Source organism: Myxocyprinus asiaticus, chromosome 14, assembly GCF_019703515.2.
Source record: "Myxocyprinus asiaticus isolate MX2 ecotype Aquarium Trade chromosome 14, UBuf_Myxa_2, whole genome shotgun sequence".
Classification (NCBI taxonomy): Eukaryota; Metazoa; Chordata; class Actinopteri; order Cypriniformes; family Catostomidae; genus Myxocyprinus; species Myxocyprinus asiaticus.
In genome coordinates, this window is record NC_059357.1 from 14,770,266 (window position 1) to 15,346,981 (window position 576,716).

General features: G+C 38.6%; 10 protein-coding genes across 20 annotated transcripts; all 10 read left to right on the forward strand.

The window, feature by feature from the left end:
* Nucleotides 1-22,406: 22,406 nt before the first annotated feature.
* On the forward strand, nt 22,407-61,661 carry LOC127452372 (V-type proton ATPase 116 kDa subunit a 1-like). 3 transcript variants are annotated; one of them, XM_051717806.1, is made up of 22 exons: nt 22,407-22,521; nt 30,308-30,464; nt 37,352-37,430; nt 37,559-37,656; nt 37,827-37,955; nt 40,868-40,950; nt 41,992-42,118; nt 42,327-42,409; nt 42,547-42,640; nt 46,181-46,393; nt 49,094-49,244; nt 49,470-49,609; nt 50,385-50,545; nt 50,764-50,854; nt 50,976-51,094; nt 52,141-52,357; nt 52,452-52,559; nt 52,922-53,029; nt 58,533-58,550; nt 59,510-59,627; nt 59,733-59,904; nt 60,479-61,661. In XM_051717806.1, the coding sequence occupies exons 2-22, from the start codon at nt 30,348-30,350 to the stop codon at nt 60,570-60,572; spliced, it is 2,520 nt and encodes an 839-aa protein (XP_051573766.1). In that variant the 5' UTR covers nt 22,407-22,521; nt 30,308-30,347; the 3' UTR covers nt 60,573-61,661. The 3 variants fall into 3 exon arrangements, with proteins under 3 accessions (XP_051573766.1, XP_051573764.1, XP_051573765.1); XM_051717804.1 differs by lacking the exon at nt 22,407-22,521 and adding an exon at nt 22,927-23,093; XM_051717805.1 differs by lacking the exons at nt 22,407-22,521; nt 58,533-58,550 and adding an exon at nt 22,927-23,093.
* A 1,905-nt stretch (nt 61,662-63,566) lies between these two features.
* On the forward strand, nt 63,567-90,289 carry LOC127452375 (caveolae-associated protein 1-like). The gene is made up of 2 exons (XM_051717811.1): nt 63,567-64,530; nt 86,262-90,289. Exons 1-2 carry the CDS (start codon nt 63,967-63,969, stop codon nt 87,009-87,011), a joined length of 1,314 nt encoding a protein of 437 aa, XP_051573771.1. The 5' UTR covers nt 63,567-63,966; the 3' UTR covers nt 87,012-90,289.
* A 5,609-nt stretch (nt 90,290-95,898) lies between these two features.
* On the forward strand, nt 95,899-160,718 carry LOC127452371 (signal transducer and activator of transcription 3). Of its 4 annotated transcripts, none has more exons than XM_051717802.1 (25): nt 95,899-96,134; nt 124,293-124,426; nt 139,696-139,939; nt 140,306-140,398; nt 140,759-140,840; nt 140,943-141,043; nt 142,042-142,193; nt 142,284-142,442; nt 143,038-143,130; nt 143,240-143,299; nt 143,388-143,417; nt 144,008-144,101; nt 144,308-144,355; nt 144,474-144,557; nt 145,718-145,816; nt 145,910-146,045; nt 146,543-146,595; nt 146,720-146,814; nt 146,930-147,069; nt 147,500-147,718; nt 150,026-150,068; nt 151,427-151,486; nt 158,207-158,307; nt 158,515-158,571; nt 160,610-160,718. In XM_051717802.1, exons 2-25 carry the CDS (start codon nt 124,299-124,301, stop codon nt 160,699-160,701), a joined length of 2,463 nt encoding a protein of 820 aa, XP_051573762.1. In that variant the 5' UTR covers nt 95,899-96,134; nt 124,293-124,298; the 3' UTR covers nt 160,702-160,718. The 4 variants fall into 4 exon arrangements, with proteins under 4 accessions (XP_051573762.1, XP_051573760.1, XP_051573761.1 ...); XM_051717800.1 differs by lacking the exon at nt 95,899-96,134 and adding an exon at nt 120,771-120,867; XM_051717801.1 differs by lacking the exons at nt 95,899-96,134; nt 151,427-151,486 and adding an exon at nt 120,771-120,867.
* A 5,422-nt stretch (nt 160,719-166,140) lies between these two features.
* Nucleotides 166,141-311,226, forward strand: LOC127452374 (signal transducer and activator of transcription 5B-like). Of its 3 annotated transcripts, none has more exons than XM_051717808.1 (21): nt 166,141-166,266; nt 173,989-174,100; nt 238,082-238,146; nt 258,195-258,329; nt 258,447-258,603; nt 260,518-260,607; nt 270,023-270,197; nt 270,910-271,040; nt 271,598-271,749; nt 272,210-272,365; nt 275,841-276,020; nt 277,681-277,768; nt 278,036-278,158; nt 278,588-278,680; nt 282,932-283,138; nt 287,984-288,078; nt 289,478-289,620; nt 302,248-302,403; nt 305,550-305,601; nt 306,362-306,466; nt 308,212-311,226. In XM_051717808.1, exons 4-21 carry the CDS (start codon nt 258,202-258,204, stop codon nt 308,333-308,335), a joined length of 2,355 nt encoding a protein of 784 aa, XP_051573768.1. In that variant the 5' UTR covers nt 166,141-166,266; nt 173,989-174,100; nt 238,082-238,146; nt 258,195-258,201; the 3' UTR covers nt 308,336-311,226. The 3 variants fall into 3 exon arrangements, with proteins under 3 accessions (XP_051573768.1, XP_051573769.1, XP_051573767.1); XM_051717809.1 differs by lacking the exon at nt 173,989-174,100 and adding an exon at nt 307,976-308,072; XM_051717807.1 differs by lacking the exon at nt 173,989-174,100.
* Nucleotides 311,227-324,025: 12,799 nt separating this feature from the next.
* On the forward strand, nt 324,026-457,633 carry LOC127452370 (inactive phospholipase C-like protein 2). 2 transcript variants are annotated; one of them, XR_007899243.1, is made up of 7 exons: nt 324,026-325,171; nt 399,508-401,997; nt 425,048-425,251; nt 426,677-426,752; nt 431,690-431,912; nt 445,482-445,591; nt 454,409-454,421. XR_007899243.1 is itself a non-coding variant. In XM_051717799.1 (6 exons), exons 1-6 carry the CDS (start codon nt 324,839-324,841, stop codon nt 454,601-454,603), a joined length of 3,408 nt encoding a protein of 1,135 aa, XP_051573759.1. In that variant the 5' UTR covers nt 324,026-324,838; the 3' UTR covers nt 454,604-457,633. The 2 variants fall into 2 exon arrangements, 1 of the variants encoding a protein (XP_051573759.1); XM_051717799.1 differs by lacking the exon at nt 431,690-431,912 and having other exon boundaries at nt 454,409-457,633.
* A 10,603-nt stretch (nt 457,634-468,236) lies between these two features.
* LOC127451672 (hypocretin neuropeptide precursor-like) lies at nt 468,237-468,682 on the forward strand. Its single transcript, XM_051716524.1, has one exon. The coding sequence runs from the start codon at nt 468,295-468,297 to the stop codon at nt 468,553-468,555; it is 261 nt and encodes an 86-aa protein (XP_051572484.1). The 5' UTR covers nt 468,237-468,294; the 3' UTR covers nt 468,556-468,682.
* A 3,103-nt stretch (nt 468,683-471,785) lies between these two features.
* Nucleotides 471,786-504,881, forward strand: LOC127452240 (potassium voltage-gated channel subfamily H member 4-like). The gene is made up of 16 exons (XM_051717591.1): nt 471,786-472,555; nt 481,264-481,497; nt 483,216-483,347; nt 483,472-483,596; nt 487,457-487,718; nt 488,952-489,109; nt 489,660-489,867; nt 494,738-494,932; nt 495,196-495,395; nt 497,366-497,615; nt 498,001-498,200; nt 499,531-499,569; nt 500,432-500,775; nt 502,154-502,242; nt 502,778-502,854; nt 503,116-504,881. The coding sequence occupies exons 1-16, from the start codon at nt 472,480-472,482 to the stop codon at nt 504,016-504,018; spliced, it is 3,492 nt and encodes a 1,163-aa protein (XP_051573551.1). The 5' UTR covers nt 471,786-472,479; the 3' UTR covers nt 504,019-504,881.
* Nucleotides 504,882-513,883: 9,002 nt separating this feature from the next.
* Nucleotides 513,884-575,384, forward strand: dhx58 (DEXH (Asp-Glu-X-His) box polypeptide 58). Of its 2 annotated transcripts, none has more exons than XM_051715575.1 (12): nt 513,884-513,887; nt 564,158-564,331; nt 564,597-564,801; nt 567,662-567,852; nt 568,690-568,803; nt 568,962-569,094; nt 569,867-570,052; nt 572,612-572,859; nt 573,066-573,377; nt 574,188-574,378; nt 574,634-574,727; nt 574,848-575,384. In XM_051715575.1, the coding sequence occupies exons 2-12, from the start codon at nt 564,158-564,160 to the stop codon at nt 575,043-575,045; spliced, it is 2,046 nt and encodes a 681-aa protein (XP_051571535.1). In that variant the 5' UTR covers nt 513,884-513,887; the 3' UTR covers nt 575,046-575,384. The 2 variants fall into 2 exon arrangements, with proteins under 2 accessions (XP_051571535.1, XP_051571534.1); XM_051715574.1 differs by lacking the exon at nt 513,884-513,887 and adding an exon at nt 562,542-562,949.
* On the forward strand, nt 516,261-541,596 carry LOC127451136 (ras-related protein Rab-5C-like). The gene is made up of 6 exons (XM_051715582.1): nt 516,261-516,392; nt 529,134-529,478; nt 534,111-534,262; nt 538,207-538,329; nt 538,416-538,509; nt 540,089-541,596. The coding sequence occupies exons 2-6, from the start codon at nt 529,310-529,312 to the stop codon at nt 540,214-540,216; spliced, it is 666 nt and encodes a 221-aa protein (XP_051571542.1). The 5' UTR covers nt 516,261-516,392; nt 529,134-529,309; the 3' UTR covers nt 540,217-541,596.
* kat2a (K(lysine) acetyltransferase 2A) lies at nt 542,154-561,162 on the forward strand. Of its 2 annotated transcripts, none has more exons than XM_051715571.1 (18): nt 542,154-542,492; nt 544,157-544,280; nt 545,561-545,706; nt 545,902-545,991; nt 546,153-546,334; nt 551,014-551,205; nt 551,291-551,397; nt 553,360-553,464; nt 554,099-554,235; nt 555,478-555,686; nt 555,858-555,984; nt 556,240-556,350; nt 556,465-556,608; nt 557,672-557,786; nt 557,889-557,925; nt 558,085-558,151; nt 558,253-558,337; nt 559,352-561,162. In XM_051715571.1, exons 1-18 carry the CDS (start codon nt 542,274-542,276, stop codon nt 559,543-559,545), a joined length of 2,391 nt encoding a protein of 796 aa, XP_051571531.1. In that variant the 5' UTR covers nt 542,154-542,273; the 3' UTR covers nt 559,546-561,162. The 2 variants fall into 2 exon arrangements, with proteins under 2 accessions (XP_051571531.1, XP_051571532.1); XM_051715572.1 differs by having other exon boundaries at nt 558,088-558,151.
* Nucleotides 575,385-576,716: the final 1,332 nt, after the last annotated feature.

The following is a 576,716-nucleotide window of genomic DNA, read 5'->3' on the forward strand; positions in this document are numbered from 1 at the left end:
GAATCAAGAGCAAGCATACAGTAATTTCCTCATTTATTTTCTGGCTGCAATGCAGGCAGCATGTATAAAAAATAATATGTAGCCTACATTTCAACATATGCTCATACTTTGAACTCATTTTTGATGCTACAATACTTTAATAAATATTTTAGAATCCAGAAATTACATTGCTTGCATTGCTTTTGTTTATTTATGAAACATCCAGTTAGTATTTTGTCTGTGTACTCACAGAATGATGCAGACACACCAACACAGAACTATAAATATTGAGTGGTGTTGGCATAGTGGACTAAAGCACTGAACTGGTAAGCAGAAGGTAGTTGTTTCAATCCCCACAGCCACCACCATTGTGTCCTTGAGCAAGGCACTTAACTCCAGGTTGTTCCAGGGGGATTGTCCCTGGAATAAGGGCACTGTAAGTCACTTTGGATATAAGCGTCTGCCAAATGCATAAATGTAAATAAATGCGAACCAACACAGGTCAGATAAAATGTCCACTCTATGTATTGTGTTGTAAGTTCATCAACAGATTAATACTATATTGCTACCGCATTTCCGACATTACATGGCACACCTGCAGTTTAGACAGCTTTATTAATTATAATGGGAGCGGTGGCATCGTTTTCAGTGATAGAAATTTAATACATCTTTTATGGAATTTTTATCCTTTCACCCCTGTACCTGCTGAGATCTGTGCACGCCACTGACCAGTTGGGAACAAAAATGGCCAATAGTTACAAAAGTTTGACTCAAACTCTTTTGTTTGACGCAGACTATGGAATTTTCTGCTTTTATTTCCCCCTGCTGTTTTCTTAATCTCTAAATAGTGTTTGTTTTTCTAGCTCTATAAGGGCAAGCAGATATCTGAATCTACTGTATGAAAGAGTATCATTTCAAGACCATGCTTGAGAGTAGTGGCGGGCCGTGCATTTAAAGTCTAGTTTGATTCAGTGTGATTCAAGCCATTAAGAAAAAACAGTTTCACAATGAATAAGACACCCTATGCCTTTGGGCATCATACATTAAGTCGCAGCTAACTAGTAATACCAACTGACATTTTAAAAACACGTCCACTCATGAAAGCCAGAACTTGAAACGACACTTAATGCTCAAGCAAGCCTAATTTTAACTGCAGCATGACTGTTTGTGAAATGAACATCTCCCGAACAGACCTTCAAAAAACATAATTTTTCATGTGAATCTACCAAGGAGATCTATAATACCTGGAAAAATCTATCTAATAATATTTGCGATTTAAATGTTGCTTGCAATTAATTTCATTTTGTCAGGGTACACGGTTATGCAGTGTTCCGTTCAAGCTGGATGTGGGACATTCCTACTTGATATCTCCGACCATAAATGCATTCCATTCCCCGATATTTGGAAGATGATATTTAAGGAAACAAAACTGCAATGCTCCCGTTAGCTTAGCAGTGGTTTGACTCTCATTAGAGATGTCTCCTAGCAACCCAACTGATAAACAATGCTGCAGCGCTAGTATTTGTGCTTCAGGTTTACGATTCTCAAAAGAGATTATAATGTTTTATACACCTGTTTCTGCAGGCGTTTGTTAAACAAGCTTTAATGTCATATAATGTGGAAGCGAACTGATTTATCGATATTACTTCATAAAGTGAATGTTTATCACTTACTTTGTATATCTCCCTGAGTGTTGACATGTTTTGACGAAATCGGAGTTGAGAATTTCTCCACGAGCCTACAAGTTGTAATTCTGACTTACAGATGCATTCCATTGCACTTTTCCCAGTAGGAAGTTGTAAAATCCAACTTTCTGAGTTGAATGGAACGCAGCACTACTTTTCAAAACTTGATCTGACACTGAATGCTCAAGCAGCCTAATTTACACTTAGAAAACTCCTGATGTTGCTATATAATGCAAAAAGCACTTACCAATTTACTTGAAGTGAAAATCAACCCGCCTTTCCTGTTTAATAAATTAAGCAATCACACGGTCATGCAGAACATCTCCTGTTTTTAAATCCATAAGGATCTCTTTCTCAATGGCAGTACCAGCAGTGATGACAGCCGACTTGTCAGACAGCTTGATCTTACACTCTTCGCTCTTGAATTACATACATCACTTAGAGTGTGATTGTGTCACTCAAGGCTAGCTAGAAGGCCTTGACCGGGACATATCCTAAAGATCACACCCACCAAAAACAAATAAATCAATCTGATTGGCTGATGAATCTGACAATCTGACTTTAGTTGCTCATTCATTTGCACTGTTGAGGGATTCTGTGGAAAATCTGAAGGCCTGATGGGGTGGAGCTCAGAATTAACACACTGCTTCGGGCATGCGATTTGTGAAACAATTTGCTTGCAAGCATCAAGGAATAAATTCTGACTGGATAAACTTTTCGTTTTTCTCTATTTGTTTGTAGATTAATTAAGAGTGGAAAGCGATTAAAAATACATAGGTAAAAAGGTCAATGAGAATGAAAGGATGAAAAATATTTATTTATTTGGCATGTTAGGCCAGCAGAGAAGGCTTTACTAGCCCTGAGAATTCGCCACTGCTTGAGAGAATTTGTATGCTCGGTTATATCTTTTATATATGTTTAAGGTTTTAGCATGAAGACAACTCAAAAATGGAATCATAAATGTATGATCTCTTTCCTTAGCAGCTTTATCAGTAAAATGGAGCTGAGTTACTTTCCTCTGAACCTTATTTCTGTATGAAGGGTTTATTCATACAATGTAAGTCAATGGGGTCCAAAACCTCCATAAAGATCGAAAAAGGACATAAAGTCAGTATAAATGACATTATATGTGCATCAGTACATTTCATTTTCCAGTGTTTACCATCAGCCTTGTGGCGACCACTTAACATTTTAATTCGCATCTGAATTTTAAATCAAAATAGGGCACAGAACCCACAAACCTGGCAACACTGTTTCTGGTTCATGTACAGTTTGGTTTTGGCTTCTCTCATGAATGTGCCAAGAAAACTGCGGATGTCAAGATTACTAGTGAATTAGGATTTTGGTTTGTTTCTCAACCTTGTATTGCCTCAAAAGACATGGATTAAACCACTCAAGTTATATGGATTACTTTTATGCTCCCTTTATGTCCTTTTAAGAGCTTGAAAGTTTTGGGCCCCATTGATTTACATTGTATGGACAAAAACACATCATATATCCTTTAAAATATCTTTTGTGTTCCTCAAAAGTAAGAAAGTCATATGATTTTGAGATGGCATGAGGGTTAGTAAATTCAAAACATTTCTTATTAAATTTTTCCAAGACCAAATTATCTGAGCTGTCCACATTAATTTTATAGCCCTATGCTTTTACTGTAAATCTACACTTGTCTAACTTGTGTCTATTTTTATTTCTTCTAGGGGAAACCTCTGAGACAATGTTGATACTTTAAGAAACATAACAGAACTTCATTAAGTTATGTTTTTCTTGAGAGGACAACAGAATATTGATTTTGGCATTTTATATTGATATACAGGTATCAAATATATTGGTATTTGGTATTTTAAAAAGTTGCTACCATATGCACAGTAGGTACAGATCAAATGTTGAGGCCCATGGTCTTAAAACTGCAGCTGTGCCAAATATTTGCATATTTAATGCCACAAACCGAGCAGGATAAAACAATCTAAAGTCTAAAGGAAGCTGATTCAAACAGGTGCTCTACAGTAGGCCTGATCTGCTAAAGAAGATTGGCTCTTGGCCTTAGAAAAGTGGAGGTCCATAATTCATAAATTCCATCAAGCCAAGAGCGCTCTTTATAATTATTAAATCTTTCATAAACTTTAAATCATAGAAATCATATTTAATCATTTGCATTGCACTATATTGGCAGTGGTTGTGTCAAACTACATCTTATGAAACTGATGTTGATTTTAGCTTATGAATTTGCATATGATGATGTGCACACCTAAATGATGTAACAGATAACATCATGCTGCATATCAGCAAAGAAATAGGCCATTACTACACACGTTAATGAGGGAACACAAACTGTCTGGCCTCTCTCCTTCTCCCGTGCCATTCCTCTGCTGGAGGATTTCACATTAATGGGGTTAATTTATTTATAGCTCTTGAAAGTGAGCCTGTGGAATCCAATACAGATTTATCTGACAGTTGATCATCTGAGGTACGTTCCGGCACACCGAAACAAACATGACAATCACCAGAACATTCCTGCGTGTGTGTGGGTGAGTATCTGAGATGTGTCCATAAATAACAGTATTATCCGATCTTCAGTTGATCAATCCTTTGACTAAATTATGGTGTAGCCATGTGGTATTTCTACTGAAATATGAGTGACCCTAAAGTGAATGACGATACATGTCTCAGACTAAACTTGTCTCCGGTGGGCACTAAATCACTAGCAAGTTTGAAAAACAGATCAATGGAATTCTAAGCCTTCAAGCAAGGAATGTGAGAAGGAAACATCTTTTCTCAAACATTGACTATTTCTCTCTCTCCTATTCTCTTTCTCACATAAACTTGCTTAGCATGTTCTATGTAGAACAGCATGTACAATCAAGCAGATGAATGTAATGAAATGAATGCAACATAATGAAATGCAGGAAACCAACATAACGCAATCATGCATGAATATATTTTACCTGACCCCACACAAGCTAAAAAACTGAGCTAATAGTTATGGCTCTCTAACTAGAATCATATTCCTTGAGTGTATGTCAAAAAGGTGGGAAAAGATATCATAACAGATTTTTAAGCTTGTAAGGAATTCCATGGGTTTCTGCATCAGATTCGTAGTACAGAGCTTTCTATTATTTTGAAGATCATACTGGAAACCCTATGCATCCAATTTGCCATTTATAATTATATTAGCAGGGGTCAATACAAATCAACAAGTTAAAGCGATAGTTCACCAAAAAATGTAAATTCTCTCACCATTTACTCACCCTCATGCCATCCCAGATGGCAGTAAATAAATGACTTAAATGTTGATCCCACCAACACCTACACATCGCTTCTGAAGATATGGATTTATACAGTCTGGAGTCATTTGGATTACTTTTATTCTGCATTTATATTCTTTTTGGACCTTCAAAGTTCTGGCCACCGTTTACTTGCACTGTATGGACCGACAGAGCTGAGATACTCCTCTAAAATTCTTTGTTTGTGTTCTGCAGAAGAAAGAAAGTCATACACATCTAGGATGGCATGAGGGTGAGTAAACGATGAGAGAATTTTCATTTTTGGGTGAACTGTCCCATTAAATGGTTTGCTGCTTTGATGAAGCTAAAATATACTGACAAACTCAAACTCATGCTACTGGTTGAGACAATGTTATCAGGCTGGTCAGAACGCTTCAGTAAACCAAGCAATGTTTAGATAACGCCACCGAGCCACTGAATACACTTTTCAGGGAAATCAACCTGCAAATGGCTTACTTGCTACATATAGTGTTTACAGTAAGCTGGGATAGAAGAAAGTATTTTAACATCCAAAAAAATACACCCTTCAGCTGAAGAGACTAGTAAAAAACAATTAGTGAGAATAAGAATGAGAGATAGAGCGAGATGTTTGCTGGATTGTGAGACTGATAGTTAAGGTAAGAACATGAAACTCTCACACAAACCGGCTGTACCTCATGCCTCTCTCACATGGGAACAATTTAATAAGATCAAAAAGCCTGAGGTAATGTTATGAAACAAGAGGCTTTTGCAATGAAAGGTGCTTGCAGTCTCTTATGGGACAGCACTTTGACACCTTCCATCACAAAGGCATGCAACTGAAAATATACACAATCAGTTGTTGCACCAGATTAGGGTTTTTTAGCCCTATTAACAGTGGGAAGTTGTTTTTCAATAACAACCCCTTGTTGGGCCTACTTCCGTGTGCTACTTCCCGGGCCCTTTGTAATGTAGAAATAAACACCAAAAGACACGGTCACATAATGTTTTAATTTCTGAAATATATCAGGTCAACGGCATGCTAAGGGATTTTAAACTGTAACAAATTAATAAAAGCCATCATAATCATAATCATTTCATAACAAAAGAAAACAAGCTAAAATGTTGGCCAGAGAGTGTAGCTTCTGGTAGTTAGGAAACTGTTTCACACTATAATTCAAAGACAAAATAATCTTAGTGTAAGTTAACTGAAATCTAACTTGTGAAAAATCTCACATCAGAAAACTGGGTTCATGCAGCCCCAAGTGGTTTTTCAAAGTTCACTTCCCTAGTGTGTAGGTGTTTGCTTTGCACTATATATGTACAGAAAGTGTCTTCAAGTTTTTGCATTAATAACAGAGCTTGTTCAATCTAAGAATAAAATGCATTTGTTCAGACATTATAGTTAAATTTGTATCCTGTTCTAGGCCAATGAGGTATTTCATAACACCAGCCCAGAATTCATGCACCAAGCAGAAACAGTGTCCTACTTTATCCCTTAAATGCATGGGAATTTCACCACCACTTTAACATAGTCAGGTCTTTTGACCTGTCACATATGTCTATCAAAAATGGATCTACAAAATGCCCAGATAGTGTAAAATGTTCCAAATATTTTCAAGACAATTAGAAAATACTAAAATAAAATATTGTGATGAGGAGGAGGGCGGTGACTATGCACACCTGGCCCCCAATCGGGCTAATCAGCCAAGGAGAGGGATAAAGGCAGCCGGATGCGGCAGTTCGAGAAAGAGAGAGCCACACGCAGCTGCCGTGTGTGTGTTTATGTTTGTCTTTTTGTTTAAATTTTCATTAAATATTACTTTGATGGTTCGTCCGGTTCCTGCCTCCTCCTTGCCCATCTCTGTACTGTTACATTGGTGCCGAAACCCGGGAAGGAGGATGTATACACTGTCGTGGAGTCTTCGCCACTGATGTCTGCCCAAAGGAGCAGCCGCGGGCCGTCCACCGGAGACGAAGGAGACACTGCCGGCCGCCTGGACGCGGAGGAACGGCCACCATCCGCGGGGGGAGTAGGGGCACGCTGCCGGCCGCCTGGACATGGAGGAACGCCCTGCATCCGCGAGGGGAGGGGCTCGCTACTGGCCACCAGAACACGGAGGGGTGTTCCATCCGCTAAAGATCGGAGGACTCGCTGCTGTCTGCCCGTGGAGGAGTGGTTGAGGACCAGGCAACGGCGTGTCTGGGAACCAGTGAGCAATTTTTTCTCTCTCTCTCCTCTCTTTCTCTCACTGTTGCTCCACCTCACTCTTACCCTCTCCCCTTTTCCCTCCCGTTGTCTCACTCCCAGGTCTCGGGAGAGGTGAGGAAAAGCCTGCCGGCAGGCGCAGCCAGTAGGGCAACGGCCCCCCAGAAAGGTGGGGGGGGTGGAGGCGGGGGGTGTACGTCATGCCGGGGGTTCCCCGGCCTGAGGCAAAGGAGGGAGGAGTGTGACAAGGAGGAGGGTGGGGCCGGGCCGTGACCACACATGCCCGGCCCCCAATCAGGCTAATCAGCCGAGAAGAGGGATAAAGGCAGCCAGATGCAGCAGTTCGAGAGAGAGAGACACATGCAGCTGCCATGTGTGTTTATGTTTATCTTTTTGTTTAAATATTACTTTGATGGTTCATCCAGTTCCTGCCTCCTCCTTGCCCATCTCTATACTGTTACAAAAATATTTTGATATATTTTGATGTTTTATTTTTCATATATCAAAGAGATAATGCAACAAATCAGGACAAATCTAGAACAGGTTTAATTATATTCACACTGAAATGTCATGAGAAATAACTGTCTGTCAAACACATACTGAGCTACACATAACACATAAGATACACATAAGTATTTTCTTAGGCACTTATTGTAGATGCACAACTCACATAATTTCAGTAGTACACCCAAATGACAATAGTTGCTATAGTTTACTTCCATGTTTCTTTATCAAATAGCATTGTCAAATGTAAATCAAGTCAATCAATGAAACAACAGTGCCACCTTAAGAAATAGTGTAACGAGGTTCTTAAGATGGGCAAGGAGGAGGCGGGAACCAGCTGAACAGTCAGCGTAAAACTTTAATAACAAACTAAACTCAAACATAACATAAAATGCAAATCAAACAAAGACACACACACAGCTTCGTGCATCTCTCTCTCTAACTGGCATCTCTGGCCCTCCTTATCTCTCTCCCGCTGATTATTCAACTCAGCGTCAGGCATGCGTCATCATGGCCCGGCCACGCCCCCCTCCTCGTCACACTCCTCCACTACCAGTTTCAGGCCAGGGAGACCTCTGGCCTGACTTACTCCCCCCCTCCCTTCCTGGAGGGGAGGTGTTCCCCTTTCGGAAGTCCTTCATTCGGCTGGCCTTCCCCACCTCCTAGGAAACGGAGAGAGGAGGAGAGGTAGAGGGGAGAGAGAAAGGGTGAGCGGGAGAGAAAGAACGAGTGAGAGAGAGGAGAGAGAGAGAGAAAAAGTGGCTTGCAGGTCCCCAGACAAGAAGATTGGCTCTTGGCCTTAGAAAAGTGGAGGTCCATAATTCATAAATCGTGTCATGACAAGAGCGCTCTTTATAATTATTAAATCTTTCATAAACTTTAAATCATAGAAATTCAATCATATTTAATCATTTGCATTGCGCTATATTGGCAGTGGTCATGTCAGTCTTCATCTTATGAAACTGGTGTTGATTTTAGCTTATGAAATGGCATATGATGACGTGCACACCTAAATGATGTGACAGATAACTTAATGCTGCATATCAGCAAAGAAATAGGTCATTACTACACACGTTAATGAGGGAACACAAACTGTCTGGCCTCTCTCCTTCTCCCGTGCCATTCCTCTGCTGGAGGATTTCACATTAATGGGGTTCATTTATTTATAGCTCGTGAAAGTGATCAATCCTTTGACTAAATTATGGTGTATCCATGTGGTATTTCTACTGAAATATGAATTACCCTAAAGTGAATGACGATACATGTCTCAGACTAAACTTGTCTCCGGTGGGCACTAAATCACTAGCAAGTTTGAAAAACAGATCAATGGAATTCTAAGCCTTCAAGCAAGGAATGTGAGAAGGAAACATCTTTTCTCAAACATTGACTATTTCTCTCTCTCCTATTCTCTTTCTCACATAAACTTGCTTAGCATGTTCTACGTAGAACAGCATGTACAATCAAGCAGATGAATGTAATGAAATGAATGCAACATAATGAAATGCAGGAAACCAACATAACGCAATCATGCATGAATATATTTTACCTGACCCCACACAAGCTAAAAAACTGAGCTAATAGTTATGGCTCTCTAACTAGAATCATATTCCTTGAGTGTATGTCAAAAAGGTGGGAAAAGATATCATAACAGATTTTTAAGCTTGTAAGGAATTCCATGGGTTTCTGCATCAGATTCGTAGTACAGAGCTTTCTATTATTTTGAAGATCATACTGGAAACCCTATGCATCTAATTTGCCATTTATCATTATATTAGCAGGGGTCAATACAAATCAACAAGTTAAAGCGATAGTTCACCAAAAAATGTAAATTCTCTCATCATTTACTCACCCTCATGCCATCCCAGATGGCAGTAAATAAATGACTTAAATGTTGATCCCACCAACACCTACACATCGCTTCTGAAGATATGGATTTATACAGTCTGGAGTCATTTGGATTACTTTTATTCTGCATTTATGTTCTTTTTGGACCTTCAAAGTTCTGGCCACCGTTCACTTGCACTGTATGGACCGACAGAGCTGAGATACTCCTCTAAAATTCTTTGTTTGTGTTCTGCAGAAGAAAGAAAGTCATACACATCTAGGATGGCATGAGGGTGAGTAAACGATGAGAGAATTTTCATTTTTGGGTGAACTGTCCCATTAAATGGTTTGCTGCTTTGATGAAGCTAAAATATACTGACAAACTCAAACTCATGCTACTGGTTGAGACAATGTTATCAGGCTGGTCAGAACGCTTCAGTAAACCAAGCAATGTTTAGATAACGCCACCGAGCCACTGAATACACTTTTCAGGGAAATCAACCTGCAAATGGCTAACTTGTTACTTATAGTAGTGTTGGGTTCGAGTCCAAGTCTTTAAACAATCGAGTCCAAGTCGAGTCTGAGTCAAAAAGGGGCCGAGTCGGACTCAAGACCGAATCCATAACAGGCCGAGTCTGAGTCCGAATGAATCTGTTCATGAATCTGAATTAAAATTGTATCCATAAAATCAACATCAATATTTTAAGCTTATTTTAACCTTCACAACGAAGAAAAACAATTTGTCAGTATAAATGCAACAAAAACACCTGTTGCATTTCATATTCACATTTTATGATTAGTATCCTGCTGAACAAACTTCAAAGTGGTTTCAGAATGAACACATATGCTTTAGGTGTATGAAGACAAAACTGTTCTTCAACACACTTCTTATTGTGTTCTGTTGACTTTTTCAATTATTTGTTGCTTTTACCCTCCACTCAAACATACACTGAAGAAAGTGAAAGCTGTGTTAGTCATTAAACCCAGAGTTATTATTATTTCTAATTTTAATTTAGTTTTTTTTCTACTTCATTTTCAATTTGTCCATTCAATTTATTTTAGTTTTATCTAAAATTATGGGTGAAATACATTTAATGTAATTAATTAAATACATTTAATGTGTTTAATACATTTAATAAATGGTAATATTAAAACATTTAATAATGCTCATAAAATTAAATATAAAATAAAACAGAAAAGATCAGATACCATTAGAAATGTATTTTTATTCTATTACACTTCACACTTATCAGTCCTCCTGCTGTGTCCAGGTGTAGCCTACTTCCCTAAAGTTAAGATAACATTTTTTATGACAAACTCTCCTTGAGCTGACGTGTTGTTCTTTTCACATTATATTTAGTATGGATAATAGGTGAATAGAGACTTCTCCCCTCACTTGTGATCTTCATTGTATTTTCTGACTTTTTTGCCATTGAAACTCAAGTGCCAGATTTACAGGTAACACAGAGGTTGCGCTACAAATATGTGATGGACGGAGTTGTACAATTTCCATCATGGTCAATTTCATCCGTCATATTAGTTTAAATATCCCTAATATGTAGCATATTTGATTTTGTCTCAATATAGTCAACATTTTCAGTTAGAAATGGCTTTGCTTAGTAACGTGAGTCTGATAAAACGTGTTCTATTTAATAACTTGCAGAGTTGGGGAACATACTTTTTTTAAAAGTGTACTTATGTTATTGATGTTTCTGGATGAGAGTGATAGAGCACGTGTGGCGATCTCTTTCGCGCACACACGTACAGCAGGCACGCGGGCGAGAGAGAGAGTGAGAAAGTACTTTGAAAGAGTGCACGCTGCCGCTCTCAGCCAGAATAATCACGTGTAAGGACATGTACGAGTGAAAACTGATGTGCAGTATCAAATACATAGAATGTATGAAGTGCTAACTGTAGAGAGTCTTCATCATTATGAAGACAAAGCCAAATCCCAGACATTTAGAGGCAATTTTGAAATCCCGGCTGGATGCTTTTTTCAGGTCTGAAAAAGAGGATGTGTCTGGGAAAAAGAGGACGTATGGTCACCCTATGTTACGTTATTTGTTTGCTTGTTTTTTGTCATTGCATCACAAATGCCATGGACTCGGCTGGACTCGGAAAAAATCCAGAGTCCGAAAGGCTTGAGTCCAAGTCAAGTCCGAGTAAAAATGCATCCGAATCTGTGACAAGTCCAAGTCCATTAAAATTGGACTTGTGACTCGGACTCGAGTCCGAGTCCGAGCTCGAGTACCCCAACTCTAACTTATAGTGTTTACAGTAAGCAAGGATAGAAGAAAGTATTTTAACATCCAAAAAAATACACCCTTCAGTTGAAGAGACTAGTAAAAAAAACAATTAGTGAGAATAAGAATATTGAGTGAGAATAAGAATGTAGAGATAGAGCGAGATGTTTGCTGGATTGTGAGACTGATAGTTAAGGTAAGAACATGAAACTCTCACACAAACCGGCTGTACCTCATGCCTCTCTCACATGGGAACAATTTAATAAGATCAAAAAGCCTGAGGTAATGTTATGAAACAAGAGGCTTCTGCAATGAAAGGTGCTTGCAGTCTCTTATGGGACAGCACTTTGACACCTTCCATCACAAAGGCATGAAACTGAAAATATACACAATCAGTTGTTGCACCAGATTAGGGTTTTTTAGCCCTATTAACAGTGGGAAGTTGTTTTTCAATAACAACCCCTTGTTGGGCCTACTTCCGTGTGCTACTTCCCGGGCCCTTTGTAATGTAGAAATAAACACCAAAGGACACGGTCACATAATGTTTTAATTTCTGAAATGTATCAGGTCACAGCTGTGTAAATGGCATGCTAAGGGATTTTAAACTGTAACAAATTAATAAAAGCCATCATAATCATAATCATTTCATAACAAAAGAAAACAAGCTAAAATGTTGGCAAGAGAGTGTAGCTTCTGGTAGTTAGGAAACTGTTTCACACTATAATTCAAAGACAAAATAATCTTAGTGTAAGTTAACTGAAATCTAACTTGTGAAAAATCTCACATCAGAAAACTGGGTTCATGCAGCCCCAAGTGGTTTTTCAAAGTTCACATCCCTAGTGTGTAGGTGTTTGCTTTGCACTATATATGTACAGAAAGTGTCTTCAAGTTTTTGCATTAATAACAGACCTTTGTCTCTTGGGAAATATCTGACTTAAAATGATGTCTAGTAGTCCTGGTTCAGCCTAAGAATAAAATGCATTGGGGGCTGGGTAGCTCAGTGAGTACTGACGCTGACTACCACCCCTGGAGTCGCGAGTTTGAATCCATGGCGTGCTAAATGACTCCAGCCAGGTCTCCTAAGCAAACAAATTGGCCCGGTTGCTATTTTTGGAAGTGCAAAAAAATAAAAAATAAAAAATAAATTAAAAAATAAATCAATCAATAACATTTTTTTTTTTGTTTGTTTGTTTTTTTTTTACATATCTAGGGTCTCTAATGACCCTATACACATTTGGTACTTGAACCATTATAATTTTATATATGTTTTTTGTGTGTGTGTGTGGGGGGGGGGGGGGGCAGGTTTAAGTGGTTTACGAGGACTTTTTTTTAGGTTACAAACTGGTAACAAGGGTATTATGCTATAAATATGGTTTATGAGGACATTTCTAATGTCCCCATAAATAAATCGCTTAAAAAACATACTAAACGATGTTTTATTGAAAATGTAAAAATGCAGAAAGTTTTTTGTGAGGGTTAGGTTTAGGGGTAGGGTTAGGGTTGGGGAGAATCTATAGTTCGTATAGTATAAAAATCATTATGTCTCTGGAGAGTCCTCATAATGATAACTGCACTAACATGAGTGTGTGTGTGTGTGTGTGTGTGTGTGTGTGTGTGGGTGGGTGTGTGGGTGTGTGTGTTACATTATTTATAAGAGATTGAGGAATACTTAAGAGATGTGGGCACAACTCCAAAAGTACAGGGGGTAAAATGAGGTTCTGGGTCGTATACGTTTGAGGGTTAAAGTGCTGCTGTTCAGTGTTTAACAACAACAGTTATCAACTTTGATTCTTTTTTTCTTTAAATTGTTTCTTTGAACAGTTTTTTTTTTTTTTTTTACTATAATACTATAATATATGCTCTAATAAACATTTCACAAGTAACGTGTGCGGTTTGTACTGATAAACAAAGAGTTTTAAAAACATTTTGGGTACTCGTATCATGGCTGACCCTGCACTCTGACACCAGCTTAGCTGGGATATGTGAAAAAAAAAAGAAATTCACTGTATATGTTCAAATGTATAATGTGTGATAAATAAATATAATTATAATTAATTATTAATTATAATTAATTATAATTATTATCAGAGACATAGAGAGGAAATCATGTAGCGCTGTAGTTTATTGAACGAATGTTTAGTTCTTTAGCGCACCCTGGTGGTTAGAGCTTATACTGCATACAGTACGTGAGCAGCCAGGCAGGTCAGGATTGCTGCTGTAGGCTATGTTTCACACACACACTAAATTTCAATTAAATGCATATATATTAACACTTAAACAAAGTGTACTATTTTATATATGATGCCCCTAGTATAGGCTACTTTTGGCATACACCAGCTTTTGTTGGGATAATACAGAATAAAGTGTCTACATTTTTAAGGCAACCATCAAATACCACAAAATCGTGAGCAACCCCACACTATTGCATAACCACATGCCAACCAATGCCAGCTCAGTGTTAAGCTATTGCTGCAGTTATATCTTCTGACCCTTACATCACAGAAGAGCAATTTCCATATACAGTATTCTTTTTTTATCTGACACTGAGTATAATTTTTGCTACCAACAGATGGCAATGTCTCTAATCATAGCTTTCACAAACAAACATACACTTGATGCCTCATGTTACATGTCTCCAATGAAATCAACTGTAACCCAATACATGTGCACTTATAAGATGCCCTCTGGTCATTAAGCTCTGGAACTGACTGGAACAATTGTATGAACTAATATCTTTCTTTGAGTGTTTCCCAAAAAAGAGACAGACCAATATTTACACTTTTCTACTTAACTGGTTATCAGCTCTTTAATATCAGGTTGACCAATAAAAATATGGAAGACAAATTCAAATTCCAAAAGACTTATCATTTTAAATAACAGTAATTATGCGAAGAAGTCAAATGTACAGTACATTGCCAATTAAATAAGTTAGATCAATTCTTTATTGATTAAATCTAAATTAGTCTCCTACAGCAAGCTGCTCACCTTCAGTGAATTAGTTATTATTGTGACTAAAACCATAAATAAAACAATTATTTAAAAATTGGTTTTGCTACCACCCCTGGAGTCACGAGTTCAAATCCAGGGCATGCTGAGTGACTCCAGCCAGGTCTCCTAAGCAACCAAATTGGCCCAGCTGCTAGGGAGGGTAGAGTCACATGGGGTAACCTCCTCGTGGTTGCTATAATGTGTGGCTCTCGCTCTCGGTGGGGCACGTGGTGAGTTGTGCGTGGATGCCACGGAGAATAGTGTGAAGCCTCCACACGCGCTACGTCTCCACGGTAACGCGCTCAACAAGTCACGTGATAAGATGCGCGGATTGACGGTCTCAGACGCGGAGGCAACTGAGATTCGTGTTCCGCCACCCAGATTGAGGCAAGTCACTACGCCACCACGAGGACTTAGAGTGCATTGGGAATTGGGCATTCTAAATTGGGGAGAAATGGGGAGGAAAAAAAATTGGTTTTGCAAATGTGCAAAATTGGACACTTTAACAGAATAAAATCAGTATTGTATCGATCATAAAATCAATATTAGTTCAACTATACCCTCAATACCTTGACTAATTAACCTCCTTGTTCACAGTGTTACAGGCTATTTTATTTAGCTGAATTGTATGGATTTTTAATGTATTTGCTGTCCATGGCCAGCACAAATTGAACCTCTGGAATGGTCCCGTCAACCTTGTTGTGACCTCAAATCATCAAACTTGTGCTAATTCCCCTATCCTCCCCAACAGCCTCTGTCAAACACTTGTTTCATTAAAGAGGCAGTGTCAGGTTCTACAGCCAGTGAGCTTTCATCCCTTGAGCGCATATTATCAGGCCCCTGTTAGCCATTTCAATGTATTTTCAAAAATGTCACTGCACCACAATGAATATTTAAAACAAACCAGTTTTTTTTTTTTCAGCATAAAGACTCAAAGTCAAGCTTTTTACAATACATATTATTTCAAAGCAGCTTTTTTGAAAATCAGCATAATTGAAAATCATGCCATAATTTCTTTGTCTTTAATCCTCCAGTGAGCAAGTCAAAGGAAAAAAAAAAAAAAACTCCATAAGATGTTGGTTAGTGGAGGTAAAAAAATAAAAAATAAAAATGAAAACCTTGGGAGAAACCAGACTCAGCTGGGGGAGTCCGCTCTCCTCTTGCTTTACAGCATGAACATACCAATATAGCTATATAGTATTTATAATACAAGTCGTGTTTTGATTGGGTAGATTAAGTGACTCAAAAGTTAAAGAACATTAACATTATTATTTACTGCAAGCTACAGTATCTTTGTATCTTTCTTACAGAGATAAATTTACTTAAAGGGGTCATGACATGAGGAATCAAATTTTCCTTAATCTTTTGACATATAAGAGGTGATTGTACTATAAAAACAGACTGTACATTTCAGACCTCAAAACTTCCTCCTCACTACAAAAAGAGAATTTGTTGAAACCAAGCTGCCAAAAGGACTCGCTCTCCTCTTCCTCCATATTGTGATGTCACACTGTGGTGGATATTTGCATCTGACCGCCTCCACACAACACATCAACTCTACCTTTAATCGCTTTCACAGCCCGCCCAGTAGTGGTGAGCAGTAATGCCCAAAGAATACTTTGGTCAGATGTGAACGTTGAGCGTCCGTGTACAGGACGCGGGACACAAATCTCATCATCAGCTGAGTGCTCGAGCACAGCCCGATTTTACTAACCGCGCGTCTTTGAATGTGCAGAACGCACATGGAGCTATTTGCACTAATTAGTGGGTCCACAAGGTGGCAACGCTCACATATGAGCCATTGCTGTCATGAAAAAGCGCGAACAAGAAGATGTAATCGCCTCTAAACATCAGGAAATGAAGGTAAATACAACAACAGCAGATGTGCAAGTCAAGAGCACGTGTGTGAGGAGGTCTGGAGATCCCTGCATTTGCATAACTCGAGTCGGAAGGAATATAAATGTATCTTTATGGGTCTAAACTCCTGAAGAGAAAGTCCGGTGTCTCATAGCAGACATAGCACGCATGTGCCAACCGCCTGTGTATGCGCGCACAGTTATATGGAGTATACTTTGACAGGCTCGCGTTTGACTGTATGTAGATGCTGAGCATTCGTGTCAGAACAGAATTTTAACTAGGGCTTAAGATGGAAAATAGAGAGAGCAGATCAGTCAAGAGCAGAGACCCAATTATTATTGTGGGTGTGAACTGTCAAATCTTAAAGGAAAGCAGCACCAAAACCAGAGAGTCAGAATGAGGGTAGAAAATGATAATTTTTTTACAAATATATGACTGTCTTTTGTGCAAAAAAACTTTACTAATATTATAAGTGAATCTTAAAGGTGCACTCAGTAACTTTTGTCTTTGTGTCATCTTGGACTTACACTGACAGCTAGCGGCTTGGATGCAGCATCATTTGAAATCAATAGTTTTCAGTTTCAGATGCCATTGTAGAAATTTAGTATTCACAGTCAGCCATGATTACTTTAATCAATGAGTGAAAGTGTCAAATAACAGGTTACTGAGATTAAGCGATTATGTGATTCTAACATGGCGGCCCCCATGAGTGGGCCCTCTCCATGTAGAATAAAACAGCTTTTATATAGTAACTAATATGACTGGAGTTTTCAGTTTAATGTGAGTGATCAAGATTTCCTACATATATTGCAAAATAATGTCTTTAGGAGTTAAACTTTTTTAATGAGAAAAAATGGCTGAATGCACCTTAAATAAAAAATAATATGTCATGACCCCTTTAATACAAAAACAATTTACAAAATGATGAAAACTATATAAAAAAACTGGGTGCAGTTCTGATCAACATAGCAGTCGTGACAGTGATGAGACATATACCAATTTACAATAACATCATATTAACACAACACAATTTAAAGTCTAATATACACATAATTACACACAACACAATATACAAATAATAACATACACTGTACAGTATACAATACACACAATATAGATACACATTATTCAATAAAAAAAAAGTATATATAGTATATATAGAATGTACAGTAGGTTGTATTGTACTGTATTGACATTCAGGCTGTCGGTTGATAGTAAGTGGTTAAGAGAGAATATAATATAATAATAATATAATTTATGACAGTCCGGTGTGAGATATAAGAGTAAGAGTAATAAAGTGCAGTGCTGATGTATTTTGATCGTGGGAGATCGAGAGTTCAATAGTCTGATTGTTAGGGGGAAGAAGCTATCACGGAGTCGGCTGGTGCGGGTCCTGATGCTGCGATACTGCCTGCCCGATGGTAGCAGTGAGAACAGCCCATGGCTCGGGTGGCTGGAGCCTCTGATGATCCTCCGAGCTTTTTTCACACACCGCCTGGTATATATGTCCTAGAGGGAGGGAAGCTCACCTCCGATGATGTGTCTGGCAGTTCGCACTACCCTTTGCAGGGCTTTGCGGTTGTGGGCTGTGCTACTGCCGAACCAGGCGGAGATGCAGCCAGTCAGGATGCTCTCTACAGTGCAGGTGTAGAACCATGTGAGGATGTGGCGGTTCATTCCAAACTTCCTCAGCCGTCTCAGGAAGAAGAGGCGCTGATGAGCCTTCTTCACAACGACTTCAGTGTGGATGGACGATGTGAGTTCCTCAGTGATGTGGACAACGAGGAACTTGAAGCTGCTGACTCTCTCCACTGGTGCTCCATTGATGGTGATGGGACTCTGTTCTCTGTCTTTTCTTCTGAAGTCCACCACAAGCTCCTTTGTCTTACTGATGTTGAGGGAGAGGTTGTGCTCCAGACACCAGTGTGTCAGAGTGTGCACCTCCTCTCTGTAGGCTGTTTCATCATTGTCAGTGATCAGACCTACCACCGTCGTGTCATCAGCAATCTTAATGATGGCATTGGAGTTATGTGTTGCCACACAGTCATGTGTGTACAGGGAATACAAGAGTGGGCTGAGAACACAGCCCTGTGGGGCTCCAGTGTTGAGGGTCAGTGATGAGGAGATGTTGCTGCCTATTCTAACCACCTGGCGTCTGCTTGACAGGAAGTCCAGGATCCAGCTGCATAGCGAGCTGTTTAAGCCGGAGTTTCTCATCTAGCTTGGAGGGCACTATGGTGTTGAATGCTGAGCTGTAGTCTACAAACAGCATTCTCACATAAGTGTTCTTTTTTTCCAGGTGGGATAGAGCAGTGTGTATTGTAGATGCAATGGCATCATCAGTGGAGCAGTTGTTGCGGTAAGCAAACTGCAATGGGTCCAGTGATGGAGGCAGCACAGAGCAGATAATCTCTGATTAGTCTCTCAAAACATTTGCTGATGATGGGGGTCAGAGCAACAGGACACCAGTCATTTAAGCAAGTGATTTTTGATTGCTTTGGAACAGGCACAATGGTGGATGTTTTAAAGCATGTGGGGACTACAGACAAAGAGAGGGAAAGGCTGAAAATGTCCGTAAAAATACCAGCAAGCTGGTTCGCGCACGCTCTGATTACGCGGCCCGGAATGCCATCTGGGCCCGTGGCTTTGTGGATATTCACCCGTCGGAAGGATCGGGTTACATCCGCTACAGAGACGGAGAGTGAACTAACCTCTGTAGCTTCGGCCGCTTTAGAGCTCTCTCCGCGAAGGCGGTGTTATTTCCCTCAAAACGAGCATAAAAAGTATTTAGCTCATCCGGGAGAGAGGCAGCGGTGTTCATGGCGGAGTTTTTATTCCCTTTAAAGTCCGTGATGATGTTAATTCACTTCCACATGCTTCTAGAGTTGGTGGTGTTAAACTGTCCTTCAATCTTGTTCCTGTACTGGCGTTTTGCTGTTCTGATAGTTTTTCGGAGGGCATAACTGGCTTGTTTATGCTCCTCCGCGTTCCCGGAATTAAAAGCAGAGGTCCGCACATTAAGTGCCACGCGAACATTGCTATTAATCCATGGCTTTTGGTTAGGATAGATCCGTGTTGTTCTGGTCGGAACGACGTCCTCTACGCACTTTCTGATGAAACACATTACGCTATCAGCGTAAAGCTCGATGTTGTCATCTGAGGCGGACCTAAACATCTCCCAGTCCGTGTGATCAAAACAGTCCTGTAACGTAGAGTCTGATTGGTCTGACCAGCACTGGATCGTTCTGAGAGTGGGTGCTTCCTGTTTCAGTTTCTGCCTGTAAGCGGGCAGAAGCAGAATGGAAGAGTGGTCCGATTTGCCAAATGGTGGGCAGGGGAGGGATTTGTAGCCATCCTGGAAGGGAGAGCAGCAATGGTCCAAAACCCGGTCCCCTCGTGTGTTGAAACTAATGTGCTGGTGGTATTTTGGTGCGACTGATTTGAAACTGGCTTTATTAAAGTCCCCGGTCACAATGAACGTGGCCTCAGGGTGCGTGGTTTCCTGCTTGCTTATAATCCCATACAGTTCCTTGAGTGCCCGGTCTGTGTCGGCTTGTGGGGGAATGTACACAGCTGTGATAATGACCGCTGTGAATTCCCTCGGTAGCCAGAATGGTCGACACAGAAGCATGAGAAATTCCAGATCAGGAGAGCAGAAAGACTTGATAGAATGTACGTTACTCTGATCACACCAGGATTTGTTGATCATAAACATACACCACCACTCTGCTTTTACTTGAGAGGTCTTTCGCTCTGTCCGTTCGGTGCACGGAGAACCCTGCGGGTTCAATGGCTGAGTCTGGAATCTCTGCAGACATCCAAGTTTCTGTTAGGCAGATAATGCAGCAGTCCCTCGTCTCATTGGAAAGAGATCCGCGCTTTCAGCTCGCAGAGCTTGTTATCCATAGACTGAACATTTGCCAGTAGAATACTGGGTAGCGGGGGTTAATTTGCGCGGCGTCTTACTCTGATGAGAACGCCAGCTCTGTTTCCCCTTTTCCTCCTGCGTTTCTGCGGCTGTGCAGCCCAGACAAAGGGCTCCGCTTGCGTGTTTGTAAACTGCGGGTCGGCATTGAGGAATTTGAAGTCTGGTTTACAGTGTGTAATTGCTGAACCAATGTCCAAAAGTGTTTGTCTGTCGTAGACAATAAGGCAGACAACATCCAAGACAAAAAATATGAGAATTGTAAACAAAACAAACAAAACACTACCATGTTGTGTCGGAGCTCGCAACACAGCAGCCATACTCGGTGCCATCTTGAGTCTAATTAATAAGACCTAATTAATTAACCTACTAAAAAAGGTTTGCTAACACACAAGCTCATATATATATATATATATATATATATATATATATATATATATATATATATATATATATATATATATATAATAATTGTTATTGTTGTTGTTGTTGTTGTTGTTGTTGTTGCAGTAGCTCCAAATAATCATTGTAGATTAAACTGTTGCACACAGACTGACTAAAATGCATTAAAGGCACAAATATGTTCAAAATCCATTCAGTATCAAAGGCAGTTATAGGAGTACAGGAAGTGGTCTTGTATCATGGTAACCACAAAGATGCAAGAAGCAAACCACTTATACCATGATACAGTGAGAAAATTTGCCATTGCACAAGACAGAATAGAGAAAAGCTATTGAGGTGGCCTAGTGAGTCACCTTTGTTTACACTACTCTTTGTTTAAATGTATTTTGAAAATGTGTTTTTATTTTTTTATTTAGATGAATAATTTATGCTGTAAATCCATAACAAATTTAAGGATTAGTTCACCCAAAAATTTTAATTCAGTCATTGTTTACTCACCCCTGTGTTGTTATAACCCTATATGACTTTCTTTCTTTTTCTTAACACATAGGGAGAAATTGTGAAAAAATGTTGTGCTCAGTGATGTCATACAATGGCAGTGGTGGTGATGTAGTGGGCTAAAGCACACAATTAGTAAGCAGAAGGTTACCGGTTCGATCCCCACATTCACCACCACTGTGTTCTTGAGCAAGGCACTTTACTCTAGGTTGCTCTGGGGGGATTGTCCCTGTAATAAGTGCACTGTAAGTCGCTTTGGATAAAAGTGTCTGCCAAATGCATAAATATATGGTGACTACCTCTTCAAGCTTCACAAGAATGCAAAAGTATAATTCAGAAGTCTAATAAATTATTCCATGAGACTCATGATTGTTATGAAAGCATATGATAAGGTTTGGTGCGAAACAAACTGGTTCAAACAAATAAGGCTGGACACTGGAAACAAAAAGTGTTTTCACTTCAACACCCCATCTTGCGCAAGCTGTGTAACTACTGTTGCTCTCATGCAGAGAGCTCTAAAGCTCGCATGCAGACTCATGAACACGCACAGGAGAATAACGGTCATTGATCATTTTTACTAAATAATACATTAGATTTCAGTTAGTTTCGCACCAAACCTTATCGTATGCTTTCATAACAATCATGAGTCTCATGGAATAATTTATTAGACTTCTGAATTATACTTTTATGTCCTTTTGAAGCTTAAAGAGCATAAACTGCCATTGTATGACATCACTGAGCACAACATTTTTTCACAATTTCTCCCTTTGTGTTAATAAAAAGAAAGAAAGTCATACAGGGTTATAACAACACAGGAGTGAGTAAACAATGACTGAATATTCATTTTGGGTGAACTAATCCTTTAAGATTTTGACAGTGTTTTTAGGTAGCCTAAAACAGTGTGTAATTAATATTGAAATGAATTACATAACAATAATAAAATAAAGTATTTGAAAATGAAAATCACGAGCAAACCGTACAATGAACACGGTGACTAGATGAAGGGGCACGCCCTAGGAACCACCCAAGACAGGTAACCTCGATCATGTGACCAAGACGGGTGGTTCATGACGTCATGTTCGTTCTGATCCATTCTGGTCTGTTGATGTTCGCGACGAGGAGTTGTTACAGGCGAGAGGACTCCAATTTCAGCAGTTTAAAACCTGTAAGTTACACTGAGCTTACTAAACCTGTTGCTTTAACTTTGTTTTCTCAACAAAATTTTTCGACATAACAAGATTTTGTGATGTGCTTCTGAGTGGTCAAATTCTGTGAGGTAACAACCTGTCGAGGATCATTAGTATTAGCGTTTTAACTCGCTTAGCGAAATGTCATAAACTCCGTTAACTAAGTCTTTCTTGAAAAGAAAGAAAGAACTTTTATAACAACACCCGCCGTCTTTTAGAGTAGAATATTGAAGTGAAGCCATTTTGCCTTGCTGCTTGTTGACATAAACATGGGATGACAGCTACAATAATGCCCTCTCTGGTTAGTTAAAAAGACAGTGTTTGTGATTACATGGTCTAATGATAAATACGTGTTCTCAAAGGCGGAAGTACTTTTCTGCTGGGTTATTTAGCGTAGAACAACTCTGAAGATCACACTTCGCTCAGCGGTTAGCTAAGTAGCTAATGCACTGCTAATGTAATCTCTGTTGTATTGAATATTACTTTAGTGCAGTGCATTGTATTGTATGTTTCACAACTGTGCCTACGATTCCACTTTGTTCGTGTGCCAGTAAGTACTACTCTATTATATTCTGTTGTAATCTATTCTACTCTATTCTGCTCTGACTGCTTTAGTTCTATCAGTCTGTTGGGCACTAGTATGTTGTTCACTATAATGAAACCTAAGGAGATGTTCTTTCATAGAGTTCATTTTAGATGATGTTACATATATTAGTCTATTGGATATGCATTTGAAAGACCCTGCATTTTTCCACTACACTGACACCTGATGATGCTGGAATGGCAGTATGTAATTTAGGGCTGCAGCTAATGACTATCGTGATAATCTAACGATTATTGTGATAATCTAACGATTATTAGAACGATTATTCGACTATTCGGGCGATTATTGCAACGATTAATCATTAGCTCTTAACCGATTATTTTTAGATTGTGCCTCAACTTAAAAGGTTGTATTAAATGTGCTTACTAACAATAAAGAGGGCAAAGTAATCTTTTAAAAATATCTCTAAATTACATTCACTGAATTACAAGGGGGAAAAGTATTTGGATTTTTATTGTTTAATTCATTAAAAAAAAAAAAAAATCCCTACAAATAAATCCTATTGTTATCAAGTGTTTTTGACTTGTTTTCTATTTAAAATGATCTAAAAATCCTTAAAACAAGATATATTTATAATATAATAATATAAGGTATTTAGACTTGCGTTCAGAGAATGTATCTTGAATGTAAGTGTATTTAGTATATAAGTGTATTTTGTCACTTGGTTATACTTCTGCCATTGCAGTTAAGACAAAATATACATTCAAGATACAGTACTGTGCAAAAGTCTTAGGCACATAAGATGTTTCACAAAAACATTTATCTTAAGATAGTTATGTATATCTTCAGATTTAGTGTGTCAGTAGGAAATATAAATTTTAGACTCCCAAACATTACTTTTGTAAATAGATTAGATTAGAATAGAAGAACAAGGAGCCCTACAACAGATGTCATTGCCCCCACAGACCCGCTACTGAACATCGAGTCAGTCTGGGATACATGAAGAGACAGAAGCAATTGAGACAGCCTAAATAGAAGAACTGTGGTGAATTCTACAAGAAGCTTGGAACATCCCATCTGCCAACAACCAAGAAAAACTGTGTCCAGGTGTACCTAGGAGAATTGGGGCTGTTTTCAAGGCAAAGGTGGCCACACCAAATATTGATTTAGCTTTTTTATGTTTACTGGACTTTGCATGACATTAATTGATAAATGAAAACTATTTATGGCATTATTTTTGAAGACATCCTCACTATGCAACATTTTTCCCAAGTGCCTAAAACTTTACAGTACTGTAGATTCTCTGAAAGCAAGTCTAAATAACTTACATGTTGCTTCTCAGGTAAATGTAACTTGTTTTAAGGATTTTTAGATATTATAAAATATTATATTCAACATTCTCTGATAACATTTTGTTTTCTTCTGCAGCATAGCTCCTAAAGTAAATGTACGTAAGGAGTTTTAGATATTTATATTGAAAAACAAACCAAAAAAGACAAATAATGTTTTTTTTCTTTTTCTTTTTTTTTTTTTTGCATTGTGTAATGGGCTAAGACTACACCCTATCACATTTTTTTCCCTTGATTTCGAGCCATCTTTAACTCACAAAAAACAAACTCTCTCCTTAATAGAGCTTGAATTGCCGATTTTCTTCGAAAAGGTACACACTGTGACACACATATTATGATTCACTACGTCACGAGCCATCACGTTATAATCTAACTGCAGCAAGCGCGCAAGGGATGAGCGTCTCCGCGCGAGACGGTATCAGCCAGAAGAAGTTTGAAACTCTCTCGCATTGTTTTTCACACTCATATAAGCGGCTCTGACCGCACAGAGAAATGCCAGTTTCGGAGTGTTTGCTTATTATTTAACCCGCTTCCTTATTATTTGAACTTTATTAAAGATGCATTAAAGATATAACGCCGGGGTGTTTCCTTTTTAGACCCCCTGACAGTCAAGTTTTGCTCAAGCGTAACGCCTGGTATTGCTCCCCTTTATTTCACGTCACAGCGGCACTGCTTATGTATTTACTTATCATGTATTTTTATATTATAATTCCCTCATACTTTGCGATCTACATCACCTTAATCTGTTTGGAAAGTTTGGAGTGCGTCTGGACTGTTAGCTGTTCTTTCTTCCTCTCCTCAATAAAGCGCAAGCTGAAGTGCTGCTTTCCCATGTCATTATTAGCGTTTCAAATGATTTCATGTTGCGTTAAATGAGATTAACCGACTATTCAACAACAACATTTTTTGTCCACAATTTTTTATTGTCGATAACGTCGACTAATCGTTTCAACCCTAATGTAGTTGTAAAGAAGAATGGAAAAAAGGAGCAGGACACACAGAGAACAAAGAAAGAGGATCTGCATCTTGATAATTCCAGCTTCAGGGTGCTGCATAGAGCATGTGTGGAATTACCAATGAAACAAAGACTACTTATGTCCCATACAGACCTTTAGAAAAGAAGAAAGTAGCATTTTTAGTTTGAATGTTTTGTTAAGCCCATTTTCAATGCTTGGTGTAATTTGTGTCCGATTGTGCCAATAACTCAAAGTGCTTGTGCATTGATGATGCTTGGTACGAAGAGTCACATGGTGCAGCTTAATGCATAATCCGCTCTCTACATGGAGTCCATTGTACAATCTTTCTTAATGAACCGTAAACTTCTCTTAAACAAAGTGAGCAACTGCTTTGAAGAATGGGCTATAACAATCTATGATTTACAATTTACTCTTTTCAGTGGAGCAACCCGCAACTCATAGAAATAACATTTCCGCGAACTTCGCAGAGAAGATTGTGTGCAGTTGTTGTGGTATGTCCAGGTCATTCTGTGTGATCAATGAATGCTCCTATGTATTTTCCTCATTCTTTTAAGATAGCAAGCTCTTATTCCCACAGCTGTTCCAAGCATAACATGCTAAGAGAATGGTGAAACAGCGCAGAGACATTACATTCCATGAATGCCCTCTAGACACAAGATTGTTGAATTTTTCCAACAACTTTTTAATGAATTGCCTAATTGTTTCCTGGGAGTCATTAGTTTAAGATATCTTAAATATACAGTGCATTCAGAGTATGAATACAAGTATTCAGACCCCTTAAATTTTTGCACAGTTGCAGCCTTATGATAGAAATGCATGATGCTTAAGATAAGGGATGAGTTGTGGTATTATGAAATGAGACTGAACCTCTGCCTTTGAGCGTTTGTAGTCATAGCTGCTGATCTGATATCCATAGACCTGCTTGTTTTACAACTGTGTCTCATGAGCGTTCCATAGCAAAATGATGATGATCTGGAAACCGAACATCTATTCTTGCCATCACATGATTCTCATGACTGAGTAAACTATTTTCTAGATCTGATAAATTTCAGCTCATCGTCACTGGGCATTTTACCCCCAATTAGGGCTGTCACTATTATGAAATTTGGCTGACCAGTAATTGTCAAACAAATAATTGCTCTTATGACAATTAATTGTCTGGTTTTTTTTTTTTTAGGGCTTTCAGGATTATGATGATTAATTTTCATACAATTTTAGTCATAGGTGTGTGTGTGCTAAAACTTGAAGAAGTAATTTATTCATATTTAACATGATTTGCTTTAAATCATTAAAAACTAATGACATTAAAAGTAATATTTTAAATATCAAAATATTTCAAAATTCTTAAAATATCTGTCTCTCTTTTTGGTCAACTTTAGTCTTGGTCCATTTTGCATTTACACTGTTGTTGTTGTTGGAACCCAGCCAACCTGAATAGATAGTATATTAAATATATAGTAAAATAATAATAGTAAAATATTTCTGTCCAAAATTCTTCACTTTCACACGTTACACTGTAAAAAAAAAAAAAAAAAAAAAAAAAAAAACTTAAAACTTTACGGTAAATTACCAGCAGCTGTGGTTGCCAAACATTTACCGTAAAAAAATCAGATGACCATATTTCTGGCTATATGGGATGGAATTTTCATGCCTGTATATTTTACAGTTCATTACCATTTATATTATTAAATTATATAAACTTGATAAACTAACATTCTGGAACTATAAAAATCTGCTTTTCACTTTATAATGTATTTTTAATCACTGTAGTAATTGCAGAAAGTCACATGATGACAAAGTTCATCGATAGTGGCCCTTCCAGGAGCAATGACCAATAAACATGTAGAGACAGTGCTCAGCTGCACTCACACAAACACTAAACACCATCAGAGTAACACGTGTGAAATTAAAATAATGTAATAAACATGAACTGAACTACATCAAATATAACACGGAACACCCCAAAGTACATAACTGATATAAAAAATAAGAAGAAACATAACTATCCCATAAAATAGAATGAAATGTGATGGGTCACGCAGAGAATTCTGGGAACACCTGATTGTTGTTTTTTAACAGTAATTTTAACAATAATTTACCGCAAAAGTGCATGTACTCTCTTTTTAAACAATATAACTTTTTACTGTTAATTATATGGTAAAATGATACTTTTTACATCTAAAAACATAATTTTTTACAACATTTTACCATACAATTACATGCATTGTCTTGTTAAATTTATTAAAAAAATTTATTGTACACTGTAAATAATTTCTGTAATTTTAACGGTAAAGGACTGTAAAAATGCTACAGAAAAAAGCGTTAATTGATTAACGAGTATTAACTGTAAAATGTACAGTAGTAGTAGTTTTTACAATAAAATGTTGTAAAAAAAATTTTTTAGATGTAAAAAGTATGATTTTCCTGTATAAAAATTTACATTATATTTAACAAGAGTACATGTACTTTTTACAGTAAATTATTTTTTAAATTATAGTAAAAAACAATAATCGGGCATTCCCACAATTCCCTGCATGACCCATCATATTTCATTATATTTTATGGGAATAGTTATGTTTCTTCTTATTTTTAATATCAGTTACGTACATTGGGGTGTTCTGTTTTATATTTAATGTAGTTTAGTTAATGTTTACTGCATTATTTAAATTTCACATGTGTTACCCTGATGGTGTTTAGTGTTTGTGTGAGTGCAGCTGAGCACTGTCTCTACATGTTTATTGGTCATTACTCCTAGAAGAGCCACTATTGGTGAACTTCATGTCATCATGTGCTCTTCTGTAATTTTTATGGTGATTAACAATACATTATAAAGTAAAAAGCAGATTTTTACAGTTTCAGAAGGTTAATATCAAGTTTATGAAGTTTTATTTTACTGTAAATTGATCAGATTTTTTTTTACAGTGCCAGTGTTGTCATGTAAATTACAACAGTTTACATTGTAAAATGTACAGGTTGTTCTGTAAAGTTGTTTACATTTTTCTGTATTTTTTTTAAATAACTATTCTGGCAACCACAGCTGCCAGTTTTTTTTTTTTTTTTTTTTTTAAAAACAACAGGATTTTTTTACACTGTAAATTTTAAAGTAACTACCGTTAACCAATTAAAAAAATTTTTTACTGTAGCATTTTAACAGTCTTTTACTGTTAAAATTATGTAATTTTTTTACAGTGTACTTTAAGGTTCTCAGATTAAACCCACGAGCCCTTATTTCACATGAAGACAGACTTTTGAGATTCTGTGTTTCTTTATTCTATCATCTCCTTAGAAATAGAATAAGCGGGCGTGACACAGGGCCCCTCTGTTTCACTGTGTATTATTAACACTCCATGCTTGAACCCACAAAGACAAATAACATTTGCTATTACACGATCGTTAAAGTAAAGTGAAACCAAAGGACTTTGTGCTTACTAAAATCCTTGTTTATATTCTCGTGGGAGTTTGCCGTGAACCTCCGCAGAAAGCGTGTGCATCACTGCGCTTCAAATCCGCTTAAGAAGCGGTTAATCTTCACGTGCTCTTCAGGAGCTGCACTCACTACAGTGAGACTGTTGGAGTGCAGTTGAATAAGACGTGTCATTCATTCCCTTATTTGGATAGTAAAATGTGTTTGGAATTTGAATTGCACAATAATCACATTTATTTCAATAAATCCACAATGGATCTGTAAATGTAACTTTTACTATTCCCATTGTTTTTAAAAATTATTCTTATTTCCGTTACACAGACATTTACTGTATTACAGTAAAAATATGCTATTTTACAATGTTTTTTATTTTATTACAATTTATTAAAAATGAAAGACCTTAATGTATAAATACTTCACAATTTTGATAATATATTATTTTCACGTTACTGTAATGATAATATTATAATGACCATCTTTATTCACATTTAGATAATTAGAATTTAATGTCACGATGGAAAAACTTAATGGCCCTTAATAGGCTTCATATCCTATATGCACAATATAATTTCTTATTTCTATTGATTTTAAAGTAAAATATGGCCAGGACATTTTCTTGATGGGTGTTGTGAGAATCACCCTAATGCAGATTATTGTCCTGATTTGGATGGATGTTTGCTTTCTTTGTTTCTGCTTCTTCCACGTAGATAAGCTATAGAAATGTAATGTAAATTTATTTATGTAACAGAAATGTATCCTCTACCATTGTACAAAGGAATCTAATTGCAGTGTAGCTCTAGTATTACAGCCTCTCTGGGGTTGTAAAGTGAAGAATGATTGACAGTGTCTGAAAGAATTCAGAATAATACTTGTAGATTTAAATACTGTTGTCTAGAGTATATGTAATACAATAACTGCTGTACTTCTAGTTGTGTTGTAATGTAGCATAATTTTGCAGTGGTTTGTAAATGAAGTAATGGTTTGAGAAGAATTTGATGCACTTAATTGTGTCTTGTTTGTATTAACTATTTACAGTAAATGCATCAGACTTGATCGCAGTGAAATGTGCCTGTCAACTGAGGTTAAACATGCTGATGCGTGTCTCAGAACTCCCTCTTGTGCAGTCATAAGGGTTCTCAATGCCTCCCTTCCTTCCTTTTGGTTAATGCAAAAAAGACTGCACTCACAAAGCGAATGCAGCTTAACCACAGTGTCTGCTTTCAAACAGAAAATCGCACTGTCCTTTATGTAGCACTTTTTCTGTTTTGGGTTACACTGAAGATTTTTTCTTGTATTAATCTACAGTACATTTTCCTAATTTCTTCTTGTGCTTATGGTGCAAGTCCTATCAAATGTATTTTTGTTTTCCTTTGTCTCCATAAAACAGTCAGTTCCCTTTTGTGTGTGTGAGTGTGTGTGTGTGTGTATATATATATATAAATGTATAAATGTTTTTCTTTTTCCCCACAGACTTTCTCCCCTTAGTGCATTGGGTAGAGAGCAGTGCATTATGGGGGAGCTTTTCCGCAGCGAGGAGATGACCCTGGCCCAGCTCTTCCTCCAGTCTGAGTCGGCCTACTGCTGTGTCAGTGAGCTGGGAGAGATCGGCATGGTGCAGTTCAGAGATGTGAGTACATACCGATCTACCCCAGCTTTGTTTAGGGATGAACATTTTAGAGTAATTTTGTAGTCGAGCACTCTAAACCAGATCGATTACTCGTAAATTAAAATGTAAGTTAAAAATAACAAGTATGAAACGTACAAGAAATTTATACAGTATTTTGTTTTATTCACAATCGTTACCAAGAATGGTTTCAAAATAAGATAACTTCAACAAATTCTGCTTTTCTTTTGGGGGAGAAAAATTAAATGAACAATATGCATGAACAAAAATGGAATAAAAAAACAGGAAAAAAATTCCACTCACCCGGAGCTTACATAAACGATACTGAACAAGTTTAGATGCACTTAAGACTCCAGGGTGTTTGCAGAAAGCAGCATTCTGAAATGTCATTTAAATGAGAATGCAGATTTCCTTATACCGTTTAAGGGATTAAGAGAAAGCGGTTTAACATTTAAGTTTCCCCTCGAGAAGGCGGCTTAATGTGGCCATGTAAATGCATGAGGGGCATTCTGATGGGTGTTTGAAGAGTGTGCATGTGCGTGAACAGACCAAATAACAAACGTCATAGGATGGAGCCCAACAACAAGTCAAAACAGCGGAAAGAATTCAAAATGTCTCGGGAGTACAGTGGGAAAAGCACATACACTAAACTATACCCATTTATACACACCCCACTATAGCAGCGTGTTTCCTCTGCAGGTCACGTTGCAAAGTTAAGGAAACAAAAACAGCAACAACTCTTGAATATCTGGAAATAAAGTGAAGCAACGAATAAAAAAATTAAGTCTTCCTCAGATGCCATATTTGTTATTTACACAAGCATTGCGGGGAAATTACATTGCTGTGGAGAAAGCTGCTTACTGACCGAGCCAGATGTATACGGGAGTAAAGAGATCACCCGTTATACAGTACATGCAAACCGGAACATCTCGCAATAACCTGCTTTCTTGCAATAAGCCGCTTTCTTGTGTCCATGTAAACGTAGTTACTGACTCCTTTAGGGTAACACCCACATATAAACTTTGAGTCTACTGTCTATATGCTATCACATTTTTATAATTAGGGGCCAAGCTCCAAAGGGGCACAGAATAAGGGGCACAGGCCCCTATTGCTTTTGTAGGTTTTCTTATTATTATTCCACCATTAAGTCTATGGCAGCCCTGACTGAGATGGGCATGACTAGCCCACATAGCAAATTTGAGACCAATAGGACAAACTCCATAGCGCCACCACCAGTTCAAAAATGCACTTTTCTTTTGTGCGTATCTTTTCAACCATTTTTTGAACCATTATTTTTTGTCTGATTAGTCTCCTCCTGCTTATTCAAAAGGACCCATTCCAGTGTCCACCATCTTGGATTATGATGTTAACGGTTTAAAAGTTTCATGTCCTTCAAACATTGTCTGATTTGTCCAAACAAAGGCTCAAAATAATTTCCAGACTGAGCCGTACAGAACTGACCAAACATCGTTTTAATTTTTGCTACTGTTCAGAAATTACGCCAGCACGAAGTTAACAAGGTCAATGTAAAAATGGATTTGAGGCTGTATCTCAGCAGTGCTTTGTCCTATCAAAACTAATTGTGCTTGATCAGGACCATGATCTGAGGGTACATGCAAAGTTTAGAGACAGTGCCACCTATGGGTCAAAAGATGTGAAAAGTGGCTGTCTTTGCACATAACTTCTTAACCGTATGTCCTAATCATGTATCTTTGGGGTCCTAATCAGGTGTCTTTGGATTCCTTGGGTCATGAGGATTTCAACGATACCATTTTTTCCAACATCAGCCATATAACCTCTCCGCCATGTTGAATTTTATGAAAAAGTAATGTATATTTTAAACACTTTGTCCTATTTGAATGAAAATTGGAAGGTGTCTTCGACATCATGTCCTGAGGGTACCTGAGCAGTTTGAAGACAGCGCCACATAGTGGTCTAAATGCTTAGTCAATTTAAACAAAACTTTTTATGTATTATTGCTTTCTTGTTCTATATCTTCTGAAATTGGCAGAGATAAATTTGTAAATGTATGTATTAAGTAATTTTTTTTAATTTAAAATCTGCTGTCTCTCAGCTTGGTATGTCCCTTTAGCACCAATGCAATGAGTGGCTGTGCAGTTTAGTGGTCAGTTCACTGTACCTGCTAGCCATAGAGATCAAAAGGGTCCCCGTTTCTAGTCCAGCTCCAGGCAGCTTTTAAACTACACAAGTTGCTTAGTTAATTTAAACAAAACTTTTAATGTGTCATTGCTTCCTTATTCTAAGTCTTCAGAAAATGGCAGAGAGAATGTTGTTTTTTTTTTATGTATTTTTTTATTCAAAACCTTCTGCTCTTAGTTTGGAATGTCTCTTTGGCACTTTTGAGCCATCAACTCAATGCCCCAGTGGTTAACACATTGGAGTACAGGTCAAAAGTTTGTGAGTTTGAGTCCAGCAAAGAGCAGTTTCAAAAATGTTACTTCTGTGGATCTGATTCTGAGTCTTCATATTGTGCTTACTACAATGCAGACTGTACTTTATTGCATAATTCCTGCTTCAATTAAAAACACTAAGCTCTAACAAATGTTTCTCAGCAATAGTTGTATATTCTCAACCTAGAATGTCTCTTTGATGTCAGTCAGACTTGTTGATTGTGTGGCGCAGTGGTTAGAACTTTGGGCTTCAGGCCAAATGACTGGGTGAACCATGGTTCGATCCCGCCTTGGCTGATTTAAACCTTGTGACTCTGTTGTGCAGGAGCTTTTCGCATTGGGTTTGATGAATGGCTTTAGGGTTTGGCCCTGGTCATTGCTGCTTGCAGCTATATTTTCACATGTTATTAAGAAAAACAAGTGGTGAAAGTTGGCTTTTTATAAAATGTTTCAGAGGGAACAGTGTAATTCAGCGCTGCTTATGGCAGGCAAATGCGGAAATGAAAATTAATTTGAGATATTCAAGAGCATTTTTAATATTCAACTTACTGGTGCAGAATGATTACTTGATTAGTTAATTACTCATACACATCGCTAGCTTTGATTATGTGCTAGTAAAGACGTGTTGTATAAAAGCAGAACAAGTCAAGTCTATTGTCATTTTAGCCGTATACACATACTGCATATTAGGGGTGTAACAGTTCTAATTTCTTACGGTTCGGTTTATATCATGGTTTTAGGGTCACGGTTTCGGTACGATTCGGTATTTGTTATGTTCGGGGGGGGGGAATATTACTGCCAAATCCAAAGTAAAAATATTCTATTCAGTAACACTTCAAGAGATTTGCCCTCACTACAAATCACCATGGTTTTACTACAGTAACCATAGTTTAACCATTGCATTTGTAGTAAAATCATAGTAACCACAAAATTAACATGGTTACTGTCATGGTTACAATACTATAGTAAAATCATGGTTACTATATGGAAACTACAGTATTACTGTTATAAATCAATGGTTAATTGTATCAAAACTATGATTTCTGCCAAGAAAACAATGGTGACAGCAGTCCTTGTTATTACAGTCATGGTTACTACAATATTACTATAGTAAAACCATGGTTAGTTTTTGTTAGGGTCCTTAAAAAAAACAAAACGGAAAAAAAAACTCTCTAATTACTAACTCAAAATTTTAACTTAACACCTGCATTATTACGCTACATTCATCAACATAAAGTGCATTTCAAACTCAACTCATCGTATATTCAACTTTCAGAATCTATACATCACTATAGAAGAAATAAACTTGTTATTAAAATGAATATGAGAATGGATCATAACGCGACTTGAGTATTTTAATCACGTGGAAATCCCACATCTTCATCAATGGAGTAAGGGCAACATAACTTAGTTTGGCTATGAACACCCCAAGCACTTCAGTTCTTGTTTCATGTCTGTCCAAACTAGCACCGAGTGCCTGCTTAAAGACGGAAGGGAGTGTCTGTGTGCAGTTTCTGGCTCACCTGCAGCTCTGTGCGCAACACGCGCTATATATCCTCGGGTAATGTCAGCATAAATGGATAATCAAATATTGATGTATTACCAGCATATGGCACTTGCGTCAAGCAATGTCTGCAAACAGTGCCTGTTTTGAAAAGTGTTTTTACCATTGCTGTTATTGACTGCATAAAGAAAAAGTTCCCAGACCGGAGACTTAAATGACGCAGAAGCTTCTCTCTTGCGGCTTGTTTTCTCCGCTTGCCATTTTGCCAACTAATGTGTGCAGAACTGTGATGTCATCAACTGATTAACTAACAGTTAATAGGACAGCTTCTCTCTGTAGAAAGTTGACCCACGAGCCATACAGGTGCATTAGCAGAGGTTACAACTGCATGTCTATTTGGCGCTTTATTTTCTTCGCCAAACTGTATGATCCAGATGTGTTATTAAACTAGAGAAGAACCGCGGAGCAAATGCTTACCGAACTATGGTTGGCAAACTGTACGGGTCTTTTTTTTTTTTTTTTTTTCACCGAGAACCGTTCCACCCCTACTGTATATAGAGAATAAAATGTTGGTTCACCAGGTCAAATGTGCAAATTACGGAGTACGTTTACATGGGCAGTTATAATCAAACTACCGTGGGTTTTTACATTGTCGAGCTACAGTCTTCATTTCTCTGTCCAAGTATACATGACACTATGCACAATCGAATAGGTGACTTAGGAACTGAGAAAGTGATGTAGATGTTTTCCGGTTGACCCTTTGTGTTATAGTAGCGCATCGAAGAAGTCCGCTACACAACAGCCATGGAAAACTTGACATCCACATGCATTTCTTACATTATTTACACCTTGATTTTGGTGCAGTTTAGATGTACGTAATCCATTTATGTGATGTTCGATGGTAGAAGGCGACGCTAGTTGCTCCTGGATTGTTCTAACAATACAAGGTCTGGGTAGCTCAGTGGTAAAATATGCTGGCTACCACCCCTGGAGTTCTCTAACTCGCTAGTTTGAATCCCAGGGCATGCTGAGTGACTCCAGCCAGGTCAACCAAATTGGCCCAGTTGCTAGGGAGGGTAGAGTCACATGGGGTAAACTCCTTGTGGTCGCTATAATGTGGTTCGTTCTCGGTGGGGTGCGTGGTGAGTTGAGCGTGGTTACCACGGTGGATGGTGTGAAGCCTCCACATGCGCTATGTCTCCGTGGCAACGTGTTCAACAAGCCACGTGATAAGATGTGTGGGTTGATGGTCTCAGATGTGGAGGCAACTGGGATTTGTCCTCTGCCACCTGGACTGAGGGAATTGAGCATTCCAAATTGGGAGAAAAAGGGGAAAAATCCAAAAAAACAATACAAGCTCTGCATTGCTTCACTTTCATCCTTATAAACTCTGTGTAAAGCATAATAACAACATTTAAACTGAAGAGAGATGTTGTGAATAGATGATTAAGAAAATATTTGGTTTGTTGATTATTTTCCTTGTGATCATTGGTAATTGTTGTCTGTGTACTTCAACATTTCTTCATCTGTACCTGTCATTTGCTTCAGGCCACATATTCAATAAATATATTTATGCTACATTCTATGAATAAAATCCACATGAAATAAGTAAAGAAGCTGTTATAACCACTTGATGATAATTATAAATTAAGATATGTGCCGTAGACAATGTGTAATTTGTAATGTTTACATCCTACCTTACAGTACTACCCTCTTTTATTGTATTTTATGATAGAATGTGTGAAAATAGTCCACGTAAGATCATTAAAAAGTATTTTATACTTGTTTTATAAAAAATAAAAAAAGACATTTATTGCAACTGCAAAGATGGTTGTTGGGTGATATATGTTTACATGTATGATATGAATGTTACTATTGCAGACAGATAGGAGAAGTAGTCCATAGAGAAAAGAATAGTAATTAGAGGCACATCATTGTGACATGTGAATGATTTACAGACTGCTGATCTGTCCAAACGTGAACAAAAATGTGTCCTTGTATTATAAACGAGATAAATTAGTCTCCAAAGGGCACTTCAATGGGAGAACAAATATGATAGCTATGCTGTAAGATCACTTACAACAGAATTTCCAATAAAAATGAATGAATGCCCCACACCTTTCAGCCCTCTAAAACTCTCACAGTGGATGGTAAAGTTTTCGAAGGGAATAGGGTATAGAGACGATCACTTCTGAATGATACCTCTGTTTCTGAGCATGCACATAATGCAGAGGCTTATTGTGGACTCATTGACGTGTATACATCCTCAACTGAACCCATCTACAATTGCATTTCCCAGGTCTGTTAGTTCAGTTTCACAAAAACCGCACTGGTACAATTTCAGACAGACTAATGCATTTACAAAAAAAAAAAAAAAATGTGCTTTTGTCCGACTGAAATCAGACTTTTGCGAGTGATTTCCTCTCATAGTGGAGGGCTGCGCATAGAGTAAAAAAAAATCTAAATCTAGATTTTTACCTACCCCTACTAATGAACTGTGAAGTGATTTTTTTTTTTTTCTAACCATCATTTTATGTTAAATATGTAATTTTAGTTAATTCATTAAAATACATTCTCCATCTGAATCGTAAGGATAGTTATCTAGGCCTAGTATAGAATTTTAAGAAATAAATCAGAATTTTTGAACACCCCTTTTTGAATTCTGGTGGAATGTTGGTCAATTTCAGTCCCCATTATTTCTGACCTGGTGCTGCTCACCCATCCTTGAACCCATCTAGTTAGTCACATCAACAATCCATTTCTGTTGTTTTTTTGTTTTGTTGTTTTTTTTTATAATGTATTTATTTAATATGGATTATTTTTTTGCAGTGAATATGACCTTTATGTTCCCCATACAACTTTTCTTCACACACCAGGGTGTGAATGTAGCTTCCCTTATCCCTAATTATTCACCAAAAAGATATTAATCAGGAATTACAGGCCAATGTATTTTTCTCTCTTTCTTTCAATTGCAGTTGAACCCAGATGTGAATGTTTTCCAGAGGAAGTTTGTAAATGAAGTCCGTCGCTGTGAGGAGATGGACCGCAAATTAAGTGAGTTATTTAGTCAGCATTGCTGATATAATGAATTAGAAGTCACTGCAGACAGAGCAGTTCTGATTAAGTCCAGTGGAAAGAAGTCAGGTCCAACTTTATTTCTGCTTTATCTTAATTTCTTTAAGGATTTGTCGAGAAGGAAATAAAAAAGGCCAACATACCTGTTGTAGACACAGGGGAGAACCCAGAGGTCCCTTTTCCACGAGACATGATTGACTTGGAGGTACAGAAACTGTTCAAACAAAGAATTGGACTGTAAAAGAAAAATAGAAATACTCAGCTTGCATCTTGGGTTAAAATATGTAAACTTCATTTAACTCTAAAGTAGTTTTCAAATGGCTCTTGAAGGATTGGAGAGCAGCAAATTACATGTGACCTTTTGACCTTTTGTAGGCCACCTTTGAAAAGCTGGAGAATGAGCTGAAGGAGATCAACACCAACCAGGAAGCCCTGAAAAAGAACTTCCTCGAGCTGACAGAGCTCAAGCACATCCTCAGACGAACGCAGCAGTTCTTTGATGAGGTCTGCAATACTTCATCTCTTAAAATCATAAGAGTTTCCTGTGGTGTTATTCAGACAATGGCATGTCATATTCTGGTTTTATGTGAATACAAAAGAGCAGCCAACAGCAATCAATAGTCAAACGAATGCACGGACAATAACACAAACAACGGAACCAAAACATGTTTTTTCCCCATGTCTGTGATAATGTTCACCCTGTAAAAGACAGATGCATGTCTAACAGATTGAAAGGCCATTCTCTGAATTCCTGGTCACATCTCAGCCACTGATGATGATGTCAAACTGCCCTTCCCAAGACCAGTTCTGCAAGGTGTTCGACTACCTATTCACATGTTACTTGTAAATGTAAAAAACAGCCTTTTGTGTCCGTGATAATTAGTTCCTACCCGGGTGTTACTTTTTCCATCTTTTAGCCTGTTGGAAATCTTTGATCATATATTTTGGTGCTTCCTGAACACTGATCTGAACTTTAACATGTTAACATTGTGATTTATTTACATGTTGTAAAAGATCATTTGAGCGTAAGCAGTTAAGTTGTTAGCTGTCTTTTAATCATTCACACTTACACAAGCTTGGGCTCTCACAGAGACTGGTGGTGGACTGGTGGTGGAAGGGTGGTGGGTGGTGTGAGGCTTGTGTGGCTTAAAGATCTGGGCTAGTAACTCAAGGATTGCAGATTTAAACCCCAGAAGAAGTTGATTATGAGCTTCCACCCTTGAGTAAGGCACTTTACCCAACATAGGTTGTGCCTGTAATACATTCTTTATTCAATAAATGTGTCAGCTAAATAAGTAATTATTAACTAATTAGATTTGCTCTTGGATACATCAGTCTGTTTAATAGTTATTATAATGAAAACATTTACTTGACTTAATCAAGGTCACAGAAAGTGCTCTAAATGTGCAATGTACATTAACATGTACATTGTACATTAACAGCATTAAGCACTTCCCTCTCACCAAAGAGGATGTTTGAGTAATTAGAGCATCTAACCATGTTAAATTGCATAACAGCTTAAAGGGATAGTTAACCCAAAAATGAAAGTTCTCAGATCATTTACTCACCCTCATGCATCCCAGATGTGTATGACTTTCTTTTTTTCTGCTGAACACAAACGAAGATTTTTAGAAGAATATCTTAGCTCTAAGGTCCATACAATGCAAGTGAATGGTGACCAGAAATTTGAAGCTCCAAAAAGGAGATAAAGTCAGCATAAAAATAATCCATAAGACTGCAGTAGTTTAATCAATGTCTTCTGAAGCGATCTAGTTGGTTTTGGGTGAGAACAGACCAAAACATAACTAGGGATGCACCGATCTGATACCTGGATCGGTATCGGCACCGATACTGACGTTTTTAGACAGATCGGTATCGGTCTGACAAATCCGAATGGCGCTGCTCTGTTGACAAACACATAAGCACGCACAGCCTGGTGATGCACTTGTGGCTATTTTTAGCCTTCACAGCGGTGTGCAATATTTGAGCACTACTCGCAAACAACATCTCAGATGTAGATGCTCAATAGTTCGGTTCACTTATAATATGAATTTAGAATGGCACCGGAGGTGCATTTTACCAGAATTTGATTAAGAAGCAAATTAAATTCTGTAAACTCACCTACATACAGACACACAGGACTTCCTGGAGATTTCAGAATGTCAAAATAAAAGCCAGATGGTTTTAAAGTTAATGGTGCATGATTGAATATATTACTGTTGTATTTAAAATTCTAAAGGTCAATGATAATGACAATAATAATAATAACAATAATAATACATTTGCATTTATATATATATATATATATATATATATATATATATATATATATTTATATATATATTATAATTTCACTGCGAATTTACTAAAAAAAAATTACTGCGAATGAAAAGTGGACTGATATCTTACAACTAAATTGAACAAAAAAGAGATCTGAATCCTGTAAAGTCCAGATACAAGTTGAAAAATATTAGCAAAGAAAATTGGCTTCTTTTCTACTGAAGACTTCCACTGGAATTACTGTTAATTTTGCTGCTGCATTATCCAGTAAACTAGTTAACAATAAAGATTTTCTTAATAGGCTATACATTTATATTGTAATAATGTGTAGTTAGAGGTTTGTTTCTTTACATATTAAAGAGTACCCCCAATTAGTTCCACACAATAATGTAAAGATATTCTAAAAAGATTATGCTGGTATCATAACACATTATAACAGTGGTATCGGATCGGGATCGGTATCGGCTGATAATGAGATTTCAGATATTGGAATCGGATCGGAATTGAAAAAGTGGTATCAGTGTATCCCTAAACATAACTCCTTTTTCACTGTACAACTTGCCATTGCAGTCTCTTGGCACGATCATGATTTCAAGCTGGATTACACTTCCTAGTGCTATAGAAAGTGTAATCGAGCTTGAAATCCTGATCGCCAAGGAGACTGCTGTCAAGATGTATGGTGAAAAAGGAGTTACATTTTGATCTGTTCTCACCCAAAACCAACTGGATCACTTCAGAAGACAATGAATAAACCAATGGAGCCTGGTGGATTATGTTTATGCTCCTTTTTGGAGCTTCAAAGGCCTGATCACCATTCACTTGCATTGTGTGGACCTACAGAGCTGAGATATTCTTCAAAAAATCTTTGTGTTCTGCAGAAGAAAGAAAGTCATACATATCTTAGATGGCATGTGTATATGATGAGAGAATTTCAATTTTTTGGGTGAACTAACCCTTTAAAAACCTCATTGAGATGTTAATTTGGTTTAGTTAGTTTTAAGGAAATTCTTTCTTGAAACAATATCATTAACACTAGGAAACCATAATGAACTTTGGCTAATTCTGCTAATTATTTCCAGTGGGGGAGATAAATGAGAATACAAATGTTTTTTTAATTTTGTTTCCCTTTCTATCAGATGGAAGATCCTGCACTTTTGGATGAGTCATCAACTTTATTCGACCCAAATGAGATCGGACGTGGTGCTCCTCTTAGGCTTGGGTAAGTAGTGGATGCTCTGTGTCTTATTGAACAATTTTTTTGCTTCAACATAGGGATGCTCCACACATTTAGGTTTACTATGTTGTCTGGACACATTCTTCTGGAGCATTTTCAGTGCTGTTTCTACACCGTTTTACCTCAAAAACTGCTTCCCATAAAGACACCCATCTGCTTCTCATATAAAATAAATGGTTTACTGTTACTGAAAGTAGACTGCTCAATGTGTGCACATGGTTAATTAAAGCATAAAAGTTAATAGGTGTGTTTTCATCTTAAATATTTTCATCTGAAATTGCTATTTACCACAATTATGGATTGCACATTTTCTCTATGCTGCTTCAGGTGTTGTCTGTCAGGTTTGTCATTTGTTTATCTTTGCCACAGTTGTAGCAGAATCCAGAACAGGTCTCTTAAACACGCTACAAAAGGGTATTCAAGGATAGGAAACGCATGAAATGTTTAAATGGTAGTCATATGGTTATATCTGTATTTATAGAGCTGTAAAATTCACAGTATACTGTGGAAGGGTTTGTTTATAGACTTATGTTAGAAAGATTGAAGTAATAAATGGGAACCTTACATACATTCATTTACATTTTACATTTACATTCTAATGTAACTGGTGCTAATGCCACAGGGGTTTGTCATTGATCTGGATCAGTAGTATTCAGTGCCTTTAATATCAAACATAAAACATACTCAGCATTTTTTTTTTCCTTTCAGAGCACTAAGTGAAAGGAAAGCACCATGAGAAGGAGAGTCAAAGGGAAAAAAAATAGAGAGAAATATCAGTACATAAGTGTCATCAGTTTTGACACTGTTCACACTATGCCCAGATCGTAGGGCAGCAAATTTGCAGATTTGCACACAATGTACTGTATCCACTACTTTTTGGATACAGTGAAGTAAGCTTTTAAAGTGGTGCAGAATGTTTTTAGGGAATGCCAGCTTCAATATTCTATTATTTGGATATTTCATCCAAAAGTCTGCTATTGGAGAAGACTTACAGACTATTTGACTTAACCTTGACACTGGTTGCAGGTTTGTTGCAGGTGTAATAGGCAGAGAGAGGATCCCCACCTTCGAGAGAATGCTGTGGAGAGTTTGTCGTGGCAACGTCTTCCTGAGGCAGGCAGACATTGAGGACCCACTTGAGGACCCCACCACAGTAAGTGCCCCAGTCAGATGAAAGAGATACTATGTAAAGTCATAGATTTTACTTTTGTTTAGTGTTTTTAAGTCTTTTATTGTGTATTATAAAACATTGCTAGATACAAATGTCAGCTCATGTCACGTCATTTTCATTTTGGGTTATTACTGTATTTAGGTGAAATGCACATTTAAAATAAACACTTATGTTTTTTTATTTTTTCCAGGGAGATCATGTGCACAAGTCAGTGTTCATCATTTTCTTCCAGGGAGACCAGCTGAAGAATAGAGTGAAAAAGATTTGTGAAGGGTATGATCATTTCATTGCCAATCAGGAGATTGACATTAATTGAATGTCGGTGGTTACTAAATGTTTGCTTTCATAAAGCATTCATTCATTTTTATCAGGGACAGATTGCTAATTTTAACTTTTGACCATTTTGTTAGGTTCCGGGCATCTCTGTACCCTTGTCCAGAGACCCCTCATGAGAGAAAAGAAATGGCAGCCGGAGTGAACACTCGCATTGATGACCTCCAGATGGTAAAAGATGCACGCACATGCCTTCTCTCTCACACAGACTTAAAGGCTAAAAGTAAAATTCAGTTTTCCATGTGCTACTATGTCTCAGGCATGTAACGTAAATTTTGTCATTAGCACAGTCCACGCAGACTGTGCGCATGCAGCCCAATTTCACTAGACACTGCGTATGCGACTGGTGTTGAAAAGTATCACAAAGCATTCATAGTGTGCATGCATCGATAGCGTCCATACAGGCAGTGTATACTTTGAAAGGCTAGAGCACTCGACCGTGCACAAGATGTAAAGCCACCTTTTCAATGTCGCCGACATTCACGTTCGACTGTTGTATTTCTCCCCCTAGCTGCTGTCGTGATAAACTGTTATTTTGCTCGCAATGGATTCTATTCATTAAGGGAGAACTTAAGCTACCAACGGTTAACCTCAGAATGACATTACTGTGTGTGATTTTTGTTGCGCAGATGGATAAATTGAGAGAAGTTCATGTTTTATATTCACTCAGTATTTGTTAATAGTATTATTTATTTTAAGACTGTTTTTATATTTATTATTATGATAAAAAAAAACAATAATTCAGCAAATAGAAAGCAGAAATTCATAGATGTGATTTTTAATATGAAGGTTTTGCATGTGCAAAATAAATGATGTACACATTTACTGTAATTACAAAAGCTTTGAGCTCTATTTGCAACATAAACAATAATTTCTGACTTCTACATTCATAATTGTCCAAAATACAGAAGTAGCAGGCATTTAGAATAAAGTTTAGGACAAAATCCATTGATACTTCTCTCTTTGCGCTGATAGTTTTGAAGGAATACATCACATCCTGTCGCCGTTTGCATATGGTCTAGTCGCTCAAGTTGAAATATTTCAATGCAGCCAAAGCTCAAATCAGATCTGAAAACGTTGCATCCAGAGATGATCGCAAGCCCACGCAGCCCCCATTCAACTGTCCATCGGAAAACAACATTTTCCTATGGACAAACATTACATATTTCAGTTTTTACTTCTTTGGTAAAAAAAAAAAAAAAACTCCTCAGTTTGATCAGAGATTATTACTTCAGGATTTAGCTATAAAACGATAAAGAGGTGGGGATGATAAAGCTTAATACTCTTTAGCTGTTTACCAAGGGAAAGGGCCTCTGCTAAACAGGAGAGCTGATGCACTCATTAATACATGCCATCATTGATGTGATATGACCGAATATCTTATGAATACTAATTAGATTAGACTTTCAGTTTCAAAACTCTGTCCAGCTGCTACTGTTTATGTGTGTGTGTTTATCTTGTTGTTTGTGTTGTGCTTTTATCTCTGTATTTCTTCCTTCCTGTCGTTTTTCATAAGGTTTTTCAGTCATAATCTCATATTATGTCCTTTTTATTCACTCTCTTCAGCAGAGGTTGTAAATGAATAGACTGTAAAGTGTAGATTGATTTGACTGATTTAGACCACTGGCTGCATCAACACACAGTTGCTGTTTTGTCAGACTGTTGAGGGAATCTCAACAGAGGTATTAGGGGCTACTACTGGGCATAATGAGCGACTGCTGGGTGGTGTTACAGCACTGGGTCTTGGGGAGAATCTCTTGGAGTGCCTTATTTGGGCAGGAAAACTCTGGGTGAGTGTGTCCTCGCACATTTACGTAGTGACCATATCTGCTCATCCACACCTACGCTCACACAGTTTGCAGCCTCACCACATGGTGGGGCAGTTTATCCTCCTACTTTAGATGACTTCTATTTTTATATTAGATTTGTTCAGGGTCTCCCACATAGAGAAAGTTTTCAGTGTCAGGCAAGTTTCCTGTCCGAATTATGACGTGTTTAATGCAAAAGACTTAAATACAATTTTTACTATTTGTTTTTTAGGGGCATTTTTGTTTTTCTTTTTACCTTAATGAGGGGCATGTTTTTCTAACATAAAACACAGTGTCAGTCAGTCAAAAATGGTTAATATCGCTGTGCTTCTGTCCTAGCTCTAGAGAGAATGCACATTTAGTATGCTTCAGTACTCAAGAATTCTACATGTCTTGTGTGTCACAGAAGGGGTCTCTTAGACATGTTATTATGGATTACATTAATCCCAGACAGGGCGAGTTTGTCTGCGTGTCAGTGTGGGCTAGTCTCCATATATTTTTCCAGTGTGGGTGAGTGTGTCTGATTTTAGAGTGGGCAGTTGAGAATGTGCACTTGGACTTTAAGGCTGACACTGTAGCTGTCTGACATGCCATTGAGGTACTGGAACACTTCCCTGGCCACTCCTGAATGATTGAGAAATCTGCCTTACTTAAAAAAAGACAGATGCATGCATTGTTAACTCATTCTCATCGACTGATCAAAAACCTCCCTGAATGGGACTGGAGGCTGATCAAACTCTCTGAACCATAATTTATCGACAGAAGCATTCTTTAGGGACCATACAGAACACGTTCTTGCATTTAAAATAAGCAACAGAATAGAACAAAAGGCAGGTGTGTCAAGGTAAATTTTTTAAAGTTGAACTGTATTTAACTTAACAGTGTGTCTCCAAAACGCAGCACTCATGGTTCGAGATGCTGAGGAAAAAAAGTGATGGAACAGTCAAAGACTGTTTACATGTTTACATAGAAAAAAATATTTAAAAAATTGACCGGCAGATTCAGACCAAGAATCCACCTGTGCTCTTTCAGCTCTAATTATGCCTTTATCACTTCAGTGATCCTCAACCTTTATACTTAAAGGGATAGTACACTAAAAATATAAATGCTCTCATCATTTACTCACTCTCATGCCATCCCAGATGTGTATGACATTCTTTCTTCTGCAGAACACAATTTTTAGAAGAATATATCAGCTCTGTAGGTCCATACACCATGCAAGTGAGTGGTGATCAGACCTTTGATGCTCCAAAAAGCAGATCAAGTCAGCAAAAACATAATCCATCAGACTCCCATTAGTTTAATCAGTGCCTTCGGAAGTGATCCAGTTGGCTTTGGGTTAGAACAGACCAAAATATAACTCTGTACATCTTGACAGCAGTCTCCTTGGGGATCATGATCTTAAGCTTGATTACATTTCCTATAGCGCCATCTAGCGCTCTGCGCATGCGTCGAGCACTAGGAAGTGTATTCAAGCAATCAAGAAATTCAAGAAATCATGATCATGCCTAGAGACTGCAATGGCAAGATGTACAGTGAAAAAGGAGTTATTTTTTGGTCTGTTCTCACCTACACCTATCATGTCACTTCAGAAGACATTGATTAAACCAGTCTTATGGATTACTTTTATGCTGACTTTTTCTGATTTTTGGATCTTCAAAATTCTGGGCAGCATTCACTTGCATTATATGGACCTACAGAGCTGATATATTCTTCAAAAAATCTTTGTGTTCAGCAGAAGAAAGTAAGTCAACACATAGATGCCTGAGGGTGAGTAAATAATGAGAATTTTTAATTTTGGGTAAACTATCCATTTAAGCTCTTTTCACTCTGCCTCCTTACATTCTTAACTACCAGCACAAACTTCCTGTTTTGACGACAACTCCTCTGTGCTGTTTTCCAGGTGCTAAATCAGACAGAAGATCACAGGCAGCGAGTGTTGCAGGCGGCTGCTAAGACTGTCCGTGTGTGGTTTATCAAAGTGAGGAAGATGAAAGCCATTTATCACACTCTGAACCTCTGCAACATTGATGTCACCCAGAAGTGTCTGATCGCTGAAATCTGGTGCCCTGTGTCGGATCTGGACTCCATTCAGTTTGCACTCCGCCGAGGCACGGTGAGGACACTCAATCGAATCCAATCGAACAGCGTGTAATGCTTTTCTGACCACTGCTTGCATCATTTTTCTTAACGTGAAATGCAAAAACAATAAATTACTGCCAACTAAAGCCTTCATTTGCCAAATAATTAATTAATAATTAATTATTTATCACACATTATACATTTGCACATATACAGTGAAATTCTTTTTTTTCACATATCCCAGCTAGGCTGGGGTCAGAGTGCAGGGTCAGCCATGATACAGCGCCCCTGGAGCAGATAGGGTCAAGGGCCTTGCTCAAGGGCCCAACAGTGGCATCTTGGCGGTTCTGGGGCTTGAACCCCCGACCTTCTGATCAGTAACCCAGTAACCCAGAGCTTTAACCACTGAGCTATCACTGCCCCAAAATAACTAAGGACACCGCATCTACATGCACTTCCACAGTCAATTCGGGATGGACTTAATTATTAATTTAACAGTTCAATCAGTATCCTCTAGTTTCAAACATTTCAAACCAAAAATTTACTCCATTTACTCAATTAATACATTACTTGTATTACACATAGATAACTAATATTTGCATTATATTCATGCTGTATAGCCATAGGGGAACAGGCTCCCCCAGCTGAACCTGGTTTCTCCCAGGGTTTTTTATCTCCGTTAACTAACATCTTATGGTGTTTTGGGTTCCTTGGCACAATTGCCTTTGGCTTGCTCTTTGGGGACCTAAAGACAAATAATTTTAAGGCATGATTTTCAATTACATTTTTCAATGAAACTGCTCAATGAGGATTCGGACATTACTGCATCATTTTCTGTAAAGCTGCTTTAAAACTATGTGTATTTTGAAAAGTGCTATATAAATAAAAATGACGCACACACACACGCATACACGCATACACTGGTTGCTGTATCTTTAACCTTTTTGATCTTAAAGGGGAAGTATTTAATTTCCTTGGAACTGGCAGCACCAAATGGAATTGCACAAATAATGACTTGTTTTCAATCAGGTTTCCCGTCTGCTATTGGTTGGACAGATAGCCAACTCACATCATTGGTTGAGCCAATGTTGTGTTGTCGGTCTGGATTAATAGTGCCACAGTGTTTATACTTTTTGGGGGAATCAACTTGCAAATGGCTTACTTTCATTTGTCTCTGCTTAATAATTTGGGATAGGAGAAAGTATTTCAAGATCAAAGAAACTGCACACATCACCTTTAAGCCAGACATTCACCAGAGGTTGTTGTTACAGTACCACTCAGTGTATCCAGCAAATCCAAACTGCAACTCAACTTCCTTTTGTTATTATTACATTACTCTGTAATGAGCACATCACAGATGAAGGGAACTGGTAAATTAATTTAATTCCATATATTCCATGCATTTGAGTATGATATCAGATCTCAAATCTGCATCTTAGATGTTACAGCTGGCCTGTGCCATTGTGGTTTGTTGTAAAATTAAGACTATTTTTGGACTGTATGTGTAATATGAGAGCTGTATTAGGGGTAAACAGAGTAATAATACAGGCGTAGTAAGACTGTGGTAGATTGAAGGTATTTTAAAGCTAAAATGTTCTGTATTTTGGGGAGATGTATTAGTGGGACACGGTGGCTGTGTTAGTCCATATTAGGATATTATCATTGATTTGTTCTCCACATTTATTACCGCTATACACGTGTTGTCTTTTAGGAGTGTCCAGTTTGTTTTTGTCATCACATATTATGACTTACAGTTTGTGAACATGACTTTAGCTTCCATTGTCCCATGACACTCACATATACATGGAAACAAGAGACTGAGTTTTAGGATGGAATGCCCAGATGCTTATACATTTAGTCATGAGGCTTCTCAGATCAAAGTTTGCATTTCCCTGTGGTCAAGAGCAGCTGAAACCCTACCCTCTTCTCAGAGTGCCACAAATGCACTCTGTCCATCACTTCTGCTCTGCTCTGATGGATAAATGGACAAAAAGATCAATGAGGAACAAAAGTGCCCATCCACTCACTCACTTTTCAGTGTGTTCTAAATGGAAAAAAAGACACTGCACGCCCTTCTGTAAGGAAAATTAGAGAAGATTGTGTGATTATGTTAACCTTGTAATAAGCACAGCTTAAGGGAATTAACTACAGTACTTGCACAAACCTTCTGGTCCTCTGTGTCTATTTTTCTGTCTGTATATACAGTATATTTATACAGATGGAGTCTTGCAGTGTTTTGAGGACTATTTGAAATCCTTGTAAATGCAATCCTAATGTAAAGCAGTAAAAGTTAATTTCTTTCTGTACAAACAGTAACTCAGTGTGTTATAGTGTTAAGTCCATGTAGGCAGTGTGTTGAAATGTGAGGGATTGTGCTTGCGTGCTAGTTCAAAGCCTATCCTTATGGTATTCTTCCTCATGCCTTATTTAACTAGTAGCTATTAATACCAGCTGTCTTACACATTACCCCCACACACGCTAAAGCACGCTGTAGACTTCATGTCATGATATATACGGAGTCAATAAATACAAGTTGTGGCAAAGATCAAGCTTAATTTAAATTGAACTAAAAGAGAACCATTATATTGTAATAAAAAATATGCTTGCATAAATGCAATGTAAATTGCATAGACAAATAACAAGTCGGAACAGGACTGCACCTCTGGTTACTAGGAAGCAGTAAAACTGGAATATGTTTTTTCATACATGACAAATTCAGCTCTATTTCATGCAGGAGAGAAGTGGATCCACTGTTTCTTCCATCCTGAACAGAATGCAGACAAAGCAGACCCCACCCACCTACAACAAAACCAACAAATTCACCACTGGCTTTCAAAACATCGTTGATGCCTATGGCATTGGCAACTACCGGGAAATCAACCCAGGTAACCCAGGATTTTTTGCCTTTAAACACAGAGCAAGTCTCCAAGACTGCTGAGATGACTGAAATGAGCTCTGAATTAGCACAATCTCTCAATGGGTGTCCAGAGCTCTTGTGTTACATACATGTTTTCATGGGTGTCACAAAATATTGTTTGCTCCATTTACATCACTTTCAAAAACAAGAAAGAATGAACAAACAATTCCTCATTCTCCATGTTTATGCTCAGCTCCATACACCATCATCACCTTCCCCTTCCTGTTTGCGGTCATGTTTGGGGATCTGGGTCACGGTGCCCTCATGACCTGTGCTGCACTTTATCTGGTACTGCGAGAGAGCCGATTAATTGCTCAGAAAAATGACAATGAGGTATCCATCCATTCATTAATCATGAATTTATGTCTGTTCCCTTCATTTGAATCAAGTAAAATTGGTGCCATAGCATTAAACATAGAAGTATATACACTCACTGAGCACTTTAGTAGGAGCACCTCTACACCTACATATTCATACGATTATCTAATCAGCCAATCATGTGGCAGCAGTGCAATGCATAAAATCATTCAGATACAGGCCAGAAGCTTCAGTTAATGTTCACATCAACCATCAGAATGGGTAAAAAGTGTGATCTCAGTGATTTCGACTGTGGCATGATTGTTGGTGCCAGACGGGCTGGTTTGAGTATTTCTGTAACTGCTGATCTCCTGAGATTTTCATGTGCAAGAGTCTCTAGAGTTTACTCAGAATGATGCCAAAAACAAAAAACATCCAGTGAGCGGCAGTTCTGCGTACAGAAATGCCTTGTTGATGAGAGAGGTCAACGAAGAATGGCCAGACTGGTTTGAACCTACAGAAAGTCTACGGTAACTCAGATAATCACTCTGTACAATTGTAGCAAGCAGAATAGCATCTCAGAATGCACAACACATCCAACCTCGAGGCGGTTACAAAAGCAGAAGACCATGTCAAACCATAGTGTTCCTAATAAAGTGTTCAGTGAGTGTATATAAATTATACTTATGTTCATCTATAAAATCTCCTGGAGCTTTTTGCTCTGGTTTAGGACACGATATATGACCTGTCTGTGGACCGTCACAGGTTAAATTATATCTTTCTCTCTCTCTCTCGCTCTCTCTCTCTCTAGATGTTTACCATGGTGTTTGCAGGCCGTTACATTATTCTCCTTATGGGAGTATTTTCGGTGTATACTGGAATCATATATAATGACTGTTTCTCCAAATCTCTCAATGTTTTCGGCTCGGGCTGGAGTGTCAAACCCATGTTTGGAAGAGGAGCCAACTGGACGTGAGTTGTTTATTCTGACCCATTTGTAATCCAGAAACATCTCACATTGCTCGGAGGGTTCTCTTTTTGCTTTAGTTTGTTTGATCGTTTGTTTGCTTCATAATTAGCCACTTGTTTGAGTTTAAATAGGCATTCCATCTTTCAGATCAGATAATTGTCCGATCTCTGTGCATGACCATGTCAAGTAAATTTTCTTTTCTTTTCTTTAATTTATTCAGGTTTAAGACTTTGGAAGATAACAGAATATTACAGTTGGATCCTGCTGTACCGGGAGTGTTTGGTGGGCCCTATCCCATTGGCATTGACCCAGTAAGCACCTAATTTCTAAACAGTTCTGTGGCAAAGAATAATTTTCTAAGCAACTTCAATCCATGAAGAGAAAAATGTAAAGTATATATATATATATATATATATATTCCCCCTCTCACAGATCTGGAATATTGCCACCAACAAGCTGACGTTTCTGAACTCTTTCAAGATGAAAATGTCAATAATACTTGGAGTTATCCACATGCTGTTTGGAGTCACTCTCAGTCTCTTCAATCACCTGTACGCATTTGTCCATTTGCTTGTCTTACTTTCAATAGATTACCTTTAAAGAGTTAGTTCATCCATCTTGTGCAATTTAAGATTTAACATCAATTCTATTGGACCCCCTCTAGATTGTATAGGCTTGGTCTTAAAGACACACCCACCTGCTGTCGATGCCAATCAGAAGATTGGGATGCAACCCATGTTTTTTGGTGGTGTGTTAAGATCCAAGAATTTTGGTTGAGGTTCAGAGTTTTATACAGACTCTGTATTTTAGGCGACAGGGCGGTCATTAATATAGGGGATAAATGCATAAAAAATTCCTAGCCAGTGTCATGATCGGCAGACAGATCATTCTTAGGGGATGGAAGTCGGCTGGAGCGCCCTTATTTCAAGAGTGGTGCATAGAGATGGACAGGGTAGCGGCATTCGAGGAGATTTCATGTAGAAGGCTAGGCAACTTAGATTCATTTAATAAAAATGGGGCTGCTATTTGGCCTTTTTGGAGGGCTCTCGGGGAGTGGCAGTGGAGAGAAATGTGCAATTTTAAATGTGTGTGATTTATTATTATTTTCATTTTATTATTTTTATTATTTTTATTTTATAGCCAATTATATATTATATATATATAATTTTCTTTTTTTTTTTTTTCTTTTTTTTTTATGTTTAACTCAAGTTGTGACCACAGGGATATTTGTTGAGGGTCTGGGTGGGGTTGGGGATTTGGAGGGGGAAAGGGAATAATAGGGGTTAAAGTTGATTCTGTGAATATATGTTTTGCTTTTCTGTTTCAAGTGTATGAATCAATAAAAAGTGAGAATCGAAATGAGTTAGTTCATCAAAAATTGACTGACAGCCGCAGTAACAATTCAATTGCATAGAATGGTAAAAGATGCAATGAAAGTGAAAGGTCACTGAGGTTTTCAGTCCCTAACATTCTGACAGTCATCTCCTTTTGTATTCCTTGAACGAAAGACAGTCATATGGGTTTGCAGCAACAAGTTTTTACACGATTTCCTCTTTTGGTGAACTATCCCTTTAACTTTATTTGTCTGTGTGTAAAGGTACTTCAAGAAGCCTCTGAACATCTTTCTGGGTTTTATTCCTGAGATTGTTTTCATGAGCAGCCTGTTTGGCTACCTGGTGTTGCTCGTCTTCTATAAATGGATGGCATATGATGCCAAGACCTCAAAAGACGCACCCAGTCTTCTTATAGCCTTCATTAACATGTTCCTCTTCAACTACAACGATCCAACCAACAAGCCATTATACAGAGGACAGGTACCCACAAAGTGTGATGTTTTCAGTGTTACGTTTTTTGCAAGTGTGAAGATGATGATGACTTCTCTCTCTCCATCTCTCTCTGTCTGCGTAGATGGGAATTCAGTGTCTGTTAGTTGTTGTAGCTATCGCCTGTGTGCCATGTATGCTCATAGTAAAGACCCTAGTAATGCGCAGGCAGTACCTCTGGAGAAAGCACCTGGTAAGGAGTTAAAAACTCACATACACTCTTTACTCCAGTAAAATTCAAACTGTAGGGTGAACTGCCCAGTTGGGGCATGCAGGAAGATTAGCATTACAAATGTATGACTTTTTTAAATGTATTTTTGTTTTTAATACTTTTTTGTCTAAAATCATGCAATTATTCTACCCAGAATGTAAATTATGTGGGATGTGGTACATTGGTTTCTGATGTCTTATATGTGTATGAATGTCTACACAGAGGTATCAGTCCCCAAAATATTTCCTTTCAACAAAATAAAAGCAATATGCTTGATAATAATATTGTTTTTTAGCTAAATCAGTTGAACTTTTACCTACATATGACTATGATCTCGCCTGTAGGGAACACAAAACTTTGGGGGAATCCATGTGGGTAATGGCCCAACAGAGGATGAAGCTGAGATCATTCAACATGACCAACTTGCCCAGAACTTAGAAGACGAGCCTGAGGTAAGGCAACATTCTTTAAAATGTCATCAAATCATGTATAGTCACTGTGAAGCAATGTGTATTAATAACAATATACAGTATATATACATTATATACTCAAAATTGTAATATATATTTTATATATATATATATATATATATATATATATATATATATATATATATATATATATATATATATATATATACAGGTGCATCTCAATAAATTAGAATGTCGTGGAAAAGTTCATTTATTTCAGTAATTCAACTCAAATTGTGAAACTCGTGTATTAAATAAATTCAGTGCACACAGACTGAAGTAGTTTAAGTCTTTGGTTCTTTTAATTGTGATGATTTTGGTCACATTTAACAAAAACCCACCAATTCACTATCTCAAAAAATTAGAATACATCATAAGACCAATAAAAAAACATTTTTAGTGAATTGTTGGTCTTCTGGAAAGTATGTTCATTTACTGTATATGTACTCAATACTTGGTAGGGGCTCCTTTTGCTTTAATTACTGCCTCAATTTGGCGTGGCATGGAGGTGATCAGTTTGTGGCACTGCCGAGGTGGTATGGAAGCCCAGGTTTCTTTGACAGTGGCCTTCAGCTCATCTGCATTTTTTGGTCTCTTGTTTCTTATTTTCCTCTTGACAATACCCCATAGATTCTCTATGGGGTTCAGGTCTGGTGAGTTTGCTGGCCAGTCAAGCACACCAACACCATGGTCATTTAACCAACTTTTGGTGCTTTTGGCAGTGTGGGCAGGTGCCAAATCCTGCTGGAAAATGAAATCAGTATCTTTAAAAAGCTGGTCAGCAGAAGGAAGCATGAAGTGCTCCAAAATGTCTTGGTAAACGGGTGCATTGACTTTGGTTTTCAAAAAACACAATGGACCAACACCAGCAGATGACATTGCACCCCAAATCATCACAGACTGTGGAAACTTAACACTGGACTTCAAGCAACTTGGGCTATGAGCTTCTCCACCCTTCCTCCAGACTCTAGGACCTTGGTTTCCAAATGAAATACAAAACTTGCTCTCATCTGAAAAGAGGACTTTGGACCACTGGGCAACAGTCCAGTTCTTCTTCTCCTTAGCCCAGGTAAGACGCCTCTGACGTTGTCTGTGTTGCAGGAGTGACTTAACAAGAGGAATACGACAACTGTAGCCAAATTCCTTGACACGTCTGTGTGGTGGCTCTTGATGCCTTGACCCCAGCCTCAGTCCATTCCTTGTGAAGTTCACCCAAATTCTTGAATCGATTTTGCTTGACAATCATAAGGCTGCGGTTCTCTCGGTTGGTTGTGCATCTCTTTCTTCCACACTTTTTCCTTCCACTCAACTTTCTGTTAACATGCTTGGATACAGCACTCTGTGAACAGCCAGCTTCTTTGGCAATGAATGTTTGTGGCTTACCCTCCTTGTGAAGAGTGTCAATTATTGTCTTCTGGACAACTGTCAGATTAGCAGTCTTCCCCATGATTGTGTAGCCTAGTGAACCAAACTGAGAGACCATTTTGAAGGCTCAGGAAACCTTTGCAGGTGTTTTGAGTTGATTAGCTGATTGGCATGTCAACATATTCTAATTTTTTGAGATAGTGAATTGGTGGGTTTTTGTTAAATGTGAGCCAAAATCATCACAATTAAAAGAACCAAAGACTTAAACTACTTCAGTCTGTGTGCATTGAATTTATTTAATACACAAGTTTCACAATTTGAGTTGAATTACTGAAATAAATGAACTTTTCCACGACATTCTAATTTATTGAGATGCACCTGTATGTATATATATATATATATATATATATATATACAGAGCAGTTATCTAAGTTACCGTAGACTTTGTCAGTTCGAACCTGTCTAGACATTCTGTGTTGACCTCTCTCATCAACAAAGTGTTTCCATCCGCAGAACTGCTGCTCACTGGATGTTTTTTGTTTTTGACACCATTCTGAGTAAATTCTAGAGACTGTTGTGGGTGAAAATCCCAGGAGATCAGCAGTTACAGAAATACTCAAACCAGCCAGCGAGCGGCATTTCTGTAGATGGAAATGCCTTGTTGATGAAAGAGGTCAACAGAGAATGGCCAGACTGGTTCGAACTGACAAAGTCTACGGTAACACAGATAACCGCTCTGTACAATTGTGGTTGGCGCTGTTTTGGCACCACGAGGGGGACCTAAACAATATTAGGCAGGTGGTTTTAATGTTGTGGCTGATTGGTGTGTGTGTGTGTGTGTGTGTGTGTGTGTGTGTGTGTGTGTGTGTGTGTGTGTGTGTGTGTGTGTGTGTATATATATATATTTATATACACTACCGGTCAAAACTTTGACTGAAATGTTTCACATGATCTTACAAATATTTTGATCTGAAGGCGTATGCTTAAATGTTTGAAATTAGTTTTGTAGACAAAAATATAATTGTGCCACCATATTAATTTATTTCATTATAAAACTAAAATTTAATTAAAAAAAAAAAAGTATTTGAAATTGATGACTTGGACCAAATAATAAAGAAAAGCAGCCAATAAGTGCCCAACATAATTCCCATAGTTCCATTTATGTTATTCCGTAGTTTTAATGACTTCACTCTTATTCTTAAATGTGAAAAAAAAAAAACAAAAAAAAACAATTATAATAAAGAATGAGTGTTTCAAAACTTTTTACTGTGTTTGTGTGTGTGTGTGTGTGTGTGTGTGTGTGTGTAATATATATATATATATATATATTACTGAATTATTTCTATTTTGCCATTTTGAATGCTTCCATGTAGCATTACTTTATACAGTCCAACAATAGTTTGTCAAGAGCATACTAAATGCTTATTTAAATATAATAATTTTATAATAATAATTGTATTTATATAGCACTTTTTTAGCAATGAAGCACAAAGTGCTTCACAAAACTTAAAATAAAAAGAACACAAGCACATTTATGTAGTAATAAAAGCCAGTCTATACAAATGGTTTTTAAACAAGACTTAAAAACAGACACAGATTCAGCAGATCTAAAATCCCAGAGCAGGCTGTTCCATAATTGTGGGTCCTTCACTACAAACTCTTTGTTTTGTATCTGGATCTTGGAACAGCCAACAGTTCATGAAGAAGATCTAAGAGGTCTAACTGTTTCATAAGGTCTTAAAAATTTTGCTAAATAAGCTGGTGCCAATCCATGTAATGCCTTATACAGTTGTGGCCAAAAATATTGCCACCCTTGGTAAATATGAGCAAAGAAGGCTGTGAAAAATATGTCTTTATTGTTTATCTTTCATTCATAATTCATTCAAGTATACTAATTGAAAGGGGGTGGAAATCTCATAATTAAATATTTTTCTCCAAAACATATTTGCCATAATTATTGGCACCCCTAGAAATTCTTATGAGTAAAATATGTCTGAAGGATATTCCCATTCATATTTTACATTTTTTAGTACACCTGGTTTACTAGGAACATTAAATTGTTCAGCCATGACTTCCTGTTTCAGAGAGGTATAAATATGAGGTAACACACAAGCCAAATTCCCTTAGTCACAAAATGGGAAGTGGCTATAAGAAAATACATTACATTACATTTACATTTATTCATTTGGCAGATGCTTTTTTCCAAAGCGACTTACAAAAAAGGAAAACATAAGCGAAACATCTTGAGACAGTGGTACGAAAAAGTGCCATATTACAAAGTTTCCCTAGCATCAGAATAGAATTCAAAACGGATTAAAGTGCAACAAGACAAGGTATTCAGACCCCTTCATTTTTTTCACATTTTGTTATGTTGCAGCCTTATGCTAAAATACTCTAAATAATTGTATTTTTTTTTTCACATCAATCTTCACTCCATACCCCATAATGAAAAAGCAAAAAACTGATTTTTAATAACTTTGCAAATTTATTAAAAAGAAAAAACTGAAATATCACATTTGTATCTGTCATTACAATCCATGTGATGACATTTGTTACTCCTGATGACTATTGATCTTTATTATGACAGTAGTTAATATGGATATCATAATAGTATATGCAAAACATGTTACCACCCACCTTGTTACCAAAAACTGCATGTGAAAATAGCCACAGTTGGCAGTGGGGTCGGCAGCCTGCAGTGGGCATTCCATTCTGTGACTCATTGGGTCTGTGATCTGCATACCAGTGCTGATCTAAACTGGGTTAGCCCCCTTTAACAGCACTATCTTTAACAGCCACTGTATCCCAGGGCAACTAGCCTCAAAACACTAAACAAACACCCACCCAGCTAACTGGGAGGCTCCTGTCTGGAAATAAAATAGATGGATAATAAATTATTTATAAAATTAATTGCAATATTTTGAGATGCCAGGGTTGCTGTGATCATTTCAGTGCATTAGTGCCAAAGTATCCTCCTCTATCTGCTCCAAACAGTCCTGCCAGTGAAACGCAGGCAAAGACAATTTACTGGAGAAAAGTGTAAAATACAGTTGCCGTCAAAAAGTATTTGGTTACATAAGCTGTACTTATAAGAAGTTCTTATATGTTCTAATAGATGAAGTTTCATGCCAAGTGGCATCTACAAACAAATGAAGGCAGACATTTTCTCAGAATTAACGTCACTGTTCTTCACCATTTTTACAATTACTTTTATGTTGATCAACTGTCCTGAGGTCATTTTAAGTAGATGTATGAAGTTAGTTCCCCTCAAGTTTACACAGGTGTACATGTTCCACAAAGTTTGACAACCAGAAAGGTGTTCTAATACTTTAATTTTTCAGTTTATATATTGTTTTTATCGATACAATTTTTTAATCACATAATTTTTTGTAGTTACAGTAATTGCAGATTTTGAAAGTGTGGAAATGTTACAATATATATACTACTTTTGCTGTCAAAATGCGTTTATTTCCATCTTAGGAAAGAAAACAAAACAATATGTAGCAATATAATGCTTTATTTTTTCTGAAAAAAAGCCTTCCACATTATAAAGATAAAAATGCACTAAAATAGCACCAATTCAAGTAACATTAAACGTTGCCCAAAGTCTAATTGATAGGTGAACTATTTGAAAGAACTAGTCTTCCCATTGGTCACATTTTCATTGCAATAGGCATTAAATATCTTAAACTTTCATCCTCCACAATATTAATCTGCCAGTAGACTGCTATACGCTTTGCTACAGCAATCGTGAAACCGTGTTCATTTTTCACATCAGGGCATTAACGCCAGCATCAAGCACCACTTTGAACTCCTCGCTTGCTGACAAAATGTCTCATTCTACATTTTGGTGATAGTTAACCCTTGATGTGCTTCTGTGGTAATTAAAATGTGCCTCACATAGCCTAAAAATGTTTTCCTTAAAAAGAATGGTTGACATTCGTATTTGTGTGTCCATGTACTTTTTGAGGGCACTGTATTTTTCTGTAATTGTCACAAAAAAATATGTTCTGTACACTTGTTTTTTCCTCACTCTCCTTTTAGATTCTAATTCTGCCATTAACCCTATTTTAACCCTATATGTATGTCTATCTGTGCATGTGTCCGATTACCTTTCAAGCAATCCGAGGAGGAAGTGGTAAGAGTAGATCGCCTTCTTGCTCTCTGTGTGGATGTGTGTTTGTAATAGTTTAAAAAAAATTTTTTTATTGGTGTGTGTATGCACGTGCCATAACCCATACAAAGCTTCTTGCTCTGCTGTTGTGTGTGTGTGTGCGCGCATGCGCGCGCATGTTCCTGCAGGCCTCAGTATCCTGTTGTGGGTGATCGGTGACGGTTCTCTTCTCTAGATTCTAGATAACATTCCTTAGATCTTTTTCTAGACTATTTTTTTTTTTTTTTTTTTTGATTTTCTCCCCTTTTTCTCCCAATTTGGAATGCCCAATTCCCAATGTGCTTTTTAAGTCCTCGTGGTCGCATAGTGATTCTCCTCAGTCTGGGTGGCGGAGGACGAATCCCAGCTGCCTCCACGTCTGAGATCGTCAGCCCGCACATCTTATCACGTGGCTTGTTGAGCACGTTGCCACGGAGACATAGCGCGTGTGGAGGCTTCACGCCATCCACCGCGGCATCCACACTCAACTCACAACGCACCCCGCTGAGAACGAACCACATTATAGCGATCACGAGGAGGTTACCCCATGTAACTCTACCCTCCCTAGCAACCGGGCCAATTTGGTTGCTTAGGAGACCTGGCTGGAGTCACTCAGCACGTCCTGGGATTCGATCTAGCAAACCACTGAGCTACCCAGGCCCCTTTTTTTCTAGACTTTTAATTCCCTTTGTTTTAGCCGCCATCATTAAATTGGGACAATCCAATGAGCCATGATGCAGGTTGATTCTGATATATCACACCTAATGATGTGTTCTGATGCCGGCTGATGATCTGAAAGGATCTGGGCTGTGATTCTGTTCTCAGGCCTGTGAGATTCAGGGCCAGTAATCATGCTGTGATTGAGCTGGGAGTGGGATTAAACCTGCCATCTGTTCTTAATTTTCATTAGACTGAACAGCTCATCTTGCTCTTTCTCTCTCTAGTTTAATTTTGCAGATGTAGCCGTACATCAAGCCATTCACACTATAGAATACTGCTTAGGCTGCATCTCAAACACTGCATCTTATCTACGGCTTTGGGCGCTGAGCCTGGCACATGCCCGTAAGCAATACACACACATTTAATGTATTCATTCCAATAAATTGCATACACTGTTGGTATTCTTTACAAGACTTCAAATAAGTTTTCCTGCTTTTTTTCTTACAGAGCTCTCTGAAGTCTTATGGTCAATGGTAATGCACATTGGCCTGGCCTCTAGGAATTTTGGTGGATTCTTTGGCCTGTCAATCATCTTTGCCGTCTTTGCTACATTGACAGTGTTTATTCTATTGATCATGGAAGGACTGTCTGCCTTCCTACATGCTCTTAGATTGCACTGGTAAGTGCATATACTCACAAACACTCATTTACTCAGCTTACATTTTTAAATTGCCCCTTTTGTTAATACTGTGCTGTAGGTATGCAATTGAACCATATATAAGAGACTAATGACTCTATGTCTCCCTCTATCTATGAATATAGAAATTGACAGACAGTGTACTATATAGTGTCATAGGCCTTATACTGTATGTGCATGGAATCTTTCCTAACTTAACTCCACAGAATACTCTGCAGACTTCCATAGAGTTGGAACAACTATAATTTACAAAGTTCTGCACATCCTCCACACCTGGGTTTTCATTTATTAAATATTTTGGTTAATCTGATTATGCTTTCATCTACCAATAAGCATGTAGTTCTCTTAGCTCCATGCAGCACATTTTATACAGGAATAGACTCCCCTGGAACAAAGTCTGCAGATTCCTCCAGGCCTTGCCTATAGGGTTTAAAAACTTCTTGCCAATGAATAGAAGAAAGCTTCTAAAAGTCTCTTCATTAATATTCAAAACAGGGCTTGTATACAATAATTCACTTTTCATCCACTGACCTTGATTCCCACTTCATTTCTGTAGGGTGGAGTTCCAGAATAAATTTTACACTGGACAGGGCTTCAAGTTCATGCCTTTCACTTTCGACAGCATTCTGGAGGGCAAGTGTGAAGACTAAACCACACCCACTTTCTCTTAACTGCTACACATTCAGACTACAGGAGCCAATCAGATTAAATGTCAGATTTTATGATTTGTGCGAATACTGTGATAAAAATCTACATTGACTTTGTAAGGCTCTAGATTTCTCAGGTGTTCTACATCAGGACATAAATGGAATAATTTTACAAATAAACTAGATGTGTATGGTTGAAGCTGAGCTAAAAAAAAAAAAAAGAATAATAAATAAATCTGAGCTAAAATTGCATAACATATTCAAAATTAGTTCACTACTCTTAAATTCTTATTTAAGAGAGATATGTTTTCATACATAATAATAGAAGCTCAAGTAATGTTACCAAACAGCACACAGGAGTGCAAGCAGCATTATATTTGTGTTTTTGCTATAAATTATGAAGTTGATGCAGATCTCATAGATGCCTCATTAATTGGTTAATTAATTGTTTCCTACCCATCATAGCGTTGGTGGATATTTTTTCTGTTTCTGATATTTTTTCCAGTCTCTTAAATTATTAGAGTTTTGTTTTTTATATATCTTTTATCCTTTATGTTGTACCTGAACCCTTCTGTAAAACAGTTCTCATACAAAGGGACCTCATTTCAAGTGATGCAAAGCACGCTTCAGAACATCTGACGTAGGTTATAAGCTTTCTCATCAAGCATATCTGAATAATAAATACCACAGATAATCCTACAAATTAGCCTGATTTAGCACAGATCTGTAATTTTGTTTCATTCCTTCAAATACGTAATATAAGAGTAGCTGAGTTTTAGTTGGGCTTGAACTGTATTTCTGTTTAATTTTTGTACTTTTGCTATTGTGTTTGTACAATGCAAAGCAAATCTACATCTGAATGCTATGCTAATGTTCATAATAATTTGTTTGTTGCAGTGCCCAGTTCCTTGTTTATTTGTTTGATTTACATCATGCCCATGCATTGGCTCTGGAAAAAATGTGTTGTTCATTAGTTTTCAGTGGCAGTCCATTTAGTCTTTGAGAAATTACCTATACCACGTAAAGGCAGTCAGTAAATCTAAGTGATTATGTCTGTTTTGTTTGGCAATAAAAGGAAGGAATTGATCTGAACACATGGTTTTTTCCCTTTTTTACATATGTGAGAAAAGATCTGTGAATCATGTCTTATATGATTTTATGTTAAGATTATTGTCAATAGAATACTGTTATTATATTTATAAAATATAATAATGATAAAAGCATATGTATCTGTTGCAATATAAATATATTAAATGAATGATAAATTTCAAAGTATTGATTTAAAAAAATATTGTTTTAGTGCCATAGTTTTTAGGATATTGCTTGAATTAACATGGGTTTTGTTATTCTAAAATGACAAAATATGCACACTAAAGTGACTGAGCATTTTTCACATTTAATTGTTTTCCCCATTCCATGTGCTCTATAAAATAACATTTATAAACTTTAAAAGTGTGAATATGCTAGAAGCATCCTGTTCTCATAGAATGGGGTTACTATTCCTATATTTTTGCAAAATTGTTTTTATGTGGCTCGTACATATCCTGGTTAAATAAACACTAGAGCAGGGGTCGGCAACCTGTGGCACGTCAGCAACGGCGAGAGAGGAGTAGACTATTTTATTTATATCAATTCCGCACCAGAATTCCAATCTACATCTTGATGTAATCCTTCCTCATGATCACGCAGAGTGTTTTCATCAGCTGAATGGGAGACTAAACACTATTAAAGTGTGACTAGACTCGCGCTGCACGTGCAAGCCATTCACACATCACGAAACGGCAGCGCTTCGCGAGTAAACTCGTCCGCTTTGCTTCAGTCAGGCTGCGTGAATGAGCCTGCATTCCGTGTTTCATTTCTTTCTTTTTGCTTTCAGAACAACATGTGATAAGGAAAACACCACTATTAATCCTTGAGATTTCCAACCCACCTTAAACCATAATCACACTCAAAATTACATTAAACGATTAAAAGAGAAAACATAAGCCCACATTGTGTGGATCAAAAATCTGAGTCTAAATGTACTGAGGACTTGTAAATAAAATAAAAATTCAGCTGATGAAAACATGCTGCGTGATCATGAGGCTACAACTACAATGACAGGAGGCTACAACTACGTGACTTCACATTCAAACAAATCTAGCGTAAAATGGCAGATTATCAGTTCATAAACACTTACTTTTCACCCTGTTCCTTACAAAATGCTATCTTATGACAAAACACTTGCACATGACTTTCAAGGAGATTACATTGCATAACATAAACTACATTTATAAGATTGTTTGCCTGTGATCAAATTGCATGGTAGTTCAACTGACAGAACTTTGCAATTGCGATGCAAAGAACCAGGGTTGACACGTGAGGCAAAAGAGTCATAGAAGCACCACAAAACGATTTGGTTGCTTCAGCAATTGCGTTTTTCATCACACATTACTTTTCATGACACTTTCGGTTTGGTTTAAGTTTAGAGTAGGGAGGTAGGTTTTTGAATGTAAAACTCGATAGAGCATTAACCTTAAAAATCTTCTCTTTTTGGGAGAACATTAAATCATATGCAGTTGACATTTCACCTTGGAACTTGCCCACATAATACCATTGTGCAAAAATGTCGCCACTGTCCCGTAATTCTCATGAGATTAGTCTGGCTAGAAGTACTGGGCTTGGTTTTAGATTAATTCTTTGTCATTTTTGTGGTGCTTGCATTCAAAACACATCTGTGTCAGAGACGAAAACATGTCTTTGATCGTATTTTACTCTCATATTTACATTTTCACGACTCATGAATCGAAATGGGTTGTGTGTCTCATACCCTTGCATTAGTGAGTGGATGGGTGTGGGTGTCCATGTGTCCCTGCCAGGCTCTGGGGAGGGTTAAGATTCCCCTTAAAGGGTCAGTGTAGGCGTAACCTTGCAGTAAGTGATCTCCGTAGGGGGCTGGACTGAAGGGGGGAAAGGGAAGACCTGCGGGCGGGCTTCACAAGGAGCTGTGGCATTTGCGCTTGTTCACACACATTCACGCACACACCTTGGTACTGAGAGTCTCAGAGTACACTTGCTTAGAGGAGGAGGAAGGGAACGAGAAAGGGAGGAAAGTTTGAGGCATCATTGTCAGCCTAGAGAGTAGTAGGGAGTGGTAGTAGATACAAGTGTGAGAGGTCAGATGCATTGATTGATTGGTAGAGAGAAAGTAGTTTGGAAGAGTTGCTGTAAGTTATTGCTTGCAAGTTGGAGTTGCACCGCACTGGTCATTGGGTATCTGCTGTCATTGAGGTCTTTTTTTAGTACTTTATTTTTACCCTGGGACTGTGTTCTGGCACACCAGGCCACGTTTGTACGCTTCAGCTCTCCATCTGCAAGTAAGCGTGTGTACTCATCAGTGTGTACTTGAAACCTCGCCATGGCCGACACAGACTTCAAACTGGAGCGTGCAGTTTTTGCCGAAGTCTCCGATGACGATGAGGAGGTCGCCTTAGTTACAGCTGCAGCTGAACCTGCCAAAACTGCCAAAGTGTTAACCGCTAGACGTGGCGACAGTGAGGATGATGATGATGACCCAGCGAAGGAGGTCGACCTGGTGTTGGGGCCAGGACTTGATGGAGGTGGCAGTGGTGGAGTTGAGAAGTCAGAGGCCCAGGCAACAGGCATGATGGTTCTTGCACTCCTAGATAAAATCATAGGTGTGGTGGACCAGATCAAGCAAACTCAGACAGGTCTGGAGGCAAGGCAGGAGAATGTGGAGAAGAACATGAGCACCATCCAGACGGAGCTGACCAAGCTGGCAAAGAGTTATGTAGGAACAGCTGGGACTGTCAACAAGGTGTTGGATAAGGTGCGGAAGGTCAACGTCAACGTGAAGAGTGTGCGCACAGACCTGGAGAAGCAGGTGGGACAAATAAAAAAACTGGAGAACAATGAGCATGAGCTCCTGAAGAGGAAGAACTTCAAAGTGCACATCTACCAGGTGAGGAAAGTTTACCTTAGAACCCTTTGATATCCAGACTTGGCATTTAATCTCCTCTCATTTCTTAACTCACTGCTACTAATTAGTAATTTAAGCAACACTTTACAGTACACTTGTTATGTGAGCAGTTCCCCTGAAGCAACCTGGGGTTAAGGGCTACTCTGTAAAAATGAAAAGATACTCAAGGCACCATATGGGGTTCCTCAGCTGCCACACTGGCAAAACTCTATGGTGATCTTTTAGACAGCATTTAAATGAGCCGTAAATATCACATTTATGTACTCAAGGAACTTCAAATTATGCATGACCTGCTCCTTCATTTTTAAGACGCACTGACCCAGAATCATATTTTAAGATCAGTGCAGTAAAGTTAAAAGGAAGGTCTCAGCTTTCTAATTATATAATCTTTATATTTCTATCCCAACTTTTGCCAGGATATAATCATTTAAATGATGTCTGTTTGGAAAAAAAAGGCCTCATTTCGCCATCTGTTCGCGGGGTCCAACCAACCATTTTGGAATTTGCAGTCTTTCAACATCCCATCTGCCGTTTATTCATGTGTTTTTATTTTTTTATTTTTTATTTTTTTTTTTTAATCTTGATATATTTTTCTGTAAAGAGGAGCACTGATTGGAGGATAGATGCTATATGCAGTTCTTCTGTCTGAATTAACAGCAGATGTGATTTGACACACAACATTAAAATACATAAAAACAACATCTATTGGAAAGCGATGCCATTTTTCAAATGAAAACAGATTTGTTGAAGTGGCTTTCATTTTTAGCCTTAACTTCCACCACTCAATGCAATTGATACAAATTCTGAGTGGTTATGAAAATTTAACTCTGACTGGTCTGTGGTTTTCTCTCATTGTTCTAATATCTTAAGGCTAGTTCACAGTGCCCCAACAAACACCAGTTTTCAGTGGTTAGGTTTTGTTGGATCAGTGTGTTAACCCTGTTGGCATTTGTTGGGGCAGTGTGAACTTGCCTTTAGATCACGAAGGTTTGTGACCTAAAGGTGGACCAGAGTGTCTCATATAGTCTCATATACTTAATGCAACTGCTGATCTCCTGGGATTTCATGTACAACAGTCTAGAGTTTACTCAGAATGGTGCCAAAAACAAAAAAAACATCCAATGAGCCACAGTACTGCGGACGGTATTGGCAACAGCAAAGCTACGGTAATTTGGATAACCACTCTGTACAATTGTAGTGAGCGGAATAGCATCTCAGAATGCACAACATGAACTTTGAGGCGGATGGGCAACATTGGCACAAGACCACGTCGGGCACTTTATTAGGACCGTTCTTAATAAAACGCTCAGTATGTGTATGTTCTAATCCACATTGTCACCTTGAATTATTGTTTTCCCATGCATTAAGTCCTTCATAATTTAATCAAACATTTTAGTTACCATGACAGACCAGCATACTAATACAATTATTAACATCACTTAAGTATGGTCAAGTTCTTTTACTAGTGTCTGCTGTATATGTGTATTTGCAATATTTCTTTCCAGGCTGCTTTCAGAGTGAAAAGGGATTCCTCTGCAGGGCTTGGCCCTAAATTCCCCACTCAATGTCATAAAGTGACAGTCCACTTCTAAGTGAACCTTCAAAGGCTCCCATCTAACCTCACAGCCATCTCTGAACAATGCTGGCTCAGTACATTACACAAATATACAGTATAATAATGTATGAAATCATGTGCACATCACAAACAACCACCATCCAGAAATGACGGACATGCTTTCCCGGGCAGCCGCGAGCATCAGGCTAGAGTGGAATCCTCCGCTCTCCCCTGAACCCTCGAGGCTCAATGATTGGTTCCTAGGCTCATGGCACCACTCACAGCCACGCCCCGCCCCAGTTCCTTTCTTCCTGGAAGTGCACGAGGAGCTGAAAAGATCGTGGGAGGCACCTTTTACTGCCTGGTCCCGATCTTTCAGCTCCCCCGCCCTCACTACCCTCGATGGTGGGGTGGCCAGGGGCTATTCTGCGATTCCCCTGGTGGATAAGGCGCTCGCGGTGCACCTATGCCCGCAGAAAGCCGCCACCTGGCACGGGCGCCCAAAGCTCCCGTCCAAGGCCTGTAGGTTTACGTCATCCCTGATGGCCAAAGCCTACAGTGCCGCTGGACAAGCCGCCTCCGCCCTGCACACCATGGCTCTCCTGCAAGTCCACCAAGCCAAGGCGCTAAAGGAACTGCACAAGCGTAGTTCTGCCCTGGGATTGATGCAGGAGCTGCGCTCGGCGACTGACCTCGCTCTCCGGGTGACAAAGGTCATGGCGCGGTCTCTCGGGCAGGCGATGTCCACCTTGGTGGTCCAGGAGAGACCAAGTAAGCAGACCACTCCATCCCCCAGTGGAGGGCCGGGAGAAGAATCTTTTATTGCCTTTTCATTTAATTTCGCCGCATGCCCAAGTGGCTGCGGTACACAAGAGTTCAGCAAAAGAGCGGTTTCCTTGTTCCCTGGGTCACATACCCGGTGGGCATGGCCGTCATCATGACCACCATCCACCATTCCATTTTTGCAGGTTCGGCGCTCCAGCGGCGGTCTCCCCGCCCCTGCGCACCCAGCTGTGACACAAATCCGCCCCCGATGTGACAGTCCCCACAGGTCATGAGGACAGGCTGTTCTGGGGGTGGTCACAAGGAGCCAAGTAAGTGCTTCGATGTCCCTGAACTCAGCACGGCCACGACATGGTGTGGCACCTCAGGCTCCGCCCCACCGCAAGGCCACACCCGCCGGTATGTCCGACGAGATTCTCGCCCGGAGCTTGGATGCGTGGCTTGCGCTTTCCAACCCGTCGCGATGGCTGGTCCAGACCGTCCGACTCGGCTACGCGATTCAGTTCGCCAGGCCTCCACCCAGGTTCAGCGGTGTCCACTTCACCTCGGTGAAGGGCGAGAACGCCACTACCTTGTGCACAGAGATCGCTACCCTCCTACAGAAGGATGTGATAGAGCTGTCCCTCCGGCCGAGATGAAGAGGGGGTTTTACAGCCCCTACTTCATTGTACTGAAGAAAGGTGGTGGGTTTGTGGCCAATCTTGGACCTGCGAGTACTGAACCGGGCTTTACACAGACTCCAGTTTTGCAAGATGCAAAAACGCGTTCTAGCGAGCGTCCGGCATCAAGATTGGTTCGCGGCGGTAGACCTGAAGGACGCATACTTCCACGTCTCGATTCTACCTCGACACAGACCCTTCCTGCCATTTGCATTCGAGGGTCGGACGTATCAGTAAAGGTCCTCCCTTTCAGCCTGTCCTTGTCCCCTCGCGTCTTCACGAAAGTCGCAGAGGCAGCCCTTGCCCCGTTAAGGGAAGTGGGCATTCGCATCCTCAACTATCTCAATGATTGGCTAATCCTAGCTCACTCTCGGGATGTGTTGTGTGCACACAGGGACCTGGTGCTCTCATACCTCAGCCACTAGGGCTTCGGGTCAACTGGGAAATGAGCAAGCTCCTCCCGGTTCAGAGCATCTCTTTTCTCGGCTTGGAGTTGGACTCTGTCTCGTTGACGGCGCGCCTCACGAATAAGTGCGCACAGTCGGTGCTGACTTGTTTGAAGGCGTTCAGACAGAAGACAGCGGTTCCACTGAAACTGTTTCGGAGGCTCCTGGGGCATATGGCATCCTCAGCGGTTGCCACTCCGCTCGGGTTGATGCATATGAGACCGCTTCAGTACTGGCTCCAGACTCGAGTCCCAAGATGGGCATGGCGCCGCGGGACACATCGCGTGGCCATCACGCCAGTCTGTCACCACCTCTTCAGCCCTTGGACTGACCTCACATTTCTACGGGCAGGCGTTCCCCTAGAGCAGGTCTCCAGGCGCGTCCAGCCCACTGGCTCATTGACACCATAACAATGGCATATCACACCCAGGATGTGCCGCCCCCGGCAGGGCTACGAGCCCATTCTACCAGGAGTGTAGCAGCCTCCTGGTCCTTGACCAGTGGCGCCTCTCTAACAGACATTTGCAGAGCAGCGGGCTGGGCAACACCCAACACCTTTGCGAGGTTCTACAATCTCCGGATGGAACCGGTTTCATCCCGTCTAGTGGTAGGCACAAGCAGGTAAGTCCAGGACAGCTGGCCGGGTGTATCGCTTGCGCATAACGCCTTTCACCTCCCCTGAGCTGAAGATGTGCGCTGTTGACTCCCAGTAGTGTTCACAAACTGTTTTCCCTGGATGATTTCCTCTGAGCCCTGTGGCAGACGAGTTTGTGGAGAAACTCGCTGCCAGCTCAGTTCATGTGCTAACTAAGCCCTGTACTGGGGTAGGTGCTCCGCATGTGGTGATTCCCCGTAGGTAACCCCATGTAACGTATATCTTCCGCTAATTCGTTTCCCTGTTAGTAAACTGCATCTTCCTTGGGCAGAGGCCCCTCTGCCCCAGTCACCATGCTTGTAGAAACTCCCCCCCTCCACATGACATACTTCCGACAAAGTTTGGCAAGACCATGTGACGTATTTCCTCCCCAGGCGGGGTGTGGTCTCCGCGGTGTCTTCCCCTTGGGAGTGACCCCCCCCCGCCCCCCCCCCCCCCGATGTAGACATGGTGGCCCCAGTTGGTTAATTCCTTTTCTTTTGGGGAGAGGAAAAAAAGAGGATAAGAGGCCACGACTGGGCTAGCCTGTCTTGATCTTTTGGGCAGTCGACTTGCCCCCAAAGGGCCATTCAACACTCATAACAGCGTTGGGGGAGGTTACGTGTCGGCCTGGTGTGCTGGCTACGAGGCACACAGTGGTCTGCCCGTCACACACCGCCAGTTCGCGTAACACAGTTCAGCCAGTTGTGACGTTTCATATAGGGACCCCTAGTGTCACTACATCGACACAACGTTGAGTGAGTGACAGATAGGGAACGTCCTGGTTACTTGCGTAACCTCCGTTCCCTGATGGAGGGAACGAGACGTTGTGTCCCTCCTGCCACAACGCTGAACTACCCGCTGAAATGGCCGGGACCTTGTCTCGGCTCCTCAGCACAAAACCTGAATGAGTGGTTGCATACCAGCTCCTTTTATACCCGTATGTCCGGGGGAGTGGTATGCAAATACCACTCGCCAATTTTCATTGGCCTTTTATCAAAGACTAGAGGTGTTTCGGGCTCCCAAGAGTGACCCCTAGTGTCACTACATCGACACAACCTCTCGTTCCCTCCATCAGTGAACGGAGGTTACACAAGTAACCAGGACGTTTTCTGTGTACAGGTAGGTGCAACTTTGCTGGTTGTGGATTTGTTGATCTGCAAGTTCACACAGTTGGTGAAACACATTTCATTTCTCTCTGTATCTCTCTCTCTGTCTGGTTTTATGGGGTTCAGGCTGTGGCAGATAGTTGGCTGGCGTTTGGAGGTATAAGATGAAGACATTTAAATTCATATCTATATCTGCTGTATAACTGCTACACGCCCATCTATAGGATTGTAATCATGTCTAGTATAGTCTGTTAAATTAGGTCAGCTTATTACATCACATTCCAGTGTCCTCATAAAGCCCAGCAAGAATTATTGAAGATATTTTTATTATATGGTGTGTTGCTGTATGTGGCCCATTCACAATATCTTTGTAAACAGACCCTTTTTAAAGGAATATTACATGTTGAATACAAGTTAAACTGAATCAACAGCATTTGTGGTATAATATTGATCACCATAAAAATTCATTTTGACGCATCCCTCTTTTTCTTAAAAAAAAAAAAAAATAAGCACAAATCTGCATTCCAATGAGGCACTTACATTAAAATACTCACTATTTAAAAAGAATAGCCACAAGACATAAACAATATGGGTTAACATGATTTTAGTGTGATAAAATCACTTACAAACCTTTTCTATGTAAAGTTATAACCAATTTTACATCTTCCTTGCGAAGGTATAATTTTTATTTTATTTTTTTCGAAATAATTTTTTGTGGGGTAATATACATTATGCCACAAATGTTGTTGACTGAGCTTAACTTGTATCAAACCCGTAATATTCCTTTAAATAGTGTAGTAAGGCATTGACATCTGTGTTTTTGGATTAATAAATTCAATAATGATTCAAAAGGCCATCACAAACTCGAGAGTGTGTTCTCAGTAACAATATGCATGTGTTTTGCTGAAATATGTTGAGTAGCATTTCGCTGCTATAAAAGATCACAGCTGTTTAGAGTGTGATGTACATCAGATTAAATGTGTTCAGAGTGTGCTGGATCGCAGGCTGGACACAGGCTTACTCCGGGACCCCATAAACTCTCCTCCTTTTCAGTTTATTTATAGTGTAGAATTCGGTCATTTCTGCAATGCTAGCCTAACGACACCACCGTAAGTAAGAGGGCAAGAGAGTGTTTCAATTTAAGATGTATCACCAGGCTTTTGCACAATGATCTTCAGAAGCTTTGTCAGGGATCTTACAATGAGCTTTTATTTGTTTGCTATAACCACTTCATCGTTGCACATTGTACAATATTGATTGAATTGTACAGAATTAAATATAGTGCATTAACCACTCATATCAGCAGCTGTCACCTACTGTTTACAGTTATATCGGTGTATTGGTAAAGCTGTACTAACATAATATTTAATACTGCACATTATATAAGCATTTCTGGTGTGTAATTGTGGCTAACAACACTTTGCCTTTACTTTTTTTATGTAACCCACCAAAATCTTAATGGGCCAAGTACCCCACTGTTACATTGTAATTATTGTAATGTTATTGTAATGTTATTATGCAATTATAACAGTGTTCTTATTCCATTATTGCACTGAAAGTAGAAGCAGCTGGTGTGAATGTAACATGTAGACAGGATGATGTAGGCGGGTTGGGTCAGTGTGTTCCAGCACTTTGCTGTTGTTTACCCTGCATCAGCGTTACTGCATTTAGCTCCACTAACGAGTCATTTCCTCTCAGTACTGCTCTGAGAGTCTGGAGGGGGGGAAATATGGGTGATGTTATTGGTCTCTTATGTTTTTAGTACTGATGGTACTGAAAGATGTGCGCGGGTGGGAGTGTGTGAGGTCATTAATTTGTTTATTTGTAAAGTGTTGTACTGTCATCTTCCTAAGGCACCTATTTCCTATCTTTTTGCCATGCAGCTGGGATCTAATGATAATTATTATGATCTGTCGGGATAATAAAAGTAGATGCACCCGAGGGATCGCATACAAAGAATACTTTCCATGCATGACCATATATTCAGAAATTTACAAAAGCTGTGTATGTCTCTCTACATGTGGAAAAACTGAAATGATGTTCCTAAATGAAGCCTATTTTAGGGCCTTTAAGGTTTTTTGCATTGTAACATTATTTTCATGACAATTTACCACATTTTACTCCCAAATTCATATTACCGTAATGCAAAAAAAAAATGAAAAAAATAAATAAAAAATAAACAAATCTACTTCTAATTCTTGTAATTCATAAAAACAATTATATTTTATTTAAGTTATATTTAAACGGCATATTTTACTGCCTTTAACACTTAACAACAAGGTTCTATTTTTTAACATTAGTTAATGCATTAGGTATCATGAAATAACAATGAACAATTATATTTTTACAGTATTGGTCTTCGTTAATGTTAATTTACCAAAATATTATTGTTCAGCATTTTTCATATTAGTTCATAAGGCATTTTCTAATGTTAATGTATGCTTTTAATGTAAACTACGCATTAGTGTATGTAGAAATTAACCAATAATAATAAATGCTGTAAAAAGTATTGTTCATTCCTAGTTCATGTTAACTTTTGCATTCATTAATTTATGCTGATTTAAATAAAAATAAAAATTGTGTTACATATGTTTTTCTGAAATGCAGAAATGAGAGTATAATTTGAATCAACATGGAGAAAAATTAATTGTTAAATAATATCATAATACAAATTTCTCAACGGATCCTAAAATAGGCTTTATTTTCTTTATGCAAAATATAATGCCTTTCTTTTTTGATTTTGGGGTGAAATGTGATTTTCATTAAATTCATTCACCCATACAGTTCACTGAATGTGCAAAACATATATAGTTATGCATATTGTGCATATTTGTATACAATAAACAGTTTGTATAAAAATAAGACATGCTTGCAGAATGTTTTTTTTTTTTTTTTTTAACATTTATTTATATGTACATATAAGAGTGCATGTGTGCATACAAATATGCGTGTGCGTGTGTGTGCGTGTGTGTGCGTGTGTGTGCGTGTGTGTGCGTGTGTGTGTGTGTGTGTGTGTGTGTGTGTGTGTGTGGATTTAATTGCTCATGAAGTCTCAGTTTCAGACTTCTCATGTGGAATGTCCACTGAGGCAGCAGGTTACACTAATGGCATTTATCAGATATCTAATAACATGCCCCTGAGGCCTACATAAATTACCTCTGTAAAACTGGACTCCTACTATGTGACAGGCCAGTGTGTGTGTGTATATGTTAAGAGAGACTTAGTGTGAGCACACATTTTTTTATATATATATATATAAATAAGTGGACATTTGTTTCAAAAGCATTATTAGACATTTTGATTGCCCTGTTTAAAATGTTATCCAGGCTTTTATGGCTAAGCTGTGGTGAACGTGCATGTCAATGACTATGAAAGACACAAGCCTCTTGCTATTTTGGGGGCACACATCATCTGAAAAGTTTCTTGGAGCACACAGCTGGGGTAATTGGGACGTGTAATTTCCATGGTAGTCAGGTGAAATTGCTGAATACTAGTGCTAAATACTGAGGGTTATAGAGGGGATTGTTGGGCAGTGGTGTACTGCAAGGATGAAGATGTAGGTCTGATTTATGGGGGTTCGTGTGATCTACTGCATAACTGCGGCAGTGCTGCCCTGTGCTCTATTTTTGCATTGAATTCAGGGTATCAGATTTACCCAGACAGCAATGTGTGTTCCAATATAATGTGTAGGAGGTTGCGTGCTAGTCTTGCGGGCCAGAATTTGATGTTTGATGAATGGACAAGGGATAAATGAGGCTTGAGTGGCAATCCGTATGTGCTGAATGCATATGTGGTTTTAAAGAGTCTAAAGTTTTAATGGTAGGTAATAAGGTAAATATGAGATACAAGAAATAACAGAGGGTGTTTTTTGAAAAAAAATTTGTGAAGAGATTTGTGAAGAATTTGTTGTATATCGTAGTTATTTTACTTTTCTCTCGCAGAACATTATTTCATATCACATGCATGGGTCAGGACTTCAAAAAAAATATGTTATTATTAAACATAGATCATCAGGAGCAACACTTGATACTCTGGCACTACAGCCATTCACAGCGGTGTGCATTCAGAGCTAAAATTCACCTTCAGTTATAATAAACAAGGATTAGGAATCATTCTATTTCAATTATAGAGTATGTTGTTCGTTTCAGATCAACATCTCTCACACCCTCTCTGACACATCCACAGTTATCTGATGGAGTTGCATTTATAGAACTGATTCTTGTGTGGTCAGTGCATTGGTTAAATTAAATATTTCTGATGATCAGGTTTGGACTGGGAGTAAAAATCAGCCTTTAGCATCAGTCGCTAGTGTGCCTCTTGAGGCCATGGGAGTGAGGTTTATACTATGCACAGCTAACTACCAGTTGGCTACCTTTACATTGGCACTGCACTGTCATGACAATACTGTCCTAGCATCTGAGGGGACACTATTTTTCGCATAACAAAAGATTCTGTAACAGCCCAGCAACTCTGGACATCTGAGTTCTCAGTTACACACACAGATGTGAATCCATGCAGACACTCATATTTGGAAACAAACTTACATATCATGTATACTGCACTATGTGGGTTACCATCTATCTATGACACTGAGATCCGGTTACTATAGTAATGCAAACTCAGCAAGCATTACTTTATGCATGGCATGTCCAAACAGATACTTACTTTACGTAAGTATAAAACACTTAATTAGTCCTTTTGCCAAGCCCAAAATGATTTCCTTAAATTATTTTATTGTTTTACTTGTAGATTAGTGTAAAGTGCCAATTAGCTGTTCTAAATGGATTTGTCCGTTGCACTGATGTGAGAAAAGAGAGAATGCAGAGTAATATGAGACATGAAAGTATCACTGGTATGTTGCATAGGACAGTGGTCAAATATACAGTTTAGCGGTCACTATACAAAAATATTTGACCACTCAATGCCAAGATTGACCAATCAGACTACAGAGAGCCGCATCATAAATATAAAGTATATCCTGAAAAATAAGCCCACCCCTTTTAGTCTCAAACAGAAGCTGCATTTATGTGGAAATGTATTATGTAGAAAAAAGCATATTTGGCAGGTCAAGGGCATCATAGTAGCATGAGATGCAGTGGTTTGAATACAAACAGAGCCTTCTGCGTGTGAATTTGTCAAAGACAGAGTGTGTGAATAAGGGAGTAATTGAACAAATCAACAGATATGCATGACTGAAATACAACCTTCTCTTTCAATTGGAACAATAGGAGAATACTTTCTTTTGTATAGTGTATTTTGTACAGTACAGTGTGTCATGATCAGCTTGTGTGTGCATATGCATGTGTTTATGCAATCATAAATTTTCAGCTAGAGTGCTCTTCATTACTCGGGTGTTTTAAAAGGCCAAAGGAAACTGCATTCTTTCCTGAAAGAAACAAAAGCTTTAATGCACGTCGGCTAAATCTTTATATGCATTTGTTTGAAGGGTTTAATTACGAACCGAGAATAGACTGTGGCATGCAGGGCAATACTTTTTGCACTCCGTACAGTAATAATAAGAAACTTATTAAAAACAATATATCAGACGAGACATATTGCCCGTTAATTACTGTAGTAAGATTTATCAGGTCATCGTGACAACCGAAAAACTTGTGATAATACATATTTTTAATCTTCCTTAACATGACATATTTAGGCCTGTGCAGCCTGAATAGCAGACTATTGCATGTAGCTATTTGAAAATTAAAAAACCTGTTGTCTTTAAAAGATACAGAGCATAAAAATCTGCAGGATGGAGTGCAAAATAAGTGTTCAGAACCACTAATAAATATAATTCAGAATCATCAAAATACATATTGTACTAAAGCTAAACATATTGTACTAAAGCAACATTTTTTGCAATTATAACCTTTTTGTGCCAAAAGGGTTCTTTTGGTTTTAAATATAAATTTTCGGCATAATAAAGGTATTCGTCCTGACCGCCAGAGGCTTTGTTTAAGCACTAGTGGATTATTGCAGCACCAGCCAGGTAGGTCCAGATAATATACCAACAAAGTCAGGTGGTGACGTAGGCTGAGCTCTAGGGATGATAAGCCACAGCAGCTCACTGTTCAGCCTCATTCATTTTCTCATCCAATAGAGACTGGTCATTTGTCATCATCGCACCATCAAATGCAGCTTGCTTATAAAGCAATAAGACACGACAGCCTGTGCTGATGCAGCATTTGTAAGTGTTTTATTGTATAGTATGTGTGTAAATAAGAGTTCATGGATGTGGCTTTTTGAATCATTCACCAATGCTATCCTTGCTCCAAGAAAACAGTTGCATTTGTGTGTTTTTTGTACTGTGAATGTGTGTGCTGTTCTGTACCTTTCCCAGGTCTTACTTGACCTGATGTCTTGGCAGATATCACACAGTCTCTTATGCAAGAGACAGATAGTCTTGTTGTAATACCTGTCACAAAGCTCTAATAAACAAGTGATTAAAGTTCTCAGAGGTTTGGATTTCTGGTTCAGAGGAGGAGTTCTGCACCCAACAGAACACAACAGCTGCTCTGTGCCTCAACCTTAACATACCTTTCAACATCATGCCCCTAAAACACACACACACACACACACACACACACACACACACACAAAGCTGTTATCAACTCATCACAAGCTGATTTTTATTAGCTGTATAGGCCTTACAAACTACCGCACAAACTGTTTTTATCGTTGTCTTGGTAACAAATGTCATGGTTCATGGGTCGCTGTTTTATACAGCACCAGACACACTGGCAGCAAAGTTATTGTGGTGTTTATGGTTACTGTATTTGTACTGGTGTTTTAGCCTGCACTACATAGTTGCAACCATATTGACTAAATCAGAGACGATTTAGCCCGAGACTTGTATTATAATAAATGGGAGAAATTGTTATGGCCAATATGGTTGATGTTGAAAAGGAAGTCCCGCCTTATACATAAAAAAATACAATAACCTTTCAGATCCAGTCATTACCTGTCTGTCACCTAAAAAATGCTCATGCATATTAGCTGGATCAGCTTGACAAATAGAGTCTTTTAGCGTCATCTAAACTGAAGAAGCACAATTTATGAGACCATTGCTGTCAGATTTTACTGCTGATTTGATATATGTTCTTTGATCGTAATCTTGACCAACCTTTTTGGAGAATTTGGTCTTTCCCCATTCAAGTAGGCAGGAGCTGTACTTTAATGTTGCTTATATCCATAGAAAATAGCTGCCCAGGAGTTTTCCCAGGATGGCCGCTGAGTGGACTGACTTGCCTTGAATGGGATTTTGAATCAGCTCATCTCTGCATTTGACTTGCAACGCAATAATGTCAGAACTGTGAAGGCAATTGTTGAAGTGTTCTTTAATTTGTGCTTTGGACTCAGTATGGACTTGACCAGTATCCTTGAAAATGTTTTGGTAATGGCCACAATATGTGCACTTACTTGTAAGGCTCTTTGCTAAGAAATCATTTGCCAATAATGAATAACGCAAATGGATATGCTTAAATAATTTTTTATAATATACTGCACTTAAGAACATTCTTACAAACTTATAACTTTCTTAATTTTTTTTATTAAGAACATTTGTGTGACTCTGACCCCTGAATCTCAATTATCACATGCAAGTGTTAGGTAGTAGAATTTGTTATGGTCCAGCACATTCACACAAATCGTTATATGGAAACCAATTGCTTTCTAGTAATGTAATTACCTCCCTTGTATTTCCTCACTCTTTTCCTGTGTGCTTTACTCATAATTCTTTCTGTTGACTGTTGGTGCCAGATGGGCTGGTTTGAGTATTTCTGTAACTGCTGATCTCCTGGGATTTTCACGCACAACAGTCTCTAGAATTTACACAGAATGGTGCCAAAAACAAAAAACATCCAGTGAGCGGCAGTTCTGTGGACGGAAATGCCTTGTTGATGAGAGAGGTCAACAGAGAATGGCCAGACTAGTTCGAAATGACAAAGTCTGCGGTAACTCATATAACTGCTCTGTACAATTGTGGTGAGAAGAATAGCATCTCAGAATGCTGTACTGAGATGCGGGTTGGCGCTGTTTTGGTGGCACAAGGGGGACCTACACAATATTAGGCAGGTGGTTTTAATGTTGTGGCTGATCGGTGTATAATAACAAGAAGTAAAAAATGTGTAAGTTAACACGATTTTAGTGTGATGAAATTGCTTACTAACCTTTTCTGTGTAAAGTTATGTCCAATTTTACAACTTCGTTGCTATGACGACTTAACCTTGTAAACTCTAAACCCACCATAAAAGCGACCATTAAACAGCTTTACAGCTTTAATCATAGACAAATTTTAACAGAAGAGTGAATGTAAGCGCTTTAAATAATAAGCTTCACATTTCTGCCTTTAAACCCGCCAAAAGTTGTAGAGTGCAACGGGCGATTTTATTTTCTCCCAAAACACTCAATAGCATCAAAAACTACCACAGTACATTCCTAAATACCTGTTTGTCAGTATGAACTGCAAAATTTTCCTCTTCCATGAGATCATTGTGTGTAATGTCTAAAGGTTGATTTTGAGGCAATTTGATCTAATATTTCATATTTTTTTTAAACGTTGTAAATTTATGTAGCTAATGAATATCCTGGAAATTATCACATATATTTTGAAACAAAATACTTATTTTTCATTTTCAATTTTGTTCAAATTGATTTTATATATATATATATATATATATATATATATATATATATACAATTACTGTCCAAGAAGTGAAAGAATAGCATTTGGGGTAAAAAAGCCCCCTGTTGCAGGTGCCAAAGGCCCCTATTAAACACACAGTTTTTCTTAAGTGGGGCGAATAGATTTATGAAAATTTTTCAAAGTAGGATCCAATCACAATGGAGATTCATTTGTTTATAGAATACTTAAGATGTAATGAAATGTCAAATGTGATTGAAATTTACAAAAAAAAGTACATATTTTGAGTAAACATTATCTTAACACCTAGCAGCATCATTTAAAATCAATAGTTTTCAGTTTCAGATGCCATTGCAGAAATTTAGTACTCACAGTCAGCCATGATTATTTTAATCAACGAGTGAAAGTGTCAAATAACAGGACGGTTACTGAGATTAAGCAGTGGTATTCGGCTGGTCATGTGATTCTATCATGGCAGCCACCATGTGCGGACCCTCTCCATGTAGAATAAAACAGCTTTTATAAAGTTACTGGTATGACTGAAGTCTTCATTTTTATTTGAGTGGTCAAGATTTCTTTCATATATTGCAAAATTACAATTCATGTCTTTAAGAGTTAAACTTTTTTAAATGAGGAAAAATTACTGAGTTCACCTTTCATTTGTATTGAATATTCCTTTAATTCAGAGACATTCTCAGCACATTTCTAGCATTGATTGCAGGGCCGTAGCAAGGTATTCTGGCCCCCCTGACTGAATATTGCTCTGGGCCCCTTTCCTATAAAAAAATAAATAAAATAAAATACAGTTTAGAAATTGTTGTGGGGCCCTTCTGGACCTGTGGGCCCCTAGAACCGTTACTACCTTTCACACCACTAGCTATGGCCCTGATTGAATGACTACTGTTCAGGGAATGAGGCTGATGGATTCCAAAGAGAGGAAAGGCAGGATTGAAAAAACACTTTCTCACACACACACATACACATGTTGGTGCGATTATCCTTATGAGGACTCTCCACAGACATAATGATTTTTATACTGTACAAACTATAGATTCTATCCCCTAACCCTAACCCACCCCTAAACCTAACCCTCACAAAAAAAATTCTGCATTTTTACATTTTCAATAAAACATCGTTTAGTATGTTTTTTTTTTTGTTTTTTTTTTAAACGATTTGATTTGAATTATGGGGACACTAGAAATGTCCTCATAAACCACATTTATAGCATAATACCCTTGTAATTACCAGTTTGTAACCTAAAAGATTGTCCTCGTAAACCACCCAAACCTGCCCACACACACACACACACATATTCAACCTTCACAACCAGATGAGGAAACACTGGCAACTTTATGAGGACTTCCACACACTAGCACACTATCAGAGATAGAGAAGGAGACTATGAATAATATGAATGAAAAAGAGCTGTCTATTTGTAAATTGGTATGATCCGGTCCTGCATTTTAAGAATCATATTGCTAAATGTCTGGATCTGTTTTGGTTCATGCAAAGCATCGGCAATATCATCCACAGCCAAGTTATTGAGGGGCTGTTTTTTCTCTTGACCAACAGAGGGTGTGTAAGACTTCTTGTTACAGCTTACTGCAGGCATGTTAAACAAGATAAGCAATAACTGTCTTTACATTGCCACATGGTTCAGTGTCATAAGACAACTTGCATCATCTCAATTTGCAGAGTTAAGACCATGTCAATATGCTTATCCTTCTCAAATTAGCATCTGTTCAACAGGTAGGGCACATCTGGGGAATGATTTCACGTGTGTTCGGTTTATGAGTTCACTTGTATATTTGTTTAAGGGTGATGTAGGACCTCAGGTCATTGTAAAGCTGACATGGCCCTTTAAATAAATATTCTGAGTTCAATACAAGTTAAACTCAATCGACAACATTTGTGGCATGATGTTGATTACCACAAAAAATAATTTCAACTCGTCCCTCCTTTTCTTAAAAATAAATAATTAAAATGAAGGGTTACATCGAGGCACTTCGTTTTTTTAAGATCATGAGAAACATAAATTCAATCAAGTATGTCCAGACACTGGTAGTGTATATGTGTAAGAAGTATTACAATAATTTATTTTAATTCCTTCTGAACTACATGAACATACACAGAAGTTTGCTTGAGTGGATTGTTTTTATCAATTTTTAGTAGAGTGCTCTCTAGAGGGAATGCTCTAGTTGTCTCAGTATGAATTCGGTATAATACCCGCATTGTTAAGAATGGGTTTTGGGGTGACAATGAAGAGTCATTATTAATCTTTAGACAGTATACATTTATTAAGCACAAGATTGCTGTCTCATTGGAAATTTATTGAGTTTCAGGATAGTTCTGGCAAGAGTAGCAGTTTATGTTAGATTATGCCATTGTCTTAGGTCAGTTGTTACGGACAGACAGAGCCCTAGCTAATGGGGTGAAAGGTGGTAATGATATATGAATGTAAAACGAAAGGGGCCCAGACCAATATACAGTCAGGGGGCCCAGAGTTCCTTGCTATATTATCAAAATATAAATTACTACAGTCTTGACCAACACAAAATAGTTATCGTTTTAAAGCTTTGATGCTGTACTTCACAATGCATGTAGAAATTATGACCAAAACTTTGCAGACAAATCAGAAGTGTTCTGTTTTGATAATTTTTTAATAATATTGCACTGTAAATATTACTGTAATCGTTAAAAACATCAAACTGATCAAATAGCCATGTGTCATATGTCATTGGAAAGCTCTCAAAGAGTTTTGTTTTGCTAACATACAAAAATATAGCGAATAATGTTCATACAGTACGTTACATGTAAACAGGGGTTGCTTATAAGCCTCGTTTTGCTTATAACTTCATAAAAAATAAACATAACATAAAATACCACATACCATTACTTAGAAGAGGAGATTCCCATTAAAATGAGCCCTTACACAGTGTGATTGGATGCATAGATCATTAGATAATCCACACAAAGCTCAATGTGCACACAGCACATAATGTGCTAACTGACTAAAAACACGTTAGCTTTCCTGGATCAGATGACTTCATCGGAAATAATGTAGTAGGCTACGTTGTCCAGCGTCATGGAACTCTAATCCAATCATATTAGGATTCAGATCGCTGCAACCAGAGGTGGAGGTCATTCAAATATGGGCAGAGAGGATCGTTCACTCTAATTACATGCCTGCCTGCTTTGGAGAGAGAGCATACCTTTTGTCATTGTTGTATTTGCCTGTGTTTGCATCTAGAATTATTATGTTTTATTTGTTTGGAGAGGCTTTTAAACACTTGGAGACAGATTAATTATTTTTAATGCTATAACTTTTGATTGCTTTGTCATATCAACACAAAATTTTACTCAGTTACGGGTGACACGATTGACGAGCTACGCGCTATGAAATAGGCAACGTCTTAACCAATTTTCGTGAGAGCGCTAATTCTAAGTGCAGTTTTCGTGCCAGTGCAAGTAGGCGTAGGAGGGAGTGTTTGCGCAACTGTGTAGGCGCGCAACTGAGGGTAGATTGTATTTAAATGATGTGGCGCAAAGCACAATTTGCAATTTTCCTGAGAAATATGTCATTTTTCAGCAGTTTCTTAGGCTGAGAGTCTCATAATTGATCATAATCTTCATCATACATTTTTTTTTTTTTAAGTTTTCATTAAAATTATACCAAACAATTGACCATTTTGAGTCTTTAATTTTGGGCATGCCACTGAAACAGGAAATCTTAAAAACACCTTCAAATCTTAATGGGATAAATAGACCTTAGTAAGCTTACACATTTTTAAAAATATAAAAAGGTAGTGTAACCTTAAATGTGCTTCATGAGGCAACAAACAAATTTGACTGGTTTAAAAATATAAAAATATGATTTAAAAGGACTTAATCAACCTGACTGCATTATGTTACAGCAACAAAATATATTCTATTGGTCAAGTCTTCCTGGGCTCCATCTACACACAGCACTCGGTGTCTGTTTACCTGTTTTATTTGCTCGAGCAGAAACATGGGATCTATCATTTACCTAAGTTTTCCATGTATGGGTGTTTTTAAATAAAATGCTTCTATTTAGTTAATAATGCTTGTCTTCTTTTATTTGTTGCAATCCCATGATTGGGGTTGTAACAAAAGGGGGCTTGTCTTAAACTTTCGGTAATTCGCGTTTTTAAAATTTGTTTGGCATATGATTCGCATACTCCTTACTTGAGGGGGAGGACTGTTGCAGCTGAGTCATTAGTGCATTTGGTAACTTTGGAAAGATCAACATTTACCTGGAGTGGCGCACCAGGTGACACTGATAATTGAATTTGTATTTGTATTTGGTAGATTTTTTTATTATTGGAACAGCGTCTATATGGAATGGCGTACCAGGTGATGTTGATCGTTGAATTTGTATTTGGTGTTTTTTTTTTCATTATTATTATTGGAATAATGTCTATCTGTGTACCAGGTGACGTTGATCATTAGATTTGATTTGTGTTTTGGATTCGATGTGTTTGAGTCAATGAATTTGTATTGGGAGAGATGAGTATAATTATGATTTGGTTTAAGAGTTTAATTGATTGCCATCAAATCGCGTGGGAATTGTGTAATTTTGTTACAACATTTTTCTTCATCATCACAGTTGAAGGTTGTAAGGGGGTTAGAGTGAAAGGAGAACACAGGGAAGCAGGTTTTCCAGGCTCAGGTAAGACTTTTAATCAGCCACCTCAGTGCTTTACGACTTCACAAACTCATCAGCTTCACAGGCACTTAGCAACTTTAACTCATCAGCTTCACAGGCATGTAGTAACTTAAACACATCAGCTTCACAGGCACGTAGTAACTTCAATTCATTAGCTTCACAAACATAACAGAATAAATGTAACAGCTTCAGGAGCACCGTGGCCTTTCTTGTGCCAGACTCTCTCTCCCTTCTGCTGGTGGCGTGGCTGCTTATATGCCACTCTCCCCATGCTCACTGGAATTAGAAACAGGTGTTAAACATATTCTAGCTCAGGTGCAAGTGCCCTTACCGCTTTCTCTCTCTCTGGACAGACACTTGACCATGCCCTCGCTGCCACAAAGGTATTAGAATGTTGTTATTGTAGCCCTTTTGATTAACTTCCCCATTTGGAATAAGCAGCATGTCCTTCTTTGGGCGTGTTGATTTTTTTGTTTTAGTTTGTTGTTTTTGAGCACAATAAGTGGTTAGAGCATTGTCTTGGGAGCACTTCCCGAAGAATGAAGGAATCGCCAATTTATTGGAGCTAATAATATGTCCTGTTTAGATTCAAACTTTTCACCCTTTGTTTCAGATGGCTATGTGTCCCTCCCGGAGGGTGAGAAGATACCGGTAAAAATATTATGGGACACCGGTGCTTCCACATCATTTGTTCTGGAGGCTGTGTTGCACTTTTCTGATGAGTCGTTTACCAGTGATGCACTCCTAAATTGTGGGATTGGGTTGAGTACATTGACTGTGCTGTTACACAAAGTTATTTTATTTTCTGATTTGGTTCAAGGTGAAGTCGAATTAGAGGTGAGACCTGCATTTCCAGTGGATGGAATTTCTGTGAACTTGGGAAACAACTTGGCGAAGCCCAGGTCTGGAGTGGTGTGTTGTCACCCCAGATTGTGTCTTCCAGGCCATCTTCTGCTGGTGAAGTCGATGAAAATTTTCAAAAATTGCCTGAGGTTTTTACAGCCTGTGCTGTTACTCGTGCTGCTAGTCATGCAACTGCGAATCCTAAATGCGCTAATTCGTCTCTGATTGGTGAAATAGTTATTTCGTGGCCTTGCTCATCTTTATCTGTCTGTTGCAGTGACCTGGTGAACGAGCAGAGAGCTGATTCTACCTTAAATGAACTGTTTTCGCAGGTAGTATCCAATGACAGTGTTGCCCAGAGTAATTTTTTTTAGGATGAGGTTTTGATAAGGAAGTGGACACCTCACACTGGAATCTGGGGGAATCTGTCACTCAGATAGTGGTCCTCATGGTGTTCCGTTCTCTGGTGATAAAACTGGCTCATGATAATATATCTGGACATTTTGGTGGTGAAAAAGAATTACAACCGTGTGATGCATAATTTTTTTAAGCCCCACTTAATATATTAAGACTTCCCATGTATGTCAGATATCTGGTAATGTGAAAAGTTGCAAAAGTTGAGGCAATTGATGAATACCTGCCACCCTCTACAAAACGGAAGTTGATGTTTTTTAGGCATGGTGGGATATTATCGGAGTTTTTGTAAAAACCTTTCTGAGATCGTTGCCCCACTGACTAATCTTTTAAAAGACTCATTTATTTGGAATTCGACCTGTCAAAATGCTTTAGAAACTGTGAAATCTCTTCTCAGCTCTGCTCTGATTCTTGCTGCTTCACAGTTGGATAAACTGCTTAAGATTCATGTGGATGCTAGTAAGGTAGGAGCAGGAGCTGTCTTCTTGCAGGATGATGATCAGGGTGTTGAATGGCCCAGGCCGTATGTTTTTACCTTATCAGTTAAATTATTCAGTGACTGAAAAGGAGGCTTTAGCTTTACTTTGGGTGCTTCAGCACTTTGATGTCTATTTGGGTGAATGTGGGGTTCCCATGTTGGTTTACTGTGACCACAATCCCCTGATATTTTTAACAATCCTTCAAAACTTTAACCAACGTCTGATGCAGAGGTCGCTGATTTTACAGCCTATAATCTTGAGGTCCATCATATTAAGGGGACAGATAATATTCTGGCAGATACACTGTCCTGTGCACCTGTACCTTTTTTTTTCTTCTTTTTTTTTTCTCCACTTTTCTCCCCAATTTGAATGCCTAATTACGAATGCGCTCTAAGTCCTCATGGTGGCGTAGTGACTTGCCTCAATTCAGGTGGCGGAGGACGAATCTCAGTTGCTTCCGCATCTGAGACCGTCAATCCACGGATCTTATCACGTGGCTTGTTGAACGCGTTATCGCTGAGACATAGCACGTGTGGAGGCTTCACGCTATTCTCCGTGGCATCCATGCACAACTCACCATGCGCCGCACCGAGAGCGAGAACCACACATTATAGTGACCACGAGGAGGTTACCCATGTGACTCTACCCTCCCTAGCAACCGGGCCAATTTGGTTGCTTAGGAGACCTGGCTGGAGTCACTCAGCATGCCCTGGATTTGAATTTGCAACTCCAGGGGTGGTAGTCAGCATCTTTACTCGCTGAGCTACCCAGGCCCCTGTGCACCAGTATCTTAAAGTATGTGGTGCTATTCCACACTTCACATTGTATCTGAAATTATATTCCCCTCCCAGGGCCCAGGTTGTTTAGAGGTGATGGATTTGCGATGGAGAGTGGAAGGAAAGTATGAGTGCAGTGTTTTAATGTGATTGTAGTGATTGCCTATGATTCTGCATTAGAAACCCTTTGGGTTTCTATTTTACACCCCTATCGGCTGCTACCTGTCTGTGTTTTGTTTCCCTTCAGTGTGTGCTTGTGTTTGTGTGTGTTTTCTTGCAGGTGATTTGCTGGGCTAATAAGTAATTGGGAACACTGGTGCACAGGTTTCCAAGACTACTTAAGCGGTTTCCTTCCCATTAAGGGAGAGTCTCTCATTTCTTCCTGGGCTCCATCTACACACAACACTCTGTGTCCCTTAACCTGGTTTATTTGCTCGAGCAGAAACATTCCATTTACTGAAGATTTCCTTTTATGGGTGTATTTTAAATAAAATGCTTCTATTTTGTTAATTACGCTCGTTGTCTTCTTTTATTTGTTGCGATCCCATGATTGGTGTTGTAACATTAAGTATTGTATAAACATGCCACAACGTTCATGCACTGATTCAGATCAAGAATAATCTTATCTGTGTTGTCTAATCTAATGTTAATTCCTTCTCTCCTTTTCTCTCTCCATCTTTCTCTTAGGACAAGGAGAAAACTGTGAAGGGCTCTAAAAAGCCAGTGGCTGTAGAAGAAGAAGGAGAGCAAATACTGAGTGAAGGTGGAGAAGAAGAACATGGCTCTGAAGGGGAAGTGGAGGTGGAGGAGATCATAGAAGAATCTCGTGCTGAGCGCATCAAACGCAGCGGCTTGCAGAAGGTGGATGAGCTGAAGAAGACCTTCAGCAAGGAGCAGATGGAGAAGACCAGACAGAAAACCAAGGAGAACCTGGAGAAAACCCGTCAGAGAACTAAAGAGAACCTGGAGAAGACACGTCAAAGAACTCGAGAGAACCTCGAGAAGACCAAGAAGAGCCTGGGTAAAAAGATGGGCAAGTTGGGAACAAAGATGACACCTAACACCGAGCGCAGAGAGAAACTCCGCAGCTCACGAGAGAAGATGCAGAAGTCACTGACACCTGACCACACTGTCTACGCCCGCTCCAAATCGACCACATATCATGTACCACCCTTCACCTTCCATGTGAAGAAGATCCGTGAAGGTGAGATTGAGCCCACACCAGAGCCTGAGCCAGAGGAGGAACAGGAGGAGCAGGATGAGGAGGTCCAGAAGGGTCTTGAGGTGCAGGAAGGAGTGGACCTAGTGTCACAGGTGGAGGTGGGTGAACTGGTCAATCTTGACAGTGCAGAGATGGATGCCTTGCTGGAGGCAGCTGATCACTCACGGCTGGTATTTCAGGATACGGTGAGGCCAAGGGAGAAGGCCGGCCAGTAAGTCCAACCAGTGTGCCGAGCCTAGGGAAAGCTCAACACGGATAAGTGCTGTGGAGGTCTGGAGATGAATAAGTATTAAGGGATATAGGGAATGTGCTTAAGGATGGATTAAAAGGGAATGTGGAAAAGACTGGACCTTTGGCTGACCATTTTGTTTGTTTGTTTTTATCTATTGAAACCCAAGGTTGTGATTTTTATTTTCAATTCTGAGTTTCTAAAATTGAATAAAGGTCCCTTTTATTTTCATTGTGTGAAGAATTGTACATTATCTTTTGACATGAATTGACATGATCTTAAAACATGAATGTTGTGTAGTATTTTCACAAAAGGTGGATTTAAACATTAATAATGAAATACTCTAATGACTTAGATCCTGTTAGATGGCATATAGTATAAACTTAATCATTGTTAATTTTTAATCAAGGCAACCTGGTGACAGTCAGATAGTGCCTATACATTTATATTAAAGAGTACCCAATATTCTTTGTATTATCATGGAATGTGCACAGCTGCTAATTCCAACAGTATAAAATAATAGAATCTATCACTCCATTCTCTCCTCTCCACTAATTGCTGGTGTGTGGTGATCGCACTGGCGCACTATGGCTGCGTCGCATCATCCAGGTGGATGCTGCACACTGGTGATGGTTGAGGAGAGTCCCCTGTTCACTGTGTGAAGCGCTTTGAGTGTAGTGTCAGAAAAGCGCTATATAAATGTAATGTTCATTCATTCATTCATTCAATAGCAAGCCCCATGCTCCAGGGCATGCTGAGTGACTTCAGTCAGGCTTCCTAAGCAACCAATTGGCCGGTTGCTAGGGTGGGTAGAGTCACGTTAGGTTAACCTCCTCGTGGTCACCATAATGTGGTTCTCGCTCTTGGTGGGGCGCGTGGTGAGTTGTGTGTGGATGCCACGGAGAATAGTTTGAAGCCTCCACACGCGTTAGGTCTCCACTTTAACGCGCTCAACAAGCCACGTGAAAAGATGCGCGGATTGACGGTCTCAGATGCGGAGGCAACTGAAATTCATCCTATGCCACCCGGACCGAGGCGAGTCACTATGCCACCACGAGGACTTAGAGCACATTGGGAATTGGGCATTCTAAATTGGGGAGGAAAAAAAAAAACCAAGCCCCATGCATCTACCGGGATCATATGAAATGAAAGGTGCTACAGAGTATATTGTCTGACAGAAGCATTGTTGTGAGGGAAAATTAATTATAAAATATTCTATTTGAAGTGATGCAAAAAAGAATGAAAATAATTACAAAGGACTACTAAATAAACTTTTGCTTTTTTGAGATTAAAGGTTTTAATAATCACATGGATACAGCAAGTTGTTTTGCAGTATAGTTGATGACGTAAATGTGATCTTAAGTTAAAAAAAGAAGAAAAAAGAAACGCCACCATTTTAAATGCTTAACTGTCTTTTATGTTATAATTTCTTCAATTTTCATCTTCGGATGGCATAATGTGATCTTTGAGTCTAGATATTTAAAAATGAATCAAAGATACCTCTAAGATCAAACAGAATATCAGAGGTCTTTGAATCAGAGGTTGTTTTTCCCTGTCAGTTCTATTCATTCAAAAGTTGAATTTAGTTCTTCAGTGTTCACCCTGTTTGTACATACGTATACTAATTTACTTGCTCAGAGCAAGACTGATCCGTCTTTCAAATATACATACTAGTGTTGTCAAAATACCGGTACTTCAGTACCAAGTCGATACTAAAATAAAAAAGATGTAACGACACCAGTGTTTATGCAGTACCGAGCACCGACTCAATCTGGTACCAGCGCACAGTATGACTGACACACGACACCTTTAAAATGCTCACACGCTTATTTTGAGCACGTGTTCTGTAACTCCTTTTACACTGAAATGGACAGTTAATCAAATTAAAATCGTGATATGTCCTAGTGTGATTTATTAAACGACTAAAGGCTGCAATCTTACTGTGAAGAGCTGCGTACTTTGTATAAATCCGACCGCTCAAACACTAGAAACGCATCAGACACTGAGAATCATTCACGTTGTAACAGATGATAAAGCAGAGCACTTCTCCATGCAGCACAAGTAAAATATATATTTATATAATTACAATCACAGCATTTGATTGACCGAAGTGCTTCACTGTAATAAAATTTAAAACATAACATTTCAAAATTACCACAAAAACAAACACCAGTAATCTTAAATACAAACACTTCAAAACTGAGTCCTATGTTTCATTTGTCGGACTCAAAGGCCAGTGTAAAGAGATGACTAAAGTCTTCAATGATCACACTGGGCCATGTGAACTGTCTATCAGGAAAAGTGAAGCATCCGGCAAAAAATACACGTCATAATAAACGCACGATTCATAATAAAAGCTAGATGCCTGAAATTGAAGAAATTGTGACAGAAATATATAACAACTGTATAGTAAAATGTATTATTCACATTAATAATAATAATAATAATAATTAATCAAAATATCACAAGCAAGACAGCTATTGAATAAATGTTTGGCAAAAAAATGCAATGACGTTGAAAAGTTCTACTTTCACTTGTTAAACGTTTTAAGAATTTATTGATTAGACACCATTTTGATGATAAAATTAAATTAAACTTTAAAAAATGTTCTGTAAAGTACTGGAAAATAATAATTATTAAACTATAATTATTAAAATAATTATTAAATAATCAAAAATATCTAAACTGGTGTGTTCAATAGCACATTATAATATTAGCATATTTTTGCTGTGGTATCAAACTTGGTATCGAGAACCATGAAATTTCACTGGTGTCGGTTCCGACTACTAAAATTGTGGTACCGTGACAACACTAATACATACATAAATACAGTAGTAGGCAAACAGGGACCTATGGAAAAGTATTGCTGATATGCTGATATTTGAGTAATATCTGTCATAATGCATGACTGTATAATCAAGGTCACTGAAGTAAAGAGAAATATGTAATATTTGTATTCTGTATTGGAATATTTTAAAATAATTTACCCACACCATCAGCTGTGCTCGTTTTTACAAAAAGTAGAATCACTGAAAGCACACATTTATTTTTTTATCATGCTTTTGTCAATCTGATATTATGAAAATATGTAGTTATTGCAATGCTCACCGTACTTATGGATGACAGTTTTCTATGTGTGAGAGTTAGAGCGAAGCTGATTTAAATGGCTCCTGTGACATTTGTGGCTGTGTAAATGGATTAGTTGTAGGTGTATTTTAATAACCAAATAAAAGTGTCCCTCAGTGACAAATCTTTGTGCTGTGAGACTTGAGGCTTGCTTATTGGTACACAACCTTGTTACTCTTGTAAAACAGCATTACTAATTCTAAAGTGACACTTTCGTATTATTTACGAAGGCTTGGGTGACTCTTTCAAACTAGTAATGACAACTTTGGCTGTTTCTATAGTTGTGGCATGATGGCATGAACATGCATTTCCAAAAGACAATCAACTTGGTATTTTTCCAGAGCTTAACAGGTGTCACCATACAGTATTACTGAGTGTTAGTGTATGAAAATCAACATATTGCAAGGCATTAGTTTACTTTTAACATTTGTTGATATAAAACTATTTGGTAGAAAAAAACTGTTTATACAATATTTTACAAATAAATAAAATAGAAAATGGTCAAACAGAGTGAACACATTTTGGCAATTACCAGAAAAGAATATATAAACTTAATTTAACCTCTGGTCTCAAGATCTGGGAAATTCCCAGATTTTGAGACCAGAGGTTAAATCTCTTCCTCCCTCTTATATTCTCTCTGTCTTCTGTCCTTGGTGATGTCAGGCGAAGAGGGAATCCATTAAAATAATCAATGAAAGGAATCAGATTAAAGAGAGTACTTTTCGAAAAAAAAAAAAAAAAATGTAAAGGGGGGTGGGTTTCAAAGACAGCCTAACAAAAGAAAGAGGATGGGAAATAGACATACATATACTGCACAAGACAAGAATAATGACCATCATACATCATAAATTGACAAACTCACTTTACTTCTTTGTAAACACAGGTCTAGGCTGCTTTTTACCATTTAAGAGGCAGATGTAATAGATGACTCACTGATCATGTCATGTCCAACAAATGTAGCTTTTAAAATGAATTGATTCAAATTATTTTACTCAAAGTTTGATTTGGCAATATATCAGAGAACATCAAAAAATAATTTTTGATTTCCAAATGATAAAGCAGATCAGTGATTAAATAATATGTATGGTCTGTTTGTGTCAGGGGGTGAGAGGAGACAAAGGGACCCAAACACAGAGGGAAACAGTCAATGAGTTTATTAACAACAACGTTTGTAAACAAGGACAGGCGCACCCAGCACTGGCTGCAGTGATGAGCAGAGTCAAAAGCTATAGCTGGTCAGTGGGCTAAGGAATGAGTGTGTTAGTATGACGAGTGCGTGCACTGTGGAAGTCAAGAGCAATCCGAAGAGAGTCCGTTGAAGCTGGTGTGGTGCGAAGCAAAGCCCAGGCGAGTTTCTTCCCCGACACAGAGGCAGAGACCGAGGCATCCTCCTCCAAGGGAATGTTGACACTTCTGCCAGTTCCCGCCTCCTCCTTGCCCATCCTGAACCCTGTTATAGATAGTTCACCCAAAAATGAAAATTCTCTCACCATTTACTCACCCTCATGCTATCTAAGATGTGTTTGACTTTCTTTCTTCTTCAGAACACAAACAAAGATTTTTAGAAGAAATTTAATCTCTGTAGGGCCATACAATGCAAGTGAATGGCGACCAGACCTTTGAAGCTCTAAAAAGGAGATAAAGTCAACATAAAAAGTAATCCAGTGGTTAAATCCATATCTTCAGAAGCGATCCAATTGGTTTTGGGTGAGAACAGACCAAAATATAACTCATTTTTCACTGTACATCTTGCCATTGCAATCTCTTGGCACGATCATGATCTCAAGCTCGGTTACACTAGTGCTTAATGCATGGGCAGAGCGCTAGATCAAAGTCTTTCTAGCAAGTCAGTCCACAGTCAGCCATCTTTAGAACGCTCTCGGGAGACTATTTCCAGTTATGCCAGTGCAGCTCCAATCTACTTGAGTGGAGAAAGACCAAAATCTCAAAAACAGTTGGTCAAGATTATGATCAAAATAAAATATTTCAAATCAGTAATAAAATCTGACATACTTGTATCATAAATTGTGATTCTTTACCTCACATTATGCAAAAAAAACGGAATTTTCCTGGCTTATATAGCTAATGAGCATGTGCGTTCTCGAGTTGATTAACAGGCAATGTCTCTAACTAAAAGGTGATTGGCTCTTTTAACTGTAAGGCTGGACTTCCTTTCTATATCCGTTGACCGTTGGGTGCTCAGAGCTCCTTGGTTGAGCGTTCCAATTTCTCTCATTCGTTTAAGAAGAAGTGGCCCATCTCTGCTAAATAATCTCTGGTTAGATGTAGCTATAGGAAGTGTAATCAAGCATGAAAGCATTATCTCAAAGGAGACTGCTAATGTCAAGATATAAAGTGAAAAAGGAGTTTTATTTTAGACTGTTCTTACCCAAAATCGGTGGATTAACCCCCATTAAAAAAAAATAAAAAAAATAAAAATAAAATAACCCTTTAATAAATATTAATAAATCCTGTCAAAAATATTTTTCATGGGTTGTTCATGATACCTAATGCCTTAACTAATGTTAAAGAATGGAACTTTATTGTAAAGTGTTACTGTTTTTTCCATAAGTATCAGGAGAACATATGGTTGTTTTTCTGCAGAGAGCTGTATCACAGGCACAAACACAGGAAGAAACAACTGGAACCCAAGGAGCTGATGTTTGTCCTGTTTTTACCAATCAGATGAATGTGAACTTTCTACCTGGACAAATCTGGAGGGAGAAACAGGGGGACTTGAAGGGGTTCTTATATGCATGATTTTTTCCTTGTATGAATAAATAAGACCATTGAATGTGTGGGAGACACATACTTTATGTTGGTTATTAACGTGTGACCAGAGCTGTTTCTTGGTGGTATAAGTGGCCACCCAAAAGGCTAGAAATGGCACTGTGTGTGACTTTTAAAATGACTTAATAAATTTCATCAACTGTTCCTTATCATGGTGTAAACACATTTAGATCACACATTTTCTGTTCCTAAATACATATTTATAAATACATAAATAAATGCCTGATTTTTGGATGCCATCATTAGATGTATGAACAGAGGTGTGAGGAACAAACATGGAATACTGAGGATGTTTTAAATGATTCTTGAAAGAAGACACCTGTTCTGATATCCGAGAAATTATGCTGATGACATTTTGTAATGTTTTTTATTTCCTTGTTCTTTCTTCCGTAATCATTGTGGTCTTCTGCAAAGGTTAATATAACACTATGACAGCAAATACTTGTTTTTCCTACATAAAGGTTGAGTAAGTGATATAATCACTGAACTTCAACCCTATTTGGTCTCAGATTTCTTGTGCATGAGTTTGAACACAGTATATCTGTCAGTCACCATTCGCTTTCATTGCATCTTTTTTCTATTCAATGAAAGAAAATGGTGACAGAGGCTGTCATTATGCTTATTGTTTGTGTTTCATGGAAGAAACAAAGTCATTGGAACATAATGAGGGTGAATTGTCCCTTTATCATGTCTAAAGCTCAAAACACAGCATGTTACTTGCCTATGTGAACATTGCATAAGGCGAACAGACACAACATTGTAACACACTCCATGGAAAGGAGGAGGCGAGAGCCGGCTTGATAATACAAATAATATTTTAATCAAGAAATGAACCAAAAAGACAAAACACACAGGTGTCGGGCAGCTGCCTGTAAATCTCTCTGTCGCACTGCCGTCTCCGGTCGCCTTTATCCCTCTCGGGCTTAATCAGCCTAATTAGGGGCCGGGTGTGTGGAATCACGACCCGGCCCCACCCTCTGCCCTTCTCAGGCCGGGGAGCCCCTGGCATGACGTACATCCCCCTCCCCCTCTTTCCTTGGGGGAGGGTGTGCCTTCCGCCCCATCTGCCGACAGGTCATCCCCATCTACCTGGATCAGGGAGGGGACAAGCGGAGGGAAACAATAACAACAACAACAACAACAAAAACGCGGTACCTACACACTGTAACAGTGCTGGTACCAACTAAAAACACAATAATAATATTTAAAAGAGAGATAAAGGCCAACGTGGCGCGGCAGCGGGAGAAAGAGAGAGGAGAGAGAGAGAAAAAAATAATTACTCACTGGTTCTCCGATACGCCATAGCCTGGTCCTCAGCCACTCCTCCACCCTCTAGCGGACAACAGCCGTGCCTCTCCAGGCGGATCAGAGGCAGTCCTCCGGCCCCTGGCGGACGGAACACCCCGACGTGTTCCGGTGGACGGAAGGGGTCTCCCCCGCCCCTGGCAGCGGTCCTCCCGCTCCAGGCGGTGGGCCAGGAGCTCCTTCTACCCTCGCGGTCAGCGGCTGTTCCTCTGCTCTCAGGCGGCCAGACTCCTTCGTCCCCCAGCGGATGGACATGGCTGGGGTGGATGGTAGTGGCAAGGACTCTAATACGGCACATCCCTCCTCCTTCCCGGGTTTTGGCACCAGTGTAACACATTCCATGAAAAGGAGGAGGCAAGAACCGGCTTGATAATATAAATAATATTTTAATCAAGAACTGAACCAAAAAGACAAACACACAGGTGTCGGGCAGCTGCCCGTAACTCTCTCTCTCTCTGTCGCACTGACGTCTCCGGTTGCCTTTATCCCTCTCAGGCTTCATCAGCCTAATTAGGGGCCGGGTGTGTGAAATCATGACCCGGCCCCGCCCTCTGCCCTGCCACAAACATCCTTTCACTTTAAGGTAGATGCATTTGCGTTGGACTTTCATACCAGTATTAATGTGTGAAATGTAATTTCCAGAATCATTTCTTGACACAGCACCAGGTGTTTTCTCAACATGAGTGTGTTTGGCATTAGAGAGAGAGCACTGAAAGACCAGATATGAAAGCATATTAGACCATGACTACTAAACAGTGGAAAAATCCCCTTACGTTTTCTTGGACGTACCTAAACACAAACAGATGGAGCTCTGGCCCTATTTCACCCAGTTTTGATATTTCAAGGAAATGAGGGGAAAGGGCCTAATTATTTAAAATATTTGTGTCAGGCAATGATGTTTGCACATAATGTAGCATCATACTTATTATGAATAAACCAGAGACAAGATTAATCCAAAATGTGTGAGTGAGAAAAAACTATTATCATGAATTAAATTCAGACACTATCTACAAAACACAAGTTCAACCAAGAAGTTCAGGAGCCTATGGTTTGCAGAGCACATGATCACATTGATAATTATCTGCAAATCAATATTATATATCAATATTGTCTTAAAATATAATGTTTCTAATGATGACCTTAGTTGATGAAAATAACTGTCATTATTATACATATTGTTATTCAACGAGCCATAATTATTTATTTGTTTTCATAGCATACAATTAACTTGGAAAGACTTTGAGGTCGTTTATTTTTGAGACACCTCTGCATGCCGCTCTGTGTACTATTTCAGTGTCAAACTTCAATAATAAACTCGTACATCGTGTTCGAGAAAGCATTATTAATGATTAGGGACAAACATCACGACAGTACATCGTCCACATCCACTGAATTAAAGTTGGGATGACGTAAACACTGCCAGTAATTCAGATGACTTCCAGCCGCGCTGTTCTAGCAACTCGCTCTCCCCCTCCGCCGTGTTAGGTTTGTACTGAGCATTCCGAGGGAGGAAAGAGCAGCCGGAACAGCCTAGCGAACAAGGGCCATAAACACAGGCGCTCTCGAGCTCTCTAGGTCTTTGACCCGCCTCCTTAGCCTTCTTCGCGATCAGTGATTGGACAAATTCCTCATCTCGCTCACGAGAACGTCAAAGACCTGTCAATCACAGACAAGCTGGAAATGTGCAGCCCATTTTAACGCAGACTACTGTAGCTTGCGTGCTCGTACTGGAATAAAGTTGGAAAAGAGCGTTTTAGAATAGCGTGAAATCGCTTAAACGGTCGTTAGTGTCATCTCCCTCAAGTCAACAACGTTTTGACTACGCTTTTTTTTCGGCGCGAGAGAGATCAACACATTTTCTCAGAAACCTCGAGCGACACACAGAGGGGTAAGTTGTCCAGCCACGTCTCTCTCTTTTAAAGGCAGTGAAGACTTTGACGCAGTTCTGTGAATGTTTTCCTGTGAAAATAAGTCCGTTTCTGTGCCAGAATCGAGTTTGCTGCTTTAACTCGAGTTGTGTGCTGATGTACAGTCGCTAGATAGATTTCTGAGAACGCGATGCTGCGGTGACGGAAATGAATGTACACATTGTTTCATGTGAGCTGTTACATGAAACTGTAAGAATGTATCTCGCCAAGACCGTAGTAGTTACACAATAGTTACACACATAACTGTTTAATCAGTTTTAGTCTATTAACCAATCAAGAAACGTGGCTAAATAAGAGTTCACATAGAGTCTAACCTTCTTGAATGAAATGTATATTTTAATATGTAAAAATGTTTTCTTTTTCTCACCTTTTTTCTTACATTGCTTTTTTTTTTTTTGCTTTTTTGAAAACCTCTGAATATACAAGAGTGGGCTAGATGTGTACGTGCCATTTTGTCGTGTTTTGTCACATTTATTGGAGCCATCCATCCTTCCTCTCATCTCTCTCTATTTCTCTTTCTGTCTCTCTTACTTTTGATTGTCCTGCTCACAATTGTTGCATTCAGTAGAACACGCCCACTTCTCCAAAACACAATAAGTAGCCTCTTATCCTGATCTCGCAGCTCTCGTGCATGTGGATTTCTTCCAGTGTAACTTGTATCAATTATAGCTGGTTGAAGATTCTGTTTTTTTTTTTTTTCACACGCGCCGTCTCCAGGGGTATTCCCCACCTCTCCCCCATGACGTCATTTCTTCCAGTATATGGCCGAGGAAATCCTGGTGTGAGATGGAGAGCGGCGGCATCTCGTTCTCTCTGATTCTCGTCGGTCACCCGCATTTTCGGTTCTGCCTTTGATGTCGTTTCAGGGAGTTTTTAAGACGTAATTAATTCAATCGTATTGTATGAACCCGAATTGACTTTGTATGACTGTTGAATTTACATATGTCTAGCTATACAGATGTTGGTTGTGTCTCGTTTGGAAGGATGCATACGTCATCGAGGCTGTCTCGTTTCAGAAAACTCGAGTAGGACTCTTCGAATGTGACCTTCTTTCACGGGAATTTGGAGGATACATGAGGTGTATCCTTCGTGGGCAATCACAACCCACAATTCTTTGCTTCAACGGAAATGTCTAAAAAATAAATGACGCCAATTTGCCCGTAAATATGATGTTCAAACGCAAGTAATGTTAATTCCCAAGTTGAAGTACCTCAGTAGATGGGTGCAGAGTATATAATATGTGTAATTATATTAATATATAATTAAAATAAAGTATTAGACTAAAAGTACACCTGTAAAATCTATTTTCTTTTCTCTTTACATCATTATAACTCTCCTAAATTTACCTCATGCATTCCCTTCCAAAGGGACTTTGTTCCCTTCTCACTCAAAGCGCTCGCGCTTGTTATAGTGGCGTGCTGTCATAGCAACCATGTTATGTTCCGTTTCCGTTTGTCCTACGAAGACCGTCTCGTTTAAACGAGGCTTGTTTAAAGGAGGACACTCGGTATACTGCATCCTTCAAAGGACGTGTCCTACCAAGCACACAGCCTTCGAAACGAGACACAGCCGTTATTACATGTATAGCCTATAACAACGTCACACAATGCCCCTAATTAGAAACGTTAGATTTGTTTTTAGAAAGTAATATTATACTGTTGAGTCCCATAGACACTCTACACCAACCCCTACCTCTAAACCATACCCTAACCCTAACTCTGGTGAAGAACTACGGCACAATGGGCTGTAGGATGTCCCTCAAAGTACATATCCTTGATGCTCATCTTGATAAATTCAAGGAAAACATGGGAGCGTACTCGGAGGAGCAAGGCGAGCGCTTCCATCAGGATATACTGGACTTTGAACGCACTTACTCACTTCTAAATCTTTTGTAGTCATTTTGTATTACTTTAGTATAAATACATGTTAATTTGGATTCATAGGTTGTTTTTTTCTGACTTTATGTGAACGAAAAGACACAAATTCGCCTGTTTTCTCATTGGAAATAGGTACATTTCAAAATATCACTGTCCTGGTCACAAAAGTAAAGTTTGTGGGGAATAATAGCTATTTTCTATACTTTTGAGGCATAAAGCAATTAGGAAATAACACTTACTACCCAGGAACCAAAAAATAAAATACAAATTGTTACACAGTGTAATCGTTAGATTAATTGATTATCAAAATAATCGTTAGTATTGTTCGCTGAGTTCAGCATGTGCTGCGTGGTTAAAGGCCGCTTTCACTGCCTCGTCTTCTCTCTCACTCTGGCTGCAGCAGCACGGAGCACCACACACATGACTTTTCGCACAGTTAAAACTGTAATCTGAAGACACAGACTGCGTCCAAAAACGGGAAAATGCTGCCTTTGGGGTAGGATAAAATAAGGTGCTTTTGAAACTGTTCAGAGACCAGTTTCCTTAAGAGTTCCATTCATCTAAAAATGCTGTCGTTTAAACCATTAACTTGATTAGGCAGCTGCCTACGTTTTCAGATGCAGCCAAAGCTCGTGTAAAACAGCCCTAACAAAAGTGTAGCTCCAATCCCGGCGTCCTCTGTCAGTGTTGTTGATTTCGTTGTTGTAGTTGTTATTGAATCGCACATTCCAACCACATCAGAAGAAAAATGGTCGATATTAGATGACGTCACTACAGTGGTAACAATGCAAATGCAGTAGGGGAAAAGTCTCCTCTGGTGTTCTGTTCCTCGGAAAAGTACCAGGACTGTTGGTGGGAAAGGGCCTGCTGTCATGAGGCAGTAGCAGGCTAGCAGTTAGTTGTTTACTAATGGCGGCTGTGGAAACCTCTCCTTTCTCAGTGGTATAAAGGTTCCGAGGAACTATAGTTCCTTAGGTGCAAATGCGAAGAGAAGTACTAGTCCTGAGGAAAAGTACCTAAAATGGGCTTTAGTACCTGCAGTGGGAAAGGACCTAGTTGAAGTACTTGGAGTACTAGAGGTGTGAATCTTCACTGGCCTCACGATTCGATTACGATTCAAAGGGTAACGATTCGATTATAAAACGATTCTCGATGCATCACGATGCATCTTGTCCTTCAATTTCTTTCTTTTTTCAGTTTTTCAAAATGTATTTTTTCCCTTTCAGCTTTTTATTTAACAGCTGTTTTAAAAAATCAGAACGAGTCACATTACATAAACTGGCCTTTTACATTCAGTATGAGCTGTGAACAAAACATGGAACATCCACAAGATTAAATAAATGGTTCTATATTTTAAAAGAGTATCTCAGTTTTTCAGTTTCTTTCTTTAGAACCTTATAAGAAATCTCTTAAAATCACAAGAAAAAAAAATGATTGGTTCTCCATCAAAACACACTGAATACTGTTACTTCAACTGATTTATATATATATATATATATATATATTTTTTTTTAAGCATTGTAAATGATTTAATAGTATTTAATTATTATTTAAAATTAATCTATGCCATGCTATTCATTTACATTTTTAACCACAACTGGAATTTGTTGGTCCAGGATGAGAGATATATCTGCTTCTATGAGAGTGCAGCTGTCAGCTTCTCTCCTCACCTGCACAGGTGATAGTAAAGCAGTTTAAATAATGCAGTTGTTGCTTCAGAAATTTATCAAGCGTCTCGTATGCACTGTTCCATCTGTTTGCAATTTCTGCAACACTAGCGTTACTGAATGGAAGTGCAAACAGATTTCTGAATACACCCTCTCTGTGCCATTGGTCAAACAAACAGCCATTGGTTGAGCCAATGTTGCTGTGTTGAGCTGACCGGGCTGCTCCAACAAACAGATCCATGTTTGAAAGTGGCACAGAGCAACAGTGTTTACACTTTTTTGGGAAATCAACCTGCAAATGGCTTACATAGTGTTTTCTCTGCATATTAAACTGGAATAGGAGAATGTATTTTAAGTTAACAAAACAAAACAAATGACACGCATCAGCTTTCACTCTCCAGTCCAGCTCATCCATTTCCTCTTTTGTTTTTCATTTGAATAAATTCAATTCCAGGAATCATGCTATTTTTACTCAAGGCCCATAAAAGAACTAGTTTTTCAGAAGACATTAGATTTTATGGCAAGATACATTTAATTCAAATTTTTGTAGTAACCTCTAAATGATCACCTATGTATGTGTGAGAGATGGGTTAAAAGTCTGTGTCAATAAAACATGAGTCAAGTAGACACACCAACCTTCGGTGGTGTCAGGCAATGAGTTCCTCTATCTTCTCACTTATAATGCACTTCAGAGAAAGGCGTTGTGTTCTTTTTCCAGGGACTCAGACCACAACATCAGACAACATATAGTTTTACTGGGTTCTTCATGATCAGTGTTGGGTGCAATGCATTACTAAGTAATTAATTACAGTAATTAAATTACTTTTTCCTTAAAAAAGTAAAGTAAGGGATTACTATTCATTTTTCAGTAATTTAGTTACAGTTACTTCTGATGTAATTGCGTTAAATACTGTATAGGCTATGGAACAATTCTATATAAAACGATAGTGAATTTAAAATTGTATTAACAATTTTATTGATTCCCTTCAACAAATTAAGTGAACATAACAGAAAATATGGAATCAAATTATATAAAATTAAACACTTAAAAGGCCAAATATCTACCCCACTTCCTTTAAAACATATTCAAATTTCTCAGCCGTCTACATGTCACCTCCTCGAATGCCGCCACCCCGCCCACCTCTGTGCACCACTCCTGAAATGAGGGCGCTCCAGCCGACTTCCATCCACTAAGAATGATCCGTCTGCTGATCATAACTCCGGCTAGGACCCAACGTTTTATGTATCTATCCCCTATATTAATGACCACCCCATTGCCTAAAATACAGAGTCTGGGGCAAAATGAAATGTGAGTGTCCAATACATCACACATAAAACTCTGAGCCCTTAACAAAAATTCTTGGATCTTAACACACCACCAAAAAACATGGGTTGTGTCCCCATCTTCTGATTTGAATCGCCAGCAGGTGTGGGTGTCTATACAATCTAGAGGGGGTCCAATAGAATCAATGTAAATTCTTAAATTGCATAAGGCGCACCCTTTCATCTCAAGATGTAGACTTAATGTTTTTAGAATCCTAGCCCACACTCCCTCCTCCAATACCAAGTTTAAATCTTTCTCCCATAATCTCTTGTGAGAAGTTGAAGCTCTGTCCCCCAGACTCTGAATTAACAGGGAGTAATACACTGATGCCTCATGACCATTTCCAAAAGCAGTAATCACCACTCCCAGAGTATCTGCCACTTTAGAGGGGTGTATGCTACTCCCAAAAATAGTACAGAGCAGGTGGCGCAGCTGTAAATACCTAAAGAATTGAGACCTGGGAATCCCAAAATGTTGAACCATATTTTCAAAGGATCTCAACACTCCACTCTCATAACATTTATGTTTTTTAATTTAATGCTGCCCCCTTAAATTCTTTGGCCAGTTCAAGAATAATTTGTGTGATTTTATATGATTTATTTGAAAGAATTAAAATAACAGTTTCATGTCTATCCTTGTATTGTTCATCTGGTTGAGGTTGATAAAGTAATTAGAAATAAGTAATGCAATTACTTTTCAGACAGTAATTAATACAGTAATCTAATTACACTGTAGAAGATGTAATTAGTAGTTAGTAATTAATTACTTTTTTAGAGTAACTTACCCAACACTGTTCATGACTCACAACGTTATCACCGATTGAACTGATCTTATGAAAGGCATTACATTGTCATATGTATGCTGTATTGCTGTGGAAATATAAAAGGATGTGCATCCAGTATAACATTCTACATGCATTAAAGGAATAGTTCACCCAAAAATTAAAATTGTTAAGTCATGTCGTTCCAAGCCTCAATGACTTTCTATCTTTGTTGAACAGTAAAAAAAGAGACATTTTAAAGAATGTACTGGTCACTCTTTTTCATGCAGTTGCAATGAATACGGGCCGGAGCTTTCAAACTTCAAAAGCACCTTAAAATTATCATAAAAATGATCCATACAACTTGTGCGCTATTGCAAGTCATACAATAGCTTTTAGGTGAATTATTTTTGGGTGCCATTCCTTTAAGAGATTTCCTGGCTTTTATTCCAATAAGAGGATCCAAACATGGCACAGTTAACAACATCATTGTTTTATGGCAGTTTTTGTTGCACTTTTGCAAGAGTCTGCCAACCACAACAGTTGAACCTTTGAAGTCTATTTCATGAAGGAGGAAATGGTCCTTGACAAAAACATGGAAGTTAGCCGTGCTTGGCTGTTATAAATGTTCCACAGTAACTCCACATATGTTTTTGTTTGTGTATGCTTTTGTGTTTGTATTGTTGTTGTTTTCTATCTTTTAATTTTTTGAATGTGAGTAGCCATGTCTTCAGCAGTAGTTCAGCCTGTCAGTTTTCCACCTGGTATTAATGTGTTTTGGTTGATTCGATCACAGTTGGTTAGTGCTAAATACAGGTCTAAATGGGGACTAAAACGTTTTGTGTTCGGATCACAGACCCCTTTTCCACCTGGTATTAATGTGTTTCGGGTGAGCCGATCACATGTGATCAGCGCTAAATTCAGGTCTAAACGGGGTCTAAAACGTTTTGTGATCGGACCACAAAAAAAACATAAGTATGTGGACAAAAACGCATGTGACCAGATCACATTTGAGGTGTAAATGCTAATCCGTCCTGAATGCGTCCCGGCAGCAGTGAAGCACCACCCTTCACCTGTCAATCAACTGCTGCGCTAAAACAAGAGTTTAAACTTGGCAGGTTACGGCGTTTTTCGCGCTTCCTTTGTCTTTTCTGACTTTTTCGCCGTTTATTAACATGCAGTAACACACTGACATAGAGATTAATGTATGTCTTCATGAAATCAAAAGACCCTCCTCTCGAAATCCGATCACAAGTGGTCAAAGGAGACGCATGTAAGCGACCAGGTTTAAACAGCGATGTGTCTCACCTGACCACATGTGATCAGATCACCTGAGACGCATCTTAATACCAGGTGTAAACAGGACCATAGACATGATGGATGCTCTCCAAGTCTGATACCTTTGCTCAAAGCCTAAAGTGATTAAAACTGAGGCTTTGTTCACACAGGCAGAAAAAAATTTGATTTTTTTGGCCAATCTGACTCTAATCTGTTTAGGTTTTTGTAGTCTGAACAGGACAAAAACACAAAAAATCTGATTTTTACAAGCCTGATCCAAACCACATTCGTAGGTTGTTTGGAATCCGATTAAAATCTGATTTTTCTTAATGCGTCTCAGTCTGAACGGTCAGATCGGATTTCATGTGTTTTTTCTGTCATTCGTTGTGCGTGACGGTGGAGCTGAACGATTCTGTATAAATTGAGAATCACAACTTTTTCGCTTAGAATAAAGATCACGATTCTCTCACGATTCTGAAGAAAAAAATGCTTATGTGTTTTACAAAACCTGGACATAAGGGTACTAAACATAGTAACGTAATGTACTAGAGGTTCTGACAAAATGTGCTCTATGCAAAAATGCAATAAAGTTGTAAATCAAATATATAAATTTAAAATGTCCTCAGTCCACAAGAGGGTGCAACAAATACATTACAAACTAAACAGCACCTTGTTATTATTGCAAAATAAATAAATAAATAATAATTCTGTCAAAAAAAGTGCATCAAAAAATAAATGAAACGATTTAGCAGGTTTCTCTCATGCTAAGTAAAAAGCCAAACGAGCTGAAAAAAGCTTCATTAACAGTTTTATGTCAGCTTAGTTTTGCACTGGTTGGCAAATATGCAATAAAACACTTATTTTACGAATAAAAATATATATATTAATAATTTAAATTAAAACTATGTGACCTCAGTGTCTCTTGTAAAACTTGCTTCAAGCTTGTAAAGGAATTATTCAAGAGACAGTAATTAAATAGAGAACAGAGTAAACACTGCTTTCAATTTTTCAGCAACAGTAATTAAACATTAAAAAAAAATATAGTATAAAAACTTTAAAAAAGTAATTTAATGCAAAATGAAAGTACTTAAATATTTGACACTCTTTATTGTGTGATTATTAGATATACATTAATATTGACTTGATGCAGTAAGCCTAAATGACTATAACAGACAGCATGCAGCTTATATACATTTAGACATCACACAGATCTAACATTTTGAAGAATTTGTCCCGTCTGCTTACATTATCGTCTGTGTTTGCTTTAATATCTCATCAAGACAGATTTAATCCCGTCTGTTTATGCTCTCGTAATTAATTAACAGCTGGGTTTACATTAATATCGCCTAAAGAGGGGTATTTTGATTAAAAGCAGCGCAGAATCTCATGCAGGAGCCCTTCATTCATCACAAGACACAAGTGCAGACACACGCATGTGAGCGTTGGAAAGCAGCCGGCTGTAATCAAACAGCTCACGGGTAGCGAATTTAGTCAGATCTGGGTAATGCCGGTATTTTTTTAAGCATCGGTCGTTGGCTATTAAAATATTTAATTGAGCAGAGATTCTGTCACACTCCGTGGCTGCACCCTGCAGTTTGTAAAGCACTGTGCTGGACAAACGTCTTTGGCCGTTGTCTTTTAGTTTATTCAGCATATCATGCAGTAGCTCTGTTTCGTAGATGCCATTTAAAGTTTAAAAGATCAACATTTTAAAAATGCGACTTGAAGTGAATTTCTCATTTAACTTTGACCGCCTTACGGGAACGTTAATATACATTGCAGAATCGTTGTCATTTAGAAATGAGATTGCGTGGGTGTCTGAATCGAGATCGCAATCTTTTAACGATTAATCGTGCAGCTTTACGCAACGGGTTGTTTCTTCAGGTGTTGTGATTAGGGATGTGCAAGACTAGTCGAATAAACGGTTCTGATGCTGCTAGTGACACTGGAATTACTAGTCGGTAAATATTTCCCCCTATTAAACTGATCATCATTTTTACACATTATATTTTTACAGAGGCTGCACTTAAATTACTGTCATATTAATGTTACATATTTTAAATAGAATTAATAATACAAATATTATTTTAAAAAGAGGATATCTGGAGCAGATACAAAGTTTCATTTCACCTCAGGCTGCGCGTGCTTCTTCCCTCTCTCACTCACAGGAAAATGTCCTCTCGCTAGACAAGCAAACTCAGCGACGTAGTTATGAAATCACTTCGGTAGCAGTGCGGGAATCGGATTTCCAAACGTTTGAAAGTCCCTATGGATGTTTTCACATTTGAGTCTTCTTTAAATCCGTGCGTGCTTGTAGTTATTTTTCCACTGTGCAGGCTTTTTCAAGCGCAGGATAGCCGTCTCAGGTGAGTCATGTCCCGTCTTTTACCGGACCATGTCGACGTGTTAATTTTGCTCATCACAAAATGTATGCTTTTGAGTAAGCAGCCTAGAAAATGACTGAGGTGCCGACTGCTTAACGGGTTAAACTATCTTTTATTCTGTGTGCACATCATGTTTAGAATACATTAGGTTTATTTGTAGGCTACATCACAGGCCTATTTTTTCTATCCAATGGCTACTTTTTTTTTCTTTTTTTCCTTTTTTTTTTTACATCGTAACTATTATTGGTTAATGTTCTTTACTGAACAGCTGTCATATTAGATCAATGGCTAATGCACAACTGCACGTCGTAAAATACGTGCAACTTTTAAGCTTTACTCACCCAAAGAGATGCGCTAAGGTGTGGTAATACACACTAGCGCGAGACACCACAGCATGATAAGGGACGCTTTAGCATTTTGAGCAGTTTAATACAGGACGGGGATCCTCTTCAAAAGTCTTGCTGTCTGACCCTTTTATGCTTCAATATGGGTTACAAAGCCTTCATTACGGAACGTTTCGCTACCTTCTAAAATAATAGGCGCGTCCCGTTTGGGATAAAATACGGGATGTCTGGCAAAAACGATACAGTTGTAAACTGTAGCAGCTATAAACATTGCATATGCCACCTCTTTTGTTTCTAAGCCATTTTCTTTGAAGAATGTGTTAATATTTTAATGCCCTCATGAAAAAATATCCATTGATAAACACGCACGCATGGTGAACATATACGATTATCGTATTTGAGAAAAAATCTGATTTTTCCTACACTAATGAATATGTTTATAACTTGAGAAATTTGTGCCAATGAAGCATCATCTTGGATCTTATTGTCAGGAACTGGAAGCGCAGAAGTAATCAGCTAGTAATTCTGGCACATGGCTGTCTGGCTATCCTTACTCATTTTTAAAGTTTTGGCTGGTTTGTGCTGGGGTAAAAAAAAAAATCCCTGTTATCTAATTCCTCTGTGGAGAACTGTGTGCTGCCACATGAAGACTGACATCACTGTTGTGCTTTTTTACACTGAATTAAAGTGTTCTGCATGTTTAAATAGTTTAAATAGTTTTGGGTGAACTATCACCTCAAGAGTCAAATATCAAACTGTGGGAAGTGTGATTTTAAAGATGAAATAGCACTGGTTAAAACATGTTAAATTTAAAAAGATTATGATTTTGGTGATCAAGATTCAAGGTAGGTTGGTCCAAATTATTTCTTTGGGTGTTTTCAGATGTTTGTGCATCGTTGAATGAGAGGCTTTGAGGTCAAGGTCAACCATTATGGTTTTGACTTGGATCAAAGTGAGAATATGACATGGATTTGCATTTTGAAACAGTACGATCTGTTTGACATACTTTCTATTCATTGTGATTATCATGAAGGCTGCAGACTTCAGCACCATTGAAACTTTACACAGGTTTAGTGTGTTACACATCGATGTGAAACCCCTGTTAGTTTCACTGAAATGAAGGCAGCAGCTGTCAGCTGTTTCTGATATTACTTATTAATGTCCTGAGCCAGGGCTAAAAGCATCTGGCTTTTAACCAGACTTACAGGAGACCTCGAATAACTCCTGGTTAAAAGAGACTCAAAGGCTTCACACTGCTGATGAAAAAAAAATTCTGATCTGATCTTTAGGACTGACCAATTCTGTTTTCAATTTAAGGTGGTTTTCATACAGGGTACGTTTTCTGCGGTTTGAATCCATGTGCTATTATTACCGGCAGCCCACGCTGCTTTGGTCTGGTTTCAGACTCACTCATGATTTTGTGGAATCCTGGTGCTTTTCCATACAAATTCATCACATGATCGAGAACACAGTGCGGGTTGCTATATTTGTGTGTTTTTTATTCATTTAGTGCCATTATGCGAACCAGAGTGAATGACACTTGCACCTCTGTGCGTCGCATAAGCCATTTGCATATTAAGCCACGTTAAGCATTTTTCAATGTGGTAGAAAATGTTAACTGTAAAAATATTGTTTTTCCCTGTAGGATATGGTGTCATTGTGACAAGGGACAAACGTATGAGAGAAATTAGTTTTAGTACATTAAGCCACGTTAACTGTTTTCCATGTTAAGTGCTTTAGAATGTCCCACATGACGTAATTCAGCAGATGTGCATGTCCAGAAGGAGAGTATACAGTATTTGCTGCTCGCTAATGGACCCTTTTCACATGTCTGCGTTTAAAAAGTCGTCATAGTTGGATAAACTTTAATGGCGGTGAATAGGGGACCACAGCAAATTTAATTTTTGCTTACCCGTTTGCTCCAACAGCAAAAGGAAGTCGTCATAGTTGGATAAACTTGAATGGCGGTGAATGGGGGACCACAGCAAATGTAATGTTTGCTTACCCCTTTGCTCCAACAGCAAAAGAAAAAATCAACGATTATGCTTTCACAGCTTTGCAAAAGAAGATACAAATATAGAGCACTGGATAACAGTAGTAAGAAGAGAGAAACAGGCTCAGCAGCTGTGTTAGAAGCCTCATCGCAGCTGTGGTAACTGATTTTTTACACTAAATATTTTTAAAATTGTAAATATAAAAAAGTTTGCTACATTTGTTAAAGAAGGCAAAAACGCGTCAAAACAGGTCTGTGAAAAGGGTCCATTTTCTTTTCTGAGGAGACGGCTGGTTGCGAGCAATGCATTTTTCAGCCCTGCTTACACTCATTGAGCGTGAGCGCTTTATTAGGAAGACCTGTACAACTAATTATTCAAGCAATTATCTAATTAGCCATTTGTGTGGCAGCAGTGCACTGAATAAAATCATGCAGATACAGGTCAGAAGCTTCAGTTAATGTTCACATCAACCATCACAATAGGGAAAAAATGTGATCTCAGTGATTTCAACTGTGATTGTTGGTGCCAAAAACAAAAAACATCCAGTGAGCGGCAATTTTGCGGACAGAACCGCCTTGTTGATGAGAGTGGTTCGAGCTGACAGAAAGGCTACGGTAACTCAGATAACCACTCACCGTACAATTGAAGTGAGCAGAATAGTATCTCAGAATGCACAACACGTTGAACCACGAGGAGGATGGGCTTCAACAGCAGAAGACCATATCTGGCACTTTAATAGGACCATAGTGTCCTTAATATAAGTTCTCAGTGAGTGTACATTGCACGCTCACTTGTTTTTTTATGCAATTTATGATGTCATCATGTTATTTTACTTCCTGAACTAGTGCAGACCCTAGTACAGGTTGAGTTTTCTCACTCATGCGAACTGTGGCACAGTTCCATTGCAACCAAACTTAGACCACTTCCTACAGGTAGTCTCAGGTTCAGTGATACACTGAGGAAGGCCTTGGGCCGAAACACCTGTTTTTTTCCCCTGCTGCTGCTTTTAGACAATAAAGAACCAATATTTCAGATCTTCCTTTCTCTCTCTCTCTCTCTCTCTCTCTCTCTCTCTCGTATAGTCTCAGATTCGGTACCATGGTCCACTCCCCGGTACGAAAAAGTTTTTATCTTACCAATTTGTCATGTGAACCATACATTGATTCAGACTAAATTGCCAGTGTGAAAGCCCACTAAAAGACTTGTGATATGAACTGTCTTGGCAATAATAATTAGACTATTGTTTTGAAAATAAAGGGAGATTACTCCCAGATCCATTACTTAAGTATCTTAAATACAAATATTTATTGCTCAAGTTCTCAAATTCAAATCTACAAGCTTTTGAGTTTTGCAACTGTTTTACCTTCCAACAGACATCCAACAGGCGTGAGAAAATTTTGTGAAAACAGTCTGTGGCAAAGTTGAACTAAAGTCGGAGTTGACCACGTTAAATGCAGCGTAAAGGCTGGATTACACTACACAACTTTTTAAATCTTTTAAAAACTGGGCATCACACACCAAACGATTGTCAAGTTGATCTGCTCCAATCCGATCACAAACTCACATGGAAACTGTGTTACTAGATTAGTTAGAATTTTTCCAGCCTAATGATTGTTCAAAATCAGAGTGAGCAAAATGTACAAAAAAATAATAACGCCCAAATAGTGTATATGAAAATCAAGTGCATTTTAAAGGTGCTATATGTAATATTTTTACTGTACTAAATCATAAAATGACCATAGTATGTCATTAGAGAATTAGGAAACATGCTAAGTTGAAATACTGGCTTCTCCTATAACAATGCTACAGCACGCAGTATTGCTGACACGACAGCTTTAAAATGCTCACACGCTTATTTTGAACATGTGCTCTGTTACACCTTACACTGAAATGGACAATTAATCAAATTAAAATCGTGACATGTCCTAGTGTGATTCATTAAACCGCTTAATGTGGACGAGCTGCGTACTTTGTATAAATCCGACTGCTCAAACACTAAAAACTCCACAGATATTGAGAATCATTCATGTTGTATGAGATGACAGAAAGAGCAGAGCACTTATCGACTGTGAACCATGCAGCACATGTAAAATATATAATTAATATCACAGCATTTGCACTTTAATCTCAGCTCAGCTTTATTTATATTGCATTTAAAACAACAGAGTTGCCAAAGTGCTTCACAGTAATAAAATGTAACATTTCAAAATGACCACATACACAAACACCAGTAATCTAAAATACAAACACTTCAAAACTGTGTCCTACATTTCATTTGTCAGACTCAAAGGCCAGTGTAAAGAGATGAGATTTCAGACGTGACTTAAAAGTCTTCAGTGATCACACTGGGCTGTGTCGCACACTGTTTGTCTGGAAAGCGAAGATTCCAGCAAAAAATAAACGTCATAATAAAAGCACGTTTCAAAATATAAGCTAGAGCCCTGAAATTGTGACAGAAATGTATTACAACTGTATAGTAAAATTTAATGTTCACTGTAATAATAATAATAATAATAATAATTAAGTAATATATCTACAAGCACACAGACAGCTGTTAGTTTGGTCTTGGGGTCAGAAAGTCTCCAAAACTACAAACAGACGTCACCTACATCACAACAAGTTGTTTGAGAGGGTTTCAAGAAAAAAGCGTCTGCTCTCATCCAACAACAAGTTTGGCATAAAATTGCAATGACATGTTGAAAAGTTCTATTTTCACATTTAAAAGTTTTAAGAATTAATTGATTAGACATCTTTTTGATGATGAAATTAAATTAAACTCTAAAACATGGAGTTCTGGAAAATAATAATAATAACAAAAAGGAAAGCATGATTTGGTAAAGAATAAAACAGATTTCAGTAGGGTGCTACTTAAAAACACTTAAGCAATGCATCCTTGATCATACATTTCTTTTAATTTATTATTTACATTGAAATGTAACTTTAAATAGGCTAAACAGGTATGTTCAATAGCACATTGTCATATTAGCATATTTATGCTGTGGTACCAAAATTGGTATCGAGAACCGTGACATTTCACTGGTACCTTGACAACACTAGTTGGTACCCATCATATACTGTGTGATTTGTTTTTTTTTTTTTTTTTGTAAAATCTGTCAACTCGGACTGGAGTCGACTACCGTTAACTAGCGGCAACTGAAAATCTGGGCTAATAAATAATGGGCAAATGGGCCAAATAGTGCCAATTTACTTTAGAATGCCTTCTCATGCAACACAACACACATTGAAAGGACAGAGAGAATCTCTAAAAAGGATCTCAATCACTGGTGTTTGAAATCTGCACTTTACTAGCCAGTGTCTTACAACAGACATTTTTAGTCGCACAGCGCAAAATCTGGTCACATATGCAAGTGATTTACACACAATGGAAAGGGCTAGATTACTGAGTTTAACAGTGTCGTCATGACAACGAAGGTGTAATATCATAACTTTATGCAAATAAAGTTTTGTTTTTTTAATCACAGCAGCTTATCACTAATGTTTCTTAAATAAATCTGGCTTTGAAACACTTATATACAGCTTATCCTGTGTGGTGGTTTTACAGTAAATGCAGATCGGAATTTGTCAAACAACAGAAAATTGCCGGAAATAACATGTAAACGTAAAACTAGACATATGCATCCCTTCACAGATACCCCTTAAATATGATTGAGTGTGCCATAGGAGGAGGTAGGAGGTGATAGACAAAGCAGAACCACATCAGTCCTTCCTCAGCCTTCGCAAGAATGGAAAGGAGGTGAAGGTCACAGCCATGTCTGATTACGTCTGCGTTTTTTTTTTTTTTTCTCCGACTGATGGTAGGCCTCTTCCGTGAGTGTCACTACCTCTGAGGTCCAAAATGTTGTTACAACATAAGCAAGTGGCTACCCGTTCAGCAGAGAAGGGCAAATTTCCACAAAGGTAGTTTGTGTCATAGCCAAGTTAAATTTTCTCCTTCCTTCGACCTCTGCAATAGTGGTTGATCTGGAAGTTGTGTAACAGGAAGTTGTTTTCCATAGATAAAAAATTCACTTTATTCCACATATACACCTACACCACAAGTTAATGATGCCAAAGGTTGGATTTGTGTGCATTCTTTAGTTTTAACAAGAACAGAAGTCTTTTATTTTTGTTTGCATATAAACATCCTCCATGCTTTAACTGACTCCCTTTTAACTTTAAGCCCATTATACTTCTCAGTGTTGGGGAGTAATTAACTAAAATAAGTGATGCTACTACTAACTTAACTACTTTTTTAGTAGTGTGACAGTAGTTCAGGTATTTTCAAAATAGTGTTGTAAATATTTCAGGTAACAAGCCATTTTTTCCAATAAGTAACTATGTAGCATGATTAAATACAAAAACACAGTTCTGTTTATGTTGCATTGGTTGCGCACATATTTAGGGCTGAAACGATTAGTCGACGTTATCAACAACGTTGACAATAAAAATTAGTCGACAAAAATTTTCGTCGTTGAATAGCCGTTTGATCTCATTTAACGTAACATAAGATCATATGAAACTAATGATGGTGCACGAGAACAGCAATGCAGCTCGCGCCTGACTGAGGAGAGGAAGAAAACACAGCTCTAAACTTTCAAACAGCTTCAGGTGATGTAGATTGTAAAGTATGAGGGAATTATACAAAAATACCAAATAAGTAAATACAGAAGCACTCTCGTTGTGGAATAAGCGGAGCTGGAGCTGCCGCTCCACTTAAGCAAAACTTGAGTGTTGAGCGTCTTTAAAGGAAACACCCCGGCGTTACATCTTTAATGCAGTTACATTTCATGTGTTATAGCTTTATTAAAGTTCAAATAATACAGAAGCAGATCATGTAAATAACTACAAACTCCAAAACTGGCATTTCTCTGTGCGGTCAGCACCTCTTCTATGAGTTGCGTGAATGTCCCGATCTAAGGGGGAGAGATTGAAACTGCACTCGGCTGAGGTGCACTCTTGTGCAGTGACGCTCATCCCTCGAGCGTGTGCGCTTGCTGCAGCTAGATTATAACGTGATGGCTTGTGACTTATTGAATCATAATATATGTTACTGTGCATTTCTTATCGTGAAGAAAATTGGCAATACACAGCTTTATTAATGAGAGAGAGTTTGTTTTTTTGTGAGTTAAAGATGGATTGAAGTGAACAAAAAGGTGAGAGAGGGTAGTGTTCGCCCCATTATACACTGCAACAAAATACATTTTTGAGTGGTTTTTGTTTTGACTTGTTTTCCTTTAAAACAACACACATTTACTTTAGTAGCTATACTGCAGAAGAAAAAAAATATTTGAGAATGTTGAATATAACATTAAAAATTCAAATATTTTAAAATATCTAAAAATCCTTTAAAAAAAAAAAGATGCATTCGCCTGAGAAGCAGCATATAAGATATTTAGACTTGCTTTTAGAGAATAGATCTTGAATATAAGTATATTTTGTCTTTACTGCACTGGCAGAAGTATAACCAAGTGATATATTTATATACAAAATACACTTATATTTAAGATACATTCTCTTAAAGCAAGTCTAAATATCTTATATGTTGCTGCTCAAGTAAATGTACCTTGTTTTAAGGATTTTTAGAGAATTTTAAATAGAAAACAAGACACTTGATAACAATAGGATTTTTTGCAGTGAATTTTTTACTGAATTAAAATTTGTTTTCCTTTAATTCAGTGAATGTCATTTAGAGGTATTTTTAAAAGATGATTTTATCCTATTTATTGTTAGCATGCATGTTTAATACAACCTTTTAAATCGGGGCACAAGTTGAATAGTCGGTAAAGAGCTAATGATTAATCGTTGCAATAATCTCCCGAATAGACAAATAATCGTTAGATTAGTCGATTATCAAAATAATCATTAGTTGCAGCCCTACACATATTGCATTGGAAGTTAATCGTTTTGTTCGGACAGTTCATGCAAATAAAAAACTGATTCATTAAGTGTTTACATGCACACCAATACGTTGATAACTATAACAAATCAGCTTATTCAAAAAATCCGACCGTTCAAGAAAATTGCACTTGCATGAGATTTAAAGTCATCGTGTGCTGATTGTTGAAAGGCAAAAATCTGTGTGCTGATTTTTTTTTTCTTAAACCGTGTATTACCTTACCCCGATAAACATGCATATTTGCCTAAGCATAATCAGTGTAAGATTGTGCATGTAAACAAAGTTATTGATTCACCCTTTGCACAGTTTAGCTCTCTTAATTATAGTGAAACATTTAGTTAAACGCTGGTGTTTTCGACTAAGTGATTTGAAAAGAGTTTATTCTACTTTATTTAGTTGTATTTAGTGTAAAATGTATTTGTTTATTTATTATGCTGTCATTGTAATTGAGACTTCATTCATTCTTAACCCCCTCTGTTTTGTGCAATAAGATTCTCTAACTGAATTATAAATTATATATTCTGATAGTTATACATTTTAAACAATACTGCTACATTGAAGTAAATTTAATATAGTAAGTAATGTAGTGACATTTTCTCACTGCACTTTGAGCCACAAACCAAGCTGACACAATTAAAACTCAAACTATGGCGTCATTTTTATATCACCAGAACTTGAATTTGAAAAAGCCTCAGAATCCAAGGTGTTGTATGCTTTTAGAGTGTAATTTGATGTTATCGAAAAACGTTGCTGTTCATTTTAAATATTTGAAAACATTTTGTGTGAATTCACCTAAAAAAAAAATCAGGTTGTGAAATTCAAGTTTTAATTATTCAAGTTGTGGATTTCAGGTCGTGAAATTCAGGTCTCAATATTCAGGTTGTTGAATACGGGTTGAGAAATTAAGGTGGCAAAATTTGAGGATGATATCCTGGAATGCAAGAAAGAGCAAACAAGCGTTGATGTAATCCATCTCTCTCTTGGACAATCGCAAAGCGATGGAAACAGTTCAAAAGTAATTTTAAACAACTGTGACAACGACATTGTGAAAACACAAAAAGGTATACTTTAGGGATATTTATTATAATGTTTCATTAATGTGTTTTGAAGAAAAGATCAACTTAATCAGTAAATTGGATCCTTCACCTAACAGCAAGTTTAATCAAAAACCTGATTTCTTAATGATATGGGCAAAGGACATTTACAAGTGGAAATGAATAATCAAACTACCTCTTTTTAACTGCAAGTCTGCAAATAAAAAATAAAAAAAATAATAATATTAATAATAATAATAATAATTTTAGAACACATTCTGTACCTAATTGTTTATATTACCAATCTGGATTGCTTGAATTAACATGCCATCTCACTTTTTAATATTTTTTATACAAATTTTGGATGGTCTGACCTCATATGTATTACATTTGTAGATTACTGATGATTTGTCAGTGTCTTATTTATTATGTTTATTTTCAAGCAGACCACGTTACCTTCATGCTAATACAAATCTTGACTCCATCTTTATACAGTGGTGGCCAAAAATATTGGCGCTCTTGGTAAATATGAGCTAAGAAGGCTGTTATAGATATGTCTTTATTGTTTATCCTTTTGATCTTTCATTCAAAATATTCACAAAAATATATCCTCTAATGGATATCAAACAGTAGCAATCACAACACAAGTTTTATCAAAAAACTAACATTTTTGTCAAATATAAATGTGGCACAATTATTGGCACCCCTAGAAATTCTTATGAGTAAAATATATCTGAAGTATATTCCCATTCATATTTTAAATTTTTTAGTGCACCTGGTGGACTAGGAACATGAAATTGTTCAGCCATGACTTGACATGACATGACATGTTTCAGAGGGGTATAAATAAAGAATAAAGTTATGTGCGGCAAAAGGTTGTTGAGCTTACCAAATGGAATATGGCTGTAAGAAAATAGCTAAAGCATTGAAAATTTCCACTATCAGGGTAATAATTCAGAAGTTCCAATTAACTGGAGATGTTAAGAATCGACCTGGAAGAGGACGCATGTCTATATTGTCTCTAAGCATGGTGAGGATGGTTCAAGTGGCCAAAAATTCTCAGAGGATCACAGCTGGAGAATTGAAAAATTTGTTGGGTCTTGGGGTCAGAAAGTCTCCAAAACTTCAATCAGACGTCACCTACAAGTTGTTTGAGAGGGTTTCAAGAAAAAAGCCTCTGCTCTCATCCAACAACAAAATCAAGCATCTTCAGTTTGCCAGACACTACTAGAACTTCAAATGGTACAGGGTTCTATGGTCAGATAAAACAAAAATAGAGCTTTTTGGCAGCAAACACTAGAGATGGGTTTGGCACACACACAGAGGTAGCCATATGGAAAAGTACCTCATGGCTACGGTTAAATATGGTTGTGGATCTTTAACGTTATGGGGCTGTTTTTATGCCAAAGGTCCTGGACATATTGTTTGGATACATGGCATCATGGACTCTATCAAATACCAACAGATAAAAAAATCTAAACCTGACTGCCTCAGCCAGAAAGCTTAAAATGGGCCCTGGTTGGATCTTACATTTACATTTATGCATTTGGCAGACGCTTTTATCCAAAGCGACATTCAGTGTAATTATTACAGGGACAATACCCCCAGAGCAACCTGAAGTTAAGTGCCTTGCTCAAGGACGCAATGGTGGTGGCTGTGGGGATAGAACAAGCAACCTTCCGATTATCAGTTATGTGCTTTTGCCCACTACGCCACCCCCCATCTTCCAACAAGATAATGATCCAAAACACACATAAAATCAATACAGAAATGGTTCACTGATCACAAGACCAAGGTTCTGCCATGGCCATCCCAGTCTCCTGACCTGAACCCCATAGAAAATCTGTGGTGTGAACTGAAGAGGAGAGTCCACCATGTGGACCTCGGAATTTGAAGGATTTGGAGAGATTCTGTATGGAGGAATGGTTTCAGGTCCCTTGCCATGTGTCCTCCAACCTCATTATGCATTATAGGAGAAGACTCAGAGCTGGTATCTTGGCAAAGGGAGGTTGCACAAAGTATTGAATAAAAGGGTGCCACACAATATTAGGTAAAAAATGGCAAAAAATAAACCGCTTTCTCTAGAAACTCGTCAGTCAGTCATTGTTTTGAGGAATGAAGGCTAAACAATGCTTGAAATTGGCAAAAAATTTAAGATTTCATTCAAAGGTGAACACTACAGTCTTCAAAGACAAAGGACAACTGGCTCTAACAAGGACAGAAAGAGACGTGGAAGGCCAGATGTACAACTAAAAAAGAGGATAAGTACATCAGAGCCTCTAGTTTGAGAAATAGATGCCTCACATGTCCTCAGCTGACAGCTTCATTGAATTCTACCCGCGCAACATCGGTTTCATGTACAACAGTAAAGAGAAGACTCAGGGGTGTAGGCCTTATGGGAAGAATTGCAATGAAAAAGCCACTTTTGAAACAGAAAAACAAAATGAAAAGGTTAGAGTGAGCAAAGAAACAGACATTGGACAACAGATAATTGGAAAAGAGTGTTATAGATCTTAACCCCATAGATGGAATGCACCGAATGACCTCTTCCTACTGTATGAATTGTGCATCGAAATGACCACTGAAAACATGTTTAATCAGGCTGTCTGTTTAACAAATTTCTTGTAAGATTGTTTATTAGAAAAATAGTTTTTCCATGCTCTTGAAAAATTTGTTTTTTGGAGATACGTGTTTTTCCTCAGACAGCGACGATATATACATTTAAAATTAATTTTGAGCTGTTTCCATTGCTCTGCGATTTGTCCAAGAGAGAGATGGATTACATCGACGCTCGTTTGCTCTTCCTTGCATTCCTGGATGTCATCCTCGAATTTTGCTGCCTGAATTTCTCAACCCATATTTAACAACCTGAATATTGAGACCTGAATTTCACAACCTAAAATCCACCACTTGAATAATAAAAACGTGAATTTTACAAGCTGAATTATTTTGAGGTGAATTCACACAAAATATTTTCAAATATTTAAAATTAACAGCATCATTTTTCGATAACATCAAATTACACTCATAATTTTCAAGATCATGAATTTGGAGGCTTCTTCAAATTCAAGTTCTGGTGATATAACAATGATAACATATCAAACCAACTCTGAGAGGTGAGTTTGGTTACTCAGCACATCAAGGAAGGAAGGCCAAACAACATTGTAAGCCAAGGTGATGTACGCTATTAGTGTGCTACCGCATGTTGTGTAAGTGATCAGCAAACATTTAGGTCGCAATCTGAGAGCTGAGACAGGAACTAAGAGCATTTGTGAAGCAGTGTGAAAGCACTGATCTGAAGTCAGCTGACTGCTTTCTGTTCTTCAAGTGTGAGGGGCAACAGCTGATTCAGGGTTATGACTCTTATTCCAAAGGGGTTTTTTGTTGTTGTTATTCTTGCCTCTTGAGAGTTCTTGTTCAGTTGTAAGTTGAGAATGGTTGCCAGGTGGTGGGAGACAACCGAATAACCCCTCAAGGAGAACACAAATCTTGTGGTTTCCTCCTCCACACAGACAGTCTTGGCAACATGATCCAAGATGATGTGTACCGTCTTAAAATCAGGGACGCATTCAAAACATTGTAGCAGTTTAAGCGTGTGTTGAGATGAAAAAAGTATTGTAGTTTTAGCCACTATTTGAATTGTGCAGCAACGAGATCCTTTTCCCTTAGACTTGATTATACAACTATTATGTTTGCCTGCTCGGTTTTGCTTTCAAGAAAAGATTGAGATTGATTTTTTTAGTTTTTGTTTTTTTTGTAATAACAGTTCTCTTTGAATGAAGATGTCCCACATTATCCAGAGGGTAGCAGTAAGTGTTGATGTTATTTGTTGTTCTTGTATAAAATCCAGAGCAGCATTTTTTATTTAATCTTTTCCTTTTGTAGTCAACATGTCTTGACAGGAGGTGTGGTATCTTGATTGGTTCAGTACCACTCTTAGCAACTGTTATTACTGTGAAAAAGTTTGGACAAGTGGTCATATCCAATGAGTTGGAGAGAGAAATTTAATATCCACAAATTAATAAATAAATCTAGATTCCTGAAACCATCCCATACATATTTGTTTGTTCACATAACAGTGATATTGGTCCACTAAATGTTTTTTGTATTTTTTTTAGGTTAATTTAGGCCTATCATATAATAATAGGCTTATATAATTGTAAAAATTTGCTAAATAATTACTTTCAATCAAGGGCCTATATTGTACAAGCAACAACACACACCATAAACTGAATTAAATAACGATATGTTTATAGTGGACTATATATTGTATATACAGTAGTTTATATGACCTATATCAAAGGCATAAACTGTATTGTATGTTTATGTATATAAACCATAAACTGAAAATTTCGACCTTTCCAAGATGGCAGTGCTGTTGACGTATCAGGATCAGTGGAATGCTGTATCTTGGTATTCATATCTGTGGGTGCAACCCTCTGCATCATATTCTCATTTAGTTTCACCTTTGTGTGAATAAAGTAGTTCACTTCCCTGTTGTTCGTACAGCAGGTAGACATGGCAAGCAAAGTAGCAGTTCGTTTTGTGAATAACAATGTAAGTTGTTTCCTTTATATGTTTTGAATCGTTTGCATAGATTATAAGGTTATCTGGTATTTGGAAGATCTATGAATAGGTTTAACAGTCTCTAGTTGTTTACATTATCTTTGTACTCTATGAAGTATGAATTTGCATATGTTTTGGATATAACAGTGTTTCCCCTAGGTTTTTTTCAGCAGCGGTGCTGTTGTGCGCGCGTCCACAAGCCTGAAACGCCACACCCGTATTAACATGTGTTGGTCGAAGAATAGCTTAAAACAGGGCTGTCAAACTCATTTTCAGCCTGGGCCATATCAGGGTTTATTTGTGCCCTCAAAGGGCCCGTTGAAAATGTGGCACCAGCACCTGCTTTGGTAGCACCCATTCAATTTCCAATAATATTACATGTTATGTGCATTGAAATGCACATTTGACTGTACAGCATTGATTTTGAGCTTTGGATGCAGATGAAAATTATGATATTAACAACAGTAACATCTGTGGAAAAAATTAACACTTAATTTTTATATGGCTAAATTGAAATATTCTGACAGTGTGAGGGTCTCTAAGTTGGGTCTTTTTTTACAGAATTTCTTTGTCAGTACCATTTAGAATGTGGGGCTTTTTATTTTAAACTAGTTTCATCACTGAATCATGAGAGATTTGAAACAGAAAATTATGTACCGCATTCAAATGGGTTTCGCAGTCCCACCGCATTTAAAAATAGTCTGTGTGGTTGAGGCCAGTCCGTGAATTACTGCACCTGCATTGCGCTCGTGCTGCTTTATCCATGATTGAGCCGTGTTGATAATTGACCCATGTAGCGCTGTTTCATTCCGCTTTTGAAGTGAGCAAAATGCGGTCCAAAACTGAATAATATTCATGAGGAAAGCACTAACTGATTGTTCAGTGAAACATTGCGATCCACTGCCATCCTATGTTTCAGAAATGAGCTTGTGGGCCACTTGAAATTAAGCGAGTTTGACACTTGTTTTATGGTGACGTCACTGTGAGTATGTGTGTGTATTTGTTTGTGTGTGTGTGGTGGGGTCTCTTTCGCAGTGTACGAAGCACACAGCTGACTGGGGCTGGTAAGCATTATGTTGCATCAAGAATATTAAATGAACCATGTGAAATCACAACAGCGGCGCTCATAATTCAGCAGTGGCGTAGCACGATACAATTTGAATACAATTTGTAATTCTAAAACATTTGAAATTTTACAGCAGTCTCGCCTAAATATCACAGGGGGCTACTTTTCTCAACACTTACCTCTACTGTTATTCAGATAGAATGATTATTTGAAGTATACAGTTTACATTATGGCCCTTTTCTTCACTCACTTGTTTCCCAGCAAGACATAATGCAGTCATGTGTTGTCATGCATTTATGTTGTTGTTCTTGGCAGATACCTTAAACAAATACTTTAACAGGTAGTTAAAGGGCAGTTTACCCAAAAATTACAGTTCTGTCATTTCTGTCTCTTACTTTCCATACAGTAAAAGTGAATGGTTACTGAAACTATCATTCTCCCTAACATCTCCTTTTAAGTTCCATGGAAGAAAGAAAGTCATACAGGTTTGCAACAACACGAAGGTGAGTAAGTGGTTACAGAAATTTCATTTTTGAGTGAACTATCACTTTAAGAGTACAAGTCAATACCCAACAGTTACATAACATTTTTACAATTTAACAAATGAAATCCTGAGAAAACCTTGCTTATATAATATTTATATTAAAGATAGATAGATAGATAATATTTTCATTTTATTTATATTATTAATATTATATTATTAATATTACAATCATTATTGTTTATGTATGTTACATATTTATTAAAACTGCTCTAGAGAGATGAGATGTAGCTGTTAAAGTGTTTCTTTTCACCCTGTAACTGAGCAATTCTGATTGCACACAAGGCAATTATTATAATAATTTTTTTGGCTATATCTGCCTTTCTTGGTGCTGTATTTTTTATGATGGAGCGCCAAGGTATGAAAAGCGGCAAAATTAAATTGCTCTAGTGTCGTACACTTGCGATGTTGACAGCTTTGTTGGTTATAAACAAGAAGGATAGTTTTAATATATCACTCGCATACAGAGACGTGGTACAACACCATTTGCGTGTCGAATTAACAAGTTTATAGATCTGTAACATCTTAATTTGGTAAATATGCACATCCTCACTGCGCACGCTCACACTAAACTCAACAAGCGTTTAACGAGCAGCTGAAAGCAATACGAGGGAGAGAGAGAGACGCGGAAGAGATGATTTATTCGCGCAGATTGTGGAATTACAGTTTGATACAAAGACAAGGTTACTGGTTTAACAGTTCTCAGCTACATGTTAAAATGAATAAACTAGTGCAGAAATCCCACACATTATGAACGTGGAACATGTGGAATTGATTAGATTTGTGCGCAATACCCGCATCCACGCCGAATTTCATGCCCCAATAATAATAATAATAATGGTTATTATTACTACATTAAGAAATTACAGAATTAGATAAGGCCTACAACTGTATTATAATAATTAATAATAACTATATTAATATTATTATTATACCCAAGTAATATTTCTCTAAAATTGTAATGAACTTGTACGTGGCATTGCTATGAGATCTGGTTAAACCTTCGAGATGATCTCACCTCCTCTTCTGTCCACAAAAACCTGTTGTCATAGGGTTGTTTAAGATTTATATATAGGAACTGGTAGTGAACAATTAAAGTGAATATGGAGTGCTGTACATATAATACGGTCACTACGCAACACTGTTATTCTGTGCACGAAATGAAATTTGTGGAGCGAGCACAGAACTGCCACATGTGTGCTCACTCAGAACAGAGCTGTGCACAAGCATTGTGTGCAGACTGTTTGATTAAATCACATCATAGCCATTTGTGGTTTAATATTCACACCACGTCATATCTTGATTTAGCTTTTATTTCGATGGATCATTCAGCTGTACACAATGCAGTAGAAAGACGTGTTGTTTTTGTGTTATTTCGCAGCACACTCTAATTTTATATCATCACATTCAATTCAGACTGCAAGCTCACAACTTGAGTTTCTTCTTTTGCTGTGGCTCTGGAGATTCAGTAGTGGTGGAGCACTGCTGCTGAACAGTGGTGGAGGAAACACTGAAATACGCTAAATGCTTCTTTATATGTTGCCTACACTTAAAATTAGGGCGTTGAATCCGTCATATGACATGAATTTTATACATAATATGATTTCCATGGTCATGGAAAAAAGGAAAATATCATGGAATTTTAAAATTGTTTTTTTAAAACCTGAAAAAGTCTATTTCTGAAAGTTAAATCTAAATTTCTACAATGAAAATTGTAGAATGTTGTTCTTGCATTAAGTAAAACAGGGCAGTGGTGGCTCAGCGGTTAAGGCTCTGGGTTACTGACTAGAAGGTCGGGGGTTCAAGCCTCAGCACTGCCAAGATGCCACTGTTGGGCCCTTGAGCAAGGCCCTTGACCCTATCTGCTCCAGGGGCACCATATCATGGCTGACCCTGCACTCTGACCCCAACTTAGCTGGGATATGTGAAAAACAAATAAATTTCACTGTATATATGCAAAAAATGTATGTATAATGTGTGACCAACATAAAGGCTTCTTCAATGTCCAATTTGGGAACAAATAATTATTTTGAGTTTTTTATCAATGAATAGGTCCCAATTTGAATTTTGATGCTCTGAATGGAAATGGTTTTCAAAAATCCTTACCAAACAAACACCAATGATAGGGAAGGTGATAGAAAAGTCATGAAAATTCATTGGCCAAAACGTGTGGGAAGCCTGAAATAAAGAATTACATAAATACAATTGTATAGGCCTACAAGGTATATACATAAGGTTAAATCTCAAGGTTACCCATAAGGAAACATCATGTTTTTAGTGTTCGTCAGGTTGATTGACAGCTCAGTATTGTAGACAAAAGAGAAGTGAAATAAAGAAAAGCAATTCTGAATGGTTTAATGCTTGAGGACATATTTTCGCTTGTATTTAAGGGCACTATTCCCTTTTCTTGTCTCTTTTTCTCTCTGTCCTTCTTCAAAACGCAAGTGCCACTTACATGTCTATGCAAACATTAGAAAAAGTGTAGTTGGATATGTGTGTATGTGGAAAAATCTATGAGTGTGTGTTCCATAGCTTCTTGAGTTAATGTAGAGAAAGACAGCCTGCATGGGCTTTTGAGGTTTTCTTCTTTGAACGGATGCTCTTGCTGCTTTAAGATCAACAGCCACTGATTTCTGTGGCCTTGACTCGCAGGGGTCATCCGTATCTTGCTTTCTTGACATCTCTGATGTTTGTCTGTTTTAGATACAAAATGTTTTATAGACTATCCTCTGAGCACTTGCCTCTCTTATATATAGCTAGATATTAAATTTAGCTTTTTCAGCCAAATTTTCAGATATGTTTTGCTGGATGGATTGGGACCTCACATTTTAGACCAAGTCTGTTGGTCTTAGTTGAGAGACTAACTGGCTGACCAGCTACATCAGCTTAACACAAGCTTGGTCAGGATAGGAGACCAGCATGGCCAGACTGGAAAACCAGCAAGACCATCTAAAAGCAGCTAAGACCAGCAAACCAGTTTGGTTGGTTTAAGATGTTTCCTTTTAGCAGGGATTGCAGACCTTGGTACAGATATGAGCTATTGAATTGCATTTGTACCTTGGATATACAGATTGTTTACAACCTGATAGCATGGGTTGTATATAGTGGATCATTGTACTGTTGAGGACATTAGGTATTGTGGTTTGCTTTCGTTTTCGTTTTGCTTTGAACTGTGTATGAGGAAGTGTCCTCGTGGCATTGTCCTTTCTGCTCAGAGACCTTTCTCTACAAGGAAAAGAAAATTGACAAGCTGAAAGGACCTGTTAGGTTTGTCTTCCTTGTGTCATTTGAGTTAAATCTACATCTCTCTCTCTCTCTCTCTCTCTCTCTCTCTCTCTCTCTCTCTCTCTCTCTCTCTCTCTCTCTCTCTCTCTCTCTCTCCTGTAGGTCAACATGGCCCAGTGGAATCAGTTACAGCAGTTAGAGACGCGGTACCTGGAGCAACTGTACCACCTGTACAGTGACAGCTTCCCCATGGAGCTACGGCAGTTTCTGGCCCCCTGGATCGAGAGCCAGGATTGGTGAGTTGCCAGCAGTAGACAGGAGATGACATAGAGGGCTTGCCACTTCTGAACCTCAAGATATAATGTTTAGTGATCGACCGATATGGATTTTTTTAATGGCCGATGCCAATATCCGGGGAGTAGGGTGGCCGATAGGACCATGTAATACCGATATATCACACAATTTAATATAGTAAATAACATAAACATAAAATTGCTAAATAATGAATAAACTCTTAATTTAGCACTATATTTACTCAATTTCACACTAAACTTTAAATTATAATAATAATATAAAATATAAAAATATAAAGTAATACTGTATTTTAAATGGTAGATAGCAGTTTCTTCTGATTTCTGTTTAGTCATCAAATTTTAGTAATTAATTTGCACATAAAGAAATTGTTAACATATTAGGAAGACCGGCACATTTTAAACACCATGTCAAGTTAAAAAGAACTTCAAATTTTCAAAAACGCATGTTGAGACACATGCTTCATTCTTTGCGCTGCGTCTAGATTGTTTTTACCACAGTTGTCACAACGATTCAGCAATCTGAACAAGTTCAGGCTGCATAGATTTTATTCCAGATTGTTCTGTATCAAGTGGTTTCATCAAATAAAGGTAAGTCAATGCCTTTTCCCCCTTCTGCTCTAGTGTATTAAGGGGCTGCTGTGCCTTGTTAAAACTGTGTATGATTACTGTTTCAGGACTGTTACGAATGTTGCCTATATGCTTACATAAAATACAGCCTATTGCAACAGTACTTGCTAGGAGAAGAAATGAGATAATAAGTGATTTTGGGTTCAGGTCGGGTTCGAGCTTAAAATCTGACAGTATCTTTCGGGCCGGGTAGGGTCGGGCCACACAGTCTTGGGTACGGCTCAGGTTCGGGTTTCACTTTAAGGCATGTGCAGACCTCTAGTGCATAGTGAATTTGACATTTATTTATAGCACACGTGAAGCGCTTTTACTTTGAAGGTGCACTCACGCGCTCGTGCGGATCCAGCGAGAGCAGCAATCTCCTGACAGTTCACCTGCTTGGATTGTCACGGACTGACCATCATGATTTGTGAATCAGAGGAACTTTTGATCCTGATCCTGAAGTTTTTGATTCTGGCTGATAGAATAAGCGCTTTAGAGGAAGAAATTAGATGAGCACTCCACGGGAAGAGAACGCTGGATTTTCGCGAGGTTCGTGAATTACATCTGCATATTTGCAGATGATATATAATAGAAGTTTTATTGATATTTGCCTTTTATTATTAGAATGGAAAGTTAAAAGTTACAGGGAACTGTTGAGGAGAGAATGTTAGAATATGTGCTTCAGAGGAAGAAATATGAGCACTCCACAGAATGCTGGATCTGTTGAAGTTGTGTGAGGTTGGTTTATTACATCTGTTTAAATGAGATATGCGCATAATTGTAGACTGCATATGATATTAGTTTTATTGATATTTGCCTTTTTATCATTAGACAAGACAGTTACAGTGAGGAGAGAGAACTGTTGAGGAGAGAGAGGGGGAATGAAACAGGCGAGCACTTTAACATTATGAGCTCAAACACGTCTTTCTAGGCTCTGATACGCGGATGGTTTGAATGACACTGTGTTACACACCGGTTTATTGTAGTAACATGATGGCACGTAACAACAAATCGAACCGTGACTAGTCGTTTACAAGTCTCAGTCGCTTCACATGCAAGCAGGCGATTCTCAGCACCCTCAAGAAACAAATCGGCCAAACGGGAATTTTTTTTGGCTGATGGCGATAATTAAAAAATTCTGCAATATATAGGTGTGATGAGGAGGAGGGTGTGGCCAGACCATGAGGATGCACGCCTGGCACTGAATTGTCCTAATCAGCTGGGATGGGGATAAAGATGAGCCGGAGGTGCCAGTTTGAGAGAGAGAGAGAGAGAGAGAGAGAGACACATGGGATCGATGTGTATGTTTCTGTGTGTTTATGCTTGTTTAAGTTCATTTAGGTCATTAAAGTTATGTTGACTGTTCTGCCTCCTCCTTGCCCATCCTGAACCCTGTTACTTTGGTGCCGAAACCCAGGAAGGAGGAGGGATGCACTGTCTTGTGTCCTCACTGCTGCCATCCGCTGGGAAGCGGAGGAGCCTCGGCTGTCCACCAGGGGACGGAAGAGTCGCTGCTGGCCGCCGGGAGTCGGAGGAACCTTTACCCTCCGCCAGGAAGGGGAGAAGCCATTACCATCCACCAGGGGTTGGAGAACTCGCTGCTGTCCACCAGAGGGTGGAGGAGTGGCTGAGGACCAGGCAGAATTTTCTATATTTCTGTAATAATAGTATACTGAAATATATCCACAACCAAAATAAATAAATAAATAATAAAAAACAGCTGATTGCTGTTTTAGCTTAAGACCTACCCAGGTGTTTTGTCTTCTATGCCATTACGATCTCTACAAAATAAATTTTTTGGAATGGTTCCTTTTGCAAGCATGGATCAACAAGTAGGTAAAAGAGACAGAGGAGTTGGCAGGAGCAGGAGAGGAGTGCAAATGTGTGGTAGAAGACCAATGAGGGGAAAACCAAGAACTGTAGTGTCTTATTCCCCCTTTCTAAATCCCATAGAAGAATTCTCTCCTCATGGAGATGGAAGGTTTACAACCATCGACCACATGACCAGATGTCTTTACAAGATACTATGACAGCTGGATGCCTAGACATCTCTGCAGAAGATTGCCAGGAATGGATCAGGCATGCCAAGTGATTCTATCCTAGGTGTATGGCAAGAGAGGACATAAGGTGTGATGCGGCAAGAACATGTGGCCAAATGTGGAACACAGGGCTGACGGAGCTTAGTAATGATCTCTCTCTCTCTCTCAGTTTTCAGTTTTAAGGTTTTTTATTGGCATGACAACATTTCAAGCATTTACAGCTGAGCTGCACACAAATAAAACAGTGCAAAACAATGTACATAATATAAAAAAATAAATTAAAAAAAATAAATCAAATCAAATCACTTTTATTGTCACACAACCATATACACAAGTGTAACAGTGGGTGAAAGTCTTGGGTGCAGTTCCGAGCAACATAGTTTTGCATGAAGGGAAGACATTTATGATTTATGCAAGTACAGATAATATGAAGTGTTTTGAGTGTGGAGATATCAGTCATAAGCAGCTTACATGTCCACATAAGGCTGGTAAAACTGGAGGTAGTGTTAAGCTGAACTCTAGTGCCGAGTCTAAGGTCAACAATGAGCCGAGCACAGAGGAGACGCGTTCACATGCGGTAGATGAGAGGGAGGTGAATGGGGCTGAATCAGGTAATACTGTGGAGGAAAATAATAACACTACTGTGGAAGAAGTGCAATCTACTGAAAATATTGTAACGGAAATGAGTAAAGATAGTGAGAATACAGATCAAACAAATGTAAACAATAGTAGTGAAGAGTTTAATGTGGAATTGACACAATCAAGTTATTCTGAGCTGTGTAATGATGAGAAAAGGATGGATGATGATACGTTTTTGGATATTTCTGAAATTTGATCACAGGCTATGAGGATTTATACTCGTTACATGAGATTAATGATTTTTTGGACACAACTTTTGGTAAAACAGTTGAAGTGAATTTTTCCCAGAGGTGGAAAAGGAAGCATGGCAAGTTATGAGGCTTTGACGAAACAAAAAAGGTTTTGGTTAAAGAAAATGTTAATGAAATTACGTAGGGATAGAAAGTAAGTTTCTTATAAAAAGTAAAAAGGTCGAATTGCACTGGGTGTTTAGCACATTTTGGTATAATTTTTTGTTTCTGTCTCTATGCTTTCTTTATTTTCATCTCTTTATGGAGAATTTGAGAATAGGCTCCTTAAATGTAAAGGGGGGTAGAAACAGAAACAAGTCAGAAGTAGTTTCAGAGTTTTTGAGTATAAACCATTTTAATGTAGTTTTCCTTCAGGAAACTCATAATGGGACATATGGTGGAAAAGACAATGCGTTTTTAGTCATATATAACAAATACTAGTGCAGGAATAGCTATTTTGTTTGGAAAAAAATTACATGCAAATGTTTTATCTGTTGAAGAGATTGTTAAAGGTAGAATTTTATTATCAAAAATAGAGCTTGGGAGCTATGTGTTTGTTTACATTAATATATATGCCCAAATATTGGGTCGGAAAGAGTGGAAGCTTTTGGGAAGCTGGAAAAAGCTCTTCAAGGGCTTGATGAAAATGTGTATATAGTATTAGGAAGGGATTGGAATTGTACCACTAACTTTGTTATTGATAGGAATGGAGAGGAGCCTCATAATCAGTCTGGTGTAGTATTTAAAAATATAATGCAAACATTTGACTTAGTGGATATTTGGAGGAAGAGGAATATAGGGGTGAGGCAGTACACTTAGCTAAAAGTATCAGAAAATGAAGTAAATTGGGCTAAATTAGACAAATTTTATTTAGGTAAGACATGGGAAAATAGGGTGATGGATGCTTTAATTATACCTAATGGGTTTTCTGATCATCAAATGGTGGTTTTTGATTTTAATATCAAACAGATGTTAAAACCCAAGTATTATTGGCATTTTAATCGAAAAGATGTTATGTTTTGTGAAAACGGGAAAGATAAAAAAAAGTCTGTTTGAGAATCTTAATGTATAGTGGGATGTTGGAAAAGCACAGATACAATTATTCTGTCAAAATTATACCTCTCATAGTACAACAAATGTGTAGGTAATTGTCCAAAGCTTGCAAAAAGACATTGGAAAGAGTCTTTTGTAATAAGAAGATGGAACACAGTGATCTTTTGAATAAGAAAAAAAAAAAAAAAAAGACCATGGATCTTTTTTATAAGAGAAAGTGAAACGGGCACTGATAAGGGTTAGGATTTGTACAATTAAAGAAATGGATGCCCCAACTTTGTATTTTTTTAATTTGGAAAAACTGTTCATCAAAATCAGATGCATCACCTTCGCCTTCCTAATGGAAAAGTAACTGCTGATCCAGTTGAAATGCGGGAGCTGGCAGTGGATTTTTATTCTAAATTGTGTAGTGCTGAGAACTGTGATTCTGAGAGTGCTAAATACTTGCGTCATGATTTACCAAAGTTGGGGCATGTGCAGCAAAAAGCCCTGGACAAAGAATTTACATTCCATGAGTTAACAGATGCAGTCCACCAGTTGTCGACTGGACATTCTCCAGGAATAGATGGACTAATGTCTGAGTTCTATCAGCACTTCTGGGGAATATTGGGAGAAGATTTCCATTAAGTTTTATCAGAACGTTTTAAGAGTAAATCACTTCCTATTAGTTGTTGATGTGCTGTTCTCTCCCTGTTACCCCCCCCCCCCCAAAAAGGGGGATTTTGGACTCTTAAAAAAACTGGAGACCTATTTCTTTACTTTTTGTGGACTACAAGATATTCTTGAAATGTTTGGCAAACAGGCTTAAATGCTGTTTGGGTTCATTGATCCAGAAGGATCAGACATATTGTGTTCCTGATTGTTCAGTCATGGAGAATTTATTTTTATTAAGGAATGTGATTGATTTTAGTTGTCTAACTGAATGCAGTTTAGCTGTACTGTCTGTAGATCAAGAAAAAGAGTGGACCATGAATATCTTTTTTATGTCTTAAAGAGTTTTGGAATTGGGGACCAATTTATTTCTTATATTAGATTGTTGTACCATGATGCATCTGTTATGATTAAGGTTGGTGGGGGATTAAGTGTTCCAGTACCTGTTCTAAGAGGCATTAGACATGGTTGTCCTATTTATGGACAATTATATAGTCTTGTTATTGAGTCCTTTTTGTGTAGGCTCAGGAGAATTCTTAATGGATTTTTAATTCCAAATGAAGGGAAACATTTTAAAGCTTATGCTGATGACATAACTGTTTTAATTTCTGGGCAGAAGGACATTACAACTCTTAATGAAAGTATAAAGTTACATGAGAGAGCTTCCAAAGCCAAAGTTAATTGGGAGAAATGTGAGGGACTTATTATTGAGCAGTAGGAAAGCACTGGACCTCTAAAATTTCCAGGAGGGTTGAAATGGGCAAAGGAGGGCATACAAGTTCTTGGTGTTTTCTTGTGAACTGAACAGTTTCAAAAGAAAAATTGGGAGGGAATGCAGGAGAAGGAATCAGCCCAATTGTCTAAATGAAAATGGCTATTACCACATTTGTCCTATAGAGGGAGAGTTCTGGTTGTGAATCATCTTGCGGCCTATACATTGTGGCATTAAATCATTGTCATGGAACCACCCTGTGAACTGATTTGTAATATACAAAAGCTATTTGTGGATTTTATCTGGAGTGGGCAGCATTGGACTCAGGCTGCAGGGCTTTATCTACCAGCAGATGAAGGAGGCTAAGGTGTGGTGGACATACAGAGTTGTATCTGTGCTTTTAGACTGCAAGCAGCGCAGAGACTGCTTTATTGTCATAATTTGGTATGGACACAGACTGCATGTGTGATTCTGCAGAGGGCTGGCAGTCTTGGACTAGACAAGTATCTTTTTTTACTAATACTGGAAGAGGTGAGTCTTTCTGCGCTCACCCATTTTTATAAGTCAACATTACAGACCTGGAGGAGTGTTTTGAGAGCAGACAGGGATGTGAATGAACTTGGGCCCTGGGCTTCCGAGGAACCTCTACTGTTCAATCCATTGATTCAGACCAGACTTCTGTCCTCAGTGAGCATCAAGACTTGTCTTTTGAGGCATGGTGTCATAAAATTGGGGCATCTTTAAATGAGGGTAGATGGAGATCTGTGGAAATCCTCAAAGAGGTGTCTGGTTTGTGGTCAGAAGACTTGTTTCAAAATTACTGGATGAGATTTTTGCTGTTCTACTGAGCAGTTACAGAAATTTTGTTGCAAGAGGACATGCACAAGATCAGAGGGATGAACATGAATTCCCTAAACTAAAAATTGCTCCTGCCATAGGTGTAGATTTTAAGTCAACATCACAGAAGGCATTGTACTGTATCGCAGTGAAAGTAGTTTATATGAACTCACTTAGCAGGCAAAGAGCTTCAAAGTGGCCTGAGCTATTGAAACAAGACTTCCTTGTGCGGGACAGGTGGAGGACCCTGTATAAGCCTCCCGTAGAGAAGTGAACAGCTGATCTACAGTGGAGGATTATTCACAGGGCAATAGCTACAGACAGACATGTGGCACACATGAATCCATCAATGGGTGGGCAGTGTAGGTTTTGTTATCAAGAAGAGACTTTGGAATAGTTGTTTTTAAAGAGCACGTATTATGGTTTTTCAAATATTACCTTTCATGTAGTGTGTTATATAGCTGTTTGTGAATGTAAAAAAGTCTGCAAAGTTTCAAAAATCAAAGTGCACGAAATATGGAGTTATTGACACCCAAAAGAAAGAACCGATTCTGAACACCTGAAATGAGTCATTAGTAATTCCAGACTTACTTCCTGTACTAACCTACGTAATTTGGTAACAAAAAACCCGCCTCTGGTCTGTTTACATGAACAGCCAATGCAGGCTGTTAGCCTGTTAGCTGTTAGCCTCTGCTAACTGGCTAACTCACATTATTGTTAAACTACATATAAACTTACCACAGAGAAACGTCCTGTTCTCGTCGTGCTTGCAATGGTGGTTTGGGTTGATCTTCCGATGTATCACTATCGGACTCAGGCTCAAATTGGTAAGGTAAAACAGAAATGTTTTCAGACGGAGCTGAAATTTGCTGCAATTTAAATTATGAACAAATTCAAGTGTTTTTTGACCTTGGATGCATGTAAATCTATTGTATGGGACCATTAAAACAAAATTAGGCACGTTTAAAAATCATAATAGGTGCGCTTTAACATGTGAGACTTGATGGTCTTTTTATACTTCTAAACACTTGGTTTCAGGGCTTTGGGGACCAGTTTTCTCAAAGTATTTATTGGGGGTCTCAAATACAGATTCTCAGATAGACAGAAAGCTAAACTATTTGATTGGTACAGCAAAATTGGCAATCTGGAAAACAAGGAATAATAAGGAATTGCAGCTTGCTTCAGTAGATGCTGAACAAATGTTAAAGTGTTTGGTGGCTGGAAGGATCAAATTTAATTTCATAATTCAAACTTGTGAATAATGTACAATGTTTTATAGACATATAAACGTTTTTTGTTTTATTTATGTTGATCAGTTGGTTCTTACCTTTTTCTCACCTAAATTTGTTGGTGTAGATTGTTACAGGTCTTGAGAAATTTTGTTGATTTATGTAAATTGATTTGTAGATGGTATGCTATATTTGAAAGTTACATTAAAGATTTGTTCACCTCTCTCTCTCTGTCTCTCTCTGTTTATCTATCTATCTGTGTCTGTCTGTCTGTCTGTCTATCTATCTATCATCTATGTTTGTTTATTTGTTTATTGTTGAGTACTGGAATTACTGCTTCATTTTTAGATTTTGGGAATAATTTTTGTTTTATGGTAATACAAGTGGAAGTACTGTTTACTGTAACTTTTTTTTCATTTTTAGCTTTTTTGTTATTTTAGAGTTATTATGCCACATGAACATGTGAAAATACAATAAAGCACACTGAAGAAAATTGCAGCATTTGAGAGTCATTCTATAATGTTAGTGTAGAATGGAGTATATTCTACACAGTGAAGTGCCTCTCTTGCATTGTAACAGAATATTGGTTTACATATGTAAAAAGTCAAGCATACCCTACAGTAAGCCAAAAGTAAACATCTTGTAATGATTCCTGTTGTTTGTGCTTATTAGGTCATGTTTTTTTAAGTGACAAAGTATTTCTGTTGGGAGAAACAGTTTGCCAGTGTTTTGGTGAAATGAATTAATTTTGAGAGATGTATAAAGTGTTGTGATGGTTGTAGGGCGTTTTGGAGGAAAGATTTACTGTTGTGCTAGTATAAATGTTCGTACAGATGACTGAGTGAAGAGTTTTGAAAATGCGTTCTCAGTATTGAGAAATGTGTGAAAATTATTGTAAAAAACTGTGAAGGGATAGCTAACCAAATATGTTGTAATTGTTTACTCATATAACTTTATTTCTTCCCTGGACCACCAAAAGAGAAGATTTAGCAGAATGTCCAAGCTGCTTATTTCCATACAGTGAAAGTGAATGGGCGACCAGAGGCTGTAAAGCTCAAAAAAGGGCAATAAAGCGCCCTAAAAGCTGTCTGTACGACTTGTGCAATATTTTCCAAGTCTTCTGAAATCACATAATCTCTTGTCTTCAAAATTTTCGGTAAATAACCGTTCACTTCCTTTGTATGTAAAAGACCTGTGTGGACATTCTGCTATAAATAACCCCCTTTTGTGTTCCATGTAAGAAAGAAAATTTGAAAGACATTAGTGTGAGTAAATGAGAACAGAATTTTCATTTTTCAATAAACTATTTCTTTAAAGCTCCTAAATTTGAGTTAGGATGATTTGAATGCCACAGAAGGATAACATGACTGCAGCCAACAGTTTTCCCATTTGTTTCCCACAGAATTATTTTAGGAGCAACAGATCCTTTCTGACACCAAGAGAGGTGAAGATATTTATCACTGTTGCACATCAAATGGAGATGATAAATTTGTTGTCTAATAGTTTGTCAAGCCTCACTGATTCTAAATATCATGCTTGTAAAAACACTTCCTTATTGTTGGAATGTGGGCCAATGTTTCACTTTTGTGATGTCATGCCTCTGCCCGTAAATGTGCTCCTGGAAAGTCTCTTGTAAAGAATAACACACCGTGCCAATTTTTTCTATATATTTTCTCACAGTGTCGATATGACTGGCTTAAAAGTTTTCTCTATATTTTTACTGTGGACTCCGAAATGTCACACTGAAATGACTCGTGTCCGACTCTCTCCTCTTTAGTTTCTGTATCGTATCATGCATCTTCAAATGGATAAAATCTAGAATAAATAGTATCATTGAGTGCAAGTTGGGTTTGTTCTCTTGGTTGTGGCATGCTGAGTGTTTACACCCATGATAAAGCATTGAAGCCAATCTTTATCTCATTAATGTTTTGTGTTTCCTGCTTGAATCGGTTGATCTTAGAATTTTGTTTCATTTGAATTTACCAACACTTGGTTTTGGACAGTTATGATGCTCTTTTGGACATTTCTTTTTTTAATTTTTTTTATTTATCCCATTTTCTCCCAATTTGGAATGCCCAGTTCCCACTACTTAGTAGGTCATCATGGTGGTGTGGTTACTCACCTCAAGCTGGGTGGCAGAGGAGAAGTCTCAGTTGCCTCTGCTTCTGAGACAGTCATCTTATCACATGGCTCTTTGTGTATGACACCGCAGAGACTCACAGCACGGGAGGCTCATGCTACTGTCCGCGATCCACGCACAACTTACCACGCGCCCCTAATCGCGACCACGAGGAGGTTACCCCATGTGACTCTACCCTCCCTAGGCCAATTTGGTTGCTTAGGAGACCTGGCTGGAGTCACTCAGCACACCCTTGATTCGAACTCGTGACTCCAGGGGTGGTAGTCAGCATCAATACTTGCTGAGCTACCCAGGCCCCTCTTTTGGACAATTGTAGTGCTTCTTTTTCCTTTTGAAAGCTTTGAGTAATTTGTGAAATCACGGTTTGTTGTTCTTCAGAGTAAGAGAAAGGACGAAAGATAGAAGTAATAGAAAAGAGAGTACAATGTCAGTATTTACACATCAAAGACATCAAAGAATATTATAGTCATTTTACACAACATGAGTTAATATAGATTAGAGCGTTATTATTGCACTAATGTATGTTTTACATTTATCCATTTAGCAGACACTTATACAGTGCATCCGGAAAGTATTCACAGCGCTTCACTTTTTCCACATTTTGTTATGTTACAGCCTTATTCCAAAATGGATTAAATTCATTATTTTCCTCAAAATTCTGCAAACAATACCCCATAACGACAACATGAAAGAAGTTTGTTTGAAATCTTTGCAAATTTATTAAAAAAAAAAAGAAAAGAAAAAAAAACCAAAAAAAAAACCAAACAAATCACATGTACATAAGTATTCACAGCCTTTGCTCAATACTTTGTTGAAGCACCTTTGGCACCAATTACAGCCTCAGGTCTTTATGAGTATGATGCTACAAGCTTGGCACACCTATTTTTGGGCAGTTTCTCCCATTCTTCTTTGTAGGACCTCTCAAGCTCCATCAGGTTGGATGGGGAGCGTCAGTGCACAGCCATTTTCAGATCTCTCCAGAGATGTTCAGTCGGGTTCAAGTCTGGGCTCTGGCTGGGCCACTCAAGGACATTCACAGAGTTGTCCCGTAGCCACTCCTTTGTTATCTTGGCTGTGTGCTTAGGGTCGTTGTCCTGTTGGAAGATGAACCTTCGCCCCAGTCTGAGGTCCAGAGCGCTCTGGAGCAGGTTTTCATCAAGGATGTCTCTGTACATTGCTGCATTCATCTTTCCCTCGATCCTGACTAGTCTCCCAGTTCCTGCCGCTGAAAAACATCCCCACAGCATGATGCTGCCACCACCATGCTTCACTGTAGGGATGGTATTGGCCAGGTGATGAGCGGTGCGTGGTTTCCTCCAGACATGACGCTTGCCATTCAGGCCAGAGAGTTCAATCTTTGTTTCATCAGACCAGAGAATTTTGTTTCTCATGGTCTGAAAGTCCTTCAGGTGCCTTTTGGTAAACTCCAGGTGGGCTGTCATGTGCCTTTTACTGAGGAGTGGCTTCCGTCTGGCCACTCTACCATACAGGCCTGACTGGTGGAGTGCTGCAGAGATGGTTGTTCTTCTGGAAGGTTGTCCTCTCTCCACAGAGAAATGCTGGAGCTCTGTCAGAGTGACCATCGGGTTCTTGGTCACCTCCCTGACCAAGGCCCTTCTCCCCCGATCGCTCAGTTTGGCCAGGCAGCCAGCTCTAAGAGTCCTAGTGGTTCCAAACTTCTTCCATTTATGGATGATGGAGGCCTTTGTGCTCACTGGGACCTTCAATGCTGCAGAAATTTTTCTGTACCCTTCCCCAGATCTGTGTCTCGATACAATCCTGTCTCGGAGGTCTACAGACAATTCCTTGGACTTCATGGCTTGGTTTGTGCTCGACATGCACTGTTAACTGTGTGCCTTCCAAATCGTGTCCAATCAACTGAATTTACCACAGGTGAACTCCAATCAAGTTGTAGAAACATCTCAAGGATGATCAGTGGAAACAGGATGCACCTGAGCTCAATTTTGAGTGTCATGGCAAAGGCTGTGAATACTTATGTACATGTGATTTTTTTTTTTTTTTTCGTTTTTTATTTGTAATAAATTTGCAAAGATTTCAAACAAACTTCTTTCACGTTGTCATTATGGGGTATTGTTTGTAGAATTTTGAGGAAAATAATGAATTTAATCAATTTTGGAATAAGGCTGTAACGTAACAAAATGTGGGAAAAGTGAAGCGCTGTGAATACTTTCCGGATGCACTGTATGCAAAAGGACTTAAAAATAAGTAATGCTACAACAATGAATGATTTATTCTAAAGACTAATTTATACTTACAGGATTATTTTTGTTCGCCTAAATTTATGACAAAATGCACTGACGTTTCTGTTTTGCTAAGGTGTGTTTGGTAATATTTCTCCTGTTCACGTATATCCCTGATATTCTTGACCTAAGAAAACTCTGCTATCAAAGTGAGTTGATGATTGGCATGGGTGTAGTTTGGACGTGATACTCTTTATTTATTTATTTTCTCAGCAAACTAATTTTATAAGTACGCTGTGCGTTATGGGTTAAAGAGACGGTAACATGAGATGTGCTGCAGTACAAAGTAGGGCTGGGCGGTTTTTCCTAATTTTTCAGATTAATTTGAATTTGCGTTTCGACATGATTAAAAAAAATAAAAAAATAAAAAAATATATATATATATATATATATATATATATATATATATATATATATATGAGAGAGAGAGAGAGAGAGAGAGAGAGAGAGAGAGAGAGAGAGAGAGAGAGAGAGAGAGAGAGAGAGAGAGAATCGAGATTTTGAATAAAAACATTGCAAACACTATAGTTATATACATTGTAAATCCACCAAAGGTTGAATAAGGAAGAGAAAAAGAATTCATAGCACTTATCTTAATGCTGCTCCTGATCTGATCAGCTGCACATGTGGCGCGCTCCAAACGAATGTGACAGGTTAACATTAGATCTAATTAATATTAGATCTAATAATTAGATCGCTAATTATTGCTTTGTTCTGTGACGTGTTTCAAGTGTTCTGCATCTATAGCCAACATATGGCAAGCAAATATTTTGACAAACTTTGCTAGTTGAGTTGTAATGATAAATTATTTCATTTTGCTGCGCTGCTCAGCTTGAACCGCTAGAGGGCCTGTCTCTGTCTGCAGGGGTTTATGAATATACACGCAAATTGTTTCATGTACAGTGAGTAATTTATAGATCAACTGGATAATTTATAGATATTGATTTCTAGATAACTTTCTAGACAGACTTGGTTTAGATTAAATTAATATCTACACCGGCTAAGATGTATTTTGCTGTTTTCTTATTTTATTCTATTAATTCTGAACATGTGGATGTATTAGATTTTAATTTATTTTACATTTACACTCTGTTGACAACTTACCCCTATGGTGCATTTGGTGCGTTTGTACATTTTTCTTGCACACCTTTGTTTCGTATAATGAAAAGAACTTGGATTTCTCTAACCAGGTTGCCTAATAAAGAACATGCAATTAGAATCACGTTGAAGTACATTTATAAGTTGAAAGAAATTTAATCGTAAATCGTCCATGAGTTTGATAAAAATCAAGATTTTATTTTTTTGCCATATAGTCCAACCATAGTACAAAGGTCTAAAATTGGCAAGAAAAGAACAAGCAAGTTCAGATGTAGGTGTGACAGAGCAACAGGGAAACAGTCAAGAGTATTTTTTAAAGAAAGGTTTAAGTAGGGTGTATAGCAAGTGTGTTAATTTTTGCGTTCACTGGAGAGTTTATCTTCAGGCATTTCTTGAGGATTGTGAAAGAGGAGTTTGTAAGTTGGTTAAAAATAACGCAAATTCACAGTCTTTGCAGCATCTAGCAGACTCCATTGTGCTCTTTTTTGAGTCTTTCCAAGAAGCGAACAACAAGAAATCCCATGAGAGGCCTGTTATGTGAACTTCCTGGAATTTGAAAACTGGTAAAGGGATAGTTCGCCCGGAATTAAAATTCTGTCATTATTTACTCACCGTAATGTCACTCCAAACCTGTATTTTGTTCTTTCCTCTGTGGAATACAAAAGAGGAATTTTTAACATAGTCCAAAGTTATCAACCCTATCAAGGGACTCAATTTAATGTGGTTAGTGTGGCTGAAGTAAACATAGGACAGATAGCACAAAAAGTAACCCTCAGGGTGTATGGTTTGTGACAAACTAATTGTTTCATAGAGCATTTTGCCAAGAGCCAGGACTTTCAAAATACTCACTATTTTCTCAGTTTGACTGCTTAGTTTTCTTAGAAAAAGACAAAGCTCTGATAATAGGTTTGCAGTGTTTCCCCTAGGATTTTTTTCAGCAGAGGTGCTGTTGTGCACGCGTCCACGAGCCTGCAACGCCGGACCCCTTTTGCTTTTGAAGCGTGCAAATGCGCTCCAAAACATACAGATGAAGGGGAAGGTTCATTAATATTCTAAAGCACTAACTGATCGTTCAGTGAAACATTGCGATCCCCTGCCATCCTACATTTCAGAAATGAGCTCACGGGCCACTTGAAATGAAGAGAGTTTGACACGTGTGTTATGCTGTGAAGTCACTCTGAGTATGTGAGTGTATTTGTGTGTGTGTGGCTGGGTCTCTTTCGCTGTGTACAAAGCGCACAGCTGACTGGGGCTGGCAAGCGTTATTTTGCATCAAGAATATTAAATGAACCATGTGAAATGCATATAGGGGAAACATTGGTTTGTTTGTAGGATAATTATTTTAAAGTTAAGTCTGAATACGATTGCAGATGAATCTGTTATTTTGTCTGTAAAAAAGGCAAAGCAAAAATGAAAAACAGTGAATTGAAAAAAACGTCATTCGATAACTAACTAAACTAACATAAGTTTTACTTGTTTTAAATTAATTCAGACATTAAAACATAAGGATGATGGAGGATTTAAAGGTGGACTGTTAATTTTATTTGAAAAGATGATAATTTATCAAATCAATAACATTGACCTATAATGATATAGTTACCAATATATGAAGTCTCTCTAGTTTGCTTCAGTTGTTGAGTTGCTACCCTGTACAAGTTTTGCTGGTTTATTTTGTAAGACCTTGCTGTACTTCTGTGTATCATATTGCTTTGGGATGGCTAATTACATGAGCCTGTTTACTTGTGTGCCACAGGGCGTATGCAGCCAATAAGGAGTCTCACGCCACATTGGTGTTCCATAACCTGCTGGGGGAGATTGATCAGCAGTACAGCCGCTTCCTGCAGGAGAACAATGTCCTGTACCAACACAACCTGCGGCGCATCAAACAGCACCTACAGAGCAAGTATCTGGAGAAGCCCATGGAGATCGCTCGCATCGTGGCCCGCTGCCTGTGGGAAGAACAGCGTCTGCTGCAGACAGCCACCACTGCACAGCAGGTATACACACACACACACACACACATACACACACACACACATATAACTATAAGCATATTAATACATGTGTATGCACTTATAGATGCAGACACATACTAATGCATTTATAAATTGCACACACTACAGGTATATGTATACACAATGAACTCACATGTGAACTTACAACTAAAGAATATCACACACAATCCAATTAGTATGTTCATTGTTTTCCCAACCAGACCAGATATTTCAAGTACTTTCCTGTCGAATTACACAATAGTATATTTTAACTGCCTTGGAAAAGGTGTTAGCTCTGTTAGGGTATTTACAGATTTCTGCTCCACAATTAAGGCAGCTGGTGTTTCTCATTTCCTTTCATGTGTGTAGGATGGCCAGGTTGCCCACCCCACTGGTACCGTGGTGACAGAGAAACAGCAGATACTGGAACACAACCTGCAGGACATCAGGAAGAGAGTACAGGTTGGTAAATATATTTACACTTTAGCTGAAATACATTGATTTTTCACAAAAAGCTGGTCAGAAGTACACATAAATGCCTTCATCTCGCCAAATGTTGCTGTTTTGAATAAGCAAGTCTTTATGACATGGATTATTTGACAAGTGAGGTCCCATAGTAAGTAGTCATTTAGTGTTCATTTATCCCAAAAATGTACAGTGAATTTATTACAATGACATTTTGTAGCAACACAATTATTTAATTGTATTATATTGGGCACAAGATGTGGGGCTCATATTATACCCATTACCCCACAGTATTACTTTGAGGCAAATTGGGTCTCAACCTCCTATATTACCCCCTTACTCACCTTTTCTGTGCAGGACATGGAACAGAAGATGAAGATGTTGGAGAACCTTCAAGATGACTTTGACTTTAATTACAAAACTCTCAAGAGTGCTGGAGGTATAGCAAGCAAATGTTGCAGATTTGTTTTTAAAAATTCAACAAATTTCCTTCAGTAGTCATAAAAAACCATGTGGCATAATTCTGTACGTCACCTTTCAGAGTTGTCCCAGGACCTGAATGGAAACAGCCAGGCAGCAGCCACCAGGCAGAAGATGTCTCAACTGGAGCAGATGCTGAGTGCTCTGGATCAGCTGAGGAGGGTGAGATACAGTAAAACCCTATCCAGACCAGACCATCAAGATCAGAAGTCACTACAGAAGTCTAGACCAAATTATGACTGATTTCTTTTGTACAGCATTGAATTCTAGGTTTGTGAAAACTAAAGCCCAGTAAATCTATAAAGTCCCAATGTAATCTCTGAGGTCATCTTTATGTTAGAGTACTCCTTCAAGTTGACAAAATTATCTTTTAGCAGATACACTTGTCAAACGTATAGTCTTTCTCTTCTGGGAGAACTGACAGAAAAAATATTGATGACTCAGCTTGGGCATATCCAAAATATTTTCCAATAAAATGCTCTCTAAAATGAGAACCCCCCCTCCCCTAATAACTTATAACTCCCCCTAGCTATTAGCCATTTCAAAAAAGGTCCTTTGTTATGTCCTGTCCCAGCTTCTTGTTTTAATAGGAAATACATCAACACAGGGGTCTATTTGCACACATCACTCATCGATTGTTCATATAATTTTAGAGCTTTTCAGGGCTTGGTGTGATATAATATTAATATAGGGGTAATAGTTCACCCAAAATTGAAAATTCTCTCATTAACGCACCCTCATGCCAGCCCAGATGTGTAAGACTTTCTTTCTTCTGCTGAACACAAATGAAGATTTTTAGAAGAATATCTTCGCTCTGTAGGCCCATACAATGCAAGTGAATGGTGGCCAGAACTTTGAAGGTCCAAAAAGCATATAAAGGAAGCATAAAAGTAATCCATGTGACTCCAATCGTTAAATCCATGTCTTCAGAAGCGATATGATAGGTGTGGGTGAGAAACAGATCCATATGTAAGTCCTTTTTTACCATAAATCTCTACTTTCACTTTCACATTCTTTTGTTTTGCCATCTGGGATGGCATGAGGGTGTGTAAATAATGAGAGAATTTTCATTTAGGGTACATTTAGATGAAGAAAAGTGTTCTAGGCACTCAAATATATTACCAAAAATGGTAATCAAACTTTTACTGTCTGATCCACAGCAAATAGTGACTGAGATGGCAGGGCTGCTGTCTGCCATGGACTTTGTACAGAAGAATCTGACGGATGAGGAGCTGGCTGACTGGAAGAGGAGACAGCAGATCGCCTGCATCGGAGGACCACCAAACATCTGCTTGGACCGCTTGGAGACATGGTACACAGGACCAATCCATTCATGACCAACGATGATTTTGAAATGTTCAGTTCAGTTCATTTTTTATTTAAATCTTTCTCTCATTCTCAGGATCACCTCTTTGGCTGAGTCACAGTTGCAGATCAGACAGCAGATCAAGAAGTTAGAGGAGCTTCAACAGAAGGTGTCATATAAAGGAGATCCGATCATTCAACACCGCCCTGCTCTGGAGGAGAAGATTGTAGACTTGTTCCGAAACCTTATGAAGAGGTATAAAACACACTTACAACTGGAGATTGACTTACAGTGTTTTTTTAAAGACCAATACCAGTTATTGTTTTTAAACCAATTATTACGCTTAAGAGTTTGATAATCGACACACAATCAATTTTTAATTGTTTTGGTTCTACTTTTAGACACCGTAATAACAAAATAATTTAGCACTAACCCATGAATGTGAACAGCCTACTTTTCAAGACTAATGTGGCGCAAAGTCAAAGGATTAATTTAACAACTTTATTGGCAGTATATACTTGTCCAAGGCTACTCACTTAATTTGTATGACTATAACTTAAAGTTTTAAGTATTTCAGAATCTAAGACTCTCCACAGTTGGTCTTTTACCTGGAGAGGTTATCTTTGTTTTGGGCTATGTCTAACTTCATCGATAAACTGTTAACCGATTAAGGGGGAAAGAGTTATTATCAGTTAAAATTATTGGTCAAACTTTATTTTGTAACACTCATTCATGCATAAACCCATCAAAATCAAGCTCTTTAATCTGATAGTTACTATTAAAGTGCTATAAATGGAACAGGATCTGATCAACCATATTTTTTTTCTATGGTGTGCTTGTTTCATTGTAGTGCATTTGTCGTTGAGAGGCAGCCTTGTATGCCCATGCACCCTGACCGACCTCTTGTCATCAAAACAGGAGTTCAGTTCACAACCAAAGTCAGGTTTGTATAGATGAGTCATAAATTATAGAACATAGAACTCTGAATGAAGAAAGGATACCCAAACTTAAAGTGTGAAATCTTGAAACTTTTTTTACTCTCTCTTATTTAGATTACTAGTGAAATTCCCGGAGTTGAATTACCAGCTAAAGATCAAAGTGTGCATTGACAAGTAAGTCCTATTTCCTGTCTGTGATGTCAACAAGAAATGACTTTGAGTTTTATTTTATTGCCTTAATCTCTGCTCTTCTGTCCTCCAGGGAGTCAGGGGATGTGGCAGCCATTCGAGGGTGAGCTTTAAAGTTCAAACTCCATTCTCTCTGAATTATATCATTGTCACATGATTGTTTGTAATAACAGACAGATATATCGGTCAGGTGGATTAATTAGCCTTTTTTTATTTTAGTTTTTATTTTGAGATCATCTGCACTGGCCAGTAATAGTGCCTACTTGGCTTTTTAGTTTCCCAGTCTGTCAGGGGAAATACAATAATAAATACTGTCAGCCTGGCCAATAAATAATTCACATATTTCAGAACACTTTTGAGTGAATTTTGGGTTAATATTGAGTAAAATAAATAGATTCAGGAATATTGAATAAAATACATATACAGTGCATACAGAATTTGTTTTTTCCAGCAATTATGTGGATGTCTCATTAGCTGTCATTAGATTATATTATACATTGGCATTATATCGGCCACCCTGCTCAAGATTTCAGCATTCACCTTTGAAAAACCCAAATAAGTTGACCACTACTTAATTGCATATATAATATATATATATAATATTTCACCACTAGTGTGGTGAAATGAAGTCTCTCTTGGTTCTACCTGTAAAACCTTTTGCTCTATAGAGTCCTCTACTTATTTTTCCTCCAGCTCTCGTAAGTTCAACATACTTGGCACCAACACTAAAGTGATGAACATGGAGGAATCCAACAATGGCAGCCTTTCAGCAGAGTTTAAACATCTGGTAAGCTCATTCAGTGTGCCAATTCATTTTGTAGTCAAGAAGCCTGTGCTCTATGGATTTACATAATGACATCAAATAAAAAGACATAGACTTGACACAGTCAATTTGATCTGTCACACAAAATCAGATTGGATCAGGTGTTGGTTCATAGTTGGTTGAAATGCATTATGGGGTCTGTAGTCCTGACTTTTGCCTCTTTTTGTCAGACTCTACGAGAGCAGAGATGTGGCAATGGAGGCCGAACCAACAGTGATGTAAGAATTTATATAACAGCAGCTTTGTACCACAATTTTGAATGATTATTCAAGATTTCGAGGTAAAAAGTCAATTTGAACATTTTGGAGAGTTTGACATTTGCCCTCTTAACTACAGGCATCACTGATTGTGACTGAAGAACTGCACTTGATCACATTTGAAACAGAGGTTTACCATCAAGGCCTAAAGATCGACCTTGAGGTAAGAAACTACACACACATAAACACACTTGTGATATGTTAGAATACTGAAAACATCCCAGTTTAATAAGCAGAGTCGACTACAAGTAAGCCATTTCTAGTTTGTTTTTTGTTTTTCGCCAGAAAAGTGTAATCACTGTGGCTCTGCTGGGCTTTCAAAACATTGCACTGTTTGTTTGAGCATTCCTACTAGCCCGGTACAACCATATTGTCTCAACCAATGAGAAAGATAAAGCTGCAGACTCCCCCAAAAAGGGGCGGGAGCTCCAAACTGTCAGCAAAGATATGTAGAGCCTTTTACCTAACCCTTTCCCCAAATCTAACCATGTTTGGAAGTGTGGAAGAACACCCCCTTTTGGATCTGGCCCAATCCCTTTTTGGAGTAACCCTGCCCATTTATGAAGTTACCCAACATTCTTTTGGAGATTCTGCCCCATTTGGAGATCTCTGGGCTGCAACTATACCTACTTGCCAATGGATTAAGTTTGTGCAGGACTATCTGTTTGTCCTAACCATTAAAGACAGTTTCCAGTTGTTTTGCAATTCCTTTTGGTGACGCTTATGGCACAGAAATTATACACTTCAGTTTGAATGGCATTTTCTTTAGTGTTTTTCAAATGTTTTAGAATTCTTATAAAATGTCAAACTAGTCCTGTTGGGCTTCATATCAATTTAAAGATAATATTAAACCCTGAGTAGTGATTAAGTCCATCACATTGCTCACAGAGATTGATTCATCGCGCAGAAAGCCAATAAGGTAATTCTGATATGCTGTCGCTATGGCGCTAGCTGTGGGAGGATTTGAATGTGTAACCAGTCAGTGTGTCCTTGGGCGATCTGCCTTATTGAACCCCTAACTGCACACAGCGCTACCTATTATGAGCTGATATGAGCACACGGACAAAATCATTACTTTTCTGTGGATGGAAACAACAGGGTTATGTAAAATACCAACACACACAGCAGGTTAATTAAACATACTAATTAAGCAAGCCGGTTACAGCTAGCTCTGTTTGCTCATGGGGGTTTTGGAAATAATTATTTAACCTCAGGTCTCTGCTTGTGTTAATCAGAATTCTGACGGAGCATAATGTACAAAATAAGAGGATTCTTCTGCTGTGTTATTCTAAATTATGAATAAATGTCTTTATCTCTGTCCAGACACACTCTCTCCCAGTGGTGGTCATCTCTAATATCTGTCAAATGCCAAACGCATGGGCGTCCATCCTGTGGTACAACATGCTGACCAACCATCCCAAGGTTTGAAATGGAACCACAGCAAGCCATACTTACTGTTAGCTCTACAGTTAATACATATTACTAAGAATTATTTTCCTCTCTCTGTCTTCACAGAATGTAAATTTCTTCACCAAACCTCCAGTAGGAACATGGGATCAGGTGGCTGAGGTGCTGAGCTGGCAATTTTCTTCCACAACTAAGAGAGGACTGACCATTGAACAGCTCACTACACTTGCGGAGAAACTGCTGGGTATGTGTATATATGTGTGTGTGTGCGTATATATACTGTATATTTAGTTCTGTAAAACAGCACTGGAATGTTTCACGGTTTGACTCACTCCACTTGTTGTTCAAGGTAGAATTCCAATTGTATGATTTGCAAGATTGTAATCAAACTATGTTTGTTGGTGGAACAAAAATCTGACCATATTGTGTATGAAACGTCAGTTACTTAGTATTATTGCTTTGGCAATACTATACTCCAATTGTCATGCCAAAAAACCTGAATTGAACTGAATTGCATTAAGTTCCTTTGTTAAGGAAAGATTTTTGGCACTAGCCTGCAGCAGTTCACCACTGGCCTTCTCTTTAATGATGTGTTTCACTCTTAGGGGATATTTCATACATATTTCACATTCCGCCATACAAAAACTGCAAATGACATTAACTTTGGCAGCACAAGTATGCATATACATATAACATTCTTTATGCATAACTGTTTAATTTGTTATCTCTGTGTTTGTACAGGTCCTTGTGTGAACTACTCTGGTTGCCAAATCACATGGGCCAAGTTCTGCAAAGTATGTTTCTATGACAACCTTTTTGTTCCCTGTTTTTATTTTAGATCAGATCAGACTAGCTGATCCAGTAACTTTCAAAATACCCTAAACATGTTGTGCATCAGTATGTGTTTGTGGGTTCCAGGAGAACATGGCAGGAAAAGGTTTCTCTTTCTGGGTGTGGCTAGACAATATAATTGACCTAGTGAAGAAATATATTTTGGCACTATGGAATGAAGGGTGAGGACTCCCACTAAACTCCTTCAAACAGTTTTCATATGAAGTATTGATAGTTCATTACATTAATCACTGCTTGTTTTGCTTATTACATTATGCTCTTATATGTGTTTGCCAGGTATATAATGGGCTTTATCAGTAAAGAAAGAGAGAGAGCGATCCTGAGCCCAAAGCCTCCTGGAACATTCCTTCTGCGCTTCAGTGAAAGCAGCAAAGAGGGAGGCATAACCTTTACCTGGGTGGAGAAAGACATCAATGGTGAGAACTTGTAATTGCTTGAGATCATGTGTGTGGGGGGGAATTCACTAAGGACTGCACCCATTGATAGCAATGTTTATTTACACTTGCTGTCTGCATTGTTTTAGCACTTGATTAACTATGCAAATCTGGTAACAGCACCAAAAAATCTGCTAAAAGCAATTTGCATAGCACAATTCCCAAACTTGCAGTGTTCAGTTGTGAAGGATGCAGCAGACCATCACCATGTTTGCGCTTAAAAATTGTTTATTTAACTTAATTTAACTTAAATTATTAATTTAGTGCCTGATTAAGTTGAAATAAAGGTGGTTATTAAATACATTCCAAATGCAGCTTTGAAACAACATGTGGGAGAGTAAATAAAGACAGAAATAGCATTTTTAGGTGAACTATCCCTTTAATTTTCTTTTCTCTGTTGGTGTATGTTCAGGTAAGACCCAGATCCAGTCCGTGGAGCCGTACACTAAGCAGCAGCTCAACAGTATGTCATTTGCTGAGATCATCATGGGCTACAAGATCATGGATGCCACCAACATCCTGGTCTCTCCATTGGTCTACCTCTACCCGGAAATCCCTAAAGAGGAGGCATTTGGCAAGTACTGCCGCTCTGAGCCTCAACCTGACACCGAGTTTCCTGACTCTGGGTGTGGTGAGTGTCCCTCAATATAATTCAATCTTGTTTGGAAGCAGATCTCTCTGTTGCTTGTAAATAACAGTTCTTATTTGTCTCATCTCATTCTCATTTATTTTGGAGACTGCTATTTTTGTATTGGAATATTGGTACTGAAATGTACTGTTGGGGTGTGGTTTTTCCAGAAACTTTATGCTTCAGTGGATGTTGTCAAAGAACAAGTAAATAAAGAGAATGCAAAAGATTGACTTTCATTTTCTATTTTTTAAAAAAGATTAAGTTTAGGGCTGGGTGATATGGCTAAAATTATTATCACAATATTCTTTTTCATATCATTTGATAATGATAATTATCACGATATACATTCACATTCCAAGTTGGCAGAAGAAAAGAAGGAAAAAAAAAAAATCCTAACCAGTCAAAATAGTTTATACAAAACTGTATTGGGGGCCCAGAGACAGCCAAAGCAGTGGTGTCTGAGGGATCTTCAACCAAAATATTAAAATATTTTTTTATCAATCAAGTGCAGTTGGATATGAATGATAAAAGATCATCTGTTTGTTTTGAAGCATAATGACAGCATATAATTTTTACTTTCAAATTATTTTTATATTTTTCGTTACATTTAGAGACCCAGTGGGGGCATAGAAGCCCTTGTGACTGAGGAATGATACTGTATGGGGGTTCAGGGGTATCTCCTGAGAGAAAATGTAAAGTCTGAATGAACCGTTTTTATATTTTCATTAAAGTGAGAAAGGCTACAAACTAGTCATTTTATTTCTTTACTGGTCATCCATTCCAGAGATGATGACATTTGATTAATTTAATGAAAATCAGAACAGAAATCAGAAAGCTCGTAACATGCCAATTAATAAAGCTAAATTTAGAGGGAACAAATTTTGTGGTTTAATGCTGCATTTCATTCAACTCGGAAAGTCGGATTTTCCAAAAGTGCAACAGCACTTGAAGTCGGAATTCCAACATGCGGAAATTTTCAACTCTGATATCACCGAGATGCAGGTGCGTGACGTCACACAAATATGTCGGCACCCAGGAAGATGTACAATATAAATGATAAACATTCACTTTTATTAAATAATATAAATAAATGAGTCAAAGTACCTACATTACATGATATTAAAGGTTGTTTAACAAATGTTAGCAGAGACATGTGTTCAAAACATGGTAAACCATACTGTCTTTTGATAATCGTACACCTGTAGCACAGATACTAGCGTTGCAAAATTGTTTATGAATTAGGTTGCTAGGAGACATCTCTGGTGACAGTCAAACACCTGCTAAGCTAACGAGAGCATTACAGTTTTGTTTCCTTAAACGTCACCTTCCGAACCTCTGGCAATGCACAGATCGGAGATTGGAGATATCATGTAGGAATATCCCACATCCGACTTGAATGGAGCACAGCATAAAGGTGCTCTGGAACTGCGTTAACTTATGCGGCATCTCATGTCTACTCACATGCAGGGAAAAGAGGCAACACATGTAGGACAGGGCATAAATTAAGGGTGTTTGGTGCTAGAGAAAGCCGAACTGCTTATGACACACACCTGATTGTCTAGATGTAGAACACAGGCTAAATATGAAAATTACTCAGTTTTTTCATTAATGTTGTGGATTTTTTTATCGTGATAAATATCGAGATTGTTTTATCGCCCAGCCCTAGTTAGATATTGAAAGTAAACATAACATCAAAATTGACTCTATCATATTGTTTATACATGTTTCTGGTCTTATTGTGAAAGATTCATTGGTTATGTTTGCCTTCATAATCTTTCATCAAAATCTAATAACATGTTCTGCCTCTAAAACAACTCACCAAGCGCTCTTATTTTTCCAACCAGTCAGTCATATAGACACTTTATGATCCAATCAGTTGCTGAGGGAGACAATGAAGTCCTGTCCTACATTTTTTATAATCCTGTTTCATGTCACATTATGGAAGTATTTTGGGTTGTGAATGCTGTTTAATGATAAAAACTCACTTAATGGGGAAAAATTCTGTCATCATTTACTCATGTTGTTCCAAATCCATATAACTTTCTATTTTTCCGTGGAACACAAAAAGAGATGTTAGGCAGAATGTTAAACGCAGTCACCATTTACTTTCACTGCACCTTTTTCTACACAATGAAAGTGAATGGTGAATGAGGTTGTCAGTTCCTAACATCCAACACACTCATACAGTAAATGGAACAAAATGATGGTGAGTAATTGATGACTGAATTTTAATTTTGGGGGGAACCATCCCTTAAGCTGTATATATGCTATCCTTATATGATAACACAGAGTTTGTTGTTTTTTCAGTTATTCAGCCATACCTGAAGACCAAGTTTATCTGTGTCACCCCGTAAGTAGCAGTTCTCTTCTGTTTCAGTGTGTGTGTATGTGTGTGTGTGAGTAATTGACCTTGCTGAAGTCTGTTTTCTCTCTGTCCTCCTGTAAACTGTGAAATCTTTGGTGACTCTTCAGACAGGAGCACATGCAAAATACTTCTCCCTGTTCTGTGTTCACCATGGATCAGGAATATAACTTCTACTGAAACCTCCAAGGAGCCTTCCCATCATCTTTTTTAGTAACAGTGTTACACAGGAAGAGGGAGAGAGAGAGAGAGAGAGAGAGAGCTCAAAGGCATAATTTTCAAGCTCTATCACACAGAGTTCAGGGCTACATTTGTCCTTTAGTTGTAAAGCACACTTAGCTTGTGGGTAACTATTGTGTAAACACTTTGTAGCCATGTGACTTCTGATCTTAACTTTTATTGTAGACATTTAGAAAATAAAAAATAAAAATCAACTGAAGAAAAAACAAAACAAGAAAAAAAAAAAAACACATTTTAATGTCAGTGTGAAATCAAACTGACCCTATTAATACATGTTCTTGGCCTTATTATCAATTAGACTCTGAAATGACTTTTCTTTACGGCTGACATTGCCTAGCCATCTTATTTTTCAACCCATCCGCTACAATGTCCTGTCATTTATTAGCTTTTCACACTTTTTTATTTGTTAACCCAGGGTCATTCTTAACCCTGGACAAACGTATGCCTGGGTTATCATTCCATGTTTCACACTGTTTGTACTTAACAGTGGGTTAGTGATTAACACTGTATATACTGTATTAAACACAGTTTGTTTCTTTTAAAAATTACAAGTGTGAAACATTGCTTAACCCAAGGTTAAAAGTGTCCCTTAAATTATTCCAAGATTTGGTGTAGTGTGAAAAGCCTTATAGAGGGATGAATTTCATGATGCAGTCAAATGCTGAAGGAGAAACTCAAGTTCCGCCATACTTTTTTTCTCATCCTGTTTCACTTGGAAATACGTCACATTACAGAAATCAATTGAACAACGTTTCATGTTGACTTTAAGGGGAATATACCTTTTATAATGCTGAGAGTGCTTAATGTACATTTTAGCAAGTCTGTTTTCTTGAACTGATTACATTATTGAATCTAATGAGGTAGTCCATTGTAATACTTTTACAGTAAACATGGTAAACTGTAACACATCAAACTGCACATACCCCACTGTATTTTAGGTAACAGGTTTGGCTACATAAACCGACTTAAAGTTATAATAAAAACTGCTTCAAATACTTGACATAAGAATCACAAATACTTCTTTGTGTTTATAGAGGGGTTGGAGGCCATCTATGTGCCTGCATGTGTGTGTGTTAGGCAGGCTATAAACTGACCTCTCTCCATAGGTGTCCTTCCGTCTTCATGGACTTCCCGGACAGTGAGCTGCTTGGGAACGGCTTCCCTGGGTAGGCACTAGGGAGCTCATGTATTTGTGTGTATGAGAATGACTTCAGTCTGCAAGTGAATATTTGTGGTTCAATTTACTCTCTGCTAACATAGAATATCCCTTTTAACACTTCTAGAACTTGACCAAGGGTTCTGTTCAAACCTTACTCACTTCATCCATTCATAACAAAACATCTGAGAGAACCTTAATAATGTTCAAGAGCTGGAAAAGCTGTTTCAGAAGTCTCACATTGGTTCATTTGGACACCTTTGTGTTGGTCTGAAGTTTTGTGAATTAGTTTTTCCTGTGATGTGTTTAGCAACTACATTCCCTACATCTACTTTAATTTCTTATGTGAATTTAAATGTTGGATGGGTTTTCTGTAGATGAGGATTTTGTTGTCATGTGCGACCAACCCCTTTGTTTATTGTTTTTCTGTTTTACTTTTTCCATTTCTTTTTCTTGTCTTCTATGTTTTTCTCTCATTCACCCTTAGAAGAGGGTGTTGTAGAAAGAGTCTTGCATTTTAAGTGGTATTTAAATGGGTTGGTCCATTGCTGTGTTTTACAATGTCCATTTGTCACATACGTGACCCTTGTTACAGCCTTGTCTAGTGTATGGATGCAGCATAAAGACCATTACCTTTATCTAAATTGAAACACTATTTCTACCCAGAATATTTTCAAAAATATTTATTTTCAGCAAATGTTGAAGCATAAAAGGGGATAGTCTGCTGTAAAAAAACAAGCAAAACAAACTTTCTATTAAGAAAATTGGACACGAAAATAATAAAACTGGTAAATAGGAAAAAATATGATACACAGACTCAAGAGAAAATAATTGACATCTACCTAGCTTCCCTAACAGAATACCTAATAAAATATAAAAAAATTAAGGATTATATAATGCTGTTTACAATAGGTAATCTATATAAATCAATTTAAAGGTGGTTATTGCCAACAGTATGCATATCCACAAACAAACAAAGTCTACAACAGTCATAGTAACACAGGTAACAATAGTACAATGCTTTTAATGACAATTGGAGAAGTGTGGGTGTTGATTGAAGTAGAGGCCCCATTATAAACAGCAGCAATCTGTATTTATGTTGAACCATCTCCTTGCCACACCAGTTACAGGTAAGGATAAATTAGGGCATTGGCCAATCTGGATGTGGAGAGACAGGAGAGAGAAGAAAACTAAACCACAGCAATACAAATAACGTCCCTTAATTGTCATTGTGGTAATACACAAATCATGTGCTATTAAAACAATGGCCATCATATGAACCAACATGAAGAGACTATAATCTGTATTAACCACTTTTGGAACCACACACTGAAAAAAATGATGTGTTGGATATATTTTGGCTATACATTTTTGCATTATGCTTTTTAAGTAAATTCAGATTATTGTAATTTTATGTCTGCTTAACTAGAAAACCTGTTAGATATACACAAATATATCAGTTCATTCAAATTTATTTACTTAATGTCTCACGAATAAGATTTAACAACTAATAGCATGTTGTTTCAAACTAAATTTAATATTATTGTTTCTACCTGATTTAATTGGCTCAAAAGAAAATAATAACTTAGGTTAGTCTTTTAAACAATTGATTGCCCAAAGAAGTGCAGATAAAGCTGTTCTTCAGCTATGCACATTCACACGCGCAAGGAAAAATTACATGGATTGAACCAGATACAACTTCACCAAAGGGAACACTAATCACCCTAATAGTGACTACACACACACACACACAAAAAAAACTAATTACAATAAAACTACATCAATAATTCTAAAAAGAGCTAAAATCTCTATGAATTCTTAATAACTCATTAAATGTCCCAACAAGTTCCTTTTGACCAAACAAACATGCTTAAATTATTCAAGCGCAAGTGAGTAATGAGTATTTCCCACAACCTCAGTTCTGTCCTTGATCGTTTGAGTTAATATACTTAAAATCTTAATTTTATTGTTTTTGTTTTTTTTTAAGCCAAAGAGGTTCAAGGAACTCACAATTATTCTTTTACTTATAAGATCACTTATAAGTTAGCCTTACAATTCATATTTTGTGTTGTACACAATAATGCAATTTAAGTAATGCTAAACATTTTATAAATATGTCCTTTTCTGAGTAGAAGCTATTTATTTTCTTACATTAGGGTTGTTGAGCCATCTAATAGTTTGTTTCAGTGGAGATGTGCTGTGAGTTTTAAATGTTTTCTGAGAAGTAACAAAATTATTACATTTACAGTTAGTCATTTAGCAGATGCTTTTATCCAAAGTGACTTACAAATGAGACACATAGCAAGCAATTTGTCATACAAAGTTTAACAACATCTGCAGTATATGACTGCCAAGTTCTCACAGTGCTGGAGTAGTAAAGATGCTAGCACAGAAGAAAGAGACAGACAAGGATTTTTATGGGTACTGTGCCTGTCCTGATAACATTTGAGTGTACCTCTTACTTAAACAGTAGCACAAATTCATAAGACTTTCAGTTTAGGTTTTGCAGTCTGCAGTTAAATATATTTAAACATTTGGAACCACACAAACAACTCAGAGGAACTGAGGAAATCTGCTTTGGAACAACATGTATTGTGCAGTGTTCTGTACACATTCATTGAAATTAATACATTTTACATTTATGCATTTGGCAGACGCTTTTATCCAAAGCAACTTACAGTGCCCTTATTACAGGGACAATCCCCCTGGAGCAACCTGGAGTTAAGTGTCTTGCTCAAGGGCACAATGGTGGTGGCTGTGGGGATTGAACCAACATCCTTCTGCTTACCTGTTCAGTGCTTTAGTCCACTACGCCAGTACATACAATTCCTGTAATACAATAGCAACACAGTAATTACAAAACTCCAATCACAGCTAGCAAATGACGCAATTCACATTTTGTTAGGTTTGAAAATGTAACAGTAACTGACACTGAACCATTTTCCAAATTTACATTTTGCTAAATTAAGGGTTAAATAACCATCTGAAAGGTGACCCAATAAAATATGTTATGATATTCTTTCCATATGTTTGAATAAATTACCAAATAATCCAGCTTTTAATTGAGCCATTGATAAGTAGCATATGGTATTCCAGGGAGGAAAACTAGTTCTTTGCTGAAAACAGCAAAGTGCTCTTTCATCTTAGATTGTGAATATCTAGATTGGTCCTTGTCATGGGCATGATAAAACCTTTCACGAAAAGAGCTTATAAAGTCCAATATGGCTACAGCAGTTTACAAAATAACACCTGTTCACCAAGCATTTTAGAGGTTTGCTAACTGTATTGCCAAAGACCTAAACCCTAACAACTCTTGTAACATTTCTCACACTGCATATATGAGCAAGGGTAAGCCTTAGAACACATTAATGCTTCTTTCAGTATAATCCGTGCCCAATAAGAATCTGAAGAAATAGTTTTAATGCGTCCTGGAACTCAGGATGGTTACAGCCAACTCATTTGTGAAATTTGACCCTTTGTTATTGAATTATTTTGAGCAAGCCAAAAATAGCACATGTGCTAGTGCTTTTACTGTCACCTTTGCTTTGAGACATTGCAGTGTAACAGCCTTGTGATAAGTAAATGCACACATCAATATCAGTACTGATGACCAGTCTTTGACAGTGGTCCCATCCAATCCATAATACCAAAGCCAAACCTGGTTAAAGTAAGACCTGGTTTGATTTGCAGCAACCTTATTTACATGACATTACAATATTTAGGGACTGCAGTTTTCAGACCCAATGAGATAATACAGTGCATCTGGAAAGTATTCACAGCGCTTCACTTTTTCCACATTTTGTTATGTTACAGCCTTATTCCAAAATGGATTAAATTCATTATTTTCCTCAAAATTCTACAAACAATACCCCATAACGACAACATGAAAGAAGTTTGTTTGAAATCTTTGCAAATTTATTAAAAATAAAAAATGGGAAAAAAAAAATCACATGTACATAAGTATTCACAGCCTTTGCCATGACACACAAAATTGAGCTCAGGTGCATCCTGTTTCCACTGATCATCCTTGAGATGTTTCTACAACTTGATTGGAGTCCACCTGTGGTAAATTCAGTTGATTGGACATGATTTGGAAAGGCACACACCTGTCTATATAAGGTCCCACAGTTAACAGTGCATGTCAGAGCACAAACCAAGCCATGAAGTCCAAGGAATTGTCTGTAGACCTCCGAGACATGATTGTATCGAGGCACAGATCTAGGGAAGGGTACAGAAACATTTCTGCAGCATTGAAGGTCCCAATGAGCATAGTGGCCTCCATCATCCGTAAATGGAAGAAGTTTGGAACCACCAGGACTCTCCCTAGAGCTGGCTGCCTGGCCAAACTGAGCGATCGGGGGAGAAGGGCCTTAGTCAGGGAGGTGACCAAGAACCCGATGGTCACTCTGACAGAGCTCCAGCGTTTCTCTGTGGAGAGAGGAGAGCCTTCCAGAAGAACAACCATCTCTGCAGCACTCCACCAGTCAGGCCTGTATGGTAGAGTGGCCAGACGGAAGCCACTCCTCAGTAAAAGGCACATGACAGCCTGCCTGGAGTTTGCCAAAAGGCACCTGAAGGACTCTCAGACCATGAGAAACAAAGGCCTCCATTGGCCTGAATGGAGGAAACCAGGCACCGCTCATTACTTGGCCAATACCATCCCTACAGTGAAGCATGGTGGTGGCAGCATCATGCTGTGGGGATGTTTTCAGCAGCAGGAACTGGGAGACTAGTCAGGATCAAGGGCAAGATGAATGCAGCAATGTACAGAGACATCCTTGATGAAAACCTGCTCCAGAGCGCTCTGGACCTCAGACTGGGGCGAAGGTTCACCTTCCAACAGGACAATGACCCTAAGCATACAGCCAAGATAACAAAGGAGTGGCTACGGGACAACTCTGTGAATGTCCTTGAGTGGCCCAGCCAGAGCCCAGACTTGAACCCGATTGAACATCTCTGGAGAGATCTGAAAATGGCTGTGCACCGACGCTCCCCATCCAATCTGATGGAGCTTGAGAGGTCCTGCAAAGAAGACTGGGAGAAACTGCCCAAAAATAGGTGTGCCAAGCTTGTAGCATCATACTCAAAACGACTTGAGGCTGTAATTGGTGCCAAAGATGCTTCAACAAAGTATTGAGTAAAGGCTGTGAATACTTATGTACATGTTGTTTTTTTTTTTTTTTTTTTATAAATTTGCAAATATTTCAAACAAACGTCTTTCACGTTGTCATTATGGGGTATTGTTTGTAGAATTTTGAGGAAAATAATGAATTTAATCCATTTTGGAATAAGGCTGTAACATAACAAAATGTGGAAAAAGTGAAGCGCTGTGAATACTTTCCAGATGCACTGTATGTAAGGATGCAGAAATAGGTCTTAATAACTCGTAGATCTTTTAAACAGTAGGATCATTTTAGAAATTGTGGCTGACTATAATGAGATACTACAATTTGTTAAATAGTATACTAGCTCACATCAATATGAGTATGTCAAGAACACCAAGTTGTGTGCTTGTTCTCGTGTCACAAGCAGGAAATACAGTAGGAGGCTGTTACACTTGTATATCAACAAACGGACATGGGAAAACTTTGCCCCAGGTAAACCATTGCCCAGGGTAGGGCTAACTCCTTTAAAGTAACTGGCTAGGCCAGTATGGTATGTAACAGAACCTTTACAAGCACCAATTCAGTACCGCAAATTAACACATTTGTCCTGCAATTAGTTTAATCAGAGGATGGTGAAATACTGTTTAGAATTAATGATTGCACACCATTTGTGTCCCTTATTATTGAAAGACATTAGACTAACAGCCAGTCAAAAAAAAATGGTTTGCATATTGAAAGTAAGCTGTTATTGGCAGAAACATTGACCGTTTCCAGGCTTTATAATCAGAAATAAAATGGGTTGGATCAACACTCTTATAATCAATGCTATTCTAGAGATGACAGTAGTCTTGTTAACCGAACACACCTATTTCAGATGAGGATTCATTTGAGCATTGCCTAATCTGGGAAAGCTGTGGAGAAATGGTAGAGAAAAAGACAAGGAAAAAACTAAACAATCCTCAGATACACTTTATGTCACTCGATGTAACCCATGTAGTAACATACATTTTCAGTGCACAGCTCTTCTGACACATGACTGAGAACTGTTAAATGCTTAAAGGTCAAGTTTGTCATTTATGTGCTTCTAGTGACACCAAACTGCAATTGCAAAAATAAAACACTTCTTCTGTCTGTCATTGTTGGAAAAGACAGATAGTCCCTCCCCAAACTCTGTTTAATTTTGCTGTGGCCGGCTGGTTTTGATAGCTTTCAAAACATTGATTTGATTACAAATCAGTTGATACATAATTGATTTGATATATTAATTTAATATATTTTCAGAGAAATCAACCTACCAATGTATTACTTAAAGTTATCTCTGCATATTAAGCTGGGATAGGAGAAAGTATTTTAAAATCGAATTTAATGAAATCTACACACTTTACCTTGATGTTCCTTAGTACGTAATATTTATGTGAATGATGCTGAGTGTGTGTACCTGTGTGTTTCAGACAATCAAATTTTAAAAACATGATATAATACAAAAATGTGTTAATGGTTACATGTGGCAAATTAACTCTTAAGAGCTTTGGTGGTACTGCAGATGTTCTGAAGAAGTTTGAATTTGGTGTGAATGTGTAAGCTTTTCCAAAGGCATTTGTAATGCATGGCCCTTTTTTTTGCAGGACTAACTCTGGCAACACAAGTGATTTGTTCCCAATGTCCCCTCGTACACTTGACTCTCTCATGCATAATGAAGCAGCGGAGGCCAATCCTGGACCTCTCGGTGAGACACACCCACATATAAGAATATACAGTTTTAAAGTCAGATTTAAATGCTTTCTTGTACACGGTGTGTAAACACAATATGCATATGCAGACATCTTTTCTCTTTTGCTAAATTATTTTTAAAAATCTTTGGGTGAACTATCCCATTAAGTACAAGCATATTTTCATGCTTAAACTCATATTACTGTGTTTTTTTTCCCCCCAGAATCACTCACTCTGGACATAGATATGAGCTCAGATCATCCCTCACCCATGAGAGAAGGTTTTCCAGCCTCTAATGTCTCAGATATGGATGCCTGCAGAAATGCTTAGTTTTCCAACATTTTATTGTTTTATTTCCACTGGAAAAAATGTTTTCATGTACATAGGATGCTTAGGTGCTATTCCTGCTTACTTTCTCCGGGCCAGTTCTTTGTTTCTCTTCAGTTTTTACAGTCATAGCCAAGAGTGTGTATTGCAAATTAGATTGGCATTTTTGCCAGTTTTATGGGTTAATGTGGTACATTCAAGACGGTTATTAATGGAAGTGTTTTTTTCTGTCTTAACCTTTTTTTCTTTCTTTTTTTTACCTTTGTGAAATAACATTTTGGTTGGAAAATTTGTTAACTTTTTTTTTTTTTTTTTTTTTGTAATGTAAAATAATCCCTACCACTATATGATCATGCAGATTATCCCAAAAATGGGACTACAGTAGAAGCATGGCTAGTTATTAAAAATCTTAGTAAATACTCCTAAATGAAACTGTAAATACTAAGATTATAAGCAGGATTTATAATGTTTCAATTATTTTAACAAAACAATAAGCTTGCAAACATTTGGCCATGACTGTACAGTAGCCACGTGTAATTATTATTTTCAGTTTATTGCATCAGGAAGTCACTTTTCACTTGTACCACAGAGAAAATATTCACTGATGTTGGCAAACAATATTTTAAGCTGTAATCATAGCAGCCAGTGAGTCCTTCATTTTTATGTTGAAATTTAAAACATTTGTGTGAAGCGCAGCAAACCTTACAATTAAATTTTTAAGCATTTTGAAGCTGCAACAACTTGCCATTATATTGTACCATGTTGAACTAAAACCTGGCTTTTTATAGGAGTATAACCTTCCTTTCATAAAATCAGATCACAAGTTGCAAAATTTGTGCATGCAGGTCTATAAAGTCTGGTTTATCATTATCATACTGTATTTTAATGTTGTAGAAAAGTATTTTACTCTTTTATTGGATGTCTTTGTGAGGTTAATTGAAGAAGATAAATATATAAATGTATATTCCACAAATTAGGAAATATGTTATTTCCACCATATTCCCCTTTCTGTTAGCGCTAGTTTAAATAGCAAGATGAATCTTGCATTGAGCCGACAGGACTAATATTGCAACAGAATTTGTGAAATTTAGATATTCTGTATATACGGGCACACAAATATATATATACACACAAACACATAAATATATATAAAATTGTTGTTTAATTCACTGATAATAAACTGGTAGCGCTTTAAACAGGAATATGATGGAAAATTTGTTTCCACTTTTTTAAATGTCTGTCAGTCAGTCTAGGTTTGTTTCTCAGTCTCTGTATTTGTCCTTCCACTCTCTACTTTATAAACGGTATACTATTATATATACTGCACTATGTATATTCTCTTTATTGTAAAACACATTCATAATGAGAAAGTTATGCAGTTCCTGGATCAGTAATGATGTGCTTGTCATACAGTGAGAGAAGTCAGGGCTCAGACTGTATGTTTAGATACCATCAGACCATAGATGGAATATTTGATAGTGAAAATAAAAAAACAAAAAAGTAAACTCAATAATAAAGATCCCTCTAGGGGCATTTTCATCAGCATACACAGTGGAACAAAATTTAGCGATTATTTTTCAGTGGACATTTAAAGGTCATTCTTCCCAAATGAATCTCATCTGCTTTCATGCAAATGGTAATTACTGTATGTTTATCTATCTGTCATTACACGTACCCCAGCCGTTCTGTTCTAAAGGTTAACCAAAAGAGATAGAGAGTGTGCCTGCATTATACATAGCACACTGACCTTTTGTGAGGGTTCTTTGATTAGACTTCAAGCTGTTTATAGGTTTGCAGTAATGAGGTTTTTAAATGTTTGCGCTTTACATCTGTTTAATATTGTATTATTATTGTTATATAAATCACAAGGAACCTGAATTTTTGTTTTGTTTCCATGTTACAGCATTATGGTCATGTACATGTAATTCCTGACAAGCTCTCTGTGTTGATTCTGAATTGTAACCATTTTTATTTTATTTTTTTTTTTGCAGCAGAGATGCTGAGCTGCATTCTTGTGGGAAATGTTCTCCAAGCTGAGAAAAGATGTACAGTCTCACAGTGTCTCTTCACTGGGTGCCATTAAAAATCTTCACTATTTTGCATTGGTTTATCAGTTTTTCTTACTTTTTTAAAATCTTGATTCCTGTGATACTGAAGTTCTAAAGCAAACTAACTATAGAATTATATCAATGTTATGCTTATGTTCTTTTCTCCACAATTATTCATTTGTTCATATTACATTATTTTTTATTGGTAATGATAGAGACTAATCAAGTATACTGAATTTGTTTTTCAGAAATGAATAGCTTTTGTAAAAGCAAATCTCATCTGAAATGTATCTGTTATATTGGTCACTTTAAAAATTAAGCTGGATTTTGAAAATGTTCTTAAAGGAATATTCCAGGTTCAATACAAGTTAAGGTCGTTCGACAGCATTTGTGGCATAATGTTGATTACCATAAAAATTAATTTTGATCTGCACCCCCTTTAAAAAAAAGCAATAATCGAATTTAGATTGAGGCACTAATAATGGAAGTGAATGGGGCCAATTTTTGGAGGGTTTAAAGGCAGAAATGTGAAGCTTATAATTTTATAAAAGCACTTACATTAATACTTTTGTTGAAACTCATGTATTATTTGAGCTGTAAAGTTGTAAATCATCGTTTTTTATAGACGTTATAGGGTGTTAGGGTTTACTGCATTGTGTCATCATGGCAACGAAGTTGTAAAATTGCCTATAACTTTACTCAGAAAAGGTTAGCGTGCGCTTTTATCACACTAAAATCATGTTAACGTGTACAGTTGAAGTCGGAGGTTTACATACACTTAGGCTGAAGTCAATAAAACTTTTTTTTAACCACCCCACAGATTTAATATGAGCAAACTATAGTTTGGCAAGTCATTTAGGAGAGATACTTTGTGCATTTCCAACAATTGTTTACAGATTGTTTCACTTTTGATTGACTATATCACAATTCCAGTGGGTCAGAAGTTTAAATACACTAAGTTAACTGTGCCTTTAAGCAGCTTGGGAAATTCCAGAAAATGATGTCAAGCCTTTAGACAATTAGCTTCTGATAGGAGGTGTACTGAATTGGAGGTGTACCTGTGGATGTATTTTAAGGCCTACCTTCATACTCAGTGCCTCTTTGCTTGACATCATGTGAAAATCAAAAGAAATCAGCCAAGACCTCAGAACAAAAATTGTGGGCCTCCACAACTCTGGTTCATCCTTGGGAGTAATTTCTAAATGCCTATAGGTACCAAGTTTATATGTACAAAAAATAGTATGCAAGTATAAACACTATAAGACCACGCAGCCATCATACCGCTCAGGAAGGAGACACATTCTGTCTCCTAGAGATGAACGTAGTTTGGAGCGACAAGTGCAAATCAATCCCAGAACAACAGCAAAGGGCCTTGTGAAGATGCTGGAGGAAACAGGTAGACAAGTATCTGTATCCACAGTAAAACAAGTCCTATATCGATATAACCTGAAAGGCTGCTCAGCAAGGAAGAAGCCACTGCTCCAAAACCGCCATAAAAAAAAAGCCAGACTACAGTTTGCAAGTGCACATGGGGACAAAGATCTTACTTTATGGAGAAATGTCCACTGGTCTAATGAAACAAAAATGTAACTGTTTGGCCATAATGACCATCGTTATGTTTGGAGGAAAAAGGGTGAGGCTTGCAGACCGAAGAACACTATCCCAACCATGAAGAATGTGGGTGGCCGCATCATGTTGTGAGGGTGCTTTGTTGCAGGAAGGACTGGTGCACTTCACAAAATAGATGGCATCATGAAGAAGGAATTTATTGGATATATTCAGCCAGGAAGTTAAAGCTTGGTAGCAAATGGGTCTTCCAAATGGACAATGACCCCAAGCATACCTCCAAATTTGTGGCAAAATGGCTTAAGGACAACAAAGTCAAGGTATTGGAGTGGCCATCACAAAGCCCTGACCTCAATCCGATAGAAAATTTGTGGGCAGAACTGTAAAAGCGTGATTGAGCAAGGAGGCCTACAAACCTGACTCAATTACACCAGATCTGTCTGGAGGAATGGGACAAAATTCCAGCAACTTATTGTGAGAAGCTTGTGAAAGGCTACCCAAAACGTTTGACCCAAAATGTTAAACAATTTAAAGGCAATGCTACCAAATATTAACAAAGTGTATTTAAACTTCTGACCCACTGGGAATGTGATGAAAGCAATAAAAGCTGAAATAAATAATTATCTCTACTATTATTCTGACATTTCACATTCTTAAAATAAAGTAGTGATCCTATCTGACCTAAGACAGGGAATTTGTTCTACGATTAAATGTCAGGAATTGTAAAAAACTGAGTTTAAATGTATTTGGCTAAGGTGTATGTAAACTTCTGACTTCAACTGTATTTTGTTTATGTCTTATGGCTATACTTTTGAAATAGTATTTCAACATTTATGGATCGGCCCTCATCCCCTTCCATTGTAAGTGCCTCACTGAAACCAAGATTTTCTGCCTTTTTTTTCCTTCTTTTTTTTTTAAAGAAAAGGAGGAACAAGTCCAAATAAATTGTTGTGTTACTATTCAGTATTATGCCTCAAATGCTATTGATTGAGCTTAACTTGAATTGAACCCAGAATATTTTTTTTTTAAACTCAATATTCTGATGTATCTCATATGTGATCCTTTCCACCTTCAACTACAACATGCTTGTCTACAGCAGGGGTTTTAAACTATGGGGCGCGCGATTAGGGAGATTTTGATTCATTCCCACTGACTCAAGTCTTTTTAATCCATTCACCACAAAGATTCGTTTATCGTTCTATCACCATTTCTATTTTCTACAATAGTGGACAAATAAGCGTCTTTGATGTGCAGTGACTGAGCCATTGATTCATGGATTTAAAACCGTTTTAAATTTTGTTCACGACCAAAACAATAGAAGTGAACGAGAACAGTTCACTTAAAAAGATTCGTTCGAAACACAGTTTCGTTTACGAACGAAACACTACTAATGAAGCTCAAGTGAAGCGAAAACGTTTGGACAAAATGACGGAAGTTTGACGAATGTAGCCTAAATATACTACAGCCTCACGTGTTTCATGGTAAATAACAAATGATGATGACTGAACCGTCACACCGACCGATCACAGTAAGTTAAAGATATATTCTATTAACTTTATATGTCTTACGTAGTGTGTATATCCTTCGTTAAAGGTGTTGGCACACATTTCTTAATGGATTTGGGTTGTTGAAGGGGGTGCGCGAACTCATATTAGACAACCGGAGTGTGCGCATGCCCTGAACCGTTGAAGACCTTTGGCTGCAATGAACCCCTTAAAAAACCCTTAAGGACAATACTCTTACAATTATAATGTAGGGGTTCCTTAACTCAAGGGATTTCTTGCACATGGGAGCTGATCTACACTATGTCAGTTTACTGCGACAAGCCAATCTTTAACATTAAATGTCTAAAACTATAATGCAAGTGTCTGTATTTATATAATTCAATCAGCAGGGGGCAATATTAGACTGTTGAATGCGACTGTAAATAACAACACTCATTCAGTTAGCATGTGTTTAGGAGCTAATGCGATAACTGCACATATTTCAATCAAAGCCCATAAAGAAAGGTGTGTTTTAGTTAATTAGACAACTTGTGTCTCTGGTATACGTTCTGCTTTGACTTATGATATGAGACATGAATGCACGTCTTTCCCAGCACCTACAGTAAAACCCATTTAACACGCTTTGAATGTGCTTTGATCACAGCTTGCATCCATCTGCAGGTTGTGTGTGCAACCTGGATCCAGTTTTCTCCACTGCTGTGCCCTCGTCTCAGCTGTCGTGTTTGACATCCTTTTAAATCACAGTCTCTGAAGGCAGGACAGAAGAAATAGGGGGTCGTCACTCTGCCAAAAGTTTATGTCCCTCAGGATTTGGCCATTTCCCAAAGCCGCACTTTCCTGTGCTGTGTAAGGTGCTGACATAACAGCTGAACCCACTGTTCACAAGACAACTTTGAAGGAATAGGCATTTCATAAAATTGTTACCTCAAGAATCTATTTCTACTTCATCTTACCCATAAAAATGAAAATTAATTTGTCAGGTAAATTTATTCAGATTCAATATTATTTTTTAGTTGATTAAAACGAGTTAAAGGGATAGTTTAGCCAAAAATGAAAATTCTCTCATCCTTTTCTCACCCTCGTGCCATCCCAGAAGTGTATGAATTACTTTCTTCTGCTGAACACAAATATAAGATTTTTAGAAGAATATCTCAACTCTGTCCATACAATGCACATCAACAGGGTCCAAAACTTTGAAGCTCAAAAAGCATATAACGGCAGTATAAAAGTAGTCCATTCGACTCCAGTGGTTAAATCCATATCTTCAGAAGCGATATGATAGGTGTGGGAGAGAAACATATCGATATTTAAGTCCTTTTTTACTAGAAATTTCCCCCTTAACTTTCACATTCTTCTTTTGTTTTTGACAATTCACATTCTTTGTGCATTTTGCCACCTTCTGGGCAGACAGGAGAATTTATAGTAAAAAAGAACTTAAATATGAATCCGTTTCTAACCCACACCTATCATATTGCTTCAAAAGAAAATTTAACAATAAAGATTTAACCACTGGAGTTGTATTGATTGCTTTTATGCAGTCTGTATGTGCTTTTTGGAGCTTCAAAGTTCTGGTCACCATTCACTTGCATTGTATGGACCTACAGAGCTGAGCTATTCTTCTAAACATCTTCGTTTGTGTTCAGCAGAAGAAAGAAAGTCATACACATCTGGAATAACATAAGGATGAGTAAATGAGAAATTTTTAATTTTTGGCTGAACTATCCTTTTAATTTAGATGTTATCAACTGATGCACATTTTTAGGTTACAAAATAAGTTTTACCGTATATATTCTAACGCTCTTTGACCTGTACACGCAGACTTGCTATTATTACTACAAAGTCGCATCTCGCATATGTATTAACAGAACCTCGCGCACCACTGCGGAGTAAACAACTAAAGTAATAAGACGCTCAGACTTATAATACTAATTATAACTCGTCGATTCCAGAGGAGATGTGTTAATATATTTTCAGCTCTTCATCATGTACATTTGTGTGAGCCTCAGAAGCTCATAGTCAACAGTTTAAATGCGTAATGTCGCTCAAAGACAGCTCAACACGCTTATCCGCTCATGCCCAATCAGCAGTCCTCGCGCTCCGCTAACCGCCTTAATATTTTACAGCCCATCCCCTTCGTGGCTCTCATATCAGACCATTTAAAGATTTCAAAGAATTGAATACCTAAGTACGCCATAGAGACCATATTATCAAAAGCCTATAGTGAGTTACCCTAAATTTGCCCATTTCCTTGCATAAACTGCTCCTCGGCTCACCAGTAAAACAACACCGGAAGCGAGTGGTTAGAGAGAGAGAGAGAGAGAGAGAGAGAGAGAGAGAGAGAGAGAGAGAGAGAGAGGAGGAGGAGGGGAGGGGAGGGGAGGGGAGGGGTAGAAGCACATGAAAACTGCGTAGCCCACTGGTGGTTGAAATAGACGGGGCAGAAAGGTTGCCTTTCTGGGTCGCAGGCGCTATCTGGAGCTTTGCTGTACTTTTATGCGAAACGACAGCGGATTTAAAAGACCTGCCGAGGTACGTTTCCTGCATCTGTGCGCTTTTAGCGTGCCTTAAATATTGTTTGTCGATGTCAAATGTTGTAGTTCTAAAGGGCATAGTTGTCTATAAACAAAGTTGAGGTTGAGGCTTCACGAGGTTGGACTTTTAATGCCAAATACGTTGCTCTCACTGATTTCAAAATGTGCCGTTCTCGTGACATAACTGAAGGATCATATTTTAAGGGTTCCTGTTCAGTTCAGACTGTGCGCATTTAGCACCGGTGTTTCGCAAGCCACAAGCTGTTGCACACTGTTTTTATCGGATCAACAGGCATAGAGTGCAGCCCCCTCCAGCACAGCTGTCAAGACTTACGGACAGTTCAGCTAACATTTCCAGCTCCATTCCAGTCTCTCCAATACTGCTCCATAATCGCGCGCGTACTTTGAGCGTTAATTCTGACACATTAAACACTTAGAAGAAAACAAACGTGCTTTATATATATATATATATATATATATATATATATATATATATATACATAAGTTTAAGTTTATACATTAGGATAGTGTTTGGTGGTGATTGAAAAGACGAAGTAGGCCTATATGAGTTGCTCGTGACGTTTTAAAATAGCCATGACATATTGTTATTAAAGGAGATTTAAATCGAGCTTGGGTGTGTTATTAAAGCCATGCGTCTTTCTGAACTGTAAACTGCCCTTCTGTTTCAGGTGTAACATTCATTTAGCCACGAGACAGACCATTTTTAGCTCAACGAGTAGCGGATAAACAAATGCAAGAAAGCTGTGCATGTGCGCACATATGTAAATATGCTTTAGATGTTATGAAAAAGGCATGAGAACTTTTTAGAATCCTTTTCCAACATACTGCAGCTACTTGAGTTTATTAGTTCCTGACACCCGGCAGTTGCACATCGGACACATTGCCATACAGTGAGAAAGTTAAAGGCATGCTCTCGCTCATTTTCCCCTTTGATATTATCTTCCACAGCAGATTCTTTTATCTCCCATCATGCACATTTTTTAGTTTCCGTTCAACAGTGGTGCGTGCGTGCGCTTTTGTGTGTTAACATATATGTAGCCTATATATGTGCGCGATTTGTTTCTATCAATGTTTTGTTTGAATGTATGTTGTACACACGCTCGCGTGCGTATGCACGTGGCACACAGTGCGTTTGTAATATGCCTTTGAAATAGAAAGAACACGTTTCTGTCAGCAACATAAAAATATGTTGCTAATGTTAGTTGCATTACAGAAAACATTATCACTGTAGATGTTTTGTTTGTTTGTTTTTTGATAGCGTGAGACAGACGAGTCAATGCTCTCAATGTTGGTTTTTATGTTAAAGGTGCAGTATGTAAGATTAAGAAACCCTTGTTATTAATGACACCTGTGGCCGTTAAGTGAACTGCAGCCAGCTACCTGTTGCTCATGCTCGCACTCGTGCGCACACTCCATAGAGAAGCGAGCGAGCGAGCATCGGCCAAAACAATGAGGTAATGTACAAAGTGGCTGAACGTGATTCACCGGCATCATGCTGACAGATGAGGTAGCACGATTAAAATTACGCAGTTATGATTGTTTTACTACAAACTTTGAGATTAAACTAAAACAACGTATCAGCTAGCATAGCATACTGATACACACATACAGCTACATACTACTGAACTATACCAGACAATTTACTGTTGCACTGCAGTTATGTTGCACTATTGTATGTTTTGTATGTCATATGTTGTACTACGGTCAAGAAACCAGTGTATTTGCTTAAATTGATCCTGTATACCTGACTTTTAGGGGGCTTTCACACTGGGCACGTTTGCTGCGGTCCGATTCCAAGTGCGATTGTTCCCGGTGCCCCCCGCAGCGTTGGTCTGGTTTCACACTCACTTGATTCTATCAAACCCCGGTCCATTTGCGTTCATCGTACGTCATCACAAACACGCATGGAGAACACAACGCGACTCATCATACTTTTTGTTTTTTTGTTATTTTGGTGCTATTATGCCATCAGAGTGAACGACAAATGCGTATTTGTGCGCTTCATGGTGTAACTCATCAGATGTCCAGGGGAAGGCGGCTTGCTGCTTCTCGCAAATGCCGTTTTTTGAGGAGACAGCTGATTGCAAGGAATTCATTTGCATCTTTGCACGATTGCTCGTATCCAAGGTGAAGTTATCGCCACTGCCATCTCCTATTATACCCTATATTTATAACCTATAATAGTATTTATAGATAGTATTTATAAGATAGATAGACAGACAGACAGACAGACAGACAGTATTTAAAGTGTTGATTGTACTTGTATGTCATTGTGGTGTCTTTTTTGGGACTTTCAGGAATGAAAAACCCATGCGCAGGTTACTTTACTTCCTGAACGAGTGCGCACCCGAGTACGAGTTGCTTTCACATTCACGCGAATCGCACTACAGTTCCATTGCAACCAAACTCAGACCAACTCCTACAGGTAATCTCGGCTTCGGTACCGCGGTGCTCTCCCTGGTCCGCATGACAGCTTTCACATTACCAATGTTTCATGCAAACCGTGCTCTGTTTCGAACTAAACTGCCAGTGTGAAAGCACCCTTAGTATAAAGAGAAGATCATTGAAATTATTTGAAAGTTATGAAGCAAGGTAGCTTGCAATTCGCCAGCATTAGCAGGCAAGATCAAGTTAGCTAAAGTTCCACAGATCAATCCTTATGGCACTATATTTCACATGTTTTGCAGTTATGTAAGCTTACCTGTCCAGTAAAAAGAATGCCAATTCAGGGTCGGTTTTGATCCCCAGGAATCAAATATCCTGTCGATGTTCACTCTAGTTTTCGCTCGACCACGATCATCCAGTAGATAATTATTATTATTATTTTTTTGGCTCACTCTGAGTTTGTGTAGGAGTCGGTGTTGTGCTGGGAGACGGACGTTTGCTGGATTCCATCTCTAAGTTAATGTTACCTAGTGTTGCAGATTGTCACTATTGAATAGCGGAAGAGAAGCTATTACTGAGGCAAGGCTCTTGGGAGCGCGCATAAACATCATACCCTTTGGATTTTCCCGGCAAAACCAACCCACTCCCTCTGCTTGAAAATCAGTCTACAGGCTTTAATTGGCAACCTAGGAAGTCTGGGAAGGGCTCATTTTTTAAGTTATTTGTGGCAAAAAAAAAAAAAAAAGGCGAACATTACATGAAAATTGTTGCACCTTTAAGAAAACAAGATTAGTTTGAGAAATTAAATGACCACAGTACTGTAAACACCTCAGTTTTGTCAACAAACTATTGTCATGTTATCGTCCAAATATCAATACTTCCCTACTATATAGTATGCCAAAAACAGTACGCCACTGAAGTAGTAGCCATGTCCAAATCCTCCATAAAACAGTAAGGAAGAAATACTCGGATAACCTGCTGTTTCCGTCGAGATTTGGAAGTGCAGATCAACTGGACACTTTACTATCCCATAATCACTCGGGAGCTGAGGAGGTGGCACGCTCAAAACGCTGGATTAAAAAATAAAACGGCAAAGAAACACGAGTCGGGCAGCTCTTTTTTAACTGTTAGTGCTATATATACAAATAAAGTTGTTATTTGCACATAATGGTGGTTGTTTAACCAAACCAGAGTAAATTATTTTTGTAGTTGTTACTATGTCATACACTCCCTGAGCACTTTATTAGGAACACCTTCATATTCATGCGATTATCTAATCAGTCAACTGTGTGGCTTCAGTGCAATGCATAAAACCATGCAGATACGGGTCAGGAGCATCAGTTAATGTTGACATCAACCATCAGAATGGGGAAAAAATGTGATCTCAGTGATTTCGACCATGGCAAGATTGTTGGTGCCAGACATGCTGGTTTGAGTATAACTGCTGAACTCCTGGGATTTTTATGCACAACAGTCTCTAGAGTTTACTCAATGTTGCCAAAAACAAAAATACATCCAGTGAGTGGCAGTTCTGCAGATGGCAATTCCTTGTTGATGAGAGAGGTCAACGGAGAATGGCCAGACTGGTTCGAGCAGACAGAAAGGCTATGGTAACTCGGATTACCACTCTGTACAATTGTAGTGAGCAGAATCGCATCTCAGAATGCACGTCGAACCTTGAAGCAGATGGGTTACAACAGAAGAAGACCACGTCGGGCACTTTATTAGGACCATAGAGTTCCTAATAAAGTGCGCAGTGAGTGTATATTCAGGTACGGGACAATGCCTCCGTTCAGAGTACATCCAGAATCTATTCATACAACTCAGCTGCATACATAAAGAATATACTGTTTTACCTATTGAGAAGTGCGTCTTTCATTAAATACAGTACATACTCTGACCGTATTATATTTTGGACGCAGCTGATAACTTTCTGCTCTACAGCGCCTTCCTTAAAAAGCAAGACAATATTACAATTCTGACCAATAGGAGAGTGCAGATAGTTGTAGTTGCCCTTCACAATGAGTATATACTAATATATCATTCTGTTCTATTACTCGCATTTCATGCTACCTCTCGTGCATTGCACGTAACGACGATCGACCGCCAAAAGCAGTAAATTCGCAAGTGCTGAGGAGAATGTTTTGGAGCCAGACTTTAATGATTGGACATCACTTTATTGGTCAAATTAAACTCTCCATAAAGAGTTATCGAAAGAAAGAAAAAAATTATTGGTCATCTTTCAAGATGGAGTATTTTTACTTGACACAAATTCACATTTAGGTTGCATGTGTACCAAAGAAACAACTGGTTGATGACAACAGTAATCAGCAAATAGAAATGACAAGTACACTTCTGTTTATCCTTGTGCATTCTAGGTATTTAAACATTTAAAGAATGAAACTTTCACACTTTATCTTAAACTCTGTTTTGTTCTCAGCATAATATGAACAGTGAAGACTTGCACCTTTTTGAATGATTTGATTTCATTAACATTACTAATTACTATTGCCATTAACTAAATATATCCATTAGATATGACTCATCATATGAACTTTCGGGAAGGCATTTGACACATGGCTTCTCATATATGTGGCTTCATTAATAAATGACAAGGAACAGCCCATCTGCTCAGTCACATTTTGTTGAGGTGAAGCACTCCCTTCTGGAAATGGATAAATGCATCACTGCATCACTGACCATGTTACATGTTGTAAAAATGTTACTAGTGTTACAGGCATCAGACTGCGATGTCATAAATTGTTTATTAAAGTTGATTTTTAATCCAGTTTAGTATATATATTACATAAGTATAGATGCAGCTTTGCATCCTTTGTTGTGTGTTAACTGAGTTGGAGTAGGTTTTTTTTAAGATATTTAGTTTATGTTTGCGATTTAGCCTGGATAAATACAGTTCTTGATAAACACTTTACTGAAGTGACAGTTTCAGTCATTCATTGATCCTATGCTAGTACTTGCAGTTCTTTAAGTTGTGTTTTCAGTTGGCAATCATTTAACTCTGGAGGTGTTTTCTTAAGACCACACAAGTTTTATAGCAGCTGGTCTGTCATGACAACAAAGAGTAAACAAACAAATTATTGGGCAAACAAATAGCCTTTTGTCTCTGTGGGATTACAGAGACAATTCTGTACAAGGTTTATATGAATTCAGTTGGTTTCCTGCCATTAGAATGATTTAAAATGTACATTTAAATGTATAAACTGGATTGTTTCTAATTGCTAATTAACACGCCTATATTTGCATAAGGATTATGTGTAATTATGTCTTATGCACTAGAATTAAAAAAAGATCTTTGGCCGTCAATGTTTTTTTTACAGATACCCTGTTGATTTATTCCACCAGAAAGAGAAAAAACTGCTCTCTCTCTTATCTAACTTTGTATTATCCAAGCTCTATAAGTGTCTCTTCTCAGTTTAATCAACATGAAATGTTGCATTTGCCCAAAATTGTTTGACCAGCTTGGCCTATGAGAAATCTGGAAGTTGAAGGGTAAGAACCTCAGGTCTGTTGAAATATTACATTTCATAAATAAGTGAACTGGAGGTGAGTTTGAACATTTAGTCCTGTTGGCACGCTGTACATTTGTTTAGCTGGACTGTACAACCTAGTGTGACCTATGCTGCCAAAGTTTGTGCGGTTGATGTCCTCTTCTCTGAATTAACACAGCATTGGAGAGGATTGACTGGGACATAATTGCTGTACAGGGAATATGCTCAAAATGTTGACCAGCACACTTTGTACTGAAAGAGAGAGACAGATAGCAATGCAGAGGGAGCTTAAAGAAAGTCTGTGTATTGAAATAAGTGGGCAGAGTTGTGTGCTGTAGTTTGCTACACTTGTTGTTGGCCATTTCCAAGGATCCAAAAGATCTTCTTTATCCAGCACTTGGAAATGACAGAGGATTTCAAAGCCTGCATAGCAAGATCAGGACAATATTGGTAATGTTAGCATCTTTTTCCAGACTTCAGTTGTCAAGAACTCCGGTTGCTGTGGCGAATTAATTCAACGAATAGCATGTAGATTCCACTGAAATTCATAAAAGCTACCATATGCTTTATCATTAAAGGCCTTTCCAAGGAAAGCCTCAAATGTACAGCTTCATTCTTGTCACTTTAAGTAAGTGTAATAAGTGACTATTTAATATAGTTTGGGAAGTTGACATAATCGCCTCGCACTGATGGACAGCAATCGCGGTCCTCCTTTTCAGTCTTTGCCACATGGACTGTTGGATAATAGTCCACTGTGAAGTTCACACCAGTGTGGCTTCGGCAGAAGGGCACATCGAGGTTGCATAGCGGCCACAAAAGGGGCACTCGTGAGCACCCTTCTAAAACCTAAAATGACAATTCTTCTAGACTGTGCAGGTTTGAAATTTTAGTTTATAATTTATATATACAGTATATGTATATGGGATAGTGTGTATTTAAGATGCTGTATCACCATCTCATATCAGCAACCCATTTGTATGTTATTGGAGCATGTGTTGTGTTGAGTCGGCGTTAGAGAATTTGAGGAAACGAAAGCAAGTGAAATAAGAGAGTGATGAAGTGGTTTCCTCACACTGTTCATTTGTTCATAGAAATGAATATGGTCAGTTTCATGCAGTAATGGGTCACTTTTAAACTTAGACTGTATGTTGAGTGGGCTATGTGACTACACTGTAAAAATGTGTTTATAATTAAGTTATGACAAATTAATTTTTACCATCCATTTAACTTGTACATTGTACATTTTTGTTATTTCTACTTAATTTTAAGTTTTGAGTTTTCAAAACTTGATTTTCTTCATCAGTGATTAAATTCTAAGTTTTTGTAAAAAAAAAAAAAATTTGCAATGAACTTGTCATTGCAACTTTGGAACCATTTTGATTTTACTTACACATCTAACACAGCATTAAACTTAGTTTTCAATTTTAGTGGGTTAAATTTTTGTGTACAGAGTAAGCGGTTGAAAACTGTGCAGTGGCACAGAGCCGTTAACCAAAAACTGAACAGAACTGAACAAAATATCTGGCACTGACCAACATCATGAGATTTCAAGAGTGTGTTCTACTTTTTAGTTTCCTCTAAATGTATATTTAACTAGCTCTCAAATGCGCTTTCACTTTCTCTCTTTGTTCTCGCTTTCTCTCTGTGCAGCTTCGCTGGCCTCTTCCTAATTTTACCTGAGTGTTTGTGTGTGTTACTGGGGTTTACACATTATCTGATGAGTTCTGTTTGTTTTGTGATTCACACGATCTTGCAACTGACCTTGACTGCCTCACCTCCCTCCACCCACTTCTTGTCATGTTCAGTGCATTGCTTGGGTAGATAATCAGAGCATCAGATGAGGAAGAGAGAAACTGCTGTGGTTCATGTAAGCCTATTAGCAATCACTCAAATGAAGTGGTGTTTGCTGTAGAAGAGGTAAGTCTTTGATCTTGAATGCTAATGCCTACATAATTTGTTCTGGAGTTATCCCCACCTACCGGCTGTTGTGTTTCTCATGTGTTGTTTTGGAGATCTAAAGCCTAGTGCACAGTACACAACTCAATCCTGTCTTTGATGTTTTGAGTTGGTGACTGGTCCGCGACAAGAAGTCTTTCAAACCTGCTTTAATCTTGCTGACGAGTCTTCAGGTGTGCACAATGTGCCGAAAAGCGTGAGACTGACAATGAGCAACAGCCAATCAAATACAGAGAGAGAGAAAGAGGAGAGCAATGCATTGACCATGTTTACATGCACTTTATTAAACTGTTTATTCCAGGGTGTTTGCAGAAAGTCGCATTCTGAAACGTCATGTTTTCCAATCCCAGAGTTTTACGTAAGAGGGAAACCCCACTATTGCAGCGCAATTCCACTGCAGTTTGCGATAGAAAGTTACAAACACAACAACACCTCTGGAAAATCTAGAAATAAAGCGAAGCAATGGAGATATAAAATAGTGAAGTCTTCCTAGGATGCCATGTTTGTTATTTACACAAGTGTCGCAGGGAAATTATGTTGCTATAGAAAAAAGCTGCTTATTGACCAAGCCGTGTGTAAATGGGAGTAAGTAGTACACCACTTATACAGTGCATGTAATGCATGTAAACTTTCTCGCACTTAGCCACTTTCTTGCAGTTAGCCATTTTCTTGCAATAAGCCACCATTTGGTGTCCATGTAAACAAAGTCATTGAGAAGCAGAAGAGAAAAAATAATAAGAAAATAAAATAATACAACACTATTTGATATGTTGCTGGTTACATGCGGATTTAAAAGTTAATAATAGTCTGATCGGAAAATATAAAAATGAGAATGCATTTACATACACAAGAACTTCACAGATCTTCTTCAGTATGCATGATATTAACATGTAGTTACACAGATGTGAAGCACACATATCTGACAGTTTGTACAGGTATTCCACGAAAATGAACTTTACTCTAAACATCATTTTTGTACTCATATTAAACGTATAATTAGGAGAAACAGTGCGCCGGTTTATAGCGCTTTTTTCTCTTCTTTTACTTTTTACGCTTTATTATCATGCATGCAGTAAATACACTGACGTAATGATGCATGTATGCCATATAATATCAGAAACTCCCCCCCTCAAAATTGGAACACAAGTGGTCAAAAGAGACGACCAGGTCTACGTGTGATCAGATCATCCAAAATGCATCTTAATACCCAGCATAATCTGGGACGAATGGTTGTGTAGTTATTACATCCACCACCACGACCGAAAACAAAAAACGATGAGTTGTTAAGTGTGTGCAGGGAGCCGACTGCTAGTTGTGTATTGTGCGCTTGGCTTTTGTGCTCATCCATGCTTTCGTCAATCAGTTCTGTGACCTAGCCATTAACAGACATAACCATTCCATTTGGGGAAAAAAAAAACTCTGTGATAAAGGTGGAAAAATTTAACGATTTAGATTTTTTTTCATGTTTGTGTGGATGTAGATCAGATTCAAGTATGTAAAGCATGGATTATATTAAATATTTATACATTTGTCTAAGAGAACGAAGATGCCTCTAGGGTAGGATTTACTGTCAAAAATATAAAACAACATAATGACCTCACTGATTCAGTGATGACAGGTCATGACACTTACAACTTACGACTCTAATCAGACAAAAACTTTGCTTATAAGTATACTTGCAAATACTAATAAAAGTGTCTTCTGAGGTTTGACCTATAGCCGCTAATTTAAATAGGTGTAGTCAAAAAAGTTGGTCAAAAACAAGCCAAAAGCAATTGTCTAATGTAAGGCTGAAACTATGTTTTAAGTATATTTTTGCAAAATGTAGGTTGTTTTATTGTTGTATTACTCACCCTAGTATGTATTTAAGCAATATCACACGAGCAAGAGCACTGGGCTGATTTAGGGCCATGTAGCACGATTGCGAGTGTGATATTGCTTGTATACAACAGTTCAATGAACAAGTACATTTTTAAAAATTAGGAAAAACTGAGTACGGTCATAAAAAACGCATTCGTGCATGGAACTACTTTCTTACGCCACGGATCAGAATCTGTCGTTGCTGGTTCAAAACAAATGATGTGTCCAAGCCTCTCAAAAACATCACTTTAGAACTACTAGTATCATGGCTTGGGCTGTTTCTAACATGTTATTGGAGAAGCAAGTGTGTGTGAGAGAGAGAGAGAGAGAGAGAGAGAGAGAGATGGAGCATGTGCGATCACCTGTTGATGATGCTGTAGTCTGTTAACTTTCTGAAGATTATGGCATTTTGGTGAAATTCATCCTATTTTCTCGGTGGAAAAATAGCTGTCCAAGCGGGGGTATTCCTCCCTATTTCTCGGTAGCTGGTGCACAAGAGTCTTTCACTATAGAAACCGCAATCTCCTCTGCCATTTTGAACAGTATTTTCTCTCCAATGTGAAAACTCAGGTAAGAGGTAAGCACCTTGATTTTGTGTAATTAATCAGTCTGTTGTGTCTCTCAGCTGTGATGAGCCTTACTGCTTAAGTTGTTAATTTAAAGCCGTTTAAAGCTATTTCATAGCTTTAGTAGTGTAGTAGTAATATGAGCAATCACGGAGTGCTGTTGATTGTAAACACTGAGTGATGCTGACTCCACATCACCAAATGGCTCATATTACACACAAAAATGGTCTTTTGCCTCCACCTGCTGGCTAAAATATGTAATGTCACAAAATTAAATGTAAAGCGACAGATAGCTCTTAACACATCTGCACTGCTCTTACACTTTAGTTTAGAACGGCATGAACACAAGCGGAGTGATACACATAGTAAAGCGCCCGAGTGCTGATGGTGTGAGACCATCAGTACTCATGGAACGTCTCTCGTCCAGTCAGATTCGAGGACCGGAACTTAGAACTAACTGTTGTATATAAATAAATAATAAAGAAGTTTAAGTGATAAATATGGGAATGTTCAATAATAACTGCTTTCTATAACCAAAGTGACTGTCTAAAATTTCCAGGAGCTAAAACCACATTTTGGGGGCGAGTTAAGTTCATATATACAGAATTGCATGTGACAACTAGTTGTTTGTCATGCTATACAACAGCACACAAAGAAGCTCTGTCAACCTTTACACACATACATTGTTATTATACAAACTATTTATAACATGGCAGAAATAGGAGCATTGTGTGGTCAAAGAGTGAGACAACTCCTGTTAAGTGTTTGGGCAGAGGAGAAAAAAAAGAATTGCCTGTAATGCCAAACAGTTTAGAATTAAAAGTAAATCCTTAAAGACAAAAGTCTTGATAGTTAGACTTCTGTATTATCTGTCACTATGATACAGACATTGCTTAAGGCTGTTGTGAGTTAGAGAAGGAGATTAACTTCGGTTATCATATAGACAGTATTTGATCCACTCCTGTCTAATGTTGTATGTACAGCACAATCTGTTAGTAAATAAGGTTGTCAATCTGAAACACTGTGTGTCTGTGTGAACGTGGCCATTTCATCTGACACTGAGTGGAATATACCCTTGGGTTTGGGAAATATCAAGGTGTGTTTTTTTTAAATTATTTTCCAGTTGTATCAACTGCATAATTGTCCACTGATTCCCTTTTTTCTTTTTTCTTTTATTTTTCTTTTCTCCCAATTTGGAATGCCCAATTCCCACTACTTAGTAGGTCCTCATGGTGGCGTGGTTACTCACCTCAATCCGGGTGGTGGAAGACAAGTCTCAGTTGCCTCCGCTTCTGATACTGTCAATCCGCGCATCTTATCATGCGGCTCATAGTGCATGACACCGTGGAGACTCCCAGCATGTAGAGGCTCGTGCTACTCTCTGCTATCCACGCACAACTTACCACGTGCCCCATTGAGAGCGAGAATCACTGATCATGACCACAAGGAGGTTACCCCATGTGACTCTACCATCCTTAGCAACTGGGCCAATTTGGTTGCTAAGGAGACCTGGCTGGAGTCACTCAGCACACCCTGGATTCGAACTCATGACTCCAGCGGTGGTAGTCAGTGTTAATACTCGCTGGGCTAACCAGGCCCTTAAAGCAAATATTTTGTATCTATTTTTGCTCCTTTCTTTACATATACACAGACACACGTTCACACTCACTATTAATGTTGCACACAGGCACAGATATAATTGAATCCAATAATTTTTAATCTTTTTTACTGTGCACATGCAGTTTCAGCTGCATTGCTGGTATATTATGAGATTATTTGTTTATATTTGTATCTTAAAGGAATAGTTGGTGGATGATGTTGGTGGTCTTAAATTACTTTCAGCAATGCCTTAAAGGAGTAGTTCACCCAAAAATGTAAATGTTCTCATTATTCACTTACCCTGATGCCATCCCAGTTGTGTATGATTGTCTTTCTTCAGCAGATCACAAATGAAGATTTTTAGAAGAAGATAGAGCTCTGTCAGGTCCTTATAATGGATGTACACGGGTGCCAGCACTTGGATGGTCCAAAAGTCATATTTGGTCAGCATAAAAGTAATCCACAAGACTCCAGTCGATCAATGAATGTCTTCTGAAGCGAATCTTTTGTGTAAAAAATAAATACATAATTAAAACTTTATTCACTTTTAAAAAGCACTTCCTGCCAACAGCTGACGCAAAGCGTGACGCAAGCGCGTCGGTGAGTTCACGCGAGAATTCGGAAGTGCCGCTTATTTACAACAGAAGAACGAACGTCACTCGAGAGTCCAGACATTTCAAACAGCATCAGAGACCTGGATGGTAGCGCCGATTTAAAGTTAAAAACTTTTTAATTATTGACTTGTTTCTTACATAAACCTATCGATTCACTTCAGAAGACATTCAGTGATCGACTGGAGTCGCAAGGATTACTTTTATCTCTTGACCGTCCAAGTGCTGGCACTCGTGTACATCCATTACAAGGACCTGACAGAGCTCTATCATCTTCTAAAATTCTGCTGAAGAAAGACAGACATACAAATCTGGCATGGAATCTGGGTGAGTAAATAATGAGAGAATTTTCATTTTTGGGTGAACTATTCCTTTAAGGCAATGTTGAAAGTCATTTAAGACCACCAACATCATCAATAAGGTAAACGAGATTTTGTTTTTTTTCTCTCACAACATTCAAGTTCATGAATATGTATAATTTTCCCTTTTAATAAGCAGTAACCAGAAGCACTGTTTTTGAACTAAAAATTAGATGGTAAAATTAAGTAGGTTTATGTTATAATGTACTACTGTATGTGATTGTATGTGGATTGAATTTATGCTTCACAAATTACACACACTCATTAAAACAAATTAAATCTTTAATACTCTGTAATCGATTACTCTATTTAATTTGATTACACAAATGTAAAAAATTCGGAAAGCGGAAGTGACAGTCCACGGATAAGTGTCCGAACACATAATATTAAGAAGTGTCTCTTGTGTTAGAGCACATCACTTTAGATTTGAAAAACAATGTAGTTGACCTGAAATACCATAACATCACTTCAGTAATGCAACAGCACTTTTAAAAGATGACATCCAGTTTTCACAGACCTGCTGGACACACTAAGTAGACTGCATGCGTTCACTAGATAGACTGAATGCGATTTGCGGTGCTGTGTCCAGATGCTGGAGAGAAGTTTATCTATTCGTTTCACACAGAAAAAAAACATATTGAAATGCACTCTAAACACAATCGTTTAAATTATAAAATATAAAAAACATAAAATAATGTAATGAAAAAGCCATCTGTCGGAAACAAATACTTTCTGTTCTGTAATTTAGACTGAATCCAGATGATCTAAGAAGGTTATTTTCAGCAAATTGTGGTTTGGATTCTGTTCTGTTTAAATTAATTTCCATTTGAATGTAAATGTGATCTTACTCATGTGAATTAGTTTCATGATGATTAAGTTTGTAATAGTTCACTATACCCCACTTCTGATACATTTTGTATAGTTTATTGCCATTATTACATGCCATCGGGAGCACCAGGACCTTTCCAGGTGGGTCGATCGAGTAGTGGGCCACTCAAAATACTTGAAGTGTGACAAAACGGCACTATCCGATTAGACAGTACAGCATATCCACCGCATAGAGGGACCTGTCTCTCTCACCCACACAGGGGTAGCTGATTGGTGGGAAGACATTGTATCCGAAAAGATAAAATATTTTATTTCCATGGCCTGGTTTTTCCATATAAGAGTTCTAAACTGAAATGAGTAGATTGCATTGAACTAATTGATAAAAAAGTAGATCTTGCTTTTAAAAAAGCTGGGCACCACTGTCTGTCAGGTGGAATTATATAAATGTTTTATGTAATAGGTCTGCTTTATTTATTGCACAATCGTTTTGTTGTCGTTATCATTCAGATGTAGAGTATTTCAAAACTTAGGCTAATGAACGCATTTAAGCCAAACGTGACTACACCTAAACAGCATTTTGCAATCTGAGTTATTAAATAATTTGTATGATTACTTGATTCGTCGTCGGATTACTTGATTACAAAAATAATTGATAGTGACCGCCTTATTTTTATTAATGTTTTTGGTGGGGGGAAAGCTGCAGAGAAATAGTGATTCTAGGGATATTGAACGGTGATAATCTTTTCTGGAAATTTAATTCAAAAACGAATTGACTCAAAAATGTGAATGAGCATGATGCTTTTATAGACATTTGTGCTGTGTCTGAAACCGACAGCAGCTGTCTTGCTGCCTCACTGCCCAGTCAGTAGTAGGCAAATATATATTCAAATATCTGATTCAGAAAGATTCATATATCTAATATGTCATATCTGGTTGTGAATCATATGCATGGAAGTGACATATGCAAGTGACAGAATCACTTAGTGAGAATGTTGATGCTGTGTGTGTGTGTGTGTGTGTGTGTGTGTGTGTGTGTATGTTTGTGTGGTAGTGGTGGGGGGCAGCAGATGTCAAAGTTCAGAGCAGAGGGCTGATTAGATTATCTGACCATCAGGTTCAAAGAGCGGTCAGTTTACCTAAACTGCAGATGACCTGATGCAACTACTTTGAATATTTGCAGATTTTCCTATCATCCAGTCAGGACAAAATGTTATCTATCTCTCTTTCTACCTATCCATCCATGCATCCATTCAGCCATGAATCTATGCATCCATCGGCCGATCTTTATCGGTTCACATGTTTTTGCTGCTGTATGCATTGGTGTGCATGTATGTGGCCAACATTGTTGATCTGTTCCAGTTGTCTTGAAGTGAATAAACAAATCAAACCTGACTGCTCTCTGTCCACCATACTGTGTCTGTTTCTCTTTCTCTCACTTTTCTCTCACTGAAAAATCACTGATAGAGATGCAGACCATAAAGCCAGAGTGAGAGCAGAGAGGAGCGCATTTCTGTCCTGCTTAAGCCTATTACAGGCTTACTGGGCCAAGCAGTTCACATTAAGCATGTAGAAAAAGAGAGGAGAGAGAGACAGCGAGAGATAGATATTTAGTTATTCATCTGAGAGTATTAAAGGGAAAAACACTCCAAAAAGCTGACCCGTGGTGTGGAAAACCTGGACACCAATGACAGCTCAGAGCTCAGCATAATTATCACGAACAACAAACAGGTATACACAATCAACCGTTAACCTTCCCAGTTAAATTTTCAATGCAGTTTTGATATGTCCTTAAAAAAAAATTACATACAGCAACATCCAGTGTCCAACCGCACAACCTCTCCTGTACAGCCATTTTCCACTTTGTAAAATGTTATTCTAATGCACTCGGTGTGCCATACTCAAAACCAGTTGAAACCAACAAACACCTTTAATATAGGCCTAGACTACATGTGATCGGCTGCATTTTTAGAAGTTATTTCAGATCGAATTATAATGCACATAATTTGTGTTAGTCTGAAATAAGGCTTATTGTAGGGTCACTTAGTCATTCAATTTCTAAAAATAATATTAGGTATGAGCAATATAAGCAAAAAATTATATCACAATATTCTAGAATGTTTTGGTGGATAAAATACAGTAGATCACTATACACATCTTTATGGAAAGTGATTCAAAAATTTTGTAACTTCAAAAAAGATGAAAGGTCCTTTTTGATTTAAAACAAAGTCCTAAGTAGTGTTCAACCTGGCATGTCCAAACAATTTTAACAATAAATATCTAAGTAAAAACAACATTTTACTGAAAATCGAGTCAATCTGGGATTACAAGAAGAGACAGAAGCAATTGAGACAGCCTAAATAGATAGAAGAACTGTGGTGAATTCTCCAAGAAGCTTGGAACATTCTATCTGCCAACAACCAAGAAAAACTGTGTCCAGGTGTACCTAGGAGAATTGGTGCTGTTTTCAAGGCAAAGGTGATCACACCAAATATTGATTTAGCTTTTGTTATGTTTAATGGATTTTGTATGATGTTAATTGTTAAATAAAAATTATTTATGGTATTATATTTGAAGACATCCTCACTATGCAACATTTTTCACAAGTCCCTAAAACCTTTGCACATTAAATATATATATATATATATATATACACACACACACATTTCAGCTTAACACATTTCATGTTTCTAAGGCTTTCATTGTACTTTAATTGCTTCTAAATATTATCCTTAATTTACAATAAATTTAAAAACAAACTTCATCAATCATGATTTCTTGATTAGGTTTTATGCACAAGTATGTGCATATGCAAGGTTGGTGAATGAGACCTACATTTTTGACTTTACCCAACATTCTGCTTTGTGTTTTTTGGGGGTCTGAGGCACAACGCTATATTTAAGGACATGACGTTTGCCGTTTTGACAGAGGGATTACAGAATACCTTCAGGAGATTAATTTACCGCAAGACAAATCTTACAACAGTGCAGAGGATGATGATGAAAGTTGTACACACACGACGATGATCCATAGGCTTTAGGGATTAGTGCTAGCTGCTCAGACATGTAGCTGGTCTTCTAAGCTGCCACCAGAAATCAGCAGGTTGTTACAGTATGCAGACTGAATGTTAAGTCTACAGTGCATCTGGAAAGTATTCACAGCGCTTCACTTTTTCCACATTTTGTTACGTTACAGCCTTATTCCAAAATTGATTAAATTCATTATTTTCCTCAAAATTCTACAAACAATACCCCATAATGACAACGTGAAAGAAGTTTGTTCTAAATATTTGCAAATTTATTACAAATAAACGAAAAAAAAAAAAATCACATGTACATAAGTATTCACAGCCTTTGCTCAATACTTTGTTGAAGCACCTTTGGCACCAATTACAGCCTCAAGTCTTTTTGAGTATGATGCTACAAGCTTGGCAAGCAGTTTCTCCCATTCTTCTTTGCAGGACCTCTCAAGCTCCATCAGGTTGGATGGGGAGCGTCGGTGCACAGCCATTTTCAGATCTCTCCAGAGATGTTCAATCGGGTTCAAGTCTGGGCTCTGGCTGGGCCACTCAAGGACATTCACAGAGTTGTCCCGGAGCCACTCCTTTGTTATCTTGGCTGTATGCTTAGGGTCATTGTCCTGTTGGAAGGTGAACCTTCGCCCCAGTCTGAGGTCCAGAGCGCTCTGGAGCAGGTTTTCATCAAGGATGTCTCTATACATTGCTGCATTCATCTTGCCCTCGATCCTGACTTGTCTCCCAGTTCCTGCCGCTGAAGACATCCCCACAGCATGATGCTGCCACCACCATGCTTCACTGTAGGGATGGTATTGGCCAGGTGATGAGCGGTGCCTGGTTTCCTCCAGACATGACGCTTGCCATTCAGGCCAAAGAGTCCAATATTTGTTTCTCATGGTATGAGAGTCCTTCAGGTACCTTTTGGCAAACTCCAGGTGGGCTGTCATGTGCCTTTTCCTGAGGAGTGGCTTCCGTCTGGCCACTCTACCATACAGACCTGATTGGTGGAGTGCTGCAGAGATGGTTGTTCTTCTGGAAGGTTCTTCTCTCTTCACAGAGAAATGCTGGAGCTCTGTCAGAGTGACCATCGGGTTCTTGGTCACCTCCCTGACCAAGACCCTTCTCCCCCGATCGCTAAGTTTGGCCAGGCGGCCAGCTCTAGGAAGAGTCCTGGTGGTTCCAAACTTCTTCCATTTACAGATGATGGAGTCCACTGTGCTCAGTGGGACCTTCAATGCTGCAGAAATGTTTCTGTACCCTTCCCCAGATCTGTGCCTCGATACAATCCTGTCTTGGAGGTCTACAGACAATTCCTTGGACTTCATGGCTTGGTTTGTGCTCTGACATGCACTGTTAACTGTGGGACCTTATATAGTCAGGTGTGTGCCTTTCCAAATCATGTCCAGTCAACTGAATTTACCACAGGTGGACTCCAATCAAGTTGCAGAAACATCTCAAGAATGATCAGTGGAAACAGGATGCACCTGAGCTCAATTTTGAGTGTCATGGCAAAGTCTGTGAATACTTATGTACATGTGATTTCTTTCGTTTTTTATTTTTAATAAATTTGCAAAGATTTCAAACAAACTTCTTTCACGTTGTCATTATGGGGTATTGTTTATAGAATTTTGAGGAAAATATTATATAATATATATATAATATATATGAATTTAATCCATTTTGGAATAAGGCTGTAACATAACAAAATGTGGAAAAAGTGAAGCGCTGTGAATACTTTCCGGATGCACTGTATATGACAAGATCCTATACTCCTCTAATTATTGCTTCACTTCTGTCCTTTTTTGTTTTGTCTTAACCACTCCTCTTAGATATTGAAGTACAAAATTGAAACAGTCCAGGACTCAGTGGGTTATAAATTTGAATGGTGGTGAATGTTTAGTAAAGGGATTTCAATATGATGCAGTGTAAAACATGAAATAGGAAATAACCAGCCACGGGCTTGGCAGATCTACCTCATGTTGAATTCAGTGTCCCACTTAAAGAGATGTGAAACTTAAAAGTGGTTGTGCCAAGAGTGTGTGCTTGGGGACCAGGAAAAGTTTTACTAAAGAAATGGAGATACTGACTCTGTTTAGAAATGTTCTGAAATGCATATAATATGCAGACAGAAAAGTAATAATTAATTATACCAATGCATGACTTTAAAGCTTATATATAAAATAATTTAAGTGTGTAGTGTCAGGCTCTGGTCTCAACTAATGCTTCTAGCCCTAACTATTGCATTTGCTTTATAGTATGTCAGGTCAGGTCAAGTCAAAGTTTATTTATCAAATGTGCTGTAATGTGCCATACAGGAATAACTCTTGGCAATGAAGTGTTATTTCTGGGAGCTTCAAAGAAATTAGAAATGGAAATCACTAAATTAAAGAAATACAGTAGTTCCCCCAAAAATGAAAATTCTGTCATCATTTTCTCACCCTCATGTCTTTTCAAACCTGTGTGACTTTCTTCTGTTGAATGCAAAAGGAGATGTTAGGCTGAGTGTTAAGGACTGACAGCCTCAGTCGTCATTCACTTTCATTGCATCTTTTTGTCAAATGTGTTGTTAGGGTGAGTGAATGAGAATTAACTGTAAATTATCACTTTTATTTTTGGTTGAACTGTTCCTTTATGCTAAAAAGTTATTGAGAACTCTGCACTGTGTTGTGTGCCATTAGCTGCTCCATTTGGATTGGGTGCTGCTATTATAGCTTCGCTAAAGCAACTACTGAATCATATAACACTTTTAAATAAATACATTTTCCTTTGATTATGAATGTACATGGCCTGCTTAAGGGATCTTTTAGTCCTCTTCCCCAAGCCCATAAAATGCATTTTGTTTAATCCCTCTCTACATATTTTTCCCTCCCTCTCTCTCTGCTTGCTGTGCAGCTGCTTGTCCTGTGCAGCGGCAGCCAATCAATTCTTTGTTGGTGCTGGTGACCATGTGGCTCAGCCAATCAGCTCTCTCAAATTGCCATCCTCCTGCATGAACTGTGGCTGAAAGCCGTACTAATCTCTGAGTGGAGAGATGGTCTCATCCCTTCTCTGTCTTATTTAGATTAAAAGTGTGAATTAAAAATTAACGTTGAAGGAATGAGAAGAAGGAGAAAGAGTGCCTGCAGCAACAAACATCAATGATTTAACAAAGTAAAGTATCTCATGTCTCACTGCAAGAGCAGCATTGAAGTTGTCACAGCAGCAACGAATGATATGGATGCACAAAACATACACAGGAATTTTGTGGTGGACAGACAGCACATTCAACAGATGAGTGTGTGTGTGTTTGCATGTGTGTGTGTGTGTGTATGTGTGTGTGTTTGCACCTGTCCCTGTAGTTCTTTGGGATAGAACCACACTGTCACTTTGCATAATACATAGTGGTATAACCCACCAATTAAAAATGTAATGCTCTCTAACTTTAAACTGAAGGAGTCTTGGCACAGTGAAAGGAGGGTGGAAAATTGGCGATAAGAATACAGGTTCTTGGTGTGTGTTTGTCATAAATGTACAGTGGGGTCCAAAAGTCTGAGACCACAAGTGAAAATGCTTCTATTTTGCATTTTTCTATTTTGATACAAAAGTTTTTATTATAAATAATATTATCAGCACAACAATATGACTAAAACGTTTTTTTAATTAAGATTTTACATGAATTTCAGAATTTCTATGTACTTGGTATGTTCCCCTTTTGCATGCTCGAGCAGGCATGAACACTACACGTGATGCAAGTTAAAGGGATAGTTCACCCAAAAATGAAAATTCTCTCATCATTTAGTCACCCTCATGCCATCCCATATGCATATGACTTCCTTTCTTCAGCAGAACACATTTGAAGAAAAATAGAAAAATATCTCCACTCAGTAGGTCCGTAGAATGGAAGTGGATGGTAACACGATTTTTGATGCTCCAAAAAGCACAGACAATCAGCATAAACGTTATCCATACTACAGACTCCAGTGGTTATATTAATGTATAATAAAGCAACACGATCACTTTTGGTGCAAAAAAGATAAATATTTAATACTTTTCAACTATAAATCATTGTGTCTGGTAAGCACCAGTATGCATGTTCACGAGAGGGCTGAGGTCACGTGGTCTTTCCAGCGATGGCATGGCAACATTCCATTCGTTGCAGCAGACACTCTCTACTTCTGTTGGCATTGCCTACATGTGCACCACCACGTCTCCTGAGCTCTCTGTCTCTCTGAGGCTTGTTGTTGTGCTGCTGTTGGTCCAGCCTCCTCCATCTCCCTGTGCTCCTGGTCAGAGCACTCAGGTTCAAATTAATATGGCTGTGCAAAATCTTGTATCTCCTCTTAAATCAAAATCATCTGACATCTTTGTTTACACTTGTTTCAGTTGGTTTACGGCATTTGGTCTGTACTGCGTTCCTCCTACTCAGTTGTAAACAGCGCTGCTCTTCTGGGTGTGCGTCACGCGTGAACATGCCAACGCCAATACGTCACACGAGAGACCGCGTGACCTCAGCCCTCTTGTGAATGCACATACCGCTGCTTAATGGAAGCGATTATTTATAGTTAAAAAATACTTAAATATTGATCATTTTCGCACCAAAAGCGATCGTTTCGCTTTATAAGACATTAATTTAACCACTGGAATCGTATGGATGACGTTTATGCTGATTGTCTGTGCTTTCTGGAGCATCAAAAGTTGTTACCATCCACTTCCATTGTAAGGACCTACTGAGCTGAGATATTTTTTAATTTTTTCTTCAAATGTGTTCTGCTGAAGAAAGGAAATCATACACATCTGGAATGGCATGAGGGTGAGTAAATGATGAGAAAATTTTCCCTTTACTATCCCTTTAACCCAGCATGATTTCAGTATGCTTCAATGGAAGGAAGGAAATCTGACTGTCAATGTCACAAATTTGCTTACAGTAAATTAGTGACCTAATAGTGCAAAATCTTTAATATTTCTTCTTCATTTTACATAACCTTTTTTTTTTTCATTAAAATCCAAAAAAATATATGTATATTTCCAGGTGTAAATTAAAAATAAAATGAAAAGATCCCAGATTTTAAGTGTGGTCTCAGACTTTTGGACTCAACCGAATGTCTGATCTATGTGTACACAGCAACTGACCAGACAGTGGTAAAGATAAAGGTGTTATTGTCCCTTATATAAGGACTGGTACAGTAGTGTTGTATGCACTATAGTGGTCCCTATCATCAGTCCTGATTAGAACTGTTTACTTTATGTTAAAGCTGACCTTGGATTTGCTTTTTAGGAGCTCTGTGGGCAGCATTTACTAGTTTTGTGTTTCTGTTTGATAACTTAGCCTCTAAAGCACATTAAAGGAACATTCCAGATTAAAAACAAGATAAATTCTATCAAGAGCATCTGTGGCATGCAGTCAATTACCAGAGATAATTTCAACTTGTACCTCAGTTTGTTAAAACAAACAAAAATATGTTTACAGCCAATTTTCGTAAAAGTTGTAATTCTAAGCGCAGTTCATGCATGCGCAAGTGGTTATGGACTGGAATGCTTGCTTGCACTGTTGGTGTATTGTATATTAATGAAGTAGCACAAATTACAATTTGCTATTTTCCTGAGGAATAGTTCATTGTGCTAAGACATCTGAGAACCACGTCTATTCTCGCCGCAAAGTCTAAACTCAGTTCCTGCATTTGCAGTTTGGGGATTCCACCATCAGATGATATCAAAGAGCAGTCGAACACTTTTAATACTAGCCATGATTTGTGATTAATTATACTTACATTCTTTGTAGTCCTGACGAGCACCACATTTTCCATGCATAGATAAAGAGCAAATCAGTAGCTGGGTTTCACTTGAAATGTTTAGCATTTTTTTAAGCGCATTTTAAAAAATTAGACTAAAGAACATGCAGATCTTTAGGCGTTTCCATTCACTACTTCATGTGCATTATTTTGAGGGAGCTGCCTTGTAATGATGGAAAAGCTGAATAACCTCCTTGCTTCCAATTGTACTTTGTTTTAGTGAATGCTGCCAGAAGATGCCGCAGAATAAGTGTAATATCTCATATAATGTGTCCTGAAAAGGCTGCAATGCCCAGATACCACCAGCTTCCACATAGCTGGGAGCTCCCATGCTCAAAATTGTCCTTGGTGAATTGTGAGGACCCACTTTAAATACCAGCTGTGAATTAAACACTTCCCAATGTCAAGGAATATGTTCGAAGAATTGTGTGCCAAGGTCCAGGAAACTCAGCTAGTGTCATAGAAATATGCCTGACATTAAACAAGGACACAAAAGAATGTAAAATACAAATGGTCCATATTTCTATTCTTCTAATGCATTGCATACAGCTCATTTACACTACCAAATTCTTATGAATGGGCTGTCTTCATTTACACTGCCTGGCCAAAAAAAAAAAGTCACCATTTGGATTTAAATAATGAGATACTTTAGAGCCTATGATTGGATCATTATTGCAGTGATTAATATGTTTCAGCTGGCAACAATTATTTTAACTCTAACTGATGCAGTGTGTAGCTTCTCATTTCTTAAACAACCATGTCGGAAGACATATCCCATGGTCATGGAAAAGATGTAGCTGTTTCAGAAGAGGCAAATTATTGGCCTGCATCAAGCAAAGAAAACAACTAAGGAGATTGCTGAAGTCCTTGGAACTGGATTAAGAACTGTCCAACACATTATTAAAACCTGGAAGGATAGTGGTGAACCGTCAGCTTTGCGGAAAGAAATGTGGTCGGAAAAAATTCTTGAATGATCGTGATCGGAGATCACTGAAACGCTTGGTGAAGTCGCATCGTAAAAAATCAACAGTAGAACTCACGGCTATATAGGTTTGATGAATCCACATTTACCCTATTCCAAAGCGATGTGCACATCAGGGTAAGAAGGGAAGCGAATGAAGCGATGCACCCGTCATGCATAGTGCCCACTGTACAGCCTCTGGAGGCAGTGTTATGATCTTGAGTTGCTTCTGTTGGTCAGGTCTAGGCTCAGCTACATTATGCAGCAATAAAATGAAGTCAGCTGACTATCTGAATGTACTGAATGATAGAGCTGTTGAATATAATCATTTTTACGATGCATCGCAATGCTGACGTGAACGATCCTGAATCGATGCATAAAAACGAATCGATTTAAAAAAATTTTAAATTAAATATCACATAGAGTATATGCCGTACTGTTTTTAAATAAAGTAAGTAGTCTTATTAAATATTAATAAAAAAGTTGCCTATGTCCTCCGGAAGCAAAGCACTTGCGTCTGATGTTCGTAAATAGGAGACATGGCGGAGGGAGAGCAGCAGCCGGTGCTTAAAAATGCACCTAACTTCTTGAAAGCAGATATTTGGGCACATTTCAGCTTTTACTAAGATAAGGAGAAAAATGAGCTTGATAAAAAATGTGCTGTGTGCAAGACATGTCAAACCAAGATTAAATACTTCGGCAACACAACAGATATGAGGAATCACATCTCCCTTTTTCACCCAGAGCTAAAGTTAGCAGCAACCCCGCAAAACACAGCTAATCAGCCAACAATACAACAAGCGATGGTATCAAATTTACCTCAGAACTCTGAAAGGGCACAGAAGACCACACAGTCCATTGCCACATTTATTGCAAAGGATCTCCGCACTTACTCGGTCATAGAAAACACCGGCTTTCACTTCCTTCTCCATACCCTGGAGCCAAGATACAGAATCCCTTCTTGGAGTTTTTTCACAGACACCGCTATACCTGTTCTGTACAGTGACACATAAACCAGAGTGATGGAGTCAATGCGTAATGCCAGCTGAGTGGCCTTCACCTGCAATTCCTGGACATCCATCGCCACAGATTCATATGTAACGGTAACTGCTCATTATTAATAAAATAATTGGAGGACAAGATGCATCGTGACGCATCGAGAATCATTTTATAATCGAATCGTTACCCTCTGAACCGTAATCAAATCGTGAGGCAAGTGAAGATTCACACCTCTACTGAATGACCAGATTATCCCATCAATGTATTTTTTTCTTCACTAACGGCACGGGCATATTCCAGGATGACAATGCCAAGAGTCATCGAGCTCAAATTGTGAAAGAGTGGTTCAGGGAGCATGAGGAATCATTTTCACACATGAATTGGCCACCACAGAGTCCTGACCTTAACCCCATTTAAAGTCTTTGGGATGTGCTGGAGAAAACTTTACAGAGTGGTTCGACTCTCCCATCATCAATTCAAGATCTCGACCAAAAATGAATACAACTCTGGATGGAAATAAATGTTGTGAAATGTTGCATAAGGTTGTCGAAACAATGCCACGACGAATGCACACCGTAATCAAAGCTAAAGGCGGTCCAATGAAATATTAGAGTATGCAACTTTTTTTTTGGCCAGGCAGTGTATATCGACGTTGCTTGACAGGGAATGTAATACTGTATATCATAGGACACAGACGCCGCAATAACCAGAGAAGATTTTTTTAATTAAATTACACGTGACCAAACCCATTTACACTTTGCACGCACTATTTCACTAACCTACCGAGGCTTAATGCATGCTTGCATGAAAATACCAAAACTTCATGGTCAATGGCTATGCCCACTGACTTTGCACATATGACGTATTGCAAAGCACTGATCTTAAGACGTAGTGCTCTTAAAACAGGGCCCATAGACTGCATTTGACAGCATGCCATTGTTGATAGAGCTTTACTTTTCCTTAACCAGGAATATTCCAATCAATAGGAATCTTTTAGTGTGTGTATATACATACGTATGTGTCAGGTAATGGGATAAATTATTTGTTTTGTGTGGGTGTGTGTAACAGTATGTATTGGCACTCTTAATATGCCACACACACACATATACACAAAAACCAGAGGTCTTGCCAATTTTCAGTGACCCTAATTGTATGTTGCATGCACTAGTGGACCTGATAGGTCATGCTATTGATTAATTTCTCGGACACCATAGCAACTAGTCTTGCTGTTTACCTCAAAACAGTAGAAAATGTTGAGTGAGAACTTCTCTTGTAGTAGAGAAATGCCACACTATAAACTTCCTCAGTACTTTCTGTAACAGCAACACACAAACAGATATTTAATGCTGCTGAACAGACTGTTGATGCTCACTAAGGCTAATGCTAGTGTCAGCATTTAGAAGTATTAGCTGAAATTAATTGACCTACATGTATTGTAGGCTAAGCTAACTCTTAGAGGCTAATCAGCAAGAGGGAATTTAAGTGAAGGATGTGAACGATTTGCGAAATCATATTGCAATTACTTTGGCAAATATGATTGTGATTTGAACTGTGATATGATAAACATTCAGATCTCATATTGCTGCTGCTTAGTTGTCAGGGCTAAAAGAACATAAAGAATTCTCAAAATCATGATATAAATAAAAAAGAAAATCCTGACTTAAGTAACACCTATCGCCTCTTTTCTTTGCATTTACTTTGATAGACTATAAAGTGGTCTCCAATCTCTTTTTTGTCCACATTAGTTGTGATGAGGTCTGTTTTTTTTTTTTTTTTCAGAATGTGACGTTTAAAATAGAACACAATGCCTTTTTAGGTGATGCTGTTTAGGTAAAATACTGTATGTGTGCTTACTGGGGTTCATTGTTGTGTTGAGCAAAAACCTTGATTGCCATGAAAATAATGTAATCTGGGAGACTTTTAGAATTTTTATCAGAAGTTCATTTGAATTTTTTTTCTTCCAAAAATAGATTTTAATTTTTCTGTATGAATATTATTTGGTTTGTTTATACTTTTATTCATTTTAACTATTTTTATTTGCTTATTATTATTATGATTATTATTATTGCACCTTAATAATAGCCTTTGGTGCTGACATGACAAAAACCAATATAAAGCAAATAATAATAAAAAAACAAACAAAAAAACATGATTAAATGTTACTCTTTAAATTTGTACATTGTTTTAACTTTTGTTTCAACTTTATGATGTTGCTTAGCGGGCTGTTCTATTCAGATACAGATTACATTTTTACATTACATTTACATTTATGCATTTTGCGTACTCTTATCCAAAGCGACTTGTAGGGCATTCAAGGTGCATTCATACATTTTCAGTATGTGTGTTCCCTTGGAATCAAACCTAAGACCTTGGTGTTGCTAACAGAAACACAGATTAGTTGTAATCTGCTCCAGTAGGTAATGCACAGAGGTGGTTTGAGGTAACACTGGTGCTGTTTGTTATTTATTTGACACAGTCACTGGCATAACTAAAACATTCAGACTGAAAAAGCAAGCAGATATGAAACAACTTTTGTAAGTACATTAGTGTAAGTCCTGCTGGGATAATCTAGTGTGTGTTTGTGTGTGTGTGTGTGTGTGTGTGTGTGTGTGTGTGTGAGAGAGAGAGAGAGAGAGAGAGAGAGAGAGAGAGAGAGAGGATATGTGATCTGGTCATGATGCAGGACAGTGAGGGTAACTGAGGATCAGTGGCTATTCGACCCCTGACACATGACAGACTTGTAAAGGTTAAAGTTTATGGCTGAAAATGCTTGTGTTTTTTTCTGAGAATGAGAAGAGAAGAAAATGAAGCAAAAAGTGAAGAAAATACTAATAGAATGTAAGCATATGTAAAATAATTTCCATAATGGAATAAAAGGTTTGCACTGTGCTAGAGGACAGAAAACATCAGATTTAATCAAAATAGTGAGGACCTTCAGTTTAAACAGGTTAATTTGGCCTTATGCCAATCACAGCCTGAATCCCTGTTCACACTATGCGTCAAGCACATCGCAACAGACAGGATAGCCTAGGAGAGGACTTATGGTTTTAATAACAAATAACAACTAATATTATATTCAAAATGTTACAATATATGTCTACTCATTTTCCAGCAACAATAAAAATACACAGCTTTGAAATATGTATCATTTGACTTATGAGGTCAGTTTGTAATGTTAAGAGGACATTTTCTTTTAGGATCCTTTAATGATCTTAAAGGTATGTCCCTCACAAGCATGAGAATGCAATTAAAAACTGTGTCCAGTGGTGCTTTTGTAATTACGTGTGTGTATGTGTGTGTGTGTGTGTGTGTGTGTGTGTGTCCGGGTTTGGGTGATTTACGAGGACATTTTTTTAGGTTACATACTGGTAATTACAAGGGTATTATGCTATAAATGTGGTTTATGAGGACATTTCTACTGTCCCCATAATTCAAATCGCTTAAAAAACATACCAAACGATGTTTTATTGAACATGTAAAAATGCAGAAAGTTTTTGTGATGGTTAGGTTTAGGGGTGGGTTAGGGTTAGGGGATAGAATCTATAGTTCGTACAGAATAAAAACATTATGTCTGTGGAGAGTCCTCATAAGGATAGCCGCACCAACTTGTGTGTGTGTGTGTGTGTGTGTGTGTGTGCGTGTGTGTGTGCTCATGCCCACATTTGTGTGTGTGTGTATGTGTGTTTGAAACGTGTTGGCACAATTCAGATTAAATTATAAATGTACACAGAATAGATTGTCAGTGAAAGTGCTTTCAAGACCTTATCAGACAAACCCGAATAACCAGTGCTGTGTGTTTGTGTGTGAAATAATATGGGTGTGTGTTTATTTTTTTGGCTTGATTTCTTTCTTTACTGTAATCTTCTGATTTCACATTAGTTAGAGGAAATTGTAAATGGACACAGATTATATTTTGAAAGAAAAAGTGCCGTCCATGCCTTTAAAGGAATAGTTCACCCCAAAATTAAAATTCTCTCATTATTTACTTACGCTGATGCCATCCCAGATGTGTATGGCTGTCTTTCTTCAGCAGAACACAAATGAAGAGTTTTAGAAGAAGATAGAGCTCTGTCATGTCCTTATAATGGATGTCCATTACATGGACATGGACCAAAAGATCTTAGATATTCTTCTAAAAACCTTAATTTGTGTTCAGCTGAAGAAAGAAAGTTATACACATCCGGGATGGCATAAGGGTGAGTGATGAGAGAATTTTCATTTTTGGGTGAACTATTCCTTTAACCGGTACTATCATATAAACCTGAATAACCAGTGCTGTGAGATTTTATCTGTTTTCAGTATCTTTGCTCACTGTCATGTGTGTGTGCATGTATGAGTCCATATTGCTTGTGAAAGCATGTTTGAAAACAGGCTGTGTTGGAATCCTTAAAAAAATCCAAAGTTTTAAATGAATTGACTTTTATTGATTTCACACTGTTGAACGAGCACAACTTACACCTTATCAGAGCTTTTGCTCTCACCGTAATCAGAATAACCTATGCCACTGTATTGAACTTGCCGACTGAGTAATTAATCACAACATGCACTAAAAAGAGACATAATTACAGGTTTTCATGAATTGAATAGTAAAGGCCAATCAATACCTGTGCCTAGACAACTTCCATTTTTGACACAATTATAGTGTGTTAACTTGCCTAATACGAAGCTCAGTGTGATAATGTACCTCATCCAAAACTCACTCAAATATTCCGTTTTTTAATCCTTACTGAATTTACTCCTTTTCCATGAAACACTTACCAAAATCCCTTCTTAAATACGAAATAAATAAATAAAAATGTAAAGGTCAAGTGTGTAATTATCTCCTTTCTCAGTTAAACAGTCAGAGATAAACACTGACTTCCCCAGCAGTGTAAATACTGTGGCTCTGTGCCTTTTTGTTGAGTGGTCCGACAGGTCACCTTGTGTGAGTTTGTGGAAGGATCACATGTTTGTTTGAACAATGGAAAACAGAGTGTTTGAGAAACCTGCTTTAGAACAATTCTTGTTAAAGCAGTTGTGTATGATGAAGCTAGTGACTCAAAAATGACACACTTCGCTTTAAAAGACTAAAATACAATAGAGCACTACAGTGCCTGCCTACTGTTTTAGCCACATTGCTACTGGAAGTATTTCTTCCATTCATTTCTTTGCATAGGGATTTCATAAAATCCTTCATAAAAACTTCTAAGCCATGAACCAAACAAATTGCAACATTATAAACATGTAAAAATTTGACAAAAAGACAAAGGCACATGTATTTTTGAATGATGTAATTGTATTAAAAATTATGGGGGAAAAGTATTGATTTAAAGTTGTTGATTACAAGTAGAGAATCAATAGCCTATATTTAAAGTACAGTATATTGCTAAATATTCAGATATATACAGATTGGTGCTGTCGATTTAACATGTTAATTTAGTGCAATTAATTATGAAAAATTAATTTGTGAAAAAAAAAAAAAAAAAAAAAAAAAACGTAATCCCAGACCTGTATGTAAATTCCTTAAAAAGGAATGTTCCTACCATCAGAGCAATTCAAGCTTGCATTTTTAATTACTAGTACAACTTGACACAGTGTCCTAAAAACACAGCATTTATGGCAAGAAGCACTGAAAACTAGTGAGACGTAAAGCAACCAAAGTGAGACGTCTGATGCACAAGTACAAAGCTCAACAATTAAAAATAGAGCAGACATGGATAGGCCAATAATAGGGTTATGTACAATGATATAGAAATAAAATAAAATAAAAAATTACTTTTAAAGAAACTTTTTGCATTGTCTAAATCAGGGGTGTCCAAACTATGGCCCCTGATGCAGTCCGTGAGAGATTTTGGAAATAGAACATAATTTGGCCCGCTACTGAGAAATTATATGAAATTCGTAGTCTGAACACTGGGTGTCGCTATCATGTACAGCACATTTCACAGCGCATTTGTCTCCACTAGGGTGTTCTCTTTAGTTGCCACCAGCTTCATCCATTGGAAGAGTTCAGGAATTTGGATTTCTCCAGATTTCCATGGATGAAGCGCCACGCAAAAAGAATGATACATTTGTTATAGGACTGGTACCGGGTTAGATAATTTGCTTATGTACTCATTCTCAATCAAATGTCCCGATACCACACATCATATAACTGAGTGGAGCTGCCATTGTCCAGCGCGAGTGGCCGCACTGAGTTTATTGAGCACGCACAGAGACGCACGAGCGCTTGGAAGTTTATTAATTGTTGTGAATTGGTTCGTTTTGATGTTTCATTGAAACATGAACAATGATTAATGGACTTCTCAGCGCCATTTGAGAGTAAGGACATAAGAGAGAGGGCTCAAAACACTCATGCATCTCTGCTTGTACTGCATGCGCTCAGCTTGCACTTGTGTATCAACCAAATAAAGGGAGCATAATCATTTTGTTCAAATTAAAATCATATTTGTATAAAATCGTATTTAACACAAGTAACAACAGAACAGAAACTGTGATTGTATTACTAATAAATAAAGAGTGATTCCTTGAATCACGTCATAGCAGGAAAATGTAACATATTCTGATTATTGTTATGCGTCACACCCAAAACTGCTTGTGCTTTGCAGTGACACTGAATGGATGTAAAAACAAAAACAAAAAATGCCAAATCCAAGGGCATTGAAAGTAACAAGCTCTTACCCAGTATAATATTTGTTACATGCATGGTCAGAAATGAACTTTTCCATAAAGGGACCAATAATTGCCCTATGGATATAATTTTCTTGGGAATTTTTACATTTATGACAAAAAAAATTCTAAACATAAAATGTCAACATGTTCTCACTCACAAGGCATCAAAGACTGACTCTTGTGCAAGAGCCTAACGCGTCAATCTACAGATGGCAAAAGCGCCCTCTGGCATCAGTTTTACGACGCATTCGGCAGGTGCGTTCTTTTCAACAAGAAACCCTTGACGTCAACTGACTGACATGATGGGCATTACAATTTTAGCATAGTTTAATTATACGTTGGGGTACAATTTTGTTATGTGACATATGTTGGGGGTATGGTTTTCATTTCATTTGAAATCAAAAACATTTATTCACAGTGGTTAATATTTAATCTGTTGTTTATCTATATATTTAATCTGTACACATCCTGCACTGCTGAAGTGACCCGTTTCATTCCGGGTGTATTCTGAGTCTTACAATAATTTTATGTGAAGAGCAAATCTAATTGTAAGTTTTTCGTCACCGATCATAGTCACCCGGCGTCCAGTCTCATTATAACACATTCAAAAATAGACGTAACGTAATGACACGATCTGACGTCAGAGACTCAGCGATTATGCCATTGGCTCTCGCGTGTCTTGTGACCGATTACAACGACCTCAAGTTCGGATGTACATGTAGTTTTTGAATGAGACGTGCCGGTAGAATCAGGATGACACAGGATCAGGATGCCTTCACGGAGGGGGGATATTTTTACCGATTAAAACCTTCAGTTTCACTCTGCTAGTCACACAATGCCATCGTATGGTTTGGAATATTATAGTGCATTTTTTAAAATAAATGATCGTGACTGTACTTTATCTGCTTGTTACATCTTTTCTATTGTTGAGAACTGGTTGAGTTTAGGCATAAATGTGCAGCTGGGTGCTTAAAAATATCTATAAAAAGTGTAATGTATATCAAATTATGTATACCAAAGTGTCTCTTTCATGTTTTATATTGCTGACTATCGGTTAGGTTTAGAAATGGGGTTGGGTGGAGCCTTGGTAGCTCAGTGGTAAAAGACACTGGCTACCACCCCTGGAGTTCGCTAGTTCGAATCCCAGGGCATGCTGAGTGACTCCAGCCAGGTCTCCTAAGCAACCAAATTGGCCCGGTTGCTAGGAAGGGTAGAGTCACATGGGGTAACCTCCTCGTGGTCACTATAATGTGGTTCGTTCTCGGTGGGGCGCGTGGTGAGTTGAGCGCGGATGCCGCGGTGGATGGCGGAAGCCTCCACACGCGTTGCAACGCGCTCAACGAGCCACGTGATAAGATGCGCGGGTTGATGGTCTCAGACACGGAGGCAACTGGGATTCATCCTCCACCACCCAGCAAATCACTACGCGACCACGTGGACTTAAAAGCGCACTGGGAATTGGGCATTCCAAATTGGGTGAAAAAGAAAGAAAAGAAAAGAAAAGAAATGGGGTTGGGTTGGGTTAGGTTAGGTGATCTAAAATAGTATATATGATTGTATAATGTAATATCTCACTAATATATTTATAAGTTTAATAAAACATTCAGGTTAAATACATAAAATATTATTTAAAGATTGATAACTGATGACAAAGTTTTCTCGTTGAAAACAATGGGGTTTCTCTCCGCATCAATGAGAGGACGCCAGGGGGCACCTTTGACGTCATCATGAAGACGCGGATGATAACGGGTTGAAAATTTACTGTGTCATTCTTTTATTCAAAATGAATTCATGTGATAGTGTGTAATGCTACTCTTAAAGTAGAATTTTAAGAACCATATCAGATGGTATAAATAAAAAACAAAAACAGAAACCAGGGCATTGTTTTCCCCCACATTTGAAATTTAGGGCATTTTTTGTCCTGAGCACCCCTTAATTTCTGACCCTGCATCACTGTTCTATTACAAGCGTTCTTGGTGAGAGAAATATCATTTATTAACAAAATATTTGATTAAAACTTGCATAATATTAAGCATACCATATAAAGATGATGCAATAGTGGCATCTAGCCTTTTTTTTTAAATTATTATTACAACAATGCGGCCCGCGACACCATATTTCTTTTTGCATTTGGCACCAATAGAAAAAGTTTAGACACCCCTGGCCTAAATGCTTTACGTGTCTGTTGCCACAGTATTATGTGATATATTATTTGAATTATCTGAATTATAATAATATATTAGATCTATATATGATCTTTATAAGTATTTTAATTATTGTAAATTAACTTTATTTTGGTGCTTTTTTCAGGTAATATTGGTATGCAGTTAACTGCAAATATTTTGATTAATCGCACACCATGTAATTAACTTGATTCAAATTTGTAATCGATTAACAGCCCTACAAATACAGTTGTGCTCAAAAGTTTGCATACCCTGGCTGTTGATTTTGAAAATATGACTGATCATGCAAAAAAATATTTTATTTAAGGATAGTGTTAGGTAGTTGTTTGGCTCCTTTTTAAATCATAATGATAACAGAAATCACCCAAATGGCCCTGATCAAAAGTTTACATACCCTTGAATGTTTGGCCTTGTTACAGACACACAAGGTGACACGCAGGTTTAAATGGCAATTTAAAGGTTCATTTCCCACACCTGTGGCTTTTTAAATTGCAATTAGTGTCTGTGTATAAATAGTCAATGAGTTTGTTAGCTCTCATGTAGATGCACTGAGCAGGCTAGATACTGAGCCATGGGGAGCAGAAAAGAACTGTCAAAAGACCTGCATAACAAGGTAATGGAACTTTATAAAGATGGAAAAGGATATAAAAAGATATCCAAAGCCTTGAAAATGCCAGTCAGTACTGTTCAATCACTTATTAAGAAGTGGAAAATTCAGAGATCTCTTGATACCAAGCCAAGGTCAGGTAGACCAAGAAAGATTTCAGCCACAACTGCCAGAAGAAAAACCCACAGGTAACCTCAGGAGAAATACAGGCTTCTCTGGAAAAAGATGGTGTGGTTGTTTCCAGGAGCACATTATGACGATACTTGAACAAAAATGAGTTACAATATGCCCGACAACACCTTGACACACCTCACAGCTTCTGGCACACTGTAATTTGGAGTGACGAGACTAAAATAGAGCTTTATGGTCACAACCATAAGCATTATGTTTGGAGAGGGGTCAACAAGACCTATAGTGAAAAGAATACCATACCCACTGTGAAACATGGTGGTGGCTCACTGATGTTTTGGGGGGGTGTGAGCTCTAAAGGCACGAGGAATCTTGTGAAAATTGATGGCAAGATGAATGCAGCATGTTATCAGAAAATACTGGCAGACAATTTGCATTCTTCTGCACGAAAGCTGCGCATGGGGCGCTCTTGGACTTTCCAGCAAGACAATGACCCTAAGCACAAGGCCAAGTTGACCCTCCAGTGGTTACAGCAGAAAAAGGTGAAGGTTCTGGAGTGGCCATCACAGTCTCCTGACCTTAATATCATCGAGCCACTCTGGGGAGATCTCAAATGTGCGGTTCGTGCAAGACGACCAAAGACTTTGCATGACCTGGAGGCAATTTGCCAAGGCGAATGGGCAGCTATACCACCTGCAAGAATTTGGGGCCTCATAGACAACTATTACAAAAGACTGAATGCTGTCATTGATGCTAAAGGGGGCAATACACAGTATTAAGAACTAAGGGTATGCAGACTTTTGAACAGGGGTAATTTCATTTTTTTCTTTGTTGCCATGTTTTGTTTTATGATTGTGCCATTCTGTTATAACCTACAGATGAATATGAATCCCATAAGAAATAAAATGAATGTGTTTTGCCTGCTCACTCATATTTTCTTTAAAAATGGTACATATATTACCAATTTTCCAAGGATATGCAAACTTTTGAGCACAACTGTATATAAGTAGTTTGAGAGTGTAGGGAAAGTTTCTTTCGAACACAAAAGGAAATCACTTTTTATATGGAGAAAAGATGCAATGAAAGTGAATGGTGACTCACACTAACATACTGTCTAACATTACAATGTGTGTTCCACAGAAGAAAGTCATATGGGTTTAGAACAACATGAGGGTTAGTGAAGGAAGACAGATTTAAAATTTTTGGGTGAACTATCCCTGTAACTGCATTCTGCTTTAAGGCAGGGGACCAGACAACATTGTTCATTAGTCTTGATTAAGCCTCTCTACCTCCTCTCTGGAACTTTACCCTCATGGGTCCTTGTTACCACGAGTGTGTGTGTGTGTGTGTGTGTGTGTGTGTGTGTGTGTGTGTGTGTGTGTGTGTGAGAGAGAGAGTGTGTGAGAGAGTGAGAGAGAGAGAGAGAGAGATGAAGGATAATCTTGGAAGTCCTTGTTGGCCTATTTGCGTAAGCATGAAAAGTTTGACAGGATTTGTATACTTGGGATCACGTCCTATGGGCCCTTGTTACTATCACGAACTATGGGCCCTTTTTTGTTGCACCTGAAAGTCACCAAAAGGCCAGCAACATCACTTGTGTGTGTGTGTGTGTGTGTGTGTGTGTGTGTGTGTGTGTGTGTTTCCAGGTAGGACCTACAGGCCACTGTTGATACAAACGGATCCATTGGTCAAAGTTAGAGAAACTTATAGGCTTTTGATTTTAATTGCAAATCTAGGCTTTTGATTTACATTATTCTTTGCTGCTTTACTGTGTAATCATATTGTTGTTTTAATGTAGAAAGTAAAAGGTAGTTCAGATTCACCATAAGTTATCTGCTAAATGCTATAGTGAATCATTGCAGACTTGTGCAATTTCAGCGTGCCTCAGCAGTTCAGCAAGTTTCAGTGAAACGGAACATCTCTCAAGGCTTGGAGGCATCATTATTATCACTAATAGTAGTGACATGGGCTCTGAATGGCTTTTGTGATTCTTAAAGGTTGCATTGAGTGTACACTCAGTGCTCGATTTGTAGAAACATTTAAAGGGGGATGATGGGGTCAAACGTCTCTTTGTTGGTGGGAAATCCCGCAAAGATCGCCGGCAGCCTAGTGATCTGTTTTATTTTCATTTACAGGTAATGCATGTTATTGCCATACAATTCTTATTTAATCGTGACAAACTTTACATCATTAGAAAGGTGCCCTCCAGCTTCGATATTTCACCACACTTTAACTATATAAATGTTACAATGAGAGTAATTTCTACATTTGATAAAAATATGTAAACATCAAAATGACTGTTATGAAAATGAAAACGTAATAAAGACGCACAAACCAATTCAGTGGTGGAAACTCCAATAAATTTGTCTTTAGCATGTTTCAATTAACAACGTCCAATAGAACGTTTAGTCTAAAAGTGTGCACATTTAAAGAAATATCGATGGATTCTCATTTAACATTACTTCAGAAAGAATTGTCATTCATTAAAATGAGATCAGTAAAAAAACTGTTGTAACCATTTAATGATTATTGAAAGTTTATATTCTGTATGTAGTAGATTATGTGTAATCTGTAATTATTGCTAATTCTACGTGGCCATAACATGGTAGTAAGGTATAGTAAGGTACCCTTTGATATTGTATTTTGTTAAAGGAATTAACATTAAGATAATGAAAAAGGTTTTCTCTATTAATCACTCACAGTCACACACACCCATCTTGTATACTCCAGTAGCCAAACTAGAAAAGGAAGTTTAGGCTGTTTCTATGAAGGATATTTAAACAGTGGTGGAAGAAAGTAGTTCTATTTGAAACTATATTTTGATCTGAACTTGTGAATGTTGTGGTTTGTCTGTCAGGGACATGTCTATGACCCCATTTACACCTGGTATTAAGATGCATCTAGGGTGATCTGATCACATGTGGTCAGGTGAGACACATAGAGCCCGACTGATATGGGATTTTTGAGACCGATATGGTGACTAATATAGCTAATTTTTGAGCTGGAATGAAAACAGACCTTTTCTATGTGGATTGTGCACCGATTTTGCACCGATATAACTATGCAAAGGTACTCAGAAGGCTGCTTTCTTAAACAAATATTTTTATCAAAGAACATTTGACATTAATATTATACATTGTCAACATTTACAAGCATAAGCATTTACACTCGTTTACATTTACGAGAGAGGAAAAAAATACTTTTAAGCGGCTCTTCAGCCTGAAACCGATCTAACGGTGCTGTTTTTAGGGTGCGTCACCCGGTGTCAAGTTTCAACACATTAAAAGTATATATATATATATATATATATATATAGGATATTAAAATGAATAAATGTCTATTTTTCCAGCCTGTTGTATTAGTATTTATCACCCCTCATTTATTTTAGATATAGTTCCTATTTATTATTATTTACACAGGGCAAATATACTATTTATTAAATCTACTTTTATTACAATTTATTCACTTTGGTGAATAAAAGTACCAATTTCTTTCCATAAGAGCAAAATCTGTACATTATTCTAAACTTTTGGCTGCCAGTGTATATATATATATATATATATATATTTATATATATATATATATTATATTTGCCATGTGTAAATATTTATTTATTTTTGTATTTATTTTTTTTATGGTTAATTATGGTTAATAGTGAAACTGTATAATAGTGACATCCCTAACACTCACTCAGCAATGTGTGTCAGGTTTTGCCTATATTTGGCCTATATTGGCGCATTATCTGCATATGCTAAAAGGGCTGGACAGTGTTTTAGCACTCGAACCTCAGCTGTCGCTCTCTCTCTCTCTTTTACTAGAGGCAGTGTGCATTAGTTGGCCCCTTTGCTTTTTGGTTATATAAGAAGATTAACACACTGCTTATTCCCTATTATGTGGCAGGCACACACACACACACACACATTTACCCACTTGCACAAATCACTCATGCACTCATTGGCAGTGTTCCCTTGCCTCTTCTTATAAAGTTCATTTCAGGTGAGAAGGGGAATAGGAAAAGAACCTTGGACACCCTTAACAGTAAAACAGCTTTTTTACATGCGCTCACTAACATATATTTTTAGATATTATGACATACTAAAATATTTCAAGATAGAGAAAATGTACTTTTATTAAATGTTTTTAATTTAGTTTTTTTGGTGTGTGTGCAGTGTATGTATGTGTATGACAAATTTGGCCCCAGAAGTGAACTAAATCTGACAAAACCTCCCTTTCAGGACATTCAGGGACATCCTCGTTTGGAAAAACATTTCATAAATACTAAATATTTGTTGTTATTTTTTATTCTAAATTGCAAAAAGTATCCTTTAAGGGTAATTATATTTTTCTTTTAGAGTAATTATAATTAGTTTTATATAAAAAGAGTAGAAGTCTGTATTATGTTATTATTTAGATATCTAAATAAACGTGTATGTGTGTGTTTTCTAAATGTTCTGTCGATGTTCCTGGACATGTAGTTTCCCAGTGTAAATTACTGGGAACAGCAGCCTGGCCAGATGGTCTTGAAAGTGATAGAGTACCCTGACATCACCTCTGAGTAACCAGAACAAGGTGTGTGTTTGTGTGTGTGTTTGTGGTAAAAGGAATTTAAATTAGTGCAGCATCAATTAGCACAAATAACAGGAAACGGTCAAATGTAGTTCATAAATCAAATTAAAATTCATGAGTTTTTTTCCTGTTTAATTGTTGCATATCCACTTATTAGGAACTGATTTGAGCTACACAATTAAAGCTAAAAAGTGCTGTAAAATGTTGTTGCAAACTTCCGCCACTAATATAGAACAGGGTTTGTTTTTTTTTCTTTTGGTGCCAAGGACAAACAAATATGATGTTCCCCTCACAGAGGACCCTTTTCTTAAAAAATAAAGAAATCTATATATTGTCATTTATAAAGAGCCATTTACACTGATGAGCCAAAACATTATGAGCACCTGCCTATATGCTGTTGGTCCTCGCGTGCTGCCAAAACAGCACCGACCCGCCGAGGCATGGACTCTCACTGAAGGTATCCTGTGATATCTGGCTCCAAGACATTAGCAGCAGATCCGTCCAAGTCCTGTAAGTTCCTGTGAGCCACCGTGGATCGGACTTGTTGGTCCAGCACATCCCACAGATGCTCAGTCGGATTGAGATCTGTGGAATTTGGAGGCCAGGGCAACACCTTGAACTCTTAATTATGTTCCTCAGACCATTCCCGAACAATGTGTGCAGTGTGGCAGGGCGCATTATCCTGCTGAAAGAGGCAACTGCCATCAGGGAATACCGTTGCCATGAAGGTGTGTACCTGGTCTGCAATGATGTTTAGGTAGTTGGCACGAAATTGACGTCTACATGAATGGCTGGACCCGGGGTTTCCCTGCAGAACATTGCCCAGAGCATCACACTCCTTCCACCGGCTTGTTGTCTTCCCACAGTGCATCCATCACTGCCATCACTTCCCCAGGTAAACGGCACACTACGGTGGACAGGGGTCATAATGGGCACTCTGACCAGTCCGCCGCTACGCAGCCCCATACACAGCAGGGTGAGATACACTGTGTGTTTTGACACATTCCTCCCGTAACCATCATAAAAATTTTCTGTGCCTGGTGCCACTGTAGATCTTCTGTCGGTTCAGACCAGACGGTATAGCCTGAACTGATTGTTCACTTACCATCTAATCTACCCAGACTTTAATATGTGGGCTTGTTAGGAGATGATCAACGCTATTCGCTTCACCAGTGAGTGGTCATAATGTTTTGGCTTGTGTGATACTGTGTGAGAAAAGACATAAGCAAGATATTATAAAGACTGACTTTTGTCTTTGAAAATGAAACTGGCTTTTATATTTCCATTTTACTAAAGCCACAAGATATTATCAAATGTAAAAAAAAAAATGTTTTTACTTTACAAAAACTTTACTTTTTTTTCTTCTCTGAAATTTTCCCCTAGCACCCCTTGGCGGCTTCCCTGAACCCCAGTTTAAAAAAAAAATACTCATTTAGACCAACCCCTCTCTCCAAAACCCTGCTTTGAGGGTGCTTTCACACTAGTACTTTTAGTGCGCACCCGAGATAAAATGACGTCAAAGTTAGGTTTGTTTGGATAATGTGAACGCTGTTTTCCAAACTCGAGTGCGCACCTGCAAACCGCACTTGAGTCCACTTGAAATGGTGGTCTGGGGAACAGTTCATGTGAACTCCAGTACGGATCGCTGCTGATATGAACGCAATCGTACTAAATCACGGAAGTGAACCGCTGGTGATGACACAAAATTCGCGTCTTTACAGGCTCGTGATCGCAATTATTATGGTATAATGCATTTCTCATGCCTGCTTGTGTCCAAATAAATCCCCTTCAGTTATCTAGTTACAGTGATAAAACAGCTGCCGCTGATGACGTAATTGGACCACGGTTCGGACCCATATGACATGATTTGAACAGAGACCAGGGGGGAGGGGGAAGAAATGAACTTAGTTTCTGGCCAAGCATTCGAACCAAGTGTAAAAGCACCCTAATCCTTATATTTATGCTCTGAAAGTATTAATAAGATCTCTTAAATGTTTGAATTCATCAGTCTTGCCACAATAAGCAATGCATTTTATTATCTCATTTGAGAAAAAGAAAAAAAAAAGAGACTTGGAACTAGTGCTGTCAGTCGATTAAAATTTGTAATCATTATTAATTGCCTAATTTATTTAGTAGTTAATCGTGATTAATCACAGATTTTGAAAGTGCTGAAATTTGACTCTATACAGTATACACTTCTTTTCCTGTCAAAATTTATTTATTTCCATTTTAGGAAAGAAAACAAAACAACATGTAACAATATATTGCTTTATTAACATTTTCCAAACAAAGCCTTCCACAGTATAAAGATAGAAATGCACTAAATAACACCACTTCAAGTAACATTAAACGTCTAATTGGGAGGTTAAATAATGGGTATTAAATCTCTTAAATTCTCATCCTCCACAATATTAATCTGCTGGTAGTCTGTGGCTGTCCACTTTCCTACATCATGAATCGTGAAGCTGCGTTCATGATTCACGTCATGGCGCAATGCCAGCATCATGCACCGCTTTGAACTCCACATGAAAAGCGCTTGCAGACAGAAATGACTCATTCTGTGTTTTGGTGATCGTTAAGACTTGACGTGCTTCTGTGGTAATTAAAATGCACCTTACATAGGCTAAAAATACTTAATTTCAGTCCCATCTGGGCTTGTTTTGTACAACAAATAACATTAAGAGGTCCTTTCTCCATCATTTGATCACTAACAAGGAAGCGCTATTCTGTGTTTTGCAGTGTGCGTCAGTGTAATGACTCCGGGCAGACACACTACAAAGGTTCCACCCTTCCTACAAGTGTTTATGCTGGTTTATGCTGTATTAACAATAAATGTGTTAATTGCGATAAGAAACATTTACATGTTAAACTTTTTAAATTAACCACATGCCCAAGTGCATGACCTCTGTGTCGTTTTACAGTAAATCATTCAGTGTTCCATCACTATAAGAGTCTTTTGCAGTGGAAAAATGTCAGTACACACTACGGACACTACTGTTCAAATGAAGTGTAAATGTTGTTTGTTCATACCTCTCTCTGTTTAACGCATTTGCTTTTTTCTCTAGCCCATCTGAGCCTAACATCCGTATAGATCAGTAAGCAACAGAGCTTTGTTCCCACTCAAAGGGGCTTTTTCATTTCAGTGTTCAGTGTCATGTGAAAATAGGAATCTACCCTATTGCGCAAGTTGTTTTGTGAATGCTTCAAGGGCCATATTTTTCACATTGATTTGTGAGGAACACATTACTTTACAGATTTTTTTTATACTGTAGGTCAGTTATATTTGAAGAAATTGTAAGTTTTTGTAATTGGTCATGGTTAGGGCCTAGGGGTTTGTTCAAATACCTAGCCCTAAAAATGAGCATTGCAAATGATTGCCTTAGTGAGCACAACTAATTAGTAATATGAGTTCATTTTTATTTGGATGGGAGAACCAGCAACTTCACCTCTAGGGCTGTGTTGATACAATCAAATATCGATATATCGCAATACTTTTTCTCATGATATTGTATCTATCATTTATTTATATTTATTTATATTTATCTATTTGTTTATTCATATCATGTAAACACACAACAACGTTGGCACACTGTTACTTCCAAATAAATTTAATGAGCTCCCCAAGAGACAAAAATGTGGTGTTTCGAGCTACATGCTCTTCATCGCACATCAGTATATAACTGAAATATACCCAAATGAATTGGAATTGATTGGTAATCTAATCAAATTATAATATCGTGATGTATCGCAATATATAAAATCGTGACATGTACACTACCCGTCAAAAGTTTTGAAACACTTGACTGAAATGTTTCTCATGATCTTAAAATTATTTTGATATGAAAGCGTATGCTTAAATGTTTGAAATTAGTTTTGTAGACAAAAAATATAATTGTGCCACCATATTAATTTATTTCATTATAAATCTAACATTTTATTTAAAAAATAGTTTTTGAAATTGATGACTTGGACCAAATAATAAAGAAAAGCAGCCAATAAGTGCCCAGCATAGATGGGAACTCCTTCAATACTGTTTAAAAAGCATCCCAGGGTGATACCTCAAGAAGTTGGTTGAGAAAATGTCAAGAGTACATGTCTGCAAATTCTAGGCAAAGGGTGACTACTTTGAAGATGCTAAAATATAACATAGTTTTGATTTATTTTGGATTTTGTTTAGTCACAACATAATTCTCATAGTTCCATTTATGTTATTCCATAGTTTTGATAACTTTACTATTATTCTAAAATGTGAAGAAAAAAAAGCTATAATAAAGAATAAGTGTTTCAAAACTTTTGACCGGTAGTGTATATTGCAATACGTATCGTACCGTGAGGTTTCAGGCAATACCCAGCCCTAATCACCTCCAAGACTTGTTAACAGACCACAAATAATGTTCCTTAACAAAAGTTACATCAAGATATAATCTAAGTTTGCACATGGAAAAAAAAAAGATCTGTCAGGAGCTTATTGGGAAATAATTTTCAGGATCATTTACATAAGATCTATTGCCCAAAGGAAATTGGGCAATTTTTGTACTTGTTTGGCTGAGCTGTGCTGTTGCCCAGTTTCCCTCTGCTGCTCTTCTTCTGATTACACAGCAACTAGATGACAGGAACATGAGTGTGTTCAGTTAAGGCTCGCTCCCTTCAGCACGGACATGAGGTGTGCACTTTGACCAAGTGAAACACTTGTGTTATGCATATGACATACTGTAACCAGAGATCAGTGTCTAAAAGGTTTGATTTAAAGTGTCTGGTTTAAGTTCTTGTAAAGACTTACAGTAAATTCTAGCATTAAACAGTCACTCCAGGTACAGAGAGCTTTTAAAGGTGATGTATGCCATTTGTTCAATGATAAAAATATGTATATCAGCTTAATATGCAGAGTCAACTATAAGTAAACCAATCTTTGGTTGATTTACCCAAAAAGTGTATGGAAGTATTTTAATGACAAATGTCTTTCAAACAAAAAGCACACTGAATTGCACTAATTGAAAAATAAGATCCAGTTCTCAAAAGTCTTGTGAACAAATGTTTAGTATGTATTATATGGCCTTATTTCACTGATTTATTTTCTCAAAAATACAAACATGTACATACATGTTGTTCACATATTATTGTAGCCCAGTTTGTGCTGAATACAGTGTTATCAGACTTTAGCCATTAATATGTTTTTAAGCTACTGAAAAAAGCACAAATGTCAAGGCATGTCAAAACTTCTCCAGGGCCCAAAACAACCTCAGACCCCAGAGGGTTAAAAAAAAAAATAAAATAAAAAAAAAATATATATATATATATATATATATATATATATATATATATATTATTAGAGATTCTCTGAGTGTGCTTGTTTGAATGAGCGTGCACAAACTGTTTCTGTTAACACGCTCACAGGCTGATGCAGCACTCATGTAACATAAAGCAGTCTATAATCATATTTATAATTGCGTCTTTGCATTAAATGAATTCTTTACATCTGTTTGCTGATTATTTTTCTCTATAATTATACATCACTTGAGAGATACTGAGGATTACCGTAAATGCTCTAAAAAACTTGTCTCTGCAAATTGTCTCCGGATGCGGCCTGTGGCCTGCCTGTTGAGTATGATGGGTTTAGATCTTTATTATGGCCATATTGCAATACAGTATGTAGCACTTGAACGTATATAGTTTACACAGCGACATTACACAAAACATGGAATAAAGAGAAAATGTTTAATAACAGTTAATGTCTTAAAAGGTTACTTCAGATGGTTACATTTAGATTGGTACAAATTGGATATATGAAATGATGAACCAGTATGCAAACCACCTGAGTGAAGAAAACCAAAACATAGAAAGAGAGAGAAAGGGTAGATAGAGATGCCACTGAAAGCTGGAGTGTGGCCTGATAGCTTGTAACCCAGCTACTCAAGAGCAGAGCCCAGAGAAAAAGAGGAAGATCACAAGTTGCAATCCTCTTTTATCCTTTCCTTGACCATGTGACCAGAACCAGATCTGATACATTTAAATTGACCAATCAGCAGACAACACTGTAACCCCCATTTACACTACCAGAGTTGTGAACATTTGCAGACCTCCAATGAACAAACACCACAGCCATTGGGCTGATATAGTAGTTCACTATCAGCACCATCTGTATGCCTTGGAATGCAAAATGTCTCTTTACCTAGAGAAAATGGGTGTTGTAATGCAGAAATGTATTCCTTGTGTTAATTTTAGTGTTTCTGCTTCAAAGCAACTGTTTCTTGCTTTGATTAAAGCAATATTTCCAGCCAAGAGTTTAATTACTCAAAAATACCTGGTTTTATCATGTGAAAAGCAGAGTTATATCCTCCTGGGTTGAATGCAATGATTGGGGAAGAATTCACTGGTGAACAAATGTATATAACAAGATAAATGGCAGTCTGAGTTTGAATTTGTTGGTCCTTGTCTGATTTTAATGCAAAACAGTCTTTTGAGACTTGAGTTGTGTACATTAACCATTTGCCTGAATAGTTTGGAGCTCCTCATTTTTCCTAATAAACCAGGAACACTTTGCCCTGACAATTGACACACAGATAGTAAAGTGGTGTTTCAAACTGAAGAAACTGTTTAAAATTACTTTATTGTTTATTGTCAAGTTAGTTTAATTTATTAATCAACATTGGCAATTGTGCAGGATCTCTCCCTGTCACTCTTGGTCTTCATCAACACCAGATTGCACCACCTAGTGGTAAAGAATAGTAGCAGCAAGTACAGATTGTGTATTGGCACTCTACTACATTTACTGCAATGCCAGGATGTACAAGGTTGAATTTTGAACCAATTTTTTACCACTGAAATTTAAGAGATGAATTTGCAAAGCGAAATATAATGGACAGAATATTACCTGTAGAATAATAAAGATGAAAAAAAAAATTAACTGAACTTTGGCAGGTAAATATTTATTATTGAAATTTTATTGATGAAATTTTGTGAAAATGTTTCAATTGAAATATTCACAGCTTAAATAATGTATGCAAAAGATGAAATTTCATCCCCCCAAAACTAAAGCACTGTTAATGCAGTGTGTTTTTTATTTCAATTAGTGCAAATCAGCGTGCTTTTTTTCAAAGATATTTGTCATTAATATACTTCCATAAAAGAATAAGCACTGTGACTTTGTGGCCCTTTCGACATTGTTCTGTTTGTTTGAGCATCCCAAAGAGGTCTCATATACCTCGTAGCATACCCATTTGTCTCAATGGCAGTTACTAAGTTGGTGCATACAGCTCCGAAAGTACAGAACCTAGAGATTGCCATCTTAGCTTTGTAGTTAATGAGTTCCGGAAACAATTATTTGGAGCCAATTACCTGAGCTGTAAATGTTATGCGACTGATCATTTTTGATTTGCTGTCAATGGAGATATATATGCTTTTTGCCCACATAATTGTGTAGTACTAGCAGGGGTTTCCACTACTGAAGCTAATTAGTGCAACCAATGTCATGAATTTGGGCTGGGACTACCATTTTGTTGCAGACATTTTTTACTTTAACTCAGGGATTTTGGTAATGGGTTCTTGGTGGTTAAGTCTAGTGACTGTCATAAACGTGGTCATAAAAGTTCTGTCTCCTTCCTGTCGCATTAATGGATTCCTTAAAATTTTAGAATCAGCCTGTGGATTACCAAAATCACAGCCCACAAACAATGGAAGATGACTAAGCAGATGCCATTGAATTTGATGTGTGGTCATAAAGTGCCAGCAGTGGTGCTGTTACAATTTCTGTGTCACCTGTGTAACTTATAGCTTTGACCTTCTCAGTGTCAGTGTAATTTAAGGAATTTATAAGAATATTCTCAGCCAACAGGAAAAAGGGATTTGTCTGGGAAGAAAAGGGTTTTCGATGGGTGATATGCATAGCTGATGTTTGTGGCTTCCAGCATTTTATGTTTTATATTTTCAGGGGACAGCACACATAAAACTTTGTGTTGTCTAACTGGAAGGAAAATATTCTATGTATAATATGCCAAGGTTAACTGTGGAAATAATGTGCAAAATGGATCATTCTCAGGAATCATTTTCTGGAAAACCCTTTTTACATTCTCCAGGATACTCCTGTTTCATCACAACTCCTGGCACAACAATATTGTAGCTTGTTTAAAACTTGCTGGAACTAATATAATAGTATGACTAATGCATTGGCCAATTTCTGGCCAGAGTGAAAGTTTTACACTTACCAAACTATTTAATATATATTTTGTATTATTATATTGTGTTAACATCAATTTTCAGTTTATCTACAAAGATCAATACGATTTCTAATGGCTACAAACATTGACAGCTGAAGATTGTCAATAAATCTGAGAGATGAAAGAGATAGGAGGCCAACATAACAACATCTTACTTTTAACTGCTTTAATCAGTTAAGTAAGACCTGATGGACAAGCATAGTCTTAAAGCTGCAGTGTGTAATTTCTGCTCCACTAGTGGACCCAAACATAATTGTAATATGTGTGTTTGCATGCCCGAAAAGGCCCAGCACAACAATATTGGCTCAACCAGTGCTGTGAGATTGGGATGGGACTACCTGGACTACCATTCTAAATTTGGCAAAAGGGGGGATTGTTTGAACTTGCTTTCAAACGGTCATTATTTTTGCAATTCTGTTTGATGCTGTAAGTGGTGGAGACATTTTTTGCCACAATCAAATTCAACTTTACATTTGATCATATTCTTTATGATAAAAGATTGCTCCATTAATTCAAATTTCATTGTTGAAACCTGCACCTGCATCGATTGTGGATCCTCTCTAACTATTATCAGTCAGTTCTGTTGCATTCTGGCTGATTTAGAATCAGAATCAGAATGAGCTTTATTGCCAAGTGTTCTCATGTACACAAGTAATTTTTTTGGGTGATAGGAGAAACAAGTGCACACAGAACATTACAGTGAGACACAGAATATAAAACAAGGCAAGAGTATAAATAGACAAACAAATAATAGGACATAAAACAGAATGGAGTATGTACATATGCAAGTGGTAATGTATGTGCAAGGTATGTACAGTTATTGAATTAAATATGTGAATTTACATATGTACATGAGATATGTATTTACATTATTGCACTATGGGGGAGTCCTGAAGGCAATTTAATTGTGCATGTGGTAAATGGCATGAGGGTAAAAACTGTTCTTGTTCCTGGATGCCCTGGCACTCAGTGCTTTGTTGCGCCGGCCAGAGGGCAACAGTTTAAAGAGGGAGTGGGCAGGGTCTGTGGGGTCCAGAGTGATTCTACCTGCATGTTTCCTCACTCTAAAGACATACAGGTCTTGGAGGTGGGCAGGGGGACACCAATAATCCTCTCAGCAGTCCTGACTGTCCATTGTAGTTTCCTTCTGTCTGATTTGGTGGCTGAACCAAACCAGACCGTTATAGATGTACACAGGACAGACTCAATGATAGCCGAGGAGACCTGTGTCAGCAGCTCCTGTGGCAGGTTCCTCAGCTGGCGAAGGAAGTACAACCTCTGCTGAGCCTTCTTCACTCACTTCTTCATTTACAGGGTGACAGATCTACCAATAGATCATGGGTCTCGGTCTGGCTGGATTAAAGTGCGGCTGGAAATTGAAGACTTGGCATATGGTGGCAGACAGTCCCTTATGCTATGTTTCAGTCAGTTTAATTCTGCTGTACAGTGTCAATCTCTACTGCAGCCTGTTTTGAGATTAAGGAGTGAGAGGGAATAAAAACCCAACCTACTAAATGCAGATTTTACTTTAGAATATTGACATTTCTTATAAATTAGATCCTATGTAAGTCATGTCGTTCCAAACCTGTATGACTTTCTTTCTTCTGTGGGACACATGGAGAGAAATTTTGAAGAATGTTGTCATTGCTCTTTTTCCCAATGAAAGAACATGAAGCACTTTCAGTTTGCATGTGTTTGACGACAGCTTCTCACTTCCGGATAAGCAGTTTTCTGTATGGCTTACTGTGCTTTTTAAATGACAAAAGTCTGCGATTTTAATTATATAAATATATAGTCTGCATGTGCTGTGCGCTTCAAAGGTTAATGAGTGATGCACATATTGCGTGTTTCGATGTATGAGCTGCCGGCTTGACATATTCCTTTTGAAGTGTGCAGCACATACTTATTTATGTGCATCAGCACTGACCTGTTCTAACTAAGCTTTGAACCTGCAATTACTAGCATGCCAGCCACACTCTTACACCTTTGCTCTACAAGCACGCTACCTCCCAGTGCAAGTGTCAAATTTCAAGATGATAGTCTTTTATTGGGAATTTGTGTGCTGATGAATTGCGTTAACCTGAGCTCTGCCTCATTATGGCTAAAATAATCAAAACGTTACATTAGTGAACGGAATACTGTAATTACTGATGTCTTTTACAAGTGCCAGCTAAGCATTCCACACTGATGCAAATGTGTCTTTACAAGGACTGGTTTACCAGGTTAAAAAAGGCTCAGTGTGGTTTGCAAAAAGAAGCTCTGTCTGTCTATACCTCAATTGCCCAGAGATGCACTTTTTGCAAAGTGACATTAAGGTATTGTGTTTTTTTTTTTTGTGTTTTTTTTACCAAAACACAATTTAGTAATATATGATCATTTTCCACCCTGTCTCAGGCCTTCTTTCTGAAAAGCTTGATTATTGCCTCAGCTCCTCCTTTAAACTTCAGTGTAAACGCCCACTGTTATGATTGGCTAACAGTGTGCAGCCCATTATAAATTTCACAGATTACAGTACTGTGCAAAAGTTTTAGCCACTTAAGATGTTTCACAAAATCATATGTCTTAAGATAGTTATTTATATCTTCAGCTTTAGTGTGTCAATAGGAAAAATACATTTTAGTCTCCCAAACATTACTTTTGCAAATAGAAAAGATTACAATAGAAGAACAGGGCACTCTGCAAGAGATGGCATTGCCCCCACAGTGCCCCCCCACTGAACATAGAGTCAGTCTGGGATTATATGAAGAGATAGAAGCAATTGAGACAGCCTAAATAGATTGAAGAACTGTGGCGAATTCTCCAAGAAGCTTGGTACATCCTTTCTGCCAACAACCAAGAAAAACTGTGTCCAGATGTACCTAGGAGAATTGGGGTTTTAAAGGCAAAGGTGGTCACACCAAATATTGATTTAGCTTTTTTTATGTTTACTGGACTTTGTATGATGTTAATTGATAAATGAAAAGTATTTATGGCATTATTTTTGAAGACATTCTCACTATGCAACATTTTTCACAAGTGCCTAAAACGTTTGCACAGTACTGTACATATAACGCACATCCAACACATTGCATCCGAATATATTAAACTGTTCATCTCAAGCACAACTGTTAACACTCACACCCTGTCTACACCGGACATGAGAGGTGCGTTATAAGAAGAACACATTATAATCAATGATGCTGTCTACCCCGTAGGTATCCATTTTGAAGCGTCACGGCAACAGTAAACAGGTGTCCCTTTCCATTTTGCGTTGCCGCTACTACTGCCATTGCCAACAACACAAAGTAATGTTTTATAAAGTTTGTGTCGATGCGCCCAGTGTAGACAGCGTGTCAGCATCATAAACAATTAAACAACCATGGCATTTGAAATATTAATAAATTGAACTGTTAACCTACATTTTTGATTGGGTCCAATAGTGTTTTTAACTGCCCTATATGCTTCAGTGACAATTCCTTGGGAAAGCTTGACTTTTGTTATGTCTGCTTCACAAGACGCACACATCCAGTTTCCAGTAACATCCTGCACTGAGGTGCATTTCGCTGGAAACAAATCAAAACGGTCAAAGACGTCCATTTAGTGTGTGTTTACATACACCAAGAATTAAAAATAGCACTGATGGGCAAAAGAACAGTTTGTTGAGCAGTTTAAGCAACAAAACAACAGGTGGCATCAGCTGATGTAACCTCGTCTTTCCTTCAGAGTTGAAACTTGACATCTCTTTTAAAAGCGTGCCAGAGACATGACAACAGTCAAAGACATCTGTGTAGGGCATGCTTATATACAAAAATAGTCCAGATGGGTTCCATTTGGTGTTCAGGGTTAGTGAGGCCACAGTAGGCCTTTTGTCCTTCTTTCTGTCTCTCTGTTTACGAAATGAGCACCAGTGGGTGAGGCCATGGGTGCAATGATTTTAAAGTAGGCGTTGATATTGTTGCTGTAGAGGTGGTCATAAATTAATGAGTACCCTTTGTGACATCACTAATATTCGGATGTAGAGAATGAGGCGTTTTGGCAGTTTGGTTTCAATAAATGCTTTTATTGCATTGGGGATTAAGTATTGAGTTCTGAAATGTACGTATATTTTTATAGTAGAAAGACCTCTTATATGTCAAAATATCAAACATGAAACACAATTTTGAAGTGCTTCAAAATTGACAGGTTTTTCACATAGGTTAAAAAAAAAACATTTTCATGTAAACTTCTGACACTGCTTGAAATTACTTGTAAATTTCCATAAACATGTCTTTGTGTCTAAATGTGCTTGTGTGTGTGCCTATCATACAACTGTGTGTACAATCATATTTGTGTATGAGAACAATCCTGTGTAGTGTGCTAACACAGCATCTTGCTGTCTAAAGCTGTTGCTTTATGTTCTGCGACCCTCAAATCTCACACTTGACTCTCTGTTACTTCTTTACTGATTTAGATTTGTGTAAGATTTTTATTTTTCACACTTTTATAGGGAATACTATAAAAAAAATAACAAAAAAATTTTGTCTCAATGAAAATGTAAAAATGCAAAAGGTTAGTGAAGGTTAGTTTTAAGTTAGGGGATAGAAAGTCCCCAACATGATAGAAAAACAAGTGTATGCCTTCCCTGAATAAGGTCTATTGGGGAAATGTAAGGCTTTGAGTTATAGTTTAGTGCTTGAAATTGGCTCAAAAAAGATTAAATATTTGTATCTCTTTCAGCGCCTGCCGCAAAGAGCCGTGCATGTGAAAGCGGTAGGATTTTTAGTGTACAAGCACTGCTTCCACGCCACCTGCGCGCCACTAGAAAAAACACCTGTGATTTGCCACTCTCCACATGCCTTTCATTGAAAATGAACTAGACATTTGCGCTTGCCGTCTCATTTTAATTACCACAGAAGCACCAAAACGCAGAATGAGACACTTTTGTCTGCAAGCACTTTTCATGTGGAGTTCAAAGTGGTGCTGCCGTTGACGCCCTAACGTGAATCATAAACGCAGCTTCGTGATTCATGATGTAGGAAAGCGGATAGCCACAGTCTACCGGCAGATTAACATTGTGGAGGATGAGAGTCCACTGCAATGAAAATGCAACCTATGGGGAGACTAGTTCTTTCAATTAGTCAACCTCCCAATTAGACTTTTGGAAACATTCAGTGTTTCTTGAATTGGTGCTATTTTCTGGGCATTTCTATCTTTATACTGTGGAAGGCTTTGTTTTTATAGAAAATGTTAATAAAGCATTATATTGTTACATGTTGTTTTGCTTTCTTTCCTAAGATAGAAATAAATGCATTTTAACAGAAAATTAAGTAAATATAGTGTCAAATTTTAGCACTTTGAAAATCTGCGATTAATCGTGATTCACTACAAAAAATTATGCGATTAATTGCTATTACAAATTTTAATGGACTGACAGCAATAATTTTATTCTGTAAAAATGTTTTATGGATAGAGTTAATTAGACACATTTTTAAGGTTTAACATCTTAAATACAAGTATTTGTATACATGCCATAAAATCAGTGGACATGCTGTTATTAAAAGTTGGGCAAAATCTTCTGGCATTTTCCAGTATACTTTTTTAAAATCAAATGGGCAGATTCAATTCATATCAAGATTTATTGTAAATATATACAGTATTGCCAATGCATTATTATACACTATACATACAGATATAAATAAAATGGAATGCTGAAGTTTAATTGGCTGAAGTTCAAAATCTCAAAACTATAATTTTCTCTGGTTGCTGTTCAATATCCATCGAGCAAATGCTGGGTCTCTTTCATGCTTTTTATCATTTTGGTTCAGATGACTGAGTGTTTTCAGGCAATGCAAAGAGATACGGCAGCATGCCTGTATCTCTCCCACACCTGTCTCACCACTTGGGGGTGAAGTCTCCATTCTCTGGACAGTAAATTCGCTTCTGTGTTTATTATGCCTTGGACATGCGTCGTGCGTAATGAATAAGTGTGCACTGCTCCACACAATCAGTTTCAGTGCCAGGATGTGTAGTCGAGACGAGCGTGTACCTCCTGGAAATGTTATGCAAATTGTTTCAGTCACAGAAAGTGACGAAAAACATTGATGAAGTTTTAGGAAGTGAAAAAAAATGGATACTGCATTAGTTGTGTTCAACAGTCAACCATTAATTGCAGAAATTTACGTGTTAATTTTTTTAATCCCTAATAAAAGCAGGTTCGAAGTCTATGTCCTTATTTAGATAGCTAATTACGTGTGTCTGTCTTAAACCGGACTGTTTCTCTCTGTCATCCTGAAGGGATTATGAAAGGTTTAGGAAGAGCCATTTGAAGGGTGTGGCAAGGAGGAAGGTGGGGCCAGACCATGATGACGCACACCCGGCCCCTAATCAGGCTGATTAAGCCGACGAGAGGGATAAAATTCTCCAGAGGCGGCAGTTTGGGAGAGAGAACGCTACAGGCAGCTGCCCTGTATGTGGTTATGTTTGTGTGTTTTTGTTTAATTGTTTAAAGAAATATGAGAATTTCATTTATGGGGCAGTTTACTGGGTCTTTGAAAGTGAAAAGTGGTCATGTGAAAGACACCAGTCAGTGAACACATTCCATTTTATCATGTAGAGGCATCTCCTGGACGGCGCTCTGGCCTGTAAAATGGTGTTCATGACTGAATGCGACAGTTCTGACATGTTTAGTACGCTCCGTTCAGGGACCACACATGCAGGTTCCACAGCTTGAGCTGGGGATGCCAGATTGTGCCTTGTGCCTGAGAGAGGAGATCCCTCCTCAGCGGTATTTCATCTCTGGATTGTAGCCTTGCTCGTCCATTTGTTTGAGGAGCTTAACTTAGAATAAATGGAGCACTGTCATCACGTGGACTGCTGAACCAGTTTGGCCCGCTGCTGAGTATGCTCTTCCAGCCAGTGCGGACGTGAGTCGACACGGCTTAGAAAGATGAACGTGCCGTGAGTTCCATGCCCTGCTACTCGCTGGGCAGAAATATGCCGCTGCTGCCTCTTCTGGCTAATCGCTGCATGGGCAAACTGAATGGGGCGCGCGCCAGGATTTTGACAGTTCGTTATGAACTTCAGGGAAGAACGGGGCAGATCTATGAGAGGCGGTCACTTGACGGCTTCCGGACTGCAGGAACCATTCTTTTTATATATATATATATATATATATATATATTTTTTTTATTTATTTTTTTTTTTTTTTTTTTTATAGAATAATGTGTATCTATATAGTGCGTATTGTATACTGTACAGTGTATGTTATTATTTGTATATTGTTGAGTGTAATTATGTGTATAACAGATGTTTAAATTGTGCTGTGTTAATTTGATGTTATTGTAAATTGGTACTGTCTCATCACTGTCACAGCTGCTATGTTGATCGGAACTGCACCCAAGAATTTCACACACCATTGCACTTGTGTATATGGCTGTGTGAAAATAAAGTGATTTGATTTAATTTGATTGACCATTCATCAAGGTGAGATTGTGTAGGTTCCTCTGGAGGAGACCACTCGATATCGAGCTCTTCGACCACCCTTGAAAGGACATGAAGCAACTCCTTGTCAGTGGCGCATACATGCTCCTCGCCCTCGCTGGGGGGAGGGGAGGTAGCATCATCCAATGACCACTCGCCTGATGCAGCGAAAGACATAACATTGTCATCATCCCCAGCGCCAGAACTGGCAAACGAGATGAGACCGTACTTGTCACGTACATAATGTATCGGCATAGACGCGATGCATGGAGATTGAGGGGCTTGCGGAGTGTGTGCCAGCACGAGGTCCACCTCAAATTCATCCTGCTCGACCTTGCGTCCCCGCCATGCCTCCTCGTGTGGTCTCTTGGTTGATGTAAAAAACAGCACCATCACTATTTGAAAAAAGTAATTTTTGATCAAATCTAGACAGGTCCCATTTCCAGCAGCCATCACTTCAACACCTTATCCTTGAGTAATCATGCTAAATTGCTAATTTGGTACTAGAAAATCACTTGTCATTCTATCAAACACAGTTGAAAGCTATTTGGTTCGTTAAATGAAGCTTAACATTGTCTTTCTGTTTGTTTTTTAGTTGCCACAGTATGCAATAGACGGGCATGTCTTCAGGTCAATATTAGGTCAGAAATGGCAGAAAAGAAACAGCTTTCTGTAGAAACTCGTCAGTCAATCATTGTTTTGAGGAATGAAGGCTATTCAATGCTTGAAATTGCCAAAAAATACACAGGTGTATTCATTGATGTATTACCGGTATATGGCACTCGCGTCGAGCAATGTCTGCAAACAGTGCCTGTTTTGAAAGGTTTTATGACCATCGCTTTTGGGATTGACTGCAAAAATAAAAAGTTCCCAGACAGGAGACTTGAATGACGCAGGGGCTTCTCTGTCTTGGGGCTTGTTTTCTCAGCTTGCAATTTTCAACTTCACACTAACGCGTGCAGAACTATGATGTCATCAACTGATTTATCATACTTACAGTTAATAGGACAGCTTCTCTCTGTAGAAAGTTGACCCCCGGGAAACAGGCAGAGCGTGTCTACAGAGCGATACAGGTGCATTAGTGAAGGTTATAACTGCGCATGTCTATTTGGTGCTTTATTTTACTTGCCAAACTGTATGATCCAGATGCGTCATTAAACTTGAGATGAACCGAGGTGCAAATGTTTTTTACAGAGAACCGTTACATCCCTAGTGTGTACATGTCAGTTTATCATTCTTTCTCAGTCTTCGGGATGCTTTGTAGAGCCTTCTATGGAAACCTGCAGTTATGAAGTTACTTATTGATCTGAATATTAACAGCTCTCCATGAGGCAGTCTGACTCATTCCTCCAGCATTCAGTCTCTTTGTACACCTTACATGTTCAGACAGCACAATGTCCCTTATTCTCTGACTCACACTTTCAGCTTAATATTTTTTTACTATTTTTACCATCTATTCACTGCAACCTATCTTCTACCTTTGTATATTTTCGTACGAACACACTTCATCTTTAAGGCTGTTTTGATCTTTGAAAGTGCACGGAACTTGAGTCATTAGAATCCAAGGGAAGGAGGGCTTGTAGTTGGCTTGTGCATATTCTTGTTGTAAGTGGATGTGTATATTATAAAGGGAAAGAGAGAGAGAGAGTGTGAGGACAGTTCTCAGTGAACGGTTGTGCACTGAACTGGATTGTCTTGCGAAAGCTGTCCATAGTTCAATACACACAATTGCTGTATTGCTGAAACACTGTTCACACATCTAAACTATGAAATCCTCAGTTTGACTTGAAACATTCTTAACACATTTCTAACAGCTGTGATTGAACTGGTTGCTACACATAGTGATCGATCGTCATAGGGTTGCCAGCTGTCCTGTAAAATACGTTACCTTCCCATATGTTTCATCACGGAGAAATCATTCCAGATCGCTAATTTAACATTGATATAAGTTGGGAAATGTGCCTATGGTGGGTAAAGGACTGTCCGAAAAGTCCACAAATGGTGCTAAATCTGTGGATGTTTTTCTATTTAAATGTTCAATAAGATCAAACAATGTATGAATACAATCACTGAGTCATAAAGACAAGTAAAGGTGAAGGAAGAAAAAAAAATACATATAAACCAACCAAAATGTATACATAAATAAGATAAAGGAGACAGATAATTGAAAAGATAAAAATAAATATATTTTTTACATATAAAAGGTGTATTTTGTATTTATTTTTATAAGTCAGGGGAAAGTTCTAATTTCAGCATATAAGAAAGTGTACACAATTTTTATTAATAACGCATATTAACTCATTTATTGCTAAAACTGTGGAGGATGTGGTTAGGGGCCGTGATCCGTGATATTTATACTTAGTTTAGGGACATATTGTCCCTAAAATCTCCCTTTGGTGACGTTCAGGGATGTGCAAAATTGGTACATATGGAAAGCAATGCTGTTTTCTTACTCTAAAAATGCAACAAGTTTTTTTTTTTTTAGGTGTGATGTATGGTTAGTCTATTCTAGGGAATGTCCCCACTTAGACAGCTATGTAAACACGTGTGTCTGTTTGTGCCTGGACATTTCAATCAACACAGAAAGTGCATCAGGTGTAACAAGTGTGCATCCTTGCTTTATCCACATCATGTAATGTGACAGGTTAAACTAGCTCCTCTTGCAGCAAAACCAATTGTCAGACAGTGGCGCACACACACACACACACACACACACACACACACACACACACACACACACACACATACACGAACACACTTTTGCTTAGCTGTCTAAAAGGGAACATACCATAGACTTTCATTATTTTAATTATTGCAACAAGCCCTAACCCTTATAGATTTTTATATTTAATTTATTTATGAATTAATTTTAGCTTTAATGAATCCTCAAAGGGATGTTTTTTGCTAGGTTTGGCTAACTTTTGGGAACAGATTTGTCCCATAAGTACAGCTAAGTTAGCTCCCTCCTAGCAAACACACTTGTAGAATTTCTCGCACACAGGAACATGACCTGATATTGAGTGTTAAGGTTTAAAATAAGCTTCACAAAGGAACTGTTAATAGATCAGCAGACATAATTGCACACACACACACACAATCAGATACCAGTGTTACTGAACAGATAACATTTGGTGCATTCCATTAAGAAGTGATCATCCCCATGTCCTATTCCATTTAAAGACTTAACCATCCACTGTGAGAGCTTTTGAGGGCTGAAAAGTGTGGGGATTGAAATAACGGTCATTTGGAGCTCTTTTTTTTTATTATTTTTTTTTTTTTTGATGGGACCCAACAAACCACAGGGTTTCGGGCTGGGTTCAGGTCAATTTTTCAAGTATGTCTTCGGATGTTATTAATGGAAGAGTAAATAGACCTTCCTTGATTGTTTTGCACATGTGCTGTCACTCAAAGACACGCACAGACAGATGAGGGAGACGTCTTTGACCATTGCACCTTGTCCTGCTGTTTCTTCAGTGTATGTTGCAGGACCGCCACATTTTTTAAACACTGTGTCAAGTTAATAAGAACTTTTTTTCTTGAGACACCTGCATTCTGTTTCATTTGTTGCGCTGCATCACAGTTCTGCATGCATTGGTGTGTAGTTGAAAATGGCTAGCTGAAAAAACAAGCTGCAGATAGAGAAGCCCCCTGCATCATTCATGGATACGTTTTCGATTTGCAGTCAGTTACAACAGCGATGGTTAAAAACTGTTGACAAAACAGTCACTGTTTGCAGACATTACTCAACGAGAGTGCTGTATACTGGTAATACATCCATATATGATTAACCATTTACACCAACATCACCCTGGGATAGATTGCATGTGCCACGCATTGAACCGCAGGTGAGCCCGAAACTGCACACACACTCCCTTCTGTTATTAAGCAGGCACTCAGTGCTAATGCAGACAGACATAAAACCATAACTAAAGCGATTGGGGTGTTCATTTTGTTGATGAAGTTTTGCGATTTCAGCATATGATTAGAACACTCAAGCTGGACTGTCCTGCTTTTAATAGCACTAGGCAACATTTCTATTCAGAAAATTCTTTATTAGATGTGTTTAAAAAGGTCTGATCAGGAAAATGTTTATGATGTAAAGGAAATTTAAGGATCTTATATAGTTTTAGTTGTAATGTTGTAAGAAATATTTTTCTTTATTGCTTTTCTTGTTTTCTTAAACTACTTTGATTTTTACCATGAAAACAGCCATTGGTGCTGATATGGCATTAAAAGAATAGTTAATATATATATTTTTTCTATAGTAATATTGTTTTTTTGTTTTGTTTTTTTTTACATCATAATGGCGCCGTGGATGGCCGCCTCGGTGTGGAGCTCTTCTATTGTTTTGTTGTATTTGTTTGTTTGTCCTGTGTTTAGTAATCTTTTTCCAGTCAGTTTTACCAGAGACGAACTGCTGAAGTGCTTTGATAAGCGAGGTTGGAGTTACTGTTTTAACGTATTTCCTACTGAGACAGGAAGTGGGGGTGGAACATGTCAAACTACTTGCACCATTTTTAAAACTAGCCAATAGGATTTGGTTTGTAGCCACACACTGACACACACCCCTTTCCATCATGCTGTCATGAGGGCAGTTTTCAAGAAGAGTGCCTTAAGCTCGGCTAACTGCAAAAGCTCAAAGGGGGCTCTCTGTAGACCCTGAAGAACTACAGAGAGGTCCGATGAGGGAACGAGGCGCAGCCTGGAGGGATTCAGCCTCCTGGCACCTCTTAGGAACCTGATGATCAGGTCGTGCTTCCCTAAGGACTTACCGTCGACTGCGTCGTGGTGTGCTGCTATGGCGGCAACGTACACCTTCAAGGTGGAAGGGGACAGCCTCCCTTTCAACCTCTCCTGCAGGAAGGAAAGCACTGATCCGACTGCGCATCTCTGGGGGTCTTCCCAATGGGAAGAACACCACTTAGTGAACAGACCAAAGGGACAACATCATCGGACGTATGGTGGAGCCTCGCGGCGGGGCGGAGCTCGAGGTGCCACACCACGTCGTGGCCATGCTGAGTCTAAGGACATTGAAGCACTTACCTGGCTCCTTGTGACCACCCCCGGAACAGCCTGGGACTGGGGAGGAAGAGGCCTGTCCTCGTGACCCGTGGAGACTGTCACATCGGGGGCGGATTTGTGCCACAGCTGGGTGCTCAGGGGTGGGAGACCGCCGCTGGAGCACCAGACCTGCCAAATAGAGTGGTGGACAGTGGTCGTGATGACGGCCATGCACACCGGATACATGGCCCAGGGAACAAGGAAAACAGCGGGTTTCATTGTCCCTGGGTCGCCCGTCTCAAGGGCACTTTGAAGCCTTTCACGGGTTCTGGGCGGCCGCGAGACGGGTGGCGTCTGCTTCCTGCGGTGGGCTCCACGCCGGGGCCGGGCCGAAGGGGCGGGCTGCGGCGGAGCCGGTGCAGTCACCGCAGGGGGACGCCCTTGGCGATGAGTAGACGGGGTGCGGGATCTTGAGCCGCGCCAGGGCAGGATATGCTGGCTAGCATCCATCTACTGCTCCACCATCGAGAACTGCTGGGCAAAGTCCTCGACAGTGTCGCCGAATAAGCCCGCCTGGGAAATGGGGGAAGCAAGGAACCGTGTGTTGTCGGCCTCGCCCATCTTGACCAGGTTGAGCCAAAGGTGGCGCTCCTGGACCACTTATGTGGCCATCGTCCGCCCGAGAGACCGCGCCATGACCTCCGTCGCTCAGAGAGCGAGGTCGGTCACCGAGCGCAGTTCCTGCATCAATCCTGGGGCGGAACTACCCTCGTGCAGTTCCTTTAGCGCCTTGGCGGACTTGCAGGAGAGCCATGGCGTGCAGGGTGGAGGTGGCTTGTCCAGCGGCACCGAAGGCCTTGGCCGTCAGAGACGACGTAAACCTACTGGCCTTGGACGGGGGCTTTGGGCACCCGTGCCAGGTGGCGGCGCTCTGCGGGCATAGGTGCACCGCAAGCACCTTTATCCACCAGGGGATTGCCGAATAGCCCTTGGCCACTTGAGCCACATCAATGTGATCAACCTGCAAGGCCAAACATACGGTTTTAAATCACACAATGCACGCAGAAGATATGAGACACTTCCTTTTTCCCATTTTTGACGTTATTTATTGCATTGCCATGGCAGCACCATTCGATATATATATAAAATATCAGTGCGCAATTTAGCATTGTCAATGTCTTGGCATGATGTCACCCACATTTGGTACCTGGAGGAGTATTTCAAATTCCAGAGCATTTTTCAAACAATCCAAAATGGCAGACTTCCTGTTGGGTTGAGTTTATGACTGTCAGTGCAAAAGTTGTCCGGCTTGATGAGATCTATATGTCTACAAAGTTTGAAGATGGTAGCTCAAAAGGGATGTGCAACAGAGTCACCCGAACATGCCTATCTTCTAGGTGGCGTTACAGAGCCCCCCCTGCACTACCCGCAACTTTGCCCAATCCTAATGGCTAACGACTCTGATGTGTGTGCAAACTATCAAGAGTTTTCACACATGGTAATTACCCCAAAAGTACCGAAAACCTTGAAAAGAATAAAGAAAAATCCTTAGAAGAACAATAGGGTCTCCATATTTTCAGTGCTTGGGCACTAATAATAATCCATGGAAGAACAATAGGGTCTCTGCACTTTCAGAGTTTGGGCCCTAATAATTATAATAATCCTTAGAAGAACAATAGGGTCTCCACACTTTCAGTGCTTGGGCCCTAATAATAATCCTTGGAAGAACAATAGGGTCTGCACTTTCAGTGTTTGCACCCTAAATATAGCCGCAAGCAGAAGTTATCGGGAGCCAAGCACATATGGATAAATTATAAAAATAATCTGATTCGACAGGAAAGATCCTATGGAAACCTAAACCAAACGCAAACCTTAACTGCTTTCAGAGGGCTGATGGCATATTCACTGTTCTCTTACAAATTCATTCATGTTTTATTGTAGGTCAATTTTATAATTAAACCGAAGGAATTTTATCATTAATATCTTTGGAACGATTTGACGTATCAAAATGTTTTTGTTACATTTTGTCAGGGGGGTCTGTAGAAGATGTATACCAAATTTCATGCCAATGGGACTAATGGTCTAGGAGAAGTTTGAAAAAGTATATTTAAAAAAAAAAAATCTAAATGGCAGAAAAAATTATAGACGGAAATGAAGTCCTACATTCTGTAAGACTTGAAGGAATCAGAGGAAAAAATAATGTTGATTCTAGCCCTTACGGTTGCAGAGATATGAGCCAAAACATAAAAGTGTTTATTATAGCGCTACCTAGGGTCAGATGGTTGTGCGTTTGTGTGCCTAGTGCAAGTAGTGGGGGGAATTTGGGACCATCCTGCCAATTTTAGTGTCTCCATGACTTACGGTCGCTGACGCCCAGACACTTTTAGGGCAGAAAAAAAGATGAAAAATAAGAAAAATAAGAAAATCAGTACAAATACAGTTGGGTTCCAGCAGGGGCATCATGCACCTAATTGTTTTGAGGGGGCACCAAGGTCAACCAAACCCAACCCACCATCGCCATTTTATGCAAACGTTCATATTGCTGCAACAAGCAGTATAAATCACAGGAAACGGTATAAAACACCTGTTTTAATCAGTAATTGTATCAGTAATGGTTGCATTCGATTGCATTTTTACATCTTCAGTCAGTTTCTTCTGTCACTTTCTTGTGCTCTTGCCACTTCTTTTGTGCACATATTTTCCATACACGACATAAGAGGCAGTGCAAAATGTGTCTCAGCTCAATTGAGAGTGAGCTGAAGCCTATCTCTAAAGAAGGTGAACATGTAGCCTTCCCCTGAATGAGGTGATTACTGTAAATGTAGTTTTCCATGTTCAGTGTAAGTTATAGATAATAAAACTAACAAAATGAACTTAAAGAAAATTAACCAAATAAAATGGTTTATATTTTGTGTCTTGTATTTCTCTTTAAATCATCCATGCAAACTCAGTAGATTTGAAATAGGTGTTATGGCTGGGGGGCTTGGTTGACACTTAAAAGCACTCTAAAGTAATATGAGTTCTTATTTATCTATTACATTACATTACATTCTATTTTATAAAAATGAAATAATAACTTTTTCAACAAAAAATGTCATAATCACAATCCTGATGATTTTGCCATGAGAGTGTGTTGGTCAAAGTCCTGTATAATTAGGAGTAATTTCCACAAGACACAAATCAGACACGTTTCTTAGACACTAAGCACAGCCCTTAAATAGGATAACAGACGTTCAAAAAATAAATAAGCTTAATAACTATAACATTTGTTTGCACAAAACTGTCAAAGTCATCAAAATCTGAGCGGAAAAGTCAGATAGTAAAATATTGTTTTGGTGCTTTGTTTGGTGTAGCGGTGTTTTTCATCCTTAGATGCATGTTTTATCAATACCTCTTTTTGTTTGTGTCTTCATTACATAACGAGTAAAATTCATAAATTTGAATATAATTGAAGTAAAAGCAGTAGAACAAATAAAAACACCTAGAATGCCTAAAACAGCGTGTGGGTAGTAACATTACGCATAGCTTCTCATAAATGCGTACAAGAAATAACAAAAAATAAGAGAGCACTAATAACATTAAAAACAACACATATGGTGTAATAGTACATTTACAAAGGCGTGAAATAATGTAATGTTATTTAATGATGCGCAAATTTAGCCTGTCTCTATTTCATAAATGACTGAAACATTCCAAGAAAATACAGAATACTGTCTCTTCATCATGCCAGTTATTGCAGTTGCCATTACTGTTTGACACTGTGGAGGTGAGGGCATGGTTGAGCACCCATCTGGGGAGAGAGAAAGCGGTAAGGACATCCATCTGAGATGAATTGTTACTAATTATTGTTTCTTTGTGCACAATGAGATTCGGGGGAGATAAAAGATGGCCAAGTCCACAGAGAGAGAGCAGAGAGAGATGCACAAAGCTGACTGTGTGTAGTGTTGAGCTGAAAGCCAACAGTGTCCGGGGCCAGCGAGCTCGTCCATTACAGGCACTCTGGTCTTGATCTTAATAGAGCCCAAGAGAGCCGTCCACATGTTTGTCAGCATCCATTGTGTATGTTCTCTTTAAAGATGAACTGGGAAACAGCGCACCGGAATCAATGTTGACATACAAAACCATGATTAACTTTGCTTAGCTAGAAAAATAGTTAATCATTAGTAATATAAAATAATGGGCTAATAATTTCCTAAGTTTGGCTTGATGCAAAACCATGATTAACTTTGCTTAGCTAGGAAAATAGTTAATTATTAATAATATAAAATAATGGGCTAATAATTTCCTAAATTTGGCTTGATTTAACTTCTGTGCAGATTACAGCGAATAAACAACTGATCAAATTGCACTTGAAAAATATGAATGTCAGTCTGTTACCCTATGTTCCTTCTGTGCTTTAATGTAATCACTGCACAGAAGACTCTAAGCTTTTTATACTGTCTGTCTGGTCCAGAGGTCATTGAGTTTAAACAATTAACTTTCGGACTGCCGTGTACTTGGTACCTTTCCTTTTTTACCACAGCAAACCTTTTTTGTGCATTTGTGTGTCTAGATGTGTGTGTGGTGAATAGTGCACCAAAGATGTTCCTAACCAGTTCAGTTTACCCTAAGCTATTTAATGAATGTTATATAGGAAGCTTGACTAAAGTTAAAACGGACTTGTATGCATGAATGCCTTCATGCGCACACGTACAGGACACACACATACACACATAGACAGTATGAACAGATACATGTTCACACACATACGCACAAAGTTAAAACAAGGCTTTCGAAGCTCTTTAACATGAATCAATATTAATATCTATAACAGTCGCAAAAACACCCCTTCCTTGCACATCCCAAACTTCCCGCGAACAGTACGTGTGCCGATGCAATCCCATTGGATGAATTTGAATAAAGCCATTTAAAATGCCTGTTGCATCTCCTCAGTTGTTCTTGTTTAGAAAAGTTTGTATAAGAATTTATGCTCTCACTGAAGATAAACTGAAGTTTAATGATTTTATTTAAAGAAAAAAAAATACAGACCATTAAACAGCTCTTATTTATTTTATATTGATGAAAATGACATTTTTCAAAACCTGTTTGTGAATTAATTTCATGAATTTGTTTTATATTAAAAGCCAATAGCACTGCGTTAATGGTGCCGGGCAAATAGTGCAAATTTATGTGAATATGTCACATTTTTTAATAATCCTCATTTGTATTGGAAGCGAGTTTGCGCTAAAAAGGTGCAGCACTATTCCAGTGCATTTTGCGTCAGCTTGCGGGTTGTTTGTGAATAATACTCAGAGTTTTGCGCTTAAATGCCACATGCTAATGTGGTGCAGTTGTTTGGTGAATTTGCCCCTGAGTGCTGAGTGCCGAGTGCTTTGTCACTGCCAATGGAAAAGGATTCTCACAGATCCTCTCCACTCACAGCAAAATAATTCCAACAAGCCTTCATTTTGTCACTCTGTGTCCCTGCATTTGCATACAAATGCAAAGAGCTGATTCCACACTGCATACTAACGAACACAAGATGCTGGTAATTAGAGAGCATTCATTAAAACATGATAACATGTAATTGTTCATGCACATCATTACAAATAAACAAACCAAACATAGAAACAAACACTGCCTTTGCATTTTCTTGTGTGTGGTATTTTCTTTGTGAGAAAATACTTCATCAGTATGGCAACCGGTGGTTAGCGGTAGGCGTGGCAATTATGATGAGTGAGTTGGTTGCTATTGTTACCTGCATAGGAAGTTTTTGAGTCACACCAGAATCAGTAAGATATTCGTTCCTGTGTATTTAAAATTAAAATGCTGAATCTTTCCCTTCAAGAAATAGATTGTTGTTTTAGAGTATTTTAGAAAAAGGAGGTATTTATAGATGTAATACGGGTCTCTCTGCTGGTGGGTTTATCTAACTTGATCTGATATGTAATAGCAGATGGTATGCAAACACACAGTCACACACAACTCACACACACAGGCATTTACACAGCATTGAGTCACTGCCTGTGTCAGCTCAGAGAGGCTGACCTTTTAATCAGGATTTAGACTAATGATACTGAACACACACATGCTCTCTCTCTCTCTCTCCAACACAAATACAAACAGGTACGCACAGAATCCTAACATCCTGCGCAGAAATTAATGTTTTGATGAGTTATTATTTTATAACATTTATAGATATATACCTGTGTGTGTATGTATATATATACATACACACCTATCAGCCACAACATTAAAACCACCTGCCTAATATTGTGTAGGTCCCCCTCGTGCCACCAAAACAGCACCAACCCGCATCTCAGAATAGCATTTTGAGATGCTATTCTTCTCACCACAGTTGTACAGTACGGTTATCTGAGTTACCAGAGACTTTGTCAGTTCGAACCTGGCTGGCCATCTGGCCACATGTTGTGTGTGAAAATCCCAGGAGATCAGCATTTACAGAAATACTCAAACCAGCCCATCTGGCACCAACAATCATGCCACGGTCCAAATCACTGAGATCAAATTTTTTCCCCATTCTGATGGTTGATGTTAACATTAACTGAAGCTCCTGACCCATATCTGCATGATTTTATGCACTGTACTACTGCCCCATGATTGGCTGATAATCGCATGTATGATTGTTGGTGCCAGACGAGCTGGTTTGAGTATTTCTGTAACTGCTGATCTACTGGGATTTTCACACACAGCAGTCTCTAGAGTTTACTCAGAATGGTGCCAAAATCTAAAAACATCCAGTTAGGGGCAGTTCAGCGGACAGAAACTCCTTGTTGATGAGAGAGGTCAACAGAGAATGGCCAGACTGGTTCGAACTGACGAAGTCTACGGTAACTCAGATAACCACTCTGTACAGTTGTGATGAGAAGTGTAGCATCTTGGAATGCTATTCTGAGATGCAGGTTGGCGCTGTTTTGGCAGCACGAGGGGGACCTACCCAATATTAGGCAGGTGGTATCTCTTCATTTAATCCCAGACTGACTCGATGTTCAGTAGCGGGTCTGTGGGGGCCATGCTACCGATTGTAGGGCTCCCTGTTCTTCTGTTCTAATCTATTCTATTTACAAAAGTAATGTTTGGGAGTCTAAAATTAATATTTCCTATTGACACACTAAAGCTGAAGATATCATAACTATCCATAACTGCTATTCTGAGATGCGGGTTGGCGCTGTTTTGGTGGCACGAGAGGGACCTACACAATATTAGGCAGGTGGTTTTAATGTTCGTTTGGAATTGCTTCATCATGTTAGTGTTTATACTATAGCTGGAAGCTGGATAGTGTTAGGAATGCTCTTTTGGATATCTGCTCGAAAGTATTTACACAGTGTGACTGTCGCGACAGCCTCAGGGTTGTCTTTGTGCGGCCACAAATAAACACACAAGTGTACACATACACATAGATAGTGTGTGTGTGTGTGTTTGTGGCCGTTTGAACATTGCCCCTTTAAAAAATTGCTCTTGGCTCCACTTGCAGCCTTTAGAGTGTTGAATGAGTGTGTATGTTAATGTGTGTGCCAGATCACTGTACATAAATGTGTCACCATATGACATAGCAGACAAATGCAAGTTTGCCATCTAAAGCTGTAATAGACCGAAATTTTACTGATATGAATTGTTTTCTACTTAGTTGTTTTTTTTTTCTTTAGTATAATTTAGCTGGACTATCATTAAACTGTACAGAACAACCTACTGAACCTATTTAAGAAATACAATAATAGATATTTTTTAATAATGATTTTATTTAAAATAAAATATAATTAAATAAAGTTTAATAAAAGTGTAATAAAGTATTCACAATGATAATTGTTTTTATTGTTGTAGTATAATGATTATTTAATTAGCAATTAAACAATCATTAAAATAATTTCTGCATATCGGTTATCGGACACACATTTAAAAAATATTGATGTTTGTATAGAATAAAATACACAGTATCAGTCTCTAGTTTATATTCATTTTTCATACTACTTTTCTACTCATCTGCCAATTTTTACATTTATATTATGCTTATAATGTTTATACTACCTAAAGTTTATAATGTTCATACTTATGCGTACAATACATTCACCACATTTAATATCTCAATTATTTAATGAGTCTGAGGCATGCAGTATATCTATTATCTTACTGTGTAAAAACATCTTATTGAGGCCAATTTATTGTTTGTAATTGTCTGTTGTAGCTGTGTTTTTCAATACAATTCAGATATTGTACACTGTTTCATATGTCTGCTTGGATGACCCACTCTTAGTAAAAAAGATTCTTTGGGGTTCTATATAGAACACTAGGGTTCTTTACTCAGCTCCAAAGAACTCTTTATGCCAGAAAGGTTCTATTTACAAAGATTTACAGAAAAACAAAGTACTTTTTTTGCACAAAAGGGTTCTTTGGGTTGGCAGTTGCTTAATGTGATTATGTGTGTTTATGTATAAATTACATTATTGAAAGTTTTCTTTATAAATAGTTTTGAACGCTACACTACATTCCTTTTGCATTTGCATTTCATACTGCAGAAAAACTTTTACAGTGTACATCTACATCTTTGGGTTTGATTAGAAAAGAATAAATGACAAAAGATCAGATCCAATGTCCTTTCTCTTTCAGACGACAGGTTTATCTATTAATATACAGTCAATGGTATAGTCTATTCTTGACTCATAATTCAACAAATGATGCAAAAAATTGTGTTTATCATAAACAGCAAACAACTTGAGCATGTAGCGCTGTTTTTTCTCCCTATCTACATAGCGCAAAGACGCATTTAAGCAGCGCGCTCACAGACGTGTAACTCGCACGAGTGATCAAAACGCGAGAGCATCCTATTTCAAATTTTAATGCTCACAGGAAGTCGGTTGAGCTGAAAGCTTGAGGGCGACGTTACCCTGGTAAGTAAGAGAAATAAATTAATTTGATGATAATCTTTTTATTTATTTTTTATTTTGACCAAACTCCTTTTCATTTATGATTTACACGTTTATTTCAGCAAACACAAATAAATGTCGACAAAAACTGTCCAGGCCTGTGATATTCTCCACCAGGAGGTAAGTAATTTCAAACTTGAATCACTAAAATCTCTGTTGTGGATTGACTAGTAATCCTGATGCCAGGTTATGTTCTAATTTAATTTTCTTTGAAAAAAACAAAACAAGTTTCCAGGAGCACATCACAGCACTGAATTAAGTTAACTGCACTGATTAATCAATCTCTATTCAAGAGTGTGAATATGTCAAATGTCCAAAGTCAAAGAGAGGAAGTGATGGAAATGTTTAATTTCTCAACTTGTGAGTATTTGGAGTTTGTAGTTCTATTGTCATGTACAAAAATATGATAATTATGTATTTATTGAAGATGTCATATTAATTTAACATATTAATATTATATGAATCATATTAATATCAATCTAATATATTAATATCAATATATTAATATATTCATTAATATCATATTCATTTTAGCAAAGACCTTCACCTAACTCAGAGCACTTCTGAAGTTCTGGACATCACATCATCAGAGCCATGACAAGTGAAAGTCAAAAGGGACATCTGACTTCAAAACAATGGCATAAACAATATCATAAAAGGTACATATGTTTATATTATTTCTCATTATTTTGCATTGCATTAAGGTTTTTATGATACTAAATAATGGTTAATTTCTGTTTGCAGTGGCTCTGGAGTGCAGCATTACTAGTTTGACCATCTTCATACAGATAAAACACAACACTCCTATTCATGTAAGTTTTAAGATGTAATTTAGAGAGATACCAATTTCTTTGTTTTGAATTACTCTGCATATTGATAGCAGGTTTATTTCATGTTTCACTTACTTACAAGGATCAGCACATCCATCCTCAACCTGATCTTTCAAATGGTGTCCAGACCCCTCAGAGAGTGCAGAGAGTCGGCATCAAACTGATGACATGGAGATGGCCGAAGTGAAGTTTTGTATAATTTGTTGTATCAAAAAGACCTCACTCAGTTTGTCAGACCAGTGGCAACAAAATGATTCTGTATCTGCCCCAGTGCTAAAATTGTTTAACAACTTTTCATAGGTCATTTTTTTTAAATTTATTTTTACTTAGTTTTTTACTGGTTTACTTGTGTAACTATTACATTATGAATTGTGTTAATTATTGCTTGTGTTGTTGTAAATGCAAAATATTAAAAATGCTTTACTTACTAATACTTCCATTTCTTTTATATGGTTATTTCACTTTCTTAGTGATAGAGTATATTAATTATTCAATTTGCATATCCATTAAATGTTTTTCTGTTAATAAAAAAGAAAATAAATAAAAACTAACCAAAAACCAAATGTTACCGTTGCATTTTGGGAATCCCTAAAAGGTTCTATATAGAACCTTTCCACCTGGGTCAAAGAAATCTTTAGGGTTCTTTTGATAGAATCCTTAAAAAGGGTTCTATATAGAACCTTTTAGGGGTTCCAAATATGAAGCAAGTGATAAAACCCTTAAGGGTTCTATATGGAACTTTTTCTTCTAAGAGTGTACAGTATGATACATTTTGGACTGCAGTTTCTTGAGGGGACCTCATTTCTTTTTGTCCATTGTTCTATAAAAATTACAGTAAACCTGACTTTGACTTTTTTCCTCTTCACAAGCACTTACACAGAAATGTTTTTGTTTATCATTCTCTGTCTGCGCAATCGCATCAGATCACACACAAACTTCCCCTCCTCGCTTCATTAACATCTGTCGTGCATAGTTTACTACATGAATTTCTTCTTATCTTACCATGACCTCTGTCAAAAGAGTGTATGGTCTCTGTGAGATTACATAATCTTCCCCATGGGGTCTTATCCAGGCCGGCTTTCAAAAGTCACTTGTGTTGAATATATGTAAAAATCTCATCTGTTGGGTTACTTGGCGAAGCTGCGAGCATGTGTTTAAATGTCCATACTGTTAAAGGAATAGTGCACACAATAATTGTAATTCTTTCTTTATCTAGTCAGCCTCATATCGCTTGAAACATTTTTTTTTAACACTTTTTGTCTCGTTTTGTCGCATTGTGATGCTTGCTTGTAATGTGGACGTGGTTCACAACCATGCTGGCTGCAGCTGGTCTTTAATAATTTTTTTGGGAGGTGTCAGGTTCTGATTTAGAAGAGCCATCTAAGTCTTAGTCCTAGTTCATAGCAGAATCTCAGGCAGTTCATGTCAGTATTTAAAGGATTGTTCTAAAACACAAGTGTGCATCCTCTCAGTTTGCTAATTGCTCAGTTTGCTAATTGCTGTGGGTTGTGAATGTGCCCAGCACCCGTAGATCAAAGTTAAACACATTTCATGCTTCAGCTGTCAGTGGAGATATATTCCTCTTTTGCTCTCTCTCTCGCTTAGTATTTCTTTCCTTCTGTAGAGAGAAAGACAGACTGAGAGGTCTTGCTGGCCTTAACAAACTATTGTATTCTTACCTCATGTGTACTGTGTGTGTACCTCTATGAAAAGACTATTGAAAGACTAGTATATGAAATACATTTTTATAAAATTCTAAAATGCTGCATTTAGAATACAAGCTTTGAATTTACTATTTTCTGTCAGACAGGAATTACTTTAAATTTGCATTCATTGTTGTTACTAGGGGTGTGCAGCAAAGTCATAATCTGTATCTGTATCTGTTGCAATTGCAAAATGATCTAATAAAGTGCCTGACATGGTCTTCTGCTGTTGTAGCCCATCCGCCTCAAGGTTTGACGTGTTGTGCATTCTGAGATGCTATTCTGCTCACTACAATTGTACAGCGTGGTTATCTGAGTTACCGTAACCTTTCTGTCAGCTCGAACCAGTCTGGCCATTCTCAACTGACATATCTCATCAACAAGGTGTTTCCATCCACAGAACTGCCGCTCACTGGATGTTTTTGGTTTTTGGCACCATTCTGAGTAAACTCTAGAGACTGTTGTGCGTGAAAATCCCAGGAGATCAGCAGTTACAGAAATACTCAAACCAGCCCATCTGGCACCAACAATCATGCCACGGTCAAAATCACTGAGATCACATTTTTCCCCATTCTGATAGTTGATGTGAACATTTACTGAAGCTCCTGACCCGTATCTGCATGATTTTATGCATTGCACTGCTACCACATGATTGGCTGTTTATGTAATCCCATGAATAAGTCAGTGTACATGTGTTCCTAATAAAGTCCTCAGTGAGTGTGTATCATATAATATCCTAGTCAGTGTTATTCTTGAAAAGCTCAGATATCTAAGACGCGAACAATACACAGAGCCTGCAACACGGCCATCCGGTTTGAACTTGAAATCACACCGTGAGAATTTTAATTCATATAGTTTATACTTATACATACTGGCTTCACGGACACGCCATTGCGTTGTCATTTTAAATATGTTTATTTAAAATATTGTTTATCCATGTGCTTTTAATAATCAGAATAAAAAATAAAAAAACGAATACTTTTTCTATTATTCGTTAGAATTTGTTATTCGTTTTGAAGTGAATTAAAGAAGGTATTCAGCTTCAGGCACATTCCTAGTTGTTACTGTGTTTTTCTTTGCTTAACATTTTAAAATATAAAAGACAAACATGCTCACAAAATTCTCTCTCACACACAGGTTTTCTGGGTTTCCTCTCCAGAAGTTCCTGTTCTTAGATGGTAACAGAGAGCTTAAGATAAGAGGTAAAGTTTATTTGCTGGTATTTATTCTCTTTTGAGTACAATTGTGATTGATTCCTGATGTTGTGTGATTACTATTAGCTTACTATTGTTGTTGCTGTAATTATCTGTATCATATATTACTGTATGTGATGCTAGGGGGTTAGATGAGGGGCAAAATTTTGATCATCACATAGATGTATGGGTTATGAGTTATTGTTACTAGGCTACTTACAAAGCTGTGTACACATTTTAAAGACCCCATGAAATCAGAATTGGAGTTTTGTGGCTTTTGGTGTTTGCTGATTAGCTTTGAAGCCATCGATATGCTAGGGTACTCATAGTTGACAAAATTAACCTTTAGCCGACATACACATTTAAAATTTACAGCCTTTTTCTTTCTGAGAAATTGGACCAAAAATATGAATGACTCGTTGCATTACACAGATTTTTGTATAGTCATTGTACATGAAAAATGTATTTGAGTTTAATTGTTTTATCATGTTAGAAGAAAGAGACCACGGACTGATATCAGAGACATGAAACTAGCATAGCTATATAGATATTAAAAAGTACAGTGTTATTATGAAAGATAAATGACATAAATGAAGAAATAAATATAAATTAGTGTATATTTAATCTTTTTCTAACAACTTTAGTATTTAAAAGATTGTTTCCCTTTCATAAACAAAATGGATGAAAGATAATTTTCTTTTAAAGAGAAATACGTTTTTGACATCGTATATCGCACATAAACTTTGAAGTGAGCAGTGTGAGCAGACTATATATTTATTTAATTAAATTGCAGTCCTTTGCGTTTTAATAATCGCACAAGGTCATATTGCGATTTCTATTTATTTTGATTAATTGTGGTTAATAGTTGATTAATAGTTGAAATTATTGTATTAGCTTAATTGTAGAGATCGCACAGTGATCTGAGAAGTAGGAAAGATTACTCTGAATACCCGGATGACCAGCTTGATTTGTCTTAATCCTGGGATGTGTGGTCTGAAATATCAGACCACAAGATGGCACCACTGACCAATCAAAATTTTGAATATTCTGATGTTTTGCTGGACATTTTAGTCAGAGGCACAGCAGTGTTGTTTAAACGCGCTATGAGATGCAGGCGAGGGAGACGAGCAGGCGCGCTGGTCAGGCTCCGTCGGCACGGCTTTCGAACAGTGCTGCCGAGCATTCATCTAGCGAATCTCCGCTCTCTTCCTAACAAAACAGACGAATTACATCTCCTCACCCATACAAACAAGGACTTTTCAAACTCTGCTGCCTTGTGCTTCACAGAAACCTGGCTGAGTGAAGCCATTCCGGACAGTGCGTTACATCTGCCGGGCTTTCAGCTGTTCAGAGTGGATCACATCGCTGAGTTAAAGGGGAAAACGAGAGGTGGTGGAACATGCTTTTACATCAATGAAAGTTGGTGTACAGATGAAACAACATTAAAGAGGATGTGCTGTCCTAATTTGGAAGCGCTCTTTATTAACTGTAAGCCGTTCTACTCGCCGTGGGTGTTTCCTCATTTATTCTGGTGAGTGTGTATATCGCGCCAAACGCGTGTGTGAACACAGCGCTGCAACAGCTGACTGATCAAATCACAGACACAGAACAACAATACCTGGACTCAGTTATTATTATTCTTTGGGATCTTAACAAAGGATTCATATCACTCTGTCCCTAGAGCAGCTTTGGGACTCTCTGTTCACTGTCTGGTTCATCTTCTTCCAAACTACAGGCAGAAATTAAAATCAACCAAGCCAGTAGTAAGGACTGTAAAGAGACGGACCAATGAAGCAGAGCGGGAACTACAAGCCTGCTTCGATTGCACGGATTGGAGTGTTTTTGAGGCTGCAGCCACAGACCTGGACGAGCTCACAGATACTGTTACATCAGATATCAGTTTCTGTGAGGTTATGTGCATTCCCACTAGGACTTATTTAAAGTTCAACAATGACAACCCGTGGTTTACAGCAGAGCTCAGGCAGCTTCGTCAGGCCAAAGAGGATGCTTACAGGGGTGGGGATAAAGTCTTGTACAGTCAGGCCAGGAACACACTGAACAAGGAAATCAGAGTGGCTAAAAGAAGATACTCTGAGAAGCTGAAAAACAAGTTTTCAGCTAACGACCCTGCATCAGTGTGGAGTGGCATGAAACAACTCACAAATTACAGGACTGCTACCCCCAACCCTGTGGTGGACCAACAACTGGCTGATGACCTGAATGTGTTCTACTGCAGATTTGAAAGTACCAATCTCACACCCCACACCCACTCTGACCTTCACTTCACACAAACACCAACACCTCCTGCAACCCCCCTCCTCCCCCCTCCTGCTACTCAACCTGCACTTAAGATCTGTGAAGATGATGTGAGCCGGTCTTTCGGAAACAAAATATGAGGAAAGCTTCAGGCCCAGATGGCGTCTAACCAGCGTGTCTATGATCCTGTGCTAACCAACTGGCCCCCATATTCACACAGATCTTCAATAGATCACTGGAGCAGTGTGAAGTCCCATGCTGCTTCAAATGCTCAATCATTATTCCTGTCCCAAAGAAACCAAAAATCACAGGACTTAATGACTACAGACATGTCATCCTGACGTCTGTGGTCATGAAATCATTTGAGAGACTGGTGTTGGCCCACCAGAAGAACATCACTGGACCCTTTTTAGATCCCCTTCAGTTTGCTTATCGAGCAAACAAGTCTGTGGATGATGCAGTCAACATGGGATTGCATCATACCCTGCAACATCTGGACAGACCAGGGACATATGCAAGGATCCTTTTTGTGGACTTCAGTTCGGCTTTCAACACCATCATCCCAGCTATACTCCAGAATAAATTACACCAACTCTCTGTTCCCATGTCTTTCTGTCAGTGGATTACCAGCTTTCTGACGGACAGGCAGCAGCTTGTGAGACAGGGGAAACTCACTTCCAGCACCTGTACAATCAGCACTGGTGCCCCCCAGGGATGTGTGCTCTCCCCATTACTCTTCTCCCTCTACACCAATGACTGCATCGCCAAGGACCCCTCTGTCAAGCTCCTGAAGTTTGCAGACGACACCACTGTCATCAGCCTCATCCGAGATGATGATGAGTCTGCATACAGAAGGGAGATTGAACAGCTGGCTGTCTGGTGCGGTCAAAACAACCTTGAGCTGAACACGCTCAAAACGGTGGAGATGATTGTGGACTTTAGGAGGAACACCCCAACACTGACCCCCCTCACCATTCTAAACAGCACTGTGGCAGCAGTGGAGTCATTCAGGTTCCTGGGCACTACCATCTCACAGGACCTGAAGTGGAAGACACACATTGACTCCATTGTGAAAAAGGCCCAGCAGAGGTTGTACATCCTTTGCCAGCTGAGTAAGTTCAACCTGCCACAGGCGCTGCTGATACAGTTCTACTCAGCATTCATTGAGTCTGTCCTCTGCACTTCAGTAACTGTCTGGTTTGGTTCAGCCGTGAAATCAGACATCAGAAGACTACAAAGGACAGTTCGGACTGCTGAGAGGATTATTGGTTGCCCCCTGCCCCCCCCCCCCCCCCCCCCCCCCCCCAAGAACTGTACACTTCCAAAGTGAGGAAAAAGGCTGGAAAAATCACTCTGGACCCCACTCACCCTGCCCATTACCTGTTTGAACTGTTGCCTTCTGGCCGACGCTTCAGAGCCCTGAGCATCAGAACCGTCAGGCACAGGAACAGTTTTTTCCCTCAGGCTATCCATTTCATGAACAGTTAAATTGCCCCATTGAGCAATAACTATGTGCAATACACAGTTTAGTCTTTTTTATATTTATCCAACACATCCAACCTCTTCTGCCATTTCATTCCTCTGAAAAAAAAATAAAAAAACATTTGCACTGTACATAACAGATTTGTATTTTGCACTGTACATAACAGATAACAGATTTGTATTAGTTTTGCACTACGTATGTATGTATGTGTGAGTCTGTGTGTGTATGTACGTATGTGTATAATTATTTTTTATTATTATATATGTCTTGCTGCTGTTTTTGTATTGTTTTTGTATTGTTGTACACTGGAAGCTCCTGTCACCAAGACAAATTCCTTGTATGTGTAAGCATATTTGGCAATAAAGCTGATTCTGATTCTGACAATGTGCACCCAAATGCCCACTCGGTCAGCATTGCCCTTATTTAAAGGCTTACAGCTATGGGAATGAAACTTGCCTTTTTTATTTGTTTGTTCTGAAAAGAGGAATTATGTACCTCCTCCCTGAAGGTGGAGGTTTAAAGTATTTGAGAAGACTGTACATGTGATACTTCATTATTTTCTTAGCCTCTTCCACAGCTCTGATGTCACAAAGGTCCTGAAGCTAAGGAAGGCCACAGAGCTTGCTTGTTTGAAGACACTTCCAGTATTACAGTTGTACACCAATTTACAGAAATTGAATTAACCTGTATGCTTCATAGTACACATAGATTGCAGTGTGCTGGGTCACAAGTCTGTTCTGACAGCAGGAATAAAAACAATTCTAAATTCAAATAATAAAATTCAGCAAACAATGTAATCTTGCAAAGTTAGGATAGCAAAATAAATGGGATTATCTACTTTTAAAAGGAAGTAGAAAATGCTCCCCATATCTTTTGTTGTTGACTTCAAAGGTCGTGCATCCAATCAAACTCACAAATTCATCTGTCATATGGTAGCCCATGTTGACTAATAAGAAAATATGACCCAGACTACATTAAAGACAGGTTATAGGTCTGGTATTGTGTAAGTTTACCACTTAATGTACAATGTAAAATCTGAGTTCTGAAGCTAAACCAGTTCAGAATCACAGTTTTAGCTTTTAACATCAAAGCATAGCATATTATCCAGGACTTTATAACTACATATTTAAACTGTGGTTCCACGAAGAAAGCTGATCACTGCCCCTGCATTTCTGTTGAAGTCAATCAGTAGCATTTTGATTCCTGAAATCTCCTTAAAGTTGTTGCAGCCCTATTTGTGGATCATTCAGACAGTGAACTTGAATTCTCTGAGCAGTCTGACAGGTCTAGTGTGTCTTCTGCTTATTTAACCATGATAAAGCTCTTCTCTGAACATATGGGCAATAGCACTGGGAAGATCCTTGAGGAGCCCCAGAACAAACAAGCAAGCATGAGGCAGTAGTGCTGTTGATTTTAACATACTGCTCTCAGCAGGAAAGAAAGTCCAGAATTCACAATGTGATGGAATCACAGCTTGATCTGCAGTTTAGCTTTATAGAGACTAAGGTAGTTAAATGCAGATGAAAAGCTTATTCAGATGTTTTATGCATGACAGACAGTGTGCTGCATAGAAAATGTTATTTGCCCCTAATAATCACAAAGCTTTAACAAATCAAGAGAGGCCAGTTGACCTCAGGGTTGCATTCACAACCATAAACCTGCTTGGCAAGGGCCTGTTAGACAAACAATGTTGGACCAATTGTAATTATTTAAAATATTCCATATACTAAAAATATGCTACCTACAGTTATACTAAAATACACTTAAAATATTGACTTGAAAGGACTTGAATATTGAATTTTATTGATCAGAATTTACTTGAAATATATATATGAAATGTATTGTTTAAAAAAAAAAAAAAATCTACAGGAAAAATCACTTTGAAATATTGACTTAATATATTAAAACTTGACCTAACTTGACTGGAATTGACTTGACTAGAAATCAACTTGAAATATGTATAAAATTTAACAAAAACACCACAGAAAAAATACTTCAGAATTGACTTGAAATATAAGGAATTGACCTAACTTGACCAAAATTGACTAGGCTAGAACTGACTTGAAATATACAGTATATGAAATATATAAAATTTTGGAATTCTACAGGAAAAGTAGCTGAAGTCTTCAAGGGATTATTCACCCAAAAATGAAAATTCTCTAATCATTTACTTAACCTCAAGCCATACCAGATGTCTATGACTTTCTTTCTTCTGCAGAAAGCAAACGAAGAGTTTTAGAATAATATCTCAGCTCTCTGGGTCTATACAATGCAAGTGAATGGTGATCAGCCATTTGAAGCTCCAAAAATCACATAAAGGCAACATAAAAGTAATCCATACAACTCCCTTGGTTTAATATATGTCTTTTGAAGTGATACAATCACTTTGGGTGAGAAACAGATCAATATTTCAATCCTTTTTTTTACTATAAATCTACACTTTCACTTTCAGAATGTGAAAGATTTACAGTAAAAAAGGACGTAAATATTTATCTGTTTCTCACCCACACCTATCTTATAGCTTCTGCAGACAGAGATTAAACCACTGGAGTCTTATGGATTACTTTTATGCTGCCTTTGTGATTTTTAGAGCTTCAAAGGTCTGATCACCATTCACTTGCATTGTATGGACCCAGAGAGCTGAGATATTATTCTAAAATGATTCGTTATGGACTCAGTCCTGAGTCCGACTTGATTGGTTAAAGATTTGAACCCGATACTAATATTAACTTTACCAGAATTTACTTAAAATATATTTGAAATACACTATATTGCCAAAAGTATTCACTCATCTGCCTTTAGACGCATATGAACTTAAGTGACATCCCATTCTTAATCCATAGAGTTTAATATGACGTCAGCCCACCCTTTGCAGCTATAACAGCTTCAACTCTTCTGGGAAGGCTTTCCACAAGGTTTAGGAGTGTGTTTATGGGAATTTTTGACCATTCTTCCAGAAGCGCATTTGTGAGGTCAGACACTGATGTTGGACGAGAAGGCCTGGCTCGCAGTCTTTGCTCTAATTCATCCCAAAGGTGCTCTATCGGGTTGAGGTCAGGACTCTGTGCAGGCCAGTCAAGTTCTTCCACACCAAACTCGCTCATCCATGTCTTTATGGACCTTGCTTTGTGCACTGGTGCGCAGTCATGTTGGAACAGGAAGGGGCCATCCCCAAACTGTTCCCACAAAGTTGGGAGCATGGAATTGTCCAAAATCTCTTGGTATGCTGAAGCATTCAGAGTTCCTTTCACTGGAACTAAGGGGCCAAGCCCAGCTCCTGAAAAACAACCCCACACCATAATCCCCCTCCACCAAACTTCACAGCTGGCACAATGCAGTCAGACAAGTACCGTTCTCCTGGAAACCGCCAAACCCAGACTCGTCCATCAGATTGCCAGATGGAGAAGCGTGATTCGTCACTCCAGAGAACGCGTCTCCACTGCTCTAGAGTCCAGTGGCGGCGTGCTTTACACCACTGCATCCGATGCTTTGCATTGCACTTGGTGATGTATGGCTTGGATGCAGCTGCTCGGCCATGGAAACCCATTCCATGAAGCTCTCTACGCACTGTTCTTGAGCTAATCTGAAGGCCACATGAACTTTGGAGGTCTGTAGCGATTGACTCTGCAGAAAGTTGGCGACCTCTGCGCACTATGCGCCTCAGCATCCGCTGACCCCACTCTGTCATTTTACGTGGCCTACCACTTCGTGGCTGAGTTGCTGTCATTCCCAATCGCTTCCACTTTGTTATAATACCACTGACAGTTGACTGTGGAATATTTAGTAGCGAGGAAATTTCACGACTGGACTTGTTGCACAGGTGGCATCCTATCACAGTACCATGCTGGAATTCACTGAGCTCCTGAGAGCGGCCCATTCTTTCACAAATGTTTGTAGAAGCAGTCTGCATGCCAAGGTGCTTCATTTTATACACCTGTGGCCATGGAAGTGATTGGAAAACATGAATTCAATTATTTGGATGGGTGAGCGTATACTTTTGGCAATATAGTGTATATATATATTTTTTTAATTCAGGAAAAATGCCTAAAATATTAACTTGACTTGATCAGAATTTACTTGAAATATAATGACTTGACTTGATGTTGCTCAACCAGAATTGACTCTAAATATATTGAATTGAACTGATTTGAATTGAGAGAGCGATGAAGAGTAAAATGGAAAGAGGAGGCCAAATATTCAGAGTGAGGTGTACAAGGAAGTATTAATGGCAACGGAGGCCCATCAGGGTCAAGAATGCTTCACAAGATCAGATGACATCTCTGACCTGATTTCTGCAAGCAGTGGCAGCTGTCCAAATCACATCAGCCATCAGTCTCCTTCATCCATCACATCAACCAAAATCAAGTGTTTGTCCTTGTGGTTAGTTGTCTGGCAATGAGTGTCTTTTTTATGTCTGCCTTTTTTTATATATATACATATATAAGTGTAGTGTTTGTGTGTATATGTGGTAAGCTAACTGGAAATCTGTGGTTTTTGTGTCTCTGTGTAGGTGTGCAACTTTCAATATATGTATGTCTATGCTGTGACACTCCTTGGAAACACACACACATGCTCACACATATACGCACACACTAACATTGTATTGGGACAGGAAGAGGCGGGCTGTGAACTCCCTTCTTAGTTACTTCTGTTTTGAGATAGCTCACCTTAACAGCTCAAATCAATGTTGATAAAAGTCTGTCTCAAATGGATCTGATTAGTTAATGCGTTTTTCTTACACGAATGTTCCTAGCAGATGCTTTCTTACTAAAGCAACTAACAACCTAAAATATAGACAAGAGGTTCTCATACGAATGTGTTGCGAAACAAAAATGGGTCGCTAGGCTTTTCTGATAGGGTTGCAGGGAAAATACAAATAATAAAATGCAACTAATCATATAAATTGTGCATAGTTTGAATAGCAAATTAAGTTTATACTGTAAACTTATAAAAGGGTGGAGAAAACACTTCCCATATCTTTTATATATTCAATCAAACTCTACAGTATGTTGGCTGGTGCAAATTTATCTGTCACTTGGTAATTGTCACGTGGTTATCAGGAGAGATGAGAAGGGAAGCGATGGCTCTATCAGCAGACTTTTAATGAAGATGTTGAAAACACTGACAAATATCAAACAGATGAAACAACACTAAATAACCAACTAATACAACTAAGAACTGACCAGGATGGAAGAAAACTAGAGGGTATTTATACAAACGGGAGTTGATGAGGGAATGGATAACAGGTGAAGAAGATGAGGAACAGATGGCAGTTATGAGGGTAGTGCATTATGGGGAATGTAGTTCGGGGAGAACTGAAGACAGAGGACAAAAAGCACATCAAAATAAGAGTCCTTGGAACAGAACGGTGAATAACTGTGACAAAATGGTGAATAACTGTGGCAGTAATAGGGTTAATACTAATGCAATGTATGGCTTTGTGTTTTTTCTTTATGTTAGGACTAGCTTGCCATTTAATTGCCATTGTAAAATCTGTGTCCTGAAGAAAAAAAAACATTTATATAGAGCACAATTCTGTTAAATAACAGGACAGGTAGCTGAGAATACACAGCACCTGATAAACTTGCTTTAACAAGAAAATTCTAGGACTGCAGATCCATTCATTCACTTTCATTCACCCTACTCTTACAGGCCTATATAAATGTAGTCTTTACATTAGTGGATGCTTACTGATAGTGTGATGCACAGTAATCGAGAATAGTGTGTTTTTAGAGTAGGAGGAGAAAAAATGAAAAAATATCTACAGTAGCTACTGAACGTTTTTATTCACTGGAAACCCACAACAAAGCCTGCAGAAATTCTTGTGCCCTTCAACTCTTCTTGCATGAAAGCTGTTCATCTCCGAAGTGACCCAAGACACTCAAAAGGAACATGGAAAACAGAATTTGCAGTGCTCTTCTGAAATAAAAGCTCAATGTACTAAGTACTGTACACATACTCTTATCGCATTGGTTCAAAAATTCATTGCAGGTCTGTTTTGATAGGGTTACGGAAAGCAGGGGAAAAAATAACTTTCAGTGCAACTAACAAATTGGAACTAAACATATAGTCAGGCATTAGGCTAGCAAAATAAATGGGCTTCTAAAAGTGAGGAGAAAAAGCTTCCCCATATCTTTTTTTTAATATATGCATCGATGATGTAATTTACATAGAGAAGTAACTGTATCAAAAAATCAAGAGAAAAGACAATGGTAATGTAACAAAATTGTGTCTGGTTTTATGCAAAAAACCTAGATGAACATTTTAAGTGGACTTTTCAGGAGAAACAATAAAATGCCACAGAAGTGAAGAATATGGCCTCTTCTTCAATACATTATGCTTCTGTCTAAATCATTGAAGCTCTTAATATCCAGTGTTCCGCAATTGCAAATGGTTTCTTTCAGTCTGTGCAATCATCGTAAAAATATGTCAGCGGACTGATCAGATGACCCAACCGGCACTGGTATTTGAATATGTAGTTTTGAGTAGATATTTGACAAATAAAGTGTCTTTATGTGTGTGTGTAGAGTTGTGTAGATTTGTACTGTGCCAGTAGACAGATTGAAAAGCAAGTCATGCGGGGATGTTGAGGATATAGACAGACTTATCCAATGAGATTAACACAAACACAGAGACAGCAATATGTCAACACACACACACTCAAACTACTTCCTCCTCTGTGCAGCACTGTTTTGTGTTTTGTCTTTCTCTTTGAAGTTTTCTAATTTTACCTGCATTTTCTTTTCATTTGTTGTCTGTGGTACTTTAAATGAGTATAAATAAGTAAAAATGGGCATCTTTGTGTGTGTCTCTTTCTGATATGTAAAAACGAGATTGAGAAAAAATGAAGTACATTCATTTCCTTCCTCTTCATGTTGTCTACTGATGTCTCTAAAGTCTCTCTTTCTTGCATGCACACATAGACACAGTGCCAACAAAGTGGTTGTTTACACAACAAATCCATTAAATGTGTACGGATTGCTTTCGCCGAAATCCACAAGGAGTGAAAAGAGTGGACATAACATAGCCCACGGAGCGTCAAACTATGAAACATCCCTCCATCATGTGTATTATGCAAGAGGTTTTCCCTTTAAGTGGGAAATCTCAAGACTTCTGACTGACATATGAGAGACTCGTCACAGATTCTGCAGATTAGTTATTTGGTTGGATCTTATTAAAACCGGGTCACATTTCACTCCAAAAATCAAAAGAAAAAAAAAAAAATTTCTATTTTGCATAAAGAACATAAAGCCCCTTTGAAGGACCATAAAGAATTTATTTTAATAAATCTTATTAAAAGTAAAAATAAAGGTAAAAAAAAAAAAAAAAGTATTATTTATTCATTTGCTTAATTGCATTATTATCATGACACTCAGCACATTTTACCCTTAAATTCTCAGTACTGTAATGGGTCTGGGCATTTTACTTTTGTGTTTTTATTTATTTATTTTTATTTTTTATTTTTTTTGGTTGATCTAGATAAAATATAAAAGATTGACTTTTTATTTCCTGACGTCTGTAGCTGCGCATTGTTTGATTGACAGGCGGCTAATGTTTGTGCGCTAATGCGGGTTACGCGCCTAAATGGTCAAATACACTTTATAATGCACGACTTGGTGAGGCATTAATGTAAACGCAGTTGGTTTGGTCTAAAGTGAACGTAAACAGTGGGACAAAAAGCGTATTTGCATCAAAATGTTGGACTTGAAGTGTACATGTAACCGAATTGAGCACTGTCTACTAGGCTATGTCGTAAAAAGTCTATTAATCAAACAACAATAACAAGGAAACAAGAAAACCACTCACTACTTTTGGCTGAATACCTTGAGTAGCTTTAAAAGTATTAATGTAATGGAATAAAACAGTAACATTTTTAATAACAATATTTTTTTAATAATATTGTTAGTTTTTTAAAATAATACCGACCCCTGATGTAGAGAGTGTGTTAATTTGTGTAATAAATTACCAGGAAAGTAGAGATAATAAAATAATGTATAATTATGCTTAGCTTTTATCATGTTTTTTCTAATGCCTGATAGAAAAGTATCAACCTTTGTAGAGCAATAATTCAGGCAGAACATTCCATTAATCACAAACTTCAGAAAATTGTGCATCATGCATTAGAATGAGAACACAACTATTTCTGGGCTTAAAAGATACAAGAACTAAATCAATATGGAACATTGTATCTCAAAAGGAGGACAATGTGGCCCCCCATGTGCTACTTAAAGAAATAGTTCACTCAAAAATGAAAATTCTCTCATCATTTACTCACCCTCATGCCATCCCAGATGTCTATGACTTTCTTCAGCAGAACACAAATTAAGATTTTTAGAAGAATATTTCAGCTCTGTATGTCCATACAATACAAGTGAATGGATGCCAAAATTGTGACGCTCCAAAAAGCAGATAAAGGCAGCACAAAAGTAAATCGTCATGGTTACTGGTGTAACCTCCGTTCCCTGATGGAGGGAACGAGACGTTGGTGTCGATGTAGTGACACTAGGGGTCACTCTTGGGAGCCCGAGACACCTCTGGTCTTTGATAAAAGGCCAATGAAAATTGGCGAGTGGTATTTGCATGCCACTCCCCCGAACATACGGGTATAAAAGGAGCTGGTATGCAACCACTCATTCAGGTTTTACGCTGAGGAGCCGATATAAGGTCCGGCCATTTCAGCGGGTAGTTCAGCGTTGTGGCAGGAGGGACCAACGTCTCGTTCCCTCCATCAGGGAACGGAGGTTACACCAGTAACCATGACGTTCCCTATCTGTCACTCACTCGACGTTGGTGTCGATGTAGTGACACTAGGGGTCCCTATACAAAACGCCACAAGGCTGAACTGTGTTACGTGAACTGGCGGTGTGTGGTGGGCAGACTTGCTGTGTGCCTCATAGCCAGCACACCAGGTCGACACGTAACCTCCCCCAACACAGTTATGAGTGTCGAACGGCCCTTTTTGGGGACAAGTCGACTACCCAGAGATAGAGACAGGCTTAACCCAGTCATGGCCTCTTTCCCCTTCTCTTTTTCCACTCCCTAAAAAAGAAGGGGGATTATCCGACTGGGCCGCCAGGTCTAGTCGGGGGGTGTCCCTCCCAAGGGGAGGACACCGCGGAGACCACACCTCGTCCCAAGAGAGGGGGGATATTTAAGTGGAAGAATACATCACATGGTCTTTCCAACCATGTGGAGAGCCTTCAAGGTAGATCCTACCCAATGGGGGAGGAGTTACTACAACATGGAGACTGAGGGGCTCTGCCCAAGGAAGACGCAGTTTGCCAGTAGGGAAACGAACTAGCGGAAGATATAGATCGCATGGGGTTAGCCTTACAGGGAACCGCCACATGCGGAGCACCTACCCCAGAACCGGGCTCTTAGTTAGCGCGTGTACTGGGCCGGCAGCGAGTCTCTCCGAAAACTCGACTGCCACAGGGCTCGGAGGAAGTCAACCAGGGAACAACCTTTGTGAACACTACTGGGAATTAACAGCGCACATCTTCAGCTCAAAAGGAGGTGGAAGGCGCTATGTGCAAGCGATACACCCGGCCGGCTATCCCGGGCTTATCCGCTTGTGTTGCGTGCCACTACCTGGGACGAAACCGGTTCCACCCGGAGGTTGTAAAACCTTGCAAAGGTGTTGGGTGTTGCCCAGCCCGCTGCTCTGCAATGTCTGTTAGAGAGGCACCTCTGGCCAGGGCCCAAGAAGCCGCTACACCACGAGTAGAATGGGCTCGTAGCCCTACCGGGGGCGGCATGTTTTGGGCGAGACATGCCATAGTTATGGCGTCAATGAGCCAGTGGGCGATCCTCTGCTTGGAGACAGCACTTCCTTTCCGCTGTGCACCGAAGCAGACAAAGAGCTGCTCAGAGAGTCTAAAGCTCTGCGTGCGATCCAAATAGATGCGCAAAGCGCGCACCGGACACAGCAACGCCAGGGCTGGGTCTGCCTCCTCCTGGGGCAGCGCTTGCAGGTTCACCACCTGGTCTCTAAAAGGAGTGGTGGGAACCTTGGGCACATAGCCCGGTCGGGGGTCTCAGGATCACGTGAGAATAGCCCGGACCGAACTCCAGGCACATTTCGCTGACAGAGAACGCTTGCAGGTCACCTACCCTCTTGATGGAAGTGAGCGCAGTCAGGAGGGCAGTCTTCAAGGAGAGTGCCTTAAGCCCGGCTGACTGCAAAACTCAAAGGGGGCTCTCTGTAGACCCTGAAAAACTACAGAGGTCCGATGAGGGAACAAGGCGTGGCCTGGAGGGATTCAGCCTCCTGGCGCCTCTTAGGAACCTGATGATCAGATCATGCTTCCCTAAGGACTCACCGTCGACTGCGTCATGGCGTGCTGCTATGGCAGCAACGTACACCTTCAAGGTGGAAGGGGACAGCCTCCCTTCCAACCTCTCTTGCAGGAAGGAAAGCACTGATCTGACTGCGCACCTCTGGGGGTCTTCCTGATGGGAAGAACACCACTTAGCGAACAGACACCACTTAAAGGCATACAGGCGCCTCGTAGAGGGAGCCCTAGCCTGAGTGAATGTGTCTACCACCGCAGGTGGGAGACGGCTTAGGTCTTCCGCGTCCCGTCCAGGGGCCAGACATGGAGATTCCAGAGGTCTGGCGTGGGTGCCGAATGGTGCCCCTTCCCTGAGAAAGAAGGGCCTTTCTCAGGGGAATTTGCCCGGGGGGAGCTGTCACGAGGAGCGTGAGGTCCGAGCACCACGTCTGGGCGGGCCAGTAGGGTGCTTACCAGGACGACCTTCTCCTCGTCCTCCCTGACCTTGCACAGGGTCTGTGCGAGCAGGCTCACTGGGGAAAACGCATATTTGCGAATGCCAGGGGACCAGCTGTGCCAGCGCGTCTATGCCGAGGAAGGCCTCGGTGAGGGCGTACCAGAGCGGGCAGTGGGAGGATTCTTGGGAGGCGAACAGGTGCACCTGTGCCTGACTGAATCGACTCCAAATCAGCTGGACCACCTGAAGGTGGAGTCTCCACTCTCCCCTGCGGGGAACCTGCCGTGACAGCGCGTCCGCTGTAACGTTGAGGTTGCCCGGGATATGAGTGGCTCGCAGCGACTTGAGGTGCTGCTGACTCCGGAGGAGGAGACGGCGGGCGAGTTGTGACATACAGCGGGAGCGCAGACCGCCTTGGCGGTTGACATATGCTACCGCTGCCGTGCTGTCTGTCCGAACTAGCACGTGCTTGCCCTGGATCAACGGCCGGAACCTCCGCAGGGCGAGCAGAATTGCCAGTAACTCGAGGCAGTTGATGTGCCAACGCAGCCGCGGACCCGTCCAGAGGCCGGTGGCTGCGTGCCCGTTGCAAACAGCGCCCCAGCCCGTCTTGGAGGCGTCTGTCGTGACCACGATGCGCCTGGAGACCAGTTCTAGAGGAACACCTGCTCGTAGAAACGAGAGGTCGGTCCAAGGGCTGAAAAGACAGTGACAGACCGGTGTAATGGCCACGCGGTGTGTCCCGTGGCGCCATGCCCGTCTCGGGACTCGAGTCTGGAGCCAGTGCTGAAGCGGCCTCATATGCATCAACCCGAGCGGGGTGGCCACCGCCGAGGACGCCATATGCCCCAGGAGCCTCTGAAAATGTTTCAGTGGAACCGCTGTTTTCTGTTTGAACGCCTTCAAACAGGCCAGCACCGACTGGGCGCGCTCGTTCATAAGGTGCGCCGTCAAGGAGACTGAGTCCAACTCCAAACCGAGAAAAGAGATGCTCTGAACCGGGAGGAGCTTGCTCTTTTCCCAGCTGACCCGAAGCCCTAGTCGGCTGAGGTGTGAGAGCACCAGGTCCCTGTGTGCGCATAACCCGTCTCGAGAGTGAGCTAGGATTAGCCAGTCGTCGAGATAGTTGAGAATGCGAATGCCCACCTCCCTTAACGGGGCAAGGGCAGCCTCTGCGATCTTCGTAAAGACGCGAGGAGACAGGGACAGGCCGAAAGGGAGGACTTGTACCGATACGCCTGACCCTCAAACGCAAACCGCAGGAAGGGTCTGTGTCGAGGAAGGATCGAGACGTGAAAGTACGCATCCTTCGGGTCTACCGCCGCGAACCAATCTTGATGCCGGACGCTCGCTAGAATGCGTCTTTGCGTCAGCATCTTGAACGGGAGTCTGTGTAAGGCCCGGTTCAGTACTCGCAGGTCCAAGATTGGCCGCAACCCACCGCCTTTTTTCGGTACAATGAAGTAGGGGCTGTAAAACCCCCTCTTCATCTCGGCTGGAGGGACAGGTTCTATCGCGTCCTTCCGTAGGAGGGTAGCGATCTCCGCGCAAGGTAGCAGCGTTTCCATCTTTCACCAAGGTGAAGTGGACACCGCTGGACCTGGGCGGATGCCCAGCGAAGTGAATCGTGCAGCCGAGTCGGACGGTCCGGACCAGCCCTCGCGACGGACTGGAAAGCGCAAGCCATGCACCCGAGTTCTGCGCAAGGGGGACCAAAGGGACAACGTCATCGGATGTACCGGCGGGTGGGGCCTCGCGGCGGGGCGGAGCCTGAGGTGCCACACCCCATCGTGGCCGTGCTGAGTCAGAGGACATCGAAGCACTTACCTGGCTCCTTGTGACCACCCCCGGAACAGCCTGGGACGGGGGAGGAAGAGGCCTGTCCTCATGACCCGTGGAGACTGTCACATCGGGGGCAGATTTGTGCCACAGCTGGGCGCTCAGGGCGGGAGACCGCCGCTGGAGCGCCAACCTGCCAAATAGAGTGGTGGACGGTGGTCGTGATGCCAGCCGTACACACCGAATATGTGACCCAGGGAACAAGGAAACCACTCTTGCGGAGCTCTTGAGTACTGCAGCCACTTGGGCATGCAGCGCAATTAAATGCAAAAGGTAACAAAAAGAAGATCTGCTTACCAGCTCCAGAGCAGCGGGTTTCGTTGTCCCTGGGTCGCCCGTCTCAGGGGCGCTTCGAAGACCTCCGTGGGTTCTTCGGTGCCGGCTGTGAGACGGGTGGCGTCGGCTTCCTGCGGTGGGCTCCACGCCGGGGCCGGGCCGGAGGGGCGGGCTGCGGCGGAGCCGGTGCAGTCACCGCAGGGGGACGCCCTCGGCGATGAGTAGATGGGGGGATCTTGAGCCACGCCGGGGCAGGACAAGCCGGCTAGCACCCATCTACTGCTCTACCATCGAGAACTGCTGGGCAAAGTCCTCGACAGTGTCGCTGAATAGGCCCGCCTGGAAAATGGGGGCAGCAAGGGATCGTGTCCTGTTGGCCTCACCCATCTTGACCAGGTTGAGCCAAAGGTGGCGCTCCTGGACCACTAGTGTGGCCATCGTCCGCCCGGGAGACCGTGCCGTGACCTCCGTCGCTCGGAGAGCGAGGTCGGTCGTCGAGCGCAGTTCCTGCATCAATCCCGGGGCGGAACTACCCTCGTGCAGTTCCTTTAGCGCCTTGGCAGACTTGCAGGAGAGCCATGGCGTGCAGGGCGGAGGCGGCTTGTCCAGCAGCGCCGTAGGCTTCGACCGTCAGAGACGACGTAAACCTACAGGCCTTGGACGGGGCTTTGGGCACCCACGCCAGGTGGCGGCGCTCTGCGGGCATAGGTGCACCGCGAGCGCCTTTATCCACCGGGGGATTGCCGAATAACCCTTGGCCGCCCCACCATCGAGGGTAGTGAGAGCGGGGAAGCTGAAAAGATCGGGACCGGGCAGTAAAAGGTGCCTCCCGCGATCTTGTCAGCTCTTCATGCACTTCCGGGAAGAAAGGAACGGGGCGGGGCGTGGCTTTGAGCGGCGCCGCGAGCCCAGGAACCAATCACAGAGCCGCGAGGGTTCAGGGAAGAGTGGTGAAATCCACTCTAACCGACGCTCGCGGCTGTCCGGGAAAGCATGTCGTCATCTCCGCGTCAGCCTGTGACTGGGCGATCGACCCCGAAGGGAGGAGCCCAGCCGAGGCTTCCGACTGGACGAGCCCGCTCTCCGATGCTGCGCTCGAGAGCTCATTACTTTCGCGGGCTCCGAATAAGAGGTCTTACTCGCCGTGAGACGAGCCGGCGGACTCACCCGGAAGCCCGATCGGGGCAGACGAGCGTGCTGGGGGATGGGAGTTCCGCGGGGGGATACCCGGCGGAGGCGGTCCCATTGGGGTCCCCAAATCGCCCCCAGTGCTAGCCGCGCTGGCCTCAAACCCGTGGGTAAAAGGACCGAGGCGGGAGCCTCTGGGGTGGCTCGCTTCCTTACGAAGGCGAGCCGCGACCGCAACGTTGCCATGGACACATTCTCGCAATGAGAATGTGACCATCCACGAACGCTGTCTCCGCGTGAGCAGTGCCCAGACACGAAAGACAGTGATCGTGACCGTTAGAAGGCGAGAGATAACGAGCACAACCAGGAATAACACACAATCGGAAAAGCATCTTTAAAAAGACGCGTCTTTAAAAAGACGTTCCGTGTGTGCGCTCTTTTAGAGAAATATATACTCTTTTAGAGGGGAAAAATGCTCTTTCAGAAAATATACTCTCTAGTTTTTCTGCCGAAGCGCCCAGGGGCGTTCTCTGCAGTGCACCAGTGCAGAGGAGGGAGAAGCCGCTGAAATGCGCCGTCAGATCCAGCAGGTGAATGAACAGTAGTATTCAGCTCAATGAGCATGACCGTTCGGCTCCGAAGAGAAAATCTGAATGAGTGGTTGCATACCAGCTCTTTTTATACCCGTATGTTCGGGGGAGTGGCATGCAAATACCACTCGCCAATTTTCATTGGCCTTTTATCAAAGACCAGAGGTGTCTCGGGCTCCCAAGAGTGACCCCTAGTGTCACTACATCGACACCAACGTCGAGTGAGTGACAGATAGGGAACATATGACTCCAGTGGTTAAATCCATGTCTTCAGAAGAAATATGATAGGTGTGGGTGAGAAATAGATCAATTTTTAAATCCATTTTTGCTAGAAACTCTCCTCCCTGCCCAGTAGATGGTGATATGCGTGAAGATTGTGAATCACCAAAAACAAAAGAAGAAAGTGAAAGTTAAAGTGGAGATTGACTGAGCAGGGAGGAGAATTTATAGTAAAAATTGACTTAAATATCAATCTGTTTCTCGCCCATCCTATCATATCACTTCTGAAGACATGGATTTAACCACTGGAGTCATATGGATTAGGCTACTTTTATGCTGACCTATGTGATTTTTGGAGCTTCAAAATTTTGGCACCCATCCTCTTGCATTGTATGGACCACAAGAACTGAGATATTCTTCTTAAAATCTTAATTTATATCCTGCTGAAGAAAGAAAGTCATACACATCCGGGATGGCATAAGGGTGACTAAATGATGAGAGAATTTTCATTTTTGTGTGAATTATTCCTTTGAATTCCTTTTGTGCGAGACACAACATGCCAAATGACCTTGCTTTTTAGTGTTTTTTTGTTTTGTTTTTGTTTTTTGCATTCCTTGCATTGTTTTGAACATGTTTTATGCATAACAGTAACTCTCTGTCAACATTAAGGGAAATTTAGACATTACACTTAACTGATTTTAATGTAATTGTTTCATACATTATGATATAAAATGGGGATCATTGTATTGAGAATAACTTTTTCATCTTTTCATTTCTGTAATCATGTCGCCCTTTTATTTTTTATTTTTTCCATCAGATTCATGTAGTGTTTACAGTATCATAGATAAGTGATATATTTTAAAAGTTGTCAGTCACAAGCACCAAAAAATACCTATATTTTTTATTCTTTCTGGCAAAAAGTCATAAAAGGGAATGTAAATTACGGTATGTATGCTACATTTTTAAATTGCAGCATAGAGTTTTTATTATAAAGGGGCATAGCTTTCGCAACTGAGTACGCAATACTCACTACTCATGAGTACTTTTAAATGAGCTACTCTTATTCTTACTTGAGTAGTTTTTAGGACAGGTACTTTTACTCTACTCAAACTACATTTGAGTAATAGTACTTTTACTTGAGTATTATTTTTCAGTACTCTTCCACACCTGCACACACACACACACACACACACACACACACACACGTATACATATATAATAATGAGAATTTTCTGCCTTATGATAATGAGAATTGGAGGGGTGAAATGTGCTTAATTGTCATGAAAATAATGAAAATGCACAAAATCTTAATAGGCCTAAAATAGACTTAATTCTATTCCTTTTTTTTATTTCTAGCTCTTTTTTTATTTATTTTGGAGTGAAATATGACTTGGACATGTTCTTATCAGGTCTTGTGAGATTCACCTTGTTGCTCTCTTTCTTTCTTTCTTTTTTTTTCTCTTCTCTTCGCTCTCACCTGCCTCTTCTACTGTACCTGACATCTCACTCTCTCTGTTTTTCACTCATTCTCTCAGAGAGAAAATGGCAGTATGGATCCAGGCCCAGCAGCTGCAGGGAGATGCTCTACACCAGATGCAATCTCTCTACGGGCAACACTTCCCCATAGAGGTGCGACACTACCTGTCCCAGTGGATAGAGGGCCAACTCTGGTATGTGAAGTGTTCGCCTGAGTGAATTTTAACTGCCACTGTCATTTTGTATGTTTTTTTGTTTTGTTTGTTTTTTTATCAATAATATTGTGTGTGTGTGTGTGTGTGCTCTGTCAGGGATGCGATAGATTTAGAGAACCCTCAGGAGGAGATTAAAGCCAAGCGTTTATTGGACAGTCTGATCCAGGAACTACAGAAGAAAGCAGAGCATCAAGTGGGAGAGGACGGATTTCTACTCAAGATCAAATTAGGACATTATGCTTCGCAGCTAAAGGTAACACACAAAACCTGCAAAAACCTGATTTTCAGTTTAAAGTGACATGAAACCCCCCTAGTTCGTTCACACCTGAGACTTAAAAAAAAAAAAAAAGGCTTATGAAATGGCCGTGAAAGTATGCAAAAAGGTAGGTGGGGAGGTCGGGAGGGGGTCAAGCACAAGTCACTCTCTCACTCACGAAAGAGATAGCTGAACATCAAAATGTGAGAGAAAGCAAAAGCAAAAGAGTTTTTCGGGCACTTTGCTGTATATCAATTATGGGACAAAAGTATGAACGTGAAGAGTGAAGATGATACAACTCATGAAGTCTGCAAATCAAAGATTCTGATATTTTGTTCAAGCTTTTGAGAATGAAGTAAAACCAGGCATTGCCACCAAAACCAAGACTGCTTAGAGACCTAATACTGTATAAATTCATAGATATTTATTCTTACGAGGAATGTTTCGGGTTTAATACAAGTTAAACTTTATTGACAGTATTTGTGGCAAAAAGTTGATTACCACACAAGATAATTTCAACTCATCCCTCTTTTTCTAAAGAAAAAAAAATCAGCATTCAGTAAGGCACATAATGTAATTCTAGAGTTCGAGTGCCCATATAATCTTTTGCATGAATGGTAAAACAGGTTTGGCTTGCTTATCTTGATAACAAAGTGCCAAAAACCCTGTAGGCCTAAATCCTGCTAACTTTCACACGATGTAAAGGAAACCAAAAAGAGAGTTGACATGACTTTGAGATTTGGGTTTTTATCAATGTATTTTTTTTTTTTAAAAAGCCGTCGTGTTATCCTTTCCATGATCAGACGTACGGAGAAGACGCAATGGAATATGTGTGTCACTAAACAAACTGCCACATGTTTGGAGCGCGAGTAGCAGAACTGCAGCGAACCTGCTCGCTCCGGTCTGGTTATGGACTGCGGTCCATTTGAAGAGTGATTCCGATCTTACCACTTTGTTTAATGTAAAAGTCTGCTCTCATATCTTGGACAGGAACCGCTGTCACAACCATGTGTGATTTTATATTTCTCAGCTGTAAATGCGTTCTCACCACAGAGCCCCTCTCATATCTTTTCTGTGAGTTGAACTTACGCCAGCCAGGAACAGATGTCACATCCGTGCATGATTTTGAATTGAATGTAAACTAATGAATGATGCAGTTCAGTAATTGGATTTCAGATTTGAATGATATATCATTGTACTCTAGTAACAATCACAACTCAGAGTTTAGGCATATACTTCATACTGTATTTTATGACATTGCTTCAAGTTTAGTTTTTAAACTGGAAGAACAAAATGACAAACCACTTTACCCTTAAAAATAAACATAAAGAGGGCTGTAATTGTTTTCAGTGATGTGCAGCCTGTACATATCTGTTAACATCTCAAAAAATTTGTTTTGGGTTTTCTTGACCCTGAGTTCCAGGCCAAAAATGTTATGGAAATTAGGCAGATCTTATATATGTAAATATACCTTTGATATATTCAAAAAGAAAAAATGTATTTCAAGTTTAGCTCTAGCTCTAAAATATTTCATCAGCTAGATATTGCTTTCGGTAAGTTCTTGTGTAGAGTAAACCTTGCCTGCAAACCAGCTCGATAACATTATTATGTCCTATGAAGGTTAAGAACAGTTTGTGATAGTAATGTGGTGTCTGTGGGCACTTACTGCTTACGAATGTTAAATATATATATACATATGCATAATGATATCAAGGACAGGCCAATCAGGAAAATACTGGCACCCCCTCTGTGTTTACTGTCATTAGTGTTATGGGGTGTACTGTGTGTGTAAAAGTAAAACAAGACAGTAGGTAGAGGTGTGTTTATTTCTGATTAATTTTCTCTATTTCTTATTCTGTGTGTGTGTGTGTGTGTGTGTGTGTGTGTGTGTGTGTGTGTGTGTGTGTTTAGAGCACATATGATCGCTGTCCATTGGAGTTGGTGAGATGCATCAAACACATTCTGTACACAGAGCAAAGACTTGTCAGAGAAGCAACTAATGTGAGTAGCACTGGGAGGTCTAATTCATTATAGTGAATCAGTATGTTATTGAAATGGTTAAAAAGAGACATCAAAGGTGTTCCCAGATGCCTTCACACAGCATGTTAAAGGGATAGTTCACCCAAAAATGAAAATGTTCTCATCATTTACTTTCATGACTTTCTTTCTTCTGCTGAACACAAACAAAGATTTTTAGAAGAATATCTCAGCTCTGTAGGTCCATACAATGCAAGTGAATGATGGTCAGAACTTTGAAGTGCCACAAATCACAATAAAGGCAGCATAAAAGTAATCTATACGACTCTCTTGTTCCCTGTCTGTCACTCACTCGACGTTGTGTCGATGTAGTGACACTAGGGGTCACTCTTGGGAGCCCCAAACACCTCTGCTTTTTTGAAAAAAGGCCAATGAGAATTGGCGAGTGGAATTTGCATGCCACTCACCTGGACATACAGGTATAAAAGGAGCTGGTATGCAACCACTCATTCAGATTTTCTCTTCAGAGCCGAGCGGTTGTATTCAGTGCACTGAATTCAATTCCCTCCAAAGACGCACCTCAAAACTGCTGGATTTACAGCGCATTTCAGCGGCTTCTCCCCCTCTGCACCTGTGGAGTGCAGAGAACGCCCCTAGGCACTTCGGCAGAGTGAAAATAAGAGAGAAATATTCTAAAAAAGTATATTTTCATTCACAAAAAGAGTGGTACACACAGAACGTCTTTTTAAGGATGTCTTTCTGTTTGTGTATTATTCCTGGTTGCGGTCGTTGTCTCTCCACTTCTGACGGCCACGATCGCTGTTTTACGTGTCTGGGCACTGCCCACGTGGAGACCTCGTTCGTGGATGAGTCATGTCCTCATTGCGAGAACATGACCATGGCAACGTTGCGGGCGCAGCTTGCTTTTGTAAGAAAGCAAGCCACCCCAGCAGCTCCCCGCACCGGTCCTTCTACCTACGGGTTTGGGGCCGCGTCGGTTAGCACTGGGGGCAATTTGGGGACATCAATGGGACCACCTCCGCCGGGTATCCCCCCACGGACCTCCCATTCCCCAGCACGTTCGCTTGCCCCGATCGGGCTCTCGCACGAGACCACCGGCTCGTCTCAGCGTGAGTTCGACTTCTCGTTCAGAGCTCGGGAAGACGATGAGTTATTGAGCGCAGCATCGGAGAGCGGGCTCATCCAGTCTGATGCAGAGGTTTCGGCTGGGCTTCCTCCTTCGGGAATGGTCGCCCAATCTCACGCCGACGCGGAAATGACGGACATGCTTTCCCGGGCGGCCACAAGCTTTGGGCTAGAGTGGAACCCTCCACTCTCCCTTGAACCCTCGCGGCTTGACGATTGGTTCTTAGGCTCAGGGCGCCGCCCACGGCCACACCCCGCACCGGTCCCTTTCTTTCCGGAAGTGCATGAGGAGCTGACAAGATCATGATTTTTTACTGCCCGGTCCCGATCTTTCAGCTCCCCTGCTCTCACTACCCTCGATGGTGGAGCGGCCAGGGGGTATTCGGTGATCCCCAGGTGGATAAGGCGCCCGAAGCTCCAGTCCAGGGCCTGAAGGTTTACATCGTCCCTGACGAATGTGGGCTGTGGTGCCGCTGGACAAGCCGCCTCCGCCCTGCAAGCCATGGCTCTCCTGCAATGCACCAAGCCAAGGCGCTAAAAGAACTGCACGAGGGTAGTTCTGACCCAGGATTGATGCAGGAACTGCGCTCGGTGACCGACCTCGCACTCCGGGCGACGAAGGATTTGCACATACTCCCGTCCAAGATGCTGACGCAAAAATGCATTCTAATGAGCGTACGGCATCAAGATTGGTTTGCGGCGGTAGACCTGAAGGACGCGTACTTCCACGTCTTGGTCTTACCTCGACACAGACCCTTCCTGCGGTTTGCCTTCGAAGGCCAGGCGTACCAGTACAAGGTCCTCCCCTTCGGCCTGTCCTTGTCCCCTCGCGTCTTCACGAAGGTCGCAGAGGCAGCCCTTGCCCCGCTAATGGAAGTGGGCATCCGCATCCTCAACTATCTCGATGACTGGCTAATCCTAGCTCACTCTCGAGAGTTGCTGTGCGCACACAGGGACCTTGTGCTCTGGCACCTCAGCCGACTGGGGCTTTGGGTCAACTGGGAAAAGAGCAAGCTCTCCCCGGTTCAGAGCATCTATTTTCTCGGTTTGGAGTTGGACTCAGTCTCGATGACTGCGTGCCTCACGAACGAGCGTGCGCAGTCGGTGCTGAACTGTCTGAAGGCATTCAGACGGAGGACATCGGTTCCACTGAAACCTTTTCAGAGGCTCCTTTGGCATATGGCATCCTCAGCGGTGGCCACACTGCTCGGGTTGATGCATATGAGACTGCTTCAGACTCGAGTCCCAAGATGGGCATGGTGCCGCGGGACACATCGTGTGGCCATCACGCCGATCTGTCGCCGCCTCTTCAGTCCTTGGACCGACCTTGCATTTCGACGGGCAGGAGTTCCCCTAGAGCAGGTCTCCAGGCATGTCGTGGTTACAACAGACGCCTCCAAGACGGGCTGGGGTGCCGTATGCAACGGGCACACAGCCGCCGGCTCCTGGACTGGCCCACAGCTGCATTGCACATCAACTGCCTAGAGTTGTTGGCAGTACTGCTCGCCCTGCGGAGGTTCCAGCCATTGATCCAGGGCAAGCACATTTTGATCCGGACGGACAACACAGCGATGGTAGCGTACATCAAATGTCAAGGCGGTCTACACTCCCGTTGCATGTCACAACTCGCCCACCGTCTCCTCCTCTGGAGTCAGCAGTGCCTCAAGTCGCTACGAGCCACTCACATCCTGGGTGACCTTGACACTGCAGCAGACGTGCTGTCACGTCCGGTTACCCTCAGGGGAGAGTGGAGACTCCACCCTCAAGTGGTCCAGCTGATTTGGAGTCGATTCGGTCGAGCACAGGTAGACCTGTTTGCTTCCCGGGAATCCTCCCACTGCACACTTCGGTACGCCCTCAGTATAGATGCGCTGGCCCCCTGGACTACGCAAATATGCGTTTCCCCCAGTAAGCCTACAAACCCTGTGCAAGGTCAGGGAGGACGAGGAGCAGGTCATCCTAGTAGCAACCTACTGGCCCACCCAGACGTGGTTCTCGGATCTCACGCTCCTCGTGACAGCCACCACGCTCCCCCCCCCGGCGAATTCCCCTGAGGAAGGACCTTCTCAGGGACGGGGCATCATCTGGCACCTGCGACCAGACCTCTGGAATCTCTACGTCTGGCCCCTGGACAGGACACGGAAGACCTAAGTGGCCTACCTCCTGTGGTGGTAGACACGATCACTCAGGCTAGGGCGCCCTCTACGAGGCGCCTGTATGCCTTGAAGTGGCGTCTGTTCGCTAAGTGGTGTTCTTCCCGACGCGAAGACTCCCAGAGATGCGCAGTCAGATCGGTGCTTTCCATCCTGCAGGAGAGGCTGGAGGGGCGGCTGTCCCCCTCCACCCTGAAGGTGTATGTAGCCGCTATTTCAGCTCATCACGATGCAGTAGATGGTAAGTACTTGGGGAAGCACGACTTGATCATCTGGTTCCTGAGAGACTCTCCGTAGTCCTTCGGGGTCTACAGGAAGCTCCCTTCGAGCCCTTGGAGTCAGCTGAGCTTAAGGCACTCTCTTTGAAGACTGCCCTCCTGACTGTGCTCACTTCCATCAAAAGGGTAGGGGACATGCAGGCGTTCTCTGTCAGTGAATCGTGCTTGGATTTCGGTCCGGGTTACTCTCACGTGATCCTGAGACCCCGACCAGGCTATGTGCCCAAGGTTCCCACGACCCCTTTTAGGGATCAGGTGGTGAACCTGCAAGCGCTGCCCCAGGTGGAGGCAGACCCAGCCTTGGCGTTGCTGTGTCCAGTGCGAGCTTTACGCATCTATTTGGATCGCATGCAGAGCTTTAGAAGCTCCGAGCAGCTCTTTGTCTGCTTTGGTGGACAGCGGAAAGGAAGCGCTGTCTCCAAACAGAGGATTGCCCACTGGGTCATTGATGCCATCGTGATGGCATATCAGGCTCAGGACGTGCCACCCCCTGCGGGGTTACGAGCCCACTCTACCAGGAGTGTGGCGGCCTCCTGGGCCCTGGCTAGTGGCGCCTCTTTGGCAGACATTTGCAGAGCAGCAGGCTGGGCAGCACCCAACACCTTTGCGAGGTTCTACAATCTCCGGGTTGAGCCGGTCTCATCCCGTGTATTGCAGGCACAAGCAGGTAAGCGGTACACCCGGCTGACAGCTGGCCGGGTGTACCACTTGCACATACCGCTTGCGCATAGCACCTTTCCCCTTCCTTGAGGTGAAGACATGCGCTCTTGACTCCCAGTCGTGTTCACAGACTGTGATCCCTGGATGACTTTCCTCCTTAGCCCTCTGTCAGTTGAGTTTGCGGAGAAACTCACTGCCAGCTCAGTACATATGCTAATTAGACCCTGTACTGAGGTAGGTGCTCCACATGTGCTGGTTCCCCAAAGGCGACCCCATGTGATATCTTCTGCAAAATATGTTTCCCTGTCGGTAAACTGCGTCTTCCTTTGGCAGAGACGTATTCCATTCAAAATACCCCCCCCCCTTTTTGGGCAGGGTGTGGTCTCCGCGGTGTCTTCCCCTTGGGAGGGACACCCCCCAATGTAGACACTTATGGCTCCCAGTCGGTTAACAAATTCCACTCTTTTTGGGGAGAAAAGAGAGGAAAAGAGGCCTTGGCTGGGCTAGCCTGTCCCTATTGTTGGGCAGTCGACTTGTTCCTGTAGGACCATTTGACGCTCATAAGAGCGTTGGGGGAGGTTACGTGACGGCCTGGTGCGCTGGCTACGAGGTACACAGCGGTCTGCCCGTCACACACAGCCAGTTCACGTGACACAGTTCAGATAGTTGTGGTGTTTTGTATAGGGACCCCTAGTGTCACTACATCGACACAACGTCGAGTGAGTGACAGATAGGGAATGTTGTGGTTACTTTCGTAACCTCCGTTCCCTGATGGAGGGAATGAGACATTGTGTCCCTCTTGCCACAATGCTGAACTACCCGCTGAAATGGCCAGGACCTGGTCTCGGCTCCTCAGCACAAAACCTGAATGAATGGTTGCATACCAGCTCCTTTTATACCCGTATGTCCGGGGGAGTGGCATGCAATCCAATTCTCCAATTCTCATTGGCCTTTTTTCAAAAAAGCAGAAGTGTCTGGGGCTCCCAAGAGTGACCCCTAGTGTCATTACATCGACACAACGTCTTGTTCCCTCCATCAGGGAACGGAGGTTACAAAAGTAACCATGATGGTTTAATACATGTCTTTTGAAGTGATGCAATCACTTTTGGTGAGAAACAGATCAATATTTCAATCCTTTTTCTACTATAAATCTTCACTTTCACTTTCAGAATGTGAAAATGAAAGTGGAGATTTATAGTTAAAAAGGACTTAAATATTGATCTGTTTCCCACCCACACCTATCATATCGCTTCTGAAGATATGGATGTAACCACTGGAGTCATATGGATTACTTTAATGCCTTTATGGGATTTTTGGAATTTGAAAGATCACCTGATCACCATTGCTTGCATTGTATGGACCCAACAGAGGTGAAATATTCTTCTAAAAATCTTGGTTTGTGTTCTGCAGAAGAAATAAAGTCATACACATCTGGGATGGCATGATGGTGAGTAAATTATGAGATCATTTACATTTTTGGGTGAACTATCCCTTTAAGTCTTCATTTTTTGTACTGACATAAATATATAGTTAAAGGGGCATTCAGTAGTTCTCTAGCTAGCGTTAGCATTGCTCTTCTTCGTACATTTTAAGTACTGAATAGACAGTGGTGTTAGACGCTGTACTATCGATGTGGATAAGCATGATCGTCTCTGCTGCCCCTGTCAGCTTTGGAATATCATTTGCATCTGGAAAATGTCTGAGTTTGAGGTCATTTCTAAAGTTATTTATTACTAATATAATATAATTGCTTTGCCAAAAACAAACATCAGAATTCAAGCTAACAGACTTATACAGTTAAGGACAGATTATTATTGTCCCTCATATCAATAATCTTTGGAGACTGTCTACGTTTCACATTATTTCTAAAGACAGTTATTACAACAGCTTAGCGTGAAATAAAACTCAACTATCTACGATACAGAATGTCATGGTAAAGGAAAGATTAGAATTGTTTTTGATTATCAAATTTAGCATGTCCATGAATACTGTATTTGAAGATCTCGTTTTGTTTCCAAGCAACCAATGTTATGGTTTACTCAAAATCCACAACAATCACTGTGCCAAGCTACTACACGGATGAAGACGTATGCCATTTCATAGAGGTGGAGGTAGATGGGCCCCCCTTACTATAGCTGTGATAACAAAGAAAAGAAAATTACAGGTTGCTTTCCAGTTGCGTTTGTAAACACAGCTGAAAACTGTCCATTACTAACATGTGTTGACTACTCACGTAATTTTAAAAAGTTTGAGGGAAACTTGTATGAGTTTTCTGCAAATTCCACTGATACAATTTTAGAGAGTGGTCTAAACAATTAATAATGTCTTACCTGTCCAACAAAAAAGAAGCAACATCGGCATCGCTACTAGGTTTTTCTTCATCGTCAAATCTTTCCACCTTGTGTATGCCGTACTGATGTTTACTCTAGTTTTTTTCCTTTGCTGGTCTTTCTGTCTTCTTGCTTTGGACCTTTTTTGCTTCTTCTGCAGTAATCTCCTGTTGTCTCTGCTTCTAAAACATGAATAATAAATACACTTTTTATAGAAAACTATTATGAGTACAGTCTTCATCTCATGTGAGTGTACACCATTCAGATCACTCTTCACAAAAACACAGTTCATTTGTTAATGTGTAAAACTTTTTAATTAGCCCCAAATTACTGAATGCACCTTTAACTACTGCTGTTTGTAACAATGTTTGTCAAGTGCTGCATTGTTGATTGTTCCAGCATGTCACCCACCTTGTGGTTTTACTCCCAAAGTTCCCTCTAAGAGTCTAATGAATTGGTTTGAATGAATCTTTAAAAAGAACCTGTTACAAAAACCAATTCGGTCATGAATCAGACAGGACTAACACAGAGACAGACATTGACATAACACATAAATTAATATAAAATACTAATAGAACTAATAATCCAATGACAAAATCGAATGCCCTGCTCTTGTGGATAAATGACATTTTGATATATTCATCCAGGAAATAATTATGACCTCCTTTAACTTAGTTTAAATCAAGAGCATTATACACTGTCATAGGTCTGTAAATGAATTCAATGGGAACATCATGGTTGATAAACTGGGCCAGTGTACATGAGATTGACTTTTATGAGCATCACAAATTAAATTTGTCTGTTTGATTTGTGCATGCACTGATGGACATACATATTCTGAATATCTATCCCCCCTAAACACATGCAGTCTTGATATCTGCCAAGTGAATGCTTAGTTTTATGAGAGCAAAAGAGGAAATTTCAGATTTTATAAGATGAACTGACATCTCATAAAACCATATATCTGAAGAAGATATCAATAAATCTAGAAGCCTGCATATACACATAAAAATGCGCACTCATAATCTATCTTCATAGACACACATATACACCCACTCAAAGACATTATATTTATGTTCACATACAATGTGCGCACTACACAGAAAAATGTTTTGTCTGTTTAAACATACATTCATATGCACCCAATCTGCGTAGGTATACAAGAAGATCTTCACCCTTCTGTCTGTTGTTCAGAAACAATGGGACAGAGACGATAAGGACTACAGCACATGTTGAAACTTTGGTTTGTGGGATTAAAATAACAGGACACATGATTAGGGCCTCGTTTCCAAATAAAGATTCATCTTAGTGGTTTTCAAGAGCATTTTCTATGGGCAATTTTATGAACGTTCTTTATTTTTTATGTGCCTGTCCCAAAGCTGCACTTAACACGAACGCGCGAGGACACGATTTAAGTGCTACTTAAGAAAGTCGCTGTCCAAATATATGTAGTGCTGAAATGTGACTGTGTAGTATAGCTAGTCATTGTAACTTCTTTACATTTGTGCGTATCTTTAGAAATACTTATTATTTACCTCGCTGACAAAATGGGTCCATTTATTTTCTTAAATACTTAACCTAATTAACAACTCAGGCTAATTAATGTAATTTTGTTATAATTTTGTGCAGAATGATCTATTTATTACCTTTAGACAATCACTGCTTTGTTCACTAGATGTACGTTTGCAATGTTTATTTTTCACAAATTCTGTGGGTCAAGGTGCAGATGCTCCCAGGGTCAGTAAAGACGTGTTAATCTTCATGTAAATCTTCGACCATTTTTAAGTACTACTGAAGTTATGATGGCTTTGGGAATTGGGCTGAAAAACTAAGATGAATATTAAGATTGATTCTACAATCTCCTTAGTCTCACGATGCTTTTGGGAAACAAGGCCCTAATTGTATTAAAAATATACCCACCCACCCCAATCTTTCTTCATATCAATAGTTTTTCAAAACAATAAATGCTTTGCCTGAGTGAAATTCATAAGTAAATGACTCCAAAAAGGTTTACTTAAGCAGAAATCTTTAAAAGATTCACTGATGGGGGCCTGGGTAGCTCAGCGAGTATTGACGCTGACTACCACCCCTGAAGTCGCGAGTTCAAATCCAGGGCATGCTGAGTGACTCCAGCCAACCAAATTGGCCCGGTTGCTAGGGAGGGTAGAGTCACATGGGGTAACCTCCTCGTGGTCGCTATAATGTGTCTCGGTGGGCCGCGTGGTGAGTTGTGCGTGGATGCCGTGGAGAATAGTGTGGGCCTCCACCTGCGCTACATCTCCGCAGTAATGCACTCAACAAGCCAAGTGATAAGATGCGTGGATTGACGGTCTCAGACGTGGAGGCAACTGAGATTCATCCTCCGTCACCCGGATTGAGGCGAGTCACTACGCCACCACGAGGACTTAGAACACATTGGGAATTGGGCATTCCAAATTGGGTAGAAAAGTTGAGAAAATCAAAAAAAAAAAAAGAAAGAAAAAAAAAGATTCACTGATTATCTACTGTGATCTATTTTAAGTACTCAACTTCTGAATAATAAAATGGTTCCTTGCATTTTTTTGAATAATCTTTAATGCATACACATTTACACAAGTACGGTAATAAATAAATAAATAAATAAACATAGAAAATGCAGACAAAACATCACCACCAAATTATAAAATTACATCCAGAAGGAAAATTCACAATACATTTTTTTCCATCATTACTAACTAACATTGTTCTCCTAATAGAAGGTAAATGCAAATAACTCATTTATAAGGTTTTATTTTAAGTACTGAAAGATGCTCCATAAACAACGACTTGTCAGCTTATGATTAAGTGGTAGAGTTGGATGTCACTCATGTGTGTCTGTGACTCTGATTGGCAGTCAAGCTCACCAGTGGGCGGGTTGATGGACAGCATGTCGCAGAAGTACCATCAGATAAATCAGGTGTTTGAGGAGCTCAGAATACTGACTCAAGACACAGAGAATGACCTCAGAAAACTACAACACAACCAAGAGTACTTCATTATACAATACCAAGAGAGCCTCAGGATACAGGGTATGTACACACACACACACACACACACACACACACACACACACACACACACAACCAGTAATACACCCAGACCATTATGCCATGTTCTCACATGCAAAACAGAGTATCTCATAATTCAATTCATTATACAGCAAAAAATAAATAAATAAATATCCGTATAACAAAAATATATGATGCTCCCATAATATTTGCGAGTACACACGTGAGTTCAAGTCATGATATAGCAAATCAGAGTCAAGTCTCAAGGCAAGACTCAAGTCTGAATTTAGGTCTTCTGGTCTGCACAACTATTAATATAGTATCAATAAAATGTGTTTTTGTCATTTTAATTGTTCTAACCAAAATACTAGCATGACTAGCTGTATTAATACTTGATAGATAAAGAATAATATATACAATATATATTTTTCAGATGTGTATATATTCAGAGAAACATAGCAATTATGAAATACTGTACATATATCCAGTCTTCCGCAAATTTATAGGGTCTATGGCTGTGATTTTTTAAAATAAGATATCTAATGTAGTTATATCCAGTATAGCCTACTACAGAACCTTAAACAACATTCAATGTCCAGTGGCCAACTAGCATTATTTAGTTGATTCTGTAAGATTTCTACATATAACAATATGGCAAAATTTAACTTCATTTTGCTTTTTTGTTTGCAAAGCTTGTATTTGTTGTCTAAACCCTCCTGTCTGTTGTGAGCAGCTCAGTTATCAAGTCTGGCCACATTGCCCCCAGCAGACAGACAGCTCAGAGAGCCCAGTCTGCTCAACAAGAGAGCCACTGTAGAGGCCTGGCTGACCCGAGAGGCCAACACCCTGCAGAAATACAGACTGGTACACACACTCACCAACAAACACACAGAATTACATAACATAGCGGTAACATAAGGGGCCATATCCTATATTTTTGTAGCATTTTTCCCTTGAAATCCACTTGTAGGACCTTAGAATTAAAGGGATAGTTCACCTAAAAATTGTAATTCTGTCATCAATTACTCACCATTACCTTTGATTCCTACTTTCTCCATACAATGAAAGTGAATGGTGCCTCAGAATGTCAGTCTCTAACATTCTCCTCTTGTGTTCCACATAAAAAATTAAATCATACATTTAAATAAGACCTCTTTATGTTAATGACCTCTGTTATGATTGGTTAACCTCTTTGCATGTGAAATAAGGATCTCTTTCTTTTCAAAATATCAAAATTCTGCTTTCCATTATACAGTATGTCCCCCTTATAATAAAAGCGACACTTTCATATAATCATAAATCCATGGTGCTCCGCCTATTTGTTTTCAAGAAGAAGTCAAGTGGGCTGTAGGTATTTAAATAAGCACAGTACACAATTACACAAGTTGTATAATGTTATAAAATATTGTGTGTGTGCTCAGGGCCTGGCAGAGAAACACCAGAAGACTCTGGCATTGCTACGGAAACAGCAGACGGTGATTCTTGATGACGAGCTGATTCAGTGGAAGAGACGTCAACAGCTGGCTGGCAACGGAGGACCGCCCGAGGGGGGACTGGACATACTACAGTCATGGTACATACACACATGCATACAGAGAGCAAATCTTTATTTTATGCTTTTGTTTAAATGCAAATTCCAAGTCCTTTAGCAGTATGATCCAAAAATTAGAAGAACATGTGACTGTATTTACGAAATCACTGTAAATAAACATATTTGTTTTTATGCGCTACCATATCTTATGTGGGGTGTTGTTGTTTTTTGTTGTTGTTTTTTTCGCTTTTTATGAACAATTTTCTTAAAAAATATTGCCCTCCTTCCCCAACCCACCGGAAGCTTTGGTATAATTTGAACATTTGTCTTGATGGTCATTTAGGAGATGACAATAGAAGACAGTGTCTATACAAGATAGATAGATAGCTAGATAGATAGATAGATAGATATCGTATAAGTCGTTTATAGAGTGTGTGAGTGGTACAGATTGTGCAAATGATAAAGTGTCTATCCGTTCTTATTTCTGTGTGTGTGTGCACAGGTGTGAAAAGCTCGCTGAAACCATTTGGCAGAATCGACAGCAGATCCGGAGGGCGGAGCATCTGAGACAGCAGCTGCCCATTCCCGGCCCCATCGAAGAGCTTCTCACCGAACTCAACAGCACCATCACTGACGTCATCTCAGCTTTAGTCACCAGGTGTGTGTGTGTGTGTGAGAGAGAAAAGAGGTTCAGTGATTGCAAACTGCAGAGAAACAATCAATATCCTTCCTGCAAACAGTGTGAACATGATGAATGTTGTGTCTATACGTGCTATTTCTAAGCACTGTTAGAATTTCAATGATGACCTCATAATGCATTTCTGCTTTCTAGAAATACCAAGTAGAAAATCATGCTTCATTATGGCTGTGATGTAAATTAAAGACTATTGGCTAATTAATAAAAAGGAGCAAACCCTTCCATATGTACCATCTTAACTTTCTGTTTCAATAGGAAGTATGTCAATGCAGGAACGAAAACTACATTCGTCAGGCCATTTCATTGAGTCTATTAATTACAAAATGCTTTTTGATGTCATTTTTTGTTGTTTTTTGTTTGTTTGGTAAGTTCCTGCAAAGCACATTACAGTCGCAACATTTGTGCATTTGGATGTGCTTTGCTTTCTAGTCCCATACTGTTAAGTGATGACCTCACAACATGGCCCTCCCAACCATACAAAGACATACAGTACATTCCCTTCATATTGTCTGTCTGTGTGTGTTTGTATTTTCTCATCTGTATTGGCCCAGATCTAAATGTCCATAGGTTTCAATCAGGTTTTACTATCTAGATGTGAAGAACAAAATATTGAATATATAATCTAGAAGTTTTGATAGCAATAACAAAAACACACCAAGTAGAGGTTGTAAGGCAGAATGTTTACTATTCCTAAGTAACTATTCACTTTTATTGCATCTTTTTTTCCATACAATGAAAGTGAATGGTGACTGAGGTTAACATACTGCCTAACTTCTCCTTTTGTGTTCCACGGAAAGAAGAAAGACATGTACTGTATGCTTGGAATGATACTAGGGTGAGTAAATTATGACAGAATGATCCCTTTAATTTCACATTGCACATTCCCACATCATGAAATCAAAAGATAAGCATCTCGGTGGCAAGTAAATGAGTATTTATGTATTACTCACCCTGCATGTGCTTGTGTAAATGTGTGAGTAATGAGAACAGAGGCTGTGTTTCAGAGAGATTCATAGCCCTTTTCCACTGAAATGGTGCTGGTTCTTGTGCCCGAGCCTGTGCTTGGCTGGTTCTTGGTCAGGGGAACCTGGAGCCAATCGCAAACCGGCTCACTTTTGCTATTGCATTTAATATTGTGTTTATGTCTTGATTGAGAATTCCACCAGTTTACTTTACAGATACTTTACCGCTATTTTAAGTGAGTACCTGGTCAAAAAATCCCCTTATTGAACAAAAACATTGCACAAAATAAGACGAGAAGAGTGCAAGGAAGGCTAACAAAGTTGGCAAATGTAATAACTAACCAAGATCAGCTGCAGAGGACACCGGCGATATGGTGTTTGTCTCGAGCGTGACTGTCGCTGAATTCAATGCCTCGATTAGTTAGCTGGCTGGTCGGGAGTCCAAGACATCGTAGTCAGTGGTTTTATTGCCTAGGTCCTTCTTCTGGTCCATGTACTCCTTTTAAAGTTTTTTAAATTTGTTTATGATTTGGTCAGTTGTCCGATCGAAGCCGCCGTTTATCATTTCTTGCCGTATCTCCTCGTACTCTCTTTTTTTCTTTCTGTGCGAGCTCTCTAATTTATCTTAGATCTCCATAGAAGACCCTGTCGCAAGTTGAGAGCTGATTTCCTTATTGGAACACTGCTGAACACTTTTAATGTCTGACATTTTTGTGGTTTTTGTTGTTGTTAATGGTGCTGTAAGTGACTTTAGCCATTCTAGAATTTCCACAAGCTGAGCTGTTGGATTAGCCACGCCTGCTCTTTCCAAAACCCTGCACTCCAAAAATACCAAATGAGCTTTATTGAGACCGACATGAGTTGAAGCGGTTGTCAAAAACAACAGCAGCAATATAGCGCCCTCAACTGACAACTGTTATGGGCAACATGCTATAAAAATGGCATTAAGCCTCAATAATTTGCTGCAGCTACAATACCATGAGAATGCGCAAAATGAGTGCTACACTGGGGAATGTCTACAAACTTCTGCTCTCCTTCAGTCTCTTCTTCATATCAGGTCTTGCTGTCAGTGTTCACACCTACCACAAGGGATCAGTGTGGGGGTTCGTTCATGTGTGTGTGTGTGTGTGTGTTTGTGTGTGTGTTTGTTAAGTGCCTCAGACCATTTAGTCTCTGAAATACTGAGCATAATGGGAGATCAGCTGCTTTTAAAGACCATCGATGTCTGAACTGATTTCCATCAAGAAGTGCGACTGTTTATCTGTTTGTGTGTGTGTGTGCTTTTACCTAGCTATAGGTAAACTGAGACATACCATAGACTTCTGATTATCTTAAATTATTCTAATTCTAATTATGACACACAAACCTTAATCTAATACCTTACCCTACCTACCCTTTTAGAATTTTCTGAAGAAAAGAAAGAGTGGTGCTTGCCTGTGCAAAAGTCACTGCCATTATACTAGGGTGTTGTGAATGATTGCCTGGCCATTGCTATGCGGTTGCTAAGGTGTTCTAGGTGGTTGCTAGGGGGTTCTAGGTGGTTGCTAGGTGGTCGCTTATGCTGGGACCACACTTGCCGAGTTTTACGGCAGTTTTCAGGTGTGAGCTTTATTTAACAAATTAATGGCCAGGTGGAGTGAGCATGCATTAGTGTCTGCCAGCGGAAAGTCATTAATCATTTGACAATTCTGCACTCCCTGCTGAGTTAATGGTTACAGATATGGGAAAAAAGGATTAAACATGACAGAAACAATCTTTCTGTTGCCAGGTTCGACTCTTGTGTTCTTGTCAAGTGACTAGTGAGCTTTTTCTTTTACTGAAGAACTGACAAGATGTCATGCTGATCTGAACATTTTCATCTGCGATCGCACTCAGCTGCGTTTTTCTCCTACACTAAAATGATTTAAAAAGAAAGTGGAGGCACTACAATCCATTTTATTGTGCTGTTTGCCTTTATTTATGAACCCATATACCCTTTGAAAAAGTACCCAAAATGAGATTTCAGCAGACAGTTTTTAACCAATGTGTCCCCAAAATATAGTAAGGTTAGAAATGCATATGTGGTCAGAAGCCATGGCTTATCGGTTAGCATAAACATCATCCATATGACTCCACTGGTTAAATGAATGTCTTCTAAAGCAAAATCATGGCTTTTGGTTCATAAAAGACCAATATTTAAGCACTTTTAAACTATAAATCATCGCTGCCGGTTAGCAGCAGTGTGCGCATTCACGAGAGGGCGGAGTTAAAGAGGTTCGCGTCGCCATGTTATGGATGTAATCTCACATTTTCTCATTCTCTCGGTTGTGACATCCAGGATGAGCACACATTGTAAGTAAATAAACAAATACAAATACAGATGCTCATACGGGTGATGCAAGTTTGAATCTGAATCCTACATTTAGTATGTTTTAAGTGGATGTACTGTACAATAAATGTGTTTATGTGTGTATTTATGTGTTTTTTCTCTGCAGTACTTTCATCATCGAAAAGCAGCCCCCTCAGGTGCTGAAAACGCAAACTAAATTTGCGGCGACAGTGCGTTTGCTGGTGGGCGGGAAACTCAACGTGCACATGAACCCGCCGCAGGTCAAAGCCACCATCATCAGTGAACAGCAGGCCAAAGCCCTGCTCAAGAACGAGAACACCAGAAAGTGAGTAGAACAAGCACACATACACATACACTATATTGTATTTAGTAACTCCTCTGCACCACCCCATTCTGTCATTTTATACTCATTTACTTACACACACACACACACACATATACAGTATAGTACAGTGGCCCCAAAAAGTATTTGGACACTTTAGCTCACTTTAAAGCATTTGAAAATAAAATATCAAACCAAGTTGAATCTATAAAAAATGAAAAGGAAAAAAAAAAGCACACACAATTTTCAAGCAAAAACATTTCACAAAAAGAATTTTTTTAAGGTTTAAGTTTATAAAACAATTAAAAAATTAAGAAGGTTTTTGGACACTTTCTGGTTATCAGATGTTTGTGGAACATGTCCATATATAATGTTATGAACTACACGTGCGGTGAGTCTGCTAGGACACCTGTGTGAACTTGAAGGGAACTGCCTTCATAATGTACATTCAGTAAAACTGACCTTGAGACCAGCTTATTTAAAGTAATAGCAAAAATGGATAGAAAAGTGTAGTTCTGAGAAAAGGTCTAGGATCTTTTGTTTGCAGATGCCACTTAGTTTGTGTTATCTAATGCAGTGACATTCATACATTTTTAAGTGTGCCTCAAGAGTCCAAATACTTTTTTTGGGCATTGTGCACACATATGCTCTGAACATAGTGAAAAAAAAGCTTAAAAGGATAGTTAACCCAAAAATGAAAATTCTCTCATCATTTACTCACCCTCATGCCATCCCAGATTTGTATGACTTTCTTTCTTCAGCAGAACACATTTGAAGAAAAACAGAAAAATATCTTAGCTCAGTAGGTCCTTAAAATACAAGTGGATGGTGATCTGACATTTGAAGCTCCAAAAATCACAGACAGTCAGCATAAACGTCATCCATACGACTCCACTGGTTAAATGAATGTCTTCTAAAGCAAAACGATGGCTTTTGGTATGTAAAAGATCGATATTTAAGTACTTTTAAACTATAAATCATCGCTGCCTGTCAGCAGCAGTGTGCATATTCACGAGAGGGCGGAGTTAAAGCGCTCTCTCTTTTATGGATGTAATCTCACGTTTTTCTCTTTCTCTCGGTTGAGACATCCAGTATGAGCATACAAATGTACCATTGTGAGTAAACGAACAGATACAAATACAGATCTAAACCAAGCTTCTGTACAGCATTCCTCCTACTCAGTTGTAAACAGCGCTGCTCTTCCGGGTGTTTCGCACGTGCATCTGTTCTCGCATGAACATAACAACGTGATTACGTTACACGCGCTACGTGTGCTGAACAGAATCGATGATTTATAGCTAAAAAGTACTTAAAAAATGTTTCTTTTTTGCAGCAAAATGTATTGTTTCGCTTTAGAAGACATTAATGTAACCAGCATCGTATGATTGACGTTTATGCTGACTGTCTGTTCTTTTTGGAGCTTCAAAGGTCGTATCACCATCCACTTGCATTTTAGGACCTACTGAGCTAAGATATTTTTCTATTGTTCTTCAAATGTGTTCTGCTGAAGAAAGAAAGTCATACACACCTGGGATGGCATGAGGGTGAGTAAGTGATGAGAGAATTTTCATTTTTGGGTGAACTATCCCTTTAATGCCATGCAACGTCTCCATCTTTCTGGCAATAAATAATAATATTGTCTGTCTCTGTGTCTGTCTTACAGTGAAAGCAGTGGAGAGATCTTGAATAACAACTGTGTGATGGAGTACCATCAGACCACAGGCACCTTGAGTGCACACTTTAGAAACATGGTAAGTGCAGTGTGGCCATCTATAAAGGCTAACTTTAGAGAGCCGAGACTGTGCTACCTTTCTTTAATTGTATTTATTTATTTATTGATATTTTGTTATCTAATACAATAACATTCAGACAATTTTAAGTGTGGTTTAAGTGTCCAAATACATTTTAGGGTCACTGTGTATGCATTAAACCTAGTGAAAGAATCTTAAATACAGAGAACAAATTGAACTGCTTTCATGAAAGTCTCTATTTCTTTCTTCTTTTCATTTGTTCTGTAGTCTTTGAAGCGAATCAGACGCTCAGACCGTCGAGGAGCCGAGTCTGTTACAGAGGAGAAATTTACCATTTTGTTTGAGTCACAGTTTAGCGTTGGGGGAAATGAGCTGGTATTTCAGGTTAAGGTGAGTTTCAGAAGTCTTGTGCTTATGAGCTACTTACCATTAAACGTACAGTAAACTAAATCTGTTTAAAATCACATAAAAGGGCATAGCAATCATTAATACTTAAAATTCTCTACATTGGTTTTAAAGGTTATCATTACCTTCCAAAGATCCATGCACATTTCATTTTGACTAATGTTGCTTTTCCAGTTTATTCAAAGGAATGCTTTGATAGATTTGGCAATACAAAGCCAACCATTCTAATTATTATATTTACTTTATATTATAATAATGATAATTATTCTATAACTATTCTTATAGGAATTATATATAACAAGTCAAATACTACCTGGTTCATCCTTTTCTCTCTCTCTCTCTCTCTCTCTCTCTCTCTCTCTCTCTCTCTCTCTCTCTCGCTCTCTGTCTCTCTTCCACACCTATTTTTCCCAGACTCTCTCTTTGCCAGTGGTGGTAATTGTCCATGGAAGTCAAGATAACAATGCCACAGCCACCGTTCTGTGGGACAATGCTTTCGCTGAACCGGTTAGTTTCAGATAACATCAGTTTTTCCATTTTGAGTGGGTGGTGGCGTAGTGGTTAAAGACCCCATGAAATTGCTTGAGCAGAGTTTTCTGTCCTTGTTGACGTACTTCCTTTTAAAACAGGAAGAAGGGAAAGAAAATTTTCATTCTAGAGCGTATTTGATTGGACAGAACTCTGTCTGGTGCAAGATGAACCGTCAACATTTTTGGTCCATTTTTCCAGAAGAGAAAGTTTATAATGCGTGTATCTGTTAAAAGTTAATTTAGCTAACTTTTAGGAGTACACTAGCATTTAGATGGCTTTAAAGCTAAGATGCATGAACTAATAATAAAACTCAAATTTGTAAAATCGGAAGTTTATTTTATTTATTTTTGTTTTTTGTTTTTTTGTTTTAATGAGTGAGCCATGTATCACCATTGTACATTTGAACAATGCACTTAACTCGGCTTACTCCAAGGGGACTGTCCGTGTAATAAGTTAATTGTGCCGTTTAATGACGCCATCACATGAAAGTCCCAGAAACAAATTGCACCGGTCCTGATCATGTGCCGATAAATAAAGTTTCCATTAAGCTCTGTAAAACATTTGCACAGAGATCTGGCCTCACTTGAAAACACACAAGACCCATTCTCCAAACCATACATCCTTTCATTTTTACCCACTCACCAAGACACCTCAAACTCCCCACAACATATAAATAAAGTAGTCATGTTCAAAGCATGTGTGTTGATTGGATGGCTGGTGGCATATGACTCATGTTCCTTTACTGTACGTATTCTACCTTTAATCTTCTTTAAGAGATGCCAAAGATCAGATCATCATGAGTCATGAAAACATTGAATACAAAGTGAGTTTTCTTCAGGGCAGCAGTGAGTGGCATGTATGCAGAACATTTTACATGCTTTGGTTCTTCTAATCAAGCAGGATGTGTCAGGTAATGGAGGCATGACAGAGCTGATGTAAAGTATTACTATAAATTCTCGTGAAATCATCCTGTACTTTTCTTTAAAGGGATCATAATAGGGGTGGGCAATATGACCAAAATTCTAGTAATTTTATAGTACAGCAACAGTATAAATCAATAAATCGTTTTTTTTTTTCCTTTTTTTTTTTCTTCTGGAAAATCAACAAAAAAGGTTAATAAACATATTAGGTAACCATGTTATATAGGTGGACAATATAAGCAAAAAATTATAGAGAGATATTCTTGAAATATTTGGTCGATAACAATATACATGACGATGTACCCTACACATTTTGATGGAAAGTGATTCAAAAACTTCTGAAAAAAGAAGTTTTTTTTTATTTAAAATGATGTCCTAAGTAGCCTAATGGTAGACCCGTCATGTCCATTGCGATGAAAAAACTTGATTTATAAATATATAATTATTAAAAATAATATTTGATCTGTTTTATCTACTCTGCATCGTTTTTCAATCTAAGCAAAAAATGATGCTTCTGTCTAGTTAAATATAAGCGTTAGCTTTTATTCTGAAGCAAAACTCTATATCATGTATTAGTTTTGGTTATAGCCTTCTACTGGATACTGGAAAAATTTTTGGTATCTATATAGCTTACCAGATATAAATGCACTGTTGACAAAGGTGTTTTCTATAATAACTCCTGAGGTTATTTACTCAGTGCAATCGCTTCTTTCTCCATGTTTGCTGAAGTACAGATACTGGAAGGAAAGCTTCATCCAAGAACGTGAGAAAACGGCACCTCGTATTGCCAAATAAGTTTGAATTATTCAGGGTCGTCCCACATTCTGTGTGTTCATCTTTCTCCATGTTTGTTCGTCTCTCTCACTATCAGTCTCACTTGCAGCCAAATGGAGCGTCGTGCACCCAGATATTGACATACGGTATAGAAAAATCTCTACAGGTTAAAACTTTATACCATCACCGATATACACCGATATACACTCATTATTAGGTACAGACGTACACCTACATATTCATGGGATTAGCTAATCAGCTAATCATGTGTCAGTAGTGCAATGCATAAAATCACACAGATGTGGGTCAGGAGCTTCAGTTAATGTTCACATCAACTATCAGAATGGGGAGAAAATGTGATCTCAGTGATTTCAACTGTGGCATGATTTTTGGTGCCAGATGGGCTGGTTTTTGTATTTCTGTAACTGTTGATCTCCTGGGATTTTCTTGCACAACAGTTTCTAAAGTTTACTCAGAATGGTGCCAAAAACAAAAAACATCCAGTGAGCGGCAGTTCTGCGGACGGAAACTCCTTGTTGATGAGAGAGGTCAATGGAGAATGGCCAGACTGGTTCAAGCTGACAGAAAGGCTACGGTAACTCAGAAAACCACGCTGTACAATTGTAGTGAGCAGAATAGCATCTCAGAAAACACGTCGAACCTTGAGGCAGATTTTCAACAACAGCAGGAGACCACGTTTGGTTGAGGCTGCTGTGGGCACAGGCTCACCAAAACTGGACAGTTAAATACTGGAAAAACTTAGCCTGGTCTGATAAATCTTGATTTCTCCTGAGGTACACAGTTGGTAGGCCCACTGCAGCCTCAGCTTTCTGTTCTTGGCTGACAGAAGTGGACCCTGACATGGTCTTCTGCTGTTGTAACCCATTCGCCTCAAGGTTCGACGTGTTGTGCATTCTGAGATGCTATTCTGATCACTACAGTTGTACAGAGTGGTTATCTGAGTTACTGTAGCCTTTACATCAGCTCGAACCAATCTGGTGTTTCCGTCCACAGAACTGCTGCTCACTGGATGTTTTTTGTTTTTGGCACCAGTGAACTCTACAGATTGTTCTGCGTGAAAATCCCAGGAGATCAAAAGGGGGCCTGGGTATCTCCGCAAGCAAAGACGCTGACTACCACCCCTGGAATCGTGAATTTGAATCCAGGGTGTGCTGAGTTACTCCAGCCAGGCTTCCAAAGCAACCAATTGGCCCTGTTGCTAGGGTGGCTAGAGTCACGTGGGTTACCTTCCCATGTGGTCGCTATAATGGTGGTTTTTGCTCTCGGTGAGGTGCGTGGTGAGTTGTGCGTGGATGCCGCGGTAAATTGTGCGAGCCTCCACAGCCACTAGGTCTCTTTGGTAACGCGCTCAGCAAGCCATGTGATAAGATGTGTGGGCTGACTATCTCAGAAGCGGAGGTAACTGAGATTTGTCCTCCACCATCCGGATTGAGGTGAGTCACTTCGCCGCTACCACAAGGAATTAGAGCGCGTTGGAAATTGGGCATGCCAAATTGGGGAGAAAAGCGGAGAAAATCCCCCCAAATAATTTATATATATATATATATATATATATATATATATATATATATATATATATATATATATATATAAAGAAAATCCCAGGAGATCAGCAGTTACAGAAATACTCAAACCAGCCTGTCTGGCACCAAAAATCATGCCATGGTCGAAATTCTGATGGTTGATGTGAACATTAACTGAAGCTCCTGACCCGTATATGCATGATTTTATGCATTGCACTGCTGCCACACGATTGGCTGATTAGATAATCCCCTGAGTAGGTGTACAGGTGTACCTAATAAAGTGGTCGGTGAGTGTATATCGCCATACCTCTCAGCCCTAGATCATATCATACATTTTTTAATACATTTTTCTTCTTATAATGTTAGACATTTTAAACTATTTAAGATACTGTGGGCTGAATTTATTTTGTTCAAAATAAACTTTAGCGGCTTGTTTGTAACATTGGGATTCTTTAGAAGGATATGCAGAGCGGAAGGTGCTACACACAGTCAGTAACATCACAAGCTTTGATTAACTTTTTACTTTTTACTCATTTTGTTAGTTCTTCTGGTGTTTAGGAAAAGTGGTATCTATCCTGCTTTCTCCTTACAACCTCACTAGTGACTGTGTGTGCTGAGTTTTGGAACTCTGAATATGCATAATTTTTGTATAAATATGGACACATGTGTGAATGCATTCATCTCTGTGACGTCACAAAGTTGCAGATATTTACAAGTCATTTTTGCCACTTGGTTTCAATAGATGTTCTTTTTGGACTTGGTGAGGAAATTTTGAGGTCTAAAATTTATAATTTTACAGTATTTCATACTACATCAAAATCGTTTATGTCAAAAGATCAGGGGAAATTTGTTTTCACATGATTTTACCCCTTTGAAAAAAAAACATAAACCAATTTGATTGTGATACAAGGTTCAATAGATACACTTTCCAAGTGACAAATGTTAATAGAGAGTTTTGGAGGGGTCCTAATTGTCATGTCCTCTCTCAGGGACGAGTGCCCTTCATAGTTCCAGACAAGGTGTTATGGCCACAGTTGTGTGAGGCTCTGAATATGAAGTACAAGGCAGAGGTGCAGTCGAATCGAGGTTTGTCTGAGGAGAATCTGGTCTTTCTTGCTCAGAAAGCCTTCAGCAGCTCCAGCGTCAACCCTGATGACTACCGCAACATGACCATGACCTGGTCGCAATTTAATAGGGTAAGAAAATGCACTACCCACACTTTAGAATAAAACTGACAGCAACTATACCTTCGTCAGGGTACTGGACTACACTGCCCAGTGTTTAACAGGTCAATAGTTAGCACACATTCTCCGACACATTGAGGTGGGGTGCTCATGTGGGTAATGCAGGTTCGAATCTGGCTTGTGACTTTTTCTGATTATGTTCCCCATTTTTTCCCATATAATTTACTCATCTTTGTGTATTTTCTGGATTCCATATCAAGAAAAGGGCCAAAATTAAGTGGAAAAATTCAGTTGTTTTTAAAGTGAACAAAAAATCTAATTGGACCCTATTTACTTTCTTAATGTATGTTCCTGGTCTTATTGTGCTTGATGCATCGCTGCACAATATTCCAAATAAAAAAAAGAATGTCTTCATAATCTTTTATCAAAATGTAATAACTTGCTTTGCCTATGAAACGACAACACAACACCCAACAATATATTTAGGATAAAGCTACACAATTGACATCACAACTGCTAGTGTACCAATCATGTTTACACAAACAAGGTTTAAATTTGTGGATGTTGAGTTCGGCTTGTGGTTCAAAGGTTAAAATGTCAAGAGAATCACACAATTTACATTACTAGCCAAAGCTCTTAAAAAACAACTTGCCAGCCAGTTATATTACTGACTGCTCCATTTATGGAAAAAGCTCACAAATTCATTCTTGCTTAAAACATGATGACTTTGACAACTTTGTGTCAGCTCCAATGAAACTCTGAAGTTGAAAGCAGCATGGCCTGTTACTTTGTAACAATAACTCTGACTGTAACTATGACCTTATGCATGTTACCCAACAGAACCGACGAACAATGTTCTCACAGATGGTTTAATCCTAAACTAGTCTCTCATCTTTTCTGACTTTGTTTTCTTAATATTAAGTGGCGATCTTGACGGCCCGGGGCAGAATCTGATCATTGTTGTTTCTCATCCATTGCAATAGTTAATGGTTATTCAGGAAGTGAGGTTTGATCACAGAGCTTTTGATGTGCAGACCTAAGGCTGTAGCTGCCTTTGAAATGGCCTTGTGCTGATATGCTACATTGAGCGTGCAGCATTGCTAACAAAGGCCTGTGGAATTCAGGCATCTTTTATGTTTATGGCTGTGTTTATTTACACATTCTAATTCATTGCTAACAGTACACACACACTTGCGGAGAAATAACGATACCTTTATTGTTTTAAAATATCATAATTTTATTAAAAACATGCAATGGGGGCCTGGGTAGATCAGCGAGTATTGACGCTGACTACCACCCCTGGAGTCGCGAGTTCGAATCCAGGGTGTGCTGAGTGACTCCAGCCAGGTCTCCTAAGCAACCAAATTGGCCTGGTTGCTAGGGATGGTAGAGTCACATGGGGTAACCTCCTCGTGGTCACGATTATTGGTTCTCGCTCTCAATGGGGCGTGTGGTAAATTGTGCATGGATCGCGGAAAGTAGCATGAGCCTCCACATGCTGGGAGTCTCCGCAGTGTCATGCACAACGAGCCACATGATAAGATGTGCAGATTGACTGTCTCAGAAGCGGAGGCAACTGAGACTTGTCCTCCGCCACCCGGATTGAGGTGAGTAACCCACAAGGACCTACTAAGTAGTGGAAATTGGGCATTCCAAATTGGGGAGAAAAGGGGATAAAAATAAATAATAATAAAAATAAAAAAAAAACATGCAGTGATTTGATGCTTTTCCAATGCTTTTTTTGTGTGTGCGTCATATCCATTGTCCAAATGAATACTAGCCAAGTGCCAAATGCAAGTAAAAAATTAGAGGATATAAAACTCACTATGTACTCACCAGTTTTCTGGTAACTTTATTTAGAAGTGGAAAGTGGGATGTTCATATATGATGCTGCAAGTGACTTGCTCAAATATGCAGTGAAAAAAGCACAGCTAAATATTGTGTTGTCATTGCATTTATTTATTTTGGAAATATAGTTTTATGATCGGTAAAAAATAGTTATTGCCAGAAAATTTTCTCAATAGGCAAGTTAATTCTGGACCATTGTTATGTCTATTCAGGAGCCATCAGTAAATCCAGGTATGTTTTCCTGTGTGTGTCCATTGTTCTGCCATGTTAACTGTTGAAACTGATGTTATGATCAGGATACAGGACACCATGTTCTATGAAAGAGAGTGATTAAAAATAAAGAAGAACACTTGTTGTCTTCAGTTCTAAGTACTGTGACTTTGCCTGTGGATCAGTGATTAAAAACTGAATGAACATTAGGCAGAGGATCATGCTCTCATTCAGACAGTCATGCCTGCATTTCTTTAGCCCTGTACCTTTCTTTTACCACATAATCTCAGCCTAAAACTTGAGCTGTTTACTGTCTGATCTTTACCTCTTTGTCCGTTTTCAATGAATAAATTGCTCATTAACAGCAGTTTCTCAATTTTTTTTTTCTTTTGCATTTTTTGTAAGGTGTCAGCACATGTGAGCAAACAGTCGTCATACATGCTCAAAAAAGGAAGTTCAACAACATTTACATACATTTGGCACACAGTCTTATCCAGAACGACTCAAATACTAGTCTGTATGTTAGTCTTAGTCACTATTCACTTTCATTGCATCTTTTTTCATACAATGAAGGTGAATGCTATATGAGGCTAGCATTCTGCCTAGTCTCCTTTAGTGTTCCACAGGAGGGAAAAAAAAGTCATACAGGCTTGGAACAACTTGAGGATGAGTAAATTATGACATAATTTATTGTTTGGGCAAACTATCCCTTTAAGGTATATGTTTAAGTGGCAAGAAAAAGTATGTGAACCCTTTGGAATTACCTGCATTTATGTATAAATTTGTCTTTGTTACAATACTGAACAAACACAATCTGTTTTAACTAATAACACAGATTATTGTATTGTTCTTGTACATAATTAATACATCATTCAAACAGTCACAGTGTAGGTTGGAAAAAGTATATGAACCCCTAGGCTAATGATGTCAACAAAAGCTAATTAGAGTCAGGAGTTGGAAAACATGGCCTCCAATTAATGAAATGAGATTGGAGATGTGGGTTAGAGCTACTTTGACTTATAAAAAGCACTCAAACATTTTGAGTTTGCTATTCACAAGAAGAATCTGCTGAACCATGCCTCACAAAAAAGAGATCTCAGAAGACCTACGATCAAGAATTACTGCTTTGCATGAAGCTGGAAAGGGTTACAAAGTTACCTCGAAGAGCTTACATATTCATCTTTTCACAGTTAGACAAATTGTTCATAAATGGAGATGATTTACACGGCAAAAAAAATATTTTCAAGACAAGTATTTTTGTCTCGTTTTTCTATAAAATTGTCTAAACATTCTTAAAACTCTAAGAAACGGATTTATTTACTTTTCAAGCAAAATGGGATAAGATATTAAGTTTTGTTTTAAGATAAATCTGACTAAATTTAGTGAACTTTAGATTTAAAACAAAAAAACAAAAAACAAAAAATCTGCCAATGGGATAAGCAAAATACATTTGTTTTACCTTTGAATTAAGTTTATTTTTCTTACCCCATTGGCAGACAGTTTTTTCTTGTTTTAAGCATAAATCTCACTAAATTTGATTAGATTTATCTTAAAACAAGACTTAAAATCTAATGCCTGTTTGCTTGTCGAGTAAATAAATCACGTTTTAGTAATGTTTAGGTATTTTTACTGGAAAACAAGACAAAAACACTTGCCTTGAAAATAATTTTTGCATTGTAGTACTGTGACTACTCTCTTGAAGTGGCCGTCCAGCCAAGATGAATAAAAGGGCACACCACAGAATGCTCAATGAAGTAAAAAAAGAACCCTAGAGTGACAGCTAAAGACTAGAAGGGATCATTGGAACTGGTTATCATCTCTGTTCATTAGTCTAATATACAAAAAACATTAAACAGGCATGGTGTCCATGAAAGGACACCACGAAGGAAGCCGCTGCTTTCCAACAAAAATATTGCTGCACGCCTGAAGTTTGCCAAAGACCACCTTGACACTCCACAACGCTACTGAAAAATGTTTTGTGGGCTGATGAAACTAAGGTCGAATTGTTTGGGATGAACATGCAGCACTATGTATGGCGTAAAAAGGGCACTGCATTATGAAATGAAAATATCATCCCAACTGTGAAGTATAATCATGATTTGGGGCTGCTTTGCTGCTTTGGGGCCTGGACCGCTTGCCATCATTGAGGGAAAATGACCCTAAACATCGAAGTAAATCCACTACAGAATGGCTAAAAAAAAAATAAAATCCACCTTTTGGAGTGGCCCAGTCAGAGCCCAGACCTTAACCCAATAGAGATGCTGTGGAATGACCTCAAGAGAGCCGTTCAAACCAGACATCCTAAGAATATGACTGAGCTGAAGCAGTTCTGTTAGGAACAATGGTCCAAAATTCATAATGAACATTGTGAAGGTCTAATCCGCAGCCACTGGGAATGCTTGGTTGAGGTTATTGCTGCCGCAGGAGGCTCGACCAGTTATTAAATTCAAGGGTTCACTTACTTTTTCCAAAGCACTGTGAATGTTTAATAGGATGTGTTCAATAAAGATATGAATTATTATATTTTTTTGTGTGTTGTTTTGTTATCTTAAGCACATTGTCTACATTTGTGACTATGATGAAGATGAGAGCACATTTTTCTGGCCAGTTAATGCATAAAACCAGCTAATTCCAAAGGGTTCACATACTTTATTTTGCCACTGTGTATGCCTAGGGATCAAACCCATGATCTTTGCATTGCTAGCGCCATACTCTACAGAAACATGCTACTTGGTCTTTACAAACCCTCTGTGGACCTTGTTAAACCCTGTATAATAATTTATTTTTTTGCCATTACAGGAGAGTTTACCAGGCAGGAACTTCACTTTTTGGCAGTGGTTTGATGGTGTCATGGAGCTTACTAAAAAACACCTAAAGCCTCACTGGAATGACGGGTAAGATGACTGAAATGACCTTTGGATGCACAATACATAGACAAATGTACATCATACACAAACACCTACAGATTTAGCCATCATGACTTGATTATGATTCATCAACATGTTAAGAATGGGTTAATGTTCCAAAATAAATGAAGTGTATGTCCCTGAAAGGGTTTGTTTTGCTATTATCAACAGCTGACTGTACATCATCCCACTTTTGGTTATTTATCAAATAATTAAATAAATAAATGGAATGAAATATTGATTTGAGTTTAAATTATTTTATTATATGATAAAATAGAGACTGCGGAGTGCTGTGAAAGACATGAAACAAGCACAGTTATGAAGGAAATCAGTTGTCTGGGACAATGGCCAATTATACAGTTTACAGCAACATTTAATGGCAGAATACAACACAAGCAAATAGATAAGAGCAAAACTGAAAGGAAAGATGACAGTGACTCTCCTGTCCTCACATAACGATGACATACAGTATTTCACACTAAAACAGGAACGCTGTCATTTACGCTGTCTGACCTTACTGCTCTAATGGGCCTCTACACTTAAAGGATTAGTCCACCCTTTGTTGTTCCAAACCTATATGACTTTCTTCTGTGGAAAGTTCTTTCAATGGAAAAAGATTTAATGAAAGTAAATGAAGATTAACAGTATGCCTAACATCTCATTTTGTGTTCCATTGAATAAAGTCATAAAGATTTGGAAAAATTACAATAAAATATAATTTCTGGGAGAACTTTCCCTTTAAGAGTATAAAGTGATTGGCTTCATGCTTACACACACTTAATTGAGCACTCTTAACGTGTAAGCTGACCCTTATGTACAGTAGTGCAACAATACAGATCAGTCATGCTTATTGTTGGCTATATTAAACATTGTTATCTATAATGTGCATAGATTCTGCATATTAGACTCTATTCATGTGAAGAATGCAATGAAAATGTAGCCTAGTATTAATAACAAATACAGTACTATAAGATGGTGTTGGATTCTTGTTCTTTTGTTCCTCTCTTTAAATCAGTATATAATGGATAGCTTCATTATGGAGTGGTTCTTTGCCATGGCAACTGGCTGATTCTAAAATAGGGCTGGTTAAGACTATACATTAAGGCATTAAGCCATGGATGGATTAACACAGCAATAAGATCTGAGAGGTTTGTTGAGGGCTTGATAAGATTGTTGCTCGTTCTCCAACTCTCTATTTTGCTGTCTTTTCCTATTCCCCCTCTTCACCCAAATCCCCCATATCTTATAATACTTTGTATACAAATCACAGCAATACCGTACAGTACACACTGATTTTACGGCTTCTTTACCTTTACCGTATATGTTTCGCTATGCATGTTTGTGTTCACGTGTGTATTCATGCTCTTGTGTGTTTGTATATTTTTAGGGCGATTCTTGGCTTTGTGAATAAACAGCAAGCTCAGGATATGCTGATGTCCAAACCCAACGGAACCTTCTTGTTGCGCTTCAGTGACTCAGAAATAGGCGGTATCACCATAGCCTGGGTGGCAGAGAACCCTAATAAAGCAGGTAGAAAATGTCTTTATTGCACTACTGCCGTTTCTTAGAGCAGCAATGCCATACTTAAACAATACAATAATGTTTTATAAAAAAAAGAAAAAAAAGGTGAAGTTTTATAATAGAGATAATAGTAGCTGGAAATAGAAGCTATTATTACATAGCATAAGAATTAATTGAAGTACTTGCTCCAGCTGCTCTCTAGGGAAGGGTTTCTCAACCTTCTGCCCACTACATCCCACTTTTTGAATGCTAGTAATCCATGAGCCAACAAAGGGGAGTGTCTGTTTGTATCCTGGTGTAAATAGCACACAAGCCAGTTATTTGCACCTCAGTAGTCTGGTGGAACCACTGCAATATGCAACAAACAAATTAGTAGATGTTGCGGTAGTGGTGGACGGTGTATGATTGTGTAGTGCTGTCCTGGCGACCACAGATCGAATCCAACTTTTGCCCCACTCTTTTTCCCATTCAATTTCCTGTTTCCACTCTTAATATTTTCTTGAATACTACTTAAAATAATAGAAAAAAATGAATATAAATGTTAATTTTATCGCAGTGATTTGGTCACGGTGAATGTTGAGGAGTGCGAGAGGGGTTTGATCAGGAGGCAGGGTCTGTCGATCGCACTTGTTCCCGTGGCTCGGCATCGCTTGTGTGTATATACATTGCATCACTGTAGTACTAATATTGTAGTAACCATGTTCTTTGGCAAAAAACATAGTTTTAATGCAATTAACAATGGTGTTGTTATTACAGTAATATGGTGCTAATATAGTAACCATGGTTAATTTTGTGGTTCCTGTAAATTTACAAAAAATACCATGGTGAAATCATGGTTACTGTAGTAAAACCAAGGTTATTTTTTCTAAGGTAAGGTTAAGGTTAGGTTAAGGGGTAGAGGATAATGTAGTGTGTCTGTGGGACTCTAAATAAACACAATAGACACACTGCAATGATGCCCATACTGTATGTTAATATTTAAATATGGGTGCAAACAGTATTTGACACTATTTTCACCAGGGTGCAATATGTTAATAATATACAATAGCAGCCTAATATCTATAGCCTAATATGTGTAGCTTTGGTGCTGCTGGCTAAAGTTTTCAGACAGTCCCTTACCACACTCTGTACAGTTTTAGCAAGTTTTAGCACAATGTGAGGACTTTTTAGACAGTCCCTTACCCACCCTTGGCACAATTTCCAAAAAATATCAAGGTTAAATGAATGATCTTGAATGATTTGGTGGCGACGCCATCGGACCAGCTTAAAAACGGGACAAATCGCGGCCCATATTGATTCAGTATCATTTATCATTTCATCTTTAAATACGGGATGATCCCATATTTTACAGGACGGGTGGCAACCCTACTTTGGACTGCCACTCTGAAATGATGATGTCCAGAGTTTGGACTGCATTCAGACTAGCACGGTAAAGCATGGAGCTAGGGTAAAGAGATCTTGTCCAAAAAGAATGATTTGTAGCATTGATGGATTATTGTGATTGGACAGCTAATAATTAACTTCAGAGAAATGCAGCCTCTTACTTATGGTTGTTTACGTAAACCTGGAGATATTAACATGATTCGACAATAGAGGTCACTGTTGCCCCAAACATTGCAAATGTACAGTTCTATGATTCTAATTGGTAATTTGTACTCATGACAGAAAAGACATTGTGACCCAGAAGACAATGATCCCAATTTTGGGTCATGACCCAGTGGTTGAGAACACCTGCTCTAGGTTATAATCTACACATTGTATAATCACTTAATAATAAATGTAAGTGGTATTGTTGATTTTTGATAAGCATTGTTTTTCCATAGTGTTTTATGTAAACATGCGAATGATGTCTTGGACCCGTGTCAGGATAGATCCATGTATAGATCAGTGTATCCGGTATAGATCCTTGTCAAGTTAAAAAGAACCTAAACTTTTACAAGTACATCTCGAGACGCCTGCGTTCTGTTTTCTTTGGTTATAGTGCATCTATCTTTTTTTAGCACAAGAACACGTTCGGTCTGAACAGTCCCTTAGCTATCTTGTGAATTTCCACCAAACTTTGCCCCAGAATTAACCACACAGCCTCTTTCCAAAACCCTGCCCTTCTAAAACTTGTCAGCAAACTTGATTTTGAGTCAATTCAAACTTGCAAAATGATTTGCGGTCAATGGGGTGCTTCTAAGTTTTCTGATTGGCTAACACAATCAGCCTAGGGCTGTCACCTTGACAGCTGTGATTTAAGTATATCTGTTTAATAATACTAATTTTTTATTTATATAGCACCTTTCATACAAGAAATCCAGCTCAAAGTGCTGTACAATAAAAAATACATTACAAGCACCGAGTGCTTCACATAAAAACATAAAATGCCATAATTAATGTAACATAAGATTGCAAATGAGACCCACTTAATAATAATAATAAAAGATAAAATTAAAATATATAGAATGCATAACAAAAAAATAAATAAAATATGCAATGTAAAATACAAAAAGAATTTCAGAAAAGTCATTGCTAGTTAAAGGCTAAAGTAAAAAGATTGTTAACTTTCTTTTAAAAATATTTAGTGAACTGGCTTCCCTAATATCTATTGGTAATGTGTTTCATAGCATTTTTTAGGCATAATTGACAAATGCTGCATTCCCGATTTTCTTTCGACTGTTGTTGGGAACTTCCAATAAACCAGCAGCAGATGATCTCATTGTTCTTGAAGGCACATAGTTAACAAGGGAATTGGCAATGTAGATTGATCCTAGCCCATTAAGGGCTTTGTATATGAGGAGGACCTTAAAATCAATTCTAAATGCTACAGGAAGCCAGTGCAGAGCAACTAGAACAGGAGTGATGTGCTCTCTCCTCTTAGTTCTGGTTAATAACCAAGCTGCAGAGTTTTGAATGAGCTGAAGTCTCTTTTTTTTTTTTCTTTTCGGGAGGCCAGTAATAAGTGCATTGCACTAATCGAATCAGCTTGAAATAAAGGCATGAATCCATTTTTCAGCATCTTTTTGTTTTATAAATGGTTGTAGATTAGCTATGTTTCTAAGGTGGGAAAAAAAGATGTTTTCATCACCTTATTAATGTGAGATTTGAAGCTTAGATCTGAATCTAAGATAACACCTAGACTTGAAACCTCAGATTTAATCCAATGTGTTTTTTATTTTAGGGCCGACTACTAGGATTTCAGTTTTTCTCCTCGTTTAACTAAGAAATTACTCATCCATTTATTTACTGCCAAAAGACAAAGTAGTAATCGAGTTTATAGCTGCAATGTCATTTCAGCAGAGATATACAGTTGTGTGTCATCCGCATAACTATGGAAACACACATTGTGTTTTCTAATGATGTCACCAAGTGGCAGCATGTATAGTGAAAATAATAATGGACCAAGGCAGCTCACTTGTGCGACCCCAAAACAAATGTTATGTTTCTTAGATACTGTAACGTTGAGGCAGACAAACAGGAACAATACGAAGTTTTGGAGAACCAAGTGCAGTTTTATTTACAAAGTGTTGGTATCAGTAAAAAACTGAATATAAAGACTTGACTTACACCAACAAATACTCAACAAAAGACAATGGCAAATATGAGGGCTTAAATACATGGGTAACCACATGACAGACAACCAAGGATGAGACTAAACTAATGAACATAATAACAAGATTACTAATACATGAACCAATGACACGACTGGTAACGAGTTAACAAGACAATAAACCAATGAGAACAGGACACATGAACATGGACGGAAACCGGATATCACATGACCAGAAAGAGAAAACAGGAACAAGGAACTAAACTTTAAAAAATCTCAAGGGGTGGCTCCCGATGCCCAAACATAAACAAAAATAGGGAGTTCTACTATGGGGGGGGGGGGGTCCTTGAGGCACGGCCTGGCGAGACAGGGCGTGGAGCATGGCCTGGCGAGACAGGGCATGGAGCAGTTGACAAACGAGGTAGGAATGGCAGGTGTGGCAACATGGCATGACATGGCAGACATGGCAACATGGCATGACAAGGCCTGCAACGCTGGCTCTGGGACAGACGAGGCCTGCAACGCTGGCTCTGGGACAGACGAGGCCTGCAATGCTGGCTCTGGGACGGACGAGGCCTGGGCTCATGGAACGTGGCGGGCTCGTGGAACATGGTGGGTGTGGATGCTGGCTCATGGCAGATGACACAGATGTGGCAGCCTTTGTGGGAGTGCTGAGTCCCTCATCAGCCACTCCCACAGTGAAAGATGGACTGCTCAGCACCAGGGCATAGTCCATGAACTGAGCCAGAGTTCATTGAATTTTGCCTCCAGGCATCATGGAGCAGACTGGCTCATTTAAGCCCCCACAAAAAAGGTCTTTGAGGGCAATATCATTAAAGTCCATCAAGTGACACAGTCCACAAAACTCAGCCACGTAGTCCTTGAGGGGACGATTCCCCTGGCGTAACCGCAGAAATGTAACTGCTGGGTTCATGCTGAGGTCGAGTATTCTGTAACGTTGAGGCAGGAAAACAGGAGCAATACGAATACGTACAACCTAAGATGTTTGGAGAACCCAAGCATAGTTTTATATACAAAGTGCTGGTATCCAAACATGTGAATCCAAAGAAAACAAAACAGAATATAAAGACAAGACAAGACAAGACAAGACAAGACAAGACAAGACTAGACTAGACTAGACTAGACTAGACTAGACTAGACTTGATTCGACTCGACTCGACTCAATGTTACACCAGCAATACTCAACAAAAGACAATGGCAAACATGAGGGCTTAAATACATGGACAATGATGAGACTAAACTAATGAACATAAGATTACGAAAACATGAACCAATGACACGACAAGACTGATAACGATTTAACAAGACAATAAACCAATGAGAACAAGACACATGAACATGGAGGGAAACAGGATATCACATGACCAGAAAGAGGAAACAGGAACAAGGATCTAAACTTTCAAAATAAAAGACATGAACACAAAACATGAACAAAAACACATTTAAACGTGACAGATACATGATCTCCAAAATGAAAATAAAACTTTCTCACTTGGATATACTGTATGTTTTAAGCCTGTTTAACACAAAATTAGAAAGACCCACCAACTTTTCAAGACGATTGATTAGGATGTCATGGTCAATCGTATCAAACGCTGCACTTAAGACTAAAAGGACAAGAATTGAGACATTTTTATTTAAGTTTAGTCTGAGGTCGCTGATTATTTTAGTAAGAGCAGTTTCAGTGCTGTGGTATGTTCTAAAACCTGACTGAAATTCCTCCAAGATATAGTTTTCTTTAAGAAAGGAATTTATCTGCACTGCAACTACCTTTTCAAGGATATTACTAATAAATGGAAGGTTGGATATCGGTCTATATCTGGTCAGAGCATTACTGTCTAGGTTGGGCTTCTTCAGTAAGGGTTTTGCAACAGCTGTTTTAAAGGCATCTGGAAAGATGCCAGTTTGAAAAGATGTATTTATAATCTTCAAAACATTACTTGAAACACTGCCGAACACCCGCTTAAAAAATGCTGTGGGTACAGGGTCAATACATGAAGTGGAGGAGTTACACTCAGTGACAATCTTGCAAAGCTCAGTTAATGTAATACAGGTGAATTTTACTCCTTTACAGGGTTTGCTGAGGTTATCTGTGTTTACATCAGCAGCAATACTAGCTCTAATAACGTTATTTTGTTATTGAAGAACAATGCGAGTACTTTGCATTTTGATGAAGAGAACTGTTGGGGGGTGGGGGCAGTGTTAAGTAGCTGGTCAATAGTGGAGAATAATATTCTAGAGTTTCCAAAATTCTCTGTAATAATCTTGGAAATGTAATCTTTTCTTGCCAGACGTATTGCTTTGTTATAGGCGGTCATGGCTTATTTGTATATATCACAATTAACTGTCAGCCTAGTTTTCCTCTATTTACTTTCAGCTGCCCGACAGATTCTCTTAATCTCTTTAACACTAACTACGTTTCCATCCAAGCATTTTTTGCAGAAAAAGTTTTAGTGCATCAAAATTAAGCTGATGGAAATGCAAATTATCACTAAAATTTCACAAGTGTCGACATAATATTTTTCCGTTTGACTCTAGCGCATAAACTCTATGTCAATACTACAAATGTCATGAAAAACTGGTTTGGAAACACTTTTTGTCGAGAAAATTGGCATTAACGCAAAAATGTAGTGTCACATGACAGAATTTACCCCAGTCGTTAGCCTGTGTTAATCATGACAACAAGGTATAGGATCCTTGAAAGCCAATTTATTGTACGTGATTATGGATTGATCTTAACGGCATAAAGATTCGATCACTGCAAACATGACACTTCCAGGAGTACCAACACAAATACCTCGTATCATACACATGGACAAGTGCACGGAGAACAAATGAATGGCCACTGTTTGTGATTAATGTAATCGTGGTAGCCATCCGTTTATTTATTAAAGTTGCTTTTTCACACCGTTCAAAATAATAGACAGCAGTCATGGAATTAGCCGACAATACAAAAAAAAAAAAAAAAGAATTATTTCTGTGCACAAAGATGTTTTAAATTAAAAGTAAACACACAATACTAGGAGAAAAGCTCAGTGTGCTTTTTTGGAACACAAACATATAGCACAATTCTATAAAATTATTGTTTAGCTTTTGAAAAAATGCTGGCAAAATTTCCTATATTAAATTAAATAAATTACCAAACGAAAAACGCATTAAATTAAAAAAATAAATTACCAAACGAAAAAAAATATATATATTTTTAGACCTATATATGCCTTTTCTTTACACAAACTTAAATTAGCCGTACCCTGTTCTGTAGACGAATAAAGTCGGCTGAATGACATTTTCTACACTTCAAGACTATAAACTATCAGAACTATTTGTCCAATGCTGAGTTCACTTTCAGAAAACGAGCTTTTGAACCTTTTAAAACTTTTATATTTTTTAAATCTAACCCTCTTTACCTTGGATCGCATTTGCCGAGCTTCTTCAGAAAATGTAAATTGCATTATGATGCTAAAATTAATTTTAGATGATAATCAAGTTCAGTTGGTCGTTAAAAGTTGCTGGACAAATATGCGAGTGTCAGGTGTATTTTGTTGATTCATGTCTTTTATTTTGAAAAGTTTAGTTCCTGTTCCCTAGTCATGTGATGTCTTGTTTTCCCTCCATGTTCATGTGTCATGTTTTCATTGGTTTATTGTTTAATTATCTTGTTATCAGTTCTGTTTGTTCATTGGTTTAAGTTCTCCCATGTCATGTATTTAAGCCTCATGTTTTCCATTGTGTAGTTGTCAAGTATTGGATGTGAATGTGAATGTGAATGTGAATGTGAATGTGAATGTGAATGTGAATGTGAATGTGAATGTGAATGTGAATGTGAATGTGAATGTGAATGTGAATGTTGTTTTGTTGTCAAGTCATAGTCAAGTCATAGTCAAGTCTAGTTTATGTCAAGTTCATGTTTTTGTTAAATCACGTTTATAGTTAGGGTTTTGGATTCACTTTTGTAAATAAACTGCACTTGGGTTCTCATCTTCATCATCGTCTTCGTCTTCATCATTGCCGCAGCTAACAATGTTACAGAATACTTGACCACCCATGAACCCAGCAGTTTTACTTCTGCGCCTTCGTCAGGGCAATCGTCCCCTGGAGGACTATGTCGAGGACTTCTGCGGTCTAGCCTGCCAGGTGGACTTTAATGAGGTTGCCCTCAAAGACTGTTTCAGATTTGGATTGAATGAGTCTATTTCTTTTTTGATGCCTGGCGGTCGCAGTTCCCTCAGCCTGGTTCAATATATCGACCTCGCCCTACGGATCATTGGTTCCACGTTCACTGTGGGGGAGGCGGATGCCAAGCCAGAGTTCCACGACATGGCCGCCGCCAAGCCAGAGTTCCACGACATGGCCGCCGCCAAGCCAGAGTTCCACGACATGGCCGCCGCCGAGCCAGAGTTCCACGTCATGGCCGCCGCCGAGCCAGAGTTCCACGTCATGGCCACCGCCGAGCCAGAGTTCCACGTCATGGCCGCCGCCGAGCCAAAGTTCCACGTCACAGCAACGCCTCAGCCTGCTCCATGCCACGTCACCGCAACGCCTCAGCCTGCTCCATGCCACGTCACCGCAACGCCTCAGCCTGCTCCATGCCACGTCACAGCCACACCTGAGCAGTGGGACCTGGAGATGGTTCCCACCCTTATACCCACCCTAAGTTCTCCTGAGCAGGCAAGGGGAACTTTCGGCCCTCCGATCCCGCCTGGACCCTCCGAGCCCTAGACTTCGCCTTGGCCTGTCGGTCCCTCAACATTGCCTCAGCTCGGTGTTCCCTCGGCTCCACTATGGTCCTTCAGCCTGTTGGCTGTGCTGGGGTCCCTCGTCCCTCCGGCTCCTCCTTGGTCTGTCGGTCACCTGGCTCCGCTTTGGCTCTCCGATCCTCTGGCTGCGCCTCGTCCCTCCGATCTGTCAGCTTCACCGGGGACCTCCTTCCCTACGGCTCCACCTTGGTCCTCAGTCCCACCGGCTCCACCTCAGTCTTCCGATCACTCAGCTCCGCTTTGCTCCTTCGAGCCTCCAGCACCGCCTTGGTCCTCCCTGCCATTGGCTCCACCCTGGCCCTTCGAGTCTTTGGCTACTCTCCGGGCACCATGTTCCTTGGCTCCGCCCCTCGAGCCTCTCACGGCTTCACCTTCCATGACTCTGCCCCTCGAGCCTCTCATGGCTTCACCCCCCATGGACTTTGCCCTGGTCCCATGCCCCTCGCCCTTTCTCGCCACGCCACGCCCCACACCTCAAGACACCCCTCCCCCCAGCTCCCTACAGAACTTTGAATTTATGTCATGTTTTACGTGTTTTGTTTGTGTTGGGGTGTCAGGAGCCACCCCTTAGTGGGGGGATATGTCAGGTGTATTTTGTTGATTCATGTCTTTTACTTTGAAAAGTTTAGTTCCTGTTCCCTAGTCATGTGATGTCTTGTTTTCCCTCCATGTTCATGTGTCATGTTTTCATTGGTTTATTGTTTAATTATCTTGTTATCAGTTCTGTTTGTTCATTGGTTTATGTTCTCCCATGTCATGTATTTAAGCCTCATGTTTTCCATTGTGTAGTTGTCAAGTATTGGATGTGAATGTGGATGTGAATGTTGTTTTGTTGTCAAGCCAAGCCATAGTCAAGTCTAGTTTATGTCAAGTTCATGTTTTTGTTAAATCACGTTTATAGTTAGGGTTTTGGATTCACTTTTGTAAATAAACTGCACTTGGTTCTCATCTTCATCATCGTCTTCGTCTTCATCATTGCCGCAGCCAACAACCTTACAGCGAGACATAATGCAGTTGTGATGCCGATGCTTTAGATTAGATTGTTCAAAATAGCCTATTGAATATCAGGAATGTATCATATGTAAACCCTGATATTACACCGCATCAGTTCTTCTTTAATAGCTGTGCACACAGCATATACACATGGATATCCATCCTTGTCTAAGACTGAAAGTTCCCCCACTACTTGGTGCAGGTTTCCAGCTTGAACAGGGCCGTGACGATTCGTTTTCGGGTCGGAACCGATGGCAACTTGCAATAGGCGCAACATTAGGACCAATATTACAGTCCTATCAGAAGGGCAACTGCTCCCTTTGATTGCAATTCCTCGTCTTCTGATTGCATTTATTTGTGAATTAAAATAACAGTAAACTGGTTAATTTCAATGAACTGTCTCAATACTCTCCCCATTTTACCAAAACTTCGGAGAAAAAAAAATTAGGGACATCTGGCAGGTGAATTAGCGATAAACACACATTTCTGAATGGAAACGGCTTCAGGGCAGAGTGTTTTTTTAGGCATGACGTCATCACGCACACCATTTTTATCGATAAAAGGCCATGTGAATGGAAACAGGTAGAAGACGGCAAATTTAGCAAAAAATTTTTACGCATTTTCACTTTGTCGATAACAAAACAGCGCGAAAAGTGGATGGAAACTAGGCTACTGTTATTGTTTAACCATGGGGAAATTCTGTCAGTCGACTCCTTTTTAACCTTAAGCAGAGCAATGGTATTTAAAACAGATGACAATGTATTGTTGAAATTTACAACCATGTCATTTAAAGAGCAGTCACAACTGTATGGTTCAAATAATCTGATAACATTAGAGAATTTTGCTTCTGCCTTGCCATCTAGAAATTGCTTTTGAACCAATAATTCCCTTCTAGCCTTTGTAAGATTAGGTTGGCATCAAAGAACACATAAAAAATGATCAGAAATAGGTACTTGAAGTACTGAAACATTATCAACATTTAACCCTGTTGTTATTCAAGTGTAATTAGAGTGTTACCATGCTGATGAGTGGGTTCATTTACATGTTGGGTGAGTTCAAAGCTGTCCAGTAAATTCATGAGCTCCATAGCTTTGGAGTCACTCTTTTTATTAATATGAATATTCAGGTCTCCATTCAGGATTAATTTGTCATATCTAGTAATACCAAGTGAGATCAGCTCTGAGAAATATTGGTGAATATCTTGGTGGCCGATATAATGTAATGATGAGCACTGATAATTCTGCTTTGAACTCAAGAGCAAGATATTCAAATTATGTAAATTCACCCAGGTCAATGTCATTACAAACAAACTGTGTAGAGAGAATGGCTGCAATCCCTCTTCCCTTTCTGTTTTGTCTGACCGATAAAATTATAGTTTGGAGGACAAGCCTCTATCAGTGTTGCTACACCTGTAGTGTTGTTTAGCCAGGTCTCAACTAAAAACATACTGTGGCATGGGGGGGCGTGGTCATGTGTCGGTCTGCGGGAGAGAGAGAGCAGTAAGGATCGTAACCTGGGTTATGATAACTCTAACACCTGTCTCTAATTATAGTGATGGCAGAGGGAGGGCTGAAAAGGCACGCCAGAGTGTCAGAGCAGGGGGAGAGTGTGACCAGAGAGCACGACAGCCCAAACTATGAGAGTGTTTTAATATTGATGAGTGCTTTCATTTGTCTACAAATTTATGTTATCGACGGTTACCGTCGATTGTGTGTTGAGCAAGCAACTAAAGAGACTGACCGTGAACCTGTTTCATTGTCTCCTGACTCCTCCATTGCCGGGTTTTCAGCACCACTGTGAAGGATCTAAATTCGTGGGCAATGGAGGAGTCAGGAGACAATGAAACAGGTTCACGGTCAGTCTCTTTAACTGCTTGCTCAACACACAATCAATGGTAACCGTCGATAACATAAATTTGTAGACAAATGAAAGCACTCTTTAATACTAAAACACTTTCTTAGTTTTGGGCTGTCGTGCTCACTGGTCACTCTCTCCCGCTCTGGCTCTCCCTCCGCCATCACTATAATTAGAGACAGGCGCTAGAGTCATCATAACCCAGGAGACAATCTTTACCGTTCTCTCTCGCAGACCGACACATGACCACGCCCCCCCCCCCCCCATGCCACACATACATTGCAAATTCTTTTAAATTATCAGATCATTAATCAAAAAAGATTTGTTAACCAATGATCTGACATTAAGAAGGGCTAATTTCAGCTGTAAGGATTCTTCAACAGGAGGGGAGACCTGACATATATTGACAAACCTAGGGTTACTGAGACAGGTACTAGATGGTTTATGATTGCTACAATGAGTTTGACCATGCCACCAGCTATTTAAGGTCACTGGTATGTTTACGGAAGTGGCATAGGGTATGTCTCATCTCTGATACACACCTGAGTGATGATGTCTATTGTGATAACTATTTAATAGTTCATCAGTTTGACTCAGCTTCAGCATAGCAGCTTTGATTAACTCCTTGATTGTTAAGTGTGATGGAGAGGGGATGGAGGGTCGTTGGGTCCATGATTGGGACAGGGACATCCTCTGAATGCCTTGGGTGATGTTGAGCAGGGAGTCAAGCGAGGAGGGAGAGTTACAGGGTGTCTGCCTGTGTGCGCTGTCCTTTGTACTTCTCCACACATTCTTGGTTGGTATGACATCCCAAGGGCATGACGCAGGTTGGCACCGAGTAGTCTGGATCTAATGATGTTTGGATGAACCCCATCAGGTTTAAAGTGATCTTTACAGTTCCAAAAGATATTAAAGTTGTAAATAAACTTTATCCCATGGGTGAGGCATGCGGATGTCAGCCATGTATTCAGGCTGAGTCTGCTAAAGGATTCGATTCCTTTTCCCAAATTTGGAATGGGGCCTGAGATGAATACATGTTGCGATTGACAGTCACTCAGTTTCTCCAGTTGCAGGCTGAAGTCTTTATTCAGGATCTCAGATCCAGTTTTCCTTCGTAGAATGTCAAAGAACCCAGTATGGATAACGATCCTCATATTAGTTGGATATGCAGAGAGGAAAACTGGCAACAGCTCTGTAAGCTCTCTGACAGATGTATCAACCATAGTCAAAATTTCAGTCTTTGCCATTCTTACATGCTTGGTTATAAAGTCCCCAATCAGAATAGTGTCTGGCTTATTAGATGTGGAATCAGCAATGTTTCTTCTGGCCCTCGGCCTAGCAGTGGTTTTGAGGCTATTTCTTATGTTTTGGTTAGCCTTAATGCAAGTACTGTGATTAACTTCTCTAGGTTCAGCGTACTTAGTATTATCACACATCTTGTTCAAAATCAATCAAAAACTATGTTTGTGTTCTTTACAGGGGAACGGATGGTCTGGAACCTCATGCCATACACAACCAAAGACTTCTCTATCCGCTCTTTGGCAGATCGCATCAGTGACCTGAACCATCTTCTGTTCCTCTATCCCGACCGGCCCAAAGATGAGGTCTTCTCCAAGTATTACACCCCTCCGCTGTGTAAGCTCCCTCGCTTTATGTGTGTGTCCAAATAAGTGTGCAACAGTCTTAGTAACAGGGTTCTCATAGTCATGGAAATCCTGGAAATATTAGGAATCTTAAATTGTGATTTACATGTCTGGAAATCATCATGAAGTTTAATATTAAAGGGTGATGGAAAAATCAGTAACACTTTATAATAAGTTTGTATCCGTTAACATTAGTTCATTACATTTAGTTACATTTTAGTGTATTTTTTTTTTAACACTTGGTTCATGTTAATTTTAACATATACTAATGCATTTTTAATATTAAAACTTGTATACTTTAACATTATTTAATGCAATTTGAACTTACATGAACTGAAAATGGACAATAGAATTTTCATAAATGAACATTAACAAAGTGTAACAGTTAAAAGGTCGGGCAAGGAGGAGGTGGGAACCAGTTGAACAGTAAACCAAAGTTTTAATGTCATACTCAACTTAAAACCAACATAAACAAACATGCAGCGTGGCCGTGTGCGTCTATCTCTCTCGAACCGTCATCTCCGGCTGCCCTTTAACCCGCTCTCCTGCTGATCAACTGATTCAGCGCCGGCCGTGCTCCATCACGGCCCGGCCATGCCCTCCTTTTCGTCACACTCCACCCCCGCCCGATTCTGACTAACTCCCCCCCCAATCTCAGGAGGGGAGACGCTGTCCTTTCCGGCCATTCTGTCAGCCCGCCTCCTGCGAACCTGGGGGAGAGACGAGGGCAGGCGTGGGGAGAGGGAAATCCCTCCTGGGTTTTGGCACCACTGTAACAATTAAAAGGTCGGGCAAGGAGGAGGCAGCAACTGGCTGAACAATAAACAAAGTTTTAGTGTCAAACTCAACTTAAAACCAACATAAACATGCAGCACGGCTGCGTGCGTCTCTCTTTCTCAATCCGGTGTCTCCGGCTGCCCTTTATCTTGCTCTCCCACTGATCAGCTGATTCAGCGCCGGCCATGCTCCATCACGGCCTGGCCACGCCCTCCTCCTCATCACACAAAGATTATTCAATGCTGCAGTATTTAAATACAGTATTGTTCATTGTTAGTTCATGATTAGGGCTGGTATTGATACAGATTTCCCAATTTGAATCCGATTCACAAGCTCTCGATTCGATTTCAATTCAGATATCGATTCATAGGGGAACATTTCTGTTACAATGATCATTTTGCTTACATATGAAAGAAATTCTCTCTCAGCTAATGCCCTTAACCCTTTCGCATGTGCAATCAAACCAGTGTGATTACACTATGCTGGGCTCAGACACGTATGATCAAACCGGTGTCAAAATCTGCATTCGTGCTGCTGTTTACCAGCAAAAGACGGACTGTTGAAATTGGTTCAACATCACAAAATCTTTAATTTTATTTGTTACAAACATTTAAACAATCACTAAATAAAAGTTTAAAGCCGTTACCGTCGGAGCGCACTGGTTTGATGCAGCGATGAGGCCATGTTTTCTGACGTCGAATAAAGAATATACAAACTAGTCAATCCACTCGAGCCTTCTCCCATTACGTACTTCACTCATTTTAACCACTTCTGGTGCTGGAAAGGTGGAAGGGCTAGGCTTTTAGAACCTTCTATGCTTCTATTACGAACTCAGAATCCCATGCTGCATTGCATGTAAACAATAAGGTGGCACGCATAGCCGGCAAGCGCATTTGCGATCGCATCTTATCTATCATAATCAAACACATATGTTTGATAATATATAATCTGACCTTCAGTGCACCCGCTGTGATATAATCTGTCCTCCAGTGCATTTGTTGTGAAGTGTAAGATTTTTATTTTAATTACAGCACACATTAAAGAACTCATGCTGGGGAATCCGTCACTACTGGAGAAACTCACATGTGAAAACATTAATTATAAAGGAACATTCTAGGTAATTCTTCTAGGGACAATTCGAAAATATACATTTTACCAATTATATTCTCTTGAATTTTTCATCAAATTGGTCACATTTTACCTTTTGAAAATGTTTCAAATTCAGTCTGTTCTATCAGTTAATGTCTTGAAATTACATATATTATGTTGCATAAATATTTTTGTTACATTTTTATTGTTTAATTGAATAATTTGGTATTTTTTACAAGTATTTCCATTGATATGTTGAACACATGCTAAATCGTTACTATCTCTTTAAGACTATTGGCATCATGAGCGCATATAACTAGAGAAGATGTGCGTGGTTTCTTTAGCGCATCCGTGTGTGATTCGAATTAAATGTTTCTTTTTTTGTTAGTTTTTTGTTGTTTGTCAACATTTGACTGTAAAGAACAGAAAGGGTATTAAAACTGACATTATTCAATGACATATGGATCTGTGGATCTCGTCTTTGGACACAGTATGAGTTTAATCAAACTTTTACTCTCAACGCGTAGTGAAAGGACCTCTGTGCTAATAACTTCTCCACTATACTACTCAATCACTGCTGAGTGAAATCTGAACATTTACCAGCCAGTTGCTAATCATAGACATTTTTAGTTGCGTAGCGTGAGATTTGGTCGCATATGCAAGTGATTTACTTGCATTGTAGAGGGTTGCCACATAAAGTCAAAAATCGATCTTGGGATTTATGAATCGATATTTAGGTCATTCAAACGAAGATCGCGATGCATTGGAAAATCAATATTTCTACCCACCCCCTATTCATGATACCAAATCATTTGCTAATGTTAACATATAGAACATTATTGTAGTGTTACCGAAAAATCTTGAAAATTTCTATAGGGAATGTACATTTTTCTAGTTATGCTATGCTCTCAAATATTGCACACAAACAATCTTGATAACATTGGTATGTCCATTAAGGGTCTTATTGGAGATAATTGTATCCTGATAATTAGAACCATTAAATACATTGATTAAAAGATTATTACGAGACTTAAAAATGGAAATATGTCCCAGCAAACTCTAAAATGATTTTAAAAACAAATCCTCATCCAGTTAACTTGAACAATTCAAAAGGTCATGAAAAAGTCATAAAACAAATTCATTTGTCAAAAAGTATGGGAATTCAATAGTAAACTTGTGATTTATCTTTGTATGCATGTGTACATAGCAGTGTGTGTCAACATGATGTTATACTCCAGAATTCATCCCTCTGTTTATCTCTTACCTCTTTAGCTAAAGCTGTGGATGGATACGTCAAACCACAAATCAAACAAGTAGTGCCAGAGTGAGTACACACACAAACACACACCATCCTCTTCTTCTGTCTCTTTTTGAGACTCATTGACCTCTTATTACAGGTCTTAGCATCTTTCATATTCAGGCAGCTAACCTGTCATCTCTGAGCTGTGAGCCTAATTACATGCTAGCATAGTGCTGGCCTTGCTCAGCAGGAAGTTATAGGTTGGATGGAGGATGGAAACTTCGTGGTCTCATTCCACTCCTAGGCATATACTTAACTCTGTTAGTAGAATTATTTGTCCATTGGTGGACGAGCTGCTAGCTTGTTAGTGAGGTGCCCACTTTGGTTAAACTCAGCAGGGAGTTATACACCATGAGATTGTGATAATATACTTCTTCTCATCAGCTTTCAGAGGGAGTGATTATCAAACTAGTTCTTAATTTGGAGGGTTAGCAAGGGCTTTCTGACAGTACACCATGAAGCTAGTGTGTATTGTAAGCTTTGAAGCAGTTTTTGTGTCCTTGTTGTTAAAACGTTTTATTATTTTGTTATTTTATTGCAAAAGTAGATAGATGACAGGAAATGATAATGGAAGGGGGATGGAACCACATGTACTGGATTCGAAGCCATCTCTCCCATATGAGCACCTAAGCTTAATACAGTATGTTTGGAGTACATTTGCTAACCGCTAGGCCATGGCTCCGACTAATCAAAACCATGTATTCACTAAAGAAGATTCTAATAGGTGTACTCTGATGGTAAATACAGTAATTGTCTATTTTTGTGTATGTTTGTGTACATACAGGTTTGCGACACCTAACCCTGATCCAGCAGCAAACCCCACCTACATGGACCATGCAGCCTCTCCAGCTGTTAGTCACCCTCATAACTATGCACTCTATCCTCCCATGTGAGTGTTTCTGTATGTTTCAGCATACCACATCATAGGATCAACACTAATCGTTTTATAAAGCATTCGGTAATGGAGAGCGTAAACAAAATGCTCCATTTTCAGTGGAAGAAAACACTGTTTTAGTGTGGATGAGAGGCGTAAAGGTAGCAAAATCAATGCGTTTTCAAACGAAAGTCTGTTGTTGTGGACGTGGCCATAGTCAGGCTCAAATGAGATCTAACACCATGCGAGCGGTGTGACGCAACAAAAGCAAATCACTCCCATTTTATTCAATTATGCCATTAACTAGACAAGTTAATGGCGCTACTCCTGCTAAAAAGACAAATAAACGACAAATTAGAACGCTCCCTTTCATGTCCAGTGTGTAGACAGGGTGTGAGCCTGCAGAATTTTGCACATTTTCCCCAGATTTTTCAAAATCTCACACATATTTTGCCTAATTTGATTATTATTTCAGTTGGGTTAAGAGTGTAGTAATAAAAAATATTTTACCATGTTAAAATTAAATCAGCAGATTTTGCCCCCAAATCAGCATTAAACGATAAGTCTGCACTTAATGTATACCAAACGACCATCTACAATTTGGTTTATAATAACAAATGTTGTCAACCTAAAAAATACACTTCATGTTAATTGAAAAAATAATCGAAATTACAATTACAGCTGTTGCAGCTAGATAATCATGAAAAGTGTCAATTACAGCATTCCATTTAGGTGTACTCCCATTGCGCCAAAATGTTCTATTTACAACATATTTTTTTGGCCGTTGAGTGCTTAAATGCAAAGGCAAATCTGATGCTTTTCAATTAGTCTAAGGCATTTCAGTAGTGCCCACTATCTAAATTGTACTGTGTACAAATTATTCAAAAGGTGAATAACACTTTTTGTTTTCATGCAATTAAAATACTAAAGCAATTCAGGAACACAGTTTTCAAACTGTTTTAATGCATAGCCTACATAAAGAATATGGTGTGCAACTGCCCCACACAAAATGTAGTATTATTAGTATTTGAATGTAAATTCTATTAATCAAAATTAATAATCGCAATTACAATATCAAAGGAAAACATTGTGTAGCCCTATCATGTGGTAACATTTATGTTAACTGGTTTTCAAAATGCTTTAAAAAAAAAATCTCTTTAAAATTGTTCTTCATTATTTTTTCCTCATTAAAAAAAAAAAAATTGTTAGGAAGAAGTTTGTATTTCCAAGTATTGCTCCTCAAGAAAGAAAATGAAAATCATGACCTCTCACATGAGGTGAAGACTCCAGTCATATCAGTAACCTTATAAAAGCTGTTTTATTCTACATAGAGAGGGTCCCCTCATGGGGGCATGTTAGAATCACATGACCAGCTGAATACGACTCGTTTAATCTCAGTAACCGCCCTGTTGTTGAATGCTTTTGCTCACTGATTAAATTAATCATGGCTGACTGTCAATTTCTACAATGGCATCGGTAACTGAAAACTATTGTGTTTGAATGATGCTGAATCCATGTCCTTAGGTGTCAGTCCAAGACGACTGCCATATTGACCAACACAACAACAACAAAAAATTTAATAAAATTTAAGGGTCAGATCAGGTTGAAATAGCTCCTAAAGGTAACAACTGCATATTTTATAATTTTTACAGTGTATAAAATGATAAAAATCAGGTGTGAAAAATCAAGATTGTTATCAAACCACACTATACCCATTGTGTATCTAGTGTTTATTTGATTAACTTGCTGTCCCCCTTTAGTGGTGACTCTATGCTGGACGCTGATGGTGATTTTGATCTGGACGACACCATGGATGTAGCGAGGCATGTGGAGGAACTGCTCCGTCGACCAATGGAGAGCCAGTGGAGCGGACAGCAGTCATGACCTCTTGACCTTCACCTGTGACTTCTCTGCCTAAATGTTTTTATTTTTAAATGTATTACTCTTTCTCCTTCTCGTTTATTTCCCCCTCTTTATTTCTCAATCTGGGTCTTTATGACTTTTGGTTCTTCTGTTTTCTCTCTCTCTTACTTCTTCTTTTATTTTGTTTCTGTTCTTTTTCATTTTCAGTTTACATCTTTTTCTTTTTCATCCATTGTTTCTATAGAAAAGGAAGGAGCTAATGGAAGAAAAAATACCTTGAGCCTTCCTCGAATTAAATACCACCAAACAGTATTGTAGAAAAAAGAGAGAGACGCATGTAACCTCTTTTCCTTTGTGTGTTGATTTTTTTTTTTAATTGACCTTTTCGCAAGACAAGTCTGTGAAACCTTTAAACTGATATGTACTACTGTAAGGAACTTTTTTTTCAAACTGTTTTGTAATTTTATTTCTGGGGTTCAGAAATCTATTGCATCTAAAGTAAATGCATATTATCCTTTGCACTCTTAAACAAATGTATTCTTGCAGATGATGACATTATTGTTACCATGGCGATTGCAATGTAATGCTTCTGTACACTAAAGAGTGTTTAGGTTGCAAGGCTGTTAATATTCGGTGCACCTACAGACTGAATCGGTCTTATTATCCCCCGATTTTAATTTGAAACGCGTACATGCAGATAAACACACACAGACACTGCACAAATAATTTTCTCAATCAGTATTTTTGTCTTGTTTTCCAGTAAAAATATCTGTAGATCCTTAAAACAAGATACATTTATTTGAGAAGCAAAATGTGTTGTTTCATCATGAATTACGTTTATTTTTCTTACCTTTTTTTTTTTTTAACCATAAACCTCACAAACTTTTGTTAGATTTATGCTTAAAGGAGTATTCTGGGTTTTAGTTCGACATGACACTCCTTTTATTAAATTTAAAAAAAAAAAATCATAATAGAGGTTACAGTGAGGCACTTACAATGAAAGTGAATGTAGTCAATTTTTGGAGGGTTTAAAAGCAGAAATGTGTAGCTCATAATTTAATAAAAGCAATTACATTAATTCTTCTGTTAAAACGTATGCATTATTTGAGCTGTAAAGTTAAATTGTCATTTTTATGGTCATTTTAGTGTTTTAGGGGTTACATTGTCATTTATATTTACATTTATGCTTTTGGCAGACGCTTTTATCCAAAGCAACTTACAAAGCAGCCTGCGATCTTGCCATTGCTAGCGCCATGCTCTACCAGTCAAGCTACAGGAACAACTTCATCATGGCAATGAAGTTGTAAAATTGGATATAAATTTACACAGAAATGGTTAGTAAGCGATTTGTTTCTCACTAAAATCATGTTGAAGCATATTATTCACGTCTTTGGGCTATACTTTTTAAACAGTGAGTATTTTAACGTTTACAGATTGGCCCCATTCACTTCCAAGTCAAGTATTCCTTTAAAACAAGAAAAAAAAATCAAACATTTCTAAATATATATATATATATATATATATATATATATATATATATATATATATACTGTATTATGTTGTTTTAAGGGTGTCTAGATATTTTAACTGGGAAAAAAGACAAAATTACTGATTAAGAAAATTGCTTTTTGCTGTGCAAGTACACCCACATCAAAAGCAAGCATCACTCAAACCAGCAACACAAAACCTGTCACTCACATCTTTTAAAGTGAGGCGCACATGTCTGAGAAACACAAACCTGCTCTCATTTTGTCTCTTGAATTGGAGAGTGCTGTTAAGGTTTTTGCTGCAATGGAAACACACAGGGGGTATTGCTACACTACACAGGCTTTTATTCTCTCCCTCTTTCTCTCTTACTCTCTCTCTCTCTCTCTCTCTCTCTCTCTCTCTCTCTGTCTCTTAACGCAACAGGTGATGGCTGCTCTGACCTCATGCTTTCCTCCCTGAACATGTGCAAAACGAGCCCCTGTTGTCATGGTTGCACAAGGTGCTCATATGCTTTTAACTGGCCATCCTATAGGTTTAGCATTTCTTGATGTTACTTTGTCACCGACCTGCTATTTCTTTTTCACGCGCACATTCGATTGCACAAAAGCCTTGCCCACTCAGGACATTGACACACAGTTGATGTAAAATTCTAATTCTAATAAAATTAATTTACAAGCATAATAGAAATAATCTATATCAAGTATATATGAAATTATTTTTATTAACATATTTCTATTTTATTACTGTGCACGCTCTATGGCTCCGTCCCACTGTGTCTCGGTAGAACACGCCCTGACATGCTGATCTGAAATATGTTTCTGCTACAGGTTTACCTAAAAACCTCTGTGTTCATCTGAGGTAATAGCAACGCTGCCATCTCTGTAGTTTCGCATCAAATCTCAGCTGAGCTTTCGCATGAAAGAAGCCATAAAGTGAAGACATTGAAGTTAGCATGAAGAGATGTTTCCTGTGTGCTTACATGTAACCTGCAAACCTAACTAATGAAAATTCACAATTTTAGATGCCTCATTCTCAAAAAATGGTTTGTTCCTTTAAGTGGATCTTTGTGTCAAGTTTTTTTTTCTCCTTTCTGCACAAAAATAGCAGACAAATAGGAAGTTGTGTGATTTTTCTTCATCTTTTTTATTGTCATTGTTTTCAAAATTATCTGTCTTGTTGTGTACACTTTCACACTGTAGGTGTCAGTGTGTGTGTGTGTGTGTGTGTGTGTGTGTGTGTGTGTGTGTGTGTGTGTGTGTGTGTGTGTGTGAGAGTGAGAGAGAGAGAGTGAGAGTGAGTGAGTGTATGCGTTTGCGTGTGTGTATGTTGGCATGTTCAGCTCTGTTTTGTGTTTGTCTCATGTTTGTGGTTTGGCTGTCGAGAAGAGCAATTGACTTAACAATAAAGTTTTGTTTTTTTAATAATTTGGACTCAAGAAGAAGTGGTGTAAGAGCTTTGTCTTCCCTGTAAGACTAGTGTAAACTTGGTTGCATAACTGCTGATTTCCTTGAATTGAAATGTAAAATTTGAGCATCTTCAAGCTAATTCAAACTTGTAATAGGTTTTGAAAGAGTGAATGCAGCATCCAAAAGAGAGATTCAAATCATTGTGTAATTCACCAGCACTCCTCCAAACAACATGTTTCTAAGAAAATTCCCTTTTCACGTTTTTAAGAGTTTGTCTTTTTTTTTCATAAAATGAAAACAGACAATCAGGTTTATGGTCTCCGGTTGTTGGACAGTTCAAGCTCGGCTGTTGGGGGGCAGTAACGAGAAGCGTTATATTTGTATATCTTTTATATTTCTATCTGGCTATTTGACATTTTTCAAATTCCTCCCAGCCCTTTTAATTCCCGTTTCAAACGGTGATTTTAATTGAAGTGAATTTGCTCTCTATTTTGTTCAAAGTGTGTAAATGCAGCTCTAGTGACGATAAGCAAATTGAGCAAATTAATCAAGTTCAACAGACCAAATTATTAGAACACCTGAGAAATTATTAGTTGAAGTGATAGAAAAAAATATCTCATCACATGAAAAATAGTTTTCCTTTCAGGCCTGATTTATTGGTGGTACAATTTATTGAAATCCTCCACCAGTTGTGAATTGAATATTGCTTGAGGAAAGAGCTCATCTGTTGCTTGGATACAGAAACCTGTGCTCAACAGACCCATATATGGCTACAAAAGCAGTTTGTCAAGTACTCACTACACTAATGAAAAGCTGGATCTCAAGTTAGGTCAGTCAGGTGATCCACTGTTTGACCTAGAGGACTAATGAATCACAATTAAATCAGATTCAACTGACTTTTGACTTCCTGTAATTCTTTATGACACATTTTGAGGCAGTGCTTTATAAAAACCTTTTTTATTTGTACATTAAATACATTTAATACACTAATGACCATTTTCTACATCATACTCGTTTCATTATGATTTTAATGATGACTCTTTGTATCATGTTTTCGGTTTCATCGTTCGCCATGCATCCTTACCGGTAGAATAATAGAGCTAAAACCAGCCTAAGCTGATTAGCTGGTTTCTCAGCCTGGTCAGAATGGTCTGTTAACTTGTCTATGCTTAAACCAAGACCACCAAATTACCTTAAAGGATTAGTTCACCCAAAAATACTTTTTTACTGTTTACTCACCCCTGTGTTGTTATAACCCTATATAATTTTCTTTCTTTTTCTTAACACAAAGGGAGAAATTTTGAAAAAAAAACAAAAACAAAAAAAAAAAAACGTGTTCTTGGTGATGTCATAAAATGGCAGTTTAGGACACAAAAGTATAATTCAGCAGTCTAATAAATTATTGTATGCGACTCATGCCTTGTTCTAAAGGAATAAGATAAGTATTGGTGAGAAACAAACCAAAATCTAATGTATTATTAAGTGAAACTATTGCCCGACCGTTGATCTCCTGTGCACGTTCATGAGTCTGCACATGAGCTTTAGAGCTCCTTGCAGGAGAGCAGTAGTAGAATTTACGCTGCCGCTAGCGAGTTGGGCGTTCACCTCTTCTCTATTCTGAACCGGTGTGTGTGTCTGTGTGTGTGTCAGATATCTGTGAAAATGGCCACCAAGTGAAACATCTTCGGCCAAAATGCTGGCTTCAATAAAATGTTATGAGAATGATTTTGGACCATTGCCAGATCATAGCAGACAGGGTTACTTGGTGCAAGGCCAAATATAGAAATCAAGTGATCGACAAAATGTTCCATCACTCGTCACAGCTGCTTAGGAAAAAACTCTGATTAACATAGAAAAGATAACTTTTATTGCGTGTCGTTTGGCGTCTGGTTAGGACACAGTGACTGTAGCTACCTTCAGTGCCATCTCTCTGTTTGATTGGGGACTTTGGTTCAAACAAATAAGGCTGGGCATAGAAATGCATCTATTTTTTGACTACAAACTCTTCAGACATGTTTTTGTTCTGTTCTCTGGTTTGTGTGCAGGTTTGTTGTGTTTTCTGTTGGTAATATCGCTTGTACAACCCATCTCGCAAGAGGCTGCAGCACATTGCTCTCGTGCAAGGAGCTCTATAGCTAGTGTGCAGTCTGTCTCATGAACGCATGTGCACAGGAGATCAACAGTCGGTCAAGAGTTTTACTTAATAATACATTAGATTTAGATTTGTTTCTCACCAAACCTTATCATATTCCTTCAGAAAAAGACATGAGTCGCATACAGCATACAAAAATTTATTAGACTTTTGTGTCCTTTTGAAGCTTGAAGAGGTGGTCACCATAAACTGCCATTGTATGACATCACTAAGCACAACATATTTTCAAGATTTCTCGCTTTCTGTCATATGAGAAAGTCATATGAGGTTATAACAACACAGGGTTTAGTAAACATTGGCTCTGTTCCAAAACTTAATGAGCTGCCTTTCTGTCTCCTGCCTACATAGGCAGTTGTCTTCTATGGCAGCATCCTTACTGAAATGATGCCTAAGAGAGTGATTTGGAACGCTCTACATAGGTGGCAGCTCCGGGCGTCTTTCAAATAGCGCTCACCGCGTGCAGGCAGCGAACACGTGACTCGACTCGCAACTGATTTCAATAGAGGTGACACGAGAGGAACAACGTGATACTCTAATGAGCATAAATACACATAGTACATGCATTTTGGGTCAAATAGTCAGTCTTCTATGGCATTAAACACATTTTTATCAATACTTTTCAGTATTGAATGTATTAGAAATATATTTATAATCCAAATTGTTCTCACTTCGTCCGCCATCTTGGATTTATTTTTCCGTCGAGCTCATCACGGTGCATTCTGGGAACGCCTACCCGGGGAAGGATACATACTATGCTACCTTAAAATTTGTCCAAAATTAGGTATCTTATGAGGCGGGATAATTAAGATACCTGTCTTTTGGAACAGCCTTCGAGTCGGGAGCGTGCTTATGATGTATTAAAATGCTGCCTCCGGAGGAAGCTCATTAGGTTTTGGAGCAGACCCAATGACTGAATTTTCATTTTTGGGTAAACTAATCATTTAAAGGTGCTGTAAGCAATTTTAGCAGTTCTGAAACTTCCAGGAGACTGAGCTGTTAAATTAGACACGCCCCCTCTTTTCAAAACACCGCCCTCAGAACATACCATTGAGGTATTGAGTGCGGCCCTGGCCCAAATGGGACACTTGATGTGGACTTGCGGCCTCGTGACCTTCATTTTCGCGTTCCCGCGAAATCCACGAGCGCATAGGGTGTCCCATTTGACATTTTAGCGCTCTAAGGGGTGCTCACGAGTGCTCTCTGCATTCTCAATGAGTTTTCTGTACATTTCACTGTATTCTAAGCACCTGCCTGTAACCATCCATGAGTCTGAATCATGTTTATTTGTTCTCTAAAGATTTAAAAAGATGAGGTTTTGTTGCTGTAGATGTATGTGCACTTTGTTTTTCAGAGGTTCTTGATTAAATTATCTAAAGCTTTACTGTCAGTGTGTTGCTTGAAATTATTAAATTAAAAAAATATTCAATAGTGAGTTTAAAGTGTGTTTCTTTACCCTATCTATCAATGCCATGACTTTTAAAGATTTAAGCCTCGAGGTCTGTCACAAATTCACACTTTTATAACTCATGCCCCATCATGGACTTGCTGACTAGCGCACCATCGGTCTGCACTCGGAGGAAGACATCAAGGGCGGAGGGTGCCATTTGGCTCAGGGCCTGCGTCTAAATAGTGCCCTAAATAGTGAATGTTCCGCTTCAACTACATTATGGGAATGCGCAAAATGATTGTCAGGAAGATAGAACATCAAAATCTTCTGATTGGCTGATCAAAGAATGTGTCTGCGGCCACATTTCTGTTAGCTGTTTACACAATCTAGTGCTGTCACAGAAAGCGTGAGAATTCTCAGGACACTTTTTTTCTGAAAATGATATCTTTCAGGGAGAGGGAACATTTTCTGCATACCATTCCATAAAAATCGCTTATAGCACCTTTAAGAAATACCTACTTTACATTACAGCAGGTCACAAAAAAAATCAAAAGAAATAAATACTCTCTCACACACGCATTCTCACAGTCTGGTCGGCAATCGTGTTTAATAATCCGTAATTTTTACATTACTGGCGTCGGTTGCTGCTATAAAAATTGTATTTCCCTGTTCACCAGCAGATGTCGCTAAAACACTTAGTAAGAGTGAACAGACAAAACGTTTGAATTTCATGAGCCGTCACGCATCGCTCTGCTGTCTGCACTCATGGCACAATCTTGCACTTGTCAAATTTCCTTCAAACCTAAATATAAAACATTCTGAGAGAACTGGGTGGTCCGTATTCGTTCTCTGTGATGGTTACGTTTCCATGTTTGTTTTTCCTCTCAGAGAATTGCAGTCCTTCCAGGGTCATCTTGTTTTTGTGTGAATTTCAAACAAAAACCAATCTCGCCCACTTGCACACTGTGAAATTGTGTGGCTTTCGATTCCTCATTCTGTGTTGAAGAATGTCACACTTACAAGAAAGGCAGATGCTCACAGGAAATAACACCCTGTTGCTCTCTCACTCTTACAGTTGATAGACTGTACTTTATTGGATCACTTGCAATAATTATTATAAGAACACAGTGTTTAAAATACATTGGTTAATTTTATGACATATACATTATATTTGAATGAATGATTGTGAAATTAAATTAATCTGTGAAGTGGATGCTTTTGATAGCATAAGTTTCCTATGTAAATGTTAAGTACTGAGCATTGCATGGAGGGGGCCTGATGGAGTCTGCACTGAGATGTTGTGCTTTGATTGAGTGGAGGGTGGAGGATTTAAATCTGGCCCACTTGCTGTCTCAGGATGTTGTGGATAGCAGCGGTGAGAAATTAATTACCAGTGTATGATCTGTCAAAAGAGAGATCAAAATAATAAAACAATCTCTCTCTCTCTCTCTCTCTCTCTCTCTCTCTCTCTCTCTCTCTCTCTCTCTCTCTCTCTCTCTCTCTCTCTCTCAGAATAATGCATTTTAAAGTAATAAGTCACATAAAGTTATGGTTATATATCATTTCGGTTTGCTCGGAGCAGAAACTGTATTTTTTTAGTTCCGGTTCCTGCGTTCCGCTGCCTCCTTTCCTAATTGTAACCTGTTAGAACTAAATTAAAGAATGGTTAATAATGTTCTGTTACAGTACTATGCTAAGGGTGTGTGATACCAGATGCAGTGTTACCAGATCTCTCAAAAAGTCTGGAAAAACACACTCAAAATAAGGGACTATAAGCAATTACATTTTTGTCCCATGTAGGGGAATTATCAGCTTAGAAATTATAACAATAAAAGTATAATTTAGTCTATATAAAATAACCTATTTTCAATAAATGTATTCTTAATATCAAATACGATGTCCCCAAAAATATTTCAAAAATTATTGGCCATCTAAAATCAATTAATCAATCTAAATATGCCCAAACAGTGTGTGCATGCATGCAGGAGAGAGAGAGATTTTGGCTTTGTCTTATGCAGTTTCCTTCAGTATCAAAACACATTCTGATCATGTTCAACTAAAAAGAGTGAAGCCTCGTTATTTTGGCAACAGGAAGTGGTGTGGTTTTGAAAATGTACTGTAATAAACCATTTAGACTTTGGTTTCATGAAAATAAATTAGCAGAACTAAATTAACCGGTTATTAACCAATTATTAACTGGTTATTAACCAGTTACCAACATTTAAAAATAGCATTTTCACTCCGGAACAATTAAAAGTGACTTTGTTCCCGTTTTCGGTTACATTCTACAGAAAATTTTGTCCATTTTCAGTTTTTGTACTGGTTCAATTTCAGTCCCTGGTTATAAAAGCCTCTCAGCCTGCAGATAACCTCTCTTTCATTTCCATTTTCAAAGTACTTTTATTGGCACAATTATTTACATATAAAATGGCCAAATTATCAATACTCATAACAAAAGCAATGAAGAGAAAAGGAAAAGAAAAAGCTTTGAAATGAGGTGTTGTGAAAAGGGCAATACCATAATAAAAAATAATAATTATAATCATAATGACAGTAATAATTAAGCTATACAAATAAAAAAAAAAGTACAAATTGTTACAACTGCAATTCTAAAAAATCTAAATTATAATATACAATAACATTTATTAATAAAACAATAATGAACTGTCTGTTACAGATGTACATAGACAGCCCGTTAGTAACTAAATTTCAAAGTACTTTATTCATGGATTGTTTTACTTACATACAATATTACCAAAGCATTAATCTACATAATTAAAGCAGTGGAAAAAGGAAGCATTACATTTACATTAAATCATTTAGCTGATGCTTTTTACCAAAGCAGCTTACAAATTAGGAACGTAACAAGCAATTTGTCATACAAAAGCCAATATTATCTGCAGTATCGCACTGCCAGTGGAGCAGTGAAAGTAAGGTGCCAGTCATAGTAGGCTAATAAATATATTATAAATCATATTAAATATTTAATAAAATACAATCAATACATTCAACAAGACATAGACATAAAGATATTAGGAATATTTTAACAGATAGGCTATACACAGACAGCTCTTGAATATGTTGATCAAAGCAGTGGCTGGTTTCCGAGTGTGTATCTCAAAAATTAGTATTTCTGTCACAGATGCTTGAGAGTTCTCCCACTGTAACACTTGCATTTGATCTTTGCTCTCTCTCTCTCTCTCTCTCTCTCTCTCTCTCTCTCTCTCTCTCTGTCTCTCGCTCTCTCTCTCTCTGTCTCTCTCTCTCTCTCTCTCTCTCTCTCTCTCACGTGCGCTCCTGACATACAAGGTGCAATCAGAAGCCTGCTTAATGAAAATCTGAAATGGGAAATGTATCCTCTCACTCTCACTCTCCTCATTCACTCTTTGTTTCACTGACTGACGTCTGTAGTAAATTTGCTGATTTTGTCTTGCCAATCTTCTCTCCCTTCATCAATCCCTCTTTAGTATTCTCTCTGTGTCAACTACATCTTTCAGTTAATCATTCCAATGAACGATTCCACTTCTAATGAATCAGTGAAGCACTCGTGACCATTGGGGCGGAGCATCATCTCCAAGGATGTTTGGGGTGACTGCAAGGTCAACGTCCTCATTCAACACAAGAAAAAGTAAAAAAGTGTACAAAGCCAAGGCATTTTTCAGTCTTACTAGAAAAGAAGGGCTCCATTGCGAAAAGAAACACTACAGCAAACTTGGGCCAACAAACAGTTTCTTAGAAACAGACTCCAGCCAGCGTTTTGATGGCGTTGACTGATTGTGAGCTTTTATGAGCTTTTTTTTCCCATGAGAATTATGAGCTTTAGTTCTTCAGGCATTTCCTCATCTGTCACCCTGGAGTCTTAGAGAAAGTTACAGTCATTGCTGTCAGAATGACATCTCTCCCATGGATTGCAAAAACACTATGGGAAGCTCTGGAGACAGATTATGGTTATTTGCTCAAAATAAATAAAGCATACATTATCATCATCATCATTTAAAGCACATCAGCATCAGATCTTCTTGAATTAAAAAAAGCAGATGGTAACTTACCATGGAGTATGGTTATGGAGGGACTTTGGACAGCTGTTAATGACCTTGTTCTGGGTTATATTGCTCTTGTCTGGCTTTAATGCCCCTGCTCGGTGTTTGATTGCTGCAGTCTGAAAATGATGAATCATGCTGTAATGGCTGCTCAGGCTGAGGAGCATATGATTTCTATCATGCCATCACCAGCTAATGTGATTTGGGTTTTCTGGGGGATATAATTTGACAGTATAATATTTCTCTTCTTTCTGTCTCTCCCCTTTTGTGTTTATGTGTGCACAGAAGCGCACGCGCGCGTGTGTGTGTGTGTGTGTGTGCGCGCGTTTCTGGTCCTAAAAAGTTATAAATACATAATGCATATAATTTGATGAAAAATAGTATTTCAGCTACAAAGAGCGCCACCTGTACATCAATGGTAGTACAATTCTTTTACAGCAGATATACAGTAAACAGTTTTTATTTTGTGTAAAAATAATTTAAAAAAGATGATAATTAAAATACTTACAAATTGTGTCTATTTGAAGATCATTGACAAATAAGGTTGTAAAAGGTGATAAAAATGAGAAATCTTTTTGGTGTCCAATTTGGTTTCATACATTTTTGGAAAACATTTAGCATTTTCTTTAAAAATAATTTATTTAATGACTTAAACAATGTCATGTAATAAAAAGAAACTTTCCTTGCACCTTGAACACATAAGAGTGCACACAAAAAAAGATATATATATATATATATATATATATATATATATATACAGTATCTCACAGAAGTGAGTACACCCCTCACATTTGAGTAAATATTTTATTATATCTTTTCATGTGACAACACTGAAGAAATGACACTTTGCTACAATGTAAAGTAGTGAGTGTACAGCTTGTATAACAGTGTAATTTGCTGTCCCCTCAAAATAACTCAACACACAGCCATTAATGTCTAAACCGCTGGCAACAAAAGTGAGTACACCCCTAAGTGAAAATGTCCAAATTGGGCACAATTAGCCATTTTCCCTCCCCGGTGTCATGTGATTCGTTAGTGTTACAAGGTCTCAGGTGTGAATGGGGAGCAGGTGTGTTAAATTTGGTGTTATCGCTCTCACTCTCTCATACTAGTCACTGGAAGTTCAACATGGCACCTCATGGCAAAGAACTCTCTGAGGATCTGAAAAAAAGAACTGTTGCTCTACATAAAGATGGCCTAGGCTATAAGAAGATTGCCAAGACCCTGAAACTGAGCTGCAGCACGGTGGCCAAGACCATACAGCGGTTTAACAGGACAAGTTCCACTCAGAACAGGCCTCGCCATGGTCGACCAAAGAAGCTGAGTGCACGTGCTCAGCGTCATATCCAGAGGTTGTCTTTGGGAAATAGACGTATGAGTGCTGCCAGCATTGCTGCAGAGGTTGAAGGGGTGGGGGGTCAGCCTGTCAGTGCTCAGACCATACGCCGCACACTGCATCAAATTGGTCTGCATGGCTGTTGTCCCAGAAGGAAGCCTCTTCTAAAGATGATGCACAAGAAAGCCCTGAAGACAAGCGGACTAAGGACATGGACTACTGGAACCATGTCCTATGGTCTGATGAGACCAAGATAAACTTATTTGGTTCAGATGGTGTCAAGCGTGTGTGGCGGTAACCAGGTGAGGAGCACAAAGACAAGTGTGTCTTGCCTACAGTCAAGCATGGTGGTGGGAGTGTCATGGTCTGGGGCTGCATGAGTGCTGCCGGCACTGGGGAGCTACAGTTCATTAAGGGAACCATGAATGCCAACATGTACTGTGACATACTGAAGCAGAGCATGATCCCCTCCCTTCGGAGACTGGGCCGCAGGGCAGTATTCCAATATAATAACGACCCCAAACACACCTCCAAGATGACAACTGCCTTGCTAAAGAAGCTGAGGGTAAAGGTGATGGACTGGCCAAGCATGTCTCCAGACCTAAACCCTATTGAGCATCTGTGGGGCATCCTCAAACGGAAGGTGGAGGAGCTCAAGGTCTCTAACATCCACCAGCTCCGTGATGTCGTCATGGAGGAGTGGAAGAGGACTCCAGTGGCAACCTGTGAAGCTCTGGTGAACTCCATGCCCAAGAGGGTTAAGGCAGTGATGGAAAATAATGGTGGCCACACAAAATATTGACACTTTGGGCCCAATTTGGACATTTTCACTTAGGGGTGTACTCACTTTTGTTGCCATCGGTTTAGACATTAATGGCTGTGTGTTGAGTTATTTTGAAGGGACAGCAAATTTATACTGTTATACAAGCTGTACACTCACTACTTTACATTGTAGCAAAGTGTCATTTCTTCAGTGTTGTCACATGAAAAGATATAATAAAATATTTACTAAAATGTGAGGGGTGTACTCACTTCTGTGAGATACTGTATATATATATTACAAATATCATTAATTTTTGAGTTGGTTATATCAAGAAGTTTTCTCAGGGTTACACCACATGGCCTGAACAAAATGTGCCTTTTCATAAAAATGTCAAAATATCAGATATTTTTACTTCACATTCAGGTCTTGAGGGTCTAAAGGGGTCCTCTCTGTTTTATGTTTTTTTTTTTTTTTTTTCAACATTGCTGCGTAAATGTTGGTTATTTTAATTTTATGTGGTGGACAAATGTTTTTCAAATATTAATCATATTTTAAAACAATTGTTTCACTGCTTATTTTTTTAAGAAATACTAATTTCTTTTTTCAAGAATTTCAGCTTGAGACTTTGATTTTATTGTCTTAAAAACATGTTCATTGTAGGAGAGGTGTGTTCAAGTAATTATTTTATGCAAATAGCATTTTTCATGTATTTTTAAATAATTTAATAGAAAAATTATGAGTGTCACATTATTAACCCTTGAAACAAATAAAGAATAATTATTTATTTTCAGAATGTACACTGACAAAAATAATTTTCTTAATTAGTGTTTGTGTCTTGTTTTCTGGTAAAAAAAAAAAAAAAAAAAAAAAATCACAATATACACTGCAGAAAATAATTTTCTTAATTAGTATTTTTGTCTTGTTTTCCAGGAAAAATATTCTAACAGTAAATATTCTCATATATTTACTTGACATGCAAAAAGGCATAAGACATTAAGTCTTGTTTTCAAAGAAATCTGACAAAATTGAGAAAACTTTATGCTTAAAACAAGAAAAATGCCAATGAGGTAAGAAAATAAACTCGTTTTTCCTTTGAATTAAGTTTATTTTGCTTACCCCACTGGCAAATAGTTTTTTCTTGTTTTAAGAATTAACCTCACTAAATTAAGATAGATTTATCTTAAAACAAGACAAATTTTACTTGTCAAGTAAATTTATCATGTTTTAAGAATGTTTAGATATTTTTTTACTGGAAAACAAGACAAAAATACTAATTAAGAAAATTATTTTTTTTTGCTGTGTAAATGTCCCCACACATATCTAGGGATAAGCAAATTGATGCCATAGATGTCATAGCAAATTGGGGATGTTCTCTTTTTTCTTGGGCCAGTAAGCACCCTTTTATTAACGCCCAATAGCAACCACTTTCTTTCACTTTCTCAGTTCCACTCTGTTCCACAAGATCTGCTGATACCATCTCAACATTCAAGAACCAGCTGAAAAAACATATGTCCTGCGAGCACTTAACCAATCCACACTAAATGCACTTACTATTGAACTTAACTTGCACTTACTGTACACACAAAAAAATTTACTGAAAAGTTTAATGGTGTAACCAATTTATATTAACATTTCATTGAGCGGACATTTAGCATACACTTTAATCCAAAGTGATTTACAAATGATGAACACAACACAAACAAATGATCTTAAGGAGGCAGTAAAAAAATTGCTCAGAATTAAACAGAAATGAAAGTGAGACAATATTGAAATATAGTTTAAAGTGTCAGGGGGTGAGGGGAGACAAAGGGACCCAAACGCAGAGGAAACAGTCAATGAGTTTATTAACAACAAAGTTTGTAAACAAGGACAGGCGCACCCGGCACCGGCTGCAGTGATGAACAGAGTCAAAAGCTATAATCGCTCAGTGGGATAAGGAATGAGTGTGTTAGTAGGATGAGTGCGTGCGTTGTGGAAGTCAGGAGCAATACTAAGAGCATCCGAGGAAGCTGGTGTGGTGCGAAGCAAAGCCCAGGCGAGTTTCTCCCCGACACGTGGGCAGAGACCGAAGAATCCTCCTCCAAGGGAATTGGGCGACAATACAGGTAATGGAGAAGGTGACGTGAACAGGAAGGTAACCACACCTCAACAGACACACGAGCAATCTCCAACTAAACAAGAGAGCACAGTTAACACTTCACAGCAAACAATAAACTGGCAAAGAAAGAGGGAAAACACAAGGAATAAGTAGGGAGTTCAATCAGAGAGAAGCAGGTGAAAAGGGCGAGTAAATCATTGCCATGATCAGTGCCTCCCCAGGAACGATCAGCGTTCCCATTGAAACGCTGATCAGGCGTGCCGGCTCCACCTGTGAGACACGAGGGTGAGAGAAAAACAAACAACAGTATGAGCCAGCACAAATGCCGAAACCATGACATAAAGTGATAATTCACCCAAAAATTTAAATTCTCTCATCATTTACTCACCCTCATGCCATCCCAGTTGTGTATGACTTTCTTTCTTCTACAGAACACAAATGAAGAATTTTAGAAGAATATCTCAGCTCTGTTAGCCCTTTCAGTGGAAGTTAATGGTTACCACGACCAGAAATCTAAAGGACCGAAAAGCAGATAAAAGCAGCATAAAAGTAATTCATAAGACAAATTCATAACAATATAAGGGCAAATGTTCAGAAGTGATATGACTGTTGTGGGTGAGAAACAGATCAGTATTTAAGCCCTTTTTATTATAAATCTCCACTTTCACTTTCACATCTGAAAGCCATTTGTGGTGCCTGTTTAAATTCACTTGCACATCTGAAATATATATATATATATATATATATATATATATATATATATATATATATATATATATAAGACTTAAATATAGATCTGTTTCTCACCCACACTTATAACACTTTTGAAGATATGGATTTAACCACTGGAGTCCTATGGATTACATTTATGCTGCTTTTAGGACCTTCAAATTTCTGGCTGCCATTCACTTGCATTGAAAGGACAGATATCTATCTTCTTCTAAAAATCTTCATTTGTGTTCAGTAGAAGAAAGAAAGTTATACACATCTGGGATGGCATGAGGGTGAGCAAATGATGAGAGAATTTTCATTTTTGGGTGAACTATTCCTTTAAGGTTTTTTTTTTTTAGAAAGTATACATGAACAGGATTGAGACAAGACTGAGACAAGTCCTCAGATGCATGTTTATCATTAAAAACTAACAAAACAAAACAAACCCTAAAAAATAAATAAATAAAATAAAATAAAATAAAAAATCAGCTGAAACCAGCATAAACTGGTTGTCTTAGCTGGTCACCCAGTCAGTCAGCTGGTTTTTAGAGGGGTTTAATGCTAAGAGACCATCTAACCAACTATCTTAGACCATCGGTCACAAAGCATCTTCAGTCATCTTTGATGGGTTACGCATGGAAAGGCGCTTGGAGGGAGACCAAAAGTGACTGAATGCACACTGACAGTACTGAGACAGCGGAAATCCTTCTATCACTGCCAACAGGGCGTCTGGCAATCAAGAGACAGAACGAGGCTAATCGGCCCTCATAACCCGGTATTATCTCGGTAGCTACGGACGCCCACTGACGACAGCCGGCAGTACACGGTGCGAGCGTCATCTGTGAGCTTTATTTTCTCAGACACTCCGAGCCAGTGGAGAAGAGGGGGAGAGAAGGAGGGAGGGGGAGAAAAGGAGTGAGGGGGAGAGAGAGAGGGGAGTTTGAATCTATCCGCCCGCACAATCTATTCACCACCTCGTCTGGTAGAGGACGCGCGGTGCCTTCTCGCTTCATGGATTTGATGGTTTCCCTCCAGCTCACGAGTACGCACGGGAGTCAGATGGCTGTTTGTTTTGCTCCTAAAATCAAAGGCTCATTCACTCCAATGGTGAGTTTCTTGGCGTAGCTAACGTCAGAGCACGCGATGGCGGAGCCGCAGGCTTCCCAATCCGTGGCGGGATCCTTGTACGAGCTTGGCTCCTCCGAGGCAACCACTCCGACCCGGGACTCTGTGGAGATTGCAGCAGCGGCAGCGGCGCTGAGCATCAGCGATACCCACAACGCGGGCATGCGAGCATACCTGGACGTGTCGGCAGCTGCACTCGCTGGTGGTGGGTACCCGGTGTACGGGGCCGAGGGAGTATACTCGAACGGACGGTACAGGGAACACAGCAGCCCGCGGATCGGTATCCGAATTCGCGACAGTTCTGCAGAGAGGTGCCCAGGCACAGGGAATCCACCTTGCGGTATTATGAAGGTGAGTGAGTGGCATCACTTTGTTATTGACTGAGGACAGACTTTCAGAGCACTGCAGTAGTATACAATCTGCATGCGTGCCTACGCAAACATTCACTGCTACAGAAACACGTTTTAGTGCCTTAGTAGTGTGTTTTGTGTGTGTCTTCCTCTGTTAGGACGTTTAAACACGTTGGCTGTGTCTCAGAACCTAGTGAGCTGCCTACATAGACAGCATTTGTTTGTTTTTTTGTGTTTTTTTGTGTTTTTATTTATTTATTTATTTATTTTTTTACATTTGATGTCCAATGTCCATTTTATGTCCTTTGTTTTCGGACATCCTGTGTTACCATGCCTGCAGAAAAAAAAAACAAAAAAAACACACAGCTAAAACCAGCCTAAGCTGGCTTGTCTTCGCTGATCGCCCAGGTCAGACTGGTGAGTTGCTGGTTTTAGAGGGGTTTTGAGCTTTTTAGCCAGGCAGGGAAACCAGCTAGACCAGCTGGGCCAGGCTTTGTGACCAGCTAAGACCAGCCAACTGGTTTAAGCTGTTTTATGTATTTATTTATTTTTTCCCCCCAGCAAGGTAGGTTTTGAAACACAGTCATATCCTTTTAGATTACATTTTCTGTGTTCTGTTGAAAGGTAGGGGACAAATGTATGTCACTGTGCATGTATTACGCATGTCCTGGATCATAACTCATTTTATTATTTTACTGATGTCTGTTAAGGTACTCTCAAACATTTGTATGACAGCTGCATTGCACAGGTGACAGTGAAGTGCACTCATGGCGAACCTAAATCGACTTAATGACAGAAGGACAGCTGTCAAACCTTGTTTTAATTGTGAAGGATATTAATTAGTTTAGCGAAAGGCTCTTTAAAGTTTGAACCACACAGAATTATGCATTCTAATGGATGTCGACGTGAGCAGAAGGCTTTGTGTTGGATCAATGAATCTATGCGATCGATCAGTTGACATCTGGCACAGGAGTAACAATATGTGATGGAGTGGCTTAGTTGTCAAAACACAGTAGTGTTAGGAATCAGTGCACTTTGACTAATTACTTATTATGTCAATTTTAGGATTGTTTTCAGTTCAAAGGAGAGACAAAGGGAGGAAAGAAGAAAAAGAGAGGGAGAAAGAGACACAGAGACAGAGACAGTTTGAGGACAGCGTGTACAAATGATCTTTTGATGAGTTTAAGACACAAAAACTTCCCTTAGTCCTCAGTGGGGCCGTTTTCCTCAGTGTGTCATCGTTGCTGTTGTTGTGGGCATTGGACAGTTCTGCTTTCTGAGATTAATTAGGAGTCAAGCATCAAATTGTCATTGGGTTGATTCATTTTGCTTAGCAACTGACATGAAACAGCATGGTGTTCTCTCGTTCCCCTTACTTTATTGAATTCCTATGTGGCTGTGTGAGTGTCTTTGCACATGCCGTCACCTGAGCTCTTCAAGTTAAAGTGTTTTTTTAGTGCTTATGTAGAATTTTTAGCAGCTCAGATATAAGCAAGGGGTCTGTGTGGGTGCCTCGTGCCGCCCCCCACAAGATGCCGCCCTGGGCAACGGCACATGTCGCCCATGCCTAAATCCGCTACTGCATGCATACGCAGGCTTTTGACTTGCGACAAGAAGTCTGGCCCTCATTGAAGGTTATTTTTAACCAAGAACCACCCACTTAGACATGAAGAGACCGCCTGGCATACATTTAAAGTGACCAACCAACCACAGTTCATTCTGTTTTTTTACATGTCATTAAGGGGCGGGATTATCAGCAATAGATTAAACTACAATAACAGACCGAAATGAATTTTCTCCACTAAGGGTTGTACAGAAAAAAACTCTAAAAATAGCAGAAAATGTGTATAGACTTCTGTCAACTCGGTACCTTCTTTAAATAACTTTGTTGCCAAGACATTTGCCATTTTTGTGTGCATCAACAGATTGTGGGCATGACTACTGAGGCCAAGACTAACTTTCATATACTTCAATCTCTGCTCCCCATCTGTAGATTGGTAGAAATTATGGATGCAACATTACAAAATTCGATACCGATATCTGATTATTTATAGCATAATCGGTCGAAATGGGAACCAATTGTTCAGTGGTTTTGCTTTTTTTATGCTACCTTGTTAGCTTTTTTTTTTTAGCTTGATAATTAATAAAGCAACTTCAAAATAAATTTAAATAATAACTTTGTCTCTGTATGTCTTCCATGTTTCAGAGTAACTGGTTTCAGTTATAGAAAAAACACAGAAAAGCACATAATTAAGTCAAATTAACATTCTTAACTCACATTAACTAATTTCTAAAAAGCCTCTTGTAAGACTTACATTAAATTGGTAAGATTTCTTGATTTTAAAAAAAAAAGTTCTTAACTCACATTAACGGAATTCTGAATGATGAAGCTTGTCAATTTTTAGCTGAAGCAGCCTCTGCTTTAGATTTAACAAACTCGTAATATTCCTTGCTATGTCAAGCTTTAAAGGGATAGTTCACCCAAAAATGAAAATTCTCTGATCATTTACTCAGCCTCTTGCCATCCCAGATGTTTATGACTTACTTTCTTCTGCAGAACACAAAGAAAGTTTTTTGGAAGAATATCTCAGCTCTGTAGGTCCACACAATGCGAGTGAATGGTGACCAAAACATTTAAGATCTGAAAAACACATAAATGCAGCATAAATGTAATCCACATGACTCCAGTGGTTAAATCCATTTCTTAAGCGATCTAATTGATTTTGACCCAAATATAACTCCTTTTTTTACTGTACATCTTGCCATTGCAGTCTCTAGGAACGATCATGATTTAAAGCTAGATTACACTTCCTAGTGCTTGATGCATACGCAGAGCACTAGATGGCGCTAGGAAGTTTAATCGAGTTTAAAATCATGATCGCCTAGGAGACTGCTGATGTCAAGATTTGTAGTGAAAAAGGAGCTATATTATGGTATATTATGGTATATTCTCATCCAAAACTGATTGTATCGCTTAAGAAGACATGAATTAAACCACTGGAGTTTTATGGATTACTTTTATGCTGCCTTTATGTGATTTTTGGAGTTTCAAAGTTTTGATCACCAGTCACCATTAAATATTCTTCTAAAAATCCTCTTTGTGTTCTGCAGAAGAAAGAAAGTCATACACATCTGGGATGGCATTAGGGTGAGTAAATGATGAGAGAATTTTCATTTTTGGGTGAACTAGCCCTTTAAGAGGAGTAATAAAATGTGTTGTGTTGAAATTGTAATGGTAGTTCCACCTTGTGAAATTCTTGCAGTGCAAAGCTTCCAAATTGCAACTCTGCTGTGATTGTCACCTAATTCAAAATAATTCCACACAAGAGACATTTTCTTTCACACACAGCACAAGTTGTAGCACAGCACGAGTCACTGCATCTAGAAATGTTTGAAACCCAGTTGTTAAAATAAACTAGTTGTCTAAACGCCATAAGGCTTGTTTAACTGTGATATTTTGTTCAGGTTTTGGGAGAATCACAGCCTTTGCTTCTGTAAGCCATTTCAACAAATAAACAATTTCCTATTTATCAGGCCCATTTCCTTCCTTGTTTGAAGATGATTTTTCACCTGGGATTCTAGAGTTTTGCCTGGTGTCATGGAATGGGCTTTTGTGTAGTGTGTGGGTGTAAGCGTGTGACCTGTTATTGAGACTTTAAAACTTAGTGGCAGTCTAACAGCATACAGCATTTACCCTCTCTTACCTAGAAAAACTGTTACCTAGACATGCTATGACAAATCATCTTCTCAAAGTGCCCAAGGCCACAGCGACCCAGAGAGCAAAATCTGCCTTGCTTTCCTCACCTCTGCTCGGAGTCTTACCTTTTTGTTTTTCGTCTTTCTTATGAGTTCATATCACCACCCAGAAAATAGCGGTGGATGATTTTATCAATAACACCTTGAAAGAGAGAAAGTGAGGGTTGCATGTGGGTTTTTGTTCATTTGGCTGACTGAAGCACTTAATCAAATCAGATGCTGCTAAACCAAGCAAATGTCATTGACAAATGGAAAAACATCTAGCAAGGGTTACAACGTGCAGCATGCCTCTGCATATTAGGAAACAACAAAGAAGGTGAAGTCAGGCAACAGTGTATGAACAAATGTGACGATTTCTGATTATGTTTTTACAAATCGCAAACCTGGTGTTAGTCTAATTGAGTTGGTGTTGAACAGATTTTAATTATGATATTGAAAAGCAACTGGCTTGTGGCTGTATAACAGCTTTAGGCTATAGTTTATATTTTTGACATTAGCTAATGTACATCACCTCCCATAGGAAGAAAAATCAGACGCAAATCTTTAATATGTCAGTTGTTTCTCCTAGATCTCAGATTTCTTTCCTGACAAAAATACTCTGTCTCTTTTAGAGATCTCAAGAATGTCAGCTGTGCTCAGATTTGCTAAGATTTGCCAAAGTTTTCAGTGAAACGTGAGATATCAATATGTAATCGAACATTTCTCATCAAATTCCAATTTATCTGAGCTATGCTATCCTCATAAAATGAATTGTTCTATACTCTTTGCCAACTAGGAATGTGTATGTACTCTAATATTAACTGTAATACTTATAATACTAATACATCAATAATAATTGTATTATAATTAAGTAATATCTCACATCTGGGATGCTCTGTTGTGCAGCACTTTATTTGACAAAAATAACTCCAATGTTGTATTTTGGATTGTGCTGTGAGGATCTGTATAAAAGCACTTTGTGTGATTAAAATAATGCAATGTCATGTTAAAAATTAATTGGTCTATTTTCATTTTATTAAAGTTTTAATTAATTAATTAGTTTAGACTAGGGCTGCAACTAACGATTATTTCGATTAATCTAACGATTATTAGAATGATTATTCGACTATTCGGCGATTATTGCAACAATTAATCATTAGCTCTTAACCGATTATTCAGCTTGAGCCCTGACTTAACAGGTTGTATTAAATGTGCTTACTAACAATAAAGAGGACAAAATTGTCTTTTAAAAATATCTCTAAATGACATTCACTGAAGTAAAGGAAAAAAAAAATACTTTTTATTAAGTTTAATTCAGTAAAGAAATTCACTGCAAAAAATCCTTTTTTTATCAAATGTTTTTGTCTTGTTTTCCATTTAATATTGTCTAAAAATCCTTAAAACAAGATACATTTAACTTGAGAAGCAACATATAAGATGTCTAGACTTGCTTTAAGAGAATGTATCTTAAATATAAGTGGATTTTGTATATAAATATATCACTTGGTTATACTTCTGCCAGTGCAGTAAAGACAAAATATACTTACATTCAAGATCTATTCTCTAAAAGCAAGTCTAAATATCTTATATTGTGAATGCATCTTTTTATAGAATTTTTAGATATTTTAAAATATTTGTATTTTTTATGTTATATTCAACATTCTCAGATAACAATGTTTTCTTCCGCAGTATAGCTCCTAAAGTAAATGTACGTTGTTTTAAAGGAGTTTAAGATATTTACATTGGAAAACAAGCCAAAACAAAAATAAATCAAAAATGTATTTTGTTGCAGTGTATAATGGGGTGAAAACGACCCTTTCTCACCTTTCTGTTCACGTCAGTCCATCTTTAACTCACAAAAAACAAATTCTCTCTTAATTAATAAAGCTGCGTATTGCCACTTTTCTTTACGATAAGAAACGCACAGTGACATTTATTATGATTCAGTAAGTCGTGAGCCATCACGTTATAATTTAGCTGCATTATGCTTGCACGCTCGAGGGATGAGCATCCCCGTGCCAGAGTTTGCATCAGCCGGGTGCAGTTTCAATCTCTCCCCCTTAGATCAGGACATTCGCACAACTCATAGAAGAGGCGCTGACCACACAGATAAATGCCAGTTTCAGAGTTTGTAGTTATTTACATGACCTGCTTCTGTATTATTTGAACTTTATTAAAGCTATAACGCTTTAAATATAACTGTAAAGAGGTTTCCTTTAAAGATGCTTGACACACAAGTTTTGCTTCAGCGGAGCGGCAGCTCCACTTATTCCACAACGAGAGTACTTCTGTATTTATATATTTTGTATTTTTGCATTATAATTCCCTCATACTTTGCGATCAACATCACCTTAAGCTGTTTGTAAGTTTTGGAGTGCATCTGGACTGTGAGCTATGTAATTTTTCCTCTCCTCAGTCATGCACGAGGTGCAGTACCATTAGAGTTTAATGTGATCTCATGTTACATTAAATGAGATCAAATGACTATTTGACAACGAAAATTTTTGTTGACAATTTTTTATTGTCGATGTTGTCAATAACGTCGACTAATCGTTTCAGCCCTAGCCACCAAGCTCTCTCCATGAAAAAGTGCCACAGATTGGGCCTGTAGCCAACTGCCTAGCCCGCTGCCAGGAGGGGAGGCAAAAAGAGGAGAGACTTGGAACAGATAGAAAGGGAAAAGCTGGTTTCTTGAATTACTTCCCACTCTTGTATGCACCAAATAAGTGCATTGATCGGTATGAGTTTACACTGGAGAAAGCAGATATCTCATCTACCTCTCTTCCTGGGAAAAAGATGGGAACACAGACAAGAACAGAGAGAAAGCACCCAGTATGGGGTATAAAATAACTATAATCTGAGCCCTCATGCTGTTAAATCAACCTGCTGAACAGCTTCATATGGGCTAAATGACTCTACAAGAATATAAATGCCAAGACTGTTACCATAAACCGATCAGCCACAACATTAAAACCACCTGCCTAATATTGTGTAGGTCCCCCCTCGTGCTGCCAAAACAGCACCAAATTAAGAAAAGCAGCCACTAAGTGCCCAACATATAGATGGGAACTCCTTCAATACTGTTTAAAAAGAATCCCAGGGTGATACCTCAAGAAGTTGGTTGAGAAAATGTCAAGAGTACATTTCTGCAAAATCTAGGCAAAGTGTGGCCACGTTGAAGATGCTAAAATATAACATAGTTTTGATTTATTTTGGATTTTTTAGTCACAACATAATTACCATATTTTCATTTATATTATTCCATAGTTGTGATGACTTTACTATTATTCTAAAATGTGAAAAAAATAATAATAATAAAAAAAAAAAAAATAATAATAATAATAATAATAAAAAATAAAGAATGGGTAAGTGACCCTAAACTTTTGAACGGTAGTTCATGGTAGTATAAAAAATAAGATTGTATTTTAAATGGCAGATAATAGTTTCTTCTGATTTCTGTTTAGTCATAACATTTTTGTAATTTCTGCATGAAGAAATTGTTAATAAATTAGAAAGAAGTAGTCCAGCATTTGCAATAGATGGCATTTGCGCATTACCAATCGCATTTTCTCATAAAAGACCCAATCAAACCAATTGTACATACAGTACACAGTGAATATGGCATTTACCCATAGTGCACTTGATGAGCATTTACTTTGAAGTTAAACTCACATGCTCGTGCGGATCCAGCGAGAGCAGCAGCAATCTGCTGAGTGTTTAAACGCCGTGGATCGCTTGCTTGGATTATCACAGACTGACCATCATGATTTGTGAATTATTAGAGGAAGATTTGATCCTTATCCTGAAATTTGGATTCCGGCTGATGGAATACATGCTTCATAGAAAGTTATTAGCGCTGGATGTGAAGAAAACGCTGGATTTTTGTGAGGTTCATGAATTACATCTGTTTAAATGAGATATATTTATGCATATTTGCAGACAGTATGTGATAGAAGTTTTATTGATATTTGCCTTTTTATCATTAGACAAGACAGTTAAGAGATACAGGGAACTGTTGAGGAGAGAGATGGAGAAGGAAACAGGTGAGCACTTTAACGCGTCGTGGCTCTGATATGTGGACAGTTTAAATGAGACTGTGTTGCACACAGAAATTATTGTAGTAACACGATGGCACGTAACAACAAACCAACTGTGATTGGTCATTTACATGTCTCTGGCACTTCTTCACATGCAAGCAGGCAATTCTCTGTGCCCTCGTGGCCTTAAAAAAAAAACAATCGGCCAAATGGGAAAATGTATCGGGTGATGCCGATAATTAAAAAATTCTGAATATCGGCCGTTTTTTGGCCTCTGCGATATATCGGTCAACTACTACTACTACTACTTTCAACAATGCTTTCAATTAATGCATACTTTAGAAAACTATGACATTAGGAAACTTGAAACAGAGCTTTCAAACTAAAACAGATTAGTGTGGATGTGGTCTTTGTTTCAAGGGCACTCCATTCTGAAACTTCTTTGTTTTTGTTCATTGTTTTTTGCATATGCAATCAAATTACGTGCTATGGGACTAAAAATGTCTGTGATTAGCCACTGGCTGGTAAATGTTCAGATGTTACTCATCAGTGATTAAGTAGTATAGTGGCAAAGAAGTTTATCATCGAGATCCTTTCACTGCGTGTTGAGAGTAAAAGTTTGGCATGACTCAATCTGTGTAATGCATGTCCAAAGACGAGATCCACTCAATCCATTTGTTACTGAATAATGTCTCTCTTAATACCCTTTCTTTTCTTTACAGTCAGTTGTTGATTAAATAACAATTTATTTAATTCTATTCACACACAGCACGGATGCTCTAAAGAAATGCATAATCTCTTGTTATTATGTGCTCACTGGCTGAAGCCGGTAGTCTTAAAGAGACATTACCCATTTAGCGTGTGTTCTACATATCAGTTTAATTGCTTGTAAATAGTAAAAATTAGCAAGTAAATTATAAACATGTAACTAAAAATACATATGCAATATAATATGCAATTTCAATCAGAGTCTGGGGGAACGGAGCTTTAAATTCCCTCAAAAGATTATGGGAGGAAGATTTAAATTTGGTTTTGGAGGAGGGAGTGTGGGCTAGGATTCTTAAAAACGTCAAGTCTGCATCTAGAGATACAAGGGTGCGCCTTATGCAATTTTAAGATTCTACATAGATTTTATTGGACCCCTTCTAAATTGTATAGGCTTGGTCTTAAGGACACAACAACCTGCTGGCGATGCCATTTAGAAGATGTAGACACCACCCATGTTTTTTGGGGGTGTCGTAAGATACAGGAGTTCTGGTTGAGGGTCCAGAATATTATGGCCGACGTATTGGGTACTCGGATCTCCATTTGCTCCAGGCTCTGTATTTTGGGTGACGGGACGGTCATTGATGTAGGAGATACACTATATTGCCAAAAGTATTCGCTCATCTGCCTTTAGACGCATATGAACTTAAGTGACATCCCATTCTTAATCCATAGGGTTTAATAAGACGTCGGCCCACCCTTTGCAGCTATAACAGCTTCAACTCTTCTGGGAAGGCTTTCCACAAGGTTTAGGAGTGTGTTTATGGGAATTTTTGACCATTCTTCCAGAAGCGCATTTGTGAGGTCAGACACTGATGTAGGACAAGAAGGCCTGGCTCGCAGTCTTCGCTCTAATTCATCCCAAAGGTGCTCTATCGGGTTGAGGTCAGGACTCTGTGCAGGCCAGTCAAGTTCTTCCACACCAAACTCGCTCATCCATGTCTTTATGGACCTTGCTTTGTGCACTGGTGCGCAGTCATGTTGGAACAGGATGGGGCCATCCCCAAACTGTTCCCACAAATTTGGGAGCATGGAATTGTCCAAAATCTCTTGGTATGCTGAAGCATTCAGAGTTCCTTTCACTGGACCTAAGGGGCCAAGCCCAGCTCCTGAAAAACAACCCCACACCATAATCCCCCCTCCACCAAACTTCACAGTTGGCACAATGCAGTCAGACAAGTACCGTTCTCCTGGCAACCACCAAACCCAGACTCGTCCATCAGATTGCCAGATGGAGAAGCGTGATTCGTCACTCCAGAGAACGCGTCTCCACTGCTCTAGAGTCCAGTGGTGGCGTGCTTTACACCACTGCATCCGACGCTTTGCATTGCACTTGGTGATGTATGGCTTGGATGCAGCTGATCGGCCATGGAAACCCATTCCATGAAGCTCTCTACACACTGTTCTTGCTAATCTGAAGGCCACATGAACTTTGGAGGTCTGTAGCGATTGACTCTGCAGAAAGTTGGCGACCTCTGCGCACTATGCGCCTCAGCATCCGCTGACCCCGCTCTGTCATTTTACGTGGCCTACCACTTTGTGGCTGAGTTGCTGTCATTCCCAATTGCTTCCACTTTGTTATAATACCACTGACAGTTGACTGTGGAATATTTAGTAGCGAGGAAATTTCACGACTGGACTTGTTGCACAGGTGGCATCCTATCACAGTACCATGCTGGAATTCACTGAGCTCCTGAGAGTGGCCCATTCTTTCACAAATGTTTGTAGAAGCAGTCTGCATGCCTAGGTGCTTCATTTTATACACCTGTGGCCATGGAAGTGATTGGAACACCTGAATTCAATTATTTGGATGGGTGAGCGAATACTTTTGGCAATATAGTGTAAGTACATGAAGAATTGGATCCTGGCCGGTGTTGTGGTGGGCAGAGAGGTTATCCTTAGAGGATGGAAGTCAGCTGGAGCCCCCTCGTTTCGTGAGTGGTGTGAGGAGATGTGCAGGGTGGCAGCTTGGGAAGAGTTGTCATATAGAAGGCTAGTCAACATGGATATGTTCATCAGGAGGTGGGGCAGCTATTTGGCCTTTTTGGAGGGCTCTCGGGGAGGGGCAGTGGAGGGAGACGTGTTGTTTTAAATGTGTATGTTTTAGCCTTTTTGTTTTTGAACATATACTTTTTTAAAATGTATTTCTAAATATTTTCTTCTGTTTTATTGTTTGTTTGTGTGTCTTTGTCAATTGTATTCGACCACTGGGGTATCTGTTTGTGTTGGGTGGTGGGGTGGGGTGGTTAATGTTCGGGAGGAAGGGTTGTAAATAATATAATGTGATTCCATATATTCTGTTATATATATATATATATATATATATATATATATATATATATATATATATATATATATATGTTATATGGAATCAATAAAACATTTAATAAAAAATAAAAAAACAATATGCAATTTCAAGACATTTATTGAAGGAATACACTGAATTTGAACACTTTTCAAAAGCTAATATGTGGCCAATATGCAAAAAAATTATGAAAATATAATCTGTAAAATTAGTGTTTTCGAATTGTTGCTATAAGATATACCTAGAAGGTTAGAAGTTCCCCTTTATAATTAACAGCAATAGCTGAGAGAGAATTTCTTTCATATGTAATCTGAATCAAATCGAATCGGGAAATCCGTATCAATACTCTTTTTTTGTTCAAACTAAGAATGTACTTACTATTCCATTTCATTAGTGTATTGTTGCGAATTGTAAGTGTATACTTGCGAATTGGGATGCAACCATGTGCCTTTGTTTCAGCATAATGCAAATGTTAGTTCTCCAGAACAACATCCATCTAACACACACCAGATGCAAAGGCACTATGACTGAGAAAAACAGTGTCATTGGAAACCTCACACTCTTGCTCTGGCTAGAGGAGTATCCAGTTTCATCACAGCCTCTCTGAATTCTGAAATCTCTGACTGAACGTAGAAGCTTGTGGAGGACAGAGCCATTTCCTGAAAGGGGGAGAGGGGAAACACTTCACTGGGGGAGGTGAGAGAGAGAGTGTGTGAGAGAGAGAGAGTTGGGAGAAGATAAATGTTGCATGTCTCCTCATATAGACATTGTGGTATTTTATAAAACAAATGTAGTGTAGTATTATCTTACTTCTGCTTGTGTGTGTGTGCGTGTGTGTGTGAGAGAGAGAGAGAGAGAGACCCCACAATCTGGGACACATGAGGTCATTTCTGGGAAGAGGAGAGCAACTATCCCCAAATTGTCACACCACATACAATAGACTCTCAGATCCACAGATTGTCAGTTTCTCTCTCTCTCTCTCTCTCTCTGTAATGTTGGTTGGGTTAGGAAGAGAGGATTCACAGGAGTAATTTAAGATATTTAATAAATGATGCTGGAGTGGAAGATATCAAACAAGGAATCAATACAACAAAACTACACAACATTGCAATACAAGAACTGACAGGGAATGGACAAAACAGGAGGGTATTTATACAAAGGCAGATGATGGAATGGTGGACAGGTGAGGATGATTGGAAACAGATGGACGTGATGAGGGCAGTGCACTATGGGAAATGAAGTCTGGGGGAAAACTTCAAAATAAGAGTCCTTGGGAAACATGAGGGAGACAGACTGTGACTCTCTCTCTCAAAAAAAAAAAAAAAAAAAAAATTACAAAAAATAAAAGGTGTACTGATGATGCATATGAGGAAAAGATTTGAGAAAAATAAAAAGAGTTTAATACACATACACACCCACATGTTGTTGTTTTTTTTCTATAATGATGGGGACTTTCCATTGACTTCTTTTGTTTATGCTGAATGCTGAACTAATTATATTTCCGATCCCTTTTTTGCTTTGAAACCTTTTTGCATTTTTAGAGTTTAATTATTTTTATTATGATGTTTTCCTTGTGGGGACTGTTGGCTGGTCCCCACATTGTAGGCAAAACCTGACTCAAACCCACATCCAATCATGACCACATGTACATTTGCATACATACACACACACACACACACACACACACACACCCACACACACAGTGGCTGAACTCTGCAGCTGTCTAAGGCTGGTGTTATGTAATAGTGTACAAGTTCCTCTGGCAACTTTTGGGGGCCTTGTGACCAAAAAGTAATCTGAGAGACATAACACGCAAGTATTAAAATCTAGACACAAGCAAGCATGACATGTTTGTTTTTGTGTCACAGTGGGTACTTTCATTTGACTTGTATTGTTTTTATACTGAACTAATTATGTTTTCTATCCCCTAACCCTACCCCTAAACCTAACACAAACCATTTAGCATTTTTAGAGTTTAATTAAAACATTACTTAATATTTGTCCTTGTGGGAAAACAGCGTAGGTGATTTCAGGTTTTACTATACTTATGCAGACATTTTATCCACACAATGTAGGCAAACCTGACCCACCCACAAACACACAATTTACAATATGCAAATTATGCTAGCAAGTCTAATATTGTGATCCCTCAAAAAGCAAATTTGTTTGGTCATGGAAATCCGTGACTAGACGAAACTTTAAACACTTGCGGAAACCCTGAGTGGATGTCTCCACTAAGGCTTACGTGTGCACTCTAGAGAACTCTGACCCAGATTCCCAACATACAGTACTCTTATTTGCCATCTATGTGTGTATCTTCCAAATGTAATTTTCAAATGCACACTTTACACACATTGTAAGACAACCTTACAATACTGAAGCCAAACCCCATTATGATAAGGGCAGGTGGGGTGATGCTGTGCACAAATTAGTTTAGCAAAATGCTGCATGAGGCAGCATTATCACAAACTTGCACTGTTCCGAAACCTACTAAGCTGCCTACAGAGGCAGCATTTTAAGGCATAAGTGTGATACCGACACAAAGGCTGTTCCACAAGGTGTGTCTCTTAATCATGCCTCCTAAGATACCTTGTTTTAACCAACTTCCAAGACAACATGTATTTTTTGCAGAGAAGCAATAAAATAATAATGGTGAAAAATTCTTCAACGTAATTAAAACATTTTTTTTGTGTGCTGTCAATCAATTGAAATCTTTTATCTAATTAATTACATAATGTTTCACAAAAACGCATATGAATATTTGCTGAGAAACCCCCCAAATATACAATTCTGTATATATACATATATACCATACATATATATTTAGTTCTATAATGCTAAGAGTTAATTTCTCCATCATTTTATCACTGACAGCGAAGCGCTGTTGTTGTGTTTGTCAGTGCAATGACTCCAGGTGGACACGTTACAAAGGTTCTGCCCTCCCAACAAGTGTTTATGCTGGTTGCTGTATTAATGATAAATGCGTTAATCGCGATTAAATTCCGACAGCTCTAATATATATAGTATTATACAGAACTGTGCAAAAGTTTTAGGCACTTGTAAAAAATGTTGCATAGTAAGGATGTCTTCAAAAATAATGACATAAATAGTTTTCATTTATCACTTAATGTCATGCAAAGTGTAGTAAATATAAAAAAGCTAAATCAATATTCGGTGTGACCACCTTTGCCTTCAAAACAGCACCAATTCTCCTAGGTAAACCTGGACACAGTTTTTCTTGGTTGTTGGCAGAAAGGATGTTCCAAGCTTCTTGTAGAATTCGCCACAGTTCTTCTATCTATTTAGGCTGTCTCAATTGCTTCTGTCTCTTTATGTAATCTCAGACTGACATGATGTTCAGTGGGGGGCTTTGTGGGGGCCATGACATCTGTTGCAGGGCTCCCTGTTCTTCTAGTCTAATCTTTTCTATTTGCAAAAGTAATGTTTGGGATTCTAACATTTATATCTCCTATTGACACACTAAAGCTGAAGATATAAATTAACCATCTTAAGACAAATGCTTTTGTGAAACATCTTATGTGCCTAAGACTTTTGCACAGTACTCTATATATTTTAATTATCAGAAATTATATTATTAAATATATATTAATTAGCGTCTTATAGATTGTCAGCACTTTGCGCCATAAACACTGCATTTTGGGGAAGCTGTGTCAAGTGAAATGTAGTTTGAAACTTTAAAGAACATGTTTTGATCGATCCAGCAGCTCCGTCCAGCTGTATTTGAATGCAACATCCTGCTTTACTGAGGCTGATTTTGTGCTCCTGCTCTCAGTAAGAGTGTGGTTTGTTGCCTCTACAGCTGGAGTTGCCCCCTACTGATTGCGACTTGCAAAAACACGAAGGTGGTACTATGGTCAGGGGCCAAGATTAATTGAGTTCATTTTTCATAAAATTAATAACACTAAATTAACATGTTAACTCGAAAGTCCCACACACACAAACGCAACACACACTACTAATGCTTAATTTTCATGCAGTGTGTCCAATAGTATCCATCTGCAGAGCCACAGATCAGTGTGTTTAGTGTATAAATGGCTGTGAACTCTCAAATGTACTCTCCGTTGCAGCTCGGAGATTTCAGCTCGGGAGTTGCGGAAAGCTTGTTATAACGAACGAACCCTTCACATACAGGAAGAACTTCAAATATCTTTCAAAATAAAAGTCCCGCTGAAATGAGAGCTCTATTCAACTGATTGGGTGTAATTGAAGACATTACGACAGAAAAATATTACTACTGTATAAAAGTGTAATATTCAAAGCAGTCGCAATAATACTCATAGTAACAATAATATAATATTAAATGGTTATATTATTAGTATTGTTATCTGTAAGCAATATCACATAAGCAAGTGTACTGAATATCAGCATGTTGTGATTCAGCCATGGTATCCTTTTGCCTCAAGTAATCAGATTGTTTTCATTTAATGTTTTTAATTATGTTTTTCATTAATACTGTATATATATACATATATATATATATATATATATATATATATATATATATATATATATATATATATATATATATATACACATATACATGTGGGTTTCACGATCCAGCTGTGGGCTTTCCTGTCCGAATGCAGCACGGGCTCTCCCTTTTGAAGCGCTGTGGGTGCTCTCCCATTCTAATATGGTGTGGGTCCTCCGTTCGATTGCTTGCTGGACTTGCTGTGAGCAAGAACCCTCTCCCATCTGCATTGCAAGCTCCCGTTTGGATTGCAGCCCTCCCTTTCGAACGGTCCACGTCTGGAGGTATACTGTAGGCATGCATATTCACAAACTCATCTGCCCTCATCAAACATTTATCGAAGCGACAACCCCCACTAACCCCCCCCACTCCTACCCCTTCAGCACCGGACAGCACCCACAAGAACTCACAAAACTAAAGGTCACTACAAGCTCTCCATCCCTTATATCATCATTATCTAACACCCACGCAGCTTCTATTCGTTAAATACTTCCTAATACGTTTACACAACAAAAATTGTTGTTGTCGAATAGTCACATGAGATCACGTTAAACTCTGATGATGGCGCGCGAGAGCAGCACTGCAGTTCACGCCTGACTGAGGAGTGGAAGAATTACACAACTCACAGTCCAGATGCACTCCAAAACTTCCAAACAGCTTAAGGTGATGTAGATCGCAAAGTATGAGGGAATTATAATGCAAAAATACAAAATAAGTAAATACAGAAGCACTGTTGTTTTGGAATAAGTGTAGCTGGAGCTGCCGCTCCGCTGAAGCAAAACTGCGTGTCGAGCATCTTTAAAGGAAACACCCCGGCGTTACATCTTTAATGCAGTTATATTTAATGCGTTATAGCTTTAATAAAGTTAAAATAATATGGAAGCAGGTCATGTAAATAACTACAAACTCCGAAACTGGCATTTCTCTGTGTGGTCAGCGCCTCTTCTATGAGTTGCACGGATGTCCCGAGAAGCTATACTGCAGAAGAAAAAATTGTTATCTGAGAATGTTGAATATAATATTAAAAATACAATTATTTAAAATATCAAAAAATCCTTTAAAAAAGATGCATTCACCTGAGAGGCAGAATATAAGATATTTAAATCTTGAATATAAGTATATTTTGTCTTTACTGCACTCGCAGAAGTATAATCAAGTGAAAAAATACACTTGAATACAAAATACACTTATATTTAAGATACATTCTCTTAAAGCAAGTCTAAATATCTAAATATGTTGCTTCTCAAGTTAAATGTATCTTGTTTTAAGGATTTTTAGACAATTTTAACTGGAAAACAAGACAAAAACACTTGAAAACAATAGGATTTTTTGCTTTGAATTTCTTTACTGAATTAAACTTAAGTATTATTAACTTAGTATTAAGTTGATTCAGTGAATGTCATTTAGAAATATTTTTAAAAGATGATTTTGTCCTCTTTATTGTTAGTAGACACATTTAATACAACCTTTTGAGTCAGGGCACAAGCTGGATAATCAGTTAAGAGCTAATGATTAATCATTGCAATAATCGCTGAATAGTCGAATAATCATTCTAATAATCGTTAGATTAATCGATTATCAAAATAATTTAGTTGCAGCACTATTGGTGGCTCTGATCCTCAGTACATCACATACTTCAAAACCTGCAGTGACTTCACTGAAGAGGCTAGATTTGTTTACAGCCATTGTAGTCGGCTGACCATACATCTGTCATTCTCCTCCACCAGCGGTCTGATCTGATTATAGCTGTGTTTAAGAAACCGTGGGATTTTCAGCGCTATTGGTAGATGATGATATTCTAGTAATGGATCAAATATATAAGGTCAGTCATGGGAGAGCAGCTAATTTGATTATCAAACATACAGCTTATTGGTTGGTCAGTTTAGATGCTGTGATTTTTAACGATTATTTTCAGTAGTAAGATGATTACATTTAGCCAACTCTCAGCATCCATCTCTCTTTCATCTACCTTTTCCCCAGTTGCTCTCTAAGGGGCCGTTCACGCCGAATGCCTAGTTGCGCCAATGAAAGCTAGACACAGTACCACGTATAGAGCAGAACACAGGTGTCTTGAGACTCTTACTTTTTAAATTCTTTTTAACTTGACACAATAAATATGAGGCACTCCTGCATGAGGCGTTGCTGTCAAAAACAGCCGTCTAGCACGTTTACGTAGGAATTTAAAAACAGTGCGGAGGGAACCAAAAAGTTTTTCAGTGGGAACGCCCCTCCCTCTGTTCCATGTTCTACCAGGAAGTAGCCATTTAAAAGACACTTTTATCCAGTACAACCAAGCAATCTATTAGCATTCCCATTTATGTAATGGCAGTTGCTCGGCTTACTCATACAGCCCCGAAGTATGCAAACTGCATGCTGGCATCTTTGACGCACTTAGAACGCACAACAATGAAATTAAAGGGCCATACACACTGCCTGCAATTAAATAACTGGAAGTCATCAAGTTGATTTACTGATGGTTGATAGCAGGCATTCCTACTTGGATGCTGTATCCAGCTATATCAAGAGGCAGATCACATGAGCTCCAGTGCTCATTTGCATAACGTTACATTGAGTAATTCACCCAAAATTTTAAATTCTGTCATAAATTACTCACCCTCATGTTGTTCCAACCTGTATAACACAAAAGGAAGACATTAATTCCAGTCTATCTTTTCAATACAATGGCAGTTAATAGGGACTGAATTTAATGCTTAAAGGTGCTATATGTAATATTTTTACTGTACTAAATCATAAAATTACCATAATATGTCATTAGAGAATTAGGAAACATGCTAAGCTGAAATACTGGCTTCTCCGATAACAATGCTACAGCAAGTATATTCTACTTTGAAGTTTCCTTTCCAGGCAGGAATTTCTGTTTATGTTTTGGCCTGTGTGATCCTGCTCACTGCCCACTGCCCATTCACCAATAGTATTTCGACATCGCCGGGTTGCCAGATTTGAACAAGTTTGCAGGCAAAACAACACTGCGTGCTGCAGCCATGGATGCCAGCAAACGAACTGGATCAGAGATAACAGATTCCACCCGACCTAAAATGCCTCGCCATCCATCTAAATACCACCATGACCAGAGGTGTAGTAAAACAAGGATAAATATTGGAGATACCTTTGGAAGATGGAGACAGCTTAAAGCCCAGAAATCCTTTAAAACGGATGCTGAGTTGGCTAATTTGCGTCAACATTCTGGCAACCCACATGAGCTTCGAGTCTGGGGCGGGGCAGACAACTCTCCAATATTTTGAATTTGGACTGCAGTACCCATTTCAAACGCTTGTTGTCAATCTTACATATAGCACCTTTAAAGGACCCAAAAGTATCATATAAGTAGACCATACAATAGGTTTTGGTGTGAAGCAATCCAAAATGTAAGTTATATTTGTGTAAAAATGTTGACATTTAGTGTTTGTTCATGAGTGCTATACTAGAGCTTTATTAAAGCTTATTCACAGTGGCTTGCATGTTCATGCATTTAAAAAAAATAAAAATCCTTTTGCGTTCCACATAAGAAAGTCATACGGGTTTGGAATGACATGATGGTGAGTTTCATTTTTGGGTGAACAATCCCTTTTAAACTCACACATCACTAATGTCACTTCAAATGAAACTGCCAACACTCATTGAAATGAATGACTTTTGGATGGTTTCACACTGCAAATAGTTGTCAGTGTGAGAAGGAGTTTTGTGCTGTACCGTCTGAGCTAGCTTGGCAAATTAAAAGACTGATGCTTTTATGTCCATCTTTCTTATAAGGTAAGACCATTGTCTCTGCCAGTGTTAATGTATGTGCCTTACAAAAGCAAAGATAAAAGTTTTTTTCAATCTCAGTAAATCGTTCATCAATTTAACTCATAGTCCATACTGCATACATAAGTATATCCATCTATCCAGTTGAAAGTTTTGAGAAGTCGGTAAAGAGTGAGAGAACATGATAAGAGAGAGAGAGAGAGAGAGAGAGAGAGAGAGAGAGAGAGAGAGTCCCTAGAAAGAGATTTATCCTCTTTTCATTAAAACCCCAAGCAAATGTTCCCACTGATTGGTTTGTTTACTTAGACTGCTGAGTGCATCTGCATTTTCTCTCATTTTGACCCTATCCTGCTCTCACATGACAAAGTCTCGCCTGGATGAGGAGTGCATGATGCATGGAGGAAGTTGGCTGGCTCTCAAAAAGAGAGAAAAAACAGGAAATGAGGGAAGTTATCAGCACATTGCAGGTCATGTTACTGAACTGTATGTGTTTGTGGTTTTCACGTGCATGGGTAAACAGTTTATCTTTGCCTGTATGTGTACTGTAGATCTCTTATGCATTTTTCATTTGCATTTGCATTTTAAGTAGTTCTTATTTGCTGGATAAATGTCATATTACTGCTTAACAGAAACAAGGTATGGTTCACCCAAAAATAAGAAAAATGTCTGTCATTTACTCACCCTCATATAATTCGAAACCTGACTGTTTGATTTTTCTTTCTAACGTAGAACAAAAAATTAGTTTTAAGTCCTGCTCTTTTCTGTACAATGAAAACAGATTGTGATTCACACTTTTTTGCCCAGAAAGGGCAGAAACCCAATGAAAACATAATAAAAAATAATCCATATGACATATATTTTATATGACCATATGATCTGAATCCACCTTTATGCATGGGATCATTTCAAAATATTAAATTCAGGGCTGACAATCGATTACAATTTTTAATCACAATTAATACAATTAATCACAAATAATAGTATATATCATTATTTGTTGAGAAAGTCCCCCAAATAAAAATAATTCTATATATAATGATTAAATAATTATAAATAGTCATATAATATATAATATAATATATACAATAAATATAATAATTCATATAATTAAAATACATTACATTATTGTGGCAGACGATTAAAGCATTGATTAGACAAAAAAAAAAAAAAAAATGGCTTTAGAATGAAAAATCTTGTTTATTTCCATATATTGAACATAAGCGTATTAATGGCCTATAGTTCACAGCAATCCATTTTGCAATTGAATTCGTCAGTATGTTCGAAGTGGACTTATTATAAGGGCTTTTGTAAGAACACATCAATGTACACATGCGTCCGACGGACTCATTTTGAGTGTCTCACTTTGGTTGTGTTGCATCATAAACTCAGACTTGTAGGTCCATTTAAATGCTATGTGAAAGACTTTTATATTCAAATGAATATTTCTACCCCATTGCCTCTAGGGGGTGCTAATTTGCAACGTGAATACTTTCAGGACTTATTTTGTTATTTTATGTAATATATATGCAAAATTGATGATATTCTTTGAAAAGTTCAGATATAATCTTTCAAATGATACCTCATATGATTGACTTACATACGGGAACTTTAAAGTTTTAAGCGTAAACTTTTTTTGCGATATAGCGCATTAAATAGTTGCTCTCCATCCAGTTTGAACACAAGAACACGTCCTCATCTTATGCTGTCTGCTGTCCGTCTGGTTTGTTTCCTGTACTACTGGATTTGCGCTTACTGCCCCCTGCTGAAAACATCAAGGTGGTACTTCAACCCCTGGAGGCGCAAGTTCGAGTCCAGGGCGTGCTGAGTGACTCCAGCCAGGTCTCCTAAGCAACCAAATTGGCCCGGTTGCTAGGGAGGGTAGGGTCACATGGGGTAACCTGCTCGTGGTCGCTGTAATGTAGTTCTTGCTCTCTGTGGGGCGCGTGGTGAGTTGTGTGTGGATGCCGTGGAGAATAGTGTGAAGCCTTGCCTTACTTTCTGTATAAATAGTCTGTTTAGGGCTGTCATGATTATGAAATTTGGCTGATGATTAATTGTTAAACAAATAATTGCAATTATGATGATTAATTGTCTGTTTTAGGGCTGTGACAATTAATTGTCTTGTTAAAGGCTTTCACGATTAATTGTCATGTAAATTGTCATTTCTTATTGTGACAATTTTTTACATTTACACTTGTTTTTTTAACTCATACTATATATATATATATATATATATATATATATATATATATATATATATATATATATTATAAAAAATAAAATATACATTTTATATATGCTTAAACACACAAGCCCTTATTTGTCATGAAGCAAAATCTTTGAGATTTCATTTTATTATTTTATCACAACACAATAATAAGTGTGCGTCTCCTCCTCTTTGTCACTGGGTTTCATTAACACAGCGTGCATGAGCCAGGAACCTTTGCCATTTCACGATCATTTCAAATGAAACCAGAGCCCTTTGCGTTCACTATCAAAGTTTATACTTGTTCGTTTATATTTCCACGGGAGTTTGGCGCGACCCTCTGCTGACAGTGCGCGCATCAGAGTGCTTCACGTGCTCTTTAGGACAGGAGCTTGTTGACCTCCACAGTGCAGCTCCTTGACGCTCGGACTCGACTAAAAGACACATCGTTCATGGCATTTATACAGTATCTTCGCTTAAAAGTTCGTGATTTGAATTTGAATGCCCAATAATCACGGATGTCTCAAATAACCACGGTTAGATCAAATAACCGCGATCAGACGGTTATTTAATAATTGCGACAGGCCTAAATCTGTGTGTGGATTTGCATGGATCTGTAGTTTTTCCCCTTAACTGATGACCCAACATGCGTATACACAGGGCACACACACATACATGTGGTTGAATTCTGACCATAGTCATTAAAAAACTATACTCAGACCAGCAGCTGTAACTTTATCTGCATTGTGCTAGACTCTTGGCTCGGCACACCAAAGACATTTGTTCCCACAGAGTAGAGTGAAGAGCCGCGGTCATTCAAACACTCTTTAAAAGTCCCAGAGACACTGTCTTGACAATATGCCAACTTCCTCAACCAGGAGTCTGGAATCAGATTCAAACTGAGCGGCCGGTGAACAAGGTTGTGGTTGCTGTGAGTAGCAAACTGATCTAAGAACAGATCTGTAGCTGGGTTTTAAATGTGAGTCATGACTGTACAAATGTCTGCAGGTCTTATTTCTTCTTCTACAGTGTCCGGCCAACTAACTAAGTGCTTCATAAGTCTTAACTGAGGCATGGATTTCCTGTTTGTGTATGAATTACATTTAAAGACCCCTTGAAATCAAAATCGAGTTTTGCAGCTTTTAGTTCAAGTGTGTTTGCTTTAAGGCCGTCTATATGCTATATCGAACTTCTAAACGTTGACAAATTTCACTTTCAGTAGATATAGCTATTTAAAATTCAGTTTTTATCTACTGAGAAAATGGACTGAGAATATAGATGACTCATGTTGCACTAGATTTGTGTCCAATCAAATGCTAGAATGCTAGAATTAGAATGTCCCTCCCCCAGCAACCAACCAGCAAGTTGCAAATCATGGTTCATGGCTGTGATGTAACTAAAGTTATTAGCTATTTTAAAAAAGGCAACCACCCCTCGATATTTCCCACACAAACTTACTGTTTCAATTAGAATTAAGTCAACACAGGGCAGAAAACTCAAGTAATTTCATGGGGTCTTTAAGGAATTCTCATGTTGCCATTAGCACTGTGATATAGAGAGTACTGCATGTTCCCATGTTAGTAGTAATGTACTTTGTGTCTGTATGCCTGATATACTACAGTAGACATAAAGGCTTGACAAAACAGTTTTATTGCTAATAAATCTGCCCTGTTTGCATGCTATAACAAGTGTGTGACATTCGACTGTTAAATAAATGTTGCCGAAACAGTCCAGTCTAGTTTTACTCTGTTTCTTGAACTAAAAATAGACATGCTTTATACCAGTAAGCAGCTAATGAGATTAAGTAAATACCTGAAGGTGGTTCAAACTTCTAAACACTTTGAAACAAGACAGCGTGCAACCAAACAGACAGGCAAATACAACTTTATGCATCAGTATGTAAATATTTTACATTTAGTGTTAATTTAGCAGAGCACGGTGCGAGCATTTCCCAGGTAATTGAAAATGTCTTAGGGGCCGTTCACACAGAACTCGTTTTTACATCCGTGTGCTGTTTAATTGTTTGTCTATTTTAGCATGTGCTTTTCAGATGTCTTTGACCTTTGCGGCATGTCTTGCTGTTTTTTTAGCATCTTGTGCAGGAGCGGTATTTAGTGATGCCATCTCAAATGAAAAGAACTTGAAAAGAAATGCATCATAAGACATTTGCTTTCTATTCCATTCATTGTGCTGCATAATGTTTCTGTTTGGTCTTAACAGCCCCTGAGTTTTTAAAAAAAAAAATTTTTTAAGAAATTATCTTCAATGAGTCACGCAGATTAAACATTTCTGTGACAAAGTGACCAGAAGTCATTATTTTTCAATGGGAGTTGGTGATTTGAGACAACATTAGCGACAGTGACCGTTGTCGATGTGACTAAATTGAGGAGAGTTTGTATTTATGCAAATGCGAAGCTATGTCAAGCTGGGACTTCCAATGGGAGTGCAGACTGTGGAGCTCACATGATCCACCTCCTATAGTTGTATACAGCAGTCAAATAGGAACACCTACTAGCAACCATCTGCACCTGGTGACGTCCAGCGATTTAGTTCGCTGTGAGTGTGAATGCTCCTCAGATGTTGTGACCAACCAGCAGTGCTTTTTAGTAACGGATTATATGTAATATGGATTATGTAATCAGATTACAAAAATCAAGTATTTGCAATTGGATTAAATTACATTTTAATCCAAATGATCAGACTACAGTTACTTTTTATAGATTACATGATTACATATTAACAAGGAAACGGCAATAAATTGTTAATCATTTATTGATCATTTTCATATCATTATCATCATATTCTTACCCCAAAGCACAACAATCTCACTGATGAACATTTTGAGCATGTGCTCCTTTTACATTACAACAGTAAGATATGCACCTCAGCTAAGGAATAGGTGATGGACTATTACTAAGTAGTACGGGTTAAAATTGTGTCTGAGCTGTTAGCTTTGACCTAGAAATGTCATTGCTGTTGATTTCAGGTTCATTACTGTTTGTTCATGTAATGTTTCTATTGTTTTATGCATTTAAAATGAACTAGATATGTTTAAAAAATATATACGTATATATTGTTTCTTACTACTTCACTAATCGTGTGCAGCTCACACATTGAACATAACTGCTTCAAAGGATCTAGTGGATGCCATCTCTAAGGTTCCTTCCCGCAGGGTACACAATAGTTCAACTGCAAAATGTGCAGCAATATGGAACAAAGCCCATCGCTCTTCTCTTGCTGCTGATGCAGTGGAGTCCACAATTGTTCCTTGTTGTGTGACTTCCAATGGGAGTGCACAACAACTGTGTTGTTTTAAAATATACTGCTCTTTATGAATATACTTGCTGTTCAAAAGATAATATCTTGCACCTCAGCTTTGGAATAGGTGAGGGAATATCAGAAAGCAGTAAGGGTTAAAAGTGGTTCTGTGTTTTTAGATGAAAGATTTGACCTAGGCAACGTCACTGCTGTTGATTTTATGGTCATTCTTTTTTGTTCATTTTATGATCGTTTTATGTTGATTATATGGTCATTAATGTTCGTAATGCTGCTATTGTTTTATGCACTTAAAATAAACTTGATGTGTCAGTGTTTTGAATTATAAACTTTGGCCATGCACTGTCATTGCTGTTAGATTTAATGTTTTTTGTCATTCATGTAATGTTTAATGCAATTTTTAAAAATGTCATATGGGGCTCTTTTTGTGAGGCTCTTTTTGTTAGTAGAGAATGGAATACATTTTCTTCCTCTTTGTACTTTTATGTTAAAATGATTATCCTACTCAAATGCATGTGACATAAAATAAAATATAATTAAGTTGAAAGTAATCCAAAAGTAATCGGGTTAGATTACACCAAAAATTTAATCCATGAGATTACGTTACTGATTACATATCTGATTACAAATCACAAGTAATCCGCCCAGCACTGCCCACCAGTATCCGTTCTAGCAAGTCTCTGAGTTCACTGATTTGCAATACAAATCAAACATGATGAGTTAACTGCTGAATTCATTGCTTTTAAAATCTTTGCTTGCAAACTTGATAAATAATGCCTGTAAAACTTTACAAACCTGTCAGTGTTCCCTTTGGTTGTTTGCATTAAAGTGCAATTCCCCAGAGTTTTAAATGAGTCTGTGGTATTGTGATCTGCAGTAGATAAGCGTCGTGCTTATCTGACATAGGGATGCCAAGTCCCTTCTCTCTCTCTCTGGTGGTACACAGATGGCTCTGATATGGTAGCAACTAGAGCCATGAAAGTGGAGGAGGTGTATACTGTGTGTGTTTGTATGTGTGCATGCATGCTGTGTGCGTGTCCGAACATTATGTCTGTAGGATTTGGTCATGTGTAAAATGGAAATAGCATCCTTGGTTTTGGCTGTGTTGATTCAATCTGTTGCTCAAGGTTATTGGAGAGATCTTGTGTGAGTAGTGTGTGTGTGTGTGTGTATGTGTGTGTGTATTGTCTCTCTAGCAGTGCAGCAAAATTATTTCATGTAGGCTTGGAATCTGGAAATAGGCTGTCCACCTAGGGCTAGGCGGTATGGCAAAAAAATAAAATCTAGATTTTTTTCAAACTTAAGGACGATTCACGATTCGATCTTACAACTTTTAAATGTATTCAACTAAAAAGTAACTCCAACATGATTCAAATAACATGTTCTTTATTAGAATGCAAGGCAACCTGGTTAGAGAAATCAAAGTCCTTTTAATTATAGGAAACAAAGGTGGGCAAGAAAAATGCAAAAATTGCACCACACTGGAAGTTTTCAGTATAGTGTAAATGTAAAATAAATTAAAATATAATAAGCCCAGATGTTCAGAAATAATACTGTAGTGTAAAATAAGAAAACTGCAAAATACTTCATAGCCAATGTAGGTATTAATTTTTATCTAAACCAAGTCTATCTAGAATGTTATCTAGAAATCAATATCTAGAAATTATCAAGTTTATCTAGAAAGAAATTGTACAGTACTGTGCAAAAGTTTTAGGCACTTGGGAAAAATGTTGCATAGTGAGGATGTCTTCAAAAATAATGCCATAAATAGTTTTAATTTATCAATTAACATCATGCAAAGTCCAGTAAACATAAAAAAGCTAAATCAATATTCGGTGTGACCACCTTTGCCTTGAAAACAGCCCCAATTCTCCTAGGTACATCTGGACACAGTTTTTCTTGATTGTTGGCAGATAGGATGTTCCAAGCTTCTTGGAGAATTTGCCACAGTTCTTCTGTCTATTTTGGCTTTCTCAGTTGCTTCTGTCTCTACTTGTAATCCCAAACTGACTCAATTTTCAGTGGGGGGATCTGTGGGGACCATGCCATCTGTTGCAGGGCTCCCTGTTCTTCTATTCTATTTGCAAAAGAAATGTGTGGGAGTCTAAAATGTATATTTCCTATTGACACACTAAAGCTGAAAATATAAATAACTATCTTAAGACAAATGTTTTTGTGAAGCATCTTATGTGCCTAAGACTTTTGAACAGTACTGTATATCAAACAATTTGTATGTATAATTATAAACCCCTGCAGATAGAGTCGAGACATCAGAACATTTTCAGTGTAGATAAAGTGTTTTGTTTGTTTTTCAAGTTTAGATTGGGAAATTAACTTGCGTTACAGACGTAAAAAATGCAACTGGAAATGGAAAAAGAAAAATACTCTGTGAAACCTGCAGACTTTGATCTCTGAGACGTTAGTATGGTATCCATAAAGGATGCACAACTGACTGAATTAAGATTGAAAATGCAGTATGGCCTTGTGATTACTACAGCTTTTAAAATCAGATAATCTGCATTCACCATTTCAGTCAGCGCTGTGTCAGCATGCTGCACCCTCTAGTGTGTATTTACAGTACGCGCTGAGCAGGGCAACAATATGAAATGGTTTACGAAATGGTTTATCATTACAATTCAACTGGCAAAATTTGTCAAATGTTGGCTATAGATGCAGTACACTTAAAACACGTCACAGAACAAAGCAATAATTAGCAATCTATCTGAATCTTCATGGTAAAAGGAGGAGCAGTGGATGTTTGATTCTCCCATTTATAGCCTATCCATATGATTTGATATGTAGTGCCTGTTACTGTCATGTAACTACCACTTTATTTAAGGGTATTTAAAGAAAAGTACCATCATGCATGATACATCAGCTTAATCAGAACTGAGCTCTGCATTCATCAACATGCTCAGAATGCAGAGCTCAGTTCTGATTAAGCTGATGTATCATGCATGATGGACAAAGTTGAGCTACAATCTCACTGTACAATCACACTGGAAATATTACCGGCGTCTTTTATATCAGTCTCCGTGTTGTTAAACTGTTGCGTTCATTTGGAGCATACACATGTGCAGCTGATCAGATTGTAGGTTGCATCAAGCCAAGTGCTATGAACATATTTTTTCTCTTCCTTATTCAACCTTTGGTGGATTGACAGTGTATCTAACTATAGCGTTTGCTAATATTTTTATGCAAAACCTTGTTAAAATAAAATCATGTCAAAACGTAAATTCTAATGAATAAAAAAATATTAAAAAATCGCCCAGCCCTATGTCAGACTACTGATCTTAGGACAGTTTGAAAAATCTTTCCATCTCTGAGATACCCTACACAGTATACTACCTGAGGAGCAGCAGGTTTCTGGAATATTCCTCATCCTGACAGTGCAGAGCTCTGCTTTGTTTTTTCAGCTTTGTTGGTGTTCTTATTTAAATTATTCTGGTTACAGTCAACATTCGTCATTTAAGATGTTTGCTATTGATTACAGATGAAGCAGATGTTCTTGAAGTTATTTTGGAAGAGTTTTATGAATTTACAAGTTGCACATGTACGCCACGTGGCCAAAAGTATGTGCACACTCGAACACATTCATACATTTCTTTATTTCTTTCTCTCACACCGAAGCACACCTTCCGTGTGTGTGTGTGTTTGTGTGTCTCTGCTCAGGGGAAGCACTTAGATTAGTTCTTTAAACAGAATGTATCCGCTCTGTTCTAAACCCTCTGCTTCCTATCACTTCATCTCTTGGCTGTGTGTGTGTGTGTGTGTGTGTGTGTGTGTGTGTGTGTGTGAATGCATACCTAGAAGAATAATAGAAATGATGCACACTACAGTAGCTTTAGTAATTACAGGCAAGTGTATGTTTAATGTGAAAATGAACTGGGAGTGTGATGTAAATGTGGTTAGCTCTTCAGTCTCTCACTCACACTCTTAACACATTTTGCTTATTTCTTGTTTAGGAGAGGGGAGTCTTTTTCTGGAATCTGTTTGAAAACAGCAATAATTTTTGCAATTCCATTTGGTGATGCTAGTGGTGCAGAAATTACACACTTAAGCTTAACATGAAATATGCTTTTTATTGCTTTCTTTGGGACTTCAGTACTGTGAAAGAGAAGGCTGGTCACTGTTCCATTAGTGCTTTTCATTTCATTTCCAAAACATATTGACCTCAATGACACACACATCCTGTCAATGAGCAAATACTGTCAACTTCATACATCAATGTACTCCTCTCTCCACCTCTCTCTCTCTCTCTCTCTCTCTTTCTCTCTCTTTCTTTCTCTCTCTCTCTCTTTGCAGTGTATTGACGATTCTAAACCCTATTTAGAGGAACTTTAGGCCCCTGTCTTTCAGCTCATCCTTTTAAATCTGATAACCTCAGCTGCCAGCACCCAAATCACCTCAGCCCCCTTAAAAATCTGTGATAATGGGATTTTACCAATCAGCTTCACTGGTCTAATATTTCACATTGTTTAAGAGGGAAAAAAGATGGAATTGATTATTAAAGAACACCTTTCCTGCCTCTTATTTCTGAATAAGACAGTTTGTTTTGTTTTCCTCAGTTTTTTTTGTATGAGTCACAACACCTTCACCACCCCTGCTCTCTGTCTAGCTTCTGTGTGTGTGTGTGTGTGTGTGTGTGTGTGTGGTGTGTGTGTGTTTGTTTGTTTGTTTGTTTGGCTGGTAGAATGTTATCCCGAGGCATCTCAGCTGCCTTCCAGCCTTTGTCATAGCATCTCTAGTGTGTGTCTGTGTGTGAAAAGCGTGGAAAAGTTGAGAACTTGAGGTATTGTTGATAACAATGTTACTGTAAGGATTTTGTGTGTGTTTGCATGACTGTAGGTGTGTATTTGTTTCAGTGATGTATTTGATATTATGTGATCTCTCTGGACTGAATTGTAATTCAGATCATCACTGAATTGTAAACTCACTGCTGACACACACACACACACATTTGTGGATGTTTGTAGATTAATGTTTTAGGTATGGCTGCAACTAATGATTATTTTGATAAACGATTAATCTTCGACTATTTCCTCGATTAATCGATTAAATTATTTCCTGTATTTTAATTGTATTTATTATTTTAAACAGAAATTATAAAGAGCATACAGCTTTGGTTAAATTTACAGTACTGCATTCACAATTCTATACTCTCACAAAACTTTGAACAAAGCCTGAATCATGAAAAGATATGTTTTAATTTATTATTATTATTATTATTATTACTTTCAGGACATATGCAAAACAGGTTCTTTCCTTTACTTGTAAAACCTAACAAAAAGTACTGTTCATGAAAGAGTCAAATAATCCATCTGGGATGTAGTGGGACTAGAATAGAAATATTAATAATTCTGCCCAGCTGAAAAATAAATAATTATGTTAGTACACATAATAAATAAATATGTTAATAAATATGCTTGTACACCGTCACTGATTACATGCATTTTATGTATTTTAAATCAATATTGTAGGTTTTAGAATAGTATTGTCGGGGGCTTGGGTAGCTCAGCAAGTAAAGACGCTGACTACCACACCTGGAGTTGCAAGTTCTAATCCAGGGCATGCTGAGTGACTCCAGTCAGGCTTCCTAAGCAACCAATTGGCCTGGTTGCTAGGGTGGGTAGAGTCACATTGGGTTAACCTCCTTGTGGTCACTATAATGTGGTTCTCGCTCTCAGTGGGGCGCGTGGTGAGTTGTGCATGGATGCTGCAAAGAATAGCGTGAGCCTCCACACGTGCTAGGTCTCTGCGGTAATGTGCTCAACAAGCCATGTGATAAGTTGCGCGGATTGACTGTCTCAGACTGTATCATGGGCACATAGAGCATATTGGGAATTGGGCATGCCAAAATTGGGGAGAAAAGAGGAGAAAATCCACAAAAAAAAAAAGAAAAAAAAGAATAGTACTGTCACTGATTACATGTTTATAAACTGTTCTGTTCCAAACTATGTGTATGTTTATCCAGTAAAATAATGTTTGCCATAGTAGAAATTTACTGGTGAAATCAGACATTACATTTGGCATCTATGTAATCAAAGGACTATCAAATATCAGGACCCTTATAATTATTATACATCATATTCAGCATTATACACAGTTTAATATGGTACAATTATCTGTAAACGCAATGCAAATTCTCTCTTGCGCTGATAATAGCATCGTTGCTCATTGTATTATGGGCTCGTTTGAGGAGGAGAAATCATCTAAAACACTTTAAAATCCATTGTCTTTGGTGTTATATGCATGAGAGCTGCACAATTGATTATTGAAACTGAAGTCGAGGTATGATGTTACATGAAAACTCCAATCTAAGTGATGGCGCCCCCTTTCTTCATTGTGAACGGTTTGATTGACGTGGATGGGCACGATCCCTTGCTCAGTGCTCAGTGAAGTTTAACGTAGACTCGCATCTGGTAAAAAACAAACAGTTTTGTGAAATACGCCCCTGATTTTGAATTCATAACATGTATACATTATAAAACATAGAAAATAGCTGTAAAATGTAAGTTACACGCTGAGAGAAATAACTCTTAAGCGCATCAAACAGCACAATCACTCTGTCAACGCACCTGAAGCAGCAACCACTCCACATTAAATTGTATGCTTATTATGATCTTCTTTGACTTGTTTATTAAGTGCTCTCGTGCGCTGGATAACTTGGGTCATGTTTTTTTCCACTTCAACTTGTCTCTGTTGTTTTCCGAGTCTCATCATGCAACACATTTTCACTAGGCTGTAAAGTGACGTCACTGACGAAGCTTCTCCATGCTTGTTGTATATATCCAAATAATCGATAATAAAATTAGTTGTCGATGTTGTCCATTATCGATAATTATCTATTTTATCGATTAGTTGTTGCAGCCCTAGTTTTAGGCAGAAGCAGTTTGTTCTAATTCAACAGCTAAATATCTTTGACCCTCTCTCTTTCTTTCAGTAGGGTGCTGAAAATGACTGCAATTATTATAAAGAGAGACTTTAAATAACTAGATAGAGAAAAAGAGAATGAGCATTTGTTTTGTTTTTATTTTTATAATTTCCATACCAAAAAAATGTCATAAATATTCAGATGCATACAAAGCTGTTGGATAACAGAGAGAGAGCACCTTTTCCAAAACCTATAGATCTGCCTATGGAGAAAACATTTTAAGGCATTATAGACGCCTCATAATTTGTGTGGCGTGTGGAGGTCCTACTTAAGTAGATTGTGCCAAATTGGCCACTTATGAAGTTTTATGACAGTTAGGATGCTGCCTATTTAGGCAACAAGGCAACTCAATAGGTTTTGGCACAGAGCAGTTAGAGAGTCATAAGGTGTTTCCCAAACCGCAGACTTCTGCACTATTCTATGTCATTTTGTAGTGTTAGTAGTGCGAGTAGTATGTTAAAGGTATAGTCGTAGTTCACCCAAAAATGAAAATTCTCTCATCATTTACTCACCCTCATGCCATCCCAGATGTGTATGACTTTCTTTCTTCTGCAGAACACAAATTAAGACTGTAGGTCCATACAGTGCAAGTGAATGGGTGCCAAAATTTAGACGCTACAAAAAGCACATAAAGGCAGCATAAAAGTAATCCATATGACACCAGTGGTGAAATCCAGATGTTCAGAAGCAATATGATAGGTAGCTAGCGGCAACACTCGCATGCGTTTGAAACGTCACTTCTGTCAACTTTTAAACAGCGAAAGCTTCTGTTTAGTAAGAAACCGTTACGTGTTCCAATTGGAACGATGCTACACTTCATAAACTACATGGCTGAGTGCATGGATTATATTTTAAAAGCAACGTTTATAGTGCATCATTTTGGGACACAGCAATAGTCACAGTGAACACATGCACTCAGTATTTCTATGAATTAATATTTGTATGTGTACCACATTTACACTGTATATGTATCAATTTACTTTTGTTTTATGTATACCAACTATTTGCATGTAGGATGGGGACTGGAAAATAAAAATAAATATTGGTGACCTGTAATCACAACACCCCCTTGCGCACACACAATCACACCATCTGTTTAATCTTCTCCTTAGTTTGTTTATGATGAATATTCACTTGTTTAGACAGATGTTGATTGTATGTGGAGGGAGGAGAGCAGTGGAGAAAGGAAAGGTGAAGAAACATACAGAGAGAGTGAGAGGTGGTGAAATCAAAGGGTGCTGTTTTGCCAGTAGTCATTAGATTAGTGGATAAACATAATTAAATCCGGTTAGGGAGACATTTATCAAACATCAGTGTAAATACTCCTCTAAACACTACACACACTGAACACGTGTACTCCAGATTGGCGTATTAAAAACAAGTTTGAAATAACATGAGGTTGAGTAAATGATGACAGATTTTTCATTTTTGGATAAACTGTCCCTTGGAGCAGACTCTATGCAAGGACATGAACACATTTGCCTCTAGCTACAAAAACTCGATTTCACACCCCGTTGCGTTCAGTATACAGAATCCGTGAGTTGCTTTCTCTGCATCACCACAAAGGGTTCAATAGTGAACATTTGTCTTCTTCACTGGTCAGTTTTGTCAACTGTTGTCGTGGAGGAGTAACAGTTTAGTAAATAGAATAGCACACACTCCTCAACTGTTCAAATGACTGTTCAAATGAAGGTAACTATCACTCCCTTTAGTACTGAGGTTTGTCACTGCCACAATAATGTATGTACTGGGACCACGCACTTGCATTTCATTGACCAAGCATCCTCATTTCTGTAAACTTGCATATTCTAAATGCATGGAAATTTCGAAACATTAAACTAAAACGGTCATCTTGCCCTTTATAGGAGAATCTGTAATCTGGTGTCTGTGTCTGTGTGAGTTTCTCTGAACATTAGCATTAAAATACACTCTGTCATATATAATTTTATCTGCCTACATTTTCACTTGCTAATTTCTTGTGCTGGAAATTATAGTATGTGTTACTTATCTATACATCATCAGCCAGTGGAAGCATCTCATACCAAAATATAAACCATCGCTTCAGAGTCCTTGACTCTTGAAAATATGGCCATGTCTAATGGCAGTTGGAGTAAATGGCTTTTCTATTGAATCTGGCCACAACAATCGTGGAGGCCCTGAGATCCCCAATAGGTTTTAACCTTGTTTAGCTTAGGACTTCATTTTCAGTGTTAAATTGTAAGTTATTTATTTTTCTTTCTTTTCATTCCCTTTTCTTCCTTCCTTTTCCATTTCCTTTTCTTATTCCTTCCATTCCCATTTCATTTCCCTTCCTTTCCCTTCCTTTTCCTTTCCTTTCCTTTCCTTTCCATCCATCCATCAATTAGGGCTGAAACGATTAGTCGATGTTATCGACAACATTCACAATAAAAAAACTGTAGACAAAATGTTTTGTTGTTGAATAGTCATTTGATGTCATTTAACGTAACATGAGATCATATGAAACTAATGATGCCGCGCGTGAGCAGCACTGCAGCTCGCGCCTGAGTGAGGAGTGCAAGATAACACAGCTCACAGTCCAGATGCACTCTAAACTTTCCAAACTGCTTCAGGTGATGTAGATCGCAAAATATAAGGAAATTATACAAAAATACAAAATAAGTAAATACAGAAGCACTCTCGTTGTGGAATAAGTGGAGCTGGAGCTGCCGCTCCGTTTAAGCAAAACTTGCGTGTCGAGCGTCTTTAAAGGAAACACCCCGGCGTTACGTCTTTAATGCAGTTATATTTCATGCATTATAGGTTTATAAAAGTTCAAATAATAAGGAAGCAGGTCATGCAAATAACTACAAGTTCTGAAACTGGCATTTCTCTGTGCAGTCCGTGCCTCTTCTATGAGTTGCACGAAGTGTCCCGATCTATGGGCGAGAGACTGAAACTGCACCCGGCTGATGCAAACTCTGGCGTGGGGACTCTCGTCCCTCGGCTGCAGCTAGATTATAACGTGATGGCTCGCGACTTATTGAATCATAATAAATGTCACTGTGCGTTTCTTATCGTAAAGAAAATTGGTAATATGCAGCTTTATTAATAAGAGAGAGTTTGTTTTTTAGTTAAAGATGGATTGAAGTGAACAAAAAGGTGAGAGAGGGTAGTCTTCGCCCCATTATACACTGCAACAAAATACGTTTTTGATTTGTTTTTGTTTTGGCTTGTTTTCCTATATAAATATCTAAAACTCCTTTAAAACAATGTACATTTACTTTAACAGCTATACTGTGGAAGAAATTGTTTTTTTCTTTTCTGAGAATGTTGAATATAATATTAAAAATACAAATATTTTAAAATATCTAAAAATCCTTTAAAAAAGATGCATTCACCTGAGAAGCAGCATATAAGATATTTAGACTTGCTTTTAGAGAATAGATCATGAAAATAAGTATATTTTGTCTTTACTGCACTCGCAGAAATATAACCAAGTCAAAAAAATACACTTACATACAAATACACTTACAGTATATTTAAGATACAAAGAAAGTCTAAATATCTTATATGTTGCTTCTCAAGTAAATGTATCTTGTTTTTAGGATTTTTAGACACTTTTAAATGGAAAACAAGACAAAAACACTTGATTTTGCAGTTAATTTTTTTACTGAATTAAACTTAATAAAAAGTATTTTTCCACCTTTAATTCATTGAATGTCATTTAGAGGTATATTTAAAAGATGATATTGTCCTCTTTATTGTTAGCAAGCACGTTTAGTACAACCTTTTAAGTCAGGGCACAAGCTGAATAGTTGGTTAAGAGCTAATGATTAATCATTGCAATAATCGTCCGAATAGTCGATTAATCATTCTAATAATCATTCGATTAGTCGATTATCAAAATAATCATTAGCTGCAGCCCTACCATCCATCCATCCATCCATCCATCTGCATTGTCACTGATAGAAACTATATCCAGTCACTTTTAGACTGATTTGATAAGTGCTTTAGTTTTTCACTCAAACACTAAGGACTAATATCAACACATCGATATCTAGAATGATTCAGTTTTAACAAAGTATCCATGGCTCCAATCAGAGCCAATAATGGATGTGTGCTTGTGAGTGAGAGTGCAGTTCATAGGAAACTTTTAACAGACTACACTGGAAATAAAATGTAAAGTAGTAAACAATTTTGCAGTCTGAGTGTTTTTGACTGAGAGCAGAGAGGAACTGAGTAGAGCAGCTGTAGAATAAACTCACACATATACATGTATAGACATGCACATGAATGCATAAAAGGCTTATCCAGTGCATACATGTGAAAATGTTGATGTCTATACATTCTATTTCACTTTTAAAGGAACTGAGGACGTACAGAATACACAGAAAATGAGGTAAAATCTTAAAGCTAAAGTATATTATGTGAAGAGATATCATCTCGGTTACTGTCGTAACCTCCGTTCCCTGATGGAGGGAACAAGATGTTGTGTCGATGTAGTGACACTAGGGGTCGATCTTGAGAGCCCGAGACACCTTCAGATCTTTGAGAAAAGGCCAATGAGAATTGGCGAGTAGAATTTGCATGCCACTCCCCCCGACATACGGGTATAAAAGGGAGGCTGGAATGCGGATTCATTCAGGTTTTTGCACTGAGGAGCCGAGACAAGGTCTCGGCCATTACACCGGTGTAGTTCAGCCTGTGGCAAGAGGGACACAACGTCTTGTTCCCTCCATCAGGGAACAGAGGTTACGACAGTAACCGAGATGTTCCCCTTCTGTCACTCACTCGACGTTGTGTCAATGTAGTGACACTAGGGGTCCCAATACAAAACGCCACAATGGCTGAACTGTGTTACGTGAACTGCCGATGCAGGTGTAGGCAAGCTACTGTGAGCATAGGAACAGATGCACTCGGACTGCACGTAGCCTCCCCAGACGCCCCAAAACGTCATGTAATTCCCAACAACCCTGAGGGGGGGAAGGAGACATATCTAGTATGGGAGCAGGCCGCGCCAGCCGTGGCCTTTTCTCTCTAAGTTTCACGTCACGTGGAGGAGGAGTCAGGAAGCGCGTCATTGTTTACAAGAGAAACTTGTGCCGTTCACAAACCAAAACAGTCCAAAACAGTTTCAAAACAATATAATTTTTTTTTACAAATAATTTCCAAATAATAATAATAGAAAATGTAAAAAAACCCGATGTAAACAATGACGCGCTTCCTGACTCCTCCTCCATGTGACGCGTGACCTTACCGACGAGCTTACGTCATCCCTCTCATGAGCGCACATCACAGAGATGTATGGAAGCGAACATTTGTAATTAAAAAGTATATAAGTATTGTTTTGTTTCTCAAAATAATCAATCGTTTGCATTCAGAAGAACTTTATTTGTCGACTGGACATTCACTTGCATTGTTTAGAGGAGGAGGCCTGAAATGAAATCCTAAAAGTCTTAAATTCTGTTTTGATGAAGAAAGAAACTCAGATACATCTTGGATGGCCTGAGGATGAGTAAATTATCAGCAAATTTTCATTTTTGGGTGAACTATTCCTTTAAATGTTTCTTTAAGCAGCTTGGAAAATTCCAGAAAATTATGCCAATTAGCTTCTGATAGGAGGTGTATTGAATTGGAGGTGTACCTGTGGATGTATTTTAAGACCTACCTTCAAACTCAGTGCCTCTTTGCTTGACATCATGGGAAAATCAAAAGAAATCAGCCAAGTCCTCAGAAAAAAACTTGTGGACCTCCACATGTCTGGTTCAGATTGCCTGAAGGTACCACGTTCATCTGTACAGACAATAGTATGCTAGTATAAACACCATGGGACCACGCAGCCATCATACCGCTCAGGAAGGGGACACATTCTGTCTCCTAGAGATGAACGTATTTTGGTGCGAAAAGTGCAAATCAATCCCAGAACAACAGCAAAGGACCTTGTGAAGATGCTGGAGGAAACAGGTAGACAAGTATCTATATCCACAGTAAAACAAGTCCTATATCGACATAACCTGAAAGGCTGCTCAGCAAGGAAGAAGCCACTGCTCCAAAACCACCATAAAAAAGCCAGACTACAGTTTGCAAGTGCACATGAGGACAAAGATTCCAAATTGACAATGACCTCAAGCATACCTCCAACGTTGTGGCAAAATGGCTGAAGGACAACAAAGTCAAGGTATTGGAGTGGCCATCACAAAGCCCTGACCTCAACCGATAGAAAATTTGTGGGAAGAACTGAAAAAGCATGTGTGAGCAAGGAGCCCTACAAACCTGACTCAGTTACACCAGTTCTGTCTGGAAGAATGGGCCACAAATCCAGCAACTTATTGTGAGAAGCTTGTGGAAGGCTACCCAAAAGGTTTGACCCAAGTCAAACAATTTAAAAGCAATGCTACCACATACTAACAAAGTGTATGTAAACTTCTTACCCACTGGGAATGTGATGAAAGAAATAAAAGCTGAAATAAATCATTCTCTCTATTATTATCCTGACGTTTCACATTCTTAAAATAAAGTTGTGATCCTAACTGACCTAAGACAGACAATGTTTTCTATGATTAAATGTGAGGACATGTGAAAAACTGAGTTTAAATGTATTTGGCTAAGGTGTATGTAAACTTCTGACTTCAACTGTAGAGTAAGTAAGATCACGAAAAAGATTTTTCATGCTTGTTTTATTAAAGACATTTATTGCTACTGCAAAGATCTGTGTTTACATGTGTGATATGAGTGTTACTATGGCAGACAGATAGGAGAATCATCAATGTCTGTGTCACAGGTGGAAATGGGTTACAGACTGCTTATACTTCCAAAAATTTACATTTCTAGTATTTGCCATGTGTCTCTGTGTTAGAAACAAGATAAATCAGCCTCCGAAGGGCACTTTGCAGAGAGAACAATCATGATAGCCATACTGTCGCTTCCAACAGAATTTCCAATTAAAATTAATTAAAGGTGAGTTCCGAATAAACATTATGTTTGAGCCCTACACATTTCAGCCCTCCAAAGCTCTCACAGTCGATGGTAAAGTCTTCAAAGGGAATAGAGCATAGGGATGAACAATTAAACGCACCCTGTGTTGTTGTTGTTCTTCTTCTTTTCTGCTTTGTGTTGCTTTCAACTTCCAGGTTAAATACACGTCGTGCAGGACCTCTGTTTCTCAGAGCATGCACATAACACCCTGGCCTATTGATGACTGACTGATGTGTATACATGCTCAATGGAACCGATCTAGAATTTGCATTATCTAGGTCTGTTAGTTTGATTTAGAAAAAAAACAGACTGGTGCGATTTAGGTCGGATTAATGCGTTAACATGACATTTAAAAAGACTAATTATTGCTTATTTGCGCCCAGCCCTAGTCAGCAGTGTAAGATTGTGTCAGTATAACAGCTCCCTTTGGGAATTACAGTGATTAATATCCATTTTAACCTTCCACATTTGTTTCACCAGGAGGCAGGTTTACTAGAGGTGTTGGGATTGTATATTGTATGTACTTTTTTTTTTAATTATTATTTAAGTTGGATAAAATGCAAAAGAACTTTAAAATATATATAATTAATTATATTTTTGCTATTTTTAAAGCAATATCACACACATTCATGCTGTGGTTCTGAATATCAGCACGTCTGTCATAACAGATGGCTGTTCACAGCCATGCTGAGTACAACAGCTTGAATGTGAATGTGATATTGCTTTTATACAACAGCTCCATAATCAAAATGTTTATATTGAGTAACTTGGCCAGATATTTTGTCTATTTTTGCACTGCTGACAAAAAGTAACAATGTTACATGTAAGTTATATAATGTACAATTTACACATTTTATAATCTCAAATAAACATGAATCACATTCAGTGACTTGAAAACATTGAAAATGTTGTTTACGACATATCATGAAAGGCATGTTATGCATATTTCATTGCATGTTTTCAAAATAAACAATACCATTTTTGTAAAATGTTTCAATATTTCATAAGCAACTAGTTTCACACTTTCCAAGTATTTTTATTTTATCAAAAGTCATAAAACTGGTGGCCTATGATTAAATTACACAATTCTAAAATCCCAGTGTTGCTGTGGGGTGCTGTACACAGGTGAAGAATAGTTCTGTTGAACTTTGCCTTTGTAGTGGTAGAGCTGAGAATAAGAGGAAAGTCTGAGGAAGATTTCTTTGACCTTGCCATGTCAACCATGCTTTCAAAGGCATCGTCATATTTTGCTTAGCAACCGACCTTCCTATTTCCTCTGCACGCTGTTTCTTGAATAATAGAGAGGAGACAACACTATTGAAATAAGTTTGCCTTGCAGTCCATCATTATCTCCCTAAAAACCATTTATGGAAATATCTGTAAAATATAAAAATAAGAAAGGTTAAAATTATGTTTAAAAAGATAGTATTTATGTAAGGAGATTTTAGGCATAATGATAGCATCAGTCAGAATTCAGTTTCATTGTATAAAAATGGATGCAATAAGAGTGAGACTACCAAGTAACTGTTCCATGAAAGAAAGAAAGTCATATGGGTTTGAATCAACATGAGGGTAAATAAATGATGATAGACTTTTTATTTTGGGGTGAACTATACCTTTAAGATGTTGGGTAGATAGCTGTGACTGGCTGATTTAGTGGTTCCTGTCAAGTTCAGTTTATATAATACATATATAATACATAAATTCTGTATCAAAGTCTTTTTGGGACTTTTAATAGGAGCATGCCTATAAAGCCTGATGCTGTCTTGGTAGGCAGCTTGCTAGGGTTTGAAACAGTGCCAGTGTCTTTGTGATGTCATTGTCTGACATCCATTACTCCTCTAGTTCTAAAGCATTCTTGGCCAGCATTCATGATTAGTGCTTAACACTTTAATGAGATTGAGAGCTTCTCAGATGTGGATTTCCTGTGTCCCTTTTCTGCATTGGCCTCTTTTTGTCAGTAGGTAATTTAGAGCCTCTACTCTGAGTAGAATTGGCTCTTTATTTGATTTTTTTGTAGCTGTTTAATGCCTGAATATCAAAAGTCTTGAGGAACCCTATCACTTAAAGGCAATATGAAATCAAAATAGACACTATTTACTCTCAGAATGCACCTTCCTGGTTTTATGTGTACAGTTGTGCATGTTATCCCACATAAAAAATGTGTCTAGTTCAATGCATGATCTAAAGTCTTCTTACTTCTTCACTATTAATAGTTTCCATCCAACTTGTCTTTGGCCATCAAGTGTTCTGTTCATTTCTGTCAGTTATGTTTTTTTTGGATTTTCTTTGGCTACTGGTAGAACATTTTGTAGCTATGAAAAAAACAAAACAAAACATATATACTGATGAAAGCCATTTTTTATTTTTTATTTGAATATGTTGAAAAATGGCAAGGCCAGAATAAAGTATTGCCTTAATGTTATTTCAGTCACACATCCTTATTAGGACTGTCATTACTTTTGTGAAATGGCTGAATTCATTGTCTGTTTTTGCCCTCCGGAGGGACATTTTTAAAAAGCTTTTCTGCCTAGCTAATCTCAGGTGCCCAGGTCATTTTTTACTCTTAATATTAAGAGAGCAACTCATTATCATCTATCAGACAATCTTGCTGCCTGCACATACCCACATGCAAACACATAAAAACGCTTCCTAAATGAAACCCTATAAAAGGTTGGCAAAATTAAGTTTTTTGGATCATATGACAGATGGTTACTAACAGAGAGGGGCAGACTGATAATTATAGACTGCCTACTAACAATAATGGAAAGAGGAGCCTAAAATTTCAATTCAGGAGATGGACTTTTGCATTTGACAAGGTGCCTGTATACATTCATTTATGTTTTGTAATTCCATTCATAGTTGTCAGGATGTAAATATGGCTCCAGACCACAGAGATTAGCATTACAATAGTTGGTTGGTATGTGATAGGTTAACATCAGTGATGATGCAGAAGGAAGGATTGAAGGGAGGAAGTAAAGAAAGAAAGAGAAGGAATGATCATCATCACTGAATAGTGAAGGATGGAAGGAAGGATGGATGGATGGATGGATGGAAAGAAGGAAGAAAAGAGGGAAGGAAGAAAGGAAGGCGAGAAGGAAGGAAGGGAGGAAAGGGAAAAGGGAAGAAAGGGGATGGAAGTGAGGGATGGATTTAGAAAAAGGAAGGAAGGGGAAGGAAAGATGGAATGGAGGGAGAAAAAGGAAAGAAGGGAATAGAAGGGAGGGAGGGACAAAATGGAAGGGGAGGGAAGGAAGGATTGAAGGGAGGGAGAAAAAGGAAGGAAGGGGATAGAAGGGAGGGAGGGTTTAAAAGGAAGGAAAGAGAAGGAAGGATTGAAGGGAGGGAGAAAAAGAAGGAAGGGAAGGGAGGAAGGAATGAAAGAAGGAAAGAGAGAAAAAATTAATGAAGGAGAGAAAAAGGAAGTAAGGAATGGAACAGAATGGGAAGGAAGGAAGAAAGGAGAGAAAGAAGGAAGGTATGGAAGGGGAAGGAAGGAATATATGGAACGGAATAGGAAGGAATTAAATGGTAGGAAGGAATGGAACAGACTGGGAAGGAATGGTATGGGAAGGAAAGAAGAAAGGAAAAGGAAGGAAAGAAGGCAGGAAGGAAGAAAACAGAAGGAAGGAAAATGTAGAAAGTGGAAGATAGGAATGAATGAAGGTGGGAAGGAAGGAAAATAATGGAAGGGAAAGATAGGACAGGAGAAGTATTTAAAGGGATGGAGAGAGCCCCACAAGCTTTAAAAAGTACTTCTACAGATGCAGCCTTTGAGAATGCACATAAAAGGGAAACAGATCCTGTGACATCACGCGGTGTGATGTGACATTAAGCGGTACAGGAGAGACATGATCAGTAGAGGGCAGTCGTTTCATTCTTTGAACCAACACCAATTGCTAATGGTTTAGTCAGTGAGCTCATTTCTCACATGGGAACACCTTAGCCAGTTTCAGAAAAATGCACAGCAAGCGATATTTATCAGCAATGGCTATAAACTATTGTTTACTTCATATCACTGACTATGAGTATAAATATATGAAATTGTCACATGTTTCATTTTGATATATACTATTTCATTAGGCTATAGTAATTTTTCACCAGTCCTTTCTCATGCCGAAGCCGATGCACAGCTTGTGCTTGGCCGGGGATCTGTGAGTCTCTCTCGCAACCGTAATGCAGCAGGCAGCGGCAAAGCACGTCAAACGTGGACAAGCTATTTTTATTGTGTGTGTATACTGTGTACATGCCGATAACCACTAATGATTCAGTTACTAAAAGCAATTTTATTTGGTATGCACATTCTGATTATGTCACATCTGCACCCAGTTCTGCTCACTACCACCAGAGGTCCTCCTCACCTGAATATTGACTCTCTCACCACACCTGATTACTCTCCCTGGCTCTTTATACTCCACTCATTCTGTGTATTTTTGCGAAGTCTTGCCAATCTCTATGTAGTTGTCATTTCTAAGCATTTGTTACCAGCCTGTATTCCTGTGATTTACCCTTGCCTGTTTCCCTGGAACATTCTCTATTGCCTGTCAGTTTGGATTTGTTTGAACTGTGTATTGCCTGCTTACCTGATAATGACCCTTGCCTGACTCAACTACTCTTATTAAAACACTGCTAATGTATCTTACCTCTGTGTCTAAGCCTGATTTGTCACAGAAGACTTCGCCACCCATAGATCCAGCGGAGACTTCAAGTCATGCGGCGTTTGCTTCTCAAACTAGTCTACTCGATGATCATCATAGACAACTTGGTCAGCTTTACACCACCATGGAGGAGGTTTTAAGCTATCTGCACTCTTCTGCTAGCTCACAGAGGCAGTCAGCAATTCCGGTTTTACTCGCTGCATCCTCGCAACCGGAGACTTCGCAAAGCCACTCAAACTTCCACTCTCCCCATCTCGATCTCCCAGAGAGGTTCAGCGGTGCACCAGGTCAGTGTGAGGGTTTTTTTATCACAATGCAAGGTCTACATGGCTCAGTTACCTCACATTTATCCCACTGAGGAAGCTAAAGTAGCATTTATTACCTCATTGCTCACAGGCAGAGCTTTAGTGGGCCACTGCCATTTGGAATCATAATGAGGAAATTCGGAGCTCAGTTGAACTGTTCATCTCCCACTTTACGAGTGTTTTTCAGCGTCCAGTTGACGGTAAAGATGTGGAAGACTGCATTCATTGTTCAGGGAAAGTCTATGGCAGCAGACTATGCACTCACTTTTTGCACTTTGGCAGCACAAACTGGATGGACTGATGCACCGTTAAAGACTATTTACTGCAATGGACTGGGTCACCAGTTACGAGCAGAGATGGCTAGTCATGATGAGACTCTCACTAGAACAGTTCATCTCTCTCTCCATGAAGTTGGATAATTTGAGGCGCTCTCGCTCTCCAATTCCCCAGGTATTCAATACTCCTGTTACTCCTGACTCTTTATGAACCTATGCAACTGGGTTATGCCAGACTGTTGAGAGAGGAAAGTCAACAACGCATTACCAACTGGCTTTGTCTGTAATGTGGGGAGGATGGTCACTTGCTGTCTTCCTGTCCTACTCGGCCACAGAAATTGCCCCAATGTAATTCAGTGACTGATTTTTCCTATTCGTCCTATTGAAAACTGTCATATGTTTGTGCCTGTGACTCTTAGCTCAGCCGCTTGTAATATCACTGAAGCTCTCACTGACTATGGAGCAGCTGGAAATTTATTTGATGCTCACCTTGTTGATAAGTTGTCCCTTCGGACTGCCCCCTGTGTGCCCTCTCTTTCTGTTGTAGCTCTAGATGGGAGACCATTGCACTCGACCCATACAGCAGTTCACATAAGAACTCACTTTACATGTGGGAGTCGTTTATCATGAAAATCTCCACTTTCTGATCACACAAGCACCCAACAACCTGGTGGTTCTTGGCTATCCATGGCTGGTCAAACACAACCCCAGTATTTCTTGGACTGATGGTGAGATTATAAAATGGGGACCCACGTGCTTTGCATCTTGTATAAAGTCAGTTAACCCGGTACCTCTGAGCGTTAATATGGTCACCACGGCTCCTTGCTCCAGGCCTCCCATGGCCAACGAGCCAATGCCCACACCTGCCATGGCCAACGAGCCAGCGTTGCAAGCCTTGTCTATCCCAGAGCCAGCTCCATTCCTAGAGGAATTTGGTTCCAATATGGTTCCAGTGGTCTCTGAGCTCCCATCAACAGAGACCACTTTCTCCCCAGCCTCAGTGGCCCTGGAGCCTTCCTTCATCGGGCCTCCCATGGCTCCGCCTTCCGAGTCTCTCACAGTTGTGCTCACAGCCGTCTGGAAGCGGAAGAGGAGAAGGGCTCCTACTCCCCAGTCACTGCCAGTGTCCACGACCACGGAGGTCGTTCCCCTGTCACTGCCCGTGCTCACGACCACAGAGGCCGTTTTCCAGGCACTGCCAGCACTCCCAGCCCAGCCACGGTGACTCCACCCTCAGAGTCTTCCAGCAGCTCTGCCCGCTCCGCCTCCAGATGCTCCTCCTGGAACTCAATTCCCTGCTCCTCCTGACCCAGTCCCTGCCCTGTGGCAGCCTCCCAGGCCTCCTGACCCAGTCCCTGCCCTGTGGCCACCTCCCAGGGGTCCTGTATGCCCGAGGGGGGGGGGGCTAATATGGAGGATACTGTCACATCTGCATCCAGTTCTGCTCTCCACCACCAGAGGTCCTCACCTGAATATTGACTCTCTCACCACACCTGTTCAGTATCACACTGATTACTCTCCCTGGCTATTTATACTCCACACATTTTGTATCTTTGCTAAGTCTTGCCAATCTCAGTAGTTGTCATTTCTAAGAATTTGTTACCAGCATGTATTCCTGTGATTTTACCCTTGCCTGTTTCCCTGGATTATTCTCTATTGCCTGTCGATTTGGATTTGTTTGAACTGTGTATTGCCTGGTTATGACCCTTGCCTGACTCGACTACTCTTATTGAAACTCTGCTAATGGATATTACCTCTGTGTCTAAGCCTGATTTGTCACCGATTATATTGATGCATAAATATGCAAATTACATAGCACTTGATTTGATTAGAACTGAGTTCAAAGGATATTCTAAAACATTTAACATGGTTTTATAGCTACTCAAAAAATGACCAGGAAGAAAACACATTTATCACACTTTCCTTTGTCTTTTTCACTACTTGAAAACGTCAAGAGCTCAATCAAAACACAAAGCGCATTGTATTTCATCAAGATTTTTACATACGTTTTTTCTTTTTAACGATTTAACATCAGTGGCCTTGGTTGAAATAAACTGACTGCAAACGAATGGATGACCCAATTAAATGCAAAGCGTGGAGTTTCGGTGAGGGTTTTTTTTTTCTCTGAAGAGAAACAAAGCCACATCAAGCGTTTTGCTTGTGCACTTCTAGGAATTACTGGCTTAACGTAAAAATGTCTTACCTTTTTTTTTTTTTTTTTTTTAGTAGTAGATCGCATTTGACGAGTGGCGTGAGAGAAATTTGTTTCTCATTGGGCATTATTTTAGTCCATTACGCAAAGGCCTATATCAAATATTTTTCAGGTATTTCCCATAAGGCGCCACTTGTGAATGAAGGGGGGAAATGCCAGAGGAAATGGGAAAAAATATGCAGAAAAACATTTTATTCTGTTTTGTACAAAATAATAATAATAGCACTTAAATTATTAAAATTATAATCATTAAAAACATTCAACTATTTCTACAATTCTTACAATTAGAATTCTTATTCATACACACCTCTGTAGGAGAGAGCAGGGCACAAACTAACACTTTTTGGTTTTCTTAAGTTTGCGTAAATGTACTTTGGGTTCAAAGTATTTATTTTTTCACATTTTACACATGTCTGGTTCAAATATGTGGTCTTGTTTCATGAATACAGCATACACTTTTTTCGCCATCTACCTGGAAAGAAAGAAAGTGAAATGTTACAACGTGCCCCATAGGTGGGACACGTTGTAACAGGTGAGGGGCACATTGTTACATGACATGAGAGTTGGAGCTATTTGCATTATAAAGAATTTAATTTTAATTGAATAATTTTATAAATAACAAAAAATCCCCTACTATCAACATTCTCTGATCTAATTGAAATAAATAGATAAACTGAAGATAAACTAAAATATAATGTCCATAAAAGCCATTTGTTAACTTTGTCATATATAATATAGCAATAATTTTGACAGTTGACAATGAATACACAACAAAGCCATAGGACTGGCCGAAATAATGCATGGATTGATGACACGCACACACACACACACGTACGCTTAAAGGGGAATTATGTAAATTACATATCTGACTGCATGGAATTAAATACAGTTTGTTCTAACAGAGTTTGAGTTTCTCATTTTAAATAAACGCTAAAAACAGAGATGAAAATCAACTTTCGTGAGAATGTTTACTTTTGCTTCTGTAAAATGAACTTTTGGCCATATCTTGAGAAGTTGTTTAATTTTGCTGCAATTTTTTCTCTACACAGTTTTGTAATGGCAACAAGTAGGCTAAACAAATGAAGTTTTGTCTAACCAGTTTGTGTGGAAACATTTGAACCATGTGAGTAGCTCTGTGTTAGTGTGTGACCCGCTCTCTTTGCGAACTTCCACACAACACATTTGCAATCAAGACATTTGGATAAAAACTGAATTTCTATCATTTTCGGGACACTGTCTCGCACATCTACGACCACATGAGTCTTGTGATTGACTTGTGTCTGACAGTCAAGTTTCTTAAAACTTTAAACTAGATGCAGCTGATCGCAGTAGACTGCTGATGTTTGCGTGTCATGCCGTAGTTGCACTCATGGGTGATATTTTACCTGAGCTTTGATGATTAAAGTCCACCATACAAAGAGTGCAAATAAACGTCCTGTCCTGTGTTCACGTGTGTGTGAAAGATCATTTATTTATGTTCATTAATGTCATGTCAAATGTTTATTTTACTTTATATTGTATAGTGGATTGTTAGTATTATTTTTATTACTGTTACTTGCCGGTTCTTTATCATTGTTTTAAGAGAAAGAGAGTCTTCCCTTTCTTATACCACATATGCTGTTTTAGATTTAAATAAACAATTTGTGGTAGGGAATAAAAATGGCATGTGATATTATTTACATGTACAGTAGGCTATATGACAGCACATGGCGGATACAGCTAAGTCTGAATTTCACACATACACTGTGGCCTAAAACCCCAGAGCTTAATCTGATTTGGTAACATAATATTGACATTATAGGCAGTAATGCTGAATACTTAGACATGTGGACATGTGCAGTTAAATGTATATGGTACCCTATTCCATTGTTAATGTAAGCTAAGATATATGCATCAGAAACTTTCCTTGTAGGAATTAGGCTATCCTAATGGAGGAAGGGACTATTCACACCTACATCAGACACCTACACTTGTAATGTAGGTGTAATAATAAACTTGAGTGTGTACCTTAAATTTTTTAAAAATAAGTTGTTATGGCTTTCAATGTGAATGTCATTTTTTGAGCTATACGAAGATATACGCGTAATATTATCTAATCACTTTCTTTATAACATTTCAGCCTACCCTGAAGGCGTGAAACAAAAGAATCATGAATGGGGCAGTTTGAAGCTAATGTTCTTTTCTTTTTTTTGTGTGCTATTTTTATCATATATACAGTACTGTGCAAAAGTCTTAGGCACATAAGATGTTTCACAAAAGCATTTGTCTTAAGATGGTTGTTTATATCTTCAGCTTTAGTGTCAATAGGAAATATAAATGTTAGACTCCCAAACATTACTTTTGCAAATAGAAAAGATTAGAATAGAAGAACAGGGAGCCCTGCAACAGATATCATGGCCCCCACAAAACCCCCCACTGAACATCATGTCAGTCTGAGATTACATAAAGAGACAGAAGCAATTGAGACAACTTAAATAGATAGAAGAACTGTGGCGAATTCTCCAAGAAGCTTGGAACATCCTATCTACCAACAACCAAGAAAAATTGTGTCCAGGTGTACCTAGGAGAATTGGTGCTGTTTTGAAGGCAAAGGTGGTCACACCGAATATTGATTTAGCTTTTTTATGTTTACTGGACTTTGTATGACATTAAGTGATAAATAAAAACTATTTATTTCATTATTTGTGAAGACATCCTCACTATGCAACATTTTTCACGAGTGCCTAAAACTTTTGCACAGTACTGTATTTGATAAAATGCATTTAAGATGCACTAAATTTAACTTTGGTTTACAACAATTAATACATGTAAATATGATACTAGTGTCACATACCTTTACAAATATCAACTAGGCTGCATACAATTACATATCAATTTAACTTCAACCTAGGCAAATTATAATGCAGAAATGTTCAAAATTTCAAAAGTGCTTTGTATTTTAGCCATTTAAATTAATATAGCAACCATTTTTCCATGTGTAGGCTATTTTATTTTATTTTTGTATTATTTTTTTAAAAATAATATTCAAAGCAAAATTAAAATAGAAACGTCTGGACCACTTGAAACAAATACACCAGCGGTCTGCACCGACAATGTCATGCAGCGATGACTTAAAATGTTTTGGAAGTTAAGATAAAATCCAGTGGAGAGTATTTTTCACAAGTTTAAGGACGTGTCTGACTAATTTATTTCCACCAAACTCATCTCGGTGCTGGCTCGTTCAGAGTTTGATTGGATTTTTATTGATTTTAATGTGAATAGATGTAATTAAAAAAGTAACTCTACAAACTTGTGATGAACTCTGTTTTCAATGCTACCATAATCTATAGCCCATGCTTTAATCCAAGAATTGCACCATTTATTAAATAATTTCACATTTTACAACAAATATTAAATAAAGACATTCTCCACGTCCATGATCGCATGGATGCAGCGATAGGCCGAAACCACTCAAGTGATGTCAGATGAATTCGTCCACAGCCACTGATCTAGAGTCAGCCTTTCACTTCTCACTACTTATTAAAGTTTGAATTTGATGTGGGGAAGCTGATCCTAGACCAGAAGTTACAAGCCAGTGTTTGTCCTTTTATTAATTCGTAAAACAAATCAACCAGGTTTAAAATTAATCACTTTAAAATATTTAATTCCAAGCAAAAATATTTAAAAATATAAATATTAGCCTACAAAACTCTATGCTTTACATCCAAGCAAGCAGCAAGCAACATCACACAAATTACAGTGTCTGACATGCTTGTGTGGAAAAAATAAAATATTTGAAATATCCCAAATATTTTAACACAGGTTTACTTTGCCAAGCATAACAACAAAATTCAATATTTGCATTAAAACAAATATCGATGTCCTCCATTTAAAAATACATTGGCCAATATCTTTTATTATTTGCTTGGATTGTCAGAAATAATTCACTGCCCGAGAGGTCTCTGACACAAAAATAATAATCTACTCTACAATATGATCATGGACAGCTGATCCTCCACTCGCATGATTACTGTAGCTGCCAAGCGCCTCTTGTATACACGTTGAATATTGAATATTATTTTGTGTGCTAAACCTCAATGTTTTATAATACTTATAAATATATTAGTGTGATATTACATTATACAATCAGATATAATATTTTAGATCCCCTAACCCATTTCTAAACCTAACCGAAAGATACACTGTAATGAAAGATACACTGTAATGATGAGTCAACGGAGTTGAGATCCATGTGCAGCTTTAATAACAATAAACGTCGTAATACAGACAGGCAGGGGTCAATCACCAGCAATAGTAATATCCAAGGCAATCCAGAGAGGTAGTCAATAAACAGGCAAGAGGTCAGGGCAGGCAGCAGACAATCACAGGTTATATCCAGGTAAACAAAGCAGTAACAGTAGGCAGGCAGCAACAGGTCAAAACAGGGTAAACAGTCCAGGATCATATGTAGGTAAGGCAGTAAACTTAGAAAACACTCAGAAATGTCAGCCAGGGCAAAACAAGACTTGCAATTAGAGTGAGTCTTAAATAGCTGAGTAAATGGGAAACAGGTAAGCAGGTAATCAGTGCCAGGTCCGGGGATTATGGGAAATGGAGTTCAGAGAGTTAAAGTCAATACTCAGGTGATGGTGCCCTCTGGTGGTGAGTGGAGGGAACTACAGAGGCAGGATTCGTGACATACACTTTGATATACATCATTTGATATACATTACACTATTTATAGATATTATTAAGCACCCAACCGCACATTTATGCCTAAACTCAACCAGTTCTCAACAATAGAAAAGACGTAACAAGCAGATAAAGTACAGTCACGATCATTTATTTTAAAAAATGCACTATAATATTCCAAACTGTACAAAGGCATTGTGTGAGTAGCAGAGTGAAACTGAAGGTTTTAATCGGTAAAAATGTCCCCCCTTCGTGAAGGCATCCTGATCCTGTGCCATCCTGAATCTACCGGCATGTCTCATTCAAAAACTACATGTACATCCAAACTTGAGGTCATTGTAATCGGTCACAAGACACACGAGAGCCAATGGCATAATTGCTAAGTATCTGACGTCAAATTGTGTCATTAAGCTTGAGGCAGCAATTTTTGAATGTGTAATAACAAGACTTGTGCAGAATGTGTTATGGTGGACGCCGGGTGACTGTGATTGGTGACTAAGCTCACAGATACTGTTACATCATATATCAGTTTCTGTGAGGATATGTGCATTCCTACTAGGACTTATTTAAAGTTCAACAATGACAAACCGTGGTTTACAGCAGAGCTCAGGCAGCTTCGTCAGGCTAAAGAGGATGCTTACAGGGGTGGGGATAAAGTCTTGTACAATCAGGCCAGGAACACACTGAACAAGGAAATCAGAGTGGCTAAAAGAAGATACTCTGTGAAGCTGAAAAACGAGTTTTCAGCTAATGACCCTGCATCAGTGTGGAGTGGCATGAAACAACTCACAAATTACAGGACTCCTACCCCTAGCCCTGTAGGGAACCAACAACTGGCTGATGACCTGAATGTGTTCTACTGCAGATTTGAAAGGCCCAATCTCACACCCCACACCCACCCTGACCTTCACTTCACACAAACACTAACACCTCCTGCAACCCCCCTCCTGCTACTCAACATGCACTTAAGATCTGTGAAGATGATGTGAGCTGTGTCTTTCGGAAACAAAAGACGAGGAAGTCTTCAGGCCCAGATTGCGTCTCACCAGCGTGTCTTCGATCCTGTGCTATCCAGCTGGCCCCCATCTTCACACAGATCTTCAATAGATCACTGGAGCAGTGTGAAGTCCCATGCTGCTTCAAACGCTCAATAATTATTCCTGTGCCAAAGAAACCAAAAATCACAGGACTTAATGATTACAGACCTGTTGCCCTGACGTCTGTGGTCATGAAATCATTTGAGAGACTGGTGTTGGCCCACCTGAATAACCTCACTGGACCCTTTCTAGATCCCCTTCAATTTGCTTATCGAGCAAACAGGTCTGTGGATGATGCAGTCAACATAGGACTGCATCATATCCTGCAACATCTGGACAGACCAGGGACATATGCAAGGATCCTTTTTGTGGACTTCAGTTCAGCTTTCAACACCATCATCCCAGCCATACTCCAGAATAAATTACACCAACTCTCTATTCCCATGTCTATCTGTCAGTGGATTACCAGCTTTCTGACGGACAGGCAGCAGTTTGTGAGACAGGGGAAACTTTACTTCTAGCACCTGTACAATCAGCACTGGTGCTCCCCAGGGTTGTGTGCTCTCCCCACTACTCTTCTCCCTCTACACCGATGACTGCATCGCCAAGGACCCCTCTGTCAAGCTCCTGAAATTTGCAGACGACACCACTATCATCAGCCTCATCCGAGATGACGATGAGTCTGCATACAGAGGGGAGGTTGAACAGCTGGCTGTCTGGTGCAGTCAAAACAACCTTGAGCTGAACACGCTCAAAACGGTGGAGATCATTGTGGACTTTAGGAGGAACACCCCAACACTGACCCCCCTCACCATTCTAAACAGAACTGTGGCAGCAGTGGAGTCATTCAGGTTCCTGGGCACTATCATCTCACAGGACCTGAAGTGGGAGACCACCATTGACTCCATTGTGAAAAAGGCACAGCAGAGGTTGTACTTCCTTCACCAGCTGAGGAAATTCAACCTGCCACAGGCGCTGCTGATACAGTTTTACTCAGCAGTCACTGAGTCTGTCCTCTGCACTTCAATAACTGTCTGGTTTGGTTCAGCTACGAAATCAGACATCAGAAGACTACAAAGGACAGTTCGGACTGCTGAGAGGATTATTGGTTGCCCCCTGCCCCCCCTTCAAGGTCTATACACTTCCAGAGTGAGGAAAAAGGCTGGAAAAATCACTCAGGACCCCACTCACCCTGCCCACTACCTTTTTGAACTGTTGCCTTCTGGCCAACACTGCAGTGCTCTGAGCACCAGAACTGTCAGGCACAGGAACAGTTTTTTCCCTCAGGCTATCCATCTCATGAACAGTTAAATTGCCCCATTGAGTAATAACTATGTGCAATAAACAGTTTAGTCTTTTTTATCCAACACATCCAACCTCTTCTGCCATTTCATTCCTCAAAAAAAAAAAAACATTTGCATTGTACATAACAGATTTGTATTTGCACTGTACATAACAGATTGTATTAGATTTGCACTACCCACATGCATCTTTGCAGTGAAACTAACAGTAGTGTAGATTCCAGAGGGGATGGGGGGGAGGTAACCGCCTCAATAATCAAAACAAGCAATAATCTTATCGCATGGCTTACTGTGCATGAAATGTGGAGGCTCATGCTACTCTCCGCAATCCACGCACAACTTACCACGTGCCCCATTGAGAGTGAGAACCACTAATCATGACCACAAGGAGGTTACCCCATGTGATTCTACCCTTCCTAACAACTGGGCCAATTTGGTTGCTTAGGAGACCTGGCTGGAGTCACTCAGCACAACCTGGATTTGAACTCGCGGCTCCAGGGGTGGTAGTCAGTGTCAATACTCGCTGAACTACCCAGGCCCCCGAAATTTTGTAATCTTTTAAAACAGCCAAATAAAAATTTTCAAGGAACTTGTGGCCTCCCTGCTATAGACGCGTATAGCAGCCCACACTTTGGAAACGCGTATTAGAATCAGTCTCACTTTTAGTCACTTTTGCAGTCCAGCGTTTCTTGTCAGAGCAAATTGTAGCCTTTATATTTAATATTTTCTAATACATTTCTAACAAGGTAATAAATGAAAATGCACATAAGATATTGTATGACGCACCCACAAAAGATGCAGCAGGCGACCTGTCACTAACTAGACAGAGGGGCGTGAGCTCTTCCTCAAGTCTTTCATGCGCCACCTGGTGGAGATTGTTAGAAGTACAACACTTGTATTTTAATTCTAAGAAGCCCGCCTGTGGTATGTTGAGTGATTTCACGTGATGGAATGCCTGATGGTGCATGAAAAAACACGTGTTATCAAAGGCCGCATCTGTACATTGATTTATCATCCTTAGTCTGATTCATTCCCTTAATCTCGTCGTTCACTTTTGCCTCGCTTCAATGTCACTTAAACATTTGGAGGACCTTAGAGGGGAAGTTGTTGGAATGTTGATAGAACATTAATGCAGAGTTTCTTCCTGCCATTTATCAATGTTACTTTTCTACTTATAAGCCTCCATCAGCCCAGTTTTAGAACATTACAGATGACAGCAGACCTTCAGTCTCTCTGAGCATGATGCGGCTGTGCATGCACTGATGACCTTGTGTGGAAAAAATCTGAGCAAAACAACATATTAGAAATCATGTAGTCCTGATAACTGTACAGATGGTTGTTCTACAGAAACAACAATGAGCACTCCTGAGTTAGGTGTATATATATATATATATCAAAATTATGATTGAAAAATAATGGCAGTGTTTGTGTACTTTCTATTAGAGGAAGTTTCCTGAGGTCTGACCAAAAAACAAAAGAGAGTGTTTTTGTGTGTGGTAGTAGTAGGCTTGGACTGGCCTGTCTAAAAATACTCATAACGCACCAGATTCTTAACCGGAAAAGACCTCTGGCAACTACATAAGCAAATATTACTATTTCTACTGCATAAGGCTGATGTGTGTGTGGGGTAGAGGATGAGAGCTAGCACAGCTGTAGGCAGTTTTGTCTGTGCTGTATAGAGGAGAGGTCGGTCCGTGTGGAGAAAGCACAAAAAGTACATTTGTTTTCATTAAGAGGCTGGCAGCATCTCAAAGCTTTAGACAACACCTCCGCTATCACCCACAACCATCTCCCTCGTCTTTCTCTTTCTGTCTCCCTGAATAAACTGTGGCTGTGGTAAAATATATTGTTTGTGTACTCTGAGCAAAAAAAGGTTTTGTTTTAACACACATAGTTCTTACCTTTTGAGGTACAAGTACTTCATGTTTCGGTTTAATACAAGTTAAGCTCAATCACCAGTATCTGATTACCACAAAAAATTATTTCGGCTCATCACTCGTTTATTTAAGCACTTAGACTAAGGTAATTACTTAGACAATGTCCACACTAATCCAGATTAATTTGAAAACGGCAGATTTCAAATGTTTTTCTAAGTCGAAACACATTAAAATGCTTAAATCCCTTTACTGTGCATGCGAAAAAAAGATTTGAGAAAAAGAAAGAAGCGTGGTCTGAAACGCAATTCCGAGTAAACCTCTTGTCACATTTGAAGGAATGCAATGTGAAGGTTGTTCAAAGTAACGTTTATCTTTAACAACGCTATCAAAGTGGATAGCAGGCACAACAACGATGCTACAACATGGGCCACCTTCTTGATTGTTTTGGGTTGAATGGATCACCTGATGGCATCACATGATAACAAATACACCATAGTTTTTTCGAATATCTCCATTTTCCCAGTCCAACTACAACACGAATAGGGCATTTTCACGACGATGTAATGCCAGTAAACCCTGTAATCTGGTAAACACTGTAAAACTGGTAAATCCCTGATTTTGTCACAAAAAAGCACATTAGAGTCGACACATAAGCCAAAAGTGTCATAGAAGCATCACAAAATGATGTGGTTGCTTCAGCAACTGCCTTTTTTATATCACATTTGCATTTATGACACTATCGGTTAGGTTTAGATTTTAAAGGTTAGTTCACCCAAAAATGAAAATTCTTTCAATATTTATTCACCCTCATGCCATCCCAGATGTTGACTGCTGACTGCTGAACACAAACAAAGATTTTTAGAAGAATATTTCAGCTCTGTATATCCATACAGTGCAAGTGAATGATGACCAGAACTGTGAAGGTCCATAAAGCACATAAAGGCAGCATAAAAGTAATCTATACAACTCCATTGGTTAAATCCATATAAACAGAAGTGATTTGTTAGGCCTGGGTGAGAAACAATAATACTGAAGTCCTTTTTTTACTATAAATTCTCCACCCTGCCCAGTACGTGGCGATATGAATAAAGAATGTGAATCATCAAAAACAAAAGAAGAGTGTGAAAGTGAAGATTAATAGTACAAAAGTCTTAAATATTGATCTGTTTCTCACCCACACCTATCATATTGCTTGTGAACGATTACTTTTATGCTGCCTTTATATGATTTTGGGCCTTCAGTATTTTGGTCAACATTCACTTGCATAGTGTGGACCTACAGAGCTGAGATATTTTTCTAAAAATCTTTGTTTATGGACAGCAGATGAAAGAAAGTCATACACATCAGAGAGGGTTAGATGGTGAGTATCAATCCAGGGTCCGGAGTCAGGCCACGGTGACTGGCGTAGCCTAATCGTTAGCAAGGCAGCCAACGTTAGCAACTTCATACAGTCTGTGAAAATCTAACTGCTTGTGTTTTTAGTGACACACACCTGATCGCCTAGATGCAGAACACTGGCTAAATATCGAAAATTACTCAAAATCTTATAGTGGATTTTTTTAGCGTGATAAATATTGAGAATTTATCGCCCAGCCCTATAGTCACGTAATTTTATGAGATCAGGCTGCATTTGCAACACAGACACTAGACAAATAGATTTCACAGTCTTCTACTCATTTGCACTCGTCATTCAATAGTATACAATGACAATAGCAGCACTGTGACTTTTTGGAAAGTTGGGTTGCTTTGTACAGCCTCCCTCCCCCAGACTGAATGCTGGCCTCCACTCGACACGCACCTCATGTGAAACACCATCATCAAAAGCAGCTCATTCACTGTTTTTTTGTATTAGTCACGTATAGCAATTTACCTTTTGAAACATACAAACAGGTCCTCTTCAGTCCCTAGAGAGCTCTGACTAATAATGTGCTTCACTGTTGGTGTGTGTGTGTGTGTGTGTGTGTGTGTGTATATATGAACGGATGTACACGCAAGAATCCTTTATGCATGTTTGTCTCTGGCTCTTAGTGTTCTTAGTTTCTTTTCTCTTTGCTGTCTCTATTACTGTCTATATGTATTTGTGCTTTTCACCTAATGAGATGTTTGGAGAATTAGAAAGCACCTGCTGTTTGTTGTTACTCGCACTGGGCTTCAGTCTTTGTGTTTGCTGTGTGAAATAGTACGTATGTTAAGTAAAAGTGAACTCCGTTTACAAATGCTGGTTGCAGGGGATACTGTGACTTTTGATATACCTCTTGGATAGTTTTTGATTCATTGTGTAGTGAATTTTGGAAGCTACAAAGAGTGTTTTGCTCTACTGTCTTTTGATCACTTTGATGCAGTAATGAAGGGTCGTACTGTAATCAATGAGAAATATGTGATATGTTGAATTTATGAGATGAGAGATCAGTTGAGCTTTTTCTCTGTTATAATTCTCTCTTTGCATTTGCAGCACAGACACTAGACAAAAGTGTTACCGAATTTATATGCTATCTTTCAAATATTGAATTGATGAACATATGTTGGGTTTAGATGATCACACGGGTAGTCGGCATGTTGTTTCCAAGAGTTCCAGTACCCAAGGATTGGCAACGCTGTGCCAACTCATTGACAAGCACCATCTCCTATCAGACATTTTTAAATCGCCTAAAGCATGTTTGCCTTCTCTTGTGGTGCGACCGGAAGCATGTTGCATCAGAAGCCTGGGAGACTGGGGTTTGGATCCTGCATTGAAACCAGGAAGTAATTGCATTCGCATAATCAGTGACGAGTGCGATTCTGTGGTTGCATTTTTCCCTTTAATGTCACAATTTTACTCCACTGGGGGTTAGGTTTAGGTTTGGGGTTTGGGGTTTGGGTTAGAGGGTACAGTTTATAAAATATGCATTCCTCCTTATTGTATTACATCCTCTACAGCTGAATACCACTTGCTTCACAACTCGCTTTTGGCACCCCTCCGTGGACATTTCACCCGGAAAATGGAGCTTTCTCGTGCCCATATGCCCCACAACACTTATCGATTTGGCCACTGGGGGCAGTGTTTCGAATTTCGGTAAGCACCCACCGATTTTACTTAAAGAAAAGTCAACCTAATGTTTCCGATTTCACAGTGAGATCAGTCTTGTTGGGTGGAATGTTCCAAAACATGTCTTCTAATCATTTGCACTCTTCATTCAATAGTATACAGTGACAATGGCAGCACCGGGACTTTTTGGAAAGTTGGGTTGCTTTGTACTGCCTCCCTCCCCCATACTGAATGCTGGCCTCCACTTGACAAGCACTTCATGTGAACACCATCATCAAAAGCAGCTCATTCGCTGTTTTTTTTTATTAGTCACATATAGCCATTTACCTTTTAAAACATGCAAACTGGTCCTCTTCAGTCCCTAGAGAGCTCTGACTAATAATGTGCTTCACTGTGTGTGTGTGTGTGTGTGTGTGTGTGTGTGTGTGTGTGTGTGTGTGTGTGTGTGAACGGGTGTACACGCAAGAAGCTTTTATGCATTTTTGTCTCTGGTTCTTAGTGTTCTGAGTTTCTTTTCTCTTTGCTGTCTCTATTACTGTGTATATATATTTGTGCTTTTCACCTAATGAGATGTTTGGAGAATTAGAAAGCACCTGCTGTCTGTTGTTACTCGCACTGAGCTTCAGTCCTTGTGTTTGCTGTGTGAAATGATACATATGTTAAGTAAAAGTGAACTCCATTTACAAATGCTGGCTGCAGGGGATACTGTAATTTTGGTATACCTCTTGGATAGTTTTTGATTCATGGTGTAGTGAATTTTTGAAGCTACAAAGAGTTTTTTGCTCTGCTGTCTTTTGATCACTTTGATGCAGTAATGAAGGGTCATACTGTAATCAGTGTGAAATATGTGATATGTTGACGTTATGAGAGGTCAATTGAGCTTTTTCTCTGTTATAATTCTCTCTGTCACTCGCTCTCTCCCTCTCCATGTAAGTGCACTTTGTTTTTCCACTGAATGAAGGGAAATTGCTGCTTTTGACTGTAAAACAAAGACCTTTATTGTGCAGGACCTGTTTATTTAAATTGTGATTTTTTTTTTTTTTTTTTTCAAACTCAGCTGTTTGCATGCTGTTTAAATCTGATGGTGGAAAACCTATTATACATGTATACACAAAAGTGAGTGTATGTACGCACACACATACAGTATATACATATTGAGATCCAACACATCTGAGACCACTAGTGAAAATGCATCTGTTTAGCAGTTTTTCTAATTCAATATTTGTTTCATTACTCATAATATTATTACATAAAATTAACACAAGTTTCAACATTTCTTAGTGTTTGATTATGTCCCCCTTTTTCTTTAATGACAACACTCAAGCTGACATGGATTCCACAAGTTTGTGTAAAACCTGATGATTCATGTTATCCAGCATTATTTGAGAATGTTCTAAAGAGGATCTGTGTGCTTTAATGGGAGCAAGAAAACCTGTGAACATGGTCAATGTCACAAATTTGCTTTTTATAAGTGAACCAGAAATCTCAAAAATGACTTTAGTTTTAATTGACTTTTTCTTTGTTTCAATTTCTTCAGAATTCTAAAACTTTGTTTATCTCCAGGTTTAAAAAAATAAAAAAATCCAAATTTTCAGTGTGGCCACAGACTTTTGGTCTGATGCCAGTTGTTGGACTGTGCTCTCCATATCGTAAATTCTGCTTAGGTTATCCATGAAACATTAATCTGTGATAACCTGGGCTCTCCTTCAGTTCGGCCCACATCTCCTGTAATGGAAACTTTGAAGTGGAATTCAGGTCAGATAGACTTTTCATTGTTTGTTCTCTTGTGTGACCCCTTGGGAAATGAGGTGAGAGGGGGATTTGCTGTTTCCACACTTGCAGAGGTACTCACCGGACATCCACTCAGTCTTCTCCCAAAGGAAGTGCAAATCTGCACAGGGCTACCAAGCACCCTACTTCTGCAGGGTAGGTGGCCTTGAAATATGGTCGCTGTGCATTTTGGGTATTCAGTAGGTTACCTTTACTGTGTGCGGATGTTGTGTGGCTTAAAGACAATTAACTCCGGCACAGTGTCTCCTTCAGCCAGTCAAATGCTCCATTCAGACATGAGTACAAGATTCTTTGTGATCTGTTTTCCTAGTTTACTAAGTTTGAAAGTATATTTAGTAAGTCTTGTGGGTTTGGAATGACATGAAAGTGAGTAAATTATTACAGAATTTTCGTTATTGAGTGAACTATCGCTTCAACTAGGTTCTGCTCTACACAAGCCAAGATTAGGCTGCTCAAATAAAATTGATGATATCTAGCTGAGAACACCATTTAAACTTTAAATAGTATGTTGGCTTCTCAGAAAGTCACATTCTTTCAGAATTCCTACAATGTACAAAAAAAGCAAGTTTACATTAGTGGTTTAAAGAACAGCACTGTCAGAATCAGGGAAAATCAGTAGCAAAGAACAGAAACATCAAACACATCAGCACAACAAAGGGTGTAAATGACAGTTTACATTTTAGTGCACCTGTCAAATCAGAGCTGGTTTAGTGCCATTTCTCCCCTGCATGTTAAGAAAAGAAATTGAATACAGTTGTGTTTGTGTTTTGGCAGCAGAGCCAGCAAGACTCTGAAAAAGTATTTTGCTTTGGGGGGCTGAAGTTCTGGTCGTTGGAGCGTCAGGAGAGATCCAAAGGCTCAGAGGTGCTCAGTGGGCTGAACAGCCTTATAGCAGCACACCCGTGCTGGGTGTATTTATAGCAGTGCGTGGGTTATGCCATTGCAGGGGTGGACTGCGTCATACGCCAGAGGAACCCTTACGTACCAGAACCAAGCCAAGACTTCTGTAGTAAATAAATACAGGCTTGAACATTCACTCTTAACACAGAGATAGTTTAGTTAGTTAATAGAGCTGTGTCTCCATTATCTGTCTATCTATCTGTCTGTCTGTCCATCAGTACATCTCTCACTCCCACTCAGGTACTTGTAAGTCACAGCTGTCAATTATTCCACCCACCAGCTCCCCAACACTCTTTGTGTGTTTCAACAGCAATTAAGGATAATTTTCATGAATTGCATTTTACTTGAATGGCATTACAGGTATTGAAACAATCCAAAAGAGAAAAGCCAAATCATAAACCAGTGAAGACTGCATTCAAACCCTGAATTTCTTGTTGACTGACATTTTTAATGAAATTCTCACTTTTCTACTTAATTGGTTATCAGTTCTTTAATATCAGGTCTTCCAATGAATGTCCCCTCAGTAGTATTTTACTTAATGTATTGTTTGCATATAAATCATTCATTCTTTAAGCTTAACAGTTAAACATAACCTGAAACAAAAATGAAAATAAATTTGAGACCATTTAAATTGCAGAGCATAAATAGAAGGACATAAATTATCATGATAAAATATTCATGTAATTTTATGCTTGTTGGATCTACAGCACAACCTACAGAAATCAGATCTACATTTCGGTTAACAGACACTTATACCAAATTGATTTTTTTTATACCAGAACTAATTGGTATTGGTCATTTTATATATACACTAAGTTTTGAAACACTTGACTGAAATGTTTCTCATGACCTTAAAAATCTTTTGATCTGAAGGCATATGCTTAAATGTTTGAAAATAGTTTTCTAGACAAAAATATAATTGTGCCACCATATTAATTTATTTCATTATAAAACTAAAATTTAATTAAAAAAAAAAGGTTTTGAAATTGATGACTTGGACCAAATAATAAAGAAAAGCAGACAATAAGTGCCCAACATAGATGGGAACTCCTTCAATACTGTTTAAAAAGCATCCCAGGGTGATACCTCAAGAAGTTGGTTGAGAAAATGTCTGCAAATGAGTACATGTCTGCAAAATCTAGGCAAAGGGTGACTACTTTGAAGATGCTAAAATATAACACAGTTTTGATTTATTTTGGATTTTGTTTAGTCACAACATAATTCCCATAGTTACATTTATGTTATTCCATAGTTTTGATGACTACTATTATTCTAAAATGTGAAAAAATTATAATAAAGAATGAGTAAGTGTTTCAAAACTTTTGACCAGTAGTGTATATACAATTGTGCTCAAAAGTTTGCATATCCTGGCAGACATTGTGAAATTTTAGCATTGATTTTGAAAATATGACTGATCATGCAAAAAAAAAAAAAAGTATTTTATTTAAGGATAGTGATCATATGAAGCCATTTATTATCACATAGTTGTTTGGCTCCTTTTTAAATCATAATGATAACAGAAATCACCCAAATGGCCCTGATCAAAAGTTTACATACCCTTGAATGTTTGGCCTTGTTACAGACACACATGGTGACACACACAGGTTTAAATGGCAATTAAAGGTTAATTTCCCACACCTGTGGCTTTTAAAATTGCAATTAGTGTCTGTGTATAAATAGTCAATGAGTTTGTTAGCTCTCACGTGGATGCACTGAGCAGGCTAGATACTGAGCCATGAGGAGCAGAAAAGAACTGTCAAAAGACCTGCGTAACAAGGTAATGGAACTTTATAAAGATGGAAAAGGATATAAAAAGATATCCAAAGCCTTGAAAATGCCAGTCAGTACTGTTCAATCACTTATTAAGAAGTGGAAAATTCTGGGATCTCTTGATACCAAGCCAAGGTAAGGTAGACCAAGAAAGACTTCAGCCACAACTACCAGAAGAATTGTTCGGGATACAAAGAAAAACCCACAGGTAACCTCAGGAGAAATACAGGCTTCTCTGGAAAAAGACGGTGTGGTTGTTTCAAGGAGCACAATACGACGATACTTGAACAAAAATTAGCTGCATGGTCGAGTTGCCAGAAAGAAGCCTTTACTGCACCAATGCCACAAAAAAGCCTGGTTAAAATATGCCCGACAACACCTTGACATGCCTCACAGCTTCTGGCACACTGTAATTTGGAGTGACGAGACCAAAATAGAGCTTTATGGTCACAACCATAAGCGCTGTGTTTGGAGAGGGGTCAACAAGTCCTATAGTGAAAAGAATACCATCCCCACTGTGAATCATGGTGGTGGCTCACTGATGTTTTGGGGGTGTGTGAGCTCTAAAGGCACAAGAAATCTTGTGAAAATTGATGGCAAGATGAATGCAGCATGTTATCAGAAAATACTGGCAGACAATTTGCATTCTTCTGTACGAAAGCTGCGAAAGGACGCTCTTGGACTTTCCAGCACGACAATGACCCTAAGTACAAGGCCAAGTTGACCCTCCAGTGGTTAAAACAGAAAAAGGTGAAGGTTCTGGAGTGGCCATCACAGTCTCCTGACCTTAATATCAGCGAGTCACTCTGGGGAGATCTCAAACGTGCGGTTCATGCAAGACGACCAAAGACTTTGCATGACCTGGAGGCATTTTGCCAAGACAAATGGGCAGCTATACCACCTGCAAGAATTTGGGGCCTCATAGACAATTATTACAAAAGACTGCACGCTGTCATTGATGCTAAAGGGGGCAATACACAGTATTAAGAACTAAGGGTATGCAGACTTTTGAACAGGGGTCATTTCATTTTTTTCTTTGTTGCCATGTTTTGTTTTATGATTGTGCCATTCTGTTATAACCTACAGATGAATATGAATCCCATAAGAAATAAAAGAAATAAAAGAAATGTGTTTTGCCTGCTCACCCATGTTTTCTTTAAAAATGGTACATATATTACCAATTCTCCAAGGGTATGCAAACTTTTGAGCACAACTGTATATATATATATATCTATCTATATATATATATATATATATATATATATATATATATATATATATATATATATATATATATATATATAATATACACACACTCACTGAGCACTTTATTAGGAACACTATACTAATACTGTATAGGGCCTCCCTTTGCTCTTATTATAGCCTCAATTCTTCGTGGCATGGATTCCACAAGATGTTGGAAACATTCCTTTGAGATTCTGGTCCATGTTGGCATGATTGCATCACGCAATTTCTGCAGATTTTTCAGCTGCACATTCATGCTGCGAATCTCCCGTTCTACACTTTCCCAAAGGTGTTCTATTGGATTCAGATCTGGAGACTGGGAAGGCTACTGAAGATCAGTGAACTCATTGTCATGTTCATGAAACCAGTTTGAGATGACTTTTGCATTGTGACGGTGCATTATCATGCTGGAAGTGAACATTAGAAAGTGGGTAAATTGTGGCCATGACGGAATGCACATGGTTAACAACAGTGCTCAAATAGGCTGTGGCATTCAAGTGATGATTGATTGGAATTAACGGGCCTCGAAGTGTGCCAAGAAAACATTCTCCACACCATTACACCTCTGCCACCAGCCTGGACTGTTGACACAAGACAGGTTGGGCCCATGGATTTATGCTGTTGGCACCAAATTCTGACCCTACCATCTTTGTGCCTCAGCAGAAATCGAGATTCTTTAGACCAAGCTATGTTTTTCCAGTCTTCAACTATCCAGTTTTGGTGAGCCTGTGCCCACTGCATCCTCAGCTTTCTGTTCTTGGTGTCGTCTTCTGCTGTTGTAACCCATCCACCTCAAGGTTCGACGTGTTGTGCATTCTGAGATGCTATTCTGCTCACTGCAATTGTATAGAGGGGTTATCTGAGTTACTGTAGCCTTTCTGTCTGCAGAACTGCCACTCACTGGATGTTTTTGTTTTTTTTTGTGGTTTTGGCACCATTCTGAGTAAACTCTAGAGACTGTTGTGCGTGAAAATCCCAGGAGATCAGCAGTTACAGAAATATTTAAACCAGCCCGTCTGGCACCAACAATCACAGTCGAAATCAAATTTTTCCCCATTCTGATGGTTGAGTTGAACATTAACTGAAGCTCCTGACCAGTATCTAGATTTTATGCATTGCACTGCTGCCACGCAATTGGCTGATTAGATAATAGCATGAATAAGAAGGTGTATGTGTGTTCCTTAGTGCTCAGTGAGTGTATATTCTCTAACGCTAATTATCAACAATATTTATATTAATTCTGAGTAGAAATAAAAGATACTGAGAACAAAAGGAAGGGATAAGTACAGAAATATGAGTCTCCAATTCTTTGTCCTGCATCCTTAACACTCTCTTACACACGCATACATGCACACGCACATAGCAGTGCATTTAAAGTACAGCAGAATTGGTTTGTCGTGATGATATATGAGGAATTAAATAGCGTCTGACCTGTACAGCTGTTTTCCTCTAATCAGAATGGATCTGCAGCTATAAGACGAGAATGAGCTAAAAATGGGCTGTGGTGCAGGAGATTAGTCTTATATTCACTGTTTGTTCTGTCTCATTCTTGGCTCTGGCTTTTCACTCACCTGTGTATAAGAACTCGGCAACATTCAAATGGAATTGAAGGATTGGTGAAACCATGTACTAGATGAGGGGTGTGGACTGTAGAAATGCAATAGCTAATTAAAAAATCTTTTGTGTGTGTTTTTTTTTTTTTTTTTTTTGCTTGATTTTAATCAGTTGTCAACCAATATGGGTTTCGCAAATGGGTTTTACAATATCTAAAGATAAAGATATAATGCTGATATATATGTTTATGCTGAGGATATATGTAGTGATACATAATGATTCATACTGAGGAGAAATATAATACTGAAAGTAAAATGTGTTGTTACGAAACATGTATTGAAGTTTGGATGCGTGGAAAATTTATTTTCGGTGTTTGATATCATACTCTTCACGACATCACTTTCAGTCTCTCTCTTTCCCTTTCTTACTCCCTGTCACGTTTTTCCCTCCCCTCTTTCTCTTCCCGTGTCTCTCTTTCACTTTCTCTGGTTCTCTGTTCCTCTCTTTCTTTCAGACAGTTGGTCTGCATTCTGGCAACATGTTTTGTTTCCTCGGTCTGTAATTTATGGAGAGTGAGTTTGCTAAAACTATTTATCTTACATTCTTAACACATTGTAGAACTAACACACAAATGTCAAACATAAACAACTTCAAAACATCATCACTAAATGCTGTTAATCTCTGTAGTGTTGTATTATATAATAGAAAGACAAGTTTATACTTGCATGTGCTTTAATAAATGCCTGATAGATATTGTAAGTGCTCTCTAACCACATGGGTATGGGTATATTAAAACAATAAGTCAATCATTGTAATGTTGCTCATCCAATCACAATTTAGAATTGAAACTATCCATTTTATACAAATATAAATTACTATGCTCTTGTTTAGTGCCTGACCAATATATCGGTTGGCCGATATTAGCCTTTCACCGATATATCGGTATCGGTGTATATTTTACCGATATACGCCGATATGAAAACTTTTTTTCAGAACATATAATGCAGAAAACAATGCTTTAGAATTGGTGTCATAGCATAGTTTGTCCAGCAGAGCATGCTCCGACTCTGACACTGTTTACAGAGCTGACTCTGAACTGACGGTGGCTCTGCAGACAGGGCGGAGTTCAGCAATGTCATCACAGTAAGTTGTTAACTAGTTTGTTAAATACATACTGGAAACTTAATAAACAATAACCCCATCATTTTCCGTTTTCAATATAACTGATATAACGTTAACCTTGTCCCTGACAACCATGTCACTCATGTCTGTTTGCTGTTAGCCTGCTATAGTTTGTCAGTGCAGCCAGTAATGTAGCAGATTGAAAGGTAAACATCAGAGCATCTTTTTGAAGCTCAGCAGACAACAGTGCGGTGGTGGATTTTGTCTGAGTGTTGATTTCACGCTATGTTATTACTTAGTTGGTGAGACACAATGCTGGAAAGTTAAATAAACAACGTCCGTATTTTACTCTCTGTTACAATGAGCTTATAGCTAACTAGCTAATCACGTAGCTACTTTCATTGCTTGTCAGCTGAGTGGAAGCTAATGTGTAAACATGTATTCGCCAAACTGTTTTGTTTAGGATTCACAGTTTGGTACCCCCTTCAACCGAACAATTCCAGTCATAGCATTTATAAAATGTAATATTTAAAAGTCTGGTTCCCTATCTGTCACTCACTCACAAGAGTGACCCCTAGTGTCAGATGTAGTGACACTAGGGGTCACTCTTGGGAGCCCGAGACACCTCTGGTCTTTGATAAAAGGCCAGTGAAAATTGGCGAGTGGTATTTGCATGCCACTCCCCCGGACATACGGCTATAAAAGGAGCTGGTATGCAACCACTCATTCAGATTTTCTCTTCGGAGCCGAACGGTCACGCTCACTGAGCTGAATACTACTGTTCATTCACCTCTGCTGGATCTGACGACGCATTTCAGCGGCTTTTCCCCCCTCTGCACTGGTGCACTGCAGAGAATGTCCCTGGGCGCTTCACCAGAAATAAAAGAGTATATTTCTCTAAAAGAGCGGCACACACGGAACGTCTTTTTAAAGACGCGTCTTTCTAAAGATGCTTTTCCGTTTGTGTGTTATTCCTGGTTGCGCTTGTTATTTCTCGCCTTCTGATGGTCACGATCACTGTCTTTTGTGTCTGGGCACTGCTCACGAGGAGACAGCGTTCATGGATGGTCATGTTCTCATTGCGAGGATATGTCCATGGCAACGTTGCGGTTGCAGCTCGCCTTCGTAAGAAAGCAAGCCACCCCAGAGGCTCCCCGCCTCGGTCCTTTTACCCACGGGTATGAGGCCAGTGCGGCTAGCACTGGTGGCGATTTGGGGACCCCAATGGGACCACCTCCGCCGGGTATCCCCCCTGCGGACCTCCCATTCCCCAGCATGCTCGTCTGCCCCGATCGGGCTTCCGGATGAGTCTGCTGGCTCGTCTCACGGCGAGTTCGACCTCTTATTCAGAGCCCGCGAAAGTGATGTGCTCTTGAGCGTGGCATCAGAGAGCGGGCTCGTCCAGTCGGAAGCCTCAGCTGGGCTCCTCCCTTCAGGGATGATTGCCCAGTCACAGGCTTACGTGGAGATGACGACATGCTTTCCTGGGCAGCCGCGAGCGTCGGCTAGAGTGGAACCCTCTGCTCTTCCCTGAACCCTCGCGGCTCTGTGATTGGTTCCTGGGCTCGCGGCGCCGCTCAAAGCCACGCCCCGCCTCCATTCCTTTCTTCCCGGAAGTGCATGAATAGCTGACAAGGTCGCGGGAGGCACTTTTTACTGCCCGGTCCCGATCTTTTCAGCTTCCCCGCCCTCACTACCCTCGATGGTGGGGTGGCCAAGGGATATTCGGCAATCCACCGGTGGATAAAGGCGCTCGCGGTGCACCTATGCCCGCAGAGCGCCGCCACCTTGCACGGGTGCCCAAAGCCCCCGTCCAAGGCCTGTAGGTTTACGTCATCTCTGATGGCCAAGGCCTACGGTGCCACTGGACAAGCCGCCTCCGCCCTGCACGCCATGGCTCTCCTGCAAGTCCGCCAAGGCACTAAAGGAACTGCACGAGGGTAGTTCCGCCCCGGGATTGATGCAGGAACTGCGCTCGGCGACCGACCTCGCTCTCCGAGCGACGGAGGTCATGGCGCGGTCTCTCGGGCGGACGATGGCCACACTAGTGGTCCAGGAGCGCCACCTTTGCCTACATCGACACAATGTCGAGTGAGTGACAGATAGGGAACGTCATGGTTACTCGTGTAACCTCCGTTCCCTGATGGAAGGAATGAGACGTTGTGTCCCTCCTGCCACAACGCTGAACTACCCGCTGAAATGGCCGGACCTTATATCGGCTCCTCAGCATAAAACCTGAATGAGTGTTTACATACCAGCTCCTTTTATACCCGTATGTCTGGGAGAGTGGCATGCAAATACCACTTGCCAATTTTCATTGTCCTTTTATCAAAGACCAGAGGTGTCTCGGGCTCCCAAGAGTGACCCCTAGTGTCACTACATCAACACAACATCTCGTTCCCTCCATCAGGGAATGGAGGTTACACAAGTAACCATGACGTTTTCCACTGTTGAAAGTTTCCCCTGAACTTGTATAGCAGAATACGGTGTAACACCGCTGCTGCTGTTTATCTCTTGTCTCGGCAGTATTAATATAGTCAGCATTTGACTGACACTAAACATTAATACTGATGTTTATTTAGCTATTTATTTTTATTTATTCTTTATTTTAATGGTCAGCATTTGACTGATACTAAACATACAGTACTGATGTTTATTTAGCTATTTATTTTATTTTTATTTATTCTTTATTTTAATGGTCAGCATTTGACTGATACTAAACAGTACTGATGTTTATTTAACTATTTTTTTAATTTTTATTTATTCTTTATTTTAATGGTCATCATTTGACTGATACTAAACAGTAGTACTGATGTTTATTTAGCTATTTATTTTATTTTTATTTATTCTTTATTTTAATGGTCAGCATTTGACTGATAATAAACAGTAGTACTGATGTTCATTTAGCTATTTATTTTATTTTTATTTATTCTTTATTTAAATGGTCTGCATTTGACTGATACTAAACAGTAATACTGATGTTTATATAGATATTTATTTTATTTATTTTTGTATTCTTTATTTTAATGATCAGCATTTGACTGATACTAAACAGTACTGATGTTTATTTAACTATTTGTTTTATTTTTATTTATTCTTTATTTTAATGGTCAGCATTTGACTGATACTAAACATACAGTACAGATGTTTATTTAGCTATTTATTTTATTTTTATTTATGCTTTATTTTAATGGTCAGCATTTGACTGATACTAAACATACAGTACAGATGTGTATTAAGCTATTTATTGTATTTTTATTTATTCTTTATTTTCTCAGTGTTCATTTCTAGAATTTGTTGACAATGTATAATAATGTAAAATATTCTTTGATAAAAATATTTATCAGCTTTCTGAGCCTTCTGAGTACCTTTGCATAGTCATATCGGTGGAAAATCGGTGAAAAATCCACATAGAAAAGGTCTGTTTTCATTCCAGCTCAAAAATTAAATATATAATCAGTGAATTTTCCATCTCTAAAATCGGTATCAGTCTCAAAAATCCCATATCGGTCGGGCTCTGCTCTTGTTTGATGTAATGCATTATGCAATGTAATTATCAGTGCAAACCACACCATTACATCCCTGGCTTTCCGGAGTGACATGTTGTCCAAAAAGCCCACCCACACACAGAGACCACTCTCAGGTTCATTTATAGACATGACACTGACTAATTATTTTCCCTCCTGAGGGATGATTGCACCATAATGCATATGATGTCAGGCTGCCTGACCAATCAGAGGACTTAAACATACTGATTATAGACCAGAAATCTGAGCAAATTAAGCCTTACAGTGTGCATTTACTGTATTGCAGTTGTGCTTGACTGGTAATAGACACAAAATCGGACCAAAAAGGTAAAAAATAAGTAGAAACAAAAAACAAGAAATATCATTTGCTACTTTTAATGGAGAAAAATAGCAGCGGCACAAAGATTGCAAGCACAGAAAGAAGAAATTGAGTGGGAATGCACAATGAGAGAGAGAGAGAGAGAGAGAGAGAGAGAGACTGCTAAAGTATGTATATTATAGGATGGATGAATAATACCCATCTTCTATTCCTCCACAGAAACGTTGACTGCATCTTGCATTGCAGTTGACAGAGAAGAATCACACTAGAGCTTGAACATTCACACAGATACCAAGAAAACTCTCTCTCTCTCTCTCTCTCTCTCTCTCTCTCTCTCTCACACACACACACACACACACACACACACCTAGTTACTTTCAGGCACTGAATCATGTAGCACTTTGTAGCATGCACATACATAAAATGCATATGCACAGACATAATTGAGCTGGTAGGACCAGTGAGGTATCGCAGGCAACGCTTTAATTGGTCCCTTTGGAGAAGTGACATGTCCAAGCTGGAAAAGATATAAAAATAATACAAAAAACATTGTATAGAATAAGCTGAAAGCACAGCACACAACTCCAGATAGACCTCTTTCAGTCTCTACACACACTGACACATACTGATTCTCTGTATAGTTAGATTTGGCATTATGTGAGTGGGTGTCTGTGTGAGTGTGTGTTTGATAGTCTCTAGTCATGTTTTACATCTAAACAGCTCCCACGCAGAAGTTTCCAGTGTGTTACTTGTGCTGTGGTGTGTATGTGTTTGTAACGTTACCAATATCTTTGCAGTGTAGACGTTGGAATCACTTGTGCTTTCATCTGTTTTATCCTTTTTTCAGTGTCATACATGTCAGTGAGAAATGATAACTGATCCTCTTTGAAATAACTAATCATTCTGTGTGTCACTGCATTTTAAACCAAATGCAATATCTGGTTTTAATCATCAAAATTTTTAATTTAAGGGCAAATACTCGCACATGCACACAAAAGCTCACATAAAGTAGTACCAATCGCTGGCTGTTTATTTAATCATCTGCAGTGTTTATCAGAAATGCATAACTAACTCAAAGCAAACTTGTCAAGATATCAATGCAACTAAACAAATCTTGGTGAGCCCGATCCAGAGGAAAATTATATTGCTCAGAGATTGCTTTTTTTTATTTCTCAGGAGACTTAATGAAATTTCTTAATAAAAGTTCACTCACTTAATTTTTTAATTTCTTGGGAGAAATAAAAATAGATGCAAATTAGACAATTGTTGTCATAAAGTAAGAGCACAGAGTTATAACATTAATGTGCATAGCATAGCCCAGATAGTTTGGTTGGTCTTGGAAGGATTTCATGGGAAATGTTTGAGTGCATATTGAAATCTTTTACTTTTGATTTTAAACTTGGTATCTGTGTTCAGTTTGTGATGATGAAATCTCTTCTGAAACTTTAATACGGTCTTGTGCTCTGGAGAAATTTCTGAGAAGCAAGAATATTGAAGGTGAAGTGTGTATTTTCTAAGTTAAAATTCTTAATATGTTTAAAAATGTTATGTTTAATATGCAGAGTCAACTATGAGTAAGCCATTTGTAGGTTGATTTCCCTGAAAAGCATAAACACTGGTGCTATCTAACATTGCGATGTTTGTTTGAATAGCCAGATATTGGCTCAGCCATTGGTGTGAGTTTGTGGTGGGACTGTTTTTTTTGACCAGTGGAAGACAAGGAGTGATTATTTTTGCAATTCCATTTTTTTTATTTTAAAATGTAAATTACACATATTTCCTTTAAACTAAAATCTCCATTTGCTTTCCATTTAATGTCATTGCTGGCTTGGAGAAACTGTTGAGAGATTTTAAAGAGATCTCATTTGTGTTTTTTCCTATTTGCACTGATGAGTAGGAACAGGCTCCATTTGATATATGTGTGTCTGTGCATTCCTGTCATACCTTGACTAGTGTAAATAGCTGTGAGGGAAGACAGTTGTGATTCATGCTTCTCATGTCTCATTTGCAGTTTTGCACAGGTTGTGTTCTGTTATCCTAGTGGCTGACAAAGGTCAGTTCACAATCATTCTGTCAACTTATGCTCTCTCACCCTTAACATCTCTCTCTCTTTTTCTTTAAGTCTCTGCCTATCATATGGAGGCACACTCAAACACACCCTGACATTGTCATTCCCGCTCATGAGCAGTCTGAATGCCTACACCCTTCAGCGGTTCAGTGCAAACACAGCTGTGTTATGAAACATGGCTAACACGCAGACGACCCTCAAGGATCTGCTACCGATAACAAGCACATGACTTGGTGAAATGACATCCTGTGCAGTGATGCCCAAATAATCTAAATGCCCACATAAGCCAAGAATGTTACAGGAAATGAGATACACCCCTCAACATTTTAAACTAAGTATTCTGGTAAAAAAAGAGATATTGCCCATTCTCTGAGGAAACACATGATGAGAGATTACTGGGGTCTTTTGCTCAGGAGAAAAATCTGAAAAGCAGAAGACTAAAGCAAACTGCTCAATTAGAAACAACTGACATGTTAACGAGACCTCATGTCATCAGGTCTCTCTCACACATCATCACCAGAGCAAGCCCATTTGTTTGCAAGTAAACACACACACACACACACACACACACACACACATTCATATTCATGAATGTAATTAAAATGGGTAGTTTGACCATGTGTGTGCTTGTGTACATGTTTGTTTTGTGTGTTCAGGACTTAGCTGTGCTAGCGTGAGTGTGTGGGTAGGTCAACCTCTTCATCAGAGGTGTGTTGATATGGACTTGATATGGTTTTGATCTGTCTGAAGACTCCCCTTGGTATAGCTTGGTGTATGTGTGTGTGTGCAAAATGCCTGCTTTGACTAGGAAAGGCTCCAGAACAGGAGTTCATATATACTGTATATATATATATACAGTACTGTGCAAAAGTTTTAGGCACCTGTGAAAAATGTTGCAGATGTCTTCAAAAATAATGCCATAAATAGTTTTCTTTTATCAATTAACATCATACGAAGTCCAGTAAACATAAAAAAGCTAAATCAATATTTGGTGTGGCCACCTTTGCCTTTAAAACAGCCCCAATTTTCCTAGGTGCATCTGGACACAGTTTTTCTTGGTTGCTGGCAGAAAGGATGTACCAAGGTTCTTGGAGAATTCGCCACAGTTCTTCTATCTATTTAGGCTGTCTCAATTGCTTCTGTCTCTTCATGTAATCCCAGACTGACTCGATGTCAGTGGGGGGCACTGTGGGGGCAATGCCATCTCTTGCAGAGCGTCCTGTTCTTCTATTCTAATCTTTTCTATTTGCAAAAGTAATGTTTGGGAGTCTAAAATTTATTTTTCCTATTGAATTATGAATTATGATTATTTATGGTAGATGTATCTAAACTAGGACAAAGAATTGGAGACTCATATTTTTGTACTTATCCCTTCCTTTTGTTCTCAGTATCTTTTATTTCTACTCAGAATTAATATAAATATGGTTGTTATCAGATGCTCCGGTATGTTAAAAGCTTAATTTAAGTGGCTATTCTGCCATTGGTTTCAGTCTCTTGTCTGTTTTATATTGATTGCTCTGTGATGTATTACACTGACCTGTGGTAAAATAGGCACTTTAGTTTTCATACAGCTGAGGTAAGTGTCGATAGCACTTTATTTATGGTTGTTTCCTTTATATTTAAAATTTACTTCGGTAAATGCCTTGTGGGCACATTGTCTCACAATGTCTACTCTAATTGCACTAATGTGTATATATTATTTGATGTTGTCACTGTTTTGCTCTTGACTTGCCCCTGAGGGATCAGTATCTTTCCTGGAAAGGAGTAAGAAAGCATGTGTGATTGAATGGACTATTTGGCATTCTCCAGTCAGTGATTATTTTGTTGAACATACAGTATCAGGGTAACCACAATCCAAGAAAACCTGGAAAATATCAGGAAATTTCAAAATTGTGCATTCCAGACCTAGAAGAGTCTTGGAAATTTATAAAATCTTAAAAGGTCATGGCAATTTCCATAACAGATATAATTTTGTTTTATTATGCTCAACTCTAAAATAGTTCATTGGCTAGAAATTGTTCTTTGTGAGTGTATGTAATCTCAATAAAATTATTTTAAACATTCTGGAAAAGTCAGCGAAAAGGAGAGGGAACGCTGACATATGCAAATGCATAAAATAAATCAGAACCATTGTATGTAATGTTGGCAGTTTTGTTTCAATTTTTGGCTGATGTACTTTCTTGTCTTTATTATAAACACTTACTAGACTTATTTCTGCTTTTTCTGCAGGATGGTTCAAAGCAGAGGCAGTCAAGGAAGAAGACAGTTTCCTTCAGCTCCATGCCAAATGACCGTAAGATGAACAGCACAGCCGCCTGCATGGCCTTCATGATGGAAGGCTGCGAGATGAAGAAAGTCCGCTCCAATTCTCGTATGTACAATCGTTACTTCCTGTTGGACCCTGACATGCGCTGGCTCCGCTGGGAGCCATCCAAGAAAGACTCTGAGAAAGCCAAGCTTGAGATCAAGAGCATCAAAGAAGTTCGATTGGGCAAGAAAACACCTGTCCTGCGCAGCAATGGTCTCTCTGATCAGTTTCCGGATGAGTGCGCTTTCTCAATTATATATGGAGACAACTATGAGTCCCTGGATCTGGTTGCAAGCACAGCAGACGTGGTTAGCACCTGGGTGATGGGACTGCGGTACCTGGTCTCCTATGGGCGACACATGGTGGGTGTAGTCGAGGCCAGTCAGCCTAGTGTAAGAACATCCTGGATTGGTTCAGTGTTTGAGCTAGCTGATCCGGAGAGGCAAGGACACATTGACCTCTTTCGGGCCACTCAAATCATCAAGGGCCTCAATCCTGGTATGAGAGAGTCTCGCATTGAACTGAAGTTCAAAGAGATACAGAAAGCCAAGGACTGCTATGGCGAAGGCATTGATTTAGACACGTTTGTAGAGGCCTATTGTGAACTGTGCACACGCCCTGAGATCTTTTTCTTGCTTGTACAATTCTCCAGCAACAAAGAGTACCTGGACTCCAAGGACTTAATGTTATTTGTGGAGGTGGAGCAGGGAGTGGAGGGAGTCACAGAAGAAATGTGTCGGGAGATTGTACGCAAGTACGAACCTTCCGCTGAAGGACAAAACAATGGCTACTTGTCCATAGATGGCTTCACACACTACCTCCTGTCGTCCGAGTGCCACATTTTTGACCCGCAGCACAAGCGTGTTTGTCATGACATGACACAGCCCCTTTCACACTACTACATAAACTCTTCCCATAATGCCTCACTTTTGGAGGATCACTATTGGGGTTCGGCAGACCTCAGCAGCTATGTCCGTGCGCTACGCATGGGCTGTCGAAGCTTGGAGGTTGTGGTGTGGGACGGCCCTGACTGCGAGCCTGTGGTTTATGTTGGGAGTTCAGTTGCCTCACATCTGGCCTTCTGTAAAGTTCTGGATGTCATTAACCAGTATGCCTTTGAGAGCTCAGAGTATCCGCTAATCCTCTGCCTTGTCACACACTGCAGCATCCCCCAGCAGAAGGTCATGGCTCAACACATGAAGAAGATCCTTGGGGACAAACTGCACACTGAGCCTCCCAATGCAGAGGAATACCACTTGCCCTCTCCTGAGAAACTCAAGGGAAAGATACTCATCAAAGGGAAGCAGCTGCCTCCAGACTTGCAAGACTCTGAAGGGGAGGTGACAGAAGAAGAAGAAGGGTTCGAGATGTCTAGGAGAATGCTAGGTGGAAATGATAAGGACCAGCTCAATGGGATTGGCTGCAAACGGTTGCGGCTCTGTAGAGAACTGTCCGATCTAGTCACCCTCTGCAAGTCTGTACAGTTCCGAGACTTTAAGACATCAAAACGGGAACAGAAGCATTGGGAGATTTGCTCCTTTAACGAGGTCGATGCCAACCACTTTGCCAATGAGTTTCCAGAGGACTTTGTCTCCTATAACAAGCGATTTCTGTCACGAGTGTACCCTACACTTATGCGCATTGATGCTAGCAACATGAACCCACAGGATTTTTGGAAGTGCGGTTGCCAAATTGTGGCCATGAATTACCAGACTCCGGGCCTGATGATGGATTTGAACTTTGGCTGGTTTAGGCAAAATGGAAACTGTGGCTATGTCCTTCGTCCTGCCATAATGCGTGATGAGGTGTCGTATTTCAGTGCCAATGCTCGTGACTCACTACCTGGAGTCTCAGCCCAGCTTCTCCACATCAAGGTAATTAGTGGTCAAAATCTACCAAAGCCTCGGGGCTCGGCTGCTAAAGGTGATGTTGTTGAGCCATACATCTATGTGGAGATCCATGGAATTCCAGCAGATTGCACAGAACAGCGAACCAAGACTGTCTCTCAAAATGGTGACAATCCCATTTTTGATGAAAGCTTTGAATTCCAGATTAATCTTCCAGAATTGGCTGCTTTGCGATTCGTTGTCCTCGACGATGACTACATAGGCGATGAATTTATTGGCCAGTACACCATTCCTTTTGAGTGCCTGCTTCCTGGTTACCGGCATGTACCATTGCAATCACTTACAGGGGAGTTTTTGGCCAATACCACACTGTTTGTTCATGTTGCCATTACAAATAGGCGAGGCGGGGGCAAGGCACATAAGAGGGGTCTCTCTGTGAGAAAGGGCCGCAAGGCAAGGGAATACACCTCCACCAAGACCACAGGGATTAAAGTGGTAGATGAGCTATTCAGGGCATCAACCCAGCCACTACGGGAAGCAACAGACCTACGGGAAAATGTACAGGTAATGGTTTTGAGACAAGAAATATCATGCTTTATTGTTTTGGACAGGTTTTACAATGGTCATGGGAAACTATACATTTTTCTAGTTATGCTCTGCTCTAACATATTTCATTGGCTAGAAATTGCTCTTCATGAGTTAAATCTCTCTCTTCTCTCTCTCTCTCTCTCTCTCTCTCTCTCTCTCTCTTTAAAATTATTTTTTTTAAAATCCATATACAGTAATGTGAATGAAAATCAAGAAAAAATTCATGTAAATTAATTGGTCAAAAAGTGTGGGAACCCAGTTTGGAGACTTTGCTGTTGAATCTGTTTGGGCACTGACTCAGAGTCATGCGTTTCAGGAATGTTGATTCAAACACAAACATTTGTCTATAAGATTTAGATGTTTTATTGATACTGACAGGGGTGAAATAATGCATGTAGTGTTATGTAATATTGAATTATTGGTTTGTTAAAATATGAAATTGATACACTGACATCAAGTATTGCTATTAAAATTATTTGAGATATTATTTTGCATTCCAAGATGGAAAAATTCAGCAACTTTACCCCTGTAGTAGCATTCAATGACATCCCATTCTAGAAAAGGTGCATTAGAAAAGTATATTTGATTGCAACATCTCACAAATTTTAAATTGCTTTAAAACGTTGTAACTGTATATGGTGCTATCAAATGTTCTTTTCTCATTAGAGAGCAAAGGAATTAAAAAATTTTGACCAAAGGAATCTTAGAACAAATTGTAGCCCTATTAGCATTCAAATGAATTGTGTGAGATCACTTTTTGGTCTCAAGGTGTTAAAGTGAAGAATAATGTTATATGAAATGTAAAATTTGCAAGCAATGTCAAATTAATGTCTTTTATTGAAAAAGTTGTAAATTCCATCCCTGTTTATTGACATCAGCTGTCACTTTTAGTCAACACAGCATTAAAGCACACAGTATAAATTACCTGTGAAGTCAGGTTCAGATAGAAAATGAGAGAGTGAACGATAATAGAGAGATCTAGAGAGGAAGGTTTTGTTGTTGAGCTCATTAGTAGTGCCCCGAAAGCAGCAGAAAATATGGTTTGTCCTCACTAATGCAGTGTTTTCCTCAGAAGGCCATTTTACTTAGTATTCACATCTTTAACAAAAGGCACAGCACAGATGAAAGAACTGTGTGAGACTAAAGATGTTTCTAGAATGCTATCATTTAAACCACACTTTGTTACTGAACACTAATGGAGGGGTAAAATTACAGGATTAGAAAGATAAATACATCATTCCAGGTCACGTCATGAAAGATGGGAGGAAGCTGGAATTTATATTGATTTCAAATGACTCTTTCTGCCCAGCAGATGTAATGTGTTGTCCTCCAGCACATGATCCTAATTTAAAAAGACTAAAACCTCAAAGGAAATCCCATTAGATGACTAAAGACAGAAAACATATGGCTTTCCTTCTGCTCTGACCACCCCCCCGTGTTTAAATGTGTATGCGTATGTGTGTAATTGTGTTACAATTCGTCAGAATGCTTTTTCTGCTGTATTTCACAGATAGATCTAGCATACTCTCAGAATTTCTCCTTGCATTGACCTTTTTTGCTGGTTCTGTGCAGGTGTTCACAAAACACAACTGACCTGGTATATAACATCTTAAAATATTATCTGACATATTTAACTGTTGTGAGGGATTAGGATAAACTCCCACCCTCCCAGAAGGCAGTCAACACAAAAGTTTGGGGGCCTTTAAGGTATAGTTAACCCAAAAATGAAAATTCTGTCATCATTTATTCACTCTCATGTTCTTCCATACCAGTATGACTTATGATTATATGGGAATAACTGCAGGATTTTCATTATTGGGGTGAACTGTCCCTTTAAACAGCATGATCTTCATGGTCTCCATGGTGTCACAGCAATTCAGCAGGAAGTGTTCTTTGTGTAGATTGATCTGTCACTGTGTTGTGGACCGCACTCTCACTCTAATGAAATAACTACTTCAAAGCGCACTCACACACACAAACTCTCTCAGAGCAATGTCAATAAGCAGATGGTTAGAATAGATTATGAATCACTGAGATGCATGCTTTTAACTTTTTATTCCTAAAAGCGGATCTTGAACTATTTTGGTCTCACAAAGCCAGTTATAATTGCTGCATGCCAGTTTTAAATTTGATCTTTCAAAGAAGAAAAATTCCTCAGTCAGACATGTATTACAAACTTATTCAAAAACCTGTTTCTCATTCAAATCTGCACTGAATTAAACATATTAGTGTGCATAACTATGCACATTGTAAAGTGGTGAGTCAGCATTTTTGACAAATATAACATCCTGTCTAAACATAACATGCCTGTTCTAGATCGATTTGCATAATTGTGTATAAACCGTGAAGCATGTGAGTGGATGAATTAGGTTTGTGCTAAAATATTTGGTCCCACTTTATATTAGGTGTAAGCATTTGATACTATGTACTTATTATGTACTGTACATACATTTTGTTGCATTGTACTTACATTTAAAGTACCTGCATTTAATTACATTTGTAGTTACACTGTTAACCAGTGACTAAAAACAAAATGTTTTTCATTTCGGTTCGTTCTGAGCAGAAACTGTATTTTTTCATTCCGGTTCTGGCGTTCCACAGCCTCCTTTCCTATTGGTAACCGGTAAGAATGAATTAAAGAACGGTTAATAACGTTCTTTTTAAAATTACAATAATCTGTGCTAAAGGTGGGTGATATACCAGTTGCAGTGTTGCCAGATCTCACAAGAGAACAAGGGACCGAGTCTGGAAAAACAAACTCTTAATAAGGGACTTGCCAAAATTAGTGAAAATATAAGCAAAAATTTTTTCCCCCATGTGGGCAAATTATCAGCATAGAAATCGTAGCAAGCATAGTATACGGTAGCCTAAAATAGCCTAATTTTTACTGTGATTAACCCTTTGGTTTTTGGTTTCATTAAATATTTATTGGAACAAAATTAACCGGTTATAAACCGGTTACCAGCATTTAAAATTTGAAAGGGACTTCCCGTTTTTGGTTACATTCCGCAAAAATTTCTGTTTGTTTTCATTCCTTGAACCATTTTTAGTCCCTGCTGTTAACCTTACATCTTACCCTAAACCTAACCCTTACCCTAAAACCTAACTCTAAGCCCTAACCCAACCACTACTCCTAAACCAACATGTACCTCAACCTCAGTAGCAGAATTTTTTTAAAAAAAATTTTCCCAGTTTGGAATGCCCAGTTCCCAATGTGCTTTTAAGTCCTCGTGGTCACGTAGTGATTCGCCTCAGTCCGGGTGGTGGAGGACGAATCCCAGTTGCCTCTACATCTGAGACCGTCAACCCGCACATCTTATCACGTGGCTTGTTGAGCGCGTTGCCACGGAGACATAGCGTGTGTGGAGGCTTCACGCCATCCACCGTGGCAACCACACTCAACTCACCATGCGCCCCACCAAGAACGAACCACATTATAGCTATCACGAGGAGGTTACCCCATGTGACTCTACCCTCCCTAGCAACTGGGCCAATTTGGTTGCTTAGGAGACCTGGCTGGAGTCACTCAGCACGCCCTGGGATTCGAACTTGCGAACTCCAGAGGTGATAGCCAGCTTCTTTTACCACTGAGCTACCCAGACCCCCTAGTAGCAGAAAATTTTAATCTTGTGAGAATTTTGCACAAAAGCATAGTTACACAATAAATACATTGTATTGAATGTATTTTAATGTTGGTACATTAGGTTTGCATGGTATACCGGTACTAAATAAATATCGCGATACCAAAAAATTTAAAATGGTACAATATCATCTTGTTGTTAATTTCGGTACCATATTAAAGGATCCTGCCAGTAGCAAAATGTAATGTAATGTGAGAGTTTTGAGATGAAATCAAAGGCCATTTGAATATAATGATAAAAAAGCCTCTATATGTTCAAGTGTGATCATTAAACAGCAGAAGGATGTCATTTAATGAAATAATATACCTTCACATGCTCTGCGCGACACAGTATGAATAAGAGGCGCCTCTCTGCCCTGTCACCTCCTTCACACACACATAGGCACACAAACAAACACACACACACACACACACACACACACACACACACACAACACACACTACTAATGCTTGATTTTCATGCAGTGTGTCCAGTAGTATTCATATGCAGAGCCACAGATCAGTGTATTTGGTGTATAGACAGCTGTGAACTCTCAAATGAACTCTTTCTCCGTTGTAGCAAGGAGCTTTCAGCTCGCGAGTCATGGGAAGCTTGGTATAATGAACTCTTCACAAACAGGAAGAACTTAAAAGATCTTTCAAGATAAAAGTCCTGCTGAAATGAGAGCTCTGTTCAACTGATTGCGTAAAATTGAAGACATTACAACAAAAATATTACAACTGTATAAAAGTGTAATTATTCAAAGCAGTCACAATAATACAATAATATAATATGAACAATTTTATAATAGTAACAAAAATATAATATTAAATGGTTATATTATTAGATTATTATCTGTAAGCAATCTCACATAAGCAAGTGTACTGAATATCAGCATGTTGTGATTCAGCCATGGTAGCCTTTGCCTCAGGTAATCAGATTCATTTAATGTTTTCATTAATGCTGTAAAGCTCTGTTGTGCATCATCTTTTTCTTTTCTTTTTTTAACCAAAAATAATAATAATAATTATACATACATACATACATACATACATACATACATATATATATATATATATATATATATATATATATATATATATATATATATATATATATATATACAGTATACACCGATCAGCCACAACATTAAAACCACCTGCCTAATATTGTGTAGGTCCCCCTCGTGCCGCCAAAACAGCGCCAACACGCATCTCAGAATAGCATTCTGAGATGCTATTCTTCTCACCACAATTGTACAGAGCGGTTATCTGAGTTACCGTAGACTTTGTCAGTTCTAACCAGTCTGGCCATTCTCTGTTGACCTTTCTCATCAACAAGGCATTTCCGTCCAAAGGACTGCCCCTCACTGGATGTTTTTCTTGTTTTTGGCACCATTCTGAGTAAATTCTAGAGACTGTTGTGTGTGCAAATCCCAGGAGATCAGCAGTTACAGAAATACTCAAACCAGCCCGTCTGGCACCAACAGTCATGCCAGGGTCCAAATCATTGAGATCACATTTTTCTCAATTCTGATGGTTGATGTGAACATTAACTGAAGCTCCTGACCCGTATCCGCATGATCTTATGCACTGCACTGCTGCCACATGATTGGCTGTTTAGATAATCGCATGGATGATTGTTGGTGCCAGACAGGCTGGTTTGAGTATTTCTGTAACTGCTGATCTCCTGGGATTTTCACACACAACAGTCTCAAGAATTTACAGAGAATGGTGCCAAAAACAAAAAACATCCTATGAGGGGCAGTTCTGTGGACGAAAAATGCCTTGTAGATAAGAGGTCTACATAGAATGGCCAGACTGGTTTGAACTGACAAAGTCTAAGGTAACTCAGATATCCACTCTGTACAATTGTGGTGAGAAGAACAGCATGCGGGTTGGAGGCACGAGGGAGACCTACACAATATTAGGCAGGTGGCTTTAATGTTGTTGCTGATCAGTGTATGTGTGTGTGTATATAATATATATATATAAGCTGTACAGTATGTATTTGATTAAACGTTGATCATAACATTTAATTAAAACATTTAACATGGAATCCAGAAAACAGAAAAGGCATAATTTGTATCTATAAGACTTTATGCAGTTCTTATAGACAAGTAATTTTCTGTGTAATTTCATCAAAAATCAGAGATTTTTTCATTTGTTGAGATAGAGTTAGTATTGATACCGGGGTACCAGGGCTGGTATCGTACCGAAGGAAACATTTTGGTATTGGAGAAACCCTATAGTACATAGTAGTTAAAGACACCTAATATAAAGTGTAACCAAATATTGAATAGATAAATATTACCCATATTTTCATTGCTGACAAGGGACAGCTTGTTATGTGAACTGGCGGTGTGTGGTGGGCAGACCACTGTGTGCCTCATAGCCAGTACACCAGGTCGACATGTAACCTCCCCCAACATAGTTATGAGTGTCGACCGGCCCTTTGGGGACAAGTCGACTACCCAAAAGATAGAGACAGGCTAACCCAGTCGTGGCCTCTTTTCCCCTTCTCTTTTTCCACTCCCTAAAAAAGAAGGGGGATAATCCGACTGGGCCGCCAGGTCTAGTCGGGGGGTGTCCCTCCCAAGGGGAAGACACCACGGAGACCACACCTCGCCCAAAGAGAGGGTGGGAATATTTAAGTGGAAGAATACGTCACATGGTCTTTCCGACCATGTGGAGAGTCTTCAAGGTAGATCCTACCCAGCGGGGGAGGAGTTACTACAAACATGGAGACTGGGTCAGAGGGGCTCTACCCAAGAAAGATGCAGTTTGCCAACAGGGAAACGAATTAGCGGAAGATATATATCGCATGGGGTTAGACTTACAGGGAACTGCCACATGCGGAGCACCTACCCCAGAACAGGACTCTTAGTTAGCACGTGTACTGGGCTGGCAGCGAATCTCTCCGAAAACTCGACTGCCACAGGGCTCGGAGGAAGTCAACCAGGGAACAAAGTTTGTGAACACTACTGGGAATTAATGGCGCACATCTTCAGCTCAAAAGGAGGTGGAAGGTGCTATGTGCAAGCGATACACCCAGCCGGCTTATCCGCTTGTGTTGCGTGCCACTACCTGGGACGAAACCGGTTCCACCCAGAGGTTGTAGAACCTTGCAAAGGTGTTGGGTGTTGCCCAGCCTGCTGCTCTGCAATTGTCTGTTAGAGAGGCACCCCTGGCCAGGGCCCAAGAGGCCGCTACACCTCTGGTAGAATGGGCTCGTAGCCTTACCTGGGCGTGATATGCCATAGTCCTGGGCGTGATATGCCATAGTTATGTGTCAATGAGCCAGTGGGAGATCCTCTGCTTGGAGACAGCGCTTCCTTTCCGCTGTGCACCAAAGCAGACAAAGAGCTGCTCAGAGATCCTAAAGCTCTGCGTGCGATCCAAATAGATGCGTAAAGCATGCACCGGACACAGCAACGACAGGGCTGGGTCTGCCTCCTCCTGGGGCAGCACTTGCAAGTTCACCACCTGATCCCTAAGAGGGGTCGTGGGAACCTTGGGCACATAGCCCGGTCGGGGTCTCAGGATCACGTGAGAGTAGCCCGGACTGAACTCCAGGCACGTTTTGCTGACAGAGAACGCTTGCAGGTCTCCTACCCTCTTGATGAAAGGCTCAAAGGGGGCTCTCTGTAGACCCTGAAGAACTACAGAGGGGTCCCATGAGGGAACGAGGTGCAGTCTGGAGGGATTCAGCCTCCTGGCGCCTCTTAGGAACCTGATGATCAGGTCGTACTTCCCTATGGACTTACCGTCGACTGCGTCGTGGTGTGCTGCTATGGCGGCAACGTACACCTTCAAGGTGGAAGGGGACAGCCTCCCTTCCAACCTCTCCTGCAGAAAGGAAAGCACTGATCCGACTGCACATCTCTGGGGGACTTCCCTTCGGAAAGAACACCACTTAGTGAACAGACGCCACTTAAAGGCATACAGGCGCCTCGTATAGGGGGCCCTAGCCTGAGTGATCGTGTCTACCACCGCAGGTGGGAGACAGCTTAGGTCTTCTGCGTCCCGTCCAGGGGCCAGACATGGAGATTCCAGAGGTCTGGTCACGGGTGCCAGATGGTGCCCCGTCCCTGAGAAAGAAGGCCCTTCCTCAGGGGAATTCACCGGGGGGGGGCTGTCGCAAGGAGCGTGAGGTCCGAGAACCACGTCTGGGCGGGCCAGTAGGGTGCTACCAGGATGACCTGCTCCTCATCCTCCCTGACCTTGCACAGGGTCTGTGCAAGTAGGCCAGGGGGCCAGCTGTGTGCCAGCGTGTTTATGCCGAGGGGGGCCTCTGTTAGGGCGTACCAGAGCGGGCAGTGGGGAGGATTCTTGGGAGGCGAACAGGTGCAGCTGTGCCTGTCCGAATCGACTCAGCTGGACCACCTGAGGGTGGAGTCTCCACTCTCCCCTGAGGGTAACCTGTCATGACAGCGCGTCCACTGTAGTGTTGAGGTTGCCCGGGATGCGAGTGGCTCGCAGCGACTTGAAGTGCTGCTGACTCCAGAGGAGGAGACGGCGGGCGAGTAGTGACATACAACGAGAGCGCAGACCACCTTGGCGGTTGACATATGCTACCGTTGCCGTGTTGTCTGTCTGAACTAACACGTGCTTGCCCTGGATCAACGGCCGAAACCTCTGCAGGGTGAGCAGAATTGCCAACAACTCGAGGCAGTTGATGTGCCAATGCAGTCGCGAGCCTATCCACAAGCCGGCGGCTGCGTGCCCATTGCAAACAGCGCTCCAGCCCGTTTTGGGGGCATCCGTCATGACCACGACGCACCTGGAGACCAGTTCTAGAGGAACACCTGCCCGTAGAAATGAGAGGTCGGTCTAAGGGCTGAAAAGACGGTGACAGATTGGAGTGATGACCACACGATGTGTCCCGCGGCGCCATGCCCATCTCGGGACTCGAGTCTGAAGCCAGTGCTGAAGTGGTCTCATATGCATCAACCCGAGCGGGGTGGCCACCGCTGAGGATGCCATATGAAAAAGTTTCAGTGGAACCGCTGTTTTCTGTTTGAACGCCTTCAAACAGGCCATCACTGACTGGGCGTGCTCATTCGTGGGGCGCGCTGTCAAAGAGACTGAGTCCAACTCCAAACCGAGAAAAGAGATGCTCTGAACTGGGAGGAGCTTGCTCTTTTCCCAGTTGACCCGAAGCCCTAGTTGGCTGAGGTGTGAGAGCACCAAGCCCCTGTGTGCGCACATCATGTCCCGAGAGTGAGCTAAGATTAGCCAGTCAGGATAGTTGAGAATGCGAATGCCCACCTCCCTTAGCCGGGAAAGGGCTGCCTCTGCGACCTTCGTGAAGACGCAAGGAGACAGGGACAGGCTGAAAGGGAGGACCTTGTACTGATACGCCTGACCCTCGAATGCAAACCGCAGGAAGGGTCTGTGTCGAGGAAGGATCGAGTCATGGAAGTACGCGTCCTTCAGGTCTACCGCCGCGAACCAATCTTGATGCCGGATGCTCACCAGAATGCATTTTTGGGTCAGCATCTTGAACGGGAGTCTGTGTAAAGCCCGGTTCAGTACTCGCAGGTCCAAGATTGGCTGCAACCCACCGCCTTTTTTCTGTACGATGAAGTAGGGGCTGTAAAACCCCTTCTTCATCTCGGCTGGAGGGACAGGTTCTATCGCGCCCTTCCGTAGGAGGGTAGCGATCTGCACGCGCAAGGTAGCAGCGTTTTTGTCCTTTACCAAGGTGAAGTGGATACTGCTGAACCTGGGTGGACGCCTGGTGAACTGAATCGCGTAGCCGAGTCGGACGGTCTGGACCAGCCATCGCGATGGATTGGAAAGCATCACGGTTGTGATGACTGCCGTGCACACCGAACACGTGTCCCAGGGAACAAGGAAACCACTCTTGCTGTACTCTTGAGTACTGCTGCCACTTGGGCATACAGCGCAATAAAATGCAAAGGTAACAAAAAGATTCTCCTCCCGGCCTTCAACCGGAGGATGGAGAGGTCTGCTTACCAGCTCCAGAGCAGCGGGTTTCGTCATCCCTGGGTCGCCCATCTCAAGGTCGCTTTGAAGCCTTTCACGGGTTCTTGGCGGCTGCGAGACGGGTGGCGTCTGCTTCCTGCAGTGGGCTCCACGCCGGGGCCGGGCCAAAGGGGAGGGCTGCGGCGGAGCCGGTGCAGTCACCTCAGGGGGATGCCCTTGGCGACGAGCAGATGGGGTGCGGGATCTTGAGCCGCGCCAGGGCAGGATATGCCGGATAGCCTCCGTCTACTGCTCCGCCGTCGAGAATTGCTTGGCAAAGTCCTTGACGGTGTCGCCGAATAGGCCAGCCTGGGAGATGGGGCAGCAAGGAACTGTGTCCTGTTGGCCTCACCCATCTCGACCAGGTTGAGCCAAAGGTGGCGCTCCTGGACCACTAATGTGGACATCGTCCACCTGAGAGACCACGCCGTGACCTCCGTCGCTCGGAGAGCGAGGTCGGTCGCCGAGCGCAGTTCCTGCATCAATCCCGGGGCAGAACTACCCTCGTGCAGTTCCTTTAGCGCCTTGGCGGACTTGCAGGACAGCCATGGCGTGCAGGGCGGAGGCGGCTTGTCCAGTGGCACCGTAGGCCTTGGCCGTCAGAGACGACGTAACCCTACAGGCCTTGGACGGGGGCTTTGGGCACCCGCGCCAGGTGGCGGCGCTCTGCGGACATAGGTGCACCGCGAGCAACTTTATCCACCGGGGGATTGCCGAATAGCCCTTGGCCGCCCCACCATCGAGGGTAGTGATGGCAGGGAAGCTGAAAAGATCGGGACCGGGCAGTAAAAAAGTGCCTCCGACGACCTTGTCAGTTCTTCATGCACTTCCGGGAAGAATGGAACAGGGGCGAGGCGTGGCTTTGAGCAGCGCCGCGAGCCCAGGAACCAATCATCGAGCCGCGAGGGTTCAGGGAAGAGCAGAGGGTTCCACTCTAGCCGACGCTCGTGGCTGCCGGGAAAGCATGTCGTCATCTCCGCGTCAGCCTGTGACTGGGCAATCGTCCCCGAAGGGAGGAGCCCAGCTGAGGCTTCTGCATCCGACTGGACGAGCCCGCTCTCCGATGCTGCGCTCGAGAGCTCATCACTTTCGCGGGCTCCGAATAAGAGGTCGAACTCGCCGTGAGACGACCCGGCGGACTCATCCGGAAGCCCGATCGGGGTAGACGAGCGTGCTGGGGAATGGGAGGTCCGCGGGGGGATACCCAGCGGAGGCGGTCCCATTGGAGTCCCCAAATCACCCCCAGTGCTAGCTGCGCTAGCGTCATACCCGTGGGTAAAAGGACCGAGGCGGGGAGCCTCTGGGGTGGCTTGCTTTCTTACTAAGGCGAGCCATGACCGCATCGTTGCCATGGACATGTCCTTGCAATGAGTACATGACCATCCACGAACGCTGTCTCTGCGTGAGCAGTGCCCAGACACGAAAGACAGGGATCGTGACCATCAGAAGGCGAGAGATAACGAGCGCAACCAGGAATAACACAAAATCGGAAAGGCATCTTTAAAAAGACGTTCCGTGTGTGCCGCTCTTTTAGAGAAATATAATCTTTTAGAGAAATATACTCTTATTTCTGCCGACACAACATCGAGTGAGTGACAGATAGGGAACCAAAAACTTTTCTTGGAAAAGTGATTTAGAAAGTAACTTAAAGTAAAATAATTAGTAATGTGATTACTTTTTAGATTAAGTAATCAGTAAATTAATCTGATTACATTTTAGAGTAGTTAGTCATTTGTAGTGGATTACTTATTTTGAGTAATTTACCCAACACTGGTAATAAATCAGAGCTGTCTTAGTGTGAGAGCATAAGAGAGTTTCTGTGGAGTTTCATGGTAAAGTAGCTACTTCTAATTTTAAAGGTGCTCTCCATGAGGAAAATGTAATTGCTCATAGGTTGCTGCTTTATAGCTCTGGAGACATAATGTTTGAGTTTGCAAAGATGTTCATCTTAATATATAAATAAAAATGAAAAAGATGTGACATTTGCTTACATACAGTAAGAGTGTAGAGCTATGAAATGTATGTAGAATTTGGTGACTTGAATTTGAAGAGAAATGTTTCAGTTCACATTGAAATCTCTGATGTTTTATTGCAGATTTTGTTATCCGGAGTACAGTTTGAGACGTTCTCTTCTGAAACATGACATAATTAGGGTGTTTTACTCAGGAGAAGAATATGAGAAGCAAAGGACTCAAATTGTTCTCAATTTAATCTCATTATTGTCTAGAAGGAACAATTACAATATTAAAGTTATGATCTTGTGTTTTTTATTTCCTGTGGCCTTACTTATTTCAAAAGCCACATAATAAAATTTACTAAAAGGATTTTTTTTCTTCTATTTTACGTGACCACAATGATTTATAAGCTCAGTTTGTATCCAAACCTGTGGTCACATTAGCCTGTTTTTAACTGGAATATTTCCAATAAGTGTTCACATTACAGCTCAGCTAGCATGACCCCCCTCTTCTTGACCTATGAAAAAAACACAAACACCCTTCTTTTCACAAACACAGCTGAAGTATCTGGAAGACATCATCCAAGTGTGCCGGAAGCTACTCTTTCCCGCGCTCTTGTGGATAGAGCCCCTCTGTTTGTGTGTGAATTCAATCATGGAATTTGGACCATGCAGCAAAGAGGTCATTAAACTAAAAATGACTGATGAATGGAAATAAAGGAAGATATTATGAAAGTGCATTAGACTTGATAGAGCAGCTTTTTGGCCAGTGTTTTTGTGTGGGTGGGTGGGTGACACTGCTAATAGCTCTCTTATATGAATAAATTGTCCAAGTCCATTCTGAAACAGCTTGTATATTTAAACAAACCACTAATATCCCTTACACACAAACACACACACACACTTCAAACTTAAAGGGATAGTTCACCCAAAATTGAAAATTCTCTCATCATTTACTCACCCTCAAACCATCCCAGATGTGAATGGCTTTCTTTCTTCTGCTGAACACAAAGGAAGATTTGATGAAGAATATTTCAGCTCTTTCAATGTATGTGAATGGTGGCCAGAAATCTGAAGAACCAAAAAGCAGATAAAAGCAGCATAAAATAATCCATAAGACGCCAGTGGTTAAATCCATGTCTTCAGAAGCGATATGATAGGTGTGGGTGAGAAACAGCTCAATATTTAAGTCCTTTTTAAATTAAAATTCTCCTCCCTGCCCAGTAGGTGGCGGTATGCATAAAGAATGTGAATCGCCAAAAACAAAAGAAGAATGTGAAAGTGAAAGTGGAGATTTAAAGTTAAATAATTAAATATTGATCTGTTTCTCACCCACACCTATCATATCGCTTCTGAAGATATGGATTTAACCACTGGAGTCATATGGATTACTTTTATGCTGCTTTTATCTGCTTTTTGGACCTTCGATGTTCAGGCCATCATTCACTTGCATTGTATGGACCTACAGAGCTGAGATATTCTTCTAAAAATCTTCATTTTGTTTTGCTGAAGAAAGTCATAAACATCTGGAATGGCATGAGGGTGAGTAAATTATGAGAAAATGTTTATTTTTAGGTGAAATATTCCTTTAACTATAAATGTTTGTCATTTTGCTACCCAGAGTAGCTCATACAACAGAGGGAACAAATAGCAGGGAAGTGTGTGGGTGTGGGTAGGTTTTGGTTTTATTGTGGGGACTGCATTTCTGAAAATGTCCCAAGTGAATAGCAAATCCTGTTGAAAACACCTTGTGGGGACGTCCACAAAAGGGAAAAATATTTTTAAAAAGGCATTGTATAAATTAATATATGTGTGTGGGTGAGTGGTTTTACATAGCTATACTTTAGTGACTGTTGTTGGCTAAATCTGACAGAACCTCAGTTTGGGGATGTCCACAATTGGAAAAACGATTCATAAATTAAACTTTTTTGTTTTTTCTCCTTTACAGTTAAGGTTTGGGTTAGGGTTAGTCTGTAGTATTTAAAGTTGGCTTTCTATAAAAACAAGAGAAGTCTATGTTATGTCCTTATTTAGATAAAGTAAATGGTGTATATAACTTTCTATTTCAATACTTTTTTTAACATTGAAGCAAGGTTTTATCGAGCCAATAAAACTTTGTCTTCACAAACCTTTCTTTTCTAGTTGATAATTAAAAGCAGCTCTGATGTGTAGTCTGATTTTTCACACATTATCAAACTTCTGACTTGAGTGTGTAAACACACACACACTTGTCATAGTGTGAAATTAAAGCACAAAACTCTCAGGGCATGGTGAATTCTGTGCGTTCGGTGTGTGTCAGGAAGACCCTGAGGTTTATGTCTCTGTGCAGGGATGTGTGTGTGTGTGTGTGTGTGAGTGATGAGGCTAGGAAAACAGCATTGTTATGATGACATGTTATGATCAGTGTCAAAGGCTCACAGGCAGCTGTCCACCCTCTCACTCATGAATCAAAACACATGTGCCTACTTGAGTTGTGTGAGATGTAAAAGGAATAGTTCACCCAAATGTGAAAATTCTGTCACCATTTACTCTGTCATTCCAAAACTGTGGAAAACAAATATTTACATTTTTGAAGAATATCCTGGCTGCTCTTTTCCAAATAATGAAAGGAGACTGGGGCTAGGGTCAGTCTGTGACAAACAGACTGTAGGTAAATGATGACAGTTTTCATTTTTGGATGAACCATTTATTTAACGATGTCTTGGGAACTGAAATAATTTCGTAAGGATGCAGCAATCTTCTCTCAAAGACTTTGTGTTTGTACTTCTTTTTTTTTTTTTTAAATGCATGTGATATAATTTCTGAACTATTGCAGCAATGTTGATGAGAGAGTTTCTCAGAGAACTCTTGCTGTTTTCGGTAGTGATTTAGCACTTAAGTGTCAGATACAAAAAAGGCAAAGCTTTGTCCTTTCTCTGTTGCTCGGGGACACAAAGAGCTGAATGTGCTTTTATTACAAACTATCATGACTTTGATCTAGCCTCCAACTTAACAGAGAGTGTCCTCTTCTGCACATTTCACATGTATTGAACATAAAGAGACTAAGAGAGGTAAACATGAGCTTCACCTCCATCAGAGGTAGTTATCTTTAAAACAGAGTGCTCCCTGAAAATGTCCACACTCCAGTTCAGTAGCTGGCAAAAAGTCAACTGGACTTCATCTGATACATACCTAACATTTATATTACCATAACATCCTAAAGCGGAGATGGGTGTTGTGCACCCACAACCAACTAATGGTGCATGGCTCACACTAGATAAAGCTTTGACAGGGCATTTGACGCATAGGAATGCGTTAGAGATGTACTTTGAGGATGTAGAAAGAGCCGAGTCAGTGAAAACAGCAATTTCCAAAAACTGGAGTCGGCTCTTTAAATTTCTCATTGGTGCCTACAACAGATACCTACATCAGGGTGCATTGCAGAGAAAGTTAACATTTTCTTTACTTTTGGTCACAATGAGGTAGTGACACTTACACAAACATTATGTCCTTGTAATGCACCATAACCCTTAAAATAGCCTGATCTCATGAAAATTACATGACTGTGGCCAGTGTTCAGTAACGTTATTTTATTTTTTATCCCCTTTTCTCCCAATTTGGAATGGCCAATTCCCACTACTTAGTAGGTCCTTTAGGTGGCGTGGTTTCTTACCTCAATCCTTGTGGCGGAGGACAAGTCCCAGTTGCCTCCGCTTCTGAGACAGTCAGTCCACACATCTTATCACGTGGCTCGCTGTGCATGACACCGCGGAGACTCACAGCATGTGAGGACACCGCGATCCATGCACATCTTACCACGCTCCCCATTGAGAGCGAGAACCCCTAATCGCAACCACGAGGAGGTTACCCCATGTGACTCTACCCTCCCTAGCAACCGGGCTAATTTTAGTTGCTTAGGAGACCTGACTGGAGTCACTCAGCACGCCCTGGATTCGAACTTGTGACTCCAGGGGTGGTAGTCAGCGTCAGTACTTGCTGAGCTACCCAGGCACCCTTGGGTCTACATACACAAACCATGTAGAATGCAGCTTTTCTCATCCCATTCTCCTAGTTACGGGGAGCTCTAACACAAAGCAGTTTGGCTGCATAAGTCAGTGAACTGAGCAAGTATTTCACCCTGTGTATCATGCCGTGACCAGTGGAATGCTAGTCTTATAATCCCTCTGTCTAAACGGGTTTTCTGTTGTTTTTAATGCAGTGTGTATTTACACATGAATCAATTGCTTTTCACTCAAATGTTAAATGCTTTAACACAGAGCAGTTCGGATGCAAACTTATCCTACAGCAGTAGTTACAGACATCTTTAAAACAAAGCAATTCAGATGCACAAACAGTCAGCAATCATTCCACATAGTATGTAACTGTATAATCATACCGTGGCAATGGGAAGACTTCTCCCGGTTTATGACTGTTCCATATTATACCATGAAAATGTGTGTTTACACACTTTTAAATGCAGCTTACATGAATCAACCGAGAGAATCGAAGTATCACTTACCCGAATATTACATTTTTGACAAAATGTTGATTTATGAGGACACATTTCTTTCCTCATGCTGTGATTGTCATGACAACGGCAAGTTTGTGATGGCTGCACATGTAAGCTCTAGTGCACAACAAATCAACCGCTGCAAATGATGAGTACAACTGGATTCCACTGAAGCGTTCAGATTTACATTCCATTACCAGCAATATTTAGCAGTTTTTACATACATCTTAGTGTGGGCTAACAGAAGATGTGTTGTGCTCTGTCCATTGCTGTTAGAACTACAATACCCATCATGTGTGCACATACTACAACTTCGTTGTGCATCTCTGGTAATCAAGCCTCACACTCTCTAGAACTACAATGCCCATCATTACGTCTCCTCTGCGAAGTTTGCACACTTTTGCAATTATGAAATTATGGTCTAAAATAAAAAACGATTGTGTTACTTTACTCGTTATTCTGAAAAATGTAATCTGATTACTTGTATCGCGTTTCCCCTAACATTGACTGTGGCGACATTTATGCAACATGATATTACGTGGGTCCTTTCACGTATCGCAACAGTTCTAAGTTGAAATGTCCACTAAGTGGCACTAAAAGCAAGTAAAATTTTCTTCCAATCAGATGAGGTTTTGAAGGTAAATGCTCTATCAAGTTTTAAATCAACAAAACTGTAACACTTCTCAGTAGAAGGAGGAGGCGAGAAGCAGATTTCCTGGTTCAGGTAAGCATTTTTATTTTCCTCTCTGCGGCAGATACACACTCTCAGGGCTTTTCCGTTGTTCAATAGGTCAGTCTAAAAATACACAAACTACTTCCCAATATAAACTCTCAACTTTGCAATAATAAATTCTTCGTTTCACAATCGGCTCTCTGGTGCCCAGGCTCTCTCTCGTCTAACTGCGGTGTGGCTCTATTTATGCCGCTCTCCCCGGTCTGTGGACCACCTTGAACTTAAACGGCTGAAGAGCCAGGTACCAACGGGTGATCTGGGCATTGGTATCTTTCATGCGGTGGAGCCACTGGAGTGGGGCGTGATCGGAACAGAGGGTGAAGGCCCGCCCCAACAGGTAGTATCGGAGAGTGAGGACCGCCCACTTGATGGCGAGACACTCCTTTTCTATGGTGCTGTACATAGTTTCCCTCAAGGAGAGCTTACGGCTAATGTACAGCACCGGGCGCTCCCCCCCCACCACCAGCGAGAGTATGGCCCCCAGCCCCCTGTCCGAAGCATCTGTCTGTAAAACAAAAGGGAGAGAGAAGTCAGGTGAATGTAAAAGCGGCCCCCCGCAAAGTGCAGCTGTAACTTGCATGAACGCTCCGTCCACTGGACCGGGTCTGGAGCTCCCTTTTTAGTGAGATCACTAAAAAGGGCTGGTGACGTCCGAATAATTAGGCACGAACCTTCTATAATAGCCAGCCAGCCCCAGGAACTGTCTCACCCCCTTTTTGGTCTTGGGTCTCGGGCAGGTCGCAATCGCCGCTGTCTTGTCAATTTGGGGACGCACCTGCCCGTGGCCCAAGTGGAACCCCAGATACTGTACCTCCACCCGTCCAATCGCGCACTTCTTCGGGTTCGCTGTGAGTCCCGCTCGGCACAGCGATCTCAGAACTGCCCTCAGATGTTGCATGTGCCGCTGCCAATCATTGCTATAAATTATGATGTCATCTAAATAGGCAGCGACGTAAGCTGAATGTGGTCTGAGGATTCGGTCCATGAGACGCTGAAACGTAGCCGGGGCTCCAAACAAACCGAACGGAAGTGTCACAAATTGGTGTAATCCAAACGGTGTGGAGAAGGCGTTTTTTTCACGGGAAATTGGTGTCAAGGGGATCTGCCAATAACCCTTCGTCAAATCCAATGTCGGATAAAATCGAGCAGTGCCCAACCGATCGAGCAACTCATCAACGCGAGGCATTGGATGTGGATCAAATTTGGACACCACGTTGACTTTCCTATAATCCACACAGAATCGTACAGACCCGTCGCTCTTAGGCACTAGAACAACTGGGCTGGACCAATCGCTGTGGGATTCTTCTATTACCCCCATATCGAGCATTGCATCCAATTCTTCCCGAATGATTTTCTTCTTGTGTTCGGGTAATCGATAGGGGCGGCTACATACCACGACCCCCGGCTCGGTCTCGATGTGGTGATGGATGAGGTTTGTACGTCCCGGTAGAGGGGAGAACACATCCGCAAACTCCTGTTGCAACCTAGAAACCTCCGCGAGTTGACTCGGTGAGAGGTGGTCTCCGCAAATGACCTGGGTGAACTGTTTATGTTTTGAACTCACCTCCGGTCCGAGCTCCACCTTCTCAGGAACTACCGTAGCCAACGTCACGGGAACCGCCTCCCTCCACAATTTCAGGAGATTGAGGTGGTATATTTGACGTGCGCCCCCTCTATCAGTTCGTTTAACCTCATAATCGAGATCTCCCACTCGTCGTGTGACCTCAAAGGGTCCTTGCCACTTGGCGAGTAATTTAGAGCTCGATGTGGGAAGCAATACAAGCACTTTATCTCCCGGTGCAAATTCCCTTAGCTGAGTTCCCCTGTCATACAGTCGGCACTGTCGTTCTTGAGCTTGGAGCAAATTCTCCTGTGTTAGCTGCCCCAAAGTGTGGAGTTTTGCTCTAAGATCAAGAACGTATTGAATTTCATTTTTACTGTTTGAAGGTCCCTCCTCCCAGGCCTCTCGCAATACATCAAGCACACCGCGTGGGCGTCGCCCATACAGCAGCTCGAATGGGGAGAAGCCAGTGGAGGCTTGCAGGACCTCTCGTACTGCAAATAACAGGGGGTCGAGCCATTTATCCCAATTTCTAGCATCGTCATGCACAAACTTACGAATCATGTTTTTGAGGGTTTTATTAAATCGTTCCACCAGGCCATACATTTGAGGATGGTACACGCTGGTGCGAATCGATTTAATACTCAACAACTCGTACAGCTCGCGTAATGTCCGTGACATAAATGTTGTGCCCTGATCAGTGAGGATTTCTTTCGGAATCCCCACCCGGGAGATTATTTTGAAGAGTGCCTCCGCAACACTGCGTGCTGAGATGTTGTGAAGAGGCACTGCTTCCGGATATCGCGTTGCATAGTCCACTAGGACAAATACAAAGCGATGTCCGCGTACTGACCGTTCTAATTGCCCGACGAGGTCCATTCCAATTCTCTCAAAGGGGACCTCGATCAAGGGAAGAGGGCGCAATGACGCTTTTGTGGTGGCCGGTGGGTTAACCAGCTGGCATTCGCGGCACACAGCACACCACCTGCGGACATCGCCGCCAATGCCCGGCCAATAGAAGCGGGCTATTAGACGGTTCAGTGTTTTCCTTTCTCCTAAGTGACCCGCCATGGGATTATAATGAGCCGCCTGGAATACCATTTCCCGACGGCTCCGTGGAATCAAAAGTTGGGTTGTATCCTCTTTAGTCTGAGCGTCCTGCGTCACTCTATACAACCGCTCATTTATAATCACAAAATAGGGGTATGAAAGGGCGATGTCCGGCTGGAGTCGTTGACCATCGATGACTCTCACTTGGTCGACGGCGTGTTTGAGGGTTTCGTCTCGTGACTGCTCCAAAGGGAAATCCCCCTCAGGGAATTCCCTGAGAAGGGGAGGGGCTGCAGCCTCTCCCCCTCTCTCGTCATTATGACGTGGAGCTGTCAAGGACGGCCCTGGCTCCGCCTCCCCTGCCAGAGCATCGCACATTTCACATCTCCCTAACTTCATACAGGACCCATCCGCGCAAATTCCCTTTAATAGAACTCTAAAATCAGGCCAATCAGTCCCCAAAATCAGCGGATGGGTGAGGCGGGAACTAACCGTGGCCTCCACTCTATGCTTTTCCCCCGGAATTTAATCGTCAGGGTCACCACCGGATACTTGTGGATATCCCCGTGTACGCATTTCACCTTCACCGTTTTAGTTGTGACCAATGCCTTGGGTTGAACCAAACGTTGGTGGATAGTGGTTTGATTACACCCGGTGTCCACCAACGCTTGGTGAGTACCCCCCTTGACACTTACCGGTATCCGGTACGCTCCGGCCCGGTCGGGGGCAGCCTGTGGGAGGCCAGAGACCCGCACCACCGTCCCCAGCTCCATCAGAGGGCACTGATCCCGGAAGTGGCCCGGGTTTCCGCACCTCCAGTAGGCTGGCCCAGGCGCTACGCCCGCACTTGCGTCGGCGGGCGCCCCCCCCCGAGGGGGAGAGCGGCGGGGCATCGGGATAGGGGAAGGTGTCGCCTCCCACACCCGGGGAACTGGTCTCAGGGGCTGAAATCCTCCTCGTCTACGTGGGGCAGGAACGGGACCTGGAGAGAGATCAGAACGAGAGGAGAGAGGGGAGGGGGATGAGACAGAGGGAGGAGAGAGAGTGTAGGAGGGCTCTTCCACCCTCGGGATCGCCGCCATGTGGTCCTCCGCAAGCTGGACGGCTTCCTCCAGCGACGCCGGGTGGTGGCACTGGACCCACTCCGCCGTCCCTTTTGGCAGACGATGTATTAACTGTTCTAGTACCACCTGGTCGATAATCCCGTCGACGTCACGGTCCCCCGCTAGCAACCATCTTCGGCAGGCGTCACGGAGCCGCTGGGTGAAGGCAAACGGGCGGTCGGAGCTCTCCAACTTCAAGCTCCGGAAGAGTTGACGACTTTCCTCCAGAGTCCGACCAACCCATTGCAGGATGGCTTTCTTTAAATCTCCGTAGGCCAGGAGACTCGCCGCTGGCAGTTGTTGAGCCGCGAGCTGGGCTTCCCCGGACAACAGCGGGATAAGTCGGGCCACCCATTGGCTGAGCGGCCAGCCCCAGATCTCGGCGGTTCGCTCAAACAAATCCAGGAAGGCCTTGGGGTCGTCCGCCGTCCCCATTTTCTGTAACGCGGGCGGGGGTAACAGCGTGAGTGTCCGGGGTCGCAGCTGGGGACGCCTCCTGGCTGAAGAGGCTCGGATCGCCTGCCGGTCCTCGGCTTGAGCGCGTAGGAGCTTGACAAACCGGCGATCTTGTCTTGTTTGCTGGTGGCTCCGATGTAGGCCAGCGAGGGCTTGGAGGATCTCCGCTAACTGGGAGGACTCTACGGGGCGACTTCCATCCATCTTCAACCAAACTTAATTTCCCGGGTTTCGCCACCAGTGTAACACTTCTCAGTAGAAGGAGGAGGCGAGAAGCAGATTTCCTGGTTAAGGTAAGCGTTTTTATTTTCCTCTCTGCGGCAGATACACACTCTCAGGGCTTTTCCGTTGTTCAATAGGTCAGTCTAAAAATACACAAACTACTTCCCAAAATAATAAATTCATCGTTTCACAATCGGGTCTCTGGTGCCCAGGCTCTCTCTCGTCTACCTGTGGTGTGGCTCTATTTATGCCGCTCTCCCCGTGCTCACTGAAATTAGAGACAGGTGTTAGACATAATTTAACTCAGGTGTAAGCACCCTTACCGCTTTCTCTCTCTCCGGAGAGATGCTTGACCACGCCCCCGCTGCCACAAAAACCTACATCACAATTGCTGAAGCTACCATGTCATTTTGTGATGTTTCTATGGCACTTTTGACACATCGTGTTGACTCTCACATTCTTCAGGATTTGTAAACCGGTTCTTCAAATCGCAAGTGCAACATTTAAACGTTAAAATGTATCGCCTTACAAGTCATGTGCTATAATAAAAGTGTTTTGATGTCATAAGTATGGATGTGCAAAATTACCAATTTTAGTCTGTGTTAAATATAATAATGTATAATTAAGCTCCTTTATGTTCATGTGACCTGATCAGACGTGTTTTAGGGGGATATTAGGGGGATGCACGTGCAGCACTTTAACATGGTGATTAACGAATATTCAACAAAGGAAAAGGCTAAATAGCCAGAACATCTTATTGCACAAAACTATCAAAGTAAGAAGAAAGTAAGAAATAAGAAAAGCTCCAATACAAACTGCCACAAAGACACTTATGCGCATCCTGAATGCAGAATGACACGCTTCAACATACCACAAGCGATTCTTGCTGCCCATTCAAAAGTGCAGAACTGCAAGATAATATTGCGGGTACACATCTACATAGTTCATGACATCAAGCAGTTTAAACCTTTTTTACTGCAACTATTTATTCAAGAAATGTCATACAGAATCAACAAAAGACTTTAATCTTTCTACATCACCTCACAAATAAGGGGAACATTACTCAAAGCAGAGGATTTAACGTCTGACAGTGATCGTCTTGAAATGTATTGCTGATGCAGCGCTTTGCTGTAACAACAGTGCACAAAAAGAGGTGAAACTTCTTACAGAGTGTTTTTCTGTGTTGACAGTTATTCACTGTTAAGCACAGAAAGTTATCATCTCCCTAAAAAGTTGCCTCTCTCAATTAATTTGAGAATTGTGTCTCTACCACCTCCACTAAAAATATTAATGTTAATAGTCGACCTCACTAATTGACTAGTCAGTTGTTAAACAACTAGTCGATTACTCAACCACCCTGGCACATCCCTAGTCATAAGATAGCATTGTGTGAGGAACAGGGCAAAAAGTGTTTATGAACTGATAACCTGCCCTTTAACTCGTAGTGTTTATTTCACCAGGAATCTGCTGCGATACTCACAACAAGCCATGTAAAAGTAATTAAGCAAAAATGTAGGTATAGTAACGGGTTTCTATGAGACCAGGTTGCATTTAAAAACAAAGGATTCACAGCATTCTCTGATGCAATGGAAATTCTAGTCTGTAGTCTCCCTGACAAGGCTTTGGAATGTATAGTGATATTTGGAAAAAATGCTGCAATTTCTAGTCAAGTTCCATCGATTTCCTCGTTGCAGCTATTTGATAGTGTTTTTAATCAGTTTAATCAGTTTTCTCACTTGCATCCACATACTGAAAAAATCAATCTGCTTTCATTACATTCCATTCAACTAAAATTTACCTGGAATTTTTTACAAAGATCACTAATGTCCTCATGCAATCTCTTTACAGAATGCCATGGTGTCATTCAAGGAGCTCTGCGGGCTGACTCCGGCAGCTAATATGAAACAGTGTATCCTGACTGTGTCCTCCTGGATGATGAACAGCGAGCGGGCACTATGGGTAATGGTGGACCTGAGCGAGGCCTATCCCACCATGGAAGCCCAGGGCCCCATTCCAGAGCTACTGCGCAAAGTGCTCACCGCTTATGACACGGTACGGTGAAATTCTACAGTGTGGTGCAAAAAGTACATAACACAATTTGCTAGCACACTTTTATGGTAGCATTACACCCTGGTAGGCTGAGGTAACTACAGTAGTACAGGAGAACACAAACACAGCATTATGGTAATACACTACACATTTGAGCTCAAATGTTAACGTTAACTTGCTTTAGATACTTAAAGGGATAGTTGAATGAAAAATGAAAATTCTATCATCATTTACTCACATGTTGTTCCAAGCCCATATGAATTTCTTTCTAACGTGGAACACATAAGATGATGTTTGGCAGAATGAAAGTCTCAATTCACATGTTTTTTCCACACAGTGAAAGTGAATGATAACTAAGACTAACATTCTGCATAATATCATCTTTTGTGTTCCACAGGTAAAAGAAAGTTTCTGCGCTGAACTTCTGCTCGCAGAAGTGGCTCAACTGTTTAGTGTATTCACCCCTGAATGTTACATTAAGTCCTTGCCAGACAGTATAAATAATTTATTCTGTTTAGATATTAACTCATCCAATTAGTGAAATCAATTTCCATTTGGCTGAAACTGCATTCATTAATTCAGTCATTGCCTTCAGCAGGAATGCAGCAACATATAATGGGACTGTAGTACAACATATTAAATGCTGCAAAGATGTTAGAGTCTGATTTGATTCTATTACACACACACACACACACACACACGCACACATGGCATACCCTGCAAAGCCACTGTATCACACCCTGCTGTGTGTTTCCTCTTCATGGCACAGTTCCATTTTGATTGAGTTTTTGAGTCCATTTTGAGTAGACATCCTCATATAATTTATGCAGGAATATACTGTGCGTGTTGGCCAAAGCAGCTTCCCAAGCACAGAATAGCATTGTATGACTTCCATTTTCAGAGTTTCCATCATAGTTAAACTAAATTATGATGTGTCAGGTGCCATAGCATTTATTAGACTGACAGCCAGGGAAGTATATGGGCACCCCTTTCAAATGAACAGGTTTGGTTTTTCCAGTATCCCAGTAAAGACAAATCTTAATACAACAGCTGACAATGTCATTCTAGGGAATTGAGTGCTTCCATCTTTATGGCAACAGATTGAGTAAGGCCCTTTTTCTGTTCCAGCATGACAGTGCCCCTTTTCACAAAGCAAGGTCTATGAAGAAATAATTTACTCAGTCTGGTGTGAAAGAACTTGACTGGCCTGCACAAAGCCCAGACCTGGCTTTCTACAGGAAGCACATTTATTCTTGTTTGGCCTTTGGAATGTAACTCAATCTCTTCTGTCAATACAGCTTATTGCTTAGGGTGTGTATGTGTATGTGTTTGTGTGTTTGAGCTTCTCTGGGGAGGGCATGTCTGATCTGGAAGTCTCACTTCCTGCTTAGACCTGACTTCCTGTTTCCTGTTGTTGGTTTCCCATAGATGATCCAGACAAGTCGCACACTGATCGAATCAGCCGATGGCGTGCACTCTAAACTCACACAAGCACAGCGAGCAGGTATAGTTGTGCACAGCACACACATTTGTTTCTGTATAATGATGAGGACTTTCCTTTGTTTTTATATTTTCTAACCCTACCTCTAAACCTTAACCTCACACAAACCTTTTGGCATTTTTTAAATTTTCATCAAACCATCATTTAGTTTATGAAAGGCTGGATTACATTACACAACTTTAACAGCGATTTTAGTCATGATTTTCAGTCGGGCCGAGGTATTTGATGCTAGTTAACACTAGTTGGCTCCAGTCTGAGCCATCAGAGTTGACGGATTCCACAGAAAATCGTGCAGAATGATTATGGGTACCCAGTGCTGGGTAGATTATTTTGAACTGTAATCTGGTAATGATTACAATTTAAATAACTAAAATTGTAGTTAGTAACGTAATCTATTGTATTACATTTTAGAGGCAATCTAATCTGATACTTTTGGATTACTTTTGGATTATTTCTTAAGTAATTTTTTTGTTTTTTTGTGATTTTTCTCCCCAATTTGGAATACCCAATTCCCAATGTGCTTTAAATCCTCGTAGTGAGTCGCCTCAATCCGGGTGGTGGAGGACGAATCTCAGTTGCCTCTGCATCTGAGACCGTCAATCCGTGCATCTTATAACGTGGCTTGTTGAGCGTGTTACCGCGGAGACGTAGCGCGTGTGGAGGCTTCACGCTATTCTCCGCAGCATCCACGCACAACTCACCACGCGGCCCACCGAGAGTGAGAACCACATTATAGCGACCACAAGGAGGTTAACCCAACATGACTCTACCCACCCTAGCTACCGGGCCAATTTGGTTGCTTAGGAGACCTGGCTGGAGTCACCAGGGATGGTAGTCAGTGTCTTTACTCGCTGAGCTACCCAGGCCCCCACTTTCTTACCAAATAATTGATGTCATGTGCATTTTAGTAGGATAAGCTTGTACCATTTTAACAATGTTGCATAAATGCTTACTTAAAACTTACTTAAATCAAAATATGACAATTGACATGATTTTTTTTGTGTGTTTTGCTTGCTATTTGTCTGTTTCTGATTGAAATAAAAAAAGGCACTTAAACTGTTCTTACAGTTTTGGCATTAAAAACGCCATTATGTGTGGTAACAGATCGAACCACTTATTTTGTGAATCAACATCACAAAAAAAAAAAAAAAACAGTCACAAAAGCAATTTGTGAAACTAAAACTAACTTTACAGCACTAATGCAATTGGTTCAGTATTTATGTATGAAATACATACATACCACTCCATCTTCACTGTAATTATGGCTGGTGGCTAGAACCTAGCACTGTGACCACACGCATTGTCTGCTTATTAAGCATAATCGTGTAAGAACGTGCATGTAAATGCACTCAGTGATGCTCCATGGCTCAAATCTGAAGTCATACTGTGAGCAACCAATGGAAATTGAGTGCATGGGGCCACGAAGCACAAGAAACAGAGATGGTGAGCAAGCACTCAAGTGGAGTTTTAACGGCACTCACTCCCCTCAACTCCCGTTGTCATACTGGCCACGTCTTCACACCCAGGAATGCACCCAAATGTGTTTGCCCGTTTCTTTCGCGACACAGAACACAGAGGTGATGTGTGAAAAAAGATCATCAGAGACTCCAGCCACCCTAGCCAAGGGCTGCTCTCACTGCTACCATCAGGCAGGCGGTATCGCAGCATCAGGACCCGCACCAGCCAACTTCATGACAGCTTCTTCCCCCAAGCAGTCAGACTTCTGAACTCTTGATCGCTCATGATTAACATATATCAGCACTGCACTTTATTAATCTCACACTGGACTGTCATAATTACATTTCTCTCAACAACACACTGGCAACTGACTATCAACCGACAGCCTGAATGTCAATACAACACTATACAACCTTACTGCACATTTATATATATTATTTTTATTGTATACTGTGTATTATATATTGTGTGTATTGTATACTGTACATTGTATATTATTATTTGTATATTGTGTTGAGTAATTATGTGTATATTAGATATTTAAATTGTGTTGTGTAAATCTGATGTTTATTGTAAATTGGTATATGTCTCATCACAGTCATGACTGCTGTGTTGCTTGGAACTGCACCCAAGACTTTCACCCACTGTTGCACTTGTGTATATGGTTGAGTGACAATAAAGTGATTTGATTTGAGAGGAGCAGCAACAACAACAACAGCCATTCCTCTAGCCATGTCAGGCATCTTAAAAAACAGGAGGGCGTGTGTTTCCATGCAGTGTTACCAAATTGGGCAATTATGCGGGTGGACAAAATTTAGGCTAGTTTGGAATGATTTGTGTGGGTTTTAAAAAAAATGCAATTAAGAAATTCCATTGCTCATGCAACTAAAATAAAAAAATGTCTCCACACACAATCATTCCATCAAATAGGCAAAACACTGATTGACAGAAAATATGTTCAGTCCAGTTCAGAGGAGCTACGATTTGCCACACCCACCAGTATATTCAACGAGCATGTGATTTGCAGGTGTTGCACATGGATTTTAGCCATAGATGTTGGGCAATCTTAACATGACAAAGTGGTAAAAACAATTGATTATCTGTGGTGTTTTTCTCATGCCCATTTGATGCTCTTGCAACCCAATGGAGAAACTGCACCTGAGAATTTCTACTGTGACCATTGATGCCTTTTGCAAGAAGTTTAATGATGCTGGATGTGACCACTGCAGGATATTTCATGATTTTAGCACTCATGGTGATCATATTGCTCACTCTTTCCACATCTAATAGTCATGTGGAGAGAGCATGAAAGACAGCCGATCCTCTTTAGTCTCATTGATGTGTGCACAGGCCTGAACACAGAATGGATGAACATCAGCCGTGTTCAGTCCTCTCTGGCAGCTGTCTGGGAACTTTGACTTTTCTGTGTATAAGCCAATTGAACTGAATGTACAAAGATTTACAGTTATATTCAAGTTGGAATATTGAATGAGCCATAACAGTGTAGAAAGGTAGGACAGATTATATCTAATCTTTATATATAAATTCTTATAATATTGAATGCCAAAAACATAATTTAAATCGTAGCACAATGACATACTTTCATTTTTTGGCTTCTTGATATGACAGGGCAGCATATTGTTCTTTTTCACTGCGTGTTTGTCTATTAGTGTGAATAAGATAAAAAGGATGTAAATGTAAAGGTTTTTGGAAACTTTATTGTTTTGTTGATTAATTGTGTTGTAAAGGTTGTAAAGGCTATGTTTTGGTGTTATGGGTAATATGCACTTGAATACACTACTTGGGCGTTTTTATACATTCGGGATCACTCTGGTTTGAACAATCATTGGACTGGAAAACATCAAACTAATCTGACAACACTGTTTCCACATGAGTTTGTGAACGGATTGGATCAAACTGACTTGACAGAGTCAGTGTGATACATACTTGTTTGGTGTGTGATGCCCAGGTTTTGTCTGTAGTGCTTTTCAAAGTTGGTAAGTGTGTGATTCTTTGTATTTAAAATTCTGTTCATATTTTAAAAGTCATGTAGTGTAATCCAGCCTTAAGCCATTTTCCTTGTGGGGACTGTTGGCTAGTCCTCACAATGGAGGTAAGTTCACGTTTTACTTTACTATTACTACTATTTACTATTTGTTCTATACCATATATACCATAATGTATGCAAAACCTGAACCACAGACATACAGATTTGCAGTAATATTAACAGTACAACCACAACGTTGGTTCATAATTCAACTACAGTACTTCACTTCACAATTATTAGGCATTATTAATGGCTTTGTAATTTCATTATCTCTGTTTACCCACTGAGCAACAGGAGAGCATGAAAATGTGGCATAAGTAAGCACACACACAATCTTGCATGCTACTTGATAGCTGAAGTAAATTATTCTCCTCTTGAGTTCTCCTCCAAAGCTACATTTTTCCATCTGGTTGTGTCTGTAGGTATGTTTAGGAATGTAGTTGGCCTCCTGTGGACAGTTTTGAAGATCCTGGAGGCTATTTTACCCACTTCTGACACAAAACACACACCCCAACACAACAATTGTCCATTATTTTGAAGCAATGCTGGGGATGTGCCCTAAAGCCATGTACTGTGTTTGTGTAGTTTATTCACAAAGCTAAGATTTTGAAGAAAGAAAAAAAGAGAGAGAGAGAGAGAGAGAGAAAGAGAGAGAGAACATGCGGAAAAACAATGTGCATTTGGAATAGAATTGATGCAGCAAAAGCAAATGACATACAGTAATATAAAAAGTCATTTAATAATAATAAAATAAATATCCATAATCCTTTGTTTTTTTTTATTAATCAGGGTTCTCACAGTCATGAAAAACCTGAAATATCAGGTAATTTGAAAATTGTGATTTCCAGGCCTGGAAAAGTCATGGAAATAAATGAATACAATATTAAAATGACATGGAAAGTTCTATAGTGAATTTACATATATTTTTCTAGTTATGCTCTACTAAAATAATGTGCTTCTAAAATATTTCATGAGCTACGCATTACTCTATGTGAGTGCAATTGCTATAAAATAAAAAAATATAAAAGTCTTATCAAGAAACTAACAACTGGAAAAGTCATGGCAATGCATTGGTCAAAAAATGTAGGAACCCTGATTAATGTTCCCTTATCCCCTGGTTGGAAATAAGTCACAGTGAGCGCGTTTTCATGCACAACTATCAGCGTATTGGTGTGCATGTAAACACGTTCAATCTTAAAGGAGAAATCTATTATAGGGGTTGAAGGACTAATAGTAAATAAATAAGGTTGTCATGCTCAGCTACTCTGTCTCATACTATGTTCTTTCATCTAACTATATCTTTCTTGCTGGTGGAGAGGTTGAATCATGCCTTTGCTAATGACTTTCTCTGCTCTTACTGGTTTTTACTAAAAAATTAACATGTTTCTACAACACTTACAGTCTTTCAAATTCTCTCTCCCTTTTGCTCATACAGATCTGGACTTGTCCAGCTGAGGGTCACAGCTGCTGATCTGAACCTTAATTAGCAGAGCAAGGGGAGCTGGGGCAGCTGTTTGAGCAAGAGAGAGAGAGAGAGCAGTTGAAGTGCTGATAGCATTGTCGAGCACCTCTCCATTCTAATAAACACTTCAGTCTGACCCTGCTAATTAAAAGAGAGTTAATTATGATGGAGAGAAGGCAAGACAAGGCAGAGAGAGGTAGAACAACTACAACTGGACATTTCAGCTCTCATAAACATGATTCTCATATCCCATGGTTGCGCAAGGCCAGAAACACACTCAACACTAATACGCAAATACAGACGCTGAATGATTGGTAAACACACTGTAAGCGAGTGGATAGATAGATGGATGGATGATGGTCACAAACTTGTGTTAAGTCTGATTACACACTGTGTAAAGGACCTCTCAGGCTCACTTTTATGGAAACAGTTATGAATACCCACTTATAAGAATTCAAACACACATACATGCATGAATATAAATAAATTAAATGGAATGCATTCAGTTATATTCATGATGAAAATCTACTTGACATGCGAGTTATACCTTTGCAAAAACTCATAAACAGTATCATTTTCTCATTGAGAAGGCTATTCAATTCTGCCTGTAACAATCTTATTTTCTGTTCGTCACAATCACTCAATCCGATACTTTATCCTTTTACCTTAATCCTTTACCTCATTTATTTTCTTAATACTTTCCTTTATACCTCTTTTTTCCTGTGACTTCCCCATGACACCTCAGATTCCACCCCACACATCAACATGTCACATCCAATCATCCAATCAGGAGGCAGCCTATTCTGAGAGGATCACCATATATCACTGCCATTGCCATAGCAACCACATTAAGTGTAACTGAGAGACTTCATCTGTCATTAAACACCCTCATCATTTTCTCATTTTTATTTTCCTTGTTAGGGATGTGAAAAGTACTGGTAATTTGGTATGATACTAAAATACTGGTACTTTGGTACCGATAATAAAATATAAAATATAATGTAATGAGACCAGTCTTTTTGTAGTGTCGCAATACAGAGCACTTTCGATACTTAGTACTCACAACACACATTGTTTCTAAGCAGCTTTACAGAAATGTTGTAACAGATGCAGCAACAGAAACGTGATTGAAAATCATGCTTTAAAAATTATTTGTCTTTAGGCCCTCCGTGAGCAAGTCAAAGGCTACTGTGGCAAGGAACCCAAAGCTCTATAAGATGTTAGTTAATAGAGAAAAAACCTTGGGAGAAACCAGGCTCAGCTGGGGTATATCTGGCTATACAACATGAATGCAGTATAATGGCAATATGTGTAATACAAGTCATGTATTATTTGAGTAAACTGAGTAGATGTTGGTGGGAAATTTTTAAGGCTAAAGGATTTTGACTGAACTTTAAGATTAATGATTAAATGTCTTTTAAGTCCTTCCCGAATTGATTGCGGAAGTGCACATAGATGCAGTGTCCTTTTTTATTTGGCTGATGAAGGTATTAATTTATTGTCCATGTATTGCATTTTAAGAGAGTGTAGCCCATCCTCTGACTAAGATGATGCAGGCAGATGTCAGTGAGGTGTGCCAAACAGTCTGGGTGGAAGCTTGTGGCAGTTCATTTCCGGTGAAATTCATCCTAAGGCTGGGGTGCAGGTAGTAGCCCATAAAGTATTCCTTGTAGTATGAATGAGGTTGGCAGAAGTTCATCCTCTGTGAAGTCCATCTTAATATATTGAAGTGATGCAGACATCATTGAAGCGGCCCTCGCTGTCTGATTGGCACAGGTTGCGATTTGTAGTCATCGCTCAATGACATAGCATTGGTTGTGGGATATCGGGCTGGACCAGAGCTGGATCTAGCAGGCTCTGGTGACCTCGGGATATGTATGACAGGCAAACAAATAGAATAATATTAGCGTAGATGCCATTCACTTTAAAATAGAATATGAGAAATCTTTCCGGTTCTGGCAGACCTGATTAATGCAGCATAACTATGGGTTGAGGGATAAATTAGATGTACTGTATGCCTGGCCGAAGAGATGAGTATTTAGTCTAGACTTAAATGGAGAGAGTGTGTCTGAGTCTCAAACAATGCTAGGAAAGCTTTTCCATAGTTTAGGAGCCATATAGGAAAAGGATCAACCTCCATTTGTGGATTTTAATATTCTACTGTATGTACCATTAACATGCTGGAATTTTGCGACCGTAGTGAACGTGATGGATTATAACACTATACAAGGTTGCTTAAGTACTGAGGAGCTCGACCATTCAAAGCTTTGTAAGTAATTAGCAGAATTTTTAAATTGGTACGAAACTTAGATTGTGGCTGATATAATCATATTTCTTGTTTCATCACCATGCACATAGCTGCTGCATTTTGCATCAAGGTTATTTATTAAACCTGTAAGACATCCTCTGAGTTATGCTTTACAATAATATAGCATGAAATAGCCATGAAAGCATGAATTAGCTTTTCGGCATCAGAAACCAAGAGCATGTATCGTAACTTAGCAATATTTTTGAAGTGAAAGAATGCTATTATACAACAGAATGTTGTACGGAAATTTGATTTTTAAAGGATAGATTGCTATCAAACAAAACAGTACATCCATAAACAGACAAATTATATTCTAGCATCTTATGTTTAGAGGTTTGGTGTAATAATTAATACCTCTGTTTTGTCAGAATTGAGAAAAGGAAATTTCTAGCCATCCAGTCTTTGATATCAATGATAGACTCTGCTAACTTGTAGAATAGGGAAATTTCAACAGGTCTCGAAGAGATATAAAGCTGAGTATTGTCAGTATAACAGTGAAAACTAATTCCATGGTTCCTGATAATGTCTCCCAGGGGAAGCATACAGTGGTGGCTTGGTAAATATGAGCAAAGAAGGGTGTTAAAATATGTCTTTATTGTTGATCCTTTTGATCTTTAATTCAGAATATTCACAAAAATATATCCTCTAATGGATATCAAACAATTGCAAACACAACACAAGTTTTATCAAACAACTAATATTTTTGTCAAATATATGTGTGGCACAATTATTGGCACCCTTTTTTCAATACTTTGTGCAACCTCCCTTTGCCAAGATATCAGTTCTGAGTCTTCTCCTATAATGCATATTGAGGTTGGAGAACATATGGCAACATATGGCAAGAGACCATTCCTCCATACAGAAACTCTCCAGATCCTTCAAATTCCGAGGTCCACATGATGGACTCTCCTCTTCAGTTCACCCCACAGGTTTTCTATGGAGTTCAGGTCAGGAGACTGGGATGGCCATGGCAGAACCTTGATTTTGTGTTCAGTGAACCATTTTTGTGTTGATTCTGATGTGTGCTTTGGATCATTGTCTTGCTGGATGATCCAGCCAGGGCCCATTTTAAGCTTTCTAGCTGAGGCAGTCAGATTTGGATTTTTTTTTATCTGTTGGTATTTGATAGTCCATGATGCCATGTGTCTGAACAAGATGTCCAGGACCTTGGCATAAAAACAGCCCCACAACGTTAAAGATCCACCACCATATTTAACCGTGGCCATGAGGTACTTTTCCATATGGCTACCTCTCTGTGTGTGCCAAACGCATCTCTGGTGTTTGCTGCCAAAAAGCTCTATTTTTGTTTTATCTGAACATAGAACCCTGTCCCATTTGAAGTTCTAGTAGTGTCTGGCAAACTGAAGATGCTTGAATTTGTTGTTGGATGAGGGCAGAGGCTTTTTTCTTGAAACCCTCCCAAACAACTTGTTGTGATGTAGGTGAGGTCTGATTGTAGTTTTAGAGACTTTCTGACCCCAAGACCCAACTAATTTTTGCAATTCTCCAGCTGTGATCCTTGGAGAATTTTTGGCCACTCAAACCATCCTCCTCACCGTGCTTGGAGACAATATAGACACGTGTCCTCTTCCAGGTCGATTCTTAACATCTCCAGTTGATTGGAACTTCTTTATTATTGCCCTGATGGTGGAAATGGGTATTTTAAATGCTTTAGCTATTTTCTTATAGCCATTTTCCATTTTGTGAAGCTCAACAACCTTTTGCCACACATCATAACTTTATTCTTTGGTCTTACCCATTGTGATGGATGACTAAGGGAATTTGGCTTGTGTGTTGCTACATATTTATACCCCTCTGAAACAGGAAGTCATGTCTGAACAATTTAATGTTCCTAGTCACCCAGGTGTACTAAAAAATTTAAAATATGAATGAGAATATACTTCAGATATATTTTACTCATAAGAATTTCTAGGGGTGCCAATAATTGTGCCACACATATATTTCACAATAGTATTAGTTTTTTGATTAAACTTGTGTTGTGTTTGCAATTGTTTGATATCCATTAGAGGATATATTTTTGTGAATATTTTGAATGAAAGATCAAAAGGATAAAAAATAAAGACATATTTTTCATAACCTTCTTTGCTCATATTTACCAAGGGTGGCAATATTTTTGGCCACCACTGTATACAAGGAGAAAAGCAGAGGACCTAATACTGAGACCTGCGACACTCCATATATCTACTTGATCTGAAAATTCCTCATTTACACAAACAAAGTGGTAGTGGTCAGATAAATAGGACCTAAACCATGCTAATGCCTGTCCACAAATGCCAAAATAATTCTCAAGCCTATCCAAGAGAATTTTGTGATTTTCGATGTGATCAGCTTGAAAGTTCTGAGGACATGTCCTGAATATGGTTAGAGATACTATCTTTCCGTGCACCGTGAAACACCTTTAATTTTGTACTCTTCACCTTGCGTTCCATTTTCTGAGCTGCTCTCTTAAGAGCATAAGTGTGATCATTGTACCACGGTGCAGAGCATTTTTTCTTTAACTTTCTTTAATAGAAAGGAGGTGACACTCTCTAGAATGCTAGAGAAGACTGTATCCATATTTTCTGTGACTACATCAAATTCTTCTGAACTTTTTGGCATACTGAGTATTTCAGAATCAGAATCAGCTTTATTGCCAAGTATGCTTACACATACAAGGAATTTGTCTTGGTGACAGGAGCTTCCAGTGTACAACAATACAAAAACAATACAAAAACAGCAGCAAGACATTGTTAATAATAAAAAAATAAAATAAAACTAATTATACACATACGTACAGACACACACATACATACATACACACATACTCATGGGTAGTGCAAATCTAATACAATCTGTTATGTACAGTGCAAATACAAATCTGTTATGTACAGTGCAAATGTTTTTTTTGTTTTTTTTTTTTCAGAGGAATGAAATTGCAGAAGAGGTTGGATGTGTTGGATAAATATAAGAAAGACTAAACTGTGTATTGCACATAGTTATTGCTCAATGGGGCAATTTAACTGTTCATGAGATGGATAGCCTGAGGGAAAAAACTGTTCCTGTGCCTGACAGTTCTGGTGCTCAGAGCTCTGAAGCATCGGCCAGAAGGCAACAGTTCAAAAAGGTAGTGGGCAGGGTGAGTGGGTTCCAGAGTGATTTTTCCAGCCTTTTTCCTCACTTTTTCCAAACTTATAGAGTATAGTTCTTCAAGGGGGGTGGGGGAGTGGGGGGGGGGGGGGCAATAATCCTCTCAGCAGTCCGAACTGTCCTTTGTAGTCTTCTGATTTCGTAGCTAAACCAAACCAGACAGCTATTGAAGTGCAGAGGACAGACTCAATGACTGCTGAGTAAAACTGTATCAGCAGCGCCTGTGGCAGGTTGAATTTCCACAGTGCTGTTTAGAATGGTGAGGGGGGTCTGTGTTGGGGTGTTTCTCCTAAAGTCCACAATGATCTCCAGTGTTTTGAGCGTGTTCAGCTCAAGGTTGTTTTGACTGCACCAGACAGCCAGCTGTTCAACTTCCCTTCTGTATGCAGACTCATTGCATCTCGGATGAGGCTGATGACAGTGGTGTCCTCTGCAAACTTCAGGAGCTTGACAGAGGGGTCCTTGGCGATGCAGTCATTGGTGTAGGGGGAGAAGAGTAGTGGGGAGAGCACACATCCCTGGGGGGCACCAGTGCTGATTGTACAGGTGCTAGAAGTGAGTTTCCCCTGTCTCACAAGCTGCAGCCTGTCTGTCAGAAAGCTGGTAATCCACTGATAGATAGACATGGGAACAGAGTGTTGGTGTAATTTATTGTGGAGTATAGCTGGGATGATGGTGTTGAAAGCTGAACTGAAGTCCACAAAAAGGATCCTTGCATATGTCTCTGGTCTGTCCAGATGTTGCAGGATATGATGCAATCCTATGTTGACTGCATCATCCACAGACCTGTTTGCTCGATAACCAAATTGAAGGGGATCTAGAAAGGGTCCAGTGATGTTCTTCAGGTGGGCCAACACCAGTCTCTCAAATGATTTCATGACCACAGACGTCAGGGCAACAGTTCTGTAGTCATTAAGTCCTGTGAATTTTGGTTTCTTTAGGACAGGAATAATGATTGAGCATTTGAAGCAGCATAGGACTTCACACTGCTCCAGTGATCTATTGAAGATCTGTGTGAAGATGGGGGCCAGCTGGTTAGCACAGGATCGAAGACACGCTGGTGAGACGCCATCTGGGCCTGAAGCCTTCCTTGTCTTTTGTTTCCGAAAGACGCGGCTCACATCATCTTCACAGATCTTAAGTGCAGGTTGAGTAGCAGGAGGGGGGAGGAGGGGGGGTTGCAGGAGGTGTTGGTGTTTGTGTGAAGTGAAGGTCAGAGTGGGTGTGGGGTGTGAGATTGGGCCTTTCAAATCTGCAGTAGAACACATTCAGGTCGTCAGCCAGTTGTTGGTTCCCTACAGGGCTGGGGGTAGGAGTCCTGTAATTTGTGAGTTGTTTCATCCCACTCCACACTGATGCAGGGTCGTTAGCTGAAAACTTGTTTTTCAGTTTCTCAGAGTATCTTCTTTTAGCTACTCTGATTTCCCTGTTCAGTGTGTTCCTGGCCTGATTGTACAACACTTTATTCCCCCCCACCCCGTAAGCATCCTCTTTGGCCTGTTGAAGCTGCCTGAGCTTGGCTGTAAACCATGGTTTGTCATTGTTGAACTTTAAATAAGTCCTAGTAGGAATGCACATATACTCACAGAAACTGATATATGATGTAACAGTATCAGTGAGCTCATCCAGGTCTGTGGCTGCAGCCTCAAAAACGTCCAATCCATGCAATCGAAGCAGGCTTGTAGTTCCCACTCTGCTTCATTGGTCCATCTCTTTACAGTCCTTACTACTGGCTTGGTTGATTTTAATTTCTGCCTGTAGGTTGGAAGAAGATGAACCAGACAGTGATCAGAGAGTCCCAAAGCTGCTCTAGGGACAGAGCGATATGCATCCTTTATTGTAGTGTAACAATAATCCAGTATGTTCCTGTCTCTGGTGGGGCATGTGATATGCTGTTTGTATTTGGGCAGTTCACGTGCGGGATTTGCTTTGTTAAAATCCCCAAGAATAATAATAACTGAGTCCGTGTATTGTTGTTCCATGTCTGTGATTTGATCAGCCAGCTGTTTGCAGCGCTGTGTTCAAACACGCGTTTGGTGCGATATACACACTCACCAGAATAAACTAGGAAAACTCCCGTGGCGAGTAGAAAGGCTTACAGTTAATAAAGAGCGCTTCCAAATTAGGACAATAACGTTGTTACATCTGTACACCAACTTTCATTGATATAAAAGCATGTTCCACCACCTCTCGTTTTCCCCGTTAACTCCGCGATGCGATCCGCTCTGAACAGCTGGAAGCCCGGCAGATGTAACATGCTGTCCGGAATGGACATATTGTTTACATGCAATGCAGCATGGGACTCTGAGTTAATCATAAAAGCATAGAAGTTCTAAAAACTTAGCCTTTCTACTTTCCCAGCACCGGAAGTGCTTAGAATAAGTGATGGATGGAATGGGAGAATGCTCGAGTGGACTGACAAGTTTGAATATTCTTTGTCTGATGTCAGAAACCGACGTCCGATGGTAATGGCTTGAAACTTTTATTTAGTGATTATATGAATGTTTGTAGCATATAAAAATAAAGATATTGTGATGTTTAAAAGACTGTTTGATTAGCTGGTTCATTATGACAACCGCTTCAGTCCCTCTTTTGCTGGTAAACAGCAACATGAATGCAGATCACACTGGTTTGATCGTACGCATCTGAGCCCAGCATAGTGTGATTACACCAGTTTGATTGTACATGCGAAAGTGTTAAATTATGATTGATTATGGCAATTATGATTGAGTTGGTCCAATCACATTTTGTCTAATCCCAACAGAGTTGAGAGTATCGACAAATGCTAATCCCAATGTATCAGTTTCATTATCTATGTGAATTTTGAAGTCACCAACAATTAAAGCTCTATGCACTACTCGATATAACTACTAGATCTCTAACGAAGTCTGTATAGAGCCCTGGGGGTCTTAACAAAAGACGACTTACTTTTTTTACATATATCGGACAGTGTCACATTGAGCACTATCACTTCAAAAGAATTAAACTTGTATACTGGTCTCTGAGTAACACAAAATCACCACTGTAAATTGTAGCAACTCTTCCTCATTGACCCTTCAGGCGTGGCTCATGTTGATAGCAATATCTTCGGGGAGTACTGTAGATTCATTTAAACTAATATATTCATCTGATTTAAGCCAGGTTTCTGTCTAACAGAGCATATCCAAACTATGATCTGTAATAATTTCATTTACAATCAGTGTTTTGGATGAAAGAGATCTAATGTTTAGAAGCCCAAACTTTATTAGATGTTTATCCTATTTTTATTTTTATTTTTTTTTTAAGTCATTTTCTAGTTTGACATCAATAAAAGTTTTTCTAAATTACTTAAAGGTTTCGTGTTTTGGTAGTACAGGGAATAGACACAATCTCTATATGATATTTAGGTGATACTTTCTCTATGTGTTGTAGTTTATATGACCTGTGTCACATCTCAATGCAGCAGACGGTTGGTTTAGCCAGTCTGTCTGCTTCCTGATTTGGGCCCCGCTGAGTCAAACTATTAAGACTGTGAGCCAAATTTATAGAGAGGAGAGCAGCGCCTTCCCTGGAGGGACAGAGTCTGTCTCTCTTTAGCAGGTCAGGTGTACCCCAAAAACTCTTTCAATTGTCTATAAATCCTATGCTATTCTCTGGACGCCACTTAGAAATCCAGCCATTCAGTGACAATAATCTACTATATTTCTCATCACCACAATAAGCAGGGAGAGAGCCAGAGCATATTACAGTGTCTGACATATATTTTGCTTGTTCACACACCTCTTTGACATTATCTATAGCGATTTCTGACTGGTGAAGCCAGACATCATAAGTGCTGACATGAATAACAACCTTAGAAAACCTCTGGTAAGCATTAGTCAGCACTTTTAAATTTGCTCATATGTCAGGCGCTGTCGTCCCCGGGAGACAGTTGACTAAAGTCTGGAGTCTCTATTTCCAAGTTCCTTAAAATAGAATCCCCTATAACCATGGTGCTTTCAACAGGATTCCAGTGGTGCATCACTGAGTGAGAAGAACCTGTTGGAAACCATAAGAGGAACAGGGTAGTGGTGTTTCTTGGTCCTGCGGCTATGCCGCAGAGTCCTCACCCATTCGCCCTGCTGCGTGGGCTCTACTGCCAGAACGAAAGAGTGTACATTGCTCGCTGTACTTAATTAATTACCTGAACACTGTCCCGCTGTTTTTGAACGCTCGCATGCCTATGTGAATGCTGCAAATGCACTTCTTGGTCAAAATGCATGTTTTGGTGAGATATTCATATTAAAACATTTGGTTATGCCTTCAGTGAATGTAAACAGACAGGAAAAAAATTGGTTATGTGTCAGAATATCGGATTATTACACCTTGCAGCGTAAATGCATCCTAGACTTTATGCGTAATTGACCTGCTGCTGTCTATATCGTTAATATATATAAAACAAGATTGTCAAGAAAAAGAGAAAACAACTCACTGCTCTTGGTTGTTTATTAACTTTCTTCAATCGAACATGAAACACAAAAATTGTTTAAATTTTTTGTGTAAATATGTGAATATTTATAGTAATATTTAACTTTATAAACAAAGAAGAGTGTTTAGTTTTTGCTGTGACATCGAAATTGTATTCGAGAATCGTGAAATTCACTGGAACTGGTATTGACCAGTGTCAGAAATTAACTTTTTTATTCAGGGCAATATTTGCCCGTGGAATTGTTTTTATAAGCTTTGAAATCGCCATCAACTCATATTTTTATGATAAAATATTTAACTAGGCCTAGAATGAAACATATAATATAGATACAAACAAAACAGAAGAATTCATTACCAGGGCATTTTTTGCCTTCACATTTTAAATTTTGGGGGCATTTTTGTCAGTTTAGGTGGCATTTTAGACCCTGAGCCCCTGTTCATTTCTGATCTTGGTAATTACTACTGAAATGTTGGTATAGTGACAACACCAGTCCTAGTCTTGATTTCTCTTCTGTCCTCTCCTTTGCTTGTTCATTAGTTTATTTGAAGCTACTCGTGTTCAGTGCATGCCCTTGAACACGAATAGCTTCAAATAAACTAATTTAGATAACGATGTTGTCGGAAAACTAACAGAGTAAGCAAAATAACTTAGAGTGTGTACAGCTGTCCTCTTTTGCAGATGTGCACTTGTAACCTCACAGCCTGAATAAAATCATATGAATGCTGAGTAACTACAACCGATTTGACTTAAAAAGAGTGTTTATGACTAGCAAGCCTTGCAGTAGCAGTGTCTGTTTTTGGAGTGAATCCCAGCTGAGTGAGGTAGATAGTGGGCAGGTGTAAGGGAGTGTTTTGACACCTCCAGGCTTAGCACCCAGAGAGGGTGGACTTGCAGAGTCGAAGAGCTCTCAAACGTAATTCACACCAACATTTCTCTTATACAAATGCTCTGTCCACTCCAGCTGAAGCACATATCTAGTGTTGCGTTCATGAAGCACGTCTGTGTCACAAGTGTGTGTTCCCATCTGCGCATTTGTTTGTCTGGGTGTTTTTAACAATGAAAGAGTGTTAGAAAACATGGTAAAGATCAAACAGGCAGTGGATTGAAGAAACAGGAAGTAAGAGAGCAGATCAGATGATACCTAGGTCAGTGGGCATGCATGTGTGTGATTGAAATACCACTTTGCTGTCACTTCTTTTAGCCTTTGTATTAAAGTGAAAGTTTAACCAAAAATGGGGAACAGTCAAGTGATTGAGCATTTGAAGCAGCATAGGACTTCACACTGCTCCAGTGATCTATTGAAGATCTGTGTGAAGATGGGGGCCAGCTGGTTAGCACAGGATCGAAGACACACTGGTGAGACGCCATCTGGGCCTGAAGCCTTCCTCGTCTTTTGTTTCCGAAAGACGCGGCTCACATCATCTTCACAGATCTTAAGTGCAGGTTGAGTAGCAGGAGGGGGGAGGAGGGGGGGTTGCAGGAGGTGTTGGTGTTTGTGTGACGTGAAGGTCAGAGTGGGTGTGGGGTGTGAGATTGGGCCTTTCAAATCTGCAGTAGAACACATTCAGGTCGTCAGCCAGTTGTTGGTTCCCTACAGGGCTGGGGGTAGGAGTCCTGTAATTTGTGAGTTGTTTCATCCCACTCCACACTGATGCAGGGTCGTTAGCTGAAAACTTGTTTTTCAGCTTCTCAGAGTATCTTCTTTTAGCTACTCTGATTTCCCTGTTCAGTGTGTTCCTGGCCTGATTGTACAACACTTTATTCCCCCCCACCCCGTAAGCATCCTCTTTGGCCTGTCGAAGCTGCCTGAGCTTGGCTGTAAACCATGGTTTGTCATTGTTGAACTTTAAATAAGTCCTAGTAGGAATGCACATATACTCACAGAAACTGATATATGATGTAACATTATCAGTGAGCTCATCCAGGTCTGTGGCTGCAGCCTCAAAAACTTCCAATCCATGCAATCGAAGCAGGCTTGTAGTTCCCACTCTGCTTCATTGGTCCATCTCTTTACAGTCCTTACTACTGGCTTGGTTGATTTTAATTTCTGCCTGTAGGTTGGAAGAAGATGAACCAGACAGTGATCAGAGAGTCCCAAAGCTGCTCTAGGGACAGAGCGATATGCATCCTTTATTGTTGTGTAACAATAATCCAGTATGTTCCTGTCTCTGGTGGGGCATGTGATATGCTGTTTGTATTTGGGCAGTTCACGTGTGGGATTTGCTTTATTAAAATCCCCAAGAATAATAATAACTGAGTCCGGGTATTGTTGTTCCATGTCTGTGATTTGATCAGCCAGCTGTTGCAGCGCTGTGTTCAAACACGCGTTTGGTGCGATATACACACTCACCAGAATAAACTAGGAAAACTCCCGTGGCGAGTAGAAAGGCTTACAGTTAATAAAGAGCGCTTCCAAATTAGGACAATAACGTTGTTACATCTGTACACCAACTTTCATTGATATAAAAGCACGTTCCACCACTTCTCGTTTTCCCCGTTAACTCCGCGATGCGATCCGCTCTGAACAGCTGGAAGCCCGGCAGATGTAACATGCTGTCCGGAATGGACATATTGTTTACATGCAATGCAGCATGGGACTCTGAGTTAATCATAAAAGCATAGAAGTTCTAAAAACTTAGCCTTTCCACTTTCCCAGCACCGGAAGTGCTTAGAATAAGTGACGGACGGAATGGGAGAATGCTCGAGTGGACTGACAAGTTTGAATATATTTTGTCTGATGTCAGAAACCGACGTCCGATGGTAACGGCTTGAAACTTTTATTTAGTGATTATATGAATGTTTGTAGCATATAAAAATAAAGATATTGTGATGTTTAAAAGACTGTTTGATTAGCTGGTTCATTATGACAACCGCTTCAGTCCCTCTTTTGAAAATGAAAATTCTGTCATCATTTACTCACAAACCAGTTGTAAATGTTATTCCAAACCAGTCCCCATTTGCTTTCATTGTATGGAAAAAAGATGCAGTGAAAGTGAATGGTGACTAAGGCTAACGTTCTGCATTACATCTCGTTTTTCATCATAAGTTAAGGTTCTCACATAAAGGTGAGTAAATGATGACTAAATTTTCATTTTTGGGTAAATTATTATTTTAATGCCACAGAAAGTCAGAAAACACATTAAATTTCTTTCATAAGGTTTAGATATTTGTGCCAGAAATCGCTAACAAAAAATTACCAAAGATTTTGGGGTATAGTACAATGGTAATGCCATGATTTTTTTGCCATGATCAGAATACCATGTTGTTTTGAACATGAACAATAGTATTACCATCTGATATTAGAGTACCACAGTACTTTGTTGTAAGGGTTTGACGGCTATTGCTCTGCAGAAAATTATATTTATAAAATATAAAGATATAATCATAATATTCTCAGTTTAATCTTATATAAACTGTTCTACTTGAGTTAGTTGATCATTTGTAGCACATTTAAATAGTTTTGCTATAGATGTTTGTCATGTTTAAATAGTTTTGTTATAGATGTTTGTCAATGTAAACAATTTTTCCTTTCCTGCTGTCAGATTGGCTCACATACTGACACTGAGATCCATCCATCCATCCATCTGTCTGGTCGTCCAACCATCTGTCCTTGTGCTCTGTTTTTGTTCTCCCATCCCTGCTATGAATGATATATTGTGAGTCACAGCTGTGATTTGGTTGCCCTGTGCAGCTTGTCAGAAAAAGAGCAGCGAGTAACAATAACAATGCTCTCATATTCTTCTGTGATATCATTGCCCGTATGTTGACAAATAAAAAGCAAATTCTTGAGGTTCACATTATGCTGGTTATGATGGAATTGTTGACAAATTTTGTCTTTAACTGAGCTGAAACTATTCTCTCAGGGTTGGACTTTCACGAGGACCTGCATCGGATCGGGACGAGGGAAGGACTGAAGGGGAGGAAGCTACAGAAGGCCATGGAGAGTTACGCTTGGAATATCACTGTGCTGAAGGTTTGTGTTTCAGCCATCTAGCCTGAACTGAATAGGCTTCAGATAATATGAAATATCTCCATTTAACCATGAAATTTAGAGTGATGGCACTGAAAGGCCAGCTTCATTCTGCAAAGGACCTCACAAGGCTCAAGGGTTAGGAATTTGCAGATGTTTGACATGAACAACATACAGTACTGTGAACTTCTGCTCTGAAATTGTTTTTAGCTTGAAAGCACTCTACACGACTCCTGAAGCACCACTGGATACTGGGATATTCCCTTCTCTTTATGGGAAGGTACAGAAACATTGGAAAATTGCTGAATTATTTTTACTCACATAGTTAATATACTAAAGGATAGATTCACAGAGATCTTTTACCTCATTTTGCACAAGATAAAACACTTTTGTGTCATGGAGTCACTAATAGGTTTGAATTCATTGCTGCTACTCAGAACATTTCCTGGCAGACTGCTGAACTGCAACCAATCAGATTACATGCTAGTCAAGGCCAGAATTAAATAGTTTTTTATCCTGATATCATTGTGTTCTTTATGATGGACTACCTGAACCCTGAAAGGTTTGATTAAAAAAAAAAAAAAAACATAATTATTATCATCAAACAAATAATTTCTAAATGTGTATATGTATGGATAGTTATGAAATACATAAATCAAACATTAATGTCTATAGTGTAATGTTTCTGGTTCATTTAATAGTGGGGCATGATAAAGCATAAATCACTACTTGGGTGATTCTCCTTAAACTAAGCTTGAAAAATGGCATTGAGGTTTAAAAAAAAAAAAACCAAAAAACATTTTGAAAGTCTTTTAAAACACAAAATAAATTAATGTGCTCCATTGTGCACATAAAGATTTTTTATTTTATATTTTTAAAGAATTTTCTGGTTAATTTCTCATTACAGCAGTGCATCCAAATTCAAAATTAGGAGCATCAAATGTAGGATAAATAAAATACATTTTAAAATGTATGTATGCTGTACCCAAGATCCAATAGTAAATAACAATAATTTATTTGACATTCCAAACATCACTATCTGAAAAATACCTGGTGTCACGTTTTTGATGCCTTTTTTAAACACAAAATATTTGTGAAATAAAGACTTATTCTGCCATGATGCATAAGCAGGACAAGTTCAACATGGATACCTGAATACATTTCGCCTTAATTTGTTTCAGTAAAAGTTTTGTAGTTGTGACCTGTTTCCAACACTTCATTCTCATTACCACAACTGATGCTAACTTTGTAACACAATGGATTTAATTATCAATTTTGACCACTAAATAATGTATCCTTAGATCAACAATTAGAAAAATATATTTAAAAAAAAAAACAAACAAAAAAACAAGGTGCGAATTGGGTTGGTGTGTTTTGGTAGAAAAAAATAATAACAAATATTTTTAAACAAATTTGCTGAGTAATGACAGAAACAAGTTAGCAAAAACAGCCCACTTCTATTAAAATGAATGAGAGAAATTGGAACGCCCAGTGGTCAACGGATGTAGAATAGAAGTCCCGTCTTACAGGTAAAAGAGCCAATCACCTTTTAGATACAGACATCACTTGTCAATCAACTTGAGAACGCGCATGCGCATTAGCTATACAAGCCAGAAACAAATTGCGTATTTTAGTGTAATCTGAGGTAAAGAAGCACAATTTATGATTTAAGTGTTGTCAGATTTTACTGCTGATTTGAAATGTCTTTTGATCGTAATCTTGACCAACCGTTTTTTTCCCCCATTCAAGTAGATAGGAGCTGTACTTTCATGACTGGAAATAGCTTCCCGGGAGTGGACTGACTTGCTAGAAATCCTTTGTAATGATACTTTTTTTAGAGCCTCTACTAAATGTTGACATGTAAGGTTTAAATCAGTTTAAATTATTTTATTTACTCGGCTTCTCAGATTTTTGGCCAGGGTGTTGTGTGTTGCGGTAATGACAGTTTTTTCTAGACATGCTCCAGATAATGTTTTAAAAAATGTGGGAAAATGCTAAAATAGGTCTTCTCGATTAAACTGTTTACAGTGATTTCAGACTAGTTAAAAAAAAAAAAAAAAATTAAATTGTTAATTCTAAACAATATATATATTTTTTTTATTTGACTGATCTGAATGAAATCAGTATTTGGTGAGAATAACCAAAGTTTTCTAGCAAGTCAGTCCACTCAGTGCCATCTTTGGAATGCTCTGGCGGCATACAAGTGCAGCTCCTATCTACTTGAATGGGGAAAGACCAAATCTCCAAAACGGTAGCATTACGGTCAAAGAACATACTGTATTTCAAATCAGCAGTAAAATCTGACAACACTGGAATCATAAATTGTGCTTCATAACCTCAGATTACGCAAAAAAAAAAAAAAAAAAAAATTAGCTGCTTGTACAGCTAAAGCGCAAGCGCATTCTCGTGTTGATTGACATGCTATGTCTATATCTAAAAGGTGTATGGCTCTTTTACCTGTAAGGCGGGACTTCCTTTCTACATCTGTTGACCGTTGGGTGTTACAATTTCTCCCAATCATTTTAATAGAATTTGCCCATCTCTGCTAAATAGTCTCTGGATAACCTTATTTCTATTGCTCAGACTTAGGGTTAGGGATTTGAACATTAAACTTGGGCACATAACATTGCTATTTGTGCTACAGACATGAATGATACAGTAAATCACTTCTTGAGAATTAAGAAGAGGTGTGCTTTTCTAAGCAATCAGACTTAAGATTTACATCCGTCAGACAATAAAACGGTCGAAAAAAGTTCTGTAGAAAAAAACTGAAAGAGGGACCCAAGCCATATCTAGGGACCATAAAATCATAGAAACTTGGGCTCTTTAAGCAACCACCATAAGTACTCTAGCAGTTCCCTAGCAACCACCCAGAACACCATAACAACCAGATAGCAACACACTAAAAACACTTAAAACACCTTAGCAACCACATAGCAATGCCCTGGCAACCACCCACAACATCTTAGTATCTTTTTTTGCATGAGCAAGCACCACCAACTTTTCTTCAGAAAATGTAAAAATCTAGTTACACATACAAATGTGTCTCCATCAGTATTGGGACCTTGCTGTCAGGGCTCTTTTATCTTACAGATTTATACTACCATAGAGTATCCAGCATCTGGTGGCCTCCCAGTAACAGCAGACATCAACCATATAGCACATATTGTGGGAGAGAATTAATCAGCAATGGCCCAAGGGCCTTCCAGCCCTCCCCATTCTACCCACCAAAACTGCGGCAATTAATTTGTGCAGATTGCTAACAACATTGTCGGACATCTTTATTTGTAGTCTTGGCAACTTGCTAACACAGAAGGCATCTCCGTTTAGTTCTTTTTCTCTTCTTCTCAGTTTCAAAGTACTTTATTGGCTTAATTGTTTTACATATAATATTGCCAAAGCATCAATACAGACACACAGAGAAAATGCAAGTAATGCTAATAAAGTAAAAGTGTACAATACAGTATTAACTAAAATAAAACAAAAACAAAACAAAATTCTCTCACTTCTTTACATCATTTTTTTACCACCTTTAAAATGTTTTCCCCACCTTGCTCTCTATCTCTCTCTTTGGAGATGTGTAACTTATTTATGGTGTTTGTGATCAGATAAGCTTTAACTTATGTGCCATGTTTTGTAACACATTAATTATGTCTGTGCTAATGTAAACACAGATAAACTGCACACAGAGATTAGGAGATGTCACCTTTAGCTGGTGATATAGTGTTAATGAAAGTGTCAAATTGCGGAACAGCGTCATGGACTGGATTCTGGTCTAATCACGGATTTAATTGTGCTGCCTATGGTGATTCGTTCTTGATGGATCTCTTGATGTTCTTGATTAAGAGTATTTTCTGTTTAAAGTCAGTTTGGAATTACATAGAAACTGTACAGAGAGCATCATTTTAAAGGTTGGTTTGTTTGGCAGTGTAGAGCAGGTATGTAGCACAGGTGTGGGCTGGATGACATTCTTAATTAAGACTTAAATTAATCAGGACACAAGACTAAAGTACTAAAGAGCCTTTAGGCATGGACTGTGTGTATCTCACAGTAACTTCTTGTATATGTTCTAGCATAATTAGGCTGATTTTTAATTCTGGTCCACATACTGAGGTGCTGCATTTCAGCCTAAAGCAGGGCTGAATGCAAATACACACATGCGTTCTAACATACACACTTTATGGGTGCAGTTTCGTTCATTTAGAACTATATAAAAAAATGAAAAAGAAGAAATCACTCACATAAAGGACTTTTTCTGGGTTCAGTGCTAGTTAAGCCATATCGTCAGTAGGACTGAGCCCTAGATATGGTGTAAACATTAAAATACACACTGTTTTGAAAGTAAAGTCACATAATTTAAACCTGTGTTAACACATGAGGCTACTGTGGTAAAATTGCTTACTACTTGTCTGTGCAAGTTATAGTCTTTCAATTTCATGTAAAGTTGGTAAACCCTGTAACTTATTTACATGGAGAAAACTCAGGAATCATGTTGGTAATACACAAACAGATGTTCATCTGCGTTGAAGAGTAGTCCCACCTCATTGGGACTGATTTAGATAACTTTACACCTCAAATAACACATTTTGGTATGGAAGAATTAAAAGAATTCAAGTGCTTTTAACAAAAATGCAAGAAGCAAATGTCTGCATTTAAAGGAATATTCCTGATTCAAAACAAGTTAAGCTCAATCGACAGCATTTGTGGCATAATGTTGACAACCAAAAAAACACTTATTTCGACTCGCCCCTCCATTAAAAAAAAAAAAAAAAAAAAAAAATAGCAAAAATCTGGGTTCCAGTGAGGCACTTGGAAGTGAATGGGGCCAATCCGTAAACATTAAAATTCTCACTATTTCAAAAGTATAGCCACAAGATGTAAACAATATGCATGGTATTAACATAATTTTAGTGTGGTAAAATCACTTACTAACTTTTTCTGTGCAAAGTTATATAAAATTTTACAACTCTGTTGCAATGACGATGCAATGCCGTAAACATTAACCTCTAAAACGGCCATAAGAATTATGATTTAAACAACTTTACAGCTCAAATAATACATGACTTTTAACAGAAGAGTCAATGTAACTGCTTTTATAAAATTATATGTTTCACATTTCTGCCTTTACACCCTCCAAAAATTGGCCCCATTCACTTCCATTGTAAGTGCCACACTGTAACCTCAATTATTGCCTTTTTTAAAGAAAAGGAGGGATGAGTTGATTTTCTTTTTTTTTTTTTTTTTGTGGTAATCAACATATGCCACAAATGCTGTCGAGCTTAACTTGTATTGAAACCGGAATATCCCTTTAAACCCTCCAGAATGCCGTGCCTAACTCTATCCAGGAAATTACATTGAAACTGTCACCCGAAGCATGAAGTGTTTCATCCAACCTTTATAAAGTATGCACCATCTTGTCTCTCTGCAATGCTCTTAGCCTCTTTTCTACCCACAGCCTAAGAGACAATATGCGTCATGCCTCTATGCTTAATTCATCCGTTTTAAAATATATCATTTATTTATGGCAAAAGGCTTCTCTATCCAGGTCAAGAAGCTTTAGGCACCCATGCAGGTGCTCTCACAGGATCCGTAGTGGAGTGGATGCAGGTTGTGAATCCAGCTACCAAAACTCTACTGATCTCACCTGTCCTGTCTGTTTCGGATAAGGTCATTAGAAAGAGTTGAGAGCCATTGCAGTCTGAGTAAGCATAACGCAGTGCAGCTGATGTTGCAGTGCTCGCTCTGGGAGTTGTCATCACACTGAGTAAAGTTAATTCTGTTTCAGTCTGATCCTCTATTAGGATTGCTCAGTGGCCACATGTGCACTTCGCAGACTTGTCCGCCTGTGCTGCTCGCTTGGGAGATTTCATTGGCTGGTTGATGTATGAATCATAAATTATACCAAACAGAGAAATCATTTTGACATCTGGCCATCCTTGTGTGTCTAATGAACACATTTGTGTAGATACCAATCAATGCTGCAATGGACAAAATGAATTTTTATCTGTCTTATTAAAGGTAAAGTGTGTCATCTTTTTTCAGTGTTAAAATACTTTTTCCTTTTCCAGCTCAATATGCAGAGACAACTAAAAGTAAATAATTATTTGGTTGATTCAAATCATTGCTGTTTGTTTGAGCATCATGACCAGCCCGATATAGCAACTCTGGCTTAACTAAAGGCAAGAGTTTGTGGCAGGATTATATGTTTGTCCAACCAATGGAGGAAAACCTATTTGAAAACAGGTTATTCTTTTTTGCAATTCCATGCTGTTAATGGGACAGAAACTATGCACTTCACCAAGAAATTCAACCAAATCGTTTCTTGTACAAAGTCATGCTCCCAAAAATTATTACTTTTTTAATGATTTTATTCCGCTCAACTGACATTGTGAGGCTAGTCATGTCCAAGTCTCGGATTTACAGCAATCAAGAAACAAGGTTTGGGAGAACTGGTGTCCTCGTGAGAGAGATAGGGAGCAAATTTATGTGTGTATGTTTTTGTGGGTGTGTGGTTTGGAAAGGTGTCCTGGTATATTAGCTCCACCTAAAATGTTATATACAGAACACACACACACATATATATAAGCTTATAAATTCCCTGGCACACAACTCTAAGGGCATCAGTTACCCTCTGGGATGTTTCCAGAAAGAGACAAGGAGAGAGTGTTGATTTACGGAGGGTATTGAGAGGATTCTAGCCGTGCTATGTACTGTAGCAAAACATGTTTGTAGGTGCCGCCAACTGCATATACTCATTCACCTTGGGTTAGACTGAACCCTGCAGGCTGGATCCTTGCACTGCATTTAGTGACGTGCATGATTTGGACAGATTTTCATCTAGCGCTTGTATTACGGGAGACTGGGCTAGTTGTCACAAGAGCTATATCTCAGTAACTCTAAGGTTTTGAGTTAAATGTCCAATTACACAAATGCTTATTTTTGTTTCATAATTATTGACTGTTTAAATGCTGCTGAAAAGCATATAATAGGCTGTTTAAAGGGGCTGTAAGGGATTTTGTTTTATAGAAAGGTATGCAGAAAGTGTTCCTTCTCCCTGAAAGATATAACTGAAATAAGTGCCCTGAGATGTCTCACCAGTCTCTGTGACAGCACTAGACCTTGTAAACAGCCGCGGACATATTCTGTGACCAGTCAATCAGTAGACTTTAATGTGCATTCTGCTGTCAATTGTTATGCGCATTCTCAAAGTTTCCCTTTTTGATTTGTAAATAGTAGCACCTAATAAACAAGCAGGACTAAGTTGTGAAATTTTAAACAATACCAAACTATAGCAAGTCAGATTGTTTTCATCAAATTGTTTATTATGTTTCCAGGAGTGTTGGTTATTCGTGTTTTTAAAACGTTACAGACATTAAATCAGAAATTAGCATAATTAATTCTGGTTCAAAGTAATGGCCAGCATCATCCAATCACTGCCAACCATGTTAAAATAAAATGATATGTTATAAATTCTGAATCTATGAACTGATTACCATTGTCCCATGTCTGCCAAACATGTTGAGTGGTCCAAACGTCATCTGCAGCCTGAAACTGAAATTTTAGACGGAATTTAGGAGCGAATGCCCTTAGCTGCATTGAGAGCTATAGGATGCTCCCTTGCTCCCTATTTAGTGAATTACTTAACCTCCAGTGTTCTGTCTCTCAGCGCTGGTCTCAGAACAGTTCGAAATGCACCTTATTTTCATGCTAACTGTATATAAATTCTCTGAAAGCAAAATTTTTCAGCTTTTGAATGAACCCATTGATTCTCAATGTGAAAATGCACTCTAAATTTAGGAATGCATTTACTAATGTTAATGAATAGAACCATATTGTACAGTGATAACAAAATCAAATATAACAAAATTTATATTAAAATGAAGCGAAATTACCTACAGCTGTGTTAATGTTAAAATGTATTCAAAATAACCAACATGTTTTTTCATCTTTTAAGGGAATAATGTCCCAAAATTCACGTATGTGGACAACATGTTTATCAGCACGCTGACTCACGAAAAATGAATGAAGTTTTTAAGGTGGCATATCAAAAGAAACTAGAGAGAAACTAGTCTTAACAGGTTTCAATGAAAAAACTCAGAGGTTTCTTACCAAAGGCACTTTTGTTGGCTCTGCACCCGTAGAAGCACTTCATGGAAATCAACGTCATGTTGTTGTGACATGTGACTCAGTTTAACCCTTAAATGACAGTCTAGAGTGTTGTGAACAGTATTCAGTCAGTTTAAATTATGCTTTGCTGATAGCGAAACCAAAATGCAACGTCCACGCATGTGGACACAGGGTCGCACGAGGTTAATGTCATATTAAAATTCATAACAGTTACTGCTACTGTTGTGTTTGAAAACTGTGTGAAGAAGCACTGCTGTTCTACTGTTCCGTGTACATCTCAACGCTATCTTTTGGAGGGCTGTGTTTTTAAAAGAGTGGGCATGTGTAATTAAACTGCTCAGTCTCATGGAAGTTTCAGAACGGCTAAAATCGCTTACAGCACCTTTAACAAGAGGTTCCATTGTGGCAGCTTACCCCATACAATGCCCTGCTTTTAGGCCATGTTGTCACAAAAGGTCAACTTGTGTTTAATGAACTGTATCTTGTTTTTTCCCAGGGCAATAACAGTGGAAATGTTCAATACCTTTTTAAGTTACTTGCAGATACAGAAATTGACTTTGCAAAATAAACCTACTCTGAGAAATATTTCTTTGACTAAAAAGTGTGACAACTAGCCCTGGTCTCCCCTATAATTCTATTTGTAATGACATTTTAAATGGTTAACCTTCTCTCTTTCTTTTCTCTGTCTCTCAGGGCCAGGCAGACCTGTTGAAGCATGCGAAAAGAGAGGCAATAGACACTTTGCGACAGATTCACTGTGCTGCTCACTCATGCGGCCTGGTCAAGAACGGAGCCTCTACGTCCCCTGCGTCACCTCTACTGCCGCCTCACGCACGACCCCTCCACACTATCCACGAGACTGAGACAGATAACACCACCCTGCACTGATAGAGAGTCAGATAGAGAGAGAACAAAACAAACAGCAACAAAGAAAGATGAAACAGCAAATATACAGTTTTCTCAGTTTATATTGAGAGAAAGGTGGCCTTTGCCTCATAGACCAAGGTAGAGAAAACAGAGAGAGTCAGATGGGTTGAGTCACTGAAGGACACACAGGAGACAGTTTAACTTGGCTTTACCTGGCAGGCTCAGGTCTTAAATTGGTATCCCCACTGAGGAGTCGTGTCTTAAAGGATTTCACTGGTCTGCTTTCCTGTGACAGAGCCGCTGTAAAAAAAAAACAGCTGTGGTTTGCGTTAGGCGATCAGACCTCTTCTAGCCATGAGTTCAGTCAAATGCAAACCCCAAACTTGAGCACAGTGGTTCTCAATTGGTTTTGCTTCAGGACCCAGATTTTACATTGGACATCAAGTACAGTCGTTATTGTACAAAACTGTACAAAAATCAAACATTGACATATATATTAAAACTACTTCGAATTGCAAAGGCCCAACAATATGTTTAACTATTATCATGACAGGCTGAATAGGAATATAATTTTGTTAACGCGAAAACAAGCTGAATTGTGATTAACCAGCCTAGCACATTGAACAAAAACTGGGCCAAATGTTGTATTATCATTAGCCATATCATCATAGGACAGATGAATATGTGGCAAAATACTATAAAGTGTGATTGGACGTACATCCACAAAAACCATGTCGGATAAGAGATACATGTTCTTCTCCCTTTTGCAAGATGAAAAGCCTATTTATTTTGCTATCCTAACTATTCACAGTTAGGGGAGACCAGGGCTAGAGGTTTATTTTTGAAAGTCAATTTCTGCATAGCCACATACCTTAAAGTCTTGGCTACAAAAAAAGCTATTCAATATTTTCACCATTTCTGGCAAGGGAAAAAGATACAGTTTAGTGAACACATGTTTTATTACCCTTTGAGACAAATAGCAAGTCATACTGTCACAGTTTATGGGGCAAGTTGTCACAATGGAACTTGCCACTAAACCAATGGCATAGATTTCATGTGAACAGTGAGGATTGATGGGGGGAATGTATCTTCAACATCAGGACCACCAAAACAAAATCTACACCTCTCTTTAAATCTGCGGCTGCCTTAAACAGCCTATGAAAAGATTTTCAGCAAAATTTAAAAAGTAAACCAATTGTGAAACCAAAATGATTCATGAAACACAAAAATGGAAAAGGTGACATACAAAAATATCAAACCACTTTGGGTAAATGACATTTGGGTTTATGACATTCAAAACGCATGTGACAACCTGCCCTTATAAAAATTTGACAACATGCCCCGACCTGACTTAAATGAAAAATACCTTTGTTTTAAGAACACATTTAAAACATTTGGTAAAAATCTGCCTTCAAAATATAGTTGACCCTTGCCTAAAATGGATAGTTCACCCGAAAATGAAAATCATTTACTCACTCTCATGCCAACCCAGGTGTTTATGACTTTCTTTCTGCTGAAAACTAACGAAGATTTTTAGAAGAATATTTCAGCTCTGTTGGCTCTCACAATGCAAGTGAATGGGTACCAAAGTTTTGAAGCTCCAAAATGCACATAAAGGCAGCATAAATGTAATCTATAAGACTCCAGTGGTTAAATATAACCATGATAGATGTTGGTGAGAAACAGATCTATATTTAAGTCCTTTTTTAATATAAATTCTCCTCCCTACCCAGTAGGTGGTGATATGCACGAAGCAAATCGGCAAAAACGAAAGAAGAAGAATGTGAAGTGAAAGTAAATGTGGAGAGTTCTAACAAAAATATGATGATGGTGAAAATTTACTTTGGAGGTAGAATTCACAAAAATCTTTTTTATTTAAAAGGGTTTTGAACTAGTTGTTTTAAACCAACATACAAAACCTCTGCTAGAGAAAACACACATTTACACATTAGACTTTTGTCTACAAATCTTATCGTTACTGAGATATAGCCTTTGTGACAACTTTACTATGTGTCAACTTGTCCTGGCCTCTGCTGTATGTTTAGTTGCATTTTATTATTTTAATTTAGAATTGCACTTTCTGTACTTTCCATGACACTATCAGAACAGACCTGCACCCCACCCGTTGATAACCACTGCTTTAGCAAATCTCAGTCATTTTCAGCAATTTAATATAGATTTTTAACCTTCCTTGACCCCAGATGGGCCCAGATAGCCCAATAACTTTCACGAGGTACAGTACTACTCCACTGAAAAGTCAGATATATCGAGCTTTCAAAGAAAGCTTCCAAAAACAAGGCAAATGTTACCAAAACACTCATTTGATCTCAGAACTGCAGATTGTGCTCTCTCACTCCACCTTCTGACTTCTCCAAACATTTTTTATTATTCTAAATTGGGTAACATTAGAACTGTCAGCTTAATACATCTTGGTCCTAAAAGGGGTCTTTCTCCAGGGGTCTTGTGTGTGTGTGTGTGTGTGTGTGTGTGAGAGAGAGAGTGTGTGTGTATATATACGGTATGTATGTGTGGTGCGTATATGGTGTATTTGGGACAAAAGAAAACATGGAACTTGTTTAAAACTGGAAACTGGACATCTCCTGTTGAGACGGGCTCAACTGGGAAGACTAGAAACTCTGGGACAATTATTATCTCAGCACCACTGAGGATCAGACAAGCAAATAAATATTTCAATAAATTAAGAATTAATAATTTAACAAAGTCAAGGACACTTTATAATTTCATTAAGGACAATTTCACACCCGATAATACACCCTGTTCATGAATATTCTGAATTGCTATTACTGCTGTTACTATTGTGGGTAGGTGTTAATTAAATTAAGGTTATTTTATATTTGCAGATAACAAAAACAGGTGTCATTCTGTATCAGTAGTTCATTGGAAACCTCACAGGACAAGGAAAGATGAATGCTTTGGAGATGAGGGTGAAACAGATTGGCTAAAAAAATTATTGTCAAATGACATCTGATTGAGATTATGTCCATCATTTATAAAGTGCAAATGATGTTATATAAAAGCTGAATGACATCAGAAATGTCTCCAGGTCATTTTTGCCTTGAGTTTCCTGGTTATTTTTACAAAATAATGCTACAAATAATTGAGAATATATCGACTAAAGCAAGTTTAACAAACCTTTTTTGTCTTATGTACCACCATAGCCCCATCATCAGTAAGGCTCAAGTACCCCTTTACAGGTGCATCTCAATAAATTAGAATGTCGTGGAAAAGTTCATTTATTTCAGTAATTCAACTCAAATCATGAAACTCATGTATTAAATAAATTCAGTGCACACAGACTGAAGTAGTTTAAGTCTTTGGTTCTTTTAATTGTGATGATTTTGGCTCACATTTAACAAAAACCCACCAATTCACTATCTCAACTAATTAGAATACATCATAAGACCAATAAAAAAACATTTTTAGTGAATTGTTGGCCTTCTGGAAAGTATGTTCATTTACTGTATATGTACTCAATACTTGGTAGGGGCTCCTTTTGCTTTAATTACTGCCTCAATTCGGCGTGGCATGGAGGTGATCAGTTTGTGGCACTGCTGAGGTGGTATGGAAGCCCAGGTTTCTTTGACAGTGGCCTTCAGCTCATCTGCATTTTTTGGTCTCTTGTTTCTCATTTTCCTCTTGACAATACCCCATAGATTCTCTATGGGGTTCAGATCTGGTGAGTTTGCTGGCCAGTCAAGCACACCAACACCATGGTCATTTAACCAACTTTTGGTGCTTTTGGCAGTGTGGGCAGGTGCCAAATCCTGCTGGAAAATGAAATCAGCATCTTTAAAAAGCTGGTCAGCAGAAGGAAGCATGAAGTGCTCCAAAATTTCTTGGTAAATGGGTGCAGTGACTTTTGGTTTTCATGGACAAACACCAGCAGATGACATTGCACCCCAAATCATCACAGACTGTGGAAACTTAACACTGGACTTCAAGCAACTTGGGCTATGAGCTTCTCCACCCTTCCTCCAGACTCTAGGACCTTGGTTTCCAAATGAAATACAAAACTTGCTCTCATCTGAAAAGAGGACTTTGGAACAGTGCGCAATAGTCCAGTTCTTCTTCTCCTTAGCCCAGGTAAGACGCCTCTGATGTTGTCTGTGGTTCAGGAGTGGCTTCACAAGAGGAATACGACAACTGTAGCCAAATTCCTTGACATGTCTGTGTGTGGTGGCTCTTGATGCCTTCACCCCAGCCTCAGTCCATTCCTTGTGAAGTTCACCCAAATTCTTGAATCGATTTTGCTTGACAATCATAAGGCTGCGGTTCTCTCGGTTGGTTGTGCATCTTTTTCTTCCACACTTTTTCCTTCCACTCAACTTTCTGTTAACATGCTTGGATACAGCACTCTGTGAACAGCCAGCTTCTTTGGCAATGAATGTTTGTGGCTTACCCTCCTTGTGAAGGGTGTCAATGATTGTCTTCTGGACAACTGTCAGATCAGCAGTCTTCCCCATGATTGTGTAGCCTAGTGAACCAAACTGAGAGACCATTTTGAAGGCTCAGGAAACCTTTGCAGGTGTTTTGAGTTGATTAGCTGATTGGCATGTCACCATATTCTAATTTTTTGAGATAGTGAATTGGTGGGTTTTTGTTAAATGTGAGCCAAAATCATCACAATTAAAAGAACCAAAGACTTAAACTACTTCAGTCTGTGTGCATTGAATTTATTTAATACACGAGTTTCACAATTTGAGTTGAATTACTGAAATAAATGAACTTTTCCATGACATTCTAATTTATTGAGATGCACCTGTATAGACATGAAACCTGAAATGTGTTCCTTTTAACTTCTGTTAAATGCTACTGGGATTTTTATGAAACTGAATGCTTACTGAAGGTTCACTACAACAACAACAACAACAAAAAAAAACAACAAAAAATTAAATTCATTATTTTTAACCTTTTGAAACCCCTAATATATATATATTTAGATATTGTGTGTGTGCCACACACACACATGCTCCTTTCCACCATGCTGCTCATGTCAGAGCCGCTTAATGGGGAAATTTGAGAAGGGATCTCAGTACCGGCCAGCTTTTGCAAAGACTTGAGAACCAAACGGTGATCTAACTGACAACATTAATCCATAACCAGCCCACAAATAAGCAGAACATCGTGGTCTTTGCTTACAACGAGACTGGAGGCTGGAACTCCAATGCAGATGAATGAGAAACAAGCAAGTAAAAGATAATATATCCATGTTTTGAATCACAATACACTATGCATAAAGAATAAAGAACACTTGGCATATGAATACATCATTACTTCAAAAGCAAGAATTCAATGAGTATTATAAAAGAGAGTGGGCATCCTTTATTGAATTAAACAATACACATGACAAATCCGCAGCAACACTCTGGGAGACAGCAAAGGTAGTAATGAGAGGGAAGATAATATCATACTCCACATATAAAAATAAGAAAGAACAAGAACTAGAAACAGACTTTGAAGACAAACTAAAAATGTTACACCACAGTTACTCACAAAAACCCAATGAACAGACATTAACAGAGATAAACCGAATTAAGAACCAACTCGAAGATATTACACACAAAAAAAGAATTTCAAGAACAACGCCTATGATTCACACATGTTGAACATAATGACAAATCAGGAAAATATTTAGCCAACCTGCTTAAATGCAATAAGGAAAGAACACATACCTATAATTAAGAACTCTGAAAACAAGATTGTCCACACCTCACAAGAAATAAATGAAACCTTTTTGATATTTTATGAAAGTCAGTATAGCTATGATAAAGAAGACAATGATAAAGAAATGTACCAATATTTAAACATAATCCTACCCAAACTAAATTCAACTCAGAATTAAGACTTAGAAAAGCCACTAACAAATGATAAATATACCCCCTAGGTCTAGATGGTTACCCCCTAGAAATTTATAAACTTTTTTGGTCAACTATTTCACCACTGTTCTTAAGCATGACAGCAGAAATTAAAAGCAGTTCATCTATCCCACACCACATGAACACCACATTAATCTACTCAAACTAAATAAGGATCCATCATAATGCACAAGTTATAGGCCGCTATCTCTTATTAACGCAGACATAAAAATAATCATCAAATCTCTAGCTACACATCTAGAAATGTCATCTCATGTATAATTCACCCAGATAAAACAGGTTTTATTAAAGGATGTCACACATCAAATAATATACACCGCTTATTTAATATCATGAATATCAGTAAATCACAAAATACCAAAATTATTTTATAACTGGATGCTGAAAAAGTATTCGACAAAGTAAATTGGCACTTTATCTTTACAACACTACAAAAATTTTGGTTTAGGAGAATCATTCATCCACTGGATCAGAACACTATATAGTACACCAAAGGCTTCAGTTATTGCTAATGACATCATATCACCATCATTTCTGTTGCAATGCCCACTCTCTCTACTGCTTTTTGCATTATTCATAGAGCCCTTAGCAGCTGCCATAAGACAAAATAATAATATCACTGGCTTTACATTAAATAAGACCACCCATAAAATCTAACTGTATGCAGATGACATCTACTATACCTACAAAACCCAGAAAGATCACTTACAGAAGCTATCAACCTCATTAATGATTTCTCTAAAATATCAGACTATATAAACTGGTCCAATTCTACTATTCTACCAATAAATAAAACATTTCAGAACACAGGAATAAAGAATATTCCATTTAGCATAGGCAATAGCACCTACCTAGGAATACACATCTCCCCCCACCTATCAGATTTATTTAATCTTAACTTCACTCCACTGCTAAAGACAATCAAAGACGACTTAAATTGCTGAATGAACCTACCACTCTCTCTCATAAGATGAATCAGTACAGTAAAAATGTCTATATTACCAATAATGTATTATTTGTTTACAATGATTCCGATACAACCCACTAAAAAATGGTGTCACACATTAAATAGCAAGATAAATACATTTTACTGGAAAAATAAGAACCCTAGAATAAGTATCAACACACTGCAGAAAAGCAAAGACATGGGTGGATTAGGGGCACCCAACTTTCATTATTACCATCTAGTTGCATAATTACAATATTATTGCAAATAGATAAATGGCAATTATCTCCATATCCCATGGTTACAATTGGAACAGACTGAATGCAAAAAAATAAAATAATAATAATAATAATTATCTGACCTACCCTTCATTACTGATACAATTTAACGTCATGATTTATACAATAACACTATAACTCGCACAGCATTACTTGGCTGGTGGAACAAGAATAAAATAACTCATAATCATTTAACACCACACTCCCTCTCTCCTATATGGTATAATCCTAATTTCATCATTGATAAATCTCCAATTTCCAGAGCTGATACAGAAATGTAATCTAAGCAAAGATCAAAATTTGTTCTGCCTACAAATTAAAAGTGCTATCAAAACTAACATCGGCAACAATTACCCCAAACCACCACCACTCATTGAGAAAATAAAATACAAATCAGCAACTCAAAACAATTATTGGCCAATCTATACACTTTATTAATGTCTACAGACACAACATATTCAATACCAGTTAAACAATGGGAGAAAGACCTCAACATAACCACATATATTAATTTCTGGAAACAAGTTTGCATAAACACGTTTAGTTTAAGCAGAAATACTAACATACAAATAATCCAATATAAAAACATATATAGAACACACTTAACACATCACAAAATGTTTATAATGGGAATAGTGGACTCAAACAAATTTGTGCACTGCAGTCTCAATACCCAAGATGACTACTTTCATGCCCTCTGGTCTTGCCCATCTGTTGCCAAATTTTGTATAGAAGTCACTGCTAAATTATCTGTTTATTTTAATTGTGAAATTCCTGCAATTCCATCATTATGTCTTTTAGGTGATAAGTCACAAATAACTCCCATACCGGATCACACAACTCCCCTACTTCTGTCTCTAGCTATTGCCAAGAAAACAATTTTGATCAGCTGGAAAAATAAAAATAAAATCTCCATTACACAATGGCTACAATTATTAACAGACCGTATTAACATAGAAAAACAGGCAGCCGTATTCAAACACAAATTACCCAAACTTAAAAAACGATTTAGCTCCATTGCTTCTTTTCTAAACATCAACATACCCTGATCGGTGAATTAATGCCTTGCAATGATCACATATATTTCTTTTGAATGAAACAAGTATGCATACATTTGTAATGGAATATTGTCTGAATATTAATTTATATAAAATATATAAAGTTTAGGAAATGTCAAAGCACTATTATATATTTACATTATACATCATGTTTTCTATTATATTTATTATATTATATTATATTACTTTTTTTTGCCACTACCAGGCATATTCCTTTTTTGTCCTGTATTTCTCCATATGAATTAATCAACACTTATAATTTATTTATCTTTATCTACATCAAATATACAAATATATCAGTCTCTTTATCTCATTTTCTACCTATTCTTCTATTGCTGTTATTGTTGCTACCATTATTTTTGTCATCATCATATTTTATTATTACTATTATTACCCTGCTTTGTTTTATTTATTTATTTCGTTTTATTTTATTTTTATTTAGTCTTTTTTTCCCCTTCTTTCTTTTGCAAGAGAGATAGAAAATCACAAGACCACAATGCCAACAGGTCTGTTGACCAAGAACAGACTGGCTGAGATAACCTCATACCTCAGGATCACCACTAATGGATCCCCACAATAATATCTAAGCACCTAAGGCAGAGACGCGACCAGGCCATGCAAAAGTGTTCTGGAAGGGCCTGCCATAGTGCCATGATTCAAAGCGAAGCCATTTCACTGGAATGTGCATGTATAGCAGCAAGTCTGTCTCACCAGTTAATCATCACTCCAAAACAGCACAGAATCATACTGGGCGGATCTCAATCTCTCTCTCTCTCTCTCTCTCTCTCTCTCTCTCTCTCTCTCTCTCTCTCTCTCTCCCTCTCTCCCTCTCCGTTTTTTGGGGGGGTTTTTTACCATAAGACCTTTATCAGCTCAATCAGCCGGGAGAGGGATAGAGAGGAGCAGGGGATGCCAGTATGAGAGAGAGAGAGAGAGAGAGAGAGAGAGAGGCATAAAAATGGCATTAAGCCATAAGTTGCTGCAACTACAATAATATGAGAACACAAAAATGGTTGATATTTACAGAGTCTAGAGCTGTCACAGACACCGGTGAGATTTCTCAGGACACGTATTTCATTAATATTTTTTTTGCATACCTTTCCATGAAAAAATCACTTACAGCACCATAGAGTACACATGCACCTGTTCACTAGAGTAAAGTATAGGTCACATATACATTACAGTGAACAGGAAATTTGCTTACTTTATGCTCTTTTAATAGCACTGACATTTACAGTGACATACTGTACCTGATGACAACCAAGATCAGTTCAGATTTTAATCATCAGTTTTTAATTCCTTCATGTTGTCCATTTCTCTACACATTTTTGTAATTAATAATGAGCCATCTGAATTACTTCAGAATCTAGATTGGTTCTGATTGTGTTCCCTTGTAGTTGTGTCTGGAAGAGGTACTGGCATTTTTGTGACCCATTTACATCCAAAGATATTATTTTTGCAATGTGATGAAAATGACTGTCATTACTCATGCAATCCATAAAACATTACATAAGCAGAACAAATAAGCTTGTCTTCTTTTCCTGCAGCATAAAGTAGATGTATTCTGGGACAGCACATCTATCTGTGTCTCATATCTCTCATAATTAACTCTGACTGCTCTCTGATCTTCTGGCTCAAACAAAGGCATACTGTCTTCTATATCCTCCTTCTCCTTTATTGTTTGTGATGCTGTAGTGCTGTTGCTTTTTTATTCCATTCAGCCTTTTGTCACTCTATCAGGACTCTACATTTGCAGCTAATTAAGTCTATGACTTGTCATACACTTAATTCTGTTAGGATTCACTAATGAAGGTATGTTTGCCACTCCACAATAGTCTTGAAGAACTTTATACAATTTCCTGGATACAGGCAATCCTGGTTACCCATTAATTACAAAGACATTAACAACCCTACCAGTTCTTTATAATATCATAATCCGGCCTCAAATGGGAAGCAACAACAGGTGGTTTCCTTTGTCAGTCTAATTTATGGATATAATTATCCTCAGAGGATGGACGATTGGCAAAACTATATAAAAACAGTGGTCCAGTCCCAAAGGAGGTGACAGGACCACAGAGATTAAACATCAAGTCCATCAGACACATGACTTTTGTCTACAGCAAGACCGGGGCAGCAGCCAAACTCATGGACTGCACAGCCAAGGTGAGATCAATTGGACATTGTAAGGTAAACCTCTTCAAACCACTTTTAATGTTTCAATTGATAGTCTATATTTCAAACCTGATTGTTTTTTTTTGTTTGTTTTTTTTTTTAATCCAGTTTTTATTTTATTTTTTTACTGTAGGCTAGTGTAGAATTACAACTAGGAATAATACGACCTGATTGGCAGTGACATTAATACTTATAAGGTTTAATTGGCATACAAAAATAAAAAACTAATCAATGCAGGTGCATAGCTTAATTCAACCGATTAAAACCAAAGCAATCTTAAAGCGACCTGTTTGATTCCTGAGAAAAGCACCCATCCTTGGTGTTGCATTGCGCTACCAGTTGAACTACAGAAACATTAAGTTGCTTTAATTTGTTTAAAAACATCAATGAACTTTCATAAAAAGACATTTGTTTTTAAAACATTTACTTCAAGGTTTACTGTGAATTTCAGTGGAAATTTATTTTTCCCAGAAATGTAATGAGTGAAATTAATCCACAAGGTTATTTAAACATTAATAAATAATAAAACATAAAATGGGGCTAAAGGCCCCCTGGGGTAAAAGGCACTTTTGATTTTATTTTCTACTAAAACACTAAACAGCAACAAAATCTACCACTGTACTTTCATAAAAACCTGTTTGTCACTAAAGACTGCAAAATATTCCTGATCCATGAGATCATTGTGTGCAATGTTTTTGATCTAATAATTAATGATTTTTTAAATCTTGCAAATGTACACCGATCTAACACAACATTAAACCTACCTGCCTAATATTATGTAGGTCCCCCTCGTGCCGCCAAAACAGCACCAACCACCAAGCAATTGTACAGCGCGGTTATCTGAGTTACCCTATAGACTTTGTCAGTTCGAACCAGTCTGGCCATTCTCTGTTGACCTCTCTCATCATTAAGGCATTTCTGTCCACAGAACTGCCCCTCACTGGATGTTTTTTTTTTTTTGTTTGTTTGTTTTTGGCACCATTCTGAGTAAATTCTAGAGATTGCTGTGTTTGAAAATCCCAGGAGATCAGCAGTTACAGAATTACTCAAACCAGCCCATCTGGCACCAATAATCATCCATGCAATTATCTAATCAGCCAATCATGTAGCAGCAGTGCAGTGCATAAAATAATTCAGATATGGGTCAGGAGCTTCAGTTAATGTTAACATCAACCATCAGAATGGGGGGGGGGGGGTTATGTGATCTCAGTGATTTGGACCGTGGCGTATTTGTTGGTGCCAGATGGACTGGTTTGAGTATTACTGTAACTGCTGATCTCCTGGGATTTTCACACACAACAGTCTCTAGAATTTACTCAGAAATGTACCAACAAAAAACATCCAGTGAGGGGCAGTTCTGCAGATTGTTCAACACGTTGTTAATGAGAGAGGTCAACAGAGAATGGCCAGACTGGTTAGAACTGACAAAGTCTACGGTAACTCAGATAACCACTCTGTACAATTGTGGTGAGAAGAATATCATCTCAGAATGCTATTCTGAGATGCGGGTTGAAGCTGTTTTGGCAGCACGAGGGGGACGTGCACAATATTAGGCAGGTGGTTTTAATGTTTGGCTGATCGGTGTATGTAGCTAATGAGAATCCCTGAAATTATCACATGTATTTTTAGACAAAATACTTTAGCATTTTCAGTTTTGTTCAAGGTGATTAAAAAGTTTTTTTAATAACTGTTTATAAAGTGAAAGGATAATAGTTGGGGTAAAAAGCACCCCTATTGCAGGGACTAAAGGCCCCTATAAAACAAATTGTTTTTTTAAGTGGGGCAATTAGATTTATTATGAAAAATTTTCAAAGTGGGTTCTCATTGACTGATCCAATCACAATGGTGATTAATTTGTATATAGAATACTTGAGATATTCTTAATGCCAAATGTGTTTGAAATTAAAAGAAAATGTTTAGGGGACCTGTGTAGCTCAGCAAGTAAAGACTCTGACTACCACCCCTGGAGTCACGAGTTCAAATCCCAGGGCGTGCTGAGTGACTCCTGCCAGGTCTCCTAAGTAACCAAATTGGCCCGGTTGCTAGGGAGGGTACAGTCACATGGGGTAACCTCCTCGTGGTCGCTATAATGTGGTTCGCTCTTGGTGGGGTGCGTGGTGAGTTGTGAGTGGATGCCACGGAGAATAGCATGAAGCCTCCACATGCACTATGTCTCTGCAGTAACACGCTCAACAAGCCATGTGCTAAGATGCAAAGATTGACGGTCTCAAATACGGAGGCATTTGGGATTTGTCCTCCGTCACCCGGATTGAGGCAAGTCACTACGCCACCACGAAGACTTAATTGGGCATTCCAAATTGGGGAGAAAAAGAGGAGAAAATCTGAAAAAAAGAAAGAGAGAAAAATTTTTTTTTGAGTTTATTTTGAGTAAGCATTTTCTTAATTTGCTACTCAAAAAAGCATCTTGCTGTCTCAAAATTATTTGCCTAAGTTTACTAATTGCGCTCCATGGTGCGGCAGAATTTTGAGCAGCATCCGGAATCGTAGCTGAGTTCCGCCAACAGACGCTGAGTGGTGGCGGCGGTGTGCATACCTTCATTGAAAATAGTTGTTTCGAATTTTAGAACACGCCATGTCATCCGCCAGATGCGTCCGGTGTGCGACCCCCTTTACCCTCCTGTGGGCCTTTTACCCCAAGTCAAAATGTAATCAAAGTAACCTTACATTATTATTTATTTTTACACAAATGATGTTGCTCCATCAGTATTCAATAAAAAGAAATGTATTTTTTCAATCTTGATACACTTTGTGACCAGAAAAAAGTTAATTTTCCTTAAAGTGTGCCTTTAGCCCCGTTGTGCCCTAATTAGTGATAGTAACTAATGACAGCTGTTGGCTTATTGTAATATTAACTCAGAACTCTTGGAATAAGCAAAGTTGATTATAAATTACATTGAATATTTTTTTTAAATAATTTTAATTCCTTATTTAATTAAACCCATTTTCTAGCATGTGTGTGTGTGTGTGTGTATTTTAATTTTATTTTGCGTTTTGTGTGTGTGTGGGTGTGTGTGTGTGTGTGTGTGTGTGTGTGTATTTTAATTTTATTTTGCGTTTTGTGTGTGTGTGTGTGTGTCTGTGTGTGTGTGTGTGTGTGTGTGTGTGTGTGTGTGTGTGTGTGTGTGTTTCGATTTTCCAATGTCCTACCTACTGTACCAAGTCATTTAAAAATTCACAATTTAAATAATACTTTTGGATTATAATTATCAGACAAAGGGCCACAAGCAAACAAAATTATTTGCAAGGTGATTTGAATGTATCAGCCAAAACGTATTTATTTTTTTGCCTTGTTTTGAACGCGTCTCTCTCTTTCCATCAGAAAGTTCAGCTGCTGCTCCTCATGGCGCTGTTGGCGCACCTGGCGAGGGACGCTGAAGGCATTGCCACCTGCTGCTCGCGCGGCTCGAAATCCTGCAGACTGTATAAGCTGCTGTGCAGCGTGGAACGTAGGAACGACATTTCCATCGTGGGCCACATCGGACGATTAAATAACGACGCCGCCGCTGGGATTCTCACACTTGGCAAACGCAAGGTGGACGAGCGACGCGTCCAAGATAGCCTGCAACAACTCCTGCAAGGTTCCAAGCCGCGGAAATCCTGACTATGGGAAAGAGATTCGAGAACAACGGACACCGGCCGCTTGTGTACACGGGAGGAACCGTAAGCGCGCCTGTGAGTATCGGCTTTGAGCATTCGATGATGCCCATTGTACCTGCGGAGACAGTGGAAGTGGACGCCTATGAAAAACGATGACAGTGTCGCGTTTTAAAACCACAATTACCTGCCTCAGTAGGTTTTGTGAGATTTCCACCAGAAAAATATCCGTTCTCTCATTAATAAAAGGACACGACTAAATGTTAATAATGGGCATTCAGAGGCAGGGCAGAAGCTTAATATTGTTTTAGAAAAACGAGTTTTGTGTAGTATATTTTGTGGTCAGCAGATGGCAGGCGATGTAAATATTGTAAAATAACATTAACTTAACAATAAAGTTTCGAAACAAGTTCTTTGAGTCGGGATATTTATAAAAACATAGACAACAGTCAAAAGGGGCGTAGCATTCATTATAAAATATGGGGGGACCGGGTCTTTTTACCCCAGTGAATATTTCTCAGAGTAGGGTTTTTTTCTTCACAAGCGATTTAATATTTCCACCTTTTTTACCTGGAAAAAAGATTATTTATCACTCTCATTAGACTTTTAATAAAATAACCTTATAGTGGGGCACATTGTCACACTGTGGTGGTTCCCAACCCTGTTCCTGCAGGTCCCCCAACACTACACATTTTGGATATCTCCCTAATCAAACACAACTGATTCAACTCATTAGCTCATTAGTAGAGACTCTATGACCTGAATTGGGTGTGTCAGATAAGGGAGATATACAAAATGCGCAGTGTTGGGCAGGGGCACTTTAAGGTACATCTGGCCCATGGGCTCACTGGTCCGCAGAGGCCCCGTTCCAGTTGTTTGAAGGGTGGGGGGACTGTGCATTGAACAAGCACTACATGGATGCCTTTAATGGTTGCGCACTGTCACCATGTCAACAACGCTGAAAGCGTTTAAACGCGCTCCTCCCGTGAACATGGATAGGGGCCCCATGGGAGTTGTAGGCCCCTGGGCTTCAACCCATATAAACCCGTGCTTTAAGGCGCCCCTGGTGTTGGGGGGCCTCCAGGAACAAGGTAGGGAACCACTGCTGTATAGGAATCACAAAGGTAACCTGCTGTTTAGAATACTGATTTGAGAAGAATATCTGAAGTAAACCAAAAACAGAATATTACATAACCCATTGTTGGGTGTAATCCAATTACAAAGTAATTAGTTACTGTAATCTAATTACTTTTGAGTCCAAACGTAGTGTAATGCATTACATTTTAAATTATTGTAATCAGATTACAGTTACTGACTTTCAAATAATTTAATTACTTTTAAGTACATTATAGGGTTATGCTTATTTATAATATATTATTTATTTAGAACAGATTAATTATGGCCCCCTAACGAGTTATTGTGAAGGAGAAATGTGAGGTGTTGAGTGTAACAATGAACAAAAAACAAATGTAGTCATTATTTTGAATTTAATGAGTGGAAAAGTGTTTTAACAAGTAACTTAAAAGTAATTAGTAATGTGTTTACTTTTCCAATAAAGTAATAATAAAGTAATCTGATTACAATTTTAGAATAAATAATTAGTCATTTTTAGTGGATTACTATTTTAAAGTAACTTACCCAATATTGTACATGACATAGCTGTATTTAAAATGAATTATTGGCTATGTAATGGCAAAATTTAGTTAAACATTTATGAAACTCAATTAATGAAACAGCAGAAATGGACAGGGTAGCAAGATAAAAATGGTAACACTTTAAAGTAAGGTTCAGTTTGTTAACATTAGTAACCATTGTGGTCACACTTTATATTAGGTGGCCTTAACTACTTTGTACTAACATTAAATACATACAAGACTGTTCTGCAAAATTCCCACATTTGCTGCTACTGAGGTTGAGGTATTTGTAGGTTTAGGAGTAAATGTGGGGTTAGGGTTAGGATTAGGGGTTAGAGTTAGGTTTTGGGGTAAGAGTTGTGTTAGGGTTAGGGGTAAAGTTAACAGTGTAACTACAAATGTAATTAAATGCAAGTAATTTAAATGTAATTACAAGGCAACAACATGTATGTATGTATGTATATAATAAGTTCATTGTATCAAATGGTTAAGTACATAGAAGTTAAGGCCCCTAATATAAAGTAGGTCCACAATTGTTTATGTTAGTTCATAATGCATTAACTAATGTTGATAATTTTTTTTAATTATGTTGTATATGTTGAAATTAGCATTAACCAATATAAGTGCTGGAAAAAGATCTGTTCATTGTAACTTCATGTTAACTAATATAATGAACTAATATTAACGAATACAACCTTGTAAATAGATACTAGAAATATAAACCCATTGTTTTTGCCAATAGAAATTGTAATTAAGAATTTTATGAATTTACCACATCCAAAACAAGTGACAGCTTGCACCATCCTGACAGGCTTTTGGGAAAATGATTAGAGTTTTTCAAAGAGCCATGCCTTAATGCCTCCTCCACCACTGCCTTTGAAAACAACACATTTTCAAATTGTTCCTACGCCCCTGTCAGTAAGCATTGATGCAGAGCCGTATCCTTTCAAATTTTACCTTTATAGAAATTCCAATGTGTGTACAGTGCGAGCTGTGCAGGAGTGAGAGGTTGCCTTTGTCTGGTAATATATGTAAATGTCTGCTCAGCACAGATGGCTGGTCTGCTCTCCCTTTCACACCATCTCTCCCTCTCTCTCTCCTAATTCTTGTGATTCTGGTAATGTCTCTGTTCCTTTAAACCCAGTTCAGCCTTAAAGTCTCTTTATTTGTGGTTTTTCACAGTACTGCTCCCATTTCAGCCTCTATAACTGTCTCTCAGGGTCACAAGAGAGATCAGCTTGTGCTACATTGATTTGGTTATACAGTATGCACAAGAGTTTTTCTACAGGCTTGATTATTATCACATAAACAAATATACTGAACAGTTGCATCCACCAGCCACAATCAGGGCTTCACTGTAAGAGTAAATACTAATTATGGAAGGATTGGGACTGATTATGCTCTTTTTAACCAGAATACAATACAAAGTTATAGATAGATAGATAGACAGATAAATAGATAGATAGATAGATAGATAGATAGATAGATAATTTGCTCTTTTAAATTTTTAATTGTTACTCTGCTGTGCTTCTAGGTTTAGATAGAGAGAGTGAGAGAGGCATATAAAGAAAGAGAGAGCATGCAAAGGGAACAGAGAGAAAGAGGGAGGGACAAAGGAGTGAAGTGATTGCACTGAGTGGAGAGGAGATGTAGTAGAGATTGTGCACCTGCCTCAGAGAGAGGACACAAGAGATGAAAAGGAAGAGAAGGATGAAAAGCATCATTTGACCACATATAAGAACAACCCAAGAACAAACTAATAGGAATTGAAAAGGAAAGAGTGAAGTGTGGAAAATATATAAGAAGATTGAGAGGAGGTATTGAAGAGAAAGGGATGGAACACAAACAACAAAGGAAAGAGATGAAGCCTGTTTATTAAGTGAATTGCTGTTGAGAGATATAGGGCAGAAAAATCCAGTTCTTTCACTGAAGGATGTGCAGAACGGCTGTACCAGCGCCTGCATTCAGGGCAGGGTGAGATCACGAAGTGAAAGGCTTTAGAAAGTGAACACAATATCACAACCAATTATTAATGCAGAGGTCTTTACAGTGGAGATATGGAAGATTAAAGTAAATTGTGTGGATGGTGACTGCTCTACTACTCCTTCAGAAGGCACTCTGCTGAACTGATACAGTCCTTAACAAGCAGTGATTATCACCTCATCTAAACCAGCAACTGACACAGTTCGAACCTCAAACAGAATCACCTCACCTCTCTCTCTTGCTCTCCATTTTGTCTCTTGTTCTCTCTTTTCTATATTTTTTTGTATGTGATGGATTTCTGAGGATCATTCATCATGCCGGTGATGAAAGGGCTCCTGGCCCCTCAGAACACCTTTCTTGACACCATTGCCAAGTGTTTTGATGGCACACGTGAGTATTTTCTCTTTCTTGAATTTCAGTCTAAAATTTCACCCTCAGATCGCTCTGAAACTCTCTGGTTACTGTAGATGAGATGGCTTGTTCTGCAGCTTCTTAAAGTGAAAAATATACTATTTACAGCTCTGTATGTGCATAAGAGAAAGTGAGAGGAAATCAGGACAACTGTACATCAATCTATCTATCTATCTATCTATCTATCTATCTATCTATCTATCTATCTAAGTATAACCATTTTCAGACCATTATTATGTTTATTAAATGTTCTGTTCTAACAATACATGCTGCTACTTAACCATCAGTTCCACTTCATGAAGCAACTACTCTAGATTGATCCAGAGATGTTGATTTAGACTAAATGGGTGGTCGTCTTGTTGATTTTGTGTCAGTAGGTCAGATTAAGGATGTAGAGGTGTTTATATCATCTTGAGAAATTGAACATCTTTGAATATCTATCTTTAAATCTGCCTACATTCAAAAAATTATTTTTGATGCTTACTCAATTAAAATGAACTAAAGCAACACAATTCTAGAACTAGATTTCACTGTGTTCAATCCATTTAAATTTGTAAAATGGAAGTTTACTTACTCCATTTGAGTTGGAACTACATGAATACTTTTGTGGTGTTAATGTAGCATTGATGAACCTGTGCAGTGGATTTCCATTTCCATTCCCCATCGATAGGGAGAGTAAATGTTAAAATGAAGTGCTGTTTTATGTGTTTTTGTGCAAGATGAATATAAAGGGGGATACTTGTTTGTGTTTAATGTTTTGTTATGTTGAGACTTAGAAGAGTTTCTGTTATGTTGGAGTTTTGGGGGTTACCATTATGGTGAAGAGTGGAGCTTGAGCTAATGATTAGGACAGGTAAATATCAAACATGAAATTACTCGCTTCCAACCAGCATGCATTTATTGTGCTAACATTCACTTTCACTAGTTAGTACATAAAGAAATAAAAGAGATCTACTTATTTGAGTTACACTGACAAGTCCAATTTTGTTGGGTTTACCCAACTCAACTATGTGCTTTCTACACAATGTGTTTGTGTTTGAGAGTATTTGAACATTCTGGGACATTCTGGAACTAGTCGAGACCTTTTGCTGTCTGCATAAATCATGGTTGGGCTGTTGCTTTGAGTGTTTGTTTGTGTGTGTATATTTATGTACAATTTAGAGCAGAGCTACTTGTAAAAACCCTGAAGTGTTGTTCAGCAAGAACAGTGCTCAGTGTTCAGCAGTGTGGGAAATTTACTTTACAATTCTGTGAAAACAAAAAATGGAGGGCAGTAGATGATGGGATTGTTTTGTATAAGTGGTCCTCTCTCTCCCTCCCTCTTTACCTCCATTATATCTGTTGAGAGAACTCAAAGAGGACTAAAACCGTAAAAGTGGGGGTGACTAAACTGTGTGTATGTGATAGTGTGTGCTGAAGTGTTCATCCTGTGATTTGTGCTCTATCTGTTCTGAGCTAACAGGTTCAATGGTGTTAGTCAGAGTTATAGGCAAGAAGAGACTGATCCATCAGTACAGGATATTGGATTAGTCAGGTGATAGTTTTATCATTTACACAGAATGTTAGCCTTAGTCACCATTCACTTTTATTGTATAGCAAAAAATGAAAGGAAAGTCAATGGTGACTGAGGCTAACATTCTGCCTTTTGTGTTTCACAGAAAAAAAGGAACATCACAATGGGTTTGGAGCAACATGAGGGTTGTTGATGACAGAATTAAAATGTTTTGGGTGAACTATCCCTTTAACTTGAGGCACAGTTTTACTTTCTAGCAGACAGTCACTAAGCACCATGCACTAACAAGTGCTCACACCCTTCCAGTCAGCCCGGATATCGTATATCACGTTAAAGCATTTGGTGTCAGTATACTGCTTAGTTAGACTGTGAGGAGTCTCTAAATGAGCTCTCTGGAGAGCTTGCCAGAAAGAGAGCATCCAAAAGGTGGCGCTATGTCACGAAAAAAGTTTTACACTTTCAATTCTCCAAATACATAAGTCACGTGGTATCGTTTGAAAGTAGAATCTGAACTTTTCAGAGATAACCATCACTTCTGCATTTATGTTACATAATATAACAAAATAAGGCCTGAAACATTTGTGTCGTAAATCATCGCCATAAAAGTCTTATCAGTATATTCCATGTATATTTTGTTGTTGACATCAACTTTGCTTCCAATCAAACTCTACGGTATTTTGAAGCAAATTCATCTATCCCTTGGTAAAACTGCCAATAATACTAATATTTGGCCAAGTGACTGTTCCATGTCCATATATAAATCACAATTCTGCTGTTGTTTATGCATTTAGAAAATTGTCTCAATCGCTTTGGCTTATTTATTTGTTTGCTAATCTTTTTGCTAATTTTTTTGCTAATTTTTTTGAAAGAGTCTTAACATTTTCTAATCTGTAAATGCAATTGTCACAACTGTTTTATGGGACATCACAACTCAATTGCATGTCTACAAAATGTAATAACTCACCCAAAACATTTAAATCATGCTTCAAAACCTAGTTATTGTGTCAGTAAATTGGCCAATGCCACCAAAATGAAAAGTTTTTTTGTCACCGTGTGAGCCATAATGGTCAAAATGTTAAGATGTTTTTTCACCATGGCAGACAACCTGGAAATATTTGTTATATACAAAAATCTTTTTTGTTCTACATTTTTGTTGACACTGACTGCTTACTGTCCTATACAAGAATGTCAGTTTTTTCTAGCTGAATGCTATTGTGTGTCACAATAGCTTTTTAGATACTGATTTCAACAGTAGGTAAAAGTTTACTGGGAAAAGTCAATACTTTACAATACTGTAGTACACAGAAAAAGGATATGCACATTTGTATGTATACAGTAAATGTATTTATGTAGCAATGTGTTACATGTAAACAGAAAATTCACATTTGCATGTCCATTTTTACACATTTCTTACATGTAAAGTCTTATATTGTGAACAAAAAATTGCCACAAAATGACATCCATGCAAAAAAAGAAAAAAAAACACCGCAACAAGGAAAAAACCTGAGGTAGTTCTGTAAAAAACAATAAATTGTTCCTCCTCACAGTATGTAACACTACAAGTTCCCATCTTCTTGGTGGACATCCTTTCGCTCTTGTTGGTCTGGCCAGAGATTTAGCAGACATCACAGTCATTCTGTGTCATAGATATTTATGGAATATACATGTATGTCTGACAGATTTTGATAATTTAACAGATCATTTTGCATGTGATGGCTCACACAATGAAAGAATGTTTAGAAGTTGTGAAGAGTATGACAGTTTCACTGAGAATCAACTCATCAGTTTTGATCAGCAAGCCATGTGCATTTTGTTATTGTGCAAATTGTAGACAATTGTACTTACTCTTTTTCACATATGTGCCAAAACACGTGCAATTTGCTTAAATTAATAAAAACTCAACTCTAGTGTGAACAAGAAACTAACTGAACTAACCCTTCAATAATTGTAAACATTGTTTGGCCAAAATGGTTCATGGTGTGCCTACAGAGGTTCTATGGAACGTGGAAGAGAAAATGTCTCACCGTGTAAAAGCTCTTTAACAAAAGCAAAGTCCATAATTCACTCCACAGCTAATCAGACCAATCATATGAATCCCTGCCTCTGCCATTTTCCGGGGACAAATTTTCACATCTTGAAATGTCATGCTGACAATGTGCTCTGTCACTTTCAAGAACACGGTCAGTATGTGCATGTGTTACTGAGAGACATGACGATAAATAAGTGTATGTCTCAGTTTCATCATCTCTCTCTCAATCAATCAACAGCATTTGTAGCATAATACCGATTAACAAAAATGACTTGTTCCTCCTTTTCTTAAAAAAAAAAAAGTGAGGCACTTACAATGGAAGTGAATGGGGGCCAATATTTTATTTATTTTTTATGCTAAAATACTCACTGTTTCAAAAGTTTAGCCAGAAGACATGAACAATATGCGTGTTAACATGATTTTAGTGTAATAAAATCACTTACTAACCTTTTCTGTGTAAAGTTATATCCAATTTTACAACTTCGTTGTCATGACGATGTAATGTCAACAAAACCTAAAATCCTAAAATGACTGTAAAAATGACAATTTAAACTACTTTACAGCTCAAATTATTCATTATTCAATGGAGTCTTGGGGGTCTGTGAAGAAGATATAGAGTATACAGTAAAACAGAATTTTTAAAACCATTTTCGTTACATTTCTTTCTATTTTAATGAACATTTACTAATGATCTGGTAAGCAAAGTGTAATGATGTTAGTTCATGATTTTAATGAAAGTTATTACAAAGTTTTACACTGAAAACATGACTAGTAAGATTTACTTAATTTTTATTTTGCAAGTTTTTCACATGGTTTTTCGAAGTAAACTTGAATAGTATAAAATTAAGTAAAATCTACTTAACTTCATGACATAATACTGATTACAGTGAGTGAGCAAATTAACATTTCAGTTAATACAGCAACTTTTACTTACAAATCTGATGTATATGGTACTTAATTAAACTTAATAAATAAATAAAAAACATTTTATATAAAAATATAACATTTTAAACTTTCCTTGTAAACATGTCTAATCATATAGTCTATTAAACAACATCACTGTGCATTACGGGCAATAGCAACAAGATACAGAGTTGCGCACGCAGAACTCAACACTTGGTGCACAAAACAAGATGACGGTAACAATCAACAGATAATATTTTTTGATCATGAACAGTTAATTTAGAAAATGTTTCACAAAAGTTCCCAAATGTGACAACAAAATCAGCATTAAAAATGGCGTAAATAAACTACAAACAGTGAATCATGCAAGCTCATTAATTATTCGAGCCCGGTGCATGCTGGGAACACCAGCTTCGTTAAGTAAAAAAGTAAAGCGTATTTTATTTACCAGTAAAAATAACTCAAATTAGCAAATAAATATGATAAGGTTTTCTACTTTAGGATTGATACATGATGACACATTGTAAAGATGCAAAAACAATCATAAAAAACAATCATAAATAATATTTACTTATAAGGTAGAGCATTAATTTTACATGCTTGAATTGAGTACAAATGTAGAAATCACTTAATATTTTCAAGTTCAGGCTTAAACTAACTTATTTAATGTAGAAGGTACTTAATCTTTTCTGCTATATTTACTTAACAACATAATAATTTATTTACATTTTCTGGGGTATACTAAGAAAATCTAGCTTTTTTCCAGACCAACATGCCAAATTAACGTGTGGTCATGTTGCTCCAAACAAGTTCCATATCACAAATGACTTTGTAAGTCAGTGGGCATGTTTTCAATCACCATAAAATGCATGAAGGCATGCTTGACTTCATGGTGAGTGTCACATTTTCAAAAAGAGAAGATTTCAAGAATTTTGTGGTTTATTGCATTCCATCCCATAGAAAATGCAAATAAATTTTTTTTTCTAGTTCTCAAAAGGTACTGTATGGATGAATGTACAGTATGTTTGCCACATTTTCACATAGCCTTGAGACCTCTTCAAGAGTCACCTAATCTTATATATTTACAGTAAGTATATGTACAGTGGCGGTATTACCTCGGTTTGAACTTAATTCTGTTTTTGTGTTGCATCTCCACTTGTTAGCAGCTTTCACTTGGCACTTAAGCCCTTAAACAAGCATCAAATGGCAGTTTCAGTATTGTATATTCCTATTTTGGTACTTGCCAGTAATGTGATTTGTGTAGTGTACTGTTAGTCACTTTCAATTAAAGTGCCTGCATAGAGAAAAAATGTAAGTGTAAATGTCACACCAAGTATTCTGAAAAGCCAATTTCTTAGTGCGTGCGGTATTTTCCCTCAGATTCCATTAATATGAACCTCTGTTTTCATAGTTCCTAATAAAAACAAACTGTAGTCACAGTTTCCTGGTAACCTCAGCAACTGAAATAAGCACATCGGCATATGTTGTTTTTTATTTTTTTATTATTATTATTTTTTTTAATGCATTTCCATAGCAACTGGATACCAAGAACATCTTGTCTTAATACCGCAGTGCATAATGATTGTTTTCATAGCTGTCAGTTATACAGTATCATCTCAGTCCTGGAAAGCTGAAACTATCAAAACAGTAGACTTTTATTTACAGTAACAGTGAGTATTTGAATGCAATAAATGGGAAAGCCTGTATGCAAAGAAACAGTTCATATCTTTACCAAACTAGTTTTAGTAGCTTTATTTCAACTCTCTCACTGTATTCAAAATAAATATGAATAGAGTGGCACATAATGATAGTTTACATAGCTTTCAGTTACACAGTATCATCTCACAATCTTGGAAAGCTGGAAGTGCTAAAACTTTTTTTTACATTAACAGTGAGTATTTGAATGCAATGAATGGGAAAGCCTGTATGCAAACAAACAGTTTGTGCACATCTTTTCTACTAAACTAGGTTTAGTAGCTTTATTTTTTTAACTGTCTTGCTGCATTCAAAATAAATATGAATACAGTGGCAAGTTCAGTTGTTGTGTTAATAGTTTTGTGTTTGATTTTTCTGTCTTCAGTTTAAAACCTGTTGCACTTCTTGACAACTGGGTTCCACAAACACCATCAATACCATGAAATAAATAACGTTACTGTATGTACATCCACTTATAGTGCTTCTAAATCCAATATTTGTTTACTAAATTTCAATTTAGTAAACTGTGAGAGCTGCTAAAGAACAAAAATATACCCTATAAAATGATTAAAACAAATTCTGAGCAAATCTCATGCACGAGTTGAATCCTGAATAGTTTTTGTCTGATGTCTGAATAGTGAGTGCTACAACTGGTTCTGTCCAGTATTTAAAAACACAAATTTCTGTTTAATGTTGACTTCATGTCCGAATTTGGCTTTTTTTGGGCTTGATCTAACTCTACAGGATCATATTATGGCATGCTTTTGTTTTGACTTCAAGAGAAGTTAACACGCAGCATTCTTTCTAGCTTATCTGATAACATAGAGAGATTTCAACCTGTGATAATCGTAAACACTAAAAATGGGCAGACAAGAGCAAAGACTAACTGGCAGCCTTGCCAACAATTTTGTATGTCAACTGTAACAGAATAATTTTACATCAATTAGATTATTATATCAACTAATATTATGAACAGATGAGGCAAAATCCTCTCAAGTACATTATATGTACTGTAAGTGTCTACCTTGGGTAAAATGAAATCTGATCTACTTAAATAGTATTATTTGCTTATTTGGAAACATGAATTGCTTCATTCTCTTGTACACTCATTCACTTATTTGTTTATTATGTCACAATGCATTCATTTTGGCAGTTGTTCTGTGAACTGAGGTTGATGAGGTCAGTGAATCAAGAGTAATTTAAGCATTATTTAGACTATTCTACACCAGTGATGTGTACTGATTCTTACACAAACAAGGGAAAATGGGGGTGGAGTGAAGAATTCAACAGATGGATGGCGGAAATATATTCTGATGTGATATATGTGAATACAGTACAACTGCTAGAACAGCCTCAAGTGCCTTATTGCTATTAGACTGGACTGGGTACATTTTTCCAAGTAGTTAAAATTTTTAGTGTAGTTTTTGTATAGCCTATATTGTGGGCTTTAAAATTGGAGCCAGTAGACTGGTATAGAAAAAGGGGGCTGCCAACTTCGGGTTCAAAATAAGTAAAGATTAAAGGGATAGAAAATTCTCTCATCATTTACTCACCCTCATGCCATCCCAGATGTGTATGACTTTCATTCTTCTGCTGAACACAAACTAATGAATGGTGACCAGAACATTCAAGATCCAAAAATCACATGAAGGAAGCACAAGTTATCCATACGACTCCAGTGGTTTAATATACTGTATAATCACTTTGAGTGAGAAAAAGATCAATATTTAAGTCCTTTTTTACTATAAATCTCCACTTTCAAATTCACTTTCACAATATGAAAGAATGTGAAATTTGAGATTGATAGTAAATATTGATCTGTTTTTTTTTACCCACATCTATCATATTGCTTCTGAAGATTTAACCACTAGAGATACATGGATCACTTTTATGCTGCCTTTATGTGATTTTTGTTGCTTGAAAGGCATGGTTACCATTCACCTGCATGGTATGAATCTACAAAGCTGAGATATTTTTCAAAAAAATCTTTGTTTGTGTTCTGCAGAAGAAAGAAAGTCATACATATCTGGGATGACATAAGGGTGAGTTAATAATGAGAGAATTTTCATTTTTGGGTGAACTATACCTTTAATATATTTAGGAGTGAGAGCCAGAGGCCACTATAATGGGCATTTATTATATATATATATATATATATATATATATATATATATATATATATATATATATATACACAAACACCCATAATCAGTTCTTATATAATTGACACCCCTGCAAAACCTGAAATTAATAGAAAAGTTGCTATAGAAACAGTACACAGTTTCCTTAGTTTATCAAGCAGTGATCTAAAGCATTAGAAGTAAAACCAGAAACCTAGAATTAGTGTGCTATATGAGTCTTAAAGAAAGAGAGAGTGAGAGAAAGTCAGAGAGATACAGATTACTGTACTGTAACATCCATCGTTCCACATAATGATGATAAACGTCCTAAATTTATTTTTGTTCATTTATGAACAGTGAGTGACTTTTTATACCTCTTCCTTTTTCCAATTGTTTTCCTTTATGTGTCTCTATTTTTTGTCTATAGACAGTAATTTCCTGCTGGGAAACGCTCAGGGGAGTCGGGGGTACCCAATTGTGTACTGTTCAGATGGTTTCTGTGAGCTCACTGGATTTGCACGCACCGAGGTAATGAAGAAGACATGCACATGTCACTTCCTGCACGGCCAGGAAACAAGTGAGAGAGTCACTCAGCAGGTGGAGAAAACCTTGAAAGGACAGAGAGAGTTCCAGGCAGAGGTCCGCTATTACAGGAAAAACGGTAACGACAATTTATAGGAATAGTTCTCCCAAGAGGAAAACTCTGTGATTATTTACTCACTCTCATGTCATTCCAAAACCATACAAACCCCATGCTGTTGTTTTTTCAGAGTGACTATTTGCACTCAGGTGTAAATAACACCTGTCACACAGCGCTGCTATTTGCACCCCAATAGTCTAGTGGAAACAGAAAGACAAACTACACTGAGAGTGTCACTTCAGTGGCGTGGGGCGTAACGGCAGCGTGACTGTGCCTTTTCAACATGGTTCGATTCCGCGTTTGTCACAATCTTTTTCCCATTCCGTGTCCTGTCACCTCTCTTAATATTTTTTTTAATACTTATAATAAGACATAAAAATTAATATAAAGGTAGTTTTACTATAGTTATGTTGTAGTAACCATGTTTTTTGGTGGAAACCATAGATTTGATGCAAATAACAATGGTGTTACTACAGTAATATGGTGTTTATACAGTAACCATGCTTAATTTTGTGGTTACTATGATTTTACTACAAAATACCATGGTGATACTATAGTTACTGTAGTAAAACCATGGTTCATTTTTGTAAAGGAAGGCTAAGGTTAGGTTTAGGGGTTGGTGTAGTGTCTATGGGACTCTAAATAAACACAACAAACATGCTGCAGTGATGCCACTATATTGTTAGTATTTAATTAGGGGTGCAAATAGTATTTGCCATTATTTGTACCAGGGTTGGGGTGAAAATAATATTTGCCATTATTTTTCACTGGGGTGTAAATAGCATCTACCTTCATGTGCACCAGGGTGCAAATATCATCTGCCTTATTTTTTTCCATGGAATTGTTTTATAAATCATCATTCATTTCTTGCTATACAACAACAGTTCACCAGGTACTGCCAAGCTCTAAAAAGGAGAAATAAACACCAGAAAAGCACCATTAAAATATTATTTAAGTTGTCCGTATGACTCTTGCACCATGTTTCAAGTATTTTGAAGGCACACGATAGAATTGTGTGAGGAACGGACAAAATTCATTATTTTTCATCATGTTTCGTTACTTCACACACAAGAACCAAAGCCTTTTTGTGTCCATGATGTTGACGTACCATTTTGTAATCTAAACACAGGCAGATTATCAATTACGAGTGCATAATGACTGAAATTGAAATCTGTTCCTCATACAAAGCTATTGTGTGGCTTCAGAAGACTTGAAAATTAGACCACTTTTATTTTTTATTTTTTCACACACACACACACACACACACACACACACACACACACACACACACACACACACACACACATATATATATATATATATATATATATATATATATATATATATATATATATATATATATTATTATTATTATTATTATTTATTTTATTTTTTTTGTCAGTCCCTGGTCACTATGTTCTGTCATTGTATGGAAAGAGATGCTTTGTACTTTAAAAAAAAATAAAAGCATTCAGGTTTGGAGCAATATGATTGAGAGTACTGGTACTGTAATCAATGACAGAGGTTTGAGTTTGGTTACATTGTGTCCAATATATTTCAAAGCATTGCTGTGAATAAATCATCTTGTGGAAATAGATTTCTAAAATTGACAAACAAAAATGTATCCTTTGTACTTAACACACCTGGCCTTGTACTAGGAGGTTACTCAGTGACCTCTTAATTAAAGAGTGGGCTGATTTAGTACAAAGGCATTAATGGTTTACCTTCTTTAACCCCAGGTACCCCATTCTGGTGTCTGCTGGACATTGTGCCCATTAAAAATGAGAAAGGAGAAGTGGTTTTATTTCTCTTATCCTTCAAAAATATCACTGAATCATATGGAAAATCACATTCCAGATCCACAACAGAAGGTAACTCACTGGCAGTGAGCTAAAAAAGGAACACTTATTTTAATTCAAATGATATAGATAATCTGTAATTTTACCACTTTTTATGTGCTGTGTTTATAAGATAAATGCTGTACTGTTTTGACAGAGGATGGTACCGAAAACAGGAAGTCTGGTCGAACCCATTTGAGTCAAGCTCGTGAGCGTGGCCGTAGCATTCTGTACCACCTGACCTGTCAGTTCACCAATAGGAGCAAAAGGAAGCTGCCAAATGTAAGTAGATATGAAAACGCAGTCATTCTCACTCAGATGCTGTAAGCTTTGTGTAGTTTTTTGCATGTAAATCGGAATCAGATTTCACGTTTATTGGCCAAATAAGTCGCATTTACAAGGAATCTGGTTTCCAGTTGCAAGAAATTTGCATAGTATTTCAGTAGCTTCACATCTGCACACATTGCCACACTGCAAAAAATGATTTTCTTGTTATTTCTTAGTTTTGTCTTGTTTTCCAGGAAAATATCTAAACATCCTTAAAACAAGATAAATGCACTTGTTGGTAAATTGTTTTTCTTGTTGAAAGCATAAACCTCGAACCTCTAATTCAGATTTTCTCTGAAAGCAAGTCATAAAGGAATATTCCGGCTTCAATACAAGTTAAGCTTAATCGACAGCATTTGTGGCATAATAATGATTACCACAATAAATAATTGTGACTTGCCCCTCCTTTTCTTTAAAAAAAAGCACAATTCTGGGTTCCAGTGAGGCACTTATTAGGGAAGTGAATGGGGCCTATCTGTAAATGGTAAAATACTCATTGTTTCAAAGGTATAGCCACTAGACATAAACAATATGAGTGTTAACATGATTTTAGTGTGATAAAATCGCTTACTAACCTTTTCTGTTTTATACATCCCCAATACAACCCACCCAATGTTGAAGAGCAGAAAAGAAGAAGACGAAAAAAAGATTCAGAAAGTTAATTTTTCCAGTGTAGGATTTAAGGAAAGAATCTTGTTCTTCAAAGCAACACCATTATGTTCTGTATTGACTGTCCAGTCATTGACATTACAAATCTGTTGGCACTTTTAAAGAGTAAAGGTCCTCATGCATTCAACTAACAAGATGAAATAAAAAGTTGAATGCCTGCAATTGTGTTGATCTAGCAGAATTTATGATACTCATAGCTTTAAAAAAAAAAAAAATTCCAGACCCCAGTCCTTAGTGCAGGAATGTTTGGAAAAAGAACACATGGTTCCTTACTGAACAAATAAAATTCCTTGACTGTGATTACCTATTGGTTTTAAGAAGCTGGTTTCAATAAGAGTTCACATGTATCGATCTTCCACTTATGCAGAGATGACTCACAGTTGTGTGTGGACAATTTGAATTAAGCTGCAAAATTTTGCCCTCAAGAACTCAGTTTAACTCTAAGTATGCTCATGGAAGATAACAAGCTAGAGTCATAGACCTTAGTAAGTGTAGATGCCTCATTTTTAAGTGTTTTGCTGTGTTACATTATAAGGTGTGACTGCACCTTCTCAAAATGTCACAAGTTATTATTTTTTCTAATGTCCTTTCTGAATGCTAACAATGACAGTCAGTGAGCATTAATTTCGGCAGCAGTCGGGAAGCAATAGTAAGTTAGTTAAGCCTTTTGATTTGTATCAGGTGTCTTAAATGTTTTCAGGCCAAATGACTGGGCTCACATTTAGTTTGTCACTCACACAGACATGAAACACGACAAGAAGCACACACTTTGAACTGTTGTTTGGCATCACGGAATGTAATAGCTTGGTTTTAAGGCTCCATTAACCCTAACAGTTTTATGCAATGTCCATATAAATGGGAGTCTGAAAGACTGGCATTGGTGATTTTTACATAATCTTAGGTGAGTGATGCTTAGTCCTACCCTAAAGAGCTACAGTGGTCCCAAAAATGTATTTGGACACTGAATAGAAATGTACGATTAGTGTTGCTTTCGACAAGTATCAAAATACCAAACCAAGTGACATTTAGATTAAAAAAATAAATAAAATAGCACAATCACACTTTTCAAGCAAAAAAAAAAATCCAAAAGAGAAGATTTTTAGGTTTTAACGTAAAAATCAATAGACAGGCTGTATTGTTTGCAATGAGGACACTTTCTGATTGTCAACTGTTAGCAGAACATGTCCACACAGTTAATGTGATGAACTACACCTGTGGTTACTGTGCTAGGACACCTGTGTGAACTTGAGGAGAACTAACTTTATACATCCACTAAGTGGCCTTTGAACCAGTTGGTTAAAAGCAATTGCAAATATGGCTGATAAAAAATGCAGCTTTTTGAGAAAAGGTAAATCATCAATTGTTTGCGGATGCCACTTGGTTTAAAATTGTATCCATTAAGTGTGGCTTTAGTGTCCAAGCGGGGCCAAAGGGGCACTGTACATAGTTTTAAAATAAATTTCCAAGTGATTTTTCATTTTTCAGATAGTTCTGATGTGTTTGACTGTTGGAATAAAACTCTTCAGGAATGTTGATCTCTAGGAGCAGGGTTGAGCACCTCTGTCCATCATAACCACATTTGTTTTCTACAGGGTGATTGGTTCATGCTCAGTGTTGCAAAACAAAACTTTTATTAGGCTATTCCTTTTCCTTTTAATGAACTGACAGCACATGCACATTGCACACTGCACCTGCGGCTCGCTAGTTATTTAAAACTCGAATCACACAGGCAGAGCACAGCATGGCCCACATTCACAAAAGAGACACGGTGAAGGATATTTTGATCAGCCGTGATTACAGTCGGAATACTACAGGCTAAAATTCTGAATCATTGAGAAGAAATTGCATTCAGCTGTTTTGATTTATAATAGCACTCTTAATAAATCACCCACTGCGGAGAAGTGTTTTGCTTGTGCATATAAATGATAATAATGATTTCTATTTTGGTCATATCTGAGTTAGGGGCCAAGGCCCAATAGTTGCGAAATTTTTACTTTGCCAAGGGAGTCTGGCTGCCCAATGAACCATTTGGATGAAAGTTATGAAATTTGGCACAATTATTGGGAGGAATCTGAAAAGTGTCTTGAGCCATTGGGGGGTATCTCAATCAAATGCTGTAGCATCACCATCAGCTCACTTTTTCCTAGAAAGAAATTCAACTTTCTTCTGCTTTCGCTCCTTGATTGAACTTGGTGTTTTCAGTTACCACCATCTTTATTATTGAAGTGTGAAATATAAATATATATATATATATATATATATAATTTATTTATTTATTTATTTTTTATTTTTTTATTTACTCACTCACTTCTCTGAATCTCACCAAATTTGTCTCATAGATTATGTTCAGACCGAGCCTCAAAAAATTTATTGAATAAGTGCTTGATTTTCATAACTATGCTCTAACGAATTTGGCAAGTGAACGAAAAACAGAAGTCAGGAAGTATCTCGGCAAAGTTTCGTTCTTTTGGAGCTAAACTTGCAATGATTTTGTGAATTGAAATGAAACTTGGTTTGCATCATCCATGTCTTGAAGTTGGTCACACTCACATCCTTTGATGAGAGTGTTGTCTAGTTCCCACCAAATTTAGTTCAGATGATATTAAGATTGTGCAGGACAAAGGTTTGTATTCAAAATCATTTAGCTGTAGCAACAGTATTTTCTCAGTGCTATATGTGCTAACTCTCAGGCCACGTCCACTAATCCGTTTTTGTTTGAAAACTCAGTTTTTCAAAGTATGTGGTAATAGAGAGCATTTTCGAAACAGCTTTCTAGTGTGGATAAGAGACGTACAGTAAACACAGAAAAATCAATGTGTTTTCAAATGAAAACGTATTAGTGTTAACGCGCCTCAACTTATTATATCTCTTTGGCAATCGCAGGTAGCCCAGTGGGCAAAGCTTTGGACAAAGCTTATGTTGTACCTCTGTGGACTTCGAACTCTTTGCATTATGCTTAGTGAAAGTATAGTAGGCCGTACTTGGCCCCATAATTGCTGCTTGCAGCTTTATTTTCATACTATTTTCTTCCTGTATTATGTAGTATTTAAAATGTCAGACACTATCCATTTGGCAAAAACAAATTTCGAGGAATGTTTGTTGATCTAGAAATAAAAATATATGTCCTTTTGTCTTGTTTTTGGCAGCATGTTTTTTCCCAGCCAACTCTCCCAGAATACAAAGTGGCATCGGTGCAGAAGTCGCGCTTCATCTTGCTTCATTACAGCATGTGCAAAGCAATGTGGGATTGGTTGATCCTCCTTGCAACATTTTATGTGGCTGTCACTGTCCCCTACAATGTCTGTTTCTCCGCCCCTGACGACAGTAAACATGATACCCCAGACTGTGACTCCACCTCCAGAACCACCATCGTCAGTGACATAGCTGTGGAGATGCTCTTCATACTTGGTGTGTTTCCCTGTTTATGTAAATGATAGATGCTTTTATACAAAGCTAAACTGTAAAAAGTGGTAACCTGCAATTTTGTACCTTAAGGAGCTATTCCTAATTGATCTAACCCTTAAACATTTTTGGGTGTAAACTTATGCATTCAGGTTGATTCAGTGATGTTAAATAATATTTATTTTTGACTTAAATCAAACAAGTTCATTTAGATGTTATCACATGAAGCACATTTTAACACTTTTTTATTTTTTATTATTTCAGTGTACAATGTAAAAGTGGTAACATGCAATTGTTACCTTAAGGATCTATTTCTACTTGATCTTACCCTAAGAATGACCTTTGGTGGTGTAACCTAATGTACAGAAGATAGGTTAATGCAGTCATGTTAAATAAGAATTTTGACTTGAATAAAAACAGTTCATTTACATGTTACCACATGGAATAAATATTTTTAGGTTACCTGACAAAACCATTTTTACAGTGTATACATTTTATCAATTTAGTGTGTTCCCTGGGAATCAAACCCGTTACCTTGGCGTTGTTTGCAACCAGTCAATCTATAGGACGACTTTTGTTTTGTTTGACTGTGTGTTATTCTGTGGATGTTACCTTGTGTGATTGGAAAATCGTCTGTTGCATGTCTAAAGAACCTCTTTTTGCTTCATTTCCACCTCATTTTTAATGAGGTTCAATTTTTAAACATGTTTAATTTTAAGCATCTGTCGAAGCTCAGAGCTGCCTTCACATGTTTGTGAGGTGAAGACAGAGAGACTGACATTTCATGCACCCACACACAATCCCAATGTAAACCGATTTGTACGCAATGCAAAAAAATCTTCAGTAAAAATATATAATGCCCCACTGTGATCTAAAGATCTAAATGTTAATTTAATAAACCTCATGTAGGTATTGTAAAATAATTGGTTGATGGGACTAAATGTACCATGTAATAATTCTTGAGGATGTGCACAGAACAGGAGTTATGAATATTAATGTAAGTCCAGCATGTACAAGACTTCATCACAACAATTAGCATAATTGTAATATTTATGCATGCATGCATTGTCAATATTTATCTTCGACTGAGATCGCAATGTTCTATGAACTTGACAGGGTTCTGGCAAGAAATATTTTGGAATTATTTGATTTTTGGCACTGTGAACACATCTAAATTTCTTCATCATTATTTATACATATGCTATAACAATGTAACAACATTATTTTTTGTTTTCATAGATATCATTCTGAATTTCCGAACCACCTACGTTGGGCCTGCAGGTCAGGTGGTTTATGATTCTCGCTTGATTTGTCTGCACTACTGTACAACCTGGTTCATCCTGGACCTCATTGCTGCCTTACCATTTGACCTGCTCTACTTATTCAAAATCTCAGTGGTGAGAAGTTTATAATTTTACTCAGAGCTTTAAAAGATATTGTCTTCTCTTCTATGCTATACATTGCAGTTCATGCATTTTTGTTCAAGACAATTTAAAGTCTTATTTATGGGTTGTTGACGCAGTTAAAAATGTATATGAATGTTTAAGGGAAAATGTATATATAACATCCTGTAACTGGTTAAGATTTTTTTTTTTTTTTTTTTTTTACATTTTTTTTTTTTTTTTTTTACAAATAAAGCTGCATTCATAAGAATTATAGAAGAATGAGCAAAATTCTTTTTAAAATAGTTTTTATTGGCGTATTTACATTTTATTTTACATATTTACATTACAGTATGACAATTTTTTTTATCTTTTGTCTATCGTTTGGTAAAACTGCCAGTTCTGTTCTATTTTGTGGTTATATATTCAGTCAGTATGTGCATTTCAGTGATGGACAATTTTAACATTTAGTTGGTTGTGCTCAAATGAGAAGTCCCTCAGTTTAAATTGAATGCAAGACTAGCATTCTCATTACATAAACTTTATGCCTATGTGTGTTTTACAGACTTCCCTCGTCCACTTGCTGAAGACAGTACGTTTGCTGCGTCTCTTGCGCTTGCTACAGAAGCTGGATGGTTATTCTCAGTACAGTGCTGTGGTTCTTACCCTACTAATGTCTGTATTTGCCCTGTTGGCACACTGGTTGGCCTGCGTTTGGTACGTCATTGGACGCAAAGAGCTTGCTAGCAATGACCCCCTCACCTGGGACATCGGTAAGAGAGCATATGGTTTCTCTTTGTTTTAAAGTTGCACTCAGTACTTTCTAATACTAATTTATGTTGCATTGGCTATTTATTTAGTCACCTTGCAGGGCCCGTGAGTGTGTGGGGCCCTTGGCGAAATCATGAAAGTGGGCCCCACCGGTGTAGATATTGTCATAACTTTAACATCCATAGAACCACTGCAAACATGATGAGTGGGTTTTTTTAAGAGAAAGTAAAAAAATAAATAATAAAAAAAGCTATTGTTCTGTTGTTCGGTACATGACTAATAACGTCTCCAAAAACTTTTTTCCCCAAAATAAAAATTGTAGGTTTAAATATACAAGTAAAAATGTCTTCATTATTTCAGGTTTTCACCATTTTAATCATCTTTCAAATGTTGTTGTAGAAGTACAAATGAGTAGTGTCTCAATTTATATGAGGTCATGAAAACAGCATGTAATAATACTGTAACATGGTAACACTTTACAATAAGGTTCTATTTGCAAACGTCGGTAGGCCTAATGCATTAGGTATCATGAACTAACAATGAGCAATATAATGTTACAGCATATTAATCTTGGTTAATCTTAATTTATAAAAATACAATTGTTGATTGTTCATGCACTAATGTTAACATAAGCAACTTTTAATGTAAAAAAGGATTAGTACTGTATATGTAGAAATTAACATTAACCAAGACTATTAGGTAAGTATTTTCATTGTTAGTTCATGTTAACTAATGAAGTTAACTAATGTAAATGGGATAGTTCACCCAAAAATGAAAATTCTCTCATTATTTACATACCCTAATGCCAACCCAGATGTGTATGACTTTTTTTCTTCTTCTACTGAACACAAACAAAGATTTTTAGAAGAATATTTCAGATCTGTTGGTCCATACAATGCAAGTGAATGGTGACCAAAATTTTGAAGCTCCAAAATGCATATAATGGCAGCATAAAATTAATCCATATGACTCCAGTGGTTAAATCCATATGTTCATAAGCAATATGATAGGTGTGGGTGAGAAACAGATCAATATTTAAATCCCTTTTTACAATAAATTCTCCACTTTTACTTTCACTTTCATACTCTTCTTCTTTTGTTTTTGGTGATTTGCTTTCTTCTTGCATACTGCCACCTACTGGGCAGGGAAGAGAATTTATTGTAAAAAAGGACTTAAATATGGATCTCACAAACACCTATCATATCGCTATGGATTTAACCACTGGAGTCATTTGGATTACTTTTATGCTGCCTTTATGTGGATCCTGGAGCTTCAAAATTTTGGTACCCATTCACTTGCATTGTGACGACCTGCAGAGCTGAAATATTCTTCTAAAAATCTTTGTTTGTGTTCAGCGGAAGAAAGAAAGGCATACATATCTGGGTGAGTAAATAATGAGAGAATTTTCCTTTTTGGTTAACTATTTAAGTCTTTACATTAACACCCGCCCGCCTGCCAAATGTGTGTAGAAATCGGCAGTGGCGGGAACTCTGTCGCTCTTACTAGTCAATTTGGTGGGAAGCCGTGGCCTAAGCAAATGTAATTGTATTCATCTCGTGTTCAGCGCTATATAAGCAGTAAATATGCTTCTCAAATCTGACATGCGCATCTGTGTGGGGTGAATGAAGCGTGGTTTCACGTCAGCACTCTCCACAGCCAGAGCTCTGGGACAGCGCAGAGTGACACTTGCGTGATTCAGTCGGGCTTTACGCGATATCGCGGCTTATGTGACCCATTTGAATTCTAAAGAGAATGTTCTAGTATAAAGCTCTGTGGATGAATTTGAATGTCTCAAATTGCTAAACAGCCCTGACATTAACAGCACAGATGAAATAAAGAGACAACTGTGTGAAATACATCAACATCGATTACAAGGTTTTTAAAATATACATCAACATCCAAACTAAAATGTTTTAACTGCAGTAACACCAACTGGTATCTGGTATAGATGCATATTAAAATGATTAGGGCGAGTCTATAAGACTTCATTTTTGTTATTAATAATTATTCTGTCATTCACTTACCTTTATTTTGATCCAAACCTGTAGGACTTTCTTCCATGAATGAAAAAATGATTAATGAATTTTTCCGTTTGTGGAAAAAGTTACAATGAATTTGAATGGTGACTGAGTTTAATCTACACAATATCTCCTTTTGTACTCCATGGAATTATTAACTGTGAAATTGTAGTTAAAAGTGTTTAGGCCATTAGTTTTTCATATCAAATACTATTTTTGTAGTAAGACTATCTACATTATCCTAACCACAGTATTGTGGAGCCGTTCATGGTCTGACCAGTGATTATGGCCTTTATCATTACAAATGCCACTGTTAAAAAAATGGAAGAACAATGGTAAATTTTCATGAAGGCAAGTACAATTTAGAAAAGTTAAAGGGGTTCAAATCTGGATTTCCATGGCAAATGGCCAAATTATTGACAAAGTTTTCCTCTTGTTCTGTCCTACTCCTGTTCTTACTGGCCATGTTTTCCTTCAGATATTCTAAAGGTGACTTAAATAATTAGGTCAGTGTCCTACTTAACGTTATATTATTCTTTTTCAAATAAAATGTCCAATCAAATGCATGCAGTTACAGTCTCCAGTTGTTTTTTGTCACTTTTTGTGGGCCGGGGGATTTTGGCTTGTGAAAATGCTGAGTGGCTAGTGACTTTGGAATACAACTAGCTACAGTGGCTGGTGAGCCAAAAAGTAAATGTCAAGCCATGGAACTATTCCTTTAACAAATACAACCGTATTGTAAAGCATGTTAACCATTACAGTACACAAAATAAGAAAATGCTGTTTAAAATAGTTTTAGACGAGGAAAGTATCACACCGCAGGACACTACTGACAATGCTTAAAATTTAATGTCAACTACCCACATAACTGTGTGTAAATGTTTATTTTGTGCAAAAAAATCAAGAAGTAAGCCTCAAAATAAATAGCCACAAAGTAATGTTTTTCATTACTTATTTTCTGCATACCTGTCAGGAGTGAGAATTCTTCAGCAAGGTGTTCGATCTGTGTCTAATAATACTGTGATAAGAAGCGGTGCTTAAGTTCCCAGTAATGCATTGCGGTATGAATACATTTACCAGATAACTGTGTACTGATTATAGCTTAAATGTTTGCCAATTTGATATACACTGCTGTTATTGTATTTGTTGTAACTTGCAGTTATTTGTCATTTGGTGACTATTCAGAGCTCATCTTATTCATAATAATTTGGTTTTGGATATCACCGGTATTGTGATTTGTATGTTAAATGATGAGGTCCACATGCATTGATTGCTTAAAATGCATGAGCTATTGAATACACCCTGCTGAAAAGACCAGAACTGCTGGTCACCAGCATATGTTGTGTGTTGGGTGCTGTCCCCCAGCATGGGATGCTGGTGTGCTGGTATCTCCACCAGGCTTTTAAACTGCACTGTAAAAAAAAATTCTGTTGATTTTACCAACAGGAAAAGAAAAAAAAGAAAAAAACTGGCAGCTGTGCTTGACAGAATAATTATGTACAAAATACAGTAAAAATGTAAACAACTTTACAGAACAACCTGTACATTTTACAGTTTAAACTGTTGTAATTTACATGACCACTCTGGCACTGTAAAAAAAAAAAAAAAAAAAAGTTACTGTTAATCACCGTAAAAAATTACAGAAGAGCACATGATGACATGAATTTCACCAATAGTGGCTCTTCTAGGAGTAATGACCAATAAACATGTAGAGACAGTGCTCAGCTGCACTCACACAAACACTAAACACCATCAGGGTAACACATGTGAAATTTAAATAATGCAGTAAACATTAACTAAACTACATTACATATAAAACAGAACACCCCAATGTACGTAACTGATATTAAAAATAAGAAGAAACATAACTATTCCCATAAAATATAATGAAATATGATGGGTCATGCAGGGAATTGTGGGAATGCCCGATTATTGTGGGAATGCCCGATTATTGTTTTTTACTGTAATTTAGACAATAATTTACTGTAAAAAGTACATGTACTCTCTTTTTAAACATAATATAAATTTTTACTATTAATTATTCAGGAAAATCATACTTTTTACATCTAAAAAAATTAATTTTTTTATTGTAAAAACTACTGTATTGTCTTTTAAAATATATTTTAAAAAATTACTGTATATTTTAGAGTTAATACTCATTAATCAATTAACCTTTTTTTGTTCTGTAGCATTTTTACAGTCTTTTACCATTAAAATTACAGACATTTTTTACAGTGTAGCTTAACCAGCTTCATCAGAAAGAACGTTTAGCTGGTGAAAAGTATGGCACTAACCAGCATGGGAATTGCATGCTGGTTAAGCTGGTCTTTTCAGCAGGGCATGGAGCAAAATGGTGTTTCAACATAAAAACACTGATGCTACACAACATGATAATGAAATGTATATTGATTATGCACTTAGACGACTGCCTATATCGCCTATAGAACCTGTCACACTGGAACGGTGTGAATGCAACATCATCACACAAAGGCAAAAGTTGTCATGTTCTAGTGCCTTTGAAATACCCTATTTGCAGTCAGAATAATATATTCCATGACCTAAAGTGTCAAATAATTGGGGGTTACCAAAATGAAGTGTGTAGAATTCAACAGGTCATGTGACCTCAACATGGCTGCCATCATGAAGCAACTTCCGCCATGTAAAATAAATATTTTTTTAGGCTAATTATATTTTATGTGAGTACATTTGAAACTTGCTTTTCAAAAGTATTAATTTCTCTATGCTAGTAATAGTTTCTCTCCTAAATCATTGGATTTTTATGTGAATATAACATTTCAATTTCTGTCACCTACATTTTTTCCATTCTCTTAATTCTTTTGCCTGTGCTTTTTAGGTTGGCTGCAAGAGTTGGGAAAGCGTCTGGAGACTCCTTACATGAATGGTACAGCTGGTGGCCCATCGTTGCGCAGTGCTTACATTGCTTCGCTCTACTTCACGTTGAGCAGTCTGACTAGCGTTGGATTCGGAAATGTGTGTGCCAACACAGATGCTGAGAAGATCTTCTCCATCTGCACCATGCTTATCGGGGGTGTGTTCAACAGTGCATATTTGAGACCTAACGTATAATTAGCTTGTTTTTAGGTCGAGACTGCGTTGTTTTGGAAAGTTTGGTTTCCTTTTTTTTTAATAAACCAGTGTCTCATTTTTGTCAAGTTTTGTACCCATTTTAAATATGCATTACATATTGTTCACTGAAATTATTTTGTCTGACTAATACATTTTTTTACACTAGCAATCTCATAGAGTTGAACAAGCAGTTACCTCTTTTGCTATCTCTCGCTCTTCTTGCAGCCCTGATGCATGCGGTGGTGTTTGGAAATGTAACCGCTATCATCCAGCGTATGTACTCTCGCCGTTCGCTCTACCACACACGCATGAAAGATCTGAAGGACTTCATTCGCGTGCATCGCCTGCCCCAGCAGCTAAAACAGCGCATGCTGGAGTACTTTCAGACCACCTGGTCTGTCAACAACGGCATCAATGCCAACGAGGTAAAACCCTACAAACCAACAAACATCATGCATGGCTCCTGAGCCACGCTGTGTACCAGATCAGTGGTTTAAATCAAGCACTGAAATGTATTAAAATTAATTTCCCTGTTGAAAAATGACCAGCCAAAACCTTAGCTGGTTGGTTGGTCTTAGTGGGTTGCCCAGCCTGGTCAGTTGGCTGGTTTTAGAGGGATTTTGGACACTTTTAAACTGGTATGACTTGGAGACCTGCTTGCCTCCCAATTAAACCAGCTGACTAACAGCTTGGCCAGGCTGGGAGACCTGACCAGCTAAAAAAAAAATTCAAAACCCCTTTAAAACTAGCCTTACTACTATGACCAAATATTACCAGGCTGGGCAACCAGTTAAAACCAGCCAACCAGCTTAGGCTGGTTTTGGCTGTTTTTTTCTGGAGGGTTATTATGGTTTCCCAGGATGTCACACAATCTGTCCATGTTGGCAACATCCAAATTTGGTTATCTTCTACCAAGTGACACATATATTTTCATTTCATCAGACGCAAAGACTTTGATGTCAGCAATGATAGAAACGGGAAGCTCCTCTTTTTAAAAGCTGATGAGCCCATTTATTTTGCTGTCCTATGGTTATATGGTTAATGGATTTTATAATTTTTGTTTAGCTTTGTTTTCTTCCCTGCTGTCTGCAACCCATCAGAACACACCTGCTGCGACCCATTTTTGGGTTGTGGCCCACCAGCTGAGAACCACTGTACTAGATGATAGAAATGTTTACATAGTGGCTTGGCAGATTAAATTGCTCACTTTCTCTTCAATGTTAAGTTGTGTGAGGAGTGAATGCGGCTCATATGATAATTGAATTAAGTGCATATTATCACAAACCAAACAATGCTTTCAGTCATTGATTCAGACATTCTCTTCATTACTAGACTTCCCTAAGTAAAAGCTCCCATCACAGTTTGATGACATACTAACATCAGATGGAGGACTTAATGAACATCAATCTGGGTCACATCCATTTAATGGTCTAATTATATCTCTCTACTACTGTCATTGTTAGTGCAATAGCAGTGGTAATTGGATAGCCCACAATGATAAGACCCATTTCTAATTAAAACAGAAGAGGGAAGATCTTAAGTGTGGGTTGAAAAAAGAACTACCGACAAGTGTGGCCTAGCTCATTTACACTCTGATCTGTCATGCTGCTAATTTATACAGTGATTGAAAACCACTTGAGACGGTTCACAAGAACTCTCTTACACCTTTCAGACAGCATTTGCTACTTTTCTGGTATTGCATCTTGTTGATCATATTGAAAGAGTGTTTCTATTCAATTTAAAAGGAATTACCTCATCTTATTTTTAACTTAAAGTGACAGTTCCTTCCAAAATAAAACAATTCTGTCATCATTTACAAACCTTCATGTCGTTTCAAAGTCGTTTGACTTTCTTTTTTTCTTCCGTGGATCATAAAAGTAGAGAATGTAAGTCTGTCACCTTTCACAGTCATTTTATGGGGAAAAGATGCAATGAAACTGAATTGTGACTGTGGCTAACATTCTGCCTAACATCTCCTTTTGTGTTCCACAAATGAAATAAAGTCATGCGTGTTAAAAATACTTTGAGGTTTAGACGGAATGACAGAATTATAATTTTTTGGTGAACTATCCCTTTAAAGAATATGAAATCTCTGCATCATCTATAGCAGTGGTTCTCAGCCTTTTTTTGATGAACGCCCCCTTACTTCATTCCCTTATCCTTATAATACATTGTCAAATGGCCTTAAATCTTTAACCATGAACATGAATATCTATTAGCATTCCCAATCATCTCAATGGCAGTTGCCCAGCTGTCGCATAATGTTGTAGTTATGTCATCTACCAACAAGGGTAAACTGACCCATGCTAATGAGACAAACCTTGACCTCTTGATCTTAACATCCCCCTATGGCATTGTAGGTAATGTGGTCCATCTGTTTAACTGTTCTACATAGCTTTTACATGACTTCCCAGACGAGCTGCGGGCGGACATCGCCATGCATCTGAACAAAGACATTCTGCAGCTGCCACTCTTCTCCTCGGCCAGTAGGGGGTGTCTGCGTTCCCTCTCCCTGCACATTAAGACATCGTTCTGCGCGCCGGGCGAGTACCTCATTCGTCACGGAGACGCCCTGCATTCTCAACACTTTGTCTGCTCTGGGTCTCTAGAAGTGCTAAAGGATGGCATGGTGCTTGCCATACTGGGTACTTTCTTCACAGTTCATAACACATATAGCCCAAAACCCAACCAGATTTCTTGCAGTTTTCTTGTTAGTTGATTTAGATTCAACAGTCTAAAATACCAAAGCAACATTGTAAAGAAATTAATGACAGTACCAGCTGTTGTGGTTGGAGCAACTGGTTACAAAGCAACTGAGTAGGCATCTGGCAGTCAGATTGATTGGAAAAAGGGTAGCGTGACTTAAAATGCCAAATAGATGATTAATTAAAGTAGGCTTCATAAGCTCAGTTGTAATGCATATGGCTTGCCTTGTTTATCTCAACACTATTAAATCAAGTTTTGTAGTATTGATTGAACAGCTAACCAGAGGTTTACAGATGCACTAATATGATTGGCTGGTGTATACAGGTAAAGGAGACCTAATTGGTGCAGACCTGCCTGGGAGGGATCAGGTAATCAAGGCTAATGCAGATGTGAAGGCTCTAACCTACTGTGACCTGCAGTACATCAGTGTAAGAGCTCTGAAGGAGGTTCTGGAACTCTACCCAGAATATGGCAGCCGCTTCAATGAGGATATACATCACAACCTCACCTACAACCTCAGAGAGGTAAAGTGAATATATACAGTATAATCAGTATGTAAGCATTGCCTGTCATTTACAATTGCAGTAAAAGTATATGAACCTGGATGTTTGCATAAATTGGTCATAAACTGCAGTATAAACAATGATACAACAGTATTCAAATCCATGGTTTGAAAAACTAGTTGACCCTCCTTTGACTGCAATAACTTTGCAGATCAGACCTGTAAAATTTTGCCCCATTTCTCTTTACAAAGATGTCTAGTTTAAATCGCTCTATTCCCATATTTATTCAATATTCACTCTCTTTTTCTTGCAATTGTACAAGTTTATACAGTGTAATGTGTGATAGAAGCATCCAGTACTATATATTTTGTGTGTATAAAATTCATGAAATTCCTAATTGTCATAATTTAAAAAACATTTACCAGATACAGAATTTCAAATATTCACAGCTCTCTGGAATAATTTCTGGTTGGTCAATTGCGACATTCTGTAGCCAAATATTTTTGTAAAATGGCTGCCAGTGTTAAGTTACTTAAAAATAGTAATCCAGTAAAATTACAAATTATTTCTCTAAAACTTTTAACCAGATTACTTTACTAATTAATTTATTGAAAATTAATCACATTACTAATTACTTTACTTTTAAGTTACTTTCTAAAATACTTTTCGTCTCAACAAATTTTAAATAATGTCTATATTTCTTCCCTGTTCATTGTTACACACAAGTCATACACTCAACATCTCACATTTCTCCTTCACAATGACTCGTTATGGGGCCTTAATTCATGTATTCTACATAAATAATATATTAGAAATAAGCATAACCCTATAATGTACTTAAAAGTAATTAAAGTAATTGAAAGTCAGTAGCTGCAATCTGATAACAAGAATTTAAAATGTATTGCTAACACTACTTTTTATACTAAAAAGTAATTAGATTACATTAACTTATTACTTTGTAATTGGATTACAGCCAACACTGATGGCTGCTAAACTAGTTTCATGTCTTTCATATCACTCGGTGGCCTCTTTCTTGTCACATAATAAAATAATTTCAACTCATATCCATTTATTTATTTGGTAAGCAGCCTTGTAATAAAATGGATTATGTACAGTCAGCCAGTCATTATTGGTAAAATAAATCAGTGTTTACTTTTCTAGAATGACCGGCTGTCTTACACAGATATTCAGTAAATACCTGCATATACTTAGAATAAACTTTTTCCGACAAGCAAGTAGATTTGTAACACAGGACACTCAGTCTTCAACTTGTGCGTTGTATGTTGGCAGTGTGTATTTGTATTCTATTTGAGCTTGAGTCAGTACAAAGCATTTTCTTGTGTCTCAACAGGGCCAAGCCAGATTCTCTCGTTCAACCCGGCTCCCACAGGTAACACACAGTACTGTGTTACACAAATGTACACACTTAGAGTGCTGTCGAAATTTAGATTTTTTTTTTTATATCTTTTTGATTCACATTCACATTGTCGCACACATGGGCCAACATACCCGTACTAATCAAAAAGCCTTGTTACATAAGCTACCAATTACTTGTGCCACTCTGAACTACAGCCACTGTGTCTTTGTCTGTGTGTGTGTGTGTGTGTGTGTGTGTGCGAGTGAGACATCGAAGCTGGTAGACAGCAGCTCATCTGGATGTGTCTGTGTCAGGTGAATTAGCAATTTGTTCATGGCACTGACCCGCTGTCTCATTGCTGTGCCAGCTGTCCTAATGATCCGAACAGCTACACACTCATACACAAACCAATAGAAAGGTACAGATGCATGCAGGAGAACACAATAAAGCTCTAACAGTGACTCATAAATAAGCTTGAGTGTACTTAGTAAAACCAGAGAGAGGGAGAAATAAGCCTCATTGGAACTTCAGTATCCAAGAGCAGAATTACTTTTTTGTACACAAAAACGCATGCATTTCTTGTGCTCTACAAATGAACCAAATCTATTTCTTAAAGCCTTTAAGGCTGTGATAATGACCATCATATTCAAATATATTTTGAATTGGTAATAAAATCAAAATATCATAACATGACAACCAGTGGCCTTTAAATAACAGTCAAGACCAATGATCAAATAATACCAAAGCTTCCCATGGGTTGAGGTAGGGAGAGCAATATTTGTTACAAGTGGGTCTCTCTCCCCTCGAGCCCTTTCGTATTTCAAACACTGGTCAAGACTGTAAACATTTCCTTTTTTCATCAATCTTTTCTGTCTCTTGGTTCTATAACTCATAGGAACGTTTCTACGACTCTAAGCTCCCCTTCATTGTGGAAGCAGATGAAGATGAGGAAGCTGGACAGGAACAAGGCAGGAAGCCCCTGCTCTCAGGGTTTCCATCTCAGCCTAATCTGAGTTCCATGTTGGGGGAGGAGTTTCGACACCTTAGTATGCTCCGTCTCTGCAGATCCCCCATTCAAAGCTCACGGGTACAAAGCCCCTCTCGTCAGATGCCACCTAATGAGGATCTCTTGCCTGGTGCAGTGCCTGCCCCAAGAATAGACAAGAGCTCCTGCCCCAGGCCAGCCAAACTGCTCATCCCCACCCTCAACTGTGTCAGCCCACTGGATCTTAGTCCCAGGTAAAAAGAGAGCACTAAAATCAGATCAGATGTCTAATTTTATGTTTGCTATTGCTATTTACAAAGGCACTTCCTCTTTAAGAATGGGCACATGTCCAATAATGCTGTGAAAATAATTACACTTTTATAATATAATATGATTATTTACAATTATTTATAATTATAATACATAACAGTAATAAAAACATAAAACGTGCAACATAATACCATAAGTGTTGTGAAAATAATTTATAATGGACAAACTACACAGGCAAATACTGCAATGAATGTTTTTAACCTCCTGACAGCGTGACTGCTGTGTGCATTTACAATTTCCCTTTTTAATTTGGAACCACTTTAGTAGCACCTAATAAACATGCAAAATAATGATAATAATCAAGAGCAAATGGTTTTCCCAAAAATGTATGGCAACATATGTGGACAGCGGGACTATGTTGTGAAATTTGAAATAATAGTGAGCTATAGAAAGTGAGATTTTTTTAAAATCAGATTGTTTATTATGTTTCCAGGAGTGTTGATTATTCATGTTTTTGAGATGTTACAGACATTACATCAGAAATTAGCATAATTAATTCTGATTTAAGTAATGGCCATCATCATCCAATCACAACAAACCATGTTAAGATAAAATTTTACATTATAAATTCTGAATCTATGTACTGATTACCATTGTCCCATGTCTGCCAAACATGTTGAGTGGTCCAAACTTCATCTGAAGCTTTGATTGGAAGTTTGGATTGAATGCACTTTATAGGATGCTCCCTTGCTCCTTTTTAGTGAATGACTTAACCTTCAGTGTGCTGTATGTCTGCACTATTCTCAGAACAGTTTGAAATGCACCTTATTTTCATCCGAACTCCCTATAAAGCCTCAAAGCAAAATTTTTGAGCTTTTGGATGAACTCGTTGATTCTCAATGTGATAATGCACAGCAAATATAGGATTTCTAAGGAAAAAATGCACTAAAATACACATTAGTGTACACTGTGTTTAGCAGCGTGGCGTTTCGCAATAAATCGCCCATATTTTTTAAAATGGCATGTCGGATGAAACTAGAGACTCTAATATTTTGACTTAAACAGGTTTCAATGTAAAATCTTAATTAGGTTTCTTAACAGATGTAGTTTTGTTGGCATTTCTCCCAAAGAAAAACTCCATGTTATTTTGTCACATGACTCTGTACCTCGAAAGTTTAACACTTTACTGACAGCACAGAGTCTTCTGAAGTGAGATCAGTCAGTTTAAATTAATATAAATGATGCGTTGGGTATAGCAAAGTCAAAATACAACATCCACAAATGTGTACGCAGGGTCGCACTAGATTAAAATGTTTGTGCTAGTATTATCAATGTGGTAATGTTCTTATGTCTGTTCTGTAGGGTTGTTGATGGCATTGAAGATAACGAACATGCGTTTCACTTCAGTGTTGAGCATAGTGATCCCTACAACCCTAAAACAGAGGTCAAAGGTGAGGTGGAAACCCTCATAATGTGTGCCAGTGCTTAGTGATTCAGATTCACTGTAAGCTTATTGTTTTGTCAAATACTGAATGTCTTTAGACTGATACTTATACAGGTAGCTAGAGAATTTTTTAATACTGTATTATCTTATAAAATATAGAGTAATTATTTAAACAGATGTGTGAGCTTCTTGACTCACATAATGTGAGACTTTTACTGCAGAAAATGGCTGTAAAAAAATAAATAAAAGAATATAAATAAAATAGTACATTTAGTGAGGTTTGTGATTAAAAGAAGTGAAAAACAAAAATATGCCAATGGAACAAGATTGATCTTATGCGATTTTGCTTCTCAGGTATATTTAAATTGTTTCAAGGACATATAGAAATTTTACTGAAAGACATAGATACTGATTAAAGCTTTTTACAGTGTGGTTACAGAAAACATATACTATTTCACTTGTTAAGTACATAGTGATAATTCTACTACACATACAGTAAGAGTGTGACGTATGCACTTATGTTCCTATTTTGTTCCTTAAAGACCCATTTCAAGTTGGTGCAAACCTTTTTCTTGAGACAGAGGAAGTCAGACAGAGTCTCCGTCAACTCAATGCAGAGGTATCACCAAAAATACACACACAGTAATATCAAAAGTCTACAGACACAAAAGTAAAAAAGAAAAACATTGTAGTTGCATAGTTTTAAATGTGATTCTTTATATTATATTGTAATTATAGTATATTATATTATAAATATTAAGATAGTAAATTAGAAATAAATATAGTATTATAGCATACAGTATAATTAGTTGAGAACTTAGTTTATAACAACTAAGTATTCTGACATAAACTAATTTGATTCTTATTTCCTGTCTTTCAGATGAACCACCTGAACCAGGAAGTGTCCTCACTGACCAAGGAGCTACATGAAATGATGCAATTCCTACATACCCATATGATGCCGCCTCACTTCACTTCCTCATTTGCTCCCTTCAGCCCTTTCAACTGTCACACATCATCCAACTGCACCAAGATGGCCTCCTCTACTACTGACTGGCCCTCTCGGCTGGCCTTCAACATGTCTGCTGGTCCCTGCTTACAACCAGAGCAGTCCCGAAGAGATTCTTTAGGATCCAGACACCCATGCATTTGCATTGGAAGTCATGCCCAGGAAAGAGGCTCTGTCTTGGGCCAAGAAGGGGACATAGAGCTCCTCCATCAAGCCTCAAGCCCTCACTCAGCCTACACCCATTTTCCATGCTGCCCTGACCAGTTAAGGGTTGCTACTTTGGGTGACGAGTGCCAGCCAACCCCATATCAGACTGCAAAGACCACACCCAATTCACCTCATCAAGGACACCAGGTTCCCCTTTCTGGGGGGTCTCTACTGGGCATGGCGTCAGCCTTCCCTTCTAGTGGATTGCTTCCTCAGCTTAGGAGTGGGGGTTCCCCTGTCCCTAGCAACACATTGTCTCTGTGCACCCACAGCATACAAAGTCAGTCCCATTCGGGCTTACAAATGACCTCTGATCTGACAGCATGCCAGCATTCCAAGGCACCCACGCCTATCCATTCGTCCATAACACCAGCCGGCCCATCAGATCCTCTGACAGCTGTCAGTTCGCTTATGCATGCTGGGATTTGTTGTTCTAGCTTACATTTCCCCTCTGGCCCTAGACAGAATGATCTGGTGGGGTCAAGTCCTGTGCACATACATGAGCCCATCTTATCATCCACTGGAGAAAAGGACAGACAGGGGAAGCATGGACCCTCTGGGGAGTGACACAAGGAATAAGTGAGCTATCTCTGAGCGGGAGCCAAGCTCAAAGACAGTGTTGATATGGGCGATGGACATACTAAGAAGAGTACACTTAATCTGACATTCTCTTTCTTCGCTGCTTGCATAATGCCCTCATTTAAGCCAAATGCAATGCATTGTGTAAGCTATGTACTGTATATGGGTTATGTTAGATAACACTGCACGATATGTGCACAATCATGCTTATGGTTTACTAACTGCCACTTCTAAATTACAGTAGGACTTAAAAGTCTGTATGAATCATACCCTTAATATTATTTAGGTTAAATCTGTTCCCACTGGTTAGTTTTATTTTAAATGGACAGTTCCACTATGTAGGTTTTGTATAAGATATTGTCCCTCAGGACTGAGTCACAGATTAATGTGCCAGAATTTTCTGGCTATATTATCATGCTGCATCTTTTTCAGAGCTTAATTTTTTAACTCTTTAAGTTTTCAAAACATAAAACTTGCCCAGATTTGTAATATAACCACAGATGATTCATTTCTAAAGAGACATTTTCAAGTGTGTTACCTTAACCAGAATTATTTGAATGACCTCTTGTGTACCTCTTACTACACATAACAATGAATAGCATGTGCAAAGCAATATACATTTATTTTTGTTGTTGATCATCTCATTTTGGGAAAAGCTTTTTATTTTTTAAGCTTTTCTTCATTTATATATATATTTCTCTACATAAATACTTTCTAAGGCCTTTCTCTCACATGCTATAAAACCAATCTTCCATTTCCTTTTCTCTTGTCCAAGCCTGCCTAAATTAAATGCCTTGCAATTGTACAAAAAATAAATAAATAAATAAATAAATAAATGTCCTGTTGAAAATGTCCACTTTAGAGAATAAACAATAAAATTGTTTGCTAGTCATTGCTCATTTAATGGAGTTGATTTGATTGGCCAGTTACATGAGAACCAGACCATCTTGCCTTGATTGTATTGGCAGTCAATTAGGTTTCTATGAGGCAGATAGCAGCATTATTTTCAGCTCTACTTATCAGACTGGAACTCCCGCTGAAGTTTCTGATTGATTCCTCACAAGGAGTCTTTGTTTTTTAAATCAATTTTCTCAATAGATCTCCTGTGCACCTTAAGTTTCTCTCCTGTCTGCTCTCTATAAATGTGTAGGTCACAAAATGTCACATGAAGAACAAGTCGCTATTATGCTAGCTTTTTAAACCTAATCAAGGTCTCTCATAAAAACTATTCTACTTCAGCATAGTATTTCTTGTTGCACTATTCAATAGATTGCAGTACCTGAAAATGCACAACCTTGAATGTACTGTACAGAAAGATGCATAGTCTACTCTAAAAGATCCAGTTTGCACAACATAACACTGCTGTGTTGCACAAATCTTCTCTAAAGCCAGAGATATTTCTTAAGATGCCCACCATCTCGCTCTCTTTCTCGCCCTCTCGCTTTCTGTCTACATCAGGGCTGCAGACACATCATTAGCCGCAGGAGGCTACCCACACACAGTGCTTGGTTGTGGGATAATCTTACTAAAAACCTGTTATCTCTCAGACCTCCCCCAGGCCTCTCCATTGTATGTCTTTTGTCAACATTTCATGAGGTATCCACAGTATATCTATATTTTTTATCTATATCTATCTATAGACTCATCTTTTTCTGATGTTTTTATTTGAAATTTAGCCAAAACATTGTCCAATTGGTAGACAGAGGGTTTACTAATATTACTAACATCTGGTCCACAGTCACAGAGTACTTTTAATAAAATAATTTATACCAAAGATTTGATTATAGACACAGATCCAGAGAAAAAATGTTCACAGTTACTAACCAGAACAGTTACAGTGGAATTAGCTGGTTTTTTGCATTAAATGGTCATAAAATGTAATCTCATCTTCATCAAAGTCACAAGAATAGACAAACACAATGTGCTTAAGCTAACAACACACACAAGAATAGACATAATCTTTTATGTCTTTATTGAACACATCCCATTAAACATTCACAGTGCTGTGGAAAAAGTAAGTGAACCCTTGGATTTAATAACTGGTCAATCCTCCTTTGGCAGTAATAACATTAACCAAGCTATTACTGTAGCTGTGGATTAGACCTGCACAACATTCAGAAGGAATTTTGGACCATTCTTCCTTACAAAACTGCTTCAGCTCAGTCATATTCTTGGGATATCCTGATAAACTTGGGAATTAATTTTCCCTGCGATGATGGCAAGTGATCCAGGCCCTGAAGCAGCAAAACAGGCCCAAATCATGATGCTCCCTCCACCATACTTCACCGGTGGGATGATGTTTTCATGTTGGTATGCGGTGCCTTTTTTACGCCATACATATTACTGCGTGTTCTCCCAAACAATTCAACCTTAGTTTCATCAGTCCACAAAACATTTTCCCAGTAGCATCGTGGAGTGTCAAGGTGGTCTTTGGCAAACTTCAGGTGCACAGCAATGTTTTTGTTGGAAAGCAGTGTCTTTCTTTGTGGTGTCATGCCATGGACACCATGCCTGTTTAATGTTTTCGTATAGTAGACTCAGAGATGCCAACCAGTTCCAATGATTCCTTCAAGTCTTTAGCTGTCACAATAGGATTCTTTTTTACCTCATTGAGCATTTTGCAGTGTGTCCTTTGAGTCATCTTGGCTGGGCAGCCACTTCTAGGGAGAGTAGCCACAGTACTAAATCATCTCCATTTATAGACAATTTGTCTAACTGTGGACAGATGAATATCTAAGCTCTTCTAGATAACTTTGTAACCCTTTCCAACTTTATGCAAAGCAGCAATTCTTGATCGTAGGTCTTCTGAGATCTCTTCAAGGCATGGTCCACGTCAGCAGATGCTTCTTGTGAATAGCAAACTCAAAATGCTTGAGTGCTTTTTATAAGTCAAAGTAGCTCTAACCCACACCTCCAATCTCCTTTCATTTATTGGAAGCCAGGTTTGCCAACTCCTGACTCCAATTAGCTTTTGCTGATGTAATCAGCCTAGGGGTTCACATACTTTTTCCAACCTACACTGTGAATGTTTGAATGATGTATTCAATATGTACAAGAACAATACCATAATTTGTGTGTGTTATTAGTTAAAACAGATTTTGTTTGTTCAATACTGTAACTTAGATGAAGATCAAACCAGATTTTAACACAAATTTATACATAAATGCAGGTAATTTCAAAGAGTTCACATACTTTTTCTATCAGGTCTAAAACATAGGGCTTCTCCCTTATAATTGCTTTTGATGCCTTAAATCTGTTTTGAATGTCTATTTATTTTTAAAGAGCATCTTTTGTTTTAAATCTGTAAAAATAGCGTATGGTCATCAAAGTGGCCGAAGTGAAAAAAATGGGGGGTTTTATTTCAGCGTATTCATATATTGAATGCTTAACATTTCCCTGATAATGAGTAGAAACCAGTTACCAGTGTGTCTGAGTAAACCTTTGGGCGGTTATTAATGGCATAACGCTCTTGCCGAGAATAGCCATGCCAGCATATGTGTGCTCACCACCCCCGCTCAACTTTAATGACACACTCTGCTCACTGACTTTTTTCACATTTACCGCTGGGTGGTAATTAGCAGGTTTTGTTAGCATCTAAAGCATAGTAGAAAATATATCAGATTTAATTTGACTGCAGTATGTGAGTGGGCACTAAATAAGAGAAATTACTTACAGTGAATATAAAGACAATAAAGAGTTTACAACCTGTTAGAAATATATCAGATACTGTATGCGTAATTAAACTTTTCTAGTGGGTTTATTTTTGTTCTACATCTCCCTGACTGAAAACAACCAACGTTAGGCCTTTAAGACGGATAATGTAAAAGTTCAATTAGCCTGTAGCGCCCCAGCTTGGTGATTACTAGTTAGTACATGACCTTGAAGCACACGGAGAGCCGATCTATAAATTCAGATCTTACTGTGGTTTGACAACAGTTTTCCATCACATATCTAAAGAGTGGAATTTTAGAATTTACCTTATTGCTTCTCAAGAACACTGCGGTGAATCCATTTTATTACATCATCATTATGCATCTTCTCTAACACTTAAAATGATTGTATTGGCATTGGGATCCTGTCTTTAATATTGCAAAATGCCTTATATTCGGCTAATAAAGTCAATTTTATTAATTAAGGTAATCAAATTCAAGAGATCAAACGGAATTAATGGAATATTTCCGGAAACAATACAAGTTAAGCTCAACTGACAGCATTTGTGGCATAATGTTGATTACCACAAAATATCATTTTGACTCGCCCATCCTTTTCTTAAAAAAGAAAAAGAGGCACTGACAATGGAAGTGAATGGGGCCAATTTTTGGAGTGTTTAAAGACAGAAATGTTAAGCTTGTAATTTTATAAAACACTTACATTAATTCTTCTGTTAAAACTCATGTATTACTTGAGCTGTTAAGTTGTTTAAATCGTCATTTTAACAGTCATTTTAGGGTTTTAGGGTTTGCTGACATCATCATGGCAACAAAGTTGTAAAATTGGCTATAACTTTAAACAGAAAAGGTTAGTGAGTGATTTTATAAATCCTAAAATCACGTTTACACACATATTGTTTATGTCATGTGGCTATACTTTTTAAATAGTGAGTAGATAAAATGGGGTAAGACGCCCCCCTCGAGAACAATGTTCATTTACTTTTAAACTGTAACATATACCCCAAGGGTCTAACTTTACCTTGTCACTTTACCTTGTGTCCACAGATTCCCCATTAACAAAATAGACATAAAAACTTTTAATATCCAACATAATAGAATGCCACAGATCACTATTTTCCAATAACAAAAAATTAGATCATTTAACCTCAAAACGGTTTGGATGTAATAAATCTGACACCTGTTGATATTCAGATTAAATATCAAGATTAAGAGGAGCACAGACATTCAATAAAGTGTTGAGATGAGATTTAGTGCCATCTATGGTCGAGCGAAAAAGTTATTTTACCGTTTATGGATTGGCTCCATTCACTTCCATTGTAAGTGCCTCACTGGAACCCCGATTTATGCTTTTTTTACCCAGAATATTCCTTTAATTTGTTTTCAACAGAACGTGGGACTCACCTGTGAAATCATATTATTAGGTGTGTTTGACTCGAACTGCATCTCGAATTGCCGATCGGTGAGATTTGCCGTCGAGGTAGGAGTTGAAAAGCTCTTCCCATCGTCTGCTGAACCCACACCAGTCACGGAAGATCACGCGATGTTTACAGAGAGAGACAGATGCTTGAATTTTACACAAAATAATCAGAAACATTATTCATTTGAAAGGTTAATGTGATGCTTAATACAGTGCCTGTTGGGTGTGCAAGAAGAAAGTATAAACGTCTGTATTATTTTAATACCAATAAAGGAGTCGGTATTTTTAATAATTTTGAATATTTTTAGTGCATAAACGTATAATATAGCATGATATAAACATATACTGTTATAAAAACACGAAGTTGTGAGAGTTTTCGGGGAACTGGAGGTGTCAGAATAAACACAATGGTAATGACATACTACCACACTACTCTTATTTCTGCCATAGACTGACATAGCAGAAGAAGTAAGAGTAGTATGTGAAGTATGCAATTGCGAAAGCAACCCATGAAACAACCATTGTCACCTTGTGAGTATGGCCAAGCGTTTTTTATGATATTAACAACACATTCAAAGTTAACTGGTTGAAAAGATGTTTATTTGGCAGTGACTCTTTATCGTATTTTATTCCCAATAATATCTTTTAAAAAAATTGGTGGCATCTCTTTTAGTCAAATTACCTATCAAATTGGCTCAATTTCACCAAAAAGCTTTGTTAGCTTGGATGTTATTATACAATCACAACTTTTAAAATTTTCTTATTCTTGTAGTGAAATATTACATTCATAAGCCAAAATTCTTTTAAAATAATAATAATAATAATAATAATAATAATAATAATACCTAGAATTGCAGATATTTGGCTGGAAACTGAATATTTTATCAAGTTTTTGAGGGTGATTAATAATAGAGAATGTATATCTTTTCTTATGAGCTATGATGAGATCTTTCCTGTCTCATGACTTATACGATTCACTGTTGTTGTTCTTTTTTTTTTTTGTTTTTTTTTTTTTTTGTATTTCTTTTTATCTTAGGTCTCAGTGAGTTTATGCCCATGTACAGAATGTTCAAACTGCACAATGTTTACATTTTGTATATGTGTCCACTGTTAATGTTTTGCATTAAAAGGAATAATAATAATAATAATAATAATAATAATAATAATAATAAAATGGAGCAACTGCAGAGGCTGCATTCAGCCGGCTGCTCTCGAATCTCTCTCGCGGTACTTTGATGGCATACGTCACGGTGACGCAGCGGTAGCGCCGGTTCAAGTTATTTGTCTATGGGTTAAAGTTTAATATAACTTCTATAGTTTTATGACCGAGATAATAGGAATATTGTTTACTTTATTGTGAAGGGAATGGTTTTCCCCAATTGTTCCTGTTTCTTCTTTTTATATATCTATTTATGTCGTTTTCTTTAGTTTCTCTTAATGCCAGAGGTTTAAGGTTAAATGTTAAACGTAAAGCTTTGTTTTTGTTTGCTAAGCAGCAGAAATCTGACTTCTGTTTCTTTCAAGAAGTTCATTCAACTCCCAACTACTAATTTCTGGAAAACACAATGGGGTAATGATATTTGGTTTGCTCGTGTGTCTGAGCGTAAGGCTGGGGTAGCAATTTTAAAAAATAGATTTACTGGGGATATTTTGTATTCTGAGGGAGACCCCACTGGTCACTATGTTTTTTTGGTTACAAAATTAGATCTTTTGACTATACTTATAGTTAACTTTTATGGGTACAACTCGAAAAGTGAAAATTATGTTCTGTTTCAGAGGTTAGAGAGTCGATTAACACACTGTTTATCGAAATTCACAAATTCACTCTTATTAATCGGAGGAGATTTTAATATCACTTTGGATAATGCTCTTGACAGATGGACCCTTTGTGCTTTATCTTCTTCCAGTACCACACTGAAGGCCTTTATGCAGATATTTGGAGTAATAAACATTTGGAGAGAAAAATTCCCTGGTTTGAAATCCTTCACTTGGAATAATAAAGTGTGTACTGTCATGTCTCATATTGATTACTGGTTAACCTCTTGTAGCTTACAGAAGGAAAAAATTTTTGTCAGTATTTTTCCCATGCCATTGACAGATCATAAAGCAGTCTTAGTCAGTACTGCTTTGCAATCTTCCTTTTCCACTAACCATTATAACTCTTACTGGAAGCTTAATAGCTCAGTTCTGGAACATGAATCTGTAAAGGTGACCATTTGCGCCTTGATTAAACAATATTGGAGTATAGCTCAGATTAGTAATGATTATTTTAATAATTGGGAACTACTTAAATTTGAAGTTAGCAAATTCTTAAGAAAATATGGACATTTATTGTCTAATGCTAGAAAATTAGATGAAAATAGCTGTTTCTAAAATTTCAGCTCTCACTCAGATATCATCTCCCAATTTTTCAGACAATGAAAAAATTGAGTTTATTACCCTTCAAAACCAACTCTGTGAGTCAAGATTTGTTGAAAGGGATACATTAGATTTCTTGTATAGTCTCACTAATACCAAATTTGTAAGTGAAGACAAAAAAGAACTCTGTGATAATCCTATATATTTAGAGGAAGTCCTACGAGCAATTGGGAAGCTTAAGTTAAACAAATCCCCTGGTGTGGATGGTTTGACTTCGGAATTCTATAAATGCTTTTCAGAAGAACTCGTTCCTCTTCTTATAAATATTTTTCTCAAAGTATAGAATATGGAAAACTCCTGCCCACCCTTGCACAAGGTTTAATTACCTTAATACCCAAACCAAAAAAGGACACATTATTTTTAGACAATTGGCACCCAATTTGTCTGCTTAACAATGATTATAAAATTTTAGCCTCTATTTTTTTCTGCCAGAATTAAAAAATGTTGGACTCCATTATTGATGATACACAGTCAGGTTTTATGAGTAATAGACATATTTCAAATAATATTTGTTTGGTATTAGATCTTATTGATTACTCTCACCTGTATTCAGATGAGAGCTTCATCCTGTTTCTAGACTTTCATAAGGCCTTTGATACAATCGAACATCAATTTATACATTTGGCCCTTAAAAAATTTGGTTTTGGTAATTTAAAAAAAAATACTATTAAAAGTCTATATTCCAGTGGCAATTGTTCGATCAAGTTGCATTCTGGCACCTCACCCAGATTTAATCTTAATCGTGGTATTAGACAGGGATGTCCCATTTCTCCATACCTATTTTTAATCTGTTCACAACTACTTACAAATTCTATTAAACAAAGTCCATTGAAGGGTATTACAGTTGCAGGTAGTGAAATTATCATTAGCCAATTAGCAGACGATACCACTCTCCTTTTAAAAAATGCAGAACAAATACCTATAGCTATTAATATTATCCATGCATCCATCCCTGAATATTAATAAGTGCGAGTTAATGTCCCTTAAGCAATGTGAATTATCATCCATTTGTGATATTCCTATAAAAGATGAAATCATTTATTTAGGCATAACGATTGTGAAAAATGAAGATAATAGGTGTGAGCTTAACTTTTCCCCAATTATTGATAAAACAAAGAAAAATGTAATCAATGGTTAATGAGAGACTTATTTCTTAAGGGGAGAGTACTGATTACAAAGGCAGAAGGTATCTCAAGACTTACATATGGAGCTCGCTCCCTGGCGGTCAATAATAATATTTGTAAATGTAATGTGTATTTTGTTGATTCATGTCTTTTATTTTGAAAAGTTTAGTTCCTGTTCCCTTGTCATGTGATTTCATGTTTTCCCTCCATGTTCATGTGTCATGTTTTAATTGGTTTATTGTTTAATTATCTTGTTATCAATTCTGTCTGTTCATTGGTTGATGTTTCCCATGTCTAGTATTTAAGCCCTCATGTTTGCCATTGTCAAGTATTGAATGTGATTGTAGAGGTTTTTTTTTGTCAGGCCATGTGTTTTTGTCAGGCCACGGTTTTTGCCGTAGTCAAGTTCATGTTTATGTTTTGTTTCACATTTGTAGTTAGGGTTATTGGTTATCACGTTTGTAAATAAACTGCACTTGGGTTCTTCATCTTCATATCATTGTCTTCATCATTGCCATTGCCAGCACACATTACAGAATACTTGAGCAGCCATGAACCCAGCAGTTTTACTTCTGTGCCCACGTCAGGGGAATCGTCCCCTGGAGGACTATGTGGAGGACTATGTTGAGGACTTCTGCGGTCTAGCCTGCCAGGTGGACTTTAATGAGGTTGCCCTCAAAGACTGTTTTGAGTCGATTTCTTTTTTTGATGCCTGGCGGTCGCAGTTCCCTCAGCCTGGCTCAATATATCGACCTCGCCCTACAGATCATTGGTTCCACGTTCACTGTGGGGGAGGTGGATGCCGAGCCAGAGTTCCACGACATGGCTGCCAAACCAGAGTTCCTAGTCATGGTCGCTGAGCTAGTGCTATCTTTTGCTCCATGCCACGTCACAGCAATGCCTCAGCCTGCTCCACATCGCAGCCACACCTGAGCAGTTGGACCTGGAGATTGTTCCCACCCTTATACCCACCCTTAGTTCTTCTGAACAGGCAAGGGGAACTTTCGGCCCTCCGACCCCGCCTGGACCCTCTGAGCCCTGGATTTCACCTCGGCCTGTCGGTCCCTCGACATTGCCTCAGCTCTGCGTTCCCTCGGCTCCACTGCAGTCCTTCAGCCTGTCAGCTTTGCCAGGGTCCCTTGTCCCTCCGGCTCCTCCTTGGTCTGTTGGTCACCTGGCTCCGCCTTGTCCCTCCGATCCTCTGGCTGGGCCTTGTCCTTCCGATCTGTCGGCTCCACCGGGGACCTCCTTCCCTACGGCTCCACCTTGGTCCTCGGTCCCACCGGCTCCACCTCAGTCTTCAATTCCCCCAGCTCAGCCTTGCCATCGGCTCCACCCTGGCCCTTCGAGTCTTCGGCTACTCTCTGGGTACCAAGTTCCATGGCTCCGCCCCTCGATCCTGTCATGGCTCCACCTTCCATGGCTCTGCCCCCCCACAGACTCTGCCTTGGTCCCATGCCTCAAGACAACCCCCCCCCCAGCTCCCTACAGAACTTTGAATTTGTCATGTTTTATGTGTTTATATGTTGGGGCGTCGGGAGCTGCCCCTTAGTTGGGGGGATATGTCATTTTATTTTGAGAAGTTTAGTTCCTGTTCCCTTGTCATGTGACTTCATGTTTTCCCTCCATGCTCATTTGTCATGTTTTCATTGATTTATTGTTTCTTATTAGTTCTGTCTGTTCATTGGTTGATGTTTCCCATGTCTAGTATTTAAGCCCTCATGTTTGCCATTGTCCGGTATTGAATGTGATTGTAGATGTTTGTCAGGCCACGTTTATATCAAGTCATGTTTGTCAAGTTTAGCCATAGTCAAGTTCATTTGTTTCACGTTTGTAGTTAGGGTTATTAGTTATCACATTTGTAAATAAACTGCACTTGGGTTCGTCATCTTCATTGCCAGCAGCCAACTCCATTACAGTGAAACTATTAATAAAATAATTTTCAATTACTTATGGGAAAAATAAGACCCATTACATAAGGAAATCTGTGGTGATGAACACAACTGAAAATGGAGGTCTGAACTTTCTGGATTTTACCACTCTTAACCATACTTTTAAATCATAAAATTAACTGGATCAAGCAATTTTTGAAAGCCAACGTGTATTTGGAATGTTAAACCTCATTTTATTTTTTTCACAGGTTGGTGGTCTTCATCTTCTTTTACTATGACTACAGCATTGCCAAACTTCTGATAAGTTATCTAATTTTCACAAACAGATGCTGCTTTCTTGGAATCTGATTTATAAACAATTTCTTGCCAAACAGGTGTTGTATCTGGAATAATCATATTTTGTATAAATCTAAGTCATTATTTTGTGAGCAATGGTTTTTGAATAATTTTGGTGAGCTAACTTTTTAACCAAGCTGGACTTTTGTTGACTCGGAATTTGTCTAAATTTAAAATCCCAATTCGTCCTAAAGATTATGCTGTAGTTAAGGATGCTCTTTAAAAGTAATTGTCCTCAGTCTCCTTTGCAGTTTTTGGATCCTGCTGACACTGTAGTTGGTCGGGTTAATCGACATGTCCGGGCTCTCTGTCAAAGGGATTTTGTTTCTAGTTCTCCTACTATAACTTTTTGGAATAGCTGTGTGGCTGGACTGAGATGGTGCAAAATTTGGAAATTACCCCATAAATATTGAATCATGAATAAAATCAAATAAATTTTCTTCAAACTTTAAGTACTACCCCACTAATTATTTTATTGTAGAGAATTAATTGTGATGTTGATATATTTTGTACATTCTGGGGTCTGCAGGTGAAAACATTTTTTCATTTATTTTGGAGTTGTCCCTACTCGACTTGTTTTTGGTCAGATTTCTGCATGCATGTTAGAGATCATATCATTTCCAGCTTTCAACTTTGTTTTGAAAATGTTTTACTTGGTTTTTTTAGTTATGACATGTCTCTTCATAAGGAATATAATTTGATTAATTTGCTGCTTTTGTTGGCAAAGTTTAGCATTCATAAATGTAAGTATGGTGGTTATAAACCATTATTTTTTGGTTCAGAGGTTCAGCAATACCTAAGAACAATTTCCAATGTGAGAAACAAGAAAGCTGTAAAGTGTATTGAAATATGTAAACAATTTGATATTTTTATTTAAACTTTATTTATTTCTCTTATTTTTTTCCTTTTTCTTTTTGTCTTTTGTTGTTGTCGTTTGTTTTAATATACCTCCTGGCTATTGTTGTAAAAGTTTTGTAAGCATTAATAAAAAATAAATAAAAAAACATTTAAAAATATATATATATAATATAGATAAAATGTCTAAGGGTTCAAGTCGGACAAAAATTCTAACCGGCATGCACTGCTTCAAAACCAGCGCCGATCGATCTGCACAGCGCTGCATGAAGTCGAACACACCTATATTATTATTTAGTCATATTATACATTGATATCAAATATTTTATATCTATAAAATAAATTTGTAATAATGCCATAAAACCTGTACAACAAGAATATGTTCGCATACACCGTGTACATGTTTTCGATAATATTTGACAGCGAATAATTTAAACAGCGTTTTTATTGGTCACTCAAACGTCTATCAAATACAAGCACCGCCTCCACGGAAGAAGGCGTGTCACGGAAGTTTATCCCTCAAAGCGGAAGTGAAGGCCAAGGCCAGTTGACAGGAGAAGCTTCAGACGGCTGGAAGGGAATTTGCACTCAGCCTGTCACACAAAGATTTGAGAGAGAAAAAGAAAGCCAGCCGTGCTCACGTTTGAAGGTAACCGTTGTCTAATTTAGGTATTGATGTGATGATTATTGCTACATGTTCGGTTGACGTTGGTACTGATCCAGAAGAACTGACAGGACAGTTAGCCGATGCTCATGACGCTCCTGTGCGATGCTGAGCCGCTCCTCTGGATCTTTTCTTGGACTACGTTATAACGAAATAATGTCTGTCCATCTGTCTATCTATCTGTCTGTCTGTCTGTCTGTCTGTCTATCTATCTATCTAGTTTACGAATCATGTGACCAAAATTCACTCTTGTACATGTACATGTGAGTACAATTGCGAAGGCTTATGTTTGTGTACGCATAGCGAAAGTATTTGTGTATGTGTACTGTACGGGTGTGTGTGTGTGTGTGTGTGTGTGTGTGTGTGTGTGTGTGTGTGTGTGTGTGTGTGTGTCAGCGAGCTTCTGCTTTCGGGTATTTGATCAGCTCCCCGATCAGCAGCTCTGAAGTTTTATCAACAGTAGTGCTACCTTGTTTTCATTGCTTTTTTAAACTGACTTCTGTGATGCAGCCGTCATGCGTCCCTCTATGATGTCGCAAAGCGCCGATTGTGTTACGATAAGATCAGCGTTACTTCTCCAAACATGCTGCTACATGTTGTTGTTGTTTTTTTTAATCGCTTTCAAAAACTTTTTGGAAGCCCTGCCCGTTTTTGGCAGTGTCGCAGGAACGCTGTCTTTCAGTTGAATGCCTGTGGTCAGATATCAGAAGTGAAAGACATCGGGCTTCATGAGGAAGTCAATATTTGGCTGCGTGGATCTCGGTCTTGGCCGCAGCCCAGATATATATATATAAAAAATGACCAGCCTAATTTTTTCATTTAGTGTCAACTAGAGATGTTATTTTCTATATGTAAAAAAAAGAAAGAGAGAGAGAGAGAGAGAGAGAGATAATACACAAACGCTCTTGGATGTCAAAGGTTAGTCGCTATGCAATTATTGTAATGACTTAGAAGAGTCGAGAAAGAAAACGGCGCGCCTGTGTGATCTGACGAGACTTGATTGAAAGGTCAGCTTGATGAGTCATCATCACAGAAGATAGCACAAATACATTGATGTGTGAACATAAAGTTGTTTGGTTAGGAATGGCAAAGTTTTAAATGCTTTCATTTTCCTAGTTATTTTATTAACTAAATATGTACAAGAGTCATACAGGTTTATAGGGTCAAGGCATAATTGTATTCAATTTAAGAGCTATTAACAATGAATACCCAAGTTAAAATAGTCAGGTGAAGAAACTAAACTAGTAATAGAGCAGATTATCTCTATTGTCTGTCATGTGATGTTCTTTTTGTTTATAACCCATGAGTTAAAAAAATGTTATTGTCAGTGCTGAATGTTAACCTTTGATACGGTGGTGGTTTTAAACACACTTCTACCTATTCACTGTCTTGTACAATGCAAATTAAACCTTTGTTCAGAGACATGATGCACAGATGACTACTAAAAACCTGCATTACTTAGAGCTGATTTAAAGCTTAATAATCGTATTGTCTCTGAGTGATAGAATGTAGTGAGTAGGGCTGAATATTGATATAGATTTCCCGATTCAATTACGATTCACAAGCTCTCGATTTGATTCAGTATCGATTCATATGGATATATTTCAGTTAAAATGTCCCTTTTGCTTACATATTATAGAAATTATTTTCCAGATAATGCTGTTAATTATGCAGGGGACCTTCTAACTAGGTACATTAAGAAAATAGTAATTTGAACAATTATATTTTATTAGTTTTTCATCATTTTGGTCACATTTTGGCTTTTAAAAATAAACAAATCCATGTATTCAATCAATAAATATGATAATATATTGCATATTACTTTTTGTTACATGTTTATTGTTTAATAGCATAATCTGTTCTATTTACAGGTATTTACACTGATTTGTTGAACACTTGTTAAAAACCGGTACTGTCTGAATTTCTGTAAATGAGTGCACGTAAACGAGAGAGACTCGAACGGCTTTATCTCATCTGTCCTAAGCGTGATTAGAATTAAATGTTTATTTTTTTGTTGTTTTTGATCAACAACTGACTGTAGAGAACAGAGAGGGTATTTAAAGAGACATTTTTCAATGACAGATGGGTTGCGTGGATCTCTTCTTTGGACAAACACACATTAATTAAATAAAAATTAATTAAAAAAAAGTCTTAAATCTTTCATCAAAAAGTAGTTAATAACTTGCTTCGTTTCTAAAACGACTTTACTTTTCCATTGAGTCTGTTGGTGTTTACTTTGAAGCTTTTAGGAAATAGATATTCAGCTCTGGAAAATATTAAGAGACCACTGCAAAATTATCAGTTTCTCTGGATGTACTATTTATATGTATGTGTTTGAGTAAAATGAACATTTTTGTTTTATTCTATAAACTACTGACATAATTTCTTCCAAATTCCAAATAAAAGTATTATCATTTAGAGCATTTATTTGCAGAAAATGACCACTGGTCAAATAACAAAAAATATGCCACGTTTTCAGACCTGGAATAATGCAAAGAAACCAAGTTCATATTCATTTTTAAACAACACAATACTAATATTATAACTTACGAAGTGTTCAGAAATCAATATCTGGTGGATAATGCAAAGAAACCAAGTTCATATCCCATTGAAAACCTCTAGAATGTGATCAAGAGGAAGACGGATGGCCACAAGCCAACAAACAACTACTTGAATTTTTGCACCAGGAGTGGCATAAAGTCACCCAACAGCAATGTGAAAGACTGGTAGAGAGCATAAGACAAATGAAAGCTGTGATTGAAAATCAGGGTTATTCCACCAGATATTGATTTCTGAACACTTCCTAAGTTATAATATTAGTATTGTGTTGTTTAAAAATGAATATTAACTTGAATATTAAAATTGTCATCATTTACTCACCTAATGTTGTTAAGGTTTCTATGTTAAGGAGAATGTTAGCCTTAGTCACAATTAGGGCTGAAACGATTAGTCGACGTTATTGACAACTTCGATAAAAAAAAATTGCAGACAAAAATCTTCGTTGTCGAATAGTCGTTTGATCTCATTTAATGTAACATGAGATCACATTAAACTCTAATGATAACGTGCGAGAGCAGCACTGTAGTTTGCGCCTGACTGAGGAGGGAAAGAATTACACAGCTCACAGTCCAGATGCACTCCAAAACTTCCAAACAGCTTCAGGTGATGTAGATCGCAAAGTATAAGGGAATTATAATGCAAAAATACCAAATAAGGAAATACAGAAGCACTCTCGTTGTGGAATGAGTGGAGATGGAGCTGCCGGACCGCTGAAGCAAAACTTGCATGTCGAGCATCTTTAAAGGTAACACTCTGGTGTTACATCTTAAATGCAGTTATATTTAATGCGTTATAGCTTTATTAAAGTTCAAATAATACGGAAGCAGATCGTGTAAATAACTACAAACTCCAAAACTGGCATTTCTCTGTGTGGTCAGCGCCTCTTCTATGAGTTGCGCGAATGTCCCGATCTAAGGGGGAAAGATTGAAACTGCACCCGGCTGATGCAAACTCTGTCGCGGGGACTCTCGTCCCTCAAGCGTTCACGCTTAACCGTGCGTTCAGACCAGAGGAGGCAAGAGCGTCAAAATTCGCTCTGGCTGCCCTGCCAACAACGCTATCGAAGATTCGTGGACGCTCCGACATAGTTGAAATAGGTGGCAACGTTTGTTCGGAATGCTTGGTTTTGTGAACTATATTTAAAGGAGCCGCAAAACATCCAGACATGTCGACTGGTATCTTTTTGCCGACCTGTCACAAGTAGCGTATATCCTCATGAAATCTTTTAAATGTGAAAGAAATTGATCGATGGCAGAAAGTAATTAAATATAAAAAGACAAATGCTGATGGTATAAATGTGTTACCGATTGATCTGGCAGCACGGTTTTGCATGCTATGGCGCCAAAATTAGCATGCAATATATTATATATATAATATTATATAAACCATAATATCCACTTTATCAACTCACCTGGCACACCAACAATTTCAGACACCTTTGTCCATGCATCGTTTTTTTTTATTTATATCCCTGTAAGCAAACAGGGACAGATCATATATTACGGGAAAACCCGCCACAGCAATAATTAGTTTCTCCTCCATTTTGTCTTTGGAACTATTGTTTGGTGGGAACCAAAGTTTACACTGTTGTGTTCTCAAGACTTCGCTAGAGCGGAGCACTTCTATATTCCAATAGAATGCCGCCGAACCGCATCAAAGCTCATTGCCATAATGTTGCCCATACTTGAACTTTCCTCCAACGCCCACAACGCTCAAGACGCGCCGGCCACGGATGCGCTGCTTGTCGTCGCCGAGAGTTGCTGGCTGCCATAGAAAATGAATGACTTCCGGTCGATTTGACGCTCTCGACGCCTCTGGTCTGAACGTACCATTATGCAGCTAGATTATAACGTGATGGCACGTGACTTATTGATTCATAATAAATGTCAAAGTGCATTTCTTATCGTGAAGAAAATTGGCAATACACCGCTTTATTAATAAGAGAGAGTTTGTTTTTGTGAGTTAAAGATGGATTGAAGTGAACAGAAAGGTGAGAGGGTAGTCTTCGCCCCATTATACACCGCAACATAATACGTTTTTGATTTGTTTTATTTTGGCTTGTTTTACAATATAAATATCTAAAACTCCTTTAAAACAATGTAAAGCAGCTATTCTGCAGACGAAAAACTGTTATCTGAGAATGTTGAATATAATATTAAAAATACAAATATTTTAAAATCTAAAAATCCTTTAAAAAAGATTAATTCACCTAAGTAGTATATACGATATTTAGACTTGCTTTTGAGAATAGATCTTGAATGTAAGTATATTTTTTCTTTACTGCACTCACAGAAGTATAACCAAGTGATATATTTATATACAAAATCCACTTATATTTAAGATACATTCTCCGAAATCAATTCTGTTGCTTCTCAAGTAAATGTATCTTGTTTTAAGGATTTTTAGACAATTTTAAATGGAAAACAAGACAAAAACATTTGATAACAATAGGATTTTTTGCATTGAATTTCTTTACTGAATTAAACTTAGTATTTTTCCCCTTTAATTCAGTGAATGTCATTTAGAGGTGTTTTTTAAAAAGATGATAAAAAAAAACATCTTTATTGTAAGCACGTTTAATACAGCCTTTTAAGTTGGGGCACAAGCTGAATAGTCGGTTAAGAGCTAATAATCGTTAGATTAATCGATTATCAACCCTAGTCACAATTTACTTTCATTGTATGTAAAAAAAAAAAAAAAAGATCCAATAAAAGTGAATGATGAATACTGTTGGTTTACATTCTGCCTAACATGTCCTTTTGTGTTCCACGTAAGAAAGAAATTCACATGGGTTTCCATGAGGAACAGCATGAGGGTGAGTGAATAATCCCTTTCATGTAAGTGGAATATGATTCAACTGAACATAAAACACATTTGTTTGCAGAAGGGATATGAAAATTTTTGTCCGAAACTGATTTTAACAACAAAAGCTATGGGCCGTTACAGATATTTTGCCACTTACCTTATTTTGTCATCAGGTCACTTTTTTTTACTTGGGAACCAGAGGTACTTTTTTTTTTTTTTACTGTTCTAACAAGAAGTAACTTTTATTGAACATAGATCAGATATGTTGAACACATTTTAAAGAGAGCCACTATAAAAGATAAATAGAAGATTGAAAGATAACAATATATATATATATTTATATAAAAAAATAACATTATGATAACATGATGATTGAAATGAAAAAAGGTTATTTTGTACTTCTAAAACAATTTTGCATTCCTGTTTTTGCATTTCAAAACAACAAAACACATTTTACCTGTATGTCCTGTATATAATGGAACATTAAACATTCATACTATGCATGTGTTGGGCAATTCCATGGAAATGTCAACCACAAAGTTGTAACCAAAGGAACAAAACCCCCTATTAAAATTCTGTTATATAGTAATAAAATGGATAATGCTGTCCAGACCGCTCTGAATGCAGACCGTATTTTCACAGGGTTTCTGCGGATCCTTAAAGTCTTAAAGTCTTCAATTCAGTTTTCCAAAATTTAAGGTCATAAAAAGTCTTAAATATTTTAAATGATACAACAAAAGTCTTAATTTTTATTTAAAGAGGTCTTAAAATTGGGTGCGGAAAGACAGGAATCATGAAATGAACTACTGTGATTATCAAACTTCAAAAGAATATGATTTAATTAAATAAATGCATGTGCTGCGTCCTTCAAAGTGAAAACGTGGCACTGTTGTATTTTCTCCAAGCACGCGGGGGGCTTGTGAGTGTTTTCGGCTGTTGCAGAGCAGTTCACAATCATTAAGCCATATCGGAAATTTATTACAAGCGATTACTAAAGATCAGCTGTTCATGATGGTGTAGTGTTGATGAAATATGGCAATGTTTACTTTTTAAGTGTTTATATTGTAATACATTGTAGATTATTGTAGGAGTGCACATTTTATAACCCTTTATTTGTTCGAATGAGCAGCTGAAAGCAGTGAAGCGCAAACATGTCAAAATAAGAGTCCCCGGTGTATTTCAAAGTTAAAGTGCCTTTAAAGTTCCACGCTATGAATCAAATCCACCCACAAACCCAACCATAAAGTGCTTTTGGAATTTAATTCAGTTGTAGCCTCTGTCTGGCCCTCCCCATCACATGAAGAAAGACTAAGAACATTTAATATAGGCTACCAATTTTAAAAATCTTTTGGCAGATTAACTTACTTTCAACACATTATCGAATCAGCACAATCCAATATCGGTCGATCTCTAATTTTTATCTATTTATATAATGGTACATAAACCAATTTTAGTGTTTTTTATTTTTTATTTTTATTTTTTATGTGGAAAACATGTCTTGAGTATTTTAAACTTAAATATATCCTACTCTGTTTTACTGATAAACAATGTTAAGGCCATGTTGAATGTGTGACTGCCTGTTTAAGTAAGAGTCTGTGATACATGATTTATTTTGAGATTGTGTTGGTTTGTTTTGGTATGGGGATACGGTATTCATTTTATTTCTTCAGGTCTTGAAAAAGGTCTTAAAAAGTTTTAAATTTGATTTTAAAAACTGCAGCAACCCTGTTTCAAATGCAGCCCTTTAAGGTTTAGTAATCGCGCGAGGCCATATTGCAATTTAATCTTAATTCAATCAATCATGCAGCATTAATGGATATCAAACCAATGTCTCAAGTCAAAGTCTGCTGGTTTAAAAGCATTTGAGATGGTTTCCCTCATCATGTAGCCTATTGGTAAATGTTGCTTTCACAACTGGCGCGTCCGTTTATAGCATTTTTTCTGCAGTAATGTTAGAAAGAGGAAGAATAAAAATTAAATTTTACTTGTTCTTAGGAGTGTCAACCCTTCTACATATTGTGGCTATCATTATTTCTCAATTATTTCTTGTGCATTTTGAATTCTTAGAGGTTTTACAAAGTGTTTTACTAACTAATTATAAATGAATCATCAGTTTATCATATCAGCGTTTTTATGCTTGTAACCGATATGCCGATGGTTTTAATTTGGTCAATAATTGGTCAATAAATATTGGCAGCCGATACATCGGTGCATTCCTAGTTTACAGCTTTCTTGCTGTGGCTGTCACTGCAGGTGAGCAAACAAGAACAGAATATTCTTTCATCTCCTTGTTCTGCTCTGGAGAGCTTCTCCCGGCATGTCTTATAACAGCTTGAGGATTAGTATGTCAGTAAGTAGGCTGTTTTTGTGTTACTTTCTATTAAAACTATAAAATAAAACATTTCTTTCCTCATTAGATTTTAATGGCCTAAGCCATTCATTGCTCATTTGACTGATGACTCGTACTGAGGGTGGCTTGCCAATTGAGGGTTTCATGAGAAACTAGAGTGTGATCAAGGTTATTTCCACAATCAAATATTCAAATTTTTTAATTTATGAGAATGACTGTTATGACTGGACACACATAGTAATGTTTCTGACCACCGGGCTTTGTGGAGACATGTTTAAGTGGAAAAGTACAAACCACCCACTGTGTCTGAACTAAAATGTTCAAATTAATGCTCCCCAGAGAATGAAGTGACTCTAATAAGCAGGAACAATTAAAGCACAAAGTGGATTAGCTACTTAAATGATCATTTGACTAAACAAGCAATCAATCAGAGAGATGAAAAAGAAGACATTGTCTGGTGGAAAGCATACACGTAAACATAATTATGATCCGCTATGAGTTGCTTTTTGTTTTAAGATGCACATAATAGCATCTGTTAAGTTGTATTATTAATGAGAGCAGCTGTTGACTGAGTCAGTTCAACCTTCTAGGCCTCGGGCAGGGTGTGTCGTTATCTATATGTTTGCTTTGGAAAATGACCATGACTTCATAGATAGACAGTCTTCTGTAACAGTTATACTCCCTCTCAGTCTTTGGTTAAATGCTCAGGCCAGTTGCAGACTTATATTGGAGATGCATGCAATTTCCTTCCAGCTGCACAGCATTTACTATTTCTACTCATACTGAGGAAACCCCCACTCCCAGTAAATGACGTTTGATGGGGGTAGGGATATTATTCAGGCTCCAGCTTGTGTTCATGAAAACCTTTTCTGATGGACTTATTATATCTATTAAGAGGAAATGAGCCACAATCACTGGAATGCTGTTGACAGCGATTCAGAAAGACACATGTAGGCAAATATGTCAGAATGATGGCCTGCCCAAAGATAACGGGATGTTAATCTTGTGGTGCTAATTCCGATAGTAATAGATTAGATGGGTCTGGCAGTGCTAGCCAAGATGCCAGGAAATTACAGCAGTGTTTTGTAGGGCACTTCTTTGAAAATTCACCTCTGATGTGATCTGGTTTGCTCACTGGGTTTCAGAACAGAGTAGCATTACTTTGCACTGAATAAAGTGAGCTTCTTGTTTAAAGAATGAGCTGAAAGAGTCTATAAAATCCCCTATAAATACAACAGCAATGTTTTGTTATGACGTAGAGTAGAGCCCCAGATATCTTTTTTATTTTTTTTGCCGTTTATGTGCCAATCTGTGTCCAGCTGCTTACAATATGCTCAGTCCTTTGTTAACAGCCCTGTTAAGAAGCAGTTAAGAAAAGCATATGAATATCATATTAATATTTCATAAACATGCGCTCTCCTTCCCCATCCACTTTCTGGCACAATCATTCCCATAGTTTGATCCATTGTTGGCCTCATTGCGAGAATTACTCTCTTGTGTGGCTTGGCACACAATTTTGCACAAGTTTTACCATGCTTGTTGGGTTTCTGGTTAGTTTTTACTAGGGCTGCAACTAACAATTATTTTGATAATCGATTCATCTATTAGAACGATTATTCGACTATTCAGCAACTATTGCAACAATTAATCATTAGATTTTAACTGATTATTCAGCTTGTGTCTATTCTACATGACATTCACTGGATAAGGGGGGGGTACTTTTAAGTTTAATTCAGTAAAGAAATTCACTGCAAAAAATCCTATTGTTATCAAATGTTTTTGTCTTGTTTTCCATTTAAAATTGTCTAAAAATCCTTAAAACAAGATACATTTAACTTGAGAAGCAACATATAAGATGTTAAGAATTGATTTCGGAGAATGTATCTTAAATATAAGTGTATTTTGTGTATAAATATATCACTTGGTTATACTTCTGCCAGTGCAGTAAAGACAAAATATACTTGTATTCAAGATCTATTCTCTAAAAGCAAGTCTAAATATCTTATATTGTGTTTTTGTAAAGAATTTAGATATTTTAAAATATTTGTATTTTTTAAATATTATATTCAACATTCTCAGATAACAGTTTTTCTTCTGCAGTATAGCTGCTAAAGAAAATGTATGTTGTTTTAAAGGAGTTTTAGATATTTATATTGGAAAACAAGCCAAAACAACAAACTTATTTTGTTGCAGTGTATAATGGGGCGAAGACTACCCTCTCTCACCTTTCTGTTCACTTCAATCCATCTTTAACTCACAAAAAAACAAACTCTCTCATATTAATAAAGCTGCATATTGCCACTTTTCTTCACGATAAGTAATGCACAGTAACATATATTATGATTCAATAAGTCGTGAGCCATCACGTTATAATCTAGCTGCATTAAGTGTGCGCTCGAGGGATGAGCATCACCGTGACAGAGTTTGCCTCGGCCGGGTGCAGTTTCAATCTCTTCCCCCTTAGATCAGGACATTCGCACAACTCATAGAAGAGGCGCTGACCGCAGAGAGAAATGCCAGTTTCAGAATTTGGAGTTATTTACATGATCTGCTTCCGTATTATTTGAACTTTAATAAAGCTATAACACATTAATTATAACTGCATTAAAGATGTAACGCCGGGGTGTTTCCTTTAAAGAGCTTCGGCTCTGCTTATTCCACAATGAGAGTGCTTCTGTATTTACTTATTTTGTATTTTTGCATTATAATTCCCTTATACTTTGCGATCTACATCACCTGAAGCTGTTTGGAAAGTTTAGAGTGCATCTGGACTGTGAGTTGTGTAATTCTTCCTCTCCTCAATCAGGCGTGAACAGAGTTTAATGTGATCTCGTTACATTAAATGAGATCAAACGACTATTCGACAATGAACATTTTTGTGGACAATTTGTTGTTGTCGATAACGTTGACTAATTGTTTCAGCCCTAGTTTTTACCACTTTTTGGTGTATTGAATGACATGGGAAAGATATTGTTTGCAGAAATTATTTGTGTGCGAGTGTGTGAGAGACAGTGATTCTAAACCTCAGTCACATGCTTTGGATTAGACTGAACCTCAAGTCCTGATGCTGGCAGCAATGTCATCTGCCCTATGATTACTTTTACTTCTTTGATTAGTCTTTTCTTGTGTTTCTTAACCCTGTAAATCATGACATATGAAAGATTTGTCAGAATATTCTAATTTAACATTAGGCTTTAAAGGTCATTATCCTCCTGAGGCCCAGCAATTAATTTTTGTGTGGGATTTTTTTATTTAAGTTTTTCTTAGCCCATACATGCTACAGTAGTAAATCTTGGGGTATTATCAGAGGACTCCCAGAGCTTTTCAGAGATACCAAATGTTTGAGAGTTTGGCCATGACAACTTCCTCTCGTTGGTCTATAAATATGGTTTGAAATGTATCACAGTTCAGTTCAGCACATCAAATAAAATATGAATGAAATATTCTTTTTTTCAATAAACAATTTTTATCATATACATTTTATGCACCAAACACTATAATCCCATTTAAAAAGGGAAATTGTAAAACTTTTTTTGCTGGGTCTCAGAAACTTGTGTTAAGATGACACCATTATAGCTTGTAATGTAAAATATTCCTGGTTCCTCTTATTGCTTCCTTATGCTGAACACAAACAAAGATATTTTTAAGGATTATGTTCTTGTCTATTCAATGTAAGTCAATGGGGGTCCAAAACTTTCGAGATCCAAAAAGGACAAAGTCAGCATAAAAATAATCCATATGATTTGATTGCTTTAATTCTTGTCTTCTGAAGTGATGCGATCGCTTTTGGTGAAAAACAGACCAACATGTAAGTCCTTATTCACTATGCGTTTGTATTCCGCAATAGAAAGAAGTCATACGAGTTTGAAACAGCATCTCTTTAATACTTGATATTTCTCCCCCTGAGAATATCCGTCTGTATGTCCATCCGCTCCTGCTGCAGTAGAACAAAATCTGTCTCTAACAAGCAGAAATAACGACCTCAGTGTTAGTTCTTTCTTTTTAGTGTCTTTTTGTAATAATCACACTCATGCTCACGTAACCTCACGTTTGTTTTCTCAGAAGTGTCAGAACCATAAATCTTCTCTTTGTATTTGACCTTAGAGACTCCACAGAAATCTCTCAAACTAAACTTAACAATGAAATAGTTTTAGACAAAAATAAGTGTGTTAAGAGTTGAAGAGTTTTTCCCTCCTGCATTTTTTTATTTATCTGAAAGTATAACAAACAGGTGACACCATAGTCTTTTTTTCCACAGTGTGGTTCGCCCCAAGCAGAGCTAAATGTGGGTTTGTGCGTCACGCCGATAAATACAAATAAAAAAATTAAAAAAACGCAGGTCCCGACCTGTTTTCAGCATCTTATCAGTTGATATGGTGCAGATAATTCAGGATCACTGCTAAGTACAGGTTATTTGGGAACAGTGGTGTAGCCAAGGGTGGGCCCAGGCCCACCCAAATTAGACCTAGGACAAGCCCAGAATATTAGAGATTATTCTTTGACTTCAGATATATATTTATAAAATAGTTTTTAAAAATGCATAAATTCTGATTTCTGAAAATGTGAAAGAACTGTTGTTGTTAAGGAAAATTTGGTTAAAAACAAACTTGGCCTATCCATTTTTATTGAGGCCCACACAAAAGTAATTTCCTGGCTACGCCCTTGTTTGGGAATTAGGTTAGTGTACATGTGACATGATCGCATATGTTTTCTTATATTGATGCTTTCACCAGTAATTGCTGCAGAGTGTGGGCACTATCTGTAAATAGTATGTTTAGATGTAGGTGGCTGGTAATGGTTAATGTGGTGGAATGGTGTGTTTCAAAGACGCGTTTGTGTTTCAACCCCCCCCCCCCCACACACACACTCGTTAGTTCCCTAATGACCTGTAATAACTTTGTCCTTTCGTCCCATCACTGTGAGAGCATCTTAGGCCAGCGTTTTATTTATGTCCAGTTATATCTGTTCAGATTGTTTTTTGTTGATCAACTTTTTTTCCTCTTTTTCTTTAGGTTTGTTCATCCTATACAGGCCAGCTCTCCATCTTTTTCTCTCCCTTTCTCAGCCTGATTCTCTCTTTCTCCTCTCCTCGCCCCTGTCCTCCTCTGAGCTCCATTGATCCTGGTTCAGGACCCCTTTCCCTCTCCGATCAAACCAGCCCTCTTTTCTCCTCTGTCCGGCCTGTCACATGGCGGGGCGAGGTGGACCAGCGCGGACCAATGGTGCCGCCCCCGTCGGGAACAAAATCTGCCAGTTTAAACTGGTCCTACTTGGAGAGTCGGCCGTGGGCAAGTCCAGCCTGGTGCTGCGCTTCGTCAAGGGTCAGTTCCACGAGTACCAGGAGAGCACAATTGGAGGTGAGCAAGTGCATGAGTGTGTTTGTGATAGCTTGTGTAGTATTTAATAACTTAACCCACACCGACACTTAACCTGCATTTAATAGTCAATAACTTAACCCGCACCTATTCTCGACAAAATGAATAATGACAGTATGTGGAGATAAGCCAATCATCGTTTACAAAGGTCGTTTACATGTAAGGATGTCCTGATACCAATACTGGTATAGAAATCGGGTCCGATACCGCGATCATTTACTCGTGCTCGTAAAAATGCTTCGACACCAAAAACCGATACCATCTGACATACGACTGTCATTACATAAACATTCAGCGCACTAATTAAAATCACTTATGTTGTAGTGAGATTGTTTTACCGCAAAAGCTACAATTTAAGGAGATAATTATATCGTTTGCATATGCTGCGTGCTTCAAATGTGAGCGCTTGTGAGCAGGTGTTGTGCAAACAGAAAGTCACAAAGTGCTCATACCTTTTAGAGCACCTTGACACATACATGTAAAACACCATCATGAGCATCACATGCTCTGTTTGTACCAGATGACAGTGAACGGAGCGCAAATTCACCTGTAGCGCGAGGCACATACGGAGTACATACTTATTTAATTAAATAGCAGCCTTTTGCAGTTTGATAATCACTGAGTCACATAGCGACCGGCTTTTCTGGACTGAAAAGCTACCGCCAATTGCCTACACAACACTTCAAAATAAAAGTTCAATTTAAATGGAAAAAAAAGTATGTGTGGCCTCTGGAGGGTGAATTGTTGGCAATTCTAAGTATTCACAAATGTAAATTTTAAGACATGCTGTTATGTTTGTTTTTTAAAATTTGTAAGAATTACACATGTATTAAGTTGCCCATTTCTAGAGTCATTACGGTAGTAATTCTGACTCGCTGCACTGTGAGCATGGAGAGGATAAAGAGACTGCAAACGGGTATAAAAACAAATTAAACAACAAATAAACATGCATATACAAGTATACGTGATGTAACGTGAGTCGTGACAATCAGACGTTGTGTTGAGTGATAGAGACTGTTTAAGCGATCATGAACGCTTTTAGCTTATCTCTCTTCAACATGAGCACTCTCTGTGTCAATCAAACATGCGGCTCTCCGTGTGATCTCAATATCTCATCAGTCAATCATCTCAGCGCTATTCTGTGAGGATCTCAATTTAAATCAGATTAATGTTGGTCACATTACCACTAATCACAGCAATAACATTTGAACATAACTGCACCGCGTCTTCACGCATTTGCTTAATAATTAGTGATTAGTGTTACAGCAAAACGTGAAAGACAGTAAACAAATCATAGATATTAATGATTTCTCACTGGAGCAGTTTTAGAGCTTATAATGGATATATTTTTCTTTTTATTGAACACATCTCTGCTGTGTGTGATGCTCTCATGGTTTTTACTGCTTAGCAGTATGTCACAGTGACCATTTGATATTGACAACAGAACTATTCATAACTGTTTCAAAACAAATAAATGTTAGCAATTCACAATTAATGTAATTTTAATGTAATTTTGGTAACTTTATAAAAAGGTTCCATTCGTTAACATTCATTAATGCATTAGGTATCATGAACAAACAATGAACAATATATTTTTACAGCCTTTAGTAATTACAGTTGTGCTCAAAAGTTTGCATACCCTGGCAGAAATTGTGAAATTTTGGCATTGATTTTGAAAATATGACTGATCATGCAAAAAAAACTGTCTTTTTAAGGATAGTGATCATATGAAGCCATTTATACTTGTTATAGACACACAAGGTGACATACACAGGTTTAAATGGCAATTAAAGGTTAATTTCCCATACCTGTGGCTTTTAAAATTGCAATTAGTGTCTGTGTATAAATAGTCAATGAGATTGTTAGCTCTCACGTGGATGCACTGAGCAGGCTAGATACTGAGCCATGGGGAGCAGAAAAGAACTGTCAAAAGACCTGCGTAACAAGGTAATGGAACTTTATAGAGATGGAAAAGGATCTAAAAAGATATCCAAAGCCTTGAAAATGCCAGTCAGTACTGTTCAATCACTTATTAAGAAGTGGAAAATTCAGGGATCTCTTGATACCAAGCCAAGGTCAGATAGACCAAGAAAGATTTCAGCCACAACTGCCAGAAGAAAAACCCACAGGTAACCTCAGGAGAAATACAGGCTACTCTGGAAAAAGACGGTGTGGTTGTTTCAAGGAGCACAATACGACAATACTTGAACAAAAATTAGCTGCATGGTCGAGTTGCCAGAAAGAAGCCTTTACTACGCCGTTGCCACAAAAAAGCCCGGTTACAATATGCCCGACAACACCTCGACACGCCTCGCAGCTTCTGGCACACTGTAATTTGGAGTGACGAGACAAAATAGAGCTTTATGGTCACAACCATAAGGGCTATGTTTGGAGAGGGGTCAACAAGGACTATAGTGAAGAGAATACCATCCCCACTGTGAAGCATGGTGGTGGCTCACTGGTGTTTTGGGGGTGTGTGAGCTCTAAAGGCACGGGGAATCTTCTGAAAATTGATGGCAAGATGAATGCAGCATTTTATCAGAAAATACTGGCAGACAATTTGCATTCTTCGGTATCGGTATCGGCCGATCTTAGTGTTAAAAAATTGGAGTTTGGTATCAGCCTCAAATTTCCTGATCGGTGCACCACTAATATTTAAGCAATATCTCACATCTGTGATGCTCTGTTATGCGGCACTTTATTTGACAAAATATAACTCCAATGCTGTATTTTGGATTGTGCTGTCTGTATAAAAGCACTTCATTTAATACAAATAATTCAATATTTTGTAAAGAATTGTTAATTTTTATGTTTCATTTGATTAAAGTTTTAATGAATTCATTTATTTAAACACCATTTTGATGATAAATTGAAATCTATTGATATGGAGTTCAGGAAAAAAAAAAAAAAGGTATCAGCAAATACCAAAAAAGTATCAGTACTTATACTAGTTCTCACAAAAATGGTATCGGGACATCCCTATTTACATTTAGAAGTCTGAAAGGTACAGTAACAACAATGGCCAAAAAGAGAGGGTAGAAAATGGTAATGTAAAATTAATTTTGAGGATTTTTGTATAAAGAAAAATAACATTTATAAGTGGATTTCAGGGGAAAAAATTAAATTATAAAAAAGTGTTAGAATATGGGCCCTGTAAAAGGTATAGGGTATTTATATCATATTTTATAACTAATTTGATTATCCTTTCTCCTGTCAATTAGAGTTTAGCACTCTCAGCTCTTTATAATACATTTTACTATTTTTAAATGTATTCCACATATTTTCCTCCAAAAATAAGTGCAGAAATTGTTAAATGTCTCAAGATTCAGTATGGGCCTATTTATAACACAACACAAGCAGTAATGAGATTGTGTAGAACATAGTCAAGGTATAGACAAACCCACAGTATGTGTGTGCTTTATCTGTTTTTTTTTGTTTTGTTTTTTTAAAAGGAGTGTGCCAGATCAGAGGCAGAAAATCTGGTTCTTACTCCGTAATCACCTGACAGCCACATGAGTTTTACTGGTGTATAAAACAGACACATGCTGACGCACTCATCAGTTCTTATAAACAAACACGTGCACATGGTTGCTCAACTCTGTGCTTGCTGACATAACCACAGATATAAGTGCTACTGATTTTTATAGTATTTCTAGCTATAGCTCCTTAAGATGGATTTAGAATTGCATGAACAAAGAGAGCAGAGAGGAAGCAGTTTGGTGTCTAGTAGGAAAGGGAAACTATCAACAATGGTATTTCCTGAGTGTGTGTGCGTGTGTTTAGTGTGTCCCATCAGTGTTTCAGGGGATACTTTAGTGAATTCGGTTTTGAACACTGTCATATATTCCATCAGAGCTGAGGTTTAAGTTTAGCAGGGATTTATTTATTCAGAGATTGTAGAATAAAATCAGACAGGAGGAAAGAAAAATGCTGGGTGGGACATTTGGTAGAGGCAGGATTCCAAATGCTTACACAGGGCTGTTAATAAGGAAATCCTCAGCACTTTTTTGTTCTTGTGGGTTTTTTTTTCCACCTTCAATGCCATCATCCTGTCCTCAATGAGCAGGTCAAAGGTTACAGCGCTCAGTGCACTGAAAAAATGTATGTGAGCTACAAATATGTGACCACTGGCATCTGACTCAGCACAAAGTTTTATGTTCAAGGGATTAGAAATTGCATGGTCTTTTTTTTTTTTTTTTTTTGCTTTTCTCACACTTCCTTTGTCTGTATACTACCAAGTTTTTACATTTTCTGAAGAAAATGTTGGAGGTGCTTGCCTGTTCAAAACTGGACGCAATGACGCTAGGGTGTTTTGGGTGGTTGCCAAGGCATTATGCAGTTGCAAAGGTGTTCTGAGTGGTTGTTGACGCTTACTGGCCCAAGTCATAAAGAACCCACTCTGCAAATCTGTATATTCTGGTTTCTATATTGAATGGCTCGGGTGACTCCTTTAATACTAGTCTGTGGGATTTGTTTGTCTACCTGGGGAGACCTTGTAACGGATACTAAAATTTTGGCATCGTGACTACCTTCCTGCCTAATTATTATGCTTTTATTATATGTTTCTAATGGCATCGTGTCATAAATATTTCTTTGTTTTTTTTTCCCTTCTAGCTGCATTCCTCACACAGACAGTCTGCCTGGATGATACAACAGTAAAGTTTGAAATTTGGGACACAGCCGGACAGGAGCGATACCACAGCCTGGCCCCTATGTACTACAGAGGAGCCCAGGCGGCCATTGTCGTTTACGACATTACTAACACAGTAAGAACATGTGCTCATTACTTCAGTCAGCACACCCAAATCAAAACTTTAAAATCGAAAGTTGCAGCTGGTATCTTGTACATCCAGTCATTCACCAGATGAGGGTTACATGGCACCTCAGGTGCAATGTGACTTTTGCCAGCAGTGCATTGGCTTGAACACACCCATACACGCACATGCTAATAAAGGCTGGCATGACAGCTCTGTGCTCAGCTGAAGGGGAAGGTCTGAATAATAAGGTTTCACCTGACTGACTGTTCAAGTTAATTATTATTATGTAGGATGCAGTCAGACCTTTTGTTCAAAGTCAAGCAACAATAATCACAGTGCCTACTGTATGTGTTTCCTGAAGGCCGTCTTAAATTTCAGAACCACTGCTGTGTTAAATAGATTGACACTTAAGGCATACAAAAAACATATGAATGTTATTGAATTAGATTACAAAATATCAAACCAAGTGGCATTGGCAAACATATGATGCCAGATGTTTTCTCAAGCTTCTTAAAGGGATAGTTCACCCAAAATTGAAAATTCTCTCATCATTTACAGTTGAAGTCAGAAGTTTACATACACCTTTGCTAAATACATTTAAACTCAGTTTTTCACAATTCCTGACATTTAATCGTAGAAAACATTCCCTGTCTTAGGTCAGTTAGGATCACTATTTTAAGAATGTGAAATGTCAGAATAATAGTAGAGAATTATTTATTTCAGCTTTTATTTCTTTCATCATATTCCCAGTGGGTCAGAAGTTTACATACGCTTTGTTAGTATTTGGTAGCATTGCCTTCAAATTGTTTAACTTGGGTTAGACTTTTTAGGTAGCCTTCCACAAGCTTCTCACAATAAGTTGCTGGAAATTTGGCCCATTCCTCAGTGTAACTGAGTCAGGTTTGTAGGCCTCCTTGCTCGCAGGGTTGGGGAGTAACGGAATACATGTAACGGGATTACATAGTTAAAATACAAAATATAAGTAACTGTATTCCACTACAGTTACAATTTAAATAATTGGTAATTAGAATACAGTTACATTCAAAAAGTATTTTGATTACTGAAGAGATTACTTTGCATTTTATTGTCATTTGTTTCATTTAATATTTAGTCCTTTCAGATGGAAAACATTTATACATATAAATGATGCAATCCAAAGTGCATTTGAACAGCGGTGAAACACTTTATTAAGATGTGTTACATTCAGACAGACAGAGAAGTAAGTTTGAAGTAAGTTTGGAGCAGAAGAAATGGAAATAAACCTTGTGTAAATTGTCAGCTTTACGCTAAACTAAAATGCTATTTCTAGCCATTTTACATGCACATGTTACCAGGCACGATCATATTATTTTATGAAGAAAATTCATGTTGGATCATAATTCATTTTTTCTAGTAAGATCTTTGATATTAGGGCAAAAATCGTATTCTTGATGATAATTTTTTGTATTGTTTTCCTGTAAAAATTTCAAAAAATCCTTAAAATAAGATCAATTTGATTTATCTTATTTTAGAAACAACACTGCATAAGATATTTAGGTTTTTCAGAGAATGTATTTTTAACATGTGTATTTTGTCTTACTGAACTGGCAGAGTTTTCATAGTAAAAACAAGTTAAAAAATCTGGCGGTGCTGAAGAAGTAATCCAAAGTATTTAGAATACGATACTGACCTTGAGAAATCTAACAGAATACGTTACAAATGACATTTTAAAGCATATATTCTGTAATCTGTAATGGAATACATTTAAAAAGTAACCCTCCCAACCCTGCTTGCTCGTACACGCTTTTTCAGTTCTGCCCACAAATCAGATTGAGGTCAGGGCTTTGTGATGGCCACTCCGGTACCTTGACTTTGTTGTCCTTAAACCATTTTGCCACAACTTTGGAGGTATGCTTGCGGTCATTGTCCATTTGGAAGACCCATTTGCGACCAAGCTTTAACTTCATGGCTGATGTCTTGAGATTTTGCTTCAATATATCCACATAATTTTCCTTCATGATGCCATCTATTTTGTGAAGTGCACCAGTCCCTTCTGCAGCAAAGCACCCTCACAACATGATGCTGCCACCCCCATTCTTCACGGTTGGGATGGTGTTCTTCACTTGCAAGCCATACCCTTTTACCTCCAACATAACGATGGTCATTATGGCCAAACAGTTAAATTTTTGTTTCATTAGACCGGAGGACATTTCTCCAAAAAGTAAGATCTTTGTCCTCATGTGCACTTACAATCTTTAGTCTGGCTTTTTTATGGTGGTTTTGGAGCTGTGGCTTCTTCCTTGCTGAGCACCCTTTCAGGTTATTTCAATATTGGACTCGTTTTACTGTGGATATAGATACTTGTCTACCTGTTTCCTCCAGCATCTTCACAAGGTCCTTTGCTGTTGTTCTGGGATTGATTTGCACTTTTTGCACCAAACTGTGTTCATTTCTAATAGACCAAATGCATCTCCTTCCTGAGTGGTATGATGGCTGCGTGGTCCCATGGTGTTTATACTTGCGTACTATTGTTTGTACAGATGAGCGTGGTCCCTTCAGGCATTTGAAAATTACTCCCAAGCATGAACCAGACTTGTGGAGGTCCACAATTTTTTTTTTTTCTGAGGTCTTGGCTGATTTCTTTTGATTTTTCCATGATGTCAAGCTAAGAAGCACTGAGTTTGAAGGTAGGCCTTAAAATACATCCACAGATACACCTCCAATTCAGTGCACCTCCTATCAGAAGCTAATTGGCTAATTGTCTATAGGCTTGACATCATTTTCTGGAATTTTCCAAGCTGCTTAATGGCACAGTTAACTTGGTGTATGTAAACTTCTGACCCACTGGAATTGTGATTTAGTCAATTAAAAGTTAAACAATCTGTCTGTAAACAATTGTAGATGTCCTAAAAGACTTGCCAAAACTATAGTTTGCTAATATTAAATCTGTGGAGTGGTTATAAAATGAGTTTTAATGAATACAACTTATGTGTGTGTAAACTTCTGACTTCAACTGTACTCACCCTCATTCCATCCCAGATGTGTATGACTTTCTTTCTTTTGAACACAAATGAAGATTTGTAGAAGAATATTTCAGCTCTGTAGGTCCTCACAATGCAAGTGAATGGGTACCAAACTTTTGAAGCTCCAATAGGACATAAAGGCAGCATAAAAGTAATCCATAAGACTCAGCCCTCAAGACTTAATCCATATTTTCAGAAGCTATATGATAGGTTAATATTTAAGTCCTTTTTTGCTATAAATGTCCACTTTCACTTTCACATTCTTCTTTTGTTTTTGGTGATTCATATTCTTCATGCATATTGCCATCTACTGGGCAGGGAGGAGAATTGATAGTAAAAATGGACTTTAATTAAATATTTATCTGTTTCTCACCCACACCTATCATATCGCTTCTGAAGATAAAGATTTAACCACTGGAGTCATATGGATTACATTTATGCTGCCTTTTTGTGCATTTTGGAGCTTCACAATTTTGGTATCCATTCACTTGCATTGTTAGGCCCTACAGAGCTGAAATATTCTTCTAAATATCTTTGGGTTCAGCAGAAGAAAGTCATACACATCTGGGATGGCATGAGGGTGAGTAAATGATGAGAGAATTTTAATTTTTGTGTGAACTATCCCTTTTTTGTCTTTCTTTTTTTTTTTTTTTGCCATTTTTGCAATTAACCAACTGGGCCCAAGGTCATTTATGATGTCAGTTTTAAAATGTACACAGGTGCAGAGTAACAGCAGCCAGCAGGTTTGATTCATCACATTTGCATGGACATTTTTTGAAGTTTGACGACCAGAAAATGTGTTTTTGTCATAATTTTGAACAGTCCATTTTTTTAATAATTTAAAACTTCATTTTTTTTTATTTTTTTTTTGTGAAATGCTTTTTCAAAAGTACTTTTATGTTGTGCTTTCTTCATTCAGATACTCAACTGTTTTATTTTCCCAAATCCCAGGACACATTCACTAGAGCAAAGAACTGGGTCAAGGAGCTGCAGCGTCAGGCAAGTCCAAATATCGTCATCGCTCTTGCCGGCAACAAGGCAGACCTGGCCAACAAGAGAGCCGTTGACTTTCAGGTATGTGCCTATTGTATGAACGTAAGAGAAGTCAAGTTTGTGGCTGCTTCTAAATGTTTTTAACACATCTGTATGCTTCCTTTTAGGAGGCACAGGCATACGCAGATGATAACAGCCTACTGTTTATGGAGATGTCTGCAAAGACTGCCATGAATGTGAATGAGATCTTCATGGCAATTGGTACTCACCTTTGCTGTTATTGATTCTTCTTTCTTAAAGTTGAAGCAAAACATGGAAACATGACACCAGTTTCACCTGCCGCCAAACGCTACACCCAGGGTTCTCATGGTCATGAAAAACCTGAAAATATCTGTGAATTAAGATTTGTTACTTACAGACCTCCTGTAAATAGGAGTTTTTTTATGCTCTCCTTTAAAATATTTAATCACCTCAATATTGCTCTTGGTTAGTGCTTGTATAGATTAGAACTTGTTTGCAATTTGTAGTGATGTCCGATTTGTGAGTGAATCCTTCTTTTGAGTAGGTTATTTTTAGTTATTTGTTTGAAATGGTTCACAAATTAATTCTGTGATTAATTGCGATTAATAATGGCACGTGGTACGTTAAAACAAGCATTAGAATATAATAATAAATATATTTACTTAACACTTTTTCTCAAAGAACTTGCAAGAAATTGATTAGTCATGATTTATTTTCATTATTTAAATATGTACATGTTAAAATGTTTAGTTTTTTTTGCTGATGGAGTTAATTAGACATATTTTTAAAGGTAAAAATATTTGAATCAAGTATATGTATACATGCCATAAAATCAGTGGACATGCTGTAATTTAAAAGTTCGGCAAAATCTTCAGCTGTTTTCCAGTAGACTTTTTAAATATCAAATGGCCAGAATAAATTCATATCAAGCTTTAGTGGTAAGATAAACTTTAGTATACATTGCCAATGCATTATTAGACACTATACATACAATATAAAACAAATTGAATGCTGAATTTTAATTTGCTTAAGTTTAAAATCTCAAAACTGTTATTTTTTTTCTGACTGATGTTCAGTCACTATCGTGCAAACGCTGGGTCTCGCTTTTGACACTGGTTCAGATGACTGTGAGCGAGCGTTTCTGGGTAATGTGAAGAGATTCGGCAGCTTGACGGTATCTGTCCTACACCACTGTGGCTCACCACTTGTAGGTGAAGTCTCCATTCTCTGTACAGTAAATCCGCTCCCGTGTTTATAATGCCCTGCACATGCGTCGGTGCAATGGACAAGTGTGCATTGCTCCATACAATCAGTTTCTGTGCTAGGATGTGCAGTCGAGTCGAGTGTGTAACTCCTGGAAATTTATATATGCCAATTTTAGCCACAGGAACTGTGGAAAAACATTAGTGATGATTCAGAACGTGAAAAAAAAAAAAAAAAAAAAAAAAAAAATGGATACTGCATTAATTGAGTTATTATTATTAATTTTTTAAACAGTCAGCTATTAATAACAGAAATTAAAGTGTTACATTTCCCAGCCCTAATTATAAGCTAATCAGTCTAAATCAAAGTGATCAAATAGAATTGTTTCCAGAAATCACAAATGACTGGAAAAGTAAAAAGGATTCATTGGTTAAAAAAAAGAAAAAGGGTGGAAACCTTGTGCACCTTGCTGCAGTTGATGTAATTTAGATTAAATGAAAAATTGATAGTTTATGAAGAATCTTCTGAAAAGTTATGCCAACCACTTTTGACTGTATTCTAAGATAATTTAATGTTTGCGTGATTTAATTTTTCTTCTCAAAATCTCTCTTGTTAGCCAAGAAGCTTCCGAAGAATGAACCACAGGGCGGGGCAGGGAGTGGCGGACGGGCTCGGGGAGGTGTTGACTTGCAGGAGGCAGCACCTCAAGGAAGAAGCAGCCAATGCTGTGGAGGCGGGAACTAACCACTGGACCAGTCAGCTGGCAGATGCACCCAAGGACTGATACAGACACACAAACACAGTATGAACCCATAGTGTGAGATCCATTCACTTATTACCCAGCTCTAAACTATGGCCAGCTAGACTGTAACATACAGGCCAGCAGTTTCTGCTTCAGAACTGGAAAAGTGGCCCATCGATACCCTTGTAAATCAACACATTAATCATTCAACCAGTTATACCTCCTAACAGTACATGCACACATGCAAATAGATATACACACACAGAAGCTACGATGTGTCTGCTAGTTATGATTTCAAAGTCAGTTGATTTGTCTTGTTTAGAGTTTTGACTACAAAAAGCAACATTATGGAACAAGGAGAAAAATGTGATCACTTCTTACCAATCATACTTAAACAAAAGCTTTGGTAGTCTCTTTTCATCAAGAAGTTGTAACTACTGCTGGTGGGGAAAATAAGTCTTCTCTCCCTTGTACAGTATTTCCTTATCTTCTCATTTGCTCTTGTTTGTATGAAAAATTCAGTGGTGAGGCAACTATTTAAACTTGCTCTCCCTTTTAGTGGATGCATACTGCCAGTATTGAGTTACACCTCATCTTCTGTTCTCCTTGATCACATCCCTTCTTTCTTAAGCAACTATGTTTGATGGAGAGGGGGACAAATTAGGAAACGAGAGGACAGGCTATTTTCCATCAGTGTCCAGCTCTTCTGTAGATTCTGTATTATTTCTTTTGTATTAGTCACTCTGACATCCAATACTCCAGCACAAATTAATTCAGTGTATGATTTGATAGGCTAGACTTCTTTCTAATCATTTACATGTATCTACTTGTATATCTATAGTGCATTAACAGGTGGTTAAACTCCATTGTTTTTTTTTCTTTGCATTAATGAAACAAAACATTAAATCATTCAGACAAGGATTAAATACATATGAATGACAAAATCAGCCTCCTCTGACCAAATTCATAATTACTGATTTCTTTTCTTTTCCTGCGAATTAAGAACCCCAATCATTAGCTATTTCAATTCCACAGCTTTGTAAGAATTTACTTGTTTCTGATTTGCACTTCTTTTTTTTGTGTGTGTGCGCTTGGGGTCTCCTAAAGTGCACTGGGTCTTTCTTTGTCCTCTCTGACTACATGTCATTTTCTGTCAATATTTTTCTGTCTTATCCTTCCTGTTTTATGTCGAAGGATGTCTCATTTAAACAGGCATTTTCGGCATCAGTTGTGACCTAGTATAACAAATGTGAACAGTGACCCAGATGTCTCGGACAGCGTCTGACACGAGGGAGGCAAGGGACAAAAATAAATAAATGAAAAATAAAAAACTTAATAGAACTTGTAATTTTACCAATAAAGGAGGGGAAGGTATACATTCAGTTCATTGTGTTGTTATTTATAAATGTGCATCATATGTGTTAACCTACAGAATCATGCAGCTCTCAAGTGATTTGGAGGTGTCTTATCCCAGAGACTCATTTAATTTATGTATTTTTAAGTATGGTAAATACAGGTTGATAAATTGTCAATGAAACTATTTTTTAAAATATTATACAAGTAGCTATAGCCAAGGGTGTAGATTTGGCTTGAACATTGGTGGGGTTACAGTGAGAAGAATTTACATGTTTCCATTGATCATGGTAGATTCCCCCTGGAATATATGCCCCTGGCTATAGCCTACAAATGATTGAGCTTAAGTGTCCCATTATACCTGTATTCACCTACCAATTTCAGCCTATATGGAGAAGCAAACTGCATTTTGTGTTTTTTTTTTTTTTTTTTTTAAACCAAATAATTTGATTGACAGCTCATCAGCTTTTTAAAGTGATGTTATATAACAACTTCATATGACTCTAGTGTTTTAATGCCCCCCAGTGGAAATGATTATCCATGTAACATTTAATTTTGTAGTGCATTTCCCAGCATGCTCACATAACGCGCATGCGCAGTGTTACGGCAGTGGTCGAAACGGGTATTGAAAATCATCACAAAACTTTATTGAAGTGATATACAGGGTGGAAGTGACTTCTTTAGGGGGAAACGTGAGACTGCTGACATGACGGACCCGGTGGCACAGACCTCCACGCAGCCCCGGCTCCAGCAAGCTCAGGCCAGCGGGCCGGCAGGGTCTAACACGAACCCCGGAGCCGGGAGCAGCGACCCAGCCCGACCGGGCCTAAGTCAACAACAGTGGTCGAGCCAGAAGAAAGCACAAGTACGCGCCTTTCCTAGGGCTAAAAAGCTGGAAAAACTCGGGGTGTTTTCGTCTTGCAAGGTAAATATTTCGGCTCATAACAATAGAGAGAATGCACGGGCCTGTCATATGTCAATGTTTCAGTATCAGACTGCAAACTACAATCACGCATGTGCACCGGTTCAAATATATTATATGTGAATTAAGGTTAAGCGAAAAGACAAGATTAGAGTAGGCGCACCTCTCCTATAGAATAAAGGAGAGAGAAGGGCTAAAGTGAGCTAGCTGGAGGGACTAAAAACGGTTCAAGGAACGAAATTGTGTGCACAACGTAACCAAGAACAAAATCCCTTTCAGTTGTTCCGGTGTCAAACATTTTTAAATGCTGGTAACCGGTTAATTTTGTTCCAATAATTTTTTAATGAAACCAAAGAATAAATGGTTTATTAGAATTACACAACTTCCTGTTGCCCAAAAAATAGAGCTTCACTCTTGATGATAATGATAAGCATGTGGATTGAATCTGAAGGAAACCACTGCATCACACATTTCTTTGCCTAATTGCACGTTATAGAGGTAGCTTTCCATGACATGCTAAAGACCTTTTTGGCAACTATATATTATAACTACTAATACATGCACAATTAATCCAGATGCATGGAAAAATATCGAAGTAAATAGTACATTTTGCAGTTGTTTCCAAGCCTTTACTGAATTATTGTTAGATATGATGCATTAATAAAGATTTGATGCTGCTGGATTTTGGCTGATAAGCAGATCTGTAATTAAAACATGTAATAAAAAAAAAAAAAATGAAATAATTATTAAATAATGAAAATAAAATCATTTGGTCTGTATAAAATGATGTTTATTCCAAACATGCCCAGGCAGTGTATATGCAGGAGAGTGAGATTTGCGCTATTAATTGATTTTAGATGGCCAGATGTATATTGGAAATGTTTTTGGGGATATGTTTAAAGAATACATTTATTGAAAACACATTTTATGTAGGCTACTGTATACATTGCTTGTTATGATTTCTATGCTGATTATTCCACCACTTGGGGGAAACTTTTTTTTGTGCGTGTGCTTATTTTGGGTAAAGGCAAGTCCCTTATTTTAAGGTCGTTTTTCCAGACCAGGTTCCTTGTTTCTCTTGCGAGATCTGGCAACACTGCAACTGGTAAATAGCCCAAAAAGAATGTTATTAACCATTCTTTTATTTTGTTCTAACCAGTTACCAAGTGGAAAAGAGGCAGCAGAACGCTGGAACTGGAATGAAAAAATACAGTTTCTGCTCAGAACTAACCGAAATTAAAACCATTTAGTTTTTAGTCCCTGGCTAGCTGCCTACCTAGAAAGCATTTTTATGAATCGTAGATGCGTTCGGAACATTTGAATTGAACTGAAACGAGTTCGGAATCTTCAAATCGAATGTTCAAACACAGGTATGATGCCCAAGAATTCTGTCTAGGTTGGTGGCTCACTAGGCTTTGAGACTTATGTAAGGTCTGGTGATTTATGAATTTCACACTGGTTATGGTTTGCTTTTAAAATCATGTGCAATACATTATTATGCCAGTTAATAATGTACTATTTACATTATTAAATCAATCAATCAATATACTCAGTGTTCTGACAATACTCACCTGATCAACATCAGAGAGACACAAGGATGTAACCAAACATTGGTGATTTTTGTGGTTTCTGAATCCTTAAATCATAGTGATGTTCTCTGACCACAGGCGAATGATGCTTGCAAGTGTAATGGGTGGAAGAACCCCAATCCACCGACTGCCACTCGTATGGAGCTCCAGCAGCAGGCAGCCAGTCTGACGGAGGCCTGCAGAAGCTGTGGCCACTCATTGGGTAAAATAACCAACTCTGCTCTTTTACTAACATGCTATCTCAGACCCATGGCTGTATTTGGTATCATCCAAATTAGAAGTAGACCGAATAATCAGTGTCTATAGTTGCCTTTTGGAACTATCGGTTATCGGCAAAAATATATTACAGTATTTGCCAATAGTTTAAAAACAATCACGTGGGAATTTGCTGTAGCTATATCATTCATTCTGAACCCCACACACCTCTGGCCGGCGCAACAGAGCACTGAGTGCCAGGACATCCAGGCACAAGAACCGTTTTTACCCTCGGGCCTTTTACTACATGAACAATTAAACTGCCTTCTGGACTCCCCCACAGTGCAATAATATAAATAAATATCTCATGTACATATGTAAATTCACTCATATTTAATTCAATAACTGTACATACCCCTACCTTGCACATACATTACCACTTGCACATGTACATATGCCATTGTCATATTTTTTGTGTCTATTTATACTCTTACCTTGTTTTATATTCTGTGTCTCATTGTAATTTTCTGTGTGCACTTGTTTCTCCTATCACCAAAACATATGTCTTGTGTACGTGAGCACACTTGGCAATAAAGCTCATTCTGATTCATTATTGACAATATTCATCCATATTTTCATCCTCACTTCAATGCATATTTTGTTATTTTGATTAGATAATCAAGTGCTCTAAATTAAAGCAAGGGCATGCAAAGAAAAATGTGTCTATGAAAGCGTGCCTGTCAGCACATACATTGTTTTCAACTTCACATCTTGTAAATAATAATTAACCTTATTTCTCATTTAATCTCATCTGGTGAATATATAGGCTATATAATAAGAGTTTCTTGTGTGTTTAGGGCTGTTTATAGTTAAAAGTCCCACATTATGCACCATATCTTTATTTTATAATAAAGATCATATGTCAGTTTATTTATTTATTTTTTTATTTTTTTATTCTTGGGATTTTGGTTGAACAATAAACTGTATCTTGGATTTTATTAATTTTGGACTCTTGTAATCCAAATAGGGTGGTAAAAGCATGGTAGTCCACCTGCCACTCGAAAGGTCGCAAACTCGAAAAAGAAAGCCACAAAACTATAGGTTGCCATCCCATAAGAGGCATTTATACATTATTTGATCTCCATGAATGTAAAAGCAATATAACAAACCATTGTTAAGCAGTAAAAGACAGTTTTTTGGACACATTAAGCTTTTTACTTTTACTAAAATGTGATTTATCATTCTATCATTGCTTCATGTTGTGGTCACATTCTTTTATGTGTGTAGCGGAACATGTGTCTCACCTGGAGAATGTGTCTGAGGAGGAGATTAACAGGTTGTTAGGGATGGTGGTGGATGTGGAGAATCTCTTCATGTCTGTCCATAAAGAAGAGGACACAGACACCAAGCAAGTCTACTTCTATTTGTTCAAGGTAAACAGGCACTTGTAAACATGATATCTGCTTCCTTTATGCAGTCTGCAAACACACTCAGGACGAGCCACTAATACTTTGGAAGTCTAAGATCTTATTTTTCATTTACTTGTCAGAGCACACAACTTCACATTTTTGGCCGAACTGTATGAAAACAATGGCATGTGGTTTGTCTGTGTTTATTTCCTCTGTTAGTTGTTGAGGAAGTGTATCCTGCAGATGGGGAAGCCAGTGGTGGAAGGCTCTCTCGGTAGCCCGCCCTTTGAAAAACCCAACATAGAACAGGTATGTGTTTAAGGGTGAGGGGGAGTTACGGAGAATCTATTAGTCTTCATATATGCAGGTCATTCTTTATGTGTGACTGGTGCTGCACACATCGCCACTGTAGATAAACAATTTAACTTATGTGCTAATAATGTCACACTCTCTCTGTCATTCTCTGTCAGGGGGTGTTGAACTTTGTTCAGTATAAGTTCAGTCATTTGGCTCCTAAGGAGAGGCAGACCATGTATGAGCTCAGTAAGATGTTTCTGCTCTGTCTGAACTACTGGAAGCTGGAGACCCCATCACAATTCCGTCAGAGGGCTCAGAAAGAGGATGCGGCTGCCTACAAAGTGGATTATACCAGGTGTGTTTTTAACTTGCACTGCAAATGAATGTATGCATGTTGGTGCTTTTGATTTTATCTTTCTATATAGACAGATACGTCCCATTTTACATGCATAATTTGTTCCTGGAAATCAGCACATTATGTGGATTCTAAATCCAAAACCAAGCAGGTTTCCAATGGTCATGGAAAACCTGGACATATCAAGGAATTTTAAAGTTGTGTTTTCCAGGCTTGGAAATAAATAAAATAAAATCTCAAAAGTCATGGAAATTTGTATAGTGAATATACGTATATGTTTAGGCTTGGGATCGATGCAGTTTTCACATATCGATAATCGGAAGATTTACCCAATGATTATCTAGATATCGGGATTTTTTTCAGATATACATGGGGCTGCTCGTTGCACAATAGTTTCTGTTTTTTTCGAACATCTTTCTCAACACAACTTTGGTAAATTATGAGCGGCAGGGTAAATTAAAGGGGGTCACACACCAGAAGTGTCTAATGGAAGACATGGGGCATTCTAAAATTTAAAACGGTTATTTTTCCATCTCCAGAGGCTGTTAAAAATTCTGCAGTGCCACAGAGCTCAATTTGCTTGGTTTCCCAAATAATTATCAAAGGACATAGATTATTTACTCTAGCCTTTACTGTATGATATACTGTATTGTGTATAAGTGTGTTTTAGATAGCCTACCACACAATGTATTTTCAGTTACAAGAATGTCTTTTTGTGGTTTGACATCTTGAATGAAAGACCTATTCAAGGCTACATACAGGGAAATTAAATAATAAACGTCACCATTTCTAATTGTCCAGTTTGTGCAGTTACACCAGTTTTATACACTAACCTGTAAACTCCTCAACGTCACTTTGTTCATTCTTGAAGGAGTAGAAAACCCTTTGTAACTTTGGACTGCCATCAACTCGTAATGTGTGTGTGACATCTGCCTTGTCCATGCCACAACCAGCTTCAGTAACAGGGTTTCCGCGGGTCCTTAAAAAGTCTTACATTTACTTTTTAAAATGTAAGGCCATAAAAAGTCTTAAATATCTTAAATAAATTACAAGAAGTCTTAAATTTCGTTTGCTGAGGTCTTAAATTTTGAGGCGAGACGCTTAAAACAGCAGAATATGCGTGAGTCAAAATCATCTCTCTCTCTCTCTCGTGCATCCATCATTTAGCAGCTGACACTTAAGTTTAGTGTGAGCGCGTGCAGGGAAGTGCATTTGTACTGAACTTGTGATGTTACACATGTATAAACCTTCATAAACCCGTTAATCAGAAATGCAAATGCCATTATTTTGCGTCTCTGTAAGCGAGCGATGCGCTAACACTATTGCTCCTGCTTATAATCGACAAAGCTGACAACGTTACAGTTTGCAAGCATGCGAGGTTGGAGCGGTCTTTTGACGCCTTTCAAATCTTGGTGCTTCCTTATTTTACATTAACTTTGACAAGAATTGTAAAGCTAACAGAACTACTCAGCTGCAGAGTTACACCTGTTATATCTCCAACTCTCTAGAGCTCCATCTGAAATTTACAGGTATTTTCTCTGCCATCTGAATCGGTCAATTTAAAAAAAAAAAAAGTATAATATACAAAACATTAATAATATAATTATATAAAATTATAATATTAATAATATACATAATATGAAAATATATTATATATATTTAATATGTAGTACACAATCTGTTTTCAATATACATCATAACTAATTATGCAGCACAGTTCCCTTTCATAATTTAATCTGTTTACATTTTCAATACATATTGTCAACTTTAAATGGCCATTTTTAAGGTAACTGATGAGTTTTGACTTTTACTTGAGATATTTCACACAAAAATTTAAATTGTCATCACTTATCTTCATGCTGTTGCAAACCTGTATGACTTTCTTATTTCAGTGGATATCATAAGGAGATATTAGGGAGTTTCAGTCACCATTCACTTACATTGAATGAAAAACAAGATGCAGTGACAGTGACGTAGACGTACAATCTCTTCAATGGTCTGTACTGCAGTTTAAAATGTTTTTGGATCGTTCCGCAGACAAAATATTGGAAAAATATCACTGACACTCAGTAGACAAAAAACTCCAGACAACATGAGTTGTGAAAAATCAGATGGGATATTGAAGCTTTTTACAGATGTATACCATGCATGCCATTGAAGAGATGGTAAGTTTATCCCTCACAGCTTCATTTCCATTAAAAATCAAACAAGGCGCTACTGTGAATAAAGTCTATAGACCAATCCTCGTTTACAAAAATATCAGCGCATGCGCAGTAAGTGGTGGCAGAAAGCCAGCTGACTGTTGTGTTAGATTTGACAGATTAGATGATTAAACGAAATTGTGACACAAAACCATCATAAATACAAACATATTCTTAGCGATACAATTACTATAATAAAATGAGTTAATAACAAACATGTAATCATGTTCGCTATGAATTTTTGCTGCAAAGTAAAAATTTCAGAGCTGAAATGATCTCAGTCCAGTCAGCTCTGTTGATGGCTTGAAGCCACAGTAGTCAGCTAGAGCCCTCGGAATCATTTTTCAACAATGTATCCCGATAAAAGTTTACTTTTTACTTATGGTTTTTGCCACCACTTCCATGTTTCACATAAGCAGTGACATTGCCAAAGCATTGGTCTATTGTGTCACGTCTTGCTGGAAAGCAAGTGACTAAAGAGAAGGGTCACAATATAGGCTACATACTTTAGGCTGCGTGCATTCTTAATAAATTAATTTAGAGTTTTAATGTTGTATTAACTTATTTAAAAACAAAAATAAAAATATAAAAAACATGTCCAGAGACAGTGGTTTTGTATTTACCAGCTAATGGATTAATGTTTTTTGTTTAATTATTATTATTGCGAAAGTGGTCTTAAATTTTTCTTTTATTTGGCCTTAAAAAGTCTTAAAGTCTTAAATTTCATTCCTTCGAACCTGCAGAAACCCTGAGTAAATGTTATGTCACTCCCTGTGGTCTCCCAAAGCATTTACATCAGACTATATTGAATGGAAAGCAACTGGAAGTGAATTGAAAGCACACAAATTAGGCTTGTAATTTAAATATCGGCTGATGTTAATATATCGATATATCAACATATTTTATGACATCCCTATACACCGATCAGCCGCAACATTAAAACCACCTGCCTAATATCATGTAGGTCCCCCTCGTGCCACCAAAACAGCTATGACCTGTCGAGGCATGGACGCCACATGACCTCTGAAGGTCTCCTGTGGTATCTGGCACCAAGACATTAGCAGAAGATCCTTTAAGTCCTGTAAGTTGCGAGGTGGGGCCTCCATGGATCGGACTTGTTGGTCCTGCACATCCCATAGATGCTCAGTTGTATTGAGAACTGGGGGATTTGGAGGCCAAGTCAACACCTTGAACTCTTTGTCATGTTCCTCAAACCATCTCTGAACAATTTTTGCAGTGTGGCAGGGCACATTATCCTGCTGAAAGAGGCCACTGCCATCAGGGTATACCGTTGCCATGAAAGGGTGTACGTGGTCTGCAACAATCTTTAGGTAGGTGATGTGTGTCAAAGTAACATCCACATGAATGCCAGGACCCAAGGTTTCCCAGCAGAAGATTGCCCAGAGCATCACACTGCCTTCCACCCATAGTGCATCCTGATGCCATCTCTTCCCCAGGTAAACGATGCACACGCACCTGGTCATCCTCATGATCTAAAAGGAAACGTGATTCATCAGACCAGGCCCCCTTCTTCCATTACTCCATGGTCCAGTTCTGATGCTCACGTGCCAATTGTAGGCACTTTCGGTGGTGGACAGGGGTCAGCATGGGCACTCTGAATGGTCTGCGGCTGTGCGGCCCCATACACAGCAAGCTGCAATGCATTGTGTGTTCTGACACCTTTTTATCTTAGCCAGCATTACGTTTTTTTACGTTGTACTACAGTAGCTCTTCTGTGGGATCGGACCATGACCCTGGCGCTGGTTCACCGGTTGTCCTTCCTTGGACTAATTTTGGTAGGTACTAACTACTGCATATCGGGAACACCCCACAAGACCTGTTGTTTTGAAGATGCTCTGACCCAGTCGTCTAGCCATCACAATTTGGCTCTTGTCCAAGTCGCTCAGATCCATACGCTTGCCCATTTTTCCTGCTTACACATGAAATTCAAGAACTGACTATTCACTTGCTGCCTAATATATCCCACCCCTTGACGTGCCATTGTAACGAGATAATAAATGTTGTTCATTTCACAACATTGGTCAGTGGTTTTAATGTTGTGGCTGATCAGTGTATATTTATGAAAAAAATAAAATAAAAATGTTGTCTTGTTTTGAATAATTTTATGCTAGATACTGCTCTTGTGAAGAGGAAAACTTGCTTGCAGACCCTAGTGATTATATCTGATTTGACAGTGATTCGATCTTTTGAGTCAGTTCTTTTCAATGAATTAATTGAAACAGTTCACCATTCATTTAAATGAATAATTTGCAAATTTGTCAATCAAATTTATTTAAATAAAAGCATGGAAATGTATGGTATTCATGGGAATGCATTGGTCAAAAAGCGTGGGAACCCTGATCAAGGCAGTTGTTGCAATTACCCACATTGTCTAACCCTATCTCCCTTAAGATATTAATTGTGTATAGTGACAATAAAGTAACGTCATGTTGTGAATTTATATGTGTGTTGTTGCAGGTGGCTGTGTTACTGTCATGTTCCTCAGAGTAATGACAGCTTACCACGGTACGAGACCTGTCAGGTGTTTGGCCGCAGTCTGCTGAAGTCCATCTTCACTGTCACACGCAGACAGTTACTAGAAAAATTCAGAGTGGAGAAGGACAAATTGCCACCTGAGAAACGCACTCTGATCCTCACACACTTCCCCAAGTAAGATACATCAGCATTGCATTGTCACATACATTCACATTCATCAGCCTCACATAGACTAATTGTGTGTCTATGTGTGTGTTAGGTTTCTCTCTATGTTAGAGGAAGAGATCTATGGCGAGAACTCACCCATTTGGGAGGCAGATTTCACCATGACAGCCTCAGAAGGGACGCAGCTGGGCCATCAGACAGGTTTGAGTTTAGGAAGGGGGAAATTTAGGGCATTTTCCCCCTTGGTTCATTTGGTTGGTCCAAACTAGCATTCAATCAATTTTTTTTTTTTTTTTTTTCAGTGGCCAATGCATTTACTGATATCTAAAGAGCAAAGAGGCTGATATATAATACAATTTAATTTGAGCAATTAAGATGAACACAAAATTGCTACATTTAAATTTATGCTTATTTGTTTTTACAATACAGGTGCATCTCAATAAATTAGAATGTCATGGAAAAGTTCATTTATTTCAGTAATTCAACTCAAATTGTGAAACTCGTGTATTAAATAAATTCAATGCACACAGACTGAAGTAGTTTAAGTCTTTGGTTCTATTAATTGTGATGATTTTGGCTCACATTTAACAAAAACCCACCAATTCACTATCTCAAAAAATTAGAATACATCATGAGACCAATAAAAAAAAAAACATTTTTTGTGAATTGTTGGCCTTCTGGAAAGTATGTTCATTTACTGTATATGTACTCAATACTTGGTAGGGGCTCCTTTTTGCTTTAATTACTGCCTCAATTCGGCGTGGCATGGAGGTGATCAGTTTGTGGCACTGCTGAGGTGGTATGGAAGCCCAGGTTTCTTTGACAGTGGCCTTCAGCTCATCTGCATTTTTTGGTCTCTTGTTTCTCATTTTCCTCATGACAATACCCCATAGATTCTCTATGGGGTTCAGGTCTGGTGAGTTTGCTGGCCAGTCAAGCACACTAACACCATGGTCATTTAACCAACTTTTGGTGCTTTTGGCAGTGTGGGCAGGTGCCAAATCCTGCTGGAAAATGAAATCAGCATTTTTAAAAAGCTGGTCAGCAGAAGGAAGCATGAAGTGCTCCAAAATTTCTTGGTAAATGGGTGCAGTGACTTTGGTTTTCAAAAAACACAATGGACCAACACCAGCAGATGACACTGCACCCCAAATCATCACAGACTGTGGAAACTTAACACTGGACTTCAAGCAACTTGGGCTATGAGCTTCTCCACCCTTCCTCCAGACTCTAGGACCTTGGTTTCCAAATGAAATACAAAACTTGCTCTCATCTGAAAAGAGGACTTTGGACCACTGGGCAACAGTCCAGTTCTTCTTCTCCTTAGCCCAGGTAAGACGTCTCTGACGTTGTCTGTGGTTCAGGAGTGGCTTAACAAGAGGAATACGACAACTGTAGCCAAATTCCTTGACATGTCTGTGTGTGGTGGCTCTTGATGCCTTGACCCCAGCCTCAGTCCATTCCTTGTGAAGTTCACCCAAATTCTTGAATCGATTTTGCTTGACAATCATAAGGCTGCGGTTCTCTCGGTTGGTTGTGCATCTTTTTCTTCCACACTTTTTCCTTCCACTCAACTTTCTGTTAACATGCTTGGATACAGCACTCTGTGAACAGCCAGCTTCTTTGGCAATGAATGTTTGTGGCTTACCCTCCTTGTGAAGGGTGTCAATGATTGTCTTCTGGACAACTGTCAGATCAGCAGTCTTCCCCATGATTGTGTAGCCTTGTGAACCAAACTGAGAGACCATTTTGAAGGCTCAGGAAACCTTTGCAGGTGTTTTGAGCTGATTAGCTGATTGGCATGTCACCATATTCTAATTTTTTGAGATAGTGAATTGGTGGGTTTTTGTTAAATGTGAGCCAAAATCATCACAATTAAAAGAACCAAAGACTTAAACTACTTCAGTCTGTGTGCATTGAATTTATTTAATACACGAATTTCACAATTTGAGTTGAATTACTGAAATAAATGAACTTTTCCACGACATTCTAATTTATTGAGATGCACCTGTACTTTTGAAACTAGGCTCTATCCATTGACAATGTTGTTGGAGAGTTTGGAATCAGGCCCATTTATCAAGAGATGATGATCTCAAAATATCCACATGTTGGCTGACATTCGAGCAATACATTTTATACGTTCTGTCGTTCCCCCTCTGTCAGGGCTCAGTCCTGTGGCAGTGTCTGGTTCTCCTCTCAGTAAGGGCAGCAGTGCTTCTGCTCTGGTTGGGTCAGTTTTGGACTCTGCATCCTCCGAACCAATAACTGGTAAGTAGATCCAATAGTAGATGCATCATTAACTCAGTGACATACACTCACTGAGCACTTTATTAGGTACACCTGTACACCTAATTATTCATGGGATTATCTAATCAGCCAATCGTGTGGCAGCAGTGCAGTGCATAAAATCATACAGATACTGGTCAGGAGCTTCAGTTAATGTTCACATCAACCATCAGAATGGGGAAAAAATTTAATCTCAGTGATTTTGACTGTGGCATGATTGCTGGTGCCAGATGGGCTGGTTTAAGTATTTCTGTAACTGCTGATCTCCTGGGATTTTCATGCACAACAGACTCTAGAGTTTGCTAAGAATGGTGCCACAAACAAAAAAAACATCCAGTGAGTGGCAGTTCTGCAGACAGAAAGGTTACGGTTCCTTAAATAAACACTCTGTACAATTGTAGTTAGCAGAATAGCATCTCAGAATGCACAACACATCAAATCTTGAGGCGGATGGTCTACAACAGCAGAAGACCACTTTATTAGGAGCATAGTGTTCTTAATAAAGTGCTAAGTGAGTGTAATTCATTAAGGACACTTATCACACCATGTTGTTCTTTTGATGTGTGGTTTTAAAGCTCACAAAGTCATAGTGTAATAATTTCTCTGAATCTCTCAGGAGAGAAGCGAAAGCTTCCTGAGGCCTTGACACTGGAGGATGCCAAGCGGATCCGAGTGATGGGCGACATCCCCATGGAACTGGTCAATGAAGTCATGAAGACCATCACAGACCCCGCTGCCATGCTGGGGCCAGAGGTCAGAGTTCATCACACCCTTAAAGGGTTGGTTCACCCAAAAAAGAAAAATCTCTCATCATTTACTCGCCATCATGCCATCTCAGATGTGTATGACTTTTTTTCTTCAACAAAACACAAACGAAGATTTTTAGAAGAGTATCTCAGCTCTGTAGGTCCATAAAATGCAAGTGGATGGTGATCAACACTTTAAAGCTCCACAAAACACAGACAATCATTGTGAAAGTATCCATATATATTCTTCAGAAATATTCTAAAAATATTTGTTGGTGTTCTGCTGCAGATTGAAAGTCATACACATCCGGGATGGCATGAGGGTGAGTAAATGATGAGAGAATTGTAATTTTTGGGTGAACTATCCCTTTAAAATCCCCGAATTTAGCTAATGGACCATTTAATTGTCGAAGGCTGTACAAAGTATGTTTTGCAAATAGTGAAATAAATCAAGTGTTTTACAGAGTAAAACAAAGTCTTCATCACACCCCTACAATACTAGTGTTTTTCAACTGGACAATTTCTTAAGTATACACTACATAGCCAAAAGTATGTGGAAGCATTCAATTCTCTAAAATGTCATTGTATGCCATTGCATTTTTTCTTCACTGGCCTATTCAAACCTGTTCATCAGAAGGGGGCGTCCACGTATTTTATTTATTTATTTTTTTTGCCATTTATTACATGTTTGCAGAGTTAAAGTATTAGTTCACCCAAAAATGATAATTCTCTCATGATTTACTCCCATCCCAGATGTAAATCTTTCCTTCCTCAGCAGAACTGGAATGAAGATTTTTATAAGCATATTTCAGCTCTGTATGTCCATTCAGTGAAAGCGAATGGGTGCCATGATGCTGCTGGCTGTTTGACGGTCTAAAAGGCATATTTAGGCAGCATAAATGTACTCCGCATGAGTCCAGTCGATCAATGAATGTCTTCTAAAGCAAATTAATTATCGATTTGTTTTTTTACACAAACCTATCAGTTTGCTTCAGAAAACATTAATTGATCGACTGGAGTCGTGTGGAGTTATTTTATGCTGCCTAAATATGCCTTCTGGACCATCAGACAGCCAGCAGCATCATGGCACCCATTTGTTTTCACTGTATGGACAAACAGAGCTGGATGGCTTAAAGGTGAGTAAATCATGAGAGAATGATCATTTTTGGGTGAACTAATCCTTTAAACATAAATTTTTTGTGAAGCTAATCTTTTGGTCACACTAATAATTTTTTGTGCTGGTTTTTAGACCAGTCTGTTGTCAGCGAACGCAGCACGTGATGAGACGGCTCGTCTGGAAGAGAGGCGAGGCATCATTGAGTTCCATGTGATTGGAAACTCTCTTTCTCAGAAGTCCAATAAGAAGATTCTAATGTGGCTTGTGGGCCTGCAAAATGTTTTCTCCCACCAACTTCCTCGCATGCCCAAAGAGTACATCACACGCCTTGTATTCGACCCGTAAGTCTGCAGTGTCCAGTGACCTCTTACCTTTGACCACTATCTCCCTTTTCCAGAGAGCTCGCTACTTTCCTCCAGTGTGTTATTGTTCTCAGGGTTTAGTTTCAGTTTTCATGTTAAGCTAATCTCCCACCCAGACTCTGTTGACCCTGTGCCTATTTGTGACCGCAGGAAGCACAAGACTTTGGCTCTGATTAAAGATGGCCGTGTGATTGGAGGGATCTGCTTCAGGATGTTCCCCACTCAGGGATTCACAGAGATCGTCTTCTGTGCGGTTACTTCAAACGAGCAGGTCAAGGTATGGAGACATGCATAATGGAAACTGAATGACTTCCTTGGCTCTATTCCAAAGCATAGTGAGCTCCCTACCTAGACAGTATTTTTAGGCATCATAGGTGCACTACCGACGTAGAATGGTAAACCAAACGGTAAAATGATGCTGCCTCATAGACTTGCATAGCATTGCAGGTATACTTTAGAGATAAGACATTCCCAGAATGCATTCCAATGATCCTTAATTTGCTTTTATTTATTATTTTGAATGTGTGTTTAGGGCTATGGCACACACCTGATGAATCATCTTAAAGAGTACCACATCAAACACGGCATTCTGTACTTTCTCACCTATGCTGATGAATACGCCATCGGCTACTTCAAGAAACAGGTACTAGTTTCACCCAGTCATATACATACTCCACCCCTCCATTATCCTCTCCTGTTATCCCCCTTTTTTCACTGTACAGTGTACTTATCCATTCATCACTCTGTCTGCTGGTAGGGCTTCTCCAAAGACATCAAAGTGCCGAAGACCCGTTACCTCGGTTACATTAAAGACTACGAGGGAGCCACGCTGATGGAGTGCGAGCTCAATCCCAGAATTCCTTACACAGAACTCTCACACATCATAAAGAGACAGAAAGAGGTCAGAATGCACAAGCTAGGTTTCCATCAAGTGAAATAAATTGATTAAAAAAATACGAAATGTTGCGCGTTTCCATCCACTGCGTCATGCGCATTATCTTGCCTGCCTTGTCATGATGGAGCAGCTGAATGATCTCCTTGCTTTGGGGGGAGTTTTATTTGCAGGATTGGAGCAATTGTGCCTCGTTTTATTAAATGCTGCCAGGAGACGCCGCAGAGTAAGTGTAATATCTGATATGAGGACTAAAATTGCGCCAGCCTCCGCATACCTGGGAGCGCCAGCACTCAAAACTATTCTAGCGGATTATAAGGAACCTCTTTAAAGACCACTTCCAAATATCAAGGGCTATGTTCGAAGAATTGTTTGCCAAGGTTGGACCTATCATTGGGCCAATCACAACAAGCTATTGCACACTCATAACGTGCAAAATTGTCAAAACACGTAATCATTTTGCGAACAAACTGTGCGTATCACCTTAATGCACATTTGAACTAATGCAAAACTCTAGAAAATCCACCTCTGTCTAGCCCATTACATTTTGAGAGTTTATTTGCATATAAAGCATTTCCATTCAGGAGTTCTTATGCACAATTTCAAACTGTGCATGAAAATAGTTGGATGAAAACCCAGCTACTGCTGCTCTTACCTTAAGCCTGCTGTTGAAATCAATTATAGTACATTGGATTGTAATGGTGTTATATTGTAATGGTATTACATTTGTGTATTATTGGTGTTGAAAATTTGATTTGGGGTTGGAGACTTTAATCAATGTAGACAATTGAGACTGGAAATTATTTGGGGGAGGGGATGGGATTGTAACATGATGCAAGCCTGATTCAAACCTGCCTCACTTGCATGAGCACCAAGGCTCAACGTGTCTGGAGTATGTGTGTGTGTTTTAACTGTGATCAATTCGACGTACAGTATATTCCATTTTGTTAAAATTATAGTTCTTTTAGAAATATGTTTGGAATTGAATAAGTGAATCAAATTGTGTGGGTGTATCTGAAATACTGGACATATGAGTGAGACTTATTTCTCTCTATGTTCTCTTGTGCTATAGATCATTAAGAAGCTGATTGAGAGAAAACAGAATCAGATTAGGAAAGTGTATCCCGGACTCACCTGCTTTAAAGAAGGAGTGCGACAGATTCCTGTGGAGAGTATACCAGGCATCAGTAAGTGTTTGTGTGTAGACATGTCATGTGTGATGCACATTCTTTCATAATAACAGAATCTCTCTCTTCTCATTCACACACTGCTTTTTTTTGTTTGTTTAGGAGAGACTGGTTGGAAACCCAATGCTAAGGAGAAAAGGTCAGAGGAACATTTATGGATATACTGTATATTCTGAAATCTTAGAGCTTTTGTGTGTGTATATTAGGTCATTTCTGCATCTTATTAATGATTTTACATTGAAAACATGAAGAGTGTCTAATTGTTGATTGTGTATCAATCCAACTTATGGTGTTTCAGCAGTAAAGAGCTGAAGGATCCAGATCTGCTGTACAACATGCTAAAGAATCTACTGGCACAGATTAAAGTAAGAAACCTCTTGTCATACATGCACATTGATTTAAACACTTAAAAACTATTCTGCATGTACTCTTACCATCTTCTAATCTGTGTTTGTGTGTTTGACAGACACATCCAGATGCCTGGCCCTTCATGGAACCGGTAAAGAAATCAGAAGCCCCAGACTATTATGAGGTCATCCGCTTTCCCATTGGTGGGTTCTACTAATGGTTCTTGAAAATCTGCATTCATCCCCTGATGTAGACACAAATGTAGATACTAAAATACTCATACAGAATCAGAACCAGCATTGTTAATTTAGTTTGTTGTGGGCTACACTGCCAACTACTATTAATAAGCAGTGCTGGGTAGTAACAGATTACATTTAATCTGGATTATGTAATCAGATTACAAAAATGAAATGCTTGTAATTAGATTTATTACATTTTAAAGTACTCGTAATCAGATAAATGTTGCTTTATTATGGATAAAATGATTACACATTAATCGGGCAAAGGGAGTTAATTGTTCATAATTAATTCTTCCCTTTCATTTTTCTTCTTTTTAAATATTTAAAATGTTTAATTCTAAATCAGCCTACAGCTGATATACACTCACTGAGCACTTTATTAGGAACACTGTGGTCCTTATAAAGTGCCCGATGTGGTATTCTTCTGTTGTAGCCCATCCACCTCAAGGTTTGATGTGTTATGCATTCTGAGATGCTATTCTGCTCACTACAATTGTAGAGTGGTTATCCGAGTTACAGTAGCCTTTCTGTCAGCTCGAACCAGTTTGGCAATTCTCCGTTGACCTCTCTCATCAACAAGGCATTTCCGTCGGCAGAGCTGCCGCTCACTGGATGTTTTTTGTTTTTGGCATCATTCTGAGAAAACATTAGAGACTGTTGTGCATGAAAATCCCAGGAGATCAGCAGTTACAGAAATACTCAGCCCGTCTGGCACCAACAATCATGCCACGGTCAAAATCACTGAGATCACGTTTTCCCCATTCTGATGGTTGATGTGAACATTAACTGAAGCTCCTGACCCGTATCTGCCTGTTTTTATCCATTGCACTGCTGCCACACGATTGGCTGATTAGATAATCGCATGAATAAGTAGGTGTACAGGTGAGTGTTCCTAATAAAGTGCTCAGTGAGTGTATATATTTTTCAGACTTTTCTTGCATCCATTTGAAAAAATCTCTCTTCCTCTTCCTTGATCAGACTTGAAAACGATGACGGAGCGTCTGAAGAACCGGTATTATGTGACAAAAAAGCTGTTTATTGCTGATCTGCAGAGAGTAATCACAAATTGCAGGGAGTACAACCCTCCAGACAGCGAGTACTGCAAGTGTGCCAACACGCTGGAGAAATTTTTCTACTTCAAACTGAAAGAGGCTGGGCTCATTGACAAGTGATGGAAATCCAGCTTATAATAAGGGACCAGTTAGATACTGTACAGAATGTCATTACACTCAAACAGATTTGTTCAAACTTAACATTTTGAGCTTGCATTCAAATCTGTTGAAATGTGCTGCTTTTCAGTTTCTTTTTTCCGCAAATATTCTCTCCCTAACAAACAGTCAAGTTAAAAACACAAGGTCATATTAGTGTGTGTGTGTGTGTGTGTGTGTGTGTGTGTTTGTCTTCAGGGAAATGCATTAAGGGAAAATGGAAACTGAAATCCTGTTTGATATGGGTGGTGTAGTTTAGAAAGAAATGAATGTGACCAGTTCTGTTCTTATTTCCTACTACTCTATTCTACAAAACAAATAACTCCTGTGAACTATGAGTTCTTGCATCTGCTCTACATACACAAACATTTGGTTACATAATGTAAAGTCTTATTCGAAGTTACTCCCCTGACCCGAAATGCTCCAGCCAAAGACGGACCATGTTTGGCCTCTAGTGATGTCACAATTGACATGTCACTGTGATGCCACCATTCTCAGCCAAAGCTCTTTGTTTGAAACAGCCAATTAGTGATATAGAGGATGTGCCTATTCAGTATCAGTCTGAAAATATGAGGAAAATATTTCCTTGATTTTTACTTGAGGTCAGTGGTTTTATTTTTTCTTTCTTCAAACTTGACTTTAGTGGCTTTCATTGGAGAAATTACTAAAACTATCTCCGTGTTTGATTCAATTATTCAGCGCAATCTGTGATAGATCACTTCAAGTATCAATAGAGAGTGTTTTCTCCCTCTCGTGTTAAATTACTGCTGCCACTGCCCTTAAGATGTTTGTCAGTGCCGTTGGTGAAGTGTTAATCTTTGTTTGAAACCAATATTTGTCTTGCAAGGCTTTCAGCATGTCATGTCCCAAGGCACAAACATTCAGTGATGTATTCTGTGGTTCTGAATTCACCCAAGTTTTTTGTAACCCAGTACAGTTTTTGAAACCAGTGTACCACCTTGTTGTGACCAGAAATACTATTTCCAGTTCAGTCATAAATATAAACACTTCCTCAGGCATAATGGAGAAAAGCCCCAAACCTAAGAACTACAAACTTAAATTACATATAAATTACATATACAGTTTCTGCTACTACCTAGAATACTCAATGGACAATTACATAAACCGTTATATCCAAATGTGTACACGTTTTCTATGATACTGCATGTTATCTGCAAGTTTGCTTTTCACACAGACAGGTAAATGGACAGGACAGGTTTTTTTGTTTTTTTACCAGTCTCTTGTAATGGGCATATACTTGAATCATGATAAACTGCTGCAATGTTGATGTTTTATCAGGGCTCTATATTTTGGTTCTATATGTTGTTTCATGCTCAATTTGTACTGAAGGATGCTGATGACCTTTCATGAAGAGGATGTGTGTGCTAGTAAGGGGTTGGCTATGGTTACAGTTGGAAGATGCATGTAAATTGCTATGGTTCTGTGTACTATGAAAAAACATGTTTTGGATATATAATATTTTTTTTTTTAATGGATGTTTTCTTTTCTGTGGTGAGCAGTGATGCAGATTTCAACAGTCCAGTTCAGAGTGATCCTAATACAGATGGTAGAATTGTACAATTAATGAGTCTGTTGTTATACTATGGATTTAGATTATTTTAAAATTTAAATATTGTAAAAATGTAATGTTACCAACCTGAACGTGCAAATTTTTACAGCTTGTGATGATGTGTTTCTAACTCATTAAGCAGTGTAAATCTAACAAATTTATTTATTTTTGGGGGGGATTTTCTCCCCAATTTGGAATGCCCAATTTCCAATGTGCTCGAGGTCCTCGTGATGGCGTAGTGACTCACTTCAGTACGAGTGACGGAGGACGAATCTCAGGCTGTGTCTCGTTTGGAAGGCAGCGTCCTCCGTAGGTCGCATTTGTCGGCCGCATACGTCATCGAGGCTGTCTTGTTTCAGAAAAGCGAGTAGAACACTTCGAATGTGACCTTCTTTCTCGAGAATTCGGAGGATGCATGAGGTGTAACCTTCGTGGGCACTCAAAACCCACAATTCTTTGCTTCAACAGAAATGTCTAAAAAAAAATTGCCCGTAAATATGATGTTCAAACGCAAGGAATGTTAATTCCCAAGTTGAAGTACCTCAGTAGATGGGTGCAGAATATATAATATGTATAAAGTATTAGACTAAAAGTACACCTGTAAAATCTATTTTCTTTTAAATTTACATCATAACTCTCTTAAAATGTACCTCATACATTCCCTTCAAAAGGGACTTTGTTCCCATCTCACTCAAAGCGCTTGTTAAATAGTGGCCTGTTGTCATAGCAACCATGTTACATTCCATTTCCTAAGGCCATCTAGTTTAAAGGAGGACACTAGGTATACTGCAGCCTTCAAAGGAAGTTTGCCAAATAGACAATAGGAAGTAGTTGCCTCTGTGTCTGAGAGATCAATCTGCGCATTTTATCACGTGGCTTGTTGAGCACGTCCTGGATTAGAATTTGCGACTCCAGGTGTGGTAGTCAGCGTCTTTACTTGCTGAGTTACCCAGTCCCCCAGCAAACTTTTTTTTTTTTTTTTTTTTTTTTAATTAATTTAAATGTATAATATTATTATTTGTGTTATAATACCTTAGTATACACTAAAAAAAAAAAAAGTCAACACTGGTTGAGTTGGCAGAATAAAATTCAGACTGAAAATATAGTCACAGTTGTGCCATATAAACTCACAATTGCAAAGAAAAAAAAAGATTTAGTTTCAAAAACAGCAATCTAGGTGTTAAATTTTCTTTCATTTAATGTGTGCAAAGAGATACTAATATTAAGACAATATTCATTTTTAATATTTGTAACGTTCTACCCTGAGCACTATGTCAAAGGGTCTATAGTAATATTTTTGTTTTGACCAACCTTAACATGACTAACTGGCAAATGACAATGAAGAGACTGCCTTTCTGTTTTGATTTCCTAATATCACTGACTATTCAAAGTGGGGCCTCACTGAGGTCTCTCCTCTGCTTTAGTTGTTTTCTCCTTCCAGCTCAAGTTCAGTGTTTACATAAGTTCCTCTCCCTATCTGCAGCCTACAAGTCTAATTCTGTTTAAGAAAATCCTGACAAAGTCCTGACAAATTTAGAAAAACATACTCAAGCTTATTCAGATGTCAAAAACACTCTTCTTAAAACACCAAAATGTTAGTAAAATCTTATGTAATATTAACACAGCTGCTGTCATTGAATTTGGTCCTTCTATTGCAGTACGTCAATCTCCTCTTGCTGGGCCCTTTCTCAGTTTCTGGTTTCGTTTCTTGCTTAAGCAAAGGGTTTAAAGAGTAGTCCAGGTTTTCCTCTCTCTAAAGTAACCCAGACTTACCACCACTACAGAGGCAGCAGCAGAGGTGAGTGAACATTGTGTACATGCGCAATATTTACAATTTTTTTTTTTTTTTAAATAAGCATGTAGAAGTTGATACATTGTGCTGATACTTTGATCATTTTAGCCTAATATTTTAGTAGTTCTTAAACATGAAACAAATACAGATGTATTAACCTCATAGCACCATTAATTAACAGAGATTATTGTTACTAGTTAAATAACTGGTAACATTTCACTTGTTTTTCTACAATGTTTATAAGAAGTTTAGTGAGTAACGATCCTAAACATTCCCTACCTTTATTCTGCCTATTTCTCAGTAATTTCCGATTGGCACTGGGTCATTAACATACTACTCTGGTTAATCGGGTATCAAGATTTTTTAAATTTACCAAAAATGAAAAGGCATTTTAGTATCTTACACTTGCTGTACTTTCTCTCTGAGACCCTCCTCCTCCCCAGCACCACTTATCTAGATCTACTTCATGGGGATTGAATGTATGTCTAAATGTGCAGCAGCAGCATGTCCAAAATACTTAATGCTGCATGTCTTATGTAAGTCCAGTAGTGCAGCACATGACTAATCAGGTACAAATACTTATAGGTCAGAAAGGTCAACTGAAATTTCTGATCTTATAAATTATAAGATTTTTGCTATTGTGTTCTATGTTCCTCTAAGTGCAGTAGCTTGTGTGACAAAACTGGTCAACTAAAAAAAAATTTCAGTACTAAATCACTCTGTTGGTCTTGTGTATGATGCTTTTCGTAATGCTCCTCACCTCAGATGTATGGGAAAAGTGTCTTAGCGTAACTGTTTGTAGCTCAGGCTCTAAATACTGAAGTGCTTAATACAGAAAAGCATGCTTCAAGTGTTATCTGATTTTGACTAAACATACACAGCTTTCTTTGTTAAATGAATGTTGTATTTATATAGCACTTTTCTGTTACTACACTCAAAGCGCTTTACACAGTGAACAGGGGACTCTCCTCAACCACCACCAGTGTGCAGCATCCACCTGGATGATGCGACGGCAGCCATACTGTGCCAGAACGCTCACCACACACCAGCTGTTGGTGGAGAGGAGAGAGTGGACTGATACAGCCAATTAATGGATAGGGATTATTAGGAGGCCATGATGGATTATGGCCAGTGGGGCGAATTTGACCAGGACACCGGGGTTACACCCCTACTTTAAACCTTATTGTACTGTGTGTGTGTGTATGTGTGTATAGATGGAGATCAATCTTAGACCATATCAGGAAGAGGTGGTGCAGACAGCACTGAAAGGGGAGAACAGCATCATCTGGCTGCCCACTGGTGGAGGAAAAACCAGAGCAGCAGTCTATGTCACAAAGAAACACCTGGAGACCAAAACCAATGCCAAAGTGGCAGTGCTTGTCAATAAGGTAAAGCCAGATTTGTCGTGTATCAGTCTGTGCATAATATATATTTCCATGTTTTTTTCTCCACCTGTGGCTGGACAGTATTCTGGTTTGATAATTAGCAGATACTTCTTATTTACTTTTTCATCATTACACATTATATTAGATTAAAAATGTCAAAGGAGGACATTTACAGTTTAAATTTTAAATAATTTATCCACATCTCCTTCATTTGTATGATTGAACATTTATGCATGCGTGCGGCTATATGTATATACATTGTTCTCAGGTGCACCTGGTAGACCAGCATTATGAAAAAGAATTCCGGCCTTACCTTGAAAAAAAATACAAAATAGTGGCCATCAGTGGAGATAGTGATGAGAAAGACTTCTTTGGAAATGTGGTCAGGAAATCAGACCTGGTCATCTGCACTGCTCAGATCTTGGAGAATGCCCTGACCAACATGGAGGAGGACAAACATGTGGAGCTCACAGGTAACACCTGGTTTTGTATGACACACTTGATTCTGAAGTGTGTAATTCCATGTCAGAATACCAGCTTAATATGCAGAGACATCTATAAGTAAGCCATTGGTAGGATGATTTCCCTGAAAGTGTTAATACTGTTGCACTATGGCACTATCACAACATTACTTGTTTGCTTAAGGGAATGGATAGTCTACCCAAAAATGAAAATTCTCTCAACATTTATTTACCCTCATGCCTTCCCAGATGTGCATGACTTTCTTCTATTGAATAAAAACAAAGATTTTTAGAAGAATATTTCAGCTCTGTAGGTACACACAGTGCAAGTGAATGGTGGCCAGAACTTTGAAGGTCTAAGTAGTAAAATAATAAAAGTAATCCATATGACTCCAGTGGTTTAATCCATATCTTCAGAAGTGATATGGTAGGTGTGGGTGAGAAAAAGATCAATATTTAAGTATTTATTTTTTCTACTATAAATTCTCCTCCCTGCCTAGTAGGTTGCGATAAAGAATGTAAACAAAGATAAAGATGCACAAAGAATGTGAAAAGCCAAAAACAAAAGAAGAAGAATGTGATAGTGAAAGTGGAGATTTATGGTAAAAAGGGATTTAAATATTGATCTGTTTCTCACCCACACTTATCATATCGCTTCTGAAGATATGGATTTAACCATTGGAGTTTTATGGATTACTTTTATGCTGTTTTTTTATTCATTTTTTTATGCTTTTTGGACCTTCAAAGTTCTGGCCACTATTCACTAGCATTCTGTGGATCTACAGTGCTGAGATATGTTTTCTAAAAATCTTCATTTGTGTTCAGCAGAAGAAAGAAAGTCATATACAGTGCATCCGGAAAGTATTCACAGCGCTTCACTTTTTCCACATTTTGTTATGTTACAGCCTTATTCCAAAATGGATTAAATTCATTATTTTCCTCAAAATTCTACAAACAATACCCCATAATGACAACGTGAAAGAAGTTTGTTTGAAATCTTTGCAAATTTATAAAAATAAAAAAAATAATCACATGTACATAAGTATTCACAGCCTTTGCTCAATACTTTGTTGAAGCACCTTTGGCACCAATTACAGCCTCAAGTCTTTTTGAGTACGATGCTACAAGCTTGGCCCACCTATTTTTGGGCAGTTTCTCCCATTCTTCTTTGCAGGACCTCTCAAGCTCCATCAGGTTGGATGGCGAGCATCGGTGCACAGCCATTTTCAGATCTCTCCAGAGATGTTCAATCGGGTTCAAGTCTGGGCTCTGGCTGGGCCACTCAAGGACATTCACAGAGTTGTCCCGGAGCCACTCCTTTGTTATCTTGGCTGTGTGCTTAGGGTCGTTGTCCTGTTGGAAGATGAACCTTCGCCCCAGTCTGAGGTCCAGAGCGCTCTGGAACAGGTTTTCATCAAGGATGTCTCTGTACATTGCTGCATTCATCTTTCCCTCGATCCTGACTAGTCTCCCAATTACTGCTGCTGAAAAACATCCCCACAGCATGATGCTGCCACCACCATGCTTCACTGTAGGGATGGTATTGGCCAGGTGATGAGCGGTGCCTGGTTTCCTCCAGACATGACGCTTGCCATTCAGGCCAAAGAGTTCAATCTTTGTTTCTCATGGTCTGAGAGTCCTTCAGGTGTCTTTTGGCAAACTCCAGGCGGGCTGTCATGTGCCTTTTACTGAGGAGTGGCTTCCGTCTGGCCACTCTACCATACAGGCCTGATTGGTGGAGTGCTGCAGAGATGGTTGTTCTTCTGGAAGGTTCTCCTCTCTCCACAGAGAAACGCTGGAGCTCTGTCAGAGTGACCATCGGGTTCTTGGTCACCTCCCTGACTAAGGCCCTTCTCCCCCGATCGCTCAGTTTGGCTGGGCGGTCAGCTCTAGGAAGAGTCCTGGTGGTTCCAAACTTCTTCCATGATCCACGATGGATGATGGAGGCCACTGTGCTCATTGGGACCTTCAATGCTGCAGACATTTTTCTGTACCCTTCCCCAGATCTGTGCCTCGATACAATCCTGTCTCGGAGGTCTACAGACAATTCCTTGGACTTCATGGCTTGATTTGTGCTCTGACATGCACTGTTAACTGTGGGACCTTATATAGTCAGGTGTGTGCCTTTCCAAATCATGTCCAATCAACTGAATTTACCACAGGTGGACTCCAATCAAGTTGTAGAAACATCTCAAGGATGATCAGTGGAAACAGGATGCACCTGAGCTCAATTTTGAGTGTCATGGCAAAGGCTGTGAATACTTATGTACGTGATTTTTTTTTCTTTCCGTTTTTTATTTATAATAAATTTGCAAAGATTTCAAACAAACTTCTTTCACGTTGTCATTATGGGGTATTGTTTGTAGAATTTTGAGGAAAATAATGAATTTAATCCATTTTGGAATAAGGCTGTAATATAACAAAATGTGGAAAAAGTGAAGCACTGTGAATACTTTCCGGATGCACTGTATATCTGGGATGTCATGAGTGTGAGAAAATTATGAGAATTTTTATTTTTGGGTCAACTATCAATTTAAGCATCGTGACCAGCCTGACACAGTAACCTTGGCTCAACCAATGACATGAGTTTGGGGCTGGACTGTCTATTTGGCTTCCCAATGGTTGACGGAAACCAGTTTGAAAGCATAAATTCTTTTTTGCAATTCCTTTTGGTGATGCTAATGGCACAGAATTTACACACTTCACCTTTAAATTTGTAAATGCACATGAATGAAAATGTAAGTAATATTTAAATATTGTTTTAGAGTGACTCAATTGCAAGCATTTTCTGTCTTCTTGTTACCTAGAAGGGTGAATTTGCTTGAATGCAGTTCACAAGTTTAAACATTGTTCTCCATTTGTCTCCATTAAGACTTCACCCTGCTGGTCATTGATGAGTGTCACCACACACACAAGGATAACGTATATAACAAGATTATGGGCCGCTATGTGGAAATGAAAGTTAGAAAGGAAAATAATCTGCCTCAGATTTTGGGCCTCACAGCATCACCTGGCACTGGGAGAAATAGGACGCTAGATAAAGCTGTTGAACATGTCCTGCAGGTGTGTGTGTGTGTGTGTGTGTCTGTAAATGTACATAAAAAAAGTGGTCAAATCAAGAGGAATCAAAATGTCCTTGTTCTTTTGAGATAAAAGAGCTTGATGTACTGTGAAGGCATACTATAACTTTCAGGAATTAAATCTGGCCTCCCAGTCCAAAAGGGAATTTATATGGGGCAGTTAAAAACTCTATTGGACACAACAGCGGAAACAACAGCAAACTCGCAGCAGGTGTATGAGCACCAAATGTTGCTAATTTCACATGCAAAGGGGGTGTTTCTTTCAGGTGCAGAAGTAAATAATGGACTCTCTCTAAGGGACAGAGAGAAGGTGGTCATGAAAAACTAAAATATTTTTGGTACATAAAAGTTTACTAGCATTATATGTTGACCTCAGGGACAAAAAAGTAATGGTAACTCTTAAAAAAAAAAGGTTGTACAGTATTTGTTATCATTAGTAAATGCATTGAAGCAAAGTTTTTAACAGCATTTATTAATCATGGTTAATGTTGATTTATACAAATCAAATTGTTCATTGTTAGTTCATAATGCATTTTCTAATGTTATTGTATAATTGTTTTATTTTAGAAATGTATTAGTATGTCGAAATTAACATTAACCAAGATTAATAAGCGCAGTAAAATTATTGTCTATTGTAAGTTCATGTTAATAAATGTAGTTAAATAATGTTAACGAATACAACCTTATTGTAAAGTGTTTCCAAATAAAATGTATATGGTATGATAAGACCCCTTTAATACAAAGAACCATATGAAGTTTAATTTATTTTGTGCTAGAAAGAAATTAAATAATTATCACTCCATTTTTCTCTCTTTGTCAGATCTGTGCCAATCTGGATTCTGCAATTGTGTCCACCAAGAATTCTTTGCCAGTGCTGCAAAGTGTTGTCCCCAAACCCAGAAAGATATATGACATTGTTGAAAAAAGAGATAAGGTAAGTTTCTGGTACATTTTCTAACTCATGTGTTCTGTTGTAGAACGTGCTGACCTCTGTGTGCCTTAAATTCGATTCAATTCTATGGCTGCTGTGCACATATACAAGCAGTTATTTATGTGTTGATATGTGTGTGTATGTTTGTTTATGTGCAACAGGATCCATTTGGGGATCACCTGAAGTTGATGATGTCAATGATTCATGAGTTCATGCCGTCAGAGGCGAGTTTAAGCCTGCGAGAGGTGGGCACACAGGATTATGAAGCTGATGTTGTGGAACTGGAAAAAAAAGGTTAGAGGTCAGGTTACTACAATTTAGTGTGTTTTAGGATCATAAATTAAATGTGCTGTAAGTGATGTTTTTCATGGAAAGGTATGCAAAAAATGTTACTACTCCCTGAAAGATATTAATGAAATAAGTGTCGTGAGATATCTCACCGGTCTCATTGACAGATCTAGACAGCAAACAAAAAAGTTTCCGCGAGCTGCAGACAATGAAGCTTTCTGCCTCTCAATCATTTTGCACGTTCTCATAGTATTTTAGTTGCAGCAAATTATTGAGGCATAATGCCATTTTTATGCCATGTTGCTCATAACAGTTGTCAGTTGAGGGTGCTATTTTGCTGCTTTTGTTTTTGACAACCTTTTCTGCTCATGTCGGTGTCAATAAAGCTCATTTGGTATCTTTGGAGTGCAGGGTTTTGGAAAAAGGGAGCGTGGCTAATCCAATGCCTCACGTTGTCAAAATTCTAGAACAGCTAAAATCACTTACAGTACCTTTAACTAGACTAGATCTGTAATTTGAAAAGGCAAGATTCTAAGGAAAAATGTATTTCCTTTAAGCAAACTGAATACTTGGTCTTCATTCGCTGGGCAGCAGGTTATTCGATAGACCTGTCAATATGAAGATTGCTTATGCAATGATATGAAGATTATGCAAATGGACTGAAAGATGACAACAAATTATTGAAATGTAAACCTTAAGTGTGATAGATAAACAGTCCCAAAATCCATATCTCATACAAAAAATACTTTCTTTTATGGTGTGTGTGTGTGTGTGTCAGGTGTACAGAAGGAGAACAGATTGATCGCTCAGTGTGCTCTGCACCTGCGGCAATACAATGACGCTCTTCTCATTAATGACACTGTTCGCATGGTGGACGCGTTCCGGGTTCTAAGCGAGTTCTACAATTCAAGGCAATACAACTTGTTGGATGGAACTGATTTCTTTCTGCAGGGGCTTTTTGAAGGTATGGATTCTTGTGTCGCTCTTAAAGGAATAGTTCATCCAAAAATTACAAATTTGTCACCATTTACTCAACCTCTTGTCATTTCAAACCTGTATGACTTCCTTTGCTCTGTGGAACAAAAGTTTTGCATGCTATTTATCATACACAAAAGCATATAGTGACCAGGGAATGTCAAGCTCAAAAAGGACAAAAAGCACAAAAGTACTATTAATGTAGCCCATATGACTTGTACCCTATATTCCAAGTCTTCCAAATACGTAGAATATCTTTGGGTGAAGAACAGACTGAAATCTAAAGTAATTATAAATCTTGCTCTCTGCTGTAGCTACAGAATCTAATTTGCGCTTCCGCATATACACTACCGGTCAAAAGTTTTGAAACACATTTTAGAATAATAGTAAAGTTATCAAAACTATGGAATAACATAAATGGAACTATGGGAATTATGTTGTGACTAAACAAAATCCAAAATAAATCAAAACTGTGTTATATTTTAGCATCTTCAAAGTAGTCACCCTTTGCCTAGAATTTGCAGAAATGTACTCTTGACATTTTCTCAACCAACTTCTTGAGGTATCAACCTGGGATGCTTTTTAAACAGTATTGAAGGAGTTCCCATCTATGTTGTGCACTTATTGGCTGCTTTTCTTTATTATTTGGTCCAAGTCATCAATTTCAAAAACTTTTTTTTTTTTTTATAAAAGTTTTATTTAATAAATTAATATGGTGGCACAATTATATTTTTGTCTAGAAAACTAATTTCAAACATTTAAGCATACGCCTTCAGATCAAAAGATTTTTAAGATCATGAGAAACATTTTATTCAAGTGTTTCAAAACTTTTGACCGGTAGTGTATTTAAAATAATTTATGGGGGAACTATTCCTTTAATTGTGATTTCTGTGATAACCAGACATTTTGATTATATCAGTTCAGCCATGACAACTTTTGAAGTAAATGTAAGGTGTTAGAAGGGATATGACAAGTTGGTAAGTTTGGTATTGGCTGGGCCTGTCGCGATTATTAAATAATTATCTGATCGTGGTTATTTGATATAACCACAGTTATTTGAGATAACTGCTATTATTGTGCACTTCAAATTCCAATCACATTTTGATGTCCAAATAAGGTAGTTTTAAGTGAATATATAAATGCCATGAATGGTGCATTTGTGCGTCTCATTCGGTTGAACTCCGAGCATCTCACTGACCCGCACCGCAGATGTCACCCAGACCAGCTCATGAATTGCATGTGAAGATTAACCGCTAATCAAGCGCTCTGATGCACGTGCCTTCTGCAGAGACTCGCACCAAACTCCTGCATAAATATAAACGAGGTATAAACTTTTCTTTTTTCTCCCCTTTTTCTCCCCAATTTGGAATTCCCAATGCACTCTAAGTCCTCGTGGTGGCGTAGTGACCCGCCTCAATCCGGGTGGCAGAGGACGAATCTCAGTTGCCTCCGCGTCTGAGACCGTCAATCCACGCATCTTATCACGTAGCTTGATGAGCACGTTACCATGGAGACATAGCGTGTGTGGAGGCTTCACGCTATTCTCCGCAGCATCCACGCACAACTCACCATGCACCCCACCGAGAGCGAACCACATTATAGCGACCACAAGGAGGTTACCCCAAGTGACTCTACCCTCCCTAGCAACCGGGCCAATTTGGTTGCTTAGGAGACCTGGCTGGAGTCACTCAGCACGCCCTGGATTTGAACTCGTCACTCCAGGGGTGGTAGTCAGCGTCTTCACTTGCTGAGCTACCCAGGCCCCCGGTATAAACAGTGTAAATGTAAAATGGACCAAGACAAAAGTTGACCAAAAAGAGAGAGATATTTTTTGTATTTAGAAATATTTTGTCATTTAAAATTTTTTTTCATGTCATTCATAAGTTTTAAAGCCTTAAAAGGGAATCATGTATCCCTATTTTATTATCTGATTTATATGATTGAAGACAATTATTTAATCATAATCACAATTATTTCTTTGACAAATTAATCAGCAGCCAGATTTCATAATCTTGACAGCCCTAGTCTTGGCAGACTAGATCTGCTTTCACTGCCGCTGCAGAGCAAATACGAAGACATGCTACTGTTAGAACATACTGTATGTAAGAAATGCTTCTGCACAATCGGACTTACAGAAGACATGCTGCATCAAGGATTTAGGACATGCTGCTTCTGCACAATAAGGCATACATATAATCCTCTTGAAGCAGATCTAGATATATGGTGCTGGGGAGGAGGAGGGTTTCAGAGAAAAAATACTTGTAGCGCATTGAAGTGAAACCAGCTTACTTGCAAATAACTGAGGCAATTTAAATGTTTGACAAACAGAGAGTACACAAGTTGATTGTCAAAGGACCAATCAGCTGCACCATGCAAGCTGGTTGGTTTAACAAATTTCATGTTCGATGGACCTATCAGCTTGCGCCATGTAGAGTTTCATGACTGATCTTAGAATCATTTATGTTAGTGGTGAACAGAATTATGAGATCTCAAGCAGTCACACTAATAATAATGAAGCTGATAGTTCTACTGCTCTATCTGTACTTAGAGAACCGTGTGGAGTTATGGCAGCTGACATCGGATGCCCGCTACGAAAACCCCAAACTGGCCCGGTTGCAGCAGACGATGGTAGAACAGTTTAAGGACCAAGACTCTCGTGGTATCCTCTTCGCAAAGACCCGCAGGGGCACCCACTGTCTGTTTGACTGGGTGAACTCCAACCCTGAGCTGCAGAGGGTCAATATACGTGCTGGCATTCTCACTGGAGCGGGCACTGGTGCTAACCACATGACCCAGGTACTGCCAGGCACACTTTATGTAGGAGAATTAAAGATATACTTCACCCCTAAAATAAAAAAATCTTTCATCATTTAAATTTTTTGGGGAACTACCCCTTTAAATGCTATATTCTGATTTTCATCTAATATACTTACTAACTCTCAGAAGCAGTAAAGTAGGTTATCTTCTTTATGTTTATGCCTGTTTTTGGTATTTGTTCTTAGAGAGGACAGAAGGACACTATTAAAACATTTAGAGATGGAGGCCTCAACCTCCTAATCTCTACCAGTGTTGCTGAGGAAGGACTTGATATTCCTGAATGCAATGTGGTTGTACGTTATGGGCTGTTGACCAATGAAATCGCTCAGCAGCAGGCCAGTGGGCGGGCTCGAGCTCTGAATAGTGTCTACTCAGTGGTGGCTGAAAAAGGTGGGCGTGAGATACGCAGGGAACTCACCAATGAATATCTAGAAAAGCTGACTGCACAAGCTATTGACCGAGTGCAGAGCATGACTCCCAGGGAGTTCCGACGGAAGGTTTGCCATTATTTAAATATTTTAATACATTATTTTAATGTTTTCTCTCCATGTCCTTTTCCTAACTTGAAATATTCAATTTCCATTACTTGTTCATAAAGGCACAGTGCCTTTTTGGGTGAAAATTAAAATTCTCTTATCATTTACTCACCCTATTTCCATCCCAGTTGTGTATGACTTTCTTTCTTCTGCTGAACACAAACGAAGTTTTTTAAAAAAATATCTCAGCTCTGTAGGTCCATACAATGCAAGTCAATAGGGTCCAAAACTCTGAAGCTCAAAAATCACATAAAGGCAGCATAAAAGTAATCCATAAGACTTAAATCTATGTCTTCAGAAGCGATATGATAGATGTGGACAAGAAACAGTTCAATATTTAAGTCCACTTTTTTTTTTTTTTATACTATAAAGTGCACTAAGAGATCTTATTTTGTTTTTTGGCGATTTGCATTTTTCATGTATATCACCACCTACTGGACAGGGAGGAAAATTTATACTAAAAAAGGACTTAAATATTGATCCGTTCTCACCCACACCTATCATATCACTTCTGAAGATATATATTTAACCACTTGAGTCTTATGGATTACATTTCTGCTGCCTTTATGTGCTTTTTGGAGTTCAAATTTTGGACCCTGTTGACTTGCATTATATGGACTACAGAGCTGAGATATTTTTTTATAAAAATCTTCATTTGTGTTTAGCAGAAGAAAGAAAGTCATATCTGGGATGGCATGAAGTTGAGTAAATGATGAGATTATTTTTGGGTGAACTATTCCTTTAAGTAAGGTCTCACTTTCTGTCTGTCAGATATCAGAGCTTCAACACACAGCTGTAATGATTCTGATCCAGGCTGAGAGGAACATGAAAGAGAAAAAGACACGCTACAATCCTACTCAGGTGCAACTTCAATGCAGAGGTTGCTTCACGCCTGTCTGCTGTGGAGCAGATATAAGACACATAGAGAATTCACACCATGTTAACATCAGTCCTCATTTTGAGTGAGTTATCATACTTCAATATGTCATAGTCTATATCATAGACTGAATAGATATTAACCAAAATATGCAGAACCGAGGAGAATATTTTGATGAGAAATGGGATTTTCTATGAACAACATTCATATTTTTTATGTATTCATTATTTCTTAGCAAACTTATGTCTGTGTAGTAAACCAAAGTCTACATAGCAAGAAAGCGTTTGTCTTGAAGTGTAATGATTATTTTTGTGTCTCTCTGTGTGTGTGTGTTTAATAGGACGTATTATAAAGCAGGTGGGAAGGTATTTCTGGAAAGGAGTTTTGAAGACTGGGAGCCTGGACGTGTTATCCACTGCAATCACTGCGGAAAGGTACATATTCTCTGTCAGTCTACATTAAAAACAAACATTCTGTGCTTGTAAGTGTATCTAACCAAACACAGGAGGGAGCCCTTAAGTATATTGCTTTACTTTTTTGTCTCTCGTTATAAGGACTGGGGAATGGAGATTAAATTCAAGAAAGTGGCAATACTTCCCTGTTTGAAAATAAAGAGCTTTTCCTTGAATACTCCTCGGGGTAAATTCACACACAAGCAGTGGAAGGACGCTGAGTTCCAAGTGGAAGAGTTTGACTTTATTCAGTACATGACTAGCCGTTTCCCTGACCTGAACTTAGAAAATGACGACTGACAAGCCAATCATACTTGAAGTACTAATGAACTCACTAACAGATATTGTGTCTGTTGTGTGTGTGTGTGTGTGTGTGTGCGTATGTGTGTGCATGTGGGTTTATTTAGCTATACAGTTGCTAATTCTAACAAAACCTCCCTTTGGGGACATGAGGGGCATCCTCACTTGGATAAATGATTCATGAATGCAGCAAATAATCATTTTAATAATTTTTGTTTTTAATTATTAGTTTTATTATAAAAAAATGCAAAAAGCTTGGGTAAGGGTTTTTTAGGATTAGTTTGTAGTCATTATAATTAGTGTAATATATATATATATATATATATATATATATATATATATATATATATATATATATATATATATATATATATATATATATATATATATATCTCAGCCACAACATTAAAACCACCTGCTTAATATTGTGTAGGTCTCCCTCGTGCTGCCAAAACAGCGCCAACCCACATCTGATATTCTTCTCACCACAACTATACAGAGTGGTTATCTGAGTTACTGTAGACTTTGTCAGTTCGAACCAGTCTGGTCATTCTCTGTTGACCTCTCTCAACAACAAGGCCATTTCTGTCCACAGAACTGCCGCTCACTGGATGTTTTTTGTTTTTGGCACCATTCGGAGTAAATTCTAGAGACTGTTTTGCATGAAAATCCCAGGAGATCAGCCATTACAAAAATAATCAAACCAGCCCATCTGATGGGGCCTGGGTAGCTCAGCGAGTATTGACGCTGACTACCACCCCTGAAGTCGCGAGTTCGAATCCAGGGTGTGCTGAGTGACTTCAGCCAGGTCTCCTAAGCACCCAAATTGGCCCGGTTGTTAGGGAGGGTAGAGTACCACATAGGGTAACCTCCTCGTGGTCGCAATTAAGTGGTTCTTGCTCTCAATGGGGTGCGTGGTAAGTTGTGCGTGGATCACGGAGAGTAGCATGAGCCTCCATATGTTGTGAGTCTCTGCGGTGTCATGCACAGAGAGCCACATTATAAGATGCGCGAATTGACTGTCTCAGGAGTGGAGGCAACTGAGACTTGTCCTCGGACTGAGGTGAGTAACCTCGCCACCATGAGGACCTAGTAAGTAGTGGGAATTGGGCATTATAAAAAAAGGGAGAAAAGGGAATAAAAAATAAATAAAAAAAACCCAGCCCATCTGGCACCAACAATCATCCATGCAATTATCTAATCAGTCAATTGTGTAGCAGCAGTGCAGTGCATAAAATCATGCAGATACGGGTCAGGAGCTTCAGTTAATGTTCACATCAACCATCAGAATGGGGAAAAAATTTGATCTCTGTGATTTGGACCGTGGCATGATTGTTGGTGCCAGATGGGCTGGTTTAAGTATTTCTGTAATTGCTGATCTCCTGGGATTTTCACACACAACAGTCTCTAGAATTTACTCCGAATGGTGCCAAAAACAAAAAAACAACCAGTGAGGGACAGTTCTGTGAACAGAAATGCCTTTTTGATGAGAGAGGTCAACAGAGAATGGCCAGACTGGTTCGAACTGACAAAGTCTACAGTAACTCAGATAACCACTCTGTACAAATGTGGTGAGAAGAACAGCATCTCAGAATGCTGTTCTGGGATGCGGGTTGTCACAGTTTTGGTGGCACGAGGGGGACATACACAATATTAGGCAGGTGGTTTTAA

Bases quoted from the DNA above. Each gene is read 5' to 3' on its own strand.
- LOC127452372 (XM_051717804.1), top strand. From the start codon at position 23,050: ATGTTTCACAACTGTGCCTACGATTCCACTTTGTTCGTGTGCCA. The intron at 49,610-50,384 runs GTATCCATCCAT...CTCTCTCTCTAG, and splicing joins CTCAGAAAAATGACAATGAG to ATGTTTACCATGGTGTTTGC. The intron at 52,358-52,451 runs GTACCCACAAAG...CTGTCTGCGTAG, and splicing joins AGCCATTATACAGAGGACAG to ATGGGAATTCAGTGTCTGTT.
- LOC127452375 (XM_051717811.1), top strand. From the start codon at position 63,967: ATGGCCGACACAGACTTCAAACTGGAGCGTGCAGTTTTTGCCGAAGTC. The intron at 64,531-86,261 runs GTGAGGAAAGTT...TCTTTCTCTTAG, and splicing joins TCAAAGTGCACATCTACCAG to GACAAGGAGAAAACTGTGAA.
- LOC127452371 (XM_051717802.1), top strand. From the start codon at position 124,299: ATGGCCCAGTGGAATCAGTTACAGCAGTTAGAGACGCGGTACCTGGAG. The intron at 144,356-144,473 runs GTAAGAATTTAT...TCTTAACTACAG, and splicing joins GAGGCCGAACCAACAGTGAT to GCATCACTGATTGTGACTGA. The intron at 151,487-158,206 runs GTAGGCACTAGG...TTTTTTTTGCAG, and splicing joins CTTGGGAACGGCTTCCCTGG to GACTAACTCTGGCAACACAA.
- LOC127452374 (XM_051717808.1), top strand. From the start codon at position 258,202: ATGGCAGTATGGATCCAGGCCCAGCAGCTGCAGGGAGATGCTCTACAC. The intron at 260,608-270,022 runs GTGAGTAGCACT...TCTGATTGGCAG, and splicing joins TTGTCAGAGAAGCAACTAAT to TCAAGCTCACCAGTGGGCGG. The intron at 271,750-272,209 runs GTACATACACAC...GTGTGTGCACAG, and splicing joins CTGGACATACTACAGTCATG to GTGTGAAAAGCTCGCTGAAA.
- LOC127452370 (XM_051717799.1), top strand. From the start codon at position 324,839: ATGGCGGAGCCGCAGGCTTCCCAATCCGTGGCGGGATCCTTGTACGAG. The intron at 325,172-399,507 runs GTGAGTGAGTGG...CTTTTTCTGCAG, and splicing joins CACCTTGCGGTATTATGAAG to GATGGTTCAAAGCAGAGGCA. The intron at 426,753-445,481 runs GTATAGTTGTGC...CTATTCTCTCAG, and splicing joins CACACAAGCACAGCGAGCAG to GGTTGGACTTTCACGAGGAC.
- LOC127451672 (XM_051716524.1), top strand. From the start codon at position 468,295: ATGGCGCTGTTGGCGCACCTGGCGAGGGACGCTGAAGGCATTGCCACC.
- LOC127452240 (XM_051717591.1), top strand. From the start codon at position 472,480: ATGCCGGTGATGAAAGGGCTCCTGGCCCCTCAGAACACCTTTCTTGAC. The intron at 499,570-500,431 runs GTAACACACAGT...TATAACTCATAG, and splicing joins GTTCAACCCGGCTCCCACAG to GAACGTTTCTACGACTCTAA. The intron at 500,776-502,153 runs GTAAAAAGAGAG...TCTGTTCTGTAG, and splicing joins CCACTGGATCTTAGTCCCAG to GGTTGTTGATGGCATTGAAG.
- LOC127451136 (XM_051715582.1), top strand. From the start codon at position 529,310: ATGGCGGGGCGAGGTGGACCAGCGCGGACCAATGGTGCCGCCCCCGTC. The intron at 534,263-538,206 runs GTAAGAACATGT...CCCAAATCCCAG, and splicing joins TTTACGACATTACTAACACA to GACACATTCACTAGAGCAAA. The intron at 538,330-538,415 runs GTATGTGCCTAT...GCTTCCTTTTAG, and splicing joins AGAGAGCCGTTGACTTTCAG to GAGGCACAGGCATACGCAGA.
- kat2a (XM_051715571.1), top strand. From the start codon at position 542,274: ATGACGGACCCGGTGGCACAGACCTCCACGCAGCCCCGGCTCCAGCAA. The intron at 556,609-557,671 runs GTCAGAATGCAC...CTTGTGCTATAG, and splicing joins TCATAAAGAGACAGAAAGAG to ATCATTAAGAAGCTGATTGA. The intron at 558,338-559,351 runs GTGGGTTCTACT...TTCCTTGATCAG, and splicing joins GGTCATCCGCTTTCCCATTG to ACTTGAAAACGATGACGGAG.
- dhx58 (XM_051715575.1), top strand. From the start codon at position 564,158: ATGGAGATCAATCTTAGACCATATCAGGAAGAGGTGGTGCAGACAGCA. The intron at 564,332-564,596 runs GTAAAGCCAGAT...CATTGTTCTCAG, and splicing joins TGGCAGTGCTTGTCAATAAG to GTGCACCTGGTAGACCAGCA. The intron at 567,853-568,689 runs GTGTGTGTGTGT...TCTCTTTGTCAG, and splicing joins CTGTTGAACATGTCCTGCAG to ATCTGTGCCAATCTGGATTC.